General features: G+C 44.0%; 6 protein-coding genes and 6 long non-coding RNA genes across 23 annotated transcripts; 5 read left to right on the top strand and 7 right to left on the bottom strand.

Moving 5' to 3' along the window:
• Positions 1–96,206: 96,206 nt before the first annotated feature.
• On the bottom strand, positions 96,207–122,726 carry SMC3 (structural maintenance of chromosomes 3). Its single transcript, XM_067300232.1, has 29 exons — positions 122,642–122,726; positions 118,676–118,751; positions 116,887–116,925; positions 116,069–116,136; positions 115,613–115,684; positions 115,338–115,417; positions 114,684–114,762; positions 113,321–113,438; positions 112,585–112,760; positions 112,318–112,398; positions 111,721–111,885; positions 111,114–111,235; positions 110,302–110,515; positions 108,547–108,650; positions 108,236–108,335; positions 107,567–107,727; positions 105,702–105,843; positions 104,288–104,438; positions 103,111–103,263; positions 101,793–101,944; positions 101,184–101,342; positions 100,609–100,716; positions 100,059–100,167; positions 99,132–99,379; positions 98,784–98,996; positions 98,038–98,229; positions 97,690–97,867; positions 97,004–97,110; positions 96,207–96,681 (listed from the first exon to the last, which is right to left on the bottom strand). The coding sequence occupies exons 1-29, from the start codon at positions 122,654–122,656 to the stop codon at positions 96,610–96,612; spliced, it is 3,654 nt and encodes a 1,217-aa protein (XP_067156333.1). The 5' UTR covers positions 122,657–122,726; the 3' UTR covers positions 96,207–96,609.
• An 11,588-nt stretch (positions 122,727–134,314) lies between these two features.
• DUSP5 (dual specificity phosphatase 5) lies at positions 134,315–143,329 on the bottom strand. The gene is made up of 4 exons (XM_067300231.1): positions 142,756–143,329; positions 139,233–139,375; positions 138,250–138,469; positions 134,315–135,896 (listed from the first exon to the last, which is right to left on the bottom strand). Exons 1-4 carry the CDS (start codon positions 143,183–143,185, stop codon positions 135,496–135,498), a joined length of 1,194 nt encoding a protein of 397 aa, XP_067156332.1. The 5' UTR covers positions 143,186–143,329; the 3' UTR covers positions 134,315–135,495.
• A 3,040-nt stretch (positions 143,330–146,369) lies between these two features.
• Positions 146,370–150,922, bottom strand: LOC106495396 (uncharacterized). Its single transcript, XR_001294438.2, has 2 exons — positions 149,813–150,922; positions 146,370–146,811 (listed from the first exon to the last, which is right to left on the bottom strand). It is a non-coding gene; the product is annotated as an uncharacterized lncRNA (long non-coding RNA).
• Positions 150,923–156,399: 5,477 nt separating this feature from the next.
• LOC136992478 (uncharacterized) lies at positions 156,400–159,587 on the bottom strand. The gene is made up of 3 exons (XR_010884751.1): positions 159,367–159,587; positions 157,598–157,753; positions 156,400–156,738 (listed from the first exon to the last, which is right to left on the bottom strand). It is a non-coding gene; the product is annotated as an uncharacterized lncRNA (long non-coding RNA).
• A 15,262-nt stretch (positions 159,588–174,849) lies between these two features.
• Positions 174,850–176,742, bottom strand: LOC136992477 (uncharacterized). The gene is made up of 3 exons (XR_010884750.1): positions 176,372–176,742; positions 175,237–175,349; positions 174,850–175,044 (listed from the first exon to the last, which is right to left on the bottom strand). It is a non-coding gene; the product is annotated as an uncharacterized lncRNA (long non-coding RNA).
• Positions 176,743–267,578: 90,836 nt separating this feature from the next.
• SMNDC1 (survival motor neuron domain containing 1) lies at positions 267,579–278,505 on the top strand. Of its 3 annotated transcripts, none has more exons than XM_067300229.1 (7): positions 267,579–267,685; positions 268,024–268,143; positions 272,252–272,394; positions 274,403–274,564; positions 275,718–275,871; positions 276,424–276,563; positions 276,669–276,746. In XM_067300229.1, exons 2-6 carry the CDS (start codon positions 268,024–268,026, stop codon positions 276,529–276,531), a joined length of 687 nt encoding a protein of 228 aa, XP_067156330.1. In that variant the 5' UTR covers positions 267,579–267,685; the 3' UTR covers positions 276,532–276,563; positions 276,669–276,746. The 3 variants fall into 3 exon arrangements, with proteins under 3 accessions (XP_067156330.1, XP_067156331.1, XP_067156329.1); XM_067300230.1 differs by having other exon boundaries at positions 276,642–276,713; XM_067300228.1 differs by lacking the exon at positions 276,424–276,563 and having other exon boundaries at positions 276,669–278,505.
• A 9,658-nt stretch (positions 278,506–288,163) lies between these two features.
• On the bottom strand, positions 288,164–345,076 carry MXI1 (MAX interactor 1, dimerization protein). 2 transcript variants are annotated; one of them, XM_067300226.1, is made up of 6 exons: positions 344,884–345,076; positions 335,768–335,900; positions 319,048–319,077; positions 293,179–293,293; positions 291,827–291,998; positions 288,164–290,064 (listed from the first exon to the last, which is right to left on the bottom strand). In XM_067300226.1, the coding sequence occupies exons 1-6, from the start codon at positions 345,038–345,040 to the stop codon at positions 289,901–289,903; spliced, it is 771 nt and encodes a 256-aa protein (XP_067156327.1). In that variant the 5' UTR covers positions 345,041–345,076; the 3' UTR covers positions 288,164–289,900. The 2 variants fall into 2 exon arrangements, with proteins under 2 accessions (XP_067156327.1, XP_067156328.1); XM_067300227.1 differs by lacking the exon at positions 344,884–345,076 and adding an exon at positions 336,547–336,929.
• A 94-nt stretch (positions 345,077–345,170) lies between these two features.
• On the top strand, positions 345,171–348,481 carry LOC136992476 (uncharacterized). The gene is made up of 2 exons (XR_010884748.1): positions 345,171–346,068; positions 346,193–348,481. It is a non-coding gene; the product is annotated as an uncharacterized lncRNA (long non-coding RNA).
• A 4,821-nt stretch (positions 348,482–353,302) lies between these two features.
• ADD3 (adducin 3) lies at positions 353,303–463,874 on the bottom strand. Of its 6 annotated transcripts, XM_067300220.1 has the most exons (16): positions 463,794–463,811; positions 421,837–421,881; positions 381,937–382,160; positions 368,426–368,564; positions 366,725–366,876; positions 366,502–366,582; positions 365,034–365,183; positions 363,924–364,067; positions 363,737–363,835; positions 362,478–362,660; positions 361,485–361,742; positions 360,247–360,366; positions 358,850–358,939; positions 357,706–357,829; positions 356,309–356,401; positions 353,303–355,666 (listed from the first exon to the last, which is right to left on the bottom strand). In XM_067300220.1, exons 3-16 carry the CDS (start codon positions 382,129–382,131, stop codon positions 355,368–355,370), a joined length of 2,127 nt encoding a protein of 708 aa, XP_067156321.1. In that variant the 5' UTR covers positions 382,132–382,160; positions 421,837–421,881; positions 463,794–463,811; the 3' UTR covers positions 353,303–355,367. The 6 variants fall into 6 exon arrangements, with proteins under 6 accessions (XP_067156321.1, XP_067156325.1, XP_067156322.1 ...); XM_067300224.1 differs by lacking the exon at positions 381,937–382,160 and having other exon boundaries at positions 463,794–463,874; XM_067300221.1 differs by lacking the exon at positions 356,309–356,401.
• A 1,071-nt stretch (positions 463,875–464,945) lies between these two features.
• LOC136992424 (uncharacterized) lies at positions 464,946–469,748 on the top strand. 2 transcript variants are annotated; one of them, XR_010884659.1, is made up of 4 exons: positions 464,946–465,034; positions 466,513–466,690; positions 467,572–467,706; positions 469,289–469,748. It is a non-coding gene; the product is annotated as an uncharacterized lncRNA (long non-coding RNA). The 2 variants fall into 2 exon arrangements; XR_010884658.1 differs by lacking the exon at positions 464,946–465,034 and having other exon boundaries at positions 466,186–466,690.
• Positions 469,749–479,131: 9,383 nt separating this feature from the next.
• Positions 479,132–482,013, top strand: LOC136992423 (uncharacterized). Of its 2 annotated transcripts, none has more exons than XR_010884656.1 (3): positions 479,132–479,913; positions 480,068–480,332; positions 481,459–482,013. It is a non-coding gene; the product is annotated as an uncharacterized lncRNA (long non-coding RNA). The 2 variants fall into 2 exon arrangements; XR_010884657.1 differs by having other exon boundaries at positions 479,140–479,913; positions 480,068–480,183.
• An 8,377-nt stretch (positions 482,014–490,390) lies between these two features.
• On the top strand, positions 490,391–530,473 carry XPNPEP1 (X-prolyl aminopeptidase 1). 2 transcript variants are annotated; one of them, XR_010884747.1, is made up of 20 exons: positions 498,029–498,129; positions 498,414–498,506; positions 499,463–499,606; positions 499,994–500,089; positions 502,351–502,432; positions 503,403–503,613; positions 507,187–507,276; positions 508,629–508,679; positions 509,852–509,910; positions 510,646–510,723; positions 511,544–511,615; positions 513,636–513,696; positions 514,548–514,617; positions 515,753–515,926; positions 516,799–516,875; positions 517,574–517,672; positions 518,675–518,942; positions 520,898–521,003; positions 529,895–529,990; positions 530,314–530,473. XR_010884747.1 is itself a non-coding variant. In XM_013955861.2 (19 exons), exons 1-19 carry the CDS (start codon positions 490,399–490,401, stop codon positions 518,798–518,800), a joined length of 1,869 nt encoding a protein of 622 aa, XP_013811315.1. In that variant the 5' UTR covers positions 490,391–490,398; the 3' UTR covers positions 518,801–519,210. The 2 variants fall into 2 exon arrangements, 1 of the variants encoding a protein (XP_013811315.1); XM_013955861.2 differs by lacking the exons at positions 520,898–521,003; positions 529,895–529,990; positions 530,314–530,473 and adding exons at positions 490,391–490,515; positions 496,239–496,302 and having other exon boundaries at positions 498,025–498,129; positions 518,675–519,210.
• Positions 530,474–551,743: the final 21,270 nt, after the last annotated feature.

The raw sequence follows: 551,743 nt of genomic DNA, 5'->3' as shown, positions 1-551,743 counted from the left end.
TTTTGCAATAGCAACAGCATTTCGATACGTGACAAAATTTTTCTGTGTAAGATGCCATTTCCAAAATTATTTTGCACCGATGCAACCCACAAACTAAATGGTCCTGTAAATGCACACAGCTTACCTTTAAAAAATATCATAATTCTGCAATACTTCACACTCGCACAAAGCGGAGCCCCGAGGTGTCTCTGTGCAGGTTTTCTAATTTGCTCTCCTGCCTTCTTTCCTTCTTTGTTCGAGCGTCACTTCAGAGCGCGCTCCCCACCTCTCCAGAGGAGACAACTACTGTTCACATTTCTGGCCTTTCTCCAAATAAGGAGCCCTGTCTTTAAGGGATGGCAAAGACTGTGACTGAAAGGGGAAAGGCACTTAACAGGTGGTCCAAGGGTGTTCCTTCACACATGCAACTCCCATCAGAAAACAGCGGAAAATTCTGGGGTAGGAGAGGGAATTAGTAAAACCTACGGGACTTTGCTAAAGCCTGCTGCATCTCCCTTCCGGAACGGGTGTCCTCATGCTGTCCCCTGCATCTCTATTATATTAACAGGATGAAGAAACACAAACCAACTTTCATTTCAGCCTCAATTCTCTGTTTCATGTAAAGCCCAGCACAATCATGTGAAACACATATGGCAAGTTCAGCCTGGGAGCCGCGTTGAGACCTTTCCGGCCAGGAACGAGCTAATCCTTACCGCTGCCTGCACAGGGCTCAGGACCAAAGGCTGCAGGTTGCTCCCCGCTTCCAGCTGCCAAGCCAATCGGTGGCACGGGCAAGCCCAGGCCGGCTTTGCTATGTCCTAGTCCACAACTTTACCATGTCAGCAGATGTAGCTGCATTTTTCCACCAAGTCAGAACAGGCCAGCAATGAAGAAGAGTGAGGCAAGTAGCACAGGCAATTTGAAAATGCTACTTAGTACGCAGGCTGCACGCTCTCAGATCTCTCTGGAGAGGGCAAAGATTCACTCTCTTGGCTCTACAGTTTTCCCTAACCTACATTTTCATCTGTCATCAAATACTCGCGTTTCGCTTCACACCCAGGAAAAGAACTTGCCCCAAGACAACTGCATTCCCGGCAATGGGGCAAACCTCATCCCCATGGAATGTCCTCTCCTTATCTATCTGCTGCGCTGGAAAAAAAGAAACCAAAGAAGCCCGAGGCTGGTCCTTTTTCCCCTTGAGAAAAGACCTGCCATTCAAAACAAAACAGTAAAAATTCATTATACTGTGCCTCTCCAGTCTTTTTGCTGCCTTAATTAAAAGCAACCAAAAATAAATGTCATTTTTGGAAGCAAAGCCAGTTGAGAGAGAGATCAGAGATAGCGATGCCTCTCGACTTGTTGAATTTCGACTGGGAGCCTCCTCACTGCTTTCAGATGAGAATTATGGTCTAGGTCTAGTCTCAATTTCCACACGCAAAGTCTCCCAACTGCCTAACATGGCCTCTAAGGTAATGTGATGCTTCCACAGGCTGGTGAGGCTACAAGGGTCCACTGGCGCTCTTTGAATAAGAGTGAGGGTAAGAAAAAAAACAATCATTCAGACCCTTTGTATCACGAAAAAAAATGCAAAAATGAAGTAATGCAGCTGAGGACAAATTGTAACTCAGCAGATGGCACCCGTGGAGAGAAATCATTTAGTCAAAGGCAATAATACATCTGATGAAGCGCTGTAAGTCCTGTAAGCTTTTCAGGAAATTTTGCTCACTAATTCTCTACTTAGGGATTGCTTAGGCATGATTTTCTAATTTGGAGATCAATCATTTCATATAAATTGCCTTGCATATTCCCTGGATTCTTATATATTCTAATGCATTTAAAAATCTCTTTTTAAAGAGAGCACAAAAACCTAATGCAAATTCTGCCCCTATCCATGGAGCTTTTGGATCATAATATTACTGTTATGAAAAACATGAGTACGTCATTTGGAAAACATCCTGAAAGTCAGATGCATCAATGCTAGACAGCAAAGACAAGCAGGGATGTGACGGATCAATTTGAGTATTTACTACAGCAGATTTAAAAAAAAAAAAAAAAAAAAAAAACACCACGGATGTAGATATCCAAATAAGGGCAGCATCCCCATTTGGAGAAGATTCTTGAATAAATATCATACCCTGAAGTCTGGATTGAACACAAGCCTGAAAACTTCCTGACATAAACCATCATCTACATGGTGGGGGTAGGAAGAAATGTCTCTTTCTTTGCCACAAAAATGAGCTTTATAGTCATGCTTTCTGCAACACCCTAAGAAACGGGATCCTGGCACACAGACAGAACCGTGGTTGGACCCACTATAAAAATGTCTGTATTTCCACACCAATCCATCAAGTTGCTTTAAAGGAGTAAACCCATATTTGTCTTTAGGCTGCAGTTAGGCTTGCTAAACCCATCTCAACTTTTATAATTAAATATACAATAACAGAGCAGTATTTTCTCCCCCCAAGAAAGAAGAGAGAGAGAAGCTGTCTTCATATCTCATGCAGAAAACTTGACATGTATTTGTTCTGCTTTTGCCAGCACCCATCATGCTCCCTCTTGAGCTCTTATTCTCCTCCATATAGTAATATTCAAACAGATTATTAAAAAAAAAAGAAAAGGAAAAAAAAAAGAAAAAACAGCTATAGTCTTTCTGCAGTCAGCATTATAGCCTGATTTGATCAGAAAAGCAAACCAGCTTCCTTAATGGAACTGGAAACAGTTTCTTATCCAGCTTATGACAGACAGGAAAAATGAACGAACGTCTTATACTTCCATATCTCATCCACGAAATTAAAGACAAGAAATACTCCATAAAATTGTGATTCCAAAATTTTTGGGTGCCTGGACATCAAACCTTTTGGAGGACCACTAGCAAAGCAACTCAAAATTCATAAATACTTTTTAATATGACATCAAGAAACAGTGACAAATCTTATCATGGTCTTCTAGGATTATAAGTGCTCTTAGTTAGACATTAAACTAGGCCCATAACAGCATTTCAAACTTACTTTTAAGTTAATTGCTCAAATGTCTGTAAAAAGGAAGGCTTCAGAGTTTGGCAGTATTGAATCTAACCGTCAGTAAAAAATATTAAGCTACAACGTACTGCTGCCAGGGCTCAGGGTCAACCACTCCTGCTCTCTGGGATCAGGGTTGCTGGAAGAACTGTAAAAACCGGTTTTGTAAGGATCAAAGCAACCTCCGAGTGTCACTGGATGAGAGCTCTGCGTTATACCTAACGTCAGACGAGATTATTTAATGTCCTTTCTAGCCATAAAATCTACCGAGCTGAGGTTACAAGCAAGTGCTAACCACTGAATTCCCCAAAGGAAAGGTGCAGGATTTGCTCTTCTAGCCAGCATTCACACTTTCTCTACAGCTTGTTCAACCACTACACTAGTCAAATATTCAAAAAGTGTTTTAGCTCCTTAGAAAATATGAGTTAGCAGTGCAAATAAGTAGATTTTGAATAAGGTCAGTGAACTCCCAACAGCCCATTGTATGCAACATGGACCGCAGCTGAAGACCTTTTATTGTAGATAAATACTAACCTCTCTCACTACTAATGACCCATTTCCACCTACAGTCAGAAGGCAGTTACCTGCTTTAATGTTCTTTTCCCTTCTTTTCTGTCATTTCTACTGGTATTTGTATTGTAGCCCGCAGTGAATACAGTGGTTCGTTACCACACAGGAAAACAATCTGGTGCATGGGCTGGCAGCTGAAGATAACAGAGGAGTTGAGCACAATGGTAAGGAGATCTTGAACAGTTTCCACAGATGCCTTGTTTTTTTGCCAGAATCCTGAATTACCTAAAATCCCACAGCCCAATGGATCAGTCTTGAGGTCTCTCTCACCAGATTAAGTAAGGCTTCAGTCAGGTCCTCTGAATCTGGTCTGGCTTGTGGCCTCTGTAGCAGCAATACCCTCAAATGCTTCCAGTCCCTGATTTATCTATCAGAGGGAAAGCTAGTATCTCCATTCTTGGAGTGGGCTCCTCTTCATCAGTACAGTGTGAATGAGAACAGTTTACACACTAAGCTCTTCTGCCCACTACAGCACTATGATATATTGGATAACCTAAGAGGGCTATCTAGATGTTTTTAATGAAGACTCAGTAGCCCTGTACTTGGTTAGGTTTTGTCCCATTTGGCTGTACATCCGGAAAACACAGACACTCTCAACCAGGCTTTCACTAGTGCAGGATGGTGTTGACCGCAAGACCTCTTGCCCTGCTCAGCAATGTCCATCTAACGCAGACCGTGTACAAATTAAGGCTAAGTATTGCAGAGCTGTTACTAATTTGCATCACAGGGAAGATTCACGAGTTTTCCGCTCAGGACTAGAAGTGGCCCAGGAGGTGGCACTGCTGCCGCCCCGGCCCTCAGGAGCTCTGCTGGGAGTGCGCAGAGGGACACAGGAAAGCATGTGCTCTTTCCCGTGTTTGGCATGCCTGTCTTGAGGGGCGTGATGGAGACAGCCAGTCCCCGAGGGCCACGTGCCACGCTCCATGTGAGCGTCGCATTCTGCCGCCCCTTCGCATGCCTGCCTGGATTAGTCCATGTCATCAGGATAGTTACACCCTGCCCTACATGGGCACACGCAGGGCGCCCAACGGCAGTCTCACCGAGGGGGACGGACCAGGTGACGGGACCCACCAAGCACACCCTCAAGGCCTTGCGATGCAACGCCAAACAGCTTTTGGCTCTTGAACAGGATCGGAGGTCCTGGGATCGCAGCCAGCACCTTCCCCTTGAGGCGGAGCAGTGGGACACGCTGAGCAGAGGTTTGTCCTGAACAGAAAAACCCTTGCGACGGTGCTGCCTGCCTTGGGCTCCCCTTGGCTGCCTCCCTCCAGGTTGTCTCAGGCGCTGCCTTTCTCGCGTGGCCTCGGCGCTCTCCTCCCAGGAAGGCTGCCGACGGCGCCGGCATGAGCAAGGGCGCGCTGGTGGCCCTCCGCCTCCAGGTCCCGCGGCAGGGAGCAGCGCTGGTGGGTCCACAAATACATCACGCAGGGGAGACGGTCGAGGCATTTTAAATGAAGCTAAAGGCAGAACCAAAGCTGCCCAAAGGTGGTAACGCGGGGGCTGAGCAAAACATGAAAACGTCGACAAGAAAGCGAGCAAGGCGATTCGTTAGAATATGTTCCTCCGTCTGAGGAACAAATCTTAGGAGAAAGAAAAAGATTTTCACACAGAGCAGCTGAATATAAATGTGAAATGCCAGACAAAAAAAATCACAGGAGTAAGCCTGGGGTTTAAATATCAATGCCCTTATATAGGATGAGCCATTTTAATAACATCTCTACTCCCCTTATCCCCAGGAAAACATGCTGATATGGTCTGGGAAATCTGAGGAGCAGCTCATGGGATGCAAACTCCTGACATTCCCCCAGACGTGACTGAGCTTAAACAAGCAGCACTACCTGGGGCATCTGAAAGCAAGATACAAACAAGATGATCGGGGGACTTTTTTGGTACCACACAAAATATTCCCATTTGGAGGGGGTTTGTGAAGGCTATTACGAGCAAGTTAAAATTTGCCTGTAGCTTTCCTGATTGCCTTTGGCAATCTTACAATGTGAACATAAAGAACAGCACTTTTAAAGAAATTAGAGCAAAAAAAGGTCACCATCCTGGAGAAAACAGAAGGCGAAGCCTGAGCTCTGGAGCTCAGAGTAATTCCTTTTACATCAACACGGCAATGAAACACCAGCTGGCTGTTTACTTCCAAGTCCTTCAAAACACTCAGCTGTTTTGGTAGTAACTATAGGGGTAGTAATGACCTTCCTAAATCTGAAATATTCAGAAAGCTGATATACTTTCGTACTGATTTTTTTCTGGCATTTCACTACATTTGGACCATAAAATCAGAGGTTGAGAATTTTTGGTTAAAATTCTGCACAGGAAAAAAGAAATTGTGCTCAGGTTCATGAAGCTTTCCTGCAACTACAAGTCTGTTTTAATAGATGGCATCTTTCGGTTAGTTATAACAAAGGCTCTTTAAATACAAACTGATTCATTCTCCCATATAAAGAAACTAGTCATCACTAATCCTACTTCCTACCTAGACTTTTGCATTTAGGTCCGCAATTGAGACTCACTGGCTGATACTGCCACCCAATGGCTTTCTGGCTACCAGCAGCTTAAAAAAGATGCTTAATTGTGTGAAATCAGTTCTGCTTCTGCTACGGGAACAGAAAGCACCTGGGTACATACAACATTTCCACCAAAGAGAGCTGATGAAAAATGACTTTTTAAGAAACACGTTAAAAGCACTTGTTTGAGGAAGGTGCAAATGTAGCAAGTCACTACCTGGGATAAAGCAAATGCTAACTGGCTCTCGAGTGGCAAAGCAAATGCTAACTGGCTCTTGAGTAGATTTAATTCAGGGAACGGAGAATGATCAAACAAATTACCTTGCAATGCCTGGAAATGTATCTCCATAGACAAATCAAAAGGGCCTTCAAGAAGAGAATAAAAAGGAGTTCAAAGATGCAGACTGAGGAGAAACACCTAACTCCGGCTCTGCTCCCGCAGTCAAATCCCCACGAGAGCTTCTTTGCCTGCAGGATCACTGCCTTCAACCAAGCACTCTTCGCACCGATGCAATTACAGTCCTATACATGTAGGTTAGGCCTAAACTAATTATTTAACAGTTGAAAATATTACCTCCACCTCCAAGGATTTCATCACGAAGCAAAGAGCGCTTAGAAGGCGTGCTGAGAGCAAGGGAAGGAAGGGAGAGAGGCCAGGCGCCCGCCGGGAGCTGCTGCCCTCCGCCACGGGGCGGCGAGGGCAGAGGCCACGCGGCTGCTGCCCTCCCGCCGCTGACCGTCGAGGGGGTCGGGGGAAGAAGAAACTAGGCGTTTCGCCATAGCTAACCTGGTGGGAGAGTTTGCCTTCCCGTAACAAAAGTGCCTGTGCTTTTGCACCCTAAGCATTCGGAAATGCCAGAAAGAGGGGTTTTGAAAAAATCCGCCCCCCTCTTGGGTGGTAACCTGTTACCTGTTTGGTAACCTATTCTTTTTGTCATTTTGTCGTTAACAAACACTTTGTTTTCTCAGTCCATATACACTCATAGTAACATTTTCATGTGAATTCGGTGTGTCAGAAGCAATAGTAAAATAATTCCTTTTAATACAGCAGCAGTTTAATTTTCTGCACAGAAATCGCAACAAGCAAAATAAAATGACGATTTTCCTTTTTGAAAATTGTTGTGTATTTTTATTCTGCATTCTTAGAAGTGTAAGACATCTACAAGGAAAAAAATGAGATAACAGGGGATTTATGACCGGGGGGGGGGGGGGGGGGGCGTGCAAGGCATCCTCTTCTCCAAATCGGTGAAATAACCACTAGATGGGGACGTTTGACTTCAAAATGTAGCAAACCCAAGTGTTCACTTAAAAATAATCAGCCTCCTCAAATAAGGTTTTGATTTCAGAGTTTAAACAACAACAACAACAAAAGCACCTGCCTGCCTGTCTTTCTCTGGATCTAGTGAAAACAACAGATGAATCGATTCATACTGTGCAAGGGGTGGTTAAAGCTGAGTATGACACTACGAGAGAAAACAGTTAGAAAAGGGTAGCAAGCTGACACCTATATTCCCAAACTGATCTGAAAACAGCTTCAACAAATGACGTACCAGCTTAGACCAATTCGCTGCTGATCTTGCTTAGCCTCCTGGCAGGTTCTCACACTTCTGTTGGACCACGTCCAACCGCAAGTCTTTTACGACTTGCCCTGCTCTTGGTGCTCCTCCTGCCTTGCTTCCCCCCCTTCTCTATCCATCTGTCCATGGGGGTCCTCTCCTCTCCTCTCCAGCCTCCCACAGCCAGATTTTGCTGCTTCTCTATCCGCGGCTCCTTCCTTCCAAGTCACAGCTAGAAATCCAGCATGCATCTCCTGCCCCAATTAACGGGACATCCCACCGTTTGCACCACCCCACCCTGCTCAGTCCAGGACAGACCTCCTGCACGCACGTCCCTCCCTCTTCAAATGCTTCGGTAATTCCCAGGGCATAAAGGTGATGCTCTCAGTCATCACCTTCAAACCCTCCACAGCACTGTCAATGCTCGTCTCACTCCCATTTTACCAGCTCCCGGCACACCTGCCCACCCGTCCACCTTGCTCCTTGCAAGTGGATGGGCCTCGGAGTTGGGCACGAGGACCCCTTTTCCCCATCTTCAAATCCCCCCTCCCAATATTTCCTTTCTTCCCAGTGCCTAAAAGCAACTGGATGCATAACAGTGGACTGAGAAGAGCAGCAGTGGAGAACTACTCAGATATTTAATAAATATATTTCATATGTCATTTTAAAATTCTAGTATATATCAAAAGAAGGACCATACTGAAGTTAGATTCCTTCTGTTCACTTGCTTTTATATGTTGTTGGTCTTCACTTGCAATTGCAAGAGAATCTGGACTACACTTTCCAGTAGATGCAGACAATCTTACAAAGGAAAAATGCTATCTGAGCGTAATTACTTTCTTTGAAAAAGCCTATGAAAAGCTTTTAAGCATACAAAAAGCTGTTGTAAACAAATGCACAGAAGATACTTGCAGAACTCTGCTGGAAATACGGGCATATTTGGGGTTATTACTGGTAAAGTGGATGTTCCTTTCTTCTAGCTGAAAACTATTTACTCGCAGAAAAAAAAATCTAACCAATATCGGCATGCACTAAAAGAGTTCAAACCTTTTGAACCTTTTTACTAAACATTTTTCTTTGCCCCAAGGTAAAAAGTTACAAACAAAACACCACTGTTTATTGCCTTGAAAGCTGCTGGGCATCTCCTTTAAAAAAAGCTATCGCATATAAGAGTAAAAAATGAAGAAGAAAACGGTTGTAAAATTTTCCTAGGTGCAAAACCTAGGATTTATTTCTAAAGCCAAACTTCAGAGATGAAGACAATTTGGTCAGGTTTTCAAACACTGTGTAAAAATAAGAAATAGTTAATGTATAGCATGTTTTTGCCATGGCTTTCAACTTACTGGGAAATACAGGTGACCACTGGAAGCTCTGCAGGCCATATTCCTGATCAACCGTTCATCGGGGCCGAGGACAAACCCTTTTTTGATTTCAGCAGTACAGGCTCAGCCTCTGCTGGGAATTTGCTATAACATAGTTGAGATCTGAGCAGATGCTGTTACTGTTCACGCAGACGCCTCAGTACATTTACAATACAAGACATAGTCCTAAATTGGCACGTAAACACCTCATACAACAGAGATAGGATAAATCGGTTAAGGCAGTCGTGATTCTCCTAGAATTACACCAAACTAATTTACCTAGAGTTTTAATTTTAAATATTTTTAAATATATGTTTCCAGAAGGAAAGATCTCATTTTAATTAGTTTCTCAAACACATATTCAAAATAAACTGCAAGACACAGTCACTCTATAAACTGGTCGAACCGAATCAGGATGCACTTAAATCGCTCCCTGTTTCCAGCTACGCGTGCTGTTTGCAGCTATAAAGTTTTCCTGCCTCCAGGCTCGCACTGGTAAACTCTGGGGCAGGCTCAGGGCAGCTTCGCACGCGCTGCGCCTCTGACGGAGAAGGGGCGTTTCGCCCTGCGCGGTGCACGGGCGCTACGCCGCGCTCGGGGCCTGCTCGCCTTCCTCCGCGGTGACTTGGGCTGAGGAATTCCTTCCCACGAGGCACGAAGGAAATAACTCAGCGCATTATGCTGAAGCATACCCGCATCTGGGTGGGCACGCTGTTTTACTCAAGGAACAGCTACATGCGAGCATCAGACAAGACTTTAATTGCAGCACCGTGCAAGAGGCCGGGCAGGCATCTCTTGAGGAACTGCGGACAATGCTCCCCGAAGGAAACCCGAGACCACCCTCGGAATTGCAACATCATCCACTACAGCGAGGAAGCATAAAACAGCTCATTAGCAACCCTATCAAGTGACAGACCTAAAGCCAGCTCCGAAGTTGCCCACACCTGTCTGTGCCTGGCGCCTGCCAAAAAGCCACATTCCACTGGGGAAGGAATCCTTGTCCCATTTCTACATCTGGATGTTGCAACACCCAATATGCTCCAGGGAACCGCAGGTTGTGCGGCAGCAGGGCGCACGGCTAGGAAGCCGAGATGAGCACAGGGCTCTCGTGCCGTAGGCTCCCCCCAAAAGTAAATGCATTTCACATGACCATTTTGAATGTGAAAACCCAGAATGCCATTGAAAATACCTGTCAATTTTAAGCAGCACCAGGAGCAGTCCAGCAAAAATTACACCGTGTCCTGGAACAAGTATTTCTAGTACATCTTGTTCACTTAAAACCTGAAAATGCATGAGCCCTAATATTACCTGAAGAACTTACTTACAGTGCAGTAGGCACCCTGAGTTGTTCCTTTGACAGGCTAGGAGCAAACTGCAATAATAACGTAAGAGCTGCTGTATTGCTGTTCATACCGGAAACTCCAATGCCATAGAGAAAAGCCTTAAATATGACACAGCTGAGCCTTAAATATGACACACTTTTAAAAGCATGTCAGAAAATCTATCGTTTCACATCATCCTTCACGAAGCTCTGAATACGTCATTAGTCGCACAGGATCTGTTTTGTAGGAAGAGCGGGATTTTTGTTAACATGCTCTGTACATGGTCCTCGGGAGCCATCTATCTAGAAAAGTGATAATAAAAGAGGAGAAATTAAACTAACCATCTGACCATCCCACACATTAGAATTTGAGTGACAGACCTTTCCTGGACTAGAAATAGCGCACCCACATCATACCACACCGTACAGAAAAGGGGAATGGCTGCAGTTAGAAAATGGACATTTTTATCCTTGTGGAAATCATACCTGATTGCAGCAAACTGCTAGATGAATGATAGATAATATAAGATGGTAGAAAGGGCAAGAGGATGCAGGCGTGATTTTTTCACACAGTCTAAAGAGAAATTTCATCTCTCTGTAACAGCATCTTGGACGTGTGAGAAAGGAATCGTCTTTAGTGCCAGTGTTGGTTGTTTGTCTTCCTGATATAATCAGTGTTACTACTCTCAGAATTTACAGCAGCTTTGCAGCAGAACACGTAAAAATAGATGGAGTTGAGCTGTAATAAGACACAGTTGTAATAAGACCAGCACCGCAGATCCTATACAGAAGAAGAATATGAAACAACAGAAAACTGAACTCCTCGTTCTGCCAAAATTCTGCAAGGTGCCGAGTCATCTGAAAGCCTACACAGAAGAATTTTTCGGAAGAAACTGCAATATTGCAAGAAGTGAAAGGCAGAGCCCTTCCTGATTCTTCCTTAAGCGATTCTCACCATTCCACTGCAGGAATATAAAGCTGTGCTTTATTTTCTCTCTCTAAAACTATGCTTTATAGTCTGATCCCAAATAACATTACACCTAAAAATATCAAGAAACATGGAAAGAAGAACAGAAGGGTGCATGGATTTCACAATAATAGCACGAGTTCTTTGGGTTTTTTTTACTGCAACTTCCCCTTTGGGGAATACAGTGCTTTTTAAGCCACCTAGCATAGTGTGGATAGAAAGAAAACATGCATTAATACTGGAGGGTCACTTCTCTCTTAGCTTACAAGGACTTGTCTAGCAAAAGCTTAAAACATGGTAAGTAAAGGAACCCAAAATGAAGCGTGACTGGCAGCACTCGCACCCAAACACCCACTTGCTTCTCTCTCCCCATCAGCCTCTTCAGGGGGCTGGCACGAACTCAGCGGCCGAACGGCCCCTTGCATCTTCCAGATGTCAGCAGAAGCCTGCGCTGACGGGAGGCGGAGCAGGTTTGGGAGCAAGGCAGCTGACCCAGGAGCTCGGTGATGCGAGGGGCCGGCCACGGTCATGGTCCTGGTCCCGGTCCTGGCCCCGCCGGAGGGACCTGCTGCCCCCTCGGTGGACGCAAGCGCTCAGAAGCCTGTTCAGTTAGGCACCAAGCAGAGGTTTATGCTGCAGTAACAAACTGTATATCATGACAAAACGCGCTTCTCTCTCGTGCAAAAGGCTCTTCCTTACGTGCAGGAGGACAGTGATGGGCAAGAATCTACTTTCCAGGTTTTCCCCCTTGCAACAGTCCTGAGATGCTTTTTAACTATTTCCCACCCAGTGATTTACCTTTTACCTCAACAGACAAACACGGGGAAGTTTCAAGGAATTCCTACGTCTGGGAAAGAGTCTATTTAGAACTAACAGCAGTAAGAAATCTGCTAAAAGATACCACCCACAACAAGCTTTTTAAGATTAAATAATGACCTTCTCCCTTGTCAAATCGCCCTGCGGCTGCCGGAGCAGAGCTTCAAACGCCACTGGCTGTTTGGGATGAGAAACTTCAATTCTAACCAGCATCACCTTTCCAAACAATATACACCGACCTGATTTTTTTTTTTTAAATGTGTTATGCCTAACAAGTGTCCAGCTGCACGGTAGATGGCAGTAAATCTTCACTTGTCAGATTTAGGGACCCTCCCGGCCTCGTTCCAGTATTGCAGGAATTCCCGAGCGTGTTGAGGGCAGTCTCCAGCCCACGCGCCGGAGGGAGCTGCAGCTCTGCTACACCCAGCCCCAGCTTCCTCCTCGGCCCTTTCCCTAGGCGTGCACGTATATGATTTTATTTCATGCACGGTCCGTTCTCAAAACTCTTTCATTACAGAAAAGCACTGGGATGTACACGCAGTTTAGCATTTACCAGATGAAGACTGGCTTATTTCACTGTAATATAATCCAGAAATGTATGAAATTTAAAACAGAGGATTCTTAATCACAGCTGTAAATGTGTTGACACATACAGGGTGAGGAAGGGAGAAAAGCATCCTTGGTGTTGCTGACAGTATGTCAAATAGCATTGCTAGAAAGACAGGCAAGTTGCAGCTTATGATTTGGCCAACGCTTTGGACACAGAATTTTATCTAAATTCATTTTTCTGCCACACACCAAAAAAAAGCATCTTTTCCCTGCCAAGCCTTTGCAAAGCTGTGAATTTCACTTACTGAAATTCTTAACAGCTCGTCATCTAACCTCTAATCCCACAAATGCTGTTTCAAACTTTCAGGTGCTCTCTATCCTGGTTCTGGAAAGCTGCACTGCTAAATCCTGCCACCTCCCTGAACGGCAGCTCCTAGCAATCTACCCATCGCACGAAACCAGAGAAAACGAGCTCAGAAAATGACTGTCATAAAGGATTTGACCCAGAATACTGATGAATTGCAGGAAACATTTCCAGTTCCCTGGCTGGTTTTTGGGGCAGGTCCAAAATGAACTAGGGTTTGCTAGACCAGCTTTTGGTTACTACTGGTTACTATTGGTTAAGTGACCATAACTTCAGTGAAATTGTATCACCATCACCCATGCCAGTGAGAAAGTTGGTGTTTTAAATGCCTTCTCTATCTATTCACACACTATTAAGTGTATGAACGAAGCTCATTGCTGAGCACACTGTTGTGCCTTTTTGTGTTTCAGACGCTCATAAAAAGCAATGAGAAACCACAAGACAACTTCTCTTTAAATAGGATGATATTAATTAAATCAGACTAATATTGTACTAACTTCTAACAGTATATAAAAAAATCTGTTTGATATCACATTTCTCTTACAGACTGCATTCCAAAATAATTTTGCTGCCAGCTCTCACACTGCAAAAAGTGCCTTTAAACCACCTTGCAACCATCTGTAGAGTCTCATAACTTGCGTCCATGCAGCACTCGAGCGGTGGCCCTCTGGGAATTTTGGGCTAGCATTCAAGATCAGCATCCTGGCATTCTGCACAGTGCAGTGTGGAAGTGTGAACTCATCAGACTCAAAACCCCAGCAGAAATGTCTTCTGACCGTGCTTCATTTATATGAAAGCCAGTCAGACAAATAGCTGCGGCCTTTCTGCTCCTCATGAGCAGCAGTTAAATTGCTTGCAAAAGGCAATTTGCCTGCAACATTGCAATTCCCTCTGCATTGCTCCAGGGTGTTGGATGATTAACGACGGTGATTTATGCCGTGACTTGCAAACAATACTGCCCTTGTGCCCTCTCTGCCCAAGCGTGGGACTTGCATGCAGTGAGCGAAAGCGCTTACAAACAATACAACTTCTCTTCAACTGAGCAATGTTTCAAACTTGTTTTTTCTTATTTTGAAGTATTCTATACGCATATTTAACCTTTTCTACTCCATAAGAGCTCATAGCAGCAATTTACTGTAGAAACAGAAGGGGAGGGGGAAAAAAAAAAGCTGTTAACACTACTATTAACACTAGAATATCAGCTGCCACATGGATGGGCCAGATGCAACATAATACCTGGTCTTGGACACAAGTTGGATATGCTTGAGCCCAGACAGCAGAAATTAAGAAGGAATTATCAAGGGACAAGGGAAATGATATACATTTTCAGAAGTCACCTGATGTCAGCCAGGGCAACAACTGCAGGAGTTCTCGTAATAAGAAGTCTCTGAAGATGTGAAAGAGCTGAACTTACTTAAAGTTAATACCAAGAGTATGTGTACAGATAAAGTGACCTCTAGAAGTGTTCTATACAGAAACTGTTTTAAATACTGAAATTTATTTTAAAAGTTCTTCTTCTTAATGCTTCTCAACGTGCATGAAAGAAAGCAACCTAAATTAGGATAAGTACCTCTAAGGAACTGGAGAAATGGATGGGAAATGAATGGTAAAAAAGTCCCAAAGACTAAATATGTGCATGTACATGGATATCTTTACAGAACTCTAAAGAGCTACAGATACAATATACATGTTATTAAGCAAGAGCCACATATACAAAATACATTAAAAATGCTACATGCTCAAAATTATGTTAATGCGTGGAGAAAACCCATGGACATGGTAGCACTGGCAGCACATTGTCCTCACAAATAGCTTCACCCATTTTGAGGAACTCCTGAGAGTGCCTTCGTAACACCGTGATGCTCTCTGAAGGTCAGGGGACTTGCACCATCACCATCTAAGCCTGCATAATTTATGCTCCAAGCCACTCATCAGCACTGCATTAGATACCCTTGCCTTCTTTTCTTCTTTCAGATGTTCATAGCATTGTCACAAGAAACAACAGGAGGAGCTTGCTTGAACCCTACAAATTAAGTCCCTATTGAGAAGTGGGGTAGGAAAAAGATTTTATCTTAATTTTTTTCCAAGGACCCTTATAAGAGCATGGAGGTTGCACCTGTGAAAGCTCTCAGGGGTCTGAATTAAAACTTACCTGCCTGGTGAATCGATAGGGAAGGCTTCACCTCCCATCCCCTGGGCCAAGCCTGCAGGGTTCACACTACTTCACAACATCCACATTCCCAATAAAAACACAAGCTCCTCTGTTCCTCTGGCACAATTTCAGGCCAAGATTCCCATTCAGCTCTATGTAACCAGCTTTACCCAAAGTACCGAGGGACCTTGCTAACAGTGATCTCATCTTTCACAGCTTACGTACACACAAGGAGCACACATATATCCCCCTTCCGGACCAATGTTGAACTGAGCATCCCATTAGTCCCACAGACCTAAGACTTTACTGTTGAACTCTTATAAAATCCCCTCACAAGACATTCCAGTGTCTTCTGAGCAGCATTATTGCCTATGATTAAAGCTCAAAACTTGCCAAAGAAATAACTGCAGCACGCTTCAATAAAAATCTTGTGGTTATTTGCTTACTCACTACTTCTTCCAAGGCCGCTGAAGCATGCACTGAATGTTCAGTGGGTGACTCACGGGTTTAAGCCAGGGGAATAACTCAAATAACCACTTATATTGCTTTCGGTATAAGCAATACTGAAATTCTTTGGTGGATTTAGGCCCCAGTCACTACAAGTCAATGAAGTTTTGTCCCATGGTATTATACTTACACACTTACTCCAGAGCAGCATTTGCTCCACTCTTACCGTAGGATAAAGTGTTCAGGAAAAGAAAGCAAAAATCCTAGCGGTGACATGTACGCACACTCAGTTTAGAGGAGCTAATCTTTCAGTATGAACAAAATGAGCTAGATAAGCATCTCTTCACACTCCGTTATGAGCCTCCTCAATATCAAAGACGACATACGACAGCTGAGTCGTATGCAATATTTATGTGACATCCACTTGCCCAATACAAATGCCCTCACAGCACCTCAAAGATCTCAGGCCTGAGAGGAAACTATAGACAAGTCTCCGATCTGTAGCTGCTGAACACACACGATCCAGACAAACTCACAGACTTGTGACCTTTCTAATTGCACCCCATCCGCGGCAGCTCGCTGCTGTGTGGATAATTCTATTTATGGCAACAACAAATCACTGCAAGTTAGCCGCTGTCCGCAAGTCGGGAAATCGGCTGACCCGAACTGGCAAATATCTCAGCTTTCCTCATCCAGAGCTTGCTTGGGTCTAGAAAGACAGAAAAATTGGGGTCATCCCCAAACTGCCTTGGGTTTAATACTGACAGCACAACAGCATACTGTGCCGTGGCACGAGGAGCCAGTATTCAGTTCTGGCTACTGGCGATGGAGCTATTTTGGATGACTTAAAAAAGAACAAAAACAGGATTTGGGAGAAAATATTTGCTCGTGAAGCGGAAAACAAAATAGGGGAAAGAGCAAACCAGCTGGGAATAACAAGAGATTTATACCTCTGTTTCCTTATGCCACTTCGCACTTTCTAATCCTTTCCTGCCTCCCTACTGGATAGATTAAATTAAAGTTTCCTGAACTGGAATTACAGTCCTATAAAGTGTGATCTTTATGCCAATAGTAAACCATCTAGATTTACTCCAAACTGGTGGTGAAAATGCTGAATGAGACTGTTTCCAAGTCTCTGTGGTATCCCACCAGAAAAATCCATATTCAAAGGGAATTCACTGCTGGCAGTGGCTTTCAGACATTTCCTAGGATTTTTTTAATTCAGTCAGGAATTGCTGTACTGATAATATGTTTTTTCTAAAAATCAAAACACGGGGAGGTATGAAGCAAAATACCTTGCAAAAATGAAACCTTATTATCTATCCACCTGCCTTTACCAAGTGGAATCTCAAACCTCAAAGAATAAACTACTCGGCAAACTCCATTTACCAAAAGATTGTGCTGACTGAAATAATTATACTTCTACCCTTCGAGCTTTTGTCAATTTAGTCTTTACCAACTGTGTCCGTCCTAAACATTAAATTGTTATTTTGTCCCACAGTGATATCAGACTAGCCACACTACAGATACTTGGACCATCCCAATCACCCTTTTCCAACAGTTGCCACCTCTTCAACAATCTGGAATTAGTCCCAAATTCCAAGATTTTTGAAACTAACAGAAGTCTTTGGGGATGTTCGGATCTGACTCTGTTAGGATTCTCTGGTGCAGCTAACCAGGCTGGTTCATTTTTAATGCGGCTTTACTAGGATAAACATTATCGTATCCTCATCAAATATTAACTTCAAAGTATCGAATCAGCCTCGCGCAGTACGAGTGTTATCCTGCTCCTTTCCAAATAGCAAATGAAGTATCTATTGGAAAATGAAATATTTATTGAACAGTTCTGCCTTTTCTGCATCAAGACTAGCAACTTTACATTCGATCCAGTAGTGGGTCTTCCTCCTTACCAGCACTGTTCTGCTTGTGAAACATTTAAATTCTTCCATCAACCACGGATTTTATTCTGCTGATTTTAACTTCCTAACCAGAAAGGGGTTTGAGCCCCTTTGTTATCAGTTATTTGGAGAGCGGCAGAGCGGGTTTGCAGGAGCTATCTTGTAAGCGCATCTTAACAAAATCCCCGTTTAATTCATGCATTTCTAATTTTATTTTCCTTTCAATCAACTTTGCTCTTAAGCTTTCCCCAGAGTGAGGAAGTTTAACCTTTCTGAAACACCAAGTCTGCGTGGCACCATGGCACCACAGGAACTGGCATATGCCCCTGGAAGTAGGTCATGCTCACCAGTCCCCAGGCAACCACCAAATTTCATTCCCTTGATCAGTTCACCTGCGCCCCTGTTAGTGATTCAGCTGGTCTTGTGTGCAGTATCCTGCATATTAGATGATGATTCTCTGTTTTTAGCAATACTATTAGTGTGCTACTAGTGGCTGCATCAGACCTCCAGTATATTGAATGTCCCATTTTTAAATATTCCATATCCTTTTTTTTTCTTCTCCCGCACTGCCATACAATGGACTAGTTCCCACTGGTCTCTGGTTTGATTCAATGACCTGTAACGGATTCTTTCCCAGAACTTGGTTACCAAATTAATCTTTATGCAGCCAAGACTTGGTGGATATGAGTTACTGATTCATTCTTTAATACTATAACATATAGCATTATTTCTTTTTTCATGCTTGTCCTTTCTAAGAATATGGATGGACACATAAGCAGAGAGGGAAGTTTCAGAGCATGACCTGTAGCTAACCGTACTGCACCAGAAGCACATAAAACACCAGTGCATTGGAAAGTATGAGAAATGAATGGCACCACACTGAAAGGCAGGGACTAAAAAGCATGATGGACAGAGACCTAGCTGCCGCAGAGGTGAATTTGATACCATCGAGGCTGGGTAAACTTCCTTGCAAGAGTTGTATCTAGTGCTCAAAGCTAGCGTCCAAACCCAGATAACCCGACTTGGCACCGGTTCAACCGGTCAAGTATCCTGTGATTTTTATAATCCCTGTCACGCAAATAGTTCCCCAAGGTTTCAGCAATACACAACATTTCTTAAAATTACTGCAAATATCAATTCCCTCCTCTTTGTCTCCCAAGGACCCATCAGTGGCACATGAGCAATTTCTTTCTCACGTATTTGTAATACGGGACCAATTTGTTCACAACAAGCTGAGCTCAAGTTTGTACCTTTGCTTTAGCAATCTAGCATAATCTCATAAATTAAATGTTAATTCAATGCCTTTATATATGTTCCTTATAGTGTCCAGACAAGGTTTGCCTTCTAGTTTCTGAGCTATCGGCTGTTGCATGCAGAGAGCTCTGCATCTTCCTGGAACACGGACCAAAGTTGTGCTCAGAAAAGTCCCTTCAGTCTCGGCAGCCTCGGGGATTTTTCCCCTCGATGCCTTTCCACAGGGAACGACTTCCTTGTATGCATCTGTAAGGCGAGTACACAGGCCACATTTACATCTTCTCAATGACTTGTTTCTGCTGTGCAAAATTAGGGTGAATTTTGTTGACTTGTAAGGAAACTGTTTATAGGCTGCCTAACATTTTTCTTCCTCCCTACTGACAGCTGTCTTTTGGTTATATACCAGAAGTGAGAAGAAAAAACAGGTTTTATTCCTAGCTACACCTACAGGCATCTATGTGGATATAAGCAGAAAGGTAGGACAGCTCAATCCACAAACCTAAAATTAGATGGAGTGACTAAAACAGGCTACCAGAACTAAGGGGTGGGTGTTAATACCTAAAGGTAAATAACTCAATCATATCCCACAGTCACATAATTACAGTGACTACATCTGTGTGTTATAGAAAAGGAGGCAAATATAAAGATTTTAAACATACAGATCACTTCTGCAGGAAAATGTATTTTGACTGAAAATTGGTGGTAAGCAAAAACTGAACAAAATACAGGAAATGTAAAGGAAAATGTGTATTTAAGGCAGATTGGGAGATGGGAGAGAGCAACTCCTGCTAACAAGATAATACAGAGAATGATTTATTTTTTTTAAAATGTGCTCTTGCAGACGAGAGGCAGGCATGAATCAAAACCCTTTTTATTCTGAGCTGGGAAAAAAATGCCACTTATAGATATCTATCTTAAAAAGAAACAGGGGAGTAAGGGAAGCTTTCTTTGTATTAATTACAATCAAAGCATCTGGGAAGTATTTTTTTCTGGGAGATGCCGTGCACAATGCTGCCATCATAACCTATTTGCGTGGTTCACGTTCACAGAGCACATGCCCTGCAGTACCTGAAAACAATCCAAAAATGGGAGAAGCATTCATTGTAATGAATGGAAATCTGGCTTGACTTAAAAGCTAATAGTAGCAGCCTATCTGGGTGATCTTCAGCCACAGTGACTTGAAACGTATGTTCTCGACCCAATGTCAGGCACACAGTCGCTTGCACGTTGCTCCCTGCATAAGCTATTTCCAACGCACTTACGATCGTGTTTGTGAATGCAGAGTTGGTGCCTAGAATATCAGAATATCGGGAAGTACCTGAAAAGCTGTAAGCGAGGATTTCAGCCTCATGATTATGCTAACCAGCTTTTACTCACAAAACCAGTTTCCTAGGGCAGACAGGAGCACTTGCCTGGGATGACAGGAAACCTAGGGCATTTGAGTCCCAGTCCCTCTGCAGAGACTGGCAGGACACACCACCAGGCACCACCGCTGACCCACCTGTCCAGCCGCCCTGCCCGGGCCCAGCCCGTCTCGTGGGAGGACGCAACAGACGTCCCAGACAAGCAGGATTAAATGACAACAGTTTTCCTGACACCTTCTCAGCAACTGAGTCCGTAGCAGATGCAAAGTAGAGCAAGGCTTACCCTTCACTGGGAAAAGAAGGCTTGATCTACGTTATATAGGAAAAGAATGGGAAGCAAAAGAGAAATATATCTAGATCGCGCTCCTCACCTTACAATGCGAGTATTGCAAAAATACTCCCTTCCACACTAATGTAGCTTCTCTTAACATTAACATCTTTACATTAGCCCTCCGGAGCAACGAGCCAAGAAGGCCAACAATAAAAGGCATTTAAGGAAAGCTGTTTTCATCCTGCCCTATCGCGCCGGGTCCCGGGCACGGGGCTCGGGGCCGGCCCGCGCTCCACGGCTGCTGTTCACATGGCTGCAGACCTGCTGGGCGGCAGTGCCTGCAGACACAGCAGATTCCCATCTGTCTCCAAGATCAAGCTGTGGCTGTCAATCCCACCAGCTTCACGGGAAACCCTGGTGTTACCAATCAACTTAGCCTACTGTGCACATGCCACACAGCAATAAACCATAAAATTACTGTTTTTACAAGGGCGGTAGATTTAAACTTGCCCTTCTAAATGCAAGAAACACAAGGCCATTGGACAAAAAGAAATACATATTTATAAATGTATGGTAAGTACGTACGTATGATAGGCATAATAAATATGTACGATGGGTAAAATGACATGCGCCAGTGTCTTGGGATATATCTGAACCCGGAACCTACAACATTATATATATCTGCAGAAAAGCAAAAAGGCATCTTGTATTTCTTACAACCCGATACACACAAGATGTGTTCTGGGAGGAGCAGTTTGCCACACGATCTCTAAAGCCAGCAATGGCAGCATCGTCGTCTACGGGTGCAGGGAGACGACAGGTGGGAGAAGTAGACGAGACAAGTTTTCTTTTAGGTGTATGAAGTTTGTATTTCATTCATGCTATTTGTGAAATGGAATAGCATCAGCAAGTAGTCATAAGGCCGCAAGTTAGGAAATTACATCATATTTTTGGCAATCAGTGCAGGATATAAATAACCTGGAACATCAAACCTTTCACAGAAACAGATGCAAAAAGGGATTCACTTGCCCCTTGACAATTCGGTGTGCAACACTTACATGGGTGGGCGAGCTGGTTTTACCTTTCCAGGAGTCCACAAAACCAGCAAAACTGGATCGCACATTCCCATAAGAGCAGTGGGTGATTGCCACAAGCTGCAAAGCATAGCCAAGAAGTCGATTCAGCACACTAAAAGGCATAAATGCAAGCCCAAAGCCAAGAAAGAGTGCAAAGAACCTGTTCGTTCTCTCTCTCTATTCCTCTACTAAAAGCAGTTACAGGAACAGAAGTCAATCTGTAGCACTAGCATTCAGCCTAATTCAGCCCTGATCAAAAACTCTCTATAACCAACATTGCAAGAGAAACGGTATACTTCCCCTCTTCGCTTTTGGTTATTTTAAACCCATTCACAAGCAGTTCAACACCTAGAGCCTGGTTCGGCAGAGCTAAAAGCCCGGGGGCAGTTTCAGCCGCGCAGCCCGCCTCGGTGGCCCTGCTGGGAGCAGACGTGCGGACGGACGGACGGGCTTTCAGCACCGGGCGCAGTGAAGCGTGAGCAGCCCCAGCGAAACACGCTCTGCCCAAAGCGGCCTCCATCGTGTCTCCTGCTCGTGCGATATAACGACGTCACGTCCGTGGACAAAGGCACGTACAGATTGCTGCACGTGCGCCCAGGGCACCGCACCCGTACCCGTCAAGAGCCACGGGCACCCTGCACGCTGCCCGGCGGACGGCACAGCACGGGCGCCTTGCTCCCAGGCGCCAGCGTCAGCCCAGTGGCCGCAGAGCCAGAGCGGTTAGGCCTGGCGCTCCGGCAGAATTTAGTTCGGAATGAAGACTGCAAACGAAACAAAAACGTTGTCGGGAAAAGCTCTCGGCGTTTCCCTGAGCCGGAGTTTTAGAACCCTTTTCCCTTCCTGCCCGTTCCCTCCGTGGCCGGAGCGACAGCCTCCCCCTGCTCCCCAAGGAAGATGGCAGCAAGCCCTTCTCCTCTTGCAAACATCCTTCCTTGCCTGCGGACAGTACTTTCCAGGGAAATAATAAAGTGGATTCCAGGCAAAATAGTTCATACTGCCTTGGTGCCTGGTAGCCAAGACAAAAGATGGAGGTTTGGGCAAGTACCATGGAAACATATAAAGGACTAACTTTTTGCTGTATTGCTCCTATCTGTATTGCTATATCATTAAAGGTAATCAATCTGATCCGGATTTCCAACATTTAAGATTTGTATTGCTGGTCTTGCCTCCCCAAAACTAAGCCTATGGTGTTTCCATCACCTGCAAAGTCTTTTCTTTATTCAAGAATTCCAAGGCCCTTGAATAATATCACTTAATTATAGTTTACATTTTGGGCCTGTGGAGTATTGTGAGTGTAATGCACATTTTACAGGTAAGGAAAGAGAGGGAAGACAGAGAAATTGAGCAAATGCACCGTAAGCAGAACCATGACATTGATATTTTCTTAAACAAATCTGTTTAGCAGACGTGATTAACTAAACAGGAGGCTTACCCACATAACTTTCATTAAGCCTTTCTTAAGTTAAATAAACAGTGCTCCATTATTCATTTAGGCTTGTCTGGATATTGATTGAAACAAATGCACACAACAGAATACTGCAACTTCCCTGAAACGTCCCTGAAAATGAAAACTGCTTACCTGTTTCAAGGCCTGTTGCTTTTCTTTAAGCTACAATTAGCAACCACAAACAAAACTTGTAAGATTTCTAATTGTTAATTAAAATCACAATCACAGAAAAATGACTAACCTGCAGCATAAAAATAATTTAAACACTGAAAAACGACTTAAACCAGATGACAGTCTTGTTGATTGAGATTTTACAGATGTGACAGTGAAGTAAATTGTTTCTTTGCTTCCAGTACCACCATCATTTTAAGGTACAAATATAAACAAATCTTTATACTGTTACCCATCAGCTTTTGCACGTGACTGCTGCAATGACTGTTCTCCTAGACTTTGCTTGTTCTTCATAATTATTTAACCTATTTTGATCTCCCTCCTTTACTCATTCTCTGCTTGCAGTACAGACAGTACAACACAAATGTTATTTAAGCACAGAAATCGTTAAAGCAGATTTCTCTGGGGTTAGGGGCTATTTTTAGCCAAGATAGCGCAGAGATGCACTGAAGTGTTTACTAGCTTGAACATAGGTCATAAAGCCTGCATTTGTCATTACCAAAGACCACCTGCAGTTTAGATAATTTATTATCAGTGACAACTGTTTATTACTGTCCAACAGACAAATAGATTTAACCCTTCTCAGCTGGTCATAAAGCTCCTGAGCAAACAGGACAGCAGTGACCTTTACGGTGCTTCTCAAGTATGACTTTTAATCCTTGTGCCTACGGAAATGTACAGCGGAATTGCTGACCTGAGATTTACAAGCCTTTCACGCTGCTCAGGGTGTCAAGTGAGAAGCACCAGTTACACACACAGAGCCAAAACATCCCAGGGAAACCTCCCAAAGACAGTGGGTAAATTATCCGGAAAACAAAACAAGCCCATCTGCAGAAGACGGATGGAAAGAAGTCAAGAACCCAAACCTGAAAACTAAATACATTACTGACTATCCACTACTTTACGTTTTGTCCATGTTGATATTATTATTTCATCTCAAATTATCCCTGCAGATAATTTTAAATCCCTGTGAAATGTTCAGATACAGAAAGCAAAGCCATTTATTTTGCACAGTATTTTCAAACATAACTGGTAATAAAGGCAGTAGAGATTATGTTTATATTAGTTTAGTGTTCTCCATCATCTTCTCGCTGTGTCCCTACTAAAAAACTCACAAAATAGTCTTAAAGAGCTCTCCTTGGCCTGCCCCTTCCCTGTTGACTGCTTTGGGGAGGAATCTGAGGGAGGCTATAAAGAGCAGCAATTTCCTAATTCAGCTGGGCTTTGGGAAAACACACGAATTTGATCATAGGAAGTGATTTCCAGGATCAGGGCTCAGTCGCTCCAAGCCCTGGTGGATCTTTTGTGCTCTATTAAACAGCAGCCGCATTTCAGCCCAGAAGAGCTGCTCTGTGGTTCAATCCAGTAATAATACACAATTCTTTCCTCCACTCCTTTGTGTTCTGTCAAATTAAGGTAATTCTCTTCTTCCATTTTCGTATTGGCCACCACCCTACAAATATGGTAAGCCTAGATTCATCATCACCTTTGGTTTCCTCTATAGTGAACAGATAAAGTCAACCATCAACAAATAAAGACACGGGAAGATTATGATTTGGATTTTGGATTGCCTGGAGTCGGGAACAACATAACATTTCTGTATGACCAACTACTGTTAGAAATAAAAGCAATAATTTTGATCTCTTCTTTACAAGTATAACGAACAGAATTTCACTTGTTGAAGACAGACTAGATTCCTTTTGTCTTCTCTTCATAATGAATTCATGTTAAGTAAAACATACATCATCTTGCATCTAGATCAGGTAACAACCTCGCCTGGAATCCACTCTCTAAGCACAGAAAACAGAAATACGTGGAACTGGATTTCCAAAACAGAATGTTCACCTCGTTCTTCACCAACTCCAGTTCAACATATAATAATATTCTTGATGAATTCCTATTTGTTATTTGTGTGGATACAATTCTTCAGCAATTAATGTCTAGAGAACCTGGGCTTGGTATGTATCACTTGTTACGCTCAGATAAATACTAATGGAAATTTTACACAGTAAATAAATATTTGCCATGTAAGTAATTACCATGACTTCTCAAACACCATTCCTTAGGACAGACTCAAGGCAATTAAAAACAGCTGTTCTGACATTATCCCAAACTTGCTGAAGTCAAGAGAAAGATTTCTGTTTGTTTTCATGGAAATTATTCAGGTCTTTTCATCATCAACAGATGCCTTAAAAAGTGTTGACCAAGACTTGAGTCCTTGACTCATTCGCAATCAAAATATTCTGTGCAAAAGTAGTGGGCATAACAGTGGCAGGTCTGCTGGGGTTTTCTGACAGACTACTAGAGTCTGCAGTCTCCAAGCTTAAGCTTCTGGTTCTCTACCACCAAGGAGCAAATCTGGCAAGCCCTGGGAGAGCTGGCCAAGACTGAGCCCAAGTGTCACGTGCGCAGCAGCAAGAACCTGAAGCCCTGACCGCAGCCAGGGCTCAGCTCCTGCTCTGCCACGGGAGGCTGGAAGCCCTGCGAACCTGGGCAAGTGCTGCTGAAACTGTCAGGAACTGCAGCTTCTCTGCACAAAGCTCCTCCACCCGAGCTCCCCTGAGCCAAAGGGTTCAAGTCAACTCCAAAGATGCCAGGGCAACGCAGCGATACACCCAGAGACGGTGCCTCATTCACAGAGCCACAGCACAGCTGCAGCTGGAAGGGACCTCTGGAGATCATCTGGTCCAACTCCTCTCTTTCGAGCAGGAAGATCCTTCTTGGATCAACTGAGAGAAAAGCAGCCATCAGAAATTTCACATCCTAAACACCAGCAAGCAAAAAGGCCATTAGTTCAGGCTGCACAATACAGGCTGCGTTTTTTCCTAACGGGACACTGCTTAAAATAAGCAAGCTTACCCATTCTGCTTTTAGCTTTATCTTCTGAATGATTTAGGTTCTGTGCCAAGTCCAGCACATTATAAGTCTCATCTTGGAATGAAACATGGGAAGCTTTAAATTATTTATTACATATATTCATATACACACACGCGTGCGCCACTTGAAATGATCTGATGTTTACATGCATTAGGAGTTGGGACAATGAATATATTAATGGCTTATTGTTTCCCTCTTGTATGAAAATTATAGCTCTCTGCTCTTTGGCAAGCACTTCAGGTTGAGCAACAACAATAATCACACATCATTTTCACATACTTCTGTGCTATGGAGTTAAAAGTGCTCACCAACGCCATGTCTTGATTTTGTCAAAAAAAATCTTTTAAGTTACAAGCGGATTAAGTTTCTGGATGTCACATTCAACTTCTTATCGATAAAGTTAAATATCCTCAAAATCTATGTTCCAGTCAAATCAGCTTGAATTGAAGGAGACTTAGAAGAACAAGATTTAATTTATCAAGTGGCATAGAATTAACTTACACTATTGAGCCACCCAGAGCACAAACTTCAGCCTGGTTTCAAATGCAATTTAGACAAAATACATGTAATTGAACTTAATGATGCTAGACTTACTGCTGGAATGAGCTGCTGCACTTCCCCTGAGCTCCACAGCATCAGTTAAGGACAAAGGTCACTTAATCCAGCGCGCTCCACCAACCGGCTGAAGGGCCAGGCTACCATCGCTGGAGGACTTCCCAACACTTGATCGTAACAGAGAAATTCAATGCTAATGCACTTTCACAGATGAGATCCATCACAAGAGATAACAGAACACACTCTTTTAATTTCTTTAGATTGGTGAAGATACTATTTAAGCAATGTAATGAATTGGAACATTCACTTACTGAGGAACAAATCGGTCATGTTTGTCGCCAGTGGTCAGTTCTTCAAAGGAAGACTAAAAACCCAGAAAGGAAGAAGTCTTTTCCAGAACTACAGAAGGTCAATGGAAGTGCTAAAGCATGAAATTCATATAACATAATGTACACAAACAACATCAAAAAACAACGATCAAACCCACTTTCAATCCTTTTTGGAGAAAGTCATTGCTAGATTGAACAGGCCCACCTTACACAAACCCTTTCCCTGACTTGGAGCCTCCACTCCCCCTGTGCTCCAGTTAAAGTTTATCTGGGCCAAACAGAGGTAACAGAACTAGAAAATATCTAAAATACCTAAATGGGGTGCACAATGGCACAAACACTTCTCTCACGCAGCGCAACAAAGAGCTATGCTGGGTTTCAGCCCTGAATCACTGATGGGTCACAGTCATCCTGCAACGAGCCAGTGTTTCCTTGGTCTGTTTCCTCCCCCAGCACCTGCAATCGATGAGCCCTAATTCATAGCAAAAATTCTTGATATTTGTCTGTAAATGCATGACTACTGCATTGCTTCTAATTTCTCTCTCTTCTCTCCACAGATTTATTAACTTCATCTTGGTTCTCTGGACTTTCAGCGCCTCCCAACAGCATGTCATCAGCAAATTTTACAAGCACACACTTACTTTCTACTTTCAGCTCTCTAATAAACAGGCTAAACCACGTCAATCCCCAGAACGATACTGAGGACCTCAAATCAGCTGGTTATAAAGGCAGTTCAGTTGGCTACTGTATGTCTTCTTGGACTATCCAGCTCACATGATGCCTGGCAAGTTAGATGTCCTTTTAGCAGTATGATCGGTGCACATGCAGAGTAACTGGTATCTCTTGCACATTGGATTCCCACCTACGCTCTCCCCTACACCCTTTTTCAAGCTTTCAAATTGCTCTGCCAAAGATGAAGGGGATCCAGCTCTGTGCAGGTGGACGTGCTGAGCTCTTTCAGCCTTTGAGGTGTGACCAGAATGAGAGTGAGATTCCCACACGTGCGCACAAAAAAAGCAGTGAAATCTGCTGAAATTAGGGAAAGCTTCTGTGGCAGAGGCAAGCTGTATCTTGGGAAACATTACAGCATAAGGTCCCCAGACTTCGAGGGCTAATCTGTCACACAACGAGGCCCCAAATTTAGTCAAACTCCGAGTAAGCCTCTTGATTTTAGAGTCCTTAGAAAACTGAACACCAAGAAAAATGGAGTTTTTCAATTCAAATGCAGCAGAGCTAGTGCTCCGATATAATATACAGGGATTAAACAACGGGTTTACCAATACTCCTTCTGATCAAAGGAATGGCCTTTGAGATTAGTCTAAGATTTCCTTCTTAAACAACATAATCATGTCATGAGTCAGCCCCATTTCTTCTAGTCATTTTTATCTTTTTGCAATGTCAAGAATGTATTCCTAATTTTCTGATCCCTTGGGAAGACATCCCATTAGATCTTGATGTGCCACTTTCAACCCACACAGGCTTGTTGTATAACTTGCTGGCTAATGTGTCCATCAGGGAGTGAAACAGAATTTATCTGACATTCCTACGTTACTGCCCTGGGGCAAGACAACCCAGCACAGAATATTTTCAGATTATCAAGAGTGGGTAATAGGAATGTCACAGCCTCTGTTACTCTATGTAGGGACATTTATCAAAAAGACAGCTGCTGTAAGACTGCTATGCTCCTTTCCCCTGAAGCAACAAAAGGTCCTTTAAAAATATTTTAAAGTAATTAAGTTGAATCTTATTTTCCAAAATTCAACAAAATTTGAGGACTTTTCTCCCCGGCTGATGAATTTGTTCTCTTCTCTCGTTTCATGTTGAGTTAGCCTTAGGAACACAGTATTATTTTTCCTCCTAGTCTCAACATAACCAACAGACATTCCCACCAGGTATGCTGCTCCGTACTCTGGCAAAGGCCAGAATCGAGGCTTACTGCCCCACTGAAACATTAGGCTGTTCTTTGAGGGGAAACAGCAGTTTGTTTCTTGAGGTCAAAGAGACTTCTCTCTTTGTCTGGTAGGGTGGAGACATTAAGCAACAAAACAACAAACTGACCGGTACTTTTGTGGAGTGCATCTCAAAATGCATCTGACCATGGGAAAAATCAGTGATGAACTTGGGATATCCTTTAACACTTTGTAAGAGAAGGGATTTAGGAACCTCCAAAAACTGGGAGCAGAAAGTTGCAAAAACATTAATGACTCTTCAGATTGCAATCCCTCAGTTGCTAACAAGAAATTGCACTTTTTATCTAACAACAGTTCATGCACAAAAAAACCAAATAAACCTACACTAGAAAATCACCAGGAAGAAAAATTAGTCTGTAAATGCTTCATTCCTAACATACTTATGTATCTGGCATGGATAAAGCTCAAGAAAAGAAGCACGAAGAAGAAAGGCTGTGATGGCCATCCATGTCGCCGCAGCTCGGGAATGCGGCAGCGTCTGGCTGGAGAGAGCCCCTCTGAGGCTTGCGGGATCCACATAGCACGGCGCACACATGTTGCACAGCACGGCATTATCTGAGGAGTGGATCTGAACAAGGAAAACATCTGCATTTCCTCCTATTTACACGGCTACAGTTTCTCCTTCACAAGGGAATTAGGTGACCCATCCACGTCAGAGCTAGCATGAGCCAGCACACCATTTTCCTCTGAAAGGGGTTTTTCTCTAATGACATCTGAGAGTCGGTCTTGAAGCTCTTCGGCACATGGGATACTTCAGTGACATTAACCAGCACAGCTTCCCGAGGGTAAGCTTATTAAGGCAACATTTGCAGTTATTCAATATGTTTTCAGTGGTGGAGACTCAGCAAAAAGTGAGCAAAACTGATTGTGCATATATAAGTCGAGTTCAAACACCCCTGATAAAAATAACATTTAACCAATGTGCAGACGCCTGCAGGACAAATGCATGAGTTATATGTGGGTTTATTGATTTCACTGTGCATGACTTGGCTGTATGATACATATTTCACAGCAGCTTCTGCCCTGACTTTGCTCACATCCAACCCTTGCAAGAAGATCAACAAGCTCTTTGGAGCATATGAAGTTACTGACACAACAGATCCCACACAAGCCACATTTAATTCAGCTAAGATAGCCATCTTTTCCTAGAGTATTTTCAGCTTCCAAAAACTTTCTGAAAATAAAGAGATCAATATTTAAGAGTCAGCAATAATTTCGCTAGAGATTTACATTATTTACTTCTATTTATCTTTTCTTTTTTTTCTATCAGGTTTCCATTGGACAGAACAGTTATTCTGCAACTGATACCACTGAAATACATGACTTTGCATACATTGCCCACTGTGGTGCAGCACAGAGACATTTCAGACTAGCTTAAAATAAACTGGCTTGAGCATGAGAGAGAGGTGTAGATGTAACAACACAGAGCTCTGCCATGGCTTCGTCTATCCCAAGAAGGACCAAAACCAATAGGCACGGCTTGCGAACACATTAGGCTTGGATCCGAGCCCACCTCCGAGCTCAGCTTCACGTGCAGGCTCTGCAGCTTTTATTCCATCTTCAAGCATGGATTTTATTCAATTTGAGCAGAACATTTGCAGAGAAAGTTTAGGCTCCTGCTACCCCATGTCCTCAGTGCACAGACGCTTGTCGCTAGCCCTTGCAGCGACATCAACAAAGCCAACATCAAAGAGGCAAATCAGCTCCAAGCGTCGCATACCGCGATGGCAGCTGTGGTATCTGGGAAGAGCAGAAGACTAAACCCCTCCCCGTATAACTGTACAGATGCACTGAATGGAACAACAGGGCATCCTACGCTGCTACCACACTGGGCAAGCGCCACAGTGCTTTTAAAAGTAAGGAATAATGTCGTCGTGCATCTTAAAGGTGATTTAAAACTCAGGAAGCAGGGGAAACGGGGGGGAAAAATACATTATTTTTCTGCATATCTTTATGACACAGGAAACTGCCTTTTGGGGATATCTGGTCCTTCTAGGATACAAAATTATAACAACTGGAAAACTGGAAAAATGATAACATGAGACTCAACATGAGAATTAGACATCCGAGCAAGAAAAGGATTTTTATTCATACTTACTTGTTTCCATCTAAATTGCAAAATTATATTAACAGCTTTGGATAAAAGAGTGTTTCATAAAACGTTGAATACCCTCTCCTTTTTGGCCAGAGTAGGCATATACTAAATGTTTGTAACGCTGCAAAAATCCCAAGAGGATCAGACATGAAATTTCTGAATATGTGGAAAGAAAATATCCAAAGCCCAAAGAGTTAAAGGCCAAATGTTTAGTTAACTTTTAAACAAGCCCATATTCAATTGCTCATGGAGTTGAGCTCTTCCCAGGTTCAGGCATTCATTTTTCTGGCTTTAAAGCACTTCCTAAACATTGTGTCCACAACACCACCTAAACAAATGACCCACTTCTGCGCACAGTGCATATTTTATGATCTACTAGACCAGGACTTCCTGAAGTGTGTTTACAAGACGGACCATATGGAAGAGGATTTCTTTCCACATGCATGACAATTTAATTTTCAGTTGCTTCTGTATTTTAATATTTTTATGGTTCAGTTCAACTTCTCTTCCCCTCCCTCCCCCACTCAAGAAAGGAATCTAGAAATATAAAGGATAAGTCCAGGGAAAACTTGCAATTTATTACAGTGGCTTACTTGAAAGAAAAAACAGCCGCAACAGATTAATGTATTTCCTTTCCCACAGCTTTTTCACTTAAACCATAACTGTGCGTATTTACTGCAACGTTTCCATCTGCCCATGGCACGGTGCTGGCACGTCCAGGGCACCGGCCGCAGCAACCGGCAGCGGGGAGCCAGGACCCGCTATTGCTCTCAAACTTTGTAATTAACGTGACATGACGCCTTGCGGAAAGACACCCTTTCTTGGGCACATCGCTGACTAGCAACAGCAACCAGAATCCTTGTTATTCCCACCATTACCCTAATCGCAAACCAAGTCTTTAACGACAGAAAAAGCTTATGAGCAAAAACCAAAGCAGACTGTTGTCCGAGCTTTAAGCAGACGGCTGTAATAAAATCTGCTCCCTTTTCTTACAAAGGGTCCTGCAAAGCCTGTGCAGAGGAAGACGAAGAAATAGGTAACGTGGGCACTTGCTTTTCCTTTTACGAGAACAGCCGCAGGAGGGCGCCAAGGAGGAGGGACCACCTTCTTGCAAGAAGGTCCGATCAAGTCCACACCACTGGCAGAGTTTATCTTTTGAACCTGATCCTTTGACCATACACGCATACAAACACACACACACTTGACAATATTGAAAGCGTTACTGATAAATGACTTGTGTAAACGATACAGGCCACTATAATCACCTTTAAAATTATTCTTGGAGTCCAGAAATTTCTGGAAGAGATCAAGTAGCCCCACTGTCACTTCAAGGACCCAGAAGTGACAACTCTACTAAAGGCAGAGATGTCCCAGTAATTCTCCCAGCAGCGTGGTGGTGCAGCCTTTCCTAACCTCCCTCCAGCCCAGCGCTGACCTGAATAAACCCAGCTCCTCCCCATCCGAAAAAAGTGCATAAAAACCCATAAGCTGCTTCCACCCTGTGCACTTCCAGCAGAGGTGATGTTTCTCTCCTTTGAGATGACAGGCCTACTTTTTTTTTTGCTATTATTTCTTAAATGTCACCCTTAATTAGTAATAAGCGTGTTAAGTGTACTTCTGACACAGACTTCAAAACTCCACCTATTTCAACAGGGGTTTCACCCCCTGTGGTTCGTTCTTATTGCCTTCCCAGCACACTTTCCACAGGAATGGCGGAGAACTGCCCAACGAGGCTGCAAGGGGCAGCTTCAGAACGAAACACGGCCCTCAAGACCTTGCGGAGGCTGCTGAAACCAGCACGTAAATCCTGGTCGTCCTGCAAGGCTGAAACGCAGAGATCCTCGGGCTACTGGGAACTAGAGCGAGCCCGGACGCTCGCATCCTACCGAGGCACCAAACTGCAGTAATACGGCCAGGAGCAGATCAAGTAAATCCCAGCAGCTCCCACAGCTGAGAACGCCGGCTCCTTCTAGGGGTTCGGCGAATTCGGTCCCCCTTTGCTGAGACCCATAACCAGGACGCTAACCACAACATGCACTTTGTCATACAGACACTTCGTCACTAGGACTCAAAATCAGACCTATCAGTTTGCCTTGCAGGAGGCACCAAAAACGCCCAAGTTCAGGTACTACCAGCAGGGCCGACGCTCAAACCTGTGGCCTGAACGTGAAAGGTCCTTCCCTGTCCCCACCGAAGCAAGCAGGCAGGGGAGCTTTCCTCAGTTGACTACTACCATTAACGAGCCACATCAGTGCTCTTCACGCTCATTTAAAGACAGCGAGTCTCCTTGACTGTCTGCCGCTGCAAACCCCATTCGTTTCTGCATCTTCGCACAAAGACGACTCCTGCGTGCCGCACACTAGTCTCACCCGCCATCAAGGGGTAACAAAGTCGACTGCTCTTGACAGGCACAGAGGTAAGAAAGTGACTTTTGGTCAAGCTCGTCAGATGATACGGGAGCCTCATCAAGGAACCTCATAAGAAATATCACCCATTGCTGTTCATAAACACAAGCCTGATTTTGCTATATTCAGTTACAAGCGGTGAAGGAGGATAATTAAACAGCTCATGATATGGAATGACTAAAGCATGTGCAATCTTATTTATGTTCTCTGCACCTGTGTTTTCTATGGTTTAAATTATAATACTGATCTTTTAAACTGCACCCGGGGAGTATCCCAGTTCATTCACATGAGAGGGTGCGATACGTTCTATTTTTAATCAATGCATAAACGAGAAGGGATGCACAACAGTGCAGAACCTTACCGGCAGCCAAATACATATTGGCCAATTATTATTAAATTGCTTACTATTGGCTCAAGGCAATCCAAGCGCTCAGAGCTGTCCCGTGCATTCAGTTCGCTTGCTAGCGTCACTCTGCTCCTTTGCTCTTTATCTTCGACTCACATTATTTAATTCAGAGTATTACGGCAGCCTCGGGCAGCTCATCTTTCAGGCTGCACCGTGAACTCGACCCGCTTGAGCCAAGACTGCGTTTTCCAATGCTCAGAGCAACGAAAGCACCCAATCCTTGTCAAAGCCCTTTAATCCTTAACAAAGTCTTCGAGGTGGAGGCAGCCGCTTCCGCTAGATCCGCGCAGCGCCTACGGGAACGGCCCGGAGAGCCCCCGGGGAGCCGGCGATGCAGCGCACGCATCCCGCCCGCCCGTCCCCCTCCCAACGCCGACGGGCTGCTCCCGTCCCAAACCTCGCGGGAAGGATAGTGCCTGCGGCCTCACGCTCTTCTTTACGCTGCTAATTAGCCCTTACATTACAACAGTAGATTATTGCCTTGTCTGCAATTTCAGCCTCTCGCTATATTCGAATTATTAATCTTACAGATATTATAGGAGGTATCAGATATTCCCCAGGTATTTTTATTTTACATACTCCTGCAAAATATGTGAAAAGAAAACACACAGATTCAGTTTGGATAAAATCAAAAGGTATCTAATACGAACTCTGTTTTTCAGAGAAAGCAGTTAGGTTCAAGCCTCTCAAACTCATCTCCAAAAAATCACCACCTAGGTAAGAAAGATGAGATTGTACGTGTGTTTAGCTAAAGAGGGAATTCCTGGTATTTGTAATGATTTTGTATCCCCGTTCCATTTTAAAGGGTATATGCCATACTCTTATTTTTGTATGGAGAACACATTCCCCTAATCTAAGAAACCAAAACTGTGACTCTATAAAGGACAGGAACAGCTTTACAGTTAAAAGCAAGATACCTAAATGCATGCAAAGAGAAACAACTTTTTAAATAGTCATTTACAATTAAAAAAAAAAAGCCTGCAATAAGTTTTATATTATAAAGCAAATTTGCAATGTCAAGACACTGTAAGAGTTAAAGTTATTAGTTGACTTGTGGATTATAATACATATGTTAATGATAATTAATGATATGTATGCAATAAATTTTTGTATATATGCAAGAAAATCTCATGCCAAACACACCAAAGAATTGTTTGGCTGACATGAAAGGCTCATATTTTTCAATTACTGTACTAGATTGACATTTAATTATAACATCTAAGTGCTTTTACATTTGTTGCCTGTACCCCTTGGATATCATATAATACTGACGTTATTTAGGATTTCAAGGAAACGTACTTCATTGCTAGCATTGATTTTAATACATTTTATTCACTTAAGAGAAATGGAATTTATATAACGTCTTAGCTACTATTACGTTTTGATGAAGTGCCCTGGGCAAGAGAGCCCTGTCTTCCCTTCCCACGATGTAATGTTGCCAGGTCCTTCATCTTTCCTATACTTTTGTTATACTCTGCCTCTTAGAAGCTACTAAAAAAAACAAAATTACTTGGAAAATATTTTACTGAAAAAGATAAAAGAAAAAACTACCAATTTGAACCTAGCACTGGGCTCTTAATTACTATTTTTCAAAAGAAATTTTAATATAAACAATTAATTTACTTCTAGAGCATTCTCAAAGAGACAGTTTTTAAATATATATGATAATGTTTCTGCTATACATCTAGGGGAGTTTTCATTGTATTTTTTCCCAACAAGATGAGTAGCAGCTTGCAGTAGTGTATGCAGTCCCCAGTGCCCAGAACAGCAATACTGAAATTCAGAATTCTTTAATGTTTAATAGACTGCCAAGCAGCACAGCAATGGAAAATTGTTTTAAAAGTTAGAGCAAATATGACACTCTCTCCCACGTAATTTGAAAAAACTTCTTTTACATACAGATTTTTTTTTCCCCCAACTGTTACTCGCTTTTTTCTGCCATATAACTTATTTCTCCGAAAAAAACAATGTATACCCAGTTTTAAATTACGGAGGATCACACAGTGTCAGGACTGTCAGAAGAAAGAGTGAAGGCAGGCTGTGACCCAGATTAACGTGAAAGTGCTATCACCAGGATTTTCTTCCCACCACCTCACTTCCTCCTCTTCTCCATCAAAATGTTCTCTATTTCTTAAATGTACAGGTAACTCTTCAAACATCAGTCCATCTTTATTTCAACTTATGAAGTAGCTACATCCAGAGCTACAGTTTCAGCATTTCAGAGGTCTCTGTTAAAAAGGATGTAACCAACGCAGCTGACACATTAGGTCTATTCTAGTTTATAGCAACTTAAAGATTTTTTTTTTTAAGAAAATAGAATTATACAAGAAATGAAACTGAAACTTTGTTTTTAGTAATTAGAGATGACTTTCAGATATTCAGTTCTGAATACTTCATTCAAACTTGTACTCATTAAAGAAAAGCAGAAACCTGGCTGACTGAAAAAAACCATGAGCGTCCACAACATTTGGCATTTACCATAAACATGAAATAACAGCTAACACAGCTGCCCATTTATCTGCACTGCACATCCTCCTTAGCGGGCAGTTTATTCCAATATTAAAATCATAAACCAGTTTTAAAAGCATGTTTTAAAGTCCAGTCATACTATCATAAATGAGGAATGGTGAACATAAAAAGTAGTCGTTAACATTCCCATCCACTAATTCCACAAACACACAGTTGCAGTTTTAGCTGCCAGCCTTCCTATTTCAGAGTTTTTATGAGTTTTACAATTCCAGAAATAAAGATTTCTAGCTTACAAATAAAGATTTGTAACCTTCGCTCTACAATAGTACACACTTTCCTATTATGACTACCCTAAAATATTATTTTAAAATGTATTTGCTATTCTGAATCAGATTGTTTATTTCTGCGTTAAGAAACTCTACACTTTCTTATTAATATGCAGCTAATTAGGCTACTGATTTAAACTAGTCAGCTCTGAAATACAAAGCAGAACTTCTATAAATTGCCTAGACAGGCTGCTATTATTGTTGCCCCTGAAATCTAGAAGTGTTGGAGCAATGGTATCAGAGCCCATTATTATTTCCCAATTGCAGAAATAAAGACAAATAATAGAAATCCAACAAAACTTTTGACATAGCATATCGACACATAAGACAACTCTAATAAAATTAAACGCTGCTACTTATTTGAAATTGTTGACAGAATTCACCAACAAACAGCGACTTCAGTTGAAAATACAGACGGATGAATGATCAGTAAGAAAAAGAAGTTTAGAGACAATTTTCTATTCACAAATTGTCCATTAAAATATTTAATTTCCTTCTTATTAGTTAACCAATTATCTGAATACCTGTGGAATTAATTTGTTAAAAGCTGATTGATAATATTACGTACTGGGTCTGTTTTCATTGCGCATTGATCAGAGGAAACATCTTCAGGTTTTATTTAAAATGCATAGCTATTTGTAATGCTTTTTCAAAAACATAACGAGCTTTCCTTTAAAAAACACACAAACAAGTTGTTTTTGTTTTCTGTTTCGCTGGATATTTATACTAATGAAATCACCTTAAATCAATTAAAAAGGAAGGCATAAATTGGATGTGTTTGCTTATGAAATCCTGAGTGGATATTGAAATGGATGAAATTTTTTTTTAAGGACAGCTAAAACCAGATGTTTTGGTGCACCAAAAAAAAAAAAAAAAGGCTAATTAAAAAAAAGCTCAGAAAAGTTATTCTACTCGGTTCCAAAGGAGGAGTGGGTTCAGACTTTAGGATCCAGATCCACCAGTCGAAAATCTGTCCTAACGCTTAACTCCTACACAGCATGGAAACTTGGCCCCGAAGGCGTCTAATCTATCAGAAATCAGCTCCAGAGATAAACTTCAAATGCCGGCTCCAGCAATTCCAGGTGTTCTCCAAACTCGGCTGGCTAAGGCCACAGATGTGGAGGATTTTCCCCGTCCCCGCAGCCCGTCTGCCAGAGCAGATGTGGGGGCTCCCGGGCCACTCACAGGCGACTCTTTGTTCGCCCTGCGCTGGAGGACGTCCAAGCGCTCCAGCCCCGCAAAATGGGGTTTCTGGGCGGAAAGCAGCAGTTCCGCCAGCTCTCTAGGGGGTCCCTTCCGACGGGACGGCCCTGGTTAGCAGCACCTCCACGGCTTTGGCGGTTGGCTTGTTTTAGGGTCACTTTTGGTGTGCCTCTCTCTCAGGTCCCAAAAGCTAACACAAACAAATGCGCATGAACGCAACAGCTCCAAGATGTAAAGTCCATCGAGGAGAACTAACTGGGCTCGGGCTTCAAATGGTCCAGCCTAAGTTATTCATAGAGGAGTACTTGGAATGCAGCGAGACTATCTTCCTGCTCAACAGCAAAAAATTCCTATTCTTTCTTTATTCATTCTATTGAGCAATTCAGTATTTATTCATGCTAGGGGTTGATAAACAGAGCTTAACAACAGCCATTAAAGTCTATTTTGCTTAGACGTGAAAGAGCGTGTGGAGGCTTCCCCGACGTGTCTCCTCAAGCAAACACTCGGAGAAAGAACTGTAAAGAAGAATTTTCTAGCTCCAACAGTACGAATGAATAGCAAACACAAAACCCCAAACCAACAGTGTTTGGCAACTTTGCCTGCTAGTAAGATTAGGAGAGAGCTGAACATGGGTCTAGAAATTTAATTTTTTGGTACAAGCCTATTGTAATGTACATGTATAGTAAAGAGAATATGAAATATTCTGAATATGAATATAGAAAGGAATATGAAATGTATTAGCATGTTCCTGGGAAGAAAGTGTTCATGTTCACTGCTACACTTTGGGGAGTAATAAGGCAAAATATATTTACTGGTGTATTAGGATTTCTAAAACACCACAATTTGCTTAGTTATGTGCCTATAAAGTATATGCATCGAGTAAAAAGATACACATAAAGAACTGTTCCAGAACTAATTATTCCCTGATGTTATTAAGGCACTTTAACAATGGCTTCAGAGTCCTTTAAAACTATTAAATCAACCTCGCCTGTCCCAACAAGGAGATATTCAGCGTATTCTGCAAATGAGGGCTTTGCAGCTTAAACTCACTCACAGGTTCGCTTCCAGCGCTACCCGCAGCAGGTCCCTGCCGGAACTTGAAAATTTAACTCACGGTTTAGCAGCTCCAGTCTACTGATACACAACGCTGCGTTAGTAACAGCATTATTCGATTTTCTTTGCCACTCCATTTACTGAGAATCGTCATATTCAAGTCATATTGAAGATGAGCAATAAAATCTGCTAAAAATACTTGTACAGTTTTCACTCCAAAATCAGGTTTAAAAAGGTAGAAAAACTTGGATCCTTGCTTTAGAAAACAAACCAAAACACCCAAAGAGCAACAGGAATGTTAAAGTATCAGTCAAATATGTATTGCCAAAGATCATAATTATGGACTGTTTAATTAGCTAATTAATATTGAAATACTGGTTGTTTCTGAGTGAAAGGACAGCAAAATACCCACTGAAGGAATCTATTATACTCAGCACTGCTCTAACACTCTGCCGACCCAAATTATCTGTTTGTTATACGAACAGCCCAAAACCTGGGTTTTGGCAAATTTAAAAAGTTGCCATGAAAAGTTTTAAACATAGAAAATACCAGTGTGTTGCAGATTTTAAATCATTTCCACTCCCCAAGTAGAGCATTTTGGCTTTTCAAAAATCTTTGAAGATAAGTCGCTTACAGAAAAAATGCCAATTTTCTAACTGGAGAGGGACAAAGGACCCGGCTGTGACCAGGGCAGCTCCTTCTCCGATGGAAGAGGTTCTTTCTGTTGTTTTTTTCCCCTCCTTTTTCTGGGACAGTTTCAAGACAGGTGAATGACACAAAGATAAATGCTTCCATGTGGCAACTCGACAGATCCCCAGGAAGAAACTACAGCCAGCCTACTGAACGACAGCTCATTCGCTTTCACCAGGTAGATGTCTTCATGTTTGCTTATGTCGTCCTGGGAGCCACGAGGGATTAATCTCTACTTAAAATCCATAGAACTACTGCATGCTTCAGAGCAGTTGTCTTTCTCTAAGATACTCTAATGGTTTATGCTGCTATATTCACATTTTTTATATGAGCATTTAATAAATCTGTGTAGCCGGAATTACAAATTCCCAGGACAAGGAGCGGCTGAGGTGCCCCATCTGGAATTTGTATTTACTGCCGCACCCAGGACTGTATCTATTGCATACAGGAGTGACACTGGCTGGGGTGACTGCAACAGAAACAATTTATCATAATGTTAATTAATAAGATAAATTCTTTAGAAAAACGTTGACAACGTAAAGATCTTTGGCATTCCAGGAAAAACGGAGAGATAATTATGTTTTGTCCTGTTTTAAATTAATTCCTGTTTCTCAAGTGCGTCAATAACTGAGAAATTATCTATACTTAAACAAATACTATATCAAGGCATATCTGTTCAGCTCTTCTTATTACTTTTTATTTTATTCAATACAAACCTGTTGCACTTGTTTCTCTTGGCTACAGAAATATTTTGAGTAATCATTAGAGAGATTTTGTAAAACTGCTTCCAAGCATTTAAAATCAATTTTCACAAAACCCCAGGAGATAGATATTGCAAACAACAAAAATTCAGACATACAGCAGTTAACACATTAAAGGCATCTAGGGAAGACCTCGTAAATCAACGGCCAGACTTGGGTGTGATGACCGTGTTTCCTCTAATTAACGATTTCTATCGAAAGAAGAAAGAATTCAAGTTTTGCTTTGTTCAAAGCAGAATGTTTTCCTCATATATACCTTTGCATCCACTGCCAAATAAGATCGCATAAAAACAGGTGTTAAATACTAGCTTCTGCCAGGCTTCACTAATGCAAATTCAAATGCACATTATTTGCCACCTTAATTTTGCTTTTCAGTTAGACGTCACCACTATTGCTCACAACCTGGTGATCGTTTATGGGGGTAGGCATAAAAACATCATTTGGTGGCATAAAAAATTGGGTAATTATGGAACAAAAAGAAAATTTCATGTTGCCACATGAAGGAAATATTCATATAATATATTCTTCACAGTATGATTAAGTTTAAAAGAGAGAATGACATTAAAGATTTTTAATAATTACATTTTATACACAGTCTGACGACACTAAAGATTTTCCTGATAATAGGTATGTTGTACATTTTCACCTCCTTTAAAGTCCTGCTCACATTTTGCAAATCTCTCTTTAGCTAGGGAGCCGTCACCAGTTAAACACCTGGACTGAATAAACTGTTTCCTCTCTTTCCCTCTCCTCCTCCCCACCAGTAAAGGAGAATTGTTACCATATTAAAAAAACTAAAAGCAGAGGGAAAACTACCATTTTGCCAAAACCAATCATATTTATCTAAAGTATTATTAATTATAAGTTCCCCTTATTAGTTCTAAGTGTAACTAGGAAGCCGTGCACAATTTCTAAACGAGATTAAGTCGTACTTATCATTTCTTCTGGAAAACTATGTGTTCTTTATTGCCACAGATTCCTTAAGTTTCTTTCACAGAATTCCAGTTTGCTTACATTATCTCGTTTCATTTTGAAAGTCCAATATAAATAAACCCAATTAAAACACACACGGTTTGTTAATTGTATAGTTACTGTTAACTCGCAAATGTGGACACAGCGAGCGCGCTGCACTTGTGTGCTTTGCTCTTTCATCACTGCGAGGTCCAAGAATCTGGGGGTGGGAATTAAAGCAGGAGACTAAACGGCTAAACAAAAAATTCATTTAACGCAGTGCGAGTGAACCTGGCTAGTAGCAGGCTGCAACACAGAGCGAGCGCTTCCCTGTGCGTTCTGGTGGCTTGCACAGGCTTGGATGTGCTCTGCGTATTCGTTATCCGGAGGTGCCCTTCCGCTTCTTGCCTTTATGAGGGTGTATAATTGAGTTTTAGATGCTTATCTAACAGTTGATCTTAAAAAAAAATACACATAAATAGCTTTTTCTCAAATAAAATACTATGTAATGCAACGGTCCTCCTCAAAAACTGAAAAATTTAAGTTTTTAATTAAAAAATCCCCAAATGTGCCATAAAATAAACTTTCCTTGGAAGTATACTAAATAAAACCAATCAGTAAATGAGGATGTGTATAAAATATTTAACACACGCAACTTCTAAGCACTGACTTATGCTTTTAGCGCGCCTCGGGAACAAAGGCCCGGACAGGGCCGAAGGCGGCACGCTTCCCCCCGAATTCCCGCTCCCGCCAGCAGGGTCCTTCCCCAGCCTCGCACCTCGCCCTCAAGGGTCGCTGCGCTTCGCTAGCAGCCTTAACGAGCAGCCGTGAAAATAGAAAAAGGAGTCCCGTGACTTCTCCTATCTAGGCGTTTTAAATGCCAGCGCTATCGACCCGTCAACCCGAGGACGCCGGAGGGGTAACAGCACGTTGTCAGCAAAGGGGAAAAGGAAGATAAGGGCCTCGGTGCCCACCCCTCGCCCTGACAAAAACCAGCCTCCAAGTCAAAAATAGACTGTGTGCATCTGGAAGCAGCAGAGAACATGTCCACAGCTATCTCGTAGGGAATTGTTTTGCACTTCATATAACGGCATCCGAATCTGCCGCAACCCATTCGACAACAACAGCTTCTCCGAGTCACGCTGGAAAAGGAGCGCATTGGTCAAAGGCAATAGGAACAACTCAAAACCAATAAATCATACCTTGCGGTCCTTTCACTCGTGCCTGTGCGTTATGCTGTCGGCAGAAGCAGATGGTTTCCTTACAGAGGCCCCAATCCCGTTCACAATAAAAATTAAAATCAAAACCACATAGACCCTTCCTTATCTGCCTTCTGCTAATCTACACAGTAATATTACATATTGGAAGCATAAATGCTTCTACAAAGATCTAACAGCCACCCACAACAGCCAGATACTCTACTGTTGTCTTCATTTTTTATGGACTTAGGAGAGAGATATTATTAATTCAGTATTAAATGCTATTCTAATTAATTATAACAAACCAATATCATTAAGTTAAACAAATACACTACCTTTTGTGATTCATTATCTTTGCTCTTGAGGTTTTCTCTTACTGATAAAAATTCAGTAATTCCCCATGGTCCTGCTGAGCACTCACATGAGTTCGCAGGGTTCAACTGCACGAGCCGTTCGAGCCAGTAGAGCTTAAATCTTAGCCAGCCAGGAAGCACGGCAGATAAGCACTGGCCTATGGAAAGTTTAGCTTCTGAAATGGAACAAGGTGCTTGAAAAAAATTTAAGGTCAGAGTAGTCTGTAAATTAACTTATGTCATAGTTTAGCAATGAATACCTTTGAATTGTCTAGTAAATATATTGACACCAAAGATCATCTGCCAGGTTCCATCAGATGTTACCCATTACTAATAAATTCACTTGATCTGCTTTTAAAAGCCAGTAGGAGAACCTCGCTTTCTCCACTGCAGAAATTTAGAATTTCCTGACAAAAAATAAACATACCAGCTTCTGAGATGCTTGATTTTACTAATAAGAAGCTGGTATACTTTTTAGTTGAGACATAGAGAGTTCTTTGCAAAACAATAAAGGAAAACTTTTTCCATTTTAAGTCTCTCTTGCATAAGAAACCTTTTTCTTAAAGAAAAATCTTTGCTTTTATTTACCACATGGTATATTCTAGTTTTAGATTCTATAAACTGAGTACAGATTAAATTTGTTCAAGAATATTCAGTAACCTTAATTTCTAAAATGTTTTTGAAATTCGGGTTCAGAGACCAAATTTTAAAACATCTTCCGAATTCACAATAGTTTTAGGAATTCTGCATTGCGACTAGAATACATTTTTGTGCAAAGACGTTTTCACCATCAAAATAATGTCAGTGGATGATTTTTTTAATTTTACAGGATAAAAAAACCCCCACCTGTCTGCATTTTATTTAGAATTTTTACTATCAGAAAAATTTAGCAATAACCTAGAAAATAACAGAAAGCTTTAAGAAATAATAAGTATTTGACTTCCAAAAACTTAAGGCATAATAGGATTCTAAGGTATTAAAAAGTTACAGAAAGACTAAAACACTAAAACATTCACGGAATCAAGGAAAAAAATTCTTTTAGTTTATAGTTATGAGAAGGACAGGTATTATTTGGTAGTAATTAACAAGTCAAATTGGAAACAAACTATCAGCATGTAGAACAGGAAAAAAACCTAAATCAGCAGGTCAGTTTTGCATAACTCCAAGAAATTTGTTCCTTAATCTGCATTTGCTCTCATTTAAAAGATTTGTCTTCACAAATTTAAATAAATAAGTTATTTTCAAGTCAGGTTAAAAAAAAAAAAAAAACAAAAAAACTTGATCACTGAATTTGAAAATTTCTTTTAAGGTTTTTCCTGCTTGTGTCTTGGAAAGTAATTCAAAATAGCCCTGTGGAGATTCAGGCATGTCTAAATAGCTTTCATGTTATGTGTGTTTAGCTTTCAACGATAAATAATTTGACCTGTCAGTCTCCCCGCTGGGATTCTAACTCCCAGGGACTTCCTTTGCCAGGAAAAGAGAGTCCTGCTTTTGGAAGACGGGGGGGTTTCAATGACACGCACTACTCCTGATGAGGTACGGGCAAAAACATGTTTTCTTTCTGCACCGTATATATAAACAAGAATGCAAAAAGACTAAAAAAAACCCCCAGTATCTCTTGGAGTATAACACTTGTGCTAACGATTCGAATTTCTACATTTAAAGTATCTGGAGGAGAAGCACAAAAAGGGACATTTTTTGCAATCGCCTGCCAGAGGAGAAACTCCCTGCAAGCAAGAAAGAGCTATAATCGGGACAAATGTGAAGCTCTATTTTGTTTAATGTATCAGTATGTAAATAGAAAACATTTATTTACAGTGAAATTATCTGATGTGCAACAGCGTGTTCTTGCTGACTGATGGCTAATCGCGACTGAACATCCGTTTTGCTTCTGCCCCATCCCATTGCTTCTTTCTCCGCAGTCCCTCCCCTCCGAACCAGCCTGCAAGCGTCTCCGCGCGCAGCGGCACAGCCGGCCCGCTGTGTCCTGCGTCTGACCGTTGTCGTTGGGGGGGGAAAAAAAGGAAAAAAAAAAAAAAAAAAAAAGATATACACTTTGGGAACCTAAGATTTCTGCCAAAAGCACATTGTTTTTTCCTGTACGCAGCACAAAAGACTGGGCACATCACGTTGTTTCGATGCTTACGCACTACATACTCTTTGCATGTATTTTATATGCACTCTGAGTTTTGCTTAACTTCTTTCCTTTGTGTCTTTCTCAGGATACAACACGCAGCTGCACATGCGCAAATGCCGCAGAACAATTTGCCACCTGGCTGCTTCATAAAAGCCTGGACCTTTAAAAAGAAAAGATACCAGGCTTATATGTATCACCTGACGTTTAATGACCAAGTAAAACAAGCGGTTTATGTAGGGAAACTGGTTTATGGCTTTCTCTGAAGCTTTCCTATAAAAGTTACCGTTTGACTTTGCATTTCGCCAAACCAGCTATTCCTAGGAAGCAACCACAAAACACAGTATGGTAGTACTGATTAACAAAAATTACTTAATTAGGATTAACTAGAAACTGGAGCTGAGTTGGGGGGAAAAAACTAACTATTAAGACTTTTAAAGGAGCATTCACAACATTAAAAATCTTACTTGTGCCTGAATAATTTTTTAACGTACTGCTGCTAAAATGATCTTGCACTACTCTAGTAACTGCATGGTTACAAAATGTTTTTGTTTTTGTTTTTACACATATTATGCATAACACTTACTTCTAGACAGACAGCTTTTACACCTGTGGGTATGTTTTCTTGCAAGCAGGAAATACGACCGTAAAATCACAGAAAGAATAAGAGTAAAACGCTGTATTTTGATCAACTGACTTCCATGCTGGCAACTGTCCCTTTAAACTGTTACGGACTTTTAAAAAGCTGTCTTGATACACCAAAATCAAGCCCAGAATATCTCAATTCTCAGTTTCTCCGGTTTCTACGACTGATAACGTATCGCAGCCCCGGCAGGGACGGGCTAAGTTCAGTCGTGACCTCTTGCGCTTACGGCCGAGACCGAGGGCAGGCGCGCGCCGAGCTAACGCAAAACCCACGCTCGCAGCGGCGCTCCGCCGCGCCAGCGGGAGCCACGCGGCAGGTTTCCGCTCGCTTTACACCCCCTCGCTCCCGCGGAGGCACGGCCTCCCTCGTCCTGCCCGGCACGGCCACGTCTGCCGCCGTCGCTCCCTCCTCCATCGGCAAGGTCGCAACTTCCGCGGTGGAGCCTCGAGAGCGACCGGGAGTCGCCGGAGCGTTCCCAGGCCTTCGATAAACGTTACGCTTCCAGACCAGAGCGTTTGCTCCGTTTACCAGCTCAGAAAGCCTCCGGCCTTTCTCGGGCAGGCAAATGCCCAGTTTCCACTCCCGCTCGCTTAAACCAAGCCAACGGGCTGCGTTTCCGAGCAGAAGCCTCCGAGGCGTCAGACCTGCCGCGGCTCTGCGTGTCTCTTCTCGGCAACGGGAGGAAGCGACGGACGTTCCTCCTGCGCGCTCCGTGCGCGAGGATGGACTGTTGAGGACGAAGCCGATACGTAGACAAGAAGGCGAGAGCCAAAGAAGGTTTGGTGGAGGAGAAACTGGGCTCTGGCAGACCAGGACACGAGAGGGGGTCGGGAGTCCTGGACAGAGGTTGTGCGGGAGAAACCCAGAGGAGAAAGTGGCTAAGGAGTAGGGGAGGAAAGGGAGGAGGGCAGTGGAAGAGAGGCACGAAAATGCCGGTCTTTCACGACTCTTTTCCCCATCTCTGCCTGCTCTCCCTGCCCTTATTTCACTGGCGAGTCTATTTTCTGCATACACGTTGCAAAAGCAGCAGAGGAAAGAGGCAAACAGGCTGCGTAACACCGAAGCATCACATCCAGGCTCGGGAGCTCGGAGGAGTATTTGATGAAAAGTGTAATTAGCTCTCTGCTGTTTTCCAAAAGCCGCTGTCATTAATTTTGTCGCGCAGGACCAACCAGGCAAATCAGGCTGGCAAAGCCCCTTGACCACCAGCAAGGCTGCAGTGAGCAAAGACAGCTCGAGTCAATAAAGAAGCCTGCACTGAGCGACTGTGAAGAGCAAATGGTCATTACAGCCGGCCAAACTGAACATCATCCGGAAACTGCCAAACGAGACATGTGCGTCGTGTAAATCTCTCCTTTTCCCTCCTTCCCTGCACGGAGACATTTTCATGCTGAATTGTGGAACTCTCTTGAGACATGATAAAGCAAAACCAAAAACATTCACCAGCCAAGCGATGCCGTGCGTGATAGAAACCATATGAGGAAGCCAGCGGGTAAAACAGTAACACAAGCAAACATGGCACAGCCACTGAAACTGCAATTCTGGTAGAAACTGCTCCTTTCTGGCGTGCTTTCGGCTCCCAGTCGAGGCCTCCCTTTCTGAGGGCAGAGAGACGGCGCAGGCAGTGCCACGCCGGGGCAGATCGGCGGTTCAGCCAGCCCCAGCCCCCGTCCCCGTCCTGCCAGCGGCAGCCTCCGGGCAGCGGCTCCAAGGGCGAAGAGACAGTTGCAAGATCCTAAATCCATCTCAGGAGATTTTCCCCACCTTTCCAGCTAATATGCATTTATGTCTCTTTTGTTATTCTTCTCCCCATCCCTTTTTTCTGGGCTCAGCCAAAGGGTGGGATACAGGAGCGGCTGTGAAACGCGCTTCCCAGCTCCCCACAGGATAACTGCCAATAGCTTGAAACCTCCCACCCCCAGCCCTAATCTCCCTTGAAGACTTCTTGCCTTGGGTTCAAGAGACCCAACCCAACGCAGCTGGATGCCAGGAGGCACAGGGAGCTTTCGTTCCCCATGTGCTCCTCAAATCCTGCCTCTGCACAGCAAACCTGCACCTGTCCCAGCGCAGTACCCCTGGCGCCTTCAATTAATGCTGAGAAAATCCTGAGCTAAGCGCCTACTTAAATTTGATGGGTTTGCCATTCAAACGATGGCCTGTCAGCCTAATAAAAGCGCCGGTCAGTAAACAACATTATTGCATGGCCGCTGGCAGAATTACGAGCAAATGCAAGCTGCAATTAATTTGACCTTAGCCATGACGCCCACACAACCGGCAACGCTGGTGCCGCGGTTTAATTTGAGATCAAGGCAAACAACATAGAGACAAACAAACGTCCGCGTCGCTTCTCCAAAGAACAAGCAGCAAAATTGCCGAGGGCTGCTGGAGAAAGGTAGAACTGATCAGGTGTAAGCGACGTTACAGCCCTTGGTAAAACGGGGTTCAGCCACTGGAAGCACCCTTGTGTCCTGGTTGCTGAGGGGGTACGACAGTGTTTGCCCCGCGGTGAAACGAACCGGACCGTGCGGATTACACCATATTCTGCCACCTGAAAAACGTTGCAAGAAAACCACTAGCACTGGGAAGCCTCCCGAATCTGTTCTCCGTACGTAACGGAGCTGCCTGAGCTCCAGAAAGAGCGTCTGAAGAGCGCTCCGTAAAATATGCTACTGAAACCCTAGAGTAGGATATTGTTTTAAATAAAAGCCCTATCTAAGTGCAAACTTAAATTCCAGCTTATTTCCCTAACCCGTTAGAGAGCGATGCAAGCCTTCACTGACAGACTGTCCGGCTAATCCACGCTCGCGGTGGATTGCTTAGCTCGGAAAACCAGCGCCGAGAGGCGGCTTTCCAGGAGCAGCAAGGCGACTTGAGGATCCGCCAGGGACAGGCGACGACCGCTGCCCAGGTCTCCGCGGGGCTCAGGACTCGGCAGCCGCGCAGTCCTTTCAGGCGAGCCCCCCAAGGGCCGCAGCGCGTGGTGGGGCGCGCTGGCCCAACAGACCAGCGCTTGGCCTTACGCGGAGGGGCCTTTGCGCCTGCTGCCTTCGGCGTGACCCCTTCCCATCAGGGAGGCCCACGCTCCTCGCCACCTTTTTTCCCGGGAGGACAAAGCCAAGACCCCGACGGGGCGACCGCGGAGAGCTCCGCCAAGGCAGCCTCTGTACTGCCTTTCCCACGCTGCTCCGCTCCCGCTTTACTTTCAAGCCTTCAGTATCCCTAAGGACACAGGCAGCGGTGTTACCCGCGGCCCCAAAAATACACTAATGCAAAGTCATGCTGATACGACATCCTCAGCGGCTGAGCTTTTCCACAGTCCCCAGCCTGCAAACAAGCAGGTCAGGCTAACCTAATCACAGGCTTAGTGCAAATGCAGTGAACCTAAATGACTGAATTTAAAACAAATTTGAAGCACAATTTAGAATTGTCCCATCTATAGCGAGTGCGTGGTAGGTACCTTACAGAAGTTGCTGTAAAAGCTACATTATGCAATGGGCCACTCAACTAGCTGAAGCCTCAAGTGACAGAAAAGCCAAAGCACCGAGGAATTTGGAAGAGTTCGGGTCTGCTTGTTTTTAAAACCACGTCCTGCAAAGATAAAGCCAGTTTCTGTCACATCAACATCCATGTTGGCACCCAGACTGCCTCAAAAACATGGTAAAGAACCACAGGACCATTCGGTCACTATAACTTATTGCATACAGTGCCATTCTAACACAACTCTCACACGAGTCCCCGGTTAAACCGGCACGGCTCTATGCAGAGGATGAAAGCTGTGCGGGAAATCACACTGGAGTATTTATATGTCAGGAAAGGTTAGAAATATCAGTGCTTTAAAAGGTGAACGTTTTCTAAATAGGAGTTCCTTAAATAAATGAAACCATGTATGTGCACAAACACACACCAAAATACCCTGCAAACATGTAAATACATATTTACTTTTTTTTTTAAACTAATGTTGAGATGTTTTCTATTCTATCTCCATGATATGCTATGCAATGAGGCTATTTTCTCTGTTTTTCCTCAGTTTTTGTTATCAGATCATGTGAGAGGGATCTTTGTATCATTCTTATACATTTTAGTGAACAACGCTTTCTGACTTGGCTCTTTAGTTTTATTACCCACTTAAACAAATACATTCCATATATTGTATTTGGAAATAGAGGATTTTTTTCCCCTCAAAGAAAGTCAAGAAAATTAAAACTATATGTGATTTGATCATTTCCAATACATTCAAAGAAACAACCTATTTTCAAAATGTAGAGAAATGACTTAATTTTCTAAGTGGCTAATGAGCATGAATTAAAATACAAAATCTCTAAAGGCTCATATCATTTAAATTAATATCAACTTTCCCAACAACTTACCTGGCTGAAAATGATGCATGCTGATTTAAATTTACACCTCAGAAAACATGGAATACTTTTAGTGTTTCTGAATCGCCTCTTTTTAAAGGCGATATTTATACTAACCATTGCTTTCTGCCTTGAAATTCAAGTCCGCAATTCTGGAAAAAGTGTCCTGGGGGCCTCACACCAGCTCTGCATCACCCCCTCCCTTTGTAGAACTGTCACATTTCTGACAGCTCGATCCCCTGTGAATGAAGATGGGGGATTAGAGCATTTATTCCAAAGGAAGAGGGGAAGGTGGCTTTTTCTTAATGACAGCAGTTGTAGAGTCTAAACAGTCTGAGTGCAAGTATCTCCACTGCAGAAGTGAAGGTGCTGTTCTGCTTCGCTAGCGGGTAATTATTGTCAGCATCCACACACTTCTCATCCGGGTCTCCTGGAGTGCTTGACCAAACTGGTGGTAAGCACTCTTATCTCTGCTCTACGGTTAGAAGATGCATGGGATGGGATGGGATGGGATGGGATGGGATGGCTCCCTAAGATCGCCGGGCTGCCAAGTCAAAATATGAATGAACGGATTACAGAGTACTGGTCTATATAAAAAAAACTAAGCACTGTATCATGAAGTCTGTTACTGTTGTTACAGTGGGAAGTCTTACACCCATGGTCAGTATTAAACTCTGAACAAACAGTATATGGAAAAATGCCTAGCTGCAACAATGATAAATTAAGTATGTTAAAGTATCCTGAATCTGAATGTTAGAGGTGATTCGTAACACTTCTGCCCTTTTAATGCCACAGTATGAGGAAAACATAAGAATTTTTATAGCGTTGATTTAAACCAAAATGCCTGGCTAAGCTAATAAATCTGTTCGTGCAAACTCTAAAGCACTCAAATAAATGCATAAATGCTCAAGCTGCTAAAAAACAGATATGGTTTCTAGTTTTCCAGTAATTTAATCCAATCCTTTATTGAAAAGGACATTAGAGAATTTAAAATGTCTGCTTTACAGTGAGACAAAGCTGGTAAGAATCTTTAAAACAGATGTGGCAACCACAAAATAGTTCATTTGGCCATTTGAGTAATACACTCAAATGATTGTTTAAAAGTACAGTTAGCAACTTCACTAGATTTACATTATGCTCCTAAAATTCTCCTTTCCCCACTGCATGAATTAGAAATATATAACTTATTTGATATAAACAACTTCAGCTTCAATTGATCAATTCTGAAGGTAACTACTGCACCGATCTTCTGCTTATCCTTAATAGACAAGTGTTACTAAATCAAAAGCTCTCTAAATTTCCTGCTGTGGATTAAGGTGCATATAATGGCTGATTGCCAATGACTGGGAACCCTTCTGACAGCCTAATGCTGTAAGGTGCTTCATTTCCAGGGGCAAAAACATAACATGAGATTTCAGAGGACAAATTCTTCAGGCTCCATTTCAACCATGAAAGTACATAAACACAGTTAAAACCCACCGATTTTGACAAGGTTTAGGCACATATTCGAGCACTTGTTTCACTACTACCGCTACTTCAGTGAAATAGCCTTGGAACAAATTCATGGGCAAATGGTTCCAGGCCCAAAGATTGGCATGGAAAGATGCATCCAAAAGACTGTGGCTCCAGGTTTGTGTTACTTGACATCACCGTCTAGCTATCTAACTGCACTGCTGCTTAACCCCATGAAGAGTGACATGTTCCTCAGCAGCAGCAGAAGTGTGCTGTCTTCCCAAACCCAAGCGCATGAAGTCTCAGGTACTTCTGGTCCGCGAGAGAGGGAGATACGTGGAGACACCCTGTTCAGATCAACGGCCTGCAGGCTTTGCCTAGGGAGAGGTGGCCACGTTTGCTGCCATCTCCGAGCACCAGCCGCCCGCACACTCCAGGAGTATTTGGACACTGAAGGAAACGCCTTACACACCTCAGCACCTCATCCAGCCTTCGAAACGCTGCTTGGCAAACCACGCGAACGACCTGGCCGGCACGGCCGGGTCACTGCTCCAGCAGCGAGCGGGAAACCGCAGGGAAGACTCGCCAAAGATCTCCGACACCTCAGCTGCCCTCGCTGGCAAAGAGGAGGAAACCGGGAAAAAACTGAGAAGGAAAGACCACATATCCCCATTTTATACTAAGTTTATGATCAAGCGCCAGGCCTAAAGGAAGAGGCAAAGAAACAACACGTGCTCTCAAGAGTGTCCTTTTAATCGTGAAAAGGATCAGTTCAGAAGAGGTCACACCACCCTGGACACAGGAGAAGCAGTCGCAGTCTGTGCTTCAACCAACTGATCGGCAAAGAAACCCAGGCACAGACGTCACAGGGGAAAGGACAGACAGATGCACTTTTTCCTTCCTAATTCTAGGCGCAATGATGGATTCACAACGCGCTGTTGATCAGATGATGCGTCGCCAGCATGATGCGGGGAGACGGTCAGAAGGAGCAAAGTGCACCCTCTGCAGGCTCAAACCAAGAATCTGGAGAAAATTATCGCTCTCCGTGAGTAAAGAGCACTCGATCTCATTCCAAAGGTGGCTGATTTCCCCCCCCACACAGAGATTCACTGAAGGACGGGGAGAAGAAATCAGTATATTCAAATCAATACACAAGTAGCAGCAAACCTCTGGTTCACAAGCAGTCCAAGGGCCGGGGCCTCCACCCCTTCCACCCAAACACAAAAGAAAAGCCCTGCAAGTAAAACAAAATAGGAGTAGGCTTGCACAGAACAAAAGATTTAAATCAAAGAAGTGAAACAATTTTTTTCCATTGGTATATGATTTTGTATTATTCAGGTTAAAAAAAAATTATTCATTTGAATTTTTTTTACTTTTTTTTTTTTTAAACTGGGCCTCATCACAATATTTTCTAAAAGAAAAAGATTTAACAGATACACAAAAAAATCATTTACTTGCTAACTTTTTAATGGATCAAAACAGATTTTAAATGCTTACCTAGAGGCTTCCATCACTAGTAAATAATTTTATAACTATAAACTGAACATAAAACTAATCAAACAAACATTGAGTAGCTAAAGAAAAGTGTATGTTTTTCCAGCGTGTCCATAAAAAAGACGAATATAGCTAAGCAATTTGAGAAGAGAATATTTTGAATAAGTAGGTAATTGAGTTAAGAGAGGCCTAAAGAAAGATTTAATACTCACATTCATATGCTGAAGCAGTTTAAAAATAGAGAGCGAGAACTGCCTGACTTCACCTTTTAATTTTAGCCGGGTGATGAGCTGGTCCCAAAGACAGAAAGGCGCAGCATGATTTTTTTCTCAGCAAAGTGCCCTTCGTATTTTTATGTGAAGGAAATGCAGCATGTTCTATTAATAACCTGCTCTAGCCCGAGATAAGTCTAGACAGCCTTTCAATCAGGAGAAAGTGCTGCTTTGTTGCCTGAGACCACTTGTACTCTCAAAGGTATATATAGAAGTCGCCCAGCTCCGAGTGCCCTGGCTGGTTAAGGGTTAAATAACGACGGGACAGGAAAAGCTGCAACTTTTCCAGTTTTCCCACCAGTCACCTCTTGCAATTACTAAATAATCCAAATACAAATCTACAAACTTCGCACTGATTTTAAGGGATCCTTTTTTTCCCCTCTTACAATATGCTGGAAAGTTTGAAGAAAAGGTATACGCGCACCCGTTAGTCACGGATAATACGGAAGTGCCGGGAGCCTGGAGAGCAGCTCAGGCTCTTCCAGGCGATGCCACGTTGTGTGCGCCGTACAACTTAAAAGCAAATGAAACTGTGTAAGTGTGCATCTTTTCCTCTCATGAGCAGGAAAAAAGCAATGGGCCGAGTTTGCACCTTGAGATAACTTGAACTTCATTCTCACCTTAATTAATAGCTGGAAGAGAAAACGGCGATACCAGCTAGACCCAGGCTAAATCGCAGAAGGGGTAAAACACAAAAAGCTGCTCAACGCAATGCCAGCATGATGCCAGCCGGATGCCTTGGTTCTTTCCGAGAAGCTGGGGAGAACTATATAGGGTTTTCCCACCTAAGGGAAGACTGATCCTCTTTCTGGGAATGCCTCCATCACACACTCCCCCTTTCCGACAATCCCCGATTAACCTAACCCAAACACGACCTCCCAGCAGCAGGTCCCGGCCGGCTCCGCAGTGCTTCAGCGAGGCCGGGCTGAACGCCTTCCTCGCCAGCAGCGTCGAGCGGAGGCCTCTTCTGTCCCGCAGGGAACCGGAGGATAATCAGCACTCAGCTTATTTTCCCACCACATTCCTCCCCAAGTGGCAGGAGATAACCAAGGGAAGGTCAGATGGTCACCGATATCATCGGCTGTGTTAAAGGCACCTTTTCAAGTGAGGCTACAGTTCTGTTTTGTAGACGGCAGCAGCCTGAGTTAATACCGCGACAGAAGCAGGTCTTCTAAATTCTCCCCTTGTCCTCCAGGGTTGCGCTCTCGCCTTTGTATTTTAGTGCAGCAACCATCAGTAGGACTCTAGATTCATCCTTCCCCCAGTCATGTTTTGCCTAGAATTATAGATTCATACTAGGCTTCAACTGTAAACTTTTTACATGTATAAGTAGCGGTCACTGATTTGCAGTTTCTGTAAATAAGCATTTGCAAATTTTAACCCGCCATGCAGATGTCCAGCAAGTTGGTGCAATTTTACACGAACTTGCTGGTCAGCAATTACTAAGCGAGTATCCCCTGCCCTTCTTATCTACACCCCGTTACCTCAGGAAACTGTTTGCCCCAAAATGTCGGAGGCTCCTGCTGTCCTCTTAGTGCCCTGCCTCCCACTTGTTGAGGAAATACAGCAGAGCACACGTAACACAGGTAAGCCTAGGAAGATGTAGCTTGCTTGTACCCATATTCTTTCACTTATCTTTTGGTTTTAATAAGAAGACTGTTATACATTTTTAGCTGCTGTATTTTTTTCCACAATCCTACCCCTGTTCCTAAGTCATACCAAGAGCTCAGTACTGTTTTGAGATCTTTCTTCCATGAGGAGATATAGATGAAGGGTGCTATCTTTTCTTCTAGATGAAGGATGCTCTGCATTTCATTTGTACATATGCAATTAGTTCATTTACTCGTACCACTGTTAGCATTTACAGTTTAAGCGTTGGATACCAGATCTGGCCCAGGCATCAATAACGTTTCTATTCCCACCACAGGACTGATGTGTCCCACCTGACATACTGCATCAAATGAAGTAAAGCACTTGAAAGTAAGAACTGAAAAGACAACCGATTCAGTGTCTCTTACAGAAGAGCTCTCTATTCTAAGCAGAGATGCCTTCTTGCAAGGATCCCATCAGCTGATATTTTTCTCATGTGCAAGTTCAATACAAAGTGTGTACAGTGAGTTCATCACCCACTGTACCACTATTTATGGTTACCTGCCAAATCATTAACCTAACAAGACTCCAATCAACAAACTTTCTGATTCTTCTAACCTAAAAATGTTAACCTGAAGGAATTTTTGCTTGAAGGAACTTTAAATATGAAGGAAATTTTTGCTTTCCTTGGCCTAGAGAATTATTTGAAAATTCAATTATAAAAGACCATCACCAGTTCTCCTTCTTCATAATTAGCTCAGATACTTACTTCTTTTTCAATCATCCTCTGGTGTAAAGAAATCAATTTAGTGACTTAGGCAAAACAGGCTGTTTTTGGAAGAGTTTGCCTACACGCACACACTCCCACTCACCTAAGCAAGGAACTAACACCAGCTTCCACCAAATAGCAGGTACAACCTTGGCAAAGCAGTCTGGATTTCAGGAGGAAAGGCACAAAGTTTTCATTAATTGCCCAAGCAATCTGCCAAGTCTGAGTTTGCTTCCAGAGCCCACCCAGCAGGATCCAAAACCCAGAGAAACTGATGGGAACCGTATGAGGCCTCCAGATGAGGTCCTAGCTTATGAGAAGCATCCTCCACAGCTTAACAAAGATGCAACGTAGTCACTTCAAAATTTGCCTTTCTCAAGTTATGCTGGCCTTTTTCAACGCCTGTCAGAAAAAAACCTTCTTTCATCTGTTTGCATTTGCGCGCCTGGCACTGGTTTTATTGCACACTGATAGAGCAACTAGCGTAGTGGGGATGTGGTCTCCAAGCCGGGCTTCCAGCTGCTCCAGTAACACCATTACCACCAGCAGCAGGACACCCAAAAGAAATGCCGGCTGCTCTCACCCGTGCTGGGGCAAGCAGTTCTTTTCTTAGCATGGTGGTCACTCTTACAACTGCCAACTTTGCTGCAGATAAATAAATAAAATTACCTCAGGGATTTTAAATTAAGAGCCGTCTCTCAGTCTCAGAGAGTTATACGCGACTCTGTCACATTTACGCTTAAGGATGTATTTTTCCTGCCTCTCTGGGTTGTCCTGTTACTTCCTGAGAGCAGAGGGAAGGAGGGGAGCAAGAAGTGATGTGCTCCAGGTCTCCTCCGATTCCCGAAATGTCTAACTGGAGACCTGGGGTCCCTTTGTCACAAGTCACGTTCTTTGACGGTCTCTGCCTTGTCCACTGGGAGTCAACCAGGGAGCCCTCCTCCGACACTGTGCTATTTGTACAAACTGCCAGCTCGGAATAAAAAGCAGAGACAGAGAGGATATAATGGTGTGCTTCCAGGGAAGTCTCCCTGGCATCCAGCTAGGAGGTGAGAAAGCTAAATATAACAAACTTAAAACTACAATTATTATAGGGGAGCTTGCCAGTGTTGCTCTGAAGCTCCTAATGGTCCGTCAGGGATTTATGAATCAGCTGTGAAAGTTTACTCGGAGCTAAAACTTGCCAATCAAGACCTTGGCCTTGGAACACTGCTACCAACTTTCACCTAATACAACTTTAAATTACAGAAGCACCAAAGCAACACCTGAAATACATACATACAAAAGAGAAAAATCTTTCATACTAAACAGTCAGGTAAGTAAGAAATGGCAGGGGCCTTACTCCCATGTGTTCAAAACTTAGTAGAAAAGGGTCATTTCTTCTGTAACCCAGGAGATTACAAACAGAGCAGTGCTGTTAGAGAGCCCTGGTGATCTGACCAAAAAAAAAAAAAAATCCCAACAAGCAGTAAATATTCATGAAGCCTTACAGATTTAGATGATAGGGTCTGATCCCCCTAAAGCCTTACACACATAAATAATCCTCATGTGTATGAATAAGGCTTTGCAAGATCAGGCTCATACACTATGTCCAAAGAGGAATTTAAGTCTTATTTATCACTGACAATAAACTGGATTGGACACCTAACACATTTATGTGATGTACAAGACAGGTGTTGCTTTACTCCACACAGATATACTTTAATCATCTAAACCAAATTCAGTAAGCAGTTTCTAATCCTTACACATTTCCATTTCACTTTTTCTTTGAGAGAAATTGAATCTATCCTTTCATACTTTGCAATGGCGGGGGGGAACGGACGGACTAAACCTAGACTGAACAGTAGCAATTCCTTGTCCTTTGGAAGAAGTCTGATCTGCAAAAGATACACTGATATGTGATTCACTCAAATTTTACTACCAGATATGAAGTATTTAGTTATTTAGCACTTTTACTTCTCCAGGAGCTGGAAAATGAAGGTATGTTCAAATAACATAGTAGTTCCACAGAGAGCAAAAATGTGGGAGCTAACTTGGATTCAAGCAGCACAGAATTTTTTTTCTTTTCTGATACCACTTTATCCACGATCCTGTTTGCCCGCTCTGCCAACGGAGGCACCTAGACACCATCCCAGTTAACCACCGTTCTTCTCCATTATTTACAAACGTGTCCAACGATGGACACGCCAACAACGCTTTCCCAACCATAACACCTACCAGAGAAACTGGAGGCAAACCTCTCGGGCCATTTCAGGAACAGTCAACAGAAAACGCCAGCAAAACGGCGAGCCCGGCCTTTACCATGCGGGAAAGTGTTGCTACGGGATAAAACCGTGACCTTGAATGAAGCTGTAAATAAAGAAAAGAGCCTGACGTTTGGTTGCTGGTTGTCAGGACGGCAGAGAGCTGTAGGTGACCTTGCAGGAATGTGCCACGTGCCTGAGCGGAGAAAGAGCAGAGCACAAACGGATGGCGCAGAGCACACGGATAGCAGGCGTGTGAATGTTAAGATGTGTTAATGGAAGAGCTTGGGAGATAAGAGGTGCCTAAGGCTCAAAATAACTCAGCCTAATTTGCTAATATCTCTCTCTCTGGTTTTAGGAGACAAAACTCAGCTTTTTTTCAAATCCCATCCTCAGTCTAAGTTGTGCACAGTCACTGACAAAAAATTTGTTTATGTGGGGGAAGGGAGGAAATCTTCAACAACTGCTGGAGCAGCATCCAGACCTGCAAACAACGCAAACACAGCGCACAGCGCTGGGGGCACTGCAGGGAATTTCTCCGTCGCAGCGGTTATCAGCTCTCCCTCTCCTCCCGAGGAGGGCAGGAAGCAGCGTGCCAAGCATTCGGGATTCTGCAAGACATCACTAAAGCACTGGGTTCTCAATAAATATTTTGCAGATTTTATCTTACACTTTTTTTAAAAAAAAAACTGAAGCCCAAAAGAGAGCAACAGAAGCTGGTCAGCGCAATGAACCCTGCGGGTCAGCAACCCAGGAACATGGCTTAGCCCACCTTCGCCTAAGGGCAGAACATGCTAATCAGCAGAGGGAAATAGTATTTCTTAGCGCAGAAACGCTGTGGTCTATCTACTATTGCAACGACATGTGAAAGCCCACAGAAGAGTATTTACTAACTCGATAAAGGAAACCTCAGCTGTCAAACCACTTGTTGCAGAGCTACTTAAAATCCGTTTCTTAAAACAAACATTCAAATGGAAGTGAAAATGCAAGAGCAGCTCCTGCACATTTCCAAGGCTGTGCCTCCTGAGAAGTGGCCCCAGCACAGAAACATCAACTCACACTTCTTCCCCCCTGGGGAAAAAAAAAAAAAAAAAAAAAAACAAACACACAACACAAAACCGTAGCTTTTGACAGCACCAAATTCGAGACATTTGACATTGCCAGAATTCCAACACACTGCAGCCTACTGCATAGAAAAGCACACGTTTTATGTCAAGTTGAGGAAAACTATGACTAAAGAACATCAGATGCTTTTGACACCTCAAAAGCCATTAAGCCAGGAAGGCAGCAGGTGAGCACAAGTCAGCCAGGCCTTACTCACAGCCTGCCCACAACACGTTTTCTCTATCCACCGCGGCCCACAGAAGGGATTACTCAAGGGAACAGGAATTAAACACTTCCTTTTCCTATCCCTTTCTTTTTCTAGTAAGAAGCACATCCAAATGTGATGAAGCAGAATATTACCCTCAGCCTCTTAAAGCAGTCACCACCACTAACATTTCATGTAACACGGACAGGTTTTACACTTAACGCAACATGAGACGAGCTCCACTTTACACTCATTAAAGCTACAGACTTGGCCAGGCATCACAGCATCTTTAGAGCAATCTCCAAAGAGGTTGCTTGCTACCAACACCTGCACTTCTTTAAACAACAACTTAGATGACGGAGGACGTATTTGGGAGGTGGAGGGCAAAATCTGGCCAGAACGGCATCGCACAGTGCAGCAGCCGCACAGTGCAAACCCACCCCGTCCCGCTCATTGCCAGGTCAGCTCATCCCCCATCCTGCACGTGCAGAAAGCTAACAACAAAGCTGGCTTCCCTGTAGCACCTCAGATGCATGAGATAAATGTGTCGTATTTGAATAATTAATAAATACCAGTTAAAGTCATATTTCACAAGTTTGCATACAACAACAACAAAAAAAAGCAATAAGCCTGCAACCAAACAATTGTCTCTGTCCACTTATAAATACTGATCCCGAAACAAAAGCAGCCTTTGCTCTCCTCCTGCAACGCAGTGCACAAGGCTTATACGCGGCAATTTTCCCTAAAGAGGCCAGAGGCGTTCGTGAATTGGGCTGGGGCTTGGGCTGCCAGAACAGGGCAGATGCAAGTTTCCAGAGCGCGAAGGGGCAGGTTTTCCGGTTTTACCCGGGGCGTAAAGCAACGGCTTCACAGCGGCGAGCCATTAGTGTGACAAAGAGAAAACAGCTGGGCAGAAAGGGGCAGAGGCTAACGGAGCGATTACATCCTTAAATCAACTATAAAACGTTACAAAGGATGAAGAGGGGAAAAAAGCGGCGGGGGGGGAGGATATTCAGGGGAATAAAGTCAACCTGATAAAGCGTCTAGCTGCAAATCAGATCACAAGAGTCAGTCAAAAACAAATCGAGACACCTTATGCTTTGCAAACGGCAGATTCTATTTCAAAGAACGTTTTGAAGTGACTAAAATTATTATTTCACGCAAAGAACCCATCCGTTACCCTGCTAAACAAATCTCGGCAGGCCTCCGTAAGGCGCAGGCGCGTTCCCAAGGCTCTCGCTCTTCCCATTCTGACAGCGGCCAGGAAGGGTGGGAGGCGGGAGGCGCGGGCTCCGCGTGGGCTCGGCGAGGCGGCCGCGGCGGAGCGGCCGAGAGCGGCGCGCGCCCGGCGGGTCACGCGTGGGGCTGCGGGCCGCGCGCACGCGGGTCTGAACTGACGACGGCCCGAGCGGGAGCAGCAATAAAGGACCAGATTCCCCAGTCTTCTCCCTGATGGGAACAGCAGTATTAAATCCCCAACAACAGAGCAAGATCCAGGCAACTTAGTTACAGCAAAGACGACTCCATGGCCACGTGTTGTGTTCCATAAAACCCTAGTGATGCTGCTTGCCACGAAGCACGGATTATTTCACTCTTCGCTAAAGTTTACTCTACTGCTGCTATCTGCGCCTCCACTAAAATCCATACAATGATTTCCACGTTTCTGGGTCATCCAGAATTGGTTGATAACTGATAATAAAAGCTAGATTAGGTGAGATGTTTGCAGGCAAGGGAGTTCTTCTAAAGGTCTCTTTTCTGATCCCTCTCCAGTCTGTAACCTCTTGCTCCCTCTTACAAGCCTTAAATGCAATTTTACTGAGCTCTTCTCCCAGTAGGCTTTTGGTTTTAAAAACAGAGTAAAAAAAAAAAAATTTTTTTCAGAATAAAAAACCCCAAACTTTCAGTCATTTTTGTTTAAAGCAGAGAACATTTATGTAATGATCACAGGTGTATGTAAGATTATTTTTAGAGCTCTTACTGACAACACTTGAATAAACCAAAGGAGAAAGAAGGGGCAAGGGGAGATGAAAGCTGAATTCAGCTTTGAGCTTTGGGTTACATCTTTCATAAAGGAATGGTGACTGGTTTCCACGTAGTCACAAATGGGCGGGGGGGGGGGTAATAAAAAAAAAAATTAAGAAAGAAATTTTAAGAGAAAAAAAAAAAATCTAATTACCTGACTGCAGGACAGGTATCATCTCTGATGCTACTTTTTTTTAAACTCTCTGAGAGCACCAAAGCAACGGAGGGTCAAAGCGGAGCAGCCCCGCGGGGCTTCCCCCCCTCCGGCGCGAGTCCCGAACCGAATGCCGGGCAAGGTCCAGGCAGCAGCTCGCTAACTGCGCACGCAGCAGGGAGAGCGGAAACACGGAGGGAAACAAGATTCCCTCGCTGGCCGTGTCGCAACATAAAGAGGCAACGGAAGCGGAACGCGCCGAGACGCTCAACAACGCGGGCTCCGATCCCGCGCTTCCCGGCTAGCCGCTGCGCGCGGCTTGCGTTGCCCGCTTTGCTCTTCCCGTGTTTCGTTAGCGCTCCCCAGCTAAGGCGGCTCCGGCAGCTCCTGGTTCGTTCTCATCCCCACCGAGGCACGAGCGGTTACAGTCACAACGCGAACCAGAGGAGTTCTGAGAGCTCTGCCGGGCAGGAAAGTAATTCAGATTTTGAAGATGTACTTTAAAAGAAATAAATACGGAAAGCCTAGATCAGTAAGAGGAGAAACAGTAAAACCAGCATTTCTCCCAAGGTCCCCTTGTTAAGTATCAGTTTTGCCTTTGCCATATATGCCAAACTATTTGCCATGACTAATGTACATAATGGGAAACATTTCGTATTTTATCTCTCCTGAGAGACCTCGAGTTGGAAAAAAAAAAAGTCATATTTTACAGATAATAAAACCACAGTGAAGCTAACTGAAAAATGGAAAAGAATGTGCTTAAATGTAATGGATTTACGTTTAAAAAATTCTTTGGCACTTATTGTTTCCCCAAAAGTTTCCTCCTCACAGCGACAGGGGAAAAAGGACCCTGAAAGCGCTCAGCATCAGCCTGCTCGCTGCTGCCCGCCCCCAGCGCTGGCACAAACTGATGACGCCCCAGGCGCAGATGTTGGAAATTCCATCTTCTTTCCAGAGGAGTTCGAAATCTCAGGCTGCAATAGCAAAACCCCTTAGAGGGAAAAAAAAAAGAAGAAGAAGAAAAAAAAAAGGTTAACTTGTTTTCCCCCCCCATTATTCTAAGATGTCTTATTCAATTTGTAAAACAAAGAGATACCCCTCAGCTTCCACTGGATACCTATTCCCCATGAGCAATCATTAGAACAGAAAGCGTGCAACTAACTATCAAAGCACACAAGGAGATGGCATTTCAACACCATTAGGTCTCCTGTAATTACGGGGTTTCTCTGTGGCGTGTTTTAAGGGAGAATTTTCGCAGAAAGCGTTCTTCACGCAACCTCGTTATATTTAGACAACGACCACCGCCCAGCCTTTTCTCCCGGTTATTTCCGGCTGCTTGCTCCATCGGACTGAAACGCATCGCACACCTGGAATTCTTAACAGGAGTCTCTGCTCTTTCATGCTTCTTATGCACCCCAGGCAAGCTAACAGCAGGTGATCAAACCTGTCAAACACGGGGCTGTCAGCTAAAAACTGCATTTTGTAATGCCACTTCCAAATTACAAGCAAAGCTTTTCTCTTAAGAGCAGGCTTTCCTAAAGAAAAAAGAAACAGCAGTCCAAAAAAAAATGTATTAAAACCTTTCTTTTTGCAACATATTTAAGGTCTTTTCAGAGATTTCCAGTATCGATTTCACACTTGCTGGTAAACAAGCCTTTTCCTGCATTTCTAGCCCTTCTGCACAACCACAGTAGAAGTCGATTATTAACATTAACTAACAGCACTATCAGAATTGTCCTTTTTTTGTCTCCGTTTTCAGCTTTATTTCATATGCAAGTGTACGTTTTTAAAAGTCATCCTCGGGAAGCTCAAGCTTCCTTTCCCCACCAGCTTCTCATTCTCAGTTCTACACCCTAACGGCATTGACTGCAACGAGGCTTTTACTTTCAGAAAATAAAAAGTGTTTTCCGATCAAACATCACTGTAATATGCTTATGTATAAAGTTCTAACCGCTCTATAAATCTTACGTTTATACCCTATTATCAACTGCAGTGACTTTTTCATTCAGAGGAAAAAAAATACGTCATATAGGTAGCATACTTCAATATATATCTTACTGTATTAAAGTAGTATCAGCAAGGAATTTCAAAGTAGGGATTCAATTACATTTCAGTATTAAAATTCCATTATGAAGGTAAAATGGAAAAACATTTTCAAAGTCCTCTAAAGTACAGTATATGCTATCTGCATTGCAAGAGTTCAGTGAATGTAGCTGCTACCAAAAACAATTTTGCTAAATTTTAGTCCTTCAAGCAATGTTCAACGCATATGGTGAAAGTTTACCTGCTGCCCACGTAATTAATTATTTTTTAAATTACACTGGTCTTCTCCTAACATCTGTAAAAAAAATCTAACAAATGTATTGGGGGAAAGATGGAAGGGATCCAGAGAGCTTTTTAAGTTTAAATGGCATAATGAAAATAGAAGCTTCAAAGCAGGAATATCCAATTAAGCAAAACACTATATTCTGAATTACATTGCTCAAAATTAACTTTCTACAAGTGCCCACTTGTTTACTGCAGCTCACACAGCAAAAAGACAGCAATTGTTAGAAGGCAGTCAAGAAAATCAAGACCCTTGGAAAAGGAGGTATTGCTGCCAATGTTTCCTTTCCTAGTAAGGAAACTACAACTTCATTTTGTGCCGAGATAGAAGAATCACTGCTTTCCTTCACCTTTTGAAGTATTTTGCTAGTTATAATGTATTCTAGTATGTTGGAACAGAAATTCAGAACAGCAATTTAAGATATTCCATAATACCTAATTTCCTAAAAATAATCAAATACATTGAATATCCAATTCAAACTATAAAATTTTGAGTTATTATCTGTAAAGCAAAATATAATTTGCCCGTGTTTCCCAATTAAATGCAGAGGGGAGACATATAGAGGTAAACACAGAGGCAAACGCTAAATTATTGCCGCACACTTACAAAACACCGCGATCAAGTTGCAGGACCTTAGATGGAGATGTTCAGCATTTACCATTTTGTGCAACGTTACCATGACAAAGGACAGCAGAACATGGCACCTCCTTCAAATCCTTTTCTTAAAGACAGACCGAACGGAGACTCATTTCATGTTTTCCTACCTAGAATTTGCTGTCAGGTATCACTGGCAAAAATAGGATGCGTCTGTATATAACGCGTGCCGTACAAGAAATGTAATCATGAAGCAGTCTTGACAGCTTCGCCTGACTTACGTGTCCGTATAAAGTCTTGATAAAAGCTAAACACAGGTCACCTTTAGAGACCACCGTTTAAAAGTTCAGACTGATTTCGAGTAAGTGCAAATTACCTTCCAGTTGCGTTATAATTCACACGCAGCTCTTCAGTTACGCAGCTGAATTATGAAGCGACCATTAATGTTTCAATGCAAACTTCCAAGTTGCTATTTCCGATTAGGAATGAAAACATGAACAACAAGAATGGTTAACGTTTTCACAGACTGAAAGCCTGATTTCAAAGCAAACACACAAAACCCCCCAAACTTCATGAAATCTATGCGCTGCCTTCCACAGTGACTTCAGAAGTCCCGTGTCATACGTGTTTACAAACGATAACACAGCTCCCAACCTAAAACGCTTATACTCAAAGTTTGCTCTAAAGTTAAAATACACACGCACACGCATATTTTGAAAACACGAGGAAAGCGAGTGAAAGCGTTTCCTCTGCTAGTTGCGCTCTGCTGCTTTCTGCCGACAAGCTAACGAAGGGCAGGCCCAGGCCCCCGCGCTTCAGGGAAGCGGCCCAAGGTGCAGCCCAGCGGCCGCTGCCGCTTTGCGCGGCTTTGTCACAGGCGGGTTTTGCCTGACGGCCGAGCGCAAACTTAATGCTGTTGGTGGCCCGGAACATAATGTCAAAGGCGCTTCTCAACCTACGCTGCTGCCGAGCGCCCGGCGTTGTTTCTACTGGTCGGCTCGAGCAGCCGATCTTAAAGCAATAGAAGGCAATTCTAGCGGCTCCCAAACTTGGTATTTATTAGTAGATTTTCCGCTTTATTACAAGCGACTCTCTCTTATAACGCGTTACGACGAGCCGAAAATTAGATATAGTGCATGCGATTATCTTGCATCAGCACAGAGCAACTTTTGTGCTTCTCGTGCTCCATATACTAAGCACGGAGCGGTCAGTTTGTCCTCAAGCTCATTTATCCGGAGAAACATCGCTCGCACCACCGCCTCTGCGCGGCGCACACTTTCGCTCCTCTTCGGGGGCGGAAAAGGAGAGCGCAGCGCACGCTCGGCACCCGCCTGCTCGTCGCCTCCCCTCGCCTTGTCGCCGCACAGTCGCTCTTCCCGGCCAGGTGCGCGGAGATGCGACTGCTGCCGGCGCCACCTGCGCTCCCCCGGCCCCGGCAGCGGAGCAGCCGCGGGCGAGGACACGGCGAAAGGGGAAACGCCGCTCCCGGGCGGCCCGCAGCCCCGCACCCCCCCGGCCCCGCGGCGGCTCTTACTTGCGCAGCAGCTGCGGCAGCCCGGGCGGCGGCGGCGGCGGCGGCATCCCCGGGCCGGGGGCCCCGCCGCGGGCATCGCTCCCGGCCCGGCCGCCGCCGCCGCCGCCGCCGCCTCGCGGGGCTGGAGCCGGGGCTGGAGCCGCGGCCGGGGCCGGGACCCGGCTCTGGCTCATGGCAGCGGCGGGCACCATGCGGGGCCCCGCGCACCCTGCGGCGGGCGAAGCGGGTGGCCGCGGAGCCGGGGCGGCGGCCGGGGGAGGGAAGGAAGGAGGGAGGGAGGGAAGGAGGCGCCACCGGGGGGGGGGGGCGAGGACCGGCCCGGGAGGCGACCGCGCTCCCTCCCCCCCCTTCCCCCCCCCCGGCGCCGGGCTGGCGGCAGCGGCGCAGGGAGCCGCCGCCGCGGCCGCCGATCCCGCCCCGCTCCGCCGCACGGGCACCGCCGCACGGGCACCGCCGCCTCCCCGCCGGCCCCACCTGGGCGCCGGGCTCCGCCGCCGCCGCCCGCCCGCCCTCGGCGGCACCTGCCCGGGGGCGCCGCGCCCGCCGCCCCCCGCGCCGCTCCCCGGGCCGGGCGGTACCTGGCACGCAGGGGCCGCGCCGCGGACGAGCTGCCTCTGCTGCATCTGCTCATCGTCCCGCAGCGGCGGCGGCGCTTGGGGAGGAAAAGGCGGTATTTCAAAGACAGAGCGGTTCTGGCCTTTTCACAACTCCAGCTACGGTCTACGAACTCGAAAGCTGCCCCCATCCCCAGGCCAGCGAAAAAAAGGAAAGGAAGAGCAGTACGCGCATCATTGTAACTCCTACCCGGTGACACCTGCAGAAACGTTACGAGTCATCCTCAGGCAGAGCTCCGTCAGCTGGTGCAAAACGGGAGGGGAGAGGAGAGCATGCCCCAGCCAGCAAACCAGCCTGCTCAAGGAACAGAATCGCCCCGCAACCAAGTTCCCTCCAGGGCTTTGAATAAAGGATCAAACTCGAGCTGCCCCTTCCAATAGCAGGACCGGGGCCTGCTCAGCAACGCTTTACCCACCGCTATAGCAATGCGGAGCTCATGACTAGAATTGCAGCATGATGCTACGGTGCGACAAAAAGGTTTTACCTGCACGTATTTTGGGCAGACGTTTCAGATGACTGATGGAGCAGAAATTGTGCTGCTTATACCAAATAACAATACTTAAAATCATTCCTTGCAGGTCCTCTTACTTCCTTTGTAGCAGGCTTCGTATATAGAGAACTCGCTGAGTCAAAGACCGTTTCAGTACCTGCTTTTGCATCGCCTCTGTGGCAAACGCCCTCTCCCCTCAACACACACCACTCACGCTTGCGCGAGCACACAGAGGAAAGCAGAAACATCCTGGATTCTTCGAAAAATTAATCGTAATTCAGAGGAAAGCTTAGCTTTTGAGGAGGTCAGATTCTCCTCCCCTCTGCACCTGGCATAGTCATTTACAAGTGTACAACCTTGTAAATGGGTACAAAATACTACCACCCCTGAGCGACTGGAACATTTTCAGTCAGTTGCATTTAGCACGTACTTTGCACTTACTTTGCAGATGCAAAGCACTAAACCAGGTGCAAGGCAGTGGAGAACCGGGCCGTATTTCAATTTCTCAGTTGCTTAGTAGTAATACAACACCAGACGAACCTTCTAAAGATGAATGGCAATCAGTGCTTGTTTATACACATCGATTTACGCACACAATACTCTGAGAAATGCAAAAACCGGGGTTCACATCCTTTTCCCCAAGGAAGAAAATTTTGCAGTGTTTATTGTTTTCTCTTCCAGTTAGGGCCGCAAGGTGACCAGCACTGTATAACCAAAAGGTGGCTTGTACTCTGCTGATCTTAGCAGCAAGGGCAAGAGGATCTCACAGACAGGTGAGGCAATACAGGGAAACGAAGCGTAGAAAGCAGTGCTGTCTTTGAGGCTGGAAAGGCTCGAGCGCCCATTGACCTTCCACAGAAAAAGTGGCTCTGCGCGGATTTTCTTCCTGTTACAACAGCGGAGAAAGCCCCTGAGAGAGACGCTTTCTGCTGCCTGTAATCGTCTGAGGAAGCGAAAGGCGGCGGTGACTCATGGCTCAGAGGGCAGCAAGAGCAACTGTGACACTAATGCATGGCCGTGGATTAGGTGGTGGATGGTCACAAGAACGTGTTACCTCACGCAGACAGTTGTATTACATCACTTGCAAAAATGGATCGAGCGTGTTGTATTAGGCACTCTTTCTGCAGTTGATGCAGCGCAGAACTTGGCGTTCAGACTCAGCGCCGAGTCTCTAAACTTTTTCAAGATTTGCTCCGTTCGCTCTCTGTAAAGCGACAGTCCTCACCCCTACGCCCCCGCTTTTGGTCGAGCCTTTTTCTCCTTTCCTGTCGTACCGTGGTGCTTCACGCGGGACCAGGCGGCGCGGCTGGAGCACCGCTGCCCTCTTCCCTCCGCAGCAGATGCAGAGATATGGGGCTGGTTGTCTGGCATGGAAATAGCGGGGTGGGTGCACCACTACTTGTAAACAAGCACAGACTCACTAGGGTCCAGGGACTCTCTCATTCAAGAAATCAGCATAAACAGTTTTCTGTCCAAGCCTTGCAGCACTTCTGGAGCACGGCCAGAGAGGGAAGAACAGAGCAGCTGGGCCAAACAACATAGTTTTAGGGTCTGAATCTTCAACTAGAACTGCACAAGTGCAAATTGCTATGCAAGTGGTTCCTGTTCTCCTAGTACGTAACCCAGGTATTTATGTACACAGAGAAATCATTACTATGTTTTTTTCCCTCAGCTGGACTAGCAATCTGTGCTAGTGTAACTCTTAGCAAGGTTTTTTTGGCAAGGAACTTGGCAAAGCACCAACTTCTGGGTTACCAATGCCCAATTTATGAAAATTAATATCTATGATTTTAGCAAAAATTGTTGCCTTTGTCAAAGTATCTAAGTCATAAGTGTTAATAAAAGTACACACGAAAAAAACACTCCTAACTATTAACTGGGTTGAGATAAAGATGCTTACTGTGTTTCCAAACATGATTAAAAATAACGCCCACCTTTTACAATGCCTTTTTTGCTTTCCCATGTGCACAAGTCTGTGTACTAAAACCGAAATCCTGATCTAACTGCTGTTCTAGTTTGCATTAGTATAAATCAGAAGCAGCCCTCTGGCGTACATGAACTCACAGTCAGACTATTTGTTTTTTAGGAGGGTAGATTGCAAAGGCACAGGCAGAACCCAGGGAAGAGAAACGGGCCATAAACTAGAAAAGTGATGGAGCCGGGCGCACAGGATATTGTGTCCCCAAATAGTTTGGTATCAAATAACAAAAATAGCCATACCTTCATTGCCTTAAGAGCTAAAAACACATCTAGGAATAAAATATCGAGTCAATGTGCATATTAGTCCGAGCGAGACCTTTCTTTGGTTCATGCCTGAACCTGGTCCTTTTTCTGTGACCTGAAATTTAATCCCCTGTGAATGTAATACCCTGAACGTAATCCTCTGTGAAATTAATATGTAATCAACCCTCCATTTTCTGGGGAGATGGGGGGTTGGAAAACTGAAAGATGGAAAACCTGGATAATGCTAGTGTTTCTGGGCCTGACTTGGCTCTAGAAGAAACACAGTCCTGTCGGTAAGTGTTGTGTCTTAGCAGAAAAGTCCTGCCCGGTCAAGCTGGAAAGTGCACAACCGATGTAGGCACAGCTTGCTCCCAAACTGGGTAAGGCACCCAGAGATAGAGGAGAATAAACTGTGTTTTTTACTATTATTGCAGTGTACAAGAGTTTTATTTCACATTTATAAAGTGTTTGGAAGTGATCTAGATAGTGTTATGATAGTATTATGAGCAGCAATAAAATCACCATTAAAATACAAAAATGATTTCATGAAGAATAAGATGTCAGGTCTTAAATAGGATTGAGGTAACAGAAGTATCCAGTTGCAGGAATGAAAGACTTCATCTAGGAAGAATGACAGCAACATCGCACTCCTTAACACACTGTGGAGGCAGGAAAGCATTCTCTTACTTGACTTCAACTAATGAAGAAAACCCAAATTTCAGAACCAGAAAAGGGATGAAAAACACTTCAGACCCGGCAGCTTAAGATTATTAGCACATTAGCTTTTCCCAAGTTACGCTGGACCCTCTTCCTGGAGCTTGCTATGTGTTCCTGGAGCCTGTTGTTCTTTCCACCTGGATGGAGAGGGTGAAGGCTGAAGCAGACGTTTCCAGTGCTTGGGTACGTGAAATCTACCTTCCGGGTAAGTCACTATTCACTTTTATGAGCCGTTGTTACCAGCCTCTCCTCTTTCAGCTTCCTGAAAGAGATTTCAGCCAGCATTACTTCTCAATTGCTCCTTTTCAGCAATTTTCTTTTCACTGGATATGAATGGAAACAGGTGGCCACAAGTGGTAGGGCTTTTTTGCGGTTACCCTTGCTTTGCTTTTTCCTGCACCTGCGCTGGTTCCACGGCCCATGACTGCATTTCAGTGGAATGGCAACGTTAAGAAATGCTCAGGGTACAAAGGATCAGTTATAATTTCGCTCAGGGCTGCAGGTTGCTATACAAGCAAACAAAAAAATCTTTTGACATCTCAAAGCATCATAAAATGTTTCCTGATGGTTTGAAAGAAAAATACAGGGGAGACCTGGTGCTTAAAAATATTAGTCTACAGTGCTGGTGTTGTTATAGGTTTAACAGAATCGCCTGAAGATTTTGACTAAAGACGTTAGCTTGGAAGCAGGATAATCAATTGTCCATTAGCAATCAGAAAAAGGAACTTATGAATGACAAACTAAGAGAGAAAACATTGTTCCGAATCTGTGAAAGGAGAAGGATAAAACTCAAAGCTGGACTGACTGCTGCAGCGTGATCAAGTGCCTTCAAGATTTAAGCAGATCAAGATGCAAAGGATAACCTTTGGAGACGAGCTAACGGACACACGACCGTGGATAGCTGAGATTTTCAAAACACCAGGGGTGGGCAGTTGATGAAAGGCAAATACTGTAAAAGTTCGGTCCCGATGCAGAACAACGTTGAAATAAATTAATGTTGTCCTTTGCATTTACTGTGAAAAGCTGTGCCCCCCCCCCCAGCACCTCAAGCCGCTGATAACGTAATCCTCAATCCACATATTGTACATTTAGAGAAGACTGGAATGTGCAACTGATCATACTTGGGATGTTTACACATGCTCTTTGATCCCAAAATACTGGCTTATGTCATTAATGGCTTGTGTCATGCTCCTTTCTGACTTCAGAAATGACAAATGTTTACCATTTTAACTACATTAGCCAACTACTGCTTAAAGAAAAGTGAAAAGAAAGCATTGTAAAAAATAGATTTTAAATTATTCTGAGGAACAACTGTGCTTTTTAAAAATTCCCCGATGTTACTTTTGACTCCTGAGATAACCAAAACATGCACGTTAAGAGCCTAATTTATCTTTCCATGCTTTCACTGTTACATATTTCATTTCATATCATGGCCTAGCTAATCTGTTTCCAGTCATCCTCACTTCTGGTTCTCATCATTCACTACTCCATAAGCACAAGAGAATCTACAATATTGCTTCTTCATTTGTGCCCCCCTCCCTTTTCAATGCATGTAATAAATAGTGCATTTGGATTGAGAACTTGTTCCTCTCATCCCCAAATTTGTGGACAATAGCTAAGTGCTAGCACCCCTTTACTTTTAAATGAATATAGTCATAATTAATATGTTTATAACAGATTTTACTCTGACAATTTTTAATTTTTAAAACATAATAGGCTAGGAATACTGTCCAGTCCCTAAAAAGCTTAATTTTTAAACCCTTTAAATACCAGTTCTTCTTTTTGTGCATGGAAATTCTATTAGCATATGCATTAGATGGAGGCAAAGACTGATCCTTAATGGTTTATTTCCTTATGGAAAAATACTGCTTTTTGCAAACTGCTGAGTACCATTCAACAGAGACGAACACCACTGACACTGAAGGACAAACAGAGCACAACTTAGGATGCAAAGTAGGGTCTCCAAGTCTCACATGAAGACAACCAGTTTTTAAAAGTACTTCTAAGTAGTTCAGTACCAAAATACTGAAGAGCTTACGCAGCCATAATGGATGTTTGGCCATAGCGATTTTATCAACTTCTAGAGCTGGACCCATAGTGATTTTATCAACGTACAGAGTTGGGCCCTTATTAACCAAACAAAATATTCATTTCACATGAGAGTCCTAGATGAACTATGCTGCAAGTCATTTTAGCATTCAAACCAAACTCCCCTTCACTTTGACAGGCACCTAATTCTTAATAGTTCCTGTACTGATGCTGAACACTGGCAGGAACTAAGCTGAGTCTTTACAGCGCCTGGCTTCTAAATCAGGAAAGAAGAGTGACTAACTACCAAGAAAACTTTGTATTTCCTCATGAAGTATAGTCCATGTGGGTTCTGTGCTTGGCGTGCTATCTTCAACAGAAACAAAATAAGATTTTTTTTGGACCCACTGAGATGTTGCCTTCATCCTACAAACCTTTGAGTTACTTCCTGTCTCAAGAGCAGAGCAGATCCAACCATCTCATCCCTCCAATCATTCCTTCATGATTATGAAAACTGGAAAGAGCCAAGGGCATACAGCAGGCAGAAGAATCCACATGGGCATCATATCACAGCAAAAAAAAACATTACAAAACATTTCAATGCTATAAGAAAATTCAGATTGTGTTGCCCCAGAACAAAATCTCTTCCTTGGGCTTCCCTGGTACAGCACCATTTTTGACACCACCACCTTAGCATGAGGTCTTTCCCCCCCTTTCTTTTTCAATCGACTGTTGCCATGGATTCCTCTCGTGGTGACAAGAAGAACCCCAGCTCAACAATGACTGCAAGACAGGCATATCAAAAAAACCACCTAATGTAGAAACCTCTATTACAAAGCCTTATGGTGTTTTGCATAAATGTGGCTGGGTTATCTCATCCCTGCCCCAGGGATTTTAGAACAGGAGAATTCATTTATACTGAACAAACCATCTGCTTTTACAGCTTGCTATAGCTCCACGCATCTCATTTGGCTGCCTGAGGAACACATTCATATACAGCCAGTGACTCCCTCTGGACATCTCAAAGCTGATACTGCCTCAGAGATCACAGACTGAGTCCTCAAGGATCACAGATAGTTGAATGAGTCCTAAAGAGCCCATGGCTTCTCAGCACTGTAGGACAAATTGATTGTTTTTCTGATGAAAGTTTTCTTAGATCGACAGACCAGAAACGTGGCTACTGCCAGAGTTATCATATCTAGTTTCTGCTTTGGTGGGCCTTAAGAAAAGATACACATCACTGAAAGTATACAGGGATGAGAGACATATCGCTGTCAGGAAGGATATTCTTTACTAAAATGACTGACGCTCACTCTTCTGGTCCACAGTAAACAGATCTATTTCTGGGACTCCCCACTTGCAAAAGATATTCTGCAGGACTGAGTTTTTGACAGGCCACTTGTCTGAGGCTGAGGACCGCCTGCTGATGTGACCTGCCTAGGTGCTCTGACTCCGGGAAGATGCAAAGCTTGTGCAACCCAAACGCCAGAGCTGCAGTGCCTCCTAACGGACCAAGGGAGAGTTTATTGCCCCTTGTCTGCTGACAAAATGCACAGCTGTGGTGTTACATGTCAGCACTTGCATTGTGGATCTCCAGGGACAAACCAGGAATGCTCTGCATGCCAGACGGTGGCACCGAGCCATTGCATTGAGACAACCTTCTTGAAGGCACCATGGGCCCTCCGTGAACAAGATGAGTGGGGAATCCACTGACATTCTGGCCCACAGTGCTGTAAAGAGAGGCAACCTACTGCAACAAGGCCAGCTCTACAGTTAAAAGAGGAGACGACATCTTGCAAAAATGTGCTAAATCCATGCAGCGCGTGCTGCGTAGATGCTACACTGATTTGAAACATTTTGCACGGCCTTTAGATAAGGTGGATGAGACTATATGTTCCTGCAAGTCTAAGGTATTAATTCAACAACATTTGTAGGGAGCCTAAAGTTATTTGATGAGGTTTGTCATCATCTGGAATGTTTCCAGTGGAAAACATGTTCTTGCTGACCTGGAATATAATCAGTTCCTGCGACCTATATATTCAGAGTAAGAGTCAGAGAAATTCGCATTGACATTTAATTCAGAGAAGCAAAGGACTCTGGAGTTACCTGAAATGAGCTGCTCACCTGTTGAAGTCATCTTTCAAAATTAACCTTTCATCAAGATACGGATAGACCTACAGTTCTTGATTTTTTTCACTGAATTACCACAGCTGCTAACATTTGTCTTCCCTTTAGAAAAGCTAAAAGGGCACAACCCTTTGCTTGTAAAGTCACATTCCTACTGGGAATGTGAAGAATCTCCTGTGGACTGCTGGAATAGGTTTTGTACATAAGTATCTTAGCGAAAATCACAAAGCAGTCTTGAGAGACAGACAATTATGGACAGCAAAATAACCATCACTAACTTGAAGTGGCAGATTAGTTAAACATCTGACATCTGGGATGGGGAAATTATAACAAAAAACGTTGTCTTGACCTCTAGAGGGCTTCTCCTTTGCTATTGCTCAGTTTAGTAGCAAATTTACCTCTCTCTTTATTTGCATCTTGGGAAAAAGGACATTGAAAAGGAACAGCGAGGACAACTATTGGGATAAAAAGAAACATGAACTGAAGAGCATAACCCATGGTCACAGATAACAGCAAAAGCTGCACTGTCTTGGATGATATTCTCAAAAGAAGACTAATGACATACTCCACATGAGGCTACAGGAAGACAGATGCAGAGCTTCTTGGAAAACTTCACTCATCGCTGTTATCAGTGGCTTCCTGTCAGACTAGAAGGGCTTATCGTTTGGGAATCTGTAAGGGTTAAATCCTGCTCCTATACCGTTCAGTATTTTCACTAACAATCTAGGTGACAACAGATCGCGCTTTTGAAATCTGCGTGCAAGGGAAGGAGCTATCGGCAAATTGGAGCAGGGAAACAGCTTTCAGAATGATTTGAATGGATCAGAGAAAGCCTGAAAAACATAGGTTTCAATTCAGCAAGGACAAGTGCAAAGTCCTGTAGTTAGGAAGGAAAATATCATCTGGGAAACTACAGGATAGGGAAGGACTAGACAGATAACAGTTGTTCCGAAAAGGAGCTGGGGAGTATTAAAGAGGATCGGAGCTGAACGTGAGTCAACAATATCATGCCACCGCAAAGAAGGCATTCATCGACCTGAGCTGTATAAATAGGAGTTTTGTCTGTCCATGATGTAATCCCTCCCCTTTTTTTGGTGCTGATAAGGCCTTAGTAAGAACATTACATCCAGTCTGGCAGTTGCATTTTAAGTAGGAAGTGGATTGAGTAATCCAGAAGAAAGAAAAGGACTAGTCAAAAGCTTACAAAAGGAGAACCACAAAAAAGGGTGATGGAACTGGTATTGTTCAGTCTAGAAAAGAGAAGACTGAAGGCAAACATGAGAGTAACCTTTAAAGAAGAAAAAAATGAATAGTTTTCTATACCCAGGGTGAAGACTACAGTAAAGAACAGATTTAAAGGACAACAGCAGAAGTTCAGGTTAAACTTTCTAATGGTAAGGGAGAGGCTATACCAAATTTTGAAGACTCTGACACTAGGCATTTTAAAAACAGTTTGCACAAAACATCTGTTGGGAATGATTTAAGCATGAGCCACCTTTGGGGCAGGAAGAGGGATCAGATCACCCTAGGCGTCCCGTTTTGCATGATTACAGGAGTTAGCAGACTCCTGGGTAGCCAAGAAATACTTAAAATCCCTTGGAATGGATGAAGTACAAAAGCTGACATAACTTGTGTAGTTTGCAGGCTCCAGCAATTCTCCACAGCCCTGACAAGTGCGCTGGTTCTGGAGGTTTTAAGGTGGACAACAGTTTGTGTTAATACAATGGCATGACCACACACCTGGAGAGGTGCCTGACGTTGATGGATAGATACAGTCAAACAGGGAAGACAACACAGGCATTTTAATAGAGAGACAGAAACAGAGATCAGGCGAATGTTTTTAGTATTTGCACCCGAGCAGCTTTCTGAGAGGAAGAGAGAAAACAAAGGTTTTGTGGGTCTTTTTGGCTTTCCAGGTTTGCCTGGTGAGAGGGTAACACAGGGAACGTCTCTAAGAAATTCATCCCTCTCCTAGGCACAGAAGCCACTGGAAGCACAGGTCCTTATTAGACAGCAAAATTTTGCAAATGGATTGTGTCTTAAATTCAGCTCCAGTCAAGAACCCCTGAACTGGAGCTCAAGGAAAACTTAGTTTAACTGAGCTGGTTACACCCCCAATTTTTTTTTTTGGGGGGGGGGGGGAGGGGGGGCCAATAGACAATATCCCCTTATCCAAGAGCCCTGAAGAAGGCATGCCTTACATACAGAATGGAAAATAAATACTGCCACATAAGGATACCCTGCACTCAAAGGAAAAAGAATCTCGGCTGAACACAGGCAGATACTTTAACCCACTCACAAACCCACCCTCTTTCCCCTCCGCTGTTAAAAAAAGATGTGCGACAGGAACATGGCTAGTAATCCCAGGGTGAAAGAAGTGGCATAAAACCCGCCCGTCATTCACAGCGCACAAAGCTTTTACTTAGGCTGCCCTTGGCGGTGACAACACGTCATTACTAACCATCCAAACCTCGCGCGCGCAATCTGAAAGGCAAGTACTGCCACACGGTCCATAAACAGAGCGAAACAAAGCCATTGGATCAGTTCCGTTTCCGAATTCAAGGAACTATTTAAATACTCTTCAGGCAGGGAAGATTCTTACCTGACATGACTTACGAAATTACTCCTGATTTCCGGATATGCTCCGTTATAAAGCTAGAAGAGGTCACAGCAGTATCCTTGAACCAAACAACACAGCATCCATTTTAGGCACTGGACGCTCTGTTAGCCTTTATAGTTTATAAGGAAATCAATTAGCTTGTAGTTACAACACACAGACTATTTATTTATTTATTTATTTATTGGACACCTGCAGGAGGAGCTGTTACAAAAGAAGAAAAAGCAGCACTTTTAAAATTGCAACTTTCCTCTTCTTTTTTTTCCCCTTTCCACTGTTTTTTTTATCTACAGAACTTGACATGCTGTCTATATTTCAGAAAGGTTTCTCCAGCAAGCAGATTAATTGCCAAAAACCCCCAATGCAGCCCCTCAGGTGAACTTATCAATCAGTTCATGCTCAGCTCAGCCCACAAGTAAGGTAACATTTCTGGAAGAGTGAAACTGTTCATTTTTCCAAAAATCACAGTTGTATCCTTACCCTCTCAATTTCAAAAGAGACATTAAAATTTTAAGCAGGGTCACAGACATTGCAAGGGAGATCGCATGCTCAAGAGAAGCAAGGAAAGTGCTCAGGACCCCAGCGATATAAACAAAAACCCAGTGATAGAGAGAAACCCATAAGGAAAAAAATTATCCTGAATAGTTCCACTATGACAGAATTGTAAGTAACTAAAAATAGGTTCTTTATTATAAAGGGAAGTGTCAGGAAAGCTCAAACTCTTTCTGGAAAGTACTCTAATTACCAGCCTATTTGGCTTCTAGGACTGGTCTCTTTTTTCCTGTTGAAGCTACTTTAGCTCATATAAATACGTGAAAGGCAAAGCAGCAGGATTTCAATTCATGTATATGTCCCGCCTCCCTAGGACTGATGTCTGGTGAAACTAACCCCAAGAGCTGAGGTTATTTTCCTTTCTCTCTGTCTCTCTTTTTTTTTTCTTTTGAATGAATATCCAAATTTAAAATAACTTACTTTAATTCATCTAATATTCTGATAATAGTTGTTTTTTAGATCAAGCTAAAACAAAATGGAGTTTGATTTTTGGTTTGGCCAATGAACACAAGCAGGTCTTTGGCTACACTATCTGCTTGCAGCTGATCCTTTGGGAAGTCTCCAGCAAAAATGACTGTCCTTTCCTAGAACACAATTACAGGAGAGTATATTGCTCACTTCACATTGTGAAAAACAGCTTTCCAAACTGTTCATTAAGAAATTTGAGCAGTTCCATACTACAGAGAAGAGACATAAAGAAGGCAGGAGAACTTTCCTGTATTTGTTATTCCATGCAAAGTGGCTATATTATGGAGGACATGAAGCAATGAAAAAAAAAAAAAAGCAAGCCCCTTAACATGGAACCGAGTATGCAACCTTCTTCAGTAGGAATGGGTCAGTAAAGTGTGTCCAGCATGGTTTATATTATATATATTATTTGCCTTTGCATCAACGCCAAGCCAACAAGTCAGCCAAGGATCCTTCCTAGAAAGCCCGGTGGGCAAAAGGCATGGGATTTGTGGGCAGCATGAACTAAGGCTGCCCATCTCACCCACAGCCGCAGGCATCGTGTATCCCAGGGAGCTGGGAATGAGGTAAGGAAGCACAATCACTCTTAATCCGTTTTCTGGCCTGGTAGCCAAGGTTCAGTGTAGTCACTAGAGACATGTCAGAGTTAGGCAATGAGCTCCCTAGAAATTCTGCCTCATTGGCACAGAGCATAGCATTCAAATGGTCTATTAAACATTGCGGTATAATAGTATACGCTCATCCCCTCCTTGACCATATTTTCCGAGAAATCTCTGTTGCTCTGTTCTCGATGTAGGCAGGGAAAGCCAAAAGCCCTAATTAACTTTTGACTGAACTTTGATTAACATAAGTATGTAGGGCTGCAGGAACTATCAGGGCTGGGAAGCCAATCCAGATACGCTAAAGTACGCTGGCACCAGCCACGCTAGGTAGCCTCAGGCAATCCAGGAAAACGTCAGTAAACTTTCGCCTAGCAACAAAATCCTCTCTAACAAAGAGATCCAACAACCTTCAGGAACTGATGGCTGCTTCTCCCTGTCCTCTGTGACTGAAAACTGTGCTGCATGTCCTTAACTTCTTTTTCCTGGTAGTTTTCCTGCCTTATCAGTGTTAGCTAATAAAGTTTACCTGGATCATCTGAACAGTCTCCAGCCTTTCGCACATTTGACTTGGCTGAGCCATCAGCGACTTAGCTGGTGGTGACCCATACCCAGGCAAGTAACAGCTTGTGCTCGGTGTGCTCAGCCCAAGATTGCCAACCCTCGTCCTGGCTTCCTAAACTGCAACTGTTGCTGCCGATAAAAGGCACAGGCGCCACCAGCACATCTCCAGCTCGGGTGCAGCAACCTCTCTGCGGGAGGTCTGAAGGGGAAGAGAGGAGGGAGGCAGTGGAAAGGTGCACTTTTTGTACCTTCCTGCCTAGAGCGCAGAAGGAGGGAAGCGGACCAGGAGCCAGAGAGGAGGCAAGAGAGGCTAAAATAGGACAGAAGTTGGGAGGTATGGGTGGAGGGAGCCAGAGGCTGGCTGGGCTTCCAGGATGGAGGCTCCCGGGTACCTCATGGCAAAGCTGTGACGGTTTGTAGGTGGGGAACCTCAGCTCTTCAGACCCTCGAGAAGCATTTGGCCTTCACCCCAAAGCCCCTGCCCGAGCAGCAACGAAGCATTGCAGCAGGAACACGCCACCCACACTGGGGACATGAAACAGACCTCTCTGATCCGCGATTCAGCACAGACAGGCAGACAGCCCCAGCAAATGACCCCAGCAAGATGCGGGAACGCTCAAGCTCCAGCCCACAAGACCCTGGCCAGCTCCTGAACCCAGCCCAGCAGATCCGAGGATGCAGCAGTCACCAGGGGCCTCCATCACGGCAGGGAAACGGCCCCACTTTGACGGCTTACGGAGAGCTCGGCTACTCCCCAGGCAGCGAGGCAAGACTCCCTTTCTGGGGGAGCATCCACAGAAAGGTATGGCTTGATGACAGCACTTCGTAAATGATACTGTAAATTGCCTAACAGTAACATATTCTTCCACTGAGGTATCTGCTTCGTTATTCCAGCTGGTGGTGAGTTTATGCTCTGAAACATGAGGATTGGTGGCCCCTGACATTTTATTCAAGCTAGTCTGACTGCAGATGCTGTTCTTATAATAAGTGCCTAATCCTCATTTTCAAAATGTTATTAAATTGTCTTAAAAAGCATCCTATGACTACAAGTGCCACAAGTTATTATTAATTGTTTTTTATTAGCACCTGGTAATCCCATTTGTGAAGAGAGGCCTCAAGTGCCAGGCTGTACGGAAGCAGATAGGCTGACACAGTACCTGCTCCAAGCAGCTCAGCACCAATGTCTCCAAGATGCTTTCATGCTGTCTTTCCATTTGTGCAATCCCGTTACAATATCTGTGCCCCGTTGTGCGTATGGCCCTGAGTTACTTGCCCTGAGCCTTTCAAGGAATTTGCGGTAAACCTGAGTATTGAACCTAGCTCTCCCAAGGGCTCATCCAAAGCTTATTTAAGTCAACGGAAGTCTTTCCAATTGATTTCAATTAACTTCAGAGCAGGTTCTGAGTCACAGAGCATTGCCTTTGCTGTGACAGCATGCCTTCTAATACTACTCATTTTAAACACCTATCAAATTTCTTCCAACAATTCTTTCCAAATTAAATTGCCTTAGGCTAAAGGGGAACATTTCAGAGAGATGAGGGGCTGTAAGCTCTCTCATTCTCATTGAAAATAAATGCGACTTGGTTACCTAACTCCAATTTGTGGCATTTAAAATCTTCCCATTAATCAATCCAGTCTTCTCTACAATGCCTTTCACTATTTTTATTTCTTTTCTATAAATCACCTTTGTCTTTCCTGATGTATAATGGAAAGATAACAGGAGATCCTGGAACAGCTGGATAATAGCTGAGAGACTGATGTACAGAAAACATATCTCAGACTGCAGTCCCAGAAAAAGGATTCATCAGAAATGGATGAAATTGTGTATTAGTTTAGCTGAGATGTGTTCCTCCAGTTTTACCCTCTAATTCCTGCAATATCACAAAACCAAAAAATTGGAGTGCTGCCATGACAAACCAGGCCTATCCAGTGGCTTTTATAGGGGTCAAAACATTTTAATCAACAAGTATTAACTTGTTTTAGTATTCCCTGGAGAATTCCACTGTGACTTTAACATACAGCTCCTTCTAGCTATTTAAACAAAAAAAGGGGTAGTGGAAGGACATCCATTGTGATTTATTTTCTCTGGATGATCAGTGGAGAAATTGGATACACATGACATACATTCATTTAGCCCTCACTTCCCTTTGATGATTAGAACTGAATTTTCATTCTGGTGCATGGGGATTTGTGCGTGTCACTCCAAATAAGTGTCATACATCTAAGTCCAAATGTAACTTTCCAAGAGTAAAGTTCAGAGATACAATACTCCACTGTAAGCAACAAAAATAAGATATTATAATTGGATGCAAGTAATATTTATGTTATAAAGTTGAAGTTTGAGCCTCACAGAGGCTTGACTGAATTTATAATTAACATCCTTTCCCCAGCTTTGGTAAAAAGCACATTGATAAGATGCTCTGGCATCAGCTTAATTAAATTTGTAACAATTGATTACCCATTTCAAAACATTTGTTACGTGGGTCCTTTGTATGCTATATAGCCTCAATAATTAGGTGTGACCAATTGTTTTATTGCATGAACATTGTAGCCTCAACAGAGGAAGGCTGAAGAGAGGTAGCTGTAGCTCGAACTGATTTCAGTGAAATGCCAGGTCTGTGTAGTCACACTATGGAATTTCATTTGTTTATAACAATCATTTGTTTATTAATATGACCTTTATGCAGGCCATGAGAACCAGGCAGAAATGTGAGCAACTGTTTTTCAGAAACAGTCTCTTTACCCTTCAAAGCCTACCTGATATTCGCTACAAGAAAGGACTTCTCCCAACAAAAGCTAACAGAAGGATGAAATGGTTTTATAATGGATTATAAAGCTTTGTAATCACTGCTGGCAGCCCCAGTGGTGATTTGAAAGGCTACTACTATGGCGTAATATTTTCCAGTTTTCATGCAGTCCCTGTGTCAAGTGATACAGCAATAAAGCTCTCCCTTCCCTTCCCCTGTAAGACTATTCCATACATCACATTGTGAACACGTTTTATTTTTGGACTGTGATGAACATCTCACAGGATCAGGCCAGCAGAAAGGCCCTCAGCACGTGGTAGTGATACATCCCATGGATTTATACACAACTGCCTTCCATCACTGCAGCATTTGGTGTGCTCATTTAAATGACCACATGATTAAAAACAGCACTATCCGGACTGCTGTACAAAACCCAGAGAAATATAATCTTGACCAAATAATCACACTACACTAAACATCTGGTGGATCTATTTTAAGAACAGACATTTACCATCCCTTGGACAGGTCTCAGCACTAGACTGGGATTTCAGTCCCAAGGAATCAGGTGCGAGCACTCACAACTACACACGCGCACTGAGAGGATGCAAAGGACTGACCTTGAATACGCCGAGCTGTATCCAGCAAAAGACGGGTGGCAACAGCAAGCAACAACTGAAGCTCTACTTCTAGGAGGTAGCAGCCTGGAGGTGGCCTCTGCTTCATTTGCAGATAACCATCCTTGATCCAGCTCAGGAGAGAGAACTAATACACTCAATATCTGAAACACCTCAGTATTCTATACTCATATATTTTATGTGTAAATCTAGGGGGGAGGAAAAAAAAGAAAGAAAAAGGCAAGTGAAACTTGAGTCTTTTGTTTCCAAGGTTTATGCCTGGCCAATTTAGAAAACTGATCAGCTTTACTCACTGAGAGCAATGCTACCAGCTTGTTTAAGCTGAACAGCTTAAAACAAATTTCTTGAGGGAAGCGAGAGAAACGTTTTTTTAATAGGCATTGGCATGCAGGATGGGTAAAACAGAGAAAACATTCTTTTCTGCTATTCCTCAGCAGAGAGCTCAGATTTCCTAATTTCAGGCATCAGTGTTTCAAAACTTCTGCAGTGGAAGCTCCAGAGAACTCCTGTGCCAGCAGGAGGCGTGGATTGCAATACACTGAGAAAACCTAAGACCGATAATCCTCACACAGAATTTCCATGCTGGAGAATTTAATATTGTAATTTCCAGCACACACAGATAAACCCCTGCTGGAAGGATAACACAAAACAAAACCATTCCCACTGGACAGGCTGTTTCAGCTCTGTCTCATTCCACATAGTAGATGGTATAGTACAGTCAGTTGCTTTTTCAGCATCTTCATTGAATATCCCAAAAGAATTTCAGTAAAAACCTTTATACTAAAAAGGGAGCCATCCTATGCGCAAGGGCAAGGGATGGGCTGGTCTACAAATTCATGGTAAACACGCTCTCCAGCTGGCACTCCTCTCCCCAGGCTTTTCTCAGTCCGTATTTTCCCTCCCACCTCTCCCAGATAGTGTTCCTGACAGACTAGCCATGAAGTGAGGGATCTTTTCCTCCGTCATAAACCCAGCTCAAGGGCTACAAGACAAGACTTCTGCTGCTGTAAATGGGTGACTCTTAAAGAAAGAGTAAGCCACTAGCCTTAAAACTATTTGGGGTCATCTATGAAAATATTTTTTAGTAGGGCAGTTTCTCATGCTATTATAAAGATATCAGTTATGGTGGATTTTGGAAGGGAAAGAAGATTAGAACAATCAAAATATCTAACTCCCAAAGCCTTCTCATATATACACCATCAAGTTTCCCAACAATGAACATGATTTATGGATCATGGATACTGTTAAAATATTACTGTAGAGAGCTGTTAACCCCCGCAGGTCTTATCTGTCTTTAAAAGCAATTTTAAAAGAGCTGATCTTTTAGGTCATAAAGAGTATACAAAAGTTTGGAAACAAGTCAACATTTCAGAACAGTTACTGATACACCTTACAGAGTTTTATTTCTGATTTCTTAGTCTCTTTCTCTGCAAATTCTGCAATTAGACGGATAAGACAGCACACTTGGGGTGGATTATTGCACTGGTAGGGGTTGAAAGCACTTGGCCTACAGCCTTGTATCCTGCTGCATGCCCAAGGCCTCTGATAATCCTTCAGAAATACACTGTGCCTTGAATCTTGTTGCTTCATTAGAGACATACTTTTGCTGTCTGCTTTCCAAAAAATCTCTCAAGGCACCCAGCAGTTGCAGGGTAAGGACACGCATTGCAGGAGATGAAGGGCCAATAAACCAAACTGAGGTAGACCTTAGCAACAAAACTCGTACATGTTTACCTGCAACTTCCTGATCTGTGATTGCAATTCCTTTCCCTCCTTGGGGTCCCTTCCCCAAACCCTATGACCCTGAGCAGTGAGTAGAAATTACAGAAGCATCGAGGGTCCCACTGAACACTGAGCTCCTGGCATTCCAAAATGTCAGTGCGTGCTCCTTCACCTCGTGCCTACTTCTGATTCTGTGGAAAGTGGGGGTTTTTTGTTTTTTTTTTTTCTGTCTTACATACTTTTAAGTAATTATTAAAATATTGCCGTACAACTGTTACTGATCACTGGAAAATTGTAGGTCAAAGCTGCAAAAGATACATAATTAATATGGTGAATATAGTAAAAATTATTATTCAAGCCTTCACACCACTGTGGGCTCAAACAGGAAAACTATAGCTAATTATCCAGAAGAACTTAACTCAAAATTGTCTGGTTCTAAGACATTTTAATTACTTATGAAAGCCACACATCACTGCTTTTTACACCTCAATTTCACTGAAAGATGAAACAAGTAGAGGGAATAGCTCACACAGCAGGATGACACCCCCCACTGCAAAGGTCTTTGGAACAGGGATGTTTTAGCAATCTCTGACCCAGCTCGCAGTTGGGTCTCCCATTTCTGAATGGGCACACCTCTGTTCTCAAAAAAGGGTTGTATTTTTCCTAAATCCAAAGTTGGCACAGAGAAAACTCAAAGAAAACATGGATATTTTCAAGGCCTTAAACAAAAACAAAACCCCCCCCCCAAAACCCACACATGGAAAACAGGTGTTTTTCTAACTCTTTGTTAGGACAAAACTTAAATGCATAAATATTTCATCTGAATGGTTTTAATCAAGCTCATTTATTTTAATTCAAGAATTCATTTAATTCCTTGTAACAGCACTACCAAAAAAAAAACACTCAACAAATGAAACTCCCGCACTCTTGAGCCTTTAACACGTGTAGTACAGACAGTGGAATTAAGCGATTGTATATCCCAGAGTAAGTTCAACTTACATCTCCATTATCACAGTTCATAGTTTCAGTTTTTATATCGTTATCCAGGCATAATGCAGCTCTCTTTTGCAGTAAAGTGACATGAAAGCAGCTGTTAGCATTACAACCACATATGACAATTTCCAATAAATTTCAAAATTAAATAAGCCCCTTTCCAGTGATCTTTTGATGTCATCTAATTTTCTGCCAGTTGGTGAAGTCAGAGGGAGAGAAGTTTCAAAGTAATTTGAATTTTATGGTTCCCAACTTCTCTTCTCTACAAGGAGCAACCCATTTTCTGCTTCAGTCTTTCAGGGATTATTAAGACAGAGGAACCATTATAACAACGATGTAGGGAATGTTTCATTTTCATATCAACTCATAAGCCTGTCTCTGTTGTTGAAAACTGAGATCCCCTGCGCTGCGGTATATATCGAGAACTGATCAAAAGTTGCCCAACCTCAAAGAATCATAAATACTTTAAGAAGAAAAGTCAGGAGAACATTTACAGGAAGCTTTGTTATTCTTCCCCCCCACCTCGCTGACCTTTTCCTCCCACTGAGTTTACATGCAGGCCATTCATTTTGTTCTTCCTCTAGGTCACTTCACAAGGAGAAGTCACGCAGACGCCCGAGAACTTTAAGTCAAACCCCAGCAGGAAAACTGAGGCTATGTCAGTGCCATTTCTGACAGGAGGCTGAGGTTGCCCCCACAGCAGATCTGCTCACCCTCTATACTGTGGTCCTTGCAAGTGCCTGTGAATATATGGTCTGGATCACACGTGAGGGGCATCAGACCCGATGTGCAGCAGCTCTGCGTGCAGAGATGGGCAGGCACAGGGAATCCCACGCCTGTGACTGCTCCAAAGCCAACCTTCTGGTGCAGTGCAGGCAGGGCCTCCTCACACAGCAGCCATCTCAGCTGTTTGTAGGCAACTGTAGTTGAGCCTAGGCAGGCTCAGATGCTTGAAGGAGGGTAGCCCTTCTCAAGGGGTGAGAGCAGATATTTTGATTTGAAATCATCATCCTGCAACAATCTCTTCAGCTGCCTCACCTCCAGACAGGACTGCCTGGGACCACAAGGCAAACCTTTGTGTTGCTGCCAAAGCATGTGCAAAGCCACACATTTGAAATTAGCCAGAGGAAAAAAGAGCTGGAAACTATCAACCTTTTGAAGCTGTTGGCCTAAATAATATTGTGCATAGAATTTACATACCACTGTTCATAAGTTTCCCTTGTCAGAACTGGTCCTGATGTAGTACCACAAGAGAGGTACCCTTCTCCAGACATCCTACGACTAGTCTGTCATCAGCTGTTGTGCTTTGAATACTTCCTACACGTAAGAATTTCTCCTTCTTCCTTGTTGCTGGTCAACTCCATTAAATCTTGTTCCATCATTTCCTCCTCTAGCTCAGTATTATCTCTTCCCAACACGTTAATGCAAACCTCATGAAATTCTGCACTGTCTTTTAGTCGTATGTGATGGAGTTGTATCACTGCATGACAATTTCAGCTTTCAATTAAAAAGAAGCTCCTAGCCTTCCTGGGAAGGGACAACAGCTTTAAAGTATGACTTACATGCATCTTCAAAGGCCAAGGGGAAGCAGCAAGTAAAAAGAACCTACTGCCTACTAACCTACTACTACTAAAAAAAAAAAAAAGTGAGACTATATGGAAATCATGTTTGTTTTTTTAATACTTGACTCATTATTTTATAACACCACTGGCAATACTACTAAAACCCCTTCCCTGTAGTGCTGCTCAAACACTCATATATTCCTGTGATGACTGCCAACAGCAATAAATGTCTTCCGGTCTTACATTCATATTAAATATCTGGCTGTTTACAAAAATGCTTCCCAAAGATTCCTCAAGTGTTTGCACAGATCTTTACCTCTGTGAGCCATTACGAAAAATCTTTTGTATCTGCGCACTTAACACAAAGGCCAGTAAACTCAGTGGAAAAATTCCCATTAATCTCAAAGGTGTGGATCAAAGTTCTTTGGTTACCAAAACCATGTTGTTTTATAGGGGTAAATCTTCATATCTAGTTGGCTGCTGATACTTGTGCCAGCATCTTATGTTTTTATTTCAGGTAAGTGGCAAAATGAAATGAGCCAGGTCAAGTTTACTTGACTTTCCAGTTCTGTTTCATCAAACTTACCTCTGTCTCAGCAATGCCCAAGTGTGTCTGCATTTAACATTTGCAGACCCACGTTCTATTCATGTGATTTCAAGTGTCCTCTGCCATTTTTGGTGCCCATCAGGAAGTGTTCCATTCATGTTTTGAAAAACTATCCCACTCCTTAACTTTAGGCCTAAATAAAGAACTCTTCAAATACTAGTTACATGTGCAAAGGAAGTTTGTATTATCGCATTCATAATATTGCTGTAAACAGATCCCTCCTCCTTGCGTGGCATCTCAGACCTGTGGGTGCACAACATTCTGGAGGAATTACCTTAGGAAATTCAGGACTGAGCCATCATAGTCTCAGCAGTGAAGGTCACAGACGCGGGCTCCAGACCTTGACCTTGACTGACTGTGCAGGAGTGCCAACATACCAGAAAAGGGGAGAGCAAGGGGAAGGGTCAGCAGACATTAGAGACAGATGGCCTAATTCATCATCCACCATAAATAAGAAAAAAAAAAAAAAAAAAAGCTGTTCCAAGCATTACACACACAGCGATGATTGTAAATTCCACAACTGTGGAGACTTGCCAAGCCATTATACACATTACACACACACACACACACACCCCCATGCTGCTGTCACTGTGCATAGCCCTAGAAAGGTGAAGTCGGGAGAAACTACAAAGCATAAAGGGTGTTCAGCTCTCCCAAAATTGGCTCATAAAATGATTACTCAAGTCCTGGTGGAATGAAATGCATGTAGGAGTTTGGTACTGACAGCATATTAGACTTTATTCATGAGAACCCTTAAAACAACGCAATGCCATGCAGGATGATGTTATTTATTAAGTTATCCAAGGATGTGACTGTGAACATTATATACCTAATTAGCTTCTTTCTTTTTTTCTGTTTTTTTTTTTTAAACTCTTAATAGTCTCCCAATTGAAACTGCTAGATTGTGCGTCCTGCTAAATGAAGTTCTCTAGTCACCAAGCAGAGCACCTCATAGGAACTGGCAATGCTCCACGACACTGCTTGGGAGGGATGGTGCACAGAGCAAATGGGGGTTTCCCAGACAGTGTCCTTTGATTTCTCTACAAAGAGCATAAAGCAGCATCCTAGATCCTGCCTTAGATTTTTTGGCACCTAGAAATTCACGGAGAACAAGTAAACAGAGTGGCATCAGTAATGCTGTTTGTCGCACAGGCTGAATGCTCCAAGGGGCACTGCGAGCACAGCTTCCCCACAGATAAAGACAACAGCAGCCATTGAATTGCTGAATGTCACAGAGCAAGTACCAGAGAGCTTGGTTACAGCCCTTTAGCTCTCTTTCCACACAGGCCAACATCTACGCACCACACAACAAAGAGTTATTAATACAATCTCTACAATCAGCCAGTGTATAAACTCACACTTGCACCCTAGGGCTCCTTTCAGGGATTCCTTAGGACCGCATGGCATGGATAATGCCACAAATTCCTGTGTCACTGATCTGAAAAGGCAATCCACTGAGCAGCCATTCCTCTTCTTGCCTGGTGACCTTGGAAGGATAAGACAAGGGAAGGGATGCTTTCATACCAGCAGACTTAAAAAGCAAATACACTTGAGAATCAAAGTGTCCTTATCTGACTGCCAGTCTCTGAGTTCCAGATTCTGGGTTGCTCTGCTAGAGCTGATGGCATTTCAGAGAACCAGCACAACACACCCTACTGCTATCTTAGAGCCCCCTCGGGCTCCTACAGAGAAGCTACTTCTCTTGGACTTGTACATAGCCAAGAAAAACACAACACCCTGCTGTCCTGAGAACCTCCTCTCCAGCTTTCTTCTGCCAGCTGTATCCATCCATGCTTCCCCCTTGCCCTGCAGCACATTCCAAAAATCAACCCAAGCCGCTTCACTCAGTAACTCAAAAACAAGGAGGAGTTAGACAAAGCAGAAGTACAGTCCTGAATATTGCTAGCCAATTCCCATTCTGACAGGGAACATTTTGCTCCCCCTTTCCCAGAACAACTTTTCATCCAGAGAGTGCCTCGATCTGTTGAGGAAGGGGGAGAAGGAGAAAAACAAACAAACCCCTTTCTCCTGCTTTCCCTCCTTACTCCAGCTACCCACTAGTCTTTCTATTACTTCATTAATATAAAGCCCCCCTTCTTCACCCAGTTTGTGGTCTCTCTTTATCTGTGTGTTTCCTAAATAATCTTTTTGAAACACTGAACACTGAGGGAATACTCACATGATCCTTGGGCATCTAATCCAGGTGTGATTCAGAACTCATAACAGCCAGGACCCTACGTTGCTTATGCAGTAGATGGAGATAGGCTGGTACAGGAGACAACTCCTAAAGGTCAGCAGAGGCTGGCACAACTCACACTACTACAGCTTATTTTACTTCCTCATCTCTTTTGAAATAAGGAACACAACTAACAATGTGGACTCCCTCCTCTTATTTACCCTGATATTTGCAAGAGACTTCTTACAGACTTAATCTAGACACATAGACCCTTGTGCATGAATGTTTTTTCATATAGCCTCTAACTACAGTTGTGAACACAACACCTTTTACAGTGCACATTAAGAGATTTGAATATTTCCATGGTTCTGAAAAATTTCTAGAGCTGTGTCTCCATCTATCTGCATAGGTATTTGTCTGAATTTCTTATTTCAGCAGAGTTATGCTGAAGCTCGTGTCATGGCTATCTTTGTTGGGTAAGAGGATTCATGAAGACAAAGAGAGGTTGAGTGATTTAAACCTTGGGCTCAGAAGCACCGTCTACTCCACCAGAGCGCTTTTCTCTTGGAACTTTGTTCTCCAAATGAACCAAAGAACAAACCCAAAGAACAAATCCCTTGGGATCCCACACCAATCAAGGAAGATCAGCTTAAACCTCATCCGCTGCCTGTGTCACCTCCAGTGAGGCTCAATGAAAGTCCCAGGGGCCAGCAATACTGGGGCACCTACTGAAATGTGGTCAAAAAGCTGTCATGCACAAAAGAGGCTTCACAGACAACTGGTTTCTTGACAGGGGCTGTAACCGTAACAGTGATAGGTGACTTTGTATCTTTTCCAGATAAATAACCAACATTGCAACCCACCAGATACCCTAAAAGTTGTATCTTGCAATAAATCTACACATTTGTATTGTGGGCAAGTGCAACTGGAAAAAAAGTTAAGACCCCAGAACTGTCCTCGCCCCTGATGTTCTTGGGCCTGCTTTTTTTGTCTGTTTGTTAAAAAGTGTGCGTTTTTAAAAGTATTATTTAGATACTAACAGCTGTTCATTAAGAACCATGTCTAAATACCTCCTCTGTATTACAGTGTTTTCATCATCTAGGAAGCAACCAAGGTGCTGTTCAGTCCCCATTCAGGCAAACTATTGAATGCAACAGTACTTATAAAAGATCAAACTGGAAATCCTACAAAAATAAGATTCCTTTGCAGCTGTTGTGGCAGACATGAAGAACCCCTAGCACCGTCAGAGCAGTTTTTGTTTGTGCAGTATATATCAGTCTGCAGGTAGTTACAAAGCAATTGGAACACAATTTATGCTCAGGTAGGCCATGTTGCAAGCTAAAGCTGATTTTGGCTACTCAGCATTGCTTACAAGTTTAAATTCTGATGCTAACCACAAATTCATTTACAAGCTCTAACTTCCCCATAGTTTAAGCAATACTACTGATCATGGATATATCTTTATCCTTAAAGTTTAAGCAGAAAACTTGAGTTCTGCTAGAGAGATGGAGATCTTCACTGAGCTCCAAGCTCTAGAAGAAACTGCCTATAACATTTAGCGAGGTCAGCAGCAACTAGATACTGTACTCTGACTAACATATACAGTATCTGGAATGCCTCCTATCTAAAGCACAGTATATACAGATAACATTACAGAGTTCCCTGTAACCCAGCAAACATGTTACTGATACCTTCTCTAGGGCATGGTTGCAGAAGTGGATTCTACATGCAGATTCTGCCTTATTTAAATCATATTTCTAAAAGAGTGGGAAATGACATGCAAATTCTCCAGTTCTGATGCTTGACATTTCTCTAATGTTTTCACCCAGAGGAGAAAATGCAAATGCAAGACATGACTGATAAGTAATTCTGAGTAGTTCTTTGCCTTAGCAAATAGAAATCTGGGAGCATCTGAGAAAAATAATATAATTCTCCCAGAAGTGAAATGCAACATGAAGTGGCTGCTGATTCAGTAGCACTGAAAACTGATGCTGGTTCAGCATGGTTATAAAAACCTCATTGGCTAAATGTAATCCATTTGAATGCAGTTAACACTTAGCTCATAAACCAGAAACAGAAATTTAAAGACTACTGCACATTGATTTTAAGTGAGAGTCATTGTTGCTACATTAATAAGAAATGTCTGGGACAAAATAAATGGGGAGGGGAGAAAACTAAAATTAAGAAGCTGAACTTGAAGCAAGCAAGGTTAACATGCACTGTAGGAGATGCCCCCTCGTGGTCATACTCAAAGGCATCGCAGAGACAAAGGGAGAAGAAAGGAATAAAGACAAAGCAACTGAAAGAAAGTATCTCAGCCTAACTGCCTTCTCTCTGCATTTGAGCTCAATGAGCTAGGGAGAAACAAGACATCATGCCAGGATCGAGGTGAAAAATGCCTCCACCTAAAATAAGCCCCAACACATTTATACTCACACTTAAAGTGTATGTTTGCTTTTTACCTCCCCCCCAAAAATCCAGTCTTTCATAACCTTAATAGAAAAATAAGGCAGCATCACTAGTCAAAAGAACTTATATAAGATGAAAAAATTTAGGTTTTATTCTTGGAAATACTTTCACCTAAGGAGATAATAAAAGTATCCATTGTGACTAATGAGGAATGAAAACAGATGCTGGAAATAAAGACCTTTCCAGGGTCTAAGGTTACCTTTCCCTAGGATAATATTTTGAAACAATATCTGAAGACTCTCAGCTTGTAAAACCAGCAGGGCTCCATTAGAGTCAATAAAAGAGTGACATTTCCCCCTCAGGTGAAGAGCTGTTATCTAATATAACCTGCTGCTCCAAAAGCAAAGCAGCTGTTTTTCAGAAGTGTTCCTGGGTGACGAGGCATAAGCACGCTCCGATGGGAGCAGCTGAGAGGATCCCAGCCGCTGCTGGCTTCAGCAGTCAGGATAACTCACTCCGCACCTCCGATTCGATAGCAGAATTCTAACAGAAGAGGCCCCATTCCCTCCTCTTCATCCCTGCCTCAGGGATCATCCACTCTCACGCCCACAGGTTCAGCTGCAAAGAGAATGATTATTTTGTCAAGAAGTTTACTCGAAAGAATTACTAGTAATTTCTCAAAAAGAAACCAGATTTTTATACTTTATGATAGCTTTTCAGATTTGTTTGACTTTACCTGTGTTTTTCTTTTTTTTTTGGGGGGGGGGGGGAAATGAGGGGGTGTTGCATAATTTTATTCATATGTTCTTTTGGAATGCACAATTCTACCCATCCAGAACATTTTAGCCAAATTTTCAAGTCTCTTTCAAATCTTTGAGGGTGTATCATTTTCATTCCCATTTTTCTGCATTCTTGCCCATGTATAACTATTTATCTTTCATATTTCTGTACTTGTTAAGGGTCCTCATAACCAACAGAGTCACTGGAACTCAGAAAACCTTGCAAAAAAGTTGCAATTTTCCTATTAATCTTAATTTAAAAAGAAAAATCATTTTTGCAGATTTAGTCCGGTTTGGCTCCATCTGCTGCCCCAAACTACAAACTACACCTTGTGACACCTAAGGTATTAAAAATATAAAGTGAAACTCTCACAAAATATTTGAAGGACATTTGTTAAAAATGAATCACCAGAGATCAGAGATTCAGCTGATGATGAAATCCCAGATTGACAGCTATGAAAATGGCTGAAGAACCATATTGGTGTTACTCAGCAACTACCTTAACACCAGCTTTCAAGTTGCCCCCATTTGCACATCCAGGCAATGACAGTTATGTTTTATAATAATAATTATAGTAACCAGAAAAGAGAAAAATGGCAACTTTCCCAAATTCCTTCTTTCTAGATCATACCTCCAGTGACTTTCTTTCACCCACTACACTTACCAGAAGCTGTACTTCTGATATTGACCCAAAAGAACAACCAGCTCTGTCTTACCACGTTTCTGAGAAGCACCTAACAGAAGCTGCCAGGCAGCCCAGCAGTCAATGTGCCAGAGCCCAGGCTCCCTAGACATGCAGAGCACATGTGCCATTGGGCTCCCAGGATTTCTACAACTTCTAGGATATCCTTAACAAACATTACGGGGGGGGAAATGGGATACATTTGAAAAAACTCAAGGATACAGTAACCCTAACCAAAGCTTGACTTTTCAAACCCCAGCAAGAATTTAGTGCACTGGCAAACAGAGAACTTCTCAGCTGCAAAGTTGAGTGGATCAGGTATGAACCATCATTAAGAATACAACAAATACATATACCTTAGAAACGTATCATTTCAACTGCATTTTGCAATGACTGTGTCAGAAAAGTATTTGGATTCATGCAGCAAAAGTGGATCAGTAGCGGCAGACAGCAGCAAAATCTGGGTTTTCTCGTGCAAGTCCTGACATTAGCCATGGCAAAAATCAGCCTGGGAAATCCCATTACTGCTTTCGTTCGTATGCACTGACAATTTACCAGACAACTCCTCCTCCTTTATACCAGGACTTCCCTTAAAACAGCACATACCATGGCTCCACATCTCGTTTACCACTTCCATGCAGCTGTTCTCCTTCTCTCTCTCTCATTTCCTTTCCAGTGTAGTGAGCTGGTACATATTTTGGTAGATAAATAACTCACCTTAAATTCCTGTCTGAGACCATCTTTAGTTTTAACTTTGAGCTTATGTGCTTCACAAGCCAAGGTAAATGTAGGATATTAGTATCTCATCTGTAGCACCACGTAAAGTGCTGTGCTTTGACATCTGGAGGAGCTGCTGCCCAAGATCATCTCCCATTTCATTCCTGTGCATATCAGCACTACTGCTAGCACAATTACTCAGTGAACCAGAGCAAGGAACTGATGCCATTAGTTCTCCCTCCTCCCCACCTTGCAGTGTGTAGCTGCACAGCAGAGAGGGCATCACAGGGCTGATAGTGAGTGCACAGGAAGAAAGAGGTGTAGCCAGAGAACAAAGCATCTACTTAGAAAGCAGCCTCTCTAGAAATACCACTTCCAAAGGAGAAATATAAAACAAAATAAAAAAAACAATTACTTAAGTAGTCACTTGAGTTCAAGAAAAAAAAAAGCCCATAAACTTACCTTGAACAAAAATGATTCTGAAAGTCTTGACAAGTCTCTCCAGTTTTGTACAAAAACTAGTTCTAAGCCTTATACTTTTCAATCTATTACCTACTAAAGCCTAAGTAAGGGCTTTTCTACTCTTATTCTGCATAGTATTAACCCAGAATTCAGCTGTGTACTTTTCACTAGCTTGCTTGAATCATTACCCATTTTTCTACTGTGCTTGATAAGACTTAAAACTGCCAGACTTAACTCGCAGGAAAATTTCTATCACAGTTGAAGTTACTATGTTATTACAGTTGCATCTAGGCCCTATTACGCTTACCACTGTACAAATAAAGATTCTGCTCAAGAATATCTACTGCTCCCTTATTAAGATTACAATTTGATCAAAACAAGCACAGCTGTTAACTTCATTGCCTATGAACTGTGCATCTCTTCTGAAGTTCAAACTAACAACTGTCAACCTAATGGCCTGGTATTAGCAAGCTTAACCAGTTAACTGAGAGAGGGGCCTGCTACTACCACAGTCAAGTTCTGTATCTGATGGTCACAGACTATGGGCACTTACCATGTTTAGTTACATGCACTAGATCAAATAGCATGAAATCAACCACCTTGGGTATGGATCTGTTGCATCAGCTGCCCAGTATGACTAGATTCTTGGACTTGGAATTCATTTGTTTGTTCCACCTGTGAGTAATTTAGGAATGCTTTGCTTTGTAGCCAGCCTGAAGGCATAATCCAATTAGAGCTCTCTATGCAGAGGACACACTTCAAAGTCTTCAGGGTTCTCAAATACAAAGCCCCTTTAAATGCTAACAGCTTTTTGGGGGTGGGGGTAGAGATTGGGAAGAAGTTATTTTGGCTTTGTGAGTTTTTGTTTCAAGTTTTGTACCCTACCCTCTCTTCACTATGTAGTTAATGACTCCATAGGAGGTACGAAAGCTTTGCTGTATCAAATAGGATATCCTCTTCCTTCTGGCTTGTAAGATTTATTGCAGGAAGTAATTTCCTGCACGATTATCTCTCCCTGGGGAAGTTGCTCCTATATCAACTTTAGTCTTCTTCTCTTATCCTACCTTTTTCTGTAATTATTTGTACTTCCCAGCTCAGGAGAGACTCACATTCATGCCCTCCTCTCCTCCACTTCCTCATGTGGAGTAAGCAGCGCCAACCGATGTTCTCAGTGGTGAGTGAAGATGCTTAAGCAGCAGAAGAAAACCTATCAGACAGCTTTATTCTCCTTTTTCAGTGGAAGTGCCCTACAGAGTAAATGCAGTATACAAGTTTATTGTTTCTCACTGTACTGTTTAAGGTTAAGATAACTAAGGCTAGATCACATGGAAAAATAAATGACAGCTGAATGTACTCCCTACTTCCAAAACCATTTGTTTACTTACTGTAAGTTTATGCCAGTAGCTGATCTTTTTCAGTAAAGAGTATGGAATGAAGACCTAAGTTCTTCTCTGGCAGAAGTCTGTTTTAGGGCTCCATTTTGCAACACTAATTGATTTTTTGCTTTTACAACTGATCTGCTATCTGAGACAGGAAATAAAAGGTTCAGGGAAAAGCCTTAAGCTTTACAAAATAACACAGGAAACTCTAAACATTTTGTCAGAAGTCTAGCTTGGCACCAGGAAATGATTCATATTTTTACTGGTGACTGACACCTGGCCTAAGTTATGCTGGTCCTCCAGGCTGAAAGAATATGGGGGAATTATTACACTGGCCTTGGCAATTCCAGAGTGTCAGGGAAAAGAAAGTTGTCTTGATACAAATCTAGGGGTTTTTGAGACTTCTCAGTGTCTTCTGATACTTAAACAATTTTTTCAATTCAATAACCAGGATACTATAAATTTGTGTAGGTACAGATATGAGCTAATTTTCTGCTGGCATTTGGCTGATGAATCTAAACCCTGTCCAAACAAAGTCTGACAGCCATTGACTATGGGCAAAAAGGAAAAAAGAGAAGTACGGCTTGAACCAATAATTTTGTCTCATACTTCTGAAATTAGCAGCTCCAATATGATCAATACATTTACTCCATCTCAGTGAAATCCCCCTAAAGACAGACAACATAAACCAAAAACTTAACATATACAAATTACAGCGATAAAACCAATCATTTTAATTGAAGCTATTAAAAAAACATGTGAGGCAATATAAATGATAAAATTATAATTAGGAAGGAATAGCTAGCACTTTCTGAAAAGCTTTAAAACAGCAATAGGACACTTTACAAAAGATTTGAGGGAGGGGAATAAAACTTTCAAACTACAGGTACTGTATAAAGGTAACATTAACAATTATTTTATAAAATACAGCAACAGAGACAAAATGAGTACTCAAGCTCCTTTGAAACTAAACCTTCTGGGGTTTTGGTTAAAATGTATGTTCAAAAACTATTTTAAACAAGGACTAAGTATTTTGTATTTTAAATTTACAGTTCCCTGGCATAAACATCACACTATACACATCTTCCAAACAAGCTGTCAGTACACTTTCGTTTAACCATGAGTGGTGTCATCTTCTACAAAGTCTTTGGCCATTTCTGCTGTGATCACATCAATATGACTAACCTGGTGGAACAAGAAGTACGCAGCGATTAGAAATATCTCCCACAGAACAGAACAGCATTATTCCCAAAGGCTCCCATCAAGACTCAACAGGTCTATAACAAACATCTGGTTTCCATTTAAAGCAAATGACAAGGGACAGATGTAAATCCTTTAATTCTTCTTCAGGAAGGAGAGAGAACTTCTACATCTGACTACGAAATAACCAGAGATCCACCACTAAAATAAGCCAGGGCTCTCTTTGCAACTCTTAGGAAATGGAAAGTCCCATCTCAAATTCACAGCTTAAAGTTTTCAGTAAATACCAGAAGTAAAAATTATTTACCTTGTTTCTGAACTTTACACCATAGAACTTGTCAGCTGACTCAAGCAGTTCAGGCCTAAAAGTTGTTGTAATAAACTGAGCATGTTCAGCTAGTTCCATAATCATATCTTAAAAGAAAAGAACATAAGAATTCCTTATTAATGTCAGCCTTTCAATAGAATAGGACAAATCTTAATGCAAGACAGACAAAGTATTTTGCTATTCCTTGTTAAAAAAGTTTTGCTTACTAATAAAAAACAAATCAAGAATTGATCCATGCCTAGTTTTCATTAGGTTTTAGGTCTTGGTTCCAATATTAACTCTGACAAATCCAACCTCTTGACAAATCAGTGCACTATGCTTTTATGATGGAAAATAGACTAAGCACTTTTCCAACTTAATGCAGTAGAAGTTGGTTCTTAACCAAACCACTACATTTCAAAACCAGCAATATTTCCCCTACACTTAAACTTATTAAGGAGACCTTTAAACACTGTATATTAAGATAGAGCTTCTACCCAAAACTGAGTTCACAGAAACCTTCAAAAGGTACAGAGTTAACTTCTAACACACACATGGGATATTTATTTAAAACAGGTGCCTCTACGATGAAAGCCTTACTGAATCATCAGCAGGCATTAGAAGACAGACCATCACCTTCACCCACACTATTGTATGTTTAAAAATTAATTGAACTAGGCAGTTACCTGAAACAGCCTTTCTGTGCTGAGCATCCAGGGCTTGGTCGATTTCATCAAACAGGTAAAACGGAGCTGGATCACACTTCTGGATAGCAAATATCAGGGCTAAGGCCACTAAGGATTTCTGCCCACCAGAAAGCTGCTGCATTTCTCTCATTTCACCCTGTTTTCCTGTGAACGATACCTAAGAAAATGCTAACAGTAAGATGATTCTAAAATATTAAACCACAACATCATTTGCTATTGTACCGAATAAAAAGGATCCATTAAATGTTGACTTTTTACCATTTGAACTGTATTTATTTTAATCTAAAAGACTATTGAGAGTACTGAAACACAAATATTTCTCTTTACCCTTATGCCAACTCCAGTGAACTGGTCTACAGACGGAACACTGCTCTGTGATCCAGATCCCCTTTCGCTCTCAGTGCTGCCTTCACCTTCATCCTGGGACTGATTGCCTTCCACATCTCCTTTCTTCATCACTAATGTGGCTTTCCCACCAGGAACTAATTTCTGGAACACTTCACTGAAGTTTTTTGACACCTTAGAAAAAAAGACAGCCAAGAACAATTCAGGTTATTTCTACATAATGAAATAAAGTAGAAACAACTACTGTTTTCACATAATTGGGCTATGTATTTTCTTCAAGTCAGAGATCTGCATTCATGCTCAAGTACAAGTAGAAGCTGGAAACATACCTGACACATAAAAACTGCTCTAAAACCATTTGAACGAACTTTTTTTACAGTACAAGATAAGTCCATTCTCTGAATTAAGTGAAAGCCATTGCTATTGTTAGCAAAGGGTCTTACTGTGGTGTATTAAGTATTTTCCTAAAGAAATTCAACAGAAAGGAAGTATTCTAAAAGTTCACACAAAAGCCAGAATGGTAACACAACCAAGGCTAGTACTTATTTAAAAGGCTAACCTATTGCTTTTTCATTATTCAAAGAAAAAACACTCAGTTACAAGATATGGCCTTCTGTTATTATGTAATAGCTCTACTTCTCTTTTTTTCCCCCCCCCATGTAGCTGCTATATAACGGGACAATTTTATTTCAGCTCCACAGTCTCTTCATAACTGTTGCCAATGTTACCTGTTTGAAAGTCAGCTGAATAGCTTCATATTTCCTGAGCTCAAGTACATTCATTAGCTCCATGATGGACTTGTAGCCCCTGTCCAGCTCTTCTTGTCTTTTTATCAGTTTTTCCTTCTGTTCTGAGAAGTTCACAAACTGATCTAAAGCTTTTTTATTAACATGACTGTATTTCTTCAGTTCTGTATTACACTGCTCCAGTTTGCGGAATAGCTGCATAGGGAAAAATATTAACATAAGGTGAGTTTCAATTTAGCCACATTTGACACTCAAGATGAGTGTGATCCTGTAATACTACTTCAGATCACCAGCTTTGTTATAGCCTGATACAAAGCACACTTTTATTACCTGCTTTAAACTTAAAGTCTGATATTTTTCAAAGGCCTCTTGTGGAAGTGAACCCAACTCTCTGATTTTCTTCATGCATTCTTCTTTCTTCTTGAGGAGCATGCCTTGCCTGTTAGTCATTTTTTCAAGTTCTTTTGTGTCATGGTTAATGGCATCCATATGTTCTTTTTCCATGTTCTTCCAGCGTTCCATGCTTTTTTGAAGCTCTTTAATTCCTGCTTCTGTTTTGTCAATAGAATTATCCAGATCTGAGATATTGAGAAGAAAGAGAGCACAAACCCCAAAGTGGTAAGTCTGTATGTCTGCATAAAATCAACAGTTATCCAGTCAACTATCTTAAAACATTATTTCTCTCTGGAGATATATATATACACATACATACATATATATGTATATATTTTTGTAAATACACAGAGTGATTAGAAAGTTAACATTAAGATAAAAAGCTGGAATACCCCTTTTTCACCTTCTCCATAAGTATATGGCTAAAGATCAAAGAAACAAGCTAAGGTCATGTTAAAGTCTAGAGAGATAAAATAGAAAAAAAATATATAGGTGATCCATACAGATGCTGTTTCCTCTTTGACAGCAACTTAGTATTAGATAGTTTAGGCAAAATTCAAGAACAATTATACAAGACCATGCCCGTATGAAAGTTGTTTCCAGAAGTACTATGTCCTGAAGCCAGAATTCTGTTATCACATATACATACTTACTGGGATAATCATGCACGTGCAATCATGGACAACTTTCATTTGTTTGACTTGTACAAAGTTCCAAGAATCTGTTACATAGCATATAACTACTGTATATTACTCGCATTAGATGACTGCTTTTCATATTATGCTCCATTTTTAAACCAAAACACAGTAGGCGTGAACTTTCAAAACAACAGGCAGTTTTGTTGGAAAAAGCGGTATTACCAACCATCTGATCGTGCCAGTGTATCTTTCACCCGTTTGTTGATAGCCTCAAGTTCTGATGTTGTGGCAGTAAGAACTGTGCCACCTTCTGTTTCTCGTAGCTCATTCAGTTCCTATGGGACAAAATGAATGCCAAACTTCAGCATGGGAGGGAACGGAAGAATAAACCAGGCTACCAAGTTATCTTCCACTACTCTTGATGTGCACACATGACTGTTAAAATGTGTTTCTAAAGTTTTATAGTTAAGTCTTTACAGAAATCAGTCATTATTATAGCTCTAATTGAATATGGAACTCTACAAATACAATAGACTTCTGTATAGACGGTATGTTTTTGGTCATAATCTCACATTCTTAAAATACTGTGCTGAAATCCAAGAGAAACACATAACTCAGCTTCGATAAAGAGAAGCAAAAGCATCAGATTATTTAAGTATTTTAAGTTGCAACATACACAGTAGCAAATGCATATTTATCAAAACAGTAATATGCCAAAGCCCTAGAAATAAGTCAAGAACAGACTGCAAAAAATGCCTTTAAGATAAAACCCTTACTTGTTCCACTTGGTCTAAACGTTTTCTCAAATTCTCATTGAGATATGTTTCTACTCTTGTGATGATGCCTTCCAGTTTAATTCTCTCATTCAAAAGCTGTCTATTTTCCTGAAAAAATAAAAAAAGCATATTAATTGCCTCAAGTGACTCCCAAACAACTAACTTCTTCCTTGTTAAAAAAACTAAAGCAAGGAAAACATCTCTCTTCACAGAATTCAGTGTATGGAAATATCATACAACTCTTAGGACTGTTATTCTAATTTTAACAGATAAAAATAGTAAATATTTCTGCAGCTGCCTAGTGTCAGAAAAATCAACCATATAAGTTTGTAGTTTTGTTAAGCTCTACTAGCATTTGAATCCAATTCTTAAAATCAAGAGCTTTTAAGAGAATACTTTACACAATTATACTTTGCAGCTGAGAGAATTCCATACACTCCTGCCTACTACCAGTCAAACACTTGTTTAATTACAAAACACATTTATCATTAGTGACTTTTCATATGAGGGGACAAGATTTTAAGACACTGAAAGAAAGCTACCACGCTTAGTACATGACATTGAGTTCCTCTTACTTGCTGTAGTTGTCGAATTTCATCATTAAGAGCATCCACGCGTTTCTGATCTTCAAGACTGAGCTGAGACAACAAGTCTGTCCCCAGTTCTGCTTTTAATGATTCTCTAGTTGATTCCATAGCATGTAAACTTGCCTCCAAACTCTGCAAGCTGCGTTGCTACGGAACAGATTAAACAGAATCATTCCTCAGAGCTGTCTCCAGATTTATACGAATTTTACTTTTCTACTTACATAAATGCATTCAGCGTAGCATCTTTACTAAAAAAAGCCCAACCCACAAAGATACCACTTGGGCAACTATCTGGATCTTCATCAAATATTTAATTATTAATGTTATCTTTAGAAACATCTATCAGCTTGCATGTTACCTCCTAAATGGAAAAAACAAATTTTGAACAAAAGCCAAGGGGAAAAACAAAATGCTTGTTTTTTAAGTGGGAGACTTCCCTCTTTTAGTTGTCCCTCCTATATACTTGCTTGACAGTACACATTGATAGTAATCTTTTCATATTATGATGTTAACAAGAGAAGAATGCAAGTTTATCATGAATGTTAATGAAACAATAATATAAAACCAACAACAGCTTTCATCATCCTCTAATCATACCTTAGGCATAAAAGTCTTTTCAGATTGCTGCCTCTTCTCCTTCAGCATTTTCATCTCTGACAAAATACTGTCTCGAGAGGCTTTGAACTTTCTCTGTTGTGTCTCAATTTGCTGCATTTGGTTCATTAGCTGGTCAATCTCATTATTAATTCATACTCTGGGCTAAGGAAAATTCTCTACATGCTGTAAGACATTTATATCTACTGGAAATTCCAATTTTTATTCCCTCCCTATAAGGCCCCATACCAGAATTTCATAGACAAAACAATCAGTTGTACAGGAGTAAATGAAAAAGCGTCAAGAGAAATAACCTGAGCACCCTTACCAACACCAAGAACAAAGCAGGGAGGTTTCATTTTACTATTTTTACAGCATGGCAGTCAGAAGGATGTAAAGATACATTTGGACTTGTAAGGAAAACTAAGATCTTACAAAATATAGAAGAGCATATGCCTAAATTAAAAAAAAAGCAGCAGTTAACCCTTACACAAGTCTAAGGCAAGAGAATGATTTTTTCACTCTAATTTTGGTATAGTGGCTTGAGCCATGACGTGGAGCTTACACAGGATTCTTAGTTTTAACTTATGTTGAACTGCCAGCATCATACAGTACTCGTATTACAATGCATCTTCTAACATTAAATCAACTTAACCGCCCTAAGAATTAAATAATTTCCCAGCACAGAGGTCATGATAAAATATATTCACTAAGTACTAAAATGCTTTGGGAAAACAGAATCAGTGACGGAATAGGAAGTTATCAGGAAGAGACAGAAATTTTGCTTTCAGCGTGACTAAGGTCTGTTTGCGTTACATTCTGCAGCTCACTGTCAGACTGCAGCAACAGCAAAACTCTAGCGCAACAAGGTGAAAACTTGATTGTAGTAAGAACAGTTAAGATTTCACCCATTACTCCATTAGAGACACCCGCTGGTACAGTTACTATTTGTTAGTCAAAATTTCCCTGGACCAGAAAGTACGTGCAACAACATAGGAACTATTTCTTAACTATTCGTATTGAACTAAAAATTAAATAAAAAATGAATGCAATTCTGGCACATAAACAAGTTTTAGAATTTATTGTACTAGTTATGCAGCAATTTTCATATGGAGAATTTTTGTTCGTTTCTGTTTTACCACCAACTCCTTTGTTACTATAATTGCTACAGTATTATGCAGAACAGGGTTGCACAAGCAACAGTCAAAACAAATGCCACAGCTGATATGTAATATTAAGAAAAATGTTAGTCTATTGTTTTTGTCCATTACTGCAAAATGAAAGCTGTCATCATAACCCTTCAAGAACAACAAAAGGATATTTTCAATGTTTCTGCGTAAGTTTTCATTGAGTTTTGCTTCAAGTTCACCAAGTTCTTCTTCTGCCTTTCTAACATCTTTTTGCAATTCAAGACGAGACTTTCTTGTGTCATAATAACCACCCGTCAAAGCACCACGATGGCTCACTTGATCACCTAGTAACATAAAAAAAGACCAGATAAACCACACAGCATACACACTCCATAATGTTTAGAGTAGTTTCTACACTACAGTTCACAGAATAACCATAACATTTCAACCAACCTACAAAAATGCTTTATCAGTGTCAGGAATCACATCTATGTTTGTAATTACAAAACACTGTGTGAAGTAGTTATTAGCGAAATGTTTATTTTGGTATTCCATTTTAAGGTACATTTCATTGCTCAAGACTGCTACCATCTTCTTTCAGCATTAGCTAGTTCAACTTGTTTTTATTAACTTCTGAAACTATACAGTTTGCAGGAAAAAATCTGTTTATATGAAGAAGGAAAACACAAAAATGCTTAGCACTAACCAGTTAAAGAAAAACAAAGCATTTTTCATCTACTGTGAAGGAGAAAAGCAAGAGAAGCTGAGCAATTCTACAGAAGCAACATACTCCACAAGCCACAGATACTTCTAATAATTTCCTCCTCAGGAAATTTCCTTTAGGAAAATTTTCAGATTGTCTTCTCTAAGAGACAAACAGCAAACACAGTGAACCTGCAGGGAGACTGCTCTCCAAGAACAATCAATCATCAAGAGATACAGATAAATTCAGAGAACATAATGTGCAAGTATGAGGCTGGTATGCACAGGTATTCAGCTTGCACTCCTCAGTAATTAAGACTGCACATTTGCACCCTAAATACTGTTTTAAGCTGGTAGAATACACCATGAATACCCCAGGCTTCAGCTAAATTGGATAAAACATGAATAAAAACCTAATCTGCTTTCCAGTTCTCAGGACGGAGACACACAGCTTCTAACTTTTTAGATCATAAAGAAATTCAGTGACTTAGAAATTCTGTATTTTAGCACCGCACTTGTAACAGTTTGCACTTGGTTACCTCAGTCAAGTATATTATTTTAAATAATCTTCTTTTGATAACACTAAAAGACCATGCTTGATGAGCCTCTCTCACTCCAGCAATCCCATTTTCCCCACTAAATAATTTATGAAATTGCAAAATTTACCTTCCAGGGTAATACAATCCATAGTGAAAGCTCTGGCCAGCTGGGTGGATACCTCCATGCTACGACAAATTAGTGTCTTTCCAAAAACATGTTTGAAGGCTTTGTCAAATCTTGGATTGTATCTCAGTTTGCTGATCATAGGAATAGCATCCTGACAAGACAGTGATTTTAGTGAGAACAATACATTGACACAAATATGGCAAGTGCCTTGCAACTAGTTCATGCACAGAATGGAAGAGAGCCTCGCCCCCCAAAAATCCATCAAGAGTAGAAATACAATATACCTTCAAGCTTAAACAAGAACTTCTATTTTCCAAGTTTCAGTTAAAGAGATTCGCATCTCATTCACTGAAGACTAACGTTTGGCTTCACAAACAATAAGCTTTTAGGATGAAGACTTCCAGAACTGTGTATATCGTAATTCCTACACAGGATGTCAAACTCTGAACCCAAGTTATTGGGTATTCTGAATGACTGCTTTGGAAATAAACAGCTGCTTGTCAATTAGATAAAAGGAAACACTAAACAAACATTCTCCAGATAAACACAAAAAACTGTATAGAAATCAGGTGGAAGCTTCTGCAATTTAAGCTTTAAAGATCAAGGCTGAACCAAACTCATTTAGGTCAACTAGGAGTTTGCAAAGAATCTCATCCGAGTATTAAATTGCTACTGAAGCAAGTTTAAAAACTGTAATAAATTGGCCGCAAAAATATTTTCTTCTCTGTACTTTTTTTCTTAATGTGAAGAACAGTATACAAAAATTAAGTTTCACTAATAAGGCTCTCCCAAAATAAGTATACCAGAAAAATGTGGTTATTTCCTGTTTATATTACTATTTTTATCTAAAAATCAACTTTTAAAGAATTTATTCTACCATGATTATTGTAGACAGCCATTATATTCATAAAATTAATTCACTACCTCAATTTCAAATAAGAGCAGATACCTTCTTGAAATATATTTCAGAGATACTTTTTAAATTGTTGTACCCGAAAGGTTTATTTCAAAAATACCACTGACTTCAAATAACTTTTGAGAAAGTATCATATCACAGTCATGGACCCTATCTTCTTCATCTGTCCCTGGCAGCCTTTCAGCTTAAAGAAGTTACAATTTGGTAATTCATATAATTATTGATGGTCAGGTTACAAGAAAGTTCTGTTTGCTTTTAGTACCATCTATGTACCACTTGGAAGATGCAAAGTTTAACTTTGAAGGAGCAAAACCTAGCAGGAAAGTAAATATTTTCCATATAAGAGCTTTTAACATTGGGAAGAGATATATTAGAAATAGTATTTAATTACACACATTCGACACCAAAGAAAGTGGGAGGCAATAAGCAGTGCAGAGAACATGAAGCTTTGTATTTAGGGAGGGAGTACAGAATGGTTCAAAGTGATCTCTAACTCACATTAGTCTCAGGATAAGCAGTATCTCTGACATCCAGCTTGTTGAGAGGCAGAAAGGTGACTTCTCCCGGAAGGTTCATTTTGTTAAATTCCATTAAGATCTTTGTACTGACCTCATCAGAATCCACAATGTGATAAAACAACCTAATTAACAAGCCCAAGAAACAAGCAAGACTTTACTGTGCTAAAACATCAATATTTTGATATAGGGAACATTAAGCATGCAGGTACTATTAGAGTGAACATCGGTACAAAGCTGTGTCGCATTTTCTCTTCAGTTGTAAGCACTGCTGAACCTTTGAAAAACCAAGTGGAAACACGTTTTACAAATTAATATCCACCCATTTCTTAATTGCTATAAAATGTTTCACTCATCAACTGCACATATATGGAAAAACATTTTATTCGCTTTCATTCAAATGAAATGAGCCAAAAATTTTACATTGTACCATCTGGTCACAGAATAAGCTCCCTAAATGTAGTCTTTGTTCAGCACTTGCATAGCTTGCTTTGGTCCAGTGTAAAACCTCTGTTCTCCATACACACTATTCAGCCTCCTGTGTTTACAGAGTTTGTTTCTAAATACGGCATCACACATGGCAAAAATAAAAGCCTCTGCGTACAAGCAACAGAAATGGAGACCACAGAAATCTCCCTTCCGATGACTGATAGTAAGTCTCAGAGTCAACTCAAATATGTGATCTGTCCTCCACAATTTCAACCGCAGTTTACTACTGCATTTTCCAAACCACAATAGGATTTTGAAAGAACTGTGAAGTGCTTAAAAAAGCTTTGTTCACACAGAAACAGATGTTTCAGAAGAGAGACAGCACTTCATATTGTAGTTCCATCAGCACTTCTGTACGAGTTTGCACAGATCACGTCACCTCGGTCCTCATTCTGCCCTTACGGCAACATCCAATCCCCCCCCAACCCCACATCAGACCAGTCCCTCAATTTCCTGCATTAGAGGCACACAAAAATCTGCACTAGCACAGTACAAGGGACAGGAAGGAGAGGGCTGGAGAGCTCTGCAAGTACCACTGTCACCAAAATGCAAAACCACAATCTGAGTGTTTACAGTACAGCCAGTGATTACAAAACAGGGACGGATGAGCCAAATACCAAAGGAGTCTGAGAAAAACTTCAACTTTTAATACAAAGGCAACAATACCAATACCAACCACGATTCAGTCATGAGTTTAGAACAGAAATACTGAAAGGAATGAAAACCTGGGAATGGCAAAGAGACCAGTTTTCCTTCCCAGATAATGATTGTCTGTGCTGCTATCATCTCCATGACTGCACCATGCCCTGCTTAAGGCTACTTAAATTAATTTGAAATGTCAGATGGTGCAGGAAGTAGTGGACCACCTAACAGGCATTTCTTCTAGGACATGTATTACACACTGAGAGACTCATTAACTACTCACCATTTCTCAGACAGCTTTTAAATGGCAGTTCTTGACAGTCTGGAGCCTACTGTCACACATGACATCTTCTAGTGGGGCAAGTAAAGACTCCTATTGATTCATATCACAGTTGCCTACTGTAGGATTCTTTACCCTTGAACATGCTGCCTGCTTTATTCAATAGGAATCAGCTTTATCAAACCTCCTGGCAAATACCAGGAGGCTTTTTTTTTTTTTTTGAGACAAGATTAAGGATTGGTTTTTAAACAGGTAGAGTTCCTGGCTCCTTCTTAAAATTGTGAAAATTTGATGATATACAGAATGAACTTAGTTTGACAAAAGAGCTCAAAATTAAGAGAATAAAACTCTCAACAGGAACCCGCACTAGCAATTAAATTGTAATGTACGGGCTACTGCAAATGCTTTAACAAGTAACATTGAAAGTATCTAATTACCTGTTCCCTGCAGTAACTTCAACACAAGTGTAGAAAGCTGGTTCACACTCAAAGTTATTCATCACAATGCCATGATAGCCATTTAGAACATGCTGGTTTATGCCTTTTCGACGGAAGTGCTCCAGAACTTTGTTTATGCTGTCTATACCATTTAAAATGGCCTGTTAAAAAAATAACTCATGTTATTCCATTGCAGCTACAAGATCAAAAGGAAAAAAAATCCATTTCATCTTCAACTTTACAAAAAAGTTGGCCTTCATTCTTTCTAAGTTCCTGCTGAGTAAACTATGACTTTCTCCAAGGAATATAACTTTAACTACTTAAGAGTCTGCACTTTAAGGTCTGTTAATTTTTTTTTAAGCAAGAAGAAAGTCAAAAGAAGTTGTAGAAGTATTTTATTTCTACCTGCTCTCCTCACACTTCAGTTACCTTAACCCTACTAACAAAATTCACTTCAAAATACCCCTAGAGCTATAAATATTTGAAAAATACAGCTCAGAAGTAATTTGCCAATTTGTACTATGACAATAAGACCCAATTCATACTATGACGCTAAGACTATAACCAAATGAATTAACTGTCATATCTTTCAGATAAAACTGATTTTACCCTTTAAAAATAGGAAGAAAAGCTTCTACAAGGAATTCTGAAAGATACAAGGTTTCTTACCTTTCCTGTTGCTGCTCTAAGAAGCTGCTGTTTCTTTTCTAGGTCTTCTCGCTTTGCAGCAAGAGCCTGTTGTTCTGCATTCTCTTCTCTCCATAGGTAACTGCAAAACAAGAATAAATAAAATATGTTAAATGTGAATTAAGTCTGAAGATAGCTTTTTCTTCAAAGACTGATAATCTAATGGGAAGCTAAGTGCAGAAGTTCATACATGGCTATATTTAAAAACATACCTACATGCCATGTTAACAACTACACAGTTGGGGTCCTTCATATTTAAGTGAGATTCAGACATATTTCAATGAATTACTAACTTTCTTTCGCTCTGTAGTTCATCCTTTTTATTTTTCACTTCATAGTATTTCCTGTCCAGTTCTTCAACACGAGCCTTCACTTCATTAAGATCCTGGTCCAGTTTCTAATACAAAGAAAACAGCACTATGAAACTACAGCTATGTTCAAAATCTTTTTATTCAGTATTATAATTACTATTTAAAATTCAGAAGCAATGCCCACAGTTTTCCACCAATTTGCAACATAAACTGCAAAAGCACTAAGGATGAGTAGTTCTTTATAAGTCAGCAGTAGCAAAGCAGAGTGGTAAGACTGCAAGGCAGGCACAGAGCTGAATAAAAACAAAAAAAAACAAAAAACCCCTGTGCTTCTAGGTGTTACAATGAAATAGCTCACCATAAGTCAGAGTAAGAAAATCAAAAGAACTATCATATGCATAACTACCAAGTGCAATTATGCTGTGAAATAACATCTTATAAGAACATACATACTAGTCTTAAGTACCACACCATATTGCTGTCACTTTTGCTGTCATTTTAGCTTGCTCTTCAGTAGTATATACATTTTACCACAACTGCTGTCTTAATTGTGCTTTTAAGCACCAGCCAACGCACAGTCATCTTCCCCTCACTCTTAGCACCCTTCATTTCTTTAAGCAGCTTTGGGCTAGCACACAGATTATATTTTCATAGTTATCTGTGTACGAGAGAACTAGATGTGCTCTCAAAACAGTTAAGTTTTTTCAACAGTAACTTTGCAAGCTCTGCATCAACTTTTCCTGGGCAATCTCCCCTTCAAACAACAATAAAAAGCTATACAGCTCTTTCAGTCTTATCATAAACCAACATTCATCAAGGGAAAAAGCAAGCCAAGATAAAGGAATCAAGGCCTCTCCAAATTTAACATCATCTTCCATTCTATAGAAAAATTGAGACAGAGCAATACAATACCAATACAAGCAAACAACCAGGGATAAATGCCAGTTCTTTCATTCGTCAACTCGGAGAATCATTATTTCAGCCAAATAGTGTATTTTAACAGAACACTTTCTTCTTCTTACAGCTACATTACTAGATTTTGTCAGGCAGATTCTTGATTTCAGATGTATTACACAGCAGGGGCTAAGAACATCAGCACGTGCAGGGTAGCATCGTTGGCACTCGATGCTCTCTTGACATGAGAGCAAAGGATTTTCACTTATGTAGCTCCCAACAGGAATGATGTTTTCAGATTGTATTGCTACATTTGCAGTGTAAGAGCTGTTCCTAAGAGCACAGGAATTAAGCTCTAGAAATGACGCAGATATTACCACTGAAGATGACTCAGATGCATCTGCTAATGCTGATTGGGACCCTATTCCTAGCCAGAGGTAATTGCGGTACAAAGGTGCGGTGCTCCTAGCAGAATTTAAAAGACATTGTTCTTATCTCCTTTATTCCCCAAAGGAAAAACATCCAGTGTTCACTGCTATAAAACATAACAAATGTTATCTGTATGGAATGGTTACGACGGGAGCAAGGCAGCTCTGTCTCTCTTCTTGACAATTCAGGCCAGACGCTTTGGGGAAAGAAGAACCATAACGAAAACAAAGAAAAATCTGAGGCAGTTCTAAAGCAGTTTTAATGTACCTATGTTTTCAATAATACACTTTTAAAAGACCCCCAACAAGAGAGTCTCTTGTCTTCATTTTAAATAGGTGCTAAGGTCTTACTCAAAAACCTATTTTGGACAAACTGCCTTTAGTCCTTCCCTCAAAAAATAATCTGAAAACTTACACTGTATTGTTCCAAATTCTTCTCCTTATTGGCCTCTGTATCCTCTAAATCCTTGTGTATAGCTGCAATCTGTCGCTTCTTGTCATTGATGGCTTGATCTAGAGACTTCAGTTCTTTCTTTATCCACTTATCCCTTTCTTCTTTGGAAGTAAACTGGCTTCCTCGACCCTGTTTTGCATAAAGGTCTGTTCTTTCCTGTGTAGCCTGGGCAAGTCTAGTTTGAGCAGGGGAAGACATAGGACACATCATAAAGAAGTTCTGAATTTACCTAGAGCAAGCATTAAAAATCACCAAAAGAATTGTCAGAAAGTGTCAAGCTAGGCTCTAAAATTTAAGCATCAACCAGTAACAAAAAAGAAAAGGATCATCTGTTATAAACTACACAATCACAAGAAAAGACTAATCCCTAGGTTTTTTGGTTAAGCTTAAGAAGAATTTTCTCTCCCTCCCCTCAGATCAGGTAGGCTCATTTTCCAAGTCTTCAATATCTCTTCTTGCTGTTTGCTAGCCTTAGTGGCATATCAGTCTTTCAGCTTTTGTAACAATATTCTTGAGAAACAGTTTTCTCACTTACCACCTTTTCCGCAACAAGCAAAAATACTACCCGGTCACATTTAAACAGTAACCTGAATATTGATTCCCCCCCCCCCAACTCCTTAACACTAAAAGAGGCATCTCAGTAGGCCACCTGTGCGTCTATATAGCCACCCAATTCTCAGGCAGCAAGTATAATTCTGACTGTACATCACTGTTCTGATAGTATCTCTACCTCCTAAAATTATTTGACTCCTCATTGTAAAAATAACACAGACCTGGCAATTCCTCTCTCTTCTTTTTCTTTTACACTGTTGAATTTGGGCTCTGTTTCTGCTAATTCTTTCTGCTTCTCCTCAATTTTCTCAAGAAGCTTTTGCCTCTCCTTTAACAGTCTTTTCTGAAAACGAAGCAGAATAATATTTAAAGTTAGCCAATATCAGAAACTATAATATTATTAGACAAATACAATTAAAATACTCTTTAGAAATGTGTAAGAATGCAAAACACTATTGCTTATCTCATACTCTCCTGCTTGAACATATAACAGCAGTGGATTCAGTCACAATAAGGGCAGCAAAGAAGGATGACAAAAACATTCTTGAAAAGGTGTAGCCAAACAATGTAAGTAAGGAAGGTCAGCACAGGTCGAACAACCAAGTCCAAATTAAGAACCTTAAAGAAAAACCTCCTTCCCAACATTTCCTTTATCATATAACAAAGTAAAGAAGAGATCAGGATGACTGTAGGTGCTTGATTTTGCAACATGCGATGAGATAAAGAATCATTCTTGTTAAAGGATTCTTCTTGTCTAAAAAGAAAACTTATAATACAAGCACACTACCTTGAATCTATCACACTTTATACTTCACCTTTGTTACTTACTCTTTGTTCACTGTTGCCAGCTAATTCATCCTGTAGGTCCTTAGCCTTAAGCTCTAACTTAGTCCTCTGTTTAATCTGCTCCTGTCTTTCAGCACTAAGTTGTTCTTTCTCTTCTTTCATTGCAGAAATCTTAGTCTTCAGTTCTCGAACCTGCCGTTCTATTTCCTACACAAATGTTAAGCACGTAGTATCTTAAACACTGTATGTATACCATAGTCAAGTCCAATGCATCAATGTTCAGTATCTATGAAAATAACTTGCAACAGAGCATTACTATGCAATCAAGAAACTAAGAAGTCTGAAAAATTCTTCCCATTTTCCAAACAGAATGAAGGCACAGATTAGAATTTAACATGTTTTCAAAGTTAACTGCTTAAGCTCAAAATGTAGGAACTCTTCTCATTTCAAGTTAATTAACTCCAGGATCTGTGTCTGAATTCAGACTTAGATCAAGTGTTCACACACACACACAAAAAAAAAAATGAAGCAATCCAAAGAACAGGACTACTACAGTCAATTAAATTATGTGTATTCCATTAAAAAAAAAAAGAAGAAAGAAAAGAACCTCTTGAAAGAGTCCTTGTTAAATATTTTTACCTCCATTTTATCTCTGGCATCTTGCTGTGCATCTCTCAGCTGTCTGGATTTCTCTCCACTTGTCTCTCGTTTGGCAGAAAGCTGTAGGGAAATATAGTATAATTAGCAAGAGTTTACTTTAGTAAACTTTACTTTCAAAAGGACAAAAGTAATGTGTTATGTTAGCTAAGGACGTTGACAAGATTCTACCAAGGAAGGTAAGGAGATGTCTGCATAAAGCAGATTGAGAGTTCATGTTATATTTTGTAGGGAGACAAGATACTTCACCTCATCAAGCTTAGCCCGAGTTTCATTAAGCTCCTGATTATAAATTGTGTATTCTAAGGCTCTCCTCATTTTATCCCATTTCTGGTACTGAGCTAGCTCTTCTTTCTCCTCTTCTAGAGTATGCAGTCGCTCTTCAATGTATTTCAACAACTCATTGATCTTCTCCCGCTTGCCCTCTTTAGAAAAGATGAGATAGAACTGCTGTTAAACATTATAATATATTCCTATAGCTCTAAAGCTTCTTAATCTAAGCCGTTAACTATTGATCAACAATTATTAACATACAAAGAAGAATGGATGTCCAGAATTTCCCAAAAAAGCCATCCTAGTATGAATAGCAGAACTGCTAGTACTAGTTACACAAGACACAAATATGCATTTTCTTGGTTCACAAACATAATTACAGACACTACATAAACTTTAGTGTTTAAGTAACAGTAAACAGCTTGGATTTTTTTGGATCAGTGCCAGCTGATGATAATCTCACCCACATGTTTAGAAGAGCATACCAGCTACCATTTTAACCTAGCTAAAAAGGTTGCTCTATTACTAAAAGGACATATCAAGTCATTTATTAAACCTTTTCAGATATTTAAATTCAAGGAGGAAATATAACATACTCTGCTTTATTTAACATATCACAAATAAAAACCAAGCAATTAATTTTACTGAAAAAGGCATAAACCTTTAAAGAACTACTGTGGCATAAAACGTTCACTCTTTAAACTATTTTTACCTGTTTCCTTCATTAGTGAAATACTCTCTTCTTTACGTTCATCATACACTCTGGTACCAGCTACTTCTCTTAATAACTTCAGTCTCTGAGAGTCAGGAGCTGTGGCCATCTGGTTGATCTGAAAATTCAAGATCTACAATTTCAGTATCCTGCTCTGGATATATAGATTATCACAACAGATCAGAGACTGTACTTTTTCCTCTGTGCTTGCTTGCCTGAGGTTTTGGTAGGAAGATTCAGATTTCTAGTTTATACCATACTGTTCTCCTTATGAGACAATAACTTTAGGACAGCTAGTATTCTGCTTCCAATTCACTTTTGTTGGTTTTCAAATGCTACCAGTTACTGCTGAAACTCAAGACGCCAGTATTTTGTAGACTGAAGAAACTCCATCAGCTCAAACTTACGTGCAGAGAAACTCATGCCTGGGCTTTTAAGTTCTGCTGCTAAAATCACCTAGCTGAAAAATCTCTATTAACACCATACCATTATGTACCCATTAATATAACGCTAAAGAAGTCATACAATTACAGCTGAGGTCAAATTCACTCTCCTTCAACAGAATTTCAGTGGCTGCATCCTTCTAGAAGTAGAGAACTGTTTGCAACTGATACAAACTTTCAGCTCTAAAGGAACATTTATTTATGTTGATAAACATTTGAAAGACCGTATTTCTGGGTCAGCATTGCTGCTACCAAGTCCTCCTCAGGCATCCTGCATTCCTCTTTTTGAATATGCCTTTCTAGAACCTTTGGGAGCCAACAGTTATCAGTGTTTTCATCCTGTCCCACCCCTGTGAGTCATTAGAAGTCATCACTGTTCTTTGTTTCCAGATCTGGGTGTCTTTTGAAAGGGCTGGGGTCTTGAAGACCTGCTAATCTGGGTGCCATTGATACAGGCCATGCTGAGAGCCCTTTCCCTATTGTGTGTTCCTTTTCGTGCCTCCAGATCCAGATGCTCTCATTCTTTCTCCGCACTATTCTTAGCCTTTGTTATAATTCTCTACAATTACTCTCATGTCTCATCTTAAAGACTCGTAAATCTAGGAATTTGCACTGAAAGAAGCAAAACAAGTAAGGCTTTTTATATTTAAATAAATACAAAAGCATGTAATTGCAAAGATTATCCTGGAAAAACCTTTTACAAATATCAACATTTAACCCATTATTAACCCATTATTCACTACATATACTACTGTAACAGTAACATTTACAAAAGGAGCATCTACAAAAACTAGTTTGAAACTAAAAGTTTAAAGTAGATTTTAGGTTTTTTTACTTTTGCAATAGAACTAAAACCTGTCTTTCAAGAAACAGAATACTTTTGATAGTGATTTCTTTTGCTTTGTGAAAAAGAATCTTACCTTTCCTTGTTTGACAATATAGTAGGGATTACTGCGAGAAAATCCAGCACTTTCAAGAAGATTCATTACATCATTTTTCCTGAAAGTAGTATTTTGAATGCATTAAGAAAACAAACTTACAGCAAGTGACAGCTGCAAAAATACAGTAAAGTGTCACAATTATATATCAAATACTATGATCACCGTATGCAATGCATACAACATTCAAAGAAGTTTCTTATTTCGTTAATAGCGAATTCTAAAATGAAATAAGACAAAGAATGAAAACAATATAACTTTGGAAAGAAATTAAGAAGCACTTCGCAACACAAAATGCAAATACAGGTAAAGATATCACAAAGAAGGATATGAAACAACTTAAATTTTGATAACTCGTGTATTTAAAAAAAGCCCTGAAAAAATATTATATAAGCAACTAAACAGCATGTTAATGAATGGATTAATCCATAAATTCAAAGTCTGCTGTCTATTATGCAAAGACTGATGTCTTTGCTGTCAAACTACTGGTACTGTGCATTATACACCTAAATTATTGCTAGCAATGAAACTCATGAGAATTAATTTGTTTCAGGCTAGAGAAAAGTATTTTGTATGACTAGAGTATTTTACAGTAATATCACTCAGCTCATTTGGGTAAGGAAAAGAAGTACCTACGTCACCATTTTCTTGTCTAGGAAATATTGGTCTTTTTTGGCTCCAATGACTCTGCGAAGTGAAACTTCCTCTTTATCAATCTTAAGAAAAGAAAACAAACAAACCCCAATAAATTGAGCTGCTTGCAATAGCTATGTATAACTAATCCAGAATGCTTACAGCACTTTCTACCAGATCTGGCTCAAAAGCAAAGCTACTGTACTGAAGACGTTTTTACTACTAAGCTTTAGAGCCCAGAATTACTATCTGTTTCTGAAGTAGTGTATTCAACTTACTGGTAACCTGTTGTCCGAATTGTCAAAAATAATTTCCACGAAAGCCGAAATAACACGAGGACCTGTACCTTCCTAAGAAAGGAGAACATTTTGGTTAGAGATTTCCCTCTTCAGAAGGATTTTGGAATTATTTATCTCCCCTTTTCCCTGACAATCATACTTTCCATTTCCTTCCAAAGATTTGAGATTCAAGATCTATGTAATATTCAGTAAATATTTTTATTTCTGAAAATCTTGGACAGACATCCACAGGCATGCATTAACTACCCATAATAGCATAATGTATTACTTTGTAACAACTTTTGTCAAAGGAAAATGGGAGAAAAAAAAATGTTTAAGGATGTTTCCAAAATAACTGGCTTAGAATATCCACATTCCAATAATCTGACAATGCTGTAGTAACAATCAAAAGCTCTAACTTATTCTTTTGTCTTGTTGTTATACACCTTCACTTACATGCAACAAAGCCAGTCGCTGCTCTGGGCGAAGATGACTGAACTCATCGCTGAGGACAAACTGAATTGCTGTAATAAAACGGCAACAAAAACAAGATTTGTTCTTTCCTTTATGGAGGCTATTCAGCTGTTTCTGTAGCTCAAAACAGGCTTTTCTTTAAAGAGTTCTCATTGTTGCTGTCCTACTCGTTCACTTCTAAGCATTAGTAATTCCGCATATGCAAGGGTTCATGAGCTAGCAAAATTTCTTCTATAAAATCCAGCTCAGCACACAGCTAGATCAAAAATGACACTAAAATACTTTACTAACAGCTGGAAATTCATGCATACTACCATCACAAAGGGGCTACTAACATCTTTGACTAGCCTCTTTGCTCCTCTGCTGAAGCTCTCACCCCCCAAAACCCACCATAATCATACTGTTAAAAGGTTGTATCTAAACAAGCTATGCCATGCTTGGAGGGAACTGGCTTAGAATTTAGCCAGCAAGAAGAATGTTTAAAGTAACTGCAAATGCTGTGATCTGCTTGCAAGTTTGGTGACTTCTAGAATCAGCTTCCTTTTGTAAATACTCTTTGCCATTTGAAAAAAGAAAAAAAATCTTAGAAGGTTCTTAATAAGAGAAGCTGAATATTGAGGAAAAAAACAGGTGAATATTCAACGGGTGCATTTAGCCCTTTTTCCTTCATCACTGACAACTAATGACCTACCTGACATTCCCAGTTAAGGAAGAAATGTTGATAAACAAACTTGTGGCAGGAAAAAACAAACAACTATATTACCAGCATCCCAATGCTAGTAAGTAAAGCCCATACTCACCATAGAAAAAGTTACTCTTTCCAGACCCATTTCTGCCCACTGAAAATTAAAAGCAATACAAAGCATAAAACCACAAGTTGAAATAAATTAACACTGCAATATACATTACAGTATATAAATATATGCAAGAGCAGAACCCAAATGTAACACAGCTAGACAAAATAAAACCTCAAGGAAAGAAGACAAGCTTAGCAGATGGATCACTTAGTCACTGCCTGTGAACAAGACAGAATAATCCCTTCCCCAGTCAAACACATTACAGCAATTTACAAACTACAGCAATATTCCACAGTCAGAATAATGGTTAAAGCAATCTAACTTACTTCCATCATTCTATTTTGAATACTCATTTCTTAGTAGGATGAAACACTAGACCATAAAAACAATTCCTATGGTCCCAGTATCAATCTTTTATATTTAACCAAAGGAAATTACATGCCTGTACATTCAGACTGATTGTGCACTGTATAAACTCTGTAATAATTCAGCAATTTTTTGTTTAAAAAAACCTGAAAGTATCGTTTTACATTTCAAAAATTGCACTGCACTAACATACCTTAACTGCAGTGTTCATTCTAATGTGTTTTAGCAAAGCACTGTCTTGTCTTCAAGATCAGCACCTTTTGTTTTAACTTTAAAACTGCTTGCCTTCTAAGACCAACAAGCATCCTAGGTTTTTCATTCCTTCCTGCTACCTGCTCTTTGCATTAAGAATTACTGTCCCTACTGCCTCCCAGCACAGACTCTTCATCCCCAACACTCTCTGTATATGAATGCAACAGAACCTGCTTTGCCAATAACCCAATTTCTCTTCCACAACTGACATTCATGCATGTTGTCAAGTTATTTACCCTGCTCCACATCCCATTGTTTCCTAAAATATCATAGGAGTAATGAAGGCATCATTATTAAAATCATGCTGTAAATTTCTTATGAAATTGCCTTAAGGCAAACAATGGTAAAACAAGATTCCACTCCCTCTCATCCTTTATAAACATTTATTTCTGGAGGAAGTTTTAGCTTCCATTAAAGTAACATAACATATTGGGACATGCTGTTCAAGTAGTATGCACAATATTTCCATTCTCAGAGTAAACCACAACTATCAATCTTTTTTGACTAAAATTGATTGTTTTATTTGGGTCAGCAGTCTCAAATTGCTGCGCAGTCACTAAATTCAGTGAAAATGATAAGGTGAGAGTACACATCCATGAGCGAAAAGAGGAAGAGGCATGAGAATGGTAGGGAACAACATTCTGTTAACTAGGTAGATATAAAATTACACTTTAAAACTTGTATTATACTTAAGACCCCGCACTCTAGAAATTAATTCCTCCAAATTGGGAAGAAGAAGGATCATTACTGGTTTTCTCTGCACCAGCTTAGGTAACCAATGTGCTTACTTATCAAAAATGATCACACACACACAAAAAACGAACAAAACAAAAAAAAACAACCCTACCCCAAACAAAAGCTCTCTGCCCTTGTTCCTGCAAGGATAGCCTTTAAGGTGACTTGGCTAATGCAGAGGTCTACACATATGAAGAAGTTCACAACACTCAATTACTAAGACACAGGCACACTGTTGTCATAATAAAATTGAATGCTAGCATTACTTTGCTGTAAATGGAATGTACCTTGCAACAAGTTACAGACAACTTTAAAGAAGTTTCAGGTGTAGAGAATATAAATACAGTATTGAAAGGTAGGAAGAATATTAAAAAAAACATAAAGGATTCTAGGTTAAATGTAACAGTGTAAAGCTGGTGTTAGAAGTATCAGAACTTACCAATGACATTGTGCTTTGGGCTGAACGGATCCACAATGGTTTGGTCTCTGTAGCTTCGAAACCCTTGAATAATTACCTAATGGAGAAGTGAGATATTTAAACAAAGTTATCTCTATTCTTATACAGTTTTTAAAAATAAAATTTCACAAAATATTTAGATCAATTATAATACACCTGATTTTTTTTTCCATTTCAAACTTTCATTTCAAGAGCAGCAACTTGCATCGTAAGACTCTGTCCCTCACCTAATTATCACTTCAGCAGAACAGATTTTTCTCCCCACATCATACGAGATATTTATCTAGACCAAAGCATAATCAGTGGGAGAATTCTGCAGTAAAGTAGTCTTTCTGCAACGGTATAAAACTACATGAAAAGATGCATTTGTATCAATATCACATACAAGAAAGAAGCCCCAGAACAACAAGCACATGTCCTACTGGGGTCAGAATATACTTAGTTTCATAACACAATCCACACAGACAGCATAAGAATTCAATTTACAAGTTCTAAGTAGAGCAGTCACAGGCTGTAAAAGTTACACCAGACTGTTTACCTACTTCACATTCAAGAAAGTCTCAGTTAATTATTTTGTTTCTACTACACAACTACAAGAAAAAAGTCTAAACATTAATATGCTTACCAGTGTCAATATGAAGTTATGAGACACTACATACTACATAAGTCTTCATCTTCCCTCCCTATCTACCATGCATAGGTTAGACTTTTTCACTGAAATGTTTACTACTGCTTTTTATTTGCACCATACTGACAACCTAAAGGGGAGGAGGGGGAAGTGATCGTCATTGCAGTTAATTCACTGCCTAAACGGACATATGCAAACCTACACATTTAATTTAGAGAGCCAGGCAGCAAACTAATCTAGAAGCATGTCAAGTTTCAACTCTTTAGTTAAATTTAGTAGTCATCTGAGGTTTGTCAGGCCAAGTAATATGCAACATATGGAGTGATTGTATCCCAACACTTTGGTTCTGCATAGCAGCAAAACTGATCCAACTTCCAGCATGCATATTTCAGCATTAAGCAACCCCTTCCAGCTATCAAAGCTGTTCTGGAAGAATATACAACAGCTTTGCTCTGCTCTACTCTACTCAACAAGACATCTATCAGAAAGACACCAGCCACCCGAAGTTTTTGATGTTTGCTTACAAAAGGACTAGAATTGATCTTTAATCTTTGTGTTGTTCCCCCTAGCTTTTCTCCACCAGAAGGAAAATGCTGTTAAAATAATGCCACCAATATTTAATCACAATAGTTGTTCTTCATTCTTCACAATAAGATTTGTTCAGAAATATATCCTAACATGTTTTGCTGCCTTCCTAGCATTATTATTGCTTAAGCTAGGAATGAAAAAAATGATTTAGAATATATTTTGTTTGCAAGACCAAGTCACTATTCTACCACCATTTTCTGTATTTCTAAACCTGCCACTTCTTCTCATTTCTTCAAGTGTATAAATAGTCCATGTTCTAGAACGTGAGCACACTACTAGCTACCAGAGAAATGCAAAAAAAAAAAAAAAACCCCAAAACCTAAAAGGACTAGAAAAAGTACTAAAAACATTAAAGCAAGCTTTTTCTCTACTACAAAAAAAACCTACACTAACTCTACACCTGAATAATTCGAGAAACAAGTATTTTGAGGATCACATTTATATTCTGCAATGTTCTGGTAGTACATGCTAGACAAACAGTGGGAGATAACTCCATGCATAAAATTTACCAGACAAGAGACAGGGAGAACAAGATGCCCATTCATTCACAGAAGTTTGATCTTAGTCGCTCCTCCCCACCACTCTATTTGATAGCTCATAATCAGGGAATATCACAGAAAATGCCACCTACTTGCTTTAGTAAATTAAAACTGTTTCACTGACAGTGTGAAAATGCCATGCCAGACAGCAAATCCAACACTGAGTTTATTAAATTTTAAACACAATACAGCTTAAAGGCATTGACTAATCTTTATGGAAAGAACCATTCTCCCTCCTTCCAGATGCTGCACTTTCCTGGTTAAACCCTCTTTGCAAAATTATTCCATTACTAAAATATGAAGCTAAGGATAGGGACAGGCAGAAAAGCATTGATCCTTGACCATCACAAATCAGATCTAAGCAACAGCAACATGTTCTTTATTCTGGAAAAAGAAATAGTCCCTGCCACATCCTGCAGTACTTTGTCTTTTTTTTTTTTTTTTTTAAACTGCAGGTGTTTGTGATCCCTTTTCTGCAGGCAAAATACAATTCTCAGTCATCACCATCAGTTACAATCACTGAAGTACCTGCACTGTATTCAGATCTAAACCCAAAGCAACTGTGTTTGGAAATAATTTAGAATTTCAGAATTTAATGGGCCAAGCAATAAGCAAGTTTAAGACAACGCACTAACTGAACAGGACCAGTCATTATGGCTGCGAACACAGACACTTCCCCCAGGAGCCAGCCTGCCTCCCGCTCCAAAGGAGCCTTTCACAATAACCGTCAGCTCTGCCTCAGCATCGGCGGCCTTCGGGGAGCAACAGATGCAGAATTCTTATTCTGGTCCTGCAACCAGTTCCAGGCCACAGCAACTACATTCACCCATGCTGGTTTATGAAAGAAAGAAACAAAAACACTGCCCAAACAATGCTGTTTTCCCATTCACCAGTTTTCAAAGGGAAATTAAAAGAGCAGCAAAAAATTTGGTTGCTAGTATTTTTCCAGTTTATCTCTCATACCCTAAAATTGCCTGGATTGGAGTAATCTACTTTATTCCCAAAGCAATCTGAAAGTCTCTACAAAAAGCTGAAAAAAACCCCCAAGCATTGTTTCATGGATATTACTATACAGGCACAAACTTTTGCCATCTACATACCCACGCAACACTTCAAAGCTATGATACAAGCAGACTTAGAACACCATTCTTTTCCCCAAAAAGAATTTTTCTAGATGGCTTCTCACATCATCCATCCTACATATTCTGAATCTTCACAACTTTTTCATTGCCTTGTAGAGCCTCAAATCAAGACTTAAATCATTTTAATCTTCAAAGTTCAGGAACGATTTTGGTTCCACCAGTTAACCTTTATTTTATTTCTTTCTGATGTTACCTTCATCCTCTTTATTCTGATTCACACGTTGTTATGCTCTCTTTTATGCGGACCCTTCCAGTTTCATTTGAACATGCATAAATAGTGGTAGAAAAGCAGCCATAAAAATTAAACCATGCTATACAACATGCAAGATTGCAGGGATATACCACAGCAGTAACACTGATAGCCTCAGTCTTGAAAACTGTTTGGAAAAAGGCCATACACAGGCTTTCTCTTTAACTGAACGGCAGCTGTAGTTTGCTTGTCAAGGGTGAGGCGCACAGCCCAAATGGTCCATGTCCGGGGGTCCAAGGCGCCACCCCAATACAAGCAATAACTCTCCCGGGAGAGTCAGAAGCGCTTCGAGTTGAAACCTTAAGTACAGGCATACCTCCTCGCACCAATGCACACACAGATTAAAAACAAACGAACAACAACAAAATCTTTAAACAGCTGAAAGGCGCCTCCCGGCAGCTGAGCGCAGTTCTTCGCTTACAAGCCCCGCGCGGGGACGAGTCTCCGGCCCACGGTCCGTGGAGGGCTGGGGACACCAGGCTGCCCGGTCCGGAGGGGCCCGACGGCGCCCCCCCCCCCAACCCCGCCTCGCCCCGGTAATGAATGAAAGCGCCCGCAGGCACCGGGGGAAGAGGCGCCCGGCGGCCCGGAGGGAGACGGGCGGCGCGGCGGCGCCGAGCGCCCCTCCCGGCGGCCCCCCTCTCCGCCGGGCCCGCCACCCCGCAGCGCGCTCCGGCTGCGGGCCGCGGCCTGGCCCTGCCGCAGGCGGGGGAGCCCGGGCGGCGGGGCGAGGCAGGCCGGGCCCCGCCAGGCCCAGGCCCGCGGCGCACACGGCGGGCGGCGCGGCCCCCGGCGCGTTACCTGCTTGATGTACATGTCTCCGGCAGATGGGGAGGCTCCCGCCCCGGCGCCTCCTGCCGCCGCTCAGCCTGCCCCCGCCGCCTCCTCCGGCACGAGGGCTCGGCTCGGCCCCGCGCCGCCGCCTCCCGCCCCTTCAGCCGCCCCCAGCTCAGCGGCGCGGCGCCCGCTCACCCCTCACACAACAAAATGGCGGCGGGGCCTCCCCCAACCCGTCCCGGCGCGAACCATTCGGCGCGGCCCGGAGGGGGGGGAGCGGAACGGGGAAGACGGCCCTGCTCCGCCAGAGGAGGGACATCGCCAGGGAAAGCGCGAGCATTTCCTTCGCGACAGTGCTCAAAGCACCGCCTGGGCCTCCCCAAGGCGGTGCGACCGAGAGAAGAAGGGCGACGGGGCGGCCCCGCCGCCGCAGGAATCCCCCCGGGGAGTGGGGAAAAATGGTTTCTCCCCCTGGGGGGCGGGTTGGGCGCCAAAGGCAAGTGCGAGCGGAGCGGGGGAAGCGGCGGCGAGGGGGCGGCCGTGGGGCGCTGTGGGGTCCCGCGCTTGGCCGCCTCGACCCACGGCGGGTGGCCGCCCTCGCCGCCCCGCGCCCTGGCACCGCCGCCGGCACTCCCTGCCCCAAGGCGGCCGCAAGCGGCTGCACGTCCAGGGTTGTAAGTTGTGGATTTCGGTCCCTTCCCCAATTTTTAGCTTATTTATAAAGCTTTGGTTAAGCCAAACGTTTACATCTTTTCCCCAGATGAGTTAAGTAACAGGAATAACGTCAATATTCTCTGAAAAACAGAGCAAGAAAGATGCGCTTGGGTCTGCATCTGCCTCTTCATCTCCCAGAGAGCCAACGTTGAGCTCCGCAAACAGCTGCCAAACACACAGAATAAACAAATTGAGGAAAGAGAAACATTTGGGCTTTTTAAATCTCTCTCAGTAACAGGAATTTCAGGTGTTACTTTGACGACAGCAGGGACACAACGTTTTAGAGAAAATGCCATTTTTGGTTTGCCAGCACTCCCATATGTGCAGTAGATGCCTGTACTCACCCCACTGACTAGCAAAAATCACATTTAAACAGGACTTTCTAGCACCTTCCTCTCCTAGAGTAATAGGCGGATGAATTGCTTTCCTTAACATGAAAATCTCCCCTGAACTGCCGTTTGGTGAAATGGTTTTAGCGAAGGCCCATCAGGAGGCTGTTGTGATGGATTTCACCTGCACCCTTGAAGAAATGGCCCATCCTTTCTTCAGAAAATACCGTGCTTAAGAAGCTCGAGTGTTTACTGAATTGTCCTAGTGAACAACTTTGCAAAGAAAACTTCCTGCCTGACTGTTCCTTTGTGGCGTCCTGCTTAAAATGCTCAAACTCAGGGAAAATATTTTCCCCATTTGCATTTGCAGAATTCCTGTCGTTGTAGGGTTTCAGGGAGTCTCACAACATCTTCCTGGGCTTGGTATGTATAATAGATTTGAGTCTCCACTTTATCTGGGAAGAAGTGAATAACAGATGCCACCATCTCAGGTCCCAGCTCCCTGACCCATCCAAGGGGACTCACTAGGGAAAAAAACACGCTTAACCAGTCCTACATGTGGTTAAAAAGAATTATTAAAATCCATGCTGTGTTAGTATTTTCCAGGTAAATAAATGGAATGGATCTACACATCCTAGATTAACTTGTAACTTTTAAAATCACACAGTGAAGCACTCGGAAGTGGGGAAGCAGCAGGATGTTTGATGCATTCGAGACAGTTAGCATCACCCGACACAGTGAAGTTTGACCTCAGCTGAGACACTTCGGTGGAGGTGGAGGGGAGGCATTCAAAACTAGTGTCTGAAGGCAGTAATAACCACAGAAACATTTTAAAACTGACAGATTTTAAAATGCATTCCTCTTCATTGTCCGATTTTAGAGCTATAGGGTGCCTTGAGTCACATTTTCAAGCTTTCTTCTGTAGCTACAAGGTCTAGAAATTTATTTTCACTTAATCATAAAATCCCAGAGCTAAGATTTAAGCCTCCTCCCCTGAAGAGGCAATTGAGGACCATAAGAGAGGTCATCAGCCCAAGAAGATTTTGCTTTTCTCTTGATTGCTGCACTGGCATTGCAGTACCTGGATGCACTGCGTCCTCGTGAAAACCCCGGCTCCAGGGAAAGCTCTAGGAGCTGGGACCCCGTAACCTGGAGCCCACGGTTGGTGCCTCGGGCAGCTGGCTGCTGTCGAGGCACAGCAATGAGCACATCAGCCTCTGTGCTACGAGCAGGCACAAATACAGACCTGGGATCTTTTTTAGCCACGCGCATTCATTTCCATGTGCGGACAGCTAGTGTACAACAAGCTCCTGCAGTTCAGAAACGACTTCTGTGTGTACACAGCTGTGCACAGACACCGGCCTACATTTATTCGTAGGAATAAAACCATATCACATTGATACTTCATCACAGAGCACCCCCCAGTGCCGTGTGCCTAAACAAATATCGATCATATTCATTAAGGAATAGCGCGGCAACCAACAGTCTTGTTCAAAGAGTGGGGACGTGTTGCAAATATATTTGCATCTCGCTGCACACAGGTTTTGTCGCATACCTTTTTTTTGTATTAACTGAGGTTTGTATCTGAGGGAGGGCATTGGCAGACGGGCTGTTTTGCAGACCACGCTGAAAATATACACCCAGCCCAAGGGCAACGTGTGTCTTCTTTATTCTGTCAAGCTGCCAGTGCTGTAGGCAGCTAGTGAAACAGCATACTTTATTCAGCACCTGCAAACATATAAACAGTGCTTGCTGCACGTGACATTTGCATTAATGCATCTCTTCAATAGGTGCTGCAGAGCTTACATACTTTTTTCCATGGCCCTGTTTTATAAGCAGTGTTTTTCTATAAATATACTATAACTAAACATTAGCATTAGAAAGGAGAAAGTGGGAACACTCCTTTAATTCATCGCGGCTACATCAGCATAAAGCATACAGCGGTTATCTCTTTAATCAAGCTTAGTGGGAACATGTAGATGGGATTTAAAATTTCTATTTTTTTTTCCTTTTTTCAATTAGTTACTTTTTTTTAGAAAAAAGCTTTTTAAACATAAAAAAAATTTAAATTGTATTATTATCTCTTCTTATGACCACTTTCAGTTGTGAACTAACCCACATGTAGACAGCTTTTCTTCATCAGCGGTTGTAATTACTAGGTATTGAAAGCCATTTTTTTAAACGATTGCAGGAATCCGGAGGCTCGCTGACGACATCGGTGGCTTGTGCTTCGTGATTCAAAGGCGCTGCAGCGAGGGGCAGGAAGGCAGAGGACCGCGCGCCCGCGGGGCCACGTCTTGTCAGTGCCGGTGGTACAGCAGGAGCTGAAGAGCCGTATCCTCACCGGTGAGCAGCTGCCTGCTGAAAAATAAGGAGCGGAGGCCCCGAACCCGCAAGAGCCTTCGAAAGCCGGGCTCCACGAGGCGGCGGGTGTAATCGCAGGTCCGGGCTGGGGATGCGCCGCAGCAGGCGGTGGCACCTGCGCTGCAGCGACGGGGCACGCGGGGGACCTGCGGGAAAGCGCCGGCGGCTCCGGTCGCCTCCGGTCCCCGCTGCGAGCAGCTCGTTAGCTCTTCCTCGTCAGGCGGCCGCTCCGCGGTTGTAGGCTCCTGGGGGCAGGCAGCCAGCAAACCTGTCAAATCATGGAGACCCGCCAAACACCCCAGGTGCTTCACGGCGGGTCGGTACTCTCTTCTTTTCAGGCTCTGTTTATATTCCCTTTAAACAGCTTGGCAACAGTCAGGCAGGTTTTTTTCAAAAAAGTACGTTTTCCTAGCGCTCTGTGATCCTTTTCATGTGTAAAAGTAAATAATCATCATTGACTATCGTAGTATTCGTGCATGAAGAAACACCGTTTTAATAAAGTTAATGCGCTTGGCAAGAAGAGAGTGACAGGGTAAAACAGCAGCAGCAAATAAATAATAGGGAAAGGTTGCTTTTGCAAGGAGGTATTTTATTACGAATGACTATGTTGCAGGTTTATTAAGGGAAAGTAGTTGTTCTGCTCATCGTCTCTCAGCAGAGCCTCTTTATGAATAAAATGTGGTTGTGGTTGAACCAATTTAATTTGGTTCACTAATTTTATAAAACAAACCATTACACAAATATGAAATTAATTAAATATCGCAGAGATAATTCAAAACACATGCGATGGATTTCTACCAGCAGATGGCGCAGGATGAAGCCTCCAAACAAAGCCGAGTTCATATTTATGCAATAGGAAGAGGCCTTATTTTAGCTGCAAAAGAATAGAAAACATCCATATTTTTATTCACTCTTATGAAACAAAGTGCTTTCTTACGTGGGGAAATTCTGCGAAAGAAATGATTGCTCTGCGTTTTAACTCTATTTTTTTTAAACACCGGGCAAGGAAAGGGCCCCATCGCCAGCGCGCTGGGCTGCTCATGGGGTGAGGGATGCTCCCGTGCTGGAGGGCACGTGGCCCACGGGCAGCGCTGGCCTGGGCCCGGCGGGGATGGGCACGGCCCGGGCTCCCGGCGTCCCCGGGAGCTCTTCCCCGCCACCCGGCACAGGGAAGGCCGTTCAAGAAATCCCTTGGGTTAAGGGTGCCTGCCGATGGCCGGGCTCGCTCATGCCCACGCGTTGCGGTGCTGGTTGGGGACACCTGTGGCCCCAGCTCCACGCAGCCCTGTGGGGTGTCCCACTGCCCGCCATTCCCACGGAGCCCATCGTTCCCGCAGAGCCGCCGTTCCCAGGGAACCCTTCGTTCCCGCAGAGCCCATCATTCCTGCAGAGCCCATCGTTCCCATGGAGCCGCCTTTTCCGCGGAGCCCACTGTTCCTGCGGAGCCCATCGTTCCCGCAGAGCCACCGTTCCCAGGGAGCCCATCGTTCCCACGGAGCTGCCATTCCCGCAGGGCACAGCGGTGGCCGAGCTGCCCACGGGCTGCTGCCGCCAGCGAAGCCCCGGCACGCCTGCCGGCAGAGGGAACCGCTCTCCCGCCTCTCGGGCGCGCGGCTCCGGCCCCAGCCGTCCGCCTGCCCAGACAGCCTGGCGGCCGGACGCCGGGACGCTGGCGCTGAGCGGCTTCCCCCACGGCCACATCCTGCTCCCTGGGGTGGCCGCCTCCGTGGGGCGCCGGGGGCTCCCTGTGCCCGGCACTGAGCCCACGAGCCTGGGCAGGGGCTGGGGAGCGGGGATCGGGGCCGGCACACCTGCGCGGGGCCGGTGCTTCGGACGGGCTGCGTGACGTTTCCGGCGGCGGTGCCGGAGCAGCTGCCGGCGCGCTGGGTCTGCGCAGGGACAGCCCGGAGGAGGACAGGATCAACTGGTTCTTGTCAAATTAAATTATAAGCCAGCCTGACCTCTAAAGACCCAGCTAATCCCAAACTCCGGATGAAAGATCGCCAGCTCAGACAGCGACGCTGGCCTGGGAGATCAGGAGGTGAATTAATAATAGTTAATTTTACTTCCAAAGGCGCTGCCTGTGTCAGGCAAGCAGCAAACACTGTCTTGGCAGCGAGAGCCACGCGGACGTGAACACACGCATCCCATCTGCGGGACTGGCTGCTGCTTCCGAAAAGGCGTCTGCGGAGAGACGTGTTTTCCGCTGCTACAAAAGAGGGGGCGAGCGGCCGAGGGGAATCGGCGGTGTCTGCCCGGGCCCTGGAGGTGCTGCGCGGCGGGTCGTGCCGTCAGCGAGCAGCCTTAACCAAAGGGATGCTTTGAAACCCGTCCGCGATTTTGGCTGGCCTCTTAATACCCACCCAGCGGAGTGACAGACATCCAGACGGACGCACCACATCTGGATTTCGCTCCCTCTTTGAGCCAGCCGGCGGCAGCCTGCAGGGCCAGGCACAAACACAGTTTTCTAACCCGGCCACTAAAGTCAGCCCTAAGGAAAGGCCGTCGGCTTTCGGCCAGGCGTTTCCGGGCTGCGGCAGGTGACCGTCCTCGCGGCTTCTGCGTGACCGTCCCGAGCTGCAGCGACGTTGCCTGCGGCTGGGGGCCGTCGACAAGCCTGAAATTTCCTTCTGGCCTTTGAAGATCAAAGAAAAGCAAAGATAACCTCTGTCTTCATCAAGGAAAGGAAAACCACTACCCGGGGGTTATCTCGGACCCGGCTTCCCGTCGGCGCTAGCAGTTAGCGCTCGGCGTTTCTCAGGCTTTCTCCAGACCGAGCCAGTGGCAACGGGACATCCTCGCTGACAGGCTTTGCTGGTGCAGCTTTTCACAGCTCGGTGCGGTTAATGGGTGGCTTTTCCTCCTTTCCGGCTCTCCGAGGAAGTGCCCCGCTGATTTATTCAGCATGAACTTGCAGACCCCCGTCACCGGTGGGAAGTGCATCTTTATTTTGCACAGCCCCCTCCGCTTTTCCCTTCCTCCCAGACTTCCCAGGCGCCCGTGGCTCGAGGCACACCCCCCCCCCAATGCCGATGCCGATGCCGATGCCGTGCTCCAGCCCAGGACGGCAAGGCCCCTTCCCAGCTCCCTTCGCTAATACGAGCTGTCAGGAGCCACTTTAGCACTTAGTAGCGCCCAGACCGGCACGGTCTCCCGTTTTCCCTTTTCCCCACCAGCGGCCCCTGCTCCGTTCTCTCAGGCATATCCGCCCGCGTCTGTCCTGCTGGCTGCCAGAAAACCAGCTGTTCCTCACAGCTGGATTTAGTAAGCTGAGCCGTGTCGGTGCTTCAGCACTCGGCAGCGCGCAGCTTCCCTGCCGCCCACCCTGGGCGTCCGCCGGCTGCTTCCTGGCAGAGCGGCTGCTAAACCCCGCGGCTGGTGTACAAAAGGGCTGACTGACGGGTTTTGTTTTTAACTGAGTAAAACGTTATCTCCCGGGGGGAAAAAAATAAACCCTTTCTGGTAATATGGAACATATGGCTTCACAAGCACGGAAAATAATAAATGCATCACAGTAACAAGATTTTGTGCCCAGGACATCCTTGGTCTATGGGTCTAATGAGCTTTGCAAACACAGGAGCAAAGCCTGATTTATGCCTTTCTCAGAATCAGCTCCATATCATTCCCCGATGCAAGGCAGGGTGCAGAGGCCGGCGGGCGACGCTTTCCTCGGAGGGAAAGTCTGGTCCCCTGCAGCAGCAAAGCGCTTCTTGCACGAGCGGCACCGTATCAGCAGAGCTCTGCTTCGCACCGGCAGGCTGGAAACATCCTCTGCGGGAGAGAGGAGCCGGGCTGGGGAAAGCACTGCCTTGCTGGTACAGTCCTTTCCGTCCGGTCAGCTCGGTCGGTTGAGGTCTCACTCGTTTCCTCTACGCTTTTGACCAACGTAGCCGTGCCCCCGGCGAGACCGAGCGCAGGCTCCAGCGCCGATCCCAGCCTGCCTGACGCGCCGGTCTCTCCGCTAGCCGCAGAAACTGCTCAGGGCAACGCGAGCGCTGCTAGGGAGACCACAGGTATTAGGGCTGAGAGCGTCTCTGGGCGACCACCAGGCTCGCTGGTGCTCCGCTCGCTGCTGGCCATCCGCCTCGGCTTGGCAGCCCTCCCAGGGCTCGGCCGGAGAGCCGTTAATGGTCATGCTGGAATTCGTGTCAGCCGGCTTTCCAGTTAACTTGGCTTCACGTGGTGGGAGGCGTTAGGGCAGATGCTCGGCTATACCCCCTGTTCCCGTTCGAGCCCTGTCTGCCGTTTCGGTGCAGCCGCAATTTTAGGTCTGATTAGAACAAACGGTTCCTTCAAATAAAGATTTAAAGTCGGGACTGAGCCGGGGCCTGATCCAGAGCCCCTGGTGTTCACTAGTCCTCCTTCCCGTTGAAGCCAGCGGGCTTCGGATCAGGGCCTGGAGGCAGCTCGCAACGCAGGGGCCGTTTGATAACTAGAGATGAGTCACCGTCAAACGCTGTCTGCTTCACAAAGGCGGCTCAGAAATGGAGCGTCTCTGTGTGACAGAAATAAACCACTAGTCATTAAAAAAGAAGGAGAAAAGGGAGCCCGTGAAAAACTACACTGTCATCTCCCTTGGGAGACCTGAGCCCGGTCCCATGGACCCGTGCCGCATCCCGCGGGGGCCTGCGCGCGGGGAGAGGCGGGAGGGACGCCTCTTCCGCGAGCCCTAATGTCGCTTCGGCGACGGAGCCCTTCCGACTCGGAGGCTGAAACCAACGGACTGAAGTAACGCCGCGGTTTACGGCGCGGTGGAAAACAAAGCAGGACTTCACAACCGAGGCCCCAGTGTCAGAGCTTCCTTTGATTTTCTCTGATGACTCAACCTGTTTCACAAGCTATTTTCATATTCCTTATTTAGAGAACTTACTCATGTCTCGGTGAAAGCCTACGATGTGATAAAGCCAAGGAACCGTAACGTGTGGCAGTGGTAACACCTCCCACGCCAAAAAAGTCCTACTTCCATATCCGTGTGGCTCTTCGTACTGGCTCCTGCCTTTTTGTCTCCCCAGAGAAAGTGAGCTGGCGTTGCGTCTCCTTCCCAATTAGCTTCCACCTGCGAAAAGTGGAGCCCTTAGGTCAAACGCATCCTGGCTGGAGCTCCATTTACTTTCACCATGTTACACGGCACATTTGGTCCCTTGACTTCCCAAGAAGGCAAGTGTCATTTTTAGCACACAAACAGCAATGCCCCCAGACTGCCTTCTTCATTCAGGCTTTGTCTCCTGGAAGAAAAAAGTTCTCCACCAGAAAGCAAGAAGTTAAGAATAACTAACTTGGGTCGCTGGGACTGCGTCTGGGGATGGGTAGCTTGGTATAAACTCCTAGCAGAGCTCAGGCACGGTGAATTTTACACGGATTTTACTGGTCAGGTCCAAGTCTACATCCCCAGCCTGTGTTGCCTGAAGTGAAGATGTACAAACCATGCGTTTAGGGGCTTTCAGAGCAAAGATTCTGCCACGAGATACTTTCTGCCTTTTAACAGGTGCCTTCATTAGAAACACAGGAAAGGTCTGTGTTGCCTGCGCGGGCTGCGAAGCCCAGAAGCCAACGCATGGACTAAAAACCAGGTGTCACTTAGGGACAAAAAATACTCCCCATATCTCTTCGCAGTCTGATTTGCAGTCGTGCAGAGGCATTTATTCTTCGTGGCAGGTTTCTGAGGAGTTTCTCTGACCTGGAGGCAGGAGGAGAGGGAGCCTGTGCAACCCAGAGGCAAAGGCCAGGTAGCAGCCCTTGCCGCACGGCTGCCGTTCGCAAGGCTAAAAGCACGGACCGAAGGCTACGTGGCACCGGCACTGCTCGGTGCGTGCTCCTGCCGGGATCAGAGACGGCTCCTGCCCGGCGCTGAGGAGCCTGGGACACGAGGGCTGCGCCACCAGCAGTGCCAGTGGAGAGAGGCGCTCAGGTCCCAACGCGGCCCTGAACCACGGGCAGAAGAATCTGCAAAAGCCTCTTTTCCGTGACGATCCCTCTCATCTTCTTTGGATTCAGGCGTCCTGAGGGATAAGCTCTAATCAAAGCTTTGCCTAAGGTTACAGCATTCATGGCACCTTTCCTGCACTTGGGTTTTCTGATGTCTAACAGCACCCTGCATTGAGCCTTCCCCTTGTTGTTACGGCTAGCTGGGTCTCTGTTTTCCCCCAAATCTATCAGAATTTTTTGACATCTCTACTCCCCTGCCAAGCGTAGCCGGCCGATGGACATAGGCACGTGGACCAGCCAGTTCGACCACTGTCAGTGCTACCAGCCCTTATCCTTCAGCTTTGACATTCCCCATGCACCTGGGGTTACGGCCATCCGCATGATCTGAACGTCCATCCTTGGGCGCGAGCTACCCAAAACCTAAGGCCAGGTGGGCTGCAAAAGCCCCCCGCTGTGCTCGGTCGGGCGGATTCCCTCGGCACAGCCCGCGAAACGTCGGCAGGGCTGTTTCTGCGCCCCGGCGGGAGGCAGCTGTGCGCGCTGCTGCCTGGGAGGGCACAGCTGGGTTTCCTGCCCTGCCCGCGGGGCGCAAGCTCCCGCGTCCCATCTCCAGGTAAGGGCCACACTCTGCCACGCTCGCCCCCCTCGCGTCGGCTCCCGCGTCCGCAGCGCCTTCCTGGTGGCTGCAGCATCTTCCAAGAGAGGTGGCAACTGCCGAGCTGCCCCAGGGGAGAGCTGGGCCGGAGGGCAAGGGCTCACGTTAGCCCTGAAATAGCAAAACGGGCCTCAGCACGCGTGTGGGAACCCTTCCCGCCGGGGGCATCCACATCCCGCTCTGCGGTGGGTGCTGGGGCTCCTGCAGCGCCCCGCAGCCCGGAGGAGCTGCACGCGGGCACCCAGCACGGCGCCTCCCCCAGCAGGGGGTTACGCCGGGGAGGAGCGTGCAGCGCATGCTTGTGTGCCCATGCGTGGCAGCAACCCCTCTTCGGGCTTCCCCCGGGGCTCTGGACCTGGACCTACAACTTTTGCTGAATCCTCCCTCTGCGGGTGCTCCTCACCGCCACCACCACCACCATCACCACCACCACCACCACCACCACCATCACCATCACCACCACCACCACCACCACCACCACCACCACCACCACCACCACCACCATCATCACCACCACCATCACCATCACCACCACCACCACCACCACCACCACCACCATCACCACCACCACCACCACCACCATCACCACCATCACCACCACCACCACCATCACCACCACCACCACCACCACCATCACCACCACCACCACCACCTTGCGCTAGAGACAGGGATCAGAGCCCCCCCCCCCCCCCCCCAAAGCAGAGCAGCTGCCTCCCTTCCCCGCTAAACACCCGGCTGCTCCGCCTGGCTTTGGTCCTCCCCGTGGTCTCTACCCACCTCCACGGCCGAACCTGGCCGGGGCGGCAGTCCCCCCGCTAACCCCTCCAGCCCCCTGCCCGGAGCACCGCTGTGCGCCGTTATGAACCCGCACGGGCTCTCCGGGGGGTCGGCGCCTCATCCCCTAGCCGCCAAGCCGGGGCGCTGCCCGACCCGCCACCGCGGAGGCGCTTTTGCTGCCGGAGGGAGAGCGGCTGGTCGCTGCTTGCCGAGGCCGCGGCTCTGCGCGGCCCCTCTCCCCGGCAGGAGCCCGGCAGCGCTGCTGCTCGGCGCCAAGAGGGGCCGGGAGGCCTTTCCCGGCGGCCGGCTGGGGGGGGGCTGCCGCTCGCTCCCAGAGCCCGAGAGCTTGGAGGAGCGGATCAGGGCGCCGGCGCTCCGCGCGGATTTCCGCGCCGAGGGAGGAAGGCGTCCGGGCGGGGAGCGCGCCGCGGGCCGCTCTGCGGGTCCCGGGCCCCTCGCGGGAGCCGCACCGGCGCCTGCGGCCGCCCTGGGCGCCCGGCTCGGGCTGCAGCCTCCCGCCGCGCGCGCGCAGGGGAGGAAGCGGGGGCTGAGCCTGCTTCGGATTTGCATCTCCGGCAGGATGGTAAATCTTATATAAAACACGCATGATTCAAAACAGAAGCGGCTGCCCGGCCGCCGGGAAGTGACGCCGCCGTGACTCATGTCATTCTGGTTAAAAAGAAAGAGAAAAATCCTCCCCCTCGCCTTCTGCCCCGCGGACGCGCACCTTGGCGGCCCCGGCGCTCGCCCTCCGCGGCGCCTCGCTCTGCCGCCCTCTCCCGCCGCTGAGCGCAAGCAAAGCGCCCGCGCAGCCCCGGCGCGCTCCAAGGACGACACATAGCTTTCTTTTCCCGGCTTTTTTTTTCCCCCCCCCCCCTCTTTTATTATTTTTACACTCCATAAAAACCGCCGCGGGTTTTCTTTCACATTCGCGAGATCTTCTGGAAATTATTGCCGTTTCCCACACGTATTACATATAAAAAAAAAATAGAAAGGTCAAGAGACGAAGAGAGCGGCACGTCCCGAGCTCCCCGCAGAGACGCAGAAACGCAGCGCGAGAGCGCGAAACCGGCTCTCGTGCGGGGCGGCTGGCGGGGGGCGACCGCACGCACTGAGCAAGCCACGAAACACGAACGAGACCACTTTGCCACGCACGTCACACACGCGTCCGAAACGCTCGGGAGGAGGCAGGGAGCGGAGGCGGCTCGGGGCCGCGCTCGTCAGGTTTGGCTTTTTGGTGTGAAATCCAGCAGTTACGGTGTCGTCCGGTGGGAAGCAGCTTGGACGAGGCTCGCGGGGACGTTCAAGTATCCTGGGGCTGTCCTTAAGTAGCAGACGGGAGCGCGGCAGCTCAGCGGGGTAGCCCGCGCGCCTCGCCTCCTTCCAGCCCCCCTGCTTTCGTTGAAAGCACGTCCAGCGCAAAGGCAGACGCAGAAGCGCAGGGAACGCCGCACCTGAACAGGCCCCGGGTCCATCCGAGCTGGTATCCAGCTTCCTTGTGGGCAATACCTGACGCTTCGGAGGACGGAGCAGGGCAGGGGGATTTTCACCCGGCTGTGCGGCAGCGTCCTGGGAAAGGGGGGCTCCCTCCCACCCCGGCCGGTTGCTCCCTGCAACATGAAACACCAAGGCGGGGAGGAAAGCCGGAGAAAAAGCAAAACGGATATCGACTCCCACCCCCTCTGAAGTTTCAAGGGTTGTGCTTTTCGTTTTGCTTTCTTTCCTGCTGTTGCCATTTATTGCTTGAAACTTTAAATAAGGTTCTTTTAAGAACTAAAAAGGGAAGGAGATGGGGACTGAGAACACACTGAATGGATATCTCATTGCTCCAGACGAATCTGGAAATACAGTAGTGGGTGCACACTCTGTGGATAAAAACCTAGAAAAGCACTTCTTTGTCATTTTAAAAAAGGACATTAAAAGTTCAGAAAGCCTGCCGCGTGTACAGCACTCGGATCTTACAGTCAGCATACGCTTTTGGCAAGTATCACCCACGATGACTGCTCTGTCTCAGACGAAGTCCATGAGGTTTCTCTATTGCACGTTCATGAAATGTTCGTATTGGAGTCACAGTTAGGATCAGAGGACTGCATCAGCTCCAGTTCCCGGTGGGTTCAGCAGGACGAAGATGCGGTCATCGGGCTAAGTTTCAGCTGATGGACAGGAGAGTGGATGGGCACAGAACTCAAGACTGAGGTAGGAAAGGCGAAACACGAGCCTTCAAAATTTTTGCCTAACGTCAGTTCTTCTGCAAAGAAGGACACAGCTTCTCTTTTGCACGAGGCAACAGGGGGGCTGGGAGTGGAAGACAAGATCTCCGACTCATATTGTAGTAACTGGCCCATGAAACCAAAGTTTGGCGAGATCAGACTGCGACGTTGCTTGATGTAATCGAAGGCCTCCTCCAGGCGGAGCTTCTTCGTCTTCATGAGATACGCCATGCAGATGGTGGGCGAGCGCGAAATCCCAGCTTCACAGTGTACCAGGATCTTGCCCCCTGCTCGCCTGACATAATCTAGGAAAAAGATACGCATTGCAGATGTCAGTTTTGCGGTGTCCTTTCCATCCCCAATGAACGCACACCCAACGCTGGAGGTGCAATACGGCACGCAGCCAAGTCCATCGCCCTTCTGTTCGGTACCAAAGATAACATGGAGATGGAAAGAGAAAGGGGACAAACCCAAATCTGAGGTGGACCCGAGTCGCAGGCGACACTTTGTTTCAGGATCTGCGGATCCCGATTTGGTTCCATCTCCGCTTTTAGGAAAGTCCTTCCCCGTCTCCCTCCGACCTGCCTATTTCTCCTTTCGAGCGATTCCCTTTTCAGAGCGTTGCGAGACGAGCGCCAGGCGCCTGGGCAATGCCCTGCTTTCCGCGCCCGGGGCTCGAAGGGCAGCCCCGAGCCCGGCCAACCCTCCCGCGGTGGGGAACCTCGCAAAGGCGAGAGCCGCAGGACTGCCTCCCCCTCATCAGCTTTGCTCAAAAAAAAAACATTTTTCTGTAAAGCGCGAACCTAGCTGGCTGCTTGGCGGCTTAGCCGCGCGCGGCGGCGCCGGGGGCTGTGCCCCGGGCGGGGGGGACGCTGAGCTCGCTCCCCGGCGCTCGCCACAAAGCACGCAAGGACCGGGAGGCAGCTGCTAATTACAGCCTGGGCAAAGCCTGGTCCGACTTAAGTCAGGATATAAAAGGCTTATGCAAAGCGCCCACTTTACACAACAGGAGCCACTGCGGTTACTCACACAGCACAATGATTGTTATTAGATTAAAGAGAACGTGCTTAAAATAAACCCTTTCCACACAAAAATATAGTGCAAAAATAGACGTCCTCTGGTCTCTTGCCTCGAGCAACACGCTCAGGCTCCAATTTATGGAGCAAGGGGCCGAGCGCGGTGCTCGCCGCACAGCGCTGAGATGACACGGAGCTCAGCAAGTTATCATTTGCCCGTCTTTGACTGTGTGCCGGGGGGCCGGCGCGACCACGGCCGGTTATATTTAACTGCCGTTCAAAACAGGGAAGACATGGATTTGAGTCATCCCCAGCAGCCGCGCCACACAGCCAGCGTCAAAAGAAAAAGTGAAAACTAAAACCATCCTCAAAATTTTGGGGAGATTTCCAAGTGACTCAACGACTATCAGAAGGGGATGGGGACAGGGCAGAAAACTCCCGTGAATTAGCATTTCCCCGAAAAACCGAAGAAAGTCCTTCACCAGGAAGAGAAAGGGCGACGAGACCGCCCTTGGGGCAACAGGCGTTTTGCCATTTCGCCTGCAGCGCCGACGGACTCAAACGCAGCTGCGGGACGGCTCCGGAGAGGCGGCGGCCGGGTGTGCGTGCTGGACGGACGCTGCCTCCACCCGGGCCGCTCCACGGCGCTGGATCGCCCCGTGCCGGTGGCGGCGGCGGTGCCCCGCGGCGGGCGAGCAGCCAACCCGGCCGGTGCCGGGGTGCGAGCCCGCGTGGCGGAGAGGGGAAGCGGGGCCCGGGGTTTTCTCCCGGGTTTGCAGCGGGGTGTTTGATCGAAGGGGGAGTTGCTGTGGCGTGATCGAACGGAGAAACGTAAGCAGGTCTGCGATAAGGGGGGACGCTGGATTTGCGCGCGCCTGGCTCCAGGACGCCCCAGCACAGCAAGGCAACGAGCCGCGTTCACGTGCCTTCTACGGGGCCTGAAGTACAAGTCCAAGGAGCCAGGACGTGGTTTTTTTCATTTAAAATCAATAGACTTTGGTGTTTTTCACCCATATCTCTTTGTCCCCCGTTGTGTTGAAGTTACCCTTACGTTTGCTTTGAAAAGAAAATAAAGCTGACTCGCTGCCTTGCCTCGTCCACCCCACGGCCGCCGGGAGGAGGGAGGGATTTTCCTTCCTCTGCCTCCCGGCCTGGAGGGGCCGAGGGAAGAGCGGCCTCGCGCTAAGGGCCCCTCGCCTGCCTCCGCTGCTGCGAGCCCTCTGCCAGCACGGACGCCGTGAAAACTGCTTTCCCTTCCACGAGGGCCCTTGGTTTGCATCTTGCTTGTTTGAATTTTAGGATTTTAAATGCGGCGACATAAGACAGGACACTCGTTTACCCCGGCACTATTTCTGGTGGCCCTGTCTGAAGGAGTCAGACCGGAGAAAGCCACCAGCTATCGCTGGGTTTTATTGCTCTGAACTGCAATGCACCACGCACACCTGGAGCAAGGTTACTTAAGCCCGTTTGCCCCTACACAGGGATCATCCCCGAGCTTGTCTTCTTCTGGCATCTACCGCAAAGGCTCCCCGGTCGCGCACCGCTCTGGGGTGCCGGCTGGAAGGTACCGCCGAAGCCCAGCGCGACCTTCGGGAAGCCCTTGGCGAGTCTGCAGGTCTGCCGGGGGATTTAGCGCACCTACCGATGAAATCGATGGCCTCCTGGAAGTGCGAGCTGATGTCCGCCGTGTGGCTGTCCTCCACCGGGATCCACTTGTAGCAATACTGGTCTTTAAAGGGCTCCGAGCTTTTCCGGGAGACGTTGAGCAGGGCCGTGATGTGCAGGTTGGCGAGGAACTCGCACTTGGAAGCGTGGTAGGCACTGCCGAGGTAGAGGAAAGGCAGGATTTCCACCGGGCCGCCCTGGAAGAGAAGGAACGGGAACGTGCAGCTCGGACACCTTGTTCTCTTGCAGAGCGGTGCTGCCGCCGGGTGCTGTGATGGGGCAGGGGAACGCGGAGGAGCCCGCTCCCGGGGGACACGGGTAGCTCCCGGTGCTGCTGGGAAAAGCTTCGCACGCCGGGCGCTGCCGCCGGGCTGCGGGCACCTGCCCTCGGCCGCCGAGCCCCCCCGGCACCGGCAGCGGCAGCGGGAGTGACGTGGCCGCGGGGCCGCCCACCCCGCGCAGACGTGACCTCAGTTCCTCCTTTCGCAACGCAAGAAAGGGCTAGATGAGGAGACCGCAAAGAAAGGAGAGGAAAGAGAAGAGAAGGCGGCGCCGCCTGGCATCGGCGTCTCGGAGCCGGCAGGTAACTTTCCATGATGCGCCCGGCGCCGCCGCGGCTCCCCGGCTCGCGCGGCCCCCACCGCTGCGGGGAGCCGGGGCGGCCCGGGGGCTCCCCAGCGCCGGAAACGCCACCTCCCCGGCAGCCGGCGCCTCCAGCGCGGGGTGACGGTCCCGGGTGGCAGCCGGCGCGGGGACTTCCCCGCGGAAACCCCGCGCTGCCACCGGGCTCGGCCTCTGCAACCGCTCGCCCCGCCAGAACGTGGCCGCGTCTCGGTACGGGGAAACACGGAGAAGGGTTCCTGATCCCGCAAAAGCTATTGCACACGTGTCCTCGCGGAGGGGCGGGGGTCCGGGGGCGACGGGGCCGAGCGGGGGGGACGCAGCCCCCCCGGCACGCACCTGGTCGTACGCCGGCTTGGGGTTGGCGCCCGGCTGCTCGCCGGGGCTGGCGGCGCTCCTCTCCGTCTCGCTCCTCTCCGGGGAAATGAGTTTTCCGTCCACGCAGCACTCAGGATATTGCGAATTGAAGGTTTCATACCCCCCTAGGGAAGAAGAGAAAACGACATACAGACGTTTGCATTTCCGAAAACCGGCTTCATTAAAGCGGAGGAGAAACGAAGCTTCGGCGCCTGTAATGAGGCAGGATAGCGGCTCATCGCGATCAGCCCCCCGGGGGCCAAGGAAGAATAACGGGCCCTTCGGGAAGCGCGTTGCTTAAAAGGCTTTGGGCGCCCAAAGAAAACCTCTGATACAGCTGACAATTATTAACTTGCTAAAAGCCGATGGATACTAATTAAAACTGTTAGCGAACGTAAATTTGTTGAGTCTAGCAAACATTAACTCCAGTACAGTGGGGACCAACGTCCCTCCTTCATGCTTTATATATGAACGTTAGCTCTAGCATTTGAGACAGAGATTTTTGTGTACAGTCTTCATCCTCTTTAAATCTGTTATTACCATATATGTTGTGACAACGTAAAAAAAATGTTTATTTGCATTTCTGAATGGACATAAGCACAAGAGGGGGATGCTCGCGAAGGTGTCACTGATCATCACGATGCATGAAACAGCAAGTTAATGAAGTCAGTCCCACCAAAACCAATCTATTAAATAACAGCTATAAAGCTTAATGAAATCCTGTGACAGCGTTTGACAACTGAATAGCCCCGCATGAGCTCTTCTGCGTGGCTAAGTACGGCGTTCGTTACATTCGGCGCACAGCTAATGAAAAGGAATTAATCCTGTTATTACATCGTTACTCAAAGTTTGTCTCAGCTAAATTGTCCCCTATTTCCCGACTAGGAATATGCCACACGGATCTGCAGAATGAATGTGGATAAGCCAGGTAGCCCCAACAGCCTGGAAAAGTCCTTTGCGGGCTGCGTCTGCCACCTGTGCTTTTTCACAACAAAAGCAAACGGCAAAAGCTCCAAAATAACTATGTTCGCTAATCCCCTGGAGTGCGGCCCTCGAGCAAGCAAGGCCCCGAAAGCAAACGCTTCGCCGTGATTCATTAATCTGCAACCGCTTCGCGCTGCTAAGCAATGGCGGCGCAGGTGCCCCGTTGCAAGGGAGGGTTTCGAAGCAGAGGAAGCGCAGGAGACTCGAGCGGCACCGCAGGAACCGTCGGCCTCCCCGGGCTGCCCAGATACGGCTGCCTCTGACATTTTGGCTCCGTAACGCGGCTGGCGCGTCGGGTTGCAATGTTTGAGCAGACGCCTGCTGAGGTGCATGACGTGCTGTTGTCGCCCACTCGGAGCCTGACCGCGGGGTCCCCGCGTCGCGGCCGCGCGCCCGATCCAAAGCCCGCTGCACGTAATGGGAGGTTTTTTCCGTGACAGAGGCCGGGAGGTGCCTTTGCCAGCACCCAGCGCACAGCACCGGCTCCCTTCCCCGCGCCGGGCCCCACACCAGCCGGTGGGTCAAGCGGCAACGCGACGGATGGGAAAGGACACTTCAGGGGGGTAATAAGCCGATGTGGCGTAAAGAGCCAACAAACACAACAAGCTCTCCAGAGTCCTCTGCTGCCCTGATCTCAAACTGCCTTTCCTGGGCCGGGTTCCTAAGTTGCTTTCTTTTGAATGGGCGACCTTATCTCCCCCCTGCCTGCAACCTCCACCACCGCCCGGGAAAGATATGTACAGTTTATATAAATAGCCATTATCTCCATCCATGCCCCGTGCTGTTGTTTTCCCTCTTGAACGAGCGCAGAAACCTGCCCGAGCCGAAGCAGCGCCGGCGTCCGAACAGGCACGGACGCCTCGCGTCCCCGGGGCAGCTCCTGCAGCAGCCGGCGAGCGGTTAATCCCGGGCCTTGGGGGTCAGGATTTTCGCAGGCCACCCTCGCGGTGAGTCGCCTTCTCATCGCGGCCTCCAGCCGGCTCCTCTCCCCCTCCCCGCTCAGCCTGGCTTTGCTGCGGGGCCGCTTTGCCCGCAGCGCCTCGGGCTCCGCTGCGGCTCCTGCCCCGCTGCGCCCCGAGCCGCGGCGGCCTCATCCTGCGGCGCCCGGCGCCTCCCGCCGAGCGAGGAAGAGGAGGAACCTCCCCAGCCGCTGACAAGGGGAAGTCTTCTTTTCTTTCTTTTTTTTTTGGGCCCTCAAATCGACAGGCTTTCAAGTAAGACGCTTAGCAATAAACAAAAAGCTAAAAAGCAGAGCCTACATTAAAACTCCACCCCAGACAAACTGCCCACAGCCACAGTCACCACTTCAAAGAGTGGGGCCAGGGCATTAGGAGGAGGAAGATCTTGTGGCTAAACGAGCAGGCTGAGAGTCAGCAGAGCTTAATTCGGTCTCTGGTTTGCCGCACACTTCCCGGGGCGACCTTAGAGATGCTGCTGCAGCCCTGGTTTAATGGGGTCCTTAAGGATTCGCCTGGCCCGGCACACTGCAGCTATCCCTGCCCTGGGGCGGCGGAAATGGTGCCCGGGGGGTGGCTGCGGCACCCTGGCGCTGCCTCCCGGGGACAGGGCACAGGCTCGGCAGATCAGAAAAAAGCCTGGCATAATCTTAGTAAAAAGAGACTTAATCCGGCCCGTGAGAAAACCCACAGAGTTTATTCAGGAAACACGGCCTGGTTCTCTCCTCCGTTTGTGGGCCCCCCCCCCCCCCGGGCCCCGCAGATCTGGGGAAGGGGCTTGTTTTTGCCAGCTCCGGCTTTGCGGCCGGGAGCCCCGGGCCCGGCGCGTTTCGACCCGGGGATCCGGTCTCTCCCCCGCAGGCACCCCGGGGCCGAGGGGGGGGCCGAGGGGGGGGCGAGCGCTTGGAAACCGGAGAGGGCGAAGGGACAAAGGAGCTGCCAGGCGAGACGCAGGGAGGGCGGCAGAAAGGGCGGGCTGCTCCTCTTTAGGGATTTATTAGCCCCGCGATACACGGAAGGAAAACAAAACCCGGTAATCAAGGGGCTCTAGATACACGTTTCGGGGGGGGGGAGGATTTACGCCCCCAGCAAGCCCCGCAGTAGCGGCTAAGGCTTTTTTTCCCCCTGCCAGTCTCGGATGGAGACAAACCTCCATGCTCGGCGGAGGCACCGGCCCCGCTGCCCCCGCTCCCCCCGGTTTCGGGCGCCCCACGCGGGCCGCCCCGACGGAGCGGCCGAGAGCGGGCGGCCCCGGCGCTGCTCTGCGAGCGGGGCGGCTTAGCCGACCGCGGCGGCCGGCTGTGCCCGCGCAGCCCCGACGCCTCCCGCCCCCCCTCTCGCCCTGATAACCCGCCACTTCTGTCCTTCTGCCCTCGTGTTCTTTGCTTCGCATCAGCCTCTAAACCGCGCGGCGGGGGCGAGCGGAAAGGCTTTTCGGCTCAGCCCGCGGAGTCTATCCGGGATTTATTTCCAGCGGGTGGAAGAGAAATGAAACCGCGGCGCTACCTCCCTGCCCTCCACCTCCCCCCCCGGCCCCGCTCCCCGCTCCCCGCTTCGCCTCGCACCTTTCAGGAAGCAGACCCGGGCGCCGGCCTCGGGCAGGCTGGACAGCAGCGCGTTGAGGACGATCTGCGCCGTGCTGTCCTTCCGCAGCTTCTGCCAGTGCCCCGTGCCCTGGTCCAGCACCACGACGGCCGCCAGGCGGGCCGCCCCCGCCGCCGCTGCCCCCGCCGCCGCCGTCCCCGCCGCCGCCGCCGCCTCGCCGCCCGGCAGCAGCCGCGCGCGGGCCGCCGCGTCGGGCACCACGAAGTGGAGCGGCACGGCCCCGCCGCGGGCGCGCCGCATCACCACCGAGTTGAGGTTGACGTTGAGGGAGCCGCGCAGGCAGGAGGCCGAGTAGGACAGGTAGGGCCGGCAGTCCAGCACCAGGCAGCGGGAGGGCTCCTTCCGCAGCAGCTTCCGCAGCTGGCGGCAGTCGAGGGACGTGACTTTCATGCTGGCCGCGGGGCTCCCCGGCCGGCGCCGGGGCAGGAGCCGGGGCAGGAGCCGGGGCAGGGGCGAGGGCAGGTCGGCGCCCGGCGGCGCAGCGGTCCCGGGGCCGGGGAGCGCGGTGCGGGACGGCCGAGCCTGCGCGGGGACGCGCCGCGCTCGCCGAGCCAGGGAATCCCGGCCGCCGCCGCCGCCGCGGGGCATTTATATGAATGGGAGGCCGGGCGATGACGACACTGCCCAAATAAGGCGAGTGACGCGCCCGCGCTCCAAACATGGGCACCCCCCGCCCCGCGCCGCCGGGCGCCCCGCCCCCCGGGGGGATCCCCCCCCCTCCCCTCCCCTCCCTCCCCTCCCCGGCGCGGCGCGACGCGACGGTGGGGGCCGCGGCCGGGGCCGGGGCCGGGGCGCCGCGCAGGCTGCGTTAGTCAGGCTCGGAGGCAGAGGAAGCTGAAAAACGCCGCAAAAATTCTCCAGTCATCGGCCCGAGACTCACCCCGTCATCACCGCTGCCCCGCGCAGCTAGCGCCGGAGCCGGGACGTGCGCCGGCGGAGGAGGAGGAGGAGGAGGCGGCGCGGGGGAGGAAGGCAGTGCTGGGCAGGTCCCGTCCCCGTCCCCGTCCCCCCCCCGGGCCGCCCTGCCCGCCCCCGCTGCCGCGTTTGGGCTGCCGCGGCCTTGCCACGCTGCACGGCGAGGGGGGGCCCCGGTGACACTGCGGGACCCAGCGGCGTTAGTCAGCGTTGCGCGGGAGGGGGCAGGGATGGGGGGGGCACCTGCGCCAGAACGGCCTCTGGCACGGCTGGCTGGGGGTCTTGCATCCCTTCCGCTGCAGCGCACTTGCCTGCTGTGAGACTGCGAGCTGAGGGGCCTGCGAAGAGCCTGGCACCACAGGCTCGCTGTGCACCGCGGGCCAGAATCGCTACCCCAGCAAACAGATATTAGGAGATTTGGCACTCGTCCTTTCCTTGCACGTAAGTTGAGAGACGACCAAAAAGAGAACGGGAAATCCTGGAAGAAGACAGGCAAAAGGACAAGGTCCGACCCAGGCTACAACAACCAGGAAAGATGACAGCGGAGCTGCCCGAGAGCAGGGTGTTATTTATTCGGATGGTGCCCTGACGGCACATTCACCTCAGCAGCAGGCAGGAAGTGCCATCCCTGCCTCAGCCTGCCGGCAGTTGAAACAGAGACATGCAAAAGAGCCTGTGCAAGGAAAATGTGCAAGCCGATAGGAAGGAGGCCTACAGCTAGTTTCACAGCACCTCCTCCTTCCTCTTCCTCTTTCAAACCCTCTGCAGCCCTCAGATCGCTCCTTCCAACCTGACCCCTCTCCCCCCTCCTCTGACTCAATCGGGGTATGAGACAGAGCAAAAATAGAAGAGCTTGTGGGTAGCGCAGATGTTCGCGGAGGCGGCTCAGTGTGGGTGCTGCCTTCACCTGGCTGCCGCCGTCGCAGCGGCCCGGCTCTTTCCCTTCTCCGCACCCACCCGTCGGGGGCAGCTGCCGATCGCCTCCAGCCAGATCCGCGTTGCTGCGGTGGAGGTCCCCACGCGTCGGTCCGGTCTCTGCCATGACCAGAAGATCTCCACCATGAGAAGCGTTGCCACAGTGGTGTCAAAAACCTTCGCTTCACGTTATCCCATGGGCAGGCCAATTTTCATCCCATCCCCCCCCCCTTCTTCTTTTCAAAGGTGGGGAAGGCAGCACACACATGCTCACCGTGGCCACGGCCCCTGCTCGCGGCCCGGCGGGTGGGAAGCGGCAGCTGCCGGGCAGATGCTAATGCGCTCCTCTCCCTGGAGGAAGGGGGGACCAGCCGGGCACTCGGGAGCATCGGTTCCTCTCGGGAAACCCAAGCAGAATGTGGAGGCAAGGGAAAGAGAGCTTTTCCCCACGCTTCCCCTGGCTGAAAAGTTTGAAGGAGGGGAGCGAATTTTACCAGCCCAGAAAATAAACTGTCTGGGATAGACCTGATGTTTGCCCTGATTGCCCCGACCTGCAGCTGACCTTCCTCCCTTTACACATCTAGTGCCGAATATCCAAACAACTGACTGTCAGTAGATTACAGCTTGGCGTTTGTTCCTTAATGGAGTGACTCACGACCACCTTCTTATTAGAAGAAAACGACGATGCTAATAACAGCAGTATTAATGCTTCCTTACACGTGGCCGCGCTTGGAAGCAGATGAGCAGCCAGGGTGGGAGCGGGTCCAGGCTGCGGCGCTGAAACATGCGGTTTCCCCCGCTCGGTGGGAGGCCCTGAGACAGTTCCTTCATCTGGCAGGTGCCCACGGCAAGAAGGGAGAAAGGGCCTGGATTCTCGTAAGCGGGGACGGTTGTGCAACTTGAAAACCACCCTGGTTTAGGTAGGAAACCCCCCTCCTCCGTGCAGCCGCTTCACATCATTCCCACCCGGGTTCTGCAGCATCTTGCTGCTGCTGCTGCTCCTCCCGCTTCCCCTTGATGATCTCCCTGGCTCCTTCCCCTTCATCTTGGGCTTTTTCCGAGGGCTTTCTCATCGGCTGCTCTCGAGCCTCATCTCTCAGGCTGCGTTTCCCTTAACCTGTTCCACTCTTCCCTTCTCCCCTCCCCTCTTCCTCCTTCGCCTCCCCCAGGCTCCCTGTTTCAGCCCGTTCGCAGTACCACGAGGAGAAACTTTTCCGTTGCAGGTCAGGAGAGGCGGCCCCAGCTCCTGTCGGAAAAAGTGGCAGAATAAAGCTGAACCTCTGCTCGTAGGTAAGAGAGTAAAGAGCAAAACGCTGCCTTTTGGAAAGAGTGAAAATGGACTTCTGGAAAGGGCTTAGGCAAATAAATGAACACCGGTTCTTTGGAGGCAAAAGCAGCAGGATCAGCCAGGTGCCTGGGACTAGGGCTGCCTGAGCTGAGACCCCGCGCTGGGTGCTGCGGGCGTGCTCTTCACCCCAAAGGGTTGAGCCTTAACCTCGGCCGTGCAAAGGGGAGGCAAAGGCCACAGAGACCGCGGGGATGGCAGGAAAGGGTCACGCGTGGGATCTGTGAGGGAGGCGGGACACAGGGAATACCCTAAATGTCTGGAGTGCTAGCTGGGGGCTAAGCTGCACCACGTCCCTCCCGGGCACAGTCCCGACCCTGCACCTCCAGCTGGCTGTGAAGCACAGGGAATTCTTCAGACGAGGAACAACGCACAGCACGAGACAGCGGAGAAGACGGCTTCGCACTTCTTAAATGTTATTAAGTTTTCCATAACCTCAGTTTCTAATTTTGGAGCGGTTGATGTCAAAACACTTGTAGCACGAGCAGCAAGATAAGTTTGTGCTGGTAAATGGTGAGCTGGAAGAAAGATAAATTTATATCCAGGGCTCAGGACAGCCGAGCAATGCCAATATGAGATTGTAAAGCTGAGATCCCCTCAATGTCATGACTTGATCTCGCTGACAAAGTCCAGCAAAAGAGATCGGCTCATGAACTAACACACTGCACGTTATGAGTTTGCCTCAGTCTCAGCAGAGTAACCCACTGTCAGAATCTGATTCTAGAGGGTGAAATGCAGCATCCGAAACGGACTCCACAGCATGACGATCTTCCCCCTTGCTGGTCGGCGCCAGAGGTGGGACTTGCTGCTGAACTCGAACCTTTTCCCCAGAAAACTGTCACTAAAAAAAAAAAGATTAGTAGCTGCTCAAGCATTTTCAATAAAAAGTTCATACATTTTTTAACTTTAAAATCTGGAGTCTGCAACAAATCCATAATCATAAGTGACTTTTCCCAAAGAATTAGACAAAACTGCATGCCACAAACTATACAGTTAGGAAGAACCAACTGAATTTAGGTTCCTGGTGGCCTGGGCATCTCTCCGACTTAGTTTATATTCCCAGCTCTGCTACTGCAAATCCTGGAGCAAGTCTCAGACGCTTTGTGCCTCGGTTTCCCTCTCTGGAAAGCAGACATGACGATGCTGTCCTGTGCTGGTTAAGCACTCCAAGATGTAAGGGCTGAAATGCATTTCTGACTTACAGGCAGAATCGAGTTAAACAGTGCAATGGCTTGAATGGGAGTTTTCTGCACTCAGCGCTTGTGAAACTCAGGCCGAAAGTGAATATAAGACCTATGTCTGCTTTTCACCTGACCCATGCCTACGTGACTCCACCGATTGCCACAGACCGCTGTCAACGGCCACTGACAGCAGAGAAAGAGGAATAAATCAAGCCTCCTGCCTCCCTTTAGAAGCTGTTCTTTCCCTTCCACAAGCTGATTACTTTCGTTTACAGATGGACAGACAATTTCTAAAACAGGGATTCCAGCTATCTGCACAATCAGCTCTGAATTTCTCCGCTTGCCTTACACGGCCCAGAGCACCACAAGCCACACCGACGGAGTCCTTGCGAGAAGCAGTCATGAATGTAAAGAACTTGTCTTCCTATTTGCAACCACATAATACCCCTGGGGTAGCCACAGCGATTGCTTACATGGGAAAATTATTTGTATAGTTAGCTGCCTTTAATGTGAGACAAAGCCCTTTTGTTCTTTTATCAACTCGCCAGTTCTCATTTGTTCTTTCCTCTTCCTGCTTCTGTTCCCCCGCACGCATTTCTCGTGTCCCCGCTCTTCCTTTTCCCCAGATGTATTTCCCAGGAACCTGCTCCTCTTCCACACAGGCAGATCCTCCCCGACAAGCACAGTCATCATCAGCCTGGCTGGGTTTTTACTCGCACCTCCCTGCTATTCCTGCCCATCTCTACCCGTTCTGTGTGGCTGCTGCTTCTTTAGACTACAGGGAGCCATCGAATGACAGAAGATATTCTTTATTCTGCAGTTTAATTGACTGTTAGGACAAGCATATCTTGGAGAAATCCTGGTTACTTTGGTGCAGATCTTTTGGAAGCTAATCTTATCATCACTAAATCTGATTGATTCTCTCTGCCTTGGTCTTGCTGACTGACTCATTTCTTGAGCACCAGGCTGTTGCCTAGAGGGTATAATCACATAAATATAATCCACTGCACAGCGCATGTTACCGTGCCCGCTCCACCGAGAGCAAGTACAGCTCCTGGGTACAGAATTGACTTCTCAAGCTCTAAATGGAGCGATTCATGCTTTTAGCTTGGTATATTTTTGAGTCATTTTGGTGGGCTACATAGACACAAGCAAACAAAATCATCACATTCAGTAAAAAGTGTTGCACCTCTGTTTTCTGTAGCACAGCCAGAAGCAGAGGAAAGCAAAGCACGGTCCCTGCGTGCTCTTGGGGTCCCCAGGCACAGCACAGCCAGGGCTGCAAGTGGGTCCCGACGCAGACTAGCAGCTCCCCCTCTTACCCCATTACGAGCACGGCATCACTCCATGCCTGAAGAACTCTTTAGCCAACCTTTGCAAAGAGAAAACAAACAAAAAGTAGACCTAGGCCTTGGTCTGTCCTCTGCATATCACCGCATACTGTTTTTCTGCACAATATTTGGGTCCATTGCAGTGTATCTAGCAGCAGGACTGGCCTGCGGGGAAAGAGGAAACAGCTGGGGCTGGCTGTCTAGAGAAGACTGAAGCGACATCAGCCTGCAAGCATGCCAACGAGCGGCAAAGAGGAAGGGGGTGAAACAGTCCTTCTCTTTCGCCAGCCGTAACCCAAGAAGCAACAGGTTCAAACTGAAGCGAGGCACATCTGCTGCCGACACCCGGGAAGTTTCTCGGAGGTGCCGACCGCAGGCGCCGGGCTCGCTCGCCGCGGCGGGCGCTGATTCGCCACCGTCCGAGGGCTCCAGGAATAGGCTGAGCAGAAGTCAGGCCGGAAAGACTTATGCAGAAGTGATCCTGCCCCGGGGCAGGTGATGGACGGGGTCACCTCGCAAGGCCTCTTCCTACAAATCCTTGGTTTATAGGCTTCTGCAGATCACATTCAGGCACACAAGCGTGCGACTTGGTAACTTTCCTAAAATTTATTACACTGCAAATGTAACCTGAATAAATAGACCTGATTAATTTTCTATATGCAACTTTCACTGCATGTCCCTTCTGCTCCAGTTGCCCTATGATTACTTCCAGGGCTGTCCCCCTCCACTGATGTCTGAATCATCCAGAGAAGAAAAAAAATCATTTGAATTAAAATTATTTTTTTCCCAAAATAATCCTAGGGAAATAAACTTGTAAAAGAGAAGAAATAATTTACATTCCTTATGTGTGTTTCTCCTAGGCTCCCACTTACTTAACCCCATTTAAACTTTGTATCAGCTTATGACATCCGGTGAAAGTACACTACAGCTTATTAAAACTTAAAGCTTTTACTCCAAGGGAAAACACTGAAAGCTCTTTTATGGATTAGCCAAGTCGGCAGGATGTGGCTTCTACTTTGTATCCTTCTGATGGCATAGCCCACTTGAGCATCTTTATAAAATAAAACTTCCCCGTCACTTCCAGCTTGTTACAGGTTTCCTTTTGTGCACCAAACTGCTCCGGGCTGGGACGGCTGCCTTCTGCCCCAGCAGTGGTTGCAGTTTGCAGTCAAAGTAAGAGAGTAACATATGCTACCCCTATAAATACATAAATAGCTTTAAACTGAAGTAAACTGAAATAATATCAAAAGTGACACTTATTCAAAAACATAGTCGAGAGAGAGTTAAAAAAAATTTTTTTTGAATGGTAACCTGCCATGCGTTTGCTCACCTTTGTCCTGCAGAAGGGCATGATCTGAGATCTCAGCGGTACCTGAAAGCGATGAATTATGCTGGTATTATTAAACAAATACAGTTAAGCCAGTGCAGTTCCTTGGCTTCTCTCAAGTCAGATTTGTACTGGAAACTTTTCCCAATACAATGCTGCCGCTTATTAGTCTCCACTGCAGTTTTCTCCTGGCAGAAAAAAGCCAGTTGAGTGACATAATTCACTTCCTCTGTAGATATGGCAAACAGTTTGTTGCACAGGAACTTTTGCATCAGAAACTGCCTCTCTGCCAGGTTTGCTGGCACAGATCTACTAGTCTAATAAACTGAAACACCAGCAAACCCTTGTAGGTATGGACAAAGTCTTCTTTCATTTAGCTTATGCTCCTGGGAAAGGGCGGTCTCATATGGGAAAGAGGCTGTTCCTATATGCGCTTACTTTCAAGTAACTCCAGTTGACACTCTGGCTGACACGAATGCAGACGGGCCTTGGGTCCCTGCCTCCCCGGTCCTGGGGTTCAAGGGCACCACGCTCAGCCTCTCTGCCCATGGCTTCCTCCCTGCGCGCTCGGGAGCCTGGAAGAGGCTGGTGCGTCGTGTTTGAAAGGGGTATTTCGAGATTGATTACGGCTCTTTTGCTTAACAAAACCAAAACCAAATCGAAGCCAGGCCCTTCTCCTAACCCTTCCCAAATTTTGTCTGGGAAATGCCCCTTCGGACAGGGATTGCTCATGAGGGATCTCCAGCCTGGCCTGGCTGTGCGCTGCATTGCTTTGCCAGAGGCTCCCGCTCCCAGGGCAGCCGGTGCAAGGAGGTGCTCCTGGCCGGCAGGTTGGCCTCGCGCCAGCCCAGCCGAGCCGGGGACAGCGTGCTGGCAGGGCTGCAGCGCATCGCATCCGCTGTTCCTCTAGCTCCGCTGTGGGGACGGTAACTTCCGGCTGAAGATCAGCAAGGGGTGTTCATCTTTTAAACCCCCGCAGATGCTTGCTGCGTGAACGTGTGCTGGGGTTCTTGCAAAACGCTGATTTCAGGCTGTGAGCTTCGGCTGTCTATTATTCATCGCTTGTGAGCAGGCACTTCAGTCATGCAGCACCATGCTGCTCTTGGTCTGCACGCCTGAAAATCTGGAAATCGAGGGGAAGAAAGTGTGCATCAGTACAAACTCACCACCCCATTAGCACGCTAAGAATAGGGGCATTCAGGCTGGTCTCAAAGCATCTGTGTAGGCAGACCTCAACTCACAGGGGAGAAGGGGTGGGGAGGTGGCTGCGGTTGAATGGGGAAACAATTTGTCACTCGCCAGAACATTTGTCCCATGGCGCTCCTGTCATTCTCCCATCCCTACTGCTGCCCACTTGAAGGCACCAGCACAGCACCCTGGAGCAGGAGCTGAGGCGCAGTGTGTCTGACGGAAGCTGTGATTTACAAGAGCTCCAATTTCCTTTTTTTCTAAGGCACAGGCATTCGCAGATGAGTGTGCAGGGCGGCTGTAGGCAGGCGGGAGTGCTGCTGGAAGCCCTGTTCAGAAGGGGAGGGCCAAGGGGTCCTCCATGACCAACGCTGGGCTCTCGTTCCCACCACTGTCCTCCTCCAGGAGCGTGGTACAGGCGCGCACGTTGCCTTTCCTGCGCCCCCAGGATCCTCCCAGGAGCCCCACGAGAACCGGAGCTCTGAGTCGCGCCAGCGTAGCAGGAGCGTGGTCCAAGGGGCAGGCTCCCACCGGGGAAGGCTGATCTCGCACGCAGCACCGTGTGGCACCTTAGTGGTGCTGCTCTGGGAGCCTGCACATCAAACACATGTGCCAGTGGTTGAATCACTGAGGGTTTTCAGTTGTTTACAATACATTTCTTATCGACCGTGAAGGAGAGAAAAATCTTTGTTTGGACTCATCTGAAAAAATCTTGGGCACCTGAACCCATGGGGCCTAGAGGCACACAAGACAACTTTGCCTTTTGAAGCTGTTCCATCAAGGAAGGTCAATATTAGAGAAACCTGGCACCGCACAGCCGTGGCATTCCCATCATACCACTTGAGTCTACAGTCTGCTGAAGCTGCTGCTCTTTTTTTAAATCCTAGTAAACTCTGGGAACTGACTACCTGTAACAAGCTCCTGAAGCTTTCCCAGGAATAAACCAGATTTGTGATATTGTTCAGCCTGCTTCTGGGGCTGTACCTCGCATTGCACTTAGCATGGTGACAGGGACTCTTTGCTACACCTGTGCTACATGGATCACAGTTGTACCCTCTGCTACGTCGTGCACTGCTAACCAGCCACAAATACCATCACAGCATGTAAGTTTTCCACTAGGAAGCACATACTGGTGGTGTGACACCTCTGAACACAAACTCCCACAGAAAGACAGGGAAGGCAGCAAGGGATGAGGAGTGGATGGAGTTCCCTGGGAATTCCCTTTGTCCACTTCCTTCTTCTGGTGGGAAGACAAAGGGACAGGAAAGCTGTAACCACAAAAGTGCAGTAGCAGGATGAGACATGCCTGGAGAGGCACAGCTGGGCACATATTTCCCATACGGTGGTCTACGACGGCTTGACTCAACCTTGGTCGGCATAATAGCACTGCCTGTGCATTTTCTACTGATGCGTTTAGAGAAGGGAGAAACTGCCCTCACTACAGTGGGGTGACCATGTGAGAACTATTTGCACATTTTGGCATCTGAAGACATTGGAAATATCCCACAGTAGTTCTCAAAGGCAGGAAAAGTGTCTGTTCCCCCTTTCCACTGCCTGCCCAAGATCTCTACTCAGGGTGGCCCAAAGCCGCACAGCATTCATTGCAGGGGGGCCAAGAGCTACAAGTCCTCCTCCAGCCCTTGCCTAGGGCAGAGTGACAAGAAGTTTGGGACAGGTGAGATATTCCATTCTGAGATTTTACGGATTGACACAGGTTAGACTCTCATTTCTCAGAGGGCTCAGCTTGACCAGCTCACACTTCAGACCCACTTTGCCCTTTCCATGCTGCAGCTTGAAACCCAAAGAGATAAAACTTCATGCCTCCTGAGTTCTGGCTGGCATAAGACTCTCTATTTTAAGATAATACCCAGGCTGTAAAAATAAACAAACAAACAAAAAAAACAAAATCAGGTGAGGGACAGATGTGTTTGCTTCTGCTGCTCTTGCTACAGGGACAGAAGCCTCCAACAGAGAGATGGTGGGGATACCAGGGGGCAATTGCTCCCCCCAGGAGCTGCAGGTAGGCATCCTGCCCTAATCTAAGCACTCAGCTTTCTACTAGTTTGGATCAGGCCCCAGGCCTGGTACTAGAAGGTGTTGTGAGCACGCAGCCGCATCCCTACGGGCTTATTCCTTAACAACAGGGTATTGTCCCTCCCTGCAGGAAGCGCAGCCTCATGAGGCACAGTAGGACAAAGACACAATTTTACCCCGTGGAAGAGCTGGAAACCAGGAACAGGCCTGAGGCAGCCAATGGCTGCACTCTCTGACACATTTTGGATTTTGATGCAATCAGGTTTTCCTTAAAAAGGGGGTGATCAGCTGCAAACACAAGTGAACAGGGCGCTCTGCCTTCAGCAGGAAGCACTCGGGGAGCGCAAGGAGGTGGGAGGCGCAGGGGCCGTATTGCTCTGATCCTCTCCGTTTCCCACGGCATGAATCAGCAAGAGACTCGCTCTGGGTATTCCAGAGCCACTCATGAACATACCCAGCTCATGTTTCACTTGACATTTAAGTTAGTCTCCTGCATACAAATATCCCCCATAGTGCATAACAGTAAAAATGGGGTCTTGAGGTTTGAAAAAGCCACCTGTGATCCTCCACCTTTGATGCTGGAGATGCACTGCCTGTAACAGAGGACAATATATAGTGTGTTATCCTTTCAAAATGGCTAGTTCACAAACTGTTGCCTCCCACTGTGGAGCAAGATAACCAAGAAAGGAACTAAGAGGCATCTTCAAACACCCCTGTGAATGCAGGCAAGGATCTGCAGAGAGAGAGGAGGAATCCCATGCTCAAAGGCAGTGGCAACACTGGTGACCAAGCACACAAGTGTCTCTCTTAAGACAAGCTGCACTGGTCAACGACAGCAGCAAGACTCTTGTGCTACTCTCCCAGAGGGTGGAAAGGACCCCAAGTTCCACTGCCTCTGAAATTAAGAGAGCTAAAAAGAGCTGAATTTAAGAAGACAAAGGAAAAATTGTGGTAAGTGCCTGAAAGAAGGTGGGAACATGGAGCCACAGATCACACATCTAAGAGAGGGAGGAGCTCAAGGCAGGCAGTGATGGGGACCATGCAGGCACCCGAGGCAGAGAAAGTCTTGAAACTACTGTGGGAAATGCCTTCTTCCAGCCATAAATGAGACAGTTTTCTAGCTTACCAGATAACGATTTGGCAGGTTGATCCTTACATTCATGAATTCTTCCAAGCTGCTGTACCTAGACACAGGCACATAGACATGTAAAAAACAAAACAAAACAACTCCCAAACCCAAAGCACTTAATTAAGGTCGGGAATCAGCACCTACGATTTTTCACAGCAGGAATTTTATCCAGCTTCCATTCTTTGTCTGCAAATTCAGAACTTGGATAGAAGACGTTTCTCCAGTCCAGAACTGGACAGGATCCAGTTCTGATAGGATAGTTAGAATATATCCTTATCGCTGTGTGTTTTAGCTGTCGGCCTATATCAGATCATTTTGGACACACTAGGAGAAGCTACAGTGAGTGTCATTTCTGCTGGCTGCCATGTGGACATGGATCAGGGGCGGCAGGAGGCAACCTGATGTACTGAGCTCAGTGCAGAAGGAGATGGCCACACAGGCAGAAACAAACCCTGTCTTGTGGTGGATACTCATTAAATATTTTGCTGCAACTCCCTTATTTCCAGGTGGTTCAGGCACTCGTATCAGCTGGACACTTTAGAGATAAGCCAGAGGAGTAGACTGTCGCAAGTTTTGACCCTGACATTTTGGATTACAAAACAGCACGCTACTGTCATGTCAAATACCATCCCATTAATTCTCCAGCGAGCACAGGTCAGTGGGAACTGAAGCCCATTAGCAAACAGTGACTGTGTGTTGATATTTCCTTGCTGTTAAATGCTAATAGCTCCAGCTTGCAATTTCAGCATCATTACCACACAGCACAAACATTGAGATATGGGAATTCTCTCCGCCTGGTTCTTAATATTTTTTATTCTCTTCCATGCAGTTTGAAACAGAATTCAAGAAAGGATATGGAAGTGGAGACAGACTTGATGTAAGACTTTGATTCTGGTGACAGCAATGATTAATTACAAGGCTTTTTAAGTTGAAATGTACATTGCAAAGGATTTATATATATATATATATATATACAAAGTAATTAAACCCCATTAAGGCATTTTCTTTTGCTATACCACATAAGAACTGGATTGCATCTGTACAGCATGCTGTCAGCCAGCTTATTCTGCAGAACTAAAGATGCTCTTGCTGTGGGTTACTGTGGGCCTGATTTATGAAAGGTTCCTCCCAACAATGCAATCCCAGCTTGATTAGCTACACAGTGACTATTTCTGAGAAGGATTTTTCTATTTTTGTTTCTTTTCCCCAGCAGGGGATTCCCTCTTAATTAGCTGCAGGCATAAAATTGCCACAAAATCAGAGGCAGAGATGGAAGAGAGTATGGAGGTCAATTCTTTCAAGTCAAAAGGGTTATTCCTCACCAGTTGGTGTGGAGTATTTTGTCCACCACTTTCCTGGAGAAAGTAAGCTGCAGTTGTACACAGAATTTTGGAGAATTACTAGAAGTTGAACTTGAGGCACTCTCACTCTGGTTCTGCTGGACACAGAGGGGGACACCAGAACAAAAAAGCAGTGCTGGGAAGCAAAAATCAGACAAGTTCATGTGAGAAATGAGACTCACATTTTTAGTAGCGATGGCAATTAACCACTGGAACAAACTACCAAAGGAAGTGGTGGAGTTTCCCCCTCTTGATGTCTTCAAATCAAAAAAAATGCTCTAGTCAAGTACAAGTAATGGGGTTTGGCTGAGGAATAACTGGATCAGATTGTTCCTCCTTAAAAACTACAAAACCACATACGTAATGTGAAAATGCAGGGATCATATGGCTGTCCCATGTTCAGACGTAATGGTCAAAACATATCAGAAACTAGCTGTATTGTAACTACAAATAAACCATGTTTTTATAGTTTAGACTGGCCTTTTTACCACTGTGAAATGAGTAGGCAGAAGCAGCACATCCTTTAATGGGTGAGCTGGTAACTCCCCTGGGAAAGCAGCTATTTTACAGTTATAACTACTTAAAAGCTGACAAGGACATCTTCCTGCGTACTCACAGCACCAACCATAAAGTAACTGGATATTTTAAAGACAAACTTGTAACATGTCATCAAAGCAACTGATGCTTGAAACAGTAAGTGAAAAAGAAAGGTGTACAGGAATACTTGGCTTTTACACTGAATCCACACAAAGATCAAAGTGCTTACGGAGAAGAAATGGGGAAGAAAAAAAGACGTCAGGAAGACAGAGAACGGGAATCACGGCCATCTGCTGCGATTGTGCGCTAGGCTAGCGGCAGAGACCCAGGCCTCCTGATCCCAGGCCAGGCTCTGCGCCTTTCACGGCAGCAGGATCGCACCACTAGCCCTCGTCTAGCAGGGCAGTGATCTCCCCAGCCCTCACAGCAGGAGCGATGGTCTCTGCTTAAAGCCACCACACAGCCAGAACCCACCTCACTGCAACTGCAGCCACTCAGAGGACGAGGCGCACACACAGCTGGCCCGATAGACTTGAAGCATGTTTTCAGCTTCAGCATATCTCTGCCAGAGGCAGGACCATGGAGGATTTACTCTTGGCAGGTCCCAGTCAGAGCAGTTCCCTTGGTCCTTCTGCGGTCAGTACACTCAGGCCTCTGCAGTCCTAAGACGACAGCAGCAGGAGCGCTGCATGGGCAGGATCCTTAGGCAATGCAGAAAAGGGGGAAGAAAGTTGAGTATCTATTGATATCTGCCTTGGCTACAGCCCATTTGATACTAGCAGCTGTTAAACCAGTATCTGTAGTTGCAGTTCCACCCAGACCTAGGATCCCCTTGACCTTGCAGGGACGTCACTCTCCAACTTCTCTTTATTTCTCTTGAATTTGGTGTGAAGAGTTTTGAAATGGGGGAATACATAGGTCTCCTGCCAGCCCAATGGCAGAGATACAACCAATACAAAGAGAAAACCTGCTGTTTTTCTTCTGTCTTCTACAAGTTTTATGAGGATTTAGTTTCCAAGACCATGAGAACAAAGTTATTTCTGTGCATAACAGGCACTGCACAAGCAGCAACAGTTTAAAGCTCACCCTAAACTGCAAGGACCTCTTTCAGAAGTTAGAAATTCCCCATGTTCGTTCTGGCCTCAGGCACTCTGCTGAGGTTTTCAGTAAGGCTGTAGCTGAAACTGAGCTCTTTGCATCAGAGATGTGTATCCACCAGGGTCTGAACTGAGACTCCTGGACAAGTGAACTTTGAATCGCTATTAACTGAAGCTGAATTCATTTTCCATTTCCAGGCCTTTAGGCTGACCCAGGGTAAAATCCTTCAGCAATTTCTCTCCTAACTGAGTAGGAGAAACTCTCCCTCTGCTATACTATAGACACACAAAATCCCCTGCAGGTTTATGTTACTACTTCCAACTAAGCATTAGAGAGCAGCTGGGATTAAGGGGTAACTTTGCTTTGACTATTACCGTCCCAAAGATCAGCAGTGTGCCTTTTACCTAGGAGACCCAAGACCAGTAGGTTAGGGTGGACATGGCTGACATCACATGGGCTTACCTTGGACTTTCTCCATCAGACAGGCTGGAGCAGCCAGGCTGGGTGCCAAACTCATCCTTCCTTGCAGCAAGACACCTCCCCTGCTCCTTCCCCTTCATCTCTCCTCAGCAGACAGTCTCCGTAACGGGATCCAGCTTGTCATCGCACAGGTTGAGTCTGTCATGAAGGGAAGCACATGACCCCAGCCCCGGGTCTGCTGTGCTCCTGTTTGCTCTCCCAGTCAGCAGCCAAGCTTGTGACTTTCTCCTGCTGCACACTGAGCACAAGGAGTACGAAGGAAACATGGCCTCGAGGGACGGCAGTGTGTGGGCCTCCCATCGCTAGCAGCTTTGATCAGATTTTCAAATTTAGGCTATGACTGATACGTCAATTACCTTTAAATTCGCTGTGGCAAATTAAGAAGTATTTCATTGTTCAGCTAGTGCTCAAAGTTACTTAAAGAGCTGCAACAGCCTCCTAGGCTGTTTCTGGGATTGTCTCTAAATAATCTGCCATCTGTTCTTCACACCAACCCTTCTCACTTAAATTCAGGGTGCCTGGTACCTGGGGAGAGCTGCCCCACTGTGGAGAGGAAGTATTTTGCTATCACCAAAACCACAGCTTGCAGAAAGGCTGGAGGCTAACCAGTGTACATGGAGGTCCTCCAGCACTGGCCCACACTTCTTGGTGCACAGAAGGAGAGATGATTTCACTCTGCCATCCACTGGGAAAAAAATCAGAGTACCTAAACTTGTGGAGATCCAGAGCTTGTATTGCTGGAAGTCTGAGCAAGGCATAAAAATGGGAGCAGCAGCAATCATATGGATGTTTGAATCAGCAGAACACCCTTGATAAGAATTCTTCAGTGTGTGATGTGTACCAGGCCTTGTCAACAGCAGGGTCTCAAAGGTGTTAACAGGGGGATCTCGGGGACTTCTTACTGCAGAGGGTCTCCTCGATCCCCTTCCCACTCAGTGCTACACAGCCCACCTCCTAGGCTGTTCCTAATTATAGACCATCCAAAAATTGCTTAGATTAGTCTAAGACTATTCTACTCACACTTCCGTCATCTAAATGATGGAAGGACAGAAGACAGCCAGGAGCTGGCAAGGTTTTGTCCGTACGTCAAGGGCTTGGGGGAACTTCTGGGACGGTCGACCTGGGGCGCCCCTGGGACCCTCTGAGGGTGCTGCAGCTCCTGTGGGGGCTGCGTCGCTGCCATCTCCGTGGCTGCTCATACACCAACAAGGATGAGAGGCAACTAGGGACAGCTACAACTTCAGCAAAATGCACAAAAATTACAAGTAACAGTAGCAAAACATTACACAGATTTGGGCTTCTTCTCATGCAATTTGACCGCTGAAAACAAAACAGAAGAGCATTTTCCCTATAAGTCCAGGGAGTTACCAGGGACCATATACACCTTTCAGCTCTCCAGTGGGGGCTTCTTACACTTTGCAAGCACAGAATGAAATATTTCAAACAGTGGAAAGAGACAGAGAGACAGAGAGAGGGACAAAACCTCCCTAGCAGGATAAGAAAAGCAGGGAACTGCCATGTGTCTCCTGATCCTGCAATCATTATCTCAAATGGCAATTCCCATTGCTTTCATCAGGGTGTCAGGCAAGAGAAGGAATGCAGGATCTGGGACCCAGCATGGGTGATGCTATCAGTGGTTCATTCTCACAGAGCTGGAAATTCCTGCCAACATGTTAACACCCCCTGCTACCCACACTTTTATTCTATACCATCACATATTCTAGAGAATTGCTTGCTGCTGTTACACTCACCTTGAAACAGCGTGGCTGTAAAGCTTTGACGTGAAGTCCAGCTTTGGACTTCCTCTTGCCATTCAAGCCACCTTGAGCTCCTTCCAAACCAAGGCACAGGGCTCACCTAGGCAGAAAGTCCATGGCAGGGATCAGACAGCGGTGTAAGGAGGGGAAATTAGTCAGCAGGTAGCACAGCTGGGCTCCATGGCCATCCCTGCCGGTCGATTGTTTGTCTAATTTTGAGTGTGATGCAATCTGCTGGCAGAGTGGGGGTGCAGTGATTTCGTTATACACCCACTCACCACCCACATTTTCTTACCCTGACCCACCGAGATGCAGAACACCTGCAGCACCTACAAACATCAGCAGGTTTGGAAACAATCAACACCCACAGCTGTATTTCTTACCGTTACACAGATCTGTATCCAGACATTGCTGTGGTCATAAGATTACACTTCTTAAAAAAAGATAGGTAAGAGGCAGGAAACAGACTGAGTCTTCGATAGCCATTCATAACTGGGCTTTGTATCTCTCAGGGCAGAAAGAGAATTAATTCTTGCTCTCTATTGCCTAAGAAGTCACACTGAATCAATGGACATGCTTGCAGGGCTAGGCTGTTTGTGTGTGCATACAGGACATACGCACCACAGGAATAGGTTGTGCATCATTGTTTTTGTTTTCACAACACAGGCCTAGAAAGATTCCTCATGCCTGTTTTTCAACATGAACTGCCAGACTGCCTCAGCTCTCTGGATTTTGCTCCTGTTTCCTCTGAGAAAAGATGTGGTAACGAAGTCAGCGTTAGTCAGGAGACAGTGCAGACAGGGCATTCTTGGTCGATCACTCTGATCCGTATGACATCATGCGAGTGTAGGAGGAAGCTGTGCATATTGTTTACCTCCTCGGCTTTCAGTAATGCTCCAAGCAGCTTTGGAACAAACAAATGGTTTTCAATGTTTGCCTCTCGACATCAAAGTCATGAAGAAAGGAAATAGCTTGACTGAATTTTCTAATGGTCAACAGGAAGCTTTACCTTTCACTGCCACTCTTTAAATCTACCCTTCATTTTCCGCCCTTGGTCTCCCTGTGGTGGACTCTCTCCTGGATCTGACAAGAGCTCTACCCTCATTAGAGCAATTAGGCTGAGAAGCACAGCACCAAAGAACCCCAAACCCAAGCAGGCCTTGCATTCCCTTTCAGTGTTTCTGTATCAGGAGTCGGGCTTTGTTGAGATTTGTGTTTCTTCTGTTGTATGTGTGATTCTCCACTGCCAGGCTCTCCACCAGCTACTGATCTTCCATAGACATGCCTAGAAACAAGGGCGAGAAGTGACAGGACCCTTTAGGCCACGTTGCCTGTGAGGGCCTGCTGAGTCCATTTCCATTTAGGTCTCTATGCAAACCCGCTGTGGACTTCACAGGCTGCACAGCATGAGAGGATGTTTTTATTCAGATGCACCTTAGAAAGATTAGTGCCCTGATGTCTGGCACTAGGTATCTTCCCTGGTTTGTAGGTTCTCTCCCTGTCCATCCCCTCTCCAGCAAAGCATAGCAGAAATGGCAGAGTGGAAGAAAAGGAGCTGAGGAGCACTATAGAAGCCATGCCCCTCCAAGAGTCTCTTCCTCACAAAACTACATGCAGAAATGAGACGTTTTGGGACCCCTGGCATCGCACTGATAGCTCTCCAGAACACCTCTTAAACCAGGAAGGGTAGCCTGCAGATTTCTCTGCTGGTCTAGGTTTGTGCGTGTCCCTATTTTGTAAAGAGCTAAGAAAATCAGGGGAGTGAAACCACATGAATCAACTCTTACTAGCTGAATAGCACCCAGGGGAGCTGAACTGGGGACTTGACCCTGAAACCAGACGTGACGGGGCAGATGAGTGGCTGCAGAGGAAGAACTGTTTTGGTGGAGTGGGAAGCCATCTGGCAGAGGCCAAGGATGTCACCTGAAGACTGATAGATCAAGATGGACTTAGGAGAGGTGGAAAAAACACAGGCTCTTGGAGCAGGAAGAATGTGGTAAGTCAACAGAAGTTGGAAGAACAAAGCCACTGGTTGCCTTTCGAACTCAGAGTCTAAAATGAACAACAAAGCAAAGTCAACAAGCTGCTGTGGGTACCTGGTTTCCAGGCAGTTGTATCTACAAACTAATAATGCATTCAGAGGCACTCCGGGAGAGCTTAATGCTAATTTAGGTCAGCGCCGTGCAAACACTGCAGGATTTAGGTAATGAAAGGCTTCAGAAACTGAACCCTGCCGTTTGCTTTGTAGTGGGAGGAAGTGAGCCCACACCTGCGGCTCGCAGCGCGCCAAGCGCGGGGCTCGCGGGGCACCCCGTGCTGACCCTCGCCTCTCCCCGTGCTGACCCTCGCCTCTCCCCACGCGCACCCAGCCCTCGCCACGGCGCCTGCGCTCGCGTGGGCCGCGGAGCAGCGGTTCTCCACCAAACCCTGCCCACCGCTCACAGCAGCTCGGGCTGCAGCTCCCAAAGGCTGAGCACCTAAACCCGAGCGGCTAAGCCGGGCAGAAACCAAGTTTTAAAGATATTCTGCGTTACGTGCAACGCCGGCTCCGAGCGCCGTCCTGTCCTTGCGGCCCCGGCCACGCGGCACACAACGCCCCGGCTCCCTCCCTCACCCGCCGGCAGGAGCACAGCCACAACCGGGTTGGATAATAACCCGGAGCAGTATTACAACCGCTTCACACAAGGTTTCCTCTGGAGACTCACAGAAGATGATTGAATTTATTGTACATTTCCTGTTTGGTGAGTCTTCTGCAGTCCTTCACGCTGAGAGGTTACAGCCGCCCTCTCGCAGCAGCGCTGCCGGCTGTTTAAAGCCCAAACACCGGCTAGTCTGCTCTCTGCCTCGGGGATGCCCCCGCGCAGCGCTGCGGGAGGCAGCCGGGGCTTCCCGGCCGGCCGGTGCCCGCACGCCGGGGAGGGCACTCCAGGGGAAACAAGGCCTCGTCTCGCTTTCTGGCCCAGGCTGTTTTACACCCCCTGTGGCAAACAGACCTAAAAAGTGAGATGAAAGTTCAGTTCTTCTCCTCTCCTTTTGGCCATACGGCCAAAAGTGGGTTTTCTCACACTTGCATCATCTAAATGATGGAAGGACAGAAGACAGCCGGGAGCTGGCAAGGTTTTGTCCGTACATCAAGGGCTTGGGGGAACTTCTGGGACGGTCGACCTGGGGCGCCCCGGCACCCTCCGAGGGTGCTGCGGCTCCCGTGGGGGCTGCATCGCTGCCACCTCCCTGGCTGCTCATACACCAACAGGGATGGGAGGCGACTGGGGACAGCTACAGCTTCAGCAAAACGCACGCAAAGCCCTAATTCAGGCCAGCGCCAAGCGCAGCAGCGCTGAGCGCTGCCTCTACACCCACGTTTCGCCAAGGCTGCTAGTGGGCCTTGGCAGGCCTGACCTCCTCCTCCTCCTCCTCCACCCTTCCTTGCGGCGGGGGCTTAATCCCGTTTTGTGCTCTTACGCTCCCCCCACGCACACCCCCGACAGCGGGCAGCGACACGAGCAAGCTGCAAACCCTCAGTGTTGCCCCACGGCTCTAATTGGCAACAGATGAAGACAGGCTGTTTCCTGAGACACAAGAGTTTTAACAATCCCTAAAGCCTCTTAGGCAGCGGCGATATTCTAAATGGGAGCTTTATTCTCCACGCTGCTCAACAGAGCCGGTATTCAGACATGAAATGCTGAAATACTTGCTACGAGCCCCCGCTCGGGACTGGAAAACCTCCCTGCAGGCCTGGGGTCTTCCAGATCACTCTCCAGGAAACTGCAGAAAATACTCTCTCACACTGATCTGAACTAGAAAGGACGGAGAGGCAAGATGACCCAGCCCAGAAAGCTCCCAGAAAGTATTTAGAGGGCCCAGGCAAGAATTTCAGCCCTGGACTCCCAAATACCTCTGGCTCCCCCCATTTGCTACGATTTTCCAACACACTAGAAGCGTTTGCATCCTGAACTGTTTCCTGTGCACATGGTTGGCAGCATATAGCAATTCCCAGGGTCCCAGCAAAATCCAGCACAGGGACCCTCACTGTCTCACCATGTATTGCTGTCTAGGAAGCCAGAGGCTTCCCTGAGCTTGCAAAACAGGAGGATCCAGGGCAAACCAGCCCGCTGACCCCTGGTCTCTCGGACACGGGTGGAGGGAGTATTATTGCCACTGGTGGTGGCAAGAATGAATCTCAGTTCACTGCAGCTACTTCCTCCGCAGGCTCTCATGCATCTTGCTCTCCGCTGTCCCCCGATCTCTTCCTTAGCCACAGACGCAGGACGGCTGCTGCCAAAGGGACAGAGAGCCAGCAGCTGCCAAGGGTTCACGTGAGCTCGCAGCATTCCTCCAGAAGCTCCTCTAATCTCAGCAGACCTCAGCGGGTGGACGGCAGCCAGTTGCCATCACTACATCCTAACTAGACCTCTCTGCAAAGCCCATACAGTGTTACCACCGTGGGAGCTAAAAGGAAAAAAAAAAAAAAAAAAAAAAAAAAAGAGAGTCGCCTGGCCAGTCTAACTGCATTTGGTTGATCTGATTTCAGGCATCTGCTAAGACACAGCATGACTATTTATTATAATCAGCTTACTGCACAAGGACAGTGTTAACCAGGCTTTACTGGATTAAAACCTGCCAACTAATTCACAGCACCTAACCAGCCAGTACAAGTGGGCTGGGTCTCTGTGTTTTGTTTAAAGCATTTTAGCTGGCATTAAATAAAGGGGAGCACCTGGGCAAGGTGGCAGGGTACAAAGGCTCTATTGATCCGGGAGCGCAGGAGCAATCCCACGGTGAAAGGGCAATGGAAATAAAAAGGCTGCAGTCCGACTGCAGGCAGGTTAACACAGAGCGGAGTCTCAACAGCGCTGAACGCAAAGACTGTACCTTGACAAATTCCCTTTCTCTCAAAGTGCTCGTGGCTCTTTCTAAAATCATCAGCAGCCTGAACTTAATGTCAGTTGTAAAACTCAGACTAAGCTGGAATGTGCAGATCAAACATTTTGTTAAACTGGCCTGGAGGCGAAAATATAGATGAATACATTGAGGGGCAGGGGGATAAAGTTATACAGGATTTTTAGAAGTCCTCAAAGAGCAAATATTAACTGCAGTGCAGCCATGTCAGAGCCATTTTGTATGCAAGCAAAAATGGAACTTCACCCAAAACTACAAAAGGAAACATAAAAATAAAGTTATACTTAAAAAAACCCCAAAAAACCCACCCACATGAGAAATCCCCACAGTGGAGTAAGGCTGGAAACTCTCAGTGTCCATGACAACACCCTGAGGCAGGCTTTAGGTCCCTCTGCCACCTGGACCGCGGGGCATCATACATGCTATAACCTCTAATCTAGACTTGTCTGTCTGGAATCCCTGTCAAGCACAAGGAATCTGATTTAAATATTTAAGATGCTCTCTGTGAAGGTGATTGCTCTACAGAGAATTTCTCCACATTGCAGTAAACTTCTGCTGGTCATTTATTCAAGAAGTCCTCAGAACATTTGAGATAATTTTCTGACCAGGACCAGGTATTTCTAAACCATTTAAAATGCTAAGAATCCTTGCCTGGAAAAAAAGAAAAAAAGAATATTCAAATCCTGACTGCATTCCTGTAGTCCTATCCATGGGCTCATCCACCCTCCTTGGAGAAGCAGTGGCCAGATCACAAGGTGGAAAAGGCTGCAGTCTTACCAGGGAGTCACTCAGTGCCCTGGTGAACCCCTGTGTCTAACCTGCTCATCACCACCTCTCTACTTGCGCCTATACTTGTGCATTTCAGTAATTTATCTCCAGTCCTCTTGCTGTTGGGAGGTTCGGGGAACCTCTATTTAACAACAAAATCCCTGTGACCCCCGCTGGCAGGGCCTGATACAGATTTCTGTTTAGCTTGCTCAGTTTTCCGATTAGCTTGTGAAGTGCTCTCCAAGCCCAGCTTCTGCGGTCTTATAGGTTACCTCAAGGCACCTGCTCTGATTAAAGACAAATGCAAACCATGTCCCCTGAAGGCTCCAACATAACAAGGAAACAAGAAACCAAGGTATTCTCTTTGCATGGAAATCCCATACTGGGGGGCCAGGGGAAGTAGGCTGACTCAGGATTTTTGCATGTTTGAAGTTGGCAAAGCTGATATTTGTGCACTGACACATTACATAATTAAATACAGCCAGACTAAGGTGTTGGCTGTAAGCCTCTGCTTCCTCCAGTGGAGCCTCCACCTTCTAAAATAGGGGATGACCTCTGATTTCCCACCAACACCCACATCCTTACATAAAGATAGCAGCTGCTCCTCGCTAGGGTGGACAGGGAGCTACTGCAGTTGCACTGGTTTGGCCGTGGCTCCTAACCACATCCCCTAACGCAACGCCTGGTGACTTTCCCAACACAGCCCCTGCTCCCTGCTGTCTTGGGGGCACTACAGAACGGTGCCTCAGAAATTCCCAGATCCTACAAGGGAGAAATGAATGCAGATGGACCAGAACAAAATGGTATATCTGGCAAAAAATGGGCCTGGGAATGCATTAAACCAGTGTAAGGACCTGCAAGATCACCAAAGGTTTCATGCAGTCAAAATCTCTACTTAGTCATCTCAGTTCTTATATTGGCTTCTCTTGGTCCAGACACACCCCAGAAGGAGGTGTAGGAAATAGTAAATGAGAGGATCATAACCAGACATTAAGCCTTGATATTACACTGACTCTATTAACCCAAATTGGCAATATGCACATTCCAGGCTGAGTCCCTTGGCGAGAAGTGCCAGACGGCCAGCTCAAGCCCCGAGCATTTATCACCCTGCTCCCACCCGGGGCTGGGCTCCCTTTGTGGGGACTCTGCCCAGAAGCTAAAGTGCAGGTACTGCTGCCTGTTTATGCTGCTTTTCAATTTGCACATGAGCAATGTGTTGAGGTGAAGTCTCCAGCTACTCCCCCTTGAAAGCAGCCAAGCAGCCTTTGCTGTGGTTGGGAGGAAGAACAGGGGGAGGCAGCAGGGCTGGGCGAGAGCAGCAGGGTGGAAGGCAGCAACCCCAAATGGTTTTCCTCTCCCACCCACTCTTGCTACTATTGGCAGGTTTATTCCTGCAAGCACTGATCCCTCGTGATTCAAATAATACAAAACAGACCTGGCTCCTCTGCAACACCCACATAAACGACTCCCTCCTACAAGAAAGTTAGCCCATATGTAAAGCATCTCCAATAAAAAAGCCTCCTCTCTCTCATTCCTCAAGTCCTCTAATTCTCTGCTGACACTTCTGCTGTTGGCCTGGCCAATAGGATCTTACCACTGCTGGGGCAGTGGAGCTTTGGGGGTGTCAAATCCTGACACCTCCAGCAGGAAAAATCCTGCTATCCAGCTCACTTGCGGCAGCAAAGGACTACATTGCATCCGAATCTGCATGCACGACTATGTCCGGGGGCTTCTAGGACTTGGGACACCATGTTGGGGAGCTGCAGAGGAACCAGCAGGATCTGAATGGAGCAGAAAAGTGTGCACAATGTAGTTTTTCCCTCTGTTGCTAGCTGGTTATATGAGCAAGGGCACATAGTCTTCTCCCATCCCCACGCCTCAGTTTCCCTATCTGTACAAAGGGGCTAATGAAGCTTGGAGCACAAACCGCTTTGCACTGGCACCTTCTGTTGGTGTGCTTCTTGTGGAAAGATTCAGCACAAGAGTTTAGTGTGCTTTAAAAATGGCATATGATACCCAAAGCTTAGTGTGTGCTCTAAGCGTCTGTGGACTTTCTGTACTGGGGCACTGTAAAGTCACACCCTGCTGGCTGGTCTCCTGTCTGCATGGGTCCTACAGAGGTGTGGGGAAGGATTCAGCACCTAGACATGTAAAAAGCCAAGAACTGTTATAATTAATCTTTCTCTTTAAACAGAAATCCAAAAGACCATTTCTGTCCCAAGGCATCTAAAACCTAAGATGTTATATAGGCATCTTACATGCAGCAGAGGAGAATTCAAAGGGAAGGTGAAGTAGTCACATCTGAACGTGGAATACGTTCTGGCCTGTTGCCAAGGCTACTTTGCGTAACGCAGTGAAGAATTTTGGGGTGATAAAATTAACGGCAGTTTGTGATGCCTACGTAGGATGGATCCAGGATCCTTCCCAAGCTGGGGATGTGCAGTCCAGCATTCCAGGATATTCAGAACATAAAGTTCTGGTTTGCCCATCAGCAAACGCTGGTTAACATCTACCTCATGCAGAACGTGCACAGCCAGGCAATCTGCTCTCACACCGCTGCCGCACCACCACCTCCTACCCTAGCTGGCCCTGAGCGAAGCGCACAGAGCTATCCTTTCCACCGAGAAGGGCTGCTGAGGCAGGAGACAGCACCTCAGGGGGCAGTTTGACAACGCAGAGGCACTGATTTAACAGCTAGCTGCTTCCCACTGGCCTCGGCTTAGTGAAAATGCGACGCTGCCCCTGCACAGCAGGGCAGAGCGATGGGAGCTCCCCTCAGCCCACGCGCTGTTGCAGACGAGGTCCACGTACAGTGATGTGCGCTACGTGCTCCTGCCAGCTCCAGGTCAGACCACCAGTACGTGAACCCCATGACTGCTACCAGAAATGAACACGTACAGCAGTGAAACTCAACAGACAGAAAACTTATTTCATCTGTAGCACTGTCTGGATTTGTTCCAGCATTAGACACAGCAGAGATTGTTTTTTGTTAGCTTTCTTTCTTCGTGAACTTTCTTAAAAAAAAAAAACCCTTAATTATATCCTAAATTAGAATGTAGACAGGAAGGCTTCAGAATAGGAAAAATCCAAACCATTTCTGCTTCTCAGTTGCAGAGGCACTCTTGAAAATCTCTTAGACTCTTAAAAAAAAACAGAACTAGTGCACTGTCCACCTTTCATGCTCTTCACTTATTTGCATGGCATTTCATGCTGTTTGGGTAGTAACTCTCTCTGTGTTGTACAGGGCTTTCCCAGAACTGTGCAGGCAAGTTTAAAATCCAGTCAATCACGCCATCACTTCAGTGAGAATTTTGCATTTTTATATGGCAATGACTCATGAGAATAATTTTTATTATCTCGTGAATAATATTTGCAGAGAGGGTGGACTGGCTGTGAGGAGACCGGTGCTTTGTTCCTAAATCTGCTTTTGACTTGGTATAATTTTTATCTCCCTGTGAGCAAGTCACTTATTACCTCTCAGTTTCTGTCACCTTTGTCTAATTTTTCTTTTTAGATTAATTAGATTGTCTCACACTATGTCCTTTTGTATAAGAGGGCTGGGCAATTGGCCCTGGAAACTGCTCACCTACTTTCCCTTTTCAAATGCAAGGTAGAACAGGGAGCGCAATTTAACGTCGCTGTCTTTCATATGTTGTAAGCCTCTTAATTCTACTCCTTTGAAAGCTGGGTGCTATTTTCTGTAAAGACTAATATCATAAAATAGGCACAGCCAGAGGATAAATAGGTAAAAGTCATTATTAAGATCAGAATGACGTGGTTTGTAATGATTTAGAATTATCTTAGAAAGGACACATAAAATCACTTTTCCCCAGTGTGAGGGACTGAATCTTTCCTGAACAGAGATTTTAAAAGTGTTCCAAACATCCTCTGTTCAGAGGAAACTCTGTTCATTAATATCATATAGGACATAAAAACCTTTTGTTTTTCTTCTGGTAGGGTGGAGAACAAAAGTGATTCCAGTTATATAAGCAGGATCCCAAGATAGCTATTTTTTCCATACGGAAATATGTGAGTTCAAGGCTTTTATTTTTATTATAGAAGAGGAGTCTAGGACTATCTAACATAATGTAACATAAAAAGAGCCACCCTGGGAGAGACCAAAGATCCCTCTAACCCAGTATCCTGTCTCCAGCAGTGGCCCACAGCAGATACCTAAGGAAAAAGTGGAAGGTTAAACAGGAGAGAAACTTCCCCAGCACGCTCTCCCCATGCTCCCGTTCTGTGGCTATGGGATTTCCTGAGCCAGAGATACTGTGCTTATGTGTAACAGACCTTGACAGGTCACTTTGTACCTTATGGCTTCCATGAACTGACATGGTTTCCACAGCTTAGCTACAAGCTGTATGAAAAAGCCCCTCTTTCTGTTTGCTTTGAACTTGCCACTTGATAATACTATTAATGCCCCATGTTCTTGAAGGATGAGGAACCACAAATAACCATTCTCAGCTCTAGACCTCTCTCAGCCACTTCTCACACCACATCTTTTCTAGGCTGCAGAGCCTCAGTCTATTTAGTGGTCCACAGAGAACCCGCTCCATAACTCTCCCCAAAGAGAGAACCAGCTGTTTATGCCTGCCTTTTGTTTCTCTCTTTTCACCAGTTAATTAGCTGGAAAAGGACCTTTTCTCTTACTCCCTGTTGTTGGCAAAGAGGTGTCTGGGGTAGGAAGAGGAGCTGCTGTTTTGTTAGGGATACAGCAGCCAGGTACCAACTAGAGTAGAGGTAAAAGAGCAAGGCCAAGGGAGGGTGACTCAGAAGGCAGCATGCCTGACCTGTGACGGTAACGCTGGGACCTCCCAGCTGGGAGGCCTGGCATGTGTAAGGAACCTGCCTGCTGTGGGGCAAAAGACGTTGTCCTGTATCTATTACCTTCAGGTCCCTCAGGATGGAGAGATGCAGAACTCAGGAATGCAGGTGTGCAAGGACCGACTCCTGGCAAGTCTCACTGGTGTGAGCAGTCACACGGGGTCTGTTGAGCAGAGCAAACCCTTCGTGTGAGAGCAGGACTCCTCACATCTGTAAGATGCTGCTCAGCCTGTGCTTTTGATAAATGTCCCACTCATACCTGCTCCCACAATCTTCTGACATGAACAAGTCCTCAATAAACGTAAATAATCTGAGGAGATTTTCCTTCACTAAGACGTCCCTCTTCAGCTGCTACCTTCAGTGGGAACTGAAATAGGTCAATAATGAGAAACTAATGAAAATCCCACCCTTCGTTAACATTTGCTTATGATATTAGCTCATCCTGAGTCATGACATAACTCTACCCAGTAACCCACATATTGTACACAGGATACGTTTGCACTGCAATCAAAGAAATAATCATTGAGATGTTTACTGCAACTAGACATTATATAATAGTTGTGGCTAGTCTTACTGTCTACACTGGTCACATAATTTAATATTTTCATACTGATAACATAAAAGTAACAGGAAACAAACAAACAAAAAAACTCCCACAAAAATCCAGTCAACAAAAACCCTTCCAAAGAAATTTGCACCAATTTTACTCTTCCACTGAGAATTTCCTCCTATGTATCTCATAAGAGAATCCACAGCACTTGTCGGTAGGATCTCTGACCAGATTTCAAAGCATTTAGACACAGAGAGACAAAGAAAGCTGTCTAGTCAGGGTATTTTAAGCATTTGACTTTTTCAGGTTAAGAAATTGATATAGAAATTTTAAGTAACCTTTCAGTGACAAAGCTTTGGTTAAATCCCCAGACAATCTATGTCATTAGGGTGGGATTCATCTTCCCTATCCTTGCCTGTTTGATATTCAGGAGCTTGGTCTTTTTCAGTTGTCAGAGCTTCTAAGCAAATGTACCTCTAGAGTATGACTTATCCCATTTTAAGACAGGCAGCTAAGAGGATAAGGTGAACTGACTTTCACAGGTGTTTCTCTCCATTAACTATAGGAATTATATACAACTGGCTTATTAAAGACACCTAGTGTTTGGATGACTACTATTAGGTAAGAAGAATATCATTGCTCTCATTACTAGGCACCTATATTTGTGTTTTAGATGTGATTTAGGTACTGGGAACTTCAAGCTTGCTGCCAGGTAACAAGACTTGGGTTTTAAGACTGTTGGATGTTTTTGAAAATATTCCTCTAAATATGTCTCAACCTATGACAGCTGGGAGTGAGGTGAAGCAGCAGGGCAATATTCCCTCCCCAGTTCTGCTGAGGAATTGTCTGTGGGTGTTTCAGCAAACTGCCTGGCCACTCAACGCCTTGTGTTCCTCCTCAGTCTGAAAGTTTTCAAACTTTACAAGACATTACAAGACTTTTGAACATTTGCAAGGTATGTTGAATTCCTCACAGGGATGGCACTGTGGGCAAACAAAGTGATAGCCTCATATACCACTGATCTTTCTATCTCTAGCTCAGTCAGTATCAGGATGCCAAATCCTAGCCGATCTTCTCCCAGGAAAGGCTTCTGCGGGGAGTCCTGTTGCAATCAACAGGTGATGCTGCTCTCACAGAGCACACAGCATCTCACAATACTTCAGGTCAGAAGGGACCTTAGGAGGTCTCTGGTCCAAACCCCTGCTCAAAGCAGAGATAACTTTTGCATTTTGGGGCCTTCTCCAATTAAGTTTTGAGTATCCCCAAGGACGGATAACACATAACCTCTCTAGGCCGCTGTTCCAGTGTCTGACCACCCATGTTGCATAAAAAGCCTAACTCTGTCAGAGAAGGCTGCCCTGACATGCAGCAGGTCTGCCTAGGTTATTCTTAGCTGCCATCAGCTCCGAGAGTAAGATAATTTCACATCCCTCTGTTTGAAAATCTAATTATGTTAAGGCCTAGATACATTATAATTGTAAACTATTGGACAGATGATAAAAAACTTTATGCTCCATCCTCTGCTCATCAAAGTATTTTGTGGAAATAAATACTCTCCTGCTAATTATGGGTATATACGCAGGACTGTTGGGTTTGTTTTGCTATGTTATTACAACGTTGTACCTGGCAGGGTGAGCAGAAGGGTCAGGGCTGCAGATCAGTAAACAGGAATGAAACTGGGAAATCTTGAAGACAACTGTAAAGCAGAGTTTTTCCACTCAAAGTTTGATCTATTATTGTAATGAATGTTGCATCCTGCGACAGGAAGGTAGAAAAATAACAGGAAAGATTCCAAGGAGAAGAGGACAAACCTGCAGTAAGAGAGAGTTGGGCAAAGAAAGTCTTTGCAAGCTCATCAGCTTTGATTGAAAAATGGTTTTCTGCTCACCCTGCATAATGTGATTTGTATACTGTTCAGCGCAATCATTAGATGAAGTAGTTAACTGGCTCTGTTATGTATTATGCTACAGGTGCAAGGTCTGGAATCCCACATAATTGCTGCATATATCTAGATTTAGCTTATCATCATTTTTTACATTAATTTTGAAAAGGAAGAGCTTTGCAGTTGCCCTATGCTGAGCTGTGAAGCCAGAGCCACCCACTCAGCTCTAATGGTGATCTCCCCAGGTCAGGGGCAAGGTCTGTGAGCTGGCAGGCCTGGAAAAAGTGATCTACAGCTCACACAGATGGGCTGTGCTGTACGCAGCGGCAACAACCCAGGCAGCCAGATCCAATATTTAAAAGAAGAAAATGAGCCCATCACCAGGAAGCAGGTAAGAATCGACTACCAGCTAACCCTCTGAGCATGTGTGTGGCACTTTCCACGGGGGATCCCCAAGTGCTTCACGGCCTCCTGGCCCCCTCGTGCAACCAGACCAAATGTTGTACATATGGAAACTGATGCACAAACAGGATAAGGGTTTCACCTGAGGTTGCACAGAAGCAGACAGTGGAAGGGATGGTACCACACCTAGATGGTGTGAATCCCTGTCCTGGGCTTTAGCCACAAAAACATCACCATTATGTAGTCAGGCTTTTTGGCAAGGGGGAGATGGGCTTCGTTTATGGGCTTCTAAGAAATCCATGCCCTTAAGGCTTGTTTAGGCAAGTACATCCTAGGGAGTTATTTTTTAACTGTCTGATGTCTTGCCTGCGCTGTTACTGCTTGCTGCTGCCTGTGTGCTGAGCACATGTACCCATCTCTCGACCAAGCCTTTCAGCCATGGGTTAACCTTGTCCGAACTGTCCTTGCACAGCTCCGTACCCTTGGGCAATGGCAAATCCCGCCTGCTGCTGCTCAGCACTAGTGTGTCACCACATGCTACTAACCACTGCTCACCTGTCCTGACAGAGTGACCCACACTGGTCCAATCTGTAACTCGTTCAGTCTAACGCAATCCCCAGCCGAATGGCTGAGACTGTATTAATTAACGCTGCGCTAACCACTATCAGGGTGGAGAGCAGGGTGGAATCACTGGACGAACAAATAAAACCAGGACACTGAAACCAGGCTAATACCCTTCTAGCAACTGTTATCTTAAAGAGAGCGACCTGTTTTCCCCATTCTGCAACCACTAACACCCGGAGAGTGCAGCTGATGGCTCCTGCCTTTACAGGAATGACTCACAGGCCTTTAGCTGAGCACACTCAAGTGCCTTATGCAGAAGGGGGGGCCGAGATTTGGAGCCCCTGCGCAGTGCTGAGATCAGGTAAACGTCAGCCGTTGCAGGTACTGTGTCAACAGCAGGGCTTTTGCCCCTCCAGCCAGGCGCAGGGCTGTGCTGGCGGGGCTCACCCTGGGAAATCGGAGGCGTGAAACAGAACAGGGCAATGTTGCAGCTCCGCTGACGCAACTCATTCTCGTCCGGGCAGGCAGCAAAACACCCTCTGCAGAGCTGAGCTTCGAACTTTAGTTTAGGTGACTTTCCTGACCCCACCGACATCTATGGCATACTGCTGCTGACTCTGTGAACTGCAGACCTCTTCTTTACCAGGATTCTTTTAAAGGAATTACACTTTTTTCTCCATATATGTGGGAGAAATAAGGTACAAGATATTTTTTGTCGGTGTTATATCACCCATACACCTTTAAGACAATATTTTCCTCTGCTTTCTTAGAAGGAGAGATTAAAAAAATCTGATCAAAGGAAACCAGGGCTAACCTCACTCAGGAAGTGCTCTGATTAGAAGTAGAAATTTCAGATTTGTTTACCTGATGGTTATTTGTTGTGAGGTAACAAGGACTTAGCCTTTACTGCAGTGAAGAGACTTCCCTAAGAAGCCAACTCACTCTACTGCCATGAAATATATATCATGTTACCGGAAGTAGGATTTGAATCAAGCTGGGAAGGCTTTCTAAATGCAGAAGAAGCAGAAAGTCCCTATCTCAATGAGCTTACAATTTAGGACAAAATACAATAGATAGATGCAGACAGACAAATGCATTGGGAAGTGCCAGGCGGCAGTAAGATATCAATAGGCAACCTGCAGGGCAGTGGTGTCAGCTACTGGTGGTACTACACTGGCAAGGGCTTTGGAGGTTTCCTAGCCAAGGAGAAATTTAAGGAAGCATTTTGAAGAGGATAGTTTGTGGAATAGCTTCAGAGCATTAAAGACACCTTGAGAAAGATCTGCTAGTCTAAGGATTTAACAAGTGAGTAATGGACTTGGGCTCACAGGCCAATGGAAGGTAGGAGCTGATATTGCAGAAGGGAGAGAGAGATGAGGAAGGGTGGGATGTGCTTCAGAAATGAGCCTGAATAGTCTATGTTTGATGTCGTAGAGAAAGAAGCACTGAGAGCAGTCACAGGGAAGATTGGTGTGACCAAAGTGATGGTCTTTGACTCCAACCCAGGCTGCAGCAGCATTTTCAGCTAGCTTTGCCTATTCTGATCCTCTGATATTGGTTCCTGACATGTGACACTCCCAGGGAATTTATGCAATATGGGAGAGCCAACCCACCAGAGACTGAAATTACCTGGTGGCCTCTTCAATGGTCAACCATTTCATCTTCTCCAGTTTCACTGAGGGGGACAGAGCCAAGAGTAGAAGGGAGCTCATCCGGCGACCTGACCAAACATGCTTCTCCCTTCAACAAGGTCAGTGCATCACATTTCTTGTTTCTCTGCCTAAGGACATACAGCACATTGCATCATCAGGCCAAAACCTTCCTGAGGACACAAGCCCTGTCCCAGTCAGATTGATTCCTGAAATGTTGGCAGGACTCTGAACCTGCCCTTCTTCACCCCTTCCTCACCCGATCTTCTTCTCCCTCCCTTTCCCTACCCAGTAGGCAAGTTTGGCTCCTAGCCATGGCCTACCTGCAGGCTCAGTGCCGAAAGAAAGGTGACTCCATGCAGGAGCTGCCAGGCCAAGCTGAGAGCAAATGCTTGTTTCCATTTTCACAGCAGAGGAGGACTCTCTCAAAGCAGCACTAAAACACAGCAGCAAGCATATATTAAACAACTTCAATTAACTTCATCTTATGCATAAAGGCTTAAGGAGCCTCTTGTTTCCTTTGTCTCTTGGGGAGACAATCTTGGGAAGTTTCCTCAGGTCTCAGGATGCAGATCATGGCTGCATCTCTAAAATTCCTGCATTTCCATCCCAGAGCATTCAGGGCATCGGAGTAGAGAGCAGAAGGGCTCAAAAGGATCATGCAGCATGATGGCTTTCGCAAACACAAATCCAGATGTTCTGTTGCAGTGGCACACTCAGAAACTGTTTGACTACGAGAGGAAGGGGAAGCAGATTTGCTCCTATCTGCCCTCCATAGCTCTGCAGCTGGGCTTTGAAGAGAAGAGACAGGGCTGTGATTTGCAGTGATGTGCCAGGGCCTCCAGGGTTCCTGTGGATGGAGGGCAGCCGGGTGTAAGCATGGTAGCACAGGCCTGGCTGCTGCATGTGTGCCCAGACAGCCTGCTGTGGTCCCTTGGTCAGAGGAACCAGCTCCACTGCTTGCTAAGGAAGAGCGCGGTGAATGTACCACTGGCCGGTTTGGGTTATGCTGCTAACACAGACATGAACTCACACCTCTGTCAGTGCAACCCCCTTGGTGCCACACTCACCTTAACTCTGCTCATTTCCTCATCCCCTGCAGAAGTCAGGAGAAAGGGAGCACTCAACTGCCCAAAGCAACCTCCTGTCAGCTCCCTTCTTGTGCTCACATGTTGCTGTGCTGATCAGCCATCACATTTACACAGGGCATTTGTCAGTAACAATCCATCAGCTCATCCACGCTCAGCTAAACCAGAAATCTGGTCTGTGCTTCTGTTTGACCACCAACAGCCAAAAGTCAAATTAATGCTGCACAGAAATGATTGAAACTTGGCTTCCTGTTCATTCATTGCCTCCCAGTACCCTCTCCTGCTTCCTTCTGCTTTAAAAAGGGAGCATTTTAAAGATTAATTCTCTTAAGAGGAGCCCTGAGCAAGAAAAACAACAGTTCATACTTACAGAGTTTTTCTGGCTTGGCTGCCATTCACTAGTCAATCAAATGGACATCCGTGGGCACTTGTAAACAGCTCTGAGACGTCTGGAAATGTTGAATGTTAATGGACTGATGCTGGTCAGCTCGATGGCCAAGTGTACTAGAAAAAGAGCATCAGCATACATTTTGGCTTTTAGGTGTTCTTTTCATTTTTGTAGGTGCTTTGACATTTAAAGCAGGTTTTCAACTGGTTATGTGGGGCTTATTTCCCCCTTGTCAAATTAAATTACAAAAAAACAGAAAGAAAAAAAATCATCACTGTAAAGAAAGCAAAGTCTATCTTTTTCACCTTGCCAGGAAATCAGATATAAATGACTTAGGATGCAGTTTTGCTGTCAGTTAAGGCTGTCAGCAGACATCACTCGCAGCAGAATCTGGCCTTGGTTCATGGGTTATCATGTCACTTTTCTTAAAATATCCACTGCTATACTAACACCACTACACCCCTGTGAGTGGCAGGGTAACGTAAGCAGGACCTTGCGTAGGTGCTGGTCTAAAATCACTGGTGGTTTGCCTGTGCCAGCACTTCCCCCGCTGCCGCTCCTTGGCTGATAATGGAAGCTTCTACTGGCAATTGAGCAGCTGGTTTCCTTTTCAAAGGCCCGTATTTCAGGAGTCCCAAAATGCAGGGGATTGGTGAGGGAGACTGGGGGAGAAAATCCAGTCCCAAGAGCTTGTGAAAAACAGAGCAAGTCAGAGAAGTCCAGGGGAAACAGTCAAGTTAGAAGGGATGTGTCACTGTCACTGAATTTGTGTTTGTGTGCACCACTCTCTGAAGCCAAAACCACGATGGCCCAGGAGATTTTGGATTTATATGAAAGGGTACATGATTTCTGGGGTGGGTGAGTCTTTCCACTTTGCAGTTTGTCTTCTTGCAAAAGAAAAATTATTTCTAGATTACCTACAGAATTAGTCATTGTCCTATTGCTGCTCCAGAAGTAAAATTATCATGGAGTAAATCACCAGTTCTGTAAGCAACAGCTTTGAGATCCTGGAGGAGAAATTAAAATAAAATAGCATCAAGAGGAGTTCTTAGTTCTTTAAAGCAAAGAAACTAATTTTACTGCCTGGGGAGGAGTATCCAGCTGTAATGAAAACCATATTGCCTACATTTTTATGGCTGCACAACTCGGCCTGCTTATGTTAAGACTTACTTCTGATGCCTATATGATGGGAGAAAGTGGAAATTATATTTTCCCTCCGGAATGAGAGTTCACCCCAGTTGATCCTACGGAAACTTTTTGTGCTACTGATCAGGATTTCTCCCTGAGATCATGGCCACAGTGGAAAAATGAAGCACTGAGCATGTGAGAGTGCCCTGCACCACCTCTGCACAAGCTGTGCTGTTTTACACCTCCTGCACTGAGACACTGGGGAAGGCACATGGTGCCTTCATGGTCCTTAGCACACTGTTACTACCACAGATTTCAAAGATCCTTCAGGAACAGAAATCCCCTAGGGAAATATCCTCTATTTCTGTTGGGGTACTATCAAAATATTCTGCCCATACAAATTCTTATTCCTTTCATCAAAAAGGAAGTCTTTCCTGTTCAGCAAGAAAACCTTTTGGTTGGAGCTTCCAAAGGACAGGCTCTGAAGGGTGGTGGTGAAAAAGTGGAGCTTGATCTAGCAGCACTTCTAGAGAGCCGGACATGGACACCAGCAACTGAGGAAAATGCAGCACCTCTTGGACATGTTTGACATGCAGCACCATCACAAAACAGCACATGACTTTCTATTACAGCTCCTCCCCCTTTCTGTATACTCTTTTTTATAACGTAAGGCCAGAAAGGTTGGAAGACAGCTAAGATGAAGTTGAAGTTCTCTGAATTCCTTCACCAGTCTCATTTTGAAAACCAGTCAGAATTGGTCACATCTAGCACCGGTGATGCAAGTAACGAGTTGCCATTTTGAATGACCTACAAGTTTTGCTTGGAAAATCTTCTAGCAGATTTTCAAACACTGTCCTGGAGACCCTTGTGTGGCCCTCCACAAAACAGGTAGGGGCTTTTTTCTCACATTGTCAGAAGACTCCAGGGCTATGTTAACATATGAAAAGAGATATGTTAGCAAAACTTTGCTCAATTCATAGGGTACGGGCCAGGCTGTGTGCCTAACCTACCTGAGTAGGTACTCAGGACGAGGTCATGGAGGAATAGTCCACAGTGCAGTCCAGCCAGATTTTCCCCCAAAATACACAATTCCATTCGAATGGCATGAAGATTCCTGCAATGGATGGGCTTCCTAGCCAACACGGAGCAAAATTCTATACTGAAAACTCAAACCTTATTCCCACCAAAACAGGGAACTGTAAACATGATAGTGGAAGGCAGTAATTTTTGAAGTGAGGTGTTGTCATACCTATGTCAGGGATGGGCTGTTCCAAGAGAAGCCAACCTTTCTGGTCTTACATGAAAATGTAAGAATGGCCATAGCCAGGCATCCTGTCTCTGGCAGCAGCCAATAACAGATGCCGAGGGAAGATATAAACTCCAGGAAAGCATGTAGTGACATTTCCCCAGAAATACTAGAGACTTCCTGGACCAAAGACAGTGTATTTGTATTTAACAGTTCTCAGTGGATTTTTCATTCACCACTGTGTGAATGACAAGTTGTGTGAAAAAGCGTCTTTTATTGTTTGTTCTGAAACTGCTAGCTAATATTTTAATCTGATTCTCCCTAGTTCCTATAAAGTTCCTAATTTTGCTAAGACTATACACAGCAAATTCTATGTTACCACATATAATACTGAATATTAAGATTTTTTTCTACAATGACTGCAAATGAGGTCTCTGATACTGAAGCTCATGAACGTTAAGCTCTAAAAGGATCTACCAATTTTCTGCAATTAGAAACAAAAGAGACAGATCAAGTCGCCAATGTCTCAAATCATAGATGGTTCCAAAGATGCTCCACAACAGAAGAACCCTGGCTGTTGTAACCAAGGCCGTACTTGCTTCAGACGCAGACAACCATCTTTTGTTTCTTCTGACTTTGGTCAGGCATCAAAAACATTGAGTCAGGCTTCAAATCAGCATTACCTCTTCCCTTCTTTTTTTCAGCAAGTAGAGATACAATCACTCAGCACCAGACCGATGACACAGAAACCTGCAGCAGACGATCAGATGTGTAATAATAAATGGATACTGGAGCTGCCTCCTACAAGTGATGTCTGCTCTTAGTCATTTCTCTCTCCACCTCCTAGGATCAGTTGCACCTCTTCTACCCTTCCACAGCTCCTTTCCTTGGGATGTTCCTAACATGGGCTAAAAACATCCGGCTGTGCTCTCAGGAAACTCCAGAAACAGGGGAAAGCGTGTCCGGTTGCTGAGTCCTGTGTGTGTGTGTGTGTGTTATTTTTAAACTAGCGCGCAAAAGGATGCAGTTCCCATCAGCCAGGGCATGTTTAAGTTTCTGTTAAGCAAGACTCCGCACTTCAAAAGGCAGAAAACGTGGCATGTGCTACTGCTGTTGCTGTGGCAATACCATGCTTAGTGAACACCCTAGCATTAAGTCACATGTTAAACAAACACACAGCTACAACACAAGTTACACTAGCCCAGAGCAGCTTTTATTTAGATAGTGGAATTTTTCTTTTAGTTAAATGCTGTCTTTCCAATTGTTATGAGCAGGCAGAGTTTGCTGTTGAAGCTGACTTAGCTGCCTTCCTCTGTTCAAGGCTTTGCACAGCTGGGGGCACATCACCCACTGAATCAGTCACACCCAGAAGAATGGGGCTTCTATTAATACTAGCATGAACGGTCTTACTTGCTCTCCATGCCTGTACCCTTGCAGCACTAGAAAAGCAATTAACGAGCAGCAGTATTTAAACAGCTTCACTTCGGAGGACATTTTTTTTCCAGAATCAGAGGTACTACTTGCTTCTCGATGAAAGTCATCCCAAAGGGTGGACAGGTGGGATCTGAGCCATATTTCCACCAGTGGCTACAAAAATAAAGCTGACCTGTGACCAAGCAGCATTTATGAAAGACAGTCCCTATCACAGAGGACAGTGCACCATGTTCTCTGCTTGGACCACACCAATGGGCTAGTGCACCACTGCTGGGAGATGTCTGCTCTTCCCAGCAGCAGGACTAGCCTGTCCTATGCTTGAAGCTGCACATGCAGAACCACACGGGCAACGCAGAAGCTACAAAGGGCACGTGTGAGTGTGGCACAACATGAACAGTGCAGGACAAAGCTGGAGCATCAACACACACAGGACTGAGCTTTTGGAACTGGAAAGAAAAGGATGAGGGAAGTGAATATGCAGCAAGCAGGGCAGATACAACACAGAGAAGGAGTCACAGACCCATCGCTGCTATTGGTTGTGTTCTTGGGACTCCAGCCCTGGAGAATATCATACTGCCAATCTCTAACATGGGATGACTCCCATCTTAGGGCACACATACCGTATGGCCGGGTTGACGGCCCGAGACATGACTCCCTTCTTGCCCCCAGCCATTTGAACTCCCTACAGTTCACAGGGGGGACACAAACTGCTCCGTGTCTACTTTGCACAGATCTGGAAGCATCCTGAGCAGCTGAGGACTGGCCTTCCCTGGCTGAGAGATTCTGGCTGATTTTCTGCTGTGCAGGGCTCGTAGGGCAAGGAGCCGGCACATGCGTGAGGAGACAGGAAGAGAGGAAGAGAGGACACATATTCCTTCTTTGGGGGCATTAGCTTGTTTGTAAGCCAGTCCTTGCCCTTTGGCTGCTCTCTCTCCTTTGGTTAAAAACCTAGCCAGTCACCCTGTGCCTCCCTCAGAGAGCACAGGCCTGCCTAACCAACCGCTAGCAAAGAAAGCATCAAGAACCCCTTGCCTGCTATTCTTCACCCGAACTCAACGAGCTTCAACAGCTCAGGTCCTGCTCTTTTCTGTGACAAACATGTTGACATAAGGACACCCTTCTACTACAGATTCCAGCTGACATCCACCCATGGTTTTGTTCATCATGTAAAATCAGCAAATGTGAAAAGCAGTTACTTCTATGAGAGATGTTAAAATGGAGTTTTGACACCTCAGGATGGCTTTTCGACAATGACTTTGGCAGCTGGCAGCTCTCATTGAAGAATGCAAATAGTCAGGTTTTCAGATGAGTTCAAGTCTGTTTCAGACATGAAGTGGCTCTTCTCTAACCTACACAAGCACATTTCAGAATCTTGGCTCCGAGTGTCTTTGTTCACCACCTCGTCTCTCTGCTGTCCGCTGCAACTTGCAGACCATTGATGAAACTGGAGATTGTTTCCTCTCCTCAGGTTTCAATGTTATTTTAGAATAGGTCCATGCTGAGAAGGATAAATCCTGATCTGCCTCCAACAGGAATTCCTGGTACAAACAACTGGGATTTTAGTTCAATCCAGGTGAGAGACACAGGGACCAATGGTGAAAATGGAATGAAGAACTGCTGACGATTCAAGGTCTCTCTTTCTCTGACCCTTCTTGACTTTAAACAATGGAGAATACTTATTCTGAAACCTGACAAAATAATTTTTTGCGGGGGAAAAAAAAAAGAAATCTCATCCCAAAGGAAACACTGTGTATCAGTGAAATTTAAGCATTAAATTTCAACTTTCTCATTTAGATTAATTTTCTCTTTACTTTATTTTTCCTGCATTTATATATTTTATAACATGAGTGATATGTCTCTTCATGTTTCCAGATATTAAAACAAAACATCTACCTCTCCCATGTGTTTTTTTTAGAAACTTTCTATAACAAGCAAATTAAAATTAGATTGTAATTAAATTTGTTACTATTTAAAACAAAAGCAGATGTCAGCAGAATGGAATCTGGTTTCTTTTTATTCCTCCTATAAAGCATCCTATCAGAAGAAATCGAGGGAGCAAAGCATATCAAGAATAGCTATCTGCAGAATATAGCCAGGCACATATTCCAGGAAATTAAGTTGCATCTCAGCCCAGGAAATCAAACATGATTAAACAATTTATATGCTGATCTATTAAAACAGGAATCCTCCAGTGATATGTATACTGAATTCTGTCAGCGAAAGAATGATTATCTGGAGATTTTATTCACAGACTGGATGCCTCTAATGTTATTGCAAGTATGTTTCCTGGCAGCTGGCAATCCTCTGGGATTTTGTGACTTCGCTGTAAGCAGTACAGAGCATCACACCACTCTGCTAAATAGCTGTGCTCCATGCTCATGGGCTTACCTGGCGTTCTTCCCTCCCAGAGCAGAATACTGATGCTTCCTCTCCCCTCTCTTACAGCAACAGACTTGCAAGCTCCCATGTAATTTCAGCATGAAGCACTTGGATTCATGGGACATGTCAAATCCAGCACAGCCATCTAGCTGCTTACCTTCAGGACATGCCTCCCTCTTGCTTTGCAAGTATCACATAAGACCTTCTGCAATAACCAACCGCACAGACCACGCAGTTGCCTAATGTCTGGGGACTGAGTGGGAAGGAGGTTATAGTACTGCTAATGAAGGGCAATTCTCTTCTACAAGGAAAAAGCTTTGGGCTCAAGAATCTTATACTTCTTATACTTCCTTTTCTATGCTCACAAAGGGCACTGCTTTTCTGTCACAACATTACTGGTCTCCTCCAGCCTTCCTCTACCTCTTCTGAAATAGTCCCACGGTATCTCTATTCAGCCATCTTACTTTGAATGGCATCCAGAAGTTTTTCCCTTCCTTTCTCTTCTTTTGTCTACTGGCTTCTTCACTTCCCCCACCGTCTGCTCTTTAGCTTTGCATTTGCTCTACTTAGCACTGTGATTTTCAAGGATGCCACACAATACAAGAAATGTCTTTGCAGTAGATGAAATCCCAAAGGCCCCTCTGGGTGTCACAGCTACAGAAACAGCTACCCAGGATAAGGCAACAACAGCCAAACAAGTCAATCACTCACAGCGGGGTGGGGGGTTGGTTTGCATCCTTGCCATGTTTTTGAGATAAAAGGAAAAGGACAGACAGTTTCTCCCTTGCTAATAGTTCCTAGAAAGAGGCCTAAACGAAAACCTCAGCTTGGCTCCTTCTTGCTAGCACAGGCAATCTTCAGCCCTGTCCTGCAAATAATCATTTACTATCTGCAAACCCGCCTGCTGAAATTAGTATGTGAGCTTTAGGAGCTATGTCCTCCTCCAGGGTTTTGAACATGTTTTACAAGATAGTTCAAAGATTCAGCAGCTGGGACAGTGATACAAGGTCACGTGTTACAGACAAAGTGCTAATACTTATCCGTAATAGCTTTGCTAGGATGTATTTTATAATTCTTCCACCTGTTCCCCCTTATGGAATCTTCCCTTCCCTGTGGTTTTGTCCTCATAACTTAAGATGTGGGATTTGTTTGCAAGGAAGTGGAGCTAACAGTGGCTGTGGTACACAGGCATCTTTGAAGGATGTGTTCCGCAGGCTGCTTTTGCTTGTAAGGGATGAGCCTCAAAGACAGACATGGTCCCCTTTAGGTCTATGGAGAGACAATCCACGACATCCCTGCTTAGGGTTGACCTTTCTCCCTATCTTACTGTGAAACCTTGTCTCATCCAAGACGACAGGAGGGAGAATATCTTAGCCTTCCTTGTCACCAATGATAAATACCCCCAGAGATCCACAAACTGCTCCCCCAGAGGCTATTCCATTCCTGCATATTTCCCAATCAGCAAGTGAGAAACTGCACAAATACCATCAGCAACAAGTGTTGCTTGAATGCACTTACCCCTGTTTTCCTGACGCGTCCCAGCTGGCGCGCGTCTCCTCCCTGCCCCACTGCACAGCAGGTACAACTTCCCGTGGTAAGTGTGAGATGCCTCAGGAACGCTTCAGCTGTGACTCATGTCTTGGGAAATGTCAGGCGTGCAGCAGAAGGGATTTACCCGATCATCACTTCCTGACACAAGAGCTCAGTAGTTCCTAATGGGCAGGATGCATATGTTTAGGAAGAATGAAAACAGGCACAGACTCATGTAAGACTGCTACTGTAACAGGCTAATTAATATTTATTGACTGCATTCTTAAAAGAAGTACAATTGAAGGAGGACACACAATGTATATCTTCTTTTCCTTAAGAGATGGTTGCAAATGGATTCACCTATTGCACAAAGCAGGACTACTTGGCTTGATATGTTACATAATTCGTAGGACCAGCTGGAAGGGAAAAATCATAACCAAAATCAAGCTCCTTCTCTACTGCATAGATGGGAATTCTCTTCTCAGATCCACATGTTAAATCTTGGTTCTGAGGTTTTTGTCTACATATACAAAGCTGGTATGTTATGTGACTTTCCTGCCAAACATATGGATCCCCCCCAAGTTTACACTTATGAGAACAGAAAAGCAAAGGTCTGCGCTGTATCTAAACAGCAGACAGGTGTCCTTCAAGACGTACGCTCTCAGATAGCTTTGGGAATGGTTTAATGGCTAAAGCCAGAGGCTCAGGAAACCCAGGTTCTGTCTCTTGTTTGGGCCACAAATTTCCTGAGAAAGCTTGGTTTCTGACCTAAGGACATAAAAAAGTACCTGATGCTCTGTCCAAAGCGCCTGTGTACCACTAAAAACTGCATGGGATCCTAGGTCCGCAGTTTAATTCCAGTGAGAGTCTGCTACATTAAACCATACGTAGGCACTTAAAGCCAAATTAAAAAAAAAAGCATATAAGCAGAGTTACAAAGCACGTCTGTGGTTGAGCAGGGAACTAAACCCATGCCTCTAGTTAATGTTCAACTTATTTAAAAAAAAATAAATCTGTCTGTGACTCCATTTACTAAGCTAGCAAATAGGTTATAAAAACGACTCCACTATCTCACAGGCGTGAGCTGAAGCTAAACGCTTTCAGGTTATCCATTCTTCAGACATTATAGAAACATATAATGGATGAGGCACTAGCAGCAGTAGTCAGAATCATAAATTAGGAATACAAATTACTACAAAACCACAGGGAGGGACAAGTCTCTCTAAAGTTCAGTTGCATCAAGTTCTGCATTGCAATGAGGATGGTGATAGAAAGGAAACCTGCACGTGCTCCCACGTTAGAGCGGAAGGCCAGGGGATACCAGATCACTCCGTCTGGCCTTCTATATGGTGCAAGCTTTAATATTTCACCCAGCAACTCCCCTCAAGCCTTATAACTTGAGATTGGCTAAGGCACAACCTCCAGAAAGTCTCTTTTAAATGAGAGATCAGTTGAAGGAGCACCCACCACGTCTCCGGACTGTTCGTCCCAAAGCTCGGCCACCCTTCACGCGAATGAGGACGAGGCCTGGCTCAAACCATCGCACCTGTCATACAAGGAGCAGGAAACTGCCCCCACTTTCCAGAGGAAATCACACGCCGTATTTTGCTGTTCTGCTCACATCAGTGCCTACGTTGTCCTTGTCACGGCAGCAGCGGGGCAGATCTGTTGGACCGGCGCGCTCGGCGCGGCCCCGAGCGCCGTACCCTGCAGCGCAAGGAGAGCGGCCCGGTCGGCCCGGCGGGCGCTCCGAGCGCGCCAGAACCCGCGGCTTCGAAAGGAGAGCGTACGTATCAGCGGCTAGAGCGGGGCCGGGGCGACTGCGCATCTCTGCAGCAGAAAAAGAAAGCGAGAGTCACGCTGCGAAATACGGCTGATGTCACGATTTACTGATACGGGGTTTGAGGAATCCCCCTCCCTCTCCCTGAACCCTCCCCTGCAGCTCGCCGCCCCCCTTGCCAGCTCATTGCCTCCTCTCTTCGCTTCCCCCCAGCCCAACACCGCTTCCTCCGTCATGCCAGTGCAAGGGTTCGTGGGGCCGTGCTCTGGAACCGATCCAAGCTTACGCACAAAAAAGTCCGTCCAAACCCAAACCGCAGCCTGTTTTTTCAGCAGGGCTCTTTTCAACCCCGACAGCGCAACAGAAAGTGAAATGACACGTCACGGCCGAGCTGCCCGAGCAGCCTGCTGCAATCGAAAGGGGGAAATGCTCTTCCTCCTCCCTTCTCCCCCCATCCCTGCTCCTAGATGCGAGTTCCCGCTGCCTTGTGTTGGCTTTGGTGCTCCTAAGACGCACTTCAACTCATTAATCCAACAGAAAATGATCCATTTTGTCTTGCCTTCTTTTTTTTTTTTGGACAGTTTAGTTAGCTGACTTGGCTCACGGAGCTGGTCGGAGACCACAGCACAGCATGGTGCGGGTCCACCAGGACTTCGTTGGCTTCCCTCCAGGGCTGTGGCACAGAGCCGGGTGCTCCTCAGCCTGGCACTGCCTTTGAAGCCCCCCCCTAATGTCACACACTAGCAGGGGGTGTGATGCCACATCATGGTCAAAGCCTGGTTATGAGGCTTCTGGCCCTAATTTAGGGCCCCCGAGTTTTGCTCATAGAGCTGTGTTGCAAGCTGGGAGACTGTGAATCCAAGTTAAAATGCCCTTTGTAACCTTTAAAAAAACCCCTCAAGCGATTGCAGTGACTGGGGTCACATTACAGCCACCCACTGCTGCCCTGGTGCAATGGAGGGGGACAGTGAGCAGCAGTGCACAGGCAGGAAGGAGAGCTGGGGTCGGGGCAGGATCCTCTCAAACCAGCTTCATTTTCAAAGAAAATGGAGGTGAACAGCAGCCTGAATGCAACACCAGCTTTAATTATGCCGAGGTTGTTTTTTCTGCAGCAAACGTGAGATGCGTTTTGCTCTTAACAGTAGAAGAAAACCAACCAGACCTAGAAAAACACAGACAATACTACAAAGCAACCTAACTCTAAAAGATTACTTACGTTCCTGTTTAAATACACAGATTTAGAGAGTGTGAGTGGCTTGCCTGGTAAGCCAGTGGTTCTCTAGCTTTTTGACCCTGAGGGCCAGGTCTCAGATATCCCACAGGATCAGCATGTCCCCACACAAAACCAATGAGTCTGTCAGTTAAACAAGACCCCCTGTTCACTGCTAAGACTACCAAAGAGATGGGGTAAAAGGCCTGAAATCTTAATGGTTGGGAGCTGGGTTGAATAATGCGACAGAGTGAGCCACAGAGAGATCTGCAATGCTGTGACCTAAAAGAATGTTTATTTCTCAGGATTCTCAATGCAGCATTAAAATACAGAGTTGCTGGAAAGGTAAAGGATAAAGGACATGACATGTCAGTGAAATAACTGACTGGGCTCAGTGCTGTTCGCAGCTTGCTACAGCAAAGAAAGGAGGAATTTTACACACAGCAGCTGGCATTTGTGCCCTGGTCCTTTTGCATAAGGGAAGCTCCAACTGTCCTGATTTCCGTGCTGCAGCTCCATTTCCTACAAATATCCTGTGGCCCAGCTGGGCTGCCAGAGCAATTACGTCTCTCAATTGTCCGATCATTTCTCTGGGTTATTTCTGAGCCAGAGAGCCAAACGTGCACAGTCCCTGCAACATGTTCACTTGGTTGTCACATCTCTATTCACCCCAGCACAGCACATGCCACGTACCTGAGCTGGAGATGCAGCTAGTAGGAAGGACTGGATGTGCTGACTGCGACTGTCTGACTGGTATTATGGTGGGACACCCATCAATACACACTGGGTATCCCCACATTTCCAATCTGCTGTAGGCGGTCCTGGGCTTTTGGGTCCAGCTGGGCCTTAAAAAAGCTGAAATTAGCTGTCCAGGCAAAAACCCAGTCATCCCACAGGATCTTTGTTCTTTATTCTTTCCTTGGCTTTTTTTGTGTTGCAGGAATCCATTTCCCCTCCTCTGCCAAACACCATAATGTCTGTCTTTTCCATTATAAAACAGAAAACTCCCTGCAAAACCCTGATGTTATAGATTTCTTTAGTTCCATCAACAATTGTTGAATAATTAAAAAAAACCCTGAAGAATATTAAGTGCTTCTTACTCCCTCTTCTTCCTCCCATTTATACAACACATTGATAAGATCATTAGTAATCGTTTAACATCTGATTTTCATGTTTGTTGTTTCTGTAGCTGTAATATTTTTGCTTTTTAAAATTCCAGGACTTGGCTTTTCAAGAATAACCGAGGTTGTGTGGGAGAGATGTTTGCATCCTTGCCAGGGCCCAAAGGATATGCTTTATATCTGGACTGTTTAAAATCTCCTTCACCATCAAGACTCCTATTGCAACTACCATAATTTCTGTTTTGTCATTGTGTATGACCTCCTTCTTAGTCTAGCAATATCCCTCTAAGACAGAGCAATACTGCTTCCTTTCCTTTTTTCTCTAGACTCGAGATGTGTGAACTAGAATCGTATTTCCTGCATAACCCAGACCAGAAATTTACACTAAGTGGCTAATAACAAAAAAAATCCCACTACGCTGGGGCATTTTAAGAAGAGAAATTATTAACCTTATATAAAGATCAACCTTACTTTATATAAGGGTAGAAAGAGGTAGAGAGGATACAGGACTTCCCCCTCCTCCAACCACTGTGAGTTTAAGGAGCTCCTGTTTGCCCTTTATTCTATAAACTAGAAAACAGATTTCCATGTGACTGGACACTGCATTGAAGGCATGCTTACCCTGTTACTGAAAAGCACCTCTGGCGTGGTGCTTAACTTGATTTGCAATTCTGAAGGTGCCTTAATGCAAAACAAGAGCATGTTGAGAATCAAATCTGCATGAGACAGACAAGCAGAACCCAGAGTTGTCCAGGCAGGACCCTGTCTATACTGGAGCACCCATTTGCAAGAGACATACTTTTATCCTCTCCTGATCACCCAGTAGGGTCTTCTTGACACAGTAAGACCAGTTTATTGTCTTTGAGCTCTAATGATAACTCAAACACTGACCAGATGTCTTGGAGAGAAGTCTCTCATCACAGAAAAGCTGCACAAACTCCAAATGAAAGAAAACTCTTGAAAGTCATCTGAAAGCCTGGTACAAGCAGAGGGCCTTCTCGGGAATCCCTTCAGGACAGCAGTCCTTCTCAGGAGGATTACACTAAACCACTTACTCAGCTATACCAGACTTTGTGGTACAGAACTGTGCTAATCCTCACCCATGAGATAAACACCTCCTGCGATGGGAAGCCACCTAAGTACTCTCCATGTGCAATAAAACCTGCAGTAAAACAATGCTGCCAATGCATTACGAAGTCCTACTGTGGATCAGTCTTACAGATGCTTCTCAGCTAGAGCTGCGGACTAAGGTCTGAACTACATCTGAACAAGCTGCAGTCAGACACTCACAGAAGACCAGCTCAGGAGCTATGTTTTTGAAACAGATCCTTCCCTAGTTGCACATGGCCAACATGCACAGCAAAGGTCCTGCACTGCTGTCACTTCTTGGCAAGTGACAGACTGTAAAATCCCAGCCCCTATGTCCCGAGCACAGTTGTCCAGCAGATGCAGAGATCCATTCCCTTCTCATTGTAGTGGGAACGAGTCATTCTGCTCCCCCAGCCAAGCTTGAAAAATCTCACCCTTCATTTTAGTATTCAAAACATTTTCAGTTTTGCAGAGGAGGGTTTGCTGATATTTCAGAAATGAGAAGACAACTGCTTCGTGATCTTGTAACCAGGGAGCAAATGAGAGCTCATCGCAAAATGGGAAAGGATTGCGTGGGAGTTGCACGCTTCCCACCTAACTCCTGGGGGGTTTTTTTTGCATTAGAATTCAGTAACTTAAACAGGGCTTCTACCACAGATCTTGTGATACAAGATGTTTTCCAGGAAGCCTGGCTTCTTGAAGTCAGAGCCATATCTAAAGCCCTCAGGAGTTAATACCAAGAATAAAAGCACAAATTTCTAGTTCACAGGACTGAGAAAAATGTAGGCAGTAGGAAGCCTCAAGATTCAGAAACAGGCCACCCACTGAAATCTTTGCTTTTTGTTGTTGTTTCTAGAGGACCTAGCTAACGGCTTTTCATGGCTTGCGCTTTATCACCCAAGTACTGTGAATGGAGTTAGAGTGGAGTGGAGTTAGCACTAATAAACTTCCCTGTACACTGCCCTGGGAAAGAAAAACAAACATGACCATGCCATGTGGGACAAATTAGCATTTACCTCTAAAGGAAATCCTTCCGGGTCCATATATGGTAAGGCCAGGCATGACCATAAATTCATCTAGCCATTCTGGTCGAGTTGTGGTTGAGGTATATGGGTGGTAGCAAACTGAAGAACCTACCCACTTCTTCACATACTAAACTCAGTGCTTTGTCTGAGCAGGAGTCACGGGGCTTTTTCTCAGTGTCATCTCCTCTAGGGAAACTCTGTCCAACTCCATTTGTACTCGGTTTCTTGTGGCATGCTGAGTTTTCCTTTGCAGTCCCTCCATCACTTGAAGGTCCAGCACTTCTGATGGACCCAGCTGGTCTTTTTCAGCCGGTCATAATGCAGAGCAACAAATAATAAATAAATAGGCAGCTGACATGTTTTGACATGTGGTGGAACTGACAGCCTCCCTTCCCCCTCCCTTCCATCAGCATTTTGTATGAAAAAGAGGTGTCAGAAATGGGCTTTGGGATCTAGTAACTCCATCCAGCACTTATGGCTGTGATTCCTATTAGCAGTTTTCTGTTGGGGTATTGCTTCATTTGATCTGTCCAGGGGCTTTGCGAAAAGAAACAACACAGTGCTGAAAATACTTATACCCGGAGCAACTAAAATAGAGTAAAAACCCCAGCTGCAGACAGTTCTTTATCAAGTTCATGTATCAGTGCTTGATGTCCTCTTTCCTCAAGAGTTATTTTTCTCTTAAGGGAAACTTAAGAGAAGAAACATAAGGACTGTTAAATAAAAATTTTCTATCCGTTTGAGAAATCGTCTTTGATTCGTGCTAGTGACATAAAGCCACACTGACTGGTTGCAAGCTCCATTATAAGGAGACAATTATAAAAGACTCACCTTAGAAGTAATTAATCCTATCTAAGTCTTTAATTGTTAAATGCATGAAATGATAATATGCTAAGCTTAAGGGTACTTCATTTGCTGCTGAATACTGGTAATAGGATAGGATTTGTGTCACCTTATTGATCTGTGTTTACACGACAACACTGAGCAGACAAGCTTAAGGAAAGGGCTGCATTTCCTTTGATAAGGGCTATCCCAACTACTTCCCAACAGCCTGACAACAGGGAGGAAGGGGATGAATTTGCTCCCTTTGATTCAGAGGTGTGGACTGTGGAAAGGTCTCCATTTCGATTAAGACAGAAGATTTGCAGGCTATATCCTCCCCTTTGATATTCTCCCTCACTGCTAGAGGGACAGAGCACATCTGAACCAAGAAGGTCAAGGTCCCATCTTCTCCTTAGCCCTGGCTGCATGTCTCCTCAGCTGGCATTGTTGCTAAAAGGCAAGCAAACAGGAAATTAATTACTTTTTTCTCATAATATTACTTTCCTGCCAGCTCAGTTTCCCAAACTGACTCACTTTCCAGCCACACCAATGGTAGTGCTGGCTCAAAGGAGGGAAAAGGACCACGGAAGAGTGAGATGCTGTGCCTCTAAAGGCTGCACCCATCTCAGGTACACAGATGCCCCAGGACTGAGATCTGGAGCTCTTCAGGAGGAAGGGCTGCATTGCCCTGCATGCATGGGGGAGTCGAGCACACTGTGAGCAGCCCTGGAATACAAATCACAAACCATGATCGCTCTAGCTAGTGAACAGTGGGAGACATATATGGTCAGTCATTTCTAAACTAAACAGTGGTGGTGGGAAGAGCATAATAAAAAACCCTGCAGGGTAAGTCCATTCATTCGCACATGTTTTCTCTCTCTCCGCTCCTCCCCCTCCCCCAAAGTAAATGCCACATCATTTGTATTTCTTAAAATATCCCTCGTTAATGCAATGACGCCATTGACAGCAATCTCAAGTCAGCATCCTACTGCGATTCTGACAATGCAGCAGCATCCTCACTCCTCCAAGGAGCTGGAAAACACAAGCAGCGTGGAACACAAACATCAACACACAAAACAAACACATCTGATGTACCAGAGCAGCAGCAAAGAGCCTCCAGGGACTGCGGGGATAGCACCTCTTTGCTGGGGAGGCTAACCCAGGGGACATAATGAACTGGCAAGGCACAGCTCAGCTTCTCCGGATTCGGAAAGTAATTAAAGGAGGCACAAGTCAGCAGAACAGAATATTACACTGTGACTTTGTTAGACTCATCAGCACTCACCCCCTAATGAGAAGACTCCTCTTTCCTCTACTTCCCTTCCAGCACATTTTATTACCAAAAACCTAGGTCATCTCACATAATGGAGAAGTTCGTTTTAAAACTTTTTCAAAATGCAGCTTGGAATCTTAGACTTTCTATGTGGGAAATTGAGAAAATAAAAGAAGATCAACTAAGAAAGCGGTTACTCAGACAGTAAAGTGAAATAAAACCACAACTGCAAAACTTCATGGATTTTTATGGCAAGGGGAGCCTACAGCAAAATCTTGGTCTCCTGCCCAGCACAGGCAACAGCATGAAGCCCACCACCGTATGGCTATGTCAGTACATATCTGCCACAAACTCATATTGAAACTGGGCCAGATACCTGGCACTAATACAGCTCTGTCCTGAAGAGTAAAACAAGTGTTTATTTTAAACTTCAATAAAAGAAAAACTTGACTACAGTTGATTGCCACAATATACTGGTCAGAATGGGATATATCTGGCATTAAAGGGTATGCAGGGCTAAAGGATTGATTTCAAACTGGTATGATTACACACTCCCACATTTCAAGGTCCTTGGAGATGGAGTTTTGGTAGGAGCCCTTGTTCTCTCTCATTTACTTCTTCATTTTCACTCATAGCTAGACATCCCGTGTGTGGCTAAAACTAGACAAAAACATTGTCATGAGAAGGACTCATCTCATGGCAGACGGAGTACCCAGGTATTACAGCAGTGTCAGCATTACTGTAGTAACCAGAATATTAGGAGACTTTTGGAACATTGCGCTATGGAGAACAGTAGGTTTGCCTATTCTGCCTTGCACAGCCAGCATCACATGGGCCCAATACATCATCCCAAACAAGGCCAGACCCTCTTTTCAAGTTTACATTTCCAGAAAAGAGGAAAAGATCAAAGCTGTGGGAGTACTTTTAAATCCAGGAAGAACTCTCTCACTCTGTTCTGCTGAATGAGAGATGTTGTTAGAGAATTAATTGCTTTTATGTCAAGAGAGTTATCCTTGCACTGCCTCCACCCCATTCCCAGGTACAATGACCTTCATTACACCTTGACTCTTTCAGCCCATCTGGCTATAAATTAGGACAGACAGGTTACGCCCTTTCTTTCTCCTGTAATGCAGAGGAGCATCTTAGCAGTGCTCTTGGCACATAAAAGCTTTTGCCCTTTCTGTTTCCCTCCCTAGATAATGAGCCATCTATTAAGGAGGCAGATACAGTTTTATCTGGTGATATCTTATGTAATTATGTGGGTGAACAACAGAGGCAAACAGAACAGAAGATGGCAGAAACCAAATCCAGAAAAAAGCAAAACTGGTAGACTTTCCAAAGCCCAGAGAGATATAATATCACTAATACTTGACCACTTCATTACATCCCCACAGCTAAAGCATGCAAGAAAAAGCTTGCTCCCCACAACTCCCAAGAAGCTCTTTTCCACACCTCTGGTCCCACATCAGATGCATTTCAGATAAGCTCCAATGTCCAGTCTATTCAACCAATGTCAGGTTCTTAAATCAATCAGCTTAGGCCTGGACTCCCAAAGAAATGAGGCTTTGTCTGAGCTTTGTGCATCTTATCAATCCCCCACTCTTAAATGTCAGCTCAGTACAAGTGATGGGGCCAAACAGCATCTCTCTACTCACTTGATTTTTGTGTATAATGTTTACCTTGTGCTTGCTTGCAATTCCGTAGCTTGTGCCTATATTAACCTAGATTTCTAGCCGGTCTCTAGTCTAAACTGGTATGGCCAAGGCTGCCTCCCTAACTCAGCCAGGAAATATTGCAGAGGCAATCTTGTGAATAGAAAAAACAGTAATCCTGGTACCAAACAGGGAACAAGGAGTGCGTAAGAAACACAAGAAGCTGAAAACTTCTCCTGGAACTCAGTCAAGTATGGGAAGAACAAACAGCCAAAGGTGGCAGCTGATTTGATCTGAAGTGCAAGAGTCCTTGGGTCATGAATCTTGCTTTGGCTCAGTCCAGATCTTTGATTTGTTCTAGATGCGAGTGCAAATCTGCCCCAAGTCTCACAGCCTTCTACAAGCATGATCTGAATGGTAAATTAGGCCTTGTGATAAAAAAACAAAAAAAACAAAAAAAAAGGATTTTGGTTCAAGTTTTGGGCAAACTGCTGTTTTATTTTGTTTTTACTCTTCCAGTTGCTCACCCATCCCTGCACTAAAGCTGAAATAAGCTTAGCTCACAGACCCCTCCTGTGAGATCCACTTGTAACTGCCAGCCCTGCACGCATGCACGCACACGCACACAAACATTAAATATTACCTAATAAATAATCACCAGGGGACTGGGACAGTTCTTTCACCTGATAACAGCACACACCTTAGGGAATGAAATAACATCCCAAGGCTGGACATAAATGTACATAACCCAAAGATGTCACTGTTTACCCCATGTGACAGTCATTGTAAAGCACATACACAACATGAAGAAACAGAGGTAGGGGAAAAAGTGCCCTATAGGGCTAGATTCTGTACATTAACCTGGGAACAGGCAGTCTTTCCTTGGAACATTTTGTAATTCAGGACAATTGTGCATGGGTGAGATGAAGTACTGCTATTTCCACATTACAGATTGGAAACTGATGCACAGATAAAAGAAATGATTTGCCTGAGATTGCTCAAAGACTTGGTGGCAAAGCCACAGATCTTCTCTCCCTATATTCATTTCTTGATCCTTTACCTACATCATCTTCCCTATTACTAGGGGTGTGTGAACTGAAAGAAAGTTCAGCGAGGGGGATTGTTTGCACAAGCATGGCAGGAGTTCTAAAGGTCACCCAAACTTTCCAAACAAAAGCTGGAAATCCTGCACGGACATGCTGTCTCTGGCCTGGGGCTCCGTCCGAGCCCACAGTCCCATGCAAATAGCTGCTCTCCTGGGATACTCGCTCAAAGGAGTTGTTACACTAGCTCCTCTTCTGCAGTGAAAGTAGATACTATCACTTGCCCATTATGCAGCCACACAGAGTCTTTACATCAAATGTAGCTGTGCCTCCCTGTTCTCCATTGTTTTATTTCATGCTGGTGAAAAATACTGGGATGATTGTACTGGGCACGGGCTCTATTTACGCACAGGCCAGAGTGATGAAATCTCTCCTTCACCTTGCCCAGCCAAAGCACCTGCACCAGGATGTACTGGGACCAGTTTGAGGGCTGAAAGAGCAGTTTAGTTTCCATTGTTCACTCCCACATTGGCCTCTCAGTTGAAAATGCAAAGAAAAGACTGCCAAGTAGAACAGGTCAAGGAGGCAGACGCACACTTGCCTTACCAGATTTGCAGTGACACCACACTTCTAACCCACAGGCCTAGTAAACACTCTGCTGTTGGTTCAAGTTTGGTTTTCTTCCTGCCAAACTGATCCAGGTTTGCCCTGATAACAGATCTTCATTTGGCAACATGCTATAAAATCTTTTGCTTCTAATCTCTTATATTGCTGATTCCTTTCCCCTCCATGTTAGAAGCTAATTTGGGTCCAAAATGTAAAAGCATCCTATCATCTATGAGGCAGAATGAAACCAGAGAAAATAGCGCAGATTCTTGTAATTAAGGACTGCACTGGAATGAGCATGCACAAAAGGTGTTGAATTAATACATCACAGACAACTTTTACCAGTGTTTTCCAACTTTGCAACCCTAGTATATTTTAAGGTCAGTTTCTGGATGCAATTTATATAGGTACATAGAACACAGAATTGAATACGTTTTCTGATCTCTAAGAGGGTGAGTCTATAAAAATTTTTCAAGACCCATTCAAACATTCAGTGAAGACAATATAATTACATTTATGGCCCAAACTCACCACAAAGTGGCTAGAGCTTTTCTTTTTTTTTTTTTCTTAGAAAAACAATAGGAAACAAACTGGTTTACCTTACTGTACCTGCTGTAAATACCTTTATGGCAAGGTAATTGCTGAGCAAATTTGCATTGAACAATTTGTTTCTTTGTTAGAGTAACATTTGTCATGCTCTTTGGAGATGGCAGAAGACAATTCTCCATGACCTTTGGAAAATGAAATCAGTGGCATTACTCAAAAGTCAAAGTTGAGAAGTTTGTTTTTAAACTTAAGAAGGGTTGCCTGTGCCTCCTGAAAAAGGCACAATCTGTACTTCCATGAAAATGGAGCTGAGCTTATTTATTCCAGCCCTTTTAGACCATTAACGATTTGTGCCGAACTAACACTCAAAGCAGGCGATTCATTGATTAAAGCACTGCACGGCTCCCTGTCCTGTGCACAGCTCTGCTCTCGTAACATAGCAGAACAGGACATAACACCGTGGGCTGCCTGTACTGGAGAGAAGATCGTGAGCTCGATTGCGTGGCACAAACAAAGGCAGAGCCATTATCAAATGCTGCCTTGCCACGCTGCACGAGAAACCGCCCCTACGAATTACCTAATGCCCCCTGGATGTTCCCAGCAGTGCCGTGGCAGGCCCACGTGGCTCACGCTCCAGCAGGGTGGAAGCCAGAGCGGGTTCCTCCCTCCCTCCCAGCATGGGAAAGCTCAGGAGAGCTGTTGTGTAGGCAAAAACTCCTCACTTATCTCCTGGGAAAGAGCCGTGCTGCTCTCAAGTGACTTCCTGACGCGCAGAGTTGTGGTAATGGATTAGAAGGAGTCCCTGCATCCCGGCAAGCACACACGCTGCAGTGCGGGGCTTCTGAGGAGTACCTAAAGACAGAAATGGGAGTAACATCACGCTTGTTCCCTTTGTTCATATATCATCCCTTTCCCTGAACCTATGCCCTTCTTGTTTACCGAGGTAGGAGGCTCTCGCACTCCAGCTTTGGTTGGTTCCTGTGCATCGCTGTAGCAAACACATCCAGAGGACAGGAAAATACTGTTAATACAAAGCCTTTGTATACTGAAGACCCCATCTCACACTCAAGAGTGCAAGTGAAGAGATGTGGATGACCATACAGCCAGGCTGACGTGGTGTCTTGCTCCTTGCTGTTCGTGAGTCGGATGAGCATTTGCGCCCACACAAAGGAGGGAATGGAAGAAAAGAGCAGCTGGGGGCCGAGGGAGGGGGAAGTAGCTGGTCGACTGCCTCAGATGTACTGTCAAACTGCATTGGGCAGCTGAAATCTCTAAGTAGTCAAAATTCCCACTAGAACAGCAAATGGCAACATTCCCAACTGACTTTGAGGGGGCAAGATTTCATCATTAGCAAATGTGGCCATGATTCGGTACGCACGACCTCCCCCTCTTCATTTTGCTTGCCTCAGAATACACTGGCCTGGGATTTCTCCCCTCGGCTATTATTGGTGGCATCAGAGATTTACAAGACAGCAGGGAGCATTTCCTAATTTTGGCTGGGTGTAACTTTCCAGCATGACTGATTGTGCTATTAACTGTGGCAAAGGGAAGAGCACAAGTGGGCAGGCAGGGGAGAGCGCTTCAAATCCTGGAGATGAATGATAAGTGATATTAAATATTTCTATGTATGCATAATACATGTCTGAAGTTTGCAAGGATGTTGTTACAGACATTGCTGGGTTTATTATAAAAGGGAAAACTATTTAGAATAGTGGAACCTACGCAGAAATAATAAGACCTAGGTAAACAAGATAGAAAGGAGGTGGGAGTTATGGAGTTATGAAGAGTTACAGCAGAGTTTTTAAATTAAAGACTGTGGGGAAGCTAATAGGTATGGAAGAACACTCAGCTTGGGTGAGGCCCTAAAATCTCTCCATTAAGAAAAAGGATAGAACAGAAGGCAACGGAGTTAAGGGGGGAAACAGAGAAGATCAGTCTTAATAAATGAAGTCCCAACTAAGTAAGGTGCACGCGCGAACACACACACACACACACACACAGAGGCAGGTAGACCAAAATCACATTTATAACCATTTCTGTACAAATGGCAGGGTTCTGGAAATGAAGAGAGACAAACTGGAATACCTGGCTTTAAATAAGGATATTGAGAGCACATGCATCTTGGAAACTTGCTAAAAAGAAAGTAATTAGTAAAATACTATTATACCACACTTAAACAATATAAATAACAGAATAGTTCATGCCAGTGAGGGAAGGAAAGCACTAGATATATATTTAAAAAAGCATTAAGTCAAATAAAGTAAGTGACTTAATTTCTCTCAAAAAAGTTCTACATGGATTGAAATTCTATGGATAAATAGAAGGAATAGAGTATTAGGGACATATTACTGACCATCAAACTGAAGTGGTGAAGGTGACATACAAAAATATTAGAGAATGAAACAGGAATAAAATTGAATTGCAAAGGGTGACTCCATTTACCTACATATAGCTGTACTTACATGTGTTTCATCCAGGTATGACACATCAACTCAATTTTTAGACAACTTAAATGCCTGTTTTTGTGCAACTTAGAGAACCTACAGGAAGAGATTCAATGATACTTGATTTAGTCCTGACTGGCAAGCAAGATCTGGTTTAAACTGCAACTAAGGAAGAATCACTCTACTTGTCATAAGAATTTATCAAATCCATCATTTAGCCTTAAAAAGGGGAAAACATACAAAAGTGAGAAAATTTCTTAAAAAGAACAGCTAAAAAGGGATAAAACACTTGTAGATGATATACAGTTTTTTAAAGACACTGTACAGCAGACTTAGCATCAAATAAAAAATTTCTAAAGGAAAAGAAAAAGTAAGCCAAAGTGCATTGGTGCTCCAGGTGGAATTCACATGCTGGAATAACTCTTTAAAGAGGATCAGTCTTAGGGGGCAGTTTCATGACATCTTAAACCAGCCCAGGGTGAAGCCGCTGTGATTTCTCCCTTCTCCTTGGTAAGGGTCTCCTTCCGCCCTCCCTTCCTTGTAGTGGTCTTTTTCTGATCCCATGGTGAGGCAGCTCAGCTCAGACAGACCCAAGCTAGTCACTGAGGCTACAGGCAATGCTGTACACAACGTGGGATACAAGGAACTAGAGAAAGCTTCCAGAGTCAAAGACTTTCTCCTTTTAGTGTTAGGAACTACCAGCTCCTCCAGGGAGAAACTTGATGAGGGAGTTCCATGACTTGGGGACGTGGCAGGAGAAGCAGTCACCTAGATCCTCAACCTAATGAGCAACAACAAAAAGAGATGCTGAAGGAGCTGCAAGAGGGGTTGAAACCTTGTGCATTAATGTAAATAACGGCTCTCCTCCTTGCCAGAAAATGGGCCTGTGTTGGAGGAACCCTAGGACTACGCCATAAACCTATTTGGTTTCGCGGCTCCATACAGGAGCCAACAATTCTAATCCCAGTGGACCATGGAACTAGTGAGGCCCATCAGATTTCCTTACCACTTTGTGTCTGCGTAGCATTCCGTGGGCAGGGAAAAGCAGCATGTGGAAGATGAGACTATTACAGTTTCCGAGCTGCACAGCTCAGAGACAGATCAGCTGGATGTTATTCAGCCCGCTAAGATGATTCATAGAGGTTGGTTAAGGACTAGTATGCTTTACCTGATCAGAACTGACACAAAGCAAAACATTCACTCTCTGTGCCTCATTGAACTCATATATAAATTAAGATAATACCTACCTCATGAGGTTACTTCAAGAATTAATTGATATGGCCAAAGCTTTGAGATTCTTATATGCACACACAAATTATTTAAGCAGCTTTTAGGCAGTTCTCTTTTAAATGTGAAACAGACATAGTTACGTCAAGGCCCTTTCAATTGGATATGTAACTGAGATGAAAGCAAGGGTCTGGATCTGATCATCTTCAAAGTCGGAGCACCTGGGGTGGCTGTTCTGTGTGGATGCCAAGCATCGTACAGGCATTGGAAATTCAAAACATTCCAAGTGGTGATTTGTTGCATCAACCTCTTTCATCTACGTTTAGATCAGGCTGTGAGTCAATATGGCACAGACTTCCTGTGATGGACAGAACCATGTTGCAATCATTTAAAATAGTGGCATACTAAAATTGGATCATTTCTCTTTCTTAACATTTCTGCTTATTCAATAATTAAGCAATTTAAAAACTTTCAGTTTTTCCATAAACATCTGCCACAAGCAATAACATTTAGCCATGCTTCGGCAGGTCTTAGTTCCATGAGCAGTTTTTTTATCATCATTTCTACTTTTTTAATAGTAGCTCTTCAAGATTTTATTTGGAACCATGTTGTGCTGTACAAAGCAGACAGAGACTTTGTACTTTACCTAGAACAAAAACCAGGATTCTCCAAAACCAAGCACAGTAGAAGTACAAATAGATGACTTCCACAATATTTGACGTGCTGACACCAATTAAAACAAAATGAAATGAAGACAATGAAGACAAAGATTGCTTCTTTTCCATAAAATTGATTAATTGGAGTTTCCTGGCCACATAGATTCTCCAAACTGAAAATACAAGTATTCTTCTTTTGCAAGTCTCAGCATGGTCTACTTGAGGGGTTGGCAGTAGAGAGTTCTCACAGAGATGTGGTAGGAAATCCTTTCTCCCATCTGTTCCAGCTAAACTCCTGAGTCCAAGGCAAGCAAGGTTGGTATTAAGATTCTTCTGAGTGCAGCTGGAATTCTTGGCAAATACTTTGGATGCACTGTGTGCTTTATTCCTTAAAGCTTTACCTGAAATATCACATGGTCCAATCATGCCATATGCTCTAACAAATAGGTTTAAGGTTTGGGTTGTTGTTTTTTAAAACAGATCTTAAGTCATTGTCCATTAGGCCTTAGGCACTTTGAAGCTCATGCTTGTAATTAAGTGCAGTTATATAAAGGCTAAAATCCATCCTGCCCCTACACTGTCTGAAGTACTGACCTGAAATAAGTTGATGTTGCCTTTGCACTTTTCAGCATTATACAGTGAAGATCAAACACATCCCATTTCTCTTTTTAGGATTAATAAAGAAGTGAATGAACCTCTCAGCTTCCAATACATCCAACACACTGATTTCCAACTATTTTAGCCACTTTCATAGTTGCTGTTACTACACTTTCTGACCAGTCTCACAGTCTAATATGTATATATACTCATCACATCTCTCTGTGACCGACAGCTGCTCTTATTCCAAATGTATAGATAGAGAACTGAGGGCCAGAGACCAGATCACTTGCCCAACACCACAGGCAAATTGTGCTGGAGAACAGCATTGCTTCTTGCTCTCTAGAGCTCTAGGCAACCAGCCCAGGCACTGCACCAGCTTTTCTGTTCCATTTTCCCTCTAGCAAAAGGCATAAGCCAAATGCCACTAACACCTCTGAACATCTTTACATGGACTTCACAGACCTTCTACCGAGTTCAGCAGACTTGGCTCAAACCTAAGCACTCCTACAAACCTTCCTGTGTTTCCTCGACTTTGCAGGTAACTGTTAAGAATAGAATAAAACCTTTGTTTACTCAAGTAACCAGAGAGCTGCTTCAAACTCTGGCTTAAAACAGGTGCATTTTCCTATCAGATTCATGAGTCACTCATCCCAGCAAAAAGTAGTGAACTTGGAAAGCCCAGCACTCACTGAATGACAGGAAAGGATGACTTTTTAATTGAATGGTGGTAAATTTCATCATCTGGTTTTCTGGTTTTCCTGGGTGTTTTTTTTTTTTAAGTCATGTTAAATCATGGGTTTAACACAACTCAAGGCTGTTCCTCATAAATTCCTCTTCTGTGTGGCACTTCAGCATCACATCCAGTTTGGGATGGAAAACACTCCTGGTATTAGACTCCTACAGGAAATAGCAAGTGTAACCTGTGACTACACAAACAGTGCAGGCAATTAATACCTCTGTAATATCCTTTGTGCTTGGTCCAGCATAATCAGACCTTTCAGTACAAGGACTTGCACTTCTTTTTTTGATGTGAAAACAAAGTGCTCTCTTTCCACAGAGCTATTTTCACAGAAAACAGTTTTTTTTTTTTTCTCATATACCTACTTGTCAGGAAAAAACAAGGAATTCTTAAAAGGTTACCTTCAAAGCATTCTTCTTTTGCGAGAGGAGGCAAGTACTTCTTTATTTCTTTTTTGACAAATTAAAAGAAATACTGCAATATTTTTCCTCTCCTATTTTAACACTAGAAATTCAGGTCTCATCTCACTGTTTTTCCACAACTGAAGACTTATGATGACACCACAGATTACAGAAGCCACTCTGGGGATATTTCCCCACTGCACAGTTAACTCATGTTCTGACTCAAATTGAAGTCAGTGCCTCTCATCACATACACAGGAGAAACCTCTGACCTGGCTGGGGCCTGGCTCAAAGTCCAGGCCAGTTTACCTGGTTGGCTGTAGAAGGCAGAGCCTAGAACTGGAACCTACCTATTTTGCAGTGTGCTTGCAGACGGAAAGATTGAATAAAATAAAACCCACTTGAATTCTGGTGGTTCTCCAACACACCTCCTGTAATTCCCTGGTGGCAGCCAAGTGGTGGGGAAAGAATCCCACAGCCGCTGAGCACAAGACAAGTGGGGCTATGCGACCAGATACACACAGATAAGTACAGAATCAACAAGGTCACATAAATACAGACAGGTCTGTGCTTGAGATTGAGCCAGGTCACTGCGTAGAGGAAACAAAGCTTGGTGCGGGAACTGATTTTTACATTCAATCTCTGATGGTTTTGCTAGTGCCTCACTACGTTAAACACCCTGGAAATAAGGAAAAGAAGCACCTCTTCCCTGAACGGCAGGGATGTTTAAACGAGTTCTCTTTGCATGTCTATGTTCTCTGAGAAAGATCGGTGAATAAACAGCAAAGAAAAGACTTGACATTCTTGGCACTCAGAAAGAAGCAGGTAAATACATCTTCAGCGTAATGGATGAAAACATACACACATCCCTCTCGATGGAGCTACACAGAGGAACACATGCTGAACTCTCCCTTCCCCTTTTACCAAAATCAGCCTTCAAAGGTTTTTTTTTTTTTTGCTTTGTTTTATATCATAAACCACAAATATTTCCAGTTCCTGTCCGTGTCTCCCACCCCGCTCAGGTCACTTTGAACGACAGCAGCACCACTTGCAAAAACAACAGAAAGTCAACTAACCACATACATGACTGCAGGGTTAATTTTTAACCCCCTTCAGCTGCACAGTCCGCTGGCTCGTAAGGCATGTCACCCTAGCCAACGACCAAGCGACAGCTTTTCATTCCTGTCGCGCGTGATTTGGAGGCTCGCGCACGGAGGAGTCGCCTCGCACAGCCCTGAAGCCCACCAAGCCGCGGCAGGAGCGAGAGGCCAAGGAATGCACAGGAGCGACGCATGCCCGGAGGGCTGACGCGAGGGCCCGAAGAGGAAAGACGAGAAGAGCGCAATGCATGCACCTGAGAAAAGTGACGTTAATTTGGGTCATTAGGGAGTCTTACAGGTCTACAGGAAGGGTGTTAGTATCACACAGGGAGAGCGATTACTCATCGTGATCAAAGGCAGCGTCAACGGGCTCCTGGGGGCCGAGCGCCGGGAAGCCTGCCAGCTGCGAGCTCTCCCGGGGTCGCAGCCCCCCGGCTCCGCGGGGCAGGCACGAACACACGCTCGAGACGGGCTCCACGCCGACAGCGAGAAGAACTGCAAAGCGTAGCTAAAGCCTGCTGAGACATCTACCCAAGCCTTCCACCACCACGAGAGCCACACCGTTAGGCTGTACTGGGGGAGCAGTCGCTCGAAACCGGCAGATGTTTGCCACAGCGCCAGGGGACTAACCCCAGAGCAGGCGCGAAGCAGGAGCGGGAGCGAGCGGCCGGGCTCTTGAGAGGGGCTAGATTCGTACCAGGGCGCAGCGCCTGCCTGTCCACGTGGTTATGGCAGCAGCCTAACACCAGCAAGGAAGAGAGATTTGCACCTTGCTGAGAAACGCTTTTTGAAAGCGTTTGAAGTTTTGTCAAGCCTCTCTCTGGGGACACCACAGGTTTTCAAGGGTTTTTCCCCCCCTCTTTGTTCACTTGCAGGTTTTTCAAGAACTTTATTGAATGCCAGTTATGTCCGTGGACTTTTCAGTTAAACTGAAAAGCAATTTTCTGTCCATGAACAGCTGACAGAGGAGATAGGATTAGTTCTATGAAACATCCCCAATACAGGAAAGCCCCAAGTGCAAATAATTCTTTCACAGACGTATTTTGAAACAGAATAGGGGCAGAAAAACATGATGAAAGAAATTTCAAAATAACAGTCTTGGTGATGCCTGGAGTTCAGCCTGCCAGTGCAGGCAGCAAATACTTCGCCTCCACCCCTGCTCCCGGTGGCCAGTCTCCTGGGTGGAAGTAGCCCTCCCCAAGGGATAAGGCTGTAAGGGGAATTTTTAGCAATGAACGTATCTAAACAACCGGCACAGCACTGCTAACCCTGACTGTGAGAGAATTTTAGAGCAAGACTCACTAGACTGAGCGAAACAGAGCAGGTGATGGAACTACAGTCAGATTTAAAAGTGACCATACGTTCAACTTAAAAAATAATTACTCTGATCTCAGGTGTCCTTAATAGCACAGGTAAGGAAACTGAAAATTATGTGTATCTTTTTTATGAAAAAGAAGTACTACTCCTACTGAAAATATCTCCACCTCAGTGACAATTTAATGAAGGCTTCACAACCCTCCTCCACTCTCACAGCATAATCTCCTGAGCCATATGGGATTAGACCACCCCTAAGGCAGCCAATGTAACATGACACGTTAGCACAAACACAATTATTTCTCACTTCCGGCTTCAAGACCAGTTTACTTAGAAGCTGGGCTGCTCAGCTAAGCCTGCTCTGAAAAGTCTGATTTGCTTCAAACACTATAAACCAGGAATAAGAATCCACCTCTGTTTTTCCTACCCTCATTGCTAAGCTAGAGCAATCCTACCTAAAGGCAAAAGCAGGGTGAAAAATGATCTTTCTGCCCTGCCAGCATTACAGATTGAAAGCTCCAGAGAGCAGGAAGGTGATGTGTCAGTATATTTCCACAGCATAAATGGAAAGGAGGTCAGCAATACAGAAAAATACACCTGCTCCTAGAACATGCATGCATCTCCGGGCCACCCAGTACCAGCACAACACTGACACATGGAAGGCTGGGAAAAGGATGGGCAGAATGGGGAAAGTGATGATGACACAGGAAAAGCTGGTGGTGGAGATGGAGGCAGGCATTAATTAATGGGAGAAAATTAGGAGCATGTACAGTTAGCTCCGTTGGCAGCTCTCTGCATGCAGGTGCCAGATATAAACTGATAGCCTGGACAAGGTGACAGCGTGGCTACAGGAGGCAGGGGATGGGAGTTAGCAGCTTTCATTTCTAGACCACCCAGTCTAACCCAACCCAGCCTGCCCCGCATACCCAGCACCCCACGTACCCAGCAGCCGGTGGGCGGCCAACGCAGAGTAAACTGAAATTCTGCGGTCTAGCCCCCAGCAGCGAGCAAGAAAACAGCTTTGCCACTGCTATGCATCGCTCCCTGGCTCCCACTCTAAAGGATGGCCTGGCCAAGGCTTTTACACAAGTGCTGATTTACTGGGATTCCCCATGGAGATCCTGAGAGTCACCTTTTGCAGAACCAGGTCCTTTGAAGGTCCACATGGTGAGGCAACACAGCAGCTAAGAACCGCTATGTAGGGGAGCACTTTGCAGCGAGCAAGAGCAAATCCCGGTATGGGGAATTCTCTCCCACAAGAGGAAATGGCAGGGCCTCTCCGCATGTCTGCAGGCAGGGCAGGGCTTCTTCCTGGGAAGCAAATTGCTAGTAAATAACCAACACTATGCCAAGGCTTGGGTTTTTTTTTTTAATCTTTTCAAGTATTCGGCAGCTATGAAGAGGGAAGGGAGGATCCGGTTTTGGTTTGGAATTAGTGAAATCTCACCACCTCTGTTCACGTGTTGGATTTTAAGGAGTCAGGGCTGAGGCTGGCTGCGCAGGGCTGTAGGCAGGCGGCAAGCAAGCCGCTGACTTAACCGCTGCGCTGCGGGGGAGAGAGAGAGTTGGAAAAAAATCCGTTGCCAGTTCCCCAAATGGCCACCAGCTGATCCTGTGTCTTGAGGTGACTAATAACAATTTGGAGTGATCTGACCCTCTGTGGCTTTACTGGAAAGTTAACTTTTTTTTTTCTTCTTTCCCAGCATAGAGATTCCCTCCCCTTGCTGGGTTCTGGGGAAATAAAGAGGAAGGTCAAACAAAATAACAACTTCTTTCAAAACTGTAAATGCCACAGCAATGCTCCTGGGAAGAAAAGGTGGAAACTTCATTTCATCTGTGCTAAAATGTCCTAACTAGTTCATTTCATTTGATCGGGCGCTCAAAGGTACTAACTAGGTCGTGTTCAGATCTGGCATCTCAAACAGACCCCACAACAGTGAGGCCCAAGAGCAGGGAACCAAAACACAGTTTGAAGAGGAGAAATTTAAGCTGATCTCTATCAAAACATGGTGCAGACTGGGTCTCAGTGCACCTTGCTCTTGTTCAGCTTTGCTAATTATCCTTCCTAGATTGTTTGCGTGTTTGGCTTTAAATTGTTATTTCTCTGGTTGAAACCTATTACACCTGCTCTCCAGGCTTCACGAAAGCATTATCAGCCTTCAAACCCTTCCACATTCCTCTTCCACGTTTAGGCTCCTGATCACAGGTCATCCTCCAAGAGCCCAGAAGCATCCCTTAGAGAATCATCCCAGACTGGTTATATATTTCCATGGCGAAGTCATTGTGTAGCATCTATCTCACTTCCTCACATAACTTTCTTGGCGCTTGTTCCTACACTTCCCATTTCGCTGGAAGGGAGGAGTAGGAAAACAAATCTGATCTGTGCTTCTCCAGGACACATCTGAAGCAGCTCTTTCTGTCAAATTAGGAAAAGGAACTGGCAGAAAAGAGCCTGTTATTCCAGTTCTGCCAGTCACCTGGTGGCAGAAACAATTGATCCCAAATGCAAACAAAAACATTATGAAACAAGTGAGTGAGAGTCAGTTGTCCTCGAAAAAAGTTTGCAGTCAGAGAACTGCATTTTTTCTTTTCTTAATAACAAGTTCTGAAACAGAAATAAATTCATCAGCTGAATCGTCCAGAGCTGCTTAGTTTGCAAGGTTCTCAAAACACAGTACTGAGGGCTGAGATTTTGAAAAGTTAGAGTCAAGTTAAACAAAAGGGATACAACCAAGTTAGGCAACAAGACCTACGGGCCCCTTCTTCCTCCCTTTCTCTAAGTGTCCTTACCTGCATTATCAGCAGAGATATAGAAAGCACAACTGAGGGAATTCAAGAAGCTCAGAAATATTATTTTTTTTTCTCCTGAGATCTGAATTTTCCAACATGAGTCTTTTCAAATGGGGTGAAGAGAAATTTATGAAACATATAAAAACAAAAAAAACACCCAAAAACCCTAACATCAGAAGCCATGGTTGCAAAGTGAGCATTTCATATACATTTAATTTCTAGTTTTGTGAAACTCCTCCTGAAAGAAACCTCTAACCCACAAATAACTCAGTTGCAACATTTTCAGACCTAAAGTCCTGAGTATTTATCCTGCTTTTGGGCGTTTGCATTTCCCCCCTCCCTTGTCCTTCACCTCACTACATCAGGGGAGGGTTTAAATGAGAATAAAAATCTGCTTTTAGTCCTGACTCTAATTTTCAAATACGGGAGGGGAGGGGAATCTATCCTGGGTTTTTGTGTTTTTTGTTCTCAGTCACAAAGACCCAATGGGTAATTTCAAGCAGAATGATTTTTGTCTGAATGGGAAACACACAGAACAACTGAGAGCAAAAGTCAAGCCTCCTGCATAGCAGGTCTCTCCTGTGCCAGTCCTCAGAACTAAATACAAAAAGTGTTCCTGCTCCTACAGAATCCTTACAGATGGAAAGATTCAGAGTCCTGCAATAACTTTTTAAAAGACGTTCCATAGTTAAATGTACTAAACTTATAAATCAGTCTCTTCGTTCACAGACATAATAGAGGATGCTTGAACAGTGAAAGGCAAAGCTGTATTTCACTCTTTATTACAAATATAAACATAGCCAACCAATTTCTTCTTGTGCAGGGTCTCTTGCGCATATGTACTCAGTGGGCAAATAAGACAGTGCAACATTATTCTCAGTCAGTCTTTATCTTTTACCCAATAGCTACAATAAACATTTCTATGAGTATATGGTGCTCTACTCTCCAGTACTTCTTCCCATCCCTTTGCTATGGCTTACTTAAACAATTATTTCTACACTTATGCAATCCAGATGCTAAATGATTCACCTGTACAACTAAACCATTGTAAAGGGATTATCTCCATTTAATCCTCATTGTCTTATAGATACAAATTAGAGCAGCATTTGCAACGTACATAGGTCTACTCAACCTGCATGGTTAACTTCCAGCTCCCTTGCTTCTTGAGGTGTCCGTGGCCTCCCTTGTCTTATGAAAATCTTTCTGTTGCTTCCCTTTCCAGAACTAAAGCATCACATCTACATCCATATGGCCCTTTACAATTGATCTGTTCTTGTACTGTGCCCCTCTGTATTTCCATCTCTTGCTATACCTGGTCTTCTGCAAGTTGCCTAGACTTCATCACCATTTCACTGTGTAAATACCTTTCAGCATTTATATGCAGAATATCCTGAACACTGATTTGATTTGTACCTCCCCCCTTAATATCAACAGCAGAGCATCCCTGTTCCACAAAGCTGCTGCTCTGCTGAATACTCTTTCCAAACAGGGTACAGAGAGGAAACAATCAAGTGACAGCGGCAAGGCCAGGGGCAGTTCTGACCGCTAACACTCCTTGCAAATTTGCATATTTCTGCAATATTTCTGCAATACTTATGCAATACTTATGCAATACTTATGCAAATAAGTTTTCATCTTTATGCAATATTTATGTAATAATACAAAAGCCTGCAGTTGTAATATCATATCCCCCTCTTCTGTACCTCTTTCTCTTGAATGTATTACGTGTCATGTATTAGATTGCAAACTCTTTGCTACATGCAAGGTCTCTATTCCCAGTTTTGTACAGTTTGATATGATGAGGTTCCTACCTTGTTTTCAGTCTGAGTGACAAGCTAATAAATGATCAGTAACAAATAAACCATATTCTATTTCCATATGTTTATTGACTATATCTAAAGGATATAGGCTGCGTAACCGCATCCCTCATGACTTCTCCAAACCAACTGATTTAATACTCCAAGATTCTTCTAAGTCTGGAAGTAAACAAACTATATGGCACCACCCTATGCTCCACTCACCAGCTCCACTTTCCAAAAGTAATGGGAGGTGAATGAAAATGAAAGGGTTAATTTCTCTGTGTCTCAGGTTAACCTTTCCACGGCTATTCAGTTTCCTTTCAGACTCCATCCTATTAGAGGCATGTGAGGTGAAGGATAGAATTACACACTGGGCATATTTCCTGTACTTAGTGGGTGGACAGAGCACAACTTCCGTAGTAATAATGTCAAGGTAATTAGGACATCCTGCAAAACCTGTAACAGGGAAGAAATAACTATTGTTTATTGTAATTTCTATTGCTGAGATGGTGGGCTCCCCTCACAACTGTTCTTGCCTTTCATTTTGAATCCATCTCTATGTTTCCAGAGAAACAACTGGGCTAAATCAGAGATCCAAAAGCCCTGGAATTCTCAGTATGGACTAGGGCTAAGATCTGATTTTTTTCAGCAGTCACCAGAGAAGAAAAAGGTCTGAGTAGGTATAACACTGAAATAGTGAATCAAGCTGCGAACAAAACTGGCAAATATGGCTCATCCGTTTATATGCGCATGTAGTCTTTTCACATGATGCAAAGACCTAAAGTTAGCGTATTTTATTAATTTTACCCAGAAAAGGACTGAAGGTACCAAATTCCAGCCTTGGTCTCCATCCAGACACCTAGATCCCAAAGCTTCAGTCTTCAAATGCCCAGCTTCAGTCTACTTCTGGAGTTCAGAGACCCTTTGACTTAGCCGGTCCTTCAGCTTCCGCTTCCAGATTGCCCAGACATCTGCCAAAGGAAAGAGCTCTACCACACAATGCAGGAGATGCTGCCTTCCCTCTGAAAGCTCAGCCACAACTTAAATTATCCAGCAGTGATTTTATATGAAATGCTGCAATCACTGAAAGTCAGACATTTTTGTGTACACAGTACAACTTCCCCTCTCAACCTTCCAGCTACCACTGAAATTGCATGCCCCTGAGTGGTGAGAAGAGCAGGCAAGCTCAGGTATAAAGGGCCCCACCACTCCTCCCAGCCCTGTCTAAGGGTCTGACTGAAGCAGTCAACAAAACCTGCGTTTCTGGCCCTCATGTGAGCATCTGAACAACGAGGCTGCAGAATCGCATCTTCTCTGGCTCAGCAGTTAGCTAGTTTATGCAATGTGACACACTCTCAACAAGACAGATCTTGCACACCTTGCACACCGCCTTCAGTGCTAAAGCAGAAGAAACAGGGTTTTGGAAACCCTTCAGAAGGGGAGCTCCATTCTTCCCACTCCAGAGAAGAGCCCTACATGCAAAGGTCAATGTTCAGGCACTTTCTTACTTCTTACTGGAGTCATTTTTCTCCTCCTGCTGGCTTTTGCTGGAAAGCAATGCCTCCTGCTCAGTTCTTGAAAGAAAAGACAGGAGCACTTACCTTCAAGCAGTGATTTAGGGTTATGAAGCCCAGCAGCCTCCTTCAATCCACTCAGGCCATGGAGTGGGGTAAGATTTAAATCATTCTGCTTCGTGTATCCTACTGGCTCCCAAAGCTCCTTTCCTTGGTGTTGACTTTAGTGGATCCCATTCAGAGGTGTTGACTCTTCCTACGCCCTTTGGGAAGTTGGATTTTGGAGAGAAGTAACAAGGGGCCAGTGAATGTAGCTGGAAAAAAAGCAGACAAACTTTGGGTACATGAGCCCTTTTTTAGATCCCTGTTTCACAAGATTTTTAGCAGTAGACCACAACAGACCCTGCAGGTTTTCTATGAATTGCCTCTCCTCTCACTAAAAATATGGTTCCGTAGACATGAGTCTGGGAACTAGTAGGATGGGACACACAGGCTCCAACCAGGGCTCTGGATTCACCTTTGGAGATGAACAGGAAATGAGACAATTGTGAGACAATGTGCAAGCCTTTGTCTCTCAAGAAAAAGGTTGTAGATCTTTGCTTGTCTTTTCTGGCTGCAATCAGCACAGCCTGTGCATACACACAGATGTGAGCCCAACTGGTCCCTTATCGCAGGAAACGTCTACGTGGTCAGACACAGACAGTTCAGCCTCGCTGGAGAGATGGAAGCTGCTGGATTCCTGAAACTATTTAGATGCATTAGTGGGGACTGTCTCAGCATCACTGAAGCCTCAGCAAGGAAACGTGACTGTGCAGACATACCCTTGACTGGGGCCTCCGGTACTAATTCACGCGTACAGTGCCCAGTCAAATGGGCCCTCTGTCCATAATGGAATACAGATAATGATCTGTTAAATCATTGCTCTTTCCTTTTGTGAGGTTTCCTGGCTGCTGGGTGCTGATGTTCACAAGCACTTCAAGGAAAGCAACATTGATTTTTCCTCAGGTGGAGGATTTCAGGATGCCTCATGTCTCTTGTTCGCTCTGCCAAACAGGTATTTCTGAGAGCTGTGGTTTTGCACACACTGAAAGCACAGCCTGCATCAATATCCTTGGGGAACTGTGACTCTAATTAATGACAGAGTCCTTCTAAAGGTGTCTCAATTAAGCTTGTACATAAGGGCAGTTTGCTAGGAAGTTTCCCTTCCCTCTCACGTGGAACAAGCTGTTGCCATCTGCAAAAGATATTGACAATAATGCCTGGCCTAAATTAAGTGCACTGCTGCTGGGCTTGTGAGGAGAACCACAAGTTGTAAAGGCCATTTTTGAAGGGGTTTGTGTGTAACGAAATTCTGCACTTGCTTTTCAGAACTGTTAGGTTTTCAAGCTGTATTTTTGACTGTCATCAAATTCAGACTATAAAAGAAAGCTGTGCATTTGAGATGTGAGGGTAAAGAGGTTCTCAGGTTAAAAATGACCCTGAAAGAGTTAAGAAGATCAGATTGTGAAAATAAGTAACAGCATAAGTCAACATAGGATTGCCAGCAATCAGAAAATAAGGGCTGTCTGTAACAATGCTTATTCACCCTAAAACACAACACTGGTGTCTAAAGGTTTGTTTACACTCAGAATTTACTAGCACAATTATGGTACTAAAACCACCAGTATAGCTTTGTTTGGACACACTTATTCCAAAATAAGAACATTCATATAGGGTGGCAAAACTGGTATAACATAAGGGTATAATTATATGGGTCAACTTCCCTGTACAGACAAACCCTAAGGAAAAAAACTTGTCTGGGTCATTGTTTGCATTGATTTTAAAAGCAATCTCAGACCCTCAGGAAAAAAAAAGAACACACCCACCCAAAAGACAGGTCACACAGCCTGTGGGCTTCTCTATCTGTCAGGCTAGAACTAAAAAGCTGAGACTTACAGAAAAATCCGTCTTTCCACAGAAGTTTGGAAGGAGGTTGGTGGCCGAAGTGACTAAGTCCAATGCCTTTGGTCTAGCTCACTGTTTCCTCTTCATAGCTATAACGTGGGAACAAAGTTGTGGGATAACTGGGGGTGGGAGAGATGCAGGCATAGTCTGTCTGGGCAGTGCGTTTCCCTCAAGAGACATAGAATTTAGCACAGAAAATAGTCCATGCCTCGCAGCCTTCTGGAGGAGTCAGGGCCGGAAGAGGTTAACGATTGATCCTAACCCTTCTGGCTTGAGAGTGGGTCGAACTGAGGCAGAGGCAGCAGAAATTACTGCTGATGGGTCCAAAAGAGTCAAATAGCCATAGATTCAAGCTCTATACAAACTCTGAGGAATGTCCCCACTTGAGAATCTTGCTCAGGCCAGCGAAACGGTGGGGATTTAAGGGGCTGGTCAGCTGCAGGATTTTCCACCCAGTCTTCCTCCAAAAAGGAAGATCACAGCCACTGGAATTAGACACGGTAATCATGAAGGTCATCTGTGAGCAGTCCATGACTGCTTCCTGCCTCAGTGCTTTGCTCAACTCAGTCTGCAGTGACACAAGAGACAGGTTTCAACCACTTCCTTTGCAACACTATCTAATAGCTCTCCCCATGAAGAATGACATTTCCCTTTGCTAAGCTTTTCACGTTATTTCTAGTCAGACCCATGTAGCTATTCTCCCATCTGACAAATTCAGCCTTTGAAGACATACAGCTTCTAACAGAGGCAGGTGCCAGAAAGCACTCTTAGGAAGAGTTCAGCATTCAGAAATGAAAACCTACTTGTTACAGGCCTTTAAGTCCCAACTATATCGTGTACCAAATCTACCAACTATTAATAGTAAGGCAAGCAGTGCCGTCTCTTGCCCTGAAGACTTTCCACTACTTGTTTGTAGCAGAGTGCTTTTGAAACAAAGCAGAACTGTCACAGCCTGGATACAGAACAGAGTCAAATCTGTTCGCTGAACTCTCCACTGAGTCTTACAGTTCCTACAGCTTATTTGGTCAACTTTCTAACGGAAAGGAGCAGCTGCCTGAAATTCAAAGTTCTTGAGATTTTGGTATAATTTGTGCTCAGAGTTGTGTCTGACCAAAGAAACTTGAAGATGCTGCACAGGTACAGGAAAGAGCCTCTGGCTGAGAGAGTTTTCTGCCTGCTGGAGTTACCTTTGGAGCAGCTCTGTTGCGCCTTATTTCCAGCAGCTATGTGCAGGCAGCAGGACACAGCAAGTGAAAGAGGCATAAAAAATAATACTTAGAGTTACTGGTCACAGCCACTTTGAACAAAATTTAGTGAATTTATCAGTGGAAACAGTTCAGGACAGAAGAACTGAATCACCAGAGGGACTCACTGCAGGCTACAGATATCACCCAGTTCTCAGGAGAGGAAAAAATTTCCAGGGTCAAAAGCCTTCCTCTGGTAATGCCATGCAACCAAACTGTTTGCATCTGGGGACCAGCATTATGTCAAAGAGCATCCACAACGGATGACTGGTGACATGCAAAGAAACTGAGACACCTTGTAAGGATAGGGCTTTAGAGGCTCTATCATATTTTTGAGGGCTTTATAGCATCCTGGATGGAGAATGTTGCCTTAAGTGATGCTGTCTGATGCAGGAAACCAGTGGGAGCATTCAGGAACTACATGGGGCCTCACTGAGTGGCTGAGACCCATGCAGATAACTGGTGCTGGGATTTAACTACCAGATCACACTGGGACTTTCATCAGTCAGCCAAAGAAAACAACAAAATATTTATCAATTTTAAAATAATCACTTAACTCTCTCAGAACAGAGGTGGGAAGTCTTCTCTACATAGTTATTACAACTTCACACAGCTCCAGTAGGTGAAAAAGCCTTAAAGTACTCTTCTTGTAAAAGCCACTGTGGGAGAAATGTTTCCCATCTCAGCTCTCAGGCCACATGAATATCGTAGAGCTCGAACCTTGCTCTTGAGACACCCTGCATGTCAGGAACACTGTAAGTCTAGTAAGTACCCTAAAGCTTGCTTCCCGGTTCTTCAAAGAATAGGGCAGCCTCCCTGAAGACATTTTGCTCATTTTTGTTGAAACTTCTTGCATAGAAGAGATGAAAAGCAGAGCCATTCCCCACCAGGTGACCCTGTAAGGGACATCCTGTAGAGGCATGCTAGTAGACCCCCTCCCCGGTTCAGCAAGCACCCTACGGGAGCCTTGTCTCACATCTAAGTGCTCACAGCTTGGAGGATACAGCAAATGGCATATACTCTCTCCAGCTCTGCACAGGAGACTCATTAAGTCATGTCTGCACTGAAGCAGGGTATGACTTTTTTTTTTCCTTAGCTCACCCTGAAACTTGAGGATGAGCTGACTGAGTCCTCTGACTTGATCATAAAATGGTCACATTCATATAGGAGGGACACATATGTTCCAGCGCCATCTAGCCAACTGCCTTAGAAATACACAGCAACACCTGAAACACAAAATTCAATGTAGAAAGATGCTGTCATTGAACGGGTACAAACCTCTTGCCACCGAATCCAACCCCTAATGTCACTCTGCCAGATCTGCTCCCAACTTGGGACAGTACCTCGGCTTGGTAAGTTTGTTAAAGGCCTCTTGAACCAAACTGTCCTGTCCAATCATTTCAGTGCTACCCGAAGATTGCATTTCATATGCCCGTGCTATCAGAAGGAAAAAAATAATGAGGGAGATATCATGGCTTCAGCTAACTTTCACTTCAAGTTTCACAGTTCCTTTGAATCAGAAGCAGGAAGCAAAACCTTAGGGTGAGGATGCAGTGTAAATCCCCAGATAGATCTAATTAAATGAAAACCAGAATCTCCATTTAGCTTTATAATGTGACTTGACCTACATCAAAGCTAGACCTTACTGAGCGACTTTGTAAACAATTTCAAGCAGGAAAACCAGACAGCACTTGGAGACATGCATGGAAGAAGAGCCAGCACTAGCATGGAGTAGCAGCTTTCATTAAAGGGTTTGCTTTCATGATCAGTTTAAGCCAATTTGAGTCTGTTTCCTCCCTGCCATACATTTCCAACAGCTCTCTTGTGTGGGTACTGGCAATCACAGAGTTGGGTAAAGTGCCAGACTGGCTTGCTGATCCAGTGGAAAACTAACCCTGAAAAGTCTGCAGACAGAAGCAAGCTGATCCTCCTCACTAACCTAAAATGCCAGCACTGACAAGGGAGGTGGCAGGAAGATGGGGCCAGATGTTCAGGGGAGGACAGGACTGCTTCTTTTGGCAACAGTGCAGACCTAAAGCATGACTCCATGCTCCTAGCACTCCAGAGAAATCACTTAATTCATAACAGCTGGCTATAGCACATACTCTTGCTAGTCCCCACTGAGTAAACTTACCTCAGAGGTAAACTTTTATGGGAAACATTACAAGATGACATAGAGGAAACTAACAGGAGACTGAAAATTGGTAGCAGCATAACAGCACCACCAGTAAAGCTACGTGCTTGAATGCTGACATTCTATACTGAAAGTTCATTCTGCATGCATCACACAAGAAAATAAAAATAGATATCTGCTTCATCAAATGGAAACCATCCTGTTTTGTGTGTACTGAGAAACCCCAGCATTCATATGATACTAAAAAAAACCCCAAACCCCAAGGTAAAGTGATTTACTTTTAAAGAAATAACTAACTGAGCCAATATTCGCTTTGGAATCTAAATATAGAGATACATATATGGGTATATAGCAAATCAGTACCCTGCACAAGTCCTTCTGATCTCATATGAGCAATGACTACTACAGCTTAATGGAAGAAGATCAGTGACGGCAGATTTTTCCTCAGTAGCAAACACTACAGTGGATGTCACTGTGGGCACTTCTGTAAAGCTGAGCTGATTTGAAGCCCAGAACACCCCCAAAATGGGTTTCTGAGGTTACTGAGCTGTGAATGCCTAATTTTAGAGAACGCAGGAGCTACACCCATATTCCACTTGTCTGAATGACATCAAGTTATGAATGTTCTGTATTTTTGGAAAGAAATATCAACTTCAGGTTGGTCCAGCTTGATTCACTAGTCACCAGAAATTGCCATGGAAGACTGTAGCGTAAAGCTGCATGTCAAACTGAGACATACCTTTGGTTCCCAAATGAGTAGTTCATGCTCTTAAGAAGGGAATGTTGAAAGGTAAGCAAAACAGCTGGCTTTCTCCTGCCTCCTGAAACCCTAAAGAAATACTTTAAGCACTCACTTCAGAGGCTTGAGCCTGATGCCCTCTACCTATGGGATTCACTGTCCATCAGCACAAGCACTGCTTACATGGAGCAAATGCGATGTCCTCTTAGCAAGTATCTCAACACTGACTGGATGATCTCTCCTAGCAGACACTTAACTTACGCATGAGCCATTCAGACATTTCATTTCAGACTGCTAACGCAGATGCCAGTCAGTGCAAAGCGCAAGGACAGTTTTTTGCAATGTGGAAATGCAACTCCCAAGGAACTGTGCTGAGGCCACTTGCTCATTTCGCATCTCACTAGGCACTGCCAAGTCATGGGAGGATGACTTGAAATGGCAATCTTTGCTTGTCCCTAAGGTCACAGTTTCCTAACTGCAGCATGTAGAAAATACTTGTGCCAAACCTCTCTCCAGAGAGACAAGGTAACAGTTCAACTTCTACCCGCTGTCTGAGTCACCCCATCCAGAAAACTCACTCGACTGGTAGAAAGCAATGGCATGATATTACTTGCATCAGTTATAACACAGGACATGCTTGAAAAGTTGGCCTTTTGATTTGTAAGTGGTTATTATTTTTGTTTAGAAAGGATTTGAGTGGAATTTGGACTCTGTGCTTTCCCAAACACTGGGAAAGCATAAGGTTCAGAGCTCAAAGCTATATCCGGCTTGGTGAGAAAACCACTGACAGGACTCAGTGTTTCTAGTTTTTCAGATTCAAACATTGACAAAGTTCCTTCCCCCTTGCATATGTTATGTGAACTTTGATACAGCTGCTTCAGTTCCTTCAGTTAGGGGACACAAGTTGAATGGGCACAGCGAAGGTGAGAGCTGAATTGCAGATCTTTCTGTGTCGCTCCTACATCAATCACATTTAGTTAGTTCTAAGCACTGTTCCTGCATCAACCACAGCAACAAATGGTAGGGCTGAACTTTTCATCTGCGGATGTTCTAAAAGAAAGCAAGGGTGTATTTCTGAAAGATGCCCTTTAAAAAAACACCAGAAGTTACTGAGATGAGTGCAAGGATAAACAAGATGAAATTCGGCAGTTTATATATGACAGAGGTGGTCTGGATAGGCAACCTAATGATTCTTTCTGGCTTTAAAATCTGTAAGTCTAAAAGCATGTTTCAAGCCTGAACAGTAACAGATCATCTCTGTGTTGTAAACTCTGATAATGGGAACACAAATGGAGTCATTTCTGTGAGTGATCCTAGTTTGTGCCTTTGGAGCAGAAGAGAAGGAGAAGAGCCCTACCCCTGATTTTACCATGAATTTTTGAGTCACTCTGGTCTGCAACATCAAGAGTGCCAGGAAATCATTCCTGGTCACCCGTTTAGTTACCAGCTGACCCTTCACATCACTTTGGGTAGCAACATAGCAAATTAATGAGTGATTCAGTGTTACTCCATGAATCAGACAGAGGCTTATTTAGGAAGGCACTTACAAATAAGTGGTCTACTTCAGAGCAAATCTGCTAGGGCTGGTTATTTGAAAGTTACTAAGAAGGCAGGTGAACAGATGCAGAAAGGGGCTGATATTTGGGTAGATTCTCTCTATATAGCAAAAAGAGATACAGAAGAGTTGGCCTGGCAGCAGCCTTTACTATATAATAATATCACAGTGACAGGAAATGCATGCTGCTTTCCGGCATTGAATTTCTAATTCTGGCATCTTGCTTCTCTCAAATGATTTTTGTCTTGTATGTACTTACAATGACTGAAGCATTATTAGCTTTTGAAAGCCTGGCTTGCAGCTTTTTGTGCTATAGTCGAACATGAGCAGGTTTTTTGGCTCTTTAAAGAATGATACATTATTCTTCTGTCATCAGGAAAAATTGAGACATTTCGGAGAGGAATTGCATTGGGAGAAAGGGAGGAAATACAAGCCTGTAGCTTGTTATGGGCTTGAGAGAAATATTCTTCTATTTTTATCAGTAGCTGTACTGCTCTTATATTATATTGCTGGGCAATGGCCAGCTCGGCCTCACAGAACTGTTTTGGTCAATGTTTTTGGAAAGTAGGGGAGGATTTGAATTTATCTGATATCTATGGGTGATGGAAGGAAAGACAGAGATGGTGTAGTTAAAGCTGTAGCCTAGAGATACAGCTTCTAAAGGCAGCCCTTGGGAAAGTGAATTTGTCAGTGAATCTTCCCTAGCTATGTATGGTAAAAACACGACCGAATACTGTGATGGCAAAGAATCCTAAGGAGCACCAAGGGCATCTCTACACAAGAAGATAATATTTTGCATTAACTGGCCCCACCGGTACAGCTGGAGAAGTCCAACTTGTACTTGGCACAGAGACACAGTTTCTCCAGGGTGGGAAGGGAAAAAGCATTCTGCTACATAAAAGTTTTCTGTTATTAGAATAGCAGCACAGTTCAAGAAGCTTTACAATATTACAACTGTCCTCTTTAAAAATAAAACAGAAGTGACCCACATTCCTAATCAGTGCAGCTACACTCGTACAACATCCCTCCCTCTCTGATTTCCCCCCACCTACAACAGCACACAAGGCCTGGCCAGATAAGCATCCACCTTGCAGGGTGTCCTGTGACCTGCCAAACTCAAAGTATTTTGAAATTACTGGATAGCAGGAATCCTGAGCTCAGTGTACGCTGACTACTAGAGACAAAAACACCCCAGCATTACATAATGTCTATAGCCTTCTTTATGGCTTAAATATTTACAAAGGGGTAGGGGGGAGTCCTTCTATAGTGAAATATTTCTCCTGCTTCAAAATTACCTGCCCCCCAGCATTCCAGTAAAGGCTAAAAAGTCACTGTAGATGCCCCTGTCTATAATTTACTCTGTTAAACCTGCTCTGGTGTGATAACTTGCTGACTATCACTGTGTTTAAAGATGATTACTTCCTTTGCTTTGTCCACTCAGGCAAACAAAGCACATGAGACTGTAATTCTGGGCTTACTGAGCAGATGACTGATTTGAATAGCCTGAAAACTGTCTCAAATATCTACAGTATTACTATCAAATTATATTATTCCTATGATTCCAGGATATACCTAAAGCAACCAGCCACTTTCCTGGATGGGCCCTTTCAAATTCACCTTCAGCTCAACCCAATGCACTGGCCATCATTTCAGCCCTCTTGTTTGAAGTGCTTGTACTGATGCACGTGCAGGGTGCAGTGCCATCAGGGACTATGTAGTCCCCGAGCACGCCAGCTGACAGCGGGAAGGAGAAAGGAAGTGGTGAAAAGTCATTTCTCCTAGTGGTATTAAACCTTGAGATTGCATCAAGCAAACAAGAACTGCCTCATAAAACCTTTTGTGCCTGCCTGGGGATTTGTGATTTCAATTTTTTATTTATGAGCTACAGCTGAATTTAGTTGCAACCTATGACATTCCTCTGTCATATCTGTTCCCATCTATACTTCATCTATATCCCATCTACTTGATTCATCTTAAATTAGCCTATGGCCCAATCTAGACTGCAACAGTCAAGGACACAGTTACAACTTGTGTTGCAATCAGGTCTGGGAACAAATGATTTCCGTTTTGCGGTACTGATGGGAACCGTGCCATGAAAACTTGAACCCAGAGAAAGCCAGATGGTCCCATCAACTCTCTTGATGGGAGAGAGGAGCTGTGCTGGCAGAGCTGCTTTTGCACTGTTGTGCTGGCCTATTATGAGAGCAGATTTCCTTCTCCATCCTTTAACCCAAGCTCACATACACACTTTTGGTGGGTGGCACATCTGGCTCTCAAACTTATTGTTTCTCTGACTGACAGTTGGCAAAGGTTGGTAGATGATTTTCATGACAAAAAGGCTTTTGTTTGGAGCTCCTTTCCAGCTAGCAGATGAGAAGCAAAGACACACATTAATTCAATGAATGAACACAGCACAGCTCTTTCCAGGGATATTTTCTTTAAATCTTTTTCTGTAACAAAAATATTTTTTCCACTTAAGTATACACATTTCTGAAGAATATATATATATATTCTGGAGGAGTAACACCAATTTTATATATATATATATAAATATATGTCACTCCTCCAGAATAAACATAGATAATTTTATTTTTGCCTATCTCCTGGGAAAACTCTTCAGGTTGAACAGTCAGTGCTTTCCACAGAAGAATCTCAAAAATCAACTGAACAGATTGAACTCAAATCTCAGCCTCAGATTCACCTAACCAGTCTAAGCATATTCAGCTCCAGTCTGAATCTTATAAACCTGAACAAAACGAACTTCTCTGTACTGCTGTGAGATAGGTAATGACTGTCTGCATTATATAAAAGATTCATTTCAGTCTTGCACAGAGAAGGAAACTGTTTGCCCAAGGTCACATAAGAATATTTTGGTAGAGGCAAGAAAAAAATCTTGATTTCTTGTCTCCCAGTCTGCCCTTTAGGCAACTGCAACCAAGTACCCTGGGGACAGATATATGTGAACTCTACACCAAATTCGGAATAGGAGGGAAAGAGAATTTGACATTGTGACAGGACAAATATCGTCTTCCTCGTGGGAACTGTATCTCTGAGGCCCCTTCTAGCATTTACTAGAGCTCAAAGAAAAGGCTGATCTTTTTTTACCTCAGAAGTGCAAGAAGCCCACAGATAAGCCATAAAAGCAGAACACCAGCATTTCCCATCACTTCACTGACATCCCAGGGGCGTTCACATCTGATACCAATTATTCCCCTCACTCCAGATAGTTTTCAAACATGTTTCAGCAAATATTTAAGGTGCGTTTTTCCTTTTTAAGAATCACTTTTCTCTACTGCTTAAAGAAATGCCCATTAATGAATGGACAGGAGCGCAAATCAGCAGAAGAAATTCAGAAGAGTATGCAGTTTGCTCCCACACCTCACCTCCCAAGTCATTTCAGGAGTTTAACTGGGGAACAGGTTTTTAACGCAGCAGCATGCATTAAAGCAAAGCTTGATTGCGGGCTTTAACTACCTGACAGCGTCCCCTCAGGGCATCCGCCACCGTGGCTGGCACGCGTTGCCCGAGGTGCTCACGCGCCTCTGGCTGGCTGCGTCGCACGAGCTGCTCCCCTGGCCACCTTCCCCTTCATCGTTCCTCCCCGCGCTGCAGCCAGCGCAGCCCCTGGGGTACAGAGCGGTGCTAAAAAGCAGGTCTGCTTTCATGAGAAAGCCCACAGGAGGAGAGGAGAGGCTTCCCACCCGGCAGAACGAGGAAGCCCCGCGGTTGCTCCCGCGCACCTGGCTCCCCGCTCCCGAGCCCCCGGGGGAGCTGCTGGGGCAGCTGTGACAACCCAGCCATCGCCTACAGTCCACGAACGCTACGCGATGCTGGGGGCTCTGCGTGGCAGATGGCCGACTCCACGGCCACAGCGAGCTTGGAAGACCTTCTTGTTTTTTAACCTCGCTCTGGGGAAGAAAAAAACAAAAACAAACACAAAAAAACGACCAGGTTGTGCCTGGCTGCTGAGAGAAAGAGCAGGCCAGCAAACCTTAATAACATCGTGTTTGCCTAGAAGCACCCTCTGACAGCGAGCTGACTGGTACAGACACACTGGTTTTTCAGGTCTGAGTTTGGGAGGGGATGAGGAGATGCAGTGGGAGGAAATAAGCAACTAAATGTGGAAAAGGCCTGTGAACTGCTAGACACCGTGCTGTTAAGTGATTAATCAAGACCATCTAGGGCTTGTCTGGATCATTACTGTTGAAGCAGTGCCTAGAAACACCAGTCCTGGGCTGATCCCCCCTGTGGTCCTAAACGCTGTGCAAACACAGAATAAAGTCTATCCTTATGCAAAGAGCTTAGCAAAAGATACCCTGTGTTTGCCCCCAGCCCACAGGCACCACTAAAGCCACTTACCTCCCATCACTGCCAAGACACTGACTTGCTCAGGTTGGCAAAAAAAAAAATCCATCTGTAATAACCTGTTGGGATCTTTGAAGGAGATCAAGAGCCCCTCACACATGGAATCTGCAAGACAAAACAGGCTGTACTGCACTGGCCTCTGCGGGTAAGTCCTCACCATAAAGCCTGGGCCTGCTTAACTTAGCAAGCATTAATCCTGACACGAGTTCAGGGTTCATGAGTCAAGCTAATTTGTCCAGCATTACCCTGTGCTTGCTTATCTGGGATAATCTTTCCTGCTGGAGGAAGGCAGCAGCAGGCTAACTCTCTCGGTCCCCTTGGCACGAACTGCTTTTATATTCTAGCCAGCGTTCCCGCTTTCCTGCTGTGTTATAGCACTTCTGTTTAAAGGTGACAGCGGAGAGGGAAAAAACACGCACTGGAGCCCTTTTGGCTTCTATGTCCTGATGCACAAAGGAGATAACGAAGGCTTATTTCATTACAAATACGGAACCTGTTCAACGTCAGCAGCGGTACCAGAGGGCTGGTGTCATGACAGGATGAAACAGAGGGCTTGGGAGCAAATTGGTTTTGCAAAGCCTCCGTGAAACTTGTTTTTGATAAACCTGATTTTCATTTATTTTGCCAATATACAACAGGGAGAAGAAGTTGTGTGGGAGACATCCCTGCCTTTTCTAACAGGAGCTGAGAAAACTTTTACTCATCAACTCACTTGCCCTCTGAGAAATTCTCTAGCAAAAACAACTGCCTGAAACCCTTCAAAACACAGAACGTGCAATATTAAAAGGAATATGAAAATAACCCTTCCCTTGATTTTAGTAACAAGACACAATACAGTTGTCTTCCTGCCCTGACAAAGCTTTCAACGAAGGCTGTGTGAATCCTGAGACCAAACTGCTTTAACAGGGAGCCATTAACGTGAACGGAACAGGCGAACGGCCGCGGGACTACGCATTCACAGAAGCATATGGTTACCAATTTGCTGGACATATGTTGTACTCCCCACAGGGAACAGGAGGGCTTTTGGATGAAAGAGTGTAAATTATTGGTTATCAACATAGAATTAAGTTCTATTCTAAACGTACAGAATCTAAATATATAGCTTTTTCTCCCTGGAGATCTCTTCCCCTAGTCATTTCTCAAAAAAAATACCAACATACTGTGCATTCTTTTTGAGAAAGAAAATGAAAATAACTGTTCACACAGACTTTTCTCCTCTATTATACCACCGCTTACATTTTTGTGGAGGGGTGGTGGTGGGGGAGGCAAAAAGGAGCTGAAGAAGAAGAAGGACAGAAAAATATCTAGGGGCATTTTTATCCCATAATTTCCATTGGGAGCCTTTCATCACAGATGTACTTTTACACCACAGCAGCACCTAATTATTTTTCAGGACTGTTGTAATACATGTTTAGGAATCTCTGAATAATAGAACCATATGGTAACATTGTCAGAAGGAGAAAATAGGAACCCATTAGACTGGGGGGAGGGACAATGCATTAAAAAGTGCTGGCTGTAAATAGAAAACAATTTATCAAATAAAGAATGAGGGAAAGGCAGGAATGTGAATTTTAAAAGATAAAGATTTTCTTCACATTTTCAAGAGAAGTTTCCAAAAACGTCACTCTTTGTTCCCCAGCCTTTTTGCTAGAGTCATCTGTCCTTTCCATCTACCACAGTTCCTGTGAGACTGGGTACCATGCTATCTCAAAAATTTTGGAGGACTGATGAGGAACTTGGACAGTTGCATCACACCAGTGCAGAAGACCTGGACACAATGTGCACAGGGAGCTCTATCTGAATGTGCGGTCAGTTGTGTGAGATCTGACACTTCTGCACAAGCTTCTCCAGGTGTGCAGACAGGTGTCAAAACAGCTACAGAAATATGGGAAGCTACGCCATGAAAGTTTTTCACTTAGGACACAGACTGTCTGGCAACTCTTGCTCTGGCCGGTGGGTCTCGGGAGGCAGAAGCAGGAGAGGAGCTTTTAAAATCAGAAGTCTGAGGACAGCAACCCTGGTGCATGCTGTGCACTCAGAAATCCATCTACACAGGAGCCTGGCACCTCCGTATCCTGAACGGGGTCTTCCACAGCACTGTTGCTCAAGTTGAAACCCCAGTAGAAGGTGGATGAGACCACTGCAAAATGTCATATCCAAAAGCTGAAACAGAGCCACAGTCCAGTCTTGTGATATGAATGAGACCCACAAACCTTGGGGCACATCAGCTGAGTACGCACTGCTGTCCACCTCCAGCTCTGCACAGCCAGCCTCTCCACATACAATTTCCAGAGATTTGGTATCAACTCAGAATAGCCCAACATCCTCTGGACTACAAGCAAACAATGGAGAACGTGAGAAGATCATATGTTCCCATTTCAATGGAAATATGTTATTCAAAAGAACCCCTAGGATTTACAATCCATTTTATTTGGGCCAATGCTTGATAACTGTAAGAATCAACTATCATCAGGACAAAGTCACCAAGGGAACAGTATATGCTAAATATTAATTTAGGTCAGTAACCCCAGCTTTGATTTTTTGGTGCATTAAATAATCAGTGCAAATTTTATAGGAATCAGAAAATTTTTCTCTCTTTCTGATTTGGAATCCACTGGAACAACAGCTACATCACACCAGCCTTTAACTTCAGCACTACCCTCTCCCTGCACTGTCGGGCCAAACCCACAACAGATCCTCAGCCCAAAGCCCCAACAGCACGTAGCTGTTTAAGGACTGCTCCATGACCTGTGTGAATGCCCTGGGTACCACTCCTCTGCTCCCCAGCTTTCCTCTGAAAGTCACCTCCTCTGTTTTCAGATCCAAAGCAAATCCACTATATCAGACTAATGTCAGGTCCTGGGCTTTGGATACTGGACATCAGCCTCATTTTGTTTATGCTCTGGTGATGGTCCACCCAGAGCACAGGACTTTTTGATGTCCCACAGTTCCATCTGGGCTGTGAGATATCCAGAAATCCCAGACAAATATCCAAAGTCCTCTAAATTCTCCTGGATAAAATACTCACCTAGACAAAAAGACGACTGCCTGAGGAAATCTATCTTTAGAGAGATTTTATTTAAAGTCACTTGGCTGAAATGAACCAAGTACTGAAAACACAAAAGATCACAAGAAACTGAGTTAAACTCTGATGGTGATAATATAGAAGCAGCAGCTTGTGGTATACAGGAAGGGAGTGCTGCTGTGGCTGGAAAACACAGGCCCAGTAACCTGTACGATAGTGCTGGAACATTATCAAAGCTTGAGCTCCATTCCCCCAGCTTTAGCTACCTCCTTACTGCAAAGCGAGCAGGTCAGCGCTTAGCTTCAAAGGAAGCCTGGGCTCTAATCTACCTCACCAGATGGACAATAAAACACACGTTAAAAGTATAGGAGCACCGGCATGAGGGTTCTTTGTGTAAGTGGTTAAAAGATTTGGGCTACGTTTCCAGGATAAACCTACAATGAAGTACGATGCAGAGGATGGACATACAAACACATACAAAAGGAGCCTCTTTTTTTAGCACTCCATTTGGGTTTAAATGACTACACATGCTACTCATCTGCGTGGGTGCTTCCGTGGAGGAAATCAACCCGGCTGAAATTATAAAAGTGACAGAAGGTGACTGGGGCCGTGCACAGCCTTGGAAGAAGCCTCTCCTGAACAAATGGATGCCCGTGCGGTCACCACGATGTCCTCAGCATGAGGCAGGCTCAGTGGTAATTGTGCAAAGTGCTCTTTATTCATTACCCTTTATCAAAGCTGTGTTCTTGATTGCATCTCTCACAAAACTCCAGAGCCACTGCTTTCTAATCCTCAGTGAGATGCAATTTCCTCTGTCTTTCTAGATAGCGCATTTTAAACAATTTACATAGGACCAACCTGTTTAATTGGCCCAGTGAGCTAATTTTAGATCTTCATCCCTGACTTCAGATTTACTTCAAATATACTTTACGAATGAGAAATATAGATGCTCACAATTTTAGGGTCACATTTTTCCAAAAGCCCCCAAAATTCTAACATCGTAGCTACATTCTTCTGTATATGTAAATAACTAAAGTCACAAATGATAATTCTTAATTATCTGCCTAATGTGCACAGAGCATTAGGTGGCTAGATCTCCAGAGAGCATTCACTGCAACCACATTTGACTGCAGGAACAAAATTGGGAACTGCTTCCCACACATAAGCCCATAACATCACTGAAGCACTGGAAAGGGGAAGGAAATACAAATACCTGTGTTCCTCACCTTAAAAAAACCCCAAAACCTAAAGAACCCAAAGAAAATTCAAGAGGAATAGCTATTTAGCCTTTTGGCAAACCAGAAATGACCACTCAAGCTAACCAAAAATATCTACCAAAGATATTAACAAATGTTGCCATTATCCTTCGCTTAAATAGATAAGTTTGAAAAAATAACAACAAACTATACTTATTTATTTTCCTGAGCTAGCCATAAATGAGCTATTCTGGACACAGATAATAGTCTCCCTGTGGCACCAGTGTAACATTTTGCATAGACCAGTCTTTAATCTTGGCCCACATTAGTCCCTGTGGACTGCCTCATGGTGCTGGCTAAGGAAGCTGGTGACCATGTGCTAGCTAAGACTGATCTAAACTCAACTGTTTCTCCCCATCGTGACCAAGACCTACTACTCTTCCAAACACTTTTCAATTTGACACAATCTTTCTGCTTTCACATACCATCGCCAGTTTGATCTCCCTGGTCCTTTTTAGCTCTCTTTAACAATTATTGTTTCCTAGATTTCTCTTTCTCACAACACGACTTCTGGATTATTCCAGATGTAGAAGTCTTTCCAAGCCAAATCTCATTTTTGTTTTCTGTCCAGGTTTTTAAATCTTCCTAAATCTACTTGTGCTGTCTTTTGTCAACACTGGCTGTCACAATATCTTTCCTATGTTACCACCATCAGCTGTTGATTTTTTTTTGCTCCAGACAGAAGAACATTTTAAAATCGCAGCAAAAAAACAGAAGAGCCCAGCACACTGTTCAAAGGCCAACGCAGTCCACAGGAAATACATTCCCTATAGACATTCCTAGATGTTACAGTGGAAGTTGCATATGACAAACCAAACTGTTTTCTCAGTGATTCATACAGGATTTGCATCTACAACGGACACCTCACATAACAGTAATTACATGCCTAAATCCTTAACAAAACACTGAGAAAGACTTCCCAGCCTCCATTTATCAGAAAAAAAGGTTTGAGCGATAGCTTCTTCTGCTACTGTATTTACTGCTACCCGACCTAGAGACACAGCTTGTAAGAGTAAAGGGACAGTTTCAGTTTTCATGGCTCATTTCACTATTGGCTTGTCTACTTACTCTCTTATGAGAAAATAGCAGCGAGTGCCAACAAAGAGGGTATTTTCTGTAGGAAAGAGATGAGAACAAGAACAAGAACTAGGCAGAGAGCATCCTTTAAAAAACATGCATGAATAAAGATTTGTTGCTCCATGTGCAACAGGGCATTAAAAATCAACACTGTAGATTATAAGTAGACAAGTTTCTTAAGTACTTTGTCTTATTTAGGTTTCCATATCTGCTTGCAGAGAAAGCCCTGTTCTCTGAATAACTGATATCAACAAGATTGCTTCAATCTCTGTGGCAGCAAAATAGCCACCTTAGATAAAATCTAAAGCTTTCTGGATGCACAGCAGTCAGTCAGGAGATTCCTCCTTAATGATGGCATAAATTTGAAAACACCCATTTCTTCAAATCATGAAGATGACAAGTGGATTCAGTTAATTCAGCCTGTGATCTTCTATTAGTTATTCTTGGCCTACACCAGCTGTGAAAATCTCCTGGGCAAGAATAGCCTCCATGATGCTGAAGCTGGGGGCTTGCACTCAGGATACCTGTCTTGGCATCTGACCACTCTTGAAGCTGTTCCTGTTCTGTTCAGCACCGTATGAGTTCCAAGAAGATAATTCAAGGCTTGACTCTAAGAAATGGCTGTGTAAAACACTGGGTGAAGTATATTTTCAGTCTCTGCCTTACGTGCTAGTGGGCATGCAACAATGGATTAACATTTCTATCATGCTAGCTCCGTTTAGCATCCTTTCACAGAGTTTATTATCACACCACCTACTAACCTGACAGTCTGATATAGCATGAAGCAAGGTAACATGATTGAAGAGCTTGATAGATATTTCATCAAATACATTGTGATGAAAGTTAAACCCCTCTAACTGATGTCCCTGCCTTCCTCCTCCCCTGTTTTCTTGAGAAGAAGGTGTCTGGGGAGGAACACATGGTATTCAAACCCAGAAGGGGCCTCAAGCAAGTCATGTGAATTCCACAGTCCAGTAACTTGAATGTTTAGTACATGGATCTTTCAATTATGGCCCTTATTTTGGAAAGTTTCCAGCATGGTGCCATGGAGCTGAGAGAGTAGTGAAGATAGGACCTAGGTCCTAACCAGGGCCTTTCCTGCACTGACAGTGTAGGCACTGCAACTCTTCAGTGGAGAATCCCTACAGATGACTCACAAGTTAGACAACACATACTAGTTACAACCTTAATTTTCTTCCCACTGTGCTAATCCTAAAACTGCTCTTTCCCTAGAACACAGTCAGAGCTGGACCCTGCCCTTCCTTTCATTGGCTCCCCTTCCCCTTACTTTGAATATAGCTATTAAAGCATAACGCCCTAAAAATTCTCCTCGCTTGTGCCCATAAAGCCATCAACATTTATGGGGTATCAGAAGGAAAATTATGCATCTATCCATAGCTTTCAATCCTTTAGCCTGGCTATGACTCAGGTTATCCAGTGTCAGGACTCTCCATCTCTTTCCTAGCTCCATCCTTGGATACTTTATACCCTGTGATGCAACCAAAGTACACTGGTTATGATATACTTCTGTTTTAAGTTACTCTAGTTCTCTTAGTAGCCCTTTTGCTGAAGGACTGCTCTTTCAAGCTTAGTGTCCTAATGAAATTGTTTTCTTGAGTCTCATTAGCATTCAGAACCTTTGAGAAAGACAGAAAGAAAAAAAACAAAACAAATTAAAACAGAATACAAATAACTCGCTTAGCATCACCATTAAGATGTACTCCAAAACTACAAAAATGTTCACAAACTGTTGCACCACAACCTACCTCTGGTTAACCAATATAAAGGTGTTCTATGGCATTATTAATGACATTAAGGAGTAAAATTACAACCAAGTTTCCACTGATTTCACAGTACTGCAACTCCACTGCATTGGTATCTTAGTAAAGAAACTTTAGACATCTATTTAAAAGTAATTATTTTTTCATTGAAAAACAAGTGAAGAAAATCTATGGTCAGTGATAGGTTTTGTTTTCTCTTGTATATTCTTATGAAATTTCTATAAAATTAGAAATAATTAACACGAGTGTGATTGCTGCTTTTTTGGCTTACATAGAATTGGGGTCTACAGTATCTGCTGGGACACAGAAAATATTAGATTCTGGAAGAAGCATACAAGTTTTTTTTTTTTTTCTTTCCTCTTTACAATGCTATATATATTTTCTGACTAACTAAAGCTAACTTAAGATCTTTCTACTTCTTGAATTTTAGTTTGATTAGAATTTCCACATGAGCCTTTAACTTCCTGATTTACCCTGGATTTTACATTTCTTTTTTGAGGTTTCACTCTAACCTAATTTTTCCCACCCCTGACACTTCATACTCTCCCCAAAGCATAAAAATACTTCTTTTTGACACTAACAGGTCAGAACATCTTCTGGTGTTCATATTGTTCACTCACCTCTTTCAACACTGGCTCATGTATGTGACATCCACTATTATCTGTCCTGTCATTTCTAATACATGCCTTACAGCATTATAACGTGTTTTCCCTTCCGCGCTGATGGAAAGATAAAGTTTGAAAGAGAGAAATGACAGAATATAAAGGGTTTTCCTACTGATCTCATGTCATTACTCCATGATGACACGTTTCATCAGAACCCCCACCAAAACCAGATGAAACCTCTGTTCCCCCAAAATGTCAGTCTTTCTTTAGCTGGACTTTCCTCCTCATCATGCTAATTTGCTACATTCCCACACATTTCTGTACATGTGCAACTTCAGTTAATGGTTAAAGTTGATGCATTTCTCTCTTCAGTTTTTATAAAATATAAACTTTAAAAAGTGCTTATTTATCAGGAATAAGATCTAATGATATAAGCACCTCTACTCCTATGCAGCTGCATCTATACTAGAAGGATTATACTGTTTAAATAGTCCCATGCATAAACAGGTACAGCTATATTGGCACAGATGCTGTGTGTAGACCAGGCACAAATTTATGACACACTCCATTTCTGCCCCCAAGCCCTCCTGGACCAGAGTCATTAGCAATGCTGTAAATACGTGAACTGTGAGCCTAGTTACAGGGGAGGAGGACTGAGCACTGAACACATCTCACTCGAGGTCTGTGTCTTGAGCCATACTCTGCATGATGTCATTAGACATTTTTCATGCTTTATCATCTTCTGTAACAGCCCTTCATGGAAGATATTTCCTTCCTAAACATCCCTCCCACTTCCGTCCATTTCTCATGAAACAAAGAGGACTGCTCTGTTTCTTTAACCCAAATTTTGCAATCCTTTTTCGGTATCACTTCTAGTAAGGATAGGCAGACACTGAGAGTGGCTTTTGTGCCTCAGGGCTGGATGCTTTAACGGTAACTGACCTTGCTCTCCACTGGGCTGATTTGCACATTCTGCTTTGAAATAGTGGCTGCTAGAGTCAGTTGGTGCTGACAACATGCAGGGGTCCTTTCTGACTTGTATCTTGCCTTACCAATAAAAATTCTTCCTAGTTGCGAGCACCTGAGTCACAGATCTCTGTAATGAATCAACACAACAGATAACTATCTACATAAACATGTCTGACAGACTCCACCTGTGCTAATCATCGTTCTTCCTAGTTTCATGGGTTTTGGCAGAAATCATCCGAATACCCATGCTTGCACGGCTGTTACCAGAAAACAGACTAAACTAATAGATTCTGTCTTAAGGAGCACAATACACTAACACAAGATGTTTCCCTGTACTAGACAGATAAGTAGATAACCGGTAGTACTTGCTAGACCTGAAGCAAGAAGTGAGAGTAGGATGTGACAATAAAGGTGTTATTTAGAGACACAGAAACAAGACTAATCAAATCATTGACAATAGCAGTGCGAGGGCAGATACATGGACCAAGAAATAACAATAGGAAAACAACATTTTAAGTTGTCACCTATTGTTGTTCATGCAATCTCCTTATGGTCTCATCTCACTATCATCAGTAGTGACTTGTGCAGCTATTAATAACACTGTCGCTATCTCAACACTCTGCTCCCTGATTTCTCATTTCAATGCAACAAGTACTTCAATGCTCTGATCATTATTCAGTAAGGAGGTACACATTTTTGATGGAGAAGACTTTCACGTAGTTCTCCTGGATATCATACCCATAGATATAATACTGGAAGAATTCCTGGTAAAAATCAAGCAAAAACTTGGTGACCTACAATGCAAGCCTAAAGCCATGGTCCCCAGTTCTCACTGGCCTTCAACACCAGGAAGGTAAACTACTGTGTGACTAACACTATATTGGGCTCTTCCTGTCAAAAATAGGGGCGGCAGCCGCCCAAAGCTAGTGGAGAGGAATACTGGTGACATGTAGTCCACAAATGATGGATGTAGACCTACATGAGAGCAGGCCCAAAGGTGGAAGCTGTCACAGAATCACAGAATCGCTGAGGTTGGAAGGGACCTCTGGAGATCATCTAGTTCAACCCCCCTGCTCAAGCAGGGTCACCTAGAGCACATTGCACAGGATTGCATCCAGGCGCATTTTGAATATCTCCAGAGAAGGAGACTCCACCACCTCTCGGGGCAACCTGTTCCAGTGCTCTGTCACCCTCACAGTGAAAAAGTTTTTCCTCATGTTCAGATGGAACTGTCTGTGTTTCAGTTTGTGCCCATTGCCTCGCGTCCTGTCGCTGGACACCACTGAAAAGAGTCTGGTCCCATCCTCTCGACACCCTCCCTTCAGATACTTGTACACGTTGATAAGATCTCCTCTCAGTCTTCTCTTCTCCAAGCTAAACAGGCCCAGCTCTCTCAGCCTTTCCTCATAAGAGAGATGCTCCAGTCCCCTAATCATCTTTGTGGCCCTTCGCTGGACTTGCTCCAGTAGTGCCACATCCCTCTTGTACTGGGGAGCCCAGAACTGGACGCAGTACTCCAGATGTGGCCTCACCAGAGCTGAGTAGAGGGGGAGGATCACCTCCCTCGACCTGCTGGCAACACTCTTCCTGATGCACCCCAGGATACCATTGGCCTTCTTGGCCACAAGGGCACGTTGCTGCCTCATGCTTAACTTGTTGTCCACCAGCACTCCCAGGTCCTTCTCAGCAGAGCTGCTTTCCAGCAGGTCAACCCCCAACCTGTACTGGTGCATGGGGTTATTCCTCCCCAGGTGCAGGACCCTGCACTTGCCTTTGTTGAACTTCATGAGGTTCCTCTCTGCCCACCTCTCCAGCCTGTCCAAGTCTCTTTGAATGGCAGCACAGCCCTCTGGCGTATCAGCCACTCCTCCCAGTTTTGTATCGTCTTGCTGAGGGTGCACTCTGTCCCTTCATCCAGGTCATTGATGAAGTTGAACAAGACTGGACCCAGTACTGACCCCTGGGGGACACCGCTAGCTACAGGCCTCCAACTAGACTCTGTGCCACTGATCACAACTCTCTGAGCTCTGCCATTCAGCCAGTTCTCAATCCACCTCACTGTCCACTGTCCACTGTCCTGTCTCACATGGCACACGATCAGCCCACATCACCACCCAGACTGCTCTCCCCTCAGCTTGAATGGAATCAAGGGCTTAGCCACACATTTGTGTTTTGCACTAGGTCTGGGTAGCTGCTTGCTGTTTTGGAAGTTTGAGAGCAAGGGAGCCTTTGGAGACTGGTCAGGAAAATTGATTCATACACCCAGACAACTGGACTGATTCAAGACAGACAGTGTTTGGAAACAGGAAAACTGCAGGGAATCAACTTTCCTCAGAAGCAGGTGATGTAACATCTCTGGAAAGCAAGATGGACAGCAAACTCTGATGCATCCTCTCTCTGTCACAAGAACAAGAACTGGGCATGGAGGCTATTCATACAAACGTGGGAAAAAGCAGAACAGAGGGAGGAAGGAACAAGCAGAAGGGGAGGAGGAGGTGCTGAAAAACGGCAGGGGGAACAGTTCTTTCTGGGAGAGAGTAGAAAGGATTTTGCGTTGAGCAAAGCTGTCGCCAGTTATTTTTGTACAGATTTTAAAGTTCACCGAACCCAGCTCTGGAAGTTGCATGTTGTGTTTTTGGCTGGCAATATCAACATACCATATGGAGAAGCCTCAGTTTGAGTTTTACAATATTGTTTGGATTTGATATTGACGTATTTTCATTACTGAACCTGCCTTGAATTGCATGTTCTTTTCTTTTGATGTATGATGGGTAAAATAAACCTATAAAAAAAGAAGACAAAACTAAAAACAACAAAAGAAATGCACACAGAAATTCCTGTATTTTGGATTAGACCTGAAATTCACTGACTACAGTAGCTTGCTTTTAACTGCATCTACCAGATATGGTAGGGTACAAGATATGAGGAAGAGGCAAGAAATACTGTATTACGGTGATGTTTTATGGATGCCGTTTCTCCATCTGTTTGCCCCATTATTATTGGGCTGCTTCCCTGTATTACAGACTTACTGAACTAGCAGGGTAAAGGGGGCGACAGTCTAAAGATAGTCCTTACATTTACTGATGTAATAAGAATTGAAAAGCAACAGCTCCCATCTTCCAAGCACTGAGAAGACCCTTAGCAGAAAATAATCTGGAACAAAAATTTGGAATGGATGAAAGTGTAGAGGCTGAATGAAGGGGGGAGCCTAAATAAAATGTACTGGAGAACAGACTGAACCTGAGGTCCCAGAGACACAGGTGTCAAAAACCACTCTCTGGTTTTGTAGGCTTAGCTGTAGAAATCTTTACTTGTAAAGCTGTTGTTGTCTTGTAATGTTTTAGAAATTGAGCCACATTTAATTTGAAAAGCTCAGAATTTTTGTCACTCCAGACCACTGATCACAGCTGCCAAAGGAAAGAACGTCAAGTAGTCAAACACCGCACAGCTAACCCGCTGACCTGATCAGAGCACATGGCATTAGAGCCTGGGGATCTGATCTAAGGACAAGGAGAACTACGGCCTTTCAGTTCAGCCCGCCTAATGCCTGAACGGAGCTACCGAAAAAGAGCAGGAAAAGTCAGAGGGTGAACGCAAGTCTCCAGCCATGAGAACGACTATCAAGAAACGCAGCTTATTTTCAGACCTGGCATGCAGTAAGGGTGTCAGTTAATTGCACAGACTGTTGTCCATGGGGATCATGAGAATCCCAAGAAGCATCCTCAGAGTTTCTCCGAGGAGCTGCAAGAACACAGAGGAAGCCTAGAGAGGCCAGCTACAAAGACCAAAGGCCAAAATTGGCACTTGGGTCCCTGAACCTATTTTTCATCTAATGTACTAAGACTTTCTAGAAAATGAGTACTGTTCAGTACATTCTTGTGCCTAACACTTTGAGTTGTCACCTTGGAAATGGTCTCTTGTTGCTACTGTAATATGAAACCTAACAGTCAACAGTACCCAGCCGCCACCCTCGGCTAGATTTGAACCTGTAAACTGGACGGTGAAAAAATCTGCATTTGTTAAACCTCTCTCCTGCCAGCCACTGTCCCTAGTTGATACCTTCTCCTACGACCTGCATTTTAATAAACCATACTTTCCTCTGCTAATTACCATCTGCAGCATGAAATCAAGCAGTAGTAAGATGCCCTCCTACGCATATCTTCCCCCTCCTTGCAGCCCATGCTGTGCCACACCGCATATTTGCATTTTCAGAGACTGCTTGCCTGAAGTGTAATTTAAGATATACAGATCATCTGTTTACAGTAACAAATTACAGTAATTTCAGTGACGCTTTCGTTAAGAATGTCACTCCTAACGTGGCTATTTTTGATACGCAGTTAAAACACAGGAAAGATGATTGTGTGAAAATCAGAAGGCCTGCAAAGACATTAGATGAAGAAGGACTACTGTACTATTTTTTCTTATAGATACAAGAAAAGCTTTACTGAAAAAAAGCCTCTTTTTTCCCTTCCTGGAAAAAGACTAATGATTTGCACATGACTGACGCAGTGCTGTGTGATATTCACCCCCTTTAACTGGTATGGGTCATATTGGGCAGGAGAGAAACCTGCTAACCATGGTCTTGCTCTAAAATCTCTCTTGAGCATTTCTCTAGCAATGACTACTGCACTCCCTCCCTTGCCATCTTCTACCACTCAGCCATTCTGAAGGCTAGAGTATACATTAATCTTCCAGACAGTAGCAGGATCCATGCAACACAAGTTCAAATTGCTTTGCTGCTGGATTCATCCCATGAGATCTTCTATTACTGGTTAAGGCCTCTGGTCTGAATTTATTAGAGCCTAGCGACGTGGGGTTCTCAGTACTCTGAGGCTTACTACCACAGAGCCAGTACATGGGAATCTTTATCACTGGTCTCCTGTCACGTTACTTGCAGAAAAGGTGGTGCTGGTGAAGATTTAGAAACATGTCTGGAAGGCAAAGGGAGTTATTTAACTACACTTGGAATCAAAGGCTCCCTGGAGCACACAGTTTGCTCATTATAGTGGCCACTGGCAGAGAAATTTAGAGACCTGTGACCAATATGGAGTCGTATCTTTGATCTCATTGCAGATATTCACTGGACAGAAAAGCATCACTGGATTAAATATCTTCAAGATTTTTTTGTACAAGTGTGAAAAAGAAAAGGGAAAAGGCAGAGGCTCATTCCTAGTTTGCACTGGAGGTCACAACTGAAAACTGAAGAACCTTGGGAAAAACACCACCACCACCACCACCCCCCAAACTCACTGCCCTTGATGATGCAGGGAAGATAAGCTGATATAACTTACATATCTTTAGTTGACATGATTGATAGTCCCACTAGTCTGCTTTACTTGCTGCTTAGTTCCCAACACTCTGCTGGTGCTTCTGAAAAAAAATTTCCACCTCTGCTTGTCCTGGAATTGGGAGCAGCAGGAAGGAGAGACAAAAAACTGCTGCTGAAAACTCCACAGTCGTTTCTAGTTGTAAGAGCTTTTGTGCAACATTAACTCAGCTCTGGCATCTCATAATCTTTAATGGTATTTACTACCACAAGCACTGATGAGGTAGGAAGTAGTAATATCACGCCTCCAGCAGAGTGGACTGAACTGCTGCATGATCAGATAATTTGCCCAAAGACACCTGAAGTGACGGTGTAGCGTGTGCCGCTCAGGACTACCCAAGCCTAGGCTAAGTGATATACCACCTTTTGACTGATTCAACTGAACTCTGCTCCTCTATTTTCACTCATGCTGTCAACATATCTATGAATTTATTCCAAGTTCTAAATTAAATTAAAACTTAAACTTTCCTTGCACAAAGAAAAGTTTTTCATCAGAAGTCATAGCTGAGCACATTAAAACTTGAAAGTTTTAAAAGTCATTCTGGAACCCAAATTCCCACCAAATTCTACTAGACACTTGGTTGGATCTCTTTATCCTTGATTCAACTCTCCCATAAAACATTTGATTTCCTGGAACACACTGAAGGCCAGAATTAACCTGAGTACCAGATAACAAATTGCTTTTTAAACACACAAATTAAATTCACAAAATTTAATGCAGTTTTTCATTTAGGTCTATTAGCAATTGTTATTTGCAATGGCAGCCTCAAGTTTGGAGAAACACTAGAAATGCTAGTTTGGTCCAACTGATATGGTTATCCTCTGTGAAATCCAGATCTCTGCAAAATCCTGACTGGCTAAAGTCAAAGGAAATCGAGAGGCCAGTGGTGAATCTCCTGTGTGCATTAATGATCAGTGTCACATTTACAGAGACGTCACCTTCTTCTCTGCATGGAGATGAGAATGAGACCCTCTCTGCCATCTCCTGTGGGAAACTGAAAGGAATAGAAACTGGCTGAAACAGCTTTAAATTCTTAAAAATGGGACAGATCTAATACGAGCCCTATTAACAGATTACTGCTATTACCAAAATTCTTTCTTTTCTTCATGTGGGGAAGAACATGAAGCACTGATGAAATCTACCCAGTACCACAAAATGCATTGCCTTTTGGGCAGAAAAGGGATTTGTAACACAGGATGAGCGATTTTATGTCTAAAAATCTCCAGAACCTTGTTGTCATATAAAAACAGCTGCAGATTTGTGGTACCTTTAATCCATGAACCTCGGGATTTTTTAATACCATCATCCTTATTTTATGGATGAGAAAACTAAGGCAAAAAAGAAGCAACACGAGATCATGATATACACAGTCAGTGGCGACTTGGTTTCCAGATCTGCTCTAAAATGTTCCCTCATAAAGGGCTGGATTCTTACTTTTAATAAACTGATGTCACTCCTTTGAACTATACCAATTTATTCCAATAAAGAAGAAGAGAGAGAGTACAGAAGCCATGCGCATAATAATGGGTTAACTGAAGATACTAAATGCACATATAAATTACTATTTTTGTAGGGATGCAGCCATAATAAACTGCAAAAATTTTCTGTATAAAACAAACAGTAACCTGATATGATAGAAAGGTACAGTCTTATAGGTAGAAGACAGTTCTGGAAGAAAGATATGAGACTGACACCCATATTAGAAAGGCATCACTTCACTTCTTTTACTCTTCGAAGAACAACATGTTGTATGCACATCAGCCATAAGCAGTAAATTTCCACCAAAAGCCTGGAATTATTTCACTTATAAGGCAGATGAATTGACCCATGGAAATTCAGGCCAGCAGAAGAGAAAAGCAATCCTGCAAAACTCACTTTATTTTTTTTCAGAATGACAGATTTCAGTAATAATTTTGAACTATTTTTCCCCATTTCTGACCTTCTGGCCAGAAACAAAATACTGGTGTTGCAGAGAAACAGCCATGTCAAACCCCTTGAGCTTATCTGAACCCAAACACCATTTGAGAGGAAGAACAGTTCTGTGGTTAAGTGGACTGAGAACCATATTTTATTTGCAGCTTCCTCTGTGACCATGAGTGTTTTAAACTTCGTAATCATTCCTCCAGTAAAAGAGAGACTATACAAGAATTTTGTTCATCAGTGCTTGTGAGCATGCTTGGATACTCGAGTATTAGCATACGATAAAGTCTCTATATGCAAAACCTCTACATGTTTTGGAGGTTCCGCTACCACTGCATTTGAGTTCAAGCCGTAAAACACATACCAGATCTCAGACACTCCTCATACTCAGCCATGCAGTTGCAAAGATACAGCCAATCTGCACACTGGGATACAACATGGATTTTATTGTTCTGCCACAATTAGACTCTCAGTTTTCATTTGGAATTCATACAGGATTTTACTTTAAAAATTACTCAAGGGTGAAGAGATCATGAAATGGCAATGCAAGTCTGGCAGACAAGACATCATTGTCTATAGTCAATCTCCGTTATAGACATGGGAAGTGAGAGGCTGTGAAGCATATATTGCTTCTGCTGTATTTTTACCTGTACTGACTATAGGCATTTCAGTTTCCTATCACTCACCAGTTCATACTGGCTCTACAAGAGTATGTGAGCTGGTGGCAAGCTCTGCTATCTGTCACGTTGAGGCTGAAAGGAAATCAGAGATTCCCCTACAACAAATAAATTGAGATAGATAAGTCCTTAAGACAAGCCAGCACTCGGAGAATGAACCAGAAAACTATCCTTTGTCAGGGTCTCCTGTTTCTGCAACACACCTTAAAGAGACAACTCTGCTCCAGTCCACCACACAGTTCATTAGCAAGATATGGCATGATACATCAGATGGAGGTGTGCATGGGAAACAAAGTTCATCATTTCACAAAGTATTTTGCAGATTTTGCAAATGCTGTTTTAAGCATATGTAGTATCATTGGCCAGAGCCCATTTAATTCCTTGCATTCAGGGCTCTGCTCACCAGAGGACTTCAAGGTACACAAGAAACATTTAATTAAAGCTTCATAAATATTTCTGTAACAAAAGCTGAGTGAATTTTTGCAAGTGAAAGGAACCAAAATAGACTGACATCTCCATAAGCTGAACTCTCTGGTTTACTTACAAAGCAGTCCAAGGACAAACACAAAGCCAGTTTTCCTCCTACACAATATATGTCAACCTGAGGAATCTTCTAGGAAAGTCAAGAAAGACTGCATTCATTCATTCATTTTCTGTCCTAAGACTAACAACTAATGCGATATAGCTGGGGGAGGGGGAAAGAGCAGAAAAATTGTGTGTGAGGCAGGCCTAGTACAGGCTTGATGAAGACCACTATGTGACTTTATATGATCTGTAAAAAAAACAAACAAACCAAAAACCCCCCAAAACAGGAGACATTCAAAAAGTAGGCTTTCTTACAGGGAAACCATATGCACTCCTACCTATCCTGCCCTTAGATGCTTCCTTCAAGAAAAGAGATGGAATACAGCACAAAGAAAACTTACGTTGCTGCTTGAGCCATATCAACCTTTTCAGTAGCAGAAGTGCTTCAAACTCCAGATACATTAGGAAGGAACTGACATTTATAGCCCTGTTGAAAACACAAATAAAGAAAAGGAATGAAGAGGCCAGTTGTTCCCCCTGCCTTCCTTCCTCCCTCACCTCCCCCTAACCCACATACCCTCCAGGAAGAAAGATATGATTCTCTTTTGACTTTGCGGAACAGCTGGTCTGTCTCTAACAAATGATATACCCAAAAGAGGAAGTTTAGGAGTGATCAAACCACTGAAGCTACCCAACTGACCTCAGAGTATCGCTTCCTTTGTACTGGAGGAACCCAACAGTTCCTAAGTAACAAAGTTAAGGCATTTCTCCGCAGCAGTTCAGAGAAATCTGTTTTGCTGTATATATATTGCTAATACTTCGCACAACTGCTCAACTCCTGCTCTTGTTTTCATTTGAGGAATTCAGGAAAGCCACTGCTGTGTTGACCGTCGTGCCACTGACAACTGCTGTGAGCCTTACATACGTGGGACTATGGTTTTAGGTAGTGATTTTAAAGGAGTTGTCTCTAACAAACAGTATTTTCTCATTTCTTTAGGGGTATATCATTTGTTTAATTATTTAAGCAGTGTTAGGATTTCCCTAACCAAAGGGAAGCAAGAATTTCTGATCAGTAAAGCAGCTGATGCAAACCAAAACAGATTCCTTAAAAATGCCTTCATTTTGAGTGTTGCACTCAGCCAGAAGAGCAAAGGCATTCTTCGTAGCAAAGAATGACTTTTCAGAAATAGAGTAAAAATGATGGCAGGTTGTCTGCATTATTGTTCATTATTAGTGGTAGTGCAGAATGAGAGCTATGAAAATGCCAGGTCAAGCAGAGAGACAGCGTGTTCGTTAAGAGTTTCAGATGGTAGTTAAAACCTGTCAGACAGCAAAAAGCTGCATAAATTCCTTAAACCGCTCAGTTCAAACAGTACATATTAAATGCAACAGAAATGGCACGTTCCTCAAGCCATTTCCAAAGGATTGGCCTCAGTTAAGACCAGGGGACCAAAATAATGAGCACAGAGGTCTTTGACTAATGCCCCACGCTCAGTCTCAAAGGTGGTGTAGGGTCTGCAGGAATAGTCTTGTCAGAAGCATTGTCCACCACACTGAGCAACAAAGGAGAGTGCTTTAATTACTATTGACAGCGGCCACTTTTCATAAGAGTGCCTAGGCTTCTGGAAACTGCACCCAAAGCCCACAGACTGCCCAGAGCAGCCCCTCTTTGGAATGCCTCATCTTGATGCTCCCATCCATACGTCTGCCTCTACAATCCCTGCATCCAAGTGGAGGGAAGGGCTGCTGGTAACAACCTGGACATCATTCCCTCAAGTCAAACTTTACATCCAGCTGCTATTACAGGTGGGCTTGAAGTGGTAAATTTAGATCTTCATGCTGCTATAAACTGGCAGATATTCAGATGCAAGATTTGGGCCCTGTTTTGTGTTTCTGGCAGATGTGTGAAAAAGCCTGAGAGAGTTAAGTAGTGGCAGTCTTTAGCTGGGGTATATGCTGCAATAACACACCGTGAAATTATCATCTATTTGGCAATGACTTAATCTTTGACCTGAAAAGTGTCCTATTCCCCAAGAGGGGGAAGCAGTATTGCCCAAACAAAGGCTGTCGCTCACAAACCAAGTGCAATTACCAGAGGCATGTTGCTACTGATAATAACCATAATGAATCCCAAGCAGAGACACCTTCCTGGCAGGCTGCTGTTTGGGCTTGAAAAACAGTTTCAGAATAAATAAAACAAAAACAGAAGCCATCACATTAGCTACTGAATTTTCACCTCCTACTCAAATACTCCGTACAGATCCACTTTGGGTTCTGTCAAATACAAGCAATTACTCTCAATCAGAGATGTGCGGCGTGGAGGGAGCGACTTGGTGCATTCCTTGGGGTGGGTGGATATTTTTATACTAATTCAGATAATGGAACTGGCTTGCCGACTGGGAGAGGACTATTCATTTCCAAGACTACCTCCCAGCCCCCCTTCCATTCCATTCCTTGATTTTTAACATACTCCCACTGCCTTATGACTGGTGCATTACACATAGTCAGCCCCTGAGGTGACTAGTTCTGGGTAAGAGGAGAGGAGAATTGCTCACATTCCAAGGTTGGGCGAGTTGTTGTTGTTTTTTTTATTTGGGGAGGGGGGGTGTATTGCATATAACAATATGTTTATTATACTGCACTGCAGCAAAACCACATTTTTTCTCCCTATCTCCCCTAAAATTATACAGTTTAGAAAGGTATCTGAGAATGCCAGAAACAAAGAAATCAGAGGATGCCCTCATTGCAGAAGCAAGATCTGGCCAGCCCGTCCTCAGCTTTGTATAACTATTCTCAAAAGGTACCAGAGATCAATTGTCTCAGCCAACACCAGGATAGCAGAACTGCTGTCTGACTTCCCTCTCATCCATCCAGCTTTTCTGACACCTCTGGTTAGGGCTTCCAGGCAGATATCCTGGACTGACAGCTACTCTGGGCATGCACCAACTTCTTCCCATTTTGCTGAGCCACCACTTGTATTTCTGGTCCCTTTCATTTGTTGTCATATGAAAAAGCGAGTCAAGAGAAAGCTTGTGCTCGCGTGCCTAGGCTGCTCCTGCTACATTCCAGACATATTTTGGTCCAGGCAGCTTATGCCAAAACACAACTGAGACCTAGAACCTCTTTTCCCAGTTCCAGCCACCCCAAATCCATTAGTCTGTTGCTTTGCTCAGGTCCATTAGACTTGTGTGTAAAGTGATGTTTTCTGTCTACAATGTTGCAAGAATTTGATGGTGTTTGTAAAAAACTTTTTTGCCATAAAGTACTGAAGAGTAGTGTTGTACAAAGTCAGCTTATCTGCTGGTAAGTTCTTTTTGTGATCATGCTGGCACAGACAGTGAAAAGAAAAAGAAGGGAAGTACTTTAATATTATTCAAATGTTAAGCATGCTGGGACAATTATGCCATTTTTATCACTGTCAGCCTAGTCACCTAGATGTCATAGAGATACTTTCCTGGAAGATAATTTACTAGACTTTTTTTTTTTTAGTTTAAACCAAAGGTTTCTCTCCCCCCACTTTTGGGTACAAATTCTCCAGAATAGAATGAAGGAATTACTTACCCCAGACTGTCAAATGATTAGTGAAATCTCTTTTGGGCTTTATCTGTGCTAGACAGCTTGCAACTGTAACAGTCTGTGGCATCCTAGTAAGTAGGCACATTTTCAGAGGCTACCACTGAGAGTACACAGCAATATAGGAGGCTGCAATATAACACAGAGATTTTTTTTTAGTTCAGAATAGATCTCATAAAAAAGCATGTTCCTTGCCAGCCTAATATTGCCCACTGTACACCAAATCAAGTGCCTAAGAGCAAATAAATTAGAGGTACGCTCAGATCTGAGAGTTCACTACAGGGACACCTTGTCAGAAAATTTCACCTAAGAGATACATAACATGGTCTTCAAATACATTACCAGTTATATAGTAGTAGACAGCTGGAAGTCAAACAGCAGCTATAAAAACCTTTGAGATGTCACAGTGGCACCTTACAAATTTCTGTCTAGTGTTCAGTACCTGTTATCGTTTCTACCACTTCATATTCTCCTCTGTTATGAATCACTGACTTTCCTGATACAACACATACACTGAGCAGGTAGGGTAGGTGGCCAAAGAGAGCAAATCTTAGCTCTGTGTAATTCCATAATGAAGGCAGTTAGTAACACCCTCCTTTTTATCATTTAAAACAATGCAGAAGAAACCAAGGGCTTACCTACCACTGAAAGTGTATTTAGAATAAGGTAGATGAGAATTTAAAGACAATAGCTATCCTTGAACAACTTGGTGTTCACACTTAATCCAGAATAAAAGAATGACTGCGGTGATTTACCTTCTTCAAAGATTTCTCTTCCAAGTAAAAGAAGATAAAGTGAAGGAGGTACTATTTCTAAAATAAGCAAGGCCACGAATGAAATTATTCTGGAATACTGTGTAGATAAATCCTCAGATTTTCAAAAACCCCCACAACCCTTGACTACGGAAAAGAGAGGAACAATCATTTCTAAGGTAACGTGTCAGAACACAGGCCTAGTAGCAATATGCAAGGGCAGGTGATAAGAAGGGAAATATAATGGAGAAAAATTTTAATTTGCCTATGCGTCAGGAAGCAAAATTACTCGCTTCTCTCAACCTAAACTATGATGATTTTTTTTTTCTGCTATATATATTTAGGCTTCCAATACAGAATCAGACCTACATTAGCATCACAATTCTGAGTCACTCAGGTGACCGACGCAGGCACACGGAGTTCTCCAGCTGAAGAACTTCAGCCTTTCCCCATTAGAAACAGAAACAGAGGGTCTTCTTTTTCGTTGTTTTTTTGTTTTTTGTTTTAAAACATATTGCTCCTCTTAGCAGTATCAACAGCTTTAAAACTGTGTTGTCCAAGTGTTGTAATATACAAATTAAAGTCTTTTCTTGGACAATGACCAGCTTGGAACCTGAAAACAAACATTACCTTCTTTGAAAGCCTGACTTATTTCAAATTTAAAACCCTTTTTCCCCTTTGTGAAACTTCCCCTGAGTTAGGTGGAGGCCTTTCCCATGAACTGGGGTAACAGGAATACTAAAATACTGTGATGCCTGACCACTGCACATTGGTTTCAGCATGAAAGATAAAGAAATAATCCCCCTTGTGCCAGTATTCCTGGAACACTGGAAGCCTGAAAGTTAGTGAGCAGTATAAGGCTAATGAATATTGAAGATACTAACAAGAATGGTATTCTGCAAGTCACTTCAAGAAGTTCTGACTAGAGTAGTTGCCATAATAATGTCTCATTTTATCAGGTATTTTAAATGAAAAGGATTTAAATGAAAAAAACACAACCAAATTGCGTATCTCGCCACTGATTAACCAGCAGTTTGTCTCTTAAGCCACTATTAATAAGCAAAGAACAGCTCTTCGTCATCCTAGCGGATGAGAGCACTTTCCCATTAAATAAGTCACTTGCCCATAAATCAGAGCTTATCAAAAGCAACATTTGACGTGCTTACAGAGGAGTAAGAAAGGAACTCAGCAAGCAGCAGGCTGAATGAGCGCATAGAAGTGTGCTGTACGCCGGACCAAATGTGCATATCACACAGAGATTCAGCACAGCTAATGACATCTTTCCTTGCCAGGCATTAAGATCCCATTAACTGGTGAATCATTCTACCATCTGCAAAAAGCAGGTCCTTCCTCTCCCCCTCCCCTCACTCAGGACACGCAAGGGGAAGCTTGAAAACGACTTTCAGCTCTTTTAATTTGTTCTTATGAGTAGTTTCATTGTTTGCCTTGGTGATACAATTGGTGATATTTCCAGTTCTCTCTCAACTGTTTTTTACTACAGTGTAATGGCACACACGGAGACCAAGGGGTTTCAAAACTGCTACGCACCAACATTAAAAATGACAACCAAAACTGACACCTTTGAAGACAGCTGTATAGACAAATAGACGGTTTCACATTCATTGCCATTAAGAAAAGCAGCATTCATTTTAGAGCCAGGACTGAAGAAATATGCAATAGGATCATTAAGCTGGGCGACAAGTAAAACTGAGTCTAGATACCTGCTAAGCCCCCAATCACATCTCAATTTCAAGAGGCCATGAAAAACTTTTGGAAGATCTGATAAAATGGAGAGCAGTTTGGCTTGCAGGTCAGCGCCTGCCACACCAGCTTTATTTGGTGGCTTGGTGCACTGCTACCATACAAAAAACCCAGGCAAAGGAGGAGCTCGTGTCCCCTGCCTATTACAGCTGTCCGTAACAGCATGCCAGGCATCATTGCTCTTCCTCATTCCCAGGAGGCCAACTATTCAGTCAGCCATCAGGACGGCCAAACCCAAGACCGCCAGAGTCCTGAGTCAGTGGTTCAAAAGTTACTGAAAATGTGGTTTCCTGGGAATTCCTTCAGCAGTGGTCTGCATCCCGCATCGTTCCCACCACTGAGCTGGCACGGCTATTTGCACACCCACACCGGCAACCAGACTGGGTAACTGATCCAGATGCAAAAAAAAGGTATTTTTTGCTGTGCCAGCACAAGGGGGAACCTGGCACGAAAGCTCATTAAGATGACTTCAGCAACATTGCCATAAAAAGCAAAACTACAGCCAAATGACCTGTTTTAACAAGAAAGTTCTATTTTTTTTTTTGACGCTAATTTTCAAAATAGTTACAGCTGCAATTCAAACATTCTGTTAGGTGATATCTCATTCCTCACAAAATTTTTTAACACTCATCTGGCTTCCAGATCAAAATGAGAGCATGCCACTAATGGTCTTGAAATTAGCTTTAAAAAAAAACAAAAAAAATCAAACAACAAAAAACAGTTCAGAGAGTCTAACTGATTTCACAAGCATTTAGAGAGACTTTTAAGTGTTTTAAGTTCCCTCTCTTGATCATCACATGTTTATTTCATAGTCAAGAGTTTTTGTTCTCTTTTATTCTTAGTTATCAATGGTCAAATTTCAAGTGTGCTGCTCAACAGCAGTCGGTCAGGGGACTCGGATGATGCTGTTCCCACTCTCTGATGGGATGAGGACCTAAGCACTGAGTTTTTAGGGCAGTCAAAGCTTTAGAAGCGTCCATGTCATTGCCGTGCCCCACACATCATCTCTGCATAGGATTTCCTCCTTCCCTTCCCTGTCCTCAAGTATCTTCAGCTTGTATGCTCTGTTTTCCAGCTTCCAAATAGTTTTCCCACTGCGGCCATAACAGCAGATGTAGCAATTGTAGGGGGAGTGAACATCTCACAGTTCTGTCTACATGTCAATACTCCCCCCAAACCATTATTTTGTTAACTGCACAGCAGGTAAGCTAATGCCTCAGCATTAGGCTCACGGGATATGAGAATTACACTGGGGGAAAAGGATATGAGCATAACAGGAAGTGCTAATACAGCATATTTAAAGCAGGGCTGTCTGTCTTCTTGCATCAGGTATGTGTCAGTAACCCAACAACATTTCTTATTTTAAAAGAAAAAAGCTATAAAAAATAGTTTTTTATAAAAAATACTGTAAAAAACGCTGTGGGCAGCAAACAACTTCCTGTGCAAGCATCTGTGGAAGCTCAATCTCTGCACAAAGTTTTATTTTTCTCTTGGTGACTTATCCACAGCTCAAACCTCCACGTCCTCCCCACGCTTTGGTGGCTGCCAGTTCACTAGGAGTTTTGAGACATGATCCTCACTGATGCATCTCATGAGGCTTTACAATGTAACCTTAATTTTCTACTCTGACCAGCTCTCTCCCCTTTAAACTTCCCACAGAGCAAGAATTTGAGAGAAACGAAAGAGGAGTCAGTCACCTCACTTCACATTTCAACTGAGCGACTACAGCCTGAGTTGAATCAGAGCCTTCTGAAATTGAGTCATTTTGTCTAGTTTGCGATAAGTTAAATGGGATAAAAGTCCTATATATTATTAACAGAATTATTTCAAAACATGGAGCTAAGATAAAAGCAGAGTCCAGGGAAAGCTAATCTGTGCCTGGCAGCCCACACTCTAATCACTTGCCGATTACTTTGTTAGTCATCTCCATCAGTGCTCCAGCCCACTCCTGCTCCTCCTGCAGTAAACTTTAATTAACCGGAGAAACACAGAGTTACTCACGGAGAACAGAGAAAGAGAGGAGCTGAATGCCTCTCAGCTTCGGTGCGAGTAAATCAGGAGGTTGACGAAAAGTCAACTCTTTACACCAAACCAACAGGAATACACGTATGTGAGCGAACATTTTGAAAGAAAGCAAAAAGAAGACTTCTGTGCCATTGTGCTTTCACATTACTTTCTCTGGCATACATTTCAGTGCAGCAGCCGGTCTTTTACAATAAATTAAATTGACAAAAAAGCAAATAGAACAACACATGAGTCACCTGTGTAGAGAGTTCAATAAAATTACTGCTCTTCATCTGCCATGTATTATCCTTATTCTGATGGAACAGTTGTTAGCTAAAAGCCAAAAACAAGCAAGTCACATAATAGCAATGTTTGTACTTTAGGCTGAGCCTTCAGTTCTTTCTAATTTTAGTGAGCTAGCACCACCCCTACATGTCATGCTGATTACCACAAAAGTAACGGCATCTGTCATGCTACCAGTAGGCAACATCTGAGGTGTTATGGTTTTGTTATGCTCTTAGGGGTAACAATTAACCATTGATGGAAAGGGAACCACTAAAGTAAAGCATGACCCCGCTGTACAACTAGTCGAACAAGTTGTCATGACTTGCCAAAGAGAATCTGTGATAAAGCTGAGATTTCACCCTCCCGGATCTCCATCCTTACGTTAGCACTGGGATCACTCTTCCCTACCACATCAAGCCAGACAGCGTTAGATCAGGAAGATCATTAAAGGAAAATAAGGTCCTGGCTCTTCAGCCAGGCACAACTCCATATCAGTTCTGGAATGTGTTGCATGAAGATCCTGCTAGATTACTTTAGCTATCAGGTAAGTTTTGGAGAAACAAAAGAGTTTGGCAGGTCCCACACTGCTGGATTTTATGATAGTAACTAATACTATGAGCCACACTGAAGAGCTACGTTTTGGACTAGAGCTGCCTATTAGCCTAGCATGCTCATAAGAAATTCTGCACAGCATCCTGCACCCAGCATGTATCTGGCTTGTCCGCATAATTTACAGCACTGTAGTAGAAAGAGGATTATGAAAACAATAACGGAGGCAACACTCAGCTCCAAATGGATGTGCTACCATTACCCAGCCATAATGGGCTGCAGACAGCCTGTTATCTGTGATCTACATTGTGCCCACCCTTAGCACCCTCTGCCGCCTCACTAATCTCTCCCCCTTCACCTACTCATGATGTGATGCCTCTCTTCATGCTGGTGCCTCTGCTTCAGTCATAACAGACCAAGATCACCTACACCAGGATCCTATTTTTTGACAGTGGATACTGGCATATACCTGGGAAAGGCAGAAAGAATCAGCCACTTTTTCCTTCATTTGTAGAGCCTCCTCTCCTTCTGCCCCTCACCTTGCTGGCAGTTAGAGCTTGCTCTCATGTCTCAGCATGTGAAGATACAAAACATCCTAATGACTAGGTTTGAGAGGAACAAGTGCAAAGCTTTACAAGAGCTCACCATCTGGACAGTGTTTGGTACAGAGCTGTCACTCAGCGCCACATTCACATGCCAACTTGGATCTACCATTAGATAGACACATGTACACACAGGCTATATTCACAGCTGAAGCAGGGCAAATCTCAAAGAATGAATCTCTATTTTAACACACACTCTATCTCAGGCAAAGCTGTAAAAGCAGTGTCCCCAGTATGGCAGTTCAGATGCCAGCGTTGCATCCTAAGCAGCAAAACAAGGACCAAAGGTAGTGAGGGTTTGCTCCTTCTAAGCACACTGCGAAAGGCAGGAGATTCTTTCATACCATTAAGGCTCTTGATCCCCCTGAGACAATTTAAACTCTGCTCTAGCAACTTGCTATCTCCCTCCCCTAATCAGAAGACTCGGTAGTAAGTGCACTTAGCCATCTCTGTATTTCACAAGCTAGAAAAAGACAGAATGACTTGTTTTGGCACAGGAAGGATATGCAGGCAGCCGTTCAGAAACTTGCTGACCTGGCACAACATTCAGCTTCAACAACAGAACTATTTTCCCATGCAACTCATTGTTAACATTCAATTACAAGCACTTTAGAAAAGGCTAAAGTATTTGGAGAGAGGTTATGGGAGGCAGAGCATTATCTGGCACGTTGCTCTGCAGTCCAGTGAACAGTCAGAGAAAGACAACAGAGGCCGCCTAAAAAACAGAGAAGAGAGAGAAACTAGAACTGTGTATTAGTCTATCACCAAGCACAAATAAGACTGTATCACCACTGAAATCAAATTTCATAGCTGCTCTCATGTCCACTATAAAAGGTATCTAAATCACATCGGTAATAAAAGAGTAATAAATCACCTACATATTGCATGATTGGATTCAGAGAGAGGAAAGGGAAAACTCAGCATGGCGTTTGCAGAAGACTGAAGTCCCTGAGTAAAAAGGGGTTGCTTGGGAGCTAAAAGAGCCCATGTTTCCATGAGTCCCCACTTTAAATACAAACATGAAGATGTAAGTTATGTGACTCAATAAAGCATGTAAATCAAATGTGAATCAAATTAAAAACTTAATTCCATGAAATTCACATACCAGTGTAAAACAAGCAGAATGTAAAGAACTGCTATTTTATTGTGAATTGTGTCAAGTTCAGACTCTCTTCTTGATTTAAGATTTTCAACTCAGATATAGATGATACATACTATAGTCTGAGTTATACCAAGACATATCCTCGCCTCCAGATTGCACAGAGGAGTTGTAGTAGTTGAATAATTACTCATACATTCAAAGAGCAGAATTCATCATGCCTTCTGTCACGATGTGTGACAACTCTTTAAGTCCAAATCACCGATAATTGCTGTAACTAGTGTGCACTTAACTGCAGAAACTGAGGAATATGCATATTTCTTACCTATTCTCTTTCATAGACTCATATGATTTGAAGAGAGTTCTAAAATAGTCATAAAACAATCAGAGTTGCAGATCAAAGATGGAATTTTCAAAAGCACGTCAATGACAGAGAAGCCCCAGCTTCTCCCAGTGCAAAAAGTTTTCCAAAGCAGCGAAGTTCTTTCACAGATTCACTGGCCTGAAGTCACCACTGATTTCTGAAATCCTAATTTTCTGCTTAGCTAGCATTGGACTTTGTAATGGGGAATGAGTTTTCTTCCTAAATCCAAGACAACTCAAATCACTAGATGATCTGTAGATGGTAAAAATGTGCACCTCGACATTTGTACCTGCCAGCTGACAGAGATGGTACTCTAACACTATGCAAAGTTAAAAAAAGAAGAAAAAAGAAAACTTAGTTAAGTCACACTGTCCCTTTACTACAAATAAATACCATGCTTCTCTATACAATCTTGTCCATCATAATCCTCTTCCTTTTATAGCCCAGCAGCACCCTCGAGTCTCTTCTGATATCAAATTCTTATCAGAAGCTGTAAGTTACCATGTCATCCAGCTGGAATGCTGCTTAGGATATTCAAAAAACAAAAATACATGCCTCTCAATAGCACACCCTTGATTACCAAATTGATTGTTACAACTTAACAATAATAATTCTAAAACACCCAGCAGCCTAATTATCAACTGCTTTTCATTTGTACTCCCATTAAATTCACAGCTGCTTTGCAAAGTGACAGGCTGCTGTATGAAGACTGCCTTGCATGCTTTCATTCAAAACCCTTCCATTTATTCCACAGAGAATGACGACACAAAAAACTCAAAAGCCTTGCTTAGTATTTGGCAGATGCCATTCTCATATGACACACCGTTCTATACAAGAAGCAAACAGCGAGAATTACATGACATTCTGGAGAAAAGAAAAAACATTTTTTTCCTCTTGCACTAATACAAGTTAATTTTCAGGTAGCCCCTAATCTCTTCACTCTCCAGTGGAATTCTACTTTGAGTCAAATCTCTCAGCCTGCCTGTCCTGTAGAAAAATCTGTATCTGAAAAGTGGATAGCTGTGAATACAGCAATTGGTGTTGAGGGATAGAGGGAGCGGAACAGGCAAGGAAGGTAAGTGCGTGAGTGGCAGACTCTCGACAGGACACTGAAGTGTCACAGCACATCTTTCAAAATCCATCCAACTGGAACCCCACCTTGTCAGGAACAACTCAAAAAGAAGAAAAACTTGCATTTATATTTTGTCGGCTTTGAAACATGTTAAATTGGTTGCATGTATGTCAACCTTATGAAGCAAGATATTTCGGCTTCTTCAATGAAAATTTTCTGGGGTATTTCTAATTTGCTAGGACATTCTCATGCCAAGCATGCAGGCACTTAATTGACAGAACACAAATCTAAACCAAAACAAGTCTATACCACCTCAGCTGAAAACCTGAATAGTTCTGCTGCAAAGAATTAAGCTGATTTCGGGCTAGACATTATAAGGAAACAACAGACAGATGTATTAAACCCATGTATTACATAGGAACATCCTCAGTGTATTTCAACCTGCCAGTGCTTTGGCATCTAAAATACTGTTGTCCATAAGCCGGTCTGTTGAAAATGATACGGTTTTTAGACGTACATTTCTGTCCACTATGAAACAGGTTGATATTTGCCTGCTGTTTCACATTTAGCAGAAGGCTCCCACTGTAAAATTTTACTTACTGCACACACACTTCAGCAGGCCTCAGGCTGAAGACCTAAAGACAAAGATTCTGAATAGTGAACAGACACCTTGAGGCATTTAGTTTTCGAAAGCTTAATTTGGGGCCTCAAACTACAGGGAAGGAAACAACTGAGAAATCTTTAAGTAAATATATTTCCACAGCAACTGATTTTATTACTATATAAAAAGAAATCATTTCTACCCATTCACACTACCCATAACTAAAAAAAAAAAAAAAGGAAAAATACAGAACATGTGAAATACTGTTTTTAAAGCAGTCATCAAAGGCCCAACACATCCTTTAAGCTCAGCTGATGTTTGTCTGCTCCTGATTTAGAACAGTAAAAAAAAAAAATAAATAAAATAAAAAAAAGAGTATTTAGGCCTTGTTGAATTAAAAAGTCCTCTTAAACAGAATGAGTTTGAGTAGAATACTCCTCAGAGTCACATTCACAGGGCAGAGGACAAAAGACATAGGCTAAAATGTTGGATTTGCTCAGTCTGTGAAGACACTATAGCTGTATTTTAAGGAGAAAAGCTTGTCATGAAAAAATGAATATGAAGGAAAGGTACCAGACTTGAGCAGGATTCAAAGCAATACACAGAAACAGTTTGACAGTATCAGCTAGCATGAGAGGTGCCAACCTCGCACTTTAGTGTTTGAATAGTTGTAAGAAAGCATCGTCATTTAGATCAGATCCCTTGCACCTACAGCAATACTCCCTTCGCTACATTCATCTGGAGTGAAGGTTGCTAGGCTTTGTACACACAGATGGTGGGACAGGGGCAGTTTATAAACCACAAAACAGCCCCAAAGTACAAGATGCAGTCTTAAATACTTGCTTAGGTCCTACAGTCTGGGATGAAAGGAGGGAGGAAGGAAATGTGCATCTTTGATTTTAGGGGTTGACTCAGCCAAAAAGCCAAAAGCAATCCCCTGGAACCATGATTTTTGTTAAAATTTTGTGACCATCTCATATATGTCTTGCAGTTAATGTTACTTTCAAAGATCAATTAGAAACCTGAAATCATAAAGTATGGAAAAGGGTAATAAGCCTAAGAGAGCTGCCCAAATTCACAACAGGATCTGCATGCCTTTTGGTTCATGTTTTAAAATAAATCAGATGTCAAGTTTGCATTCAGCCTAGAAATTTGTGGGGTTTTTATTATGCAGAAATCAAACTATGAATAATGTACTTATGAGTTTTGCTACCAAGTCCATCAGAAAAGACTGCATGAGTCTTACAGTCCTTTCTAGTTACCCTCATCCAATATATACAGCTTACTGGTGATAAAAAACTGATGAATTATATCTGGTTTCATCATGATGCAGCTCACAAACCACAAGGCAGACTAAAAGCATGTCATTACAAAATAATCTGGAGTCAATCATGTTTCAGAGTTTTGTTTTGAGATTTTGATTCTCAACTCAGAAATAGAGCAAGAATCAGGAGGAAAACATATGTGAATTCAAGGCAAAGGGCATGTTTACTATAAATGATGTTCCCTCTGTTGCACAGCTATAAACATTTGGGTAGTTTATTTTTTGAAGGGGTACGGAACAGACAACAAAATTAGATTCAATGATGCTGGCTGTTACAGAAAATATGGTGCTTTTATTTACTAGTTTATAACTGGGAGCTCTGGGACCTTTCCTGATAATATGCTTCACTAGCTGAGTCACAGCGTGCGTAGGATTAGTCACGTCTGTAGAAGTGTCCCAAGGTTTCATTTACATGGACAGATCTACCTGATGTATATTCATTTCTTCTGTAAGTTAAAATTATCTGAAGTTAAGTGCTTCACAGCCTTCTGGCTATGTCATCTCCTCAGCGTCACTGCCTATGGCTCAGGCTATTTAAGTGACACACGCTCCACCTGCACACTTCGAACACGAGGGTCGGACTGCAAGAGCACGCCAGAAGGGTAGCGTCTGCTGGCCGAGCTCGAGAGAAAGAACAGAGGGCCCACAGCCTGTACACCAACATATGTTATGTGGGCCACAACAGAGCAGAGCATGCGTCATGCGGGCTTGAGGCTATTTTAAGCGGCAACGGGCAAACTAAATGACTTAGATGAGCAACCAAGCACCCCCTTCACTATATGTTCCAGCTGAGAAGTATGAACATATAGCAGCAGTTCTGCAGGTATTAGCTTCCACCTTGCGTTACTCCCGCTCTGCGGATGTGGAAAATGGGCAAGCGGTAAGTAACTTGATCGAGGTTAAACAGCAAATCACAGGTAGAATACAACCCATATCAATACCTCAGGGCTCCATGTTTTAAATCGCCCTCTCCACGAAACCCCTAACAGTCCTCTGTCTGGAAGATCTGATCTTGCAAAACCAGGCTGTGCCATCAGAGATGGGAAGAACTGCCTATACTGGATTACCAAAAGAACATCAGGGAGCTTATCTTAGCTATCTTTTACTATAAGCTTGAACAAAGTCTGAATATGGGCACACGCACAAGTTAGCTGCCTGTTCTCTGCTTCTGGAGGCCTGCAGGAATCAAAGGAAGATCAAATCTGACTATACCGACAATGGTACAAACCCAGAAACTTAAGGTTCCTGAATGGCTGAACGGTGTAGCAGGCCTTTGAGACCTTAAGGTACCTGCCTTTTCCGCCCCTTACATAAACCTTTTACATATACCATAAACATGGCACTATCTACATGCGGACAGCCCTTCCACGGGTGCCCACATCCTTCTGCTTCCTGCGCATTCTGATCCTGCTTCTCAATATGCAGCTCAGTTTCCTCCCAAGGGACATCTCAGGGACTTGCACCCAGTTCAGGCAACTACAGACACACTTAAAATTGGTACCTCAGATGGAATCCTATCTTAACAGCAAAACATAAGAAGACAGAAAATTGCAAAGCAAAAATTATTCAAAACTACACTTAAAAGAGCATGTTATTAAGGGAACAACCCCTAAACACACTTAAAATCTTAGTCACTTAAATTTTTAGACAAAATCAAAAGATGAAGATAGTAAAGTCTGAATGATGGTACTTGGCTGCTCTGCATTGGTTTACACTGCTTACATCTTCAGAGATACATACAGACTGAGGCAAATTTGCCTGACAAAAACAAACAGCTCCAGAAGACAATTCTGTTTCTTCTGAGGTGAACATGCATTTTATTCAGCTCAACACATCTATATGGTATGCACTACACATGGACTCAATTATGAATTTCTTCCTGCAGCAGAACCCAAACCGTTAATTCTCATTTATAGGTAAACCACCCCTAATTTCCTTCCTCCTATTATTCTATATTCTCCTTCCTCTGTTCCTGTTTCCGTGTTAAGAATATTGACATGTACTTAATACAAAATTTCCTTCTCACTTTCAATAATTTCTCCAACCAATAAATTCTTTTAGAAGGTTTTTCACTGGTCTTATTAGACACACAGAGTGTTTTAGTGCCATCTAAATGGAAATATATGGTCTGAAAGCTTGATTGGCTCCAGAAGAGAAGCGGATCAACATATACTGAACACTACATACTAAAATCACTTATATTATTAAAACAACTGACTGCAGGAATAGTCCACAGATGTTTCAAAAACAATTGTTTTCCTATTTGGATGCATCAAAGAAGCCTAGTAAAATTATTTCCCAAGAGGTTTCATTAAAAAAAAAGATTAACATAGCTGATCTAATATTTCAACCACTCTGAACCACAGTTCCTGAAAATAAATCACACAAGGTTGGCCTTAAAATTATATCACACTATAATTTGGCCTTGACTCTAAACCTTGTTTTACATGAGTCTGAAACTGTGCCTATATTTGACTGAACTCTGATTCTCTTAAGGGTTTTACATAGTATGCAGATGAAATTTTTAAGGTGGTTTCATGGTTTGACAGGCATCATCATCTACTTACAGGCAGTTTTTCATACAGTGGGAAACGGAAATGAAAAAGATCTACTGACTTGATTGAAGTTGCTACTAAAGGCATTTGTCAGTTGGAAAGAAACTGCCCTTTTGATTTCGGCAGTGATCCTGGGGAGGAGGGTGCCTAGCAAGCAATCACTGTTCATGCACAAAGCAACTCTACTGCAGGGAAGCCTATGATGCAGAATGGTCTGCATATGTAAATTAGAGCAAGGGCTGCACTTACTGCCTTTAGATCCACTAATGTTGTCAGTATGATTTTAGGATGTGCAATAATTTAGTTACAATAATTCTCCTACGTTGCACCGTTTCTCTGGCTCCAAATGAAATACCATTCTCTCGAAGAAAAACAAAATTCAGCACCACAGTCTAGCACAATGGATCACTTATTTGTACTTCACAATTCAGGTATGACAGGAAAATGAAAAGAATGAAAGAAAAAATCCTATCTGCTACATCGCTTTAACATATATTTGAGTCCCAAAAGTGATTAAAAAAAAGGAGAGAGAAATGTACTATGAAAACTCATCTAGAGAAATGTAAATGGGCATTTCCTATGCTCACTATTTCTTCTGATTTAGCAAGCAGTTACTGACCTCATTTTATTACAATAAAAGGGAGCTAGAGAGCCCAAGTGAATCCCCTAACTCTAGAAATAATAACTTCATGGGTGTTAATGAAATAAGTCTGCTTGGAAATACCTCGAAAAAAAGGCAGAAAAAAAAAAAACCTGTTTGAATTTTACTACCACTTTTTTCCCCTCTGCGGCTTAAGGGATCAGTGTCATGACTCACTCCAGGGGCTGAGCTGCTCCCTGGGCGACACGACCTCCACTAGCTTTGTTCCTCATATTAGTATAAATTGGTCATCCACCAACACTGAACGAAAAAACTTCCTTATTAGTCATATCTGAATCCATAAAACTAATACCTGAAGCAGCAGTGGGCTTGTTTACACACCACTTTCTGGTATGTGGCCTTCTGACATTTCAAAGTTAAATAGTTTCATGAGGTGTGGGAGGGAGGGTACAAAGAAGAAAAAATGTTAAACATATGAAACTCAGCTTGATGGCTCTAGATAAAATCTATAGATGAGAGCTGCTTGCAGATGGTTGGGAGCCATACATAGCTTTTCTTGTTTATTTGCCTGACTGGCAAATCCCAAAGAGAATCTTAGAATGATGCTTAAAACAAAACAAAACAAAAAAGAAGAACCATGCCTTAAATTTCAGAAGGTTCAACTCTCAGCTGCACTTTATCTGATTAGCTGTGCACCACTATCTATATGGTAAACCATTACGTGCCTTCCCATTACTCAGTTAAAAACTACACATCAAATCATCCTGCCTAACACAAGAAGAACAACTGTTTGTCTACATAAGCTCTTGCCCAACACATGTCCTGTAAAAATTTAGCATGCCACTGACCTGGTACAGAACTGAAAACTCAGAGAAAAACAAGCTGCATCTGAATAATGAGTATGACTGTAGAGCCAGTTGCTTAACTCAAAAGATACTACAGTAGTATCAAACCAGGAAGTCACTGCAAATGAAGTTTACAAATGAAATTAAATCCTTCAGCATGGAAGGCTAAGGGTGGTACCAGAGACGCAGAGAACTTTTGTAGAAATAGAGACAGATTCTCTCCACTGGCAATATGTATCTATGTGAGACAGCATTTTGCCCATTATTGAATACAATCTTCTCCTCCCTCTATCAACCTTTTCTTTTTCTTGGAAAAAATCTCAAGAATATAACATGAAATATTATTATGATGCATATGGTCCATTAAAGTGGACACTGACAAAAATTATCATCTTTTTGTTCCCACTGACACTGGCGCTTTTCATTTTAAGCTCTCTCCTCTGGTAACAGTACAGGGTCCAATACCATCAAATGGCACATTTTCCCCTCTCAACAAACAATTGCGAACAGGCCTGACCAAGACGAGGACAAGCATTCCCAAAACTTCAGGGGATCTAATCAGAATGAGAATCTACTATCTATCCCTGAGCCAATAAAGGACCAAGCCTAGTGGTAAATCCTCCTGTAGTCCTAAAGCTTTAGAAAGACTTTGGATTTACAAATACTAAAGAACTGAAACCTTCTCACAAAGGAAGCATGGCATGGGGAATCAAAATCCTCATGAAAAAATATAGCGTATGAAACAGGATATCAAATATACCTTCTTTCCTTCGAAGTGGATGGCACTTCACTTGAGGAGAATTAGATGAAATCGCTAAAAACCTTGAAAGAAAATAAAAAAATAAGTAAAGTTTGCCTAGATCTTTAGGTACTATACAATGAGTAAAAATTACCCCAGAGCCCATACATGGTGACAATATCTCTGTGTGAACAAGAAACATTTAGCTAGGCTTCCAAAGCTCCTGTATCTCAATATACTCTTTATAAACATAGAGTGACCCATTTTTCCCCATCATATTAAGTTGGATACCACAATATTTTTATAGGAAATTTAGCATTTAAAAGCATATCAATCACCAGCTGTGCAATTTTTTTTTCCTTTCAATGAAAACATTGCTAAAGAGTTCTAAGTGCTCACCTGATAAACCCTTCTTTATTATTAGCTTTTGCATATTGACATCTATCTGCCTGCAAAGAATCCAAATAAATTTCATTTGGAGACAGCTGCAATGACATTCAAGACAACTAATGCAAGAGAAAATTCAGTTTCATTTTCAGAGGAAACATCTGTAGAAGGACTTTCAGTTTCTGTGCGCATCAGATCAGGTGTAAGGAATGACATGACATTCTGATTGCTAGCAACAGGATGCTAAACCACATGAAAGCAGTCTCGCTGCTGAAGTAGTGACTAACATGATGTAGAAGAGCACATTTAGCAAGTTCATTCACGCAACAGGATGGGTGGTTGCCATATCTCACCGCTACATGCATACTTCAGAAATTCTCTCACTTCAGAAGAACGTGTCTGAAAGACTGTCAGTAAACGAAGGATGGAAGAGTTTGGAACAGGGATATGCATATTTTGGATTTTATGTAGATTGTACATGTTGTTTATATCGGTAAAGAAAGCACATTGATGCATGTGAATTCTGCAGCTATTGCAACACAGTTAACACTTCTAAAGACTTACGTGCAATAAGTAAAAAAACCCCCCAAACTTGTGCTAGTTCAGCATTAAAAACATTAACCTTGTGTACCTTCTAGGTTCACAGGATGGAAATAAAACACGGCATGATGAAGCCAGACTTCAATAGCCCTCTGATACTGTTCTGACACCAGATATTCACAATCTGGTCTGAGGTCAGCAGAACTCACCAGAACAACTTAAACATTTGTATCTTTTCTGTTCAGATAAAATCTTTGCCACAAAGCATTCAAATGTTACTTTAAAGAGATAACTCTTCATTTTCTAACTGGCTTTTATTTGATACTCATCACTACTGTACTGCAGCATTTTTAAAAAATTCATTCCACAATATGAGATAGCTTAATTATCCCTTACTCTACAGGAGAGCAGGGACAAGTTGCAAAGGTATCTGACTAATTAAGTTCTGATCTCACTAACTTCTAAAGTGGCAGCAAGTACTCAGTACCCTCTTTGTAAGTAAGTCTCACTGTCTTAAATTATTTCTTTCTATTTTTGACTGTCCCACAACAACTATCCTTATGGTCTAAGTAATACTGACCAGAAGCAGTAGCTGTAGAAAATTGTAGTAATGCTATGATTTTTCAAAACCTACAAACACATGACAGGGTTCCTAAAAGCAATCTAGCCATGCTCCAAAAGCAGCAGAATAACCTGCAGCTGAATCAGACCTTCTCTGGTCAGTTCTCAAGGTCAAGTGCTACAGCACAATTTGCTCTAAGTTTGCACCCTGAGCTTTCTTTTTTCCATACACAAGTCCCTTGCATTCACACTGTGAACATACTTCTGGTACAGGGGACCCAACACAGGTCTTTATGGCGGCGTTCAATTGCCCTCTTGCAAAGTTATCTTCCTCTTCTTTCAGCTTACTTTCCTTTAAAATTCAGCAAAAAGAGATGCAGGATCTATAAACAATAGCCTATTTTTTGATTACACAACCCTGATTACTGTAAATCCTGTGTTCTGAACAGAACAGAGATTAAGAGGAGGAGGATGAAAGCATGTGATAATGTAATTAAAGACTGTAGCCTAATGCACTAGCAGAAGTGGTCAGACTAAGGCAACATAAGCAACCATAATGCCAGGATTTCAGGGGCTTGACTTCATACTAATATTCTTGTAATATAACGTGCTTGTTTTAATAAAAGACAACAAAGTGAAGCAGGCAATAAAGAGAAAGCAAAGTTACAGTAGAAATCAGTCTGACATCCCCATCAGCAGCGCTCGGAACATTTAAGCCAGGAGCGCACGCCTGCCGCGTGGGTGCATCACCAGACGGGCTGCTGGCACTGAGCTGCACTGCTGGGACACGGCAAAGCAGCTCATGGGTGCAGCACGGCCACCCAGCGGCCCAGCCCGCTGCTTTTGAGCAGCTGCCATCTGCAGAAGCTCATCAGCCGGGGACTGCTTATGCAGCTAATCAGCTGCTGCAACCCCAGCCAGCACGCGGTGCCTGGCTGGCACCAACTCCTTAGTGGGGAAAAGGCAGTTAGTTATCTTTGCGCAGTCATCACTGCTGTCAGCTGTACCTAAGATCGCCTTCTCCCTCCACTCACTCATTACAACTTTTGCTCTCCCCTTCACACACAATAATCCCCCTTCTGTCTACTCTCACTCCAGCAGTACTTCTCTCTCCTCTCCCCCATACCAATCCCACAACTCATCATAGCAGCACTCCTTGTTCCTTACTTCCCAGGTCACACACAAACATAAAATACCCCTACGCTGTTTCCATACTAACTTTGAGTTCCTGCTTCCCAAACCTCCCACACCTCTGGCTCACTAGTTCAAGCTCCTCTCCTAATCATCCCAGGCTCAACTGCCCACTGCAGTAGCCTTTCCTCCCAGCTTCCCAAGCTTCCCTCATCTTCCCAACTTTTCTGTCATTCAGAACTCCTGTAGACATACGGAGTCTCAGCAACAGACTTCCCAGAGCCCTGAGAGGAAGGACCAGAGTCTCCAGTCGACTTCTGAAGTCCGCAGGCAATCTGTACTGAGCTGCTGACTGATGCGGATGGAAGAACGCCTCAGAAAGAAGCTGCACCCTGACATGGCATACTCCTTCAAATCACAGACTCATGTCAAGCTGAAAAAAAATACTTGACAGCTGCATGTTGTGTAGCCCTGACTTAGATCCATCAAACACACCTGCCACTCACATCAATAAAGTAAATGGTCATATTAGTAGGTTGTCATCTCCTAGGTAAACCAGCATTTTTTGAGGTTTCCCAAAGCTGTCAATAGCAAGGGAATGGAAATCCAAGAATCTTGGACTCTTCTGAAGCAGATGATGTCCTAATGGATACAGTTTTTTTGTTTGTTCTTCCCAATTCTAACTTTTTCTCCTTCTTTCTACGGTGCCCCACCCTGTCTCTTATTCCTCATCCAATTCCGAGTCATTTTTACTCCTCAGTTTTAGTCACTGTGCCTTTTTCACTGATGGGGCATAATTACTGTAATCACTCTGAGCACAGAGCATGTTTGAGCTCTCAATTTCATTGCTTAGCACCACAACTGGTGCTGGCTGCCAGAGCTGTAGAGTCTAACAACCTCTGTAAATACCTAACTTTGCATCCAAGCAAACTTCTGCATAAACAGGTATTTAAAAAACTTGCAACTAAGACAAATTTCAGAGTGTAACAGCAAAAAACACATCCTTAAAATAAGCAGTACTTCCCTACCAAGTTTCAAGTCCCCGCTCCAAAACAAAGAGGCACTAAAACCTCTCAACAAAACAGTTGTATATTTTTATCATGTGCCTGCCAATCAACATTTTTTTGCCTATAACTTGATTTTTCTAAGTGTCAAACTGCTGAAGCTTTCCCAAGTTCAGCCAGAGCCAAACAGTCAGCACAGAAGAAAAAATCAGCCTAAAGAAACAAATTTTGCAGAAGCAACAAAAACAATGCCTTACACTAGGAAGCATTATATAATTGCAACTATGGACAATGTTGACAGCTCTGATGACAGCACAATGACAAATGATAAAAAACAAAAAAGCTCAACTTTGCTCAGAGGCACACATCAGCTAAAAGAAAAAAAATCATCTTCAGGAAAATAACCCTCAAAATCTAAGTATTAATATGATATTTATTTAGTGGTTCAATCCAAATGAATATGCTAATGTCTTTCAAACCTGATGTACAATGCCCACCATAAAAGCCTAAAAAAATCTACTATCTCCATTATGGCCTAGGTTTGGATTGCAATTTCTGTCATGAGGACAGGCTGCTTTGTTTGTAAAAGCTAAATTTTTGTCAGTTACTAGGTCCCTGTGTTGAGCATAACAATTTATTCATACAGAGGAAGTTCAAAGCCAGGAACATTAAACTATTTGGACACAACTGTCTTTACAGCATTATTTGCTATTGAGCACTCAGACTTCACTTGCCTTCCATGTGACCCCAAACTGCTTCGGGATTTAACTTTAAGGAATGCAGAATAGTGATGATTTAACTGCACTTATTCAACATAGTTCATACATGTTTTAAAAGATTGAATCCAGCTATCCTTAGAAATAATTTCAGATGTACATTCCTATCAGTTCTAGCAATAAAAATAATGCATTTGATTGTAAGAAGAGACATAATTCTGGTCTTCCAAAAGAACAGTTTATTGTGTTGCTATTTAAATACAGCTAATGATACGGACATTTTATGCAGCACCACTACCACCTACTGGGCATTGAAACCACAGTTGCAGGAAGCAACAATGTCTCTTCCAACTATAAATTAGTATGTATAAAAGGCCCTTTGTTATAAGCCCCAAAGCATGTCCAACTATACATCAGCCGGTTAATAAAAACATTATCATCCCAACAAAATTCCCCCCAAATGTTTGATGCCATTCTTTACAGACTATCTATGCTACCACCACACTAACTGCTACCTAATAGCGCCAGCATTGCAAGGAAGTCTCTAGTTACAATTTTCCCTAGCTGTTCCAAAAGTAATATAATATTTATCCAACAGCTTCCTTTAGAAAACCTAGCTGAGAGCCTCAGTGTTAATGGCAAGTAGGTTTGGCTAAGATAAGAACTAATCAAATTGCCTTTTCTTTCTCCTGTTAAAAAAAGGAAACATCTCTATAGCATTTGTGATGAAGAACAGTCTTAAATTTACATGTCTTAATTTTGCAATAAACTGCACTAAAATCTTATGTAACAAATATGACAAAATGCTATATCAAAATACCAGCAACATAGTATAAGTTTACTTTGTATATAATGATATAACTGAAGTACATCTTTATATTCCGTATGCATATGGCTCATATCTATGAGTACACTGTAATACTGCACTATAAAGTACAAACAGCTCATAAAAAGTAGGGACTTATGAACTGATGTATTTCTTCTGGAAGCTACTCTGTTGCCAATATATAGATGAACGTACTGGATGCAGTTAGAAACTTCCAAACATAGCAATGACATACCTGAACTTGCTTTGATCTCCTAACAAATACAGAAGGAACAAACTCTTGACAACAGCTGGATACACATTGTTTTAAACAGTGCAAATATATAATTATGCAGATACTCCTCCAAGCACAGACCATTTTGTGAAGGTTCTTCTAAAACCTACAGCTTATCATTTGGAATCTGTAAGATGGTAGGAGTAAGTCCTGCTTATGATTTTCATCAATATATTATAGAAGCTCTGTTACTGGCAAGCATAGAAAAAACTATCTGTATTTCTGGGTGAAGCCAAATCCAGTTTTAAGGATACAATTCCAGTTTGTAAGAGTTAAAGATTAGAGGATGCAAGAACTGACCTGTCTTCATAGATGTAACAGCATGTGCTTAGATTATAGCATGTGTTGAATTAGCTTCTAGAAAGGCATTATCAGGACTTGAAGAAACTGAGAAAAAAAAAGAAAAAAAAACTCCCTTACCTTTCTTCCCTTAGCAATTCGTTCCAAAATATGGCTAATTGTCCTTATTTATTCCATTTTCTAAAATTACGCTGTGTTGCTTTAGCTTTCAGTCACTGGGCCTTGTTATGCTTTCATGTTTTAAGTACTTCATACTATTTTCCCCTCAAAGTATTTATATGTTATAATCAAGTCACCTCTCAATGTCCTTTTACCAGCTAAACAGATTTGGTACTTTAGTCTTTCACCGAAAGACATTTTCTCTAGCCACTGAATAATGCTGGTGGCTCTTTTTAGAAATTTGCAGACTGCAGAAAAATCCAGACTCTAGAACCACAGACAGTATTTCAGTATTTATTCTCACCAGTACCCTTTACAGAAGTTAAACAATCTCCTTACTCTTGCTCCTCTGTTTATACAACCAGGGACATTTTCTTCTTTTGCTACTTAGTTGCCTTTGGAGATATTTGCACATAACATGCTTCCTCAATCCCCTTCTGTCACTTCATTCCTGAAGATATGGCCTATATATTTCTTGTTCCTAGACATAAAGTTGAAATCAGTTGTATTAAAGTGCATTTTAACTGACAGGTGTGCTCACAAAGTCATTAAGATTGCACTGTATCAACAGATTCGCACATATCTTTTCAACAATCACTGAATTGTCCACAAACTCTTATCAGCAAATGCTTTTATATATATTTCCAGCATATTAATTAAAATACTGAAAGATTCTACTGCTTTTATCTTTGTTGTTTCTCTTAGGCTTCGTCTTATCTACAAACAGCATCCAATAATTGTTGTATTTTAATTATCACCACAGTGTAGAGACCTCCTTTACCTTCTGTCAGGATATCCTCTGAGGACCTAAACCACGTATCATAGAATGCAGAAGATATATTTCCCCCTTAGCACATAAAGAAACTCAAACAGCATCCAAGTCAAGCCACCCTCCTGGGACGCACTGCATACTGTAGGACAGGATGTTGGCAGGAGAGACTGATCCTCCTGGAAACACTGAGAAAATTTTGGGGCGCATGCTTAATTTGTCTGGCTCACAGCCTCAAGGTTGAATTAGTCACCAGATTTACACCAAGAATTTTTTTTTCTAGGGCAGGCTTGAAGGGGTCACTAAGCTTTTCCTCCCCTTTTCCTCTCCTGTTGTAGGACCAATTAGATTCTTTTCACTGATATGTAACTCTTCTATTCTTAGCATTTTCTTAGTTACAGTGAGCAGAATGGATACTTTGTTGCACTAAGCAAAATACCTATTGCATGACTACCTACAATCACAGGACGAGAAGTCAGCCAATCTAGTTGTAAGTTCCTACTAAATGATTTCCCAACCTCAATTGCACATGATTATTCAAAATAAATATATAACTGACAAGGATTCTCTGTTGAGCTCATTTAAGACTGCAACTGTTACTCCGAAAAACGTTCATGTCAGCCATAAGACTTTCTATATTAATTTCAGCTTCTAGTCTAAGAGATGCTGTAGTCAAAGCACAACTCTTTTAGGAGAAACAATCACTTTGAATACTAAGATACCCATTAAAATGGAGAAATTGCCAAAACACTTTCAAAGATTACCCTCACTTCTAAAAATATGCAGGCTTAATTCTACCCTGACATTTTTCGGCTACTGTTCTTCTCACATTGGATTAAAGAACACTTTGCTGTAAAAACTGTAGAAAGCTTGTACAGTCTGCTGCTTGACAACTCAGTAGTAGCATTTCACCTGATCCTTTGGTGGAGCCAGTGTCCCAGCACATCTCACAGCATCTTCCTTTCTTTGAGAACATGAAAAGAAGTTGTAAATATATTTTGGCATCCTTTACACACTATAGAAACTTTCAGATTATGCATATTATTAAGCACAATTTGGGACAGACTCCTCCCAAAGAGCAACAGTATGTGGTATTCCTTTTGACTTCCTATTCTAGACAGTTTGGTACGGACTTTTGCATGGTTTTAATTATCAGTTAAACAACTTGAAAGCATTTTGTTTGATACTGCCAAAAATAAAGATGCAAACCAGAATATCTATCATGTGCACACAATCTCAAATACCATGCTGTCTCTTAGTCACTGGTCAGATCCAAAATTTGAAGCCATTCCTTCAGGAACAAACAGCTGAGCCTTGTCCTGAAGAAAAAGACTTTTATACTTTCAGTCGACATTCGTCCTTTTAAGATTCCTGCTGCACCTACAGCCTGCAACAGTGAGCCAGGAAAACTTCACTCCTTGTGCCAAGGAGCCGCAGCTGCAATAACACAAGGCCAGCAAAAGGGCAGGGAGAGGGGGCAGGTTTGCCTGAGGACATGTATGTGCCGACCTTTGCTCCACGTGGCTCGGAAGGCGCAGTGGGGCCGTTAGGGGAAGACCTGGGCGCACAGAGGCAGCACAGGCCTGGGAACCGCGGAACCCCCCCTCCCGGCTTTCCCGCCGGTTCCTCCCAGGGCTCCGGGCCGCGCTCCCGCCCCGAGGCGCCGGCCCCGGGCTGCGAAGGCCGCAATGGGACCCCGCGCGGCAGCAGCGCGCATGCGCAACACACCCACCTATTCCCGCCCCTCCCCCCCCAGGCGGCGGTTTAACGGCTGTTTAACGGCGCTCGGCCGGTGCCCGGCCGCTCCCGAGGAACACAGCGCGGCCCTCGCGGGACCGGCACTGCAGGGACCGCCGCCTGCCTGGCGGCCCGGGCAGGGCCGGGCCGGACCGGGACTGGCCTCGGGCCCGGCCGTGCTCGCTGCGCGCTACTGCGCCTGCGCCGCGGACGGCAGGTGCCCGGATGAGCCGCCGCGCGCCTGCGCGCTGCCCCCGCCGCGCGCCGCTCTCGTTTCCTCGCGAGGCGGCGAGACGCACCCCCCCCCCGCACACACACTCCGCGCTCCCCCACGTGACCGAGGCGCGTGACGTGGCGAGGCGCTCCGCCGACCAACGGCGCGGGGCGGCGGCACGTGACCCGCGGGCGCTCTCGCGAGCGTTGGCGCCCGCCGGAGCGGCCCCGCCCCTCCCCCCGCGGCCCCGGCGACGCGACGAGACGCGGCGAGACGGAAGCGGCCGCGGCCCGACGGGAGCGAGAGCGGCGCCCCCGCTCCCCCGCCCCGGCCCCGCCGAGGTGAGACCCCCCCTCCCCCCCCGCCGCCCTCGGCCTTCCCGCCGTGCGGGGGCCCGGCCGGGGCCTCCGCCGCCGCCTTTGTTCGCGTCCCGCCGCCCCGGGGCCTGCTGCGGCCCGGCGGCGAGCTGCGGCGGTTGGGGCGGTTGGGGCGGCGGGAGCAGCCGGGCGGGGTTGGCGCAGGGGCCGGGGCTGGGTGGCAGTGCGGCGCTCGGGCTTGGCGAGCTGCCTTTTTCGTGCTCCTTGGGCTCGCCCGGGCTGCCGGTTTCCTTTCAGTGGCACCGCGAGACCGGATCAGAAACGCGCGAGCCTGTGCTGATGTGCGTTTCTGTTTCTTGCAGATGTCGGAGGACCTCGCCAAGCAGTTAGCTAGCTACAAAGCTCAGCTTCAGCAAGTGGAGGCTGCCTTATCTGGGAATGCAGAAAATGAAGACTTACTAAAACTGAAGAAGGACTTACAGGTGAGAATTTAAGAGCATGAGTAGCTGAAACATCTAGGTCTTTAGGGATTGTTTTCCTGGATGCTTGCATTGCAATAAAAATAAATACCTGATTGGATTATTACTTTCTCTTCACATAATTTGATAGGGTTGTTAAAAAGCAAAATTTGGGCTATTTTAAGTCTGTTTTCTAGGATTCGCAAAAAGATGTGCTATCATTTGTAGCAAACCTTTCTGCTTAAAACTTTTGACAAAGGTTGAATATAGCTAATAACTTTTCTCTTTAGAACATTGCTAAAACTGAAAATCTGTCTAAAAGATAGTAAGACAAGAAAAAGTACTGGTGGGAACAAATGTGTTGCTTAGCTTCCAGGGAGTAAGAAAGTGATGAAAGATATGCCAGTGCTGTTTGGTTGCTGTCTGTCTTTCTCTCTTTTTTTCTAAACTTTCCTTAGAATGGTCTCTCTCAGCTTTAACTGCTAACCTTTGGCTGATATGGTATAATATCACAATAAATCAGAAATATGGAAAACTAAATTTTAGAAATTGATGGATAAAATACTCAAAATTATATATTGTTTAAATGATGTCATTATTTTTGTCACTTTTACTATGTTGAAGCCTAATGGTTGGGCTTAACATTATGCCTTTCTACTTATTTTTGAGTTGTCAAATTCATTCAGTCCAGAATCTATTTATTTGTTACATGCATTTACAATGATATAAGCTTTGGGGTGTAATTCTGTATTCCTCCTACATCTAAGCCTTGATTGTGTTAAGATTTTTATATGAGAAAGGAGAATCAGACTTATCCTTCTTTTGGTATCTGCAGATTTTAAACATTTGAACTTACCACATTGTCAGAGCTAAAACCCATTTCTGGTCCTTAGGATATTGTTCAGTGACAGGAAGACTGCCAGGCTAATTATAAGGTGATATGTGGACTTTTTTTATTTTTATATATATTATAGACATATTGGCATATAAGAAAACAGCAGTACGGTTAAAATTTGGCACGTGAGTGCAAAAATGATGCTTCATTTCTATTGTGGATTGCTTTAGGTATCAGAATTAGAAATATATAAAACCACCCAGTACAAAATTCGGTAACCATTTCCATTCTGCATGGAAATAACAGCAATAAAAATGATACTTCAGCCAAAATACAAGTAGTGCTTCAAATCAGTAATCTTTAGAATTCCTTTTAAATTGTAAAGGATTTGTGCCCGCAGGGCACCTTATAGATCATCTTAATGTCCTTCGTTGTACACTGTTAAAAGCATGTGTATATTTTTATATTTTTAAAATGCACAGCAAAACCCATATGGGATGATATTTCCGATACGAACACGACCTCGGCTTTGATATGCAGAGATCATTGATGTGAAAGGACAACTTGCAAACTTTTTTATAAAAGCTTTCTGCACAGAATGGGGAAGATGTTTACACTTTCGTCCCCAAAAGGTTTGCTTTCTGTATGTTCCACCTTGAAAATGACAGATAATGTTTTGCAAACTTAATGTATGCCAACCAACCTATTGTAAAAATGTTTCCAGTTCTTTAGTGTCCAAATAGATAGTTTTTGTCCACTCAAAAAGAGTGTTAATATGTAATTGAAACTTTTTTTTATATATCAGAAATAAGTGATGCACTAGAGATGCATTTAGTATACTCAGCTTATTCTTGAGTAACAAGATTAAAATAAGTATTACAAGAAAGTTTTACAAATACTTAGCTTTTATTCTTTTGTTTCACTGAAACACTTCTAGGACAGTGTCCGTGCAGCCCAGGGCCAAACTTAACTTTTGTATGAACTTGAGTTGATCTTAGCTGTCATCTTCTTTAACTGGAGATGATATGTGTGGGTACTGCATTCCAGAATGCAGAGCTCTGTCTGGGTGTGAAAAGTCCAGTTAGCGAGGAAGAATCTTGACAAGCTCAAACTGGTATTCTCTGCGGGTTGCACCTCCATGTCACAGGGACATGGCAGCAAGTCATACTGTATAACTCAGTTGGCTGTATTGAACTTTCTTGATAGCCTAACTCATGTTCAGAAATTTCCTTTCACTAAGCCACTCAGCTTCCCTTAAAGACTTCTTTAGGATTACCTTGTGAATTGCAATAAAATTAACGTTTCTATCTTTTATATATGCTTAGCATTATGATATGTGGATATCAAATGAAGATTTTTACCAGAAGTTTGCTGTTTATAGCTTGCTGCTTAATGACTTTATCAAAGTCAAAGAACTCCTGGTAGACTTGTCTGAAACTAGTCATGTTGAATTCTGTAATAAACCATTTATGAAGGAGGCAAGAATAAGTCAACAGTTTCATATTACAGTGGTAGTCTGCATAACTGAAACACTCACTTGCAGGTAGCTGTTGTCTGGTTTACTGTATTTGACCAGCTGAGATAGATACCTATTTCAAACTGATGTCCCTTGGATTTGCAGAATATTACTATCTTATGGTGAGGAATTGTTTGGAATTTCAGATCTGGGAGGGAAAATTAGGTTAATGCTGTATATTCTGAAGAGCTCCCTCAAACTAGATAACTTTGCTATCAAAATTCTGGTTCACCTGTAATATTACAGATGACAGAGATCAAAGTCTGTGGTTCCCATACCTACTGTGCAGCCACTGGCAGCTCCTCTAGAACAAAGTACGTGCAGAACTTTTGTTACAAAGGTGTTGATAAATTCAGATGTTAACTACTGCAAGAGAAACAGATTGTTAGGCCGCTTGTCCCAGTTGTATAGTCTATCAAATAAAAACGCACGTAAGCGTACATTGTATTAGCTTGCTGTCTGAGAACTGCTTGCGATCCTTTAGGTTCTTGAGGAATGAAGAACTACCACCTTATTTTCTTGAACTTGTCTTGGCTTTATAAGCCCTTAGCTGAACTAAGAGGTGAGGCTGTGAGGAAAGTTCAGGCTCCACTGACCTACAGTTGAATATTGGTTGTCTGTAGTTGTCCTTTAATTTAAATATTGATCTTTAGTTCTGGGAGTAATGATGGTTAATACTGAGATACTCTTAAGTGCTGAAGAATTTTTCTTCTTGGAGAACTGCAAAGTTACCTTGCCTTATACAGAAAGTTCAAATGTCCTTTTAGGTACTGGCTCTTACATCTTTTGCCTTTTTTCAGTAGTCAAAATCAGTGGTGTTGATTGGAAGATAGGAATATAACACTGACAGAAATTTTGCAGAGGGCTTTTTGCATGTTCCTGTCTGTGAATGAATAATGTTCAATAGAACTGGAAAAAACTGTTCAGCATTTAAAAAAAAAAAAAAAGGCATTTTTTATTTTCTCATTTGTCTTGTTGGATTAGCAAGGGAAGGCCTGACCTGAAATTCTGAGGCCAGGGGATTCAGGCAAAAACAAGCACTTAAATCGGAATGACTAAGGAAATCGGTTTCTTTAGTATGCTTTCTAGAGAAGAGCGCTTTACTGAGTGGCAGGCTTGGAAGAGGAAGGCATTCCACCACCCTATCCCTAGGTGCTTCAGTTCAGCCAGCGCATGCTTTTTGAGTAAACTGAAAAATGTTTCATTGCTTAGATACTCCAATTATACTTGCTCTTATTGTGTGATTTGTAGGTTACTATGCATAAATATTGCCAGCCAGTCCCAAATGGGAAGGGATGGAGGAAACTGCTGGCTAGACAGAGAATGAAAGCGTTATGTGCTCTCACCTTTTGTCTCCCTCAGAGCACTGTACCACTGATTACTTGCTCTGCCGCTTCTTGTATGCTTTCTGGTCAGTAACGAAGCAGCACATGCCATGTCGCATCATTGATTCCCTGCCTTCCCTCCGTCCCCCCACGACCGTCTAGGTGTGTCTTTGTGCTGTGGATAAACAATTCATCTAGAAAGATTTTCTATAGAAATAATGAACAACTTTAAAGAATTTTGTTGGGGTACAGGTAACGTCACTGCAATACAGTGAACAGCATACATCTTTTTATCTACATCAGCAAGGAGCGAGTTTAGTTAAATGATTAAAAAGCTTAGTCTACTTTACATCAGCTGTGTATTTAGTACAGTAACTTCAAAAAACTTGGGGTAAAAAAACCAAACACCATAACAGTTTGAAAGACTATTCTTTGTGTTTTGTTTATCTTTTTTAGGAAGTCATAGAATTAACCAAAGATCTCCTTTCAACACAACCTTCAGAAACTCTTGCCAGTTCTGACAGTTCTGCTTCTGCTCTGCCCAGTCACTCCTGGAAGGTTGGGGATAGATGTATGGCGATATGGAGTGAAGATGGACAGTAAGTGTAGAAACCTTCTCTAACAGTTACATGAAATAGTGCAATGGTAAGAGACTTTCATTCAGCTTGAACTGCCCACTAGGGCAACTTGAAAGCAAAAGGAAATTGGGCAAGAAATACAATATTAGCTATCATTATATTCACTTTATTAAAGGTCAGTATTGTAGATAAAAACTAAAGAGATTTAAGGTCATTTTCTGGAAATGCCTTATTAGTCACTAACCTTATAAAACTAGGGTAACTTTGGTAAATTAACATTTGTTAATGTAATAAATAGCAGGCTTTCATGAATTGATCTGTTAGGGCAGTGTTTCTTAAAGGTTTCAGAACATATAATAATTCATCATTACATTCATATATTTTTAGTTGATCACTATCAAGAAAAATGCCTGCAGCATCTCAGTTTGTGACACTAATGGGAAGTTAGCTTCTAATTGGAAAATTTTTTTTTTTTGGCTGTGAATTAGCTGGCTATCTAATGTAACTATGAAATGAATCAACCTTTTGGATTTAGTCTTAATTGCATTAATCTGTGGAAGTTGTGAGAACCACAGGAGTTTATTCTGACTTCATAATCTTTGAAATAAACACTCCAAAACTATTTTCCATACTGCAGAATTTATAAATATCCCAGCTTATTTTTTTTTAATTACACTGTTCATATTCGGTTAATACCTCATTCATTACCACTTGCAGAAAAGCTTTATTGTTCAAGAACATGGTTCTACTAACACAGTAGTAACCATGTAGAAATTTTGACGTAACTGTTGATGCCTTAGTAGAAAACAAAGCTGAAGGTGGAACAGTTTTTCTGTCACTGATTATTAATAAGTAAAATGCTTTTGTGTAAGAATTTCAAAAGTAAATCATGCTATTTTAAGTCACCATTGGGTCATTCTTCTTGCTCTGATCACTGCGTTAGAGGATCAGAGTTTGGGAAAGAATATACTGGAGTGTCCACTGAAGTGTATCTAATTTTGGTAGGTCAGGCACGTGGTACTGGGATTTGATTGTATTACTATCTTTTTGTTGGTAGTGGTTGGTTTTTGTTTTTGTTTTTTTCCTGCTTCAGCTGTAGCATTTCTAAAATGACCAGTGTTTCCTGAAGAGCTAGCCAGAAATTAATGCGTCATACCACATTCAAGTTGGACTTCTGTCTATTTTCATATGATGCAAAGCATTAACATCTAGCTCAATAAAGATATTGGCCACTTAAATTACACAAGAAACTAACTTACTAGATGTTAATTGGAATATCGTCTATAAAAAGCTCATTTTATTCCCCTACTTGCCTCGGAGGTAGAGCTTCGTCCTCCCAGTTCAAGATTCAAAATAACTAGAAAAAATTTTTTTTGGCAGCGAATGTCGTTTGTCTTTTTTTCCTTTTTCTCATTATGAGGTCAGTTTGGTTGACTAAAATGTTTCATATGCATAAATATGAAATGGACTGATTTTTGTTTTATTGAAATTTCAGGATTGTTATATTGAATCAGAAAATAAAATGTCTTATTTGTAAATGTTAAAAGGAGAATATTTTGAATGCTTCAGTTTGTTTTCCTAATTCTTTTTCATGTGGAGAAAAATGGAACCAAACCCTTCCTGTCACAAACAGACATTTACTAAAACCCCTCCCTGACTTCCCTGAAAGCTGCGTTCTGTGAATGCAGTATCTTGTTGGGAGCGTTTGTCAATCCCATGACCTGCCAGAACTAGAAACATAAACAGGATTTCTAATTAGATTGCTAAAGCATTAATCATTAGTCTTGATACTGTAAGGCCATTATTTCTTGATGATGAAGGCCAAATACAACAGGTTGCAGTCTTTGTACTTGTTTACTCTTGACCTTAAAACATAATCTCTTAATTTGATTTGTATATTGTCCCTAAAAACGGAGGCTGATATTTACAGTTTTTTTACTTAATGCCATTAGCTGGCTGTCAGTGTAGGTGTTGCAGGGCTGAGTATTAAACCTTTACTCACATGCTTACAGCCATGATATCTTTACAGGTGTTATGAAGCTGAAATTGAAGAAATAGATGAGGAGAATGGAACAGCTGCAGTCACATTTGCTGGATATGGCAATGCTGAAGTTACACCTCTGTTCAACCTCAAGCCTGTGGAAGAGGGAAGAAAAGCAAAAGAGGACAGTGGCAATAAACCCATGTCCAAGTAAGTGACACACAGCTATGTGTCTGAAAGCTTATTTTCTTTTTTTTTCCTTCACAACTATAAAAAAAAAAAAGGTTAATGAAATAGAATCTCTTTTTACAAATTAAGCATCTCTTTATTATCTTCAAATGTTTGCTTGAAAAAAAAAATCTTAAACCAATCTGGCATATAATGTTTGGTGGATTATTGTGGCAGGTATTTTGTTATGTATCCTGATAAGATAACATGATAGACTTTATTTTACTCAGATTATGCTCTCTCAAGTTATCAAATATGTAAGTGGTAGATTGTAGTACTACTTCATTGACAGCAGAAAGACTACTTCATTGACAGCAGAAAGACTACTTCATTGACAGCAGAAAGACTACAGATTTCAGCCCAGATCCGCTGTAGGCTGTTTGCAATCTGTTTTCAGATCTACAATCTAGCTCATAACTCAGTATACTTACCAGTGTGAAGGACTTGTGCTTCTGCTTCCTCCATGTTAGGATAGCTTTTTTGACCCCCTCACTGGAGAGGTGTGCTTTCCTCAATATGTTCTTTCCTACTGTGTCTAACACAGAAAGGTATTTTTCAGGGCTGAAAGCTTCTGGAAAAAGATGCAGGTCTATGCCAAGTGCATAGATTGCCCCCTTAAAATTCCTTATCGTTACTGTAGTAGTTTCTTTCCTCCTTCCCTTCCCTGTCTACTACTTGTTACTACAAGTCCTGCATGAAAGGTGTTCTCGAGCAGACTTCCTGAAAAGTTTGGGCTTCTTCCTTGAATGGGCTGCTTGCGTTTTCCAAACACTAAAAATTTCTGAAGTTTAGAATTGCTGATAGGTACATTCTCAGTTTCAGAAATGAATTACCTGCAAGCCCATATCTTGCTGCATTTGACATGGTCTTAATCAGTTCTATTATTATTACTATGCCCAGGTGTATAAAATAAGCAATGTAATGCTTATGCACGGAAAGACTTTTTTTCCCTCCCCCCACCCCCCCCAAAATGGAGAATATTTACAAGCTTTGATTTATGTCACTTATGGAAAGCTATTGTACATGTCTCTGTCTTATAGGGATTTTTGTTTCTTACATGATTCTGTAAATTTTGAAACTACTTAATGAGAAGGAAGAAAGCACAAACATAAAATGGCTCTTTTCCTTCTTCCAGAAAAGAAATGATAGCCCAGCAACGAGAGTATAAAAAGAAGAAAGCTTTGAAAAAAGCTCAGAGAATTAAAGAACTTGAACAGGAACGAGAGGACCAGAAAGTCAAGTGGCAACAGTTCAACAACAGAGCCTACTCTAAAAACAAAAAAGGCCAGGTTTGTGTGTTTTGTCAGTATGTGAATAATAGCAAGATACAGAATTCTGTCCAGTGATTTGGAGGAGAGGAAGAAGAGTTTTTTAAAAGTAACATGTTCACCTTCAAGATTTTGAAGTAGGCAGTTTGGTATTTTGTACACTTCAAAGGTCTAGTTTTGCACTGCATGACTTGGGAGAAGTTGTGGGGGCCTTTTTGTTTTTTTTTTGTTTTTTTTTTTTGAGTCTGAGCTTGCACTTACCTTGGAGAATTGGGTCTGCTCTTGGAGCTGCAGGGTAGTGTTTGGTGGGGCTTAGATCCCGAAAACCTGTCTGGACCAACAGGCCCAGCTTTTTGCTGTGTTCATGATGTGGCAGACGCAACACTAAATAATTGCCCTGGAATAGTAAGCACATTGCAAAAAAGGTAGCAAAGACATTTTAAAGCATTACTTCATCATTTTATCACGAATTGAACAAGGTCTGCTGGAGATAGTGCTAAAACTTCAGTCGTCCTCTTGAACAGTTACCACAGATCGTTGTATGAGGAATGTGAATTTTATTCATTATCACAGATCACTTGGCCTAAGCAAAGTCCTGAGTGCTACAATCACAGCCAGTACTTGGGTGCCAGGAACTTCTCAATTCTATTGTCTCATCTGCTGATAATGTGCCACGGATAAGTTAGCCTTGCGAAAGCCTGCCTGTCTATAGAGTAAGATGTTGAGGATTTTGAAAGTTTTTTAAACATTAATATTTGCTAATTTTTAAAAGCAAGCTAGTAATTAATTAGAAGTGTTGTCTTCTGTTTCATTTGCAGGTAAAGAGGAGCATTTTTGCTTCCCCCGAGAGCGTAACTGGCAAGGTTGGAGTTGGAACGTGTGGAATTGCAGACAAACCTATGACACAGTATCAGGATACCTCTAAATATAATGTCAGGCATTTGATGCCTCAGTAACAGGGGGGAAAAGCTGAAACTTCATCTCTGCAGGGCTTTACACTTATCTTTTTATCATTATATTTTTCTAAAAGTAAATTATTTGTTGGCACATAGTGAGTAGTCCATTTTGTCACCATCACTTTGGCTTCAGCTGATATGAGCCTTAAATCTCCGGCTATTGATTTGACTCCCCTAATTGTTAAACTCTTTTGTAGTTGCATTAGAATACATTCTGCAGGTAAATGCTTTCATGAACTGCTGTTACTCTGAAAGTGGTAGTTACCTGAAACTTTGATCTCCAGAATCTTCCATTCATACTGGTAGTGAAGTTTTTGGGTTTTTTTTCCCTCTTTCTTGCTCTCTCTCTCTCTCTCTCTCTCGCTCTTTTTAAGAAAAGTGGTGGTATAAAAATGGCACCTTAACAGCCTCTCTCTCGTTTCTGTAGTCATGGTCCTGTCTGCTCGCCTCAGTGACAAATTTAGCATTACAGAGCTGGTACTGCTCTGGGAGAGAGAGCTAGACTCCATCATAGCCTGTACATCAAATGGAATTGCTAAGGAAGTTCTAAATTACTCCCTTACAAATCCAGTGAAGATAGATTTGTACAGCTGTAAATGAGGGCAGAACAGGGCCAATAATCTTTATTACTAATGATGATTCATGTGCTAGAAACAATAAATCTGACTTTAATTCCAGTATGAATTTCCTGTGCTAGAAGTTAAAGAGAGGATATATCTTTTTTTATACTCATCAAACTTTAACAGGAGGTTATTGAAATGTAACCAGAAAACCATAGGACAAGGTATTTAGAGTCCAATTTCAAAGTAGAGAACTGTACTTAAAAAAAACAAAAAACCCCCCCAAGGATCAGAGAGTTGGGAAAGTTTAGACGATTATGCTTTGGACATGAGTCATCATCTCACCTCTTGTAGATCTTGAACTTGTAGGTTTGATGGTGTGGTCACAGACCTTGAACACACAGTAATGCCTTGTGTCTGGGCTTTCTCCATCCAGTAAAGTAGAACTGAAGCATGGCAGATACCAATGCCTAGATCCCACTTAGTTAGTCGTGAGTAAGTAAAGGTTAGTCTGAAGTTTCTGTCCTAAAATAATTGACTGGCCCTAGTGTTCATTGTAATTTCAGCTGTATTAAAGTGCTGCTGAGCCCCTTCAATTTTATTCAGAAAACCACGTGTAAAAGCTCTTGCATTTTTGTACTTTATATATGTGATTTGCTTTCCTTTGTTACTTGTCTCTCACTTACGGTAGTGGTGCCATCTCTGAATCCGTAATGTGTTTAAAAAAAGTTAATGGGTAGCCCTGTATACAGTGTAGATATTATTTTTGTAAAATCTAGGGCTGAGTTAATGGACAAGAGTACATCAGCTATATACCCCATTAAGTAATTGAAGAGTGTTTCTTGTCCATTAACCCTGACCATTATTTCCCTGTATATTATGTTAATGTAGCTCATTTTGTAATTTGTTAACTAGATCAGGTCACGTCAGCAATTGTTGATGCACTGATTGGTGGAAATATCCATCAGTTACCTGAGTCGCAACTCAAGCTAAAATTTGCAACTGGTAGTTTAGAATCCATACATAGAAAAAGGTTCTCCCTATTAATGGGAGAAGGTGATTTTTATGAATACAAAGTGTGTTAATTTCAGTTTTGTATGTTTAACTTTTATTAAATAAAGTGTTTAAAATCTCCTGGATATATTTGGCAAAGCAGAAGTGCACATGGCTTGGTACAGTAAATGATCAGTATAAGGGTAAATACAGAATTTTCTGATGTGATATAAGACAGATGGAAAATGCTGGGTATATAGAATGAGATACTCAAAATGAATCAGAAGTACTTCACAGTCATTGCAGGATTAAATAAATTTTGCCTAATTCCTGGGTCTTCACTGGTAGCAGGGAGTTTAAATTTTCTTTTGCATAGAACAACTCTAACTTACAGTAAGCTAATCTGAGGAAAGACCCCACTGCTTTTTAGAAGGAGTTTGTACTACTGCCTGCACCCTAGGGAGACGTGGCTCAGCAGCGACATCAAATAGGTGCTAGTTCGGCAACACATGCAGCTATCTGTTGAGGAAAGTAAGTTGTTGTTTTTGGCAGATGGCTGAGGGGCTGTATCACTGTTGCTAATCAAAAGCAACACCTTATCCTGGCTGGAACAGGAAACATGATAAAATATACAAAATTGGAATTTGAGAAAGCTGTGTGAGCCTTTCCTTAACTCCATGTGATTGGAGTTGTGTTAATAAAAGAGAGTTAAGCCATGCATTACATGCACTTAGGATCGCTCACCTTTCACTATAGTAAGTGGTCTATCAGAGGACTGCTCTTTACTGGTCCTGAAGAGAAGTTAAGGTGCAGTGAGTCACCAGAACGCAACTGGATCGGGGAGCCTTCATTTTGCTGACAGACAGCCTAGTCCTAGGTAAAAATAGCTGGTCTCGAGGGTCTCTGTTTTTGCTGATCCTTTCCCAAAAAGTTTAGCAAAGCTAGTACACATCTGATGATTGTTTTGACTTTATGTAGGAGAAGTACTGTTTCTTTTGAATAATCTATTAGTGACCTCTCTCCCAAACTGGACTGTCTAATGACTTGGCTGTAATTTTCTGTTGGACACTGCAAAGAAACACTGCTGCAACAAACCCTTGAGAAAAGATTTTTTTCTAAATGCCTTACCTGGAATAGGTTGTGACACAGTAATACCACTGTAGCTGGGGTGGTCTAATCTAAGGGAGAGAGAATACTTTTAGACCACTGTTTAATAATAATAATAAACCAACTGATAAACTTGTTCATGCAGCTATTCCTCATGTCACTTGATTAAATGGCATCTTCTTGTGTAGTCCGGCTTTGGAACGCTGCCTTAGTAATGTGTATTTTACAACAGATGAAGTGACCTGAAGTATGTGGCTGAAATTCTTTTCTTCTTTTTTTTCTGCCCTCTTTCCCAGTCTTCTTGGCTGGTCTAAACAGTAAGAAATGTGATTCTCTGGAAATCACACTTCGCCTTGACTCTGGGTTCTCTCTGCAAGCAGAATAAACATCTACCACAGTGCTAGCGAAACCCCATTAGTACTTCAGAAATACTGAAATGAAGGAGGAAATGTGAAAGCATTAAGTAACTCAGAAATCAGATAAATACAGAGGAATAAAACCTACTTGTTCTACATAAAATATCATAAAATTTATTTGTATATTTTTGACAAAATTACAGTTATCCACAGCAGAAAGCACTCATTTTCAAATGATGGAAAAATGCACCATCATCTGTGAGTACCTTACTTGCACTAGACAGAGGTGTGGCCCCCCCAGAAAAGTTTCTGCCAGGCAGACCACTAATCAAAGTGTGTCTCATTCTGCTTCTCAAAGTAGTAAGTGGCTACAGCATGTATTGGGACGCTTCAGGAAAACACCAGGGAAGCTTACAAAAGACTGATTCAGGAAAAAAAAGCACAAAAACAAATTCACATTAAGTTAGAAACACTTTAGAAGAATATTTCTTTTGTCAAAGAATACAGAACTGTTTCAGAGAAGGGGGCTGTGCAAGAGAGGGAGCACGTGAGGCCTGTCTCCTCTGAGCAGATGGAGGCTGTACTAGACCCTCTAGTTCCTGTAGCAATCACCCAAGTTGTAATCTATTGGGGAAAATTATAAACAAGCACTAACTTGACTCAGATCTGAGACTGTCCAGTAACTGGTAAAAATCACAAGTATTTGCATCTGAACAATCTTAAAGAGTAGCAACTGTCAATGCTGGGATGGTGCAGTTGCATCTGTCCTGTTTCAAACAGATGATTACTAGCTTTTAGCAGAAGCTTCAGACACTGGAAATAAAGAGGAAAGAGGAACTATACTGGCAAGTACGAGTTTCATGGCATAGAAATCCATTTCTCCTTTGCTTTCTTACACCAGAGTTAAGATTGTTGTTAAACTTGCATTTCTGTAGCTGCTTGACACCCGAGAGATTTGGAAATACAAAGGATTTCAAACCTACAAGATTGCAATTCAACACTGGAGATGTTTAGAAGGCAAAAAAAAAAAAAAAAAAAAAAAGAATAGCAAAAATCATGTATTTCCCATTGACGCTCTTCTAGCTTGAATCGGTACTTCAGCAGTATTTTGTGAAACAATCATCACCTAATTCCTGTATGTCTTGCTTACGCTCGCAGAAAGCATGGGCTAACACGAAATGCGCTCCAGCCAGGCCCAACTGAAGTGTCGCTACCTCGCAGCTGGTGATGCTCTTTCCACTGCAATTTGTCCAGGCTTTATCTGAGCTCCAAAAAGCTTCAGTTAATCTCATATTACAAACAGGGAGGGGCAGCTGCATCAGAACTATGGTAAACATCAATGTATATAATTCAACTAGCTACCCATTAACTTAAAACCCGTTTAAGCAACTTTCTACTGAAATGTCAAAACCTAGAGTCAGGATGAAGGCTGTGCTACACAAAAGCATTCGCATAATTTCCTTTTGTAAAGAATGGTCCTTCTAAGCTGAGCTTCCTTCACAAGGATTCCCCAGTCCACGGAGAAGTACAAAGCTTTCCTAGGATGGATGCTGACAGAATAGGCCTGGAAACATCTTGCTCTCGCCTAGATTGAAAGGTGATGTTACTGCTCAGTGAGAAGTTTTCAGTGAGAAGTACAATTGATGCTATGGTTTAATCACTACATTTTTAATATGTGGTCTATAAGGTAGTAAGTGCTATATTGTACAGTTGCCCATTGCTTCAGAAGAGGCAACAGCTTTTACTTTCCCAGTCAAGCCCATCAAAGGGGAAAGGAGGAGATCCCAAACAATTCTTTGTTTTAAGACAAGTCTTTTTTTTTTTTTTGGGGGGGGGGGGGAGTTAAATGGAAAGAGTTTCCTAGCCTTAGCTACATTGAACTCTGGCTAAATCACTGGTAGCCCAAGTCAAATTTATTTCGTAATGTAATACAACTAAGTCTGTGTACATTCTGACTAGCAACCACAATGTTAAAACCACCATAAAACAATTTAAAAAGTCCTTTGCTGGCTTACCCTGTTTTGCCACAATGATGTCCCTCAAGATAAAAACTAATCCCTGCTGAAGTGCAGCCCTGCTGTAACGTTCACGAACTCAATGGGACATTACAGAGGGGGTGAATTTGTCCTACAGCTAACCGTGCATGCAAAGAGTGGCTTCTCGGGCCAACGTATCTTTCACTGGGAATCACGGGGGAAGAACAGATGAATGCTAATTCTGGCTTCTCTCAAACTACCTCTAATTAACACCTCAGAGGAGGCAGCTTGAGCCACTGCTTACTGGAAGGAAACAGGAAGCGCCATGGTGTCCTCCAGATGCATAGATGCTACATTCAGCGCAGTACGAGAGAGCGTCCCAGCTCTCCTTAGACAGAAACCTCCAAGCTGGGAGCGCCCCCGAGGTGAGCGCTAGCATTATTACTAGTGCTCAGAGCCGCTGATCGTCATTCCTCTCGCTGCTTGATTTCTTTGCTCAGCTGACGCTGTTTCCAGCATGCGAGCACATTCAGAGCCATTCTACGCTCCCCAGAAGTGTCCTGAAGCCACCTACCTTCCCATGGCTAGCTGAGGACAAACCAAATTTAATCCTGTGCCTTGCTTTACTTCCTGAAAGCGCCATATTAGCATGAAGCCTCACTTGCGTGGCTGTAGCGCACCAGACTACAGTCCACATTTTACAGGTAAGGAAACAGAGGCACCAAGAGGTTGAATGACTTGCTCAAGGCCAAATCAACCAGCTCACCCCACTAGCCTGCTTTGGGAACCAGGGTGTTCGAAAGCAGCAGGCCACGCTGGGAAGTGTTCTGCTGCCTGTGTGGTCCCAATGAGGGCAGCATAGCGTCCCTTTAAGCAGCTGCATGGATTTGCATTTGGCCCGATTACTTAAGAGCGGAGAATCCCAACGGACAAAGTTCATGTAAGCCCCTGCCTTGGTGGGCCAGGATCTGCCAGACAACACCTGCAGGCTGAGCTCAGCTGCCAGACCCCACTCCTCCTTGCCTTCACACCCGCTTCGGCTCCCGTTGTGCTATAGGAGGGCAACATCCAGCCGCACAGGGTGAGAGAGCAGCGCTACGGAGCCGCGGGAAAGCTGCCTGCAAAGCCTGAAGCTCCCGCTGCCTCCCCGAGCCCAGAACGGAGGAGAGCAGCTGCCTCCTCCCACCACAACTCTGCCTCTGGGCCTCACGTGGGTGCTACAACCAAAGGGGCTGAATTTTGCCTGCGCTGTAGGAGGAAGCAACTTAAATACTACCAAGGGCCCTTTTAGCATGCTTAGCACTGAAAATATTTCTGAAAGAAAATTACATTCTGAAAGAAAATGACTTTGACCTACCAAAACATCTCTTACGGACCCAACTAGCCAAGCGCTACAGGCAACATCAGCATATGCTGCCTCCCAGCTGTCCCTCCTTCACCCTGTCAAACGCAAGCTTTTCCAGCCTGCAGCTCCCGTCCAGGAAAGGCCCCTTTCCTTCGCGCCAGTCGGGCCAGCGCCGCGGCGTGACCCAGCCTTTCAGCACCGCAAGCGGGCACATCACAGAGGACACATCCACCGTCCAGCGAGGCTGCTCGGCAATTCCCGGTCCTCCCACCTTCTGGAGGGGCCTCAGACCCACCATCGCTCCTTGCTGCCAAGCCCCTCGGCACGAGTGGCAAAGCCGCTCTTTGAGAGGAGAACGTGCTCCCAGGCGCGTCCTCGGAGCTGCAACATGACTTCGGCTTTGGTCGAACACAGCAGCGTCGCAACAGGAACCCGAAACACTAAGTAGTCAGTACCACAGCCATAGCACCGACAGCCTCTCTCTTCCTACCTCTGCCCAACAAACGGTTGAACAGATCAGTCCGCTTTGCAGGAGGAAAGGCGCAGAGCGGCAGGCGTCAGTCCTTGTGCGCTATCCTCGGTTAGCCTGCCTTATGCAGCACGCAGCTCCAAAGAAAAACACAGGTACAGAGTCAGCCACACTCTCCTCCCCGTGTTCATCCTCGGATGCTGGGAAGATTCGGTCACTGCTCAGAGCACAGCGCCTCACTCACCAGGGAACCTGTCTACAAGACACAGCCCCAGGAAAAAATCTCGGCTATTAATTACGTTGTTTACAGAATTATTATTTTTTAAATATTACCACCATCTCCCTAGGCTCAGAATGAAATCTTGACTTTTACCATTATCTTCCAGGAAGTTACCCAAGTTTCTCTTTCCGATGGTCTAGGGCTGGTGCCAGGAAACATTTAACAAAAACTTATGATCCTGGAGGGGAAAAAAAAGAAAAAAGAAAAAGAGACTTCTCCATTTAGTGCACACAACTGATACCACTTCCACTGAAGCCAAAAAAACCAAATATTTCACCCATTTCAATGGGGCAACATGAAAATGTAGAGTACAAATAGGGAGCAGCAAGCAAAGGAGGACAAAGAAGAGAAAAGCCGGGGGGCTGGAGCTCACAGTCCAGAAACAGATCTTAGCAAACAAACAACATGAAAAGTCAATGCCAGAATCTGGAAAACACTACGTACGTATAGTTAACCCCACTTCTAGTGACCTACAGATTTCATGAGACAGACCAATCTGAGACCACCTGCCGTCAGTGACATGCCTCTAATAGAACAGACGTTAAAATGACCTTCAGGTGACAACTCACCTAAGGATAACCGTGACTAATGCAGCCAGATAGTCATCTCCACCTTGTCTGCAGACGCAAGGTGACATGCTGTAATACACTCGTGTCAAAAGAAGGAAAATGCTGGATGGTCTTTTTAATGGGTTTGCCCGTAGCAAAAGGGCCCATCAGAGATCTAATTTACAGGGGGAGGCCTGGCCAGAATGAGCTTATGAGGGAGCTATATGTGCACGCGGGTATGCGCTTGTGTGTGTGTTTATTATAGGGCCAAATTGCCTACAGAAAGAACATCAGATTCTGTTTACAAGAAAAGTCACCGTATTCTTGTAAAACTAAGCAGAAGATAGATTTAGAGCTTCTGTTATGCTACAAACACCAAAATAAACTGCAAAAATAATAGCATGCACAAAACAAATCCAGGGAAGGGGAGGAAGAAAAAAATAAAAATCACACCTCACTCTATTTTGCAAAGATAAAACAAAAAAGTGATTCCATGCCCGAATTACCACATGGTGGGAATAAATGTTATTCTAGATGAAATTAGAGCTGATCTCACGGGCAGACATCTAGGGCCACAGCGGAGAAGCCTGGGAGCGAAGTGTTTCACTTGCAGAGGAGTGATACGAGGCCGCAGCAGCACAAATGCCCTCCACAGTTTCTTTGCAGGGATTGCAGGGTACCGCGAAAGGCGCCACGGGAGAACATCCCCAAGGTAACATCCATCTGCTCAAAGCTGCACTTATGGCAGCAAAAAGGGCTTTTCGGCTGAATAATTAGACATACCAAGGGCTGGTCTCCAACCTCTTATGAGCTAGGTAAGCTTTCAGTCTCTGTAACTAAGCTACACGTCAAGACTTCCTGCCCTTCCCAGTTCCAGAGGCAATGCCGAACTGCGTGTCCCCTCCAAAACACGTCCTGGCCTACAGGCACGTGGCCTGGGCCACATGGGTGCAGAAGGAGAGAAGGTTCTTCAGTAAACCCAAAGCTGCCTTTGTGAGATGCTCTGATGAGGTAAGGACCGAGGCCTTATCATGAAACGACACTTGCCCAGTACTCCCTGATATTTTTCAGGCTAGAGTGACTAGTACTGAAGTCTAGGCTTGATCTCAACTCCATCAGCTTCATATTAAAAAATTTCAGGAGTTGGGCACCAAACAGAGACATTCTTCCAAAATCTCAATCTTTCAGAGTAAATGAAAAATCAACATATAAAAAAAAGTCTTCAGAGTTGTTTTTTATTTTATTTTTTAGGACAACACTAAGACAAAGTAATCCTAAATGTGGGGTTATGGAAATTCATACCAGCATGGATTCTCTACAGCCTTCTACCTTAGACTATACCTATAGGCTCAACAAATCTGTGAAGAATTATGTGATCACTCTCTACATCTCTCTTGTTCTTATAAATGCACACAGAATTTTTGGAATATCTCCCATATTTAACCCCCCTAAAGAGAGGCAGAAGGATGGGGAGGTGGAACAAGATGAAGGAGCAAGGTGTGCTGGCATCCAGGTATACACCTGTGACTCAGCTTGTCTTCTTGCTAGATCCTCACACAGTGGTGGCCCATATGTGTATGACAAAATTCCTAATGCGTTCAGTTTAGATGGGCACGTAAAGAACATAAAGGTTTCCCCTCTGGGTGAACCTAGACACCTGTAGGCAACAATGAAAAGGACTTGTGTTACTACTGGAAAAGTTACTTCTTTCCCAGAACAGCATCAGAGCAAGGAAGAGGAGAGAGAAAGAAAGCTTCTGTGAGCACTTCTCAGTTCCAAGGAATGGCAAGAAACAGTAAATTTGACTTGCTCTACTGGCTCTTTTGGAGTTAAGCAGCATGAGGGACCATGTCAGCTTCCAAAGGAAAAATGAGACTTGACCCTCAAGGGTTTAGATTTGCATCTTTGGATCCTCATTCTGTTTTACAAAATTCCAGAGAGGCTAGGAGAAACTTTGAGGCAACTTTGAAAGCTGACATGATCTTAAAGCAGATCTGGCACATAGGACTATTCTGGCTTGTCACAATGGGGACAATTCACAAGATATTCATACATTTTTAACCAGAAGGAACTATTACGATCATCTAACTGATGTCCTGCATAACCATAACTAATTGGCCTGTACTTCCATCTAAAAGTAATTTAAAGCAACTTTTGGGAGCCAATTAGTCATCTTGACCATTCCAGTGCAACAGTCTAGACTAACAAATGGAAACGTGACTAGCGTTACAGACCGCGCAGAGGTGCGAGTTTATCAGAAAGGTCAGAGAATACAATGCAGCAATAAAGCAGTGTAGAACAACCTTAAAAAGCTGGAGAAGTGCTACTATCATACAAGAAACTATCCAAAAGCCAGTCAAAAGAAACAAAGAAACCACAAAGAACCCCCCAGCACCAGACCAACCGACCTTTTGTCTTTAAGATTTATTATAAAGGCTCTTACTTAAATTTGGTTTAATCCTAGTCCTCTTCCCTACTGGAACATTGATGCTAGTGGGGCAGTAAGGCAAGTGGCTTATGGTGGAAGCTCATTTCTCTCCCTGCAACAGCTTCCTCTAGTATCTGGACCTGAGGTATCCAGAACCTTTCAAGTTCACCTTCCTAGAAAAGGTAGAAAATATCAGACTGGTCCTGGAACATACAGATGATTGCATTTTGGACTCCTTTTAGACATATTTATTCCAACCATATACACGACTTATATACTGACCAGGAGAACAGAGCCATTCCCCGTTCCTTGAATCTCAGGATTTCTCAATTGTGTTCTTTCCCAAGGGCCATTTAAAACAAACAGGAGTAACAGGAAGGAGGCAGTGCTGGGACAGCTGCAGAAGAGGCAGAGGAAGAAGGAAACAAAAAAGTCCCACTGGTATTCAACCGCTCAGCACCAGGGCTGCCAATAGCCAACACTTTCAAGGAGAATAATAACGAATAAATAGGTCAGGCCTGGCTAGAGGTAAAGTTTCCCACATTTCAGTGCTGCAGTAGAAGACTTCCCAAGCTTGTGTCATCCAGAGATTATCTGGACCCCAGAATAAATCCAAGCAGCTTAAAATCCTTGTACTGACCAAACTGGCAGCTATGGAGACAGTGATGTTACCAGTGCTCATCCCCTTAGCCAAGGGACTTCTTCCTCAGGGCAGTGGTCACTGACAAGGGGCGCAGCAAGCTACAGCTCTATACACACAGGCTCTCTCCTTGCTAGAAAGGCTCAAACCCAGGATGTTTCTTCCTCCAGAACCCTCAGGCCCTGTTGGTTGAGTGAGAGCTCAAGCTGTGGACAGTCTGTGGCAGACTCCTATTCCTGCTAGGTCACCTCCCAGAAGGGAGAAGAACAGATGTACTGAACCACTGTATTACATACGCACAAGTGAAAACAGTAGCAACCTGATCCAGGCTTAAGAAACAAATTAATAAAAACAAAACAAAAAAAAAAAACACACACCAAAAATAGTTCATCACAGCCAGGGAAACATTATTCCTCTACTCCATGGTATCTGTTGTCTCTCATGGGGGATGACACATTTTGGAGGACAGTGGGGGAGATTCAATAACATCAGAATACTTAAACATAGGCAATTTATCACAACGCAAAAATCTACACCAGGATTGCTCAGCATCATCTCATCACAGGATCAAAGTGCAACACATTTTTCCAGGCACAAGAAGAACAAAGTGTCGGCTAGAGTGATACGAATGACCAAGATGGAAGAACACAACTCATTTCAGATACAGAAATGTTTAATGGCGTTAAAGTGCTACTTTAATGGGGAACCATATGCTAACATTTAAACACAATTCCACTGCACTGCTAAATATAGTTGTCTTTATTTTTTTATTTTATTTTACCTCTTTTTGCCCAACCCTACCTAAAACAATAAAATAAAATCTACAGGACTGAAATTAACAACCCATTCAGATCAGCAATAAGTTATGAATTTTATAAAGCATTTTTTCCTCTTTTTTCCTTAGTAATGAGGGGTAGTTAAATTACTTAAAGATATACAAAGTTTCAAACAATGCCATAGGTGAGGACTCTATTAAGGTTTTTAAAACTTGGAAAACAAAATAATCCTGGCCATTAAAAGGACAAAAACAAAAAAGCAAAGCCCTCAAAGTGCAGGTTAGAACGCTCGGCTCCCAGAAAATTAGCAAACAGTCGATACAATAGCTCTTAACAGCACCTGCACAGGTAAGATGACAAGGCCCTTGGGAACAGGACGTGCAGTCAAAACATTACATTAACATGACAGACGTGCTGAGCTTAACTAGGTTAACTACTGGACTGGAACTTCAGAAGTCAGCAGAGGGAATGACTCTAAAAAGAAAACCGAAGAAACCCCCACCAAACCTGGCCTTTTCCAGCTAGCACAGCCTTCATCCGTTGTGTGCATGGCAAAAAGCATCTTTGCATTTCATTGGGTCAAGTGCTTCATCAAAACAGAGATCTTTTCATGGCATTAATTCATATAAAAGACATCTAAGGTTTCGTATGGACGAGCTCTAAAAAGACATGTCAGACTTGGGGTGTTTTCCCTCCCAACACATTTACAAATGTTTTATCAAAAAATCTCTTCAAATAAAAAGGTCATAGTGGCTCAGTATCTGGGCTTGTCGTTCTGGCATATCAACTCTCTCATGTGCTGGTTTCTTTCTGTCCTCAGTTGTTTGTGTGCCTGAGTATGAGCACGCGTCTACTGGGAGATCTGCTGTCGGTGTCACAGCCCAAGCTGCGACACAGCCCACGATGTGCTGGTAGATTACAAGTTTGTACCCCTTGCTTTAGCCACGCATCAGAGGTACTTGCTTTTTAAATGATGTCCAACAGAAAGCTGAGCTGAATGGTGTTCTCTCCTGAACATACTTCTTTGCTGCCCCTCTCCCTCTGGGCACAGAACGAGACCATAGTCATTATTGTTGTTATTATTCCTAGGCTACATAAGCCTTCGTAGACTTCCTAGCAAATTACAGCGGTGTTGGATTGTGATTAACTGTAGGACACGGTCCTTTTAGGACCACAAAAGCTCTTCAGAAGGGCCTAAACTAGGTTGTTCAATCTGAATGCAATATAAGAAATTGTGACAATTCTCAGATCTCATGACAGAAAGAGAGGGATGAGTCTCTAGTATCCTCTTTCAAACAAATAAAGGCAAAACAAAGTGTTTCATCACTAAGGTCTAAATCCAGGTCCCACAGAAACAAATGGATAGCTCATCACTGACTTCAAAGGGACTAGGGTTTGGTCTAACTTTTTGCCAGCAGGAATTGGGATTGGTAACATGACCAAATGAACACATATTTGGTTTCTGTGGAGGCTTCCTTTACCCAAAAGGCTTTATTTACAGGTCTCTCCGGGACTAGCTGTCAACATGTCATTTCTGAAAGAGGATACTGGCATCTAGGACCCAGCTTGATCACCCCAGTGAAATCATTCGCCCTGCACTGTCATCTCACTTGGTTCTAGGAAGCAAACGAGAGCTTCACACTGGCGCTGGAGTAACCCTCGTCACTCCCAATACTCTGCAAGCTGCTGTGATCATCAATGTCACTGATGCTGGTTGTGCTGATATTGTCCACTTCTCCATGGGAGAACTCTGTGCTTTCAACGTCCACTTCAATCTCTTCTAAAAAGGGAAATAAGAGAAACACACACAGGTTAGTACCACCAAACCCAGCTGCTCCCTTCATGCAACTGAGCTGCTGTGACTTCCCCAGTCAGGGATGAAGCAGCAAACAGGCAAGAAGGCTTTCAGCAGTCTCCACTGAAGTGGGATAAACTGTGGACATGCTTTATAAAAACACAAGATACCAGCTCAGAGATTTTTCTTAGGGACTCAGCTAAGGGTTTTGACTCCTCCAGCATGCAGTTCACATTGCCAGCATGAGTGGGCCACACCATGCACTCAACTTGTCACTCTACCTCTTTCTTTGGAGCTCCATTACCCCAGTGATGGAAACAAAAAGAGATGCATAAAACAGAGGGCAACAGAGAAAACAGAGCATGAAGTTACCCCCGTAACATGCTACCTGCATGATACCACTTTGCCAAAGCTGGGATCACTCATACAGGGCATTAAAATGCATTACCATGGGATCTGGGACTACTTGCAGGAGATGCTAAGTGGACTTAAGAGCTTAAACCTTATTTTCAAGAGAAACTTAGAAAGCAAAGATCTATTCACTCAATATATCTTCATTCCCACAGCATTTAGGAACTTTCCAAAAAGATTTTTTTTTTTAAACTGCAGGCTCAAACTCAAAGTGTGGAACATGCTTGGGTCTATCAGTAAATATCAAACCATCTATTGTGCCTGACTGGGACCTACAGCAGAGATGTTTCAAAGGAGAAAATAATCTGAATTCATCGTTAGCCATTCAGATCATCTTTATCTAGTTTTAACTGAGGAGAATAATTGTCTGGGAAGCTTGGGGATGGACAGGGGAGTTTAGAAAGATTCCAGGAATTTTAAGAGGCAATTTAATTGATTCTGTTTGCTTGGTTATATCATGGTAGGCCCAATACATGAAATACACTGGACAGACTGAAGAGCTGGATATTGCTTTGCAACATCTGCTCCACTCCCATCTAAACCCTCTACAGAAAATGTCCAGGATGAGGAACACACCCCAGCTACGCCTGCATTAGCAAGTAGCATGGCTCTACACACTGAAACAACTGGTGTCGGGATCCCACTGTCCCCAGTTCAGAGGGTTTTTACTTTGGACCGATTCTGTTCTGGTCTTGCGGATTGAAAGTGCATCAGCACATGGAGCACATCTAGTTTAGTTTCAGCCAGAAAGAACCTCCTCTAATGGCTTCACAACCCCTCCATGCTGTCAGCCCAAGCAGGGATGATCAGGAGATTCATTTCAAAAGTGTACTCCTGATTGGTACTAAAATACTAATGCAGATACACCCTTTATTTCTGAGCTAGAAACTAGTAATATCTTCTTGCTTTCTCTTTGTACTGCCAAGAGATAGAGCAGACAAAAGAGCACAACATATATCTTATCAGAACACTATCAGGTATTTAGTTACTAGCTTGTGACAACAGACAGTTATTTTTCATATCTTATATTTTGGTACTCTAGAGACTGTTCAGAGAATCTGTCACTTTAAACGCCGCAGAAATCAGCTTGAGTCAACAATAACATTTCTTCCAGACTTAATCAGAACTGACACAAAATAAAAGTAAAATATATATTTGTGTGTGTGTGTGCGTGTGTGTGTGTGTGCGTGCACCCCTGTGTATACATACAATCAGTGACTTAAATACTAATTAAAGCCCACAGAGAAGGGGGTAACTGAGAGACATAAAATGGATGGATCTCATGCTCCCCCCTCTCAGAGTCCTGTGGACTCGCTGTTAGGTCAGCGATACCCACCTCGCTCTGAGTCTGAGCGGTCAGAGGAAATGGTAGATCCAATGCTGTCCATTCGTATTCGCTCTATCTCCTGAGGACCCTGTAGCTGTTCCAGTCTTCTCTTTAGGAATCTTTGTTCGCGTTCCAGGTTCTCAAGCTGGTGTTGGCTTCTCCTCTCAGCTTCTTCAAGTTTCTGGCAAGTTCAAATACGATTCCAGAATTATTTTTATCCTTTTCTCCTTCTCTCCCACCTCCGCTGCCCAGCCACATGCTTTGCTTAGACCTTCCCAGGTTCCAGAAGGATTTATGCTGCAAAAGATCACTGAACCAAGCTGCCTTCCAGTGTCCGGTGACCATGCCATCTCCTCATATCTTTGCCAGTTCACAAGTCTTGCTAAATCATACACATTGGCATAAAAAGGCTTTGAGGACACAGCATCTCTAATGGAAACTATTCGAACTGTAGCAGCACATGGGTTGTTCCACATGGGTTAGCCAGCTGCATTACCAAATCTGTCCACAAAGGGGCCCCAATTCCCTTACACAAAACCGATTCAGTATTTGTTATGATCCACCGTAACACAAAAACATGTCCTGGAAGCTGCGTGTTCCTCGCTGCATGGTTTAGTAGAATTTCTCAGAAACAGGTTTTTTTATTAAATAAGTGATTTACGTAACATACTACAGATTTCTTTGATCACAGCTGGGCAAGCTACCAGGGCACTGTTCTTTGTTTCCTATGGCAAGCACATCGCATAAGAAGGGAGTCACTGCAGGCTAACTCTGCCCCTTCGGCAGGGCTCTTTCTCCTTCGCCACTCTCCCTCCCTCCCACTATCCTGAGCTGTGACAAAGGATTTCAGCCTTTTCCCAAATACAGACAATGCTGCATTTCCTTTTAATGCTTCCCTTTGCCAGAAGTGAATCAAAAAGAGTGTTGGGCTAGCTGGCAGGATCACAGATGAAGCCCCAAGAAGCCAGCCACTCTTGGGGGCTGGATTAATGTTTCGGCAGTGGAAACTCACTAGCACATCAGAAAAAGTTGCATTTCCCATCAAACTGCAGTCACTCAACCATAGCAGACATGTATCTCTTTAAAGAGCTGCTGCTGTCAACAACTGATCACAATACCAAACAAGACCCCTGCTCTTCAAATCAATCATTTCTGTTGTTAACAGACTTCGTTATGGACTCTTCTAACAATGTGGCTTGTAGTAATGATAAATGATTAACCAAGGGGGCAATGCTTTCTTTCCTTTTTCTAAAGGTGTTAGTCTCCTTCAACACAGATTTACCACTAGGCAGCAAGAGTGAGTGATTGAGTTGTACTTCCAACAGCCCAGATGGAAAGCAGCTGGGAAAAGCAGCTCTTACCTTGATATGTGCTTTGGCTTTGTTCAGCAGCCCCAGTGTTGTGTGCCTGGTGCAGTCTGGTCCTAGCGGTATCAGAACTTTTAAGCGTTCTAGACACAGGCGGAGGTGAGCTCGGCTGCAAGGCGAGAGGCAGAGGATCAGAGCTATGTTTTTGGAAAGGGAACTTCATTTCCTCTTCTGCTTCCCTCCCACGAGACACTTTTCATGCTTCCCTCCCTTCCCACACATCACAGGACTCCCCACGGGTACAGGACAGACTGCCACTAAACTGTGTGCTCTGCAAACACCAGGGCCTCACCAATACTAGCGCTATTGCTGACCTCTGACAGACACTGTTTATTTCCTTGCCCTCTGAACTGATAATCTGATTCAACTGGATGAACTTTGGGCAGGACAAGGCACGGAGGTAAATGGTAGACAGTCTTGTTGGCTTCACATCGCTGCTATTTGCTGTCTGCTGTGTTGAGAAGAGCACATATGAAAGCGCTTTGAGTGACTAACCCTGCACGCGCTTGTGCATTGATGGTTCAGGGACATTTGCTACAAACTGATCTAAGCAATGTTTCTTTCCTAAGTCGTCTTCTAACCACAGGAAAAATTTAGAAGACCAGTGAGCAAAATGGTTAGCCCAAAGCAGACAAATGATCCTTAATGGCAATTAAAGGGGCTGATCAGCACTGCTTGAGAGAGAGCTGCTCCCAAGCTCTAGACTCTGCTCCTTCCTTGGGTCCAGATATGAGATGTTGCAGGGGGTGCAAGGTGCAGGACCTTCCCCTGGGTCGTCTTCTGACCTTGGATCGCATCTACAAAGACAGTCTCAAGTACTACAGCACTGCTGATGCTCTGAGCCATTTCTACAGAATACGGCAACACATTCTGGGGAAAATGGTTCAGGCAGCAGTGGCAAAGCACATTATCCTCACACGTGGGAACTGTTCCTGCTTTCTCCTGGTCTCTATCACGCATACAGGAATGATCAGCAGATTTATGGAAAAATATCAAGTGTGGGTTGCTTTTTTTCCCCCCTTCCTTCTCTCTTTCCTAGACATTAATGATTTATGTCCAAACTTGTCATCCCAGTCAATAACACAATGACATCACCCCCCACCATTCATATGCAAGAACCACCGGTGCAAAAGAGTCCTTAAAGCCTATCCCAGCCCCTGTTCATGCACAAAGAAACTGAATCTCAGCCTGATCCATCTCAATGCAAGGGGGGGGGGGGGGGAAAAAAGGAAAAAAGAGCACATGGACAGTTCATTTCCATCTTGTTTTTCAAATTCACTATTGCTCCTGGTTTGAAAGGGCTGGAGGAGAGGAGTCTGTAATCAGGCAATTATGTCAGTGACAAGCAAGGATGATTAAGGGTGGAAGGGTCAGGGGTTTTGCTGATGAACTGTCAGCGCAGAGCAGTGTTCACTAGCGGTGCTGTAGCTGTGAGCTCCTCGGTGTTTCTATTATAAATCCTTTTACAAAGCGTCCATCATCCTGCCTGGAACAGCCATAGGTCTGCATATAACCAACAAGAGCCTTGAGGAACATGTGATTTTCATTAAGTGTTAATAACTGGGTGAGAGGGTGGGGGGGTCATAATAATAAAAAAAAAAAATCAAACTGAAAAAAAAGAAAACAATCCCCCAAACCCAACAACCACATCAATCTCATCTCTTCCTCCATCAGCTCGCTCTAAGCCCTACTCCACTGACATTTAATCCATATAGCTGACATGGGGTCTTTTGCTACCTGCAGACCCATTTTCAAGTGACAGCTCTTTCCCAGTCATTGACAGGAGTTGTATGCACCTCCTACAGGTGCTTTGCCCAATGCCTCAGGAAGATCTGTAGGGACAGCAATGGAAGAGCATTGCTGGTTGGCAGTGGCACTACAGTTCATGTCATCCCATGGGAGACTGGACACTGACTTCCAGCATCTAAAGAGGAGGAAGAGGGTCTTGCCGTTAAGGACATTCTGGGTCTTGGAACCAATTTTTCATTATGACACAGATTTCCCGAATGGCCACTGGCAAGTCACTTGGTGCTCGTCTTCACTGCAGCATTCACCAAGTCCGAGCTGTCACTGCACAGTCATTGAGCAGCAGCACAGAGCCGCATCTCTTGTCTCACAGCATGAGTACAAGCACTTAGCCACGCTTCATGCCCTCTATGGGATGAGCCCGAATTGAAAATGCAGCTTGAGTAGAGTTAGAGATGCTGTGCATAGATCTGGGGTTTTAGGGGCAGGGCTGATTCCACATACACACTTCTTGACCTGTGATCCACCAAGCTCTGTGCTCAGAAGGGACCTGTTACGTAGCATTAGCTATAGGTAGGTGCTGCAGACTCTCCCCTGCCCCGCTGGGCAAGATCCAACTCCCAATCCACCGTGGCAGCTGCATCATGTGTGCAACAGAAAATAAAATGTTTGAGGAACCAACATCTGACCAGTGTCAGAAGTTTCACAGCACCCTCCTGAATGCAGGAAGAAATGAATAATGCATTTACAACCTAATCCTTGGGCTGAGTCTCAGCTTCGGCAGTTTTATGGTCAACAGGAACAGGGGAAGGCACTGCACCAGGGACAGCGATTCCTGGAACCAGTGATCAGCTTTGGGCAGAAACAAGTGCAGACTGGATTGCCGAGGCAACCACAAGGAGCAACCACAAGGGTATCAGGGTTGAATGGATGGCACTGGGATCTGCCGTGTCAAAAGCTAGGTCATTTACAGACTTGGTGAGAACAACTATGCTAAGCAGCTGAAAGCTACACGCAAAAATCCAACCATGTAATAAAATCAGACACTAAAACAGCAACTGAAACACTTCCCTTCTGCTCCGGATCAAGGAAAGTAGCTGCACTCTGCAGACCCCGACAAGGGCAGAGATAGGGTAAGAGTTAAAAAGTCTGTCCTCATGAGCACCCTGGAAACACAAGAAGTTACTTCCCTAGCACATGTGGTCCCAAAGGGAACATCTCCCCCGTTGGGAAAACTGTTGGATTTTCCACACCCTTTGCGCTGCAGCAGCTCTGGGCTGATCCACACTGGGTTTTCCTGCCACCGCGAACATAAGCCCATGTACATCTCCAACCCCTGCACGGCCTAGGGACATGTACAGGGCTTTACGCTGCATGCAGCAGCAGGTCAGCCCCTGTGGACCTAAGCTCAGTGCAGGCTGGTGCAGATGGGGCACTGCCATGCCTTCAGCCCTACTCACCTCCTGCTCTTGGAGGACTCCACATCGGCAGGGCTGCTTGGGAACTCCCTGATCCAATGCTGTCGGGTCAGCAAAGAGCTGCCTAGCCTTCGGAGTGACCTGGCACGTAAGCATCTTGCTTTCCTTTACCAGGATCACACCAAACACCTTCTCCAGCTCTCTCCTAGGTCAGCACAGAACACTGCATTCAAGACCCATCATTTGTCCCTCCCCAAATACCTTGTCTTTTTTACTTTTAAAATGTGACATGATCACAGTCCCTAACCTCTCTCAATGACCAGCAACCCAAGCTGACCATTACGGGTTCTTAAACCAAAGGACAAAAAGGCAGGTCTGACTCACTGACGGGTGGCTTAAGCAAAACACAGAAATAAAATTCCACCAGAGCTCAAAAGCATCACAGGAAATTTAACAGAGCCAAAACACTGTTCCAGAGAGACGGGAATCGCAAACCTATTAATCTTTCTTATCAAGTCCTGGAGCTCTACCTGGGCAGCTGTAATCCCAGAGGTCAGGCCGTGATGCGAATATCTTTTCCCCTTGTTTACCTGGACTCTGTGGCAATGTGGCTTTGACAACGCTCCAGGCTCTTGTATTCAATGAAAATACCAGCACTGTGCAGGCTCCAGACGGAGCCAGACAGCTTTCCATGTAAACCACTGGATTATGCCAATATTTGATGCACCTGCCAATATCTGGAAAAACAAGTCTAAATGCCCACGTTGTTATATAACAGAGAAACAACTTGGGCTTGGTGCGAAGGGCTGACGCGTCTCACTGCCTTGATCCCAGGGAAGATAGAGGACGACACAAAAGGAGAATTCCAGCTTTAGCCGAGGCCAAAGCTTTTGTACGCTTGCTGCAGGGGAGATGGGAGAAGCCAGAGTCCTTTCTCTTGCCTAAGCGGCTTCAGGAAAAACAGGCTCCCACACGCTATCCTGAGTGTGTATATATACGTGGTAGGTACTGGACACGCTGAAGCACTGGCCTCGCGTACAGAGGATGCAGGGAGCGCTTTCGGCAAGCGGGGCTCCTCTTTCCCAAGAGACTGGCCTGGTGCCTTCGCTTCTGCTCAGCCTGGGGAGAGGGAAGGCTCCTGCTGAGACGCCCATGCGGAGCGCCGGGGTGGCCAGAAACGGAGCGAAGCACCTGAAGGGCTGGGGGAAACCAGAGCCTGGCACGCACCTCTCTGCCACGCAGAGCTGAGGGCCACCTCATATCCCATGCCATGAGTTAAAGGGACTGCCCAGGACAGGGGCTCTCTGCCTTCACTGCTTCTTCCCTGATGGGGGGCCGAGAGGAGCCTAGGCGCAAGTTCCTCGGGGATGGGAGGGCAAGCACAGCAAGGATCCCCTCTCCCCTCCGCCATGGGCTGCTGTGGGAAGAGCGACACTGGCCTCTGAACACCCAGGGCCAGGAGACCAAAGCAGAAGAGTGAAGGGCAAGCCCAGCAGCTCCACAGCCTGACCGCTGACATGCAGCGAGCTGCGGGTGCACGCAGAGGAGTACTGGCCTCTGAGATGGCAGCCCTGCTGCTGCATGCTGCGCGTATACCGCTCTTCCTCCCTTTACTTCATGCCTGCGGGACAGTTGGACTGTATCTGGATTAGTCACCCCTCCCTCCCCACCCACCACCACCCTCCTCCTCCAAGCCTGAGCCCCTTGCCCCTCTGTCCTGAGCCGGCAGCAGCGCGGTGAGCCCGGCCCTCGCTCCGCGCGGCCCCTCCTTGCACTTGGCTGCGCCTGGCTGCAGAGGGCTGTAATTTCACAGCCTGCTCTCCTCTCCTCTCCTCTCCTCTCTGCCTCCCAATGACATCATTCACTCCGGTTATATAAAGCGCTGGGAGGGAGCCTATATTTATGCTTGCTTTTTGCTCATAGCTTCGGTCGCCTCACTGCAAAACACCCATCCAAATCCCACTGCAGGAACTGGGCGCCTGTTTGCCTCGATCAAAGCTGCAGTGCGGGAAAAGGTTTGGGTGCAAAAAAAATTCCCTATTTCCTTCCCCCACTTCCCTGGAGATATTTTTCAGCGCTGAGGATAGGATTCAACCTGTCCACCACTCTGCACCACAGCAAGCTTGGTACAAAGCTTGGGGACCCATGGTGGCAACCCAAGCCTGGTATCTGCTGGTCACACAGGAGCTAGAAACCCATCTATCTTCAGAGCCAGAAGAGCTCCCTGCTGCAAGGGATAGCCCAGGGCTGTGAAGGTCCCCTGGCTGGGACCCAGGCACGCGCTCCCAGGGCCCGGCAGCTCCGTGAGGGCGCTCCGGGATCTCCAAGCCAGCTGTGCCTCCTGCAAACCACGGCTCGTGTGCGGCAGGGGCGAGTGAGGCAGCCTGCAGCACCAGCCTCTCAGAGCCAGGTAATTCCACCCAAGGCGAAGGAAGAGAGCTCCTCAGTTTTGGTCAGATCCAGACAAATTCCTGAATGTAAAACCCCCTGGAGAGACTGCAGCTTCTTTGCTAGTACTTTCCTCCCCCCCCGCCAGCTTCTACCATGGGCAGGAGCAATAGAAACTGAGACAAGAAGAAAATCCTCTGCTGAAAAGCCAGCAAAACACACGTGCATGCTTAGCTTTGAAGCAGCAGGTTTACCAGACTCAGTGCTATCCCGTAGTCATACGCTGCTGCTAAACTTTCCTGAATCAAGGCTTGAACATCTGCAACACACACACACATACATACACACACACGCACGCACTCTTCCATCTTCAGCAGACCTAGCAGGAAGTGACCAGGTAGCCCCAGCAGCACTTCAAAATGCTGAATTCTGACTTTTCTGTGCTGAAAGGAGAGAGCATCTGAGGGAAAAGAAAAGCATTTCCCAGATATTTCTGTACTGTGCCTGCAGGTCTAGAGGGCTTGAATTCAACAACGGATTTAAGCATGTGCTTAACATTAAGAATATGCTTAAGTCCCAGTGAGGCTGAATCAGATACTTGATCTTAAAGAGAAGGGGCGGAGGGGAAAAAAAAAAAAAGCATGAGAAGAACAAGCAGAGGGAAGATCCTGACATGGAAAAGAACATTATCATCCTTCCCCTCTGCCCTCCTCTTCCTTCCTCACCTTTTCAAAGAGTTGAGTTTAATTTAACCCTGAAATTAGAAACTGTCAACTTTGTTTGGATTTCAGAGCTAACAGATTGCTTAAAAAATTCAGCAGGGATCACTGGTTAAAGAAAGCAATTCCTGGAGAAATGCAAGTGACCCCGCATCAATAATTCATTGGATGAGAATGATTTTGAGATAAAAGTAATGAGAAACACATTCAAAAACCACAGGGCATGGAAAATGGGGGGAAAAATACGGTTTCCTTCTATAAGCAATTCGCAGGTCAGAGGCTGCCTTATCTTCAAGGGCCATCACATGACTTGATGTTTTTTCCTTACTCTGCTCTCTAGCCCTCCCCCAAATCCAAGCCTCTCTGCAGCAGGTATCCGGCCCCCGCTTTACCGACTGCTTCGGGCTTCAGCGAAGGAAGAGGCGGCTTTGCCAAGCACCTGAATCAGGAATGGCAAGCCAGTCCGGTGCCGGGGACAGCGTCTGTATTTTCTCTGCTGCAGAGCGTTATGTAATCGCTCTGAGCCCTTGAGCCACGAACCGTAAAGCTGTCGTGGCTTCGAGCCAGCCTGCGACGAACACACGCTCGCACACACGCTCCCCCGATTCCACATGACGGCAGAGACGAGACACGCTTAAAAAGGAAACCTGGTTCAAAATACGCAGTTAAAAGTTAGCGTGCTCCACCTGAGCTATGAAATCATTCAAAACAACCCTCTGGGATTTTAAAATCACATTTCTTCTACTGATTATTTATTTTTTGTGTTTACTCCAAGTTGAACAAGACATTTGGTCATTTGCCTGTTTCCAGTCGATTTCTACTGATGGCTCCCTGGCATACAGAAATACTTGTATTGCAAATGCTAATAAAATGTACCATTAAAAAGAAATTGGGAAAAAAAGTCTTTGATATTTACATTTTTTAAGCCTATCATTTGAAAGAAACAAAGAAATGAAAATTTGGGACGTACAATAAAAAGATTTGACAATGTATTATAAATAGGAATTTAAAGAAACAAGGAAGTTCTACTGGCAAATATTCATCCTGATCTTAACCAGACCCAATCTGTGTGCAAAAATTAAAAATAAATATGCACCCAACTGTATTCTCAAGGCAGGGAGAGACAAAAAAAAAACAAAAAACAAAAAACAACAACAACAAAACCCCACAAATGAAGAAGCCAGTGATTAAATAAAAGTAACAAAAATTAAAAAAAAAAAAATCAGGCAATACAGCCTTTCAAAGCTACACGAATCAATGCACCTTTCACCAGTAACAAGCTGCATAACAGGGAGATAACTAGCTGTACAGTGCCCAGGAAAACAGCAGCCTGATCCAAGTTCACAGGTGGAAATGAAATACAAATACCAACAGCAGCATATTAATGCACGCTGCCACAGCAATGCTGTTTGACCATCTCAGTCACAAAAACAAGGCAAGATACATAGGGAAAGCAAGCATCTTACAAAACAACTGAAAGAGTCGGAAAAATTAGACAAGTTTTGGGGCACACAAACTCTTCTCCACATCTGGAACAGAAGCTACAAGCCTTAAGGTAAGGATAAAGCAAGCATTTTGACTTGAAATACACTGCCCACACTCTCCATTCTAAACCCCGATAGAGGCTGCACTACAGACCACAGAGACGACCAAGACGAAAGTCCTTCAGCTCTCCTGGCCAGTTTCACTAGGCTTTCCAGCGGACACACATTTTTCTTTTTAAAGAGAGAAAAAATTGAAAGTGATTTCCCTCTCCCCTTCCCTCCTGCCATGAAAAAACAAATAGTTTGCGAAAGAGCAGCCCAAGCACAGATCCCGTCAGTCAGTCGCAAAAAGAATCAGAAATCCAGGGAGGGAGGCAGCAGCGCTGAGGACAGATCATGCCTCCCCTAAAAAACGCTGCCCGGGTACCAGCCCGAGCCCTGCCGGCCTTGCGCAGCAGAGCGGGGACATGGCCAGGCGAACCCCTGCAGGCACACAGAAGTTGCTTCTACCCCCAGCTCTTCTAGATGGGAAGTCTCATCACTGATTTGAACTCTGGAAGATCTTCAGGCTCGTGGCAAACACAGGTTTCAAGACAAACAAACTTGCACCAAGGCGTCTGTTGCCATGGCTGCCCTGTCCAATGTGGGTCTTTCTAAGTTGCACCTCCAGCCTGGAGGGAGATGTGTTCACCCCATCCTTCTCCGTCACAGGACTTTCAAGGCCTCTCCCTTTCCCGAGAGCATCCCAGTAACATTCAGTTTTATACCTGAGAGGGCTCTCCTCATTTCACCGTGATTTTGAAGGCATACAAACTCCTCCAAGGCTTTCCAAAATGACAAGAGGGGAAGGGAGGGATAGAGGGAGGGGAAACCAGTTTCCAACCCCTTGGTGAGGTCTGAGGGATCTGGCTGAACAGTCCAGCTTTCGTGCAGAACAGCCGTCTCCTGGGTGGCAGTACGAAAGGGTAACAGACACTTTGGGCCGTATCTCCCAAAGGCCATTCAGCCTGTCCTCACAAGTCACGTCCAGCGGGAGCAGGGTCAGCCTACAAACATCTTGATCCATGCGGACACATGAAAGAGCTTCAGCTTCGAGGATTCAAGGACACACCACCACAGACATAGCTGTGAAGAGGACACTTTGGGAAGACTCAGGGTCCTGCTCTCATCTCAGAGCACTTCTGAGAGCAGGAGTGCTCCCATCTCTCACTGAGTCTCCACCACCTCCCTGTTCACTCCAGTCTGGTACAGCATGGCAAAGGCTGGACTGTCTGCTCAGCTAGGTACCACCAGCCTCCGTCTTTTGGTCTGCCCGTGTTTTTGGTTCTATCCTACTCTCCGAGAGTTGACTGGATTGGAAACTCTTTGGGACAAGAATGTAAGTGCCGAATGTACTGAGGGCTAAACAGGATCCCATCACTGCACTCAGAAATCCTAAATCAGATCCCAAATAATGAGATTAAAGCAACATTACGATTCTGAAGCTGAAGTGATATATCTGAGGCTATTTTTTTTCCACACAATAAACTCCTGAACCACCGGATCCCATTTGTTGCATATCTTGAACCTTTTGTCTTTGAACTAGAAGGCTAGAATACAGAAAATAATAAAACAGAGGTCATTTGTAATCACATAACTCCCAAAACTAGGATGCTTAAAGGAATGGCAAAAAAAAAAAAAAAATCTGAATACTCACAATAACAAAAAAGATACTGAGAAAGAACAATTTTGAAAGGTGCCTCCCCCAGAATGAGCTATTAACTGTTCAGTAAAATGACTGCTCATCCTTTTCTAGTCCCTTTGATCTTCAGAGTCACCAGTGTGACAGTTCTTCAACCCAGTAAAAAAAAAGATCAAATATAACAGCCTGTGCTGTGCAATGAGCAGGTGATGAGAGCAGCATAGGTGGGCATCTGCCCAACAGAGAAACTAAGCCCATCAGTGACTGGCATTTTCTTTTGCCCCTTCATTTTCATCCAGATCTAGAGCAGAGCAATCAGTGCCTGTTCATCCATTTCTCTTTCCCTCTCCCCGCTCCTCTATGGCTTTCTGCCTTTCTTTGAAAGCAATGAAATATGGACAGTTGTTAAGAGATGTCAAATAGCAGCAGATACTCTGGAGCAGAGTCTATTAACTATTTATCAAAGTAACCCCCCCCCCTAAAATTATATACTGGGGGTCTATTATTATTGATCTTGGCCATCATCCACAAAGTATTTTAATCACTGCTGAATCTAATTAACTGAACTTTAATCTACTGTAGCACAATACATGATGTTACTGGCTAAACCACTTTTAGGCTCAGCTGTGCTTACAACAGTATGCCGAACTCTATACCCATCACAGGCTGTAAACGCTCTACATCACGTTCTTTTTCTGACCTGAAAACATGGCCTAGTTCCTGCTGGTATGGTCACATCTAGGTGCATCTTGCACAAGACAGTTTGGCACGAACTTTTCGATCACGCTTGCTCCTGAGAAGGCAGATATCTTCCTGCTGGGGTAGTGGTACCGCGATATGGTTACAATGCTGCATCTGGCTACCAGAGAACATGCAACGCAAGCCTTGAACACCAATGTGCAGCCCAGTCCTGTTAATTATAAAGCCCAGATTAGTCCAGTCTAATAAAAATTCTGCCTTTGTTAAAAGGCAGTTAAAAACAGAGACCTGCTCTTTAAATAGCCAGCAGTGTCCTGTGCCCTCACTCTCACTAATGCCATTATAATCTCTCTCCTAGGGATACACAGGGTGTTTGCAGTCGCAAAGTCTGGCAACGCCACTCCAGCCACAGCGGCGTCCACCTCCGCACCGCCAACATCCCTGCAAGGCGGCTGGGCCGCTCATCAGAAACGTGCTTCACCGAAGGGGAGGCAGTAACCTGCTTTGCTGCGACCTGCGGATTTTCAGCTTTACTGCTAGAATTAGGTCACCAGCAAAGATAGCCGAGATCTTCCAAACTCGCCAGCTATTCTCGATTATTCTCTTCAGAGGTTTCCTGGCTAAGCCCCATCCGTTTGAAAAAAAAACAAGCAGGTATTTCAGCTTCCTGCGAGGTTTCTGCAGGCAGGCTCTGAGTAGCAGAGATACCCTCCTCGCTGAATCCTTACCTGCCTCTACAACTGTCAGGACAGGGAAAGGAATATGGCAGTACCAAGAACACATTGTGATCTGGTACAAGAAGTTACTTTCATCATTAACAGAGAAAGGTAAAAACCAGTCTGTATAAAATTCTTTAAAATACACAGATAGGTGATTGCTACAAAAAGGTATTTTCACTGTTCATTAAGATAGGACTGAAGTTTTCCATCTTATATATTTTTTTGAAATTATATTCCAGTTTCCTAATTTCATGGAAGAAAATTGTAATTCCTGATGAAAAGATATTCTAAGAATGTGTCAGTCTGGAATACTTGTTTACACAAAAGCTTTTATACCAGAAGGAAAGCATGTGCTCTTCATCTAACACCACTTCACACTGTCAGAAATATTTAAGGAGTCATCAAATATCTACTGTACCTTTCAGGTGTAGGGGGCATGCATCTGGAACAGAGGAAGCAGTGCATGTAATTTAACCTTGTAAAGTTATTTTACATTTAACCTCAGACTTCCCAGGAAAAAGGAATTACTATCACTATCAAATGTGTGGTTCAAAAAAACAAACAAAAAACCCCAACCCCACACTGTAACTAGGAAGGAAAACTGAAGAGATCCTAGCACTGTTTTTCCTGTTGGATAGGGATTTCTGCACACAAACAACAGTAATGCTGTATTTCAGAGTCAAGGAGTTAGCTAACAATAAGCGCCAAGCAGTTTTAACTCAAGTTAACTTACACATTTTCTATACATTGCCCCATCTTGGGATCACTCCTTGGTTGTTTCAGAAATCCCCAATGTTTAAAAAGCCAACCAAACAAAAAGAGCCTCACAGAGGATTTTCACTGCAACTCATTCACCTAGGAACAACTTCTCAAAGCAGCTATGGAGGGCTTCATCACCAGGAGAAGAACCAAGTGGCAAATTGAGAAGCACAGATTTCTCAACGTTCCCAGTATGATGCTAGCCCCAAGCCTGTAGAATCTACACGTGTTTTGGGGATGGGCGAAACAGCAGCTAAACAGAGCCAACTTCTCAACCTGCTTGCTCCCCGAGCAGGAAAGGGTCATGTGGCAGGCAAGGTCTTGAAGCGAAGGTCAGGAGACCTGTCTGCAGAGAGCTTGCGTGACCTCAGGTAAATCCCTTGAACTGAAGCACGCACTGCTCATCCATGCAGAATGGATCTAATCCTAATTCCTTCACAGAGTACTGCAAAGCTAAATCCACTGTTGTTTTTCAGGTGCTCATGTAGTTCAGCAATGACACTTGTATGTGAAGTGCCTAGGCAGGAGGAAACTTTGGAAAGTTAATTCATTCGGCTTTCACAGCTAGTTAATAATGCCCAGAATACAAGATGACCATGTTTTTTCAAAATGGATCAATAACCCCTTACGCCTCCCCATATATACGCAGCAAAAAGTTTCTTCATCTGAGGCCTCTCTTGAAGCTGTCCCTGAAATGGAATTTTAGCAGAGTTCACAGGAGCTTTGCCTGAACAAGGACCATAAGATGAAGGCAGTAATGCTGACTTTGCACTCATGTCACCATAAAACTTTTTATTTCTTTATAACATTTAGTTTCTGTTGTGCTACTGTTAATCTCACGTGTCCAAAAGACTCAGGCCCTATTAAAAAAAAGTAGCTCAGACACCACATGATTAAAAAAGCACGTACAAACACCTACATAAGATGCTTCCCTTCCTTTTTGATTTTAGGTTACACCAAGTCACACACGCTGGTTGTATGCGGGGGATAGAAAACACTTGATTCCAGGTGCTGGGATTTGCAAGTCACAGAATATCACCAGAATTGCAGTAGAGATTACAAGAGCTGCCAAGACTAATCCTATTTTCACTTTAGATAACAGAACAGTTTTAACAAATGCTTCTTTACAAAGGAAAAAGGCTTTAAGTGGGTTAGAAGTGTGGGTTAGATGAGTGGACAGTGAGGTGGATTGAGAAGTGGCTGAATGGCAGAGCTCAGAGGGTTGTGATCAGCAGCGCAGAGTCTAGTTGGAGGCCTGTAGCTAGCGGTGTCCCCCAGGGGTCAGTACTGGGTCCAGTCTTGTTCAACGTCTTCATCAGTGACCTGGATGAAGGCACAGAGTGCACCCTCAGCAAGTTTGCTGATGATACAAAACTGGGAGGAGTGGCCGATATGCCAGAGGGCTGTGCTGCCATTCAGAGAGACCTGGACAGGCTGGAGAGGTGGGCAGAGAGGAACCTCATGAAGTTCAACAAAGGCAAGTGCAGGGTCCTGCACCTGGGGAGGAATAACCCCATGCACCAGTACAGGTTGGGGGTTGACCTGCTGGAAAGCAGCTCTGCTGAGAAGGACCTGGGAGTGCTGGTGGACACCAAGTTAAGCATGAGGCAGCAATGTGCCCTTGTGGCCAAGAAGGCCAATGGTATCCTGGGGTGCATCAGGAAGGGTGTTGCCAGCAGGTCGAGGGAGGTGATTCCCCCCCTCTACTCAGCCCTGCTGAGGCCCCATCTGGAGTGCTGCGTCCAGTTCTGGGCTCCCCAGCACAAGAGGGATGTGGCACTACTGGAGCAAGTCCAGCGAAGGGCTACAAAGATGATTAGGGGACTGGAGCATCTCTCTTATGAGGAAAGGCTGAGAGAGCTGGGCCTGTTTAGCTTGGAGAAGAGAAGGCTGAGAGGAGATCTTATCAACGTGTACAAGCATCTTAAGGGAGGGTGTCAAGAGGATGGAGCCAGACTCTTTTCAGTGGTGCCCAGCGACAGGACATGAGGCAACGGGCACAAACTGAAACACAGACAGTTCCATCTGAACATGAGGAAAAACTTTTTCACTGTGAGGGTGACAGAGCACTGGAACAGGTTGCCCCGAGAGGTGGTGGAGTCTCCTTCTCTGGAGATATTCAAAACGCGCCTGGATGCAATCCTGTGCAATGTGCTCTAGGTGACCCTGCTTGAGCAGGGGGGTTGGACTAGATGATCTCCAGAGGTCCCTTCCAACCTCAGCCATTCTGTGATTAAGAAATGCATTCGGTTTGCTTTCCCTGCCTGGTTCGGGAGAACTGCAAGGCAGCACTGTCTGCACAGGCCTGAGAGACAACTTGAAGGGCTTATGGGAATCCACTGCTTCTGCACAACAGCTTTCCACTTGGGCTACTGCTCACCATTTACAAGTGTGCTTAACCCACGGCACGTGCCCCTTTCCCCCCATGCTCTTTTCGCATTGCATATATGTTTTCCTCAGAGATTGCTAAGAAAAAAAAAAAAAGAAAAAAGAAAGAAATTCAAGGAAACTCCAAGTTACACTCATGACTCCAGAGGGCCTTTGCGTGTTTTGCAGAAGTATGCCACAACAGACAAAAATTTCCCTTCTCCTTCCCCTCCGCAATCCCTGCACCAAAATGCATCCCCGTATGTGCTTTTTCCAGTGAACACCAAGCCTGTAAGCTGCTTTTCCAAGCCAAGAAAAGTTTAAAAGAGGTCACACCACAGAGAACAGTCTCTACGCATTTCCTAAGAGGGTCATATTACGTAGAATATCCACCAGAGACAAAGTGTTCTCATCCGGTTTCCCACTTTTTTTGGCATCAAAAGCTGCTATCCTGGGTAGGTGAAGTGGTGAGCACATGTACTGGGAAAGGGGAAGAGGAATACTTTTTTCTACCCTGTTATCTCAAACAGAATTCCCAGGAATACTTCCAGGGTCTAACGGATTTATTCCTGTTCCAAAAGCTGGTTACTGTATTCAGCGTTCAGGACTCCCCTTCAAACACACAGAAGCACTCACGTTTGGTTGGCTTTGCTGTGCTCCTAGAGCAATGCTGAAATCATTTTCTTCCGAGTTAGACATTAGGAAAAACTTTCTAGTGGTAATGACAGTTAATCAGTGCAATGGGCTGTGCTGCCTCCCTAGGCAATCTGGCTGTCAGAGGTTTTTAAGACCACGCTGGATAAGCATCTGGTCAGGAACGGCCCTGGGGCAAGGGGACGGACCAAATGAACTCTGCAGGCCCCTCTCAGCCCCATCTTCGACTACTCCATGAAACACCGCATAAATCTGAAGACTGCAGCTTCTTGCTCTCTTTTAGCTACAGGGCCCAAGAGGGCTGCAGAGGCAGCGTGCTGAGTCTCTGCAAAGTTAAGGGGAATTTTGCCGCTCTCATCTATGACCCTGCTGACAAAGCACAAGATTTACTCTGCGATGGAAGCTGTAGCTGCTGTGCGCAGCCCGAAAACGGCAGTAATGCCACATGCGTGAGAGCAGAGAGGCAAAGGAAAGGGACAATCAGGAGGCCTCTGCAGCACACAGTTTCCACTAAAGAACCAGACAATTCCCTGCCCTACAGGTTGGCGAGGAAAGGACAGGAGCAAAGAGAACAACAAGAGGGTCTGCAAACGCTGAGACAGCACCATGACTTATAATTTCCCAGGTGGGAAATTGGGAAGGAATTGAAATTCTTCCTTGGCTAAGGAAGAATTAGCTAAAGAGGGACATGTGCACTAGAGCAGGTAGCATGAGACCAGAGGGAAGAGACAGGGAGGGAGGAATCGCAGCAAATGGCCGATCAGCAGAAGGGAAGGAGCATCCCAAGCCTCACGGGAAACCGGAGGAAGCAGTCAGACCTCAGGGATACAAGCCTCTCGCAGTCTCAGTTGCTGTTGCTCTCACTCTTCCTTGCCCAGAACAACTCTTATCTCAGAGGGGAGCGGTCCCCCAAAATTGGCTGAAACCAGCTACACCCCAGGCATCCCAGCTAGCCTCCTGCATACAGGTTAGCAGCTGCAAACATGGAAAAGAGCAGCCAGCTCTGAGGAGTGCTGGGATCCAGTCTATAAGAAAAATTAGATACACTAGGAAACAAACAGAGCACAGAGGGAAAAACCAAGCTGTACACACAGCTGGGGCTCTGCCTTTTCCCTGTTAAAAAGAGATGGGCATGCAGATTTTAACTGTGAGCTCTTTGTATGTGCTTGCATGTAACTGTGTGCATCTGTGCAAGTGCGAGCACTCACCCTACATCCAGCCTCTTGACATTACTGAAGTGTAGCTAATGAGTGATATTTTCTGAGCTTTATGGAAGACTGCCAAAAAAATAAGAAGAAATATGACAGGGCAATGCAGAACTCAACCTGCCCCAGGGAACAAGGCCAAGTATGTGGAATGAAGGACATGGAGATACAAAGCAACCTCTTTTTGACCTCTAATTTCTATGATAAACCTGCTACTGTACTCCCTCTTCTCAGACTAACTCATTTGAAGAATTTCACTGAGTTTCCAGATGGAACAGAGTCCTCCCCATCTAAGGACTGGCCGTTGGCCATGTTCAATTACAGTGAATTACACCAAGTGTTCAACAGGTTGGGTCTTTAAGTAGCACTGGAAAGTCCCTCCTGGGAGAAGACGGTGCAGAATATATCATTCAGGACTTCCCCAAGCTCTGGGAGAGCCTGAGCATTTCCTCCCGCATAATCTAGCTCTGACGGGAAGGAAGAGAGAACGCACTGCAGCAGCACATGGGAATCCTGGCAGCTGTCTGTTGTCAGGTCCTGACAGACACTCTTGGCTGACCAGAGTCCTCTTCTAGGCTGGAGGTAGCCATAGTGTGCCCTGCAGGGGTGATCTACTGCTGAACCCTCCTGTTCTCTCCCTTTGCTCTTCTCTGCTGCGCAGAAGGTCAACCTATAGGCAAATAAGCGGCATTAACTCCCTTTTCCTTCCCACATGGCCCCTTTGATTGGCATGTGCTTCTGCCAGCCTTCACCCCCAAAGGAGGGTGTTCGCCCTTTCCCTACAAACAAGTATGCCCACTCATTCCCATTGAGAGTGTTTTCTATCAAATGTTTTCCCTTGCATTATATCATTTGGACAGTAAGCAATTTGGGGCAGCAACCCTGGGCACTGCTCTCTGAATGACCAGGCACAACTACAACACTGAAAAGACAACCAGGGGAAGCAACAACCAGGGGAAGCATCAAGTGCCCAAATGATTTAGGAACAAGTGTTCATTTGGGAGTCATTAAGATCTGTTTGGACACTTCTAGATATTCATTCCACCCTAGCTCAGCAATTGGCCAACTCAGAGATAGCAGGCGCCACTTGACTTTATAAGTGTGACTAAGTTTTGTGCAACCGTTTACTACCTCCCGCGATAAAAGCCACACCCTTATCACAGGAAGCATTATCGCCTTGGACCACGCGTGCACCCACTGATACCACTCACAGAGTCTATTTCTAGGAAAGCAATGCTGCATTTCAAGCTCATGTCCTGTTTCCAGTGGAGGTTTCGGTACATAAGCTTTTCTTACTGATTTCTCTTATGTCTCCGGCTTTCCCTCAGCCCCTCCTGGGCAGACTCCCTTGCACAGGCAGTTACAAGATCACTATGCAATGGCTGCAGCCCCTTTTCTCCCTCACCCTCTGTGAACCTGGGAGCCGAACATGCTCATTTGAAGAATCTCCCATTCACAACAGTGCAAAGTTAAGAGCAAAGGGCATCCATCCTTTTCAGAAGCTTTTCCTTTTTCCCTAAATAAGTCATGCTGTTGTATGAAAGCTCTCTCAAAGAGAAATAATTAACAGGGAAAAGGGATAGAAAAATCTTACCACACAGCTAAGGGGAAGTGATGTGCAGGCAGTAGCATACACATAAAGAATACCCTCAAAAGACAGCTATTAATTTTTTTAAACGGACTATCAGGCAGGAGACCTGACTCATCCCACTGCACTGGGATCCAGGGATTCTTAAGCTCTCCTTCAGACTCAGACAAATCCAAAACCTTTATGAGAGATTCACTCTAACATCTGGCAGACAGAAGCATCACCTTTAAAAAGGGGATACTCCAATTTGGTGAAGGCGCAGTGAGGATTTACCAAATATTAAAGACAAAGAGTGCTAGGTAGAGATGACCTGTATTTCTACACAAATTCAAATTGCCAAGACACACAGAAAGTGAGTCAGGTAGTTGATACCATTGGGTTTTCCTGTCACTGTGTACTACCATGCTCCTGGCTTAGCCCTGCCTGTGTTATCAGATGTTTTCATGGGAGGAGAACTCCTGACCCTTGGTTGCACATTGCCCATTTAATTGTTTTATGGTTGTCACATGCCCTGCCTGGGAGGAAACCTGCCTCGTCTGTTTGCCCACAGCTATGCAAACTGCTCTCATGCCAAAGAGTCCCAGGCAGCAGGAAGGACAGACAGATTGCTGGGGTGAGCAGCAGCATTTGCAGCCAGAGGACTACAACAACAGTAGCAGCAGGATGCAGCCCTCTGCTTTTGTGTCCTGGACGAAGCTAAGGAAACCTGTTACACACTTGCACTGAGTACTGCAGCTCATAAAGTATAAGGCAACTCGGCAGGCTCCTGAGGTTATGGGCTAGACCACACTGACCCCACACAAGATGCCCCAGCAGCAAAGGTACCTTTGCTTTGTGACCCTCTTCTCTTTCAGATGGGAGAAGGCACGAAGGCAGCAGGACAGCATCACTCATCACCTCCTAGCCCTGGGTAACAAAAACAGGCAGGACAGCGACGGGGATAAAACCTGCGAGGGAGAAATTCTGAAGGAAGCAGAGGTGGCAGTGGAGAGACTTGTGTAAAGGGGAGGAAAAGCAAGTTGGAGGTGTGACACAAGGGAGCAAAGGAGTGGGTCAGTGCCAATGTTCCCACATGCTCATGGGTCGGGCCCTGGATCCATGCGTTTGTGCTCCCCACCTGTTGAAGGAGGGTCTGACAGCTCTTCTCTTCCTCCTCAGAGTATCATAAAGGTTCTCAAAGTTATGATACTTCAGTAAGAACGGGCCACATGCACAAAGGAGAATGAGAACACTTCTTGCCTGTATTTCCTATTCCACATTGAGTTTTCCTTTGGTTATCACAAGGCTGCACGGGCCATGTTGCTATAGTAGCCTCAGCAAGTGCATCAGATATAGATATAGATCAGCACACACAAACAGCTGCAGGCAACTCTAGCTTCTGCCCCAAGAGTACAAAGTCCTGAAACTTGCAGTTAACAGGTAATCTGTCTCAGAAATTATATTCCGATTGCCTCATCTTCTCTGAGGCTGAAACTCCCCAAGCTGCTCCTAGCTAGTAATGCTTTCAGGCCCACGAGTAATGTTAGTCACTTGAACAAGACAAGCTGTTGCATCAGAATTTCTGGCTCTCGGCATTTCACCAAGCAGCACCCCAGGAGAAAAAAGCCTGCAGTCTCCAGTGAGGCATTTGGGAGAGATGTGGGAAGCACAGTGAAAACCGAGCCAAGAAAGCAGAATGCTTGACTTCCTACCTGGGGCCAGAGTCTTCCCTTTTCCAACCCCACCGATTACAGGGTGGGTTTGCCCAGTCTTTATTTTTTCAGGACACCCATAAACATATAGTAAAGGAAAGGGGTCAGCCTAAAAGAAAACTGTGGCAACACATCCAAACAGAAATTTGAAGATGCAAGTTTGGGAAGAAACCCAAGAACCAAAGTTGGCAATGGTCATTCCAAATTAGATACCACCCAAGTACAGGTGACTGTTTTCATAACTCATCCACAGTAGTTACCACACCATCTCCTAGCTCCCTTACAGCAGTAAACAACCAGTAAGGCACCACTTGATACCAGTTCTATTCACTACTCTGGAAATTTTAAGTACAAGACTCCAAATACAAGAACTCAGCCAGCAAGTTGGGAGACCTAGCTCTAGAGCAGGTTTCTTTCCAACATGCGGGTAATCTCCAAAGTCTCCCTTCTGGAAAGCAAAAGGAAGAAGAACAGATTCTCAGCATCAGATCCTCATGGCAAGCCCAAGCAGACTGTGTTGACACTGTTTTCTATACTATGGGAGGAAAATATATCAGCAAGTGTCCCTAAAATGTTGTGCAACACTGCTCAAACAAAAACATTTTGCTTTGAGACAAATTATCCAAAATAATAGTATTGTTCCTTTTCTTTTTCCTTCTCCCATTGCTATTGGGATCATAAGGGAGGTGGAGAGATCTGGGAGAAGAAAGGAAGGAAGGAATTTATTCTCCTCCAAATCACTTTGAATTAAAAAACAAAACAAAACAACCTCCCCCCCAACCCCCCCCCCACTGAAACTAGAAATTCCAATATGAGCAATGCTGAAGAACTTCCAAAAAAATGAAGATCATTTTGTTTCCTTCAGAATTTGGCATGGAAACTAACTGTCCCTTTTGAGCTGCTTTACTCAGAGTTCAAAATGTTCTGTTGTCCAGCCAATATCAAACAAAGCCTTCACAGGCTTTAGACTGTGCAAAAGTGGCATTTTGATTCACTTACAAGGGGGCATATCTCATGAACAAGTGTAGTGGTCAGCCAAAGAGACCTTATCTGTGTTTTACAACATCGGACTGGCGAGCTCTTGGAGCAACATAAAGAAATAACAGCAATATAGCAGAAGGCAAACTGACCCTAAGCAGTGATGAAAGAAACTGAACATGCACAGAAAGAATATCTCTCCGATACCTCTACTCCACAAACTACCCTAAATCAGACCCAAGATAGAGCCCCACAGGCTTCACTCTCCATGTTAAGCAAAAAGGGGCAGAGCGGCATAGTAGTTAGCTGGATCTCACTCCCAAACTACCATGTTTCAGGCACATGTTTCAACTTTGTTAAAAATTGTTGGTTCCAGCTGTAAATGGTTGCGTTTGTCATCCAGGCTCCAGAATCCAAGAGAGCTAGCTACCTCCAGCTCCTGCTCCATGTCGGCCACTGAGACAAGAGGATTTAGCCACAGCTCCCACAAGGGCCACGTTGGATCAGGGCACACTCTGACCTTTGGATGTGTCAAAGGAAGATGCATGCTCAGCTGCGTTGGCCATGGCTGGGCTGCCGCAGGGAACACCACAGGTTCCAAGTTTTATTAATGAGGAAAACAATGTGTACTGTCAACATTTGCAACATGAAGTTAACACGAAAACAAGGCTGACTCCAGAGGACAAATGAAATTTACTGGATTAGTTTCTTGTTCCAGCTCTCCTGACAAATAGCACTGAACTTACCACCAGAGCAATCAGTCGGTTCAAGGCAAATACTGATCAGGTTGCCTTGGCAAGTATATATCCCACAACAAAATCAGAATCATCCGTGTTTATTCAGAGCAGCGGGGATTCACTACGCTTTCCCTTCCCTCTGTCTTCCCAGCCTAGACAGCAGGTCTGCGCCCCCCAATACCAGAGCTATTTAAACGCAGTGTTCTGTAGTTAAATGCCTTCCCCTCCTTCTCTTGCATTTTGCTAATACAGACACCCGCAAGCTCCAGAACTACATTACGTAATTGCTGCAGAGCCTGAGAAAGCCACGTGTTTCAGTGGAGACTGAGCCAGGTCAGGATTTTCTCCTAGGTGTTCAGCAGGGCTTCTCCTTCTCTCCTCCGCTACCTCAAACACGCAGCCTGGCGTAAGAGCCAGCTCCGCGGGAGAGAGCGCTTTGGAGAAACGCTCTGCCTTTAACTGAGCCTCTCCTGTTACAGGAGGAAGGACGGGGAACCACAGAAGATATGGGAGATCCTGATAAGGGTCAGAACGGCTGAGAACCGCAGTACTTGGTCACTGCTACATGTTCATCTTCTTCACTGTTTCTGATCATCTCAGAAGACACTGAAGAGAAAGGATCTTACACCACTTTACTCTGTGCTTTTGCCTTAAACACAATTCTTTCGGCCACTCGGCTTAGAATTAGCTTTGTCCTCCTTAGAATTTGTTTTGCCCCCTCCTCCCCTTTAAACTGGGTATCTTCTGGAGAGCTAAAAACTAGTGAGATTTTCAGATAATTCTGATTTCCGTACTTTTCCCAAGGCTTCCTCCCCTTCCTCAGGTCTGTCTGCTGTTGGAGCTACGTTATTGTTACCAGAAGGAAAGCCTGCCCTAATAACTCATTCGTTACCCAATTACTCAGCTTCATTTTCCTTCTTTTTGCTGTATTACAATCCCAGGAGTAATCCACTCATGCAGAGTCTTGTAAGATAAATCAAAACTAAATTAAAAAAAAAAATTAGCAAAAACTTAAAAAAACCCAAAACCCACTGCTGGGGAGACTTCTTTACACACTAAAAAACCCAAACAAACAAAACAAAAAACCATCCCAAGCAATAAGCGATTTTCCTACCAGGTTATCCCTGACCACGGTTATTTTTTATACCACTTTAGTACTTAAACAACATTTCTCATCTAAGGGCTTTCCAGTGTACACATACCTAGCTTGCACCCACTGTAGCCCTGCAGTTTAACAGTCATCACCAAAACCAAACAGATCAGTCTAGGATATAAAGAAACAGAAATTTTTATGAAAACCTGATCAATAGCTTTAGAAATAGCCTTCTTGCTCCGTCAGGGGATATAACCTTTCTGACAGGCAGTGACGCCACGTTGGTTTACCAGAATTGCCACTTCACAAGCGAGCAGGGAAGTCGTCTCCGGGCTGCGTACATGCTTTACTACCGCACTGACCACATCCTTCCAAAGGCAGCCAGCATCGAAGAGGTTCACAAGTGACAGTTAACTCTGCTATCTGTTAACTTCAAACATTCTACTGTATAAGATCACACGTCCATACGCATATACGTGCACAATTTCACCTAAGCCTGAACTTTTCAGTATTTCTGAGAAAATGTTTTTCTACCAGAGTTCATATTTCAGTCACTTGCTCTATAGCGTTTTCTTTTACACAGATGATGGGTTCTTGCTTAAGAGCTACAGTTTTTTTGGTAGGCATATCAAAGGACTAAAAAGTATTGCATTAGTTATGTCTTACAGCTTATGAGAAGCAGAAAACTGGTTTCATGTTTAAATGAAAGCTATGACTCATCCTGGGCAGAGACAAACTGAAACACATACCCATTAAATAGCAAACAAACAATTTTCCAACATGAGGATTAATGACAGATAATAACTATAAATTAACTTTAATCTTTTATAAATCAAACAAAGTCCCTTCTATAAATGTCATGGCAATCTCTTCGGATAAGAAACCGAATCAAAGCAGAAAGAGAAGTCACTTAAATATTACAGTTGTTACTGTGTACCAAATCAAGCATTTCTTTACCGGAATCATTGTAGTGTATATGGAATATTTCAAGACTAAGAAAAGGACTGGAGCTTAAAATACTGCTTTAATTTATTTTTATATATTTTTAGCTGCTTTTGGACATCAAAGGGGTACAAGATTCCTAATCCTGATGCATACAAACATAATCGAGTCCAAGTTAAATTGCATATTCAAAATGAAGGAGAACATTTTCTGCTGTTCCCTTGCTATTGCTTGAAGCAGCTCTGTGTAATTGTTGAATGGGTTAAAATTTAACTGAACATAAGAAGGCTGCTCCTTGCAGACAGAAGGAGAAAAAAAATCAGAGTCAGAGACCTAATAGTGGACAATTTTGAAAATTATAGTGTGTGTCAATAATGGAGAGAACAGTGAGATTCAAAAGGAATAATCTCAAAGAATAGGGAAAATGAGCACCTGCCAGCAACAAAGCCATTAGTATCAGGGCTTTTATCTTTGCCACAGTTAAGTCTGGAGACACGGACAAACTTAACGACACGGCAAATAAAACACAGTGAAAATCTGACTGGGAAGCAATCCCATTCACTCAGAAAACACTACTGCGGCGTTTGAAAATAAATGCTTCCAGTATGAAGCTCGCTGTCCGATTGCTGGTGACGAACACCGCAAACCCAGCAGAGCCACTGCGGGGCCCATCCGGGTTTGCAGGTGCTGCGGCCCGACCAGCCACGCACATCGGCACCGAGGGACAGGCAATGCCCAAATGAGAAGCAGAGGCTCCCGACCAAAGATCCCAGGTACAGGAGTTTGTCTGCCCAGGCTGCCCAGGCTGATCAAATGTGAGTCCTTCCCAGAAAGATGAAAGCCAAGGGCTTGTAAAACCATGTCTGAGGCACGGACCTGGAATACAGTGACTTGGGAATGGGAAGCCTTCCGGGAAAGCCCTTGCTGAGAAGGCTGATGGTTAGGCGTCTTCAATCGGGAGCAGATGGGGACTGGGGAGTGCAACTGAGGTGGAAGAAGAGGAAAAGAGAGATGATATTACACCAAAGGGGAACGAGAAGACAAATTCTGTAACTGAGCCCTGGAGCTAAACAGCTCGTCAACATTCAGAAAAAAGGTGGCATTAGCTGAAGGTAACAACACTGCTCTCACTAGTAACATACAGCAAAGCACTGGACGGTTGTTAATTCTTAAGATACCCTCACCCCAGGCAGCATTACTACCCTCAGTTAAAGACAGGGAACCAAGGCAAAAACTACCTCAGCTCACACACACGACAGGTATCAGGCAGATCCTAAACCCATCATTACTCGCCAATCCTATTGCCCTTAGCTGGACTGTAACTGCGTATCGCTAGCCGCTCAGATCTCAGCCACAGCCAGCTGAAACCTTCACGGCCTGCCCCCAAGCCTGAGGGTGGAAAAAGGTGGTGAGGGGCACATAAACTCGGCCAGTGTGGAAGGACCGTGGTGGAACAGGGAAGGACAGGGACAGCTCTGCTCTGAAGCTGCACTGAAGGCAAGCAGCATTTGCAGTAACAATTAGATATGCAAATAAGCACATTGAAAATTAGCGACGGTTTACTGTTGTCATGGAGAAAAAAGCACCCTCAGTTCTGGGTCAGACCCAAGCATTGCATTTTCTTTCTGTCATTGGTAAATAAAGCTGCAGAGAGCACTGGAAAACCAAGGGCCAGCACTTCTCAGCACAGCTCAGCCTGGGACTGGGAAAGGTCAAGGCTCAGTGGGGCAGGAGAGAAACATAACCCAAATGAAAAGCCTCCCTGCATCGCTCCAGAAAGTCAGGACCATGGCAGCTCTGCAGACCCTTACAGCTACCAGGAGATACAGGCACAGTCATGAAGACACCACCGACGCAATGCAAAGGCAAAGCTGCTTCCCAACATAAAGGGGGCAGGTGTGGGGGAAACAGAGGACAACATGCCCCATGAAGTACCCAGCTTGGATTCCCTTGAAGCTATATGGGAAGACCTTATCTGAAATGAGATCCACACTTGTCTGAAGCCTCTGTGAATCCTTGGCCACCATTACAGTGCCCCCACCCCCTGTTAGATGATGGCTGCTAAGAGGGAAGAGGAGGCAATCAACCTATTCAGACTCAGTTTGCCCACCCTGGCAGTTCCTTCATAGGAGCAGTTGGCCAGAACACTGTTTTTGTTCCAGCAGCCACAAAACAAAAAAACCACCAAGAAAAAAACCAGACACAAAACCCAAAACAAAAATCCCACAGAAAAACCAAGATAAGTTTATAATGGAAACCCTGACACAACCTTAACGATAGCATCCTGAATGGAAGGCTATAATCTGATCTGTGTGTGAACTAGCTCCCCTTGTCTCAATGGTATTTATCTTACTTTAACTCCTGTTACAAAAGGGTTGAGTCATATAGCAGAGCTAGCCAAGTAACAAAACTGCAAGGCTTGCTAAAACTCCATCCAGACTCAAGGATAAACAGGCTCAACCCTAGAACAGGTTAGAAGAGAAACCCTTCACGGGAGTGCTGTTAGCCAGACCTCAGCGCCCTCAGACAGTGGTATTTTCCTCTGCGCCGCAGAGATTATTACAGCCCTGCAGACGGGTGGGTGGGAGAGGGTGGAAAGCCCAGGGCTCTGCCCTTCGGTTCATGGTAACACCGACTGAGGGCCCAAGAAACCTGATCCCGTAGCAACCTCGTGTATGGAAAGTGCCCCAATCAGATTTCACTATGTCAGGAGAAGAACAGCATTTACTCTGCATACAGATTAGTCACAAAACTGGGTCACTTCTTGCCTTTTCAGAGAGGAAGAGAGAGAGAGAGAGAGAGAGAGAGAGAGGAAAAAAAAATAAGGCTTCTTTTTCAGATCTTTTTGTGTCTTCCCCCAACTTTTAAAACTACTTGATGAGTGTGGTCAGTGATGGCTGTCTAAGCTGATCAAACGACACCTGCGTGTGTAATGCTGAAGCACATCACACTCACTAGCTTGCGTTTCTTAGAATTCAGCTCATTAGCTACTCACCGGTTCTTTTCCAGTTCGTTGTGCGTAGACCTGGAAGATAAACAAAAATTTGGATTAGCCACCTTTGACCTCCCAGCACAGAATTTCAGTCACTGCAAACTGTAAACATCCCCACATTTCAGCACAAAGCTAACCAACTACATATATTAAAAACATATAGCTATAACCTCCCTCTCTCCCAGGCGACAAGAGATTCCTCCCATCCTAAGTCTGTATTTCCCAGCTATGTGCAAAGCCAGTACTCTTCCCGGTGTTACCGTAAATGTTCCCTAGAGAATTAAAGGCACATGAAATCCCAGAGAGAAGCAATGATTCGAACAGGGGACCAGAGTCAACCATTTTCAGACTGTATTTCTGGCTCTGCCCCCAATTCAGCACAGGGCTGCAGTTACACTTCTTCGTGCTTCATTTTTTCCATCCACCCTGTAAAAATATCGATATCATCTCCCAACACAGGAACTTGTGGAGCCTGAATTAATGTACACAAAATACTTGGGGATCTCCCGAATGAAACGGCTCCGTGAGGACAAGCCCTGGAATCATTTGGTGGCCACACACCAGATTTATCAAACTTAGTAGAACTTCAGATATGCCCAGTGTTTAGGCACGAAATGGGATGTCCACAAACTGCCATGCCTGCAAACATCAGCAGGGCTGAGTAGCGCTTCTAGGATGCCCAGAAACCCCTCAGGGACCGAAACTGCCACAACACGAGCGTGCCGCAGAGCGAGTGACCCACAACGTGGCACAACGTGACCAGCTGACAAAGGAGGGGGCTTTGTCTGTACACCCACCCGCCACGCCGAATACTCTGCCAGCGCTGCCTAATTCAGGGCTCGCAGCTTGAAAATGAGACCAACCAGAAACAAAAGGGAAAAAAGACAAGTCTGTTTTCCCAGTCTCTGTGATGACAGCAAAAAGAAATGTAAATCCTTTCAGGATTGCTAATCTAACGACGTTATTAGTAACCCAGGTAGAGTTGTCAAGGATTATTTAAAAAGGATAGCCATTTATCCAACACGTCTCTCTAACAGAAGGTCACCTTAAAATAAAAGGAGTCCAAGAGCTTAATAAAAAGGATCTATTTTCTGTAATTTGGCATCACATTTCTTCCGGAGCTCTGAGAAGATTATCCTCTATCCCCCATCTGGAGAATCCCGCAGAGAATTCTACAATTAGGGAACTGAATGAAGGATGTGCTCCGAGGGAAACCCTGTAATAATTAAACGCTTCTCCAAAAAAGGGAGGAGGAACGCTTAACAGGTGTTGGAACCTCGGCGAAGATGACGGATAAACTGCGGACGTCTGCGAAAAACGACGCAAACGAGTCTTAGCCAGCCACGGCTGAGAGCTGCGGGCAACTGGTGGGAAAAAAAGCCCAACTTTACTGTATGACTGTGCAATGTCCACTGTGCAGGGGGACACGGGGTTCCTTGAGGGCAAAGGACACTACGGCCAAACTCCTCAAGTGGAGGAAACTCCCAGAGCAAATCCTTTCATTCCCCCTCCCCAGGAACACTGAGCCCCTTGAGGCTGCTTCCCAGGAATCAGACACAAACACAACCAGAGAAGGCTCCCCAAACCAAAACCATATCCTCCATGGAGTCTAAACCAGCAAAATCCATTTGTCCGGGCAACTTGAATGCAACTGGGTATAAATTAGCTCTCCGGAGGCTGAGCCAAGGCCCCTTTAAAAACGCTGCCTGTATGTTCTTTGGAACAGGCTTATTGATCTTATTTACCTTACGCTCCTGCAGGAGACTTTGCACTCTTCTCGGCTATTCCGTTCGCAGCTATAAAGCCAGAGACACGCAATGGCTCGAATTCCTATATTATATCGAGCCAATTATCAAGGCCAGCACCGAAAGAACAAAGTTTGGCCCACTGCTGTGAGCAAAATTAAAACAGCAGGTTCTCCCTGCTCCTCTCACACAGGAGACTCTTTATTACCTATCTTCTTTCTGATGAACACCACAATTGAGAGGGGTCACAGGCTTTTCACCAAGTCAGGAAATTTATGCTGTGACTTTTAACCATATCAGTGGCAAATTAAAAACAAAAAACAACCCCCCTCAAACACTTTCTCACTGCGGCTGCACGCAAACAAAAGAATCTCAGCAATGCTAAATGAATCCTATGGGAATGCTACCGCTATTGTCTCTGCTTTGCTTAGTCTTACTGAGGACGTTTGGAAAAGTTTTAAATTTTCCTTTCATCTAAATGTAAGAAAAACAAACAAACAAACAAAAAAAACCCACAGTCCCCCCTCTCCCCCCCAGTTCTCTAACTTGCATTTTCTGTGCCAGTTTCCCTTAGCCTGGACAACGGACAGAGAAAAAAACCCTCCATCTTCTGCTCATAATTCATTTCACTTTCTGTAGTTCCTGATCAAGAGATTTTCTCCCCTTGTCCTTGGGTTGCACATGTTACTAAGATTTATTTGGAGTTAAACAAGGACAGTGCTGTCAGTGCAGTAGAAAAAAAAAAAGATACAGGAACCTCTACTGATGCTGCATTCAGAAAAAAGCTTTTGAATAGCCACAGAATCAAATGCAACTGGACCTCTTTAGCTAAGGTGGTCTCACCACCAGCTGGGCACCTAGACAGTGTCGCCACACTGAACTCCAAGCTCCATCCTTGCAGGACATCACCAGCTTTTTGATGAGTTTAGAGATGACCACCACGGCCGTAAAGCGTCACAACACTTGAGGAACTTTTCAGGGTTACTTGTAACATTTTGCATTTACAAGAGCAGGGAACCGGTGCCTTCACTGAAACGTTGCTTTGCTGCCCTTGGTGGTCACTCGCAGCCTGGGTCATGCAGTAACGTAAGGACACCGCTGCGGAGCCCAGACCCGAGGAGCTCATGTCCCCGCCGCCAGCCAGACGGCGCGAGCCGGACCTTGCCTCCGGCACAGAGCTGCAGCCGCCGCCACGCAGGGACAGGCGCGTTCGGAGCCAAACGAGAGCCCAAGCCCAGGTACCGGCGCTGCCTCCAGCCCGCCCCGCTCGAAGCCTCAGCCGCAGCTGAAAGGCAGCTCAGCACAAACTGCAGGGTTTGCTCTTAAAAGCCAGATTTCTACAGCAGTCAGTTCTCTAACAAGAAAACATCCAAACTGGTAACAGTGCCTAAAAATGTAAGGAACGCTACCTAAGGAGGAGCCTCCTGACGGCTGCATTTGAAAACAGCTCAGCAGGAGATCAGGAGCGAGCTTTGCAAGCTTAACGTATAGGAGCCAAGAAAACAGCAACAAAAACAGCAAGCAGGCCCCATCACGGTTTTAAAAAACATGAAGCTGAAAGAGGAGAAACTGAAGTTGGTCGTTCCTTTTCCTGGATATCCGAAACGGCACACGAAATAACGAGAAACACGCAGAGCAGCGACTGTCAGTCACTCCAACTTAAGGTCAGATGCAACCACCTCTCTGCATCTCTTACTGCGATTCTTGCTATCCAACCTTGCAACAAGGTGTCCCTGAAACATTAAGCTACACTGAATTACCTCAGTGAACGAGACATTGTAAATAATTTATCAGTTTAGCCCATTTTCTTTATTTGAACGAAATCCCTCATGCCAGGGCAGGGGCTGCCAAACTTTCCCAGAGCACAGGTAAGCCAGCAAAACAAACCGTGTTGGGGAGGAACAGGCTCCAAAGAGCACTGAATTCATATTTCACTGGTGCTTTCACGGTAATCACAATCACAAAGCTGCCACATGACATTAAACACAACTGACCTTTCTGTTCTACACGTTTAACATTGATAAATAGCCCAACAAATGCATTTGCAGTGTATCTGCATTTTGTTTTGGTTTCTTAAAGAGGTAACTACCTTTTACTTGGAAAAGGCAACAGTCAAGTGTCCTTGTCCTACATCATAGGCAGGTGGCGTTTAGACCCAAGGACCCTGGCATCTCCTTCGACCTGACCGCCCTCCTGCCTGTATCTGGCACCGGCTCTGGGTTCAGCAGCGCGCAGGACTCCCAGAGCTGCATCTCCACCACAGCAGAGGTACCTGGGGCTCGGGAGGTGCTGCCGGCCATCCCTGCTGCAGGTACCGGCGCAGGGGGGAATCAGCTCTTCAAATACACGTCCGTAACGGCAACACAAAGCCGGTGCATGTCCTCCAAATCAGACCCATAACTCACCCCGCTCTGCTCTAGCAAGACATTAATCATGAAAGAAATACTCCATCAGCTTGTGCAAACCGATGCATGGTTACCTTAACTGTGTTTAGCAAAGCACTAAGACCATCCATCCAGGCCAACCGTTTTCTGTCTTACCTTACGCTGCCCAGGTAGCAGCCACCCCTGCTGCTTATGCATCACCACACCAAACACAATCTCCTTCTTTTTACAGTCCTCTCCCACCTTCTGCCTCTGTTGACATCTGTTCACCCGACCACCAAATTCTCCTCCAGGAAATGCCTTCTTCCATTCCCCAAGCTGAAAATCAACCCTCTGGGAAAAACTGAATTAAGCTACTGCTCTCTCCTTTTTCTTCCTCAAAAAGAACTTCTACTGGAAACTGCCAAATGACAGAACAAAAAAACCAAAAAGGAAGTATGATTTTTTAAATTTTAAATCAACTTACTGACCTGTGTGAACAAAACAAAACCCACTGGCTAAAGAATCCCAGTGTTTTGCCAGCGTTTCAAACAGCAGTAGACCAACACCATAACTAGTCTACAAAATCAAGGGCACAAGGCACAACCTGAGAAATCTACAGAAAAGCTCCATCAGCTGCAGCAGGTGAGACCTTCAGCCCAATAGTAAGACAAACCATGATTAGATAGCTGCTGCGCAAGAGTCAAATCTTTCTGTCAAGATGGAGACACTCAAGGATGGAGTTTCCAAGGGAACTGTGAACCCACCTCGCTTCCAGGAGGCCCAGGACCCTTGGTCCCAGAGGACCGCATGGAGTCCCAGGAACACAGCAGCCTTATGTTATTCATGCTGCCAACAGCTTGTACGGTTAAGAGCAGGATGCAGCTGAACAAGAGATGGCACAGCCGGAGCACATGTCCTTCTGCTATGCCCTTACACTCTCTGCGAATACCAGCCTCCAGTCCAACTACAGCCTCCCCTCAGCCTTGCTTAGGGAATCTAACAAAACATTTCCTTGCAAGTAACACTAGAGCCAAAAGTTTTCTTAGTCATTATTATCTCAAGACCCCCCCCCCAGTCTGGCCTTGAGGTCCACAGTGAAGGCTTCACCACAAGGAGCTGAACTGAGGAGACAGAACAGGCTATGTTTCACCTTCTCACTGACGTCAGTGGAGATGCACCAGATTAACCTGGCCCCAAACTCTGGCTAGCTTTTCTGTCGCTCTTAAACTGACATGGTATCAGATTCCTCCCAAGGCTCCGATCAAAGCTGTTTTCCCAGGATCAAGCCAGTCCTTCTTCGAAGTTCACATTCTCAGTCTCCAGCAGAGAAGGGGACGCAACCGCACTGGCATCTGTTCCTGTTTATTCATCTCTGAGAAAGGAGAAATTGCCCCACAGTCTGTTTCGGCTCCCGACAAGGAGGAGTTCCTCCATGTGGTTTGCATCTGCAGCAAGTCACCTAGCCCACGGTTTCTACCCTGTCCTGAAAGCCTCCTGCAACACTCAGTCAAAACCACCAACTTTAAAAGGCAGACCGCACACAATCCTTAAAGAATTAAACACCTTCAAAGCCATCTCCAGTATTTACACAGCCCGTCTTAGTTTGGTACCTGCATCTCATTATCATTATTTCTGTCTGCAACATCTCTGAAATGAACTATTCCTGTCACTTTTTATGCAGAGGGACCACGACACCAATGCACAGAAAAGCTAACCGATTTTCCCAAGGTCACACAAGAGCCTGTGGCACAGCAGGGTACTGAACTTGGGTTCCCTAAGTCCCAGGATAAGCACCGCATCAGTGGCTCGCTGTTCTCAGGCCTCCCAGAGAGACATCTAACAAGGATATTTGTGCCATCCGATTCTTGGGTCCAAAAGGAGAAATCACATAATCAATGGACGCTGTAAGTGGGAAAGTGAAAAAAACTTCGAACCCTAAACCACCCCTTGCGCCCTGCCCAGCTAAGAGAGCCAACTCTGTACTCAGACACCACGGTATGAGGCGCCAGAGAAGAATCTAAAGAGGGAGCACAGAGCCAAGGAATACTGTTTTACTGATAAAACTCATCTGATAAGACACATCAGGCATAACCTTCAGGTGGAGAAGGAACCGCGGCAGCAGCCCCAGACAGAGCTCTGGGCTGGTGTCGCATGTTCTGCTTTCTCAACACAAGGGAGGAGGCAGCAGGAAGACTCCTCTTCCTCGCTGAGCACCACGAGTCTCTCGGTCCCAGAGCTGGGCTCTACCCAACCACAGCTTCTGACCCCGCAGCCAGAGAGACACCCCAATTAGCTGCACAAGGCAGCGCTCAGCAGGGGAAGGGTTTTCCAAGCCAGGCTGTGGAACAGCAAGAAGGTTGTTCTGCATTCATTGCTGTGCTCTGGGGCCTGCAAAGCAGCCCCCAGCTGGCTTCTTTCCCTGTCCTGCCAGCTGGGAGCCACCGTGCACGTCTCCTGCTCCTTCTCCTATACCACCTGAAACTCCCATGCAGAGGCTGGTCCTAGCCCCAAGTGCCAAGGGGAAACTGCCCCACCACACACACTCACTCGCCCCGGGCCCTGCGTGGCCAAGAGGAACTGGGTTTGCTGAACAAGCAGCTATTCAATATTTTGTTTTCTCCTCATTGTTCAATGCGTGGCGTCAAGCCAAGCGCTGCTCTGAATACAGAACCAGTGGTTTCCTTACAGGCTTTTCTACAGTCTCACGGAGAGCAGCAGCTAAGCAGCTCACAAACATGTTTATTGTCAGGCACCCTTGTTTTCCAAGTGGGAAGCTGAGAAAGAGAGAAGTCAGAGTCGCGGTTTCTTGTCCCTCTGGGTGCCTCGAGGAAGACCCCCAGGGCCTGGTTTTCTGGGCCACTTTACAGGTTCAAAGCATTGCTCCCACTGATGCTCCCCGCGGCTGCGCATTGTCGGCACTTCCGTAACTCAGATCCCAGGCTCGCACCTTGGGGGGGAAAAAAAAATTCACAGGAATGGGCTATTTGGGGGTCTCTGATGACAAGCTGGGCTTAAAGTGACTTGCTGAGCGTTCACACTGGGCTGCTGTGAGGGGTCAGGAGTGAAACGAGTTGTCCAGAGGGCTATTCACTGCTTTATCACCTGCCTTCTAACTTCTGTGACAAGCGAGTGCAGATCCTACAGAAACCACCTCCCACCTTCCCAACCCACAGTTAACCATATCAGAAGGCGCTGGTGCACATGCAGCTCAGACACAAAGGGTGACGCGTGTTCGACTGGGAGGTATCTTAGCCATTTCAGTAGAGAAACTCTAGCCCACCTCCCTTGAACACGCCACAGCTGACAGCTTCTATAATGACTTAGAATTTGGCCAAATTCAGGTGGGTTCTCACAGGTTAGAAAAAAGCAAATTCCTTTTTCAGAAAGGAGAAATCCCTGTCTATGATCCATGATACAAGGGAATTTGAACTTCTTGCAGACAGATTCTTGATTTTTTTTTTTTTAAAAACCTATCAAAATGATGTTTTTTCAGGACCCGAGGAGGCAAAATATCAGGTGGCTTTACCACAGCACCTCCAAGCTCCCCACACGAACGAAGAAGTTGAAAGCACAGAATGAGGAGAGCGAAATACAGACACTTACTCGCACTCAGGTCATGCGTGTGCTGACCCTAGGATCTCTCTCAGGTGCTGCTTGGGAAGCACAACCTCCCTAGGCACCCCGCTACACAATCATCATGAACAGATCATTTGAAGCAAAATGAATTATTTAAACAGAACAATGCACAAACCCCTGCTAACACCTTAATATCTCTGCTAACAGAATTATCTCTGTTTAATGTTGAAGCGTATTAGAGAGCAGGGTAAGAACCAACACTGCAGGAGGCTCTGCATGGCCCCTGCCCTCTGCCCCACCGATTTCAGCAGGCTCCACAGGAGTCCCCTTGCAAGGTCAGGGCCTCAGTCCCTTCCAAAGAGGCACCAGAACCAGTATGATAGTTACTGGTGCCAACAAGGCGGCACCAATGATTTACAGAAAGAGAGTAAAGGCACTGGGGACAATTTTCAAACCCACCTAAGACACTCTAGGATCCTAAGTCCCATTTTCTTTCAAACAGCCATAAGCTCCTAAACACTGATGCTGCTTCCTGAAAGCAGGATTACCCCAATGTACAGATGGTGGGAACCATGTAACGTACAGATGGTGGGACCCATGTAGATCATCTGACGTGCCCAGCTCTTGCAGCCTGCAGTGGCAGACTCAGGAAAGGATCCAAGGGCCCAGCACGTCAGCCCTTTGCCCTATACCGTGCTTCTTCCCACACATAACATTACCCTTTAGAGGAAGATGGTCACATCCAGAAATAGCCTTAGCAGTGTCATTTGCAAAGCAACAGTCTGTTTGGGGAACGCACACTTCACCACAACACACACCTTCTGGCCTAAGGAAACTGCCTTCAGATTCACTGGGGAAAATGAGGCTTTTTGAGTAAATGCCACCTGGCTGAAACTCACTTTGTTTGAAAAGAAACTGATGGCATTTGCATGGCTCTGGGCCAGACCAGACTTTCTTCACTTCTATTTACACTCGTTAGTTATCTCTCATGTTACAACTATATTGCTGCAACACTGTCTGCAGATGCAGGGAGGGGAAGCATATTTGAAAAGAGGTAAATACAATAATTCAATTATCTACATATTGTATTAAGGAAACTGAGGTACAGAGACTTACACAGGCTGTAACAAAATCAAGAAGAGAACCCAGATCTCCTGATATCCAGGATTATATTCTGTCTACAAGGACAAACCTGTCTAGCATTTAGGAGATAGATCCATGAAAAAGGAAGGCTGAGAAAAGGAAAGTGCACTGATTTGCTCTGTTCTTGCAGTTCTGGCTCTTAAGCAGCAGCAAATACCACAAAGGCAGCAAGGTTGCTACCTCCTGCTGCTCCCAGATGGCCAGGCGACCTGTGAAGCAGTTCACAAACAGCTGCAGTTTGTAGCCCCGCTTTTCAAGGCAAACTGGAACTGGTGCCATTTTACCCTGCCATGTCTATAAACTGCTTTATAAACAACTGGCTGCCCCAGCGGCATGGCAATGGCCACTGGGGTAACAGTCTCAACAGCCATCCCAGTGTCACCTCTCCCTGTCCATGACTTCTGGCACTCAGTAAATACCCTCTTCTCAATGGTGTAAAAGAAGAAAGGAGATAAACTAGAAGCGCTCAGAAAATAATCAAGTATCTGATGCAGAAGAACTTTAATCAAAACCAAGGCAAGAGAAACGCTCTCAGTTCACATGCCTGCTTGTTAGAGAGCAAGCAAAGAAATAGCAAGCAATTAAGATAATGCTGAAAATCATCTAGACTACTTCAAACTGGATTCATAAAGCAGCAATACTGAAGTGAAATCACACGCAGAACAGAGAATGCAAGTACAGAAGGCAGCACAGAAATGAGAGATGGGAATATATCCAGAGGGATGGAAAAAGCAGGCCTGTTCCCTCCAAGCTGATCAACGAGACAGTGTCTCGTAACGAAGAGATCCAGGCAAAGGCCAGCCAAGTGCAAAGCCCCAGAGACCCGCAGCCTCTAATCAAGAGAGCTCAAAACAGTCAACAAAAACAAATCCTATCTTTGTTGGTGCAGAGGGCAGAGGCAGGAGGAGCCAACTCTCTCAAGAAGAGAGCGAACAGAAGCCAGCCTCTGAATTCGGGCAGAAGTTTGTCAGGAAGGACCAGAAGATAAAGAACAGCAGCAGCTCCAACACACAAGACAACTAACTCAGCAGCACGATAGGCAAAGATGGACTGAATTGCTTGGGTCAGGAAGAGAAATGTATTTGAAAGATCAACCAGGAGCAAGAAAGGAAAAAGTCAGTCTTACCCGCAGACGGGGGAGCCAATGGTAACAACATGACGGGTGACAACCAAGTCGCTGTTAACCAAAGGGTCAGCTTAAACAAAAGCACCAAGGATAAATCCCTGCATGTGTTATGGATGAGTCATTGCAGAGAGAAGAGGATACAGCAAGTGTAGAAGCAGGGTGAGATGAAAAAAACCTAACAAATAAGGAATACTAATTAAACCAGGGAATCGACTGTGCACTGAATACAATGTTCCTTAGCAGAAACACAGGATGAGCAATTCCAAATTTGGCCCAAATATCCTCCCCACCATCTCAGGACACCAGATCTCTTTAGCAGCTGGGAAACTGCATGTTTCAAGAGACGCTGGCACCAAAACCTGAAGTTTCTCCTCACTGCACCAGCACCACTATCATCACTGCAAATCAGCCAGCAGTGGTCGCAACAGAAGTGCACCCGGGTAGCACCGCAACACACACAGCGTGAACCCTGCCTAACAGTCCCGCTGCTGCAAAGCGGCACATTCCTGTGGAGACTCCCTCCAAATCGGGGAGGACAGCGGGATCACAAGCATTCAACCATAGAGAGCAACGCTTCACGGAAGACAGATGCTGCAGCAGTGAATTATAGCCGAGTTGCAGATAAGATCAGCAGCCGGGCCTGATTCTGGTTTACACAAAGGACTCCACGAATAACTTAGGCAGTCTCAAGAGGCTGTAAATTATATTTACACCTACTGAAGGTGTCCACGTATAAATTCAGCTCAGAATTGTGGCCTTCTGCACAGATCCCCTGCCACACAGATCTCCCTGTATTTGTGTGCCTATATTACTCATATACAAAGGAAAACAGGAACCACAACTCTGGGGTCTTCCCACTTGGAGGGCTGTAAAATAAATACGGTGACGGAGGGGAACACAGAAGGTTCCCCACTGGGAAGCGCCATACCAAACTGGGGTGCTTTCGGGGACCTCATTCCTCACTAGGGAGAGGGATTTATGCTTCTCGGGACTTTTGCTGGGTTCACCCTCACTTTCTGTGTTTCACTCGGTGACCTGTCAGTTGTGGCATAGCAGAGCCAAACATCACCGAGAAGACACTGTGTGCAAAACCTTATCCACACTGGATACTTTTTTGCCCAAATCACTGGCGGGATCTCAGCTTCTCACACAGATCAGCACAGACAAGGAAAGGCACAACTCGGTACCAGCGGCTTCAGAAACCCCAGCGTCGCTCGGCTTGCTTGCCTCCACTTGCAAATCGCATTGCTGCAAACTACATCGAACAGGCAGAAGGGATGTGGTGAGGCCTCGCAGAGCGATTTGTTAAGACAGCCCCGCTGACCACGCTGCTCCGATCGACCCCAGTCAAGTACCAACCTGCAAGAGCTAGTGGGATTGAAACGAGGGGTGTTTTGCCCATCATGCGTTTGACATAGTTCCTCTCTTACTCAGGACCTTGCTCATTTATGGCACTCAGCCTTTAGATTATAGCCTGAATTGATGCTGCAGGGAAGCCAGAAACGACCCTGAAAGGCCGCTCGTCCTCCTGTACAACGTGCAGGGTTACTAGCAGCCTGGGACTTGAGCACAGGTCCTCGCCAGGAAAGAAGAGCCAGAGGTAAAGTTTTTATGCTTATCTTGCCAATTGGACCAAGGAAAGAGGATGGACCAGCAATCCATTTTCCCAGCCTAAAATTCAACTGTCATCTTGCCTTTTCAGAGAAAAGCCATGCTCGCACCTCACTATAGGCAATACTGCCAGCCAAACCCCCTTAGCAACTCTAACGCAAAGACGTGCTCCTTAACAGCTCAACCTTGTCCATTTTTCCTTTCTTGGAAACTAGCATATTCAACCACTTCTAGACAAAATTTCAGGTAACAGCATGATGATTACAGATAGCAATCTCACTGTTTGTACATTATCAAAACATGGCATAAATCAAAACACGGCACAGCAAATCCCACCCATTCTCTGTATCACACATGGGGGTTTGTACCAGACGAAGCAAAGCCAAGTCCCGAGCCATGAGCAGAGCTCCCTGGCACTGCAAGACCGAAAAGCAGAGTCTCCATCCCCAACGCACTACGCAAAGGCCAGATCCTAACCCACCTACACGCTGGGAGTCGAAACTCAGCTCCCGCAAGGAGGAGGGGTGATTCAACGTGAGCGCGAGTGGCTAAAAAAGGCCCCAAACAAATAACAAGACCATCCAGAAACAAACAAACTGAGAGGGCAGGAAGCAGCAAAGATGTCAACAAAAAGCCTTGGGGACTTTGCTGGCTAAGGAGATGTGAAGGGAGGGGTTGGGACTTGAAGCAGAAAAGCGGAGTGACTGGCTGACACAGAAACCTGCTCTTTCACAGACTTCTTACATGAGATGAACAAACCACTCAGCTCCCTGTGCCTCCTCTCCACCGATAAAACAGGAATTATGGCAGAGTCCTAACTCCAGAGGCTGCAGGAAGAACTAAAGACCGTCAGGTACTCGGTTGTTGGGGCAACGGGGGGCAGAGAAGCTCCTCAAACAGAAAAGACATATTTAAAACTTGGTATAAGCAAGTGTTCGCCAGCCCCCTTACTCCTCCCCTGCAGACGGAGGGAGTCACACAGCAGCGGTTCACGCTCTTCTGGTAAGTCAGGTTTTCTCGCGCACCACACAGCCAGGGTGTATTGCAGCTACAGACGCCACATCCTTTTAGCTTCTGCGCCTGGGCACCTGTGGCACGTGAAGCCATCACGTGAGGCGCAAGAGGCACCTTCTGCACACCCCTGCTCAGGGCACTGTGTGCAAACTAAGCTTAAAAGCAGCAGTACCTGCGCGTTTCAATAGCTGCAGCCCCCCTCTGCCCTCTGAAGACAGCTTTAAAGGTCATGAGAGCAGAGGGCCACCGGCTACAAAGAAGATTCAGCACAAAACCAAATGATGGAACTCACAAGTCTGAAAAAAAGTTTTAAATGGGGCCTGGCTCTTGGGAGAAGCCTCCACAACAGAAAAAAATGAGGAGCTGCATCACTAGGACAGTTCGAAGAGCAAAGAAACACAGACACCTGGATTTTGAAGACGCCAGGTGTCCAAAATGCCTTACCATACCCATTGCAGCAAGAGCTGCTGACTCCCAGCTCTACGGGCTGCCTGCTACCAGGCTGCAGATGTCTGAAAGGTTTGCTGCTGGGGGCCCTTGGGAAGCAGCCTTAGACACAAGGGAGGACAGTGGGAAGAGAGGAAAATGAAAGGGAAAAGCAACTGGACGGAGATCAAACCTTCCCCATGGAATTGAGCAATAGGTTCTTTGAGTGCCCTTAACAGCACAGGCCTCCTGGGAGACCCGAGGACTCCCAGCATCACTGGGAGGGTGCCTGGCATTTCCCCAGGATCAGGGATCAGACTGAAAACCAACAGGCCTTTCTATATGCCTGCGAGTCTAAAAAATACAAATGACAATCTAATATTGTAATATAATTTCAGATTCTGTTATAAATCTTAAATTCATTAAATTGATTGTATTTGGGGGGAGAAGGGGGAATCATTTGATATCCCTGCTGTTTATTTATTTCCTGCTCACACAACAATTTAAATTGATTAAAAACCCTCCTTGATTATTCTCCCAAAACATATAAATATCAAACCAGTCCAGTCCTAACTGCAATGAATCTTTCAAATAACGGGGTCTGTTCAGAACTGCGTATGCAGAGTTCCCAAGAGAAGTTTCCAGGACCAGTGACTGCAGCTAAGGTACCCACAGAGCTGTACTCTCGGCGTGATCTACTTCACTTCTCTAGCAAGCTTTTAGAGCTCAGCTTCTGCCTCACAAATGTCTTCAGAAGGAAGAAGACGAAGTGATATTGTATGTTAAAAAAAAGTGCTGCTAATTTTTCACCCCAGTCCCCAAATCAAAAAATAACCTTTTCAAGATTCATAATTAAAAAACCAAAACAAAACAGCAAACCAATGAGCTGATCCATATTAAATTAGAATTTAATTTTGCCTTTTGCTTTTATCTCTATGTTAAATGGGGTACTTTTAAAAGTCTCCCTTGTTTTCTAGGAAATCCACGTCATAATGACTGTGATTCTTTACGTATTTCTGCAGGTGCCTAACTTCCAGTACCTAAGCAGCCCTGACTAAAGCCAACGAGACCACACATGTTTAATTGCATGCAGGATCTACACCACAGCATGCAACACTAGTCAGTAATCCCAAAGGCTTTTAAAATACCCATGCAAAATACTATACATACATCTACATAAGGCCCCAAGGATTTCAGAGGGGCTCCCCTCTGCAGCAGTCTGCATGCTGCCAGTTGCAGCGCTGAGACCAAGAAAAGGAGGGAAGAGATAACCCGAGCCAAAACATCCTTATCTAAAAATGCATCATCGATTAGAACTAGAGAAACAATGTTTTCTCTTCGAACTGCACACTCCTATTCAGGGTAGAATATAAAAGTTATTTTGCAGGCACTGGAAGACCATCTTTATTTCTCTAAGAATAAGATCTTCCTCCACCAGCACCATTCAGAGCTGCGCTGCCTCTTCCTCAGAGCTTTCCAGGTAGTTGTGCCATGACAGCACAGTGCTTGTTGGGAAGAAATAGCTGTAATGTCTGGGTTGCACGTGCTGATGCGAAATACTTGGATTTAACCTATGAAATAAAGAGCACCTAGGCTTTGTAAATACTTTGCATCTCATAAGCCCAGTTCATGACAAAATGTTTAATGACAAAACCTGTAAGAGATCCCATATCTAAAAGCATAGTTTCTCTACACTAATTAAACATTTTGAGGCAAAAGCAATCTAAGAGAACCTCTCATCCAAGCACGAAATGCAAGTTTGGTCCCTCAAGAACTACTAGATGTTTAATTCAAAGTCCACTCAAACTTCACTAGACCCAACTTACTGAACTGCCCCTTCGCTTGTAGCAGGAAGGATGATACAGACCCTCCTTTAAACAAGGCTAACGCTGTACTTGGTGTCACACACGAGACGCCGCAGCGCATCTGGAGGCACCCCGAACTTCACAGTTGCCACGTCGCAGCACCGCAGCCCCCTGGGAGGCCTGCGATCTCCCACAGCAAGCGTGAGCTGCTGCGACTTGTGCCAAAAGAAACTTCCACCGCCAGCGGCACGCGAGGGCTGAGCTCCCTGAGCGAGTGGCTCCGACCTCCAGCTAGCGCGGACCTGAGGCTGGTCGCCTCCCAGGACCGGAGCGAGCACGCAAGGCGACGCACCCTGCCCCGCTCGCGCTGGAGATACGATTCAGTATTCCTTGCATAACGAAGATTTTGAATAAGGCTAAGACGTACCAGTTCTGCTTCTCCGTCGCCTCCCCCCAGCGCACAGCCCGTCGTGCCAAACGGCGCAGCGAGCGGGCCTCGGGACCCTGCGAGAGCCATGCCTCCGTGCCTGCAGCGTGCCCGGAGCGCCCCGGCCCCGGGGAGCTCCGCGTGCCGCTCCAGTCCCGAGGCGAAGGAGCTCCTGAGGGGGATGTGCTTCCAGCCCTCCTCAGGAGGGGGGCACGTTGCCATGACAAAGGCCTTCGAGAGAAAGAGGTGTGGGATGGAAAAATAACAGTACGTGAGAAACCCAGGAGGGGAAAAAACAGATCTCAGTTCAGCATTTACTGTCATTTCCCAGCACAAAGTGCCTGGGATTTGGGACTTTGGTTCACGAGAAACAGGAAAGGAATACAACTACCCTGAAATTAGGAGAGGGCAGATGAAGGAGGGAAGCAAATATAAACAAGCAGCAGACAAAGAGCCCAGGACATGGCGATCCTGAGGAAGAAAACTTCCCCACAGCAAGGCATCCTAACACCACTTCAAATAACCGTTACTATCAAAGGCCAGGGAAGCAGAATCGCAGCAAGAGAAGGCACCTTTCCCCTGGGCCTCTACACCCCAGCTCCCCTCCCATTCGCCTTAGGAAAGCTTTGTCACCTGAGCAACCTGCCACCATTTTATGGATCGCACCAGGCCTTGCTGCAGTAGAAGCAAGTTTGTAATTGTCTTTTTTAATGCTTTACATTTCTTAAGTTTCTCTGCTGCAGAAGGTCTCAACAAGGTCTGGACAGTTTTACAGAGAGGAGCAAAAGAAAGCAAAAGCTAGAAAGGGGAGGCAGATCCTACCACAGCACCGAGCGATAGGCCTAATCCGGTCTTCTCTTCCACATTTAACAAACTAAGAAATATAAGGGAAGTGCCAAAAACGTGGAGTTCTACAATTACCAAGCAGTCAGAAAGCTGGGAAATCCCACTGCCCGGAAAGGCAGAGTGAAACAGCTTCAATTTCCTGACCCGATTCTTTAAACGCACTGCATACAGCAGCCAGTCACCCCCTCTCCCCGTTTGCCGTAGGAGATCCATTTTAAAGCATCATTTCCCTGCTTCAGATCCTGCCTATCATTACTCTCCCGAAGCACTCAGGCTGCGCGCACGCTGCCCCTTAAACGCAGCAACTTCTGGGCTGGAGAGACACCGTCACCTTTAACAGATGTAACGGGAATAGCTATTGCCTGTACCTTCCCTACACCCTACGAACAGCTCTCCCCTGCCCCCCTTCCCTCTGCAGCGTCCGAGCACAGGTCGCGCCGCTCCAGGTACAGCTCCTCCGCGTCCCCTCCGCTCCAGCGCTGTGGGCCCAGGCAGGACGCTGTACCTGGGTGTCCAGCTCCGAATCCCCCTGCGCTCAGACTCCTTCCTCCCAGCTTTCCCGCGGGGAAGCGTCTCTCCCCTTCCAGCTCCGTCCTTCCCTCCAGCCCTGCACCCGCGCTTCCTTGCCCGCGTCGTACCTGTTGGCCATACTCGCACCGCTGCCGCCGCCGCTGTGTCTCCTCGCCCGGCTCAGCCTCCGCGGGGGCTTTGGCTCTGGTAGTCCAGGACTTGGAAGCGAGGGAAAGGTCGAGGCATAGCCGTGCTCACACTCTGTGCAAGAACCAACAGGCAGGGTGTGAAAAAGGATAATTCGCAAAGAAAAAGAAAAAAAGAAAAGCAGCGTCGGCAGGCCTCACGCCGACCACCAGCCCAGGCGGGGAGGCCCGCGGCACGAGCGCACGGGAAGACGACCGGCGATGCGTTCAGCGGGAAGCGGACCGGGAGGTGGGGAAAAGAGAGGAGGGGGAGTGCAAAGGCTCTGCCAACCTCGGAGGAAGGACACTACATCTCAAACACCCCAAAACATCAAAAGCGGACGCAACAGCCTACCGATTCCCTCGTCTCTCTCTCCCCGTTCAAGCTACCTGCACCGAGCAAAGCAGACGCATTTCCCCGGGCCATCGAGGCCTCTGCGAAACCGGAGCCTCGCGCCACCATCCTTCCTGCCCGGCGGGAAACTTCCAAGCCGAACCGCACTTTTCCTTCAAGGAACCTTGCTCGCCTCCACCTCCCCTCCGCTGTGGAAATCCTCCACCTCAGCCGCGACCTCCAGGAGGCCCCGTCAGCCCCTTCAGGGATTTATCGTCGCCCTTGGCCCCATCCCCTCGGCCAGTGACCGGCTCGTCCCTGGGGGGACTGCGGCCCCCGGCCCCGCTCCCGCCGGGAAGCTGCTGCCCGGCCCCCCTCCTCCCATTACCTCGCTCCCTGCGCTCCAGGTACTCGGCCGCCTCCAGCAGCCGCTGGATGTTGATCATCCGGACCCGCTCCATGGCCCCCCGGGAGGCAGCGGGGGGCTCCGCCGGCCGGGCCCCCCCGCGCCCCTGCTCGGAGCCGGGTCACGGAGCGGGGGGTCGCCGTCCCTCCCTATCTACCTCCTGCGCTTCCTCGCAGCGGTGCCGCGCTGCCCGGGACGGCTCGGCTCGCGGCGGAGGGCGAGGGGAGGCCGAGCGGCCGGAGCCAGGGACGGCGCGAGCGGAGCCTGGAGGAAGGACCAGGATCCTTCATCCTCCTCCTCCTCCTCCCTCCAGAGAGCCAGCGGGGCCGGAGGTACTCCTGGTCCGGCCCTGCCTTGGCCTGGCGCTGCCCGGCCCCCCTTGTACCCCTGGACCTGGCCGGGATTCAACCCCCCCCCCCCAAATCCCAGCCTGGATTTAACGTCCTGACCCCAGCCTGGATTCAGGCCCCCCTCCCCCCCCCCCCCCCCAATCCCAGCCTGGATTTTATGTCCCAACTCCAGCCTGGATTCACCCCTCCCCCCCAATCCCAGCCTGGATTTAACGTCCCGACCCCAGCCTGGATTCACACACCCCCCAATCCCAACCTGGATTTACTCCCCCCCGGCCCCCGCCTGGAGCCCCCCACTCAGGCCCCCGCCTGGATTTACCCCCCACCCCCGAGTTACCCCCCCCTCGGCCGGCCCCGCCCCGCCCCCGCCGGCCCCGCCCCCAAGTGGCCCCCGCCCCGCCCCGCGCGCCCACCGCCCGCCGCCTCGCACCACTTTGTTTACCTCTGCCGAGCGCTCGCGGGAGGGGGAGGGGCACCGGGGGCGCCGCCGCGGGGCCGCCTGGGAAACGTAGTTCGCGGCCGCCGCAGAGCGCTGTGGGAAGGTGGCGGTGTCCCCCCCCACCCCCCCACCCGCCCTCGCCATCGGGGCGCCCCAGGCCCAAAACACCCGCTGCGACGCCAGAGCCGGTGCCGGGCTCGGAAAGTCGCACCTGGAACGACGGAGCCAAGGGGTTTGGGGGCGCCAAGGGCGCAAGAGCCACGTTTTGGTGCCCGTACAGCGCTCCGGGATCCCGCAGAAAACACCTGAAGGATGGTTTCCTCAGGCCGCCTCAGGATTTTAGCGAACGCACCCAACACCCGATGCCAATACACCCACACCACGACACCCTCGCAGCCCCACCGCCCTCCCACATCTCCCCGTGCCTCAGCACCGTGTTTATGCCCCGCTTTTCGCACGGCGGCAGCCCGCGATCGCCGCCGCGCCGCTGCGTTTCGCCAGCGGCCTCGAGGGCTGCTCGAAGGGAGCCTCGACGACCTGCGGCGTTCAGTCGCGTGTATCAGCCCCCAAACTGTTTGGCCTACGCTCAGAAAGGGCAACGACTGGGGAACACGCGAAACCCGCAGAAGTCAGAAGCCGGATCTGCCGCGGAGCGACGCGGACACCCTCAGCGCGCTGCTTTTGGCCTTCGCCGGGGTTGTTTTCATGGTCCGGACCGCGACCGGTTACACCTGCGAGCGCTTCCCCATGAGGGCGGGAGCTGGAAAAGCACCTTCAGAAAGCAGGAAAGCTGAGACTCTCCCTTGGCGACCTGCGTCTGGTAGCAGCAGCTTTAAACAGCGCCCAAAATACCAGGAGGCTCGCGATAAAGTCGCGAGAGCTGGCAGCGCTCAACTTGGGAGGGCCGGACCGAAAGCGGACTTAGTTCAGCCACCCTTCCTTTAAACGCGCTTTGCCGATTCACCGTTTCTGAGGTTTCCTCCCGAAACGGCAGGCTTGCACCCGATGGGGGTAAAAATAATACTGCTGCTCCGTTCTCACATAGCCCTTCTCATCTCTGAATCGCAAAGGGTTGTTTTGTTTTGTTTTTCTCAACAGGGGACAGTTAAAAAAAATGCAGGAAATGCCCCAGTCCTCGCTCAGGCAAGATGACCACCAGCAAAGCCTGCGCGGCGGGACCAGAGCGCTGGAGGGAAGCGGCTTTGGTCTGGAGGCAAACTCGGGGAAGAAACTATTCCCTCTCTCCTTCTGTTTCCATGCTGGAAGCTGCTTACAGAGTAGATTGTTAAAAGCACGTGGAAAGGTTTAAATCTGAGCAGTCTTGGGGACTGCTTATATGATCTCGGGTTACTCGCAAAGGAAGAAAGGACACAGGTGCAGGCACAGTTCGCAACGCTGGGAATAACGCAAGAGCGTTTCTGGGCTCTAATTATACTTCCGCTAACCTGCTTCCAAAACCAGGGGACCATTTGCCTTTCAGGACTAGAAATACTAAGCATGTAAAAAAAAAAAGTAAAACAAACCCCATGTTGAACCCTCAAAATCATGAGTGTTAAAGAAAAAAGGGGAAATCCTCCTATGCTGATCGAGGTTTTTGCAAGACCAGGTTATTATCAGCATCCACTGCCACTGCATTTTGGATGGTGTACTTGGAAATGTGCCTTACGGCTATAGGGATTAAAAGGGAAAAGCCATGGCTGGAAACTGAAGGGGTAGCTTAGGAGCATATCTAAGAGTCAGCCAAAGTTTGAGATATAAAGCCTAAAAGACAAAACTTCAAGATATAAAATAAGGAGGACATAAAGTAAAGGGACAAAGATACACAGTAAATTAAAGCAGCACTAGAATTAAGTAAGAGCAGGATCAATTTTGTGTGAAATGACATAGGATCAACTCTTCCATTTACACATCAGCTCAACTTCCATGTTAGAGCCTGTGTTTCTGAAGTAAATAATGTACAACTAGAAAAAACTTTTGTGCGAAATGAAGACAAATTTGAGAGTGAACTGCAGGACATCTTCCCAAAAAAGGAGCCCTGGAGAAGTAGGCAACCCAACCACGGAGCCACAGGAGACTTGCAAAATCTTTCAGCTGTCATCCCAAGCGCCAGTGTGGGCAGGTCAGCCTGCAAAATGCCAGATTTGTATGCGACAGAAACAAATGTGGGTGGAAAGTGAATGGCACAAAGAGGCCTGATGCTTTTCAACGGCTGACCAAAAAGCCCCCAAAGTCACATTTAAAGATGTGGTTGAGCAATCCACAAGCAACGCTGGGGAGGGGCTAAGGGAAGAGTATTTTAGGGGAGAATGAGATCATTTAATTTAGTGGCTCCGAATGATCTGTAAGTACAGTTTTCTGATTATAAGTGCTTGCTGCTTGGCATCCCTTTTGGCAGCTGTGATTCACTTTCATTGTGTGTTCTGCTGCTTCGCCCTTTAGAAAGGGGCTTTTTACATTTTATTAAATGGCACTTCGGCAGCCCTCCATTTCCAGCCTTAATAATGGATTTGTTAATCTCCCTGATAGCCTTTCCCTCCTCCTTAGCAACAATTTAAATACCCAAGAAGAAATCTGCAGTGCAGAAATCAATTAATATTTACATCTGAAATGCTGCCTTAACTATTTTAATCAAGTAAAACAGATGTGGTCTGGTTTTTACCACCATCACTTTGGATTAAACCAGCACGTTCAATTAGGGGAATCTTCTACGAGCTTTCCAAAAAGTAATGTTTTAAGCGTCTCGAAACTGCAATGACTTCAGCTTTTTTCATTCCACTCTGCAGGAAGGGAAACTGAGGCGTAAGCAACGTAATCACTCGCATGAAGGCACACCCTAAGCTAGGAGTGGAACAAGAACTCAGCTCAAGACGCCCAACCCTCTGCTGTAAACACAAGGCTTAGAAATAATACCATGCTTTGCAACCTGAAAGTTATTTTAAATAAGGGTAATATCTTTGGTGAAGACCACCTGGTTTTCCATGCCTTCTTTGGCTTTTCCTAATATCCTCCTATTCCCAAATCTTTGCAAGCTCTGGGAGGAACATAAAGATGGCAACGGCTGCCAGACTTTCCTTTGCCCACCTCCAAATAAACCCTGCAGAGTTTTAATCTTGCTTTCAAAGCCTTGAAACCTGGCATCCTTGCAACCAAGGTATAAGCAAAGATCCCCTTAGGGACCATTCTCTGCTGCTCTCAGATCAGGGAGATGATTCACTGGGGTTTGGGACAATCGATTTTTGAGGACCGCAGATCCATAAAACTCCTCAGTCTTTCTAGCCTGGGGAACAACCGCTGTAACATACCCAAACCTCCTGCCTGCCAGCACACTCTGTGACAACCAAGTCTCCGTTCTGTCCTCACGGCTGCAAAAGCTGAGCTCTGGAGGACTTCTAGCACCGGGCTGGAGAACATCCCAAGTGCTAACTGCTGAGCACCCTTCCAGTGCTGGCAAAGCCTCTAGTAAAGGACCTATACTGCTTGTAAGATGTGGCCTCATTTCTGATCCAGGAGCCTCACTCTTTTGCAAGACACCAGATAATTCCTTTCAGCACTCCCGCTGGTGTCTGGAACCCGTCCAGCGGTGAGGACGGAAACTTCTCAGTGCCAAACCACCTGGGTATCCAAGAACCTGAGCAGGAATAAAGCCCATGCTGTGTACCTCGCTCTGATTCAAAGACCAGTCTCTGCCAAGCAACAGAGCAAAAGCCACAGGTGTATCGGCTCTTCGGGCCACTTGCGCCTTTATTCTGGGAGATGAGTGGCTGTTTTCAGACCTGCACTGTGCCCCAGTTTAGTCTGAGACAGTGACTCATTCTGTGACTTTGGTCAAGTCACTTGACTGATCCAGCAGCAAAATTCAGTAAGAGGACCTCCCTTAGTTAAAAAACACATCAAACATAGGATGGGGTCGCTCAACTAGGTGAGAATAGGATTCCCTGGACAGTGGCTGAGGGTGTCTCTCTGCCAGCTCTCGGGATGCTCTGCTGACGAAGGACTTGATTGGTTCCCAGTGGTGCTTCTGGCACAGACCCAGTTTTACCTCTGCCCTGTCATTTCTACTGCGTGACTTCCTTCTGAATTTTATGACAAGGTCTAAACAGTGTGAGTCAAAACAACCCAACCTGGAAGTGGTTAACACATGAATCACTGTGGCCAGGTCACGACCCAGGAGGAACGAAGGGGGTTTATTACGAGCTGGGTGAAAAATATAAAGGAGTCTTGTGCTGCCCCGTATATCACATCACTGTAAGATCTAAGACCATCCATACTGACCTTGAGCCACATGTTCAGCTCTCGTTGATTCAATAGGAGCTCTGCACACAAACTGAAAGCAGTCTTGGCTCCTTCTGCAATCTGCTAATTACAGGCTTCTGCTAGCTCTTTACCTCGGCTTGACAAAGAAAAAGACCCAAAACAGCTCATAGCCAACGGAAGGAGCTGCAAGAAGAAGATACTGCCAACACATCTGCAAGGCTTTGATTCAAAAGCAAAGGCCAAATCTGCAGTCCCCCTTTGGCTATTCCTGGTCAGAAGGTCAGTAAACATAGCCAGCACTTGAAAGCCAGACTACTAAGAGGTTCTCGCTATCTTCTGCTGGGGGACAAAGTCAGCTGTCCCATGTGTGCACACCTCTACTAGGCCCGCAAACAAGGACATCACTGTCATGGACAGCTGTTTGCTTGCCTTCATGTTTTAGGAAGAGGATATGGCAACAGATGTCTGTATCCTTAGTAAAAACATATATATTACATACCATGACTATTACAGATAAGGCATCATATCCGAAGAATTCATCACATGTTTACGCAATTCCTGCTGACACAAGCATGAGTCCACGTACACAGAGGTAGTGCTGGGCACACTCTAAACCCCAAGTCCCTCTAACAACAGCTTCCAAACTCCAGCGTTTCAGCTGCTTTCGCGGCTGCTACCTATTTCCAGCCACGCTAATTCATGAAGAGCCATTTGCAGAGGTTACAGACGCACCGACAGAGCTGCCCTCGGCAGAACTTCCGCTTCTGAAAACAGCCACCGCAGTTTTTCATGTGATGTTTCTATTCTTTTGATACCAAGCTTAAATTTCGAGAAACAGGTCATCTGGAAACGTGTATTTGTCAGTTAGCAAGGTGTGTTGGGATTGGGTTTTGTGGTCCCGCCATGAGAACTGCATCAAGCAGTAAGTCAGCAGTGTTACTCATTTCCAGAGGCTCAACTGGAAAAATAATTCGGTTATATTTCAGCAGCTAAAATACTCCATTTTACCAGAGCGGTTTGATAACAGGACTGTAGCCCACCCAGTCACTGTGCTGTAAGACAGATAATTTTGCAGACAGCTACATATTCCAATTTTTAGAAAGGAAAGTGAATACTAAAGCAGTGACTTTACTGCTGGGGAGAGGTGCTGAGAGGGCACTGCTAAGGGCAGTCTCCTGCTCCCGCGGCCCGGCAGCCCGTCGAGCGCCGCTCCTCGGCTCGCAGCCCTGCAGCTCTGCTTCCACGCGACCAGAGCGGCTCGCGGCCCCTCTGCTATTGCTTATGACTATGGCAGCGGGACGCGGGACCTAGAGACGTGCCTAAGAGGGACCGAGGAAAAAATCCTCTCCTTATTTCTCCCTGGGCACCGACCAGCGAGAAAGCTGCAGACTTTAACTGAAAATTCAGTGGCGCCCTGCGCGGCCCCGGCGCCTCCTGGGGCAGGGCCTGTCCTCCCGGTACGGCACGGTACGTGTGCGGCGCCTCGCACAGCGCGGCCGTGACTCAGCCCCCAGCGCCAAACTTTGTGCGCGTCTCCCTGCCGCCTGCCAGGTAGGAGGCGGTGGGGATAAGCCACCGGACGCGATCGAGGCGGCTGTCGGCCGGCCGGCAAGGGGTGCGGAGCAATCACGGCCGCCCCGGCAGGCTAAAGGGCACCGTATCCTTTAGCGCAATAACCCGAGCTGAGCACGCCGATCTCTTCCCAGTCAGACTACGCACGCACTTTCGGGTGCAGCCTTCCCCTCCTGCAGCTCCTTCTCCGTACAACGGAGCCCATCGTGCTCAGGGGCTGTTTTCTAATTCCAGCAACACTCTTCTTTGTTTGGGAGCAACCTGCAAAAACTGCCCGTTTGACGACGGGGACGCTCTGAACTGCACATTCAACACAGCCCGGCCGAGGCATGGGCTAAATGGGGCTTTGCAACCTAAAACGCCCTGCTTGCAAACAAAAAACGTAAAGATTTTGCAGGACCTGCTAGGAGAGGTGAAGATTTTCATTATTATGACAATGCTGATTTTCAGTGTAAGCTTCAGCGCAAACAACTGCTGAGAAACTGAGTTGTTTGGATGTAAACACTTCCTTTCTAAATTTAGCAATAAAAATCCTGTATCCTTGTGCAGTGCTGGGAGAGAAGAGCCAGCAACTTAAACTGAGCAGTCCGTTTTCCAGTTACAAAAAAAAGGAACCACATACAATGATGCTTTTTAAAATGCAGTGCATGAAATATCAGATATTCTCCACCTCAAGGGCAAGGAAAATTCTGCTCCCTCCCTCGCAAAGTCCCCTGCGATTCTGGCAGTTTCGAGATGAGAGCAGCCGGAAGAACAACGAACAAAAACCCAGCGGTATGGGTCTGGATTTCCAAAATAATGGTGCCGCTGGGTTTCCACACGCAAGAATGGTTTCCGCAAGCAGCTGCTGTCATTTCGCTGCTCCCGGCGGGGCCCGCGCTGCTCAGCTCCCCAGACGCCCCGCGGTGCCCGTTCACCACAGCCGGGCTTTAGCACGTGAGAAAATAAACATTAATTCAACTTTTCTTGTTGTTGCCGTGAAGAGCACCCTGGATCCCGCGCTTTGCTATTTTCAGCCTCGGGACGGGACACGGGGGCGCCGAGCGCGGCGGGCTGCCGCCGCGGCGCCGCGGTGAGGGGCGCGCTGCCTCACGGAGCCGGGCGGAAAGGGCACCGCCGCAGGAGAGGCCAGAGAGGGGGGAAAGCAAAGAAAAAAAAATGGGAAAAGGGGAAAGAAATAATAGCGTGAAGCGGAGACACGGGGGTTTCGGCCCAGGCTTTCGGCGCTGTTTGTCTCGGGATCGCGGCGGCACCCGCGGGGGGGGGGGAGAGGGGGGTGCCCGCGGCCCGCTCAGCAACACGTGACGTCACGGGGGAAGCCGCCGCCGCGCATTGGCGGAGCGGCGCGCCCAGCCCCGCCCCGCGGGGCGCCCACCGCCAATGAGCGCGCCGGGCTCGGCTCCATGTGCGAACCACGCGCCGCGGCGGGGCGGGGCCGCGGTGGCCGGGCCGGCGCTCCGCAGGCGCGCAGCGGCCCGGGCCTTTGTCCGCCGCCGCCGCCGCCCCCCCCCCGCGGGCGCCGCCGCTCGCCGACGTGACTGTGCCCGCGCCCGCGGGAGCGCCGCGCGGACGTGCCACCCCCCAGCCGCCGCCGCAAGTTTCTTTTTCCCCTATAAACAAGCGGCCGGGGGAGGACAGGACCCTCTGCAGACGCAGCGCAGCGGCAGCGCAAGCGGGCGGCTCTCCGCGCGGCCGCGCACTTACTTTTATTCTCCTTCTCGATCTGCTCCAGGTAGCTGGCGGCCTCCAGCAGCACCTGCACGTTGCGCAGGAAGGTGCCGGTGCCCGTGTTGAAGATGTCCCCGAGGGGGCAGCGCTCCGCGCCGCGCGGCTCTCTCCGCGGCCGCCCGCGCTTCCCCATGCTCGCCGCGGCGGCGGCGCCCGGTGCGCGCGTGTGTCTCCGTGTGCGTGTGTGTGTGCGCGGTGTGCGCGCAGCCGGCGCCGCCGCGGTCCTAGCGCCGCCCCCCCTCCGCTCCGCTCCGCCCCGCCCCCCCGCGCCTGCGGAGAGCGGCGGCGCCCGCGGGGCAGCGCGGTTGCCGCGAGCTGCGCCCCGCGTGGGGAGAGTCACGGCCGGGACGGGAAGAGGCGGGAGCCAAACGGGAGCGGGCTGCCCGAAACGCCGCGGGAGCAAACTTGAGGCGGGGTGAAAGAAGGGGTAGCGCTTCGCGTTCCCTCTTGCTTTTTCAAAGCACAGGTAAAAACGCACGAGTCGCCCAACACCTGTGCTCGTTTTGAGGACGGAAAGCAGAAGAGGAGGAAGACGGCTGTTTTCGGGTCCCCCGTGCTGTTCATTTGGTTTCGTTCAAACCTTTGGGGAGAACTTTCCCATACGGCCCACAGATTTTGCAGCGAGTCAGCCAGGAAGCTTTTGGGGGCAAAATGAGTGTATTTGCCTCTCGGCATCCTTCGCTAACAGGAATCAGTAAGCGTAGGTCCTGCGGCCGTGGCTCTGGCCACCCCAGCGCCACCGGCCCGCCGCCCCCGTTGGGCTCCGCGACGGTCCGAGCCTCTTCTCGTTTCTCCGGGTCTCCTGCCTCCTTCCCCTCCGGCCTTTTAACCAGCTTCATCTCAAATAGCCGCCTCGCGCGGGCTCAGCGCCCAGGTCCACGCTTACCGCTACGGATAAAACAGCCACGTGCAAGAAAACGGGCAATAGCCAGTACCGATGCAGAGAGGAAAGCAGCTGCGGAGGCGATCGGTGCTCCGCTGGCCGGCGGCCGACGTTGCTCCAGGCGCGCGGGCAGCGCCGCTGAGACCTGGCGAGGCGCAGACCGGGTCAGCAAACGTCTACGTGCCGCGGCCCGCGTGCTTGAGCTGAGCGCACATGTCAAAGCTGTGCTGCAGGAGGCCCAAGCAAGCAAAACTTGTTACCTGCAACTCCCAGCTGAGGTATATACATTTTGTATATACATATGTATATGTATGTAGTAGGGAGAATGTTTTATGGACGCTTTTGCTTTGTTTTCTTGTTTTCTTTAAACTACATTTGCACAAACGTTTTTTTTCCTGGCAGAGGCAGCTGAGGAATGTAACAGTCTTGGGAAGGATAAAATGAAAATGGAAATTGCCAACGCGCTTTTGCTGAGAACTTTGGGAGCTGCAAATTCATACATACACATACATATATATATGCACACATACACATACGTGCGTGTCTGTATAAACGCACACCCCGTTTTTACTCTCCGTGTTAAATGCTTTCTCTGACAGTCACGGGAATGAATTTGCGCAGGACACAGAACCAACTGGACTGGCAAGGTAACTCCTAGAGACAGAAAATAGATACTACGCCAACAGGAGAGTAATGGGATAAAAGGAGCTGTCAAGAAGCTGCTGTTATCTCTGCCTGCCATGACGACACCCGGGACTGCCGTATTCCAGCGCTTCGGTCCGCGCAGCCGGCTAGCGAGCAGGATGGGCGCTGGGGATGGACGGCGGGAGCGAAGGTCTGTAACCCGCTCGCTGCCTCTCTCAGAGGGTTTCGGGTAACAGCGAGAGGTAGGAGGTGCTGCAAATCCCCTAGGACCAGGGAAGTTACAGTGCCTAAGCCTGAAATCAATCTGTAATCGCAGCTATCGAATTAGAGGCAGCCGTCAAAAATACACACACGCGCACGGCCGAATTCGCACAACAAAAGATACTTTTACGCCAGCCTGGAGCAGCGTCTGGTTCCAAGCAAATCGCTAAAAACTAACTCCCCCCCGTACGCAAACGGTGGCGAAGGCAGCCTGCTCGCCTCCTGGGGGGCGATTAGCGAAGCCGGGAAGGGGCAACCGCTCCAGCCGCAGGAGAACGACGGGATTTCGATGACCTGCCAGCCAGGAGATCGATATTGAAGCAGATACGATTGCACATTAGATGTAAATAAACACTGTTGAATATGTGCAGGTAAACTCTAAAAACGTGCACGGCGTATTCCTAAAACTGGTTGAATGTTGACGCTTACCGACTTTAAAATAAAACTAAAGCCAAGCAGGGTTAATGATTTAAACCTTTGTAGATATAATTAGTATGTATTTTGTATGTGTGTGTATATATGTGTGTGTGTGCATATATATCTATAATTATGATTTTGTGTGTGTGCGTATAAAAAAATGTACAGATACACATAACATATATAATACATACGTATTTGTTGGTGTCTGAGAGCGGTCTAGCCGGACGGAGGAGAGGGGTGCTGCCCTCCGAGACGCTTTGCTGCCGCCCACTAGAGACGCGAGGACGTCAAAGGGGCCACGAAGGCAGAAGACGAGGGCGAAGCCGGGAACGCCGGCGGACTCGCGGCGCGGGAGCCGCGCCAGAAGCGTCCGGCCCTTAATTCCAGCGCCTGATTTTAGGCAACACGTGAGCTTTCCGCACCCGCGCAAGGAGACTGATCGGCGGCGGGGGAGCAGCTGAGCTGCCAAAGGTCGAAACCGGCAAAAGCCACCAGTGCCGGCCGCTGCCCGAAAGCGGAGGGCTCCCGCTCAGCGCGGCCTCCCCTCTGCGTTTAGTTACGGCTTTTTAACCTCTCGCCGTCCCGGTAGCTGGAGCACGAGCTCTGTTTTTGCAAAAAACATAGCAAAACATGGCAGCGTCCAAAGGCGCCTGGAAACATCAAGCCACCGCTGCAAACCTATAGCGAAAGGTGCCTTAAAATTACAATACGCTAAGCACTGTCGCTGCAAGGGCTTTGGGCCGGGGCTGTTTGGTCGTGCCGGCCGTGAGCTCCAGCCCTTGACTGCAACCAGCATTTGAATCACAAAACCCCCCCTGAGAAACTGGCAGCACCTTAATGATGGAAAAACGAAGTGGAGTTGGCCTGGAGAGACACTCGCGCCTCAACTGCCCGAGCCGTCGGGCCCCAAAGCCGCGGCAGCGCAAAGCTTTTGTGGGGCCGCCAGCGGCTAATGCAGCCCCTAATTGATATTTTCTTTCCACGCCGTTGGTACGCAGCCCCGCTCGCACCCTTAGAAAGGAAAAGGCATTTTTCACTTAACTTTTTCAGCGGGTGAAGGGAGGAGGGGGATGCAAACGCAGGGCCACGGCTTGGCCCACCTTCGCGCCGCGCCGATGCCAGCCGGGTCCTAGCTAGAGCTTCGGCAGAAAAGAGCAGAGCAGGAAACGTCCAAGCGGCTGGTCATTAATCTGTATTGAAGACACTTTAAAATAAAATAATTGGACTAATTCTATCGAAAGCAACCAATCCGTTATTTTTATGTTTCCCGTTGTCTTGTAGCAACCTCAGTCTCAGAGCAACGCTGAACAGGGACAGCGACTCCAGCAGAGCTTGGCTCTGGGAAGTCTCCTGGTCTCTGGCGAGGTGAGTCATCTTTGAACTTTGCTTTCACTTTATGAGCAAATAACTTTTAGGGAAACTGCTGGTTTTGACAGTTGATGAGACCTTATCAGGCAGGTAGGGGGAACAAATCTGTATTCGGAAGAGCAAGGAAGAAGAGCCGCATTTCGTGGCCGCGTTATCTGGCGGGGACAGAGCGCTCGCTATTAAGGCTGGCAGTTGAGCACCAGGGCGAGCAGCACCTTTATCTCCATGGTGTCTGCGCCTGCTGATTTCAGCAATCGCACGCTCACCGCCGAGTCGTACATCTTCGCAGGCTGTTACTGTGACCCCCATTTACTTAACATGTTGCATTATCAGACCCTGTATTAAATGCAACCTGGGATTCTGCCAAGATAACGTGATGTATTTTTCCTATTCAGGCCATAGCACTAGATTTGTGGCATGGCACTGCTTGATTTAAAGGAGAAGCTGCGGACCTGCAGGATATGGATGCATTAATATCACACCTAAACATAAAATCCTAGAGGGGAAAAAAGATTGCATCTGTCTCACATGAGGTTGAGCCTTTAGTTTTCTCTCCCTGGGTTTGATCCAGTGCAAATGCTGACCAAGGATAGGAAGAAGAAACTAGAAAAGTCAGGCAAGACAGACCGAAAAGGAAATTCTGCTAAACACATGTTCAAAATCATTTTTCCTTTATGTGACTTCATTTACAGGCAGATCCCAAGTAAGAAACACTCTGACATCTTTTTTAAAAAAAAAAGGAAAAGTCAGACATGTCTTTTTTCTCTCTTGGAGAGAGCTCAGGGCATCCACTTCTCTTTGCTCTCAAATATCTTCCCACACAACAGTTAATGGCACAAACATTAACAACTAAGGCCTTTTCCCTTCTCAAGTTCAATTAACTTGTAAGCAACTGTAATGGATCAGAATGAAGGCCCAACTAGCTCAACAGCCTGTTTCCACAAAAACAAGCTGACAACACTTGGAGAGAAGCGCAAGAACAGGGTGAGCTTACAGTGATACTGCCTGAGAACTTGCCTTCAACCTCCAACAATTTGCATTCAGAGACAGAGACTGAGACCCAGAAGCACAAAAAGTACAAAGACTTTGGCAGAATTTAGTTGCTAAAGAGCAAGGATAGGTGAATGGGTTGAGCCAGAGGCAAAGCATGCTATTCCACTTAAAAAAGCTGCAAACAACTCTCCAAACTGTTGCGGTTCCTCTCCAAAAGCAAGCAGGTTTCCCTCATACTTTTAAATATCTTTCTTCGCTGTCGGCCTTGTTTCTAGGAACAGAGCTGCCATGATGCAGTTTGCCCCACTAGTCACCTGATGTTTCATCCTCCGTTCACATATCCAGAGCTAAACCGGAGGGTGAGACCAGCAAAGCTCTGCCCTTGTCTATAAGGCACCTGAAGCTGCTGGTTCTCAGCCACGTTACCCCCTCGAGTGAAGAACTGGGGTAGTTTATATCTTATTAACCTCAATTCGGTAGGCATTCACAACCCTGCTGTCACGGGGTCGGCACGCTCTGCGTCCAGCGCTGAAGAGAGCCAGCCAGCCCTAAGAGCAGCACCAGTCAAACTTACCCTGTGGGTGAGGTTGTCGGAGAGAAAGCTTTGAACACAGGATAGTCTTCTGTTCAGCGGAGTAAGCTCATGAGTGCAAAAATACATTCTTAACTAGTTGTAAAAGTGAGAAACCATCGAATAAAGTGGAAGAGTCTCGCTTCCCAGACAAACCACATTCCACTTCTGGATTTTGAAATGAATTGATATAGCAGATGAGTCCAGAAGCCAGATGTCTGCTTTCATCTCTGCGCGGAAACTGGAATAGAGCCCACAAAATCTACACCAAAACACTTTATTTGAAAGCTCTTTGTTAATGTTTCCAAATACAAGGATGGATGCAGCAAATATGAAAAACTGATGCCATCTAATGGCCATTTGAATTTTCAGCTTTCAAAGGCTGGGTTTTACTTTGGACTATACATACTTTGGAATTTTTACTTTGGAATATTTACTTTGGAATATACATTGCTTCTTACAGATACAGAAAGAAGAAAGGAGCAATTAACTGTAAGGGGACTTTGAAAGTCATCCAAGGAAATGCACCTTCTCTCCCTCTCCTCCACATAATTGCCCTGGAGAGCTTATACCACTATTGTAGTAGTAGTGTGTTTTTACAGGATTAAATATAAAGATATTTAATGGGTAACACTAGAGCTACATTAGACTACATATTATTACATTATCACATTTGCCTTAGTTCTCATCATATCGCTTTGGTCTGTTTGTTTACAAGTTGATCAGAGCTGACTAAACCCTTCCATGCTGTGTGCTCTTCCAAGGCAAAACTGCTTTGATGTGTTGGCCCGCACTGTCTGCATATATATAATTTAAAGCTAATGTAATTGTACAATTCCAAAGAACAAGGCTATAGAAAAATATACAACTTGATCCATATTACATTCTGGCAATCTTTTCTTTTAGAGACTTAAATTGCTGCTGGCTTTGCAAGAGTTATCACAAATTTTAGCAAAGGAGCGAGTAACCTTTATATTAGGGATGTGCTTTTTACTATTTCTATGAAAGTCTGTGCAAATTTGGCCGATCTGTAAGTCTCTAAAAATAGGAGTTTATACATGCTCTGCGACAGCCAAAATATCAGAAAAGTGCATCTCCCCTGAACGTGCTCGAGGCTTTCCCCGCGAGGCTGCCAGCGCTGCCTGCACCGCGCACACAGCGCCCACAGACGGGCTGACTGCGGTCCAACCGCCTTCTTCGTGCGCGTTACCATACAGCTTTTAATTAGTGCTTTTAATGCGTGCTCCACCTCGTTTCACATGCCGGCTCACCGACAGACACCGAAAGAGCAATCATTCAATATTTTGTTTTCTCCCTGTTTGGTATGAGGTCATTTGTCTTATTTGCTCTGCATTGCTCAAACCTGGCCAGGACACGAGACTTCTTCGTCACGTAACAGGCTTCCCCATTACAGCACCCGACAAACGCCAATCCAGGGAACAGCCATCGGAGCGGGAGGAGGCATTTTCCCTCCAGCTTGCAGAAAGCGTAATGGAAGCACATGGACGCTAAGGTTAGAAGTCTCCCTCAGACCTGTGTGCCCAGTTTGAGCTGCAGTGGGTCTTTCCCCCATTCCCGGGGACTTCGCGTTGTGCAACACTTTAGAGGTTTCCACAGAGCTCTCCGCAGTTGCAGCAGTGAAAACTCAGCACTTTTGCAAATGAGCATCCAGAAAACAGAAGCTCTGGGCACCAGAGAAAACAACAATTTAAGTGATTTACTCAACACGATACAATAACTTAACTGGCAAGGCAGGGAAGTATTTTTCAAAACGGCCTATAACAGCCTTAACCATGACATCATCCTATCTCCTTACAGCATCTAAAGCCTCAGTAACAACACTTTCAAATTTCTGCAGCAAATGAGGCAAAACCTGTTTTGCTATGTAACCCTCATCTTCAGAGTACTGTGCGAGCCTGTAAAAGTTGTTAGTGGGTGATCACCTGATCACAACTCCGATTTTAGTCGTTTTGTCGTACATAGACAAGAGCGGGGTGTAAAGGTGCACAACCTCAATTCCTTAAAAAAGTTCTTACACAATAGCTCGTGTATAATTCCTCATAGGATACACTGTTCCTTCCCTGACTTTCTTGGGCTAAGCGTCCCGATAGCAATAATTGCTACCTATCGTGTAATAATTACTGCTCTTGACCTATTGTGTCAGTGATCTGTTTTCAAGCTCGGTTTTTCCAAGGCCTCCTGCTTCCTAAGGCCATTTGTTGAGCCTCAACATACCTTATGCCTGGGATTAACATCTACTTTATTTCCATGCTTTGGCTCGTAGACTCTCGGACCCTTCTTGTAACGCTGTGGAGGAGCAAGGTCCAAGGGAACGTGAAGGGGCTGTTGTGGTTCATGGACTCTTGGGAAAAAAGGGAGTTCACGTCAGAACGAAACTACGGATGCATTCAGCCTTACAGGGAAAGCTCCCCAGTGTTGATATGGTGTCCGCTTCATGTTACTACAGCACTGAGCAGATTGTAGATGCTCCTGGAGAAAGAAACAGTAAGAAAATAACTTGAAATTAAGTTAAGATTTAGTTATTCAAAATGCTGAACCAAAATCATCCTCTACGCTGGGACAGAGTTCATGAAACTGTCACTGGACTCAGAGGGCTAGATTTTGACCTTCTTGAAAATGAAACAAAAGGCTGATTTGTGGAAGGACAAAGAAAACAAACATTTTGGCAAGATCCTTAAAGACATTTTACAGAGTTGATGCAGCTATAAAAACATAACATTTGAAATTCTGCAGCCTCAGAGGTTCTGAGGTATACCATCTGCTGGCCGGCCATGACATGGATGTCTTCAAATAACTTTGAAAGAAAAGCTTTACTACAAAGAACTCATTAATATAAAAAAAAAAAAGAAAAAAAAAAAAAGAGGCAATTCACACAAGTTGTTTCCACGCTATCTACTTGCACGGCCCTTAAACCTCCCCAGTCCTACGGCTGAAGCAAGCACTCTTAAACCCACGTAGCAGAGAAAGACAGACAGAACGAGAGGGTGGAGAACCTTGCCCAGGCGAGGAGCGCCGGCAGCACAAACCCAGCCAGGGCCCAAAATTCCTGCCTGACAATTCCCCATTTTTTGTCACATGATTCTCAGAAAACAATAGTTTTTAGCATATAAATTCAAGAAAGAGTCTGTCTTCAGCGTAAATTCTTTACAAGTAGTGTGCAGAATCAACGCATGTCTTTACAGGGAAGAGATGCGAGAGTACTGTGTAAACAAAAGGCTGCTACACAAAGTCCGTCTATTTAAAATACTGTTTATTTGTGATTTAACATTAATTAGCATTACATCTATGAGCAATTTCAGATAACATTTATATATTTTCCACAGGACACAGAGTTGGCTGGCTCATTCTTTATGCCAAAGCAAGTAAATAGAGGCATTAGCAAAAGGTGCAAATAGTTCACGGTTGCATTTTAAAAAATATTTATGCACATTGCATTCATTTAGATATATTTTTAAAAAAGTTATGAAAAGCGTAGTTCACAGGTTACTGTTTCTACATATGTTGTAATACAACACAAATAATGTAGAACATAAAAAACAAAGTAAGCAACTGAAAGTTTCCACTATGATTAAAAACACCGATTCCAGTATTTAGTGATAGCTAGAAAATTGTTTCCAGGATCCATTCCAACGTTGCATTATCACACTTACACGGTCAAAGCTAACCAGCCCCCAAACATGCTATAATCAACATTTTTGCATGCCAAACCACTCTCCAGCCATATTTAACAATTTATATATTGTATAATATTTCAACCGGCAATTCGGGAATCACATGGATCTTTTAAATGTATTTCCTACTGTGATGACTGATTTACAGACAAATTTGACACAGCGAAGAAAAACCCTATGTTAATTTCTATGCTTGTTTGTATTTACAATACAGTAAAAGTAGTAAAATGACAATATCAGTAAAAATGAGTAAGTGGCAGTACCACCCTTACCCATGGCACTAGGCTCCAATTTGCTCTGGGTTCATCCAAAGGACAACACAGATTCATGAGATCCTTTTAAAATTAAAACGAAAGTGAAGGGAAAAAAAAAAGTGTTGCACTCCGTATGAATCCATACAAATTATTTAAAACTTCTAATATGGAAATGTAACTTTGCTGATTTAATAAAAATACCCCACATTCCATATCATATATTTAATAAAAAATAATCACCAAACTTCTACTTTCTTTGTCTCCTCCTATTTGCTTACTATTTCACTTTCCCTTTATCAGTTTTGTTTCCTTCATTTGGTTATGTTAAGAGATTATTTTTCTTCATTCATTAGCAATACCGCAAGGAAAAAAAAAAACAGTAAGTTTTAAACATGAATCCAGTTTAATTTTATACGCTTTTATCTTTTGATTTCTAAGTCCCTGGATTCCTGAATTATATTTAAGTATATTCTAAACCAAGCATTCTTAAATACACTCTACTATTAAATGCTTGGTTCACATGCTTATAATACTTTTATACTGAATGGTATACAAACATTTGAACATATAAAATCTTTTTTTTTGTTTTGCCAGTTAAACTAAATTATCAATGTTAAGTGTATAAAATCCCCTTTCTTGAAAAATAAGGGTATTTCTCCCCCCAACTGATAGAATAAAAAAGAAGTCTTCAAAAATTATATTTCACTAAAATGAAATATTTGGCAAAAAAGTTATTGATGAATGGAATTCTTAGACATTTTGTATAATTCCAATAAACTTTCTCTTACACAGTTTTCCCCCTAATATTATGTGCCAGTGTATAATATTTCTATATGATCTAATCTTAAAAAGATTTAAAGGTGTGCTGTTAATATGCACCCACTCAAACAGGGGTACAGAAACAAAATATATGGTCAAAATCACAATACAAAAATGTATGATCTGGTTACCAAATGAGACAGCAGTTTAAAAAAAAAAAGTCACATGATCACGCAACAGTAACTTTGTTAAAGACTTTAACTGTACTGAAAATTTTAAGGTCTGCAAAATGCTCCAAGCAGAATTGCTGCCGTGTACTGCGATGGTATTTGATCTCGCTATGACGGTGTTCAAGCACCTGCCAGTGTCGTTCTACATGAAACTATTGAATGTTTCAGACCCTCATAGCAATTCTGGACACACTTAAGTGAGAGATGAATTAATTTTCAATTAACAGGAAAATGTTTTATTATTCTTTTTTTAAAGCAAAACCTCTTCCAGTTCCGTTTTGTTTAGGTTAAAAGTCCAGTTACTGCACCCCCCCCAACACTACTCTGTTAATGGTCAACTTAAATGTTTAAAATGTGCAATGTCTCCTCACAACAGAACTGCACTTAGGCTTCTACCTTCTCCTTCTTTTTATTCTTTTTCAGAAAAGATGGAGTACGGAACTTCTTCTTCTTCTTCGACGGGGATTTGGAAGGCGACCCTTCAGGGGACAGGGCCTCTTCGATCTTTTCTGAGGTTTTAATCGTAATCTCTACGCTCTCCACAGTACTAGTGGTTAACTGACTGACCCTCTTGGCGAGATCTTCTTCCACGTCGTGTGCGTCGTCTTTGCCATTTACCACCACGACAGGTAGCTCTGCGGATATTAGGTTAGCGTTCTGGGTATACAGATCTTCATGGTTTTCTAAGACAACAGAGATTTTTGCAATTATTCATATTTATGTTCATGCAAAAAGACTGTACTGAAACAAGCATAAGACGCGAGTCGGGACTGTCAGATCTGTTGCTTTCTTTATCTGCATTCTTACTCGTCGTAAACAGACAAATTCTGTGAAAATGTCATTAAACGAAAAGGGGCAGAAAAGCCGACCTTATCTTACCCAGGTACATATATAGCTGTACAGTCTCAAGCACACCCAGGATTCTGTTTTACTGCATGAGACTACTTTATGAAAACACAGCCATTACATACAGAAACCTTAAATACCAACCTTTAAAAGTGCCTTTTGTTAGCTGTTTCTGGAAAATTCTTAGTCAAGAAGTCTAATCAACACTTCATTTAAAGGCAATATATAATATCCATTTCCCCCATCTCATAAATATCTGAATTTCAGTATGCCACGAGTTATTTTCTATTTGTGAGAATTCCACATCAGGAAAAATTGGGTAAAAAGCAACTGGGTTTCTGCACAGACTCCCACCTGCATTCTGGTAAAACTCGGTTCTTTTTTGCTCAGTCGACTTCAAGTAAACGTAAAGAATGCAACAAGAGAGCAGATGACTCAGGTTAGAGCCACTGGCATTTTACAGAAATTACATGGAATACCTTCTAATTTTTCTGGGACATTTTGCGGGGACTGAGTTTGTGACTGAATTTGTGACACAGATGAGTCATCTGAGAATAATTCCTGTTCAGCATCTGCAGGACAAGATTTGAATTAGTAGCCATGCAAAAGTAAAAATAAGGCAAGAATGTCAGTGCTAGTGCTACAAGATTTACAGCTCTGCTAGCGTTGTACTGTTCATGCTGATAACCTCAAGAAGTTACAATACGTACTTTAAACTCTGTAGATTATGAAATTACAAAATTTCATCCATTAACAACCACTATATATTAGTTGTTTCACAGAAAGGGGGAGAGGTTGAATTCCAGGTAGCATGCCCCATGGTTTTACTTAGCCACAAGCCACAGTTTGCTGTTATAAGAAATTATTACACTATGCCCTGAACGTGATATACAGAAAAGTTGTTTTATTACACAATATTAGTGAAGAAGAGTGCATAGTAAGTGCAATTGTTAAAAAAAACCAACCAAACAAACCAAAAAACTGAATTAGTAATTCCCTATGGAAGAGTAGTATTGGAAGAGAGATATAAAGAGGTCATAGCAAAAGTAGATGAGTTGAGTATTGGGAGGATAATGGAAAAGTCACTGAAACGCCCTATCTTTGCTTCTTTAAGCTTTTGGAAATAAGAAAATACAAGGTGTATTAAAAATACTGAAATCTGAGGGTCAGAAAATGGAGAACCTATCGACAAGGTGGTACCAAATATAAAATATCAGAATGTTTCATGTTCTTAATGAGATGTTAACAGTTTTTTCTTGTGAATTCTGATATCTGAACATTTATCAAAAGAACCCAAGGTCGCAGGATTTTTCTCTCTTGCCACATATTTCCTAATTAAGTGACAAAAATTAGTTTTCATAGGATCACTATTCATGTATCATTTACCTTACTTAACAAAACTTTCACAGTGTGGGTGGTTAAGCACTGGAACAGGTTACCAGACAGGTTGTGGAATCTGTATCCTTAAAGATATTCAAAGCTCAGGTGGACATGGTCCTGAGCAACTTGATCAACTTTGAAATTAACTTTGAGCAGGAGGTTGGGCTAGGTGACCTTCACGCTCTTCCAAGCTAAGTTATTCTATGATTCTAACATAAAAACTCATTATGTTAAAATGTGTTTTTGTCAACCCTATTTCTGTGCAAAGCTTTCACTGCCTTAATTTCAGATTTAACCAAAGTAAAAACAAAAAAACCCCCAAGCGTTTAACAAATAAAATTCTATATATCTCAAGGAATGAGTATTTCTAAAGCTAAGTAATTGCCAATAGTACATGCTAATAATTAACACATTTACATTTTTACAGTATTTTCAAACTAAAAATGAACTGCTGATTATTGAAATGTAAATCCCAACACTTAAATGCACCACTGACCTTCCAACCCTAGCTGCTTGCGCTCAATCGTTTTCTTGTACTCTTCCAGTTCCTTTTCTGTGAGATGGCTGAAGGGGTTGGGTGGTGCTGGTGGCGCATGCTCATCTTCTTCAAATTGCATTGGCTGGAAAAGAGAAAACCACAAAGTTTAGTAGTTAAAAAAAGAAAGAAACAAGATATACATGGTTAATGTCTCTTTTTGGCCCCAAATTTGGTGGTGCGCGCACACACACACACACTAAAACTGACTCAAATAACAGTGACCACTGAGGTGTAAATCACCACTGAATTACATTGGCACAATCATTATCTGAGTTTTTTCTACCAAGAGGGACAGCTTCCAAAGAGAGACCTGTCTCAATAGCTTAAAGTTCTGGGACCAAGATATTCTTCAGAGAAGTGAAAGTCCTTAAACAACAGGAATCCAAACAAAAGGTTTCCTGCATTTTTTGGTAAATACCCTAAGTTCTAGGACTTTTTTGGTACGAAAATAACTGTCCTCATGCCCTCACGTCCTTGGTTTAGGAGTCTAACTGGAACAGCTTTTTTGAGAAGAAACTTACAATGACAAAGTTATTTTCACGCTGATTGAAAACCCATTTGGAAAATGCTCTTTTTGTCTGAAATAAACAAGCCAACTCAGTATTACCTCCAAAGAGTGCTGGAAACTAAAATGAAGAAACAGACATACTAACCCATGGATGGTGGGCAACTCTTAGAATTACAGAATTCTGTTCATAATTAAGCATGGTTTGTTAGGGATATCTATACTATTCAGAAATTAATATACTGGTGTGGACAGGTAAGAAACTTCCCCAGTGAATTCCACTGGCAGATAAAAGGATTATTTCCAGCTCCATGCATTATGAAGTTTGTCACTCTTCAGCTTAAACAGTTTTAGGCCAGAGTCCTATTTCATTAATATGAAAGCCAGGCTAACCCACTGTGCCATTTGAAACTAAGATTTTAAACCTCTGAGATAAAAGATGCATCTACATTAATAAAATGTATCTTACACCCAAAATTTGGTGTTAAATAACCAGTTCTAATAAAGCATTTAAAAAAGAAATGGCCCAAACTGAAGTTTGAAAGACAGCCAAAATAGCCTGCAGGTATGTAAATCATTGAATTATGTCCTACTCACTGAACTCGGTTTTTTATCCACAACAATCCCAGCAAGCAACTGAGACTGTGGTCCTGCTGTCTTCAAGTCGTATCGGTTTTGCTCCCGAATCTATATAGAGAAAATAAACTGTGTTAGAAGCAGATATTTCTCTTTAACAAACCCTATTCCCATCAGCTTTGTAAAGTCAGTAATATAAACAGTAATTTATGGCTTGAAGACTGAATTACTGCACCTAAAAGTTAAGAGCATGATCTCTCCTTCCACCTCCGAACACACTGCATACGCTGATCTTGTAGCCCTTTAAGTACTCCTGGAAATTCATCCTAGTCCCACCTCCTGCACTTCATGTACACCACTATTTAGAAAGGACCCCCCTACACCTCTGAATCTGCCCTCTCCATCCCCAAAATAAATGATACATGTTAAGCTATTCAAGAGATCTCTGTGGTCAAAAAGGTTGGTACAGTTTTTCCTTCTGCGAACAATTCATTGATTTTTTCCCCCAAACCAACAGCTCAAACTTCATGCTGTCAGTGCTTAATAGATTGGCAGATCAGAAATAAATACAAAAATAAATCAGATAAATTCTACAGCAGAAAAACAGTGACCAACCATCTCATGAGACAACGGCACTTAAGTCTAAAAATCAATGTCTGGGACTTGTAATATTAATCTCATCAACAGCTAGATGATTAGTTTTTCCGGCTCTAAGGAAGGGAGCTGCTCCTCCTGACTCCAGTTCGATCCCCATGGATATTGTTACAGCTCTTTCCAAGAAAGAAAAATCCTGCAACTAAATGGAAATGGTCCTTTATATCTGCTAATATAGTTATGCTTAGGGTGGAGTATTTGGTCAGTCTGACAGTTGGCGCCTTATGTGCTCTAAGGGAAAAGCAGTGAGATTTTTATGCCTACAGAGAACGCTAACAATAATGTCTCTCTTTTTTCCTTTTGCTCTTCTTTTTTTTTTTTTAAACTGCCATTAGAAAGTGGACTGGACAACAGAAACTCCAACTTAGTAAGTGCCAGGTAAATTTATATAGAACAGAGCCAGTCTAAGATCAAATCACGCTATAGATGACGCAGAGCAATTCAGTTCAGATCTACACCTAATTATCCACTAAATATAATGCTAAAAGGTGGGGACTAACATTTCTAGCCTATCATTTCCAGAGTTAATGCTCATCATTCACCGTACTATTGTATTCAAAATTTATAAATTTGTATCTTTATATAGAGAGTTTACATGTATTATATATTTGCATATATATATTTAGTGCCTAAAGCACATGTAACCTTAGAAACCTTTTTGTAAAATGACTTGAAAATGTTATTTTACTGCTGTGTTGAATCATTGCTTGAACATATAATTATATTCGGAAACGTTATAGTTTTCTTCAATTCACTTATTTTACCTTATTTCTCTTTTCCAGCACTTCATTTGGGTTTGTATTTAAAGGAACAAATTGGTTTGGATCTTCAATTTTGATTGGCGTTCCTCCGCTAGTCTTGGAAGAGTCATCAGCTTTCATCCACTTAAAAAAAAAAAATTATGCTAAAAATGGCCTGATAGGGTGAGGGACAATTATCAGAGCGTTATCTTATGGTTAGAGAACAGATATAAGGAAAAGATTTCCTGACTCTATTCTCAATTCTGCATGACACCCACAAAGAAACCTAAGTTACTGCAAGCTAGTATGCCTGCCCAAGGGGACTTAAGCTGCCTTGAAGAGACACTGTGAAGAGTGCTTTCAATAAGCATTGAAATAAAATACACTCTTGCAAAATGCAATGCAAACTGCATACTAATGAAATCGTATTTTGAAAGGATCACCCTTCCGGGCCACTGGTGTATAGATCTGCTGACTCCAGAGTCTGTCCTGTCTTATTACTTCCTTCATACAATCAACTTCCACCTCTGCTACTCACCAATTCTGGCTGAAAGTTTTTCCTTTGTAAGCAAGGTTTTAAATACATCTGTCACTGAGGATGTTTCGTGTGAGTTTAATTTTAGAAAATCGCTGACCTACCAGGAGGGGGAGCTCACGTATTTCGAGTGTATTATGCAACTGCACTAGCCCGATCGCAAATACCACGCTTCTCTCAGCCCTACAGAGAGCCATTTCTCTCCGGGCTGCAAACGCACTGGCAGCATCTTGGTAAGGCAAAACAGAAGGCAAACCTTGGTCATCATCAGAAGCAATAACACGGACAGACTCTTCAGGGTTTTAGCAGGCTCACAAACACTGGGGAAGGGACAGTGAGAGCAGAATTAAAGCTTGTATTCTCCTCACGTAGAGATGAGAAGGTCCCACAGGTGGTTTAAAACCTTACTATATCTGGTGGATAATTAATAGCACAAAAAGATACGGTAGAAGAACTGTTTCCTACTGTAGGAATCAGAGGAGTTAGTAACAAAAGGGAAATCACTGTTAAATTTTATCACAAACTGTTACTTTTCCAAACAGTAACATCATCAAAACAGAAGAGGCCCTCAGTACTAATGCCATTAAATCTCCCAACAGCCTATTTTTATCTGCTTGATTAACTAATTTGCTAATCCTGTTACAGGTTTCCTCATATCAACTGAGCGCAATTTGCTTTCTCCCAAGCCGAGCGATAGTTAGGCAGTTGCCTTGTACTATCTACCTACCGTGATCTTAGTTCTGGGACTAGCTTCTCCGTTCCAAGACTCCTCAGGCACATTCACTTTCAAGTAGGTATTTGGAGAGTTCAGCCATCTTGTCTTCTCCCTCTGTTGTCTTTGGGCCAGGAATTTGAGGGGGGAGAGCGGGACTGTATCATCTTCAAAGGAGAAGGCAGTCACAGTGGCTGGGATCTCAACATCGCTCTTATGTCTGGGTTTTTCTCTGACTAACGGTTGCCTATAGGCATAGCCAGTTCTGTATCCCTGCGGAGGCAAAAGAAGATCAGAAAAAAGTTATGCTGCCCTTCATCATTGCATTCATCCTATTCATTTATTGACCCATTTAAAATACCTGGTTCAATCAGACTGAACTCGCACCTCACCTTTCTCCCGTCTCTGTGAATGAGGAGCCAGGCAACAATCTGCCTGCTCGAGTTGCGACTCAGGTAGCGTTCAAGAAGACATTTTACTGTCTCGCACGATGACATATTCCAATTCATGACACCACCCCATTTCTCACTCTACTTGTATTAAAAGGCTGTTCCAGAATTCATAGTGTAAAATAGGCATTTCAAACAAGCAATAATTATCATCTTATTTTCTTTTTATCCATTTAAAATTGTGTACTGGAAAAATCTAATATTAGAATTAATAACAAAATATAGATGGAACTTTCAAAGTCTATTTACTATGGTAGTGACTAAAAAAAATATTTGTACTAGTAGGCTACTATAAAGAGAAAATAGTAATGCTTGCGAGATGGACAGGACAAAGTACAAGTTCAAAACATTATAAATTCTTTTTAAGTCAGATTACAGTTTTCAGATAACTGACATAATAAAAGCAAAGCCAAACAGAAGAGATTAAATGTAAATATTACTTCCGCTTCATTTTCAAATTCACAGAGAAACCAGAAAGAATCATTCTCTTTGCAGAATCCTAATCCTATATTCAGGAGCTTACAAGAGTGTATGTACAATGCCAAAAATGTGTTCTTACCAGGTTGTCTAGCATCCTCATGAGTGCTTCAAACTCTTGCTCCCCGACTTTCCATTTTTGTTGTGAAGCCATATTAACTCCACCTCCTCCAGCTGCTGCCAAAGCATGTGTGAGAGGCTTGAACTTCTGCACATCTAGTACTAGGAGATTGTCTACCCCACCTGCTCCAGCTAATGCATGAACCTAAAGACATTAAAGAATATATTTCATTTGTGGAAAATTTTTTGGAATTCTCTGCTTGTCTGAATTCCCAGGAAAAAACACACATTGCTGCAGTTTTTTCCGAGGTCAATTTTCTCCTATGCAAAAATACACTGAAATATATAAGAAACGATTCTTATTGAATGATGCTATCTGCTAATAATTGCACTTGAAAAGGAGCAGATTCAAACACTAGCTCTTGGAGTACCCTAAAAAGAATTTTTTGCATCACAAGACTATGAATATCTTTCATTTTGATACAGATTTCAAAGCGGATGAGTGACAGAATTCAAAGTGAATGGCAGGGAGATGGAGGAGAGGAAAGGAGTGGGAGACTGCAATTTGCACTTCCCTTCCAGATGCATACTTGGGAGGATACGATTGCTAGGGAACAAGAAAGAGCAAAGCGATGAAGTTTCTGGGGATGAGGTTAGAGTTATGGAAAGTAAGGACACTTCCAGTGGTATCTCCCCACACTTATAGATAATACCTAGATATCTAACTAGATAGCAGAAGTTAGACAAAATGGAAACCACTGATTTTGGGACTCAATTTATTTTTAAATGCACCCTCTACCATTCCTCCAAAGGCCTTTTGTTTATTTGGTTTTGCAATTCTTTGTGATCACGGGCTAAAACTTCTTTTCCTTGTCACAACATTCAGCTTTGATAAACGAGCTAGATATTGAGATATCTTGAGTCACATCTCCACAGGCAATGAGTGCTACTGTATCCTTCATCTGCTCGTTTGCCTCAGAGTAACTGCGTTCCACCAGGGAACGCCTGACGCTCGCTCTCCACACTGTGGAACAAAACCTGTACGTTTCAGAGTGTAACAAGACCAGGACACGTTCTAAGAGAAGCGATACAGTATTCGTGTTGTTCCATCTATGTTTTCCCGATTACTCCAATTTCTCTGATTTTTACCTGGCATGTTATACTGGGTTCCACAACCCAGTAACATTACTTAGTAACATTAGAGATTTTCCCATCTGGGACGTAACCTATAACTCATCAGCACAAACTTTTGAAGCCAAATACTGACAAATTCTCTCTCACCTGTGTTTCACAGGCCAGTTGCACATTGAAAATATAGTGGAATGCTTCTTCCAGTGTCTCTCCCAGTGCTACCACACCATGGTTTCTCAAGACCAATACCTAGTAAATAAAGACACTAATGTTAAATGGTAGAAACTGGCACGGTACATGAAAATTGTTTATGAAAAGCGTGAAGGAGGTTGAATACCTTGCAACTGGGTCCAAGAACTTTCTGAAGCTGAATTCTCTCTTCCTGCTCATCAAGAGATCCCTGGTAACTGTAATAAGCAACATCGCCCAGAATCAGAGCCTCCTGTGATATGGGAAGGATACCACACTTCATAGATGAAACCTGTTTCAAGAAAATGAGGCACCGATAAGTAGAAAAAAAAAAAAAATCTTTTAAAACCCATATCTCGATCACTCTTTTTCTCCAAGAGCCTTAGCGGGCTGTAAATTACATCTTTGCTAGAAAAGAGACAACCTCTCCATAACAGAAGTTGAGAAATAATACCTTAATGCTTTACCTAGTCTAGCTTCCTATAGGGTTAAAGAGCTACTGTTACTTAACTTAGGGATAGGTTCATGGTAGGAGAGACAAATTATCCCAAATAAATTAATTTCTGTGAATTTCATCCATATTTAATTCTCATCATACAGCTACACAGTATTTTTTCCTGCTTTCCTGGTGTTTTTAACTAAAATGCTGTCATAAAAAAAAAAAGAAGTTAGCCATTCCTTTTTCTGTCTCTAGTCAAGGAATGCATATATATGCATTTATATATAATAATATAACATGGAATTTATCTATTTATCTCGAAGCAATTCTTTCAAGTCTCCTTACATTTTTATCATGGTCACACAGTCCAGTTTAGATCTCTATTTAATTGTGCCATAATTATAACTCATATTTTAACTACAACTTTTTAAATAGGGAGGTAAATCAGAACTGAACTACTAATACAGACATTTAAAAACATAGTTGCATAATCCAAATGACAATGTATATAGCACATTATATGGTATGAGATGCTATAAACAAAGATTGTGCGAACTGTATACTTTACTCCCTCCTCAACCTGAGTACCATCATATCTGATCATCTTTTCACTGTGGTGACCCAGCCCTCCTACTCTGCTGATTTAATAACCTCACAGAATCAGCCTTTTCTATCAGTGTAGTCATGAATAACTAAAACGATGTTAAAAACAAAAAATAACACTGTTGCGAGCAGTGATTCAGCTGCAGAAAGCTGATCCAAGTTCCCAGGGTGAACTTGTTTTCTTTTACACTTGATGCCAGAAGCAGGAGGACTTACCGCTGCCGTTGCAGGGGTATGTATGTGTATTACACATCTGACGTCCGGACGTGTGGAGTAGATGGCCACATGCGGACTGAATCCTGCACTGTCGATACTTAGAGTTGTACTTCCCTGGTCAACTACATCTCCTAGGATGTTCACCTTAACCTGGAAAAATCAAACAAAGGAACAATGTTCAAGAAATCTGCTACAACTGCAGTTGCCTGCGCTGTCTGTCCTCCTCTGTGCCTCCTCCCTGATACCAAATTTTCACCTACATTTTCTACATTTTTAGGGAACTGCGCATGAAAAAAACAGCAGAATAGCAGAGCAGCCATGAATCTTTGTGTCAACAGACCACCCTGCTGTCCAAGACTTTGCTAACTCTTGGAAGCCCAGCCATGGAAGAAGTAAAGATGAGACCCTGATATAACATATAACCCTCTTTGGTCCAGCCGACCTTTTGTATAAAAGAAAGCCTCAGCAATTTACAAAGCAGAATTGCAACTGGAACAGAAACCAGCTATGTGTAAGAATAAAATATTTGGTTCAACTAATAAACATATTTTTATGTCTCTAACATCTTCCAACTAAAGTGAGAATGGAGAAAAAACACCTTCAAAAATTTCAAGTAAATTATATACTCATAGACCCCATTAGTTAAAAAAAAAAAAAAATTAAGTGAGGCATCCTCATTTTCACATTTTAAAACTAATTTTATTTAATTTTCCTACATTTTAAACATGAAGAAAATTAAGCCTCTGAGAAATTTCCAACAAGCATGTTAAATGCACAGGTAATTTCAAATTTGTGGAAATGTTAAAGAAGTTAACTCCTGGACCAAGCAAAAACAACAGCTGCATATCAAGTCTTGTTCTCATGTTTATATTTTGGTTCTAGGTTTGTTGATCAGTGCTATCATCTGCTGCTCCCTTCCAACAGCAGGTAGTTTCTTCACGGAAATATACTGAGATGAAGAACATACTGCAGGTTCTACACCAAAAGCAGCATGTTTTAGCAGCTACAAGTTCCTAAATGCCACTCTATAACTTTATCCCTGCTTCCTTCTTGGACCTGGAAAAGATGATTCAATTCTATTGCCCCACTTATAAAGATAAGAGCTGTTCCCAGTAATGCTATTCCCACAAAGCAGTTTCATATGTATTACTATACTGTCACATTACAAAAGGTTGCTGTTATACTGAGTCTATTTGATTAGCTCCGGTAGACAGAAAAACAACTTTGCTGTTTCACATCAAAGCTAAGCTGGAGACAAAGCAACAGAAAGCAAAACTAAACCCAAACAGAAATGCTCAGGACAAAGGATGCTATGATCTAAATGGGTAATCAGCTTTTCATCTGGTTGGCAAACATTAAAAACAAACAAAAACATGATTATAGTTTAGGAGTCCATTTTAGAAGCCACAGAAGTCTTTTAGAAAACAGGTTGAGCCTTGGTGGGTATTAGTGTAGGCGAATCACATACCAAATTAGAAGCTGAAGCTTCAGAAAAGGACAGACCTCTTGGAATGATTAGAATATGGTCATGTTCTTTGCTTACTCTTACCTGCAAAGGAAGAAAAAAATGGATTATTGATCTATTTTTGAGTTTGTATTATTCATGGGGGAGGGGAGAACTTAAATAACTTATTACATTATTTGAATAAGTGAAGTTCCAAATAAAAACATTTACTCTCTAAAACACTTACTGTGATATAGGAGCTTGGCAAATGTGCCCACCCAAACAAGTCAGCCAATCTATACAAACTGGCTAACTTGCAACGAGTAAGTTTTTCTCCCTTAACAAACGAGGAGGTATCTATTCCAGCTAGATCATTGATGGGTGTAACCATTCCATGGCCTGGAAAAGAACAAACAAATAAAGACGACAGTGGCCAGTCAGACAATTAATTTGTAGCTATGGCATGATTCTCCAGACGCTGTGTATTTAGAATTGTTAGCTTAGTTGTACCAACAATTACCAGACTGGAAATGCACTTCTGGGATTTCTAAGGTCTTTATCATAAACCTCTGTTAATTTAAGACAGTAGGAACCGTACATCAAAGTTATTAAGTCTCTAATGTTTGAAGGAGTAGTAAAGAAGCAATATATAGGTTTACTTTTAAATACCACTCACACTTTAAACTCTTTCCTGCCTCAAGATTCTACACAGGACTTGAGCTGTGCTTTAAGACATTTGCTACTAATGAAGTATTTTTACATGTTACATTGAAAACTGAAGGAGAAAACACCTCTGCTGGACTTCAGACACTGATATAAATAATCAGAAGAGATGTCTTAGTCTGAGCCCTTTAAGTTAGTACTAAGGAAAAAATAAGGACTAGTGCAAGAGTTCTCCAACTGTTGGACAAAACAGATCACATCTTAACAGAGAGAACACATCGAAGATCAATTTATTTCTTTGACTTAAAACTACACAAGTCTACCCTTCTCTCCTTCACAGATGCATGACATCCCTTTGAGAACTTTCAGCCATTGCTTACATGGAAAGCACTGCCGGAAAAGGAAAGATTTGTTTTGTTTTTAACACAAAGAGTACGCCCTTTCAGATCAGCCACCCTGGCCGAGTCCCTGGGCGAACGCTGCGGAGACAGCAGTCGGACCTGCAGTTGGACCTGCAGTCTCACAAGCAGGCCCCAGCCGCCCAGATAAGACTATCTGGGTTCTCTGTTGGTCTCTTCCACTTGTTTTGTTATACGATTTCTGAAGAGTCATTTTGGGATCAATTTTCCAAAGGTGCTGAATACTGGCAGTTGCCGCTGTATTTCAGGCTCGTAAGCTCTCGCATTAAGTCGTCCACCCACGGAACTTAAATTGACTTTAAGTAACATTTCAGTGATTCAGGACTTGGAAAGAAGCTCTTGAAAATGCTGTGTCTTGACTGAAAGAGCCTAATGACAGCTTTATAACTATACTTTAATGCTTACTAAAAGCTATTTTAGCTCTGAGAGCTGTTTGTGTACCAGTTCACTTCAACAGGCTATTCTCTCTTTTTATAATTTAAATGCAAGAGTAGAAAAATAAACAGATTCTAATATGGTGTGTATTTCACATCTCAGGGTATGCTCATGTTAAATTGCTAATAATAACAGTGCTGCATTTTGTTCCCTGTCTCCATAAAACTTTTATTAGCAAATTCTAGAATAACTGAGTGTCAAGACTCGAGACATTTTGGATAGCATAGACACAAATCAAAAAATTTGAGAGAGGCTGAAAAGGACAGTTCTTTAAGCCCAGTATCTGTATTACTTTACAGCTTAAATGAGCTCTGACAGAACTTTTGTACAGAAGAAATCCCAGCATGGGTAAAACCTGGTGATAAAAAAAAAAAAAAGGAAAAGGAAAAGAAAAAAGAGAAAAAAGGCAATTATACACATAGTTCACTTACTGAGTGAAGATGAGGAAAAACCTGCAAAAGAGCTTGCTGTAATGTAATCAGCAATCTGCTGTAATGCAAGCAGTCCAGTTGGGTTATTGCCCTTCTTCATCTGTTCTTGAATAAGGCATTCCAGATCTTCTCGAAAAGCCTGTGGAAACATTTGAGAACCATCAAGGAAACCTGGCTTTGACAGAAATAAGATTATTATAGGTGGGGCTGGTAGGTTTGTCTGTTATTAATGTTACATGACACTTTCCCTTGACCTTGTTTTTATCTGCTTATAACTTTGCCAAACTTTAACCATCTGGTCTATAACTTTGTATGCTAAATATTGGCAATTTTTTTTTTTTTTTTTTTTGTGGGGGGAGGAAGCAGTGGCTCAGCCCCAGAGGGTTAACTGTTTCCTAGAAAAAAAACAAGCAAAATATATTTTTGTAAATGTTAACAAAAAATGTTTGTGTCAATAATTAAAGAATTCCCCATAGCTTGGAAGACGTACTTGAAATTTGACCAAGATAGGCTGTTTTTAGTGCTGGATATTTTTTCTTTTTTATTCTGTCATTCCTGTGAAAATCCATCCACATTTGATAGAATTATAAACAAATGGAAAACTGGAGTTCATCCATGCTCAAGTAATAGCACAGACAGGAAAAATGAGAAGAAATGTCAGCGTGCCACCTCCTCTCTACTTCTCTCCTTCTCTAAAAGAGAGATACTGGGGAGAAGAGGGAAGAGTTTAAATGTCCACAAGCCCAACAGACAACTTCTTGCAGAAAATAGTGTGAAAAAGGTTTTTGTGACATCAAATCTGATACACTTCACACTGCAGACAAAGCCCGTTTCTTCTGTACAAACCTTCTGTACAGGTCGTATTTTCTAAACCTCTCGTTATTCTTCGGCAATATCCTCCTGCTTTTCCCTTCCGTCCGAGCAAGCGGCTGGTTCAGCTGCGCGCACGCCGCCAGCTCAGGTGTTAAGAACGCTTTGGCTGGTTCGTCCCAGAAAGACATTTGGTGTGTTTACAATGCAGCTGACTCCTATTATAACTCCAAGCTACCTCTTTATGGAATTGCTCCTTCCAGTTTGCCCTCCTAAGTGGAGTACTTAGTCTCAGTTAGCCAAGAAAATGGTTCTGTAAGGCAAATGCAATTTCTTCAGTCTACTGAGTGAATTTTAATTCTGTCCTCTAAAACACCCACTTTGTTGGGTAAAAAAAAATCAACCAGTTTGATAGCATGTTCTTTCATATAATCAAAACCGTTGGTGAACAGTCTGAGTGCTACTGGACCCCCAAAAGACATCTGCAAGACCCTATTTGACCCTATCAGTTGGACAGCTGAGCATCAGTAAATACACTTCAGATACGTTTTTCAGACACTTGTGCTCTTCCCTCAGAGCAATTTTGTTAAGATCATGTTACACGGCGGACCAGACTACGCATGCAACATGCCCACAAAACAGCTGAACAACCTTTCGCAAGGCTAAAGATACATGAGCAAAGTCCAGTTTTTTTCTCTGTAGTGGCTGTGCAGGGGTAAGATCAGACAAGCAGAAAGTAGGGAAACCGGTGCCTTCTTGCACTCCCAAGTGACGCCTCTGCTGCTCTCTTTGCTCTGGTGGGGCAAAGGGGATTCAAATCTGGGTGCGAGGGGCAGGGAACAGACGGGAAAAAGGAAATAAGAATAGTGAATAGAATGAGAAAAGGAACAAAATTGGGACTGGAAGAAAAGAAGTGGAGCTATGGGAGGTGGATCAGCACCAGGAGCCAGTAAGGAGAACTGATAAGGGTAATGGGAGGCAATTGCTAGCAAAGCAAACAAGAAGTTGTGGAAACGGAGGCCAGGAAAACGGCAAGTGGTTGAGAAAACAAAAGGGACGAGGAACCTGGCAGGCAAAGGAGAAGGGGGTTCGGCAAGGGGGTTAAGAGGGGTTCAGCAAAGAGCCTGGAAATACAACTCAGGTGAGAGAAAGGTAGATCTCAGACCAGCTGGGGATGAGCAATGCTCTGAGCCGAGTGCGATGCAAAGGGCTGAGAAAAGGACTACAGCAAGCAGAGTGAAGAAGAGTCTGGGGCATGAAGATTAGAAATGGGTTAAAAAAAAAAAAGAGAGAGAGAGAGAAAAAGAGGGACAGAATACACAATGGAAAAAACGACAGAAAGCTTAATGGAAGAAGGTAAGAAGAATCTCTGTTCATAATAAAACACAGCTCAGCGCTCCTCCAGCACTGGGACTGTAACCAAGCAGGCCTGACTCTTGCCCTTCAAATAACTGTGAAGCCCACCACTGCCCTCGACTTCCAAGCCAGCTCCGAGGGTGGCTGTCATCAACAGCGACCCCATCCACTCAACCTGCAAAGTGTTTGCAGTGCTAACGTGGGGCAGAGCAACGAGCAGCCTTCCCCGAACTGGAACGTGGACGTGGCTGCAAAGCCCACCATGCTGAAAGGCAGAAATACAACTGATGCTTCTTTGCTTCTCTTGCACATACGTAACCTTTAAGTGTACCACTGTCATCTTGCCCTCATGCCTCATTTTGCGCTCAGTGGCTAATTCTCACCAAAAAAAAAAAAAAAAAGAAATTCGATATTTTGTCTTCTCCCCCCCGGTTCAGTATGTGGCCCTACGCTTTTTCCACATGCTGTGCTATTCATACCCTGTTGAGACGGCAATTATTATTTATCTGACAAGCTTTTCTCTGGGGCAGATAACTACTGCAAATCCAAATGCTTCATAAGCATTAATTTACTAATCCTCAACACATGCCTTTAAGGTGAAGCATAGCACTACCACCGCTTTCACAGAATGGGCGCGAAGAGATTGAGGTCAAAAGATTGCACTGATTTGGGGTATTCATTCGGAGATGCCTAGGGCCTGATTTTCAGAGTACTTAGCCTTAAGGAGCTTTTTACATACTCAAAGCACAATTCTCAGTATAACTTCAAAAGCAGCTTGGAGTGTTTAACACACTGTAAATTATATCTCAGGGTGACAAGTTGGATACACAGAAAATCAGAATCTAAAAACCAAAATACTCAATTACTTCTTGGTTATTATTAAAAGAGGTCCCTACAAAGAAGCTCTGCCTTTTCATGCTGTGGAAAACTGAAATACAGAGGGGTTTATACTTCCATTTGTATAAAGAGAAGCCACACATCTGTAGTCTCATGGAGGCTGTGCGGAAGATGGAATTTGTAATGTACTTGTTTGGCAGGAGAGGGAAAAAAAAAAGTTATTTGTATTACATTAAAGTCACTCTTACTTCAGGTCAACAAGGATTATAAAAAGGATCAGCAAAAACATTCCCAGTAAACTCTTATTAGTCATACTCAGACTGATTTTTAAAACTTTTGTAAGTAACATTACAATAGCTTTCATATATTTTATTCTGTCACATCTCTTTCTTCTCAAGCTTCAAAAACAAAAATATGGTAGTGTAATGTATTCTGGACAATTTTTCGAGGAAAATTTTTGGTTTTAGATGGTATTTTAAATTCTTTTGCTTTTTGATTGAGCTATTTTCATTCTTCTGAGCTCAGTTTTGCTCTCTGATGCTAACAACAGTATGTTTTACACTCGCTGAGGCTTTTGCAAGTGAGGATTGTTTTTAGTGCTGTATCAACAATTTTGTTAAACTGAACAAACCTTCCTTAAAAATTGCTTCCAAAATATCAGCAAACAGGTAAGAGCCAGGGCAAGTAGCAGATATGCAGGTTTGGGACAAACTGCAAAACAGAGGTGAGAATGTGGATGAAGCTTTTGCAGTAAAGTACACAAATTATGCACATGCCAGTGCACAGCAATAATGTTTTTAGTAAACTGCAACCTTCAGCGTGTCACACAGACGACTCGTGTGCATCCTTCGATGCATATTTATGAATATTTCAATACTGCTGCATTCACTCCTTCAGACGTTTAAAGCTCCTATCTGACTCTCCCTCCCCTCTGTGGCGTTTAGGATCCTTCCCCTCTCACGGTGCTCCGCTGCCCATCCTCAGATAACCATTCCACACGTGCAAACAGAGCCTTGCTCCGTAGCTGATAACGCCCCACCGGCTCAGATGAATGGCACCACATTCTTCTGGAGAACAATTTACCTTACATGTTAGCCATCACATGAACGGCGTTTATTGGAGCTTCACAACTTTTTTCTCACTGGCTCTGTAAAATCACTACTGAGTAGGGCTCCAATTTTGGTATGTGACCCACTCAGCAGCAAGAAACTGCTTCTGAAAAAACCTAACTGCAGCCTGGAGCCCAGGTGGTCTGGTTTTGCTTTAATTCACAAGGCTATAATGGAAGCCATGGGACATTACCTTGCAACTGCCCACAAGTGACCCAGTAAAAGTCATGCTCAAGATGCACATTTTCAAAAAGAGCACAACCACTCTGCTCCAGCACAAGGCAGATATTTTTCAAGTGGAAAGGCCACTAATAATTTAAGATCTAGTACTTGACAAGAAAATGCTGAATAAGGAAAACAAACTGTGCTGTCAGATGAATGAAAAAAATATGTTATTCAGCTGTATGCTCAATAAAAAGAAAGTTTCAGCTCTGGGCTTTAAGTCATTTCTACAGGTACATGCGCGTGGGTTTTTTTTAAAACACTAAAATTTTAGGCATAATAAGTTACAGTGAGAGCAGTGATTTTTACTGTGGAGGTCTGAACCCCAACATGAGAAGTGACCCTGACCGACATCTCTTCACGGCTGATCACGCTGCTTGTGAATACAGCTGTAATACTTCGGGGCTCAACCAATCTGAGTATGTCTGCGCCGGTGGTACGGTAAATCCGTGGCCTGGACAACCACTCGTGCAGAACTGAGAATTGTTCCCTCTGTTTGTACAACCGCTCTTTGGCTTTAAGCGAGACACCTGCCCAGCCCGCGCCGCAGCTCCGTCGCTGCTTGCACGGGAACAGTGCTCCAAGTACCCCGCCAAACGCTTGCACAGAAAACACGCCTTGATATGAGAACTGGGTCCATCACAGCTGTTTGAAAGGAGGTAAAGCAAAGCTTAAGACAAGATGATCAGCTTTATGAATGCTGCTCCAGAACTATGTATGGAGAAAGAAATCTTCCCGCAACTCACATGAAAAAAAATAACTACAGCCTGCACTACAGAGCTGTGGGCTACGCTCCTAGAAGTGGCTGCAGCACCCGTGGGGACACATCAGCTTGACTTTCACACGGTGGCCTTCACAGAGTGGGTCATTTAGTCGGATGGATTTGGTACTGCACGAGTTTCATTCCTTCTAAAACTCAAGCCAGCTCTTTCATACCAGCTTGGATAGCCTTACGCGGCATTATATAGCCCGCAGAACAGAGACGGCTTTCCTTGATGAAGTCGTCAGTTGTATGATTAGCTCAACATCATAAAATTTCTAACATCATGAAATTACTTCTCCAGAAATGTATGCAATCATCTTCCAGATACACAAATTTAAGCACATTAACAAGCAGTTTAGTTGCAAAAAATTTTTAACTTGCACCTGAAAGGGGTCTCTGAAACTTAACAGTGAAGTTACAAGCCTGAATTCTTAATCATTTACTTATGTTTTGGGAAAGATAATTTATTAAGTGTAAACTGACAGTGCAAAAATCAGGGCTTTTAGAAATCAAAGCAAACATTTGCAGGTGTTAGTTGACAACAGGTATTTTTTTTTAACCAAAGGCAGACAAACTAGAGTAAGTATCTAGCTAGAATAACCTATAAAGTATTATTGTTCTCTGCTATAGATATTTTATTAGAAATTTTGAGCATTAGTCTGTTCACTTTGGCAGACAGTTCTCCGAGGACACTGTGCAGGCTTTTAAGATTTTAGACCATCTTTCTATGCGGTTTCTTGTTTTTTGATGATTGATTTCTACATGTAGTACTCATCTACTCAACAGAAGTAGAAACAAAATGAAAAGACCCTCCCATAAATAGAGAAAACAGAATGGCATACAGGTCATTGCAAATACATCAAACCACAGTAAACTTAAGAGAAGAACGCATGTGTTCACATCAGGACTAATTATATGAAAGTAACTAGAAGACACACATGAGGTCCCTAAATTTAATAACAGCACTGGTATTAGCTTAAAAGCTACAAAATAATGCCATAAAGCCCTGTATAATTTTTTCATTTTTGTCCATTTTTGATCAGAGTTTATATATCTAATAAAATTTCTTAAAAAAGAGTATAGCCCAGCATCTCTTTATATATATCTATATGCATGTGCGCGCGCACACAGCCCCGCATTCATACTCACTCTCTCTCTGCCAAATCGTTACTATTAAGGAAAAGTTTCAAAACTTAACTGGTATTCTGTTCTCAGGGAAGAAGAGCTGTTAATTTTAACTCTTGTGCTTTAAGCGCAGCTGCCCGCAGAGAGACCAGAGACCTTCGCCGCAGCAGCCGGCGCGCGGCTTCCCAGCAGCCTGCCCCAAGACGCCAGTTTATACGCAAACAGCCGGTGCCCGAAGTGGAAAAGGGTGGAGCTGGCCACAAAAAAACCGCCAGGGAGTCAAGGCTTGCAAGGAAAAGATAAGAAACTCTAAGAAAAAACATGGCTTCGGTGTTAAGGCAGAAAGACGTGGGCTCAGGAGCAAGTGCCGGGAACTGGATGAAGCTACCATAACGCCTACAGAGAAGGCTGCAGTGAGGCGCGTGGACGCCTGAGCCAGGTCTAGGCGAGCGACTCGGGAGCAACAAACTAGTCCCCACACCAGAGCTCAGCGTGGGCCAGTTTTTCCTGTTTCTCTAACCCAGTACAAGCTAGTTTTCCTCCAGAAGCTGAATTAGCATGTTTACTACTATGACAGGCAATCTAGATATACTCTGTGATTAAAGCAAAACTGAAATATAAAACTCCTTTTGAAAGCCAGCGTTCAACACACCCAGCACTGAAATTGCCGTCACTAAAACCTCTGAGAAACTGCTACGGCAATTACTGCCTGCAAACAGGGAGTCTAAGGCCCTCGGCCGTATTATTTTGCTGAGTGAAGTGACACTACACATCTTACTGGATAGAATATAACTACCAATTTTTAAATATGCAAAACTTAAAATACCAGATCAAATCAAATTTCAGCTTGTCAGGGATCTTGCATGTTCACGACTAATTGATTTTCAGTAAATGCACATATGGTAGCAATGCATCAGGATAGAAAACAGGCAAAGCCTTCAAAGGCGGTTCTAAATATACATATTTTTTCATCAGACAGGAAGGGCACTGGACAGGGATGAAGGTAGTGTCATCGGTCACTACTTACCAGGATTTTCCAGGCATTGTTAAGAACTGGTATTAAACCAAAGGATTATTTAATAACATCTGTCTGAGAAGAATGTCAGAAAAAAAGACGACTTGAAAATGAATATAGCTATATTCCTTTTAATTGCCATTCATTACTTCTACTGCAATGGGGACCCTTCTTGCTCTCTCGCCAGACCCACTTGATTCCTTTACCTGACAGAATTTACAAAACCAGTGAATGAAAGCAAAATGGTAATTTTATTTTACATGTCCCTATCACTTTCCTACAGAATTAATTCAGATCAGAGTGCTATTTATAATTAATAACTTAAAATCGGTATAGGTCCATACAGATATGATCTAGTAAAAATGCCAGGCAAAGGAGGAAGGATTTCATTACATTTGATGATTTGAATGATCTAAAGAACATTGTGTGTTAACAGCACTCAGATTACGCCAAATTTATGACAAGATTTACGGACACTTAAAAAAAAATAAAAAAATCCTTCAAACAAAAAGACAGACCTCCAAAACAACAAAAAGCGCACTCACAACCCTCTCCCTCCCCAAAAGAACAGACAAAACCCAAGCAAGCCAACAATCGGCAGGAAGATTAGAAATATGGATGTGAAAAATTCCGTCTGGAATCTGTCAGGAATTTATATCTAATGAAATAAATACAGCATTAACCTGAGTACAAATCTCCAGTCATTTAAAATTTTCAGCTTCCCAGGGAACCGAGGCTCCCCGGCGCCCAGCAGGATATCGTCACAGGTCAAAGGGGTCTTCAGGGCACACTTTGTGCCTTGCCTTCAATGACGGGCCCAGCGCAGCACATCTCCCCTGGCGAGTGAAATGCTGCCCGATGTTGTGCGATGAAAGCGTGTGATTAAGAACCCATTTTGATGGGAGAAAGGCAGGTGACAGCCCTCCGAAATTCCCCAGTAGAGAGCCAGAAAGATACTGGAAAAGACCGAAGTCAGACAAGGGTGCTGCAATCAGGAAAGTCCTGTCCCGTGAGAAGGTCCCCAGGGGACATAAAGGATTGCGAGCCTAGAGCAAAGGCTACCAGCGATGGGTAACGCTCCTCAAGGATTTGAAAGGCTTTTGAGCCTATGGAGAAGAAGTAGTAGATGCTGACACACATAAGCAACTGAAAGGACTTTGACATTTTACAAAAATAAACTGCCCCAAAAGGGAGTGGTATTGTGAAAATACTGCATGTTCACTCGATGCAAAATAAAGCAAGCTAGACAACTGCAAAGGATGAAATCAAAGTATGTCCTTCATCTCTGTCCTGATGGTTTGAAAATAACATAGCCAAAAAAACCCACCAAAACCCAAAAAAACTTAAGCATGTTTTTTTGTTTGTTTGTTTGCTTTGTTTTTGAAGAGAAAAATCTTTCTGTATCCTGCAAGCGAATCCCTCCGAGTTGAGCAGTTGCTACGTAGGGTTGTTATTTCCCCACTTTCTGGGGCAAGACCAGCCTGTGCAGGAGGCTGGGGTGCACGTACATGCATAAGAGAGGAAAGACGACCGGTACAAGAGAAATTTGTTTTAACCTCAGTATATACGAGTAAGAAAATTGACTGATGGCTCAAACTGAATTAATGTGGTTATGTAATGGCAGCACTGGAGCAGAACCACACTGAACGCCCTTCATAGCTCCAATGCATTGGTGAATGCTCTCTACACCCAACATAAAGTTAAAGCAAAGCACCACGAGATCCTGCAAGCAAGCCTCCTGCCCAGAGTAAAACCAAAGCAGCCCCAAATAACTGCGCATTTCATCTACAAAAAAGGCAAGTGCACATTGGCCGATGTGCCTTGACAGACCACAGGAAACTTTCACTGATAAATCCAAACCATAAACCAGGCATTTAAATTCCAATAACAGGGCATTTCTACGTTTCCGTATTTCGACTGTTCAACTCACCACCTTGTACATTATTTGACCACTCCACCTTTTTCTTAAAACTGGTAAAATAACGAAATACATCTCATACAACAGTGTATCTTAAATAAGAGTATATGTTAAATAAAGGGATGCATGCACCCTCTCCTGTTTCCATTCTGACCTGTAGCTCTTCTTCAAATACAGCAATGTGAACTGGATACTATACATGTTTATACAGTTTAAGCAGTGATCCTAATTCCTTTTAGGTTATACCTGCAGTCCTGTTAGCAAAAGCCCCCGGTCACCTAAACGCAATAGCTGGAACAACGAAGGCTACCTGACGGTTTTGGTGTCTGCGTGTCGGCGTACCCAGGCCTGGAGCTCTAGGCTTGGCACTGAACCGGTCGCCGAGCACGAGAACAGCAGATGTTTCGCAGACTCTCCCGTAACGACAAGCAGAAGGGCGATGCTGCCGGCCCGCTACGACACCTCGCACCTTCCCCGGCAGCTCTGCCGGGCGGGGAGGGCTGCCGTTTCCTTTGCTGAATGCCGGCCACACAGTGAATGTTGTCTTGGAAGCGTAGCTACTTTTAAAAATAGCAATAGGGAAAAATATTTTTATTGCTTATGTAAAAATAAAGAAAAAAGAAAGTCCTTAAGATTTAACTGAGAGGCCCTAATAACTCTCTGCTTTGGAGCAGGACCTGCTGTTTTGCAGGGAAAAGCAGGAAGGGAGGTGGGAGGCTAATCTTGTCTCAGAGCTGCACATTCTGGGATCACGAAAAATGTACCCAAGTTATGAACCACAGGGGGGAAAACTCACTTTTTGTATGTCCAAACTTGTGTTTTCATGCAGCTTCGTTATGATAAACTGACTGCTTTACATGTGATACCTAGACAAGCATTGCCTTTTTTTTTTTGAGAAAAACACCAGAAAAATGCCAGAAGGAAATGAAGGCCAGGAGGGCTTGCATACCATAACTTTAAATTATGGTTTTGATTATACAGCAAATAAACGTTTACTCACTGAAAGATGCAGTTACTCTCCATAACAAGCAGTATATGATTGCTTAGCATAAAAAAAGACACAAAAGTGTTTTTAATTTCAGAGTTAAGTTGGAAAAAATCTAAAAATTCTTTTCACGTTTTGGATATCCTACAGACGAAGCGTCTCACATCCAGTGCAAAGCAATAAAATTAGCCTATTGCATAAATGCAACGATTTTCCTTTAAAAATAACAATGCATTACCTGAACCTTCTGAACTTGCAGACGTTATCGAAATAAATTTAAATGGTTTGACTGTAAAAATTGGTCGGCAGTACTTCTGGATGCTACCAGGCTACTCTGACCTAGCTGAACTTAATTTCTTTTCACCTTTCAAAAGATAAGCAAACATGCATTTGAGTCCTAAAAGATTCTCCAGGCCTTCAGGTATTCATGGGTTATATGCAGTACTAAGCGAACATGCTTGAGCATTCACTGATAATGTAATCACTGCCCACAAAATGTCCTGACAAGACTCCTATATTTTGTATAATACCTACTATGAACAGGCTCTAAGACATTAGCAAACATTAGAGGTAATGGGAATGGCTTTTCAGTAGCTTTTCAATTACTCAATTTAAGAAAGGAAAATTGCACATCAGAGAAGAGTAGTAAGATGGCACATAAAATACACACATCAAGTCACACATCGGAGAGATATAGTAGCTCAATGTCTGAGGACTTCTGGTCAGGGCTGTAGCCCTTAGAATAACATGCATTGCACAAAATCTACAGTGGTTCCTGAAATATATTCTCTAATTTATTTTCTTGCTAAAGAACTTAAATTTTCTTACTTGAAGGAAACCAAATTTTAATATCATAGATGAAATGTGAAGTAATCAAATTTCCTAGCATCTTGCAGTGATTTACCCTTCAATTTTATACCATAATTCTATGCTCAGAGAAAGTGCATGTTCAAACAATCCCATCTTGAGTTCATACATGCTTGTATATTTTTAAGAAAGGAAGATTATTATCCTTGCTATATACACTTCATATTTACTAATACTTGCCAGAAGATGAGTCAACGACTGTTTCTGCAATCTGAATGCATACATCAAAATGTAAGATCAGGTGAAGATTTATCAGTGAATAACAAGCTCTTCTTTAAAGTATATCTGATAACCCCTCCTCCTCCTCTTCCAGGACACCTTCCAACTATTTACTACTTGTGGACTGGAATAAACCAGAGAAGCAACAAGACTCTATGAAAACTTTTAATATAATATAATTCCACAGCTATAGAACAAAACATTACCCACAACATAATTGGATTCAATCCTGAACCTGTGTTAGGCAGACTGGTAACGAGACAAAAGTTTTCTGGTACTTTTGTGACAAGTAATATATGCTTGAGGAGACCAGATAAATCACCTTCAGTCCTGCCTCAAGAACACTATGTCACACTGCAGCAGCTGGATGCTGGAGGAAGTAACGTAGCCTCTATCCCCAAATCTGTTTGTCTGAGGGACACTCGGTCATATACATAGAGATAACATTAAAAATGCTTTATTTCCTCAGATAAGAAATCATAGCAGGATTCCTCTAAATTTTCTACTTTAACGGAAGAGATGATCAATAAAAGGAAGTATTGGATGACAGAAATCAGTAGGTCAAACGCCTCTTTGGGCCTGATCATCACGCGTTCAGGTCCCACAACTCCCATTTTCTTCTTGGCAGCGGCTGCAGGCTCAGCAGCCTCAAGGCCCCTGGCTTATCTGGACAACTGTTCTCTTGCAAAACAAGAACTTGTAACGTATTGGCAGCTCCAAACAGCCCCTTTCTAAAAAATGCTGGGCTCAGCTGCTCTTGCAGCAGGATCCTAACAACAGCCCAACAACTCTTTGTCCCATTTTCTGTTAAAACAGTTAGCTAGACGCCGGGGTAGTACCTGCTCACCCCCTCCTTCAACCTACGTGCTGACACTGCATCTTTAAAAAAGAGAGAGACTTGCAAAGAGACATTTATTACATCTGGCAGACTTGGCAAACAATCTTCTCTCCCAAACGCTAAGGAGATCGTTACGCCTATCAGATTTAGTACTTCCATCAGAAGGACCCAAGAACACTACGTACGCAAACAGGATCCGTGTAATTTATTTTTATTTTGTGCTTAAACAGGCTAAAGACTAGAGTCTTTGCTGAGAGGTCTGACCACTTAGAGTTTAAGTATTTTAACAGGAAGGTGCAGACTCCGTTCTAAAATACGACTGGAGTTATTTAACATAAAATTATCATGATTAATGCATTATACAATACCTCCATATTTCCTTTATTATAAAGAGGTTGGCTGCAAAACGAAACTTGCACGAACTGACTTGAATGTAATAAATTCCTTAGTCAACAGGTTCACATTATACTCGGAGCAGCGCACAGACCCAAGAGGCACTCCACGACAACACTTTAGCAAACAATCCTATTATTCATGGATGACTATAATAGAGTGATTACTAACAGCTGTTTGCAATCTCATTACATATGGAAAAGCTTCAAAATAATTACACAAGAAGCACCCCAACTTTTAGAAGAACTGAGCAGAGAAGGCTCCTACACGAAGCTGCTTAACTCCTTCCAAGCCACGTTGTCCTCATCATCTGCATTACCCCCACTGCCACCTGCAATGGTTCATTCCCACCCCGTCCTCACTCACTCCTGATGGCTTCAAAAATTCTCAGGCAACAGTGGTTTTTTCAATGCATTCATCAGGTTAACCCCAAAGAATACATAAATTAAAACTAATTTGAGGACTTTCAATAGATTTAATAGTCTTATACATAGCCTACGCAAGCACTGAATTTACACAACCAGTAGATGAGTGCTAACATGGCAAAGTCTGGGTACGATCACCCCCAAGTACATGATAAGTACACGTAGCTTAGCTTTTAAACAAGCTTAGTCTGATTAAAAACAGTAATCAATGCATTCCTGGACTCAAACAATAAGTTAATATTCAAAATCAGAAGCAGAACTCCATGTAACGTCTGTCCTAATTTGTTCATATTTGACCAGTGACTCTTTTGCTCCCTTCCCTGCTCCTAAGCTTTAATTAGGCGCCCTGCAGTAGCCAGTTCTTTTTGTAGTACTGTAATGAAGCATAAAACCATAAAAGCAGCAAGGCTGTTTGTTCACAGACAACAACTGTGCAAACAAAATGTTGGAAAGCTGTTTAATGACTGTTCTTACAAGATGTTCCACTGTCCTGAGTTATTCCAGCTAGCTATGATGCAGCTTAAAAACAAAACAAACAAACAACACTCCCCCAAACAACCTCAAAAGGTTAATCAGGAACCTCAAAAAATAACCTCTCCAGTTCTCATTCCCCCCTTAACCCTACTCACAGGGCTTTGCAGGATCTGAGTGACCCTCTTCCTTTGCTCCATCATGTTGAAGTCTTGTCTCAGATCAGGAGACATGTTTCTCTCGCGGATATACTCCGGGTCATTTTCATTGATGCGATCAAAGTACCTCTCCTTATGGGGCATAGTGGCGGCGGGGGGGGTGGTGATCACCACCTGGCTGGCATCAGTACTCATGCTTCAACACTGCAGGTTATCTTCTTCACCTGAAAACAGTAAGGGGGAAGGAAGGAAGGAAGAATGAATGGCAAATAAAAACAAGACATTGAATATAACTTCCAAGTCTGGACACAAATAATGTTCTTCTCAGCTCTGCAGAATAATGTCTAAAATGAAGCAGAACAAGTGAATAATTCTCATAAATAGAAAAATATGGGAAAATCCTAAAAAAGTATGCAAAAATCATTACTGAATTTTAAATCTTGAGAAAAGTCTCTCTGACTTTTCATAACCATCTACTCAAGTTCAAATAGAATAACAGCAGCACACAATTAAAAAGTGACGTTCAAAACGTCCATAAGAAGTTTTATGACAAACTTTTCACATTACATTCATCAAGCCCCCCGTGGCTTTTATATAGTTCTACTTGCTGACATGCTTTACTTCAACAACCCCCCTTAGAAGATGGGGCCTCTGTTTAATATCCACTCAGAGCTCGTCTCCCAACTTGAACTAAGACGTTCCTCAGTTACAGCATTTCTAAACCATCTCGTAACTTCAGTTTGAGGATTAAACTCTGGGTCGCCTGAAGACTGCCAGCAGATCTCAACAGACCGCCAGATGGTGCCTCAGCTTTGAGAAGACGCTAAGAAAAACTGTTAAGGAATTAGCAGAGAAGGTCATATGATTAGTTGCACAGAACTGCAGCTTCATACCCACTGAAAATATTACAGTTTTAGCTTTTCTTCTCTTGTAACGGCAAGAAAAGATTCTCTCTGAAGCTCATGTAATCACATTAGGAAAAACAGTCATGTCTTGGTAGAAAGCTACACTTAAAACCTCATTTAAAAAACTGATCAGCATTTGTAAACACAAACAAAACTGGATCAAAAGCAGAAAAACAGACATTGAATTTTCATACAAAAAAAATCAGGATCAGAAACAACAAACTCAAGCACATCATTCTTCAAATTAGCAAAGAGGAAAGTTTTCTCAGGTTTGAGGAACAAAGAAAACCAAGATTTGTAGGAAAAGGTAGCATATTATAAAAATATATTTTAACATGCAAATATCTATATCCAATAATATATTTAACATGAAAATATTTACTTGCAAAATTATTTAGTATGCAAATAATTCACATCTCCAGAGGGAAAAAAGCCAAACACTAAGGCACACACGTTGCCAAGAGGTATTAAAGAACGTGGTTTGACATCATCCTTCCTTCAGTCGCTGGCTCACAGCGCTCTTGCTCCGTGCCACAGTTCACCCACTCCTCGTGCGTGCCAGCGCAACTGCTGCGTGGGATTTGCTGCCAACCGCGAGCTGTGAGGAGGCCGTCTCGTCTCCTCCAGCGATAACCTCACATTTTTTCCAGCTCAAACGTTTGGTGAGAGCCCCGCTGAAGCCAGCTCTGGCAACCCCAGCCTTCGTCTCGCCTCCGAGGAGCCCTCCCAGCGCTCGCGGGGCACCCGCCGCCGCGCGGCCACGCGAGGAACCGGGCGGCGAGAGGAGGCGAACGCGTTTGCTGCCAGCTCCGTTTCCCACGCTGCTGCACAGACAGCTTTGCTGGCACGCGGCAAGGGACAACGTGAGGATGGAAGACATGAGGGATTGCAGCACTGCACCAAATATGAAACCCCAGCCAGAAAACAAGAAAGATACCACCTCCACAGCAGGGGAAGTGTTAGCAGATAAGGCATAAGAAAGCCATTTCCATGATTTTCTTGTATATTGTAGATTATCATTAAATTTAGGGCTGAGATGAAAGACAGCTAACATCCTTCTCAAAACAATCACTAAAAGTTGTAATTGCTTTTGTCCTTTACTAACTTATTTTATTTTATTTTTTATTTTTTTGAGGGAGCTCATGCTGGTATGCAATGTTATCTGGTTTCACCCACCGAGCTTCCCGGAGCTTATCTGGTACGCTGGATGAAATAAATCACATTCTGCGATGTAGAACCCACATCCTGGATACGAGGTCCATGAACTCTGACGACTTCGTTATGGAGGTTGTGGAAACACAGGGGCGTTTTGCATTCGCTGCTCTGGTGCAGCCTGAGCTCACTCCGTGTGTGTTGACGGATCAACAGGAAGCCTCCTGAGCAGGACTGATGCCGGGATGCTGGGAAGAAGGCAAGGGGCCACAGCTTGCTTCAAGGAAGCGGCAATTTTGCAAAAAAATTATTTCAAGGCAGGATCTTTTCTTACTACAGACTATTTAACGCCTTCTCATTCAGGTTGCAGCTTAGGGCAACATACAGCAAGTGGAGGTATAAAAGGACCTAAGGTTTTGCTGAAGAATTAACCATCGTCTTTTACAGTTAAGATCATTGCAGCAGAAGGACAGACCTCTTGGGACAGCTCACAGACATGATCACAGCTTAATTTCCCTCTGTTCAGGCTACAAGAAGAGATACCTTTATGAATATCACCATGTATTACAGGTCCCCCCACCATAAATGGCAGGCTTGAGAAACCAAAGGAAAGAAAGCATCATGAGAACACAGCAGATCACAACAGGCTCCCCCTCTAAACGCTTCAAGGAAAGAAGAGCTTCACACCAGACCTCTCAGCCAGAGACAACCATCTCCATCTCAGTGAGAACCACGACACCTGGGAGTAACTAAGGTTACCCTATAAATGTAGCTAGCAAGAACCCAGTTTGAAGCAGCAGTGAATTGTAACGCCTACTCTTGGTTACTTTTTCTTCCCAGGAGTCACATTATCCAACTGTTTTTTCCAAAAATGCTCCTGAATCCCATTTACCCTGAGTGACACTTGTTTGGTTGGACCAACTACATGCATGTCTGGACTTCAAAAAACAATTTTTTTTTTTAAAGTTTACGGGACATAATTAGTTCAAGTCTGTTACTTTACAATACATTCTTACAGTGACAGAAAGGCCCATTCATCTGAAAAGAGACACAAATATGTGGCTGGCAATACTTAAAATCCTCAGGAGATAGTTTCTTAATTGCTTTGGGCTTTATTTTTTACTCCTTCCTTTCAGACTAATTTGTTACCTCTAGCCATTAAGATTACAACATTAAAGTCCTTGTACCACAAAAAACCTCAGTTAGTGAAGGTAATACGGGTATTGGGTCCAGTCGTTCTTGTTAGATCTGGTTCAGTGCCCACTCTGTTGGACCCAGGCTGACTCTTGTATACCCCCTACTGTTCCTTTGGAAAATTTTCAGAAAAACCCAGCCATTCTTTTATTATTTTGGTCTTGCACAGATTTAAAAAAATGGGACTTTTGTTAAAAAATGTGCCAAGCTTCTGGGGATCTGAAAATCTGTGGTGCCTTCTCAGCATAGGACTAGTAATAACATCGAAGCAAGGTACTTGCAGTAAACCCATATCAAAATCTATTAATTGCAACAGAGGATTCTCTCACTTTTTTTCTTTTTCTTTCTTTTTTATTTTCCTTTTAATTCTGTTGCCTGGAAGAAAATTGACTTTGCTGCAAGGCTACTTTTGGCTTCTGTGCCTTCCACTGAGGTTCCAGAATTACAGAAAGTGAGCTACCAGCCTCCTGAGCGGTGCTAGTTAATGTCTCTCCTGCACGCTACACTGTTCAGGGTGTTCAGATCACGGAGGTGTATGGATTACAAAGACTGACACAGATGGGAAGAAAAGGAAATGAATGAGAGACTAGATGTGCCTACAGCAACTAGGCACTAAATCTAGACTGGTCAGAAAGGATAAACACACACACACACACACAAAAGATGATGATCCCCCCCATACACACAAAGAATCTCATCCCATCCTGGTGAGATCCATCACTCCTGCTCAGCTGAGACACAGGTTTGCCCACATTTTGGTCAAACACGTATAAGCTGTCATGTCCATAAAAGATTCAAAGTATACAGAGCAGCACTTTTCCCACTTGTGGCTCAATTACTCGCATGGGGAAGTGGGGGTGTCTACAAAAGTAACTAAGAAAATCAAGTCATCATGCTTAATAATTTTTTATACAGAGGTCTGCATCTCTGCTGAAAATCCTTTTAGGTCTCTGCGTAACAAAGCAGCGTGAATGAGGGCTCTGGTTACAGAGCTCCTGGTTAATCTCTCCCCGCTTCCCTGGGCTCAGTTTTGCCCTCCGGAGGCACAGGGAACTGGGCTCTGGTACTGCTACTAAAGAAACGGGTCGCTCCCTCGCTCCCTCCCTCTGATGCCCTTACAGCTCACCATATTCTGTTTCATATTTTGTACCTGCAACTGGGCTAAAGAGAAAAAGCCGAGGGTTTTGCTTTTCTAAAGATACGTATCTCTCTACTTAAAAAGAAGTTTTATTTAATGAAAGATTCTAATTAATTCAGATGACTTGAAACTGTTCATTTCAGACTGCAAGATTAAGCCTTGAGCATCCTCATCTGACATTTTGTAAATTCTAAGTAACGCGCTTTGCTGCTTTTGTTGGAATAACTGTTTTCAATATCAAATCACAGAAGCAGCTCAATAACAATCACAAAGTCAGAGAAAGAAGAAGTACTGAAGGAAAAAAAAAAAAGAGACCAAATGCAAGAAAAATTTATCTTGCCAAAGAACACTCCAGAAAGCACTGACTTGATGCATTTGTCTATCACAATATACAGAATATATATAAAACAAATATATATAACATATATATAATATATATTACATATTATATAACACACACACACACACATATATATAAAAACCAGCATAAGAGGAAAAACAGGAGCAACAGAGAATGGACCAAATCATCTGATCACCTAGCAACCAGTCGTTAATCTACCTTTTATGCTGTTTTTATGGCTGGTTTCAGATACCTCTATTTTCTCTATGCAGTACAATCCCCTCTGCTTGAGTTTTTGACATTGTAAAGCAACAGTGCGTGCACTGCATAATTAACTGGTATAACGAATTCTCAGGTCTGAGCGCTCTGTTGGATGAGACTGCGCCTGAGCACTGCCTTTAAGGAGCACACTGTGTTATTCTGCTCTCGCTATTTCTCGCCTGCTTGATTTCAAGGAACAGCCTGCTCTTTCTTCCCTCCTCCCCGGTATCTCGTCTGCCAGGAGAACTGCTGAAAGCAAACTGGATGTTTCTTGATCTTGCTTCCAGCCCCACCGTGAAGCGGGCAGGTTCCAGCCTGAGCCAAAGCTCTGCCTCTGTCCCACGCTATCGGCTGCGTAAGGCAGCACCGAGGCCGGGCGGAAGGACATGCGCTTAAGGATCCTGAGCAAATGCTTATGAAGGACAGGGAAATACGCAGGACAACCCAGCCTGAGACTAGAGTCACCATCATTATCAGCTGGATTAGGAAGTCAACCTTCAAGCCTCTCTCCTATGAGTAATCAAATCGGTTCTGGGGCAAAAAAAATTATTTGGATAAACACATCAAAATTCAATTCAATTTTTTATTCTCCTGGTCATGACATCAAATATGATAAATATCTGATAACGAGTTGACAGAACTTGTTATGTTCTAACAAGTCTGGGTTTTGCTCATCAGTCCCACCTTACACACTGGTAGGATGAGCAAGATGTAGGCTTCATACATTAGCATTTTCCAAAAATAATTTGTGGAACTGAAAACACATATGCTACACTAGATGGGTACCATTTGTTTATTAGCTTATTTTGCTAATACAGCATGATTCTAACAATGTGTCAATACACAAACATATACTGAAAGTATAAAAGTATACGCCTAAGCTGACACAAGGTAGAATTTACCTCAAAAAAAAAAAAAAAAAAAAAAAAAAGCCTGTTTGCAAGGTCGAATGGTGAAATGGGTAGGAGAAACTAATCTTTCACCGAGTTTATGGTTTGTTTTTTTTTTAATGGCTTTAATTTTCAGCTGTATCGGTTGCGCAGCCAGTTCCCCCCACGGTTACCCAAACGCTTGTTCGGAAACAAAGGAGGAGACGATACGGGGGTGTCCAAGGCTGCTGCTTTCAGCAGCGCTGCCGGCACAGACACTTTGTCATACTGCAGCCCAAACTGGTTACAAACCAAATATTCTAATCCAGTGCTGCATATTTAAGTCCTTCTGCTTTTAAGCAAAGTAAGCTAATTCAATAGTCATCTTCTTTCAGACACCGCATTAAAGAGGCTATGGGGTGACAGTATACACATCTTTCCTAAGAAATAAGAACTTGAGTGTATTTGAATCTTGTTTTTGTGTTGCTGCATTAAATCCAAAGCATTACTTTTTCACAACTATATAGTGCAATATTAAAATCAACATAAACAATTCAAGCCGTTCAACTCACACTTTACTCGGTGCAAACTGAAACTGAACCACAGCCAACTACTCTTTCACCATTAAAAAGCAAGGTAAGACACTGGGTTGCCGACAGCCATCAAAAATACGAGGATTGTATCTTTGATTGAGGACATAATCTTTTAACTGAGGCTGTGAAGTATCTGCTTTGTTCGGGAAGGCTCCTTACGATGCATCCGTCCCTGGGCCCTCGGCAGCAGCGCGAGCTTGCAGCAGGCACCGTCTGCACCCTCACATTTGCAGGCCAGCCTTCCAGCATTTTGCAGCACAACCAGTAAAATAAATAAAGCCTAGAATCACGGCTTGATTTACACAATATGCTCTACCACATGGCCACAAATGCCACTTGCATGTGTTAAGTCTCAAAAATGGATTTGTGTACTTAACCCACATAGACCCAAACTATTTTCATACTTTACAATTTGGTATTTTTTCACTGTTCCATGACAGTTTTTAACAGCAGAGACAACCCTTGATGAGCAAGTTACCCAGTCATCCTTGTCTGGGTGATAGGGTGATAGAAAACAAAAATAAAAGAACTAGCTGTCTAGTTCAGATCAACGGTCCGTCCTGTCTAGGACTGCACTTCAGCTCGGGCCGAGGAACGGCTACGCAACGGGGCAGGCACGGAGCGCGCCTTCCCCTGGCACGCTGCAGGACTCCCTAGCAATCCGCAGCGCAGGGACTTCCCTGCTTCAGTTCATGAAACGCTGTTTTCTTGTTTTGACTAGCAAATTGCTAAGACTGTATAGACAATAAGAACACTCTAATTTCAGATTATCCTGTTCTTTATGCAAAACGTTTAAGCTGGAACAAACTCAGCTCCACAAGCTAAGTGCTTATGAGGAAGAAAGAAAGAGGAATTTTGAAGTTTGAGGATGAACTGAAGCGCACGGATGAATTCCTGGGGCGTGCAGGCAAAGGAACAACAGCACTGTGAAAAATGGGAGAAAGCACCAAAATGCCAAAAAGGGGAAAGGAGGATTCATGTCATGTGTTGCTTACTCATGGTACATTTTCTTTCTTACTGCTTAACACCTCAGTTTTTTAACACAGCGTTTACCCATAACAGTATGATGGAAGTCAATTTTAAGATAAACTATTAATTTATAATTTTAAAGAGGCACAATAAACTGTGTTGCAAAAACTTTGCTTAAACAGAAGGAGGTCAGTCACCCACAGATATTACACTCTTTTTGGCAGTAATATTTCTCTTTTTCATGTGCAGCTGGTACATCTACCAGAAAAACAGTTTTAAATTAAAGGTAAGTTATATTTTGAGAATACACTGAACTGCATTTTGGAGTGCCTGATAGTTTTGTCATCTCTGCTTACATACACATGGAGACTGGAAACTGCATGAAGTCTGTGGACGTGAGCTATTTTCAAGGCAATTTAAAAAAATCATCTCATTAGAGTAAAAACATCAGAATGATTAACTAAATCATTTGTTAAACTGCAAACAGCTTTTGTACTTACCAGAACTGAAAAAAAGTGACAGTCCTACCTTATACCCACTCTTCCTGTTTTTCTTTCACCTTCTGTTCTACCAAACTTGGAGTAATTTTACTGCATAGTGAACATGAACTCTATGATTAGCGCTGAAGTTTCTCTTGGTTTAAGTTGTTTTTCTACAGTAGTATTAAATTAAAATTCCAAATACAAGATAAGAGACCAAAGATACCTAAACACTGAGCTGAAATAACTTGTTTCTGTACAATGGCAAGACTGCTGCCCTGGAAGAGCGTCTTCAGCGCAGCAGAAAGGTAAGGAGGAGCTGCTAGGCAAAAGAAAATCACTATGTCACATGCAAAAAGCTGCTCTCATACAAAGCACAGATAGGCTGAATGACAACAAAAGGAAAATTAAGTTAATTTTTTTTCCTTTTACATTCTTGTGCTCTTTCCCAGTTAGCTCCATGGTTAAAAAAAAAAAAAAAATCAATCTACTGTAGGCTTGGCTATCTGCTCAGGAGAAAACATCCTCCCACCCGCTGCCATTCAAAAGAATTTGATAATGAATACATTAGCATGCATTGCTATAAATTTTCTGCTAATCAAGTTGTAAGCCTTCCCAAACTATATGCCATTACAACGCTTAGGACTTCTATAAAGAGAAGGGAACAGAATGCACAAGGGTTCACACAGATAAGCTGGCAGCAGGACGACTATTTTGGGTGTAGCGTTTTTTTTGCTCCCACCTTCAGTCAGCTCACAGGTAGCAGAAGCACTCGATCTGCAAGAATTCAGTCAGGTCTTCTCTGGAAATAAGTTTCTCTCAGCAAAACCATATCAAAATAAAAGCACTGGCACCTTCCTGATGCCACCTTGAAGTCTAGGTCTTATGAAGAATGAAATATTCATCCATGTGTAGAGCCTTGTTAAAGTACGTTGAGAACGTACCTATGACGATCACCTTTGAACTGTACTTCTAAGCAGGGGGACGCGCCGGGGTCCCGGCACAGCAGCCTGCTCTGCAAAGCCTCCACCTGCCTCGGCGCGACCCAGACGTGCCGCCGGACCCCGGCAGCGCACCCCGGCTTGTTAGCCCCCCCCCTTCTGTACAGGCGACAGCATTCACCCACCCATGTCAAAACAGTTTGCATGCTTGCAACAGCAGTCATAAACACTATTATCAAATATTTATGTATTTCAAAGAATCTGACAGGGATCTCGGTACTTAGTGGATATTAATGCCTCGTGTTATTCCATTCGCCACGCTAAGCGATACTCTCAAGCGTTAGTGTCAACAGGGATGCAAATAAGTCACACTTACAGAGCAAAAAATTGGATTACTTGTGTTTGCCCTTACTTAAATCGGAGTGGGTGTGGGGGATCCTCAAAATAACGTCCGGGAGCTTTAACCCCAAATGTGCGTTTCAGAGTTATTTTAAAACCAGAAATACAGACATAAACCCAACATCACCTTGCAACAGGAATAACTCCTTTCCTCTGTCTGGTGTTAAGGATTATGACAAATCCTGGGCATCAAACACACTGTAGCACTGAAATACTTTCAGGTTTTGGTTCTCCTGATCGGGGCTATTTCCATTGCGCAAACTGAATGAGGTTTAAAAAAACCATCAGCAAAGAGGGACAGGACAGATCACAGGTGGGGTTGGGGGGGGAAGGCTTGTATTTGGAACTTCATCTCGTTTCAGAGATGTCTGGGACTTTTCTAATGAAAAACCAACCTGGTATTTTCCAAAATACTGCAATTTAAACAAAATAAAAAGTATTTTTAAAATAAGACTTATCTCTGTGTATCTACATAATCACATGTGGCTAAGATACCTAAAAATATTTCATGAGTCAGTAGACAGCAGAAGGCTAAATTAAAAGATTATGTTCTGCTACTACTTATCTGTATTAATCTGTAGAAGTACACAAACACATAACCCACACACAGAGGCAACCAATAGTTGAAAAGTTTCCCTAAATTCTCTGGGAAAACAATGAAACCCAGGTTCATCTATAATGTAACTTAAAAAACAAAACCAAAAAAAACCCAAACCCACCCTATCTGAAAACAAAAAACATTTAACTGGAAAAACTGATTGCTGTCAAAAGCTTAAGATTTTGCAGTGAATCTTCCCCCTCTCTCTCTTGCAATACCGAGCTTCCAGCTTCTTCCTGTAGCGAAGGTTTCTGGACTTGTTTTACATGCTGCAGATGCAGAAGGAAAAGAATTTCGTTCTTTTTGCAGACGTACATACTGTTACGTAGTAGAAGAGTCAAGTTTGCTACATAAACAATTTTTTAACGCCCCCTCGGCCTACCCCAACGCGGGCAGAAGCGCCGCTGGGATGAAAGGCGGCCGCTCTGCTCCCTGCCTGCCCGCCAGCCTGCATGGCACTGGACAGCAGGGAAGCCCTTATCGACGGCAGGGCACATCAGAAGTCCTTCTGATTTACGGCGGTTGGACCATCCCGAGGGACGCGCGGCCAAGGCGGCTGCGTGCCCGCTCCCGAGGCGGCTCAGGAGCCGAGCCGCTGGGCAGCCCCGCGACGGACGCGGAGCGACCGCCCGATTTTACAAATGTTTAGGCGGACGACCGATACAAACCTCGTTGTAAACCTCGCTATAGCCCCACCTCTGGGGTTCCTCCTCTTCGCACCAAATCCCGACCTTTGCCGTCGCCGCCGCAGCAGCAACGCCGGCGGCCGAGCAAAAACCTCGTGCCGCCGTCTACGGACCGCGCGGACTTCCCGCTCGCCTCTCGCTAATTCTCGAGCGAGGAACGGGAAACTGCCAAGTTTCGCTCAGCTAGAGACTTGAAGCCAAGGTGAAGCCGTGCCAGGCCTTCGATCATAAACTCTTTAGGACAAATTGTATTTCTATTTATATTATGCACGGCACCCTGCAAAAATACCCACCCCCCCCGTCATTTTATTGGGAACTCCGAGTCACTCTATTATGAAATTTAAATAAGCAGCAATAACACACATCACATTAACACACCAATCGCAATTTAAACGTATAAAAATAAATTGGCTAGCTTAACAAAAAATTTTGACGTTTTACTGACCTGTTAGATATTTTTATATTAAATACGAAATATTCTCACCTCATTCAGCCTCCAAAGGACCTTGGTTCTCTCTCTTTTATTGGGACGAGTTTCACCTTAACCTATGGGACAATTCCCCCTCCATTTTGTAAACGTGAATTAATGTATGTCAATGTATGTTAAAATGTAACATTAAAATAATAATTAAAAAAGCTTACAAAACATGCAGAACTTAACAGAGGCCACGTTGTGTATGTGCAATATATAGGATTCTTGCCTTTAAAGGCCCTAATATATTAGCCACACCTCACGCTATAGCTTCTCACGTTTTCCTTGCTGGCTTGGGGTGATCCTGTCCCTCCCAGCTCACACGTTTCAGCTTCCCACGTCCCCAAACGCCATCCTTCAGCTGTGCCGACACCGGGCCACAAAGCTGGCTTCCGAGTCGAATGTGCAAACAGATCACGGTTAAAAATAATTTGGGGAGGAGGGCTGGGCAGAGCAGGGGGTAGGCGAGGGCCGCGCGGGAGTGCAGAGGGCAGCAAGGCCCTTTGCGGAAGGTCAAAAGACGGCTACATAATCAGCTCAAAGTTCAAAGCATCCTGCCTTAATTATCCTTCCCAGTAAAATCCCTAGGATTTATCGTGGGGCAATAACACTTCTTCTATGTTTACTCATATCTCTAATACTGTCTTCAGCTTGCTTAAAAAATAATTAAAAAAAAAAATTACTACTTAACTAGCAAATCCAGAAAGCTTCCTCTGCAGTCAAGGTTTTACCTACACAAATATGCACATTAATCTCAATTGACTTGGCCTACATTTGACCTGCTTCTTGTCTCTAGCACCTTCTGCTAACAGTACTAGAACAGCAAATTGAATTAGAGAGCCAAAGGTCTTATACACACCTTCAAGAACAGCAAATCGTTCAAGTGAATTTTAAGGAAGTCGGTCTGAAGTCAGACGGTCATTTTAGACTCAACCAGGGCATTGAACAGAGAAGCAGATGTGCCCAAAGCGGCAGCCAGCCTGTCCCCGAACAAGTGCTGAAGTTTTATTAACAAAAGGTTTGGTCACACACGCAGTCAGGGGTCTGGTGAGTCAGCACGAAGCGCACTAGAAAGAGTAATTTTTAAGATGTCTTGAGTAGAATGTATAAATACTACAGGATTAAGTTACGGTTATTTTCCAGCCCAAGCAAGCAATTATGCCGTAATTCTCCCCCTCCATCATCACTTGTAGGCACTGAAAGTCTGGATAAAATAAAAGACACTCTACAACGAGCTGCTCAAATATCACAGAACGAGAGACGCATTCTGGCGCACTGAACAAAGCGTTGGGGACCTTGCAAACATCGGAGCTCTTGTTTCTACAATGCAAAACCAACCGACATCTAAAAACTTCTCTCTGGGCTTTAAACTGTCCTCTCCTTCCCCTAAGCAGCTTTATGGAAAGTGAATAAACCCAGCAGGTTTTCACATCTAAAGAGGAGCCTGTCCAGTGTATTAGGGAGAGAGTCCCCTAAAAGCTAAGGTGGCACAAACAAACACCGTTCACCACGGACCGCTTCAGACCACGTTCACTTTTTACTGAAGCATTGTGATAGAAGAAAATCTTTTTCACAGTCTCTCTCAGAAAAGGAACAAAACCAGGCCCTTTGAATGAGCTGCAACACCAATGGCTCAAGAAGTACAGCTGCTAAGAAATAGGTCATAATTTCTAAGGCATGTGCAGCCTGTGATCAGTCACATATGCAGCATCAAAGACTCTCCTTCGAGTCCTTCCCTAAACAACCCTTTCATTTTTGATTTTCACTATTTTTTGTTGACAATTCCAAGAAAATGTGTCTTAAGCAACAAAACATATTAGATGGATCTGTTAGTTAGATAAAACTATTTTAATGAATTATGACAAAAATCACAAAATAACACAGGAGTTGTTTTATTTGAATTTTCTGTTTGTATACCCAACCTGAAAATGATACTTGTCGGTTTGCAATTAAACCTTGGTTATGTTTAAATTGAAAGCAAGGATCAGATGTGTAGGACATGAGTTGGGAGTTCAGAATCTTTAAGCATGGAGAGATTTGGGGGCAAATTCTTCTCTCAGTTCTATCATTATGAATCCAAAGAAACCAATTTAAATCATTCAAGAATTGCCGTACAGGTGACATTGTAAGCTGACCTTTGGCAATACTTGTCTTTGAATATTTGTGTAATTCATGGAAACCATCCTAGTTTATCATGGTATTTCAGTTTATACCATAAGCAAGGAGAAAATTATTGATGATACAAAAATGTCTGAGGCTACGCAGATCATATCTACTTGAAGAATGAAAGTTTATCACAGTTTTCCTGAAGTTTTCATTTATTCTGTTCACTTACATATTTTTGCACATCTGTAAAAACCTAATACTGCTTTTATTTTCATCAAGGAATTAGATATCTGTACTAATGTGAGAACACACCAAAAAAACCCCCAAAACATGATTAATGAAATGCCGAATAATAGGTGATTAGATGCCTGCCAAAGGCTGCATTCACGACGGATTCCACAGCCCTGCTGCAACGCTGAGTAGGACGACATCAAATCCGCCACACTGCAGCTTCTCATTAATCACAGCGTGGACGCTCTGCATCTTTCTTAGCATCCGTTTCCCAACCTAACAAGGAACCTGCAGGAAGAATCTGGCCTAAGGAACAGGCCAAAGGCTTCTCTGGAGGAATAACAGTGGATGCTTCTGTTGCAGTTAAGCAGTATTTAGCTTATTATTAAGATTCATTGCTCTAACTTGGTAATTCATTGTATTATTTTGGGCAGTGAGAAAGTTGGATTTAAATTTTTTAATTACTGGATGATGCTTTCAAAGTGCATTAGAATAAGCAAAGATGCCATTTGTGGGTTTTTTTTGTTTTTTCTTTTGGATTAGCTATGGAATTTTGATTTCTGCCTGCTGCATCAGTATTATGCTTCCTCTGTGATAAATTATGAAAGTAGATCAGAGTTAGCACTGCAAAGTCAACAGAAAGAGCATAAAAAGCACATAAAGTTTCATGCTGTATGAAGAGACTTTTTCTTACTACTTTTGGTTTCAGATTCAAAAAGTCGGAATTCCTAATGAAAAACACTCCTATCTGGTGCACAATCCCTTGCCCTCAGGAGTGCAGCTACACAATTAAGTTACATGAAACTTGGAGACAGATTTTCATTATGCATACGCTGTGTTTATTGCCATGTTGTATTTCAAATATTGTTTGGAATCAGGTAATTTTAAACCACAGACATATGGCATCTAGAAAACTGAAATGGATGAAACTATTTTAATTGTTTTATTTTTTTTGAGGTAATTCCTGTCTGTCATAGATATAGCACTGGATACAAATCTCTTAATAACAGAACACATGAGAGAGTGAAGATTAAAAAAAAGTCCACCCTTTCCTGGCTCCATCCTGCCGTGGCCAAGCAGGTAGTCCTGCATGCCTAACTGCCCAAAGGTAGGTCAATAGCTACGTTGAGCTAACAGTACATTTCGCCCTTTCATTCTGTATCAGAAAATATTGCCAGCATAATTGCAAATGCTTGCACAACTAAGTTGCTGGAAATGCTTCAAGGTTACTTGTCTGCATTACATGCAAATGTCTTATAGACCCAAGAAGTCTTTGCACTTCTTGCAGTAAAACATAAAACACTTTAAAATTGAGAATTTATATCGTCTCTTGCTTCTGGGAAATTGTTCATGAGTTTGATTAAGTATATACACTTACCAGACTGATTTCTTTTGGCATTGCCCTATGATCAGATGGAATGAGCAAGGCAATGGCATTTTTGCACCTCCAGTCAACCTCAGCATCACAATCCTACATCTCTCTCTTCTAACCAGGTACCAACTTTCGTTATGCTTAAGAGAGTTATTTTCTACCCTTATATCAAGTTGGGCTTAAAGTAACTAACAGGTTCAAAAGTTATGCGGCAGGAACAAATACATGTGCCGAGAGTGTGATCCCAGAAGATCTCATTTTCTTGGACCACCAAGTGAGTAACCAGCAGGTCCCTGGTGTTCTGGCTGCCGCAGCATAAGCCCATATATGAGAGCAGAACTTAGCTCATAATTGTTTTAAAAGATTACTACCATCCCTAAACAAAAAATCCTATGATAATAAAGCTTAAACTATGAATAAGGACAACGAGCACAATTTTTTAAACACGGAAGGTCAGTTAAAAGATGTCAAATGTGAACTCGGATAATCATATCAATCAGATGTTTGGGAAAGAGCCAACACTCATTTATGCCCATGCTGGCACTATTGCCTGAAACATGAACAAACAATGCAATAAATATGTTTGGGAATTTAAATTCGTGGTATAAATTTAAAGACAGCATGAAGCACCAAAGCATACTAAAGACTAAGCAGTTTTTAAAATGATGTTTACTTTTATAATAAATAAGTCTCCCCTCTTTCGAGAGGAGACAAGCATTCAAAATTACCCAACAACAGCTAGTGAAAGATAACCTAAAAGAGTTAGCTCTACGTTAATAACAAAAGGGCTTAACAGAATTGGGAAGGTACTAGTAGGAGTACAATAGCCTGAATTTTTTTTCTTTCATGTCATGCTCTTCCACTTCTGATTGCATCATTATCACTAACAAAAAGATAAATCAAATCAAATCATAATATTCAAGCGATTCTGCACAAAAAAATGCTGAAAAACACATTTTCATTGTCATTCTTGCAGCTCATCTGACCTCTTCAATACAACCATGACGAGTGCCCAGCCACAAAAAACCCTGAACGAAGTGTTACATAGGCTCAGAGTATCAATTAAGAAATATAGCTACTGCGAAACATTTAAAGAGAATACAATGGGGCCTCTACAATAGTGCAACCTTTGCCTCTGTCTGTTAACATCACAGTTTACCAAGTTTCCATGGAAACCTTCTGCAAACATATGAATGTTCTTGTTGCATTAGATTTTGAACAGAAAATCCTTTGTGAAAATTCTTGAGGGCCATGGCCAGTGCCAACCTTCTAATGAAATAATGGCCCTCACTATGCCTAGGCCGGCCGACTCATGACACACACGCTCACATGGTACAGCTGCTGCCATCGCTTGTTTTTTCCTCAGCTGAGAGAGAGATGCACATCCTAACTTCTAAATACTTCTTCCTGCATCAAGAGCCAGTTTTGCCTCCAGTTAAACTGATGGCAAAGTTTCCAGCACTGGTCGCTCGGATGCAACCCAACAGCTCTACAATTGGAGCGTTGACTTGGAAACTTTTAACAGGCTTTGAGTCAGGGCACTGGGGAATATATTTACATAATGAGTAGACAATTAACCAAACTGAATGCAGCAATTCTTCATTATTAGACATTTGCATAAAAACAAAAAACATGCATAGAATTTTTAGGACGTGACAGGTATACAAGTCTAGAAGAGAAAACTAGTTTCATTACCCTGTTATTTCTCAGAAAGATCAACTGATCTGGATATTACTCACGTACCAGATGTGCTCATTCCACAGCAATAGAGGCAGAAAAATTCTACCTAGGAAGGTAAGAAATTGCAGGAGGATTGGTTTCTCTTCTGGTAGTTAAGGCTATGTGCTTGAGTGAAAGCTGAGGCAATAAGAGACTTGTTTCAGTTTTACAACAGAGCAGCTACCGTCACATCGCATCTGAACGTCGTGTACAACCTGACTTTCCTCAAAATGCAAAGACTCTGCAATGTTAAATATTTTACTAATATTTAAATAAAAGTACATCTAAAAGTGAATTAGAAGTGCACATTTAAGAGCTCCAGTAATGGTGCACATAGCTGGTATGGATCTTTTTGCAGACTGATGTATTTCCCTATATTCTAATTTCTCTGAAACACAACAAATTCACAGTAGAACAAGTTTGATTCTCTAACTTCTGAGATACCAACAGAGTAACTTATCAAATTACTTACAGATGTGCACAGTCATTGGAAAGGGAGATGGCTGCAGAGGTTGCATTTGGAGAAAATCAAGTCTGCAGACTTCTTATCAGGAGGTGAAAGTCTGCCGGACTTTCTGACACCAAGTAAAAATGGAAAGGTTGATACCTTCTTTATTTGTAAGAGGACACCTAAATTTTGATGAAACTATTTTGAACACAGTGACAAAAATCAATAAAAGAATAGTTCTACGCTAAAAGTTTCAGAATTAAGGAGGATAAATTTTGTACTATGAAGAACGTTTTTACCTTGCCAACACTCTTGATTTCTACATTTATTTTTGTCTCTTTTACAACAGGAAGCTACGACAGGAAGTTCTGAAAGTTCACTCTACAACTACATTTCTGTTTAATATTGAAAAACTGTTTAGGCCTTTACACACTAACTACCAAATTAATTCTGAAGACTAGCCAATGTCTTCTTTTAGCATAGCATTCAGAACAAAGTAAATATTGGGTTAGTTATAACACTTGTTGTTCTAATACTTTAATAGCCTATTGTTCACTTGTGGTTGCCTCAGCAAGATAAAACATCGAAAAACAGCATTTCCTGACAGGAAGTGAATTCCCACTGTGTGTCAGAGGATGTCAGCCAAGATCTCAGCTTCACAGGAGTGCAGACCCTCTCTGCAACTGCAGAATGACACAAAAACCATGGGTTTATTTTTATTAGTAAGTGATTTGTAGAAACATCTGCTCAACTGAAACTGTGGCGCAGTTCTCATGTTTTACCATTCAAATGCTATTTAAAAGAGAGCTGTTTAAAAGAATCATTAATTCCATTCCATGCATGCTTCCCGTTATGATTGTCATTACAGAAACAGCACATTTACAGTCCTATAGCTACAATTTGGTTCATACCTGACCAAACTTTGTTAAACTGTTCCCTGCCTTATATTATAAAAATATGGAAAATGTAACAGCTTTAACTACTGAGCTGCAACAACTTGTCAATACAGGAGAGGCACTGACAAACTGGTGCGAGCTCAGGGCAGAGCCTCCCCCGTGGCTGGGGCTGGAGCATCGCCGTCCCACCCGGAGCAGGGGCGGCTTGCCTTGTGGGCGACACCTCAGTTGCCCCTGGTGCTTGTGGGAAGCTCATCAAGATGATGGACCAGGCTCTTCAGTGGGGCACGGTGGGAGGACAAGAGACAAGGGGCTAAGCTGAAGCACGAGCGGTTCGGACTGGATACGAGGGAAAGGCGTCTCCCCACGCGGACAGCCAGGCGGCAGGACAGGCTGCCCGGAGAGGCTCCGTCTCCGGGGTTCTCGAGACCCAGCTGGGAAAAGCCCTGAGCCACCTGACCTGGCCTCGCAGGCGGCTCCTGCTCTTTGAGCAGCGGGTTGGACTAGAGACCTCCTGAGGTCCCCTCCGACCTGAATTGTCCTGTGATCCTATGGTTTCCTTACTGATAGCGTTCATTTTTGTATGACCAATACTTAACCTAATGCTGAAGTATTATCTGTAGTGGATATTATCTGTAACTGCTCAGACAGGAGAAAGGATACAATAGAGAGACAAATTAATCCAACAACGTAAGGAAATATGGTAAGGTCAGAAAGTCACTGATTTTATATTTTCACCACATGCTCTTGTCCAGTCAACGAGAGCACTCAACATAATTAACATCCCACTAACGAGTGCAAAGTAGTAATGAACATAAGCTCTGTTTACACCAAATCTACCAGAAAGATTTTTGAGGGTCTCCTTTCCCATTGATACAAACACATGACTCTCATTAGCCTTAATAAAAGTAAGAAGAGTGCATTCAGTGAGAGAATAAATTCCCAAGACTGCATAATTAAATTGTGGCATGCTTAAAACATACTACAGACTGCTAGAAGTTAGCTGTAACAAAACTGTAGTGATGGACCAAATTCTTTCATAATTTTCCTATTAATTTTAGTTTTGTTGTACTTAAGATCTTCTTACTTGAGGCCAGAGAAAATATTCAGAAGAACTTTTTCTCTTATGCCAAAATTGTGGAAAAGCAAATCATACAGTGGAAAGCTTAGCTACGAGGTAGGCACTTTCAGGCTGAAAAATACAACTTCAAATACATATTCTTTAAAATTTTAATGCATTGCCCCTGCATGCTACTCTTGACACTACAGTACACAAATTCTTACTTTTGTAACAATGCAAATCTGACAGGATGATAGGTTAAAGTTTATCTTTCAGGCTGCTTCCCCTGCGCCAGTCAGAAAAGTCTAGTTATGTCAAATTATGTCACTGTCAGGAGTCAGTGAAGCGAGGGAAGGGAGCAGAGTGCTCCGGGGTGGAAACAATGCAAAACGCCAGCGGCCGAGCCGCGTGGCCACCTCTTTGGCTAAGCTTCTCGAGCCCTCCCAAAACTCTGAGATTACTACTGTGCATCTCAAAACCGCACTAAAGAAAAGCCCAAATTCCAGATGCTGAAAGCATGATTTACCCTGCAGAAATTGGAAGCTTTTTTGTTTTTCTCCCCAGCCCAAGTTTATCTATTTTAAAATGCTTGGGTGTGGATTTTTTTTTTTTTTTTTTGGACACTGAAAATTAGTCTCAACAGGAAACTTTATATTTTTTTTGGTCATGTGTTTCTATCATAAAAATTAAGGATATATTTGACATAATTTAAGACTTTCAATGCTGTTATAGTATACACCAACAAAGGCTGCTTCATACATTCTCCTGTAGTTTTAAATGAGAACAGCCTTCTCCAGTATCCCTCATTACAATGACTGTAGCACATGGCAGAACATCTAGTTTGCTACTACTTACGCACATGATGAGTGTCCATTTAAACATATACTCACAGAAGCTGACCTACTTTGATACAACAATCTAAGACACCGAATTACAGCGCAACAATTGCTACAACTGTGTGACCAGTACTGTGGTACGTTTAAATGCATCTTGAATTAAATCCAAACTACCTATGCATTTATACTCGGCTGTAAAAATCATACTTGTTTTGTTTGACTTTGTAGTTAAAATTAAAATCTCAAAGGGCAGTACAACAAATCATGGTGCTACATCACAGCAGGATCAGTTCTCTGCTCGATCTGGTCATGCTCACTGAAGCTGCCAGCACATCCCGGGAAAACAAGAACCCAGCTCTGCTGAAGCTGAAGTTTTGCTTGATTTAAACAGAAGCAGAATTAGATCACATACTCCTCAAATTGTAGCATATAGAACAGAGGAAAACAGAGAGTAACTGATTTACAGATCACCCGGATACTAACTATATTGGAAAACAACATTCAAACACAAAAATTGTAACTCACCAGTCATATCACTACATCGAAGATAAAATGACAGGTTTGAAATAGAAGACAATCAAAATACAAGACAGAACTTTCTGCAGCATCTATCCCCAACTGCTCTGTCAAACACACAACAGCAATAGCACAAAGCATCTTTATGACAGGAATAAAAGGCTCTTTAAATGCTCCTTTTATTTTTTATTGAATGAACCCACTCTTACACAAAGTTCATGCACCGATGTCTCGAGCCTTAGTACTGCCAAACATGTATTTGATTAGTCAAGTCTTGTAAACTACATGCAGAAAAATCTGAAATATTTTTTAATTGTATATAATTACTTAACATAGCAAATCAGGTGGTTGATAAGACACTGAACTTACTAGTATTTTGAAACATTTAGTAGTCAGTAATATGCCTGCAAGATTAAAATCTTTTCAATAATAAGTGTTTCAAAAATAACTGACAGAACACTTCTCTGCTCAAAGTCACAGCCTAGCGCAAAAAAAACCACCAAAAAACCAAACCACCCCAAAACCAAAAATGAAACAAAACCAAGGGAGTTAAGAGACAAAACCACAAACTCCTCCCAACTACAGTATTAATTCTTTGCATGGTTTACGCAAAGTTGCGTGTTGCCACAGAATTTACAATCTCTACTAGCTATTTTTCTGCTCTATGGAAGCATATTGCACCATATCTCCCAATTGTTTTAAAAATACATACATACATACATAGACCTGTAGTTGAAACAGATCACATCAGATGTGGCAATTCTAAAGAAGTCTTGTCCTAAATATTTTCAAGTTTATTCATGAGAAAAGGGTGGAGAAAGGAAACACAGCTACCCTGAAAACCCAGTGAAGCTGTATCTCCAGTAAGAGGGTGGAGAATGAAACCACAGCCACATTGAAGCACCAAGATTCACAAACACTAACTCATTTACAGGTCTGCGAAGTAAATGATGCCACCAGCCCGTCACGTAATCTATTGCAAAATGCAGCTGCAGACTCTCCGGACCATGACATTCACTGTAGGATAAAATTAAACTGCTCATCAACTAATACCACTTCCTAGAAACTGGATTTTGCCACTTTTAGTCTCTCCGTCAGCCAGGCACTAGATGAAAGCGAATTAGGAAAGAAAGACCACCAAGCCAGAGCAGAAACCAGTCCTTTTCTAAACTTTGTTTTTAACAACTTTTTGCACTACAGGAGAAATTGAAGAGTACTGTTTTCATACGCTTAGTGCCTTGAAATGGACACAGATATGTTACTGGCCATGAAAATAACTGCAGGTCTATCATTTCTTAAATATTTACCTTTAAGACACATCACAAGACAAACCCCAGAATTAGATTCCTGACACTCAGACCTCTCTGTCAAAACACAAATTGACAAAAACACTTTCTGTTAGAAACTCTCCAGAATGCTTTTACACTTTTGTTTTAAAGTAAAGATCTGCCCTTTATTTTGCAAACACCACCCACTCTTCCAAACAAATAAGTATCCCAGTGTTGCATAGGAATTTTAATTGTTTCCATAACTTCTGTTACCTGCCAAAAAAGTACTTATTATGACACATACAGGACAGGGTGCCTATGATATGTGCACATTTAACATAAAATATGAACAGCTATATATGACTTATGTGGTAGTTAGCTTTTGCACAACTGTAGAGACTAGCAGACTTCCGAAGAGCCAGCGATGGTTCCTCCGAACCTCCGGCAAGGGTTTGAGCATTCTCGATCCTGCGGCTGAGATTTACCACCGAGTTACTTCAGCTCGACGTCGCGCGTGGCCCGGCGCCTGCTTGGGCCCTGTTAGCCAGCACAAACGCAAGGCAGGAGCGGAAAGCTCCCGCAGAAACGGCCAACGTGCCTCACGCCGGACTTGTCACAAGCTCGGTACGGTCACGCAGACGTCTACAACCGGCTGGCTGATGTGAGGCACCACGATCGGAAGCCTGGCTCCCTTCAGTAGTTGTGCAAGATCTTTTTAAAGATCTTGGTCTGTCAGCCCGTCCTCACTCCGCACAGTATTTCTTACCACAAATAACGTCCCTGGTTTCAGTGGGACCTTTGAAATACTCATCTTGTGGCAGAAGTAATTGCACAACACAAGCTGGTGGGGACATTTTCAGCATATTTGTACAACTTCATTTATTTGGTAATTAGGACCAGGTCTAAACTTTCTCTAGCGTTTATTTAAGCAAACAATCCATTCTATGTATCACATTATTTATAAAAATATGCAATTACTGTATAACAGTAAAAGCCCTGGGATAGTTGGAGTTAGGTTGGCAAAAGTGCTTTTGCTATTGGAGCTTATAGATGTTCTTCTGAGTAAATTACACGCTAGAATAAACTCGCTAGTAGGGGAGGCCTAACAATTTCCCTAATGCAAAAGCATATTTAAAACAGTTTTATAAACAAGAGGAAAAATATCTCTGGAACATATGGGGTTGAAGCTAGCAAAATATTATCTTCAACAATAGATACTACAGTTTTTTCCACTGATTTTAAAACTAAAGACAGCATGCTGCAGTTTCTGACACCATTAGTGTTCAGAGTCCACCTCTGACATTTTTTTGATTTGTGATGGGCGGTTTGTTTTTGAACTGTTAAGGGTAGGGTGAAGCCTTGAGGCTGACATGCAACACTGTTGATAACATGCACATTTTTCAGCCCTGCGATAAATTTCCCATAACTGCTGGCCTGGGCCATGACTTACTTTATGCAATTTGACTATTTAATATTTGAATATAGTAGCATCAGTCTATCTGAAGTAATAGCTCCAAGGCTATAGATGCAAGATGAACATTTTCAGAACTGATTACCAATTTTCAATGCTCAATTTAAGACTCCTTGAAGCAGCCTATTTTCAGAAGATGTTGAATGTTGCTTTCAGAAAGTCAAACCTCCCTTAAAAGATTCTTCAAGCTAGAAATTCAAAGTCAGAAGTGACTTTTGGAAGGTGCAGTTAGAATCTGAATACTGCCATTAATAGCAGTGGTTGTCACAGCTTTAGACACGTTTTATTTTGTATGTAAATCCAAATAAATTTACATATTTCAGTAATTTTATATCACTGCTGCTGAAAAGGTCTATGTTGTTTTCAAAGTCTAAAAAAACTTGCCTGTCACAGCTGCAAAGGAAATGACAAGAGAAGAAAAACACAGTCAGTATATATCAGCAATTAATTCCATCCACAACTGCCCAGCTGTTTGTGCATGGAAGAATCAGCCTGTTTCCTTTCAGGGCTTTTGCCACTGAAAACTGATATTGCACTTTCAGAGACACAAGCTGTTTGTAACATGTTAGGAATGTGCACTAGATCACACAAAGCTGAAGAAGAAATGAAATCCAGACCTGACTCACTTTGCAGTCTGCCAGCACGCTGTATATATCTACATTATGAGGATAAAGTTATCTGAGGGAGTGGGAGACAAGAGGGAGGGGACAGGAATGGAGAACTGCCAGCAAAGTCAGATTAAGTGCGCAGAATGGACACTATTGTCATTTACTGGCAAAGACGAGGTGTGACATTCTCAGAAATCCACATGTCTATGGCATGTTAACTTGGCCAAGACTTTTTTTTTTTAATTTTATTTCAGCTGCTTGCCAGACAGGTAGATTTGGGGACACTTCAGAAAAGCTGTTACTTTTACTTGTGAGTAGTACTTGCACAATGGAACTACTGGAGACTTGGCTCCATCTATACGCTTAGCTCGAGCAAGAAATTTCAGCCTTAACAATGCTTGCGGTCCTGAAATGCTAAGAGCTTAAGGTGGAAGAATTTAGCCCTTCAGAGTGAGTCTTTCCTATAATTTCCTCCCCACCTCGATTTCAGGAAAGGCACAGAATAAATAAAAAGAGGATGCTGTCTGCAACATCTAGAAACCCCCACTGTTCCCAAGCGCCCGGAAGTTTCATCCCACTCTGGAATGAATTCACCAGGCCACATGCACAGCTTATCTTTTTCCTCTCTAACATATTTTGGGGGGGACGGGGGACTTTTTCCTCCCTTAACCTAAGTCAACACCCATTTAGAAACTCCAAGTTATCTCTATGGATTCCATATTGCTGGGTAAAACCAGACACAACAGACTCTCTTACTCTGTACTGCTGGCATTTACCCTTCAGCTCCAGCAACATCAGCAAAAAAAAGCGCTTCATTGATCTTTAGTAACAGCAGGTCACTTTTTGACTTGCTGGATCAATGAACAAGAAGCAACATCTCAACCTGTGCTGCACAGGCCTTCAGAAGAATGACCAGGATAAGGTAATATTAGTGAGAAAACATTTGTGTTTGACAATTTTGAAGAGCAATACCTCAGGTAAGAAGTAACTATCAAAGGCATGATGAAGTACCATCTTGCATATTTTCCTCAGTAAACTGGGTTTGCTAAAACTACAGGCATATGTACCAGTGTGTGGAGAGAGAAAAACAAATCGCAGAAATAAAACCTGTGATATTATGTCCATATTCAATGAAACAAACATGAGAAAATATTCTTTAGCAAGTAAAATTTATTCAGTACATAAACACCATCTTTTTAAACACTACCTACGCTTCCAGAAGCTTGGTATCATCTCTGAAACACCTACAGAAGTATGCAACCTCATCACTGGGAAATTACAAGAGTAGAGGACTTTCAATAATTTAGTTTCCCAAGCAAAGTAAATCCAAACCCTACAATTGACTGCAAAGAAGTATAAATTGGTATGACTTGCTTAAAATACCTTCTGGTTTTATTCCCTTGGAACCAGTCAGCTCAGGTAGAAATGAGTCAACAGAAGCAGCACAATTTTTTAGTCAAGAGTAGCGCGTACTTTACACTGCAAGTAGTTTCACTGTATTGCTGCAGGATCAACGCTGATTGAAGAAGGCACGAGCAGCGTTCAGAGTTTTCCCCATAATTCCACTTTTGCTGCTCAATGTTCTTGGGCAAATCCACTGGGGGATGATCCTTGCCTTGTTTACTGTCTGCCTCGCCAAAATTAGAGTTTCTCATATACTACAAACCTGCAAGAAAAGTTTCTCTATATGAACAATCCATCTTTACGCTGGGGGTGGGAAGGGGGTGGATAAGGAAGGAGATGGAAGCAGGGTCACACAGAATTCAGACAGATCAAGCCCAGGAGCTCCAGGGCACCTACGCCAACTCACCAAACCTGTTAGGTCCCTTCACAGGGCAAGTGCTTAAAACAAAACACACACACAAGCAAATCCCCAAATACAGACACCCCCTCCTCCCCACACACACAAGCAAATCCCCAAATACAGACACCCCCCCTCCACAAACACACACACACACACGCAAATCCCAAAACACAGACAACCCCCTCCACACACACTTTACTTGTCATAAATACTAAGCAACAGAAGACAACATTCTGGGGGGGGAAAAAAAAAAAAAGGCAAAAAGACTGATTTTTTTTCTCTAAAAATCCCACAGGATTAAAGGCTTTTAGACCTATCTCAGACTTGAAGATATTTCAGCAAACTAGGGGATGCTGACAGTGCTGTAGCTGCCGCTCAAGAAAGCCCACGTCCGAGAAAATGACTCTCAACTCATCGTACTTAATAGAACGTTTATTAATACAATATTAACCTATTTCAGAATTGTTTCTCAAGCTCAATTTTACAGTAATATTTTGCTACAATGCTCTGTAAATGCTGATATAGGTTAAAAGTGATAGCAGAGCCACCATCACTAAACCAGTGAAACCCAGCCGGGCATTACAAACAGAGCTAATTCTAATGGATCTTCAAGGCGCACGTGTGCTGGCGGCTAACCAACGTGACTGTTAGCACACTACTCTCTTCCTTTTATTTCTTCTTCTACAGAGCATGATTCTTTCTTGTGCAGCAAATCTATCCAGGATCTCTTCACTTAAAAGCGTAAAAACCCCTTCTGGTATCTTGGAAGCAAATACCACAATGTTTTTGCTCTTAAGGCTTTAGAGCTTAAATTCAAGCGTGACGCTTCAAGCTGGAGATAAATTTAAGTGACTAAGGCTGCAACTCCAATGCAGAGAGTGCCTCAAACCCGGGTACCGCTTCTGTCCCAAAATAGACGCAGGCGTGATTGTATAGGAGGCGTTTAGAGTGGTGCACAGGTCTCACACACGTTTTCTAAACCCATTGAGTATTCCTTCCTTATTTTATCATCATTATTTTCTGCAGAGCTGATCTGTAGTCTTCGCATCCAGCCACAGCACAAGCAAGTGGTGTTCACTCCGGCCGAGGCAGCGCCCGCACAGATGAGCGGGCAGCGCAGAGCGCGGACGCTGGAGCGACCGAAATACGGAAGCTGCCCAATAGCGCCCACACACACTCACGCTGGGTAACAGAAAAGGCTTCGACCTTGCAGGAGGAGTTTAGTGGGTAAATAACCATAGCTCATACCTCATCAGTAAATAATCCATGAGATATTGCAGAGGATTTAGATTCAAGGGAGGGGAAAATTGGGCACAAAACTGCCCAATGACTAGAGTTCCCAGTCTGAAAGGGAAACTGCTCGGTACTAAAGTAATAAAATTCTCACTTATCATTCATATTATGTATAAGCTATATAAAATTAACATTTTAATTTTCAACACTAGTTTTCAAGAATTCATTAGGTTCTAGAGTGGGATTCATTTTGCCTAATTTTAGATATTTAAAACACATTTGAATTCATTGCCTAATTGAAGGCTTGCTTTAGGGTGAAGAAATCATTTCCAAGGCTTCATCACCTGCATAGACTTGGAGATTATAATAGAAGCACATAATTTACAAGTAGACATCCATACTGAAAACATTTAAAGTCACGCAAGATGAATGTGGCTCTAAAACACTAGACAGGTACATGCAAGACTGAGGAAATACTTAGGAAGAGCAGGTCACTGTAAGTACCAAGGAGGAAAAAATGAAAATAGTGGATTTAAAAAACAAGAATTTGCTCATTAAATTCCTACAATCCACACAGCACCAGAGCTGGATACTTTGGCACGTGTTTTTCCATGCAGCTCACTAACTTCAGAGGTAAAGGGGTCCGTCATATTGACCCAGTCTGACGTGGATAAAGCAGCCATATAACATGCATAGTAATTTCTGCATTTGGACACAAAACAGCGTAAAATGAATACACAGCAGCTACCAAGCAAACAGAAAGATCTGGCAACAGCAGCGGGACTGCAGACACGCAGCTAAAACATGCCGCGCGAGAGTGTCACCAGGCAGACAAACAGGCTTTCCGAATACCAAGCCCAGCAGCTAGGGACGTGAGAAATATTAAGTAAAAATACGTATCTGATTCAACGTAAAGTAGAAATCAAAAAATTATCAACATGCAGGGAAGGGAGTGGGAGGAAAGGTGAGGAGAGGAGGTTTTGTGATAATACAGGTGTACTTGATCAGGAAAAATTATTTCCATGGAGATTACTGTAAAGCAAACAAAGTTTAAAAGGAAATGGTGGTTAGCCAGTTCCATAAAATATTTTTCAAGCAACTATAATGCCTCCCCTCCCACCCAGTAAATGCTTGATGCTAATGTACTTCTCAAAGATTTTAAATTTTCTATATTTTATTATTGCTATCATGAAAAGATAAATGAGTTGAAGAGTTAGCAAATATGTTACACAACTCGCACACACTTCTTGACCTCACCACAGTATAAAAATATTTATATTTACATGTCAGAGTAACATTGAAACAAGCAAAGTACTCCTTTATATGAGAAATCTTTTATTAAAAGTCCATGTTGAAAAAACAACAAAATCCTCCCACCTCCATCAGCCTACTACAACTATGTTTCTTTACACTCATTGAAATACAGAAGTTAGAGCTGATCTGAAATCTCTCTTTTGGTCAAAGTTAATTTATACTCAATGCCTTGATTCACAACTGGATCTTTTTGGTCCGAGTTGGCAAGATGAATGGAAAACATGCAACGTTGTAAATTATGGCAAAGATGAAAGAATTGTTGAACACTTCTCTAAAGCATGCCAGCTTATCAGTATCCATCTACAAACATGCATTTTCTTCCACGTGACAAAATTTATGGAAAATAACAAGGTTCAAAGTCGATATTATATGGCTTAAAGAGAACAGCATAAATTTATCTACAGTGTATCTCCCCAAAGCTAGAAGGATAGATTTGATCAGAGAAAACATTTCAGTGGACGTAACTTGACCTCTTTCATAACCTTTCCCCATTTTGCAATCGCTTGGTACCAAACTGGCAGACAGCCGAAGGAAGCAGCAGAGGGTCTTTCATCAGGTCTAGCATATCTGTTTTATCTCAAAGCCATCTCACCATCACTAAGGGATCAAAACTTCACACAAATCGAAGAACTTAGACGAAGCCAAAATTAGTGCAAAGACTCTTCTTCCTGAACATTTCTGATGGAAGGAAGACGCTACACCTTATCCATTTTACCTTACCAGTAAGGGAGCATCATGTGCAACACAGACTCCAGTTTCATACTAGTCTACTTATTAACCATGCCACATTCACCACAAAGTAAGTTTCTACCTACGTCTTGTGGTCAGAACTTGACCAAAACTAAAAAAAACATTCACATCTAAAGCCGTATAGGTCTGCAGTCACAGGAGATTTGACCACACAGAGACTATTTTGTGCACTTGAGGCAATACAGTTAATTCAGTCCACTATTTCTTATGAGCTATTTGCTTATTGACATCAATCTGTTTTAACAAAAAAAGTTAGGCTGCGGTACAGCATAGCGCTTCTGGTTATTAAATATTTGCCACAAAGTTACACGATTAGAGAACAAAGATAATCGCTTTTTTTGTATTTTATACCGCTGGCAGTTTCAATTCTGCAAGCTGAAAGGGAGGAAAAGAAGAGACCCAATTAACCGCGTGTCCGCCATCCGGCTAAACACCACACAGGTACAAGCTCACTTTTCTCAAAACATATGACAAATGATGTATGCCCACACGTTTACCAGTGCTGTGGTTTTCGTTGTTTTTAATGACACCACCAACCTGCCTGTACAGACTTGCTGGTCTGCAGCACCCTGACCATTTCGGGAATGCTTCGGATATATTCAAATCCCGCTCGCCAACTATCACGCCTCTGACCCTCACGTACTCTTCAGCAACTGATAGCAGCTGACAGATCAGCGTTTTCACATACAATTTCCTTAAGATCTCTTGGGTAAATATTATCTACTCCTGGCAATTTGCTACTTTTTGTTTCCCTCCCCTAAAATCTCTTCTATCAACACTTCAGTTTGAGACCAGTTCTCAAAATATCACTTGTAGAGAAAAGTTCCTGCATAAGAGAACATGAACGCAAATCATTTAATTTTCATTCTGTGGCCTTATCTTCTCCGAGCACTCCTGTTATGCCTCAGTCGTCTGTCAGCTCCACAGGCTTCCATTTCTGTTGCATCTGAAATGATTTATTACAGGTTCTCGTGTCTTTAACAAGTTGTTTCTCAGAATCTCTTTTGGCCAGCCTTATTATACTTTAAAATTTTATTTGTGAGAGGCTTTTTCCTTTCCATTTTCTTTGTTCGGACACAATTTCCCTTTCTGAAAGATGTCTCCTTGTTCCTAATAAATTCCTTAACTTTGGTGTTAAGGGGCTCTCCTGGCCTCGGGGAAAAAAAGTCTTTTTTGATAGATGGTATAGATAGGTGGTATGCATTTTATCCAAGTTCTGCATCAGAGTCTTCAAATGGCCTCTCTGCTACCTGTAAGCTTTCAATTTCCTTGTAACGAGCTTCTGTATTTTTATGTGGTACTCATTTTTTAAAGTAAAACCTCTCCTGCAGTGAACCTCACAGATATTTGTAAAAAGATCCTGAACTGCAATATCTTACGGCTATAGTTACACAATGACTCTGATACCAAACATTTTGAATCAGACCCTGTGCACTGCTCAGGATCGGATCAAATTGCTCCCCATCTCACGGGGTCTTCAACTACCTGCACGCTAAAGCAAGATGCAGTAGCAATATGGTAACTGAAGCCGCCCCTTAACACTTTTTTCCGACTTCAGCATCTCTTTGGTCTCTCTGAGGTGCCATTCTTGTCCTTCTGTTGGGGGTTACAGGCCTAATATTTTCCATTGTACAGAAAAGGAAACTGAACTATTTCCTAAAAGAATTGTCCGTTTCCTCTCCGAGCTTTCTTCAGCATCTAGAGCTGGTCTTCCATCAGAACGATCATCTTTGCAGGCAGATGAAGCAAGAGCTTACGTCTCCCAGGCTTCTGAATACCGCTGCAGTTTTTCCTTCACAGACCCCATTCCCAAAGGCGAGCTGTCCCTAGTGATCTGGTAGCGACAGGAAGAACGTACTGGTGACTGATCTTTTTAGCTCTGGGGTCAAAGCACTTTTCTTCTTAGTACACGAGCTCTTTTCTTCCTTCATCCTTTCGCAGGTAGAGCTGGGGGCACAGACCCAACCCCCTGCAACCAGCTGATCCTCTTCCCCAACCCTCATCCTCAGACGCTGTGCCCTTACCCGGCACTTGCATCTACCCCCCTCCATTCAGCCATGGTGCTCTGGCCCACGGCTTTGCTACCCATTTGCTTCTTACCCAGTCCCATGCAGGGCCCTATAGCCCTGCACCCCAACACCCATCTGAGCAACGCAGCCTTCGGTGCGGTCTGAATACCTGCCCGATGAACGCCCGCGGCTGCCGAAACAGCTACTCTGCATCACAGCAGCCAGGCAGACACCACAGCCTCTGAAACCACTGAATTTTCACTCTGTTAACCAGCAGTCTTTCAAATTGTTACACTCCTCCTGCATGGAGAGTGCAGACCCTAGTGTATATTTTAATTATAACTTCTTACATGGAGAACAGAAGCACTGGGCTGTACGTGGCAAGGAGCATGAACTAACACGTGTGCAGTGAGCCACTACTCAAAACACCTCAAGCATAGGTTGAGTGTCTTTGCAATAAACGAAAAAACCTGCCTGCTTCTTATGGAGCTATCCAATTTTCAAAGTTGCATTTTAGTCCAGCATCTCTTTACACTTGCCACATTGACTGCAAGCAGTAATTTAAAGTGATCATCCTCACCTGATTCCACCAGCATGGAAGCTACCTCTACCACCACTAAAGTTACCACTGACAAAACAGCCATATTAAATGTTTTCCTTTATACCTCTATAGTGAATGAACAGTTTTTGTTGTGTTCACTTGAAAGATGACAAGGTCATTTTTACTAGAACCAAGATTATGATTAGCAGAGAAATTCACAAAAAATGCTTTACAATTTGGACGAAGGTACAGTTTAAAAACATGCTTTTGCATATTCATTATTCGAAAAAAAGCAGCATATTGGAAATGACAGGTTAAAGCAATAAAATTCAAAACAAACTGAAAATCTGAAAACATTTAAGATTTCCAGACATATTCTTCCCAATCAGTACTTTTGACTACTAAAATACTAGCACTGGATTCACTTTTGCATTGACATGAACACCCACAAAGTGTTTGCAATACTGCAAGTAGTTTCACTGTCCTATTGCACTTGTTCTGTGAGCAGCTCAAATCCATGCACAATTAAAACAAGAAAATCCAGCATCCCACATGTTACCAACTCTTGCTTTTGGGCTTAATTCTGGAAAGTGCTAGGCACGCTAGCAAATGTGTCAGACAGAAGTATGTTGAAAAGGCTTCAACCAGCACAGGCAGAATGCTGGCATGAAAATGCCAGCGGTGCAGAAGGTCCCGTCCAGTTCCCTGGTTCCGATGTTACCAGTGAACTTTCAGTTCAGCCATACAAGCGTAACTATAATTAAAATTTCTGTTATTGAAGTGCCTTATTGGGAGGCAGGTAAGAATCAGCTTTGCTATCCCAGAATCACCTATGCCAAAGTACTGAGAGTGACTGATATTTTCTGAAAGTTCTTCCTTTTACAAGTTTGAGACATGTATGAACAGGTTTTCTCCTTTGAAAACATGCATGAAATTACCTCCTTATATACCTTCTAAGTACCATGTTAGCACTCCAAACGTCAAGATGATTTGTTCAACGTATTATAACCAGGCTGGTTAAAGTCATTAGTAATACTTCTAACCATACCTTTCATAGTATTTTTTTTTTTTTAAATATTAAATGAATACAAATTCAAAGAATGCAAACAACACAAAGAGTTTTGTTTGCTGTTAAATAGTGATTTTTGGAAAACTGGCTTATTACAGGAATTACCCTTAACTTACAGCCTTTGTCAGGTATAAGTGGCATACTGACATGCTTACAATTAAACATGGACTAAGTTGAGAATAAACAGCTCTGTTTCAGCAATCATCAGTCAGCGATCTGTGTAGCTGCACTGTTGTTAATCCTGAAACGTGAATAATCTAAATTTAAAATCAACAGATCTAATTATAGATTACTCCCAATATGCGTATGGATAAACTTCAAACTAAACTGTGCGACTTGAAAACCTGCATATCTTTCTCTGTGTTTAGGTGTCGGCACCGGGCTGCCACCGTTGACCACCGAGAAGAACTCCTGAACGCAAACAAAGCGTAAATAAATCAGCCTCAGGCTTACTCTGCATCAGAGATCTTCTTCCCCACCGCCTCTCCACCAAGACTCGTCAGCTTAAAGACCACACAACACAGAGCACCTTCCGTAGCTTGCGCTCCATGCTGATAAGGAGCAAACACAGACTACACCTTTGGAAACAGTCAGCAGAGTAAGTCCTTAAGAAAGGACAGAATTAAGGGAACTCCAGCTCTAAATGACTTGACTGACATTATTTTAACCTGACGTGACAAGATACATATCTAAACCAAACCTTAAAAGGTAGTTCCGCATTTAGTAAAGTGAAACACAAAGTCTTCTTTATGCAAATCACTGGTCATAAGTAAACAGACAAAAGTTAAAAATTGAACTGTTAAGAAATATATCCCGCTTCAGAGGGGAAGCGCAAAAAGCTGTGTGCTTATTAAACTGACTTTCTAAATATCAACATTTGGTAAGGAGGCCATCATTACTAAAAACAGCTCAATGTGTGAAGGGAAAAAAATATCCTAAAAGCAGGCTGTTGCTCGAAAGATTCAATCAGTATTTAGCAGAGGAGAGTTTTAAGGCTTATCACTACTTTGGAAGAAGTTCAAATTTTAAACAATTATTCTTCATTCACCACACTCAGCCTAAAAATGAACAAAGCCAAACCAGAGCAGGTTGAAAAAACAATCTCCACCATAAAGTAACAGCAATGACCTGACACATATTTAGCTATATTTATTTTTTAAGCTCACAAAGATATGGTATTTTTGAGAAATCAAACAGAAGATTAACTCCTGAACTAAGGAACAATTTTAAAATCAGTACAGCGTGGTGGAGATAAGGTTACATATTTGAAACAATTTAGTTAATAGTTAATAACAATTTTAGATAATGCTAGCAAAATGGAGTAATTACACCTTTTGGAAGGAACATTTAAACTAAATCCTTTATGTTTTCTTATAGTTACGAGTCTATTGATTTAACATACGCCAGTTCACAAATTGGAATCAGCATTTTCAGCATTAATTCCAGCATCATATAGAAAGAGCTGAAAATTTGATCAGCACCTCACAAACAGCTGAATAACTGCATCACCCCCGTGTTCCCGAGAGCTGCTCTTCATTAATTCACACTTCAGAGAATCTCCGCAATCTGTGCTCCTGACTTGTACGAGACTGCTAGCACCAACTGCAGAAGCTGAAAGCTGACAAGTCTTCTGCTTGGTGAAAATCCCCAGCGCCCCCCTCCTCTCTGCCACCCGTCAGCAGCGTTTACTCCCCTAGAATTCCTGCCTGAAATAACAGCCAGGCTTTGCTGACCCCCCAGTGCAACCAGAGACTTTATATTAACGTAGTCTTCTTCCTTCTCCCGCCTAGCAGGGAACTGCTTTATCACACAGTCCAAGGAATCTGACAGGGAATGCGATATAGAAATTTATCCACTGCCAGAAAACTGCTTCCATGATAGGGGCATAGGAAAGAATGGGAAAGCAGTGGAGAGCAATCTAACACCCTTCAACACTTTCCAGACACTGCCGGGGGGGGGGGGGGGGGGAAGTAACATCAATGATTCAGGATTTTAACACAATGAACAAAAATGCCTTCCAAAGATACACAGGCTGGGAAAGTTTGAACATACTTCACCTAAATCCGCAATGGAAAATTTTTTATCTTCAGAAGTTCTTCATAAACACTAGAATTAGAAATGCGTTTGAAAACATACGGATCTTAGCTCCAAGCATCCTATTAACTCCTTAAAAAGCAGCACAAATTTGGTTAAGCCTTCCCTGCTACTGTGGATCACAAAAGCAGCGATTCTAGCAGGCTCCTAGGATGATAGCTTTCCTGGTTTACTTTAAAAGCTTCCTCGCCTTCCACCACCTGGTTCTCCCCATCCAGCTCTGCCCCGTGAGAGAAGTGGTGCAAGCGATAAGGGTTGCTCTGCTCCTTCCAGAGAACCTTTGCTTTCCGCCCCCTTGAGATAAAGCAATCGCCAACCTGGTGCTTAACATACAGAGAACCATGTTCTATTTGTAATGGGAACCTACACAGAAAATGCTGTTTTTTCAAAGAAAACCCTTTCATATGGGTAAAGCAACAAGAGTTACACACAAAGCAGGTGCTTTTTAGGAGAAAGGCAGCAACTGTGAACAGGATCTGCTTTTTTTTTGTTTGTTTTTTGTTTTTTTAATCCTCTTTGATTACCTTAGTTCGTGCAATGTATGTTCTGCATTGTATTTCATTTGTTTATGAGTATCCGGGCAGAGCTCCAATGCTTTGATGCAACTGGCCACAGTAAAAAGCTCAGTTCAGCATAGAAGTACTACCACCAGCAGAGAAAGCTGGACGGGTGGAGAAGATGCATATAAAGTTTAAGTGTACAGTGCACATTTCCATGTACACTACAGGATATGGTTGCAACCAGTCAAGCAAACAGGGGCTGAGTTCCAAAAAGGTTCTTCATCTGAACAGGAAAGAAGTCTAGCAGATCAAGTCCTCCAGTTCCAGAGAAGTACGGAAAAATACAATTGTCTTCACCCTATAGGTAGGTTTTTTTTTTTCCCCCCTCACCAACACTAAATGAGAAAAATGCATCAACACAGTGAAATTACAGTATTAAAAAAAAAACCCAAAACACACTACTGTCTGCAACTTCAAATATTTAGTGAGAAGATTAAGTCAAAGACCCAGACTCTTCTGTACTGGAACTTTTCATGCTAAGAAACGAAACGAAACGAAACAAAACAAAACAAAACAAAAAGCCCAACTTCAAACTCATTCACTGCAGCGAATCAGACCTTAGATTTCCATGTTATTTTATGGAATGTGCATGACCTCAATTATGGTTTTAATTTTATGTTTGTTAACAGCCTGCAAGACTAACTTCTTTTCATGAGTACTGACTGGAAACAGACATTGAAGGCAGGGATACAGCTGTATCACATACTCTGTTTTGCATTCAGGCGGAGAGGATGGAGGCCCACCTGCACAACTAAAACGGCTGACTAAAAAAACTGACCAAAACATGAGAGCTCATGGGGTGCACGGGGCCAAGAGTTCACCGAGGCAGTAAAGTCATCTTCAACCGCAGCGTCCTGGGCCTCTTGGATCCTAAAGAAGGCTCAGGGTTGGTAATGGATGTAAGGAAGAGCATATACAGGTTTCATTTTTGCATGCATCTAGGAATAAACACTTATTAAGCAGCTTCCATTGCTCGAGTCTGGGAAGGGGTGCACTTAAATCGGTTTTGAGTCAATATTAATCAGAATTCAACCTTACTGGCCTGGAAGGGCAAGGGCTGGTAGAAAAGGAGATCTAAACTTGGAGATGGTAAAAAGAAAGATGTGTTGAAAGATGTGTTGGGAGAGGAAAAAAAAAAAAAAGGCACTCAAGAGCATGCTTAAAATAATACCACAAGCAACCTCTAGCCTCTGCTTAGGCTCAGGAAGCATGGGGTCCAATAGCACAAACACTACAGCAGCCTCGTCAGAAGCATGACCTTCGCCAGTACTGGTACAATCATCCTTCCCAAAAGATATGCTCATTTTTGTGAAGCACTTTAGGGTAGAGACAAAAAAAAAAAAAAAAAAATCTTGGTTAACATTGGTAAATGTAAAATAATTTGGTAACTGTTCTAATCTACCATACATTGATCTTTTCCTCAGCACTAATTGAGTACTAACACTGATTGAGACCTAGAAACATGCTTTATATGAGAAAGATAATGAGACATTGCATACTACTCTCAAAAACATAAAATTCAATTTTACAAACTGCAGGGATCCTAAAGTAGAGGTTTGAGACTGTTCCAGAAAGAGGCTCCAACAGCTCCTCCACTACTATAACAACAACTCAAGGTGAGAACTCTCCTTATATGAACCACATGGGAGAGGAAAACTGCCCGGGAATGGGGCTAGCCAAACAGTTAATTCTTAACACTGAATTTTATTTAACTAGGTTAAACAGCTGTGGATAATGCTGTCTGCCTGTCTGTATTTTAGAGTAGGTTTTTTTGGTGAGGGTCTTGTGGGGGACGAGGGGGGTGGGCAGGGACCGACCAAAAAGCCCCCACAATTTAGGTGAGAAATTTGAACATGGATTTAGATTAATCTTCCATCTTACTGTATTTTTCTATCATTTGCTTTTAGTCTGTTCCTCAAACAGACCAGGAAATAAGAAGGATGTTGTTTTACCATGCTCCCCTACCTTTATACTGTGAAGCACCCAACTGGAGTTATTGAATAAACTCATAAACCCTCCAGGTTACATTTTTCTTCACTGGCAGCTTTGCCTTTCAAGTGAGCTCTACTCTTATTAAAAGAATCAGAAGCCTTCCTCAGGCATCCCTGCCTTTGAAGATCAAGCCCCAACTACATTTTATGGAAAAGATCTTTCAGTTCATACCTTTTCCAAACTGCATGGTAGGTTTAAACAATTACACAAGACAGTGTATTTGGATTTGGATTCCAGGCTCTCATATAGTCTCAGGTTTTAAAAATACATTTTTTCTTTCTTCCGGACATTCCTGAAATAAATGCTCCAAACAGTGAGGATCCATTGGTATTGGGGGGGGGGGGGGGGGGGGAGAAGCTTAAACAGCATAATGTAAATTATGAATAAAGAGTCTCTTCCCACAAGGAAAAATTAAAAACCAAAACCCATTTCTTCTCAATATGCATGTAGCAGAAAGACAAGAGTGAATTCTGCTTTAGACAAGAGAATCAAAACTCTTGGTATACATTATACAAAAAAAGTTATTGCAAAGAAGGGAGAACAATCTTATATTTTCTTCTAAAACTTGTGCTTAACAGCGTTTTCTTAAATGGCTGGGAAAGTTTGTAGTTTGGAGCCAGCCACATGTTACTTATCAATGCTTCAAATGCAGGGTGAGTAAAAAGGGCCATGTCTGGTTCCTTTTGCAATAGGGAAAATCTCTTTTGAAGTCTTTTTGAGGGACTGACAGGGGAGAAAGTGTCAGGAAAAGGATCTGACAGGTTTTGCACAGTGAGGGGCAAGAAAATGTCTGCAGTAAGATCTCTTGTCTAAATTGGGCAGAGAGATAGAAACCTCTCCTTCAGCAGTGGAGGAACCACATGAAAGGTTTGAGCCTCACTTGTATCTTTTTTTCCAGCTATGCATGAATTCATTTTTATGCTTTTTGCCAGCTTCTCATCTTACCAGGAGTCTGTGGGAGAGGTCAGTCCAATGCTGAAGTGAGTGGAGCGCGTGTTAGGGCTCCATGTGCAGCAGACAGTCTCCTACGTTCCCAGGAAAGTGACTTGCATTTTAGACACCTCAAGTATTACAGAAGGCCTGAATTTAAAGGTGGAAGAGACTGCATAAATGATCTTAAAGCAAAGTCAAATAGCTATGCAATTACTCTGCTTCTTGAAATGAAAAGCATTATTGATGAATCAGTTGATACTGCTGTTTTACTCTGGGACATCATATGTCTCTCACATTTCCAATTCTATGCAAACCACTAGCCTGAGAAGTTTTGCATCGCCTGCAATTTAAGCACAGGCATCCACTAGCAGGTCAAGAAACTCAACACATTTCATTTTTATCAGCATGGAAGTTTTTGGTGGTGGTGGTGTTTTTGTTTTATTTTTTTTTATTATTATTTTTTACTTCCCACATTCTGGAGACACCATTTAAAAGGAAAACACTCATTTTTTTCTTCAATCACAAAGACAGAACAAAGACTTGATATAACCAGTCTAAAAACTGTACAGCTTCCGTATAAACTGTATTCTTATCCATATCAAACTGTTTTTGTAGGTATGTGCTGCATGAACAACCTACAGTTCTAAAATATGCAAATTTAGCATAAACTTCTCCACAAGGCAGAAAGCGCCAGAGCTCACTACCCCACTCACAAGTAACACTTTCACGTATACTTGGCGGAAGAAGACAGCTTAGTATCTCAGCACTATTCAATTTAAAGTGTACATAAACATGTAGTAAACTTTTATTAATAAGAACTATCAGTTTTATATTTTTACAAAGTGATAATGTTCTGACTCCTTCCTTGCTTCTGTGTCATAGTAGTGCCTTTGCAAGGTATATGTAGCGTTCTACAGGCAGAGGACAGGCTGTTAGGAAGAGCTTCTGTTCTAACTAAAAACAAAATCAACGGGCACAGATGATTTTGTCATACTCTTTCCTTCCAAGTAAGTTTCTTCTTTATGCATATGATTATTTTATTTAGGAAGACTGAATTAAAAAAAAACAAACAAACAAAAAACGCCCCCCCACATACCCAGAGCAGATGGGTTATCAACAACAGCCCAGCAAATAAAGGAGATAATTTTAATGAGTTGGAAAAAAAATTATGAAAAAGTACACGGAGAGTAAGAAAAACAAACAAACAAACTGAAAAAAGGTTCAAGACCAGAATGCTAGCAAGGTCTTAGAAAGAGGGTTATTTTAAAATAGTCTTACCATCATTAACATATCAGCCATGAAAACATGAGTCATAACACTTTTTGTCTTATTTTAATCAAGGATCGGAAAACTGTAGAAAATACTGGTAGAAAAGTAAGCTAGATAAGAGAATGGGCACTAAAATTGTTAAAGCACTGCGAGAACATTTGCTGCCCACTAAGACCACAATATAATATATCCTACATATACACCAGAGTAACACTTAAGACATAACAGTCAGAAAGATATGAAAACTTATTAGTTCTGCACTTATAGGCTACTACCCAGGTTTTGGTGTCTTCAGACTCCTCCTTTTGCATCTTTAGGGATCTTGCATATAATGGGTACACGAGGTGCTGAATTGTAACTTACTGTGATGAACCTCGAAACTGCAAGCAATAGATTCCCTAATGTTTGATGATACTTATTATCAATTAGTTAGTGATGATACTTATTATCAATTAGTTAGTGTACCCATTTGTAGAAATAGGTAACATTCACCTCAGTGTGGCTAGAATTTGTAGAATATCTTGATATCCTTACACATACAAAGTTTCATATTTGGAGCAAACACTGTTCAATACTGTTCAGATCCTTGCACACAATCCAAAGCTGATGTGCAATTTCTCCCTGCAACAGTATTTCTTTACATAACATGGAAGAGATTAAAAAGCACAGACAAACACACATATATGTTAATAAAACCACTTTAAAGTGGCAGCTTGCTAATCCCCCCCCCCCCCAATTAAAATCATTACACTACGCGATCAGCAAGAACGCAGCCAAGAATTCAGATAACAAAACGTTTAGGTACCTTGATTTTTTCCACAGCTCTCCGTGCTCTATTAATGTAGTTGACCTGTAATGCAGAAGAAAGAGGTCACTGACTCCTGGTGAGCTTTTCAATATTGCTGCAATATACTGTACACTTAAAACTTAAGGAAGCATTAAGAGTATCAACAAAAAGTTTCTTGAACTCTTTTTTCACAGTATTTCATTGAATTGCATTTTACTTTGACAACACATAAAACATCCTTCATACAAATAATCTCGAAGGGAGCCTAATTCCCGAGCCAGCTGACGAGTGCCTGGTTTGGAACGAAGCCGTTTTGCCCAATTTGCACGTGTTTCGGACCGGAGAGCCCCAGGCAGCCTACCTGCCGGGCTCTGCTGACGACAGAGAACAAGAAACGCGGCCCGCGATTCCTCTTCTAGCCCAGCAAAGGGGAAAGTTTAAAACAGCCCGTCGAGCGCCCAGCTCCCGAGAAGGCAGGCTGTGGCTGGGGAGGGGAACGGGAGAGGGAGGCAGCATCTCGCTTTGAAGCTGGCGCCTCCCTAACGGCTCCGGTGCAAAGTTCGCAAGGAAACAGCCGCCTTTCCCTGGCCCTCGCAGGCAACCGGGCGGCAGCGAGCTCTCCTCTCGCTTCATCTTGTATCGCAAAAGTAAACTCGCTAAACAAAACAGCACAACTGCGTGCTTCTACGTGCTTTTGTCTTCCCTTAGTATTTGAGCACAAGTTATCTTCAGCTAAAACTGCCAAAATTGATTTCCATCATTCTCCCTTTTCTCCTCAAGCTCCTCTCAAAATTCTGAGGAAAATCAATTATTTGCAGGCAGGAGGGAAAAGGCACTCCACAATTTTATACGTGCATACAAAACATGTTACATTTTTTTAAAAAAACCTATCCATTGCAAAGCAGACATTTTATGCATTGTGAAAATACTAAGCTGAGTTTGTAGCTGGGCCCAGGCAGCGAGCTCATTTTTGTCCATATGGTTGTAACTGTCCATTTCAAGCACCAGCTCCTCCTTGTTACTCTTGCATGACTTCAACAGCAGATTCTCAAGCGTTACTTTTTAGATGACCTCTGTTTATCGTACTGCAAATGCTTCACCAGCCTCTGCTACCTCTGCTGGCTATCTCACTCCCCATCACTACTAAAGCCTGGATTATTTAGTGTTCTCCAAGCTCCAACCCTAATGAATGAACTTCTGGAAAAACTAACGTGAGCAATAAATAAATTAATTTTGTATAATTCTAGTTAAGATACACTACTGTTGCAAGATACTCCAAAATAAAAGCAAAAAACACTGAAAGAGCCATGGTTGAAATAAAAAAAAAAGCTATTATTACATGTATGCTCAAATGGTGTATTTTCCCAGAATTGCTTTGTTAGAGAAAGTCTTTTTCTCACTCACTTGAAAAATGGATGTGGCAATAAATATGGAAATATTTTCTGTATGCTTATATTTAGGAATGAACAATGTATTCAGCATTAATACAAGTAAGCAGGCACAGACCTGTTTCATCTACTTTCAGGTCTGATGGGAATACAAACTGGAGAGAGACAGAACGATAGCTTAGCTAGGTGCTCTTCTTTGTGGGGTTAGGGCGTATTTGCTCATTTTTATGTCCTGCCAACTGCTCCCAGGAAGAGTCTGCAAAGCTATAGCAGTGACTAGAAAAAAAAGTATGGGGAAAGAAGAGGAAGTATACTGGCATCAAAATGTCTTGTTTAAAGTAGAAGCACTCCATAATGTAAGTAATTTAAGCACCTTAATGTGACTGTTCATTCTTGGCCTGAGCACGGTTTACTTTTCATCTACTTCACACTACCGGAGATAACAGAAAGCTATTTCTATGGGAAGTTCCTTATGTGTTATTTTAAGTGTAGCCGTCATCCACAGTAAGAAATCTCCTCTTATGAGCTAGCAGCTACTGTTTTTAGAGACCTTCTATAGAGCACTATCAGACCTGAAAATTTTATACTCTCCTTAACAGACCCACGACTGACAAAATTTCCTAATCACAATGGTTGACAGAATGCAGAAGTCCACATTTACTAGGGTGTCGATCACTGTTTTAGTCCCCCCACCACTAGTCCTGTCTCATCATGCTTGGGCTACCACCACGGAGCAGCACAGTACCCCTCATTTCGGCTGGGTTACGCTGGCCCCGTGCAAGCGTGGGGTACATGGCCGGCACCCAGCACCGAGCCCTGGAGGAGCCAAAGCCTCCAGGGCTGTCGGCCAAAGGAGGCCGCAGCAGAACCAGCTGAAGCCAGGAACCTTAGGACATAGAAAACATGTCATACACTTCGGAGCAGATTTTTTTTCTGCCATTTGTCATTAACTTTTCGCTCTACCCCCTCTTTCCTCTTCTCCTTCGCATCCTCCTTCTCAGTGACCCCACACGCTTTCACAATCTCTTCTTCCCTCCCCAATCTAAAATTCCCATAATCAAAAAAATGCCTCCACAATTGTGGAAGTACCGTGACATTTGTTGCCATGACCCAATTCACTCTGTTTACCTGGTAGGTATTTTTCCATCCCCTTCTATCCAACCCTTCAGGATGGGCTAGAAATTCTTTGAGTAGGAACCGACCAACAGTTGTGTCTTCACTGCCCTTAGCATATTTAGGCCATACTCTTAGTCCTTAGTCACTATAGTGAACATTAAATGACTCTATGGCCAAAAATAGAGTTATACATCCAGTAACAAAGGATGCAGACCATATTTAGAGTGGGGAAAAAAGTAATTTTGAAAAGGATTTAGCAGTCACATAGTAAACAAACAACCCAAAGCCAACTCGCAACCCAAAGAAAATAACAACTAATTCTTGGAGGAACGAACTAGGAAGGGAGATGGATTTTAACTCAAGATATGGCAGCAGTCAGACAAATACAGAATATGAGCAGCTTCAAAAAAATTGGAATACATCTGAATTAATGCACATGTTAGAAATTACATATATTATACAAATCCTAACAGGATATTGAAAATGCAAGTACAAATTAAATGTTAGGAAAGGGTTTTACCCATAGGAAGAAAAGATTTTCGTGTCAAAGATACCATTTCTCTTCTTGAGAATTATTAAAGTGCAAAACCATTTGGTTATTTGAGCGCTTTCCTCCCCCAACTCAGAGAAGCAACGTTTTAGAGCTGCATCTAGAAACTGTGAGTAACCATAATGATGGATAGCCAAGGCACTGATGGGATATCCCAAAGAAACACCCTCTGTAATGAAAACAGTCTTCAACTACTGCCATTATAATGGTTGATCAGTACGGTTTAGGAACTTCTGGATTGATCCAAACCTTGAGTATAGGAAGAAAAACTTTAGTAAATATTAAAGAGAATTATGAACTCCAAAGTGAAGAGCTAGCAACTTTTTTTTTTTTTAAACAAACAAAACCATCAAAAGATTGTGCAACTCTAAGAAAACCCTTAAGGAAACAATTGGGAATTTTTCATAACATGGTATTTCCTTATACCACTGACCACAGGAATGCAAACAGTTCCACCAAACAGAGATTTCTTCATTGGAAACAACTGACAACCTAACCATGTTTCCATCTTTTCCACTCTCAGCTCTCAGCATACAAAACAGATGATATAATAGGACACAGAAGTGTCGTACAATCACTACGATAGCCACAAGATTTCTTTGCTAAAAAAAATAAAAATAAAATCAACAGCTGAGAGGCTATACAAAAAAAAAACCCAAAACAAAAAAATCTGAGCGTGAGAGAGAGAGAAGAAAAGCAGAACTTGCTTATGTTTAATTATTGACCCTGTTTGTCCAATCACTTAAATTTTGTTTTTCCACTGCAATTTCTACCCATTCGTTGGATTTTCCCAAAGTACTGTTAGCACCCCTACCAACTAGACACAGACACCTAACCCCCAGTGTAACTCAGGATCAGTATCAAGGCACTTCTAAAGCATTCCCTGACAGCCAGGCAGGCAGCTCTGGCAAGGAACACTGGAGTGAAAATAAGATTGTTGCTCCATTTGCAAAGTGGAGGGGGGAGCACCACTGTACTTTACCACTTGTGTCTTTTATAGTATCCCTGTTCTAATCTAATGACCAGACTGCCCTCCAGTTCTGCAGTTTGCAGTAATTATTTGAACAACGCTTAACAGTAATACAAATTCTCCCTAAGGAAGTCAAAAAAAAAAAAAAAAATCATATACCGTTATAGGCAACGGCACTTTTGGTACTGGAGATCCACCTGCCTTCAGACTCTAGATGAGGAGACCAAGCATCAGAAATACCCAGGAGGAAAGGCAAGACAAGCCTTACAAAGGAGGGACTTAATTTTCTTGACAGCTAATTAACAAACACCAAGAGGGTGTTCATTTGGTCATGGAGAATGAAATACGTACACCTTGCTGGGCTCGATGTGAGCAGAGAGCGACTGAAACGCAGGGAGAGAGAGAAAGAGAAGAAATGAACGTAAACACGGTTAAACATAGTGGTAAAACAAGGTATAATGGTAAAAACAAGGAGTATCATCAGGATTCAGAAAGGTACCAGGAATGCAAAAAGGTCCTAGTTACCAGCACTCTGACAAGTATCTGTCATCACAAGTTTGCAACTCAATTAAGCCAAAATTTTAATCAGGGCTGCAACTGCACTTAATTCTCCCCATTACAGCTGAAGGAGAGCAAGAGGGAGAAGTCATGAAAAGAGAACAAAAATGAAGCGTGCCAAAAAGACCACACTATTTTCAGAAGGAAAAAGCAAAACAAAACATGAAAGACTGAAAGCTTTATGTATTTAGCGTGCCAAAAAAGCAAAGTTGAGAATTTTGGATGGGAGGGCAGACAGACAAATGCCTTGACGTCAGAAAGGGATGCTAAAAGAATTTGCTTGTGTGGGAGGTTGTTTACAATCTATGACAGAGCGATTACTACACTGGTAGTTAAGGAAAGACTCTTAAAGATTTCCAGTTCTGGAATTCCCCATTTAGGAGTGAGCAGAACATGGACAAGTTCTCCACGTTCTTCAAGAAGGAAGAAGGAACATGGCTCTGACGCTCCATGCACGGACGGACGCAGCCACGAGGCCGAGCCAGGGGAGTGAAGACACACGTTCCGGCGGTGCCGTGGAGGAAGAGGTTACCCGTATAAACCAAACGCGCATTGTTCTCTAATTTTCTGGACAACATGATAAAATAGCCATTGCAAACCTCCACAAATGTTTTAACACACGAAACAATTTACCAGAGGTTTTTGAAAGGGAAGCTAGCAATTTTAAGCTAAGCTTGGTTTAAAAGAAAAAGATGAAAAAGCACAATAGTTCAAAGAGATGCGCATTGAACTTCCAAAGCGCTGACCTTTCGTTACAGCATACTCACCACACTGGACAGAAACTCATCTTAGTAAGCACTCTGTTATCCTGTTTTAAGATACTGGCGGTTAGATTTTAAAGGTTTTTATATAAAACGTATTTTCATAGTATCTGAGATTAGCATGGTTTGAGGCATTGTATTTTGCACTAAGAAAATCCAGGAATCTCATGAGCTCCTCCTAATGCTCCTTTCATTATGTGAAACGATTGCTCGAGTGCCGCGGCAGAGAGCACGCCGTACCCAAATGACGGGCACGAGACGTCCGCTCAGTGACGGAGAGAGCGTTGGCAGAACGTGACCGCAGTGACTAGGGCGGACATCCCTGCGCGTGAAAATAGTAAGCGCTGCCTTCCTTAAAGGAGTTGTAGTAGTCCCAGCTCACACAGCCAAAAGAGGGAATACTTCCTTATCTTTTCAAGCATGGTATCAACTTTGGTCTTCCGGGGAGTTACCAAAAAAACAAAACAAAAAAAATCCACCCAGACCTGTATCTTCCGGATAAAAGATGAATGTATTAGCATTATACATGCCCTGAAGATTACAGAAAAATTATCTTTTCATTGCCAGTGTGCTGCTCCCTCCCAATTTATTCTGTCAGGCATTCTCCTGCCCGCCAGATTCCCAGCATCAGTATTCTGCAGCGAGGAAGCCAAAGCGGACGGCAGTTGTGTGGCCCCCGGGACAGCACGGCAGCAGTTCATTCTCGCGAAACAAATGGGATTAAAACAGTGGCACAAAAAACTGCAGATTGAACTTTGTGGAAAATTTTGGAAATGGAGAACATCAGGGTACAATGTAGACTGCAGGTCACAATGATGAAGACGTGATTGAGATACACCAGTGCTAGCTCACTGGCCACCATAAACACCAGGTGCTTGTTATCCTCAAGTCACCCAAATGTCCCTAGTCTTGGAGAACACAGTTTTAAAGAAGTTAAAAACACACATGAGCCCTCCCCTTCATTTTATACAATGCTGAAGATCTAATCATAAATTACACAAAGAAGAAACTTGGCTTTACATCAAATAGTGCAGCAAATAGTTCTTTTCCAGTTATTACCTTAACTAGATAGCAAAATAAAACATTAACTGATATACCTAAATCTGTGCTGAGATTTAGAAGACTACGCATAAGCTATTCTTTGGCTTTATTACCAACAGTATGCTACAGAAAAAAACAAGCACTAAAAGCTTTTCAATTTAATTTTACTGATGTTAACATATAGAGAACTACTCTGTGCTTAGACTACCCAAACTATGCAGGCTGTAAAGCAAGGCAGTATTTAGAACACACCACATATTTCCACAATTAGAACTGAATAATATCAAGCTACACAAAAAATGATTTGCTGGTTTTGATTAAAAGGGACAGTTCATTTTTATTTTTTCCTATAGTCACTGCATCAAGTTCAGAATGGCAAGAAACTAGTGAGTGGAGTCTATAAAACCTTCTACTCAAGCTGAATTTTCACTACTGTCAGTGGAAGCTTTGGCCTTAGTAACGATGCAGAGTTTGATCTTAGACAAATGTTACAAATTAAACAAAAGCCATTGAAGAGTTTCTAAGTGAGCTTTAATGTTTTTGGTTGAACTAAATACATATTAGAATGACATTATTTCAGACTTCCCTTATGATATTACAGTTTATGATCTCACTTAATATTGCATTTTACCTTGGTAATCTGATAAATCCTACTATTAAGGCTCAGTGCTCAACAATTTACTGTTGTAAAGACTAAAACTACAGTATGGTATCTGTTCTGATTATTAATTCTTAGTAAGTTTTACAAATATTTTCAGGTAGGGTATTTTAAATACTGCATTATTACTTACATTAAACTTGCTTCACATAAATACAGTCCAAGTATTGGGAAATGGCAATTTCAGAAAACATCTGAACAGGCTTATGGATCTGGATGGCAGGCACAACCTACGTGAGGCACATCTGAGGTCCTCTGTGATCTCAGCGAAATCATTTGAGTATTACATATTTCAGTTCCCCCCCTCCTTAAAATGAGGTGAAGTCCCTACTGAGAATGGGATTAGTCAAGCTTTATTCATTAATATTTTTGAATATATTACAATCTTGCAATGAGACGCGTTTCAGACAGACATAATACAAGTGCTAACTGTGGCTTCAAAAAGAGATTGTCAAGGGGAAGTGGAGAGTGCACCTTTATCCTTACTTATGAAAAAAGAAAAAGCATAAAGATTAGATACAATACATTTGAACAAAATAATTTAAGTTAGGTTTAGGTAATCAGGAACACAAAAAGCCACTCAGCATTTTCCAGCTGCTATTTAATGTCCCTGAATACCTGCCTCACACCCTAATCTTTGTTTCTCTACTTCTTTTTTTGCCCAACACCGCAGATATTCTGATATTCTGACTCTTTAGATTTTAAAGTGTACTGGAAGAAAAATTTAAATATTTTTTAAAAAGAAAATGAAATGCAAAAGTCCTGCATGACTCCTTTCTCACCAACTGTTAATGTAGGTTTCCTAGATTCTTCTTCTTGTCCCAAAGATTAAATTTCCTTGTCATTTTCTGCTAGCCTTCCAGTGTCAATTCTAACTCTTTCTACAAGCTCTTATTATTGTCCTCAGATTTTTCTTACTAATATGTAGTACTCGCTCCACATTTAAAAAAAAAAAAATCCACTCTCAGCTTCTCACCAAAAATCGTCTACTCCAACCACTCCTACGCAGCAGTTTCCAGGATCCTACTCCCAGCAACACATGGCTGTTTAAGAATTTCAAAAGCGCTAACGGTTCTAAGAAATCCCATCCGCTATCAGCCTTTGTGGCTCCATCCTTTTGTGTTTTGCCTCCTACTTCTGCATTCAGTTTTTCAGCGCATCATTTGACAAATTACAATCCTCTGCACCTTTTCAGCAGCTTTATCTTTGGCCCTCTTCTCCTTCCATCACCATGCGCGCTCTTGATGTCTGCATGCTTCCTGTGAGCATTGCTTTGACCAACATTCCTGGGCCTACGAATCAAATATACTACCTTACCGCTAAGCTGTTTTTCCTTGCACCATTTTTTTATTCTCAGTCTGACCACCACGAGGGGATGTCTTTAATCACCACAAATTCGCAGTCAGAACCATGTTCTGGATGCTGTATTCAGACCACCTACTGCTTTACCCAAGATACCCACTATAGCATCTTAAATTCAAGAAAGGAAAAGGCATTTCAGGGGAGTGAGACTTCTGCTTCCTTGGTCTCTCAAACTAGAAAACAAGAGCAACTCCCCTACTCGCTCAGATATTTGTATTTGACACACTCTTCTCATTAGACTTGCATGTCTAAACCATACTTAAGTATTTGCAGTAATAGTATTGGTATAGCTATGATGGTCTAAGGATAAAAACAATGGAAATTTCATAGGGAACCTTTCTGTACTTTTTCATATAAAGTAACAGTAAGATCTGACATATTTTCATACTAGATTTCATTTCAGAGCGTTATTTTTGGATACTTTTTTGTCACTTGACTCCTGCAATGTCCATTCAGAATGTTTTACTAGAGTGATGCAATTCATAAGTCTACTAGATCATTAACCTTCGAATTTCCCTTTGAGACTTACTTTTAACATGACACCTACCAAATCCGCCTGCTGACAGCCCGCCAGGCATTGCCATGGGGCCTTCCCTCCTTGTTTTTATTTACCATGCAAACTCCTGCTGCCGTCGGAGCCCTTCCTTCTACGTATTGTTCAATTCACAACACAAAACCTGACAGCGGAAGTGACAGAAAGCGAAACAGCAACCCTACACCCATTCTGTCACACATATTTCTCTTTTAGCTAAAACATGGAAGTGTTTCCTCCCATTCTGCTAAATTACAATACTTCAGAGCATTTCCAAGCAAGGTTATTGTCATCTCAGGCCTCTTATGGAGACTGTCTAGATATGTCTCATACTGTGCCTAATAATGAAAAGAGAAGAAAGAACATAAAGAAAAAGATTAGCAAGAGATTTTGACTTTTTTAAAAAACAAAGTCTCAAACTGATCTCAGCCTGTCAATGAGGTCCAACCAAGAACTAAAACCTCCTAAGATACGAGTTATTTAATAAATACTAAAAGATAACATATTATTTAAATAAAACAATAACTTATAACTAAGTTCATATTTTGCTAAGGGTTTAAACGATGTGCTCAAATCACAAGTTACAGAAATAAACGTACAAAGTTACAGCTCGATATAGCGCGTATTGTGCTCTCCAAGAATCAAAACAGCTACCTGAAAAGAACCATGTCAGCTGCCACACTACAAAGAAAACCCATCTTCAGCCTGACACCGAACAGATAGCCAAACCTACGCTGACTTCTCACAGGAGGCCAGCGAACACGAGGGACTCGGTACTTCAGCTATGAGCAGCAGCGCAGCTTGCAGCCCATGGTTGGTGGCCGTGTCACAAACCTGCAGTGTTTCCAACCTCAAATGCTCAGCTAAGAGTTGAAAGTGGAGCAGCCTAAAGACGGGCAGGACGGCCTGCAGCTGGACGGTCAAGGGTCTCAAGAGATTTTCTTCCTACGCTTCCAACAGCGATTCAGGCAATCAGCCCAGGCTTATCAACGTACGACACAATCTCCCATGCGGGATCTCAGCATCTGACCACGGAGAGGTGATCAGAACACATTTTGCAAGGTAAACGTAAACTATGCAGTAATATTTTCTTCCAGTATTAGTTTATGGACAGTCGTAGCTGGATTCATAACGACTCTTGCTACAAAGCTAATAGTGATCAGTGTGCATACAGATCTTTAAATCTTTTTCTTGGTTATGAAGTACTGAAACACTTGTTTGTTGAAGCCAGCTGTATCTGAAAGTTAAGATCATTAGGATTTGTTTATAACTGACCACCTACATTGCTCAAAGTAAAACAAAAAGAAAGGTTTGTATCACTCTGCTTCCTACTTTATTCTGATACATAAATAGAAAGTATACCTCTTCATAAAAGTTACCAAAATATGCTTTAATTTAATCACCATCATGAAAAGCTCAGTCCCGCCTCCAAATCTGAGGAGGAACAGAAAACCAAATACACAATGTTTAAAAAATTTAACTTTGTATCTGTATTTTCATTTCTCACTTGTTCACTTCTGAGCTCTACAAAGCTTAATTCATCCAACCTCCACCCTAACCCCTGGGAGTATCTTGTACTTTCCAGCCATCTGGACTGTATTTACTTTACTAAGAAGAAAGTTAAATTTGTTCATAAAAAAAAAAAAAAAAACAAAAAAACCCCAACTTACTATCTTCCTGTCATGACTGCCCAGTTATTTTCTAAGTTCTTATTTTCCCAGAAGATTATTATGCCCTCTAGGGAGCTCTCAGTCTTTACTGTGAGCTCTACCGAGGTCATCCAACTTCTTCTTTCACCATTTGCTAGTGCTGCTTCTCACTGTAACAACAGAAATCTTTTTCTTTCCCTTAATTTTCATCTCCTATTTACAGGAGCACTTATAAACAGTACTAAATCTCATGTCTAATAGATCAGAACTCTAATAATTAAATTAAACTATTTATTTGGCCAGTAAAAGTGACAGTTGTGCAAATAGAATGAACTATTGCTGAACTAAGATCAGAGACAAATTCACAAAGAAACATACAACTCCAAAAATAAACGCTTGTGTATCTCTTTTGACAGTGTTCTCTCTCCTTCAGTAACTCCACTAACTGCTAGCACAGAATTCCTACATCTGTTCCTTCACCTTTTTTCAAAATAACCATGCTGCAACGCCCATCTGAACACTGTGGATACAAATGTGCCAATGAAGACTTGCAGAAAACCAAGCATGCAAAAAAAGTGCGAACTGCAGAAGAAAAGTAAGTAACTCGAGCTGATTTTCATTCTACCAACCATATTTTCTTAAGAACTCTCTACTTTTATCTGGGCTGCTATATAATCTTTCCATTTTGGCACGTTTCATAGACCCTTGCTTCAAGGCACATTATCTATCAAAGGTAGCCAACTATAGCTTATCATTTGAAGCTATTTTGCAGCTTTATTCTACTCCTGTAGACAAGCACCAGAAATCTGCATTAAGTTCCAATGAAGGCTGTATTTGTCCCTTTGGTACAGAGAAAATGAATGAAAACAATGAGCAATACAGGATAGGCAGTTAACATTTTAATTAGGAACTGGAGGCTCCCAACACTTTGTGATGCTTGACCCAAACACCTGATTCATTTGGAAATTTAATTCAGTTTAATGAGCTAGTTTAATACCTGTGATCATGGAAAAATGCTACTGTAGAACTATACTGTAACATAAATTAAAAGACAAGTACTAAAAGAAAAATAGCTCCCTTCCAGATGGATAGTTGCTTAAAGAGAACTAACTGCTCTTGTTTATTTTTCAGCCGAGCCTCCACATATAATTTGAAGAACTAACCCTTCTGAGATAGGATGTTTTTTAATGACCATGACAAGTATTTTCTAGTCACTTCTGCGGCACTTCTGGAATACCACAGAGTAGAAGTTCAGTTACAAGCATGCAGGAGGCTGCGTTCCACCCTGAATTCGTTACAGTAAGAAGAAAACAGTAAAAAGATCACAATGAATTAAAAACGTGATTGAACACATCCACATGAATAATAACTACCAAAATAACACACCAAAATACCCACACATACAAATAACGCAGAATAGAAAGTAAAAAATTTTGCAGAAAAGCAGTATGTATGTATTCGTTGAACACAAATAGAATAGAAAAAGATAAGGTATCAAAAGAGGAAGAAAAGAACAAACCTTGCCCAGGTACGGTAAATATTAATGAATCAATTAAAATGAAGAGGAAGCCCTCAAGAACATGATCAGAAGCAGAATGTTGCAGAAAATACAGATAAAACCATAAAGGCATGCAGAGCCACTATCTTACCAAGCCTGAAAGTAAAAGCCACAGTAGATCATTCCTAAACTGGCTTAATTTGGCATTCCTACTCTCTGCTTATCCTTGTGTTGTACCTGCTCAGACCAGCACAAGTGCACGTGTGCCCACACAACCACCCATTGCCAGGGCAGCCTGAACCCTGACCAGTGCCCAAATCAATTCCCTGGATGGTCACACAAATGCCTGGACCAGCGTAATCAAGGGAACAAAGCTGAGGCAGAAATACTTCCCCTGGCAACATTTACCATCTTTCATGACTGTGAAAGTAGGGCTTAATGCAACATTAAGAAAACAAAACAAATTATTTTTACTCGCATTCTCATTTTCCAATTTCTAGACTGATTCAACATTATTCCTTCCCAGTTTTATTCCTCCTCATCCCCCAAACCCACAAAGCAGCATCATTATGAATAAACATGTTTTGTCATTAAACGTGGCTGAAGCGCAGTGAAGATGCAACACATCTCTGCTTGAGGGAACAACGAGTTCCTTAAATATTACCATATTATTTATCACAAACAAATCCCCAGAAGATCTGTTACCAGTTGAGCAATATCTCCACTAACAAGGACTTTTTTTGTTAGAATATGATTTCAAGCTGTTAAAATTTTCCCTAGAATTTGTAATATTTTCTTTTAGATGTTAGACATGTGCAATAATCAATTTGGCAACTACATTTCCTTTTCTCGAGACACAAGCTGAATGTTCATGGACACTACAAAAAATAAGTTGTACCTCAAGCAATGACAACTCCTCACAGCTTAATCAAATGAATAAGTGATCACAGCTTGATCTGTTCTGTTTTCTCAAAATCTGAGCTGGAAAACTGTCAGTAAGAGAAGATTCATTGCAATGTCAGCAAAGCACTGATGATCAATATATATTGCAATTAGTGCATCAATTAGTTCTTATATCCCTCCCTCTGTAACAGGGAGAATGCAAAGCGACTTTCTTCCCAGCCACAGCTGTGGTATGAAATTCATGTCTGAGGAAATCTGGCAGAATCTGAGCGAACAAAACTTCTGGTTTTGTATTGCTTCCATAGGAAACATAAGATCAGCTGCAGAAGGCAAATGAAATCAAATCCCGCCAGACCGATTAAGGAATCGGATCTCAAACATCCTGAACAAGTGATCTAGAAGAAGCAGAGATACTTGGGAAGCAACCTCACTGTGAGGCACAGCCATGTATTTAAGGCAAAACAAGAGGCTGAGGGAGAAGACACGCATCTCTGCATCTCCCCCTCCTCACTGCCCCCGCTTCTCAGTAGGGAAAGCCTTCCTACTCGAGATTCACCCAAGCATGATGCATAACCCCCTAACCACCAGCACCAGCTCAACACTCATTGACCTGCTCCTCTCAGGAACGGAAGAGATACTAGCAGGTTACAGTAAAGTTGGCACTTAATGTAGTCTGCTCATTCATGTGTGACAGTTCCTTTATGACTTTTAAAAGTCTAACTACCCACATTTTATGGTTGGGGTTTTTTTTTTTTTCAGAGGGAAAACAAAATTTTAACCAGTAAGGCTGAAAGCATTTCTTTCCAAAAAACTCAAAGTGGGTCAGGTAAAAGGCATCGATTCTCAGGAGAGGGTTCCAAGCTGGGAACCCCTAACGTGTTTCCCTGAGGTGCCTTCCCACCGTTCTGAGTCCTAGGGCTTCAGAGAGAAGTCCTCCCTAGGGCAGCCGGGCAGGCTCACGCGGTTTCCTGCTCTGTGGTTCTTCGGACACTATCGTGGAGCTCCCACAATACCTCTCCCTGCCCTGCAGGTGGAGGTCAGGCCTCTCGCTCAGGATTCTGGAGGTCTAGAACCACCTGAAAAAAATAGCGGTGGTAAAGATAGGTCCAAAGGACAACTATGTTAGGAAACAACAGGGAATGAGGTCCTCCAGGCAAAAATAATCAGAATACTTTAGAGAATTTAAAACTGAAAAGGTATGTGGTTCACTTCCAAAACTTTAAAATGAAACATTCTTTCTATCTGCCACCCATATAGTCTGTTACTTATCAATAGATGTTGCATGTGCATACATATCCGCAAGAGGCAGAAAAGGTTTTGTAATTCATTATTCTCGTTATGTAGCGAGACAGTTTGTCCTCAGTGTATATACAGGGTTTTAAAAAAAAATTCATTATCTTGAATTCATGTTTCAAAATAAAGCCAGGTCTTGTTTCAATTCAAGAAGTGAACAGTGCACTTAAAAAATCCTTCCAAAATGGTTTCAATAAAGGCATTAGAGTGAAACTAATTTTGACTCCACATAGACTGCATCAGATCCTATTCCAGCTTCCTGTTTTGTATACATACTGTGTTGCTATGAGTAGGAACATGATTATTTTTGCACAACTGTCTACTTTTCAAAGGGAAAATCTCAATACACCTTGAAACATCAGTGTTAAGAATCTTCCAGAAGTATCTGCCCGAAGACCAACATCATGAAAGAGAGATTAACAGCCCAGGTCTGAAATCCTGAATATGCTACCGCACATTAGGATATTATTTCTGTATATTATTCCACTGCAGAGTGCATTTCAGTGCCCATCTATATCTATAAATCAATGGAATCTACTTCAGGCATGAAAGTTTCAAAACAAATCCTTCTGACCACCATCCCAAATTAGTTACATAAGCCTGTATTAAAATGCAGAGCTTAGTATTACTTCTAATTTATAAACCACTGCAAAAATACTCAGAAGAGGAAAGAAATCAAGTGTCTTTAATTATACACACTAAACAATCCAGATAATGGCTTGCCACATGCATCATTCCGAATGTAAATCAGAATGATGTTTTTGGTTGTAAACGCAACGTGAAGATGTCAGGAAATTTTGATCTCACCTTTGGCAAGAACACATTTAAGACGCTCTTACGCATTCAGTAGGATATACATTCACCATTTTGTTCCTGTTGAGTTCCAAAGCCTTTCCTTACAGAATGTACCCTGTGAGATATTCCAGAAGAGGTGGATAATGATATTTCCTCAAGTAGAAAAACATTGTCATTTATTGCTATGTTAAAAACACTAGAAGTAACAATATTTTGCTTGTTGAATTATTGTCGTTCAAGAAAAGTGTGATGATTTTATTGCACTAAAAGTGTCCGTAAAGGAAGGCTGCGCTGATGACAGCTCCTGTGGTGACAGGGCACACACCACTCTGGAGAGAGGAAGAAAGGAATACCCACAGCAGAGTCCTAACTTTTGCGATGGAAATGAGTTCCTAACAGGCACATTAGCAGATCGGGTTTTCTTCATTTCAATCCATGTCTTACATAAGAAACACCACAGAGAAGCTGAGCGTGACAAGAAAGGGCTAAAATTGAACAGGTGAGATTCTCATGTTAGATGCGAATGCCCAGGTCAGATGCATCAGGGGACAGTATGAGCAACCACCACCCTTTCTGCATCTGGCATTGGAAAAAATCCTTCAGTCTACGCCTACACTGTAAAGCAGAATTCCTGCTTGCATTCAAACACATTTCAAGACAAAGTCTGGAAGTGGAGATTCAGCTTTTAATGAGGCAGTTCCACAACTCAAGAAGTTTAGGATATCAGTTGGAAAAGAACAACTAAAGAATTTTAGTGCTTACATGATGACAGTAGTATTTCAGGTATAAATGCAACCGGCATGTATATCTTCATTGCTCCATGTTAGCAATCTTAGCCCCTGCCCCATTCTTCGGTTCCTAAGAATTTTTGCCACTCTACAAGTAAGCCAAAAGATACTAAATTTCATGCTGAAATTAGACTAGTTTTAAGGTAGAAGGAATACTATACAATAAAGGAAAATAAATGCACAACTTCTTAACTGAGAAGCAACTGGAACGGATTTAGTGGCCAATCCAATGCAAATACTTCTGCTACAGAGTTGTGTCTGGTTGATATCACCAAGCTGAGGCAAAAGACGGATCAAAATTCTTTAAATCATCTCTGGCAGGTTTTGTTGCAACAGCCACTATAACAGTCTACTAATGCAATTCCTGTTTGTTATTCACCATACGTGTGCCAATCAAACAAACAAACCTCCAGGGTCATTCACACTACATACATAGTACAGTCAGTTTACAGAACATACAAACAAGAACAGTACCCAAATTTACTTATGTTCGAAGACAAATCCCTGCTTTGATGAATGCCTGAACTGCTCAAAGCTTTAGAAGATTGCTCAATTAGTTCAACTCATTCTGCCACCAAAAGCATAAGGAAATTCTTGTGTTTAGATTCAGGAAGAGACTGCATTTCACAATACACATATTGTTGTCCAAGTCACAGAATCCCGAGTCCAAATCAATACAAATATTGCAACTTTACATACGTCAAGTATTCACAAATGTAAATTATCAGGGTACAAAAACATAAGCAGCTTTTTTCCCCTTCAGAAATCAAGTGGGTTTTTTTATTCAGTTATAAGACAGGACATTATTTGCAACTTAGTCAAACTGACTCACTTCCACAGGTTTCTGCAGTACACTTCTAACAGACCCCTTCTGGGAAGCGATCGTTTTTCCTCCTACAAAAATATACACTGAAACAATACTCAAGTGTGCAGTTAAAACAGTACAAATATTAAGTTACCGCTGCGTTTCTTTACAAGAACTTCAAAAGATGGTTACAAGTGACAACAAAAGATGCCCCACAGCCCACTTGCCTAGTGGCTATGAATTTAAAGCTTATTCCTTTTTGAGTAGCAAAACGATGCTATTTAGTATTGTACATTCCTCCTCTAGGAAAAGTAGGATGAAGCCTAGTTTGACTCCAGATCTACTCAAATGTTGCAGAGTTAAATAAAACCATGCAATCCTTTTCCTCACCTCTCAATAAGTACCTTTCTAACAGGATTCTGAACTTCTGCTACCAGGATTTACTGTAAACACTTTAATCCCTTCAACAATAATTACTTAAAAGAAGAAAACATGCATTGATTAAACAGAGAATACTTCATAAAAAATGATGATATAAGATTCCAGGAGATACAGCAGAGGTGAGCAAAATTTACCAAATCCAGGTCTAGAATAAAACATTACTACAAAAGCGTATGAGTTCCTCTGTATCTGCACTTCAATGACTTCACACAAACTCTTATTGATCTTTGCAATTCACTAGCTTCCACTGTTAAAATAGCTAAATTCAAGAGACAAAACAAATACACAGTCACTTTTAGATGTTGCTTTGAAACACTGCCACAAAGAACTTATGCATCATTAGATGCACTTGAGCATCAGTTACTGAAAAGAGCAAAACAAGGATACAATTAATTCACATCTTCAACTAGAGTCCAGCTATTGAATATTTTTAAATGGTTCCATTCTAATCCCAAGGTTTTTAATCTAAAGTTTCCTTTTTACTATTTTATAGTAATATTCACCTCTACAGATTAGGTTTGGAAATGTAAACAAAGGCTTGCTACCTAGTTAAATAGAAATTCCATCCAGTATAACATTTTATTAAGTGAGCTGGTGATACATACTCTAGAGAAGCAATAAATGATATCAATAAGTTAAATTTTATACTGTGACATGAAGCTTCTAACTGCATGGTAGAATAACATGTACTGCATTGAGAGCCACATCATTTTATAGGGAACGTGGCATTTTGCAGCCCTGCTACTTTATTTCCTTTATTCATGGAATACAGGGAATACACTACTTAAACACACCATCTTTTTTCTCCCCTTACTGTCTTCCATGCCATCCTCTCCTTCCTCATTTGTTGTCTTTCTGTTTCTTCTATTTCCATTCCACAAAATGCAGAAGTTTAGGTCTTCGTATGAAAATCGCCTTAACTGTTTGAAAATTACATTAGGAATCGCAAGTTGTAAAATCATAATATCTCGTGAACATTCTCCCAAGATAAGTGTCTGTTGAGCATCAACCTACAGGCTTACTAGCAAAGTTCTGTCATGTACCAAAGCTTCCTGTTATAATATTCCCCCTCCTCCTTTTTAAGCAAGATCATTCTCATCCTTAGAAACAGGAAGTCATTAAGTTCAAAATGTTTATACTAAATGAAAACATACACATTACCATGACTGCTATTCAGTGACTATTGGGTGGTCTCAGTCTGAATCCAGTCTCTGACCAGCAAGTGCTTGCCTCAGAGAAATTATCAAACCAGTATCATTAAAGGGCAGTCTCAGAGACCAAGGAGTGGAAAGGTGTAAAGAATCAACAGTTATAATTTACAGTTTGGGATTTTTTAATTAAAAAATAATAATAATAATAAAACAAAGAGAGACAGAGAAAGAGAGAGATTAACACACAAGCAAAAACCTCCCAAACATCTGTTTTCAGTAAGTACTTAAATAAATGTTTTCCCTGAATAATATCAGAAATTGGCTAGAGCTGTATGTTCCTTGGGAGGAGATCAGTAACGTGCATTCATGCAATGCATTAGTTGCAGTAACGCACACATGTTTACTCATGTTAGCGTGTGGTTGAAGGGGGAAGTTTATAGACCGCTGGCATACTCCACAGACAATCTTCGAAACACTTTCAGAAATTGCCTGTGATCAGTGATGTTTGCAACATGCCAACTTCTGGTCATAATGTTCTTATTTCTATACTCCCAAAGCATTTCAATTTTCCTCTCAAATTTGGTAAGTATAAGAAATCTTCATTTTAGTAGTTTAAAAATAATACATTAAAAGGTGACCTGCAAATACTTTCCGTATACAAGAAAATCTGACTGCGCTTCTCCCCAAACTGAATAAGAGAAAAAAAATGTCACTTATGATTTGAGTTTAAAATTATACTAATCTCAATTTACTATCGCACATCTTTTGCCAATATAAGTTAGATTCTCGGAGAAATCAAACGTAAGTCCATCAACACAAATTTTCAATTGCTTGTTCAACACCATCTGTCTTTGCCTTATTAAAATAAAATTCACTTCCTCACAAACCTCAAGTTTTTGCTTATTAAATAATATCTCCTCAGAACAGAATCCTTCCAAATAACTGCAAACAAGTTCCTTAGTAATTACGGGCACTTTCACAACACTTGACTGCTTCTCCAGCTTGCCCGCTTACTTTCCCTGAACAAGTGGTACTCAGAGTTCTCTGGAGTTGTCTCCAGAAGTGCTGAGAACGTGATTCCTGGGCATTTTGATGTTCTGTGAGTCAACAAGAACAGAACACGAAGCCAAGAAACACTAAAACATGCATATATACAAACAACAAATAAACCCGGTAAGACAAACATTAGACCTACCAAAACATACTAAACAGACCAGGAAGAGACCGAAAGAATCTTCTATACTGTGCCACTTTCACATGACATTTACTTTTGTTTGGACCCACAGGTCAATATTAATGTTAAGAATTAATAAAGCTAGCAGTACAGATCAGCTTTCTAGAGACCAGCCACATCTGTTCAGTAAGGCCAATCTGCCAGCTGGATAGAGTCCCAAAAGCCTTTAAAGGGTCATCATTCACAGCAAAAGCTAGTACTTGGCTAAAAACCTTTTAGCCTAGCAACTTAAAAGGTAATATGTATTCAGCGAATTACATTATGTAATTAAGTCATGTTTAGCTCTAGTAATTAGGCTGCCTAATTTTAATAGGTCTAATAGTCTTAATAGTCCTGTTTTGTTCAAGTATCGCAACAAAAATCCATTCCAAATCAGTGTCATTCTCCTGCTCAAGTTAAAAAAGTTATGACAGGGAATTATTTGCTTTTGTTAACAGATAATGCAGTTAGATGAAATGGAAATATTCAAAGAAATAATATTTGTTGAACACTCCATATTCCAAGCAACTTTAGTGTACACGTAATCTGTTACGAAACCCAAACCCCCAAAACATGCTGGATTTCAGACGAAACTGGTTAACCACACAAAGACATTACTATACCTAGATAAAAGCTACAAAAAGGTCCTTTCTGTGTGTATGTTTGATGATAACCTACTATGGGAAGAAACAGACTTTTATGGCAGATGGCATCTGCCTCCCACCACCCCACAGCAAGTCTCTCACTGACACACAAGGTCTTAAGAGGCATAAAAAGTCCCAACAAGTTTTCAGGTTTTTTACTGTTTCTGAAACAATAGTCTGCGAGTCTATATGGAAGTTGAAGCAAAAGTCATGTAGGTCAGAGCCATGCTAAGTCCCTGTATTTTCTCTACAGTATCAACAGCAGAACCACAAAGAGGTCCAACTCCTTCAGTCCCTTTTTCAAAGTCTCTAGATTTATTATTCATCCTAGACTACTCTGATAGCTAGCAACCTCCACTGCTCCCTTTAAGTGTCTCAAATTCAGAAGTAAAGCCTCTGTTACACACTCCTTCATGTACAGCTTTCTACGCAACTGCAGATGGCCCAGCTTTCACGTTAGAAGGATTTGGTCGACACCCTTTAATAACACGCTGGTCACCGCGCAGATGTGCTATTTAGCACTACAGTGGCTGAAACACAACTGTGCAGTTTCCCTCTGCTCTGGGCGCACCACAGCTCAATGCCCCCTTTATTACAAGAAATCATACCTCTGATGTATGCAAGGTATTTTCAGTTCTCTTCATTCTGCTGTGCCTAATTTGATCCCAAGGGGTCCAGGCTGGACCTCGTAGCAAGCTTCATCTGTATCATTTCAAGACTAAGGATAGAGGAAGAATCTCACTAGAGCAGAGATACCACTTTCATAAGCTACGAAGCCGAATTTTAAAAAAAAAAGAATAGTTAAGATCAGCCTGCTAAAATCAGTCTGAGCAATTCATTTGAACAACGGTTTTGTAATCTGTAAAAATACATCACTGCTTGCAAATGGTACCCTCAGCAGTGAGCAGGGGACCTGAACTTACCAGGCCCACATCTGGTTATCAGCTCAGCTACTGATTTTACGTCCCCCTGAAGCAAGGCTTGCTAAGGGACCATATTGTACCCCAGGTTGTCCATCTTGAAATGCAGACATCATTTGCTTACCTTTTTAAAGTGTGGTAAGTTTTTTCAGACTAAGACATATTTCATCTTGTGGTGCTGTGTAAATAAACGAAGTACTATAAACAATCATTTTTATCTGACTGGCGTTATGTCATATGGTTTGCTTTCTTTAAGAAAGAAAACACATACATAAAGTGCAACCAGATGCTGCTGGCAGAGAATCGATTTAATATGGACTCATTTCTAGAAAACATGATCACAGATGTGGCCTACATCTTGAACCCAATGTTTAAGGAAAAAAAAAAAATCATTCTACCTATAATCATTTCACTTTTACTCTGTTTTCTCCAGTTCTCCTTTAACGCACAAAAATAGCTTCCTAGAACTAAAAGGTAACACCCTCCTCTTTCACATTTCCTCCACAAAAAATAATGAAAACATTAAAACATACCCTTATCTACAAGAAGCTGAACATGTTACTTATAAAACAACGCTTTGCAGCAGCTCAGTGCTGTACTAGCTGTGAGAAGGCAACATGTCAGGTTAGAGTTAAATCTAGACTCGGTTTCTTTATTGCAGACAAACCATGCTTACCTTGGACTGCACCTAACTCATTAATTTATTTTCAAGTAATAAATAGTTACTATAATTCTACCTCATAGAAGTGGGAAAACTTAAGACATTTTAATCTGTTAGTATAGGTGTTTTGAGTTAAAAAGGAAATTCAACTGATACATAAAAGTTTTAGATCACTAATGACATATTTAAACACTCTCACCAATTTATAGAGCTTTCAGAGTAAGTTAACTTGAATTACATGATAAAAATTTAATTGGTTTGCTCTAGCATTGCTTAGGAAACAAAAGGTTGTTTAATTCTGATAAGAGCCGATCAATCAACAAAATGAGTAACAAGCTAAATGAGAACCCGGTCCTTTGCTTTCATGCTGACTTATAAAATACTGTCAACTTCGGTCAAGGAACTCTGAATAAAACTCAAACTGTTTTCAAAATGGGATAGAAACTGCACAGAAAGACCAACTATATCATTTCACATCTAAAAACAGAAGGTTTGCGCCATATCTGACACTGAAGTATTTAAATATTTAAGATCATTACTCTTAACAAAAGCACTCCAGAACTGGATCAGACAAGGTCATTTTCATATGAATATCGAATCCAACATTTAAGAAAAATTCTCTCTCTACATAGTAATTTCACTCTCACTCCACATGCATGTTCATATTCATCTAAAATAAAATCAGAAGAAAAAGAACAAACAAAAGGTTCACGGTTACTCAAGTTATTGCTTTGGCCAAGTATTTACCAAACAAACTGAAGAAATTGAAGCTAGGTCCACTGCCAGTGACATCACTTGAAATCAACAGCTATAAAGAAAACAACTTCCTCCCCCAAATTATCTTTTAGTTGAATATTTGAAAAATAAAACTAAGTAACTCTTTCAAAAGACATCACCACTTATTTATAATTCAAGCTCAAGGCATGTATTTTATTAGCCTAGGTTATCTTTTCTAAGCAACATATTCAAAAGGTTATATTAAATGATGAAAAACAAGTTGAAGAAGAAAATCAAAGGCTACTGAGGATGATTTTTTTTTTTAAACTAAATATGGAACATTTAAGAATCCAGTTATTACCCACAGAAACATTTTGCATCTCTGAGACACTTTTCTCCCTACTGAATCTCTTCTCTTCTGATGTTCTCTTTGCTGTGGACATACAGTTCCTATTTTCGCCTCAGAAAAATAAAGGAAGATGAAATGAAGGGAACTTCAATCTTAAAAGCCTCTTAAGACTAGATAATTTAGAATCAACTATATTTACCTTTGGAGGCAGGGAGGGTCTGACAACAGCATTCTTTCATACCTATTTGAAGTGACCTAAGCAACTTCTAGCCAGCAATTTCAACATCCATTGCATTTGAATTAGGCATAATATTCAACAGGATTAAAAAAGGATATAGTTGTATAAACATTGTCTTTACTGATGGAGTCAGATTAATTTAAAGCATGATGAAAACTAGCTAACTGCTTTTTCAGAGAGGGAACTGGCTAGAAGGGATAAACAAGAGAAACGGAGAACAGAGATGAGCAAAGCATTTGTTGCTGTTCCCCGAGGAAAGAATTATTTAAGCTAGAGAGAATGTTAAGGCACTTGAAAATAAATGCTCAGCAATGCTCTTACTAAGTTTTTCCAGAGAAAAATAGGATGTACGACGCAGGTAGGCAGCTTTGCCCACACACAGTCTACGTGGTGTCTAAAAATTACTTCCAACAAAGTTCAACCGTTACATCCTCACTCAAAAAGAGGAGCCCACCCAGGTACGGGCATGCATCTAATATATATTACAGAACTTCTGTTAGCAAAGTTTTTTCCAAACATACAAGAAATCCCAACTCCAGAACCAGTCAAGTAAATCAAGAGCTTTTACTCTCAACTGTACTTACAGGTAGAGGGTTGAAGAAATGAAGGAGAACTTTTCTTTTTTATTATTTATTTATTTTTAAGAGGGAAAGATAATCCAAATGAACTGCTTAAGAATCCAAAATATACAGGTGAATCCTGGAAACATTGAAGTCAATGGCAAAACTTCCATTCATTTACTAGATGCCAAGTATTTCACACTGAGGGCTTCCTTGTTTATAGAAAGGGTGAACACTAGCTGCTGTCACACACAGGCTGCAAATATCTTAAAAGGAGAAAATTAACATATTGCAGCATTTAAACAGCTTATAATAAAAGAATTAATTAAAAAAAATCTCACAGCTCACATCTTTTCACAGGTTAAGCCAATATGCATATGAGATAGTTAAATATTACAGTAATCTGAATAACGAACCAAGAACTAAGCAGAGAATTGCTATTTGTACTATCACGGAGCCAACAGGATCCAAGGATCTAGGCCTCACTGCACACCCAATTTGTATGCAGGCATCGTAACGGCAGTGTACTAGTCCCACCACTGAACTGGCGTACCTTAATTAGCCAGCTAAGTCCAAGTTAGGAGGTTTGCTTTACTTATTTATTTATTTTAAAGGCTTCCGCCACCAGTAGAGTTCCCCAGAAAGCAATTCAGAACAAAAGTTGACTAAGGAGAAAGCCTCCGTTGGCTAAGTGCTACAAACACCCTTCTCCCTTCCTTCTCTCCTTTAGGGATCTAACCAAAGAAAGATGCTGTAACTCAAGAGAAACTTAAGGATCTAAGTCCACGCACAAACCATAAAATATGCTACTACTATATGCTATGCTACTGCCATAAAACATTTCATCTCACATGTGAGAGAAGCTTTCACTATTCTGCTTTATAAACCAATCTATCAGAATAAGCTAAAGAGAACAATAAAATTAATTCAAAAGCTACACAATTGCATACTAAATTAAGTCTGTGTTGGTTTACTTTACCCCAGAGAAAACAGCTACAAGTGAAAGACTACCAGATCCTCAAGAACTAAATACTGGCATTATCCAGCAGGATCCTATTGTACAATATGCATACTATGGCACAAGAGAAGTTGAGTGAAAATGTTATGTTCACTAGGATCTGACCATAATGCACAGTGTTAATGCACTGCAAATGCTAATCTCAAATCATATACAGCCTTTGGCTACAGGAGGAATTCAATTTATGTCTTCCAAAGCACTGCGTAATTAGTCACTGTAGGGGCTTTCATTTTTACTGCAGAGATGTTTCTAATATTGGCAAAGAGCGGTGAAGAAATACGGGTAGAAAAGGAGTTAAAGTTATGCAGTTGAAACTGAGTATGAGAAAGAGCATTAAAAAAGGCTCTCCTGGATTTTTAGGGACTAAAGTAAGCAATAATACACATTGAAGAGTATGCAGAAATAGATGCAAGAGCAAAATTCTTATGTATTTTACATTTCAAAAAGTTGCACCCAATTTCATCAATGCGCAAATACACAAAAGTGTCTTTGAGATTAAAAATGGAAAAATTAGTACCCCAAAACATTTTAAAAGAATTAGAGGACATTAGAGAACTAGAGGACATTAGCACCTGTAGTTTTAACTTCAGCAGCTTTACCATGCTTCTGCGGTATCTATTAGTTCATAAATGTCAAAGGCAATACTTCCCACCCCTCCCATCCCCCAAAGAAGTCTCCTTTGGAGCAGTTCTTCCTTAATAGAGGCGGAGAGTGAAGCGCTGCACACTCCCTATGCAGAGATCGAACGCTGCGGCATAGCAGAGGCCACGCAGCCAGTGGATTCGGCATCATTCCCTGTCTGGCAGGGGTCAGCATCAGAGAAAGAAAACAACCAGGACGGTCTGGCTTCTTGCTTCATGTGAGCGGCACCGCATTTTATTTATAGGATCCCTCAGCAAATCTGCTTGCACCCTGTACATCTTGATGCCCCATCCCTATTTTAACAGGCTATAACTAACATTATAACAGTAGTACACAGGGAGAGATAATGTTAATAGCTAACAGACAGTTACAGCAAGTTGGAGATAGCAGGGCTGAGCTGCAGATGCTTGCTATTCCAGAAAGTAACACTTCTTGCAGAGCACTAACTGAATGCCTGGAATAAGATTGCAGCAACCCCAGGCACAACCAAATCTATTACACTAGCTTCAATTATACTCCTTTCAGGGAATCTGGATGTTGCCTGTTGAATTTACTGCTCTAATGGCATTTGAATCAAAGACTTCCTGCTAAGCCAGAATTCAGAGTAAAAGGAACACACATCAAAGATAGGATACAATGATTAGAAGTAGTGCCCAAATTGTCTACTATCGGTCTTCCAGTTACTTCAGACACTCATACTGCTTCAGTTTTGAACCCTGCTTAAAGCAAAATGAACAAATGCCAATGAAAAAATTTGATGGAAAATCCAACATCAGCCAAGTCTGGCATTGTTTGCTTCAATTATATAGAATCACCATGTCCGGTCCTTGGATCCTCTTTATTATACCCTCATTTCCCCCGACTGAAGAAACCTCTGTAACAGAAAACCCTAAGGAATCATAATTTAACAAAGACTGTATCCAAACTTGATACAGAGACTGTATGAATGAAGCCAGTAATCTGGGTATGGTTAGAGCTTAAAAAAAGAAATTCCAACGGACAAAATGAAAAACTACATTTGATAATAAAACTTCTTTTTATGAGTAAGCTTAATACCCTTCCTCTTGACAGAAGAATGTAATACTATATTTCTTGCCAAGAAAGAAAAGACAGAAAACCCACACAGAACAAGAACCATCAAAAAGAGAAGAAATAAACATCAGACACACACAGTATTTTCAGAAAGTTCCACAGTATTTTTTCCATGTAACCCATACCTCAGCCAACCAAGAGCCCTTTAAAAATACCAATACTTGAAATAAGTCCGCAGGAAAACAGTAGAGTAGGAGCAAAGCAATAGGGAGGAAGGGTGAGAGAGAGAGAGAATTACATGGGAATTACTAACGAGCTGCTCCACAACAGCCAGGCAGGCGGATAACCCTCGCTGCTAACTCATGGGCTTTGCTACCACAAAAAAGCCACAGGCTACACATGAAAACACAGCAATTATATACAGACAAACTAGACCGGCAGAGAATATACAGGACCTTTTTCCTACAGATATCAGACGGTTAACTACAAAACTTAAATGAGGACAGGGTTTGCACCTAAACCCCCAGGCACCAGAGCTCTGGCAGTCTGAAAGTCAGAAGTATTGCTCTCAGGGTTTGCATGTTTGAAAAGCATCCAATAAAACAAGCTCTCTCTAAATCATTTGGCTAATCACATTTACAATTGAGGAACGGACACTAAAATACTCATAATTTATCTCCAGCAAAAGCAGTGCAGGCAGACAACCGCTCCACTATTCAAACGAAATGTTACTGAATTCTGTTGTTCAAAGAGCAAACAAAGTTCTACAAAATAAAACTGTTTATTTAATAAAAATAACCACTGCCCATTTTAAATAGACTTACACTCACTAGTGTTTTCTGAAGTTTGCCAGAACACTTAGTATTTAGAAGTGTGCATGCGTGCACATATGAAGTTGTATATAATAAAAAATTCCTGGGACATGAATGATTTTCAATAGTTTAAGTACCCACATAAATTAACAGACCACTGAACACACCTATTTGGAAGATTTCCCTACTTGCTTAAAGGAAAATATAAGACAGCTCAGGCAGCTTCTCTAACAAATACATTATGCCTTCATTAAACTACTTTCCAAGGAAAGGAAAGTAGTTTCCTAGGACTAGGAAAGCAGAACAGAAAGCACCAAAGAAAAAGCAACAGCTAATTTAAAAAATTCAGTAAGTCTGAACCCCGTAGAAGATGACAGATACCTGAATTATGAAGATTCAGCACATCTTGGTGTTCCAAAGTTAAAGTCATTTACTTGGTTTCTAAAAGTAAAATGGTGTTTATTTCTCCTCCTCCTGAATGTTTGTCAGCTAAAATTAGCTGGTTTGTGGTTCACTGACAGTGATGTATGAGAAACGAAGGAGCATCCAAATTTTCAGGTTGAAAAAGCATGTATTATTATGGTGCATTCCCACAAGTAATAGTTGCATAGGTATAAAATATCATGTTTTTACTGAGGAAGCAAAGTACTTGTGTTTTGCATATTTATTGGAGACAGCCCCGCTTGGAGACCTTCTGTGGCAAATGCAACTTCCATCCAGAACATGACTACCACCATTCTCTTGACTACAGTTATGAAAAAAAACACTGATATCTTAGTAAAAAAAGGTAAATTTATTGAAGAATTCAACTTCAGTTACTCTGCTAAACTAGAACATGCAATAAAACTTATATCACAGTGCTGTTCTACTATCATATTCCCTATGCTGAATTAATAGTTCTGAAAAAATATTCTTTTATATGAAATGTGAAAATGAAGAATACAAACATTATTGATTAATATCTATACATGAAGTGCATGATTAATACTTCCTCTGTGCTATAAAGCACCGGTTAAATGTCTTCCAGAAGTTAACTCCTCTCGTAAATATATGTAGCGCCTACTAGAAATACGAGCAACATAAGGAAAATTCCAACAGTGGTTTCAAGATGCTATTTAAGCTACAAATGTCTGGTGTCCTTATGGAAAGCAGAGACTTAAAAGATTAACAAGCATGTCTTTTGAGAGGTGTTTCAGCTTTTCTTGCTCTGTAAACAAACACCTATAAAATTGAGTTTGGGGTGGGGATTTTTTTGCATTAAAGTTATTAGCTAATTAATAACTAATATACAAGTAAAGCTACAATTGACTGCTACTTTTATTCTTTTCTTCTTGCCCTTGCCCATAAGAAGAAAGACTATTTAATTTTTTTCCCCTTTTAATTCAAGAGTGACAGGAATGTATCAAGTTGGCACATTAGATTTATATTTGTAATTCCTGCTTTGCCTTCCATGTCTCATCTATACCAGTCAAGCACAGTTCCTGGAATAGGAACTAGTATAGTACAGTATAATATAATATAGTATAGTATAGTTCCTACACAGATCAGCACAGATTTGAAGAATTACAGGGTCTCTCTTTTTGATTCCCCTAGCACCAAAAAACTTATCAACAGAAAACAAGTTCACATTGGGGCAATACATGTGGCAGGTAAAAAAAACTTTTTCAGAAGCTCTTGCTGTTGAAAGGCAGTATCAGGTCATCCAACATGCTGACACAGCCAGAGCTGTTATTTTTAAACACAGCCATAGTCTATTTAACTAAAGCATCTTTACTCTGAGCCAGTATTACTTTCATAAGACTCCTTAAGTATCTACACTGAAGACTGCATACCATATTAAACAAATATAAAACAAACTTCTGAAGATGATGCTTCATTGCACTCATTCTCTCTACTGAGCTTGTCAAATGTGTTGGATATGTCACTTTTCTCATGTTAAAATTATATCGAATCTATTAGTCAAGAGCTTTTTGCAGACAACTTGAAATGACTCAAGAATTCATTACTACTGTCTTGTATTCCTTCCTCCTTCTTGGGTTTTGGATAATTCGGCAACAAGAAAAAAGCTAAGGAAAGCACAGGCAACACAGCTGCAGCATCTACAAGCAGCGGTCTGCAGAAATGGCAGAGGAAGTAGAGTGGGATTGAGCTTATGCGACCGTGTGCTCACCCACGACAGCTTATTTGATTTCAAAATCACTGCCACCTGCAAAGGAAAGTTAGCATAAGTAATTTAAATAGTTAATGAACCAAAATAATTTCCTAGTATACTATTCCACTGTGCTGTTGGTCTTTTCAAAGCAGTGTTTAGGTATTTGATGTAAGGACCTTGCTCCATCCTGTAAACAGCATACAGAAATCTTTTGAAATGTCATTTCTCTCTCTTTTGCAAGCAACTATTTCTCAAGGCTAAAAAATGCTGATAGTCACAAGAAGATTGTAACACCTTTCTTGAAGAGATTATGGTCTAGAAGGAAGGGGGGGGGGGATAAAATAAAAAAGACAACGCCCAGGAAAAAACTAGGAGGAAATGGCACTGAAGAATATGAAGTGCTATTTGCAGGATAGCTATTCACACTGAATACATATCATTTGCCACCTTGCACAGAGACTAACTGGAGCAATTTCAGTTAACTTAAACAGTAAGCAGTTTTCTGCTGTTGGAGACTCAGCATTAACTTTGTTAAAACAATTCTGTGCCAGATTTGTTAGTAGCAATTCTAGATTCTCTTACGCATCATTTAACTGATGACTACCTGGATGGAAGGAGAAGATAAGTAATACCAGTTTCAAAGGCATGCAAGAGACTGCAAGTCATGAATACATGGTATTTTGAGAGGCAAGTTCCTCTACTCTAAAACAATTTATTTGCACACATTTTCCTCAGTGTAGTTGTTACTACTTTTTATATATAAAAGTTGTCCTGTAAACATATACATAAATTCATTACTAGGACCAAGGACAACCCACTCCTTTCTGTTCACCAAAGGAATAATTCGGTCTATGCATTGCAGAATGCTAATGTTGGAGACCAAGACACTTTGGTCTACCGTGATGCGACGAAGCTTTACTATGGCATAGTTGGCTTGCATTTTTTATACAGAGCCATGAAGTAGAGCCAAAAAGTAAAAAGAGCAGTGTTACACACTGTTCAATAGATAGAACCGTTTTACTGGTTTTTACTACAACAGAAAATTTAGTTATGTATCTTGCGCTGTAGATAGATACTACAGACTCTGAAGACAAGAGAAAGCTGTTCCAGAAAGCAAGCTTGCTAAGGCAGTCACATATCTGCCACTTCGCCCATCACCCAACAGCTACATGCTACTTAAGGCTGCCAGTGAATGGCTGTCCTATCATGCACCCATGCCCCAGCACCGTATTTCAGTTACGCTCTGGCCGAAAAGAAGTTCAGTCCAGCATTACAGCTAGCTATAGACAGCAGCCCTTTGCATACAAACCGTTTTTGAGGCACTGGCTGTCATGGGAAACTGCAGTACAGAACCACCCACTATTGGAATAGACTCGGCATGTATCATTGCAAGGATTTAGGTCACATACATCTTACACTCCAGTTATACTCCAGCTCCACATTAGGAGATACTAAGGTTTGCAGGCCAGCAGATTCGGTCAGTTATTTTACTGTTACAGCAAACTGACTTCAAGGACTTAATATAAAATGAGGAAATCTTAACTTACAGAAAGAGACACTCTGTGCAGTCTCTCCCATCCTAGCACACATAAACACTCCCTACTTGCATCTCCTTACGACAAATGTTAGAGCAGGAAGAAGAAAGGTCAACCAAATGTACACAGATATGTACCTTACTTTAAAAAAATAATAATAATAATAAAAAAAAGAGAATCATATGATATTGTCTAAGGATAGCAAAACATGCAGACGCACTTCAACACATTATTATATCTACAGCAACTTTTTCACTCTTTCTTTCTCTGTATTTTATGCATCAATTACATCAGTAAGTCCCATCTTTGGCTCACTTGCCCTCATTTTTCTTTGATATACCTTCATTCTTCCACACCATCTTCTAGAACAGTAAATTCTCCAAACTATCAGATAATAGCAATGGCTTTTCAAAACTTGAGAGATTCTGCTACCTTTTTGAGCCTCTTAAACATTGCCATAAATATCAGTGGACAAAGAAGCTTCTACTAAAATAATTTCCAAGCCTTTGAAGCTTCACTAAAATACTGCAGTTATCCCAAAAAGTCTCCATTTTGACATGACTTTTAACATGACCCTTAGAGTTTGAAAATTTGGGGAGGGGAAGGGGGGGCAGGCTCATCTTTTTCACAGATCTCTTTCAGTCACTGACCTACAACAAAAGCAGGGTTTTTTCTTTCGGTTTAGGTTGTCTTTAGTACAAGGAGCCTAATGCCTGCCATATCACATCTCAAAGTCTAGAGAAATGGCATCTCCATTCTAACCTTCCTACAAACTAATCCTCTTGCAAGAGGCTCCATTTATAATAAACAACTTCCACCTACATTCCTGCATGGACTGCATTCGCTCCCAGGAGCAGGGTATTCTGCCGCATTTTCACATTGAATTGCTTAAGTAACCGGTCCAGTGAACAGCAGAGTTTGTACAAGAGAAGATGGGACAGGACCACGTGGCCAGAAGGAGGGAAGAGCAGGATGTCCCCTTTAGCTTGGTTATAATATACAACCCAAATATTTTAACCGTGTAGTGTTCTGAAAAGGACTAACTGTATTAAAAAGGCTGATGACATTCACTGGAACTGTGATGTGCAGATTTCTTCTTATTTGACTGGGCTCTTAATAGGATTACAGGGTGTTCATTTGTTTCTTTAAATCAGTTTTTGGAGAGAGAGAAACTGAAAAAAGTTTAGAGAGAAAGCGAAATAACCTTGGAGTGAGGACGTTACATTATGCCATGTCAACCACAAGCTTTTCCAACACAAATATATGCTAGTACACATTCTTCAAGTTAACTAATAAACAGAACAGTCATAAAAAGCATTACTTACACTATGCTTTTACACATTATAGCTGATAATACTGCAGCTTTAATTTCATCTTTAAATGATTGGTTATGTTCACTAAAAACAATGGCAGCTGTATATTATTACAAAAAGAATAAATAAATGACCTTTATCTAACTTTAAACTAATAAAGGGTAGATTTTTACTTTCTTCAAACAGATTTTTATAGCTGACCACCAGCAGGGTGTAGACTGAAGCTAAAAATTTTGTAATAGGTCCCTGTGAAATCTGAAACCAAAATATAGCAAAGGTGACCCTTCTGGGAAGAACCTTCTTGTCTTTATGTATGCTATAAGAAAAGCTCTGTTAGCTCAGTCTCAGTAACAATCTCATTCACCTTAACTATGGTAATAGCAACAGCATTAGGCTTCTATTATAAAGGTATATTTATTGCATAAAATACTTGTTACTATATTTTTGCAGCATGTTTGATAGTAGCACTCAGGCTTTATTGTTACATGGTACTCCTCAAGCTATTTTTCCTTCTTAAAGGCTAACTCAGATTATAAATATGACTCCATTATTCCTAATCCCACCATTAGCTAATTCATTTCAATTAACATTTCACAACCAGTGGAGAGTCCTAGCTAGCATTAACAGAAAAGGAGACAATACAACTGAAATGTTTTTTACCCTACAGGAGAGATTTCAACCCTTTTTCACAAGGAAACCTAGAGAATACTTCCAGTGTAGAGATAGGATCTCCTAAAAAACGTCAGGACAATCAGACTACTACACTTTGTTCTCTCTTGTGAACTTCTTTGAAATAGTTCATGGACCCAAGGCTGAAAACCACTGTGTTATAGTGACTGAGGTTCTTGGAAAGAGTTGCCCACAGACACATTGCTCTGCAGCTACGTACGGGCTGGGCAGTCACATTTCCCAGCTGCAGGAGAAATGCGAGGCAGCAGAAGTTGCTGGCACTGAACCGCTGGGTTAGCTTAGGCCACTCCGCGCCTTGCCCAGAGAGCAGAAGGACCCCGGGCTATGTGCCATCATGTCCTGCACCTGATCCGCACTCGGAGCTCTCCCTTCCTTTAGCTCTGACTTACAGCATATGTATTTCCCAGCTGAGGAAAGATTTTGTAATGTTTGCAACTAAGGTAAAATATTGCAAACTGTAGGACTGAAAGGTTGGCCATCCTCGTTGGAGGACATTTTTCTGGTATAGAAGACGTCTCAAGGCACTTAACATATTTTTCATTGGCTAGTCTGGGTCTGTCACTGGAGAGATGGTATTTTGATCCAGGCAATCAGAGACTATTTCAGACCTAAAAAAAACGCGTTTTGAAGGAAACAGGTTGCCACTTGGCAATAAATTAAAAGTCACTTGATATAAGTACCAACATACAATAATCCTGTCATATTAGGATGGCAAGAAAAAGAATATTTTCTGCTGATCAGACAGCAAAAATTTCTGTACTGAATGAAGCAGTAGCTGAGAATAACTAAGTGGTCTTTGAAACCTACCCCTCATTCAGAAATTGTCTCTGGGCATGTAAAATTATGGATACTGCTGTTCAAAAACATCTCATCTTGAGCAAATGCACATTAAAAGTGTAATGTGCATATGTAAAATCATGTAAAATGGAAGAAATATTTCAGTTTTCCCCCGTGTTTGGCTCACAAGAAGACATCTGATGTGAAAAGGGAACCCACATTGCCCCCTGCCACTTATTTAAGGTTACATTACCCAGACACCTATTAAAAATATCTCCTCGTATGCTTTACAGCTTAAATGCTTTAAACAAACAGAATTGTCCAAGTTCACATGCTTTCTGGCATTTAATATTTGTGTTTTAACTAGGACGCTACCTGGATCCCTTTCAAGCCTCTTTTTTTAAACTAACTGTTTTTGAGTACAGATTCACTCATGCTAGCACTATGCAGATGTGTTCAATCCCTTAGCACACTGCAAATTTATTTAAACAAAGTTCTAAAGGGAAGAAAAAAGGGGGAGGGCAGAATCCAACTGCCAGACCACTGTTGTTGTTTTTTTCTAATTATTATTATTACTACAAGGTAACTCCCCACCATGTGATCTGGAACCAAGCAAAATAAATCTAGTTAGATTATAAAAACCCACAAATGTCAATGTATTCGACAATTGTTCTGCCCATTTCTTATTTTTAGCTTAATATTTGACCCATGATTTTGATTGGGTTGAAAGGGGAAAAAACCCAACCCTATAAAACGGACTTTGCTGATTACAGGCATCCTTTGTTTTACAAAATATAGTACTGGCCATCATTAAAGGATATAACACAACTGGACTTTATTTTTCTTCCTCAGCTGCACGGGATTAAATCTTTGTAATGAAAATAGTTACAAACGTTTTACCAAATGATCAACTTTGGACATTTCATCTTAAAGATGGAATTCTTTGTTCCAAATAATACATTTAGAGATCTCTGCCAAGCATTTCAACTCTGTCATTTCAGACTCTAAGCTATTTAACACAGAACACGCACGTGTCTTTTAAATGCTAAGTCAGCTATGCGTCAAAGACAAATAACTCTGATTATTCAATCCATAACAATCAGCAAGTCAATAAGAAATCTCATTTGTATTCAGTAGTATGGCCATCGATGGGAAGGAGAAAAACAAATGTACACACAGAATCTTTCATAACTTCAAACATTTTAGGAATGAGTAAATCACACAACCTCTGGCCTGAAAACATATCAGTTTGCCCTAAAAGACAGCTTCCATTAGTAACTGTGAAGAATTAGTGAACTGAAGGCAATGAACATCTTAGCTTTTTGTCTTCTATCCTGAAGGTCAGGACAAAGAAGAAGAAAAAAATATCGGCATCACTAAGAGTTTTACCTGAGCATATTTATTTTAGACAAATATGCATTTAAAGGGAGCTGCCATATGAAAGTCAAAAATTCCACGGATTAACTGTTAACATTACGAAGACCATTATTCCCCAGCTGGGTATATAGTGCAATACCTCATGTAACCAAGATCTGAAACATAACGGGCATGTGGGCACTATCAAAATTTTGCTTAATCATGATAACAGAAACATCTACCCGACTAGTTATTCACTTGTTACAGCAGCAATATTACATCACATGGGCTAATTGTTGTATTCAGTTAACATGGGAGTTCCAGCTGTTAACTTTATATATAAGCAGCTTCTTGCACCCTAAATTTCAGCAGTGTCATAAAAATGGCAGATAATACAGCTGAAAACAACCATAAGAGAATGTTTATCTTACCCTCTACAGGGTATTATATGGCACAATCTCAAAATAAAGTTTGAATGCTCTAAGAATTAAGTTCTTTGGTTCAGTGTTTTAGGTTTTTAAAGATGCTGAGGAAATACAGCAGGTTGTCTGGTGTGTAGCAATAATTAGTATCTTAAAATAAACTGCCAGGACAACTAACTGGCTCAGGTCATACCTCATTAAAACAAAAACTCCTGTTTTATCAATGTCCAAGAGCCCAAAGAAATTATACAGTTCAAAAGCACTCTTGAAAGTGGTCTGTATTTAATTCAGGAAAAACAAATACATTTGCTACACTTCTTTTGTGTCATTTTATTTGGTTCTAGACAGAGCTGGACACACTGCCTAGTATTGTGCAGTTTCCATCTTAAGATCCCATTTTCAGTTTCACATAATTTTTTTTCAGATGTTAGGTTGAAGGTTGCCTATGTGAAGCGTCTGCTACACTTGATCTGAGCAAAAACACTTTTACTCTTCCTGCCGTGAGTGGTCATAAATATACTCCTCCATGTTACAGTTCAATATGAATTTTTAAATACAGGGCATTGTTTTTGGAAAGCATTACCTAGCTTTTGAATACTTGAGTTTGTGGCCTAACTGCTGTTCTTTTTAAATACAAAGGTTTGTGGGGGGGGTTGTATATAAATTCATAATGATTAAAATGTGGGTGAAACAGTTCAGTTGGCTCATGAACTAAGCTGCTGAACCAGACCCTTTTAGAAAGGCTGAGATATCAACGTGTGGTCTGGTAAGGCCTGCAAAGTGTCTTCATCCAACCTGCCACAGTGTTTCTTAGAGATCAGAACAGTTGTTTGGCCACCACACAATACCCAAATACTGAAAAGTCTCCCTCCAGTGGTTGTCCACTGCTCAGAGGCTGTTGGAGAAGAGCTAGAGCAGAGATCGGGCAGCTGTGACTGCTACTGCAATGAGAGGAAGACACCGTAAGCACATGAAAGCTCCAAAGCATACACACTTCCATACAGATTGCCAAGGAAATGCTGGGATACTGGATTATGTGAAACAACATACATAATACCAGCAATCCCCCAGAACTCAGCCAATTTAAGTCATTTCTAGATTAATGAAATGTATACTTGAATCATACAGATAACTTCAGTACCAAATTGCTTCCACAGAGATCCATCAAAGCCCTCCACAGCCCTTAAAAAACTTCTTCACCAAAAACCTGCACATTCCATATTTGGAAAAAAAACCCCAACACTACTTCTTATTATACTTTTCCTGTCTTGTTCTTCCCCATACGAAGAAGTAAAGCAAGCTTTATCCAGTAAGTAAGCCTCTCTATCATGCACTATTTACCTTCCAGAAGGACATGCACAGGAAACCTTCCTCGGGTGGTAAGCACCTTGCTTCCTGAACTGACATTTTCTATACATCTGCAAACACATGAAGGTGCAGTTCCAGTTAGCCTCTAAACTATGTCATATTTAGTGTAATGGCTCTGGATGATATGCATAGATATGGATGTTATGCTGGATGACATGCTTAACTTCTACAAAAAAATTAATACAATATATGCAATTGAGAATGAAAAATCTGACGGATTGAGACCAGTTATTGCACATACAGACAAAGATAAGGGCAAATTTTCAGAGTGATTCAACAGAATCCTCTTACTTTGGCCAGCGCAGATAGTTCATCATTTGGTTGAACCGTTGGCTGTTATTAACACCAACACCATCTGCAGATTCCTTCAGGGGAGCACACCGACAATAAGAGAGGTAGACAGGGGCAATGTCACACAAATTCAATTCTTCCACGTGCAAGATCACTATGTATTTCAGTTGGAAAAGAACTTCATGAGGCACTGATTTCACTAGAGAAAAGGGATTTTACCAGTTGTTAGCTACCATAAGCCAATAAAAAACAAAGTAAAAAGCTACAAAGCAACCTGTAGCTCTCATGCTGGTTAGCCAGCTGACTGGTCTTCACCTCAACTTGCTGACTTATATGAAAACTACCTGCTGCTTGGATGGCACGAAGATTTTTACACATGACACATTAGATACAAGTCAAGAAAAGACTTTCTTCCTAGCCAAGACCAGAACAGTTTAGAAGACTGGAACGATGAATGAAACTATTATAATATTTCCTTAAATCACACTTCATACTACCTGATTAAGGTTAATTAGTAAGAATTTACATTACTATCATTTGAATGTCATTATTACATTTAATATGCTCCACGAGTCCTGACTGAATAGTTACCTAAGTGACAGACATCAAACTGAAGATCCAGGAGGAAAAGAAGAAACATCACCCTCAAACTAAGGCTTGAAGTTTTCAAAGCCTTTCAAAGCCTTTCAGTTAATCCTAAGAAAGCCTTAACATTTTAATAGAAAATATTTTCCAGTTTATTAATGATTTTAAGTGACAAATAAACACTTTAGTGTAGATTAAAACCATGCCATAGTTAAAGGCACTTTCATAGCTCAACAAAATCTAATAATGGAGTTAACTTGCTTTGTCTTAACTAACGATCTAGACAAAAAAAAAAACACCCCAAAAAAACAACAACAACAAAAAACCCAGCACAGGTATTTGCTATGATATCTTTAGAAGACATACTTCAAATCCTCTTCTGCGGTTATGTAATGTACAATGACTTGTATTATCTTGAACATGGAAGAGCAACAAAAGTGTTTCCTCATATGCCAATTGTCTGAAAGTTAATATAGGAAGTGGATCAGTTTGCCGTTGAGTTTACTCTAACATTAACACACAATGAATAAATTACTGCTTGTTCCCTAAGGGTCAAGTAGCTTTTATTCATCACCATGTGCCAAAAAAAGAAAAAAAAAGAGCTACAGAAAAGACGCTACCCCCAAGAAACACAACAGAAGTCGTACCACCATCTCCTCGTCTAATAAGGCAAACAACATTTCAAAACGTAACTTGAAGAAAACTCTGTGATGTAACAGGAAGTAATGTTATTTAATAATATATATCACATTCTAAGTCAATACCAAAGCAAGGACCTACTTGAGTTTTGAAAGAGCAGCACTATGATGTTGCAAAAATGATTTACAAGAGAAGTAATAGCCAGGGGTTGCTATGGCCACTGATGTTACAGGACAGTTTTTAAAAGTGATTTTTTTTCCCTCCAGTTCAAAGACTAGTAAAGGCAATTTTACACATCTGCTCAAGGTCACACAAATTATTTTCCCAAATTAAAATTATTTTTAGGAGAGTTATCATTCTAACACCATCCAACCATGTAGCCATTTGGGAAGGAAGTTTGTTTTAACTAGCAACAATAATTTTAACATGGGAGAAAGCTAGTGGCTTTCTGTCTCTTCTGTTTTTGATCTGTAAGACATTCCAGTTACAAAAGGAAACAAACTAACATTTGTCAGTCTTAAAATATTTCTCACCTTTGTTATCTTACATTTTAAGTTCTGATGCTTTTCAAGGCAAACAGTGTCTTGCACCAGGCCATTTGGCCTGTAACACGCCGTGGTGAAAGAAAGCAGCACCTCTGCATCCAGTGTCACCTCTACCACCTCATTCAGCAGAGAAACTTCCAGCAATTAAACTGAATTCGGCTCTTTTCATTCAGACAACACATGCAGCCATATCTAACAAACTATATGCATTTACAAAACAGTAGAGAGCTGGTAAAGGAGCTCAAGCGTATCTTGTTGACTGTGACGGTGAGACAGCCAGATTCAACCAGCCCACCACATCCACCTCCTCTCTGCAGCCAATGCGAATAGTCGCTGGTGTGAAACGTGCAAACTGGACCTCCTCCTCAGGTGAGATGATTACAGAGTGAACAGTCTAACTGCAGACCATCCTAAAAATCATCATTTTCTTAAATAAAAACTAGCTGGCTGCCTCAATCCTCAGGCAAGAGACAAGGCTAATGACTGACTTCACCATGATGCCATTAAATCTCAAGACACCCTAAGGCATAGCAGTGCCCTATTTATTGGTCAAGAATTAAGGACATGCTTAATCATCATCATGGTGCACCAACCTTAATCGCTAAAAACTTAGTCCCTAAATAGCCCGCTCCTTCCTCCTAACTTTGGGTTTTGCATTCTCCCACTGAAAACTAAATGCAACTAAGTAATAATTTCCTCCAAAAAATGTGAAATCTTCTAAAACATGGTAACATGAAAACTTCGGAAGCTAAAACTGGTACATGCTATTAATCAGCACGCACACACATAAAAGACAGAATTATCATTTTACTGCATTGAAGAGACCATGCCATCCTTACTCAACATAGCATTAACCAACTCTTGCTATAATGACCCAAGAACCCGCTGCACTCCCAGAGTTCATACTTGCGTTCTTCATGAAGTACTGGATATCACTAGAGAAGTCTCAAATGAAGTTATTAAATGCCCTTTTCAGCCAAATAATGTAAATAACTGGGCTTACACAATAGCTCTACAAAGAGCCCTTTGGTACCATGGAAGTGCCATTAAACTACGGCACAGAGGCAAAAGTGAGTGAGAGGGGGACGGAGGGAACCTTTCAAAGCAGATCTGCTGCCAGAGGAACCATGTGCAAAATTCCCCCAGCAGGTCTGCAAAGCACCATCTCCCTCCACAAAAGCCACAACCACCCTTTCCTAGAATATCCTATTCGGCCATATACCTGCCGCACTTATTCTTTATTACGGTTGCTGCCAGCTGGAACAGGAGTCAGACTGGACAACCTGAAGTTTCCCTGATCATGCCAAGGCCCTTTTTAAAAGACTAATGTCATATTTATCAGTCTCATTCCTCTGATACCAAAACTGATTTAGGCAACGACTTATCCTGCGCAGTAAGTCATTCAGCCAATTATTTTTTGTCCCAGTAACTCATCACCATTAACTTTAACCATTTGTTTTAGAACTTATTGCTGCATGTAGTAGCACCACACAGGGGAGGCATAATTCTACACATTCTTCCTCTGCTTATTATCATCTCACTACCCTTAATGTGGATGAAAAATAGCTGGTTCAGGCATAATCCACCCGTAACATAATGGTGCTGAGAAGACAGAATCAAAAGCAAGAAACCCAAATGTTTTAAAGCAAAGGTAAAAAGAACTGACCACCTCCACAAATGGCTATGGAGTTCTTTGTTTTTAAAGCATGCTCTACACTCGTTACACAAAGCCAGTTCAGGGCCTCACCGCTAAAATCAAGTCATTTAGTAATGCAGACACTGTTTATCTGCCAGAGCGCCCTGAAGTCCAGGATGAAGACTAATTTATAAATCCACTTTGCATTCATAAATAAACTTTCTAAAGTGAGAAGAAAGTTTTCTTGAGGGTGAGACTGAAACTGGGGAACAAAATCCCAAAGGTCTATTATAATCCTCATTAATGGATCCTAAAGTGCAAGGCACAAACCTTGAATTTTGTCTTTGCCTATATGAACACATAACACCACATAATAAAAAAAATTCCAAACTGCTAAGAAAACACTGCACTCGATGGCCACAATTAATCCCCTGAGAAGAGGAAGAGTGAGAAAATGAACCATACACGACAGATGTTAGTCACATCACTAGGTACAATCCTGGCAGACATGCAAATATTGCAGTGATGAGAATGTACGTGCCTGTACTTTGAAATGGTATTCTTAAGCTCAGTACACCATTATAAATAGCAAAGGAGGAGCTGTACATGATTAAATATTCAGAAAGCCTAGTTCCTGCATAGAACGTAAATTTTAAGAAGTTTTCTGAGACTCATTTGGACTCTTGAGTCTCGCAGTGGACCAAAGCCAGACCATAATTATAATAATCGCTTCCAAGATTTCATTCGATTAATAGAGCCCCTAAAGAGAGGCACGTTATTAAAAGCCCTGTTCTTCTCAGGCCAGCAGCAGAGCAAGAAGAGGCGAAGGGCAGCACTGTAGCATCCCCTGCCTGGGAGGCTCGCGCATACCTGCGGCGAAGGTCCCCGCCAGCCCCGCGGTGGCCACACCAGCGAGAGCAAGTACGCCTGAACCTGCACCACGTCGCTCAGCCTCGTCGGGAAGGGGAAAGAAAAACCCCCGCTGCTCATGGCTTTTTTTCTTTTTTTTTTTTTGGAAAGCATGTGAGCAAAACGACAAAAAACTCGCAGCTCCGAGCGCGACCGCCGTGGGGCATCCCCCGGTCTTCCTCGCCGCCGATGCAGGTGCGCCGGGAAGAGCAACAGGGGCTGTTGGCAGCCGCCGGAGACGGTGGCGGGGCCCCGAAAGGAGGCACCGAGCCGGGCCGGGCTCTGCTCCCCCGAGCCGCGCACACGGAGCGCGGCGCCCGGCCCCCGCCCCGGCCCCGGCCCCAGCACCGGTACCGGTACCGCTGCGCTAGAGCCCTGCGGACTCGGCGCTGGCGAGGAGCGGGGGGGGGGGGACACACACAGACATTTTGGGTCCGTTCGTGCAGGAATGCGGAGCGGTCGCGCTCGGCGCGCTGCCGGCACCCAGCCGCCTCCCTCCCCGCTTCAAACTTCCTCTTCCCGAGCGGCCCCGGCGGCCCCCGCCGTCCCCCCGCCGCCAGCGGACATTTTGCGGCGAAGTTCAGACGAGCCGCCCGCCGCCCCCCGGCACCGTCCGCGGCCCGCGCCCCCCCCGCCCCCAGTCCCCCCCGGCCGTTAAACGGCCGCCCCGCGGCGGGAGGGCGCGGCGTTACCTCGGCCGGCGGCGCGCTTTGTGCCTCAGTCCATGCCGCCGCTCCCGCCTCGGCAGCGCGGGCACCGCGGCACCTCCGCGGGCGGGCGGGGACGGAGGGAGGGAGCGGGGCGGGCGGGGGCGGCGCACTATGTGGCAGGAAGGGACACCTGGGCTCCTCCTCCCCGCGCCCGCCCGCCCGCCGCCGCGGCTCACTATGTGGCAGCGCGCACCGAGCCGCCGCCGCCGCCGCCGCCCCTCCCCCACCAGCGCTCGGCCAAGTTTGCAGCCGCTGCGGCCGGGACCGCGACCGCGGAGGGGGCGGCGCCGCCGCGTGCTGCGCTCGCCCGGTGCCGCGGCGAGCGGGCGGGCGGGCAGGAGGCGGCGGCTCCGCAGCGGCGGAGGCGGGGGCCGGCGCGGCCCCGCCCCGCCCGCGTCTCCCCGCCGCCGCCTCCATTGTTGCCGCCCGCCCGCCCGCAGCGCCCCGGCCCGGCCCGGCCCCGCGGGACTCACGCGCTTCTGCTCCGCGGGCTCGCGCCCATCGCCGAGCGCGCACGGCGCCGCGGCCGCCGCCTCCCCCCGCCAGGCGCCTCCCCGCCGCCGCCACAGGCCGGGGGCGCCCCCGCGGGGCCGGGGCCGGGCCGGGCCGGGCAGCGCAGCGCAGCGCGCTCACCGCCGCTGCCCGCCGCGGCGCGTTGCCCCGGGGGCTCGGGCCCGATAAGTATATCTTTTAAAGCATGCCCGCGGCGTTGCGCCGCAGAGGTGAGAAAAGGGGGATAAAACCCCCCCCAAAACCCCAAAGAAGCGTGAGAGGAGGATGCGCGTGCGGGGGAAGGAGCGGCTTTGAGATGGGTTTCAAGAGCGCGAGGGGCCGCAAGACGGCAGACGGCTGCTCCAGATGGCTCGTGCTGCTCGGGGGAAGGAGCCGCATCGTCCGGGGGGGCGGGGGGGGGGGGCAGGAGCTGCCCTCGCCGAAAGAAAGATGCAGGGTGTGTGCGCACGCAAATGCAAATCTCGTTTTTGCCAGAGCTGCCCTTTCGTTCTTGCTGTGGCAGAGCTTGCTCAGCCGATGTCTCTCGGTAGCTGTTCTGCTTCGGAGCTGAAACCGTCTCTGTGCTGGTCTCCACCCGAAGTTACTGGTTTCTTGGTTTCAGGGCTTGTTTGCTTGCTTCTGAGCAGTTCTCACCGGCCTTTTGAAATTACAGAAGTGCTGGATGATACATATCCTTTATGTGCAAAAAAGTCTACATTTTAATTATACAGGTAATTATTTTTAAAACTCAGAGTTGTCTAAATTATGCTTTAAAGACTTAAAAGTTCCCTTTGAAATCAGCAATATTGCTTACAGGTGTAAAATTACTCACACGACAAGCTTTCTGTAGGGTCAGGGGTGAAACCCTTTTAATCCTGCATCCTGCCTCAGGGACTCTGACCATGGGGAAGCGTGAGCAGGGCTGGGGCGAGGGGAGGCTGCGGACGGCATGAGCCCAGGGCTCCCTTCTCATGGCATCGCCCAAGAGGCTCCAGCCCTGCTGCCACCACGTCAGGGGATGGGCGGCAGGTCCCTCTTAAAAAGCTGAGCAAGGCCCTTCGGGAGCTGGAGAGGTCCTAGGAGAAAGAAGTGCATGAGGCACCAAGCTTCCCAGCCATGGCTTTTGCGCAGGTACTTTATTTGTATAGAGAGAGGGTATATAACATGTTTTAACTTTGCAAAATAATATCCAGTGCTGCGAGGAACCAGTGCTATGGGAATCTATATGCTCTGGCCCATAATAATGGAGTTAGGTGGTACAGCCCTGTTATTTAATACAAGACAGCTGATAGCTGTGGGAAATTAAAGCTTACCTTGGGCACAGGAAGGATACAGGTGAGTGTGTTTACACACATCTACCTCCATGTGGAGTGTGCTATGAAGGTGGAAGTTATTGGCTTTCTTGTGCATATTTATTCAGTATAACACTCATGGGGTTAGTAGTGCTTTTTCTTGCATATTTATCCCCTCTTCTTTATTTTCCTTTAGAAGAAAATTAAAGCTGTATCATGTTTTGATAAACTTTCAACCTGAAAAAGCCAAGAAAAGACAAAGTTAATTGTGTTTATGAAAGTGAGGTGATATTGCAATGAAATCAGTGGTTCAGGGCTTATCTCAAATTCCATGCTCTGACCCAGATGCCTGTTTAGCCAGAGGACAGTGCTGACACAAGAGCAATTGGGCATGAACGCATGGCCACCTACAAATTTTGGCTGGAAATTAGAGGAGGGTTGTTGACCATTAGAGCAATTAGGTTCTGGAACAACCTTTTAGCAGGGGCGTTGGGAACGGAAAATCTCACTGCTTTTGAAATTAAGCTTATTAAAGTCATTATATGATGTATTGTCTGCAATAGCTGGGGATAGACTTGATGTCTCAGGAGGCCGATGAGAGTGCTAAAGTGCTGTGTGACATTGACTACCCACCTTCAAATCTGAATTTCAGAGGCACCCGTCACTTATCCCAGCGGAAGAGTTTCAGTTGTGTAAAGATGCCTTTGGTGCTTTATTGTAGGGTGAGTTTTCTTCCCCTAGGCATAAGGATAAGCTTTACAATTGCTTTAGTCCTAAAAAGATTATGGAGATGACAAATCTTCATGATTCAAGCCATAAATGGATTACAAGCAGGATCAAGAAGAAACTTTCCTGCATGGGACAGACTTTCTCCATCACTTATGGAGGTTTTGTTCCTTCTTTTGAAATCACGGCAGGGGCTGCTGAAGGCTCGCTGGCCTCGGCCTCTTCTTGTCAGGCAAGTCTCCGTGCTGCTGATCGTGTGGATGGCGCGGTGGATGGAGATGCTTCTGCCTGTGCTGTCTGCCCGCGGGCTGCTGGGGTGGCTGGGTGCCACGGCGTAAAACCTGCTTTTGCGGAGCTGGTGTAGGAGAGGTAACGTCTAGGCGAGGGAGGGCAGATAATAGTGAGGACTGTTCCTTTGGGTCAGGCTGCAGCTCGGTGTTTAAAGAAAGCCTTGACAAGCGAAACCAAACTCATAGTAAGCTGCCAAAGCATCGCATTTTTGGAGGATCAAAGTGGGTGCTCTCTTACTCTCTTTGGGCTTAACTCTGTTTCTCCCTGTTCGCAGGGTCAGTGAAACTCTTTCTCAATACACTTCCTGCGTTCAGCTAAATACAACAAAAAATCTGCATAACAGGTGAAGCATTTGCTTTTGTGAGGACCCGATTCCGCAGAAATACTTTGCCGCTTTCCCTGGAGCTGCAGCCTTTTCACCCTCTGTAAAGCCATGTGTCTAATCAGTGGACCTAGCCGAGCTACTCATTAGAAACTTGGCCAAACCACAAACATTTGTTTCCTTGCTTTATGCCAAACTCCGAGAAAGGAGGAGGGAGTGGCATGGAGCTCATGTTAATGAGTTCTTCGTTCCCCACAGAGAGATAATCAGAGCACTGCTCAGAGATTCATCAACATTTTTTATTAGCACTTTAATGACCTACATGTTTTTTTTTTTAAGGAGTTACTTCAGCTAAGAGCTAGATAATTCCTCATGCAGCTGTGGTTTAGGAGGCAGCTCTGGGGACATGCATGCCAAATTACTTTAGCTCTAGTTTAAAAAAAAAAAAAAAAAAAAAAAGGACATACTATAAGGCTTCCTGGGTGCCTCTTTTCTCAATCAAGGGCATTATGTCCTCAGTCCATCTCTTCTGGGTTGCGTGGGGGTTTTTGCTTTCTTTTGCAATCATTGCAGCTTTGAGAGCTGTATGGCAAAAATGCCAAGCACTAACGGCACTGTATGTTCTCCATGTGCAAAGGACCTTAACAGCCCCCCGAGCCGCTGGCGGCACCTCCGACGGCCACAGCGAGGCAGGCTCCTTCGGGGGCCAGGAAAGGTGTTTCCAGGGGCGAGCGCTGAACCGCTACAGACCACTTCAGCTTCTCTTAGACAGGTGAGCTCACGTTTTCTAAATGCTGGGACCTGGACGCTTTTCTCCACTGCTCCAGGGTGAAGCCCTAGTCAAGGTGCCTGCTGAGGCCCCTTGCACGTGGCAGGAGACCTTGTTACAGCGATCGGTTCATTGCCACGGGAGCAGTGGCTGGAGACTGCTCTCGTGGAGGAGGCTGCTCAGAAATTAGACCAAGTTCAGTATTTGCAGCTTCTTTCTTGAGAAAGTTTCACAATAAGACCGTTACTATTCAGCTCTCCTGCTTCCCAGCACGCTGGCAGAGTTCAGGGCTTTGCTTTTTCTTTTATGAAATCCCAAACAGTTTGAGGCCTCCATATTTGAAGAAATGTCCCTCTTCCCGTAACAAACGCCATGGTGGAAGTCAATAAAGGCAGCTGCTCTGGAGTCCCTTTGGTTGGAAAGAGAGAGAGCTGCTGGCTTTATGCTGTCACTTAGGAGGGCCCTTGGCTGGAAATGGCAGCACAATTTCTTCCCATGCCGCCCCCGCTCCCCTGTGGCCACATTTCCTTCTGGTCTTCTGGAGAGATCTGTGAGAATATATGCATTAGAGGCAGGGAGCTAGTCAAATACTGCAGGATAATTGGGGGCTATAGGAGTGTTATAAAGGAATACTATTTACTTTTTCCTGAATCGAACCCTGAGTGTTTCCTGTCAGACTTTAATACAATGGAACACAAATGTACAGTTCGTTACGTTCACATTTCCTCCAAAGCGGAGTCTCTTTCCTTCAACCCCAGAGGACAGGAAAGGATGCTTTCTGCCCCCACTAGAGCCTGTCAACTGCCTTTGACTCATTTGAAATGGGATTTGAAATAGTCAGCATTCATTGTAGGTTGCTTCACTTCTAATATATGCTGCCTTAGGGTCGGAGAGGTGTAAATGTGGAGGAATCCCTTTGAAATCAAGGAGAACTTCACTGGCGTAACATCAGCATGGATGGAAGGAAAATGAAGTCTGTGAGGAGTAAAATGCTGATGCTGGGGCTGGTGGGGTGGGGAATAAAGATTCGCAACACTAGTCCAGAAAAATAGTAGCTCGTATCATATTAAAAAAACATAGTTCTCATTTCCTCCTTATCCCTTCAGGTCAGGAAAGAACATCCTGCTCTTCTAATATGAGCAAAATACAAGTTATTTTTGGAAAAAAAATCACTTTCAGAGAACATTTTTAAAAAGACATGTCTAATCTATAATTCTGATGATGCATTTGGAGCACAGTACATCCTTTTGCGGCAAGAAATCCACGGTTATCAGCTCAGCATCATCTGAACTCAGGCAAAAGGTTTACATTGGTTCAACAAAAAATCAAGAATTCTTTGTTAGCGTGTTAGCTGCGACTTGAAGCTAAACCACCACCCTTATCTGGGTGTGCTGTCGCCAGACCCGCACCGGCTGGGAAGTCCGTTGTAGCTGCGTTTGTACGCCGGTGCGGGGAGAGGAGCAGGGAAGTAGCATAGCGTAAGGTCACGGGCTGCATGGGGGAATGTGTGTGGATTCAGGCCTCGCAACCATCTCTGCTTGTACTGGACTCTGGCGTAAGCTTCCCCTTTCTTCATTATCTCAAGACAAATTGGACCCAAGACGAAGCTGGAGCCACCCTCTGTCCTCGGCGGTGATGAGCCTCTCCGCGTTGTACTCGTTGTTCTAACTGGATCCGCAAGGGAACGTGTGGTGTAATCTCCTCCTGGACAGGAGTTCTGAAGCTGAGAGCATAAGGTCAAATTCAGGACCCTTTGGCAAACCATTACTTTTCATGTGTGATGAATCACACGGTACGACAGCACAGACATGAAATCAGCCTCAAATTTGTTAATATGCATAAAAAATAGTAATTCAGAAATAATGTTTGATTTCTGATTCCATATCAGTAACTGATACTCCCGATGCCCCCCTTTTGAAGCAAATAAGATTCAAGACCATATGCTAGCATGATCTCTAACAAGGATAAACAAATTGTAGCGAGGTTAATCATTTACCATTTGAAGATTAACACGCTGCCAATGTACTACAAAAAGAGTTCCACTTTCCCTTTAAATATCATTCTTCACACGTAAGATTTTAGCTCGTCTCAATGTCAAGGGCCCCAAATACCTAAGCAGACTCTTGGGAATGACCTCATATGTATTTTCTGAGTATATTCCCAGCGTTTGGATGGCCTCCTTTCAGCTGATTGAAAGCCAAGGGTGCAGGAGCTGGGTCCCCCTGCGCGGGAGGCTGCGAGATTTGCCGGCAGGATTCCCCCAAGCGCAGGACGGGTCAACAGGCTGGACGCTGAGCTCTGGCTCTGCCGAGAGCGTCAGCGCGCGCTCGGTATAATGTAGCTTTTGTCGCTGCAGTCACTGAGAGCAGGCTCAAAAAATCCATCCAAAGATATTCCTATGAAGTCAGTGGATTACTCATATACTTAAAGCACTGATTTCCCTGGCGGGACAAATTGTGGTCAGTGCTTTCCATAGTAAAGGACATCAGCTTGCTTCTGCTGACTGTTTCATTTTGTTCTCAGCCAGGAAGCAGAGAAGGACAGCGTTGCCCGATGGTCAGGTCTGTGCAAACAGACTGTGGAAACTCAAAACAAAACAAATCAATCACAGAGGTATGTGCATAGTGTGCGAGAGAAAACTCTTTGCCTGTCTTTGCCCAGCAAATCCAGGCCATTTTTCAGAACGTTTTAACCAGCTCTAAGTTTGTCTCTTTTCATACTGTTGATGTACCATAAATTGCCAAGTCAGTGGTTTTAACCGGGGGTATCTGAACTCTCTTGGACTCCAGTGGGGAAAGAAATGAATCTGCACAGCAGACTTCAGTGTTACAGCTGTTTCACTAAGGGAGATAAGGAAAGTGTGGAGGAGGGAAAACACAAATCCTCTTTAACAGCAATAATATGTAATTTTATGTGGGACTGCTTATATACTACAAAACAACACACAGATTGACAAAAGTTCTAAAAATGTTGAAGTGTTACATGGCAGAAGAGGAAGCTCAGACTACTGTGCAAAAAACAGGCCTTGGGTTGTCTGAAAAGAGATGGTGAAAACAAAGCAAACGTCAACACAGTTGCCTAGAGTTCAGCAGGGTGGGAGATGCGTTAGTACAAATTAAGTATCTGGCCCCCTGTAGTTCTGCAAATGATCAGAAAAGACATTAATGTCATTAGTAAAAACAAAAAACATGCCTATACTTATTTGTAATAAGGTCTGGCTAATGTATAATTAGCTTGTTTCACAAGAAGTCTTTTACAGTCTCGGAGAATAGTCTCTTTGCCATGCTAAAGTTCACAGGAAAATTCCCATTGTTTCAATGTAGCTACAAATTCCCCATCAGTTTCTACACCCTAACATGAACTGACATTAACATATGCAACACATCATATAAATCCATGTGAACTATATATATACACATAGACACACATTAGTTTTGTTTGATTATTTATTTTACGGGGTAGTCTTTGATCAAAAATGTTTGTTTCCCAAGAGGCAATAACACTGTTCTGCCAAGCAGGACAGTGAGTTATGTTGTGGATTTGTGGTATGTACACACAGGATTACCCTTTAGATGTCTTGAACACATCCAGTTGTGCATGCTTGATTGAGCCAGTTCCCTGTCTTTCTACTGGGACACTTCTCAACATTTGAGCATGGCTTTAATGAGTTATTTAAACAAGTGCCTAACTATGGATATACACAGCCCAAGCGAGATCCACTGGAATGGGACATGTCCTTGTTCACCTGCTGGACTGAGCTCTTGATTTAGATCCCAGTGTCAAACATATGATGCAGGGTGACACCAAATGGCATTGTACAAGACTGCAATTTGAGATGCCACTCCTCAAAGTTGGAGAGTCTTTAGTCTTTGGTATAGGTCTTGGATGGTGAAGGATAGGACAATGGCATGCAACTGTTCAGCTGACATTAAAGCAGATGGGAATCGTGGTGTTGGAGTTGGCCCTTTGTCAAACCAAACTACAATGACAGATCCAGCATCCTGTCTGACTTTCAGATATGAAATCAGCTCCAGACTTTGCAGCCCTTCTCCTTTTTCTACAATCTGTGGGCTTTTCAAAGCTGTTGAACATTTACATGAGAACCGGCTGTTTCACTTCCCTTTACAACACCAGAGGTGTAAAGAGGCCAGCATGTAGCCAAGAAAAGGGGCCTTGACTCAGCTGGGAATTTCTGAGCGTCTGATGGATACCCTTACCTGGCACGTATGCCTCCAGCCGCCGGGGCCCTGGGGTGGCATTGCTGCCGCTCACAGCAAACCCTCAGGGAAACGTCTCACTTACATTGCCTCTGAGTTAGGCTCTGAAATTCAGATCAGTGTCAGCATGCTACTCCTGATTTACCAAACCTGTAACTCAGAACTTGCCACTCTGCTGTGCGGACAGAGACTTGGGATGGCAACAGGCTGGGGCTGCAGAAGTGATTCCTCCCCGTCTGATGCATGAACAATACAGTCCCTTCACTTGGGACGTTGTTATCAGTGATTCAAAACAAGATAGCAAAAATACTTTCCATGTTGTGTAACTAGTTTCCTAGCAAAGAGATCCAGCTGCAGATATGATACTCACTCTCTGGTGCTTTCAAGGATTATCAGTGTAATTTTGAATGCTAATAACCTTGAGTGTTAAAAAAAGGGATAGATATAATAAACTGGGACTGTATTTCATCTCTGCTACAAACTCTGTGTATGAACATGGGCAGGTCTTTGGTAAGAAACATTTCCACTGAATTTGCATCGCCACATATGAGAGTCCAAGTTTTCAGAAGTACTGAAGTACTTAGTTTGTCTTTCAAATCCTAATGCAGCAGGTGATGCCGTAATTCATGACCTGTCTTCCACTTGTGTGTTCGTTTTCCCAACCCTGGACTGAAGTGCCGTGAGCCACTGATTTCTCTAATGCTATCTGACACTTTATACTTCTGTTTCGAAGTTCCCCGTCGGTCAGGCAATACCAGCTAGCTATATTTTCAGAGCCATCTTATTTTGTGTGGAACTTTCATTTCTATCAATCCAGGTCAATCTGTTGATTCAAGACTAACGAACTACTGTGAATGCTCTGCTTTATCAGAGGAAATAGTTGGAGGCTGATGTCTCGGTCCCTAACAAGTCTTTGCGAGGATATTAACATGTCTTGCCAAGACCTAGTAATTCCCTCGCAGCCAATGCAACATTCCTCAGAGGCCATAAGGAAAGACTGGAAAAGGGGATCATGTGGTGCAGTCCAAGTTGAATTAGCTACTACGGAGAAACACGCTGAGCATTTGACTTCTTTTCAGAGGCAGATATAATGTAACAAAATCCCCCAAGTTTTGGTGGATCCATTAGAAACATCTAGTTTCAAAATGTCTCATATAAGAAAGAGAGGAAAATACTTTCAGAAAGGAAATAAAAACTGCCCATACAATTTGGTATTTTTAGCAGAATAACCAGACATGATGACTAATGAGGTTAAAAGAAAGGAATCAGGGAAGAGAATATTGTACAGCTATTACCAGATTTTGTTTACCTGCTCCAGAGTCCTCTGGGAAAAGTGTCAGGAGTAAAAACCCAGAAAAATGCTAAATATGATCACTTATATAACTGATTACCCAAAATACTGTCCTTCTGGGAGTTGCCTACAGTAGGTTAAAGCTGACTTTTAAAAATTAGCAGCAGGTTTTCAATTATTACATTTGAGAATGCCAGAGTAGGCAAGATAAAGGGATTATAAGAAGATGGTGTAGTCATGATGGCCCTTTTAAGACATATTTTTTATTCAGTAATAGGATGAGCTCTTGAACTGGTACTCTTGCAAGCATTCAAGGTATCTACAGTGAAGGGCAGCACACAGCTGCCCCGAACAGGCTCCGGGGCTGTGCCGGGTGGCTCGGGGGAGCCATGGGAGGGAGCCGGGCCGGCTCCTGGGCCTTTCCAGGTGTGTTAGCCTGGCTGTGCCCAGGCTAAACGCTCTGTGGCTTTTTGGCTGTGGAAGCAGCCTGCTGTGGGCCACTTCGGGTGCGTCTGTACCACACACCGTTGCTAGGCTATTTCTGCAGCCTGGAGGGCAATGGGAATTCTACCGCGAGCTTCAGTGAAACTTGGCCAGCGCTGAGTGCTTTGCATGTCCTCTGCTAAGTATCTCTGCTTGCCCACTCGTTGTTCTGACAGTTGTCTCATTTATTCACTTTTTACATCAAAATCCATTCCTTTAAAGCTTACGCTAAGCTTTAAGCTTCAGCATGTGGTAACAGAATTAATCATTCTGGAAATAACTCTGTCTACTCTGCTATCAGTAGCTATCTTGATGGCACACTGTCCAAGCCCCGTGTTACTTCCCTGCTCTCTGGCGCTGGCTCTTGGGAGACTAAAGGGATGCACGGTGGGGAGAGGGGTAGGAGGCTGAAGAAAGCAGGGGGGGCCCTTTGGTTGTGCCCCGTGTTTCAGAGCATGTGCCAAGGTGCACTTAGCTGCAGTGCAATTCAGCCGTGGTTACCTCTGGGGGGGGGTGAGCTCCCCCTATGCATCCCATCTGTCCTGGAGAAGACATCACACGGCAGACGTTGGGTGGTAAAGATGGCCCAGAAACCCTCCTAGAAGGGTCCTACTGTCACAGGCATCAGGGGCAGATGGGATCTGCAGCTCGGAGAGCCAGGTCTTGGAAATGCTCTGGGATCCTGCAGACCAAGTAAGTGTTTGTGTAGCTGCGTGTCCTGCCCATATGGTTTTGCCTTTTTACTAGCCAAGGACTTCAATGTGTGCATCTCTTCATAAAAAGAAAGGATATTCCGGATGGCTTTTAAACCTTCTCCTGGATATATTAAGAAGTAAATACTATGTGTGAAATCACCAGCAGAGAAATTCAACTCAGACTAAAAATAGTTTCCTTCTGTTTTCTTATTCAGAAAAATGCTAATGCCTGGCTCTAGCATTCTCACGTTTCTTTATACAATGGACAGTCTTCTAATAAAAGCATCCTCTTGTGCACTGTCTTATTCCCTTCACAGTTGCCTGAACCAGGTTTTCTCTTCTTTCTGATCCTAGAATATCTTACAGCTAGACATGGCAACTGTGGAAAAATAACAGTAATAGTAGTAAGGTATAAACATGTTGTTAGCTTCTTTGAATATGATTTAGCTGCTGAAAAGCAAATGATGGTTACAAACATATGACCAGCCACCTGTCTGCTGATCACCAGCAAGTGCTTCCTGGACCACCGTTTAAGAACTTGAAATTAGTAGAAAAACATTCCATAGTTAATTAAAAGCCTTATTTTTATGAAAGTCAAAAGAGATGGCTCTGCACATAATCTCACACAAAAAACCTCTGGCACAACTGACAAATCTCTTCCCATTTCTTAGTTTCCCATGCTTGCAGATCTAATGTCTTTTCCACAACTCATAGTAGGTTCTAGGAGAACAAACTCTGCCATGGGCCATTTGGTGGTTTCAGGTGTATCACCTTACGTTGCTGTTGTACTGCAAGATGCATGTGCTGAAATAGTCCTTGAACAAGAAAACATGAGGTCATTTTTAGCTATTGATATTCCATGAGAATGGAAGATGTGTGGATGTAAGTAAGAATGGAACACAATACTGCTATGGCAATCATTTAAGAAATATTATGCTCTTACAAATCAGTAAGTCAACATGTTCATCTGAGATCACTGTGTATCTATTTGAGGTACATGGAAGTACTTGCATTTTAGTGTCCTAGTATCAAATAATACATATCAAAATATCATATTGGTAGTTGAGATTAACTTAATCTTATGTACCTGATTTGTTTTGCATTGTTCACCTGTTTTGACTTTGTGGTCCTTGTGGTAGTACTCTTTCTTCAGCTCAGAGCACTCTGTCAACATTTAACAGTGAATCGCAGTCAGGAAAGTGTAGCTAGCTTTCAGCCTCAGCTCTTCACTAGCTAACATCTTGCCATGAAGCATGGCTAAAAAGGCTGTAAATGAATACAAATTGAAAGTTAACAGGGCTATTTCATGGCTTTTACTACAGCAGCAACAGTACCCATGTCACAGAACAAATTTACCGAGAAAACAATTTTTACTGTCAACACCATTGGGAAAAAGCCAAAGCTCCCATTCAAGTTGCAGCAGTTCTGCCTGAGTTAAACAAATGCAAAAAATGAGGATTTTATGATTTTCCTACTTCCTCCAAAAATGTGGTGCCCTTTTTGCATTACAGGCCAAGATGTTCTGATCAGCCACAGTGCTTTCAAATCAAACATTTTACTTTACCTGTTGCTTGACCTTAACCCACTGGCTCTCCTTGGGATTCCTCTCTCCATCTCTGTTCCCCTTTCTCTTGTTCTGCTGCTGTACTGCTTAAGTTAACATTACTTTTAAAAGTTCCTTTTTAATCAGATAGAGCCTGCTGGCATGAGCTGTCAGCAGTATTCATTTCTGGAGGCACTTGCCTTATGTTGCATTGCCTTGGCAACAAGATTTAGCAGCAAGGCAATAGCCTTGAACTTGTCAGAGTCTGTTACAATGCGCCTCGCATGTATTGCTCCCCAGCACATCGGGTTGCTATAACAACTTCTAACAATAAAACTCATCTCTCAGCTTTAAATACAGGAACTTTTACAGTCTGTTTCCTGGCAGAGCTGCAGCTATATTATGTGAATCCTGGCTGGGGTTGTTTCTCCTTCTTCTTCCTTTCTGCAAATGGTAGCAGCCCTCCTCTGCTCTTCCTCCAGGGAAAGGCACCCTCCACAGCTGCTCGCTGTGTCCTGGAGGGAGGCTGCAGGCCGCAGAGAGTGGTGCTTTGGTCTGTATCAGCATCAGCCTTGTCTCCTGCTCCAGCTAATGCTCAGCTAACGATAGGGATGGGAGCAGAGGAGCAGAGCTAGAGTGGCCAGACCTCCAGGGGACCGATGATTGTCCCCGTGTCATCCAGCCCTGTCCAGCACAGATCGTCATGACACAAATGTCACTGATGTCTTACAAGTAGGTCTGAATCACTGATTTTAGATCTTAAAAAAAATCCTAGTGGAGGCAAGGCATATATATTGCAGCATCAGCGCCAGAGAAGCCCTTTAATAAACCAGAAACATATTTATTCAATGGAAGTGCACAGCTAGGAGTATAAATTGAGCCGGCGTAGCATCAGGAAGTGTGGAGGTTTCCCAGAAGCTTGTCCTCTGCCCTGTAGCACCTCCTTCCTGTACTTCATTCATGGCGATAGTGTAAAGTACTCATCCTTTTCCTGTATGTCACTGCGATGAGTATCTCGTGCAGACTGAATATCATTCTCACTCTTCCATAACGCAGGTCATATTTCTTCAAAGGGACAGAATTCATAACCAGCAAATCGAACAATGGGAAAGCTTGTTTAAGAATAACTCAGGATACAGCATATTTCAAGTGCAGCGAGGGATGCAAACAGCAACAGGAAAGAAGCAGCAGCTCTTTCTTCCTTTAGGAATAAAGCTCCCGGCTCCTGCAGCCAGGAAGCACTGACTATGATACTGCATTCGATGAGATATGGAAGGAGGCAGATCTCTGCCTAAGTGAAGGTCAGTTTGTTTACACAGATTTTAAAAAGTAAAAATGGTGCCTTTCATTTTTGAAAATTATTGCCAAGCTAAAGAAAATAATTCCAGGTAGCAGGAATGTCAGATTTCAGAGAGAGGGGCGTTTCCTGGGGATCTGGCCTCAGACTGCTTTCCAGGACTGAGGAAGCAGAGTTTGCAATAAAATGGGGAGCCTAAGGCACCGAGTTCTGCACGAACCTGCAGGGAGAGGCCGTCCCGGACCAGAGGAGTTTATGGTTTAAACAGTCGAGGCAAAGCAGGAGTGGGAGGAGAAGCAGAGGCACCCACTGAGTTGTCTGAGGTCATTCGGGGAGCCAGCGGCAGCATGAGGATTGCAGCTCCCCGTCCCGTGCTCTCGCCATGCTGCCGCTGCCTCCACAGCGATGGGGTTTCCAGCACTGCAGACTCCCTCTCCGTCTCTCAAAAGTCAATGTCCAAAGCAGGGCTACAACCTCTTTCCCAGCGTCTGCTCTCTGCTCCTGCTCGCTCACTGGAGCTGTTCACTGTGTCCCTCATCATTTATTTTATCTGTTTTAGAAAGATGTGTGCTCTCATCGTGCTCAGGTTTGTGTGCTAAACACTGACCACCGCCCGGGAGTGCTTGCCAGGTGAGCATGGGGGTTCACTCCATAAGGCCAGTTGTGGGACCTGGGCTACATTTCTAAGGTTTACAGTTTCTACATGGGACATGTGTAGAACGTTTAATACCAACTTTTCCACTTTGTCCTGTTATCTGAGACGGACAGTAACCCAATACTTTGTGCCTGGACTCCTGCACCCACTAGAACAAACATCTGTTTCTTGTCCTGTGATTCATTTAATATATTGCACAGCACAATATGCCAAATTATTTCAGCAAATTCAGGCCCAAGTGACTTTTCCTTAGCTGAATGGGCCTTGCTCACAAAGGCTGTGACTTCAGGTTGGAGTCGGCATTTGTAAAATGTGGTCTTTAATTTCTCTGAAGTTACATCAATTGATCCCTAGTGTGAGAGAAGACATGTTCTGATTGCTGGAACGGGAATCAAGAGATCTATAGCCTCTGCCACTGAATTTCTCTGTGGCTTCGTCGAGTTTATATATAATACAAGTAAATCCCTACTGTACTGCTAATGTTAACTATAAACAAAATCTATGTCCGGTCCTTCGCTGTCAATTTGAGATGCATCTTGAAGGCCTGACAATGCAAAATTAAATACGTGTTTCCTAAGGAAATGAGGCTTCACAGGTTGTGCAATTTGTCCATCTGTTTGTCCATCACCACTTCCACAGAAGCATAAAACTTACTGCTGTTAAGGAAGTATAACCTGATGAATTGGATATATTGCCTTTATTTTTTAAATATGAAATCATGCTTACTGTGCAACAGAGACTTCTATTCAGTCAATACGATGCTTTTCTTCCTCAAAATCTTTGTTAGCGCCCAGGCTAACTGGGTTCAGTAACCTGCATGCATGCATTTTGGCCTGATACCCGGGAAGCATTTTTATTACACAAAGTTTCCTTATCTACTCCAGAAGCAAAACTAACAAAATCTGGTATCCTCACACTGACAGCCTGCATTCAGGGCCCCTGCCTTTAATAATACGCCTACGTCCCTCCCGCACCCCTGAATGCTTGGTGGGCAACGGGTGTGTGTGCTCTCTCTTCCTTAGCATCAGTAAGCTTTATGCTTGCTGAACAAATGATCTCCTAAAAGAGCTTAGTATGGCACCAGTGACCACTGTGGTCTCTTTTTAAAAGATGATTCATGCATTATATCTAGACTTTTCCCATCTTTTCTCCTCCTGTGGCAGACAGGAAAACTAAGAAGTCTTGGAAATGGCCATGGAGCACATATTTAACTTGCAAAAGGCTGAGCGCAGGTGAGCAGGGATGCGTTTGCACTGTTGTGTGTGGAAACAGAGCCGGGCAGAGAACTTGGCAAACATTTCATTTTCATCCTTGTCATTAAAAGTTTAGAAGTGAAGTCCTAACATCTGTTATTTAAGTGAAAAGTGTGGACGTGGATACACTTGGATATCTACCTGACCTGCTGCTGCCGCCTTTTCCTTTCCAAATGCACAAATGCAGCTGCTGGGAACCACCCAAATGCGATCAGCTTCCAGTGCTGGCTGCCTGAATTGTCCTCATAAGAAAGACAAAGATAAGATCTCTAGATAGGCTCCTTCCTTCTTTCCCTGATATCTTTTCCCCCAAACACACAACTTGTTGTTGCAGTTTCCAGTTTCACTGTTTCCAAACACACAAAATTTATTTTAAACCGGATCCAAAGCAGCTTGTGACATGTGTTTAAAACCTCCATTTAACTCAGGTTTGAAAGCTTAAAACAGGATCAACTTTCTGTTGAAACGTTCTCAGGCCTTTCCTTCCCTTGGCATGCTGCATTGCTGCTGTTACATACCGCAGCTTCATTTCTACAAAAATACTGGTATTAATTGTTGCTAGATAATTTTCTAGGGGGGAAACAGGAAGAAAACCATACTCAAAACGCTTGCTGTCTCCTACGTGGACACACACGTGTGCCTCCAGGCTGTCAGGATCTGACCTTGCCAGAACTAGCACACATGCCTAACTGCTACCAAACTCACTGGAGAGCTTCTGCGAGTAAAACAACTTCACTGTTTGCAAGACAGCCCCCGCAAAGCACAAATGCAAGCAGGTAAGTTGTTGTCCTGGCAATTCCAGCGCTGCCGCTCTAATAGCAGGGGTTATTCTGCAGTTGTGGGGCTGCATGTGAGCAACCTCATAAAAGCACGTTTAGCCCCTTGCTCCAAGGGAAAGCTAACCCCCTCCCCGCCTCTCACACCCCACAGCCTTCCTGAGACATTTCTTGGCTTGGAAACGGTGCCGCGGCTGCAGCTGCGTGGATCCATGGCAACGGGAGCGCCGAGCAGTCCCGCTTCCCCAACCCCACGCCAGCAGAGCGGAGGTGAGCGCGTCCTTCAGCCCCCCCAATGCCCAGCAGGATCCAGACACACACCACCAGTGGGACGCTGCCGCTCAAAAGCCCTGGTGCTGGAGCCAGGCTCCTGCTGTGAACTGAGCCACGACCATGTCATATATGCCCAACACGAGAAGGTGAATGAAATGAGAGTTACAGCTGTAATAAAGGTATCATGCGTCTAGGAGGGTTGATAAGGTAATGGGACTTCTTTTATGGCTCGTTTCCTGGTCTTGATCACTTGATGTGGATCAAGATTACAAAAGAGTTAATGGCCTCTGTCCCATTGCGAAGTTGGTCTCAGGCAATTTTGGTTGCTACTTGTCAGGTCTTCCTACCTCTCCCCTCTCTTTTTTCATCTGATGCAAATATAGCATTATAAGAACATAAAAGATAGACTAATTATGACAATTTAATTAAAAGCAAGGTATATTGAACTACTTTCATGAAATACCTTTGTAACAGAACTTGCAACATTTTAGTTAAGATCAAATAGCAGCTTAGAACGGACAGTTTCATGTCTTTAATCATTTCAGTTTATATATCATAGACAGCACTGTCTGATAAATTAATTATTAAAGTATTTTACATTATCCACATTGGCAAGTTCATTAGGGCCACTTCAAAGCTTCCCAGAGACTCCAAATGCCCAGGAACCAAGCACCAAACATTTTAGCTTAGCTGGAAAGCTCATTCCACTTTCTCTTATTTAACTTATTAGTCATGTATTATTCAAATGAAATAAATAGCGCTGCCTCCTGCCAGCATGCTCAGCTGGGCAAGGTCGGTAACAGCTCTCCTCGGCTGGCTCGCTCAGCACGGGGACCTCACCAGCGTTCAGCACAGGGGTGTCACCGGGCCATGTCTCAGCACACATCCTCGATGCACCCCGGGTCCCCCAGTGCCCATGCACAGAGTTAGCACTGGTCCTGCTGGGTCAGTGGTACTGGGATGCTCACTGTGTTTAGATTCTTACCTACGTCCTAATACTTATCTACCGAATCCTGGGTATTTGCCTGGTATATTATCCAAATCCCAAGTTTTCCTGCCTACCTGGGGAAAACGGGGATATCTCAATTTCTTCTCCATATGGGATGGGGTACGGTTGGGGCACCCACCTGAACCTAGGAGCCCGCAAGCCCTCCAGGTCTACTAGGTGAAGTCGGGGCCCAGGCACTGGGGGCTCACGGGTTCAGATCACATTCCTGCTTTGCTCCTAGGTGTTGGGCAGAAACCATACTAATACTCCTTTATATTTTTTAGATTCTCCACCTGTAAAATGGCCTGGATATAATCTACTTCAGAAGACTGGTCACAAGCATAACCAAGTGATGTCTGCAAAATGCTTTCTGATCCATGTACTTTTTCTTCTTACAAGACAATTCTCTTCTGGAGTGAAGTTCCTGAAAACAGCTCCCAGGTTCCTATGCAGAGAACTCACCAGTTTGTCATTATTATTTTCACCAGGCAGGGAGGAAAATTAGCCTAATTTTACAGTGTTCAGTGAGTCAAAAACACTTAGAAGTCACCTTTGGGTATGGAAGCCTACACAACATGGTTCTGCCAGACCAAGGACTTAAAAACAACTAAGAAGATCTTACAGACTTTGATATTATTCTATTTTCTGCTTTCTTCAGCATCTTCTGGGAAGATGGGAATCCAGACTTTTTTTTACCTTTATTAAATCAAGATCTTAATCAGGAAGGCAGAAGAAGAATGGGGTCACATGCTGGCCCCCAAACAATGTAGTAAGATGTTTTCAGTGGCAGCATAATTTATTTTATTTTAAATTACTGAGACATAAATATCACATTGATATTCTGTCTGCAGTGAGGCTTGTTATTTCTGCACTGAACTGGGACCTAAGCAGAGAAATTTAATCAAATCTGATATTCCTGGTTTGCTCCCCACTGGCTCCGGGGGTTTGTAAGGTAGAAGGTGAGGCAGTACAGACCTGCTCTCCTTGGACTGGCTTCTGACACTCCTCTGACAGGCAGGACAGTCACTATATCCAAACCTGGAGGAATTAATGAGGCAAGTTAAATGGAGATGCTAAGCTCCCTGAGCTTCCCTGACCCGTCCTTTCCCTGGTACGCTAAGCTCTGCGAGCAGCCTGGTTATTTCATGCTGGGGGCATTCCCCAAGTCACCCTCCCACACAGGAAATACATTTTCTTTCTTCCCTGTATTTGATTGCTGCTGCTCCCACAGACTGCTAGCTAACCCAAACTGACTTATTAATGATTCACTGGCAAAAAACAAGCAAGCAAACAGTTTCACTGGCACCGGTGATAAGCCTGCCTTGTCTTTAGCTACTGTCCTAAATTCAGCCAAATCGAAACCTCTGCAAATGAGGAAGGGAAGAGGCTAGACAACCTTCACCCTGCCCACGGGGACTCCCCACTGGGAAGCAAGCTTCCCCGCCGCGCCTGGGCAGAGCCGTGGCAGTGACACAAGGCGGTTTAGGGAGGCCAGTCTCCTCCGAGCGTGAATGAGCGTCTTTGATCCCTCCGAGCACAGTCACAGCAAAGATGGGGGAAGGGAGGTGGCGGGAAGATCAGGTCTCTCTGCCTTTATCTGATACACAGGCTGCGGGTTTAACGAGGAGGGGGTGAAAATGCAGTTCTAGGAGCATCAAGGGCTCTTTTACAACCCCTTGGTTGTAAAAATCAGCACTGGAGGTACTTTCCAGGGCACTGGAGCATGTGGAACAGGCCAAGAGAACTGGCAAGCATATGGATGTGTAGGGGCACAGCAGGGTGTTAAAAGTCTCCGTTTCCCTTGGGTACAACGTGTAAAAGCAGGGAAGGACAGTGGAGGAAAAGGTGTCTCCCCAGTGCAGGATTGTCTGGTGAGCTGGAGAAACACGTGAGAAACATTTGAAATGTTTCAGATGGATCCATCCCCCTTCCCTGGGCAGATGCAGAGCTCTGACAGGTGCAGCTCTCTACAACCCTTTATTAAGAGCTGCAGCCAAATGCAAAATCTAACCCTGAATTATTATCATCAGTCAGAGGAGGCTGAAAAGGCCATTCCACATTGCTGATTGGATTCAGCTGCAGAGTTCGACATCGGCAAATGATCTCCGTGATCGTTGTGCCAATGTTGCAGGGCTTTTTAAAAGTCCTGACATGTGCTTTAATATGAGCATCGCTGGATTCTGGCATGCTTCCAAGAAATGAATCTTATCAGTAAATATTCTGCAGGGTGAGCAGAATATAGTCTGTAACACAAATGCAAACAAGTTTATAGTTTACCCTGATGGGGACACTGATGTGATGATGAAAGTGAGCCTTTCCAGCCCAGACTGCTAGGATTGTATAGACCCCTCATGGGCAGGGCCAGAAGATGCGGTGAGAGTAACTGGGAAAGAGCAATTAGCTTCACCCAAGGAGATTAATGAGGAAAGAAAACTTCCCGCTGTAACAGTCGTGTTAGCAAGCCTCTCCCCCCTCTCTTCTGTGCCTGTCACCGGGAGTGCTTCGCCAAGGCTGCCTGCACCGACAGCCCGCCAGCTGCTCCGGAGCAGGAGAGGCTAAGGAGCCAGGGCAGCCTTTTCGGCTGCGGGTGCCACCAGCATCCTAGCTGCTCCCTGCCGTGATCAGCCTGCTTGGTCTGCCTCCACGTGCTGAGCTCTTCTTGGGGAAGAGCCAGCAGTCCCCCAGCCCCATCCAACAATGCTTCCCAAAGGTAGGATACTGGTTGCAGGAAATACATTTTATTCTCTTCTTTTGGATTACAAGCTGTGCTGTAGTGCATTACGCCTTAAATATTACTCTAGAGACGCGTATGAGAGAGAGCTCGGCAAGCTGGGGAGAGCGCTGTGGAGGTAAGGGAGCTGGCTGGGAGCCGGCCACAGGATGTCGGGGGGAGCCGGGGGAGCTGGGTTTGCTCAGCCTGGAGAAGGGCTTACAGAGAAGATGGAGCCAGACCCTTTTCAGATGTGAACAGTGAAAAGAAAGAGGCAACAGATACAAATGGCAACTAGGAAATTCTGATTGGATATAGCAAATAAACCTTTTCACCTTGAGGGTGGTTGGCACTAGCACAGGCTGCCCAGAGAGGCTGTGTATTCTCCATCCTTGAAGATACTCAGAACCCAACTGGATGGTCCCTGAGCAACCTGCTCTAACTTTGAAGCTAGCTTTGAGCAGGGGTGGACTGCAGACCTCCAAAGATCTCTTTTACAGTTCTATCATCCTGTCTTTGCTTCATGCCTCTGCTGGAAACACATGAACAGTCATGGAGACTCAAGTGGTTTAGTATTAGCTTGGCTTGCATTGACTAGCTAGACACAGCAGCAAGCGTTTGGCTAGTCTGCGGGTAAAGCTTTGCAGGATAGAGTACTACTGTGTAGACTGAAGGGAGAGGAAGGAGGATGGGCAAAGTAGCTGCCAGCTGCTGCTACCTGCCTTCTCCTCCAGAAATATGCATATAGATTAAGGGCCAGGGACTGGGACTGGTTTTGTGAGTCACCTATGCACTGACACAGACAGCTCTACCTGCGGGAGCCTGGGTGTAGCGCCCAGTCTGCGCACCTTTAAGGGGCCGGCCTGAGCGCCATGCTGTCAGCCGAATATCCCTTCTCCCACTGAGTCTCCAGGATGCACAGCAGGCCCTGAACTAACATGGTGCTCACTGAGAGCCGCATCTTCCTCTCCTCTTCACCCTCAACAGATCCATGCCTGGACTGGGCGTAGTGACAAAACGCCGTGTGTGAGTGGCACAGGGTGGCTGCAGCACTGTCATAGCGTGGGGCTCTTGGGGCAGCCCTGACTGCTGCAAGCAAACCCTCTCCAGCCTGGAAGCAACTACAAAGCAGCCTTTTTGCCCTGGTCGTAGTCTCCCTTTGTGGCTATGGTCTCATTTCAGCATTTCTGTAACAGCCTCCCATTTTTGTCAACTGGGTTAACTTACAGACCACCAGTAAAAACTGCCAGGGGCAGAAGAAAGTGGTGGAAAGTATTTTCATTATGGAGAAAGCATGGAAAAATTGTCAGATTTTACAACAGCTGCACTCGCTATTGTTATGAATACAACCCTCCTCCCTCCCAAGCAGAAAATTGATGGTTATTAAGCTTGAAAAGTAGATGGTACCTTTTCTTTTGAGGTATTAAGTGAAACAATGGGATGCTGACATGTTGCTGGAGCTGTGCTCCACACCAGAAATAAAGCTGTCTGTATCCAAAGGCCATCAGTTCATTGCCGGGAGAGCCAGTGCAAGGCCCCAGCAACTACCAAGGTGCTTTGCCAGCCCTGGAGACAGCAGGCCTCCTTCTCCCTCCACTTCACCGGATCTGAAACAAGAGCAACTCCACTGATGCCGGCCTAGAGCACGGGAGAGAGGAGCCAGACACATTTGCTAGGCTGCTTTGAATCCCCCTCCAGACTTTTTTTTTTGAAAATTTAGAGCGAAGCAGATCAAAGAAACAGGGAACAGAAGCCAAGGCAGAGGTTTTGAGGATATTGCTCTGAAGCAGTGCCAGGTGATTCGCTGAGCTCTGCTTTTTCACCTTGGGGAAGCATCCATCAGCCTTCAAACATAGACATTTCCTGCCAGTTCCAACATGCTCTGTTTTTTCCTAGGTTCACCAGAGGTTTTCTTAAACATCTCACCCAAAAGACAGGAGCCTGCTCCCTCCAGATTGCCTTCAGGACCAGGCTGTCCCCAGTAAAGCAGATCTGAGCGACAATGGTGTGTTGGATGAGAAACCCCAGAGGGGCAACGGCAAATGTGAGAAATGCGACAGGGTCCTCCTACGTACCAAAGGGGCCCCATATGCCCCCCAGTCTCTGCCACTGCTGCTGCTGCGCTGAGTGGGGGCAGCATGTGCCAGCAGCATGGCGCTCGGGGGGCTACCAGGGGTGGGAGGGTTTGGTCTTGGCAGGAGGTGTAAAGCACACCCAAGGGAGTATGGAGGCACATGGTGTGGAGAAAGCCAGCTGATACCCTCATAGCAACAAAAGCAGCAGAGATGCAAACTGGCAGCAGGATAAATGAAAGCTACACCTCTTCCCTCAAGGGGGGTTCAGCAGGTAAATACCCACGCAAAGTAGCTGCCTCAAAACACTGTGAGGTGGGTGGTGTCTGCGGAGTACCTGGCCCGGGAGGCTAGATGAAGGCACGAGCAGATAGGGAGGCTCCTGGCAGAGAGCAGCTATGGCAAGCCCTGGAAGAACCAGGCTGGCCCACCTGCAAAGGAGGTGTGGGGTCCCATTTTCACATCCTGCCCACGGCTCCCAGCTCCCTGGGATGCACTCTGTGCAGCTGGTGGCTCCTCACTCCACGAGGATGTCGGTATGCGATTCACAGGTCTGCCAAGGTTGGCCAACCTTGCCCTAGAGGATCATTTCAAGACAATTGACTCATGGCGAAAACCACCACTTAGATAGTCAACACTGCTCCTCAGGGGCTGGGCATCCCAGTGCTCACCCGGCTTGCGGCAAGGGGCCGGGGAGAAGACGAAGTTGCAACACAAGGCAAGGAAAGCATGAGGGAAAGCCCAAAGGTTTGAGAAGGCCTGTGGAGACACCTGGCTTTTCCTGGCTGTTCACACGGGATTCATCAGGCCAGCAGCCTCTCAGACAGGAAAGCAGCGGCACTCGGCTCTGTCCCAACCGCCACCCCGTCATCTTCTTCCCTCCACCCTCACCTATTTACTGCCCCAAAAGCAGTGTTCAGCGGCGGCCTGCCGCCCGGGCAGCCCCCTGCCACCTGCTTCCTCCCAGAGGCAGCTGCCCTCCCGGCTCCCCTCAGGGCACCGGGCTAACGCGCGCGCGGCGGTTATTAACGGTTGGCCCCAACAGCCGTGCGGCCACAAGGCCCGGTCTGGCGGCTGCGCCCGGCCCGTGCAGCGTAAGGCAACGCCTGGCTGAGAGGGGCTTTTTGCAGACCCGCAGGGCCCGAGCCCGCGGCAGGGCCCGGCGCCGCCGGCAGCTGCCCGCCGCTCCCCGCCCCGCGCGACTAACGGCCGCGCCGCGCCGCCGGCGTGACGTCAGCGGCGGGCGGCTGGCTGGCCGCGGCGGCCCACGTGGGCGCGGACGTCGCGGCGCCTGCGGACTGCGCGCGGGGGCGGCGGCAGGTGAGCGGCGGCGGCGGGAGGCGGGAGGCGGGAGGCGGCGGCGGGGCGCCGGGGCGGGCAGCGCCGCGGAGGCCCGGCCTGGCCCCGGGCGGTGCCGCGGCTCCGGGCAGCTCCGCGCCTTCGCCCGCCCTGCTGAGGGGGCGAAGCGAGAGGCCGCGGCGGCCCCTCCGCCCGCGCGGGGCCCGGCGGAGGCCGCGCAGCTCGGGCTCCCGCCCCGGCCGCCGGGCAGGGCCGGACCGGGCAGGGCGGCAGGTCGCCCCGAGCGGCGATAAGCAAGCGCGTGGCCGCGGTGCGAGGGCTCCTTGCCTGCTCAGCTCCTGCCTGCGGGATAAGGATGTTTTACGGGGGGCAAAGTTTGTCAGCGGCTCCGGCGCCGCCCTTTGCTTTCTCGGGCCCGGCGGAGCCTGGCAGCGGGCTGCACGGTGCCTCGTGCGAGCGAGCGGAGGCGAGAGGAGCCCGCGCGCGGGGAAGGCCCCAGGGAGGCAGGTAACGCCGCAGGCCGGCGCCCCCGGGGGGGCCGGGCCGCTGCTGCATCCGCTGCCTTGGTTTCATCTCTCTTTGCTCTTAATCGCTGAAGTGAGTTAGTAATGACGGAGAAGCTGTTTTAGCTTCGTACAGGTTTATAATTATGGCCAGGAAAGGAAAGGTCACCTGTTAAAAATTATAGGGGGACCAGACTAAATGGCCACTCAAAAGCTGGGAGGAAATAGCTCCTCTTTCTGTGGAAATTAAGGGCAGTTTTACTGGAAAGCTTGGGGAAGATTTAAGTGATTTCTTATGCTGTAGGAGTTACCTAAAATAGATGTCCTCCTTAATGTGGGTTTCATTGCTAATCTACCTTAGTTGTGTTTTTAATATTGCAAGCAAATCCTTCAACAGAAAGTGCTTTTTAATTTTTTTTCTTTCTTCCTAAAGAGAATCCCTTCTGCTTGCTATGAAAAACCTTGCTTGTCAGCAAGGAGCTTTATTAAAAGGCAAAGCCTTATCATTCGTTGCCTGTTTAAATGAGACATTTAGGCTCCTGGACACAAAGCACAGGTCAAGAAACGAAGCTGTGCCTTTATGAGTTTATGAAAAAGATTCTTTTCTTTTCTGCTGGCTAATCACTGTGTTGTTGCTCTCTCTCCTCTGTGTGCTTCCCTTCCCCCTCCCCCCCCCGAACATTAATCAGCAGCAATGTAAATGATTAGCTTGTTATAGAGGACCGACAAAACCAATCAAAATGAAATAAAGTTCAGTGTAACATGCAAACATGGTATAAACCTCTGAAATTTGTCCTGCGAGTAAATCCAAGGTGTAAGTGAAGTCACTGGAGTCAAGATATCACTTTGAGGATGTAGCAGGTAGTACCTTTTGAGCTTGGTTTGCTTCTTACTTGTGTCTGTGGACAGGTAGTCTGTCACATGTAAGCCCTGTGGGCCCTAAATTTCCTGTGATGAGAAGTGTGAAGGATGGTATTGGGTTGAGATTTTTACGCCTGAACGCAACAAATCTTGGTTCAGTTCCTGACTTGATCACAACTTTGCTGTGTGACCTTGGTCAAGTCACATGGTCTTCCTGTGGCTCTCCGAAATGGAGGCAGCCTCCTGCCTTCCTATTCAAATGGCAGATGTTGCAGGGCAGGACTGTGTCTTACTGTGTTTTGGCATAAGACCACACTCTTGCATGCAGCTTCTGGTTGTTATTGGGGTGTAAATAAAGTAAGTGCCTTGATAGGCAAAAAATATTTGAGACTTGTATGCTGTTTGTTTCTCCCATCTGTAAAATGTTTGTGGACATGGCTGGGAAATGAGCTGTGAAATTAACTGGTCAGAATAAAATACTGCATAGCACAGCATTCGAGCAGCACGGAGCTTCCACATCTTGTCCTGGAAAGTGATGGCATGAAAGTTGTAAGATCCCAGTGGATACTTAAAAATGTGAGAGGAGTGGGAAGAGAAATACGAAGGGCATTATCCCACCTTGGGCGCATATTGGAGAGGTGAGTGAAGAAGTGGTGGAGAGGACCTCTGAAGAAGTTCATGTTACATGACTTTCATAAGCTTTCAGGCCAGGCCTCCCCCGCAGGTTGAACATCTTTTGGAGTGAGCTGGTGCCTGTGACTGCAGCCTGCACTTGCATCAGGACAGCAGCATGGCCTTTTGTGTCACTAGGTGTGGGGCTCATGATGGGCCCCCAGATACTGACAGCCACTTGGTGGTGAATTGAGAGGTTGTTCAGTGCAATACCAAGCATCTGTCCTTAACAAAACCACAACGAAGGAGTACGAGTAGTCTGTGCCCTTGTTTTCCCCTCTGATCTGTCATCTTTCATCCACCCTGTGCCCTTCTCCTGCTCATCTGATCCCAGCTAAGATCTGCAGAGTATCTGCCAAAGGTCTCTCAAGAACGGGCCTGTGTACCTCCCTTCTCGCGGTGACCTGAGTGGGCTCGATGGACTGTTCCTCCTGTATAGTTGTTTTCTTGCTGTGTGAAATAACCTGCAGCCCAGAGGTGAATATCCCCAGGGAACTCATCGTCATGTACACCCTGGGGAGCAGATTTCTTTTGTCCAAGTTAATCCAATCACCAGTCCAGTATGAAATTTTGGCCTGTAGCGAGACCTCTTTAAAAAAAACAAAAAAACACCCCCCCTCCCCCCAAAAAACACCCATGCATCCTTAACCAGTCCATTTCTGAGTTCCTGAAATGTGTGGCATGCTCTCCCAGCAGTCTGCATTCCTGTGGCATATAGGCCACAATATCTCTGCCCTCAAAGTACAAAGACTGAAAATTGCTTCCTGTGCATGTAACTGATGTGGTTGCTTCTGATATGTGGGGACTTGGACTTGGGACCTTCAACACTGTGTGCAAACACCTTTTCTGGCTGTCATAGGGCTCCTCAAGCTGTGGGGAACATCTGAGGTGCTCTGGTTCCTGATGCTGTCCACATGCCAGAAGGGGTGGCCTGTGTGTACATCACCACTGTGCATGCCACTCCTTCACCAGGGAGTGAAGTTTCTTTACAGGATAGACAAAAATTGACTCTGGCCTCGGACTGATCTTAGCCTGTGTGTGTGAGTGGCCCAGGAGGGCTGGAGAAGCTCTGAAGTTTTGTGCTTTGTTTGAATTGCAGGTACTAAGATGAGTCCGAAAATTACAACAGAGCTGCTGAAGCAACTGCGACAGGCAATGAAGAGTCCCAAATATGTCCAGGAGCCTGTTCAGGCCTACATAGTGCCCTCGGGAGATGCCCACCAGGTATGGATGGATTTCAGGAATGATTGTACTTTTCTTCCCAGTAAAACATAAGCCAGGAATAATTAAATTCATCCTTGGCTCATGTGCTTTAATGATCCTAGCATAAACGTCAGGGTAAACTCTGAGAAACATCATGTTAGAAAAAGTTTCTGGAATCCATGCAGGGGATTGAGGTTTTTATATACTTGTAAGAAATCAGTGTGGATATTCCACCAGCAACTTCTCATCAGATTGTCTCCAGGGGAGCTCATGCTGCAAGAAAGGGAGCTTGCCAGAGCAATTGCTGTCCCTGTCTTGGCTGTTAGAGAGGATGGATTTACTGGGGGAGGAAAAGGCATTAACTGGGTTTTAATTTCCCCGTTAGCACCTCCTGATCAGCACATGCTCTTAATTCAGGTGACAAAGGATTGGCTGCAGAGCTTTCCCTTTGCCAGATCATGGCTGTGTCTGGCTCTGGCTGGAATTTGCTGCTTCATGCTAAAGCTCTGCAGACCCCATGTGGAGGGGCCTTTGGAGAGGAAGGGAGGGAACAGGCCTCAGTGACTTTTTTCCTTTCAAATGTTGCTCTGCATCATCTAGTTCTGTGTGCACAAGAGGAAGACAGACTGGGCTCATGGTGGTAACTGTGTTGCATGCTGCTTCCAACATTAAGATTGTTGCAGTCCATGACATTAATTTTAATTTGCTGAACTGCCTTTTACCTCCCCTGTCTGTTCATATGCAAGCTTCACTTTTCTGTCGCTCTGTTGGGAGACTCAAGAACTGGCAAGGCTAGAGCAGCTTTTTTGCTCCTCAGCCATTTTCAGGAAACAAAAGATCTGAAGCTTTGCTGGCTTGCACCCAAAGTTGTCCTTTACTCCAGGGTGTGCAGGATTAAATGCAACTGAATTGGACCCTGTGCCCTTGGCTTGGCACTGGGGTGAACTGGGTCCAGACTTGCCTGTGCCCTGAGACCAAATGTGCAGCATCATGTTTCCTCTCACAGAGATCCAAACTCGGGCAGGTAGAGGGGAGGCGTTTTCTGCAGCTGCTATTGTCTGCTGCATTCCTCCCTCAAGCTGCCTCTGTCCATATATAACTCTGGTTTCATTTCACTAGACACTAAATGCTGTCATGTGAGTTGAAGAATGTGACCCTCAGGACTCCTGGGTTTTTCTGTTGCTCTCTTTTTCCTTGACAGAGTGCAGTAAAGCAGAGAGCCCTGTGTTGCTATTTCCTGCCGGGCAAGTTGGTCAGGTTTCTCTGCAGAGCAAATCCATCTAAGTGGAAATGATTACTAAAAGCTGCTGATTCTGGCACCTCCTGACTAGCTAGTGCAGGGTTTTGTCTGTGAAGTTTGGGAATTGGTGCAATTTTAGACACTGGAAACCTGTGGATCCCAGAACAGGCTTACTGATTGCAGGTAAATTGTGATGAGCTGAGGTTTTCAGCTTCCCCATGTTCCAAGAAAGGGTTTGTTCCCTGCATGCAAATAAGAGCTTTACAGATCTGCAGTTAAGTTTTGCTCTTAGGCTGCTCTTCCTTCCGTGACTCAGAGGCCATGGTTTCATGATACAAAGCTTTTGGTGGCTTGAGCCATTTCTTCTCCATAGCCAAGCTATTTATTGCTGTTCTTGCCTCCCTCAGCTGTTCCTGAGGCTGTGCTGGGATCCATGTCAGAGTACTCATCCAACAAACAGTTTCCCCCCCTGCGGTACTGACAGAGGGTTTAGACTGGGGAAAACTTTATTCCCCTTTTGCTTGCAAAGAAACCCCTGGATTGGACTGATGCTATTAGGTCCCGAAGCTGCAACTTGCTGACTGACTTCTTTTTGTAACATCCCTGGGAATGGAGGGTGTCTTGCTGACTGAAACTTGGATATTTGAGCTCTGAGCTCTCTAATGTTTTTAATATTATTTTTCCTGCCAAGGCCAAAAGGCTTAGTTTTTTAATACTACCAGAGGCTTGCCACCAATCATATCTTTTGCTTTCCATGTTTAGTGGTATAAGGAGCTGAAAAGACTTGCAGAGCTTCTCCAACACAGTCTGCTCTGACTCTGGCTTACCCAAGGCTGCTAATACCCTAGATTTGTGGCTCCTCTAGCCAGCCCTGAATGTCTGCTGCTTTGATTTATATTTTTTATTTTTGGAACTTTTGATGCCGGTGAAGTCCAAAGCCTGGTGGGCAAGGAGAGCAGTCCCGCTCAAAAGCAGGCTGAAGTCTGTGCAAAGAGTCCCGCTTACTTCTGTGGATGTTGGGGTGGATCTTGTGGCTGGAGTTGTCAGAGGAACATGAAGTGCTGGGCTGTCGGGAATGAGGCACCTAATTCCTTTATGGTTCAGTTAAAAAGGCCTGTCTAAGCATTTGGGGTGTTACAATGGTGAATGCAGGATCCATTTTTATGTAGTGTCACCCAGTTCCCACTGAATCTGGAGTTTGCTCATGTGGGCATGTTCAGAGATTGGAGGAGCTTTCCTCTTGATGTGAGGGAATGATGTTTGGGTTGGAGCTTGGTTTTCGAGCCAATCACAGCTTAACTGGGGTTGGCTCCAGCTCCCCAGGCCTTGACTCAATAGCGAAAATAAATTTGGTCGGATCTGGCTGGTCTTCCACATCCAGGAAACACCTGTCCGGCTCAGGGCCCCATGTTTGGATTGGCGGAGATGCCATCTTCTGCTCATGTTTGGCTCCTCCGACACACACTGTCCTGAGCTGAGGAATCAGCAGAGTTATAAAGCAGTAGAGGCGATGACTTTTGCACAGGTTGCACTGACCTGTTCCAGATCTTACTGATACGGTTAGGTTTTTGGCAGCGAATACCAACCTCCTCCAAGTACACAGCAGTGTTTGTTCTTTAATGGTAGGGCATCAGTGTCATAGCTCGAAGGGCAGTGAGCTGCTCTTTCCATTGCTGCTCTTGGTTGACGTTAGAACGCCCTGGACAGAATGAGCTTTGGCATGTTAATGCCCCAACCATGCAAACTCCTGTGAGAAGCACCGCTCATCTCTTCGGGCTCTTCCTGGCTTAGCTCAGGGTTTCTGTGATGGAGCCCCCAGTTTTGACTGCAGGTCCCAGACCGACAGGTATGGTGGAGAGCAGCCACAAAAGGCCCGGAGAGGGCCGGGTGAAGGCCACCAGGGCTGCAAGACAAGCCCCAGGGAAATACTTTGTTCTGATCGTGCTGCGGCCTGTGCTTTGCGTGGCGTCCACAGGTGTTCCCCTTGTAATTTTAGCCCCTGCAAAATACATGCTCATCTTCGCACAGTCGGGGTTGCTGTATGGAACAGAACAGGTGGACAGGGCAGGAGGGGTGTGCAGGAATTCACACTGACGGATGAATGAACTGTCTTTCTTCCAGATCCCTCCTAGTCCCACTGACTTGCTGTAAATTCTTAAAACAGTCCCTGGATTTGTCTGCAAATGGGACAGTGTGAGTTATTTCCCACCAAATCAAGGTCCTTGTTAGTTTAGGTAAGCTTTAGCTAAGCAGATATAAGACTGGTAGTTTTTTTTTTTCCTCCTCTTTGTAGATTTAAAAAAAAAAAACCTTTTAAAATGACAGTGCATCTTATCTCGCTGTTCTGTGTTGTTAATGCAGCTAGCTCAGCCTTAATCCTTCCTGCGAATGTGAAGTTGTTTATCTGCATAAGCAAACCAGCCTGCAGTCTCTCTGCTGGGTAGATCAAGAGAAAGGGAAGAGAAACTGCTGGTGTGATTTCAGATGTACTTTATGATATGATCTACAACAGGAAATTTCCAGCGTCTCCTTTAGGCATCGGACCCTGGGAGATGGTTCCCCGACTGTGAGCTGGGTGTCTGATACAGTGAAGGGGAATTGTAGCAGTCAGCAGGCTGAAAATCAGTAGGAAATGCTGAAGTGGGGGGAAATCACTCCCAGCGAGGCTGGACTTGGGCCTTCACGTGCCATCCTGCCGCTCTGAGATAAGCACCCGTGGGAAATTGGCGTTTGGGTCCTGATTCTGTTCCTGGGATGACTTTGTTCTTCCTGCCTGTCGGCTGATGCCTCAGGTGCTCTTTCCAAGAGGGTGAGTGGTGATGGCAGTGCTGTGGTGGACCGCGATGGGCTCACCCTGTCAGCAGGAGGTGTGCAGGGGGCAAGTCATCATTTTCCAAGGTGGTTGTCTTGACCCCTGTTCCCCCCATGGCTGCTGAGTCGGTGCCACGGCCCTGCAGGGTCTGCAGGGCTGGACGGGAAGAGCCACAGGGAACTAGACTGCTCTCGACACCTGCCCTGTTTCTGTCAATTTTCACTAGTGGTGGGGTAAAATAGAGGATTTCTTGGGAGCAGATCCTAGGCATCTTCCCTGGCAGCCAGGAGCAAAAAACCCACTCTGCTAAATCCTGGCTTGGGCCATGGGTTTTGCTGCCCCAAGGCTCAGTTTTGGCAGGCTGGTGGGGGATGGTTGGTGCCTCTTCTGGGGCAGAAATTGGGTGTTGGTCCCAGGTGATTGAGAGCTGCCACGATTTGTGCTTCTCACTCACTTCTGTGCTTTTGAACCTTCCTCCTTCTTTGTGAAGAGTAACAGATTTAATGGGAGTATTTTCTGATGAGCAGGCAATTTAAAAATAGCCATGGCCAGAGAGAGAAGTGCAGTATCCATCACAGTGGGAACTAAAGCCATCTGAGAATCGGGCTGGTTTCTCAGCTCAGCCTCCAAAGTGTTTCTCCTGCCGCAGCGCAGCTGAGGGCAGAGGAGCTGTACGTGCACAGGGACAGACGTTGGCTTCAGACCGTTTGTAAGGTACTCTGCGCCAGGGGTTTTGCAGCTCGAACAGCAGCACTGCCAGCCTAGATTAAGTTGATTTGCTGAGTTGTGCGAGTTAATTAACAGGCCTGCTCAGCAGTTCTGACCTCTGATCTTGTGAGAATGGATCCCATTAAAAAGGATGTGGGGACCGTTTCAAGGTGTAGTTGTTCTTCTTTTCATTTTGACAGCCTCTGTGGATATAGGGTATCTGCACATCCTCAGGCTCTTCTTTAACGCTGCCAACAGAAGTGCCCACAAACACAGGTTGTGGTGGAATTGGGGTGAGGAAGGACTAGCAGTCCTTGATTCCCTCTCACCCACCAAACTATAATCTGGTGATTTCTGGCGCAGTCTCGGTTTGAGCAGTCAAGGAAGACGCGAAAGGATCAGTATCTAATTATGAAAGGTCCTAAGGGCTTAAAGGTTTTATAGTTTCACCACCTTGATGGCTTTCTTCTAATGTCATTGTTGTGGAAAAGAAAGTCTTAAAGGAATTCTCATAAATTCCAGCGAGGGGACTTCAGTGGAGGTAGTGAATTTTACAGATTTGATGTGCTGATTACTCTGGTCTCCAAGATCAAGGAGCGCTTCTGGTTTCTCTTCCTTTCACATTGCAGCTTCAAAGGCAGCATTTGTTTGTTGCCCAAAGGGGAGGCTGAATGTGAAATAAACATCTGCAAGCTCTGAAACACTTCAGTATTTGCAGAAGTCTGTGGGAGAAAAGTGCTGCAGCTTTTTTTTTTTTTTTTTTCCCTACACACACACACACAAAAAAAAGGCATTTGGACATAAATGCAGTATAATCGCAGATGATTAAATGTTCCAGTGGAATAGAGTTTAGGCTTTTTTAACTCATTTATTTCTCTGCGGCGTCCTTTAGGAGAAAAGCCTTATCAAAGTATTTGTCATCAGCTGACTTTTTTTTCTTTTTTTTCTGCTGCTAGAAATAATTGCTGCCTCTTTTGTTTCCAGAGTGAGTACATTGCACCCTGTGATTGCAGACGGGCATTCATCTCTGGATTTGATGGCTCTGCAGGTACCTTTCCAGACCTTGGGTTCTTGCTACTGTGCATAATTCCCCTATAAAGAAAAGGTCCCTTTCATGGCACGGATGTAGGATGGAAAAGGAAACCTATCTGGCTTGCTTGGACTGTTCTCATTTCAGCATCTGCAAAATTATGTCTTGGCTACCCACTGGAATTATGTAATATCAGTGCAATAACAAATTTTCAGAAAATGTTTGACCCCTGAATGAACCTCTCATAAAGTGAAATCCTGTTAACTCTTTAATGTGGTGCTTGTAGCCTATGTTCATTTCTTTTGATGTGGAGACAGCATGATCAGCTTTTACATTGCCCCTTTGGGTTAGGGTAAATAGTAGATGACTTTAGCCCTTCTATTTAAACAGAGAGTGGGCCAGAAGCACTGCATTTGGAAACTGAGCTTTGTGGAAAAAGTTTGCTTATCTTGCAGAGACAGGATGTTTTCTTGGCTGTAGGATAGGTCTGCGTGTCAAGAGACCTAGTTTTTATCCTAGCTGTACCCTAAGCTCTGTAGCTGACTCTACTGTGTGATTGTTGGCAAGTCACTTTAGGTTTTTCTGTTCCCCCAGTTGTAAATTGGGTTAAATGCTGCTGTCTATCTGTTTGGAGGGTCCATTCATCAGCTCATAGGAGCTGTGCTGGGACCCCATGTGGTAGGTGATAAATTCAAGGCTGCAGGTTGCTGCTAATGGATAAAATGAATCCTGTATTAATTTCATGCCTTCTGCATGGCCTCTTCATAACCTTGATCTCTATTTTGGGATACCATTCTGTACTTGGAAGGTCTGTGTTCCTAGTCTAGCACTTGGTGAGTCAGTGAGATTTCACATGGGCTCACCTTGTGTTTCCTGATAGAAAACACTTTTGTTTCACACCTTTCAGGCTCAAGCAGCTTAAAATCGGGGTTTGTGTTGGGGGAGTTTAGAAGGCAATGAATTCACATTTGAAAACTCTGGTCTACTAAGCTGGGCTTCAGTCTCTGCACATAGGTGAGGGAAAAGATGGTCAAGATGCAGAGACTCAAAGACCAGGATTCAGTTTGTTTGTGCCCCTGAGTTTCTTAAATAGCCAAGGGCAAGGCACTCAGAGTGCAAGGAGTCTTGCTGAGATGTTACTGCACCTCAGCTGTCTTTCATTGCTCTGTAAGGCGTATTGCTTCCACAAAAGTGTCAGTGGAATGGGACAGTCACTGAAATCAGCAGAAGTTTATGTTCATATTTCCCATTCAGCCATCCGTGCTACAGCTGTAACATTTGGGAAGGGATGCATCCCATGTCTGCTAGCCTAGTAACAGCTGTCTCTTGTGGGTGACCAGAGCTTGGGCTTCCTCCCTGTAAGAAGATGGGATGGAGTCTGGTTGTGCCCAGTATGTGTTAGTGTGACAACAGTCAAGTGAAAACCATGATCTCTATTAAGAGGGTTTGGAAAGCCTTGTTTGAGTTGCAGTAACTGGCTGAGCTCTGTTCAAGTTGAATTCTTCTGAGGCAATTCATTAAGCTGAGCCCTTGTGCATACTGTCCATAGTGGGACTTGGAAGATCATAGTATAGGGGAAACAGTGAATATTTCCACTGAAACTCGAGTAACATTTGAACAATGAGCAGAGCTGCCTTCCGGGGAATTCAGGTGTGTTTGAAACACACCCACTGCTATCTGTGTCTCTGCACGATGGCTGTCCGCCTCTCTCTAGCCACATCTTTCTGCCTTCCTGCTTAGGTACTGCCATTGTAACCGAACAGCATGCAGCCATGTGGACGGATGGACGTTACTTCCTGCAAGCTGCACATCAGATGGATAACAACTGGACACTCATGAAAATGGGTATGCAGGCGGCTGGGATGCTGCTCCGCTAACACACAGATAGCAATCACTGGTCACTTTTCATGTGGCGCAACTTGGGCTGTAGGAACACTCCATCATGTGGGGGTTTAGGAACATCTTGGGTACAGTACTGCTCCTGCTTTAAGGTCCTGCAACTCTTCTTGCCCATGAGTGCAGACCTACATTAGTAGACGTGTCTGAAATGTTAGCTTGGACCTGACTTTTTGGGTAGTGTGGGAACGCTTCAGCATGGGTGCTTCTTTGAACCTCTTTTATCCATGCAGGTCTGAAAGATACACCGACTCAGGAGGACTGGCTAGTGAGCGTCCTCCCAGAAGGCTCGAAGGTGGGAGTGGACCCCTTCATTATTCCGGCTGGTTGGTTTGACTTTATTTTATAACTCTGGATTGGGTAACTGGATTTTGCTTCCTTGCATCCCTGACCAAGCTGTTGTGTGATGCTATACAGCTAAAAGTTGCCATGTTTTCACCCAGAGGTGGTGGAGGGTGAAACTGTTTTACAAACCAGTTTGGTTTTTAGGCATGTATCATGAGAGCTCCGCAGCAGCTCATTGACATGCTCCAAAACACAAGGGGTGAGAATTACTGTCTGGGTTTGCGGTGACTTTACCTGGAAAGCAGAGTCCCAGCCACCTCCTTTTGTCTGTGCTGTGGCTTGTCATGGGCACTTCAACACAAAGATGCTGAATGCCTTGGCCAGCATGTGTGTGAGCCAGAACACCCAGGCAAAACTTGCCATGCTTGGTCTGCTTGGGGTGCTCAGGGTCTCTGCAGCTCTCCCTGTAGGAAGCGTGTTCCTGGAGAGGCACCATGTGTATCAGATGAACGTGTATCCATCCGTCTATCCATGTTTCAGAACCTGGAGCTCAGTTCAGAGACCATGGGAGGCAAGGGAAGATCTAAGGCTAAAAATCAGACTTGTGGCTATGTGGAAGTCCACCCTAGCCCTCATCTAGCTTAGGTCTAGTGTGGTTCTTCATTGCCCTGGGGTGGAGGATGTCCTTATGGCAGCCTCTGGAGCGTCTTCTTCCAGTGACTTCTGTCTTCCAGCTGGGGCAGTAGTTCTTCAGCTCAAGTATGAGGCTCCAGGGCTGCAAGGACTCAGGTTCTGTACCTGCTGCTGACTGTAGTGGCTGCAGTTGTGGGTCCGTAGTTTCAATAGCTTTTTCTTTGTTTTTTAAGAGGATGGGAAGGAGGATGGTCTGAGAAGAAAGGAGGGGGCTCAGATTCTTGACTTCCCCCCTTGACTGGGGCTATTGTTCAGCCAGTGTGTTCTTTAAAGTCACCACTGCTGACTCTTTTCCCTTTGGCAGACCAGTGGAAGAGGATGTCCAAAGCCCTGAAAAGTGCTGGCCACGATCTTGTGCCTGTCAAAGAAAACCTGATTGATACAATCTGGGCAGACTGTCCCCAGCGCCCCTGCAAGCCTCTCATCACATTGGACCTGAGTTACACAGGTGAGAAGCTCAAGTCCCAAGAGTCAGGAGATATTTCTACTGCCCTTCCCATTTTGCTTTTCCATTACAAAATAGTGAGGAAAAACACTATTGCAGCCCAACATGATCCACTGTGATTCAGTCCAGAAGGTGATCGTACCTCAGGTAATGGCCCCTTTGACCTCAGCTTCAAATAACCACTTTCTGGAAGTTAGCTTCAAAACAATTCATGTCTTAGAGAGGAGGAAGCTTGTTTGAGATGGTTCATATCAGTCATTGGGCAGGAGTGAGGAGCACAAGCCAAGCACACTGTGTTTGAACACCTCCAAAATCCAATGCGTCAGTCTGTGCTTCTGTCACCATCCCAGTAAAGCTGGTGACTGTAGCTTTTCATGTTGTGTTTTGCAGGGGTCAGCTGGAGAGACAAAATCCTAGCCCTCCGTTCAAAAATGGCTGAGAGGAAAGTGCTGTGGTTTGTGGTAACAGCCTTGGATGAAGTAGCATGTAAGTCTTTGCAGTTGGCCTGGGCTGTTGCACCTCCCTTCTCAGTTTTTCCTCCAAATAAACTTCCTTCCTCCTGGGAAAGGAAGAACCCTGCCAGAGTGAGACACTCAATACAACCAATGTATTTGTTAGAGGTCAATTAACTTGTATCAAGTGCAGTCAAGAAATTTGGTCACAAGCCATGAGTCTGTATTTCTATACAGTGCCTTTTTAAACCGATGAAGCTCTTGAATACTTTTTTGGCCCAGGATATGCAACAAATCACCACCTTTGAAAAACAGCCCAGGTAAGGGGAAGGGAAGGTCATGTATAAAGCCTGAAGCAGTTTGAATGAAAAAAACCCAACCTGTGAGATTTTCTGGCTGTAAGATATCCTGATGCTGCCTCACCCTATGGGATGATGGAGACTTTCTGCTGTGGAGGCTGGGCTATAAACAAAACAATGCAACATGTGGCTTTGTATACATAAGGCGAGGGTGGGGTATACAGCATTCACAGTCCTCTTCATAATTTTCATGGCTTTTAAAATCAGTCTTTACCTCTGCAGTGTTCAGCAAATGCTTGGGTTAAAACAAGTAAGTCAGGCCTCAGTTCGTATTTCCAGATCATTTCAGCCCAGGAGGGAAGCTGATCCGAGGGTCCGACTGGAGAGTCCTGTGTCTGGGGCTCCAGGATAACCAGGTCTCTACACCCTGGCTCCCTGCCCAGTGTGTAGGAAGGGAGTGTAGCCAGAAAAGGCAGTGGTTCCCCAGGGACTGTTGTTGCTAGTTTTGTGTATCCATGCCTCTGAGTGATTTCTGCTGATTAATGTTAGCAAAAGTCACCAAGACCCAGAGTGGTGCAACGGGAATGCCAGCACTGGCGGAGTGTGCTGTTAATGCATGTGCCCCATGTCTGATCTGAAATGGTAGAAATAAAGGTAGTGTGTTCTTAGCTCCGGCACAGCCAGCGCGAAGCCTCCAGCACGGGGAGAAGCCAGCTTGCTGAGGTCTGTAGGCTCTCCTGGATCTGGGACGCTGAGCACAGAGCTTGTTTCATGAAAGAAGTACTTCCGAGAGTAGCAAATATGATTCCTCCCTGGGGAGGCCTGTGTGAGCAGAGATTCTGTCTCACCTTTTCAGGCACATCTCCAATTAAATTAATGATAAATTGCTGCCCTGAGGTGGTTTCAGATTAAATGTCTCCAGCAAAGCCAAGCTTGGTTATGAATCAAGGGTTTTAAGATGAACCAGAAGAGGTCATGAGAGGAACTTGCTGCCAAGTGCCTGGTAGATTTTCTTTTCTAAATTGAGGGGGGACGCTTTAATTTTATCTAATTAAATTCACTATATTAAACTCCAGACAAGCTTCTGGAGACAGAAACAGAGGGCCACAAAACGAGGCTGTTGCCTCCTTGCTGCATTGAGAAACGGATGAGTGAGGAAGTTTGTACCCGCGCAGTAAAGAGTTCTTTGTGACTCTTTCCTGCTTTCAAGTGACCTACTCCTTCCCTGGGGAGGATCAAACTCTATTTTTACTTTCGTGGCAGAATTTGCACAGTTTGAATACAGTGCTGGTTGTGATTTAGGACATGCTGGTTCTGTTCCCAGCTGTCCTGCTGGCTGGCCTTATTGCCTCAAGTAACTCATTTCAGCTAATTGGATACCCTGGGGTTTTTATTTGACCCTAAAATTGGGAGTTTGGAGATTCTGAACATATCCTTCTCCTCTTGACTTTGCCTGGAGTTGTGAGAGAGAAAAGAACCTAAGGCTGTGAAGTCCGCATTTGAGATGTTGGAGGCACCCAAATGAGATGCATTTTTGGAGTATTTTGGTCTTGCCTATTGTGTCTCCTTTCTCTCAAGTATCAAAAGAAGGATTAGATGAAGTGTTATCTTCTTTTGTAACTTTAAAGCTTTCTGGCTGTTGAAGTGAGCTCTTATCACACTGCACAGACTGGAAAGAGCAAATACTTATATATTTTTTAATGCATGTCCATGTCTTTTTTTGACAATATCTGCTTTTTTCCAAGTCAGGCCCTTCCTTGGAAAGTTGGACCCTGATTTCCCTCCTGGATGTCAGTGTTCAAGCTGCAGTTCTGGTGCCATCTCCTGGCAAAAGCTCAGGATTGCCTGAAAGGCAGCAGGATGTGGGAGCTGGACCCATTGCCTGCACCCATGCCAGCTAATTGCTTGACTGTGTTTTGCTGAGCTTATTCTTGGCCTTCTCTAGTGTTACAAAGGATGAATCAGGACCCTGATTCTTGACGTTTTTATTTTCCAGGGCTCTTCAACCTCCGAGGCTCTGATGTTGAGTACAATCCTGTATTTTTTGCATATGCCATCATAGGAATGAACACAATCAGGTACTTGTATTTCCTCCCCTCTTCTGTCCCCCAAGATGCATTCTTCTGTGGGAGATCTGTTCTAGCAGTACACTCTGTCTTTTAAAACCGCCTACACCCAGGCTGCTTTGATGTCCCTTCTGAGCACTTTTGTCTTCAGCATTAATTACTTTCCTCCACTGATCAGAGCTAGGAGAAGGGAAGCAAGAACTCCACTGTGCTCCCCAGTACCTCGGCTGACTTGCTGGGTGATCTTGGGCGGGATGGCTGACCTCTCTCTGTCACCCTGAGATAATGTGGAGGGCTCTTGGAGCCCTAGGTGAAATGTGGGTGAGAGCCAACACTGGCCTGCACATTGGAAAACTTCTCTCTAATGTCATTGATGAGTTACTTCAAAACTGAAGGGACTGTGTCGAAAGGTTTCAGGACTGGTTTATGCCGTAAAGCTGCTTTCCCCTAGCTGTCCCCTGTAATGAGCCTCAGCAAACACAAATGTTTTAGAGGCACCTCAGAGCTGCTAGCTGGAGGCGTCTGGAGTAAAACCTGGCTGTGTGAGTACAGCCTGTATGCGAGTGTTGAGCTCAAGTTTCCAATTCAGTATAAAGTAAGAACAGTGTGGTGCTTATAATAACAGTAGATTTTTCTCCTTCCAGATGTTGCCCTTAAAAATTAGAGAACAGCCATTACATGCCTCTGTCGCTCTCTCCTGGTTGAAGTGTGGTTATGGGATGCAGCCATTTTGAATATGTCATACAAACAAAAATAACAGCTCCTTTCCCCTCAGCAGGGTGGTGTGTCTTAATTTCAATGCAGGATTCAAGCTGTGTGAAGGCCAGTGGATAAAACAATCTAGAGGAAATTGTAAAGCATAATTAACAATCTCTTCTGTCTCTTAAACATCACCAGAGCAGTGTGGTTACTTCTTCCTCCCTTATTCAAACCTCTGTCAGATGTGGGCCTACCTATCTGCTCTTTCTGATTTGTTTCTCAGGCTCTTCATTGATGGTGACCGGGTGATGGACCCAGCCGTGAGGGAACACTTACAGCTTGACTCCACCCTGGAGCCTGAGTTTAAAATCCAGGTGGTGCCCTACGGATCAATCCTGACAGAGCTGCAGGCTGTTGGCGCAGGCCTCTCACCCAGGGAGAAAGTATGGCTCAGTGACAAAGCCAGCTATGCTCTGACTGAAGCTGTCCCCAAGGTTTGTGAGCCTGGTGAGGGAAAGGACTTCTCTCCTTCCTCCTCAGTGCAGTTAGGGATGGTTTTAATGAGGGCAGCTGCCCTTGGTTTCCCCTCCACAGAGTGTGCTGTAGGCTGGTGCCTGTGTGGCAATCCAGCGGTGCTAAGGTATTGAGGGGTTGTTTAATTCTGGGGTAGCTCTCGCTGGAGCTGGCCTTCCAACTCGCTAAGCTGATTTACCCAAAGGGTTGTCAGCTGAAGATAAGGCAAGTACAGTGAGAGAGGAGGGAGAGAGGGAGCAGGGTGAACTCGGGTCGCTGTGCCTGAGGCTAGAGCATCAGCCTTATGTGCACTAGCAATAAGAGCTGCTTTAGGAAATGCTCCCAGAAATTGAAGCAGGAAAGTTGGGCAGCACTTTCAGGAGGGGACACTGGGCTTAGAGTGTCTGAAGGTGGTCCTCTTATTTGTTTCAGTAGCTTGAGAATATGGAGCAATATGTGACATACTGAATATGGGAGGAGCAGGGCGGCAGAGTTGTTAGAGCAGGGAACACTGAGGATGCGGATAGTCTGCAGGCGCTTGTTGTCCATGCAGTGAGTGCATCTGCTGAGGGACAGTCGTAACATCAGAACGTTTTATGTATAGCTTTATGTGCTGTATCTCACCCTGGTAATTGAACCTGGCTGTCTGGGAGTCCTAATATCTTGTTAGAGAGTCAGGAGAGGAGACGCTCAGTGAAAGACACAGCAGCAACTACAGACAGATAAGCTGACTTCCGTTCATCTTGTGTACATCTCTTGTTTGCTAGAGATCACGTTCTCTCTGGAATTCCATCCAGTTTAGAGACATCTGGTAACAGACACTATGAAAAACATCCTAACAGATACTGTGAATAAATATACTACACAGTGATATGGCTGGGAATCAAGGCCTAGTTGGCATTTTTCCAGATGTTACTTTGGAAGACCAGGCCCAACGAAGAGGATTTTGTGCTCTTGCTGAGACGCTGAAGAGTCCAGGCTTCCCGCCTGAGAATCGCAGGGCTCAGATGAAGGGGGCACTCAAGAAAAAAATAAATTGTAAAGTGTTTGGCTGCAAGTCTGCATTTGCCCACCACCAGGTTTCTGCTCCCTCCAGGTGGGCAGACATCCCCTTTCTGTTGCGCATACTGCTGCAGGTGTGTTTAGGGTACGGTCCTACCAGTGGCAACATAGCAGCTCATGGGGCTTGAAGGCCTTTCCTGTACACAAGAATTTTAGAAGTGACCTTGTCTGTTTCCCAAAAGGCAGAGTCCCAAGTGCAAGGTCTGTTTGTGTACCCCAAACTGCCACAGTCTGATACCAGCACAAATCTCTCTAGCTCTTGTTGCCAAAATAGCAGCAGGAACGGCTATTTCTTTTCTCCAGTGATGACTTTGCTATATACCTTGGTAGCTTCAATGCACTTGGTGCACTGGGACAGATAATAAAACCAAAAAGGGAAGTTTTGGGAAGTTCTGTCGCTGCCAGCATGTCCCTTTAATAAGGGATGTGGCTCTGAGTGCCTGTGCTCTGACTTGTGGGAAACATGCCCTTTACCTTGTGTTTAAGTTTAAAAGAAAAAAAAAAGAAAGAAAAACAAACAAACAAAAAAAACCAAACCCAAAACAAGACACGAACATGAGCAAGACTGATGCATTCTTTGCCCCTGTCCAGAGTTAAACCTCCTGAGAGCAGCAGTTCATTTCTAGGTACAAATGGCCTCTGAACATAAACTGCTTAAATTTTGCCCACTGCCTTTCAGGGTAGCAGAAAGCATAGAGGCTATGGAGCATCCAGGATAAATTGTGGCTCTTCTGACTTCAGGGTAAAATACCCCTTGTTGTCTTGTGGTTGAAATGAGCTAACCTCAGTTTAGGTAAGCTGCTGTAGCTGACATAATGCAGAGCATCCATGTTGAAAAGTACAGCCGGTCTGGCCTAGATAAAGGACTGCAATGAGTTTACCCCTGTAGTGCTGGAAGTTTCTGCTGATGTTAAATCGTTTCTGTGCTAGGTGCCCTCTGTATGCCTGGGGAGAGTCCCTGGCCCAAGGAGTGCTGTGCAGTAGAAAGCAGAAGGGGAAAGAACTGAAATGTCTTGGTTAAAAACCACCCTGTGAGTCAGTGGCAGAGCCAGAGTTCCTCGTGCTGGGTGGTTTTTGCCAGCTCTATGCTACTTTACAGCAGCTGAGCAACTGGCCTGGGGTGCTCTAAAGAATGCTGGTGCTAGAAGTCTGTCTATTGCCTGCCTCCATCAAAGCCAAATATTGATGTTGGCAAAAATCCAGTGCATTATTAAACACAGACCTGCAAACCCTTTATAGATTTGCCTACAACTGCAACTGTAAATATGCTTTTCACAGATTAATAGATCTGGGCGGTATCTGTAAAAGACAATCCAATCTAATACAAAATCTGACTGTGGAGCAGTTCTGCCCTGACTCTGATAGTCTCCTGTGGCTTTTTCAGCACTTCAGTTTCTTCATAATCTAGTGTAATTGTCCTGCTGTTTTTAAGAATCTGGAAACTAAGTTTCTAGGATTTGTGAAAAATTGGTCTTCTCTGAGGGTCTAACAGGCCTATCCTATGCATTTGGGTGGTGTTAATTTGTATGCTGATGTGTTGAGAATAAGAAAACAGCACACAGCTTGGGCTGGGATTGTATAGGAGTCCTTCCCATCCCCCAATGTATAATGGGTCAAGCAGAGAACTGGAGCAGAAGACTTCACTTTTATTCCTTCTTCTGCGGACTTGGGCAAGTTACCGCAGGTGGCAAACTTTTGAAGTGACACTCAGAACCAGCCAAGCATTCCCACTAATGGAAAGACAGCTGACATCTAGGGAAAATGCACAGTGGTAAGGAATCGGTTATTAGTGCCTAATGCAAGGCCACCCGATCCAGGTGCAGGAAAAGTTTTTCTCAGACTCCTGAAGTAAGCCTCTTTTGGAAGAGGACAGCATGTAAACCTCAGCTTTGCACTGGCCTTCCATGGTTTTTGCTGGCTCTTGATGTGTTTGACAGAGCTGCTGCTTGTTAGAAGTGCGGGTGCTCAGTGCTGAAGGAGCCGAGCCCTTGGGGCCCAAGGGGGCCTCCAGGTTTGAGTCCAGTGCTCGATGCTTGGGCCTGTTCCTTTGCCTGTTGCTGCCTGAGGGTAACAGTAAGGTAACAACTCCAGGTGACTTTTTAGGTTCATGTTTCCACAGCCTAAACTTCACTGAAGTTTTAGTGTTTCTTGCTGGCTGTTTCTAGGCCTTCATGTGTACTTCACCAAGAGCAAACCCATGGCTTGGACATGGATGCGATATTCAGGCTGTTCAAATCTTGACGCTACTTCATGGTGTGCTGTTGGCACTCTGGTTTCCTGGATACTCCTCATGACTCCATCTTCTACAGGCAGGGACTACTTCTCCTCTTTATTCCCCAGTGTGCTTAGCTAACCACTAGTAACCAGTATCCAACAGTCCTGAAGGCTTAGAGAGGCTGCTGAAGTACAAATTGTGGCCAGGCTGGGTTATTAAATTTGTAGGATTGTGTTGTTTGACTAATCCACGTGTAATCCCTGTCCTTCTGCTGCAGGCTTACCGATACCTCACCCCATATACCCCCATCTGTATTGCAAAAGCTGTGAAGAATGCTTCAGAAACAGACGGCATGAGAAGAGCACATGTAAGTAAAACCTTGAAAGCCTCCTTTTGCATGGAAGGAGGTTTGCTTTACATCCAGGGAAGGAGATTACATTTTCCTTTAAATTTGTGTTTTGCATTAAAAAGCAAGTATTTGGATGGCAGAGTGAAAAAGGATTTGCCTCTCTAGCCTTCTGTTGAACATCTACTGTTGCTGAAGCAGGTTTTTTTTTTTTTGCTTGTTCAGTGCTCCCTTGGAGTGAAGAACAACATGGGTAATAGTGTGAGTAACCAAACTTGCTCTGTTGGGGACTGCACAGACTTGGAAGTGTTAGAGTGTGAGCCCTTAAAGGAATGTTCTCTCACTTTGATAACTGCTGTTCTCTATCTCAGTGAAGTCTTTAAATTGTTATCACCTGAACAAATGCAGAAAGAACATAGAGAAATCCTTTGACATGTAATGCAAAACACAGGCCAAGATGTTCAGAAGCAGCCAGTGTCTTCAGAGTGCTCCGTTTTTGCATCATCATCATGACACTCTGAAAATGGTGCTGATTTTCTAGAAAAGTTGCACATTTTCTGGAAAAGATGAAGCCTGTGTAACAGGTTCACAGTGGGGCTGAAAATTTTTCTTGCTTATTTCCTGTTAATTTTCAAGCAGCAGGTTTTGCAACGTGAGAAATGTGCCAGTTAGAGCAGGGCTGGCAATTCTGGGCTTGCTCCATATTTGCTGCTAGTTCCTTGGGATCTGCTGCTTTCTAATTCAATGCTTTTGTTTCCCTATCAGTTATGGATGAGTAAAAATACTTGTACTGAGCACAGACACCTTATTTTTTTCTGTCACCTGTGGGAAAAGTTGTGCCTCGCTCTTGTACATTTGTCTCTTGCTCCTTGCCCTTTAGAAAAAAAGAAGAGGGGGAAAAAAAGCCGAGGGAGGGAGGCAGTCATCAGGCAGGAGAGAAGCCAGAGGTTGTATGGCAGAGACAACATGGTGCCTCTGAGGCTCGGCACGTGATGGGCATATTCCCTTGTCGCAGGCCGAGATGCATTGTATCGTCATCTCCCACGGTCTGAAACACAAGGTCTTCTGTGTTGAAGCAGAAGAGACTTGTCATGTGTGGGGTAAAGCCAATGTTTACTGAGGACTTGGTAATCCTTTGTGATGAGATATGTCCCAGCAGCAAACCTTTATTAAAATTTATTTAATTGCTCTGATAAATTTTCAGTGCTTGCATTAATTACAAGATGCAGAACCTGGAAAGACCTCTTACGTCACCTAGTTTGTCTCTCTGAAGCTTGCAGGTCTAATTGCTTTGCATTAAAAGCAGTGTTTTTACTGAGGCTTTATAAATCTTACTTGTTCTCAGTTCTCTTTTTTTGTGCCTATTTTAACAGATTAAAGATGCTGTTGCCCTGTGTGAGCTCTTTAACTGGCTGGAGAAGGAGGTAGTGTATCTTTTTTTTTTTTTTTTTTTTTTTTTTTTGACCTGGAGATTTTATTGCGAAGTAAAATTCTTCATTAGCACAAACCTTTTGATATTTTTATAGTGCCTTTGCTAAGACCGGGGGGATATCAGGTTTTTTGTTTGTTTGATTTGGGGGATTTTGATTGTGCTTCTGTCCAAGGCTGAGTTAATTTCTTTGAAAACATATTCCCACTTATTTTGCACAGACCAAAGCCAGAGCAGCTGAGGAATGACCTGAACAGACTTAATATAGGCTTAATACTGTCTTGTGCTGGTTTGATAGTGTACATCATGAAATAATGTCCAGTTTAGTGCAATATTGCAGGAGTATTTTTCAGGATAATCAGCGTTGTCCAGCAGTATGGACAGATTTGGTGTTTATGAATGGAGACGTGCAGTCAGGCTTATGTGCAGTGAAAATGGGTTATGTCAAATTGCTCCTGTTTGCTCTGTGTTAGGAGTGCATAGTGAAGCAAGTGTTACGCAGTACCTTACTAAGCTGTGTTCCTTCCGTGCTACTGAATGCCTGAGCCCATTGACTTTACTTATAAAGATGCTTTGGTGACTTCCAGAAGGTGCCTTTTTATGTGTCTGAGTACCTCAAGAAATCTGCTCTGGGGGATATGAGACCTGCCTCTGGCTCCCACTTGCCTGTTGTCCCGTCCTGGGGAAGTCAGTTCAGCAGTCTGTGTCATGGGTTTTGATTTGCCAAACGTCTAAGATAAAATTCCTCTTTCCCCCCCACTCTCCCCACAAGTGCTTCCATCTCTGGACAGAAGCAGATTTCAGCTAATACCACGGACTGTTGAAATAGAACAGTTTAAATCTAGTGTAACGTGACTGTGTGAAGAGATGCTGCTGTGTAAGATGCTACTTGTGTGCCTGCCTTAGCGAAGCTGATACTGCAGTAACTGTTCCCCAAGCAGGGCTCGGCAACCCTGCCACGACCAGTTCTGCTTCCTGCTTCTCACACGCTCTGCACAATACTGCTGAGTTTTTGTTTGTCATCACTGGCGAACGAGGACAGAAAACCTGGAAAGGGGCCACTTCAAGACTGGGTTTTACAATACTTAAGCATTGGGCCTTCCCTGTGCATACAGCATTTCCTTGGCCTGTTGGCATGCTAATTCAGCCTAAACCTTTGTCCCCTAGGTTCCAAAGGGAACAGTGACAGAAATAATTGCTGCAGATAAAGCAGAGGAGTTTCGCAGGTAAAAATAAATTCCATGTGAGGGAGTGTCATTCTGGGTGGGCCTTTCTGGGCGGGATTTTTATCCTTTGTTTTTATTTTACACTTTAGAAATCCAGCTCACTGTCAGATGTATTTTACCTGAGGACAAACCATTACTCCGGGATTTTTTTGAACACTTGAAAGAGTTGAGGAAGAATTGGGTCCCTTGGGAGTTACAGGTCCCAGCCCATTGGATCCTACCTGCTTTCCTTTTGAGATAGCATTGAGGAGTGCTTTGGGTTAGGGCACTTGAATATGAGATAGTTGCTTTCTTACCACGGAGGAGTTAAATTTTCCCCCTCCTCTGATGGACAGTGAGCATCATTTGTATTGAGATATTCCATGTGTACCTCAATAGGTCCTCTAAAAATGCCTATGAGTAAATAAATAATAAAGAAGAAATTGTTCAGGATGTCTCCTCCCTGGGTAGTCTGGGTGGTGAACTTCCTACTGGTAAGGACTGGATAGAGATAGAAAGCAGGTTTTCATGTGGTTGGGAAGATAGAGTTTGGATCTGCACAGTTCTCCTAACCAAGTGTTGCTTGCCCAAATGGCTTTCAGGACTAGGGGGAGGCTAAGGTGAAGTGAAATAAAGAATGAAGATAAGGTTGCAATATTTGCCAGGACTTCTCTCTTGCTTGACATGTGCTGGGGTGCCCCAGGTGGCTGATATGCTCCTCATTTATGCCGTACTGATCACAATCTCTTCTTTCAGCCAACAGAAAGACTTTGTTGAATTGAGTTTTGCTACTATTTCAAGCACAGGTCCAAACGGAGCCATCATTCACTACAAGTAAGAGAAACACAGCTTCTCCTTTTGTCCTTCAGCAAGCATACTGGGAATGAGCTCTGTAGCTTCTCTGTGGAGTCGCAGCAGAGTGCTCCAGAGAGACATAATTGCTGTCAATTGCCATCTTGCTCTATTCCACAACAGCTTCCAAACTTACTAGATTAAAAAAAACACAACTTGCTCTCCTGGCTGGAATGCATTTATTATGATGCTGGTCTTGTTCTCTGTCCTTTGTGGCCACTGAGGAACCACCTGTCCCAAGTGGTGACTGACTCAGCTCAAAACAATTAAGAGTATAGGTAACATCTATGTTGGAACAGAGACTTAATCCCTGGCCCAACTCAGTCTAAAAGCTTTTATGTCTGTGAAGAGCTTTTTTGTTTCCTTCATTGCATCCACCACATGCTGACTGGCAGAGCTGGAGATGGGCTTGACTCGGTCTCTCTGTGCTGTGGGACAATTGCTAGTTCTAGAAATCAAGAGGGGTGCCTGTCTGCTCAGGGGCATAAAGAATGGCTATTTGGTGGAAATAGGCTAGCAAGGATGAGGGTAAAGTGCAAACTGCACTGAAATAAGTCCGGGAACAGGTGTTGAGGATTTCCTGGAAGCAATAAAACTATTCTGTGCACCTAAATTTTATTTACTGTAGACAAATATGCTCCTCACTATGATCCCTGGCTCAGCATGTGTGGGATTTCCATCGCTGCTACAAGAAATCAAAGCTGACACATCCAAGCTTGCACTTAGTGTGGTTTTTGGACCACAGACTTGGGCTAGAGGCCTTAAAACCATGGAACAAATAACTCTGTGTTTAATTGAACAGGCCAGTTCCTGAGACCAACAGAACCCTGTCTATGAATGAGATCTACCTCCTGGACTCGGGAGCACAGTACAAGTGAGTGGGATAAATGGTGCTGAAAACACTGCATTCTCTGCTCCTAGCGACCACCCTGCAGGGTCAGCTCATCGTTGCTCTGGCAAGCACAGCAATGTGTAGCGGCTGACTGAGCAGTTTTTAGAGCCATTTCACAGAGAGCCTGTCTATTGTACCTCCTCCGAAAGGTGTTTGTGGGATCTTGAATATAGCTGTTGGAAGAAACCTGCATGGGGCTACTTAAGCATTGGGGAGGTCTAGATGGGTGGTTTGGCTTTAGTTGTGAGACCTCTGAACTAGACGTGACACCTTAGTGCTTTGTTACGAAAGGAGTTGGTGGTTCTCATAGACACATGGAACTAACGGGCCCTTATTACTGGAGGGGGCAGAGTATGCAGAGGTGGATTTCTGCCTGGCAGATTTTGCAGCGAAAGCACTGGATGACTGATTCCTGGCAGCAGGCTTTGAGCTAGATTCAGGGCGGCAGACAAGCCTTCTCTGGGGCAGGGAACAGGATCTAAAAGTGCGGTTCCTCTGAGTCCCAGCACCAGTGTTGCCGATAGCCATGCTCTGGCTGATGGGGTGTGCTTCTGTCCGTTCCAGCTCTGTTCACTGGTGCACTGGTGTTAGAGCTGCAGGCCTGGCTGCCCTGGTTTAGCCTTGGGCTGTCTACACAGCAACCTGTGCAGCTGAATAAGGTACCCACCCTGCCAGGTTGCCAATTTGACTGATTTTGAGGCCAAAGGAAGGTGGAGCAAAGGTGCAGGGAACAGCCCTGTTTTGTGGTATTCTCTCTTTCCAGAGAGACTCAGAGGCAGGATTTCTCATCCCAGTGGCCTCTTGGGTCTCAGGTGTGTTTTGGGGAAGGCAACGTGTCCGTGTCTGTTTGCTCACTCAGCACTGTTTTGACAACACCATTCAGTGGCCTCAGTCTCTGTGGTGGTTTGTTGTGGAGCTCTGACTCCACTGAATATGAAAGAAGTGATGTTTTTAACCAGTGTAAGTAGATTAGGAATGGTTTGTTCAGAAAGATGCAGGGTGGACCTGACTGCTTCTTTGAGACGAGCTTTGTCTTTAGAGCTATGCCTCTTTGTTATGTCAGTCAGGAGCTTTGAAGAGGAACTGTGCAAACATCCTTTGATAAGATTTTTACAATGAGATCTTTTATTCCCCCTCTGATGGCCTAATTAACAATTTCCTTAGTGCCACTATGAAAAGCAGCCTGTGAATAACATATAAGCTGGACATCAATGGCATTTACCACAGCATTGTGACAGGGATGCTCAGCTTGTCACTGCTGAGAAGTTAAACCGTGAGTTCTTTGTGACTGTGGTGTGTGTGTGCTGGGGAAAAGCGTAGGCACAGGCATGAATGTTTCAGAGGGAACTTATTATTTCAAGGCCATCTGTGTTTTTGACGCCTGGCTCAAAATGGTATTCGTAGAAGGAACTTAGAGCCATTCTCTGATGTCATCAGAATGATGGACAACTTGTAAAAATTTTAGTACAAGGCATCCTGAGGGTAACTAAACCCACTTATACTTACTTTTTCAGAGCTGACAGCCATCATTTGCGTGCATGTGTACACATACATACATGTGTATATATATATTTATATATATATATACAAACATTTTAAGCTGCTAAAGAATCTTCTTTTAATGCAAGTAGACTCAACTTGACCTTCTCTGTCCTCTTCTCTATGGGCAGTGCCTGTTGCTAATCCTCAAATTAGCTTCACTTTTACAAGCAGTCTAGATTCTAATTTGAGAAGAGCTGTGGGATTCTTATGGTTGAAAGTTAACATTTTGAATTGTAAATCATTAAGGTTACATCTGGGATGTGTGCGTTCAGGAATTTTTAGGATTAGGAACTGTTATATCATCAATGTCTTGTGTAGCACAGAGCAGAGAACTTTACCCAACGCTTAGTTTGGTTGTTTTGTTGCAGTATGACTGGCTTTTTCTGTGCTTTTTCACTTTGGTCTCTTTTTTTCCCCCCCCCATCATCTTGTGTCCTGCATCTTTGTTTGCCTTTGGAAGAGATGGCACAACAGATGTGACTAGGACAATGCATTTTGGCACACCATCAGCCTATGAAAAGGTAACTTGGCATCTCATTGTGTGTTGGGATCTGACCCTTGTTATTAGAGATACTTGAACAGTCATTATGGTGCTTAAAAAATAATGATGTTCCCTACTGCTGTATAGTCAAAGGGATCTATTGAGTATCATTTATTTACTAATAAAACAAGTGACAGTATTTTTATAAAGACTAAAAAGGAAGCTGTCAGACTTCAGATTTCCAAAATTGAAGTGAATTAAAGAATGATACCTCCCTATCTTAAGATGCACACCTCTCACCTGGAAAGTGACACACCTTCTCCAAGAAATAATAAAACCTGCAGGCTGAAGATGCACATTATTGGCTTGTCCAACATGGGAGTTAAGTTGACTTAATTTAGTATAAAAGTCGGTGTTTAGTGCAAGGTTGTGGTAGTGGTTTGTGTCTAGCTTACTGTGCCAGTCTCAAACTGCTGTAAGAACGTCCATGTTGGGAATTGAGCAATGTAATTTTGTTTATGTAAAATCACTTCTTTAATTAAAACTCATTTCATCATTAGTTCACTCAGTGATGAAAAATATGCTGGAGGGTATAGTCAGGAAGTAAAGCTACAGCCATGAGGAAAATCAGTCATCTGGGTCAAGTGAATATCCTGTTGCTATGTCTGCAGTCTGAGTTTGTGACACACACTCCATAATTAGCTGATAAAGATCCTTACAGTAATTTAAACTCCTCCTGCTTTGCTTTGGCACTGCCAGTCATAGGAAAGCATGAGCAAATCTTGCAAGATTCTCCACAGTTTGCTGCAAAATGCAGCCTTGCTTTCCATTTCTGGGGAGGGCAATGTTTTATCTCTCCTTGTTTACTCATGGCACGTATTGCCTTGACAGGAATGCTTCACATATGTCCTGAAGGGACATATAGCTGTGAGTGCAGCCATCTTCCCAAATGGAACCAAAGGTAGGTTGGTGGGGTGGAGGTCTCAGGGTGTTTTGACCACAGCGGTGACCTCTGGAGAACCATTAAGGGATCTGAGAAAATGTTATGGTTGACAAGCCTGGATGTGTTAGGCAGATATTGTAGCTCTCCATGTCTGTTTCTGTCACTGCATTTTGGATTCTGGATTACTGATTCCTTCTCTTTTAGCAGCTACTGGTGCTGAAACTTCTGAGGGAAGAACTGAAGGGTTTTCAAAGTGCTCCAGTTCTAGGATGGCAGTGACTTTCACCACTGAATTGCACTCTGACACATCTGTGGCCTTTTTGTGCTTTGAGGTTGTCTTTATGCTTTACTCATGGCCCTATCAAAGGAAGAGGTTGCTTTCCAGCTTCAAAAGGACTGGCTATTTCTCTTCTAGTTAATATGCAGTCTCTTTTATCAGCAAGCAGCATGGGAATATGACACACAAAGGAGCTGTTTTGATTCTGTGCAGGAGAGGCTGTGGTATGCACTCACTGAGGGTGAATTTGTTGTAGAGCTGTTTTCTCCCTGGTCAGGGGAGAGTTGCCTCCAGCTTGCATTCTGGGGTAGGTGAGGATAAAGCAGTTGGGTAGTGATATGAGAAACCTGCACAGAAATTGTGGGGTGTCTGAAATTGCAGGTATGGGCCTAGTGTTCACATGCAAATGTAGAAATTCTCTGCATTCAGGTGGAAACAACCTGAAATGATTGTGCATCCCAGCATGAAGTCTGGCTGGTTAATTCACCAAAAGCAATTGCCAGGTCTTCCACTTTGAGTTTACTTAGTGCAGCTACCTTTAAGAAAGGTGCTGAATTCTCTCTGGGCATCCAACCCCTAGATCCTTTCCTGAAAACCCCGCTGGAGTAAGCAGCAATGCAATGCTTGTGATGCAGGCCATATTCTGAAGAGCTGTGTAACTGGAGAGGGAGAGGGATTCTCTACTTGAGAATGGGCTTGAATGTCAGACTTGCTAAGTATGGTAGCATCTCTCCTGTAACTTGTAACAAACTAATGACTTTATATTTTTTTCATGTTCTCCAGGGTTGAGCCCTCAGTGTGATTATCAGAAGCGCTGAGGGAGCCTGGCTTGATCAAGTTCTCTCTCCACATCTGTCTCTTCCCCTTGGCCTGCAGGTCACCTTCTAGACTCGTTTGCCCGCTCTGCCTTGTGGGACTGTGGTTTGGATTACCTGCACGGGACAGGACATGGAGTTGGCTCTTTCCTAAACGTACATGAGGGTCCTTGTGGCATTAGCTACAAAACCTTTGCAGACGAGCCCCTGGAGGCTGGCATGATTGTCTCCGATGGTATTTGTGACTCTCTTGCTATTGGGGAAGGGAGCGTGCTCTTAAGATGTGGAGGGAATAAATCTGACAGTGGTGGAACAGGAAGGTGGGATCACAAGCCCTGATCCTACTCCTCAGTTTGTCACTTTAATCGTCATTTAAGCTCTCTAGGGAAAGACCTTCTCATGTTAGGTCTCTTACCTCCCATAAGTCATCTTTGCAGTCAGGTGCTGCAGGCCCACTCCCTGCTTTGTACAGTGCAAACTGTAGCAGAGCTGTGCTGCTGACCAGCTTGGCTCTGCCATGCAGCCTCCCATTCTGCAGTGCAAGAGTTAGCTACAGTTCGAGATGGACACTAAGCTTTCAGGAGCTAATCTGGTCTTTGCTATGGGATCTTTGAGGCAGCTCTTAAATATTTACATGCCTCATTTCTCCTGCAGTGCATTAACTACCTAGTGGGGCTTGCTGAAAGACTTATTCCTTCAGGGCTGCAAAGTCCTTCCAGTGAGAAAAGCTAAACCTGGGAAAGCACCCTCTAAAGTAACTGTTTTGGGGGACCTTCTTGTCATAAAGAGATTAATTTTTTCCTAAGTTTTTTGGTAATGTGAACACATGTACTGTCCTCTCCCTTGACTTAGAAGGAGGCTCTGTGAGCTTGAGGGCTGTCTGTCTGGTTTCTCCTCTCTTGTTGAGGACTTTTGCTGTCACCTTGCTCGGGGCTTTTGTGCAGATTAAGTAGAGTCAGAAATTTGTTTGCCTCTCCGGATGCCTGATGTCAAGATTGTTTAGCAACTTCAGTGGACTAAAACCTTGGAGAAGAAGTTTGCCCATAGGGAATAAATATTTACATGGTGTATCTGTGTGGCTTAGCTGATTATTGTCTGTTTTTGCAGAGCCTGGGTATTATGAAGATGGGTCCTTTGGGATCCGAATAGAAAATGTTGTCCTTGTGATCCCAGCTGAAACCAAGGTGAATGACTTGCTCAAGTTGCACTTTTCTCCATGTGTCAGTGGTTGTAAGACTTAAAGTACTGGAACTTGAGATGGGACCATGCTGCAGACAGTTAAATGCTACTCATGAGTGGTATTCTCCAAAACCCTGCCATGGTGAAGACTGATTCTAAGTCTCCCCTGTTAACAGAGACATTGAAGACAGTTCTACTTCTGCAGAGTTTCCGTAGGTTGAAATCTGTATGTGAGAGTTGTTTTAAAAAGTTTTCTCTCAGGATATCAAAGACCAGAATCATTTTTAATGCAGCACTGGCACATTGCTGTAGAGTATCTTCTCAAGTGGGGATTTGCTTCTCTGAGAGCCCCTAGTGGCAGTAGAACCAACACCAAAGTCAGATTTTGACATGCTAAATGCAAGTGTGGCTGGGTTATGCTTTTAGAAATGTAAAACTGGAAATGACCATATGGTCGTCAAGCCCAATCCCTTCAGGTTGTGACGTGGGAAATGGCCTTTTAAAAATGACTACTGAGGGAAATGACTATGGTTTATATTGCCTGAAATATCCAGAAAAAAGTAATTATAAGTTGCTACCTTCTGATCTGACTGTTACAAGGATTGTTCTTTAATGGCCTGTGACATGAAGAACTGAAGAGTAAGTGTGATCTGGCAAGGGTGGTTTCTAAGAACTAATGGCCCCTTTTGTCTTTCTGCTGCAGTATAATTTCAAAAACAGAGGGAGCCTGACTTTTGAACCATTAACCCTGGTTCCAATCCAGACGAAAATGATTGATGTAAACTTGCTGACACAAAAAGAGGTGAGAGAAACAGTAGGTTTGCATTCCCTTCTTTTAATAAAACAGAATGAGCTGGTTCTAGTGTATGACAACCACTGACCTCTGTTCCAGTTTGTAAATTCAGAGAGCAACCCTGAGTACTCTGACTTAATTTTAAATTTGGCCCAGTTTTGGATGGGAAAGTGGACTGGATGACCTCCAGAGGTCCCTCCCAATTAAATTATTCTGTGATAAAGCCTGTGGGGACCGCTGCAATGTTGTTGCTTTGGTAGTTCCTTTGATATCATATTTAATGTTCTCTCTTCTCCTCTCTTTCTACCCCTGCCTTTATTTGCTCCTGTCAGTCTATCGTGCTCTCTCCCCAGAACTTATACTAATGAATGTCCCATGTTGCTGTCACTATCTACTTGTGACCAATCCATTCAGTCATGCCATGCTTTGCAGGACATGCGGACTGTGAGCAGACACCAATGGTGCATTTTGATCATGTTTTTTTCTAGCACACTCTTCACTTTGCCTCAACCCATCCTCCTTCTCTGAATGATGATCCTATTTGCATTTCCTTTTCTGAAGAATACTGTGAGGAGTACCAAGATCTGCCTTAAGCTTACCTGTTTGGATCAGTAGGGCAACTTGTGTCTCAGGACTGCATTGTTCAGAGTTACAAATCTGCAAAGCTGTTTACTAGACCATTGCAAGGCAGTTATTCTGGCTTGCTGGAGGCAGATTTGCAAAGACTTAATACACTTCAGTCTCACTGAACCTTAACTCCTCTGAAAACCCAGGACTAATTGCTTCAGTTCCCACCCCATCAAATTTGCAAGTCATTTTCATAGATCAGAAGTCTGTCTCTTTGATGCAAGAGCTTATCCCAAGAGCCAAACAGCCTAATCGCAGAGAGTTTAATGGCATATGAATGTCTTTGGCTGTTCATGAGAGCCAAAGATTTTGCTGTGTCTGTGACTTGTAAGGGTACCAACTCTTCTCGTTTATACTGAATGTTGTGCCCTTCACTTTCTCTAGTGTAACTGGGTGAATGACTACCATCAGAAATGCAGGGAAGTAATTGGAGCAGAACTGGAGAGGCAAGGCCGACACGAAGCTCTTCAGTGGTTGATTCGGGAGACGGAGCCCCTCAAAGTTCAGTAGCGACATGGTCATCTCCGGTGGAACAGCAGGGCCGCATGGTGTCATAATGATCGCAGTGCCACTGGGAGAACATTCTTTGATTTAAGCTTTTGGAAATCAAGAGAGGGATTTCATTCAGTGTCTCCCCCATCCCTATGTGGAAGTAAGGAGGGTTCCTGTCTGAATGCTTTTTTGAGGGGGGTGGGTGTGTGGGGGGGAGGGAAATAGAAAACAAACAAAATAAAGAAGCATGTTGCCTTTGAAAGGGGTGTCTTATTGAAATAATGGCTCTAAGAGACAATACTGGAATATTTTATACTGTCTAATTTTTTTCACTGTGAAAACTCAGTATTTTTACATACTTGGGTTCCAGTTGCTAATATGCTACCCACACAGCAGGGCTGATCACTGAATAAAAGTTTCCAACCCTTTGTTTGCTCCATCTGCTTTCTTTTGCAGTCAGTGATGCATTGGGTTAGCCAGCCTGGAGAAAGGCATAGTAAATGCACAGGACCAGACAATTCCACCTTTGTATATGCATCCATCCAGCAAGAAATATGTATAGAACTGCCCTGTGCTTGGAGTTGGGCGGATGTTTTGAAAAGACCTCATGGGAGCAGTTGGTTCTTACTACAGACCATGGAAGGGCTGTAGTGACACTCAGCAGAGGGTTATGCATGCACAGCACCCAGGCTAGTACTTCTGTCTCTTTGTAACTCACTGAATGCTTGTATAGCTCTTGGCAGTGCAGGAAAAGTGGGCAGTATCATGGACTTAGTTTTTCCTGGACAATTATGAAGTAAAAAAATACTGCATACAATGGGCAAAAGATCGTTGTGCAGCTTTGGTTCAAGATGAGTCTGCCCTTCGTCACCAGGGACCACGCTCTGGACTGCTAGACAGTGCACGAAGACATCTAGTGGTTAAGCAAACTACTACAAGTTAAACATGTACGGTAGAGTCTTCCACCCTTTTTCACCCGGGAAGGAGGAATCTTTGCTCCACAGTCTTGTGGTCTGCCTTTCTTCTGAAAAGTCACTGTGTGCAGGCAAATCAGAGCATTGGCCATAATGCTAAATGATGGTGTAAGAATATATTCACTAAAAGAAGCGCCCATTTTTACATTTATACTAGAAACATTTTGATCAAACTATAGGTCAGTTTTAAATCTAAAAGGAACAGTCAGGTCACAGCCACTCAGCTTCCTGATCTTTTAAAGCAATGTCCTGTACAAAAGAAAATTTTCATGATTTTTTTTTTTCCCCAAGAAATTCTAAGAGGGAAATATTAATCTCTGTTAAGTGGCATGGAGTTAATATTTCCCTTGAGTTTTTGAAAGTGGAGATAGTATCATGGAGTTAAACAGGCATGATTTGGGAAGATAAACTTTCCAGGGAATTAAGTTGCCTGGCCTTCTAGTTATATTGTCCAAGGAAGTGAAAAAATAAAAGTGCAGTCGGCACTTTAAAAGTTCACTTTTGCACTCCTAGAATATATGTTTAAAAATCCAAGTGGTTTCCTGCTACCCCTTGCAAGTATTATTTTTCATCTCAACTGTGTCTATGAGAAATTAGGGTCACATATCAACTGATCCATGGTCTCTCCTGGGTATGTGCCATCTGCTAAAAAGGAACAGGGAGAAGCGCTTCTTCCAAAGATGCATATTGCCTCTCTAGGTACTGCCTGTGCTACAGGATCAAAGAACGTGTGGGGGGTTTCTAAACAGGTTGTACAGTGACAAAATGGGAATTTTTCAGCAAAATCAACTTGCATGCAGTGAAGCTGAGCGATCAGGGAGTTACCAGTTGACTGCCTGAAACCACAGAGCCTCGTCAGGCTGTGTAAGCTAACAGTTGTGTAGATTTCTAAGGCAAGAAAACAGCTACTTTCCAGGATGATCATGGAAGTTTAAGCAGACAACTCTGCCGGTCAGCGTAGGCCCACGGGGGCTGTACTGCTGACAGGTGGCTGTCCAGAGCCTATGACTGCAGGTGTTCCCAAGGATGGCGTCCTGGATGTCCTGGCAAAGTCCCAGCCTGGGTAGGTTTCTTCTCACGCAAGGACAAATGCTTCAGATTTCCAATGGAAATTAAAGCTGGCTTTTTTTTTTTCTTCCAGGTTTTTGATTTATTCCTTGAGTGACTGCTCTCTCTGGACGGGCTCTCCCTTCCCCTCTCCTGAAAGAAGGAAAAAAGGAGAAGAGGAGCAAGGAAAAGAATGAATGGTAGGCATATTTCTGTCAGGTTTGGGTTTTATTCTAAATTAAAGGTGCCATCCTCAGAAACGACCATAGAATAAACGGTTCATGTGAAAGATGTCATTTTATTTGAATGTTGGGGTTTTTTTAGATTTTTTTAAATGAAAGCTTTTTTTTTGGTGCAGGGAGGAAGAGGCATTTTCAATAGGAAAATGCTTAGTGGTCTATTTGAAAGCCGTTCAGTTTTACAGGTTTCTAACCCAGTGAGTGTCTAACACTTTCAGTTGATGCTACAAGGCAGATTTCTGCTCTTTATACAGCTAAGACATGGTTGCTGGAATAAGCACCATATGCCTCAATTTCTACCCATTGGGCCAGAACCTCAGCAGATACAAACTGTACCCAAGGTCAACGTGGCTGCCCTGATTTATGTTGCCAGAGCATTTCACTTGCTCTTTCTCCTGCCCAGCTCAGTTTGGTAGTGTTTGTCCTAGAAATCTCTAGCTCTGCTATTATTATGTTTGGGGGCTATAAAGTTCTTTGTTTCTCTTGGAATAAAAATGTTACAGCAGGAGACAGACCCTATTTTTCAGTGAGGAAAATCCGCATCAACTTCACCATTCAATCACGAATCGTGACGTGTGCATTGGCAATGTGCCTGTTGGTGTACAAGGCTTTTGAGACAAATAGACTATTTCTCCTTGAGTAGAAGGATTTGTATTCATTTATCACAAGCAACAAATGCTCACTCCCTCCATAACCTGGGTGATTGGTTGGCTTCTCTGTAGTCACCCTTCCTTCCTCAATCTGTGGGTATTATGTTAAGTGTGCTTGGCAGCAGTAAAATCCAGTTGTTTTTTAACTTAAATGGCTCATAACTCACCTGTAATGGAAACTCCACTATTTGTTCAAATGACTGTTAAACCCATCACTTCCCACAGCAGCTATTAGAGCAAGTTCTGATTTAACCCAGTAGGTGTTAGAAAAGCAAAAGAAAGCTTCTGAGAACACCATTGTTTAGGACCTCCTTGGCAAACTCATCAAAATCAGCTGGACGCTTAAGCTGCCGACAGTAGATTAGTGCCCTGTAACAATTGGAGGCCAGGATGCGTTGTGGAGCATGGACACTTATTCCTGTGGTTTCCTCAGGGGATAGTGATAGTTTGAATCAGGCAGTTGGAGCAGCCAGATATTAAAGCTCTCCTGGGAACCAGCTTAGAGGAAATGACGCCCTCTTTCCTTTGCAAGCAATTTATCCTCTCCCTGTTGTGTGGGGCCTGTGGAGGACTGTCATCTGGGCAGTGCATAGCTGAGGACAGTGTGGAGCAAGCCTGCATCTTGGAAGATGTTGATGAGGAGCTAAATGAGGCTACTCATCCATTCAGGCTACTGCCTAAAACATCAGTGTGTTTGCACCTGGTGCCTGGAGAGGGACTGTCTTTGACCCCAGCTCCTTTTAGCGCTCAGTGGGGGTGAATAGACTTCTGGTGCTACGGATTTTGCCATGTATTCATGCTTCCCTGTAGCAATTCACCTAATTCACAGAGTCCCAGGTCTGCTCCCTGCTCCCTTTCCTGCCTGGTGGGAAGTAATCTGCCTTGAGCTGTTCTCTTCAAACAGGGGCAGTAGGACCCCTTCCTGTGGGGCAGCAGAAGGGGAGAGATCATTTCCTTAAGTCTGCTTTTTAGGGGAGAAAGCGCAGGCCCGGGCACTTGGCTGTGGTGTCTGGAGATCAGGAGTTAAATAAGTTGCTTCATGTCACTGCCCTCAGCTTGTTTTACATGATTAGGACAAAACTCCCTATGGCTTTGGCTGTAATAAGAAAAAAAAAAAAGAAACAAGAGCCTCTGGAGGGTGGAAATATGAACTGGGTTAGTGTTTAATTAAGTTGCCTATTAACAGTTGTGTAGCAGCCTGGAAGAATTTTAATGTATCAATTAAAGCAAGGAGCTATCTTCTTGGCTTTCCACCACCTCTGGGGACACTGTCAAGAATGGAAGCTTCTCAGATCAAGTGCTGTTTATTTTGCTCTTTCCAGCTTGTTAAAAATTGTTCTAAATTTGGGATGTGGCAGATGCCCACAGACATGTTTGTTTCCGTGCCGCTGTGAAGCGATGGGTGTCTGACAAAGGTTAGCATCAAAAAGAAATGGGAATGTAATACCATTCTGACCCTGTAAAAGGCCTCTGATTTCCTATAGTTTCTCTGTGTTGCTCCCTGGGAAGGAAGGGGTTTGATGGTCAAGGCTGCAGCTCCATGCTGAAGAGGTGTAGGAGGCAGAGGTATGGTGGTTTGACACACAGGACAGCCAGCCAGCCAGCATCAGCTCACAGCACAGGGGTTTGGAAGTGATGTCCTGGTGGTGGGGTATGGGGATGTGGGGTTGGAGGGAGATACGTATTGAATAAGCCTGCTAGAGGCTTCGCTAATGGACAAGTTGGTCAGTGCTATTATCTCTCTTCTGTTGGCTGTTCAGGCGAGGGCTGCAGTTAGAGGAAGCTTGATTTCATCCAATTTCAACCCCTGGTAAAATTCTTCCAGCCTGAATTGTCCCTCTGGGGAAATGGAGGCAGAGCAAACCACACTGGTCTCTGCAAATGCAGAGCAGCTCTGTTGAATGTAAAATGCTCAAACACCTGCAGAACATTAGGCAGAAGGGGCTCATGTCTGGGTTCAGTTCACTGAAAAACTGCGCACATGGCTGGGGCTGAACCAGCTCCTCAGTACTGGGCTGGGCTCTCAGTGTCCCTCTGACCCTGCAGTTCTCTCGGGGCTCATTTTGGACTAACGCTTCCTGATCTCCAGACAGACAGCCATCACTAAAAAGCTTGAAACAGTGCTCAAGAGTAGTGTCAGCTGCAAATGACAATATCCTTTGCATCCCACAGCTGACTAAGCCAAACGCAGTCTGCAGTCCAAATGTGTTTTGTCCAACCTAATGCTTTCTGGGCAGAGATGATGCAATCAGTAAATGGAATAATTTCTTTAATCAAGAGAGTGCCTCAGAGAAACCCCCAGTTAATCCCCACCCAGCAGAGATACTTTAAATTAAATAAGTGTAATAGAAAGTTATTTTATTTTATTTTATTTTATTAAGAGAACTCCCCATTAACATAGGGAACACCGTCTCAATAAGTCTGTTTTCAGATTATTATTGAGATAACCTGGAAATTCGTCAGAATCAGGCCATTTGAGACAGCAAGGTGTAAAACATGGAACAAAAGACAATTCAAGGGTTTAGAAACTGGGCATGGAAAAATGGTAACGATAGTGGTCTAAATTCATCTAACAAGCCAGCGACTGGGTCAAGATGGAATCTTGTATCTCCTGATTCCAACCCAGTGCCTGATCATGAGGCAAATGTTGCTAGTGTGTGTAACTCTGGAAGTTATCCTGGCTGCAAATAGACAGGAAACATAGAGGGGCCAGCAGAGAGCAGCCAAAATCATAAGAGAGGATCAAGACAAAAACTCTTTTTAAAAAAAGTAATACATTGCTTTTGTTTTAATGGCATGAGGGCTGGTGAAGGCTGAAGGGGAGTTTTGGTGTCTCAGCCGTGAGGCTGCCCTGCGTGGCTGTGATGGGATGTGCGGTCCTCGGAGCCGCTCATTGCTGGCTCTTGCGGAACTTGGGCTCCTGGGGTACCTCACTGCCTTGCTCCCACTGGTCACCATCTGCTGAGCCATTTCCTGCCTTGGAGTGGTTTTCCCTTTGGAGACAATTTGTACACCAGGTGATATGAGAAGGGATGATGTTTGATGGCATTTGAAGAAAAAAATCGAATCAAATCCTTTGTCCATTTTTCATGTAGCTGTCAGTGACTTGCTTTGGCTCGTGGTGTCCCTGGAGCCTTTAGCCCTCAGCGACTGATGACAGTTCCCCTCCTGTGTGTGCGTTCAGCTCTGAGACCTTTCTTCCAGCAGTCACTGGGGCAGTTTATATGGACCAGCAGCTAGGTGAGCACAAAGTCCTGTCCCCTTTGAGTGCAACTGACTTGTGCTTAAAAACCAGTTTGGGACTGTGGCCCACTGGAGCCTGCTTGTCGTAAACATCTCCCAAAACGGAGTGTGAGCTGAGCGGAGAGGATCCACCATGAACCTTCGATATCTCCTCTCTTACCTCCAGCAGCAGTGGCATCAATGTACCTCAACTTTCAGCATGTGATCTCAGTGCCTTTCTTTTTAAAAAAGGACATCATGTTAAGCAACTCTGGTTGGGAGTTTCAGAAGCTGCGCTAAGTACCCTGGTCGCCATGTCCCTGCCCCCCTCGCATGGCTCTGCATGTCCTCTCCTGTACAGATGCTGCTCTCTGCTCTGTGTGTGACAGAGGAGTCGGAGAGCGTCCTTTGTTTCCATTTGCATTTGGATCACATCTTCCCATAAACACCACCATTCCTCTTGAGGTTTGAATAGAAAATGAGCTGGGGAATTTCAGACAAAGATGGCATTAGTTTAGAGCACAAAAGACTTAGGGGAGGGGTTTAAGGAGCTTGGAGCACTTGTGAGAGCATCTCTACTCATATCTGAACAGGCAGCTTGGCTAAGTGCAAAGCTGAGGAAAGTGTCTTCTTCCCCTTGTATGCTATTAATATTTAGGCCTGGTCTTCAATTATTCATTTCTTCAGGGTGTGCTTTTATCATCTCAATGCTACAAGATCAGCTTGTGCACCTTCTCTGGGCACTCAAAAACCAACTTTTCATAAATGCCCCTGTGTGTGCTACTGGGCAAGTGGGGATGGCAGCATGACAGCAGGTCCTTCTAAGGGGTCTGGGGCAGGAGGCCTCTGTCCACTGCATGTCGGCAGCCTCTGTGCCTCCCAGCAGCCCCCCCTCATGGCATGATGGAAGCAATGGGGGTTTTTACAGGCAGGTGAGCAGAAAGTTTGGGCTGTTCCTGTTCTCCTTGGGGCATGTGCAGAGAGGGGCTGCCTAAAGCAGGGCAGGAACGGGTCTCTGATGCACGAGGAGGACTAGCAGTCTTATTGCTGCCTCCAAGCAAGGCCAGGGCTTATCACGTTGGTCACATTCAGTTTTCTAACCTAGGTTGCACGATGCAGTATCTGGGTGAGATGTGCTGTCCTCTGGGCCACCTGCCCCCAACAGTGCCCAGCTCTGTCACAACTGCACAGTCTTGCAGTGCAGCACTGGCTTGTTCCCAGCGATAACAACATCTGCTGAGGCTGGATGGAGAAGGGTGTCAGTCCAGGGTGTAACCGCCTCTCCTTCCCAGTGCCAGTGCTCTGCGTGAGCTCATGCAAGGTGGAGGAGTTCAGGTAACTTTGCTCCACATCCTCTCCAACAGTTTAGAGGTGAGGAGGTGATTTCGGGCGCAATCTGATTTTTATAAGGCCAAGCACTGTGCTGTGCTGTTTCTCTCATGATTGCTCTCTTGCACTGCTACGTGAACCAGGCTATTTACCTATTAGCTGGGGATGTACTCAGTGGATTGTGCCAGTCTCACGCAATAGCAGAGGCTACAAGTGGGCCTGTCCATCTCCTGTCGTCAGAGCTACACAGGAAAGTATGGGCCTCAGGAGGGTGATGTGTTGGTGATGGCTGATAGAATAGGGATGTAGTAGTGTGGTCTGAGTGGTGGACATCCCTGTGCCTAGCTTTGTAGATCCTAAGTTCAGAGCATGCGTGGCAGGGAGACCCATGGAGCCCACAGCAGAGATGGAGGGGAGAGTGGGTGCAGAGTAGAAGGAGCTGCAGGACCAGCCAGCCACCCTGATCCTTGGTGAAGGGACCCCCCAAAAAAATATGGGGGTCATTTCTTCATTGAACAGTCATGCTGAGGGATGTGAGGAACAGAATCCTTCTCCAAGTACCAGTTAGACTGGCATCTATGCAGGGATGGATGGTCCTTCAGAAACTCATCATTAGGTAATTAGCTAATTATAAGATTTATTAGGTAAATGATGCAATTGCCTAATGTAGAAGTCAGAAGTCATATATGCATACCGTACGTTTGGTACAGATGTTTGTTCCAGCAACCCCAACGCTTGCTAGCCTCACACTGATGTGGTGGTTAAGTATTAATTCAGAGTGAAGAACAGCACTTGTTGCTTCAGCAATATTTCCTACAGGTTTTCTTAGAGGTCTCCATTCAGGGAATAGTGACTCCACCATACTACAGTGACTGGAGGGATGGAGTGAGAGAGCTAACACACCTCTGATGAGATTTCAGCTGCAGGTGTTTTGGCTAAGAGGACCAAATGTTATTTTGAAATAGTGGAGAGTGCAGGCTCAGAGCACATGGTCTTTTCTCTTCTTTCATGTTTCAGCTCAGGACCTCACCCAGAATCTTTGCTGTGTTTGTCACAAGTTGCCACCTTTTGTGCAAATGTGTTACATCTGACAAGGGGCTGCACAATAACAACTCCGAGAATGGGGACTTCACTAAACTCCGCTCTGCAAAGACAACACTGCTGAATTTGTTTAAATGATGCAAAGTGAATATAGGAAAATTGTTTTTTCTAGGGTCACGGTAGGGAGAATGAGAAAATCCCACAGGCATGACTCATCTTTGACCCGCATTCAAAAAGGGTGACCAGGCCACTGCGACTCTGCAGGCCTCCTCCTCTTTCTAGCCTGGCTGTCCCAGAACCCATAGTGGGCACCAGGCAAACACAGCATCTTGTGGGTGCTAATGAGATGGTCAGTGCCTGAACCAGGCAGGAAGGACCTTCACTCAGCTTACTACTTAGCCATCCCCTGGAGCTGGCTACGCCTGCTCCATGGGGCACTGCGTTTGCAAGCTGAACAGCATTGATGGAGCAAAAACCCCAGACCAGCTCCATACGCTTCCATTAACCTTGGCACAGCCAGCTCATTTGTCTGAGCTGTGGACAAATCAAAGTAAGCTATGATTAAATACTCAGAATTGACATCTGCACTATAAATACCCGACTTGTTAACAGCACGTCTTCCTGTTGAATCACAAAGCCTGACAGTCAGTTTGCTAAAATAAGGATAATCAAATTGCATATTTCTGAGCACAGCTTGATCAGATCAGGATCTGGGAAGAATTCTTTTTTATTTGCCCAAATATTCTTTTTATTTAATTAACTAAAGTCAACTACAGAATTGTCATTCCATTTTTCCCTTCAGAAGCCTGCACTATTTTAAAAAGCATATGAGCACTGTACCGCAGCAATCACTGTGATTTCAGAATTGGTCAAAGCAAGAGATGGACAGGAAATCTTCATTTTCTGTCTTTTGAAAATATTTGATAGGGTAATTCTTTTCTGTCAGTTTTGAACTGGGATGAGAAGATAAGGCCATGAGAAGTTTTGCTAACCAAACACCTGTAAAAATTATTGTGCTGAAAAAAGTGACATGAATCAAAACATTTCATTTTCGTTGTTTCAGAAAATGTTGTGTAAATACTGACATTTCTAACTAAATTTAGCTGGTAGGATTAGTTTTTAAAGCAAAAAAAAGTTTTTATTTAGAAGTTGGGAATTTTCCATTTAGAAATTGTCAAACCAAGGCATTCTGACAATTTTTGAAACAGTATTAAAGTACTCTTTTGATTTGAAACTGATCAAACCTTGCTCTATCCTGTGTACAGATTGAATGTCAAAGAAATGGAATGTCTCAGTTAAGAAAACAAAACCAAACTCAAAAATTTTGCTGAAAAATTCCTGACTCAGTAGTTGTACAACTCCTGAGAAACAAAAGTAGCAGCTAAGACATGTCAAACTGTGTTCATCCTACCAAACCAAGCCACTGGAGCTGCTACCCTATGTTTGCTTTCTAGTCAGTGGAGAAATCAGCAACCTCAGAAATGATTTAGCATACTTGTGATTTGAAGTGTCCTTCTTGATATCGATACTTATCAATAGGCATCAATATCTTTTGATCTTGACAGCTTTCAGTCTCCAGACTGATTTTGCTCTTGGTAGGCATCCAAGCCTATTGACATTGATCCCAGTTGATATCGAGAGGCATCGATGCCTATCAATTTCCATACCTATCAATAGGTATTGATATTGATAGGTATCGACTGTTATCAATACCTATCGATAAGCATGGATATCAGTAGGGTTGGGGGTTATTGTCTTTCTCCACCGACCTGACAAGCAGACAGGGCTTCTCTCTCAGTCATCTTGGGATCATTAAAGCTAATTGAAGTAGATAAGCCGTGTTGAAGTGACTAGCCAAGACTCAAGTGGCATTAAAACCTCTCCTCCTAGGGCAATGCTTTCCACCTTGAACCTTCACCAATCTTCCTTTGCAAGGAACGTTGTGTTATCACTTCCTAAGTAACCATATCATTTAGAAAGTTCTCAACCATTCATATTTAAAAAATGTTTCAAATACAGGTCGATTCACTCAAACTATAGTCCCATTGCCCTTAATCAGATTTTGAATACAGCTGGATTAAAAATGCTAGTGTAACTGTGGGCTGACCCAGGCTTTGGCATCCGCAAGCTGGCAACACCATATGCCAGTTCTGATTAACTAGCAGACTGCATCCCCTCTCTGCTAACATAAGTTAGCTATGAGAATACCTGTTTCTTCTAACCTCTCATCTAGATTATGGCAAGGCAGTTTAAAAGGGCTTGCCACCTGAGGCAGAAACATCTGCTGATGTTACTGTCTTTGGGTGTTCTCACAGGGGGATGAGAACAAGGTTTCCACCTGGCAAAGCAAATAACTGGGCACTGATGCTTTTGCAGTTCCTTCCCTGAAGGCCACAGGTAATCATACCTGCACACTTTGCAGCGCATGGGGTGTTAGAGATGTCTCATAGTGTTAAGTGTTCCTCACTGCTAACTAGTCAAAGAGCATTGCTGTCCTGCTGCTGCAGAGCTGAGGTGACAGGATACAGGTGCCTGTGCTGCGTTGCTTAAAAAATAGGCCCTTTTTGGAAGTGTGCTGTTTAAAGAGGCCTTTTATTATTCATTCCACAGGCGCAGTTAGCCGTTTCTGCAACACTCCATTGTGCAGTTGCCTTGCAGCCACCAGTGAGTCAATGATGCAAATTCTTCCTGGGCAGGAAGCAATAGGTAAGACAACCTTTATTTAGGGATAACCAGCCCCTTATGAAGCCCGGGCTGAAATGTAGCACCTCCTGGAACATACTGCCTTGAATGCATTGTTAATTGTGGTACTATGGGCAACCCGACTGAGAGAGGTACCCAGCTGCCTCGTCCTTCCTCACAGTACCTTTCCTCCAAAAGCTGTAAACCCATTTTATAGTAAAGTCTCAGCATAGCCACAAGGAGGCTTAGTAGGATTCAATGCTTAATTGCTAAGTATTGATAGACACTGTTTTTTTGTGCTGCGTCTTGCTCCTGGAGCACTGATTGTGATTTCTTATCGACTTCAGATTCTGAGAGTGACCCAAGCTGAGAGTGAAGGAGATGCCGATAGTCAAGGAGGTGCTGTGGGCCCCAGCCAAGAGGTGAGGAGAGGGGCACTGAACAGAAATTGTAACTGTCAGTAAATGCTTGCAACCAGAAATTAATGTTGATTTTAACTGTCAACTCTCAATAAAAATAAACCTTGGATCCTACCAGGCCTAATTATAAAGTCACACGGACCTTGCATTAATCATTGCCTAAATGCACGGCACTCTCCGCTTCTGTCTCAGAGAGGACAGACTGATGCCTGTCCAGCTCACTGAGCATGATGTGGATTGGAAGATGGAGATTACGTGAATCCAGCACTCTAGCAAGCGATGTTGGCACTGTCAAAGTGTGGGCTGGCCCCAGGAAACAGCCTTGCCCTGGGAGTAAGCTCACTCATCGGTTTGGCCCTGTCCTGGGATGGAAGATGGGCTCCAAGACAGGGCTCACCCTCCTCTGCCTGTACTCTTACTCCTGAGCTGTGTTAGCCATGTTAAGAAGAGCTGGCACATCTGTCTTCTCCCTTGCCAAAAGACAGACTTTTTCCTTCCTGCCCTGGAGCTCCACAAAGCCCTATGCACACCCCCTCAGTCCTTGGCTCTTCAAATGCCAGCTCCAGTCCTGCAGAATCATGCTAGCTTTCTTTTCTGGTTTGAGGGTTTTTTTTTTTTCTTCTTTTAATATATTTTCTGGGCCTTCCAAGTTCTGCAAGGCTTATTCTGAGCTCCAAGCAGCATGTGGAGACAGCTAGGAGCAGATTTTCTCCCAGGGCACAAGGACTCTAGAGATGGGCCTTGTGAGCCTGAAGGTACAAAGTTATCACGCCACAGGTATGATCATGTGCTGTTGCGCATGTGTGAGTCCGCAACTGATCTGGGTAAGTGGGAAAGGTCTCCAAAACAGCAGGGAGCTTTTCTGTAAGGGCAGAAGGCAGGGCTAGGAGCAGAGGAGGCTCTTTAGGAGAAGGCGTTCTGGCTGTATTTATTCCCACCATCGGAGAGGAAAGCCTGTCTGACAGATCTCAAAGGGAAGGTAGCTTTAAATTATATCAGATATTAGGCAGCTTGTTCTTCTAAAATTGCCTTTTTTTTCCACAAGAATTTGTTTTGATGATGAAATGACAATACTCTGTGTATGTGTTGTTAGTCACTTGATCACAGGTCAGATAGTCTTCATAAATCTGCGGCCCAGTTAGACCTAGAGCAGGAGAAGAGGATGGGATCCCAAGTTAAGGTTAAAGAATTGTAAGAATCCAGAAAAAATCAAGATGCTGAATCAAGAAAAGGCACTCACTGGCACCAGAAAAGTAGCAGAAACAAAACTGACCTGATAGGTAATAACCCTGAACTAGAGCACATTCCCGTTACCCTTTAAAGAACAAGGCAAGTGACCTTTAGGCTGCTAAGATCAAGCAGTTAAAACTGCATTTCATAATCATAGGGTTTTTAATACAAGTCAGCCCGCCATTAATACCAGTCTGTTTGGCATTAAAAATTGTACTGCAGATGCATGATTTTGCCAGTTTTGAAACATCCATAAATGCAGTTTTAATCTGCTGTAGAGCTAGAAATAGTTGCTGCAAGGATGTTATTGCTTTGCATTCGGTGTATTTATTGACATGAAAAAGTCAACAAGAATTAATTAAAAGTGATTAATTCAGGCCAGAAACATGCAAATGCAAATGCTGGATGGAAGCACAAAATCCATGTATTGCAAAACCATAGTTTGGTTCCTTGGTTTCTGACAAATGATAACAAAAAAAGAGCAAGTGGGGAAAATCCTTGATTCATCACCTCACAGCAAAATATTTTGTGCACGAAGAGGGACAGCACAGCTCCTTTACGGCATCCATTTTGAAGCAAAAGTGCTGGTAGGAACCAGAGGATCCAGGATGGGTTTTGGGCTGGGTGACAGAAACCTGGTGAGGAGGGAGACCTACAGGTGACAGCGGACAGGCGTGTTGGACATGAGATACAGACCAGGCAAATCAGAGTGATTTGGAGACTTCATGCGCAAGAGATCTGAAACAAATCCTACCCAAAGAGAATGCAGGGGAGCTCCTCGTACTAGCAAGACAGCATAATCTATCCCTGCTCTGTGCATTGCTCATTGGATAAGACTCTCAGCTATCCATGACATTTTCACACCACTTGACAATGTGAAAGCACTTTTAAAAAAGAGAAAACAGTCTGGGGAGAATAGAATTTTTACAGAGGCCTCCTCATTTGTTGGAAAACAGTTAAAAGGACCTACATGAGCTTTGCTCTGGTGAACGGGGCAGGGACCAGACACAAGCCCAGCACAACTTGCTCTTCAGTTAGCTTCTGCCTCCCAGGCTCAGAAGGACTTTTGGGAAGATGACATTCAAAAACAACCATAAGGCTTCTTCATCTTACTGGGAAGCCCCCACAACACTGCAAGAAAGGAGACACTGTAGTGATTAGTACCCTGCTTTTGAGAACCAAACATCAGCTTATTCTGTAATATGTCCCAGCTGGGAAAGAAACTAGAACACTAAGATCATTAAGAGTATACAAAGAAATGAATGAAAAAATGACTCTGAGATGTATCACATTTTATCCAGTTACTGGTATAAACCCCCCAAGTCTATAATATTATATCAGAGCATCAAAGAGACAACTTATGCTAATTTAATTACAGGCAGCATCCTGGTACTCATGGATAATGAGCAGAATTAATACTGTGCACCACTCACTAATTTTGCCTGCAGTGGGTGTGCTCAGGCTGGGATGTCCTGATGCGCCCGTGGATCTATTTGCTTTTCAGGCCAAGAGTATCCCCCCATGCTCAACCAAAACTAGGCAGGGCCAAATTTCATGCTTTTCAGTCACAAACCTGGCATGCTCTGTGTATAAATGCCATCACTGGCACAACCTGGGAACCAGTTTGTCCATCTGTGTTAGCGAATTAGGAGTCCTTGGCTGCCTTTGCTTCCAGCGCGGGGAGGAAGGGAGAAGTTTCTCAAACATCATTATAAGCAAGACTGGATGAAGTTTTAATGTGAAGAAAGTAAAACAGGAATAAATTGCAGCACAGAGAACATTCTTCATGATCTTTTTCCAGGCAGAGAAAGCACTAAGTACCAGCACACAGAACAGACAACTCAAGGCTTTCTCTAAGACTACAGTAATGCCTTCTGCTGATAAGTAATAGGAAGAGCAAGACTTTTGCTGGATGATGCATGCCAGTTATTGCTATTAGGCTAAAAAAGGCATATGGAGTATGTGAGCCCCTTTGCAAAGAAAACTGATTGTATGCAGAGATGTCTGCATTCTGCAGGCAGGTTGAGGCACCTGGTCACGAGGCCAGCTGTGCCCATTAGCTATTAATATTCTGAAAATAATTATCATGGAGTAAATGCATCCAGTCCCATACGCGGTGTCAGGGCTGAGCCCTTAGTGAGTCCAGATGTCAGGGACACCACTGATGATTTTCAGACAGGATCTTTCTGGAATATCAGTGCTAAAACACAGACAGATCCATTCACGTGGTTAGTGTAAGAGTATATTAGTATAACTCCATGAAGTTTGCTGAGCCACTGGGTTACAAAACAACACCTTGCTGCTTCTTAGTAATTCTGACAGAAAGCTAGCAGACTGCTCTCTAAAAGGATGTAACTGAAAAAATCTGAATTCTGCAAACAGGAGGACTAAGAGGGGGATTTTTGTTCCTCCCTGAAAGCTGAGATTCTCAGATGATCAACATGAACCTTTACAGAAACTACCTACTTAAGAGAGCTGGAAAACGAAGCACCCAAACTGGGTACGAAATGGGCAATAGACAGGATGTAGATCTTCACTTACTTTTGCTTTGTACTAAAAGGAATGAATGAAGCACGTTAGTAACTTACTCACCTCAGCAGTGTGTAATTTCCAGGGGTTGGAAGGACTACTCTCACCCCTTGAAATTTCTCCCTGGCTACTAGGTATTCTTTCATCATCACACTCTGAAGTGAACACACCCTACATTTGCCTCTACAACTGTACTACAGAACATGACTTGGGGATGGCCTGAATAGGAAGGTCTCATAGATTGCTTTTTTTAAAGGCTCTTCAGGGAAAAAAGTAGACATGACCCTCTGCTAAATTACGCCAGCTTTGAAGTAGTGCATTGCTACTGCAGTTGACAGCATCACACCTGGTTAAATGAGTGTGAAGGGAGCACTGTGACCAGCATCACATTATTTTCTATTTAGCAGAGCTCCTATGTTCTCCCCTGAGCACAGGGGTCCTAGAAATACCTCCTTGTATCTGAACAGCTTCCCCAAGGTTTGGCAATTTGTTAAAGACAGTGAGTCAGCCATATCTTGAATCTAGTGGTTTGGAGCACTTGAAATGTAAATTGTGGCTGGATTTCAGTTTCTAAGGGACATTTCATTATCTGGGAATACATCAATGGGAACATGCTGTAGGTGATTTGTGAGAAAGGTATTTAAAGCCCATTGATTGGGTACTAGTTGCTGAACTGCAGTGATCAGAAAATCACTTTTGCTCTGTCCTCTGTCTACTATACTAAGATGATGCATTCTTTCCCTGCTCTGCCTTTTCTCTCCAAAATGCTACCTGTGTTGGAGCTGGGATATGAGACTGAATACCTGCTATCCATACCAACATGGGAACTCTAGATTCACATCCTTTCCTTGAACCTGGGAAGGAGTAGTAATTCATAAAACCTCTGGCTCTCCTGAAAAAAAGGTTATCTGTCAGGCTTAAAAATCTGAGTGCAGCAAGTGCCTTATTTTGCCTCTAGGATGTGATCTGCTGACCCAGTGCATCAAGGTGGAGGACAGGGAGTGAGGCCAAGGTGCTGCATTGCAACCTGCAGCGCAGGCTCCCCTGACGGGGACCTGGAGCTGAAGGAGCCTGATTTTAAGCATCCAGCCTGGTGTGATGCTGCCTGACCCAATGGGCCATGTACTGCCATGGGACCAGATCCAGCTCTGCCACTGACATAAAGCAGGATATTCCTGGGATCCGGCTTGCCGCTGTGACTGAAGTGCAAATGCAGCCTGGGAAAGGTATGAAGCCTGGCTGGAGGGCTGGAGAGCATCCAGTGGGGCAGAGGGCTGGCAAAAACATGCTAGGGCTATGAGCTGGAGGGCACAACTGCCGGCAGTCCTCCGAGCAAGGAACAGCACTGAGAAACCCGCTTGGGATGGACCCACGATGAAACCTTGTGTTCAGCCCTGCTGCTGGAGAGCAGAAGGGTACCGCTGACCAGCCTAACCGCATGCATCCTCTGCTTCGTGAATAGCACCAGAGCAAAGTGCCTGCAAGAAAGCAGAGTTATATTAGGGTTTTGCTGTAATCTGTATACTTTAATCGGCTACTCCTCTGTCCTGAAGATTTTCCTTTCTTGAGCTAGGATTTCTGGCTGAGCCTCTGTCTTTCTATATTTATTTGTTTTACTTCTGCCAGATACCATCATTTCTGCATGTTGAGCAGACAGGGGAGAATATCTGGCTGTGACATGCAGAGATAGCAGAGTAGAGCTGGGGAGATCCTGCTGAACATTGCAGGCGGTTGAATTTCCTGGTGAAGAAAGAGAAAAGGAGCAGCTCTTGCTCTGCTTCCCATCACCAGAGGGACCCCTCGGACCAGTCATGGGGCTTCCCCAGCACAGCTCTGCTGGGGGAACTGGTGGCAAATGGGGAGGACCCCTGCGAGGGGGCCGGGGCTGCCAGGCCCACATTCAGGCCTTGATTGCCCTTCCTGGAAGCCCTTCTCTCCTCTGACCTGGGCTTAAAAATAATAAAGGAAGGATGGCACAAGCAAATAGAAAATAACAGGCTTGATATGAAGATGTCAACTGAGCTGGTTTCATCTCCGTTCCTCCGGCCCAGCGCTAATGTATGTCTGTTAGGAAACTGCTGATAATTATGCAGAGATGCGTTGTGTCTGAGAGCGTTGCAGTGACCCAGCATAAATCACCGGCTCTTTCCAGTGGCAAGTTACAGTGGGAAAGAGTTATGCCTAAAGGAAAAAAAGATAGGGGGAAAAAAGGAGGAAGAGAATAATTATGACTTTCTGGTCTTCTTTGGTTTGCTTGACACTTTTTGCTGCTGACGGGTATTTGAAATTATGAAGGTAGAGGAGCCTTGGAAATAAAGGCCTGTTGTTGCTAAGCTTGCTCCGTGATAGTTCTGTTCATGATCTTATGGGCGCTAGGATGCCAATAGGAAGTGATAACCTGTGTTTCTAGGTGAGAGCAAGGGTTTAGTTTCTTTTCTTGGGTGACCTTGTATGCTTCTACATATGCTGATGGCTCAATACTAAAGGTAGATTTCCAAAAAAAAAAATGTACCATGGATTTTTCTTGACAGAGTCACAAGGATGATATATTAGCAATAAGGGTGATATATTAGCAATAGGAAGAAAGCAGAGCAACCAAAAGGCATCTGTTACATCCTAAGAAACCGCAGGACTCCACGTTGCTGAAAGCTGCAGTTATTAATGTAACAGACAACCTGGCTGATTTGAAACCTTAGTGAAGTCGACTGCAGCATTTTTTTTCACCATTAACAGGACTAAACTTTGGATTAGGTCGTTACGGAAAACAGTTTTCCTTAAAGCAAGTGCAGGTCTTGGCCTCTTTTTAAGGAGAACACAAACTCCCTGGTCTTGGCTCACTTGAACGGAACGGCCCATTGGAGGGGAGTTTGCTGAGAGTCTGCATTTGCTATGCAGCTCTATGGCTGAGCGCTTGCGTTGGGTAAAGAGCTCCCCGGCTACCCATATGAATTTTGTGATTGAAAATGCTACAGAAAGTTCTTGCCTTTCTGCTTGTCCTTCAGAACCTAGCAGCTGGCGTGGGAGGACTTTTTAGGGCATTGATCAAGATTTTGTCAAGAAATTAGACACACTTTCGTATTCTTTACTCTTTTCTTTTTGCAAACGATTTACTTTCTTTCATAATTACTAAATGTAGTGCTATGGGAGCATTTAAGAGGCACCAAATATGGGCTGACAGCCCTGCAGCAAGAAGTGTTATACCCAGCTGAAGCGGAAGGTCAGGGCTCTGCCCCAGCTGCCTCATAGTTGTCTGTATTCCTCTTTGATACGCTAATCTTTCCTGCAAAGCTAACCCTGTGCCTTGGGTACAGCTGCATGACTAATCCTGAAGTTATCATTTATTTGGTGAGTTTCATGTCTCGGTGTGCTATTTGTTGGTCCATAACTGTGCATTTTGAAGGGAGCAGACTGAAACAAAGTACCTTCAATCGGCATTTCCTAAAGGGGGGATCTGGCACCCTCCCCTTCCTCCTTCTGCCCAGCAGAGTACAAGAAGCACATGGGTGTGTGTGTGAAGAGATGGGAACACAAGTCTCAAGAAGGTGAAGGGTCTCTCGGTGCAGTTGAACGGTAGACTTTACTTGGGAGGAAACGTAGGGTAAAATAGTATGGGGAAGGCTGCTTTGCTTGATGGGGACCTGCCTGCCTTAGGGCAGTGGATTCCCAGAGTCCTCTTTGAAGTCATGGCGGGAGCCACATGGCGGGAGCCACTGCCACCAGGCCTCACTGTGGGATGTTCTGTGCCTGGAGAACAGCTTCCCTGTCTGATGCTAGATAGCCCATGGCCACACTGTGCTGTATGCAAGCATTTCAAATCCTGGTGAAATGTCCGGGCCATGATCTTTCAGGGTGCAGATCTTTAGGACATAGGTATCTCCAAGAAGTCCTGTAATTGGAAAAAGGGAGGCACAGGCTCTATATTCACCACTACTGGTACAAATGCACCAGAAATTTGGTTGATCTTCATAGGTCTGGGCAGTTCTCTGTTGCTGGTCCCTCGCAAGTCTTGGCATGCTGGGAGAGTGTAGTTTAGGCCAGAGGCTTCTCTCTTTTTACAAGCTGGTGTATCATGAAGGGCACAACACTGCCAATGGGTGCTTTTATGGGTGCTAGTACGAATGATAGCTATATCTAGAGCCAGATCTAATCCCAGCAACCCACATGGAAGTGAGAACCTTCCATCTTGAACATAATGCTTTAATTTTTGTGTATTGCATAATTCCGGTGAAACGAACATTTTCAGTCCAGCCTCCTCCTGGTTTTTCACTTAATGTCTTTTTTGTTAGTATAGGTAAGCCCAGGAACTCAGCTGCTTGAAGAGGATGGTGTCTGCAGTCCCTGGGGCTGATTCCTCTCTCTGCCCTGCATTCCAAGACATGGTTTGATTTGCTGGCATAACTTTCCCTCAGAATTTTACCTCAGAGAAAATTCAACCCATTGCATGACTGGTTGCTATGACCCTTGGTAGATCACCATACCAGGAGCTATTGATGCAAGAATATCCTACATTTTGCCTCATGTTTGGTAAAGGTTTTTTGACAAGAACTCTACATGTTTGGCATGAACATGTATGATTTGGGCTTCACAAACTAGCAGAAAGCTCTGTTCATCCGGTGGTGAGAAAGGATAGCTCCTGCAGGGCAGCCAAGGGGTCGTTACGCCTTTTAAGCAAAAAGTTAAAAATAAAGCCGTGTTTTATTCAGCTCTTGCTTACTTCAGCAATAATATTTATCACTTGAATTTTGGTATAGCGATGAAGAATTGCTAGGTGACAATTTTATTTGGAAAGTCAGAGGAAACACTTTCACAGAAACTGGTTGCCACAAAATGCGGAGAAAACTGGGCTGGCTTTTTTGTCCAGTGTATAAAGAGCTCAAAACCAAGCTTTTCCAGACAAGGCTGAAGGTGTGTTCCTGCACTGCTCACTAACAGCTGGAGGTGGGTCAATGGGTAGTCAGGCAGCTGTCCCCAGGGAATATCTTCCCCTTGGTCCTGTTCCTCCAGGCCAAGAATTTCTGGCCAGTATGTGACTGGTACTAGAGTTTCAGGTTGTGTCTCCTGCCTATGGGACGTCTGTGACTCCTGAAGTTGCCACCAGATGAGCCATATCTGGGAACAGCAATTTAAAGCATGTGAGTATTGGTCCTTGGTCCTAGTCCTGCCTTACCTTCCTGCAGTGCTAACTGCTATGCTCATACTATGGAAAGTTGATCCAGTCCTTCTGGAAGGCTTGTATGGGAGAAGCAAGGTGAGTGTGAGAAGTGGATGCACCCAGGAGCAGGTGAGATTACAGTGACCACCCTTGCAGACCAGCAATCACCTCACTGTTGTCGGGTGCTTTGGGGGCCTGGCAGCCGAAGCAATTTTTAGGAGAGAGTGCATGAGAACAGCACCGTTGCTGTCTACATGACTGCAAGGATCTCCTTCCTTGCCTGAGAAGTGTCTGGAGAGAAAATTCTGGCAGGAAAGTATTAACAAAGAGCACAGTGACTGACACCAGCTCTCTGAGGGACAGAAGAACCAGTTATGAAGAGCAGCAGAAGTGAAGGCGAGGAGGCTGTGTTTGACGCAGCGGGGAGGACAGAGCTGAAAGGTGGCTGACTGTCCTGATGGCTCTTTGCAGCTGAATTTGTGTATGAATTTGGGGGAGCCTTTCTTTTAGGAGCTGTCAAGAATTTACACCTGTTACACCAGTGTTAAGCAAATAATCCCAGGGTGGATGGAGACAGTATGATTCGCCTTGGCCCAGGCAATAAAGGGCTATTAAAAGGGCACCGCATGTAGTACATCTTTGGAAACTTTAGTCAACCTCCTTAACATTGCTGCAGTGACAGAAAAGGAAGCTAGTTCAAAGGAGGACCAGAATCTGGATGTCTGGTTCCAGGAGCATTTTCAAGGCGATGCAAATGTTTCTTTTTTGCATTCTAGTTCAAGCTGTTGTCTGATCCTGCCTAGCCTCTAGTGCTTCAGAGGAAGGCAGGAAATAATGAAATGAAACCTCCCTCAAGACCCAGATCATTCAAGTAAACTGTGGTTTTGCTTGTCTTAAACAAGATTAGCAATCATTAAAAAAACAACTCACGGAAGAACAGTGCTGGCTTATGGTCATTTCTATGATGTTATCAATACGGCCTTAGGTGTGGAGTCTTCATTTTCAATGTCTTCTATTAAACACTAGCTCAGTAGGGTTATCATGGGGTCACTGACATTATGTGAATCAGTTGGTTTCCCCAGCTGATGCTGCTACCTATTTTTGGCTTTGCCCTTTGGCTTGCCTTTGGCACTTGAACTATATTAAATACTAGCAATATGAATCAGTGCTCAGGGCTGACAGTCTTAGAGCCACTGAGGCAAGCTGGAGATGTGCTGAATAAATAAGCAAAGCTCCTATGAGGCTGGATAATGCTGGGGGCTTGCAGGGAACTTTCTTGCAATGTGGTCGTGACTGTCACAGTCATTTGAGGAGAAGAGGGAAAACATAATGCTACAGCAGAGATGAAATCTGCCTAGAATATTTTAAAATAAGTGAGTACCAGCTAAACTAGTGTTTAGATTTTCTTGTAATATAGTTGGGTATGTTCATTATTTATGGTAACATTGTTGGAGCTGCAGTGGTATAAGTACATGGGCAAAATGAGTTTTGTAGGGAGAAGTAATAGATGATCTAAGAAAAGCTATTGCCTCTCCCTAAAAAAACTTTTTTTGTTATTTGAACAGCCAAGCAAAATAAATTGTTACCACATAACGTGCACATCTGGGGAGTGACCATGCAGGCTGCAAGCAGATCATCTGCTTCTTTGGCTACAGGAATTACTCACCAGAGCATTAGCAAGCAGGAGACTAATCTCCTCCCGGAAAGCAACTGAATTCCCTATGCTAAACCATCAATTATCAGCTGGTGACTTGTGGCAACCTGCTAACTGCAGAACCCACCAAGACCCAGAGTTACAGGAAACTGCTGCCTCTATGCTTCAGGTTTACAGGGAGAGCAAAAAGAAGAGAGATGCAGAGCCCGCAGACAGCATTAGGAACACACCATAGTGATCCAGAGCCATCCTTGCCGCTAGATCGTGCTGCCCATTTTTCTAGCTATGACAGTAAACAGCACACTTTATATAGGGCAAACGTTATCGACTCTCTTGACTTGCTATCACAGACCAGCTCTGAGCACATCGTTCCGTATCTGGCTGTCCCGCTTATCTCTGCCTGCTCCCAGCCTCCCTCACTTTTGTGCTATCATGCTGCAGGTCATGGCCAGAGGAGGAGGGTGAGTGGGAAGATTGTCCTTTTCCTGCCTGTGCTGTACCTGTCCTCTGCGGAAATTTTTAACCTCTTGGACTCTTATCTAACATCTTCCATGAAGATGCCTCTGTTTCCACTGTGGTGAATTTCAGTTTGAACTTGATGAAATTTTCAGAGATGTAGCAACTCTAAGATAAAGAATTTCTTTATGGCTAAAAGGAGCCATCAGATAGTGACAGGATGGTTGTGTTTGGGGTCCTTGGCTGGGCAGCACTGGTGGTCACGGTTTGGTTTGATTGCCAGTGTCCTTTCCTGCATGACGGCACCTGAGCAAGCCCGCAGCTGCTCCCACTGGCATTTGTTCCTCCTTCGTGTTGGTGACTGCGCTGCAGCAGTGTCACCATACAGAGCTCGGTCCTAGGAGCTCAGTGACAGCCTTTGCTGACGGAAGGGACACTCAGAAACTCGGAACGGAAGGGGAGGGGGAGAAAATGTGGTTCATTAGAGATAACCAGAACGGTCTGTCAGATCAGACAGGGGCAGAGCTTGAAGTGGGAGGAGATGACCGCAGCCTCCACATATTGCGAGGGGACAGAGGACGTGGTGTCTGGGACAGGGTCCATGGTCCCTCGCAGCCCTGGTCTCAGAGGGCCTGGCTAGATTTTGTCTGGCTGCCTCGGGAGTCATTGCCCTCAGGGAACATCTTCTTGTGTGGCCCAGCGAAACGAGACAGAGCTACAGATCACTTTAAAATCCTCAGTCATCTTATGGAGAACTCAATTCATTATGCCTCAACTTCAAAGTCATTAGTCAGCAATGACAATGTTGTTGGATTATGGGGTTTAAGGGATCACTGTGAGCCGTTACTCTGAGGCGTTAATATCTGCCTGGCTATGGAAACGGGTCAAGCCAGGAGGTGGTGGGGCAGTAGCTGCACCCAGGACGGCCGGGAGTTGGGAGCACGACCCTTTCGTTCAGCCTCCAGAGCAGAACCGAAAGGAAAACGTGCTCTTGCGTTAAAAATGCAGCTCATTCCAAAAGCTTTTCACTTTGTCTCTCAAGGGGTCAATTAAAGCTTCACGGTCTTTCCTGCCACACTGGCAAAAAAAAGATCTTCGTCTCCTCTTCCTTTGATTAAAGATGTTGTTATAAACAGGCAGTGCAGCTCAAGCAAGGGAACCTAATATGTTTTCCCCCTTAGCCGAGGTCCTTGTAAATGAGTCGATTAATCTGAACAAGTGCACCTTTGTACTTGAAAAGGTGCAAAGCCAGCACACAGCTAAAATCCTGCTGAAGTCTCAGTGGGATGGGGTGTGCGTAGTTGTGCGGTCTCAGACGTGGGAACACACCTGCACACATGTACCTCTTATGTAGGTGCTTGGGCATGGGCTTGCAGAAACTGTATGAATCTGGCAGATCCCTCCCCCAGTTTAAGAGATTTTCTCGGCCTCTGTGAGAAAGATGCTTGTACCAGGCATTTAAATTTTTATGAAGTGCTTGCTTTATTATCTTAATAAATCCTTGTTTGGTTGCAGAATGCATTCCCATTGATGTTAAGAGTTTATATGAAAATTAAAATGGCACTATATCTTCTTAATTAGACAAATGTATAGATAAAAAGGAACAAATGTTAGCTGGCAGTGGAATTTAGTTTTGCTGGGAGGGCTCTTTTTTTCTCTCCCAAGATGTTTGCAGAGGTTAATTCTGGTGCTGCAAGCATTCAAAGGGAAAGCAGAACTGTCCTTACCAGTAGGGAATACATGGGCACAGCCCACTCTTCTGTGTTGTGCATCTCATCCTTGCTGAATTATTTACCTGCAAAAATAAGTTGCATAATTATCACCATATAAAAATTAAGCAGGTTTTATTTTTCACAGGTGAGCAGCCAAAGCTGACCCCATAATATCTTTGCTCTGGTGTATCTTTTAAGGTACAGTAACTTACAGGCTTAATTGGTGAAAGGTGATGGGAGAATATTGATTAATGAATTTTTTATTCAGACTGACTTTTGGCTTTCAGAAGCAAGGAACTTCTCAGGTCATTATTATTTCTTACCTCTCCTAAAGACTATAGCTGCAAATCAAGGGGACCCATCTGGTGTGCTCTGCAAGACAGCTATTTTTTTTTTTTTTGAAAAGGCCAGGAAACAAATTTTAGCTGAATTGTGGGAATAGTTCTGTTCTACCTCAGAGCTGGCTGCAGAGTGGACCTCAGGCTGCATTTGCTCTCTTAGCTACACACGGTAAAAGAATTCCTGGTTCACATCGTGAAGTGCAGCAGGAGGGATTACGGGGTTTTAAAGCAAACTCTTGCAGCTGGTGGCTCTGATGTCAAGGGTTTTTGTCATGGCAGATCCATGTCATAGCCTGGCTCTAAGTTTTACCCAGAGCTCCTCTGATCACACTCGTCTTCCTTCTTGTGTTGAGGTGGATGGAAGACTCGTCATGAAGCATCAGACTGGAGCTCTCCTACCAAAGTGTTTCAAGAGGTATTCTACTTTTTTCATGATTGTAGCACTGATGTCTGCAGCAGCTACCTCTTTTCTTTTCTTAAACAGGCTAGTGCACATGAGAAAGTACCTGCTTTGAATTTGCAAGGAAAATACCAGTTTCATAAACCTGCCCCACAGTATGACAAGTGAGACCTTGCAAAGCTGTCACTGTTGCTGCAGTGGCTGGAATAGGGGTGGAAAGCAGAGGAGGAAAAATCCAATAGAGGGTCTAAATGTCTCTTCTCAAGGGAGACCGGTTACTCTCTGTATACTGTACAGCATAAAACACTATTGCAAATGAACTGTGTTTTAAAGGTTTTTCATCTTGAGTTCTCATACTTCTTTCTAAGCTAGATATATATTAGGAAATTGGTGCTGCTTTTAAAGGGAACATGACAGACTTGAGAAGACTTTCACACTTACCAAACAGAAGCAAGACCATCAAAGCAAAATCCTGGGTTGGGGTGTTCTTCTATCAACGGGAAATCACAGTTGGTCACTTCAAAGCAGTGCCGGTATAGGAAGGGGGGGAGGAGATCTGCACACTTTGCAGTGCCATGAGGTGTGTTGGTAAATCACCAGCCTCTTGAGAACAAGGACCAATTCCACGACTGTTTCTAACCTGTGGGCAGCTCTAATTAATCTGCTGGGGTCTTGGTGCCCCTTGCTTTGCTGAGGAGTTCAATCACTGCAGAGCGCTGAGCAGGGGCGGGTTACTGGTGTGCATCAGCACAGTGTTGGTACAGGACGTACCACCAAGCTTGGGTGTGCATTTGGGTGACTGCATAAATGTACTAAAGGGAGTTTTGCAGGAGAACAGCCCAGTTCAAATTCTGAAGTGTCAGGCTATGACTGCCTGGGATGTGGGTTGCTTGGGGCTGGGTAGGAACTGAACGTATTTGCTACCTGGGGCAACTAACCATCATCACCCCCAGGGCAGGCAGGATGGGATCAGCAGGTTTCCTACTCAGAACAGCTTTTATGAGGAGAATTCCTTTCCCAGGCACACAGCATCATCATCATCAGTTATGTTGCAAGCCTATCTTCCAAATGCAGAAATCAATTGTGAATATTTTATGGCTTTAATTACACCACCCTGCATGTGCTGCAGGGAAGGGGTTATTAGGCTGTCAGATGCTAATTTCCTTCCAGGATGAGTTTTGTTTTTTTTTTTTTTCCTGCTTTTCTTGCTTTGGATGGCAAAATATTGCATGCATCAAAGTTCATGGCAGCATTTAACTATCACTTAGGTTCAAAGCAAAAGCTTGGCAAAATATCTCCTGGTCCTTTCCAATAAGACTCAATAGCTGAGCAGGTTCCATGACTAGGTTATCAGCAGTGTATGGATTTCAAAGGGCAGGGAGAGAGTATTTATCAGAAGGTTGTTCATATTTGCTGGCAAATATGTGTTTCTGCAGTTAGATCACAAAGTTCTTGGAGTCAGTGGGTTTTGGTCTAACGCCCAGGAAATGTGGCTGGAGTTCAAGAGCAGGTAGTGCAGGCCAAGGGTGTTGCCTGGCTCTCCTATGTGTGATTCGAAGAAAGGAATCAAACTTACTGATGTGATATGCCAACGGACCATAGTCAAAGCCTGGGCGTTGGCGCTAAATGTGGGCTTTAGTTTCTAATGGTGGTACAACACAACTGTTATTACAGCTCTCATAGAAAGGATTTGGGCTATCTGTTCATATTTTCTATGCTCACCTGCACTCTCCATGCAGGCAAAATATTTGAAAAGTCAGGTCTAAGGAAACAGCCAAGATGCTAGGAGCACAAATCCTTGAGGAATAGTTAGGCTTTTCTCATCTAAGCCATCTGTCTCCCTCTCCTCTGGTATCTTTTACAAGTATTGATCTTTCCCAGTAGTTTATTTTGATAGTCTGCATGATGACGATATAATAAATGCTGCCTGCTCCAGCAAGTAATGAGTTCAGATGTTTTACTTCATATATGGATGCAAAAGACCACTGCCCTGAGGTTGTAAGGCCTTGGCCTATCCTCCCATCAAATCTCATAAATAAACAGGATTGAGCTGACTTCTTCCTGGCGTCTTCCAGGGAAGTGGGGCTGGTGAATGAAGGTGAATGAAGGAGCGATATCATCTCTGCTGAGACCAAATTCCAGGTCCTAGATGGCCTGGGAGAGGCTATGCAAACACCCATGTTTGTTCTGAGATTTGCAGGCGTTAGAATATATCTGTACATTTTAGAGCAATCATGGCATCAGCCAGATAATGGTACCTGCTCTTCCGCGACATGTGAGTGTTTGAGCTACTCTGCTTCCTAAAGCAGCTTGTGTTTCTGGACTGGACTGTTTAAAGTATCTGTGTCCTACCTGGGCAGAGGCTGCATTTCAGAGCCGGTCTGCTTCAACTACCTCTTGCAGCCAGCTGAATTCAAAGGAACTGGGTATGTCTGGAAAAAAGCTCTCCTCACTTGCATCATTTACCAATGACAGAAAGCACATAGACTTCACTTATCTTCCTTTGGACTGGATTTATAGTCTGATGAAGTGAATGGCAGTCTCTTCATTGACTTAAGTAGGTTCTGGGTTTGTTTTTCTGTTCTCATCTAGTACGGTGAATGTATATTGTTTTCTCAAGGCAAGGAAAAATAATCCATGTTGCACCAAATTTTACTCTCTTACACACTCTGCATCCATTTTATGTCTCTGTTTCCCATAACAGTGCCATCTTAGGAAGGCTATTTTGATATGGTGAAGAGGAAATAGTTCTCTTCTTTTCCAAATAACTTCCAAATATGATTTGCAATTGTGTTTTATGCTCCTCTTTTGGTGCAGCTGATGACTTAATGTGTGTCAGCCCATGCCTTTAGCAGATCTGCCTTTTCAGGACCTCTCTCCATTCCTTTGTGAGTATTCGATATGGGTCAAGGAAATGACACTTTTCTTACATCCCCTCCTGTAGCAGGAATTTCTCCGAAGTGTGGGATTCCTCTCCCTTTCCATTAAACCCTGTGTGCTCATAGACCTGTATGAACATTCAGAAATTCTGCATGTAAATCAGGAATTTCTCATTCACCTCGTAAAATCCTCAGCTTTTTTCTTTTTCCATATGGTTTTTTCAGGAGTGCTTGACGCTCCTGTGCAAATTTGCTGTGCATTTGGAAGGTGAGTTGAAAAGCTTTTAGTGAATAAATCTCTAACAACACCCAGTCTGAGGTTCACATCATAGTTATAGCATTTGTGAGGGAGAGATTACAAAGAGTTTTAGCATAAATCTGGGAAGCGTCCGGAGGATTCTAAGCTAGTTTCTTCCGCCTTTCTTTCATCTTACCTCCCTTGGGCTGGCTACTTTCCTTGATGTCCGCATGTAAGCCCTGTCTATTATTTCTTACAGATAAGGAACCCGGGAAGAAAGCTGGTCTGGTAGTGTTCCTCATTCCCAGAATCATGTAATTTCTCTTGAGTGTAAAATAGAAGAGTCTCTCTCCCTATAACTCTTCCCCTCTGTTCACCAATCTCCTGCTGTGGAACAGCAAGGGGAAAGGAACATCTGGATTTGCATTGCTACAGCTTGTCTTTTCATATCTTGAAGATTTACCCGCCTCAGCAGAAAAGATGAGCTTCATCTATGCTTATCTTTAATCTCATCCCATTGTCTCTGCTTCCTTATGTGATTTCATTGTGTCCCTTATACTTATCTTGCAGAAATTTAGAAAAGCATGGATAGATATGTGTGATGAGAAAGTGTGCTCCCATAGGTACATTGCAGGTAGGAGAGAAATAACAATTGCAAGATACGTGAATGTTATTGCTATGGGGGTCAGAGTTAAGGTTAATTAAATGTCTTCATTGTGCGTTGTCTTCCCCTTAAGGTGTTTGAGATTCTTCTAAGTGAACCATTCACTCTGACTAGACAGGATTTTTAATGAATATTTTTATTGATCGTGCTTGCAACAGGTTTTCTCTTAACTTACCTACATGCCCTCTACATGTATTTTGCCTTGAAATTACGTTTAAAATATTCCCAGTTCAGCATTACTAACTGGTGAATTTTTAATCAGACATGGCATTTAAATATTCCTACTTTTTAAGATAAAGGCATCAAAGTGCATATAATCCATTGTTTTCAGTCTTTCTACAAGCATAATAAGAATAAAATAGTCTGAAAACTGCATTCAGCTGACAAATGTGGCTCTTACTAAACTAGGCAATTAAACTATCTCAATATGAATGGCTTGGTTATATGCAAAAGTATATGTTTTAGAATTTCATACATTACAGTTTTTAAGATTAAAAAGAACATTTTGCATTTAGATAAAAATCTGAAAATTGTTAGGTCTCTTGTTTATAACCTGTGTGCTAGTGAGAGAGATTTAAACAAAAATTAAGTATGAGTATTCATGATTCATTCTTTCTATATGTATGAGCATTTCCTTTCAACATGCCTGCTTCTCATTTTGCATGAAAACTAATGTTTCACTGCCATGGAAATAAGAAATAGTGAGAGTTAATGGAATGATGAATCTCATTGCTTGAAGACTTTCAATCAAGGCTGGCTGTCTTAGAGAGTTATTGTTCTCAGTGCAGGAGGGACTAGCGGAGGTAGCGACTTGTGCCTTTGTTTAAGGCCCTTTTCTGGCCTTAAAATGATGTCTCTGTGATGCAAATGACTTTTTTGTACTCAGTCTAGCCAGATCTTCCAGCAGTCTCAGTTCCTGCTGGAGGTGCTGAATATGTCTATAGGAATGCTTTGGACCTGTGGTTGGTTAGGTTATGGATCCCTTGGGGCAATGCTATGGAGCACCACAATATTTTGGTTTCTCACTTACTGCAAATCTTCAAATACTTGTAGGCTCTGTTTAGACTATGGTGTAGGTGATCTCTGCAGAGCTCTTCAAACTCCTGGTCTCTGATTCTGCAGACCGGGGAGCCGGCTGGAGTGGGGCCCTACCACTGGTGACAAGAAGCAGGTGTCCGTTCCCAGGAGCCATCACTATTCTGGCCCTGATTCTTACACTTTCCCTGAGCATCTGCTGCTGGCCACTTGTAGACACCAGAAACTGAGGAAGAAAGCTTTGTGGTCTGGACTGTAATGGCCTTATATCTATACTGGGAACTATTTCTGACTGTTCACATTTCACCACTGCTCATAAGAACAAAGATTTAAGGTTCCTACAGGTCATGACTCATTTCACCTTTGTCATGTGATATTAAAGTTTCAATTCTAATATTCATAATCCAGCAGCAGGTGGGAAATATCCAGCAATTTGAATTTATAGCTCAACAGCATCTTGGGAGTCAGTGCCAGTATTTGGAATAATGCCCCATACTTTATAAGTAACATATGTGAAGCAGTGGATTGTCCAGCTAATATTAATAAATAGCTGGAAATGGAGCAGGCAAACTTGAAAGGTTCGGGAGTCCCATGTGCTTTAAAAGTTAAGCTGGGCTTCAATGCTGTTCTTACAATTTTTCCTGCATCAGTTCACAAATGCCTAACTTAAAAAAGACTTACACTCAGTAGAGGTCTTATGTGCGCTACCAAAACTTGTTACTCATCTAGCAAAACTTCTCATGTCTCTTTTTGTTTTTACAAAAGGAAACATTCAGTTCTAGTCCTGCTCAAACAATCAATCAACTCGGTGTTATAAAATACAACAGCACAGATCTGAAAGCATTAGTTAAAGACATAAAGAATCACATCCAAAGTTGTAAACATAAATTTTTGTGAATTATTTTTTATTTAAGTACGCTGAGGAAATTTACATATAGATTAAACCCTAAATATACCAAATGTCAGTCTGTTTGCATCCAGACGCCTTCGCATCACTGCTGTATATAGATTGGGTTCAAAGCTGGAGCATTCTCCTCATTGCCTCTAACTAAACCATTACAACTGTGAGGGTTAAAGAGAAGCCTAGAGGCCACAGACAGGCAGGTGAGGTGTTTGACTAGTTTGGACTTTGGTAAGGACTTGTCAGAATTTTAATGCATGTGGCCTGAAAAGCTAATGAGCCTCCGTCTGGAGAGACATACCGGATCACAGGCTCAGTTATTTCTCGTACCCGAACAGCTCAGTTCTTTGCTCATACTCACTTCTACAGAAACAACAGCAGCAGCGGCTTCTCCTTGTCTGAAGGAGGTTATCTTTGCTGAAGGATGTTGTTCCACAGTCAAGTACTCCACACAGACAAACACCTCATTTCTTTTTGGCTTTGTCTTCTTTCCCCTTTAAATTTTATTCCTTGGACATTTTAAATGCCTCCTCCCTCGAGGTGATCTTGTAGTAGTTAGTGGTTCATCAGGATGGCTACATAGATAATACTGATATTCTTGTCTTCATGTATGGGGCAGTATCGTCTAATAGCTGAGGCACCTGAGGGGCCAGAGCAGTGCGATAATGCAGAGTGATCACTTCTCACTAAAATAGGATAGCACTGAGGGAGAAAATAAAAGCTTATGGAGCAAAAGAAGGCAGAAGGTGTATCTGAGTTGTTTGGATATTGATATAACACAGCAGGAATATATCCACAAAACCTTACCAATGAAACTTGGTGTCAAGGCAAAGGATTTGAATTCTGCCGTGTAGACTACCCTGTTTCCTGCTGCAATCCCCCTTTTATTTTTCTGCCTTCATCTGGAAGAAAAGAAATCGGGTTATAATCTCTCTGAATAGAGATTATGCTCAGCGCCTAGGTATGTGTGAATTCAGCACAGGTCGGGTCTCCAGGTCACTGAGGGCAGGCTAAGCAGAGGGAACAGTTAGCGCCCTGACTATCCGGAGTGCTTTGCCGCGGGATTTGGAAACCAGAGGGAATAGAGGAGGTTCCTAAAAATGGAATAGCTCATTTGTGAATTTCTGCTGATGCATTTATTCCTCCGTCGGTTTGAGGGCTCGGTTTTTATGGGCACTTTTATTTTACGGAACAACCACCGTTATATTTTTCTTCCTGTCCCTTTTGCTTTACCCCCATGAGCTGGAGCCCACCTCTCGGGGGTGGCTAATGTCCTCTCAGGTTCAGTGGGGGCAGAATGAAACCAGCACGGTAACGGACTGGGCAGGGTTTATGTCAACGTGCTCTGCTGGATGGTACCAAGGCCGCTGAACCGTGGGTGATAAGCTGCAGTTAACATTTGCTTTTAAGTCACACAGTAAAGATTAGAAGATCTGTGTCAGTAAGGCAGCGGGATCTAAACCTTAATGAAGCGAGGGGCACAGATACACGATGATTAGGGAATAAGGGTCTAACTCCTGCTTTGCAGGAATGCAAAAGCAGCTTTTCGACTCACTGGAGACTGGAGGCAGCGAGTCTGTGCAAGCAAGAGCTAACTTTCAAAGAGAGCCAGAAAAGTTTTCCATACTTGGCTAAAACTTCCATTTGATAATGTAACTAACTATGTCTTCAAGGCAGCTATGAAATGAAAAGTTTCTCCTAACAGATGATACATTCCCCTTATTAGTTACAGCCCAGTGGCCACTGTCAAACACTTACTAATTATTCCTCTGTTTTTTTCCTTTTAGCACCTGCAAGAAGCTTTTGCCTTCAATAAACAGCTCTTTATTGACCAGCAGCTTGTTATTGATTTCTGTATTCGATAAAAAGAGTAGTAAATGGGGACAATAAATTACTCCAAAGCTCTCACTTTTAAAAGTGTGAGAGAAAATAGGACAGCATGACGTGTTTCATTAACATACACAAGGTAGTGGAAGTTTGTTGTTGGTGGAAAGTTGTTGGAGAGGGGGAGAATTGCCTGAAAATTTTTCTGTTTCAGTTTTACATAGGCAAAATTTGGTCTTTCACATGTGTGTATGTGCACACGCACATGTACCTGCACACACACACACACACACATATATGTGAAGTGGAGCTCTTTTTCCGGAGAGAACTAGTAGCTATTTCT

This window comes from Apteryx mantelli, chromosome 7 (assembly GCF_036417845.1).
Source record: "Apteryx mantelli isolate bAptMan1 chromosome 7, bAptMan1.hap1, whole genome shotgun sequence".
Lineage (NCBI taxonomy): Eukaryota > Metazoa > Chordata > Aves > Apterygiformes > Apterygidae > Apteryx > Apteryx mantelli.
The sequence above is the reverse complement of the archived record's forward strand: the minus strand, read 5'-3'. Positions and strand labels throughout refer to the sequence as shown.

What these genes read in the sequence shown, in the direction of transcription:
- SMC3 (XM_067300232.1), bottom strand. An exon ending in CTGGCAACAGTGAACAAAGA is followed by an intron (nt 111,236 to 111,720) that starts GTAAGTAACAAA and finishes CTTCGTTTTCAG; the next exon opens with AAAAGACTGTTAAAGGAGAG. An exon ending in AAATTCGACAACTACAGCAA is followed by an intron (nt 100,717 to 101,183) that starts GTAAGAGGAACT and finishes TTATTTTTTCAG; the next exon opens with GAAAATAGACAGCTTTTGAA.
- DUSP5 (XM_067300231.1), bottom strand. Translation starts at nt 143,185, where the DNA reads ATGAAAGTCACGTCCCTCGACTGCCGCCAGCTGCGGAAGCTGCTGCGG. An exon ending in CCGGGTCTGCTTCCTGAAAG is followed by an intron (nt 139,376 to 142,755) that starts GTGCGAGGCGAA and finishes CTTCTTCCCTAG; the next exon opens with GGGGGTATGAAACCTTCAAT. An exon ending in GGAGGCCATCGATTTCATCG is followed by an intron (nt 135,897 to 138,249) that starts GTAGGTGCGCTA and finishes TCTTTTTCCTAG; the next exon opens with ATTATGTCAGGCGAGCAGGG.
- SMNDC1 (XM_067300228.1), top strand. Translation starts at nt 268,024, where the DNA reads ATGTCGGAGGACCTCGCCAAGCAGTTAGCTAGCTACAAAGCTCAGCTT. An exon ending in ATATGGAGTGAAGATGGACA is followed by an intron (nt 272,395 to 274,402) that starts GTAAGTGTAGAA and finishes ATATCTTTACAG; the next exon opens with GTGTTATGAAGCTGAAATTG. An exon ending in GGCAATAAACCCATGTCCAA is followed by an intron (nt 274,565 to 275,717) that starts GTAAGTGACACA and finishes TCCTTCTTCCAG; the next exon opens with AAAAGAAATGATAGCCCAGC.
- MXI1 (XM_067300226.1), bottom strand. Translation starts at nt 345,040, where the DNA reads ATGGGGAAGCGCGGGCGGCCGCGGAGAGAGCCGCGCGGCGCGGAGCGC. An exon ending in AACGAACTGGAAAAGAACCG is followed by an intron (nt 293,294 to 319,047) that starts GTGAGTAGCTAA and finishes CTCGCCTTGCAG; the next exon opens with CCGAGCTCACCTCCGCCTGT. An exon ending in AAGCCAAAGCACATATCAAG is followed by an intron (nt 291,999 to 293,178) that starts GTAAGAGCTGCT and finishes TGAACTTGCCAG; the next exon opens with AAACTTGAAGAAGCTGAGAG.
- ADD3 (XM_067300220.1), bottom strand. Translation starts at nt 382,131, where the DNA reads ATGAGTACTGATGCCAGCCAGGTGGTGATCACCACCCCCCCCGCCGCC. An exon ending in TTTTTCCTCATCTTCACTCA is followed by an intron (nt 366,877 to 368,425) that starts GTAAGTGAACTA and finishes GTTCTTTTCCAG; the next exon opens with GCCATGGAATGGTTACACCC. An exon ending in TGTCCCAGAAAAATTAGAAG is followed by an intron (nt 355,667 to 356,308) that starts GTATTCCATGTA and finishes CTGTTGTCTTAG; the next exon opens with AAAACCATGAAGATCTGTAT.
- XPNPEP1 (XM_013955861.2), top strand. Translation starts at nt 490,399, where the DNA reads ATGAGTCCGAAAATTACAACAGAGCTGCTGAAGCAACTGCGACAGGCA. An exon ending in ACGGCATGAGAAGAGCACAT is followed by an intron (nt 507,277 to 508,628) that starts GTAAGTAAAACC and finishes CTATTTTAACAG; the next exon opens with ATTAAAGATGCTGTTGCCCT. An exon ending in TGGCATGATTGTCTCCGATG is followed by an intron (nt 515,927 to 516,798) that starts GTATTTGTGACT and finishes CTGTTTTTGCAG; the next exon opens with AGCCTGGGTATTATGAAGAT.